Below are 576716 nucleotides of genomic sequence, written 5' to 3'. Positions count from 1 at the left end.
GTGGACTGATAATGAATATCAGAATAGGTGAGAAGGAAGCCTGTGGGAGCAAAGAGTAAGGTTAGTTTTCTTCTCTGTTCTATTCTCTTAGACCAAGTGAGTATTAAACCATTAGAGCATACTCTGAGAAGAGTTCAGATTTAAAGTAGAATTTGATTGGTGCACTGCTTATATACATATGTTAGATCATGTGACCTGCCACAGATCTGCATGGTGTCTTCAGAAGAGATTTTCTTCACTTTGGCCAAAGACTGATGCACTTCATCAGTGCAACGCTGCTATGGTTCAAGGCCATACCACTAAGAAATGTATTACTATGCCATCTGCTATTTGCAACTTACAAATGCTTGCCTATTTAACTAAGGAGGACCTACATTTTTTATTTTTCTTCTGTTGGCTTACTGGCCAAGAACTGAAACTGTGACTGAAAATAAATATTACCTGTTTCACAATAGCACATACTGTATAGTTTAAATATACCTCCTGAAGAATTAATACAATATAGTTTTTATCACTAAAGAAGATTTATGATGGAATGATCTCACGGTGGAATTGGACTGTGTATGGACATTTTTGTTAGATTGGATATTTATATTAAGATATTTTTTTACACATATTCATATATTTTTTCCTTGCATCTACAAAAAGGTTGCGGTATGGGGCTTTATTATGTTTTTATCTAATATATATGTAATTTGTACATGATTTGATTATTTATATGAAGATTGAGGTATATATATTTTTTATTACACTTTGACCGTTTATAGTTGTTTTTGCACTTTTGTCATAATTTTCACATAATTTGATTATGTATGTGTATTTTGAGCTACTTTGTAATTTTACACATATTGGAGCTGTAGCGCCATCCCTGAAGGGGCCGCTTGGTAATTTTGGGTTCCCTGTTCTGTACCTTGATTCCAACCTCAGCCAATTTGACATGCCTGGTTGAATAAAAACACTGCTAGCACAAGTAACAACACAAGTGTAAAACACCTTTTGCCTGGCTGTGGGTTATTGACAATAAATAAACGCACACCCATTAAGCACTACTTATGTTCTACTCGAAGTCCATCATTAATTAACATATATGGCAGCTTAAACAGAATTGAACACTAGAGATGAGCGAATTGAACATGGCGAAGTGGAATTCGTTTCGAAGATTAGGAAAAATTTGATTCGCGCCGAATCCGAAAATTAGCAAACTTCGGATGCACAAATCGAATTTTCCCAAAAATGGCGGCGACATGTGTGGCGACGGAGCGGGGATCTCTGGGAAGGCGCGCAGACAAGGCGCGCTGACCCATAATGCATTCATTCATGACATGTGATCGCATTAGCCAATCAGCAGCCAGCCAGCCAGCACTGTGTAATTGTGGAGCTATAAATCGCGGCCATCTTAGAATTCTCCATTAGCCTCCGGTCATTCAAGAGAGACAGACCTGTCTGTATTAGGGACAGAGTTAGGGCCACAGAGACTTTAGGGCCACAGAATCGTTACTCAGGGACACAGAATCGTTACTCAGGGACACAGAATCGTTACTCAGGGACACAGAATTGTTACTCAGGGACACAGAATCGTTACTCAGGGACACAGAATCGTTACTCAGGGACAGACACAGAATTGTTACTCAGGGACACAGAATCGTTACTCAGGGACACAGAATCGTTACTCAGGGACACAGAATTGTTACTCAGGGACACAGAATCATTAATCAGGGACACAGAATCGTTACTCAGGGACACAGAATTGTTACTCAGGGACACAGAATTGTTACTGAGGGACACAGAATCGTTACTCAGGGACACAGAATCGTTACTCAGGGACACAGAATTGTTACTCAGGGACACAGAATCGTTACTGAGGGACACAGAATTGTTACTCAGGGACACAGAATTGTTACTCAGGGACACAGAATTGTTACTCAGGGACACAGAATTGTTACTGAGGGACACAGAATAGTTACTGAGGGACACAGAATCGTTACTCAGGGACACAGAATCGTTACTCAGGGACACAGAATTGTTACTCAGGGACACAGAATCGTTACTCAGGGACACAGAATCGTTACTCAGGGACAGACACAGAATTGTTACTCAGGGACACAGAATCGTTACTCAGGGACACAGAATCGTTACTCAGGGACACAGAATCGTTACTCAGGGAAACAGAATTGTTACTCAGGGACACAGAATTGTTACTCAGGGACAGAATTGTTACTGAGGGACACAGAATCGTTACTGAGGGACACAGAATCGTTACTCAGGGACACAGAATCGTTACTCAGGGACACAGAATTGTTACTCAGGGACACAGAATCGTTACTCAGGGACACAGAATTGTTACTCAGGGACACAGAATCGTTACTCAGGGACAGACACAGAATCGTTACTCAGGGACACAGAATTGTTACTCAGGGACACAGAATCGTTACTCAGGGACAGACACAGAATTGTTACTCAGGGACACAGAATTGTTACTCAGGGACACAGAATCGTTACTCAGGGACACAGAATTGTTACTCAGGGACACAGAATCGTTACTCAGGGACACAGAATCGTTACTCAGGGACAGACACAGAATTGTTACTCAGGGACACAGAATCGTTACTCAGGGACACAGAATTGTTACTCAGGGACACAGAATCGTTACTCAGGGACACAGAATTGTTACTCAGGGACACAGAATTGTTACTCAGGGACACAGAATCGTTACTCAGGGACACAGAATTGTTACTCAGGGACACAGAATCGTTACTCAGGGACAGACAGAGAATTGTTACTCAGGGACACAGAATCGTTACTCAGGGACACAGAATTGTTACTCAGGGACACAGAATCGTTACTCAGGGACACAGAATCGTTACTCAGGGACAGACACAGAATTGTTACTCAGGGACACAGAATCGTTACTCAGGGACACAGAATCGTTACTCAGGGACACAGAATTGTTACTCAGGGACACAGAATCATTAATCAGGGACACAGAATTGTTACTCAGGGACACAGAATTGTTACTGAGGGACACAGAATCGTTACTCAGGGACACAGAATCGTTACTCAGGGACACAGAATTGTTACTCAGGGACACAGAATCGTTACTGAGGGACACAGAATTGTTACTCAGGGACACAGAATTGTTACTCAGGGACACAGAATTGTTACTCAGGGAAACAGAATTGTTACTGAGGGACACAGAATCGTTACTGAGGGACACAGAATCGTTACTCAGGGACACAGAATCGTTACTCAGGGACACAGAATTGTTACTCAGGGACACAGAATCATTACTCAGGGACACAGAATCGTTACTCAGGGACACAGAATCGTTACTCAGGGACAGACACAGAATTGTTACTCAGGGACACAGAATCGTTACTCAGGGACACAGAACTGTTACTCAGGGACACAGAATCGTTACTCAGGGACACAGAATCGTTACTCAGGGAAACAGAATTGTTACTCAGGGACACAGAATTGTTACTGAGGGACACAGAATCGTTACTGAGGGACACAGAATCGTTACTCAGGGACACAGAATCGTTACTCAGGGACACAGAATCGTTACTCAGGGACACAGAATTGTTACTCAGGGACACAGAATTGTTACTCAGGGACACAGAATCGTTACTCAGGGACATAGAATTGTTACTCAGGGACACAGAATCGTTACTCAGGGACAGACACAGAATTGTTACTCAGGGACACAGAATCGTTACTCAGGGACACAGAATTGTTACTCAGGGACACAGAATCGTTACTCAGGGACAGACACAGAATTGTTACTCAGGGACACAGAATTGTTACTCAGGGACACAGAATCGTTACTCAGGGACACAGAATTGTTACTCAGGGACACAGAATCGTTACTCAGGGACACAGAATCGTTACTCAGGGACAGACACAGAATTGTTACTCAGGGACACAGAATCGTTACTCAGGGACACAGAATTGTTACTCAGGGACATATAATTGTTACTCAGGGACACAGAATCGTTACTCAGGGACACAGAATCGTTACTCAGGGACACAGAATTGTTACTCAGGGACACAGAATCGTTACTCAGGGACACAGAATTGTTACTCAGGGACACAGAATCGTTACTCAGGGACAGACACAGAATTGTTACTCAGGGACACAGAATCGTTACTCAGGGACACAGAATTGTTACTCAGGGACACAGAATCGTTACTCAGGGACACAGAATCGTTACTCAGGGACAGACACAGAATTGTTACTCAGGGACACAGAATCGTTACTCAGGGACACAGAATTGTTACTCAGGAACACAGAATTGTTACTCAGGGACACAGAATCGTTACTCAGGGACACAGAATTGTTACTCAGGGACACAGAATTGTTACTCAGGGACACAGAATCGTTACTCAGGGACAGACACAGAATTGTTACTCAGGGACACAGAATTGTTACTCAGGGACACAGAATCTTTACTCAGGGACACAGAATTGTTACTCAAGGACACAGAATTGTTACTCAGGGACACAGAATCGTTACTGAGGGACACAGAATCGTTACTCAGACACAGAATTGTTACTCAGGGACACAGAATCGTTACTTTCTGCTTCACAACCACAATTGTACGTTCAAAGAGTTAAATCCTGTTTTATGTTTGGGGTGCTTATTGAATTAAAGAGTATGTCAGACAACACGCAGAGGAGTGGCAGAGGAGGCAATGTTTCAGGAGCGAGCAGACGTGGCAGCAGAGGAAGGGGTCGAGGCAGCACTAGTCGCAGCCAGAGGCCAGTGCTCCCGGTGTCATCCAGCGGTCGTGTCTCCACCGACAACCCTCCCGTCATCGATTGGTTGACTCGGTCGTCTTCCTCTTCCCAGGTCACCTCTGACACCTACAGCCAACGGTCGGTGGGTACGTCAGACACAACCGTTAGTTGGCATGGCCCGGGAGCAAGCCCACTGAAATCACGTGTCCTCTACCTGCCCCTGTCCTTTGGTGTTCCCTCACCAAGCGAAGTATCGCATGCTGTGGGCTCAGCCCCACTGTACAGTGAGGAAGAGCTAACAGAGGGCGGTCAGGAACGGGGGGAGACATCTGCCTCTTCAGCAGCCAGGCGAAGAAGTACTGGCGAGGAGAGTGGCTTGGTAGCCGGTCTAGAGACAGGTCTGTCTCCTGACCCACATGCAGCCGAGGGGGCTAGTAGTGACGCGGAGACCCTAATTGATGATGATGAGGCTGATCGCACTTGGCAGCCTCGTCGTCATCAGGCTATTGCTTCCGCATCATCAGGAGAAGAGGGTGGCAGCTTGGCAGCGAGCAAAACAGTCGGTGGGTTGCCCAGGAGGCAGCAGGGTCGCAGCAGTGTCAGTGGAGGCAAACGGCCATGGAGTAGAGCACCAGCTCCACTGCAGCCTACCACCACGGCCAGTAGTGGTGCCGGTGTGCACGGAGGAAGTAGCAGTCAGCCAGTGAGGAGTAGCAGGGGCAAATTTTCCTACTCGGCGGTGTGGCAATTTTTCGTCAAGCCGCCCGAGGAAGTAAACGTAGCCGTATGTCGACTATGTGGCCAGAAAGTCAAGCGTGGCCAGGGGGCCCATTTTGGGACTACAGCGTTGCGTCAGCATATGCAGCGTCGCCATTCAGTGGCCTGGGAAAACCGTGATAAAGATACGGCGGTTCTGCCTGCCCCAGCCCCCGCTCCATCACCCGCTCCGTTACTTGCTCCGTCACCCGACGTCAATCGCCCTCTATCAGCCAGTCAAGGCTCCAACACCTCTGCTGAGGGGAGTTGTCGCTCGTTGGCATCTTCCGCTCGTTCAGATGCTCCTTCTCCTGCTACTCCTCTTCACGGATTCCGTCAGCAGTCTTTCTTGGAATCCGTTTCCAAGAGACAACAGTTTGCGAGCACGCACCCGACGGTGCAGAAGCTGAACGTCCTCCTGTCCAAGTTGCTGGTGCTGCAGTCCCTCCCTTTCCAAGTGCTGGACTCAGCACCTTTCCGAGAAATGATGGCTTGTGCCGAGCCGCGGTGGAGAGTGCCAAGCCGGCATTTCTTCGCCAAAAAGGCAGTGCCAGCCCTGCATTCACATGTAGAAGAGATGGTGGGCCAGTCTTTGAGCATGTCGGTCTCTGCCAAAGTGCACGGCAGCGCCGACGTGTGGAGCTGTAACTACGGTCAGGGACAGTACATGTCATTTACGGCCCACTGGGTGAACGTGGTGCCGGCACAGCCGCACCAGCAACTTGGACAGGTCACGCCGCTTTTGCCTCCACGTTTGCACGTCCTTGGTCCAGCAAAGATGTCCGCCTCTACCACCTCTTCTTCCGCCGTGTCCTCAGCCGCCACCCCCGTGCCAAGTCCCATTACCCGACCGGCATATCACATGTGCAGGGCACAACGGTGTCACGCTGTGCTGCACCTGGTATGCCTTGGCGAACGTAGTCACACAGGGGAGGAACTTCTGAGTGTAATGAACAGAGAAATCGACAGATGGCTGTCTCCGCACAAACTGAAAATTGGAACCATGTTGACCGACAACGGAAAGAACATGGTGTCTGCTCTGCGTCAAGGAAGGTTGTGCCATGCGCCATGCATGGCTCACGTGTTCAATCTGGTTGTCAAGCGGTTCCTAAAATCCACCATCCCACTGCAAGACATCCTTAAAATGTCACGTAAACTTTGCATGCATTTCAGCCATTCCTACACCGCAAAGCACACCCTCCTTGAGCTGCAGCAGCAGAACGGAATTCCACAGCATCGCCTGATCTGCAACGTTGCAACAAGGTGGAATTCAACCCTACATATGTTAGACCGCCTTTACAAACAGCGAAAGGCCATCACCGATTTCCTGATGTTACAAGCGGATAAAGGTACTCCCCTGTGTAACTTAGATGTCAGCCATTGGCAGCTCATGCGTGACACCTGCCGCTTGCTCAGGCCCTTTGAGGAGGCCACGCTATTCGTGAGTCGGCAGGACTATGGGATGAACGACGTCATTCCTCTGTTGCACGTCCTGGAACAAATGCTGTTAACAATGGCTGGTCAGGGTGCGGTAGACGTGGCGCACAGATCTCAACGCCACATGACCCCTGTGGGGGCAGGACAGGAAGAAGAGGAGGAGGTAGAGGAGGACATTGGTGCTCAGGAATTATTGAGTGAAATGGGTGGTTTTTCCACTCAGCGGACAGGAGTGGAGGAGCAGGAACATCTGGTAGAGGAGGAGGAGGAGACAGAGGACCCAGACGCACCGTGGCAGTATGCTGTGGAGATGGAGGCAGGGAGTCCCTCGCATTCCTTGGCACAAATGGCCCATAGCATGCTTGGTTGCTTGCGTAGCGACAGCCGAATAATAACCATCAGACAGAGGGATGACTTTTGGCTGTCCACCTTGTTGGACCCTCGCTACCGTTCAAAAATCGTGGCCTTTTTCACACCTGCTGAGAGGGAGGCCAAAATAAAGTACTATAAAAACCACCTATGTAGTCAGTTGGTCTCTGCCTTTCTGCGCCAACGTCCATCCTCAGACACTGTGGGCCCTGTGCGCTCGCGTTCCGCTGCCATGGCAGCAGGGGAGGGGTGGGGTGGTAGGAGCAGTGGCAGCTCCACCAGCAGCGGCTGCCTCAGTCTGCAGTCGATGATGAGTAGCTTTCTTCACCAGCGCAGTGAGGAAACTACTAACCAGCCGCAGCAGCAGCAGCATCAGGTGGACCTGGAGCAGGACCTCAAACAACAGGCTCGGGCCTACTTGGACAGCACCCTGCCAACCGAGGTAGACAATCCCCTTGACTACTGGGCAACGAAACTTGACCTTTGGCCCCAACTAGCTGAATTTGCCCTTGAAAGGCTGTCATGCCCGGCCAGTAGCGTGGAATCGGAGCGCGTGTTTAGTGCGGCAGGAGGTATTGTAACTCCGCAGAGGACACGACTGTCCACCCAAAGTGTGGAGAGACTCACGTTTGTGAAAATGAATCAGGCGTGGATTAGTCTGAATTTCAAACCACCAGTTCCTGACACAACTGACTAAATCCGCCATGAATCATGCCCCAAACATGTTATTATTTTTAACATAGGCCTCTGTATGGCCTTCAATTTAAGCTGCTTACGCTTCGCCACTCTGCCATGGGCCCCTGTACCGCCTCCTCTTGCTGCTGCCAGGTCCAGAGTGTGTCATGGGTCCCTGTACGGCCTCCCATTGCTGCTGACTTCATCGCCAGACTCTGCCATGTGCCACTTTCAGGTCTCCTTACACTGTTGGTGGGTTCCATTTTGTGATAGGGTGCTGTATGGCCTTCCATTGCTGCTGCCTCCACCGCCACCCTGCGCCATGTGCCTCTGACGTCTGCTCATGCTGCTGACGGCTTCCGTTTTTTAACCGAGGCCTGTGTTTGGCTTCCGAATACTGCTGCATCCACCGCCACCCTGCGCCATGTGTCTCTGTCGTCTGCTCACGCTGCTGACGGCTTCCGTTTTTTAACCTAGGCCTGTGTATGGCTTCCGAATACTGCTGCCTCCACCGCCACCCTGCGCCATGTGCCTCTGTCGTCTGCTCACGCTGCTGCCAGGTCCATACTGATTCATGGCCCCCTGTACCGGCTCCTCATGAACGTGGTTCAGCGGGTTTGCATCACTTAACGGCAAATCGTTGACAAACGCTGGGACGTTCAGTGTTGTGCGCATTAAGCCAGACACCAAAGGGCAGCACAGACCTGTTATTACTCGCTCAAGCATGGCTGAACAAAACCAGTCTCTACCACAAATTGGACCCAGACCTGCCCAGGGTCTCGTAAGTAGATTGCACGGAGGAGTAGAGTTCGTTATTGGAATTAACTGTGAGGGACTTTTAAACCTAGGCCTGTGTATGGCCTTCAATTGAAGCTGCTTCTGCTCCGCCACTCTGCCATTGGACTCTTGATAGTCGTCTCCCCACGCTGCTGCTGGGGGGACTTTTTAACATAGGCCTCTGTATGGCCTTCAATTTTAGCTGCTTACGCTCCGCCACTCTGCCATGGGCCCCTGTACCGCCTCCTCATGCTGCTGCCAGGCCCGTAATCTGCCATGGGCCCCCGTACCGACTCCTCATGCTGCTGCCAGGCCCGTAATCTGTCATGGGCCCCTGTACCGCCTCCTCATGCTGCTGCCAGGTCCAGAGTGTGTCATGGGTCCCTGTATGGCCTCCCATTGCTGCTGTCTCCATCGCCACACTCTGCCATGTGCCACTTTCAGGTCTCCTCACACTGCTGGTGGGTTCCATTCTGTCATAGGGTGCTGTATGGCCTCCCATTGCTGCTGCCTCCACCGCCACCCTGCGCCATGTGCCTGTCATCTGCTCACGCTGCTGACGGCTTCCGCTTTTTAACCGAGGCCTGTGTTTGGCTTCCGAATACTGCTGCATCCACCGCCACCCTGCGCCATGTGTCTCTGTCGTCTGCTCACGCTGCTGACAGCTTCCGCTTTTTAACCTAGGCCTGTGTATGGCTTCAGAATAATGCTGCCTACACCGCCACCCTGCGCCATGTGTCTCTGTCGTCTGCTCACGCTGCTGCCAGGTCCATACTGATTCATGGCCCCCTGTACCGGCTCCTCATGAACGTGGTTCAGCGGGTTTGCATCACTTAACGGCAAATCGTTGACAAACGCTGGGACGTTCAGTGTTGTGCGCATTAAGCCAGACACCAAAGGGCAGCACAGACCTGTTATTACTCGCTCAAGCATGGCTGAACAAAACCAGTCTCTACCACAAATTGGACCCAGACCTGCCCAGGGTCTCGTAAGTAGATTGCACGGAGGAGTAGAGTTCGTTATTGGAATTAACTGTGAGGGACTTTTAAACCTAGGCCTGTGTATGGCCTTCAATTGAAGCTGCTTCTGCTCCGCCACTCTGCCATTGGACTCTTGATAGTCGTCTCCCCACGCTGCTGCTGGGGGGACTTTTTAACATAGGCCTCTGTATGGCCTTCAATTTTAGCTGCTTACGCTCCGCCACTCTGCCATGGGCCCCTGTACCGCCTCCTCATGCTGCTGCCAGGCCCGTAATCTGCCATGGTCCCCCGTACCGACTCCTCATGCTGCTTCCAGGCCCGTAATCTGTCATGGGCCCCTGTACCGCCTCCTCATGCTGCTGCCAGGTCCAGAGTGTGTCATGGGTCCCTGTACGGCCTCCCATTGCTGCTGTCCCATCGCCACACTCTGCCATGTGCCACTTTCAGGTCTCCTCACACTGCTGGTGGGTTCCATTTTGTCATAGGGTGCTGTATGGCCTCCCATTGCTGCTGCCTCCACCGCCACCCTGCGCCATGTGCCTGTCGTCTGCTCACGCTGCTGACGGCTTCCGCTTTTTAACCTAGGCCTGTATATGGCTTCCGAATACTGCTGCCTCCACCGCCACCCTGCGCCATGTGTCTCTGTCGTCTGCTCACGCTGCTGACAGCTTCCGCTTTTTAACCTAGGCCTGTGTATGGCTTCTGAATACTGCTGCCTCCACCGCCACCCTGCGCCATGTGCCACTTTCAGGTCTCCTTACACTGTTGGTGGGTTCCATTTTGTGATAGGGTGCTGTATGGCCTTCCATTGCTGCTGCCTCCACCGCCACCCTGCGCCATGTGCCTCTGTCGTCTGCTCACACTGCTGACGGCTTCCGATTTTTAACCGAGGCCTGTGTTTGGCTTCCGAATACTGCTGCCTCCACCGCCACCCTGCGCCATGTGTCTCTGTCGTCTGCTCACGCTGCTGACGGCTTCCGCTTTTTAACCTAGGCCTGTGTATGGCTTCCGAATACTGCTGCCTCCACCGCCACCCTGCGCCATGTGCCACTTTCAGGTCTCCTTACACTGTTGGTGGGTTCCATTTTGTGATAGGGTGCTGTATGGCCTTCCATTGCTGCTGCCTCCACCGCCACCCTGCGCCATGTGCCTCTGTCGTCTGCTCACGCTGCTGACGGCTTCCGCTTTTTAACCGAGGCCTGTGTTTGGCTTCCGAATACTGCTGCATCCACCGCCACCCTGCGCCATGTGTCTCTGTCGTCTGCTCACGCTGCTGACGGCTTCCGCTTTTTAACCTAGGCCTGTGTATGGCTTCCGAATACTGCTGCCTCCACCGCCACCCTGCGCCATGTGTCTCTGTCGTCTGCTCACGCTGCTGACGGCTTCCGCTTTTTAACCTAGGCCTGTGTATGGCTTCCGAATACTGCTGCCTCCACCGCCACCCTGCGCCATGTGTCTCTGTCGTCTGCTCACGCTGCTGACGGCTTCCGCTTTTTAACCTAGGCCTGTGTATGGCTTCCGAATACTGCTGCCTCCACCGCCACCCTGCGCCATGTGTCTCTGTCGTCTACTCACGCTGCTGACGGCTTCCGCTTTTTAACCTAGGCCTGTGTATGGCTTCCGAATACTGCTGCCTCCACCGCCACCCTGCGCCATGTGTCTCTGTCGTCTGCTCACGCTGCTGACGGCTTCCGCTTTTTAAACTAGTCCTGTGTATGTCTTTCGAATACTGCTGCCTCCACCGCCACCCTGCGCCATGTGCCACTTTCAGGTCTCCTTACACTGTTGGTGGGTTCCATTTTGTGATAGGGTGCTGTATGGCCTTCCATTGCTGCTGCCTCCACCGCCACCCTGCGCCATGTGCCTCTGTCGTCTGCTCACGCTGCTGATGGCTTCCGCTTTTTAACCGAGGCCTGTGTTTGGCTTCCGAATACTGCTGCATCCACCGCCACCCTGCGCCATGTGTCTCTGTCGTCTGCTCACGCTGCTGACGGCTTCCGCTTTTTAACCAATGGCCTGTGTATGGCTTCCGAATACTGCTGCCTCCACCACCACCCTGCGCCATGTGTCTCTGTCGTCTGCTCACGCTGCTGACGGCTTCCGCTTTTTAACCTAGGCCTGTGTATGGCTTCTGAATACTGCTGCCTCCACCGCCACCCTGCGCCATGTGTCTCTGTCGTCTGCTCACGCTGCTGACGGCTTCCGCTTTTTAACCTAGGCCTGTGTATGGCTTCCGAATACTGCTGCCTCCACCGCCACCCTGCGCCATGTGCCTCTGTCGTCTGCTCACGCTGCTGACGGCTTCCGCTTTTTAAACTAGTCCTGTGTATGTCTTCCGAATACTGCTGCCTCCACCGCCACCCTGCGCCATGTGCCACTTTCAGGTCTCCTTGCACTGTTGGTGGGTTCCATTTTGTGATAGGGTGCTGTATGGCCTTCCATTGCTGCTGCCTCCACCGCCACCCTGCGCCATGTGCCTCTGTCGTCTGCTCACGCTGCTGACGGCTTCCGCTTTTTAACCGAGGCCTGTGTTTGGCTTCCGAATACTGCTGCATCCACCGCCACCCTGCGCCATGTGTCTCTGTCATCTGCTCACGCTGCTGACGGCTTCCGCTTTTTAACCTAGGCCTGTGTATGGCTTCCGAATACTGCTGCCTCCACCGCCACCCTGCGCCATGTGTCTCTGTCGTCTGCTCACGCTGCTGACGGCTTCCGCTTTTTAACCTAGGCCTGTGTATGGCTTCCGAATACTGCTGCCTCCACCGCCACCCTGCGCCATGTGTCTCTGTCGTCTGCTCACGCTGCTGACGGCTTCCGCTTTTTAAACTAGTCCTGTGTATGTCTTCCGAATACTGCTGCCTCCACCGCCACCCTGCGCCATGTGCCACTTTCAGGTCTCCTTACACTGTTGGTGGGTTCCATTTTGTGATAGGGTGCTGTATGGCCTTCAATTGCTGCTGCCTCCACCGCCACCCTGCGCCATGTGCCTCTGTCGTCTGCTCACACTGCTGACGGCTTCCGCTTTTTAACCGAGGCCTGTGTTTGGCTTCCGAATACTGCTGCATCCACCGCCACCCTGCGCCATGTGTCTCTGTCGTCTGCTCACGCTGCTGACGGCTTCCGCTTTTTAACCTAGGCCTGTGTATGGCTTCCGAATACTGCTGCCTCCACCGCCACCCTGCGCCATGTGCCTCTGTCGTCTGCTCACGCTGCTGACGGCTTCCGCTTTTTAACCGAGGCCTGTGTTTGGCTTCCGAATACTGCTGCATCCACCGCCTGCCCACTGCTGCTGCCAGGCCCGTAATCTGTCATGGGCCCCTGTACCGCCTCCTCATGCTGCTGCCAGGTCCAGAGTGTGTCATGGGTCCCTGTACGGCCTCCCATTGCTGCTGTCTCCATCGCCACACTCTGCCATGTGCCACTTTCAGGTCTCCTCACACTGCTGGTGGGTTCCATTTTGTCATAGGGTGCTGTATGGCCTCCCATTGCTGCTGCCTCCACCGCCACACTGTGGCTCCACACTCTGGTTTTGGCCCCGTGACTGCCCAAATGAGTGAAGTGTGCGGTGATTCTAAGATCGACGGCACTCATCTGCATGTCATACTGACTGACAGTATTAGTTCTCTTCCCCAGCAGACTCCAAGGGCATTTAAATTAAAGGTACAGTGTTCTGCACTAATATAAAGGCTCTCTGAAGCCTAGAAACACCCTTTTTATAAGTTAAATTTGCAGCGAATATATTCGCCTCGAATCGAATTTATTCCGCGAATTCGGCGAATCAGCCGAATCGAATTTTTGAATAATTCGCTCATCTCTATTGAACACACATCAGGCAAGTTAGGACACAGGAAGCTAAACAGGGTAAAATAACTATATCCAAGTAGAAAAGAAAGAAGTATGATTCTATATAATTAGCCAGAATCAATATACTGTATCAATTAGCAAGTCAGCAATGAACAATGTTTGCAAACTCTAAATGCGTTTAGAATGATAGCAGCTCTATACTGGAGTTCAGTGCACTCAGTGAGTGGATGAGAGTATGGTATCACTTTACCTAGCAAATGTCTAGGGCCGGCTAATCGTTGGAGCTCATCGGCATGCATTGCAGTCGTGAATAAATCCTACAGGCAGTGTTCGGGCTATAGGATAGCAGGTTAGGTAGTTCCTAATGGCTCAGTCTATGGTGATAGCAAGTAATGAGGCCAATGCCCTCTTAACAGCCCCAGTGACACAGTACTAATGATCCCTCTAACTGGACTTTCACTCACTCTGGGTTGCCCTAGGTGTCTCCGGTCTGTAGTGCAGCACATCTGTACCCCAGCTGTGCTCATTCCCTCCCTCTCTGATGGTGCTGGGGCAGTGTGGTTCTCTCTCCACTTTCAGGTGCAAAGACGGGCACAGCAAAGGGCACTTCAATGGCTTGGTCTCCTCACTCTGTTCTCCTCAGCACCCTATTCTCATCAGTCTGTCCCCTGCCTTACTGAGAGATTTTCCCCAAGCTCCTTGATCTCTCCGTCTCCTTGTAACTGAGCTAACTGGGGGATGTAGTTCATGCATTATTGCCTAATTGGACTGTCCACCCTATGGGACTACATGTTCCAAGATGACCTTCTGGTCTTTCCCGATTGGTCCCCTCCACTGTTTACCAGTAAAAGGGGGCAGGGAAAAAAAGAAAGAGTTGGGTGACAAGCAGGGTTAAACAGAGCCCACCACCATACACCCCATCCCTGCAGAGCTGCCCTACTCTCCAACCAGTCCCACCACTACTGACAGAGAGAGGAAAGGGGTGAATGGACGATCACAGAGTGCTTCCCTTTTTTTTTTTAAATACTGCTTTATCCAAAAAGACTTGAAAAATGTAAGATCACTTACCGTTTTCTGTTTTAAATTTCAAATAAAAATCATGTCAGTTTTTCTTACATCAGTTTGTGAAAAAGAGAGACAATTATTTATTTGCAGATGCAGATCTGCTTACTCCCTCCCTCTGAAATTGTGATCTTAACAAAAAGATGCAATATGCACACTAATTTTTTACTTTAAGGTTATGTACTTACTCTCTCACTCAGAAATTATGGCTTATCCATTAGAGGCTTGTTGTTCAAATTAGTTCATCATTTTCTTTTCAACTGAACACAAAAAGACACTATTTTTTAACTTCCAGATTCAATATGCCACTCAATCAACCAGAAATCGCAGCCCAATCATGCAGGCCTAACAACTGTGGTGCAAATCTGTATGCTTGCTCCATTGTTGGTTTGAAAAAATAAGACATCAATTTTTTTTATTATACGTGCATTGTGCCTGTTCTCTCCCTCAGAAATTGGTACCTATCCAATTTTTTCATTTAAAGTGGTTGTAAAGGCTCAAGTTTTTTTTACCTCCATGCATTCTATGCATGAAGGTAAAAAACATCTTTGTGCAGCAGCACCCCCAGCCCCCTAATACTTACTTGAGCCCCATCGCGATCCAACGATGGTGCATGAGAACCTTGGCTGTCCTGGGTCTCTGCCTCCTCACTGGCTGAGACAGCATTGGCTCCCACTGCTTTAAATCACAGCCAGTGAGCAAATGAGGAGACAGAGGGTGCAGGGCCGAGTAGCATCTCCTTGTGTGAATGGACATATGGAGCAGTGGCACAGGAGTGTGCCTGCTTGGGTGTCCCCATAGCAAGCTGCTTGCTATGGGGCACCTGACAGGATGGGGGAGCTAGCAGCGCCAGCGGGGGACCCAAAAAGAGGAGGATCAGGGCTGTTCCATGCAAAACCATTACACAGAGAAAGCAAGTATAACATGTTTGTTATTATTTAAAAAAGCCTGAACTTTTAGTATCGCTTTAAATTTAAAACAGTTATACACTATTTGCTCTTTTTATATATACAAAATGCCTGCTGTATGGCTAAGATATTTTCACCTGTCCAAAAAGACCTAATAACTGTGTTACTAAACAGTAATTTTTTTTCCAGATGCAATAGACCTGCTCAGTCATTACAACCTGTATATATAAACTTAATATCTGTGATGCAAATCTATAACATTATACCATCTTCAGTCTACTAAAAAAAATCTTTATTTTTTTAATTCCATATGCAATGTGCTTGCACTCTCCCTCAGAAATTAAAGCGAGGCTTCAAAAGTGTGCTGCAAATCTGTGCAATTTTTCATTAAATTTTGAAGCAAATTGACAAAGTCCTGAAAGGCCAAATAGCTCTGGCGCAAAACTATAAATTTTACCCTCTTCAGTCTCTGAATCAAGATACAAATTTGTTAGATGTAAAATGCCTGTCCAACTGCTCTAACATCGAAGCATGTCTATTCAGGTCTAATATCTTTGGTGCAAATCTGTAACATTTTTACAATTTGGTCTCCTAAACAATGCATATTATTTTTATTTCCAGTTGCAATGTGCTTGCTCTCTCCTTCAGAAATTTCAGCATTTCCACAAAAAGTGGAATAGGGTGTGCTGTACAATTTTTCCATATTCAGTCCTTGGAAATAGAAAATCTTTTTTTTCTTTGAACATGAAATGTGATTGCTTTCTCCCTTTTAAATGGCACACCATAAAAAAGGCTTAAAAAATCTTCTGCAAGTACATACTATTTTTCAGATTTCAGTCTCAAAAAAAGTACACAGTTATTTGTTTATTCATTTCCCCCTGGCATGGCATTGCATCCAAAAGGAGTACATACCACGCAACATATTAGTTTTGTTGTTTTTGCCTGTGGTTCTGGAAAATGTCACTCTAACTCAAGTACACCTGCCAAGTCTCTCTATCTTCCATTGTAGCTTTGTTAAATTAATTACATGGTGTTCAGCTTGTCCATGAAATATTTATTGGCTTTGACTGTGACATCATAAATAGATTTTTTTTTATGAGTAACATAAGTCTCATCTATTCCACTAACGTAGTGGCCAAGTACAAATGCTTGCATAATGTGTAGCAAGTCTCTACTTTATATATTTATGACTGCTGTCTTAGAATAATCATACTCTGTTATTTAAAAAAAATAGATTTATCTCTCCCTCTTACATTGCTGCTCTGAGCCCCAATCAAACTGCTTACGTATTTTTCAGCTGCTGTGCCATATGTTTGGCACTGTAATTTATTTATTTTGTCTTAACAACTGACTCCTCTCTCGAATGTGGATTTATGTTTTTTGAGGTATTTTGGTGTACTTTGGGTTGATATTTTGGTAAAAATTGTACCATTTGGTACTGAAAAAAAGGTCATAAGCTATGCTATGAGACTTGTTTTGATACTGTTTGGCAATTTTGTATGAAGTTTTATTGAGGGATTCTATTCTATACTGTGAAAAAATGCATTGAATGTGCTCTTCTCATATAACTGCTTCCTAAAGTTTCTTTTTTCAGCATATTTTCTTCTCTAACCTATTGGCCATAAGCCTCAGACTATTGCGTGTCCTCAATAGTCAAGTTAATTGATGCCGCCCCAGTGGTCATAAGATACTTTAGGAAAAAAGTAAACCATGCAGATTAATTCATATTGATGTTTTTATATCTGTACTCAGATTTCTTACACTATTTTGCCTGAGCCATTACAACATTACTGTCTGCAAAAGTGAAAACAATGGACAGTGCTTCTGTGTATTACACTGATTGACAAGCTGAGTCAGCTTACCATCATTTCTAACTGTGTAGCCTTTCATCAAATTCAATCCAGGATGACAAGAGACTATTACACAGGCAGACACACTCTGCATCACTAACATGATTTCCTTATGGTATGCAGAAGTGTGCCTGCTAAAGGGTTTATTTGTATTCATTAGTGAACTTTTTATCATTTGGCTCAAAGCTGAATGATGCAAGCATCCATTAAATGCCATTAGTTCTATTTATTGTTAGGGGGTCATTACACATGAACAGCTAAGAAATGTTATAACATTAAATGAAATAGAAGCAGTAATTATAGGTATAAATCCTCAGTTCCTTTGTGCTTGAACACCCAAACGCAGGGAGAATGAGCTAGCAGTAACAAAAATACAGAGTTTTGTAATCAAAACACAAGATGGGAGTACCTTGTAAAGGATGGTATTAAGTTTTTTTTCTGCACTAAAATGAAAATATTGTAAGTACAAAAATACAAGCAACTATGACATGCAATATACAGTAATGTTCCCTTTAATAAATATGTTTCCTGTTTTAAAACCTAGCTCTAGCCAAAAACCTAATTTTGTTTTTCACTGTGTCTAAAGTTGTTGATATACAGTGCTTTTTTTATCCTTGCCACACAGCATGGATTTATGAATCTCCTACTGAGGCTATTGTATTCTAATAGCCTGCACTAAAGGTTGTCAAAATACATGAACAGTGTCTGCATCTGTTGTACATAGCCACTGTTTGGCCAAAAACTTTCCATCTGGCGCCCTCAATTTCGCAATCAAAGGATGGGAGGGTGACAGCAGGGCCATCCATGGAGAGGATTACAGCAAGTTCTTCAGGAGCTGGCTGAAAGTCATCTCATGTATGGCCAGCATGACTTGTAGAAACCAGATCAGGTGTGGTCAGTAACCAGACCTGAGTCTGCAGCTCTCCCCAACTGTATCTGTCTGTGCTATATTTGCACTATGTGCCCATAAAAGAATGTTATAAGCAGAGGAAAACAAGCAAGAAACTGTATGGTGTTCTGGACAGTAGAGTAAATCACTTTCACACAGTTGGCCAGTTTGAAAATGTTTTTTCTAATGTATGAAAACCAGGAATCCTGGTTTTTATGCAGAAACATTGATTGAAATATGTAATAGGGTATAGCAGTATGCAGAGGATAAGTTTAGAATCTTGCCTTCCAGAGGATTTACCCCCCTTCCTGACCAGGCCATTTTTTGCTATAAACAAAAAAGGATCGACAATTTTGAGAAAAAAAAACAATATTTTTGACTTTTTGCTATTAACCTTTTGCCGCCCGGCCAATGGCCGTTTGGCAGCCGGCAAAATCCCTCAGCGTTCACCTGGGCATGCGCAGTTTGTGCGCCTGGAGAGCTGCGCATCGGCGCAATCTGTCACCAGCCGTGTACCTCAGGCACGGCCGATGACAGATCTGAGTACCGGCCCTGTCGCCGGTACCATGTGACCTGCTGTGACCAATCACAGCAGGTCACAGGACAGTTGTATACAATGGATGGCTTCATTCATGCCATCCATTGTATACTAGTGTGTCTAGCTGTGATTGGTCACAGCGATCACATGCACAAGCTGGGCCAATCACAGCCCAGCTGTGTCATGTGATTAGCCATGGCCAAATCACAGCTAAGCACAAAAAAAAAAAAAAAAAAAAAAACCCTGAATGAATCGATGCCATTCAGGTAAATGCTTGCTTATAGCAAAGTAATTCTTTGCTATAAGCAAATTGTATAAAAAAATACTGATCACTTCCCCAAAGTAGTACAATGTTACTATGGTAACATTGTACTACTTTGGTCATAGTGAAATATGAAAAAAAAATCTTAAAAAAAGGAAAAAAATATGTAATAAAAAAAAAACAATTTTTTTTTTTTCATACTGTCACCAGTCAGTGTCCCTGATCACCGTCATGCCAGTTATATGATGACGCTGTACTGCACTGGTGACAGTATGTAAAAAAAAATAGTGAAAATAATTTTTTTAATTTTCCGATTATTAATTATTATTGTAATAAATTATTACAAAAAAATGCAACTTCAAAAAACTCGCCATGCCTCTTATGAAGTACGTCGGACTGTCTACTTTGCAAAAAGTGGTCATTTGGAGGATATCTGTACTGTTCTGACATTCTTGGACCTCAAGAAATTAGATTGGCCGTCAGTACTTCAGGATTGATCAATTTTCAGATATATAGCATAGTTTGAGAACTCTATAACTTTCCTACAGACTAAATCATAAATACTAATTTGGGTTATTTTCACCAAAGAGATGTAGCAGAATACATCTTAGCCTAAATTTATGAAGAACAATTATTTATTTGCAAACTTTTATAACAGAAACAAAGAAACACATGTTTTTTTTCAAAATTTTGGTCTTTTTTTGTTAATTTCATACCACCAAAAGAAATCTCCTGTTGTGTGAAGAAAATGCTAAAATTTTAGTTTGGGTACAATGTTGTATGACCGCGCAATTGTCATTCAAAGTGTGAGAGCGCTGAAACCTGAAAAATGGCCTGGGCAGGAAGGGGGTAAAAGTGCCCTGTATTGAAATGGTTAAACATGTCCAGTAAAACAATCAGCGACTTATCGCAGGACTAACTGTCACTGACTTCCCCAGTGACACTAATACAGTAATCAATGGTAATGAAAAGCACTGACACTGTACTAATGACACTGGGCAGGAAGGAGTTAACATCTGGGGCGATCAAAGGGTTAACTGTGTGCTGTTTTACTGTGGGCTGTGTGTGTGTTCACTATGTAAGCACATTGCTTTGTATTGCTCTGCTATGCAGAGCAATACAAAGCAGTGTGCAGGAGCTGACAGGGGAGAGATCTGTATTGTTTACATTCAGACCTCTGCCCCATCAGTGATACTTGACGATCGCGCAAAAGTTCATTTATTTCAGTAATGCAACTTAAAAGGTGTAATTAATATATGAGGTAGACTCATTACATGCAAAGCAAGATAGCTAAAGCCATGATTTGTCATAATTGTGATGATTATGGCTTACAGCTCATGAAAACCCCAAATCAACAATCTCAGAAAATTAGAATATTGTGAAAAGGTGCAATATTCTAGGCTCAAAGTGTCCCACTCTAATCGGCTAATTAAGCCATAACACCTGCAAAGGGTTCCTGAGCCTTTAAAGGGTCTCTCGGTCTGGTTCAGTAGAAATCACAATCATGGGAAAGACTGCTGACCTGACAGTTGTGCAGAAAACCATCATTGACACCCTCCATAAGGAGGGAAAGCCTCAAAAAGTTAATTGCAAAAGAAGTTGGATGTTCTCAAAGTGCTGTATCAAAGCACATTAATAGAAAGTTATGTGGAAGGGAAAAGTGTGGAAGAAAAAGGTGCACAAGCAGCAGGGATGACCGCAGCCTTCGAGGATTGTCAAGAAAAGGCCATTCAAAAGTGTTGGGGACTTTCATAAGGAGTGGACTGAGGCTGGAGTCAGTGCATCAAGAGCCACCACACACAGACAGATCCTGGACATGGGCTTCAAATGTCGTATTCCTCTTGTCAAGCCGCTCCTGAACAACAAACAACGTCAGAAGCGTCTTACCTGGGCTAAAGAAAAACAGACCTGGTGTGTTGCTCAGTAGTCCAAAGTCCTCTTTTCTGATGAGAGCAACTTTTGCATCTCATTTGGAAACCAAGGACCCAGAGTATGGAGGAAGAATGGAGAGGCACACACTGCAAGATGCTTGAAGTCCAGTGTGAGGTTTCCACAGTCTGTGTTGATTTGGGGAGCCATATCATCTGATGGTGTTGGTCCACTGTGCTTCATTAAGTCCAGGGTCAACGCACCCATCTACCAGGAGATTTTGGAGCACTTCATGCTTCCTTCCACAGACAAGCTTTATGGGAATGCTGACTTCATTTTCCAGCAGGACTTGGCACCTGCCCACACTGCCAAAAGCACCAAAACCTGGTTCAATGACCGTGGGATTACTGTGCTTGATCGGCCAGCAAACTCGCCTGACCTGAACCCCATAGAGAATCTATGGGGCATTGCCAAGAGAAAAATGAGAGACATGAGACCGAACAATGCAGAAGAGCTGAAGGCCGCTATTGAAGCATCCTGGTCTTCCATAACACCTCAGTAGTGCCACAGGCTGATACCTTCCATGCCACGCCACATTGAGGCAGTAATTGCTGCAAAAGGGGCTGAAACCAAGTACTAAGTACATATGCATGCTTATACTTTTCAGAGGTCTGATATTGTTCTATGTACAATCCTTGTTTTATTGATTGCATGTAATATTCTAATTTTCTGAAATTGTGGATTTGGGGTTTTCATGAGCTGTAAGCCATTTTCATCACAATTATGACAAATAACAGCTTGAACTATCTTGCTTTGCATGTAATGAGTCTATCTCATATATTAGTTTCACCTTTTAAGTTGCATTACTGAAATAAATGAACTTTTGCACGATATTCTAATTTTTCGAGTTTCACTTGTATATACGTGGTTTTGTGTAGCCCTGCCACTCTGCAGCAGTATTTCTTCTATAGGGTGGTGGGAAAGCGGTTACCATGTAGTCATGTCCTTTTAACATCTAATGTGATATGTATATGTAAGATGTTTTAATTTGAGAACTGGAATCTCTCAATTTTTATTACATTGTTCAGGTCAGTGACCAAATATGAGTAGCTTTCTCCAAATGCATCTGTCTCTCCCATATGAGCACTCTATGTCCATTAAAGTAACACAGTATGTGGATAACTCAGGATCTTTAATAGGAAAGATTTTACCTTATTTCCCACCCTGGTGACCCCTTTACATGAGGGGAATCTACGAATGAAGAATGCAGAGAGCAATAAAACCTGGCAAAGGTTCTAACCATTCCTCACACTATTAAAGGTGTTTTATTGCATCTGATTCTCTGAAGCTTCCTTTCACTATACAGTATGTCACAGTCACAAGAAATAGGATGTTAGGGGGTATTTCCCATGCTGGCACACTCAGCATTGATAAACCAACAGATATTCTAACTTTTCTCCACTTCATCATAAATAAATAACATGTTCTGGCTGGATACAATTTGGATACATTAGCCCTGGGACTTAAAATGAAGCACATAACATTCAAATAGTAAAATGATCAATACACATGATTGCAAGATTATTAATCCATATGTTTACAAATCCCACCACAGCAATGTTCAGTTAAAATGATAATGTTATTGAGCTGATTTCTAAAAAATATAATATTATTGAGCTGATTAATAATGAATAGACACATAAATAAATTACAATATAAATTAATTCATAGTTAGAAAATACATTCATATATAAAGTCCAAACATAAACTCATGATTGTTATACAAATGCATCCAAGAATTTGACACGTTTTGTGGAACTCTGTCCATTTCCTCAGGGGTAGATGCAAGGTGCGTATCTGCAGAGAATACATTGATAACAATGTATTCTGGTATTATTGCTCAAAGGAAGAGGGGGTGGGGGCTCTCCATATCAATTGGATATCTCCCCTTAATACATACAGATCAGCTCAAAGTTAACCATATTGGTACTAAGGATTGAAGGCTCCTGGGCATGTCTATCCCAGGAGCTGACAGTGTGACCTGTGGGGACCAAAGATACAAATAGAGGGCAGGAGGACTTCCAAGAGAATGCAAATCCACATACAGTATAGTAGTCCATAGTGATGCCTACAGCAAATCCAAAAAGGTTTCTGTGTATATTTAAATTTGCATAATTACATAGAATATAAATAAAATAGTATCTAGCTGATGGCTACAAATGAATCCAGAAAGCAGAAAACAGAACAAAGTGTTTAATGAAAGGTATACTAGTAACATTCACATCCCAATTAAATAAAATAAAGTAAAAATAGCACCACACTTGCAGCTATAGAATTATGAACACTCAAAAAAGGGTGGACCAATATATATATATATATATATATATATATATATATATATATATATAAAAGGTTGCCTTAGCGGATACCTCATAGTCCTGAATACTAGGGCCGTAGTCCAAAACTTAATCCACAGTAACCCAAAGGAGAAAAGAGGACTAAACCCACTACTTATGCCGAGGTCTAGCCATGTGTCCCTCCCAGCGCCATGCAAACACTGTCTATGTTCTGGCTAAACTTGAGCTTTAAAGTGATTTTCTACTTTACTGGACGCAAGCATGTTTTGGTGCAGACTTTAAGTTGCTTGAAACAGCTTTTGCCTTAAAACCCACTAAATGTAATGAGTTTATGAACACAGCAATGCCTCAAAACTGAAAAAAATACACATTAAAACGCCTTCTGGAGTCTCTGGGCTACTTCAATCACCTATCTCACTCCCCACCAAATACCTGATCTGTGTGGGTATATGACCAAGGCTATTCAGAAAGTCAAACAACATGGGGTTCCTCACCATCTTCATTAATGTAAAAACCCTATAACGTGTCAGCAAAAAAAAAAGACAAGACAAAAGGATTTGTTCTCATGCTCCACTTTAAGTTTAAATTCTAGTTAGAGCAGAGTCAACAGAATTCTGCAGGGCCTGCAAAGTGGATATCTTTAATATGCCACTGTTCAGTATGTGGTTTTTGCCATGTTCACTTACATAATAAGCAGCAACACATTTGCAGCACAATATGCAAGTTTGTGATTAGTGAAATTTTTGTAAACCTGTAGTTTAATTTAGCATTGTAAAAAAGTGAGTATTTAAAGCTCATGACAGGTTTATGCATACTGAAGTGCATTTCATGGCAAAAAAAAAAGACAAAACAAAACAAACAAATGCATGCAGTTCATCTCTGCAGTATATGTGCATTGTCCCTTGTTTATCTTTTTAACCCCTTCAGCTCCAGAAGATTTTACCTCCATTTGACCAGGGCATTTTCTGTTATTTGGCACTGCAATATTTTAACTGGCAATTGTACAGCCATGCAACACTGTACCTCCATGAAATTTATATATATGGTACTTACACTAACTGACACTGGGTGGGAACTTACTAAATGACACTGACATCTCCAGTGATGCTAATACAGTGATCAATGCTAATACTATACACTGCCACTATACTAATGACACTGGCTGGGAAGGGGTTAACATCTAGGGGAAATCAATGGGTTTACTGTGTGCCTAACAATGTGTAATGTGTGTAATATGTGCTGCTTTTACTAAACGATGTGACTGTTTTATCTCCCGCTCATCGTTTCTGTCTGTTCAGAGCTCTGTGTTGTTGGCTTTGTACGGTCATTCGCTAAGGTAATCAATAGGTCACGGTCATAAATCATTGCCCGGGACCTGCTGACCGACTTTGCTGTAGCTCATGACAGTATAGGTCAGGCGGCATGCATGCGAATGTGCCACCTACCCAGAAATGTCAAACCATATACATGTACAGTACATAATCCAGTGCAGCGGGACAGCCCTTCCACAGTAAAACTGCTGTGGGTGGTCCAAAAGGGGTTATAAGCCCTGCAAATTCAGAAAAATATCTGTTCTGCCAGAAAAGCACTCAGCTTCTACATCCTATTGTGGGCTGACAACACACAGCATTTTGTGGTTTGGTGGCATGGTGACATGAGCTGCAGAAATAAAAGGGATTTTTTTGTTATAAAGTTTGAAGCTGAATTACTCCATAGGGCTTGCAGTTACAGAGGCCAGTAAGAGCTTGTTTCAAAACTCATTTGCTCCTTGGAAACATATACAAGATATTTAATGCAGTACTCCTTCATGACTTTATATATAAGATAAGAAATTACATTATATATTCTCAATTTGTCTCTTGACAAAAGATAGGTGTTGTAGCTGGAAAGGAAGTCATAATACAGAGATGCTAAATAGTTTGCAATATCCTTAAAGTGTATGTTTAGCCAAAACTTTTTTAGTTCTGGATAGAGTGGCCATTGGTTAAACCTCTGCCAGTTTCTTTGCTGTCCATGGTACTAGTGTGGAAAATTTCCTTCATTTCCCGTTCCAGAGACAATAGAGGAAGTTAGAGTAAGTGGGGAGAATTGTCATTTTAATTGTCTCTGGGTCATTTTCCCCCATACCTTCAAATAGAATGATGTCAGTATCTTCTAAACAAATGCACCTACTTGTTTTGATTATATGTTTTAGAGTTTATCTTTCTGCTCCTGAGTTAAATTACTGTGGGTGTTACTTGTCTTGCCTAACATTTGTGTGTCTATAGACACGTTGATTCATCACATGCTGCTGTTATTTCCCCCCAAGTCACTATAACTAGACCACCAATATTGTGGCATCTGTTGATTGTTTTGTCTGTCAGGGTCATTGGAAACATCCCATTTTAAATACACATGTAAGCTATTGCTCCATTAATTTTATCTACATCAATTTTTAGTTTAAACAGAAGAACAAAAATCAATTTATTTTGCTGCAGTGTGAACATTTTTCACTAATGTTAACTGCGGATAATGAAGAACAAAAATCCTTCAAAATGTTCTTGTAATCTAACTAAAGCACCAATGAAATAATACTTTAACGAGGAATGGTAACCTGTAAAATATTTAAAATAATCCCAGCAAAATCCTAAATCTGTCTCATAATTTCTTGTCCTAGGTGAATAAATTCTTTCTGTGTATAGATTTCCTGGACAGGGAACTGTTATCTCAGTCACCCACCACAATTAGCACAGGGCCATCTTTTTCTTACACCACTTTCTGACTCCTCCATGCCTATACTAAATCTTGGGCATGCGCAGTTAAAATCTAAAGTTAGTCTCCTCTGTAATGTTGCTGACAACGTATCCTCATTACCTCTGTAATAACTTTTAAAGAGCATAGTATTCACACACAAAACCCTCTTGATAATTCACAGCCTCCACATAAATCTAGACTGATTTAATGACAATGCCAGCTTCCCCATAAATATTGTGAGAGTTCCTGTGAGCTCAGCGCAAAGGCGAACATTCCTCATTTTGGCATCTATCTCAGTTATTTCAAGAATTAAATGAATCCAAGCAGGTGCAGTAGAAAATCTGCTTTTTTATTTACTGATCTTGGCTGGTATGCTGCATTTTACCTTTTGTATAGTAGATGATTACATAGTAATGGGGTGCAGCATGCATTTAAGTTGTTATAGTTTTAAAGTTCCACTTTAAACAAAGACATCACAGAAAATTGTATTTTATTTTGTAAAGTTTATTTATAGACTAGACATGTTTTTGATGACAGGATAAGAATTCCAGTTTCAATAAGTAGTGTATTTTTAAGCTCTAACGAGCAGGGCCCTCTGATCTCACCTGTATTCATTTATATTGAAATTGTACTGTCTGCCCTTATGTTGTCAAGCGCTGCGTAAACTGTTGGTGCTATACAAACCCTATATAATAATAATAATGGTAATAAATGGTTAAAGTGGGGCGCCAGGCATTGTCGAAAATTCAAAACACACTTAAAGTGGTATTAACCTCCTTGGCGGTGTTCCCGAGTGTAGCTCGGGGTAGAATTTCTATACCAAGAACGGTAACCCCGAGCTACACTCGGGCTTACTATGCAGCGTTCTCTGGGGGTCCCTGCAGCACTTACCTTGTCCTTCGCTCCCACGATGGGTCCCCTGCAGTGTCCCCGTCCATCTCCTCCGGCGGATGCCGGCATCTGACTTCCGTGTTCCGGTCCCCGTGACGTCGGAACGTTCGGGCGGCGGAACCGGCGGGAAATTTGAAATTTTTAAAAAATGACATTTTTGCTGTCATTGCTTTTTCACTGCATTTCACATACATTTTGTCCCCACTGCTTTGTCCTGTGCCCTGCCTGCATTTTGACTGTTCTTTCTGCCTGGAAACTTAGAAAAGTCCATGGCGGCCAAAAAGCATCCCTTTACATCAAAAGCGGTTTTAGAACAGCGATAGTAAATCAAAACCACTTGCAGAATTGAGTGATAATGATTTGTGGGGAAATTCGTCATCAGACACTGAAAATGATTTTGCGACTTTGCTCAGCGATGTGCGAATTTGCCTCTGTATTTCAAATTTCAGTGTTTTTGGTTTGATTATATTATTGAATTAAATTTATTATTATTATATTATTATTTTTTATGATTATTTATTAAATTATAATTTATGATTTCGTGTTTCAAGTTTTATCATATCCGGAATGTTTAATAGACTCTTTTTCGGATAGATTTCAGTGAGTTATTCCTAAAAATTACAGCCTACAATTAAAAACTACATATTTCCATGCAAAAAAATGGTACCGCTTTCAGCACAAAATTCCTGACATGATCATACCGCCAGGGAGGTTAAACACAAAAGGAAACATTTGTTGTATTGCATCTTACTAATTCTTAGATGTGGTGGCTGCATTATTCTTCTTTTTAGGCTTTCTTTCTTTTATATTCACCTAGTTAAGAGTGTTCCGACAAACCAGTTACCACTAACAGGTGTTCTTACAATGATCAGTCTTTATTTATTTAAGTAAAACCATTATCTGAAAAGGAATAAAGCGATTGCTATAATTGCTTGTGTAACTGCAGCATGCGCTGGAGTTTGGCTTCAATTTGTTAGTGTATATAAATCTGCTAGTTCATCTAACACTCCCCTTTCCCCAGATTAACAATGCTACTGTCTGATACTGCATTACTCACTACTAGCTGTTGTCTCAAATAAAAAATTATGTTTTTCCCTGCCATCTTCTGGCACAACATGCACAATGATGCTACCTTCTAAAAAAATACTTTCATTATGGAGAAGACAAAAACTGCTGATTCCATATTATCAAAGTACATGGTAGTCTCTATATTTTCATTTTTAGCCTTTAATGGATGCACTCACAGGTGCAAAAAGGGGTGCTGAATAATTTATATGAAAGACTTTTCAACCTACTTTCCCAAAAACAAAAACAAAAAACCTGTCAAACCGTATAAGACCTGTTTTTAGTGAAATTTGCAGTTTGTTTCTGCATTTATTTGCTGTAAAACTAGATTGGACGTGACAATGTGAATTTTATAAGTTGGTCTCATCACTAGTCTTGGAATAATGTACACTTTTTGTGTTACATACATTCTCTGGAACAACCTTTTGGACATACTGTATTGTTCATATAAAAAAATAAGGAGGCTTTTAAGCTGCATGTATGTCTCTGATGAGATCAAGGAATTCACAAAAGATAAAATATTTTATCTAAAATGTATCATATTTCATTATAGACATCTTAAAATGAATTACTTAAAACTACAGTATAGATCATGTTTATTTCTTACATCCATGTAATCTTATCTGCCTATCCACCCACAAGGTATCAAAACTTTGATACAGTCCTGCAGTTATTGTTTCAATCATCATGCACTCCTGAGCCTTAACAAGCACAATCTTGAAGTCGTGTTAATACAAAAGAAGCCGTACTTAATTCTACTGCTTCCATACTTGCTAGACAGTTCCTAAACAATATGAGACTGGCTTGAGTACTGGAAGAATAAAAGGGATGTGAATGTTTCAAATGTTCTATATTGCTTTAACAATATGTGAACCAGCAAAGCTATTTTTAGGGTGGAACATGTAACATGTTCCCATAGCCGCAGCCGATCACCCCTTCCCTCTGACAGATAGTAAGGGGAATCCTCTCCCTGTACTATCTGTCACATTTGAAAACAGCATGGCTGTGCGGGGCTGTGCCAACATGGCCACATCATTCATTCATGGACTGCCATGAATGAATGAACTGCAAGTCCCAACAGCCTTAACGGCTATGGGCTTGTAGTTTTCAATGAACTACCACGGTGCTGTGCAGCACCGTGGTAGTTCATTTAAGCTTCCTGTGAGAATATCTGCTTGCTACATCCAATACGGTAAGCAGATATTCTGACAGGTCTGCAGGAGACTGATCACTGGTGCAATGCTTTCCAGGCTCCTGTAGACAAAAATAATAAATGCACATTTGTTTACCTGCACAATAATGTGCATTTATTATTTTTGTCTAAAAGGTGAACTTATCCTTTAAGCCAGTCATACATGGACTGAAATTTGGCTGGTTCAGCAGGGACCAACTGAATTCTGATCCAGGTATTGGCAGATGGGGTTTTACAGAAGTCAATCTACCAACTTACTTCTGTACATCTGACATGTTGAATTTCCACATTCAATTAGTGTTACAGATTATAGCTGGAAGCAATGAACAGTGTATTCTGATGGTGGGGAGGTCTCTCCACTGTCAGAATACAATAGCTCAATGGGGAAGGATTCCCCCTTCCACATCAAGTGTGTAGATGGGGAAATTGAGTCACTTTTTTTAGTTCAACCCACTGAAAAAAAAAACTGACTAATTTATGGCCTGCCTAAGAATCATTATAGTTTTCAAAACATACACCTTTATATTTTATATAATCAATATAGAGTACACTACAAGATGGCAGCATGAAGATTTTTTGCTTTCTAGAGCGTTTTGCTTTGAAAATTTCCTTTGACTTTTTACCCGTCCAAGGTGAATGATATCATTGCAGACTTACAGCATTTATAGGTTGTCAATACTTGACAACCTACATGGTATATAGTGCCCCAATGGCATTAAGGGACTACACATGATACTCAGTATAATATGCTACTGAAGATAGTCAGAGACTGCAGGTTTCCTAGAGGAAGCAGACAACAGACATGCTGCAAGAATGATTAGATGATGCAGGAGGCATGAGCCATGGTACATAAGACTGCTAGAGAATAGGTTATTGCTATTGCACCTCTTTTACAAAATCAACACTCCTGCTACTGACTGCTAGAGGCCACAAGTTGTGTACCAGGGGGTCTAGAGAGGCATGATATTCCTTGGTTCAATAATTCAACTCCCTCATATAACTTAATGTGTACACACTATTTGGACCATGCAACATTTTTATAAAGCTGGGTATATATTATGATATGGGGCATATTTACCTCAGTGGTAGATGCTTTTTTTTACAGAAAGTCCATAGCAGTTGGCATTTTGATTTAAGGGTGTGACAGCCCTTTTTTATTAAAAGGCAACAGAAAGAAAGTTCTTATAACAGCAGGTTTCCCATGTAGGGGTCCTTCTTCAGCACACACAACTAATGAAAAGTAAAAAGCCATCTGGCTCTTCAGTCTCTGCTACTCACTCTGGTCTCCCCGATGCTGGGATCTTCAGACTCACTCAGTCTGTGCTAGCAGTACTACTGCTCAGGCCCCACTTCTGGCCTCACTGGATAGGGTTCTCCCAGAACATCAGACTCTCCCACTTATCGGGAACATAGAACTCCCTCCAGCCCCCTCTGTGGACTCACTAGTCACCTTAGCTTTCCCAGACTCTGCAGACCCATATAGCTGTCCTGATTCCCCAGTCCTATGGGCAAGAAGCCCTCTTAACTCAGGGCCATGTCTCACAATCAGATCATTCCTCCTGGCTGAAGCACACCACTATCTTCAGACACAGCTTGTGTTCCGAATGGCAGCAACTGCCCTGAGCTATGTTCAGATCTGGCTTATAATGATCTTGGCACCTATGCACTCACACAGGCTGTAGGCAATTAGCAAAGTTCTGACACAGGACTGAAGACTCTATCTCACCCAATGGTCTTTTGGAGCCTTCAAGCTTCCAACCCTGATCTGAACTTACCAAATCCAGCTTAAGACACCATTTTCTCTGCTCACAAGCAGGGGCGGACTGACAGCTCATGGGGCCCCCGGGGAATAGTGGATCATGGGGCCCCTGTGTCCTTCCCCAAACTCAAAAAAGCCTATGAAAAAGGTACCAGGGGCATCTCATAGTGCCCCCTACTGACCCCGGGCCCTTGGGCAGTGCCCGAGTTTCCAAATGGTCAGTCCGCCCCTGCTCACAATATATCTGCTGCCACTTCTCAGACTGACTCTTTGAGAGTTCTCGGTCTATTTTAAACTCATTTGTATAATGGCAGGGACTCTCATTATCACATCATATAGTTTTTTTTACATTCAACCAGCAGGTTAAATGAAAAAAAAACAAAACAAAAACTGGCAGATCCCAACATCAACACAGTCAGTTTATGTTTTTTTATGTTTTTGCAGGGATCTCTCCCGCTGTTCTATTGTATTTTGACAGTGGAAACAACCTCCCATCAGAATACATAGATAAGTTTATGCAGCCATTGGCAGTGAGCTGGTTTTCCAGCATGACTGTTTAACAGAAGCTGGTCGTTAGGTTTGCTGAACCGAATTTTGGTACTTCTGTGCTGGGCTTTGTTTAACTTTTGTTCCCAAACTCATTATATGAGCTCAGAGTGTTATCATTGTTAAAATTTTTCCTTAATCTTTTGCTGATGAAATTGTGTGTTTCCATGTCCTTTTGTTCACCATTTGCTAACCACCTCACACTTAGGTACAGCGACACAGTAGCTCTCCTGCGCTGGTTCACGTACAGTATCTTATATGTGATACTGCTTTTCGTGCCATACCGGCCATGCCAAGCTGATCAGCGGGTCCTGGCCATCAATAATTGGTGATAACTGATCAGTAAAGAGGAAGACTGTGATTGTGAACAACACAGAGCTCTGCCCTGACAGCATGGGAGAGCTGTCTTTTGCTTCCCTTCATAAAAACTGGCACATCCTTTAGTAAAAATCGCAAACAGTGAAGACCCCAAGCACTGTTAGGCACACAGTTAACCCTTTGATTGCCCCTAGATGGTAACCCCTTCCCAGCCAGTGTCACTAGTACAGTGTCAGAGTATAATATTAACACTGATCACTATATAAGTATCATTGGTTCCCACAAAGTGTCAAAAGTGTAAGATAGTGTCAGATTGCCCTCCATGCTACCACAGTCCTGCCATTACTAGTATAAAAAATTATTTTAATTCATTTTAATTTAATAACAATTCCAGTATATGTACCAGGGGATATGATCAACATGTATAAATACATCAGTGGTTCATATAGTGAACTCGGTGTAGAGCTAAGCACCCTGAGGTCATCACAGAGGACAAGGGGGCACTCTTTACGTCTGGAGGAAAATAAATTTAAATCTCCAAACACACTCTGAAAATGTGGAATAGACTCCCTCAAGAGTTGGTTCTTGACAGCTCAGTGGATTGCTTTAAAAAAGGCCTGGATTCTTTCCTAGATACACAGAATGTAACTGGATACTAACATTTATAGGTAAAGTTGATCCAGGGAATATCCGATTGCCTCTCAGGGGATCAGGAAGGAATGTTTTTCCCTGCAGGAGCAAAATGCATCATGCTTTACTGGATTTTTTCTGCCTTCCTCTGGATCAACTGTGAGTGTAGGATTATAACTTTTTTTTTAATGGTTGAACTGGATGGACTTTTCTCTTTTTTCAGGCAGACTAACTATGTAACTGTGTAACCATAGTTTGTGGACACTTTTGCGCAAACCCATTAATATACATTTATTGGGATTTTTTTGCACCAAAAATATGTAGCAGAATACATTTTGGCCTAAATGTATGAAGAAATTGATTTTTAAAAAGTTTTTATTGGATATGTTTTATAGCAGAAAATAAAAAATATTTAGTTTTTTTTCAAAATTTTCAGTCTTTTTTCATTTATATAATAAAAAAATAAAAAACCCAGTACAAAAGAAAGCTCTATTTGTTTGAAAAAAAAATTAATTTGGGTACAGTGTTCCGTGGCCGAGCAATTGTCAATTAAAGTAGCATAGTGCCAAATAGCAAAAAATGGCCTGGTCGTAAAGGGGGTAAAATCTTCCAGATGACAAGTAATTATACTGATTTCTGCATGGGAGGGTCGTTATTACTAAAACTACCTAATACAATCTCAGTATAATGAGAAAAATGGCAATGTCTGCATTATTGTTTTTTAGAAGTGGACAAGTCTTCCACAAAAAATTGTGGAATTTTACTAATATCTCAGTGAAGAGTCTGAGAAAAACAATCAGACAGTCACATAGGTATACAGTTATATTTTGTGGTCAGAATGTTTTCAGGTTGCCATTTGCAGCAAAGTGGGCTATCGCTCGCTGTCAGCTGATGTCACAGAGCCACTCCAGGCACTGAAAGGATCCTGACCATATTGTTGGGATTCACCCAACTGCCTGATTGACAGCAGGCTCTGGCTCATAGCACGTGGTTGAGAGCTGAATCCAGCTGTGCCTGCCCTCTCTCCTGCCTGGTGCTCCAGTGAGTGCTAGTGGCAGAGCGGAGAGCAGTGACTGAGAGTCAATGCCTTCCATTCCAAGCAAACAGAGAAATGAGTGATCAGTGGTCATGTGATTGCTCAGTTTTCAGTCTAAGAGCCAACATGGGGCAGCTGCAGTATCAAACCAACGCTGCAGCATAGAGGTGAGTATGAAGGGTTTTTTTTTACTGTAACCCAAATGTCTTCTACGCCTCTTGCAAATCAGTTGTCCCGTATTCTGTCTGAAATGTACACTCCCTTGGCTCACTGGCCTTGGTTCCTCTGGCACCATGGCACCCAACTTGTCTCATCTACAGCTATTCTTACTGAGAAAACTTAAACTAGGCTTTTTCCAAGGCTTTAGTCCCCCTGCCCCAGCATATATTTATCTTTTCTTCACTCTATTCAGTTTGGGGAGCCAAAAAATATCAGGTATGAAGGAATATATGATTCGCTACATGTGACTGTTCATTTGTACATGAGGTAATAGCCCTGTGTAAGCGTTGACTCCAGCAATCTGTAACAGAACTTTCCTTCACTGCTGGCAGCTGAATTTGGTGGCACTGGAAAGGAAAGGAAGCTAATAATATGTATTCTGAGGAGCATCACTAACTGCACAGGCTTTTGGTTGAACTTATCTTTTAAATGTCAACATCAAAACTGGAGTTTTACATTTTTTTTTGTATCTTGAATAACTTACTGAAATTTTATATTTCTTGAGACTCCATTCATGACAAATCCCACTAGTTCTTAGTTTCATACAACTGTGGCAAATATTACAAAGCAAATCTTTACATTTCCTTTACAACACCTGTTACATTTTTCTTAGATACCTGTGAAGTTGTATTTTCAGACTTAATGTATCTGGTTGATTCAATAACCTTACACAACACTTTAAAGGATAGTGTAACGATTGTGAAATTTGTAGCTGTAAATTTTAACAAACTTCAAAAGAACCTCTTATCTTAATTAAAACACAGAGCTGGCCAGGCTGTAAACAGCTAATTAGTCTTGGCAGGATGTCTGTTTCCACTAACCAAGGAAAACACTTTCCTCTGCCCTATCGTTAAACAATAATAACTCAGTCAAGCCATCACACATGACCTGTTAGGCCATTAAGGCTCTAGGAATGCAGAGCATGCCATAAACCATCTATTCCACAACTTAACAATTCCACATACAATTTATAGAATTCAACAGGAACAGGACACATTATTATTAGGTAGATATTTGAATGCGGAATATCAAACCAAACTAATCAAGGTCATACATGACTATGTTAGCACATACTAAAAGGGAGAAAGCAGTGTCCTCTTTCCTGGGTGACACGGTACACTGTGTTTGGTATCCCTGGGTTTAAAACATAATTCTGAATATTAATCTGCCAGTTGCTAGAATTCCACCTGCATGTATTGGAGGCTATTAATATTAGTGTAAAACTGTATTTGGGAATTGGTCGTAAACGTAGTGGCCTCCTAGCACCCATCCCTTAAACCTGATTATTGGTCAGTTGGTCTCTGCCCACACCCCCTTGACATCATAGAAAAGGGACTGACAGGACTTGTTAAGATGGGCTCACATTTAACATCAACCAAGGAACAACTTAACGGACTTGAGAACCAAGGTTTTTTTTTTCTTGGACAATTGGACTATGCTAAAACCAAGGACTTTGCAAATATTCTGCCTTCTTAACTCCTTTCTTTTATTTCTTTGTTGCTTTATTGTTCTCTTTATTTTTTTGTAACATTCCTTTCTGTAAATATTTTAATTTCTTGCACCATTTGACCTTTTCATTAATAAACCCTTCTTTTGTAAGGCTTTTAATGCAAACTAAAGAATCCCTGTCTCTTAAAGTGTGCTACTGTACATAATAATCCTCCAAATATACTTATCAGTGGTGACAGTGTGTGTTACAGATGCTTATTGTTCACATTTGTTCTTGCTAGTATTGTGAAGGGTTTAAGTTCCAAAGCTATCTGGTGGCAGTTTGGAGTTTGAAACGTTAATTGCGTAATTAATTAACACAGTGACAATCGCTCTCAGGCTGCTGGCATATAGATTGTGGTCCCGTGAGCTGGAAAATCTTTGTGCAGGGTGCATCTGAGAGTGGCATTGTTACGCAAGTGACAGAGCAGTGCGAGATTGGCTGGTCCTTTGTCACGAGTTGGTGAGAAGGGCAGGGGTCGGTCACCGCATTCGTCACAGATGGGAGTATTTATTTTATTACAGTTTTAAATATATCACTGAGATTTTTTATTTTAGCATCAGCAGTGTCATGTATCCCCTGGACAAGACCTCATGGAGCTGTTAAAAAAGCAGCTTTTATCCAGCTCACATGACTGTTTGATACTTGTGTGGTTTCCCTTACAGCTGTTCTTTGACAAATCATCCAAATTAGATCCGGCACTCACTATGACTTTCCTAAGTGAGTTCATTTTCAATGTGTGGTATCTGAAGCAAGTAGGATGGCAGACCCTAGGGGGCTGGATAGAACCTTATCATCCTGCCTTGACTAAAGCATTGTGAAAACCGTACATGAAAATATCCTTTTTTCACTGCTTCCATGAAAAGACCTGACATAAACAAACTAAATCTCACAGCTTTTAGGAAGAGGCTCATTTGTACTGCTGCAAAGCACCTGGCAATTCTGTCCTTTTGATTTTAACAATTTTTACTCTTATGTACATAAAACAGTGGTGTATGTGTACTTAAATGGGTGGGAAGAGACCAGAATAGTTTGTATTGAAAACTATAACCTGTGTGTTGTGTACTGTATATAATTATGTGACATACTTCAAACATCTGTTAAAGCTTAACCTAATGAAAACATTGCTCTTAGCTAAAATAATTTTTTTTCCTTTGGATTTTCAGGGCTCCATCAATAACCATGCTCAGACCCATCACAATTTTTAAAGAGTTCTTCAGTGAACATTCTAATTATCATACAACTGAGGAACGTGGATTTATAGTAGAAATAAGTGAACCCATTTGCACAAGTCAGAATTCATGGCAATTCAGCTCAATTCAATCAGTAAACTGGTAATTTTGCTCAAAGGACCACTTTCCAGTTTACCCAGCCATCTGAATCTTGTATGAATGTATTGCTCTAATAAGAAAGTACTATGCTTCCTTTCTAGAATAGCAACTTATATCAATGATGTCATGGGGTTGGGAATTATTTCCCCAAAACCACTGGTAAACTTGAAACCAGAATTTGAACTCTTGACTAACTGAAAAATGGTTCTTAGGAGTGTAGAATAAAATTATTCCCTCTACCGAGAAAAGTCTACCCCCTCCCTAGTTCAGTGGATAATGAACTCCACTGAACTACTGGCAGAGCAGGTTTTCCTTATATCCAATCTGCAGTTCATGATTGATAGCTCAAATCCAAAGGAGCAGTCTTGATGCCAAAAGGGTGAGAAGCCCTTATCTCCCAACTGACTCTCAAGCACATATCAAACTCATAGCTAAAAAGGGGAAAGACCCATTGCTGCCATGATCTTACCGACTTATCTCTGTAATCAATGTCGACTCCTAAATACTATCAACAATTGTAGCGGCCAGGCTGGCCTTGCTACTCCCTACCATATTACATCAGGCCCAATCTGGTTTTGTACTGGGATGATCAGAAGTGCTTAATATCCACAAAGTACTGTTGGCCCTAGGATATGCTAAAACCCACCCAGTGCATGATCTGGCACTCATATCCTTGGATGCCAAAAAAGGCCTTTGACAACATTAGTTGTGCCTGGCTCTTCATGGTCATACAGAAGTTTGGTATTTCAAGTCCCATTTTAGACTTTTTATGACAAATGTACTCTTCGCCCACAGCTAGACTGGTCACACCTGGCTTTATGTCCACTGACATTCCCCTAACTAAGGGTACAAGGCACGGCTGCCCACTTTCCCCCCCTTCTTTTTAACATTGCTTAAGAAACTTTATCCAGACTACTTAATTCCGCAGCAGGGGTAAGTGCTGTCATGATGGGCAAACACACTTTTCGTTCAGCTCGATTTGCGGATGATATATTATTGCTTTCCTCAGATCCACCCTCAGATTTTAGATTACTCCAGAATTTAGTCGCAACCTTCCATAGCTGCTCAGGCTTACAAATCAATTTTGATAAGAGTGAACTACTCCCTCTGAACCCTACTGACTCGATTCGCTGGCTCACGTCTTCCCCTTTTTGTACAGCTAGACACTCAATTACCTATATAGGCATACACATAGGCAGAGAACCATTGTCTCTCTATTACCTTAATTACTCTCCTCTAATAAATAAGATTGTGCAGGAACTGGAAGCTTGGTTGACCCTCCCCCTCTCACTCTTTGAGAGATGCCATCTCTTCAAAATGGTCTTCTTTGTGAGATTGCTACAAACACTTCCTATTTTGCTAAAGCATTATGATGTACAGAAGATTCATACAGCCCTACAAGCTTTTCTATGGCAATGCAAAAAAACACGCACTGCATTACAGAAGCTCCCCTGGAGTGAGGGTGGTGCAGGCCTGCTGAATATTAGATTCTACAATTTGTCCTGCCTCCTTCACTAGGGTCTGGGTTGGATTACCATGAAATCATGTTACTTTAATTACTCTTTTGGAGGAAGCCCTGGTGTTCCCGCTACATCTCTCTGCCATTCTGCACTCAACCTTCAATCTTTACCTGGGTCTCTTCGATTGAATATTTTGATCAGAGACACCGTATTGGTTTGGAGGGAAATGTGGAAGCTTCTTGGTTTACAACTAAGGATATCCTGTTTCTTGCCTATACTTGGAAACCCTATGTTCCCTCCTGCTAGTGAACATGCAGCGTTTACCCATTGGCCACATAATGGACTTATTAACCACTTGCCTACTGGGCACTTATACCCCCTTCCTGCCCAGGCCAATTTTCAGCTTTCAGTACTGTCGCACTTTGAATGACAATTGCTTGGCAATGCAACACTGTACCCATATGAAATTTTATAATTTTTTTTCACACAAATAGAGCTTTATTTTGATGGTATTTAATCACCACTGTTTTATTTTTTGTGCTATAAACAAAAAAATAGCAAAAAATTATATAAAAAAGTTTTTCTTTGTTTCTATTATAAAATTTTGCAAACATGTAATTTTTCTCTTTCGCCGATGTACATTGATGAGGCTGCACTGATAGGCAGTACTGATGGGCACTGATAAGCAGCACTGATAGGCACTGATAGGCGGTACTGATGAGGTGGCATGGATAGGAAGCACTGATGGGGCACTGATAGGCAGCACTGATAGGCGGCACTGATGAGCACTGATTGATGATGCTGCACTGATATGCAGCAATGATGGGCACTGATAGGTGGCACTGATGGGCAGCACTGATGAGCACCGATGGGTGGCACTGCTGGGCAGCACTGATGGGTGGCACTGATGGGCACTGGTGGGCAGCACTGTTGGGCACAGATGGGTGGCACTGCTAGGCATTTATGGGCACAGCTTGGTGGCACTGCTTGGCACTGCTGGGCACAGGTGGGTGGCACTGCTTGGCACTTGTGGGTGGCACTGCTGGGCACAGGCGGGTGGCACTGGTGAGTGGCACTGCTGAGCACTGATCATCAGAGCACTGATCAACAGTGCCCTGATGATTGATACTGATCTGTTTTCTGACATTTGCTGGTTATCGGCAATACTTTCCTCATGTTGTGACAGCGTGAGGAAAGTGCAGATGACAACCAGCAACTGCATTTACCTGGTGATCTGCTGTGTCATTGGACACAGCTGATCATGTGGTAAAAGGCCACTGTGATTGACCTTTTAGCACAGCAAGTGATCAGCTGTGTCCATAGGTCACAGCGTTCACAGAGATTGCTGGGTGAGCCCCGCTGGGGGTGCGCGGGAGGGCATGTTCTGGGAGGACATCATATGATGCCCTCCCAGAACTGGACAACCATGCTGTAGCCATCATTCAGCTATAGCCCTGTTGTCAAGTGGTTAATGTCATAGCCATCTTTGATGATACCAAAGGATCCGTTAAACCCTTCTCAGTTTTAGCTGCTCAATACTCTCTGCCAGGAACCCATATCTTCCTCCATCATCAGCTGGGGACCTATCTCCAGTCCTGCTATTCCCCTAAACAGGATCCCTTCCAACTCTTCTTCATAGAGATATTGCTTCAACAAGACTGCTACTCCATTTCAGACATGTACCCTCATCTGATCTCTCACCAGTCTGCAAAATACCACCTTACTCCATTTAAACCTTGGACCTTCATACATTCTACAGATGATACTACAGAAAAAATAATATTGGGATACAGGAAAATTTTTTGCTTGTTCTCTGCGAAACATGGCACGAAACTCAATTAAAAATCATTCACCAGGCCTATTATCCTTTCTCCACGGACTCGGCAGTTGCTGCCCATCCAACATACCCTTGGCGTGATCACAACTGACTGACCTTGTTCCATCAATTGTGGGAATGTGCTCAAGTTTCATCTTTCTGGGACTAAATTCTTCATTACATCAATCAACTATACAACATCTCTGTCTCCAATGATCCCATGATTTGTCTCTTTAGCTATGAAGTGCCTACAACAATGGTACATGCTACCGGTTTCCCCCAGTGGATACATATTTGCCTATTAGTAGCCTGCAGAGCCCTCATGCAAGCCTGGATTCATTCAAACCCCCCACCTCTCAAAACATTGACACAGGTGCTAACTAACCTTTTCAACTTGGAAAAGCTTGATCACTCAAAACTTTAAGTCTACTCATCATTTCATCTCAAGATAGAGATGCTACATGGAGCATTCCTTCTCACCCACTGAATTAGCCACTCACATGGAACCCTTCTGCTATACAGACTGGTATCTAAAAGCTCAACTAACCAACACACTGGGTAAGCTCCAAGTGACCAACCCGCTCTCTAGCCCCACCCCCCATTTATTCTCCTCCCCAACTCTCCGTGGAGTACATACTCCACACTAAGTTATACCTAGCCTACATGGTAATTAGAGATGAGCGAATTATTCAAAAATTCGATTCGGCTGATTCGCCGAATTTGCGGGAGAAATTTGATTCGATGCAAATTTATTCGCCGCGAATTTAACTTATTAAAAGGGTTTCTAGGCTTCAGAGAGCCTTTATATTAGTGCAGAACACTGTACCTTTAATTTAAATGCCCTTGGAGTCTGCTGGGGAAGAGAAATAATACTGTCAGTCAGTATGACATGCAGATGAGTGCCGTCGATCTTAGAATCACCGCACACTTCACTCATTTGGGCAGTCACGGGGCACGACGAAGAAGAAGAAGAAGAAGAAGAATGAAAAGAAGAATGAAAAGAAGAAGAAGAAGAATGAAAAGAAGAAGAAGAAGAATGAAAAGAAGAAGAAGAAGAAGAAGAATGAAAAGAAGAATGAAAAGAAGAAGAATGAAAAGAAGAAGAAGAAAAATGAAAAGAAGAATGAGAAGAAGAATGAAAAGAAGAATGAAAAGAAGAATGAGAAGAATGAAAAGAAGAATGAAAAGAAGAAGAAGAAGAATGAAAAGAAGAATGAGAAGAAGAATGAAAAGAAGAATGAGAAGAATGAAAAGAAGAATGAAAAGAAGAAGAATGAAAAGAAGAAGAATGAAAAGAAGAAGAAGAAGAATGAAAAGAAGAATGAAAAGAAGAAGCAGAAGAATGAAAAGAAGAAGAAGAAGAATGAAAAGAAGAAGAAGAAGAATGAAAAGAAGAATGAAAAGAAGAAGAATGAAAAGAAGAAGAAGAATGAAAAGAAGAAGAAGCAGAAGAATGAAAAGAAGAATGAGAAGAAGAATGAAAAGAAGAATGAAAAGAAGAATGAAAAGAAGAAGAAGAAGAATGAAAAGAAGAAGAAGAAGAATGAAAAGAAGAATGAGAAGAAGAAGAAGAAGAAGAATGAAAAGAAGAAGAAGAAGAATGAAAAGAAGAATGAAAAGAAGAAGAAGAATGAAAAGAAGAAGAAGAAGAATGAAAAGAAGAATGAAAAGAAGAAGAAGAAGAATGAAAAGAAGAAGAAGAATGAAAAGAAGAAGAAGAAGAATGAAAAGAAGAATGAAAAGAAGAAGAATGAAAAGAAGAAGAATGAAAAGAAGAATGAAAAGAAGAAGAATGAAAAGAAGAAGAATGAAAAGAAGAATGAAAAGAAGAAGAGGAAGAAGAATGAAAAGAAGAAGAAGAAGAATGAAAAGAAGAATGAAAAGAAGAAGAAGAAGAAGAATGAAAAGAAGAAGAAGAAGAATGAAAAGAAGAATGAGAAGAAGAAGAAGAATGAAAAGAAGAAGAAGAAGAATGAAAAGAAGAAGAAGAAGAATGAAAAGAAGAAGAATGAAAAGAAGAAGAATGAAAAGAAGAATGAAAAGAAGAAGAAGAAGAATGAAAAGAAGAAGAATGAAAAGAAGAAGAAGAAGAATGAAAAGAAGAATGAAAAGAAGAAGAAGAAGAATGAAAAGAAGAAGAATGAAAAGAAGAAGAAGAAGAATGAAAAGAAGAATGAGAAGAAGAATGAAAAGAAGAATTAAAAGAAGAATGAGAAGAATGAAAAGAAGAATGAAAAGAAGAAGAAGAAGAATGAAAAGAAGAAGAAGAAGAAGAATGAAAAGAAGAATGAAAAGAAGAAGAAGAAGAATGAAAAGAAGAAGAAGAAGAATGAAAAGAAGAAGAAGAGGAATGAAAAGAAGAAGAAGAAGAATGAAAAGAAGAAGAAGAAGAAGAAGAATGAAAAGAAGAATGAAAAGAAGAAGAAGAAGAAGAAGAAGAATGAAAAGAAGAAGAAGAATGAAAAGAAGAAGAATTCCAGTACAGCAAAAAGTGTATCTGCAGAGAGCTCCGCTATTTCTGACAGTTCTCTGACAGTTCCTTCACATTTACAGCGGTTGAAACATTGTATCTATTTATTTCCGAATAAAAACATCTGTATCCTAAATGGAAACAAATAGATACAATGTTTCAACCGCTGTAAATGAACTGTCAGAACTGTCAGAAATAGCGGAGCTCTCTGCAGTGACACTTTTGCTGGCTGATCGGGGAAAATTCGATTCGTGCACCCGAAGTTTGCTAAAATTCGGATTCGATGCGAACTTCGCCAAGTTCGATTCGCTCATCTCTAATGGTAATCATTCTACAGTGTTTTATCAGATAGAGAAGTACTTCAGTTCAGGCTACTGCAACCAAGCTTCCATTCCTAGGGAACTGATTAACTTTAAGGTTCGGCTTTCTTTACTGCCATGTTATACCTTAAATACCTATTTCTAACAATGTTTCTTTTGCATTGTAGTTGTTGTACAGGCTTTTGTACTCCTTGTCTTACAAATACTTTGGGCTGATTTTTATACTGAGATTGTATTGTTGTATTTACCTTGAAAAACTTCAATAAACATTTATTTAAAAAAAAAAAGGTTGAGAATGCAGGAGTCTGCAGGATGCCATCTGTGAAAGCTAGGAATGCAGCTGAGAAGAATATCTGATAGGGGTAGGCAGTTTCAATCAAAGCATCAAGGCCACAGTTACTCCCTAAAAGACTAAAAAAATTTCACTGTTAAAATGCCAATTATGAACTTTATTCATCAGTATGCAAAACTAAACCTATTATGTGATCACTAAACTAAATTAGATCCCTAGATTGGTGTGCATGCCATCACAACAGTTTCAACTCTGAACAAAAAGATTCCATACCTATTGGAGTATCCTGATAAAACAACAACCTGGAAGACCATTATCTCCATGGTGCAGTTTTATTTACTTGCAGTAACCTATTGAAAAGGAGAACTCAAAACTATAAACACTCATGCAGAGATGCTAACTCACATTTATCATCATATTTATTCAGGAGTCTAGGTGGAAATGCACTGAAAAACCAAAATTTTTACTAAACAAGAAGATTGATATATATTGGGTCTGCACTGTAAACATACCTGTATTTGGTGCCATTATGAATTATCTCTGAATAGCATTTATATATTCCTTGAGAATAGAGAAAAAACAGACAAAAAGGATCAAAGCTGTCTGACTAGTTGCCTTTGGTATGAATTTATTAAGAGAAATTAGTGAGGGAAATTATCTGTTTAGGAAGCCAGCCATTCCTTGCAACTAATGTGCCTAATTCAATCATCTGTTATGACATTCATGCAAGGTTTCAACTGTAAAATTTCACTAGGAAGTGACAGAGTTCCATGCCTATTAAAGCAAAGCTTTAACATAAATAGATCCTTTTTTTGCCCTGCCTCCTTTCCCCTCCCTCTCACATCTGGATAATAATGGTTTTTTTTTTCAATTCACTAGATTATTTTTTTCCTGCAATACAGCTTTCTGAGTTTCTCATTTAGGTGAGAATGATGTTTATGCCCCCTCCACCTTTCCTAGATCCTGCCTATACACCAGATGGGCATACCACCTCGCTGGGCTGTTGTTACTGTTTACAAGTTCCTCAATGTTTTTTGTGCATCCTGTCCTTGGTATCATTACTGTTGCTGCACTTACCTCACACTTGGCAGCAGTCTGCAGGATATACCCCTCTTCTCAGCAGGAGTTAAAGGAGGGACAGGGACCTATATGTCACCATTAGGAACAGCTCTTGCCCTAGAGCCTAAGTTAAATGGGTTCAACATTTCCCTATCTAAATGGACTGGAGAGACTAAAGAATGCCTGCCTATACCAGGTTCCTGCCTGACTGATTGCCATCAACTTCCAGGAGGATGACACCTGTAGAGCAGTGATGGTGATGCCCAGTTTAACTTTGAAGAGAGCATGGTGCACCAGGAGGGTCTGATCGGAAAAAAACATGACAGTCCCTGAGCTAAAGTGGAAATTCTTTGTTTGCAGACAGCAAGAAGATAAAACTTTCACTTTCACTTTGCGGTGACCCTCCATAACCTGTGGAAATGCCTCATAAAGAAGGATGTGCATGGCTGTGACAACATCACTGCATAATCAGATAAGCTGCTGAGACACCAGTTTGTGGGGTGAATAAATGCTGGCCCTGTGAAGAAGACTCTGCAGGAGCGAATAAAGGAGCTACCCACTCTTTCCTACAGTGATACTGTAGTGGAAGCAGTAGTGTGGAAAAGAAGGATGCAGAGCCAACAGTGGCAATGACTAAGAAAAAAGAACCCACTCCCATGCAGGAAGAAGCCCAGGCCTCTTCTCTTTCAGTTATGCAGACCACCTTCAGGGAGCTGGCCCAGGGCTTAACCTCCATGAAGCAGATGTCCACCTTCAACAGGAACTGGCACACCTCTACAAAGGTGAGAATATGTTGAAGAGGGACCCAGATGAGAATGTGAAGTGCTGGAGATGTGGCTGCTTTGGGCACCTAGCCGCTAACTGCAGCAGGCCTCAAGCCAAAAGTAACCACATGCCACCATTAAACTTGGAGCTCCCAGGGCTGAGGAATGAACCCCAAGACCAGCAACCCAAGGTCCCTCCAGACCAGAATGCATAGTCAAACCCAGTCCCATAGTCACTGCCCTGGCCAATGATCAAAAGGTCCACTGTCTGATTGATATGAGGTGAATGTAGAGGAATACGATTTCTACGCTCAGAGATTCTGGACTAGAGAACAACTGGACCCCTCTTTGCTTACCCTTAAAGAAGCTAACAACATACCAGTCCTGGTGAATGGTGTCTCCTGGGTGAGGATTCAAATAGAGGACAAAATGATCAAAAGAGTGGGGGTGGTGGTGACTCGCTGCCCAGTGAGTCTGCTGCCTAGTACGCTCAGCCATACCCATTGTCCTGGGTATGAATGTGATAAAAGACCTTGCTGGCTTAGTCAAAATGGGAACCTGCCCGATTCCACTCCCTAATCAGGCCACCATTGCAGACCTCTACACAGTGCCCAGTCATTGCATCTCCGAAGGCCAACCCGTGGTGCAAGCCATATGCGCTTTGCTACAGGCCACCATGTTCTCCATGGATGAGGAGCAATACAGGCTGCTACTGGAGCAACTGGACATTATGTTTTGGGACTGCCCCTTGCCCCAACAATGGCTCCTCCATCAGCTGCTGGAAAAACTTCTACTAGTATTCGCCACTGGCCCCAAAGACTTTGGCTAGAGCAAGGCCATAGACCACCCAACCACACATTCCCCAGCTCTCTGCCAAAAGGTCAAGCACTTGATCCATAACATGTTACAGAATGGAGTCATCCTGGAAAGCCACAGCCCATGGTCCCCCAGTCGCACATCCTCCAAGTTTGCCGGGTGATACACATTACAAGTGGCCATTTTGGGGTCTGTGACAGGCCCAACCGTATGGCTTTTGGAGGGGACTAGGGACTAGCCTTCTACCCACTGATTATGTTCCATGGAGAGAGCAGATAATTTTTTAATGATGGACAACAACATGATGAATGCTGAGAGTGAGGCTTTGATTAATTCTCTGCATAAAGACAATAAATCTTCACTTCTTGAGTGGATGGAAAGGCATAATATTAATCCTGTACAGGTTAATGGTCAGAGGAAATATGGTGGCCCTCATGCGTACTGGGTTGGAGAAGCTCCTCTATTTGGTACAGAAATATTTATCAACAATCTTCCTCAAAGAATCTTTGAAGATAAATGAATTCCACTTTTTCAAACTGTTGGACTATTGTATGCATTTTGTCTTATGATGGACAGATTATACAAGTGAAAGCACACACTCTATACAGAGCAAGTGTAATGGACTTTGTGTATTCAGGGTTGGCCTTGTTGCCAGTCTGTCTGGGGTGGGCTCCCTAAATAATCAAAACATTTCTGGGTACCTGGCTGTTGATGAGCTTACTGTTAATTAGATTACTATAAGCTGTTGGCTGTACTGTTTACCGTTTGCATTTTTTCGAACAATGTGATCAAACTCTTACCTAATCAGTGTGGGATGTCTATCCCAATGTGTAATTTTTTTTATTGTTCATGTGGGGACTGCCTCAATTTCTGAATTATATTAAAACCTGTGTTCCTGTTCAATAAAGTAGTTCCAGTTTTTGCACCTAAGTTAGTTTTGCCTATTCTTGTGTGCAATGCCCAGCTATATTACCTTGGTCCTGTGTCCCAGTGGTGAGGAAGCAGTTCTCTGACGGAGTCACCCAATCAAGGTGACAGGCTTCTGTCAACAGGACTGAAGCACTCGGTGTAGGTACGAGTATGTTGGGACTTTCCAATAATTTCCAGCTCTCCAAAGGAGCTCCGTTATGCCCTGGTCTTTGTGGACCACTTCACCAAATATGAAAAAGTTGTACCCACCAGAGATCAAACCGCTCACACAATGGCCAAATTATTCTGCAAGCATGTAGTCCAGGTATACAGCTGCTCACACACCAAGAGCTGGACTTCTCAGATAAGACTTAACTGTGCCATGTTAGTGGTATCCAGAAATACCACACCACACCATACCACCCTCAGGGGAAAGGGGTCTGTGAGCACTTTAACTGTACCCTGTTGGGCATGCTCCTGACTCTAGAACGGAGTCACAAAGGTCGCTGGCACCAACATATAGAGGCTGTGTAGTTGGCCTACAAAAACATTGTGGACCAGGGCAGTGGATACATTTCCTTCTTCTTGATGTTTGGGTGTAATGGCCACTTACCGATGATCTCCTGTTGGGTTCCCCAGAATGGTCCCAGGATCACACCTCCAGTACATAGTTAGTCAGGCTGAAAAAAGATAAAAGTCCATCCAGTTCAACAAAAAAAAAAGTTATAATCCTATACCCACAAATGATCCAGAGGAAGGTAAAAAACCATCTGCCATCTGTGATGAACTAAGGGTGAATAACTTATATATAGAGAATATATATAGAGAAAAGGGTGCAGCGCTAATAATTGCAATAAAGCTATATCAACATGAATTGAAAAAAAGTGTGCAATTAATAATCCTATTAGATCATAATTAAGGTTCAGTTTATTGTCCCAAAACCACACAAGAAGTGTGATATACAGATTCTGTCATATCTCCTTTTCAAACCACGATGAGTGATCCACAGGTGAACAAGAAATAAGTGAAATACACACTCACCAGAAGTGCGTTTAAGGTACGCATGAAAGCAAATTCCTCTCTCATCAGGTACATCTGGGTCCTTGGATCACAGGTCAGGCTGCGCTCTCGCTAAACGTCCAACATGGCCAAATTCCCTGGTTCCTCAGACACTTATGCAGCTTTAGGGTCCCTCCTTAAGTTTGGTACTGAAAAGGTTTAAGGGTGAATAACTGTACACCGAGTTAACTATATGAACCACTGATGTATTTATACATGTTGATCATATTCTTAATCTAATCTCCTCTTCTCAAAAGAAAATAAATTCAGTTTCTCTAATCGTTCGTCATAGCTGAGCTCCTCCATGGCTCTTATCAGTTTGGTTGTCCTTCTCTGCACTTTATCCAATTCCCCAATGTTCTTTTTGCGAATTGGTGCCCAAAACTCTACTGCATATTCCAGATGAGGTATAACTAATGATTTGTACAGGGGTAAAATGATATCTCTCTCTCTGGAGTCTATACCAGAACTCCCAGATCCTTCTCCACCATTGATTCCCCCAGTTGCACTCCCCCTAGTATGTATGATACATGCATATTCTTAGCTCCCAAGTGCATAATCTTACATTTCTCAACATTAAACCTCATTTGCCACAAAGTTGCCCAATTAAACAGTGCATTGAGGACGGCTTGTAAGGACGGTATACAAAGCTTGGTGTCATCTGCAAAGTCTGAAACCGTATTTTTAATCCCAGATCCTATATCATTTATACATATATTAAAAAGTAAGGGTCCCAACACTGAACCTTGGGGTACACCACTTACAACCCTAAACCATGCAGAGTATGAATCATTAACCACTACTCTCTGAATACAATCTTTTAGCCAGTTTTCTATCCATTTATATTGGGATTTTTCCAAGCCCGTAGACCTTACATTAAACATTAGCCATGTGTGGGGAACTGTGTCAAACACTTTTGCAAAATCCAAGTATACCATGTCTACAGCCACCCCTCTGTCCAAGGTTTTTCTCACCTCCTCATAAAAAGAAATCAGATTTGTTTGACAACTTCTGTCTTTCATGAATCCATGCTGTCTGTTGCTTAAAATATATTTTTCCAGCAAGAACTCATCTATGTGGTCTTTTATTAAACTCTCCAGTATATTCACAACTATAGAAGTTTATCTAACAGGTCTATAATTACTTGGTAAAGATTTTGATCCCTTTTTAAATATTGGCACCACATTGGCTTTACACCAATCCAGTGGTACTATGGCAGTCATTAAAGAGTCCCTAAAAATTAGAAACAATGGCTTTGAAATGACAGAGCCCAATTCTTTAAGGACCCATGGGTGTATGCCATCTGGTCCAGGTGTTTTATTCACCTTTATTTTGTTTACATATTTCTGGATCATATCAGTTGTGAGCCAATGTGGATCATCTGCAGCTGTGTCAATACCATGCCCATTATGGACAAGAACCCCCCTATGTTCCTTTGTATACACAGAGCTGAAGAAGGTATTTAATAAATTTTCCTTCTCTTTTGTCCCCAGTCACCCACTCTAGATTATTTTGTAAAGGGACTACATGCTCGGACCTGACCTTTTTACTATTAATGTAGTTGAAGAATTTTTTGGGGTTGGTCCTGCTATCTTTTGCAATCTGTCATTCGTTTTCAATTTTTGAAGCCTTGATTTCCTTTTAACATATTCTGTTATATTCTTTGTAATGTTTAAATGATGATAGCGTTCCTTCATTTTTATATTTAATAAAAGCTCTTTTCTTATTATTTATAGCTTTTTTAAACTTTGGCCATAAGCCACATAGGCTTGATTTTTAGCCTTTTAAACCTGTTGTCCATGGGAATATATTTTGCAGAGTGTTCACATACAGTCTTTTTGAAGAACTCCCATTTCTGTGCTGTGTTCATCGATGCCAATATTCCCTCCCATTCTAAGTCTTGGAGAGCAGCTCTCAGCCTTGGAAAATTAGCTCTCTTAAAGTTGAGTGTTTTTATTTTTCCTGTGTGTTCTTGTTGTTTGCAGAGAACAATAAATTAAATCGCGTTATGGTCACTGCTACCCAGATGTTCTTTTATATGGAAATTAGTATGGACATTAGTAATAAGCTCTGCATTGCTTGAGGACCAGCAGAGAATCATTCCTAGTTGTGGCCTCTATAAAATTGTCCTGTAGTAGGCTTATACATTTTTGCGCTTTAACTGTTCCTGCATTGCCATTACTCTAGTCATTTTCCGGGTAGCTAAAATCCCCCATTATTATCACTGTCCCAGTCCTTGCAGCCCTTTCGATCCGTGCAAGGAATTGAGTTTCCACCTCCTCATTAACACTGGGTGACCTATAACAAACTCCAAGGATTACCTTCACAGTACGCACCCCCATGTGTCAGTTCCACCCATAATGCTTTAGTATCATCACACTATCCATCAACTAGGTCCTCTTTCACACTCTTTCTGACATCACGTCTCACTTAGAGACAGATACCACCACCTTTCTTTTTTACCCTGTCTCTCCAAAAGAGAACAGGAATATTAATGGTCCAGTCATGTGAAGAATGAAGCCAAGATTCAGCAATACCAATTAAATCATAGTTCTCTTCATGCACCAAAGCTTCCAACTCACCTATTTTGCTTGGCAGACTTTTGGCATTGGTGATCAAATACTTTAATTCATTGACACCTTTTGCAAACAGATTTTGCATATTTTTTATTTTCGTACAAATGGTACCAATTCCAATGGTTGTTTGTAGCATGAGCACATTCTTATCATCTACCATAGCCCTCCCACCATCTTTCCCCATTCCACCCACCAATAAGGACTGATACCTGTATGATCTGTCTGCCCCAATATAATCTAATTCTCCCTCTCCCCTCAATCTTAGTTTAAATACTCCTCCAGCTTTCCCATAAACCTCTCCCCCAACACAGCAGACCCCTTTCCATTTAGGTGCAAACCATCTCTAGCATATAGGTTGCACCCCAATGAAAAGTCAGCCCAGTGCTCTAGAAACCAGAATACTTCCCTTTTACATGGCTGCAGGACCACTGGGAATGGCTACAGAAGGCCAAGCAGGTGGTGGTCGAAAAACACAAAGAATTAACTGGGGACTCAGTCCTAGATGAGTTGCCCTCTACGACTAGGGGACCAGGTGTTGAAATGAATCCAAAGTATGAAAGAGGCAACTAATTGGAGAAAAGCAGCTTTTCCTTCCAAAACCAGTTTCAGAGGGCCCCACCCTCATCAAGCGTCAGCTCAACCGCAACCTACTAGGACCCTGTGTGCTAAGTGAGGATTGCTCTGACAGGAACCAAAGGAATCTAGCGACACCAATATCCCATCTGTACAAGAAGACCCTTATGAATGGTACCTGCCACCCCTCAAACTAGAGCCTCAATCTTCTATGGGTCCTGAAGATGCCAGCCCCAGCTCTGAGTCTATGGACAGTCCAGAACCCGCTGTTCTCCTGGATGCAAGTTCTGCTGATTTCATGGACTCAGCTGAAGCTGCCACTTCTAGCCCAGAGGGAAGAGATGCAGCTGGGTCAACCCTTTGAAGTTGTAGAAGACAAGGACCCTGGCTGTGACCTCACAGAGGACAGTGGGGTCTACCATCCAATTAAATCTTATTGCAGACAATTACCTGCAAATTATTCTGATTATGTGGATTAAAGTGTTATTGCATTAGTATTTACATTGCTGGTGTTTTAGATGGTTCTGTCTTTTGTTCAATGCCAAGGACAGCATCTGTCAAAGAGGGGAGGAGTGTAGGTAGGTGCAGTCTATTTCCTCCACTGTAGGTGGCACTCAACCTGAGCGGTAATGCAGCTGGAGGGGAAGTCAAGAGAAGCCTGGTTTCTCTAAAGTTCCTTTGATCCCCTGAAACAGCATTCTGGTTGGCTATGCTGCATCCAGATGACCCTTGTGGCCATCTGGAGTTTTTTTAAGTCCCTAACCCCAGGTTTTGGTGCAAATTGTGTAAGTGGCTAGTGTAGGGAAAGCTCACCCATCTGTCAGGGACAACACTAGTGGTAGGGAAAGGTTCTAGAAGATTAGGGAAGAGTAGAGCCTACACCTACAATTCCGCAAGCTCCCTCTTGGAATTGGACCAGCCACACCGCACTCCACCTCCCTTGGCAAAAACTTTCTGAAGCTCATGCCTACCACTGCTGACTCTTCACTGCACTGACTGTGAGTTCCCGGAAAGGTGTGCCAGCCTGCCAAGCTGCTGTAACCATTCACAAGTTCCTCAATACATCCAACACTTTGCATTGCACTTGGCGATGTAAGGCATGGATGCAGATGCTCAGTCATGGAAACTCATTTCATGAAGCTCTCTACACACTGTTCTTGTGCTAATCTGAAGGCCACACGAAGTTTGGAGGTCTTTAGCTATTGGCTCTGCAGACAGTTGCCGACTTCTGTGCACTGTTCACTTCAAAATGCGCTGACCCCGCTCTGTCATTTTGCTTGGCCTACCACTTCATGGCTGAGTTGCTGCTGTTCCCAGTTGCTTCCACTTTGTTATAATACCACTAACAGTTGACCGTGGAATATTTAGTAGCAAGAAAATTTCAGGGATGGACTTATTACACAGGTGGCAACCTATCATGGTACCATGCTTGAATTCACTGAGCTCCTGAGAGCGACCCATTCTTTCACAAATGTTTGTTAAGGCACTCTGCATGCCTAGGTGCTTGATTTTATACACCTGTGGCCATGGAGGTGATTGCAACACCTGAATCCAATTATTTGGATTGCTGTCCCAATACTTTTGCAATATTTTGAAATTTACTATTCTACTATATTGCATAAAACTCACACTTGTGTCTTTTTAATGAATGGACTTTGTTGATTGTATTTTATAGTAAACAAATAGGAGGATTGAAATTATGTAAATGTTGCTAAGGAAGTGTTGCAAGATTTATTTTTACTTTTAATTCCCAACAAAAAAAAAACCCAAAGAAATAAACATGTATTTAACCTCTGTCTGTCCCAAAAAAGAAATGTATGATAAGGTAGACTACAAATCTGAAAGATGCAACGTCAAAACCAAGATAAAATGGAAAAAAATTGCTGTGCCAATCAATGGGATTTAGAAATAGACATGGAAACTCAAATGGTTAACAATGCTGGAATTTAAATCTGGAAGTAAATCTTTTCTTACTTTTTTAATGGCAGACAGAGATTTCTTCACCCCAAATATGATATACAAATAATGCTTATATTACACAACACTGACAATATTTTCCAACAAGTGCAATGATTGGCTAAGGTCTTGCAATCCAGAACCCAGAGGGTTTTTTTTCAGTGAAGGGTCCCTTATGTTACAGTATCTTCCAAGGTTGATGTAGGCAGCTCCATTAATAAAATCAGAAATTGGAGTCATTAGATGACAGGCATCTGTAAAGCAGCTCTCACTACTACTTTAAACTGACAACTCAAACAAATAGAAATTCTTTTTTGCGGAAATCCAAACTTTTATAGCAAAAATCCTAGTTGCTGACAATACCAAGAATAAATGGCACATTTGCAATTGTTTTGTCTGATGCCTGACCTTTAGGTAAATATAGTCAGCATCTAAAGACATGCAAACAATTTGGCTTGCTGACAAAACCCAACAAAATGTTTATTTTTGCAAAAGGTCACTTTTCTGCCATACTCACCAATTAATTGAAAAAACACACAAGTAGATTTAGATAACTCAAGCAAACTTCATTGCATATTTATATATACTCAAGAAGACTTGAGATTTGTGACATTTCTGCTGTATATATTAATAGGCACTGGACTAGATGTATCAAATTCTGGACACTTGGATACCTTTTTGGTAATTACTGCTGCACTTTACATACTTACCAGCTTTTGATTAATTTGACACAGAAAAAATAAAGCTGCAATTGCCGAGTGGTAATTACAGTGAGCACAGAGGTCACAGCAAATGATAGCACCTGCATTTGCCGGATTATCCTTACAGGACCAGTAGTAATACTGCCATGAATATGGCCTGCTGCATCATATCCTGTTTATGATTGCCTTCTGCAGCCATTTCCCTTGAGTGCTCATTGAATAGATTGGAGTAAAGATCTAAGTGATCAGCCCTGACTGGTTGCTCAATGTTCATTTAAATATATCCCTTGACCTTCTACTCACAATTTATGAGTTTTAGCCCTGACCAGCTGTTCATTGCATATGTAAGTCTCCATCCTTTTTTGTTTGTAGCATAAAGAGAAACTATCTGCTGCTTCGACTGCAGGAGGATTCTTCAAGGATTAATGTATGTGGCAGGAGAATATATATACAACCTTTCACATTTGACCCCACTGAGAGATTTGCACAGCAGATCAGGCTAGGAGTAAAACTCATTGTTCACTCAGCATCTTTTGTACAGCAGTTTCCATTCCCTTTCTAGTAAATCTCATAAAGAATACCCACTCTATTAATTTTATAATTGGTAAGGTACAAAAACAATGTTAATAAATATAAAATAAATAAAAAATGTGATAGTGTAGGTAGCTGCTACAAGTCTCCCAATACCCTATTGGGTAACAGAGCTACCTTAAAGGATACATTCACTTTAAAATAAATAAATAAATGCACATCTTTTTACAGGTGAAAACATGTGCATGTATTATTTTTTTTTTATTGGGAGCATGTAAAGCATTGCACCCACGATCTGCTGACTGTCAGTGCAGGGCTCTTGCAGAATGTTAGCGTAAGCTGTCTGCTCATGCCTCATACCAGAAGACAGTTACACATTGCCAGGAAGCAGCAATGAACTCTCTAGTGTGCTCAAGGGCGCCTTGGTAGTTCATTGAGAACTACAAACCGACAGCTGCAAAGGCTATCGGTACTTGTAGTTCTCCCATTCACAGAACTCTGTGATAGAATAACTCAGCTGGGTGCCTTTTTTAAATTGTGACAGCAGATGTGGGGAGAAGAATCCTGGCCTGTTGTCACAGCGGGGACTCAGGGGGGTGCAGGGGCAGCTGCAGCGGTAACATGTTGCATTTTACACCCTGAATACGAGTGTAACATGTGACATGTTATAAAATGTGAACTTATCCTTTAATATCTTTTATTAAACAAATCAATTTTCTGACAATTAAAAAACCCCTCTATAATAGTCCATAAACAATGTCCATGCTTCTAGACAGTTCCAACATAAATATTTAGTGCCACACAAGGTGTTCTGACAATGTGCTTCAAGATAGTGATGTTCCAGGAGAAAACAGACCACACGGGATTTCACACTATGTTCACCAATGGTTTTGACCCCTTTTGTTAGCAAGTGAGTCAGTGTAGCAGATCATACATGGGTTCAGGCTCATGCAGCTGAAGCTTCCCAAAGGGTCTTCCTCTAGCTCCTCAGTATAGGTAAACCATTGCCTTTAATTATGTCTCAGAAAACTTGTCCTCAATGTATATGCAGAAAGATAGGGGAACCACACATTGTAAAAAGTATGTTTAATACAGTATGAAAAACTATATTGCACTCACATTGCTTAAAACCATCAGTAGCCTTTAGAAACACAGAAATCACCCTCTTCAAAGATGGCCACCACGTGCTCCAGGCTCCTGGAAATGATGTCAGCCAGAAGTACCACCATACACATTTTGTCACCACAATTTGAGGGTGTCCTCCTGGAAAATCACTATCCTGGTGCACATTTTTGGATCACCTTGTGTGGTACTAAATATTTATGCTGAAAGTGTTACGAAGCATGGACACTTATTAGTGTACTAATATAATAGCTTTTTTGAACTGTAATTCCCTTGCCAGAGCCAGCATTACTACATTCTCTCTACACCTCTGTTTTGCACCTATTTCTCATTGTCTTCATTGGCTTTCATCATGGTTCCCCTACACTAACTGTAGTAGCTTTTGTAGCAATATTTCCCACTGTCCAGAATGCTTTCTCTGACAGCTATTCTCCTACTGTGCATATTATGTTTCCTTGCAGTTTTCCTCTTACATCCACATTAGATTCTCCAGAAATTGTCCCCTCACTGTCCACAGTAACTTTACTTGCAGGTCTATCCTTACAGTTTACACTACACTGATTATATCTACACCTGTTCAAGCTTTTTCTATTGTACAGTACCTTAACTCTGATCTCTCTGACTGCCGCCTTTTTCCTGGTGTTGTGTTTCAATTTTGTGTTTCAGTCTATTTGACATCCATGTTCTTCATTTTCCACATCACTGACCTTTCTGTATTTTGTCTCCAAATTTAGTTCGTACTATTGGTTGTCAATGTGGAGGAAAATTTTGAAATGTTTCCATCTGCCTTTTCAAAAATATGAGCCCTGACTGTGCTAAGACTTTTCCTTTTGCAATAAAGCTTTATCTCCTTTCACTAACCCCTGTCCCTTTGCTGAAGGTAGGTCATGGTCTATGCAAAGAGTTGCACCATCACTTCACACTTAGGCTCCGTTTACATCAAATCCAATTTTGAAATCGTGCGACTTACAGTGAAGTTACATGATTTCAAAATCAGGTGAGATCGCAATTTCCTTGCGATTTGCAAGACATATGACACAGATGTCTATGCAAATCGCAACAAAAGTAGTACATGTACTATTTTTGAAATTGGTACGGCTCTGACCAAGTCAAAACCGCACCGATATGACCGCTCTGATAGCGGACAATAGGGTGCGACTTAACATGCAATTTGCAAGTCTCAGGGCATGCAAATCGCATGCCAAGTTGCATCCAGTGTGAACCAGCCCTTAAGGGGAAAGTATAAAACCATGTTCATACATGACCATTTAAATAATAACTAGATTCAAAAATAATTTTTCATGTTGTGTGCAAGCATACCAAGTAAAGAACGTGAACGTGAAGAACGTATAACTTTTAAAAGGAATTACAATACCCGGCCTGACAATGCCTTCATCTACCATCTTCCAAGAAAGGCTAGTGGAATATTTGTTCAGCTCTTATTCAGCATCAGCACCTGCTTCATGATCACCTTCCATTCTGTCTTCCTCCCTTATCCAGCCACTATCGTTCTGATTCTTGCTTGCCCATACAAGCTACAGTTTGGTCCTACACTGACTTCTTCTAATCAAAATCATCTTCTCCTTTTCCACTAAATGTGATAAGTTGTTGTTCTGCCTACATTCCAAAAGGTCAATAATCACCTACCTATCATCTTTTCCTGCCAGCCATGATTAGCTCCCACTTTGCCTCCTATACACTTCCCCCATTAGTACCTGCACTGCATTTTGTCCCAGTACAACACTGTTAGCTTTGCACCATCAGTTGTACTCACTCTTGTTTCCCCTCATCAACATTACATTTCTGCTTTATCTTCTCTTTTGCTTGTCCATGATCAGCTCCTCCCCTGGCAATGAATATCTTCAATTCTGCCACCCCAATCATGCTCAACTTCTTTAATCTCATAGCAGTCTATGATCAACTTAAACCTGGCAACCTATATATCCTTGTGTATGATTATTTCACAATCTGCTTCCCTTTATTCTTTGCTGTTGTGCCTCTCACTCTTCCACATCTCTTGCCCCCCCCAACCCCCTGTCTATTTGCCTTTTACAGTATATGCCCCTTGATCCACAAGTTTAAATTTATCCTCTTTTATGCCCCTCTCCTATTTCTATTCTACCTCGTCTTTCTTCCTTTAGTGTTCATGAACAGATATCACCCAGCCTTCACCAGCTCCTACGAACAGCTTATGATCTGTCTACCTCTGCGATCAGTTCAAATTAGGTTGCACACATTACCAAATATCACTTGTTTAATTAAAGTCTTCTCTTGGTAACCATTGACTAAAAATTGATATGCAATAATAAATGATAATTACAAAGTTACAGAAAGAGAATAATTTTCAGCATGGATGTTTATCATTTATTTTTAAGTGAATGTGTTAAGATTCAATTTTACACAAGAACAGGTCCATCATAGTTGAAAGGAGCTTCTGTAACACTTCTACAGAATATCGGGGTGCTGTGACGAGGCTCTGTAGCTTATGCATGTATTATATGCATGTAAATGTGTGCTAACTAAACCCCTGTTTTTAATGCATACTGTTAGACAGGTTAAAGCGGAGCTCCACCCAAAAGGGGAAGTTCTGCTTTAAGCCTTTGTCCCCCGCTCCCCATTAAGGATTGGCACCTTTGGGGAGTGGGGGGGAACGGGTACCCAAATTTGATAGGTACCCACTCCCACTTTTGCTGTGATCACCTAGGCGATAGGAAGCAGAAGTTGTTCTCCCTCCCTCCCCATAGTGTTCTGGAACACGTGGCAGAAGACTACGGGGCCATTCACAAAGTGCAGCACTACTCCCACATGCGCAGTGGGCACCTGGCTGTGAAGCCGCAAGCTGTCACAGCCGGGTGCCCACACTGAAGATGCCAGGGAGAGAAGATGGTCGGTGAAACCAGCAGTGGTGAAGACATCGCTGGACCAAGGGACAGGTAAGTGTCTGTATTTTAAAAGTCAGCAGCTACAGTTTTTGTAGCTGCTGACTTTTTTTATTTTAGGTGGAACGCCGCTTTAATTCAGTTTGTTTGCAGGCTGATTGGCAAGCCGAGCTGGGAATTTTTCTCTTTTGTTGTTTGACATGTGTTGCCCTTCCATGTGCTCCTTGCTGTGAAGGCCTGACTGGGGCAGTGGCCAGATTTTCTACTGGTGAAATGTTGGCGAGGGGGGCGCACTGGACACCTTAGCTGCCATTGTGCTACATGCTGGGTGTCCAGTGCGCTCCTGTACCTTTAAGGAGGGGTGGGCTCCCTCAGGTCCACCTGCCATTGGTCTATCCATTAAATACATGTGCCTCTACTATGGGGGTTCTCAAAATTTGTAGAGTTAGGAACTACAGAATATCGGGGTGCCGTGATGAGGCTCTGTAGTTTTCGCATGTATTTGCAAATGTGTGCTAACTAAACCCCTGTTTTTAACACATACTGGTAGACACGTTAATTTTGGTTTGTTTGCAAGCTGGTTGGCAAGCTGAGCTGGGAATTATTCTCTTTTGTTGTTTGATATGTTGCTTAAAGCTGAACTCCAGTCTGTCAGTCTTTTACAGTTGTACAGACTTCTCTTCTACACAGAAATTGCTTACTCTGATTTTAGTGCACACTGTGAGCTTCTCACATTTTACATTAGCAGCTTCAACAATTCTAACAATACCCAGTTCATTTTCTGGCTGGGGGATGTTGTGTGTATATATGACCATACAACAACTTACTGTCACTGACCTTCCCCCATCATTCATTGAATATCAGTTCTTTCAATCACAAACCTATATGTACTTTTTCTAAGACAGTCTGCATGCAAATACAGTCTACCTAGGAATGCCTACACCTTCAGACTGACATCCACCTATTAGTGCTTTTTGATGTTTGCATAACTTACCCAAGACCCAGCTCATTGCTTACATCAGGGCTGAGGACCCTTGAGGGGAGTGCTGAGACAGGTTGCTGGGAGGTTTTCAGGAAGCTATGTGCAGTGCCTTACTGGCTCCTCCCACCAGGCACGATCTACTTGGACTGCATAGAGAAGCACAGAAACTCAGGAATGATTTTACCTAGATTGTAAGCTCAAAAGAGCAGGGCCCTCGATCCCCTCATGTTTTGAATTGTATTGTTATTGTTCTGTCACATGTTCTGTCCCCCTTTGTAATGTACAGCGCTGAGCGAACTATTGGCGCTTTATAAATATTGTATAATAATAATATTATAATAATAATAATAATACTGGGTCTAAAAAAAGGTATGTCATGAAAACAGCTGTAATAAAAAAAATCACTATTGATGAGGGGAAAACAGGAACTAGCAATATGCAATCAGGTTCAATTTCAATATGTTTAACTGAAACAGATTTATGATTTTTCCTTATGTTTCCTTCCTTCTTTTTTTCAGGCATTAGCAATAATTAGCAACAGGAAAAACTCAATCAGAAAAATGAACATGTAGTGCACAGCTTGAAGGGCAGGTGTATGAATCAAACATTGTAAAAGGAGAATGTTATGCATCACAACTGTAGGAATATAGCAGACATATGAACTGTCATTCTTTTCAGCAGGAAGTAGAGTCAATGATTCCTACGCTTACACCCTATGTGAAGAATTGTGTGGCAGTGCTTTGTATGAGCTGAGTCATTGCCAATAAAAGGTTATGCTTCAGCAAAATGTGGGTTGAGCCTCACATTATTTACTAACACTTGGCATGTATATTCCAGTACAAATCTCCTTTGTGACATACAGTTGTGGAATGTGAAACACACATCTTTATATAAGAATGCAGCAAGTACATTGAAAAGCAGACACATGACAATTTCATACATCTGGTCCACTGTTTTTTTTGTTTTCTTTGTTTTTTTTTTTTTTTTTTTGGGGGGGGGGTAGTTGCCATTTGGTTGAGTCTAAATAACACTTTGGTCACATTTATCACCCAAAATGATAGTTTATATAGTTGCTTTCAAGTAAATGTTTGCATCAACTGTGTGAGCAGCTAATCTACAGCAAAACATTAATTACATTTTGCTAAATATATCCCACTTAATCAGATTTTTTTGTAGCCAAGCTAATTATCCCACTTCACTCCAACAAAATAAATTAGTAAACTTAGCAAATTACATGCTACAATCATTATTTTAAAAAAATGGAATAAAGTGAAAGTGTAATTGCATACTATAGTGGTAAGATGTTATGACATCAGGTGTGTTTACTAAGAAGAGGTCTTGGATGCCATATTAATTAGTCTTTTCAAAATAAAATCATTTACAAAGGTCACTAGTTTTGGGTTCTTTTAATCATTATTCTTTCTCCAGTGGCAAATAAATTGGGATTACCATTGCACTCCAAGCAAATTATTAATAATGCATGTCTCTGATTTTATAAACATCTGTAGATGGCAAATAGAAATGACAACTCTATTCATTATAGTATGACATGCCTACTCCACCTGTATGTAAAACAGTGATTCACTAGTGTTTTCTTCTGCATCCCCAAGTTATAAATCCAGTTTCCCTGAACCTCATCTATTACAATTACTACCCCAAAACTAAAAATAACTACAAACAAACTGAATGCCTGTGAATGTTCTAAAGACATGTACATTGTCTAATACTGATGCCAGGTTCCAGCACTTCTTGTTATGTGCTTGCGATGTCTGCTATAAACAGTACATGCTATTTGCATCACCCCCTCCCCTGAGTGTACCGTGTAGCCCCCTTCTTTGCCAGTATAACCCCTCCAAGTCATTATACACTACATTAAAGTGATATAAAGTGATGTAAATGCTTATTTTTTTTAATAACAGGAATTCCACAGAGTGGCCCCAGACCTCTTCTCCTCAGGTCCCCTGACACCTCTCCGTTTCCTTCCCTCCACCAACTACCCCCATAGAAAATCACTTTCTATGGGGGCACTCATGCTGACTCATTCCCATTTCTCGCTGTCTGCGTTCTTGACACAGACAGCAGGACTCAGCCCCGCCTCCCACTTCTTCGTCACTGACTTTGATTGACAGCAGAGGAAGTCAACTGGCTGGGCAAGACCAGAAAGTAATTGGATAGAAGAGCTACAGAAGTGCACAACACTGGAGTGAATGAGGATACAGGTAAATAAAGAGTGGTGGTGGGGGGGTTTGAGGATGGATAATGATGCCTAAACATATTTTACATTAATGCAAGGAATGCATTACGATTAAAAAAAGTTTAGGCTTTATAACCACTTTAACTTCACTGTGTAAATTCTACCACTGTCATTTTTTCTCTCTCTAGCACCATCTGCCTGGTAGCTCCAAGGTCATCCCTTCCAATCCCAACCATGACATCAATTTTTAGGTCTCAGGAAACCCCTGCTGAAACTTCTTATATCTGAAGCTTAAGGTGCAGTACTATGATCACTAAATTGCATAAAGTTAAAAAAATAAATAAATACATGGTATATGTAGAGTATTTTAAGCCTACAGTGGATAATTTTTTAACACTCTCTTATTTTACACAATACAATTATTTTCAGCAATAATCATGTTGTGAATAATAGACATACTGTAATAATGGGCAGCACAGTGGCTAAATGGTTAGCACTTCTGCCTGGCAGTACTAGGGTCGTTGTTTCGAATCCCAGCCACGGCACCTCCTGCCTGGAGTTTGCATGTTCTCCCTGTGCCTGCGTGGGTTTCCTCCCACACTCCAAAGACATGCTGGTAGGTTAATTGGATCCTGTCTAAAATTGGCCCTTGTATATGAATGTGAGTTAGGGACCTTAGATTGTACACCCCTTGAGGGTTAGGGACTGATGTGAATGTACAATATATATATAAAGCGCTGCGTAAATTGATGGCGCTATATAAGTACCTGAAATAATAAACAAATAAATAATAGTAATAAGAGACAGAAATAAACACATACAGTTAAAATTGTTTTAAGAGAAATGCTTGCTTACAGTATGTTTGTGGTCAGTGGAGAAATGCCCCCTTACACTGGTGGTCAGTGGAAAATTGTTCTCTTTCATAGATGTACACCCTCTTAATTTGGTGGTCAGTGCAGAAATTCCCTCTTACATTTGTGGTCAATGAACAAATGCCCTCTGTCATTGGTGGAAACAGGAGAAATGGCATCTTATATTGGTGCACAGGCCAGAAATTCCCTCTTACATTGGTGGTCAGTGGAGAAATTCCCTCTTACATTGGTGGGCAGTGGAGAAATCCCCTCTTACATTGGTGGGCAGTGGAGAAATTCCCTTTTACATTGGGGGTCAGTGGAGAAATTCCCTCTTACATTATGGTTGGTGGAGAAGAATCTCTTTGCATTGGTGGTCATTGTAGTACTCTCTTTCAATGTTGGACAGTGCAGGAGTGACTTACATTGGATGTTAGTGAAAAATAGCATGCATTCCTCTGCATCAGTGCTGTGGGGAATTTGAATGACCCAGAGCACAGATGTTAAAGTGTAACTGCACTCCTGTTGTGTTTTTTTTCTTTTTTTTTTATAAAGGTATTTTCCAATTCATTTTAGTTTGGGTGGATTGGCAGTGGTCATTTAGTTGGAATTTCTTTTGGAGGAGTTGAAGGTTAGTTATTGTATATTTCTGGCTTAAATTGTGATAATATTTTTTCCTTTTGTTTAGGGTGATTAGATATCAGAAGCCACCTGTTGCTGACTGTTCATGCACCAAAACACTTCAAACTTTTAAAGTACCTGTTATTCAGGTAACAGGAATGTTGAAACAAGACAGATTAAAACACCCCAGAATAGGAAAATAAGTATACATTGTGAAGGCCTATTTAAATCTCAGTTGTAGTTTCAATAAGTTTAAAAAAATAATTACAGTATATTTTGTCACAAACAATTGCATTCGAAAATAGGAAATCACTGGGCAGACTATGATACAGTAAGACAAATATAGGAAGACACAACATATGCTGCAATTGCTATAACTACATTATTTGTAGGTTCTATAGTGTCATGGATTATTTGAACTTTTTACGCTCCATTATTTTTTATTACAAATCATGATATGCTTTGGTAAAGGATACCCATTGACAAAAATAAAGCCATTTTATGATTTTCAATAAGCGTTTACCATTGCCACTTACATTTGCAGTAAGAATAGCATGTAATTGATTTGCCTGCCTTTGTTGATCCTTCTCTACTTAACAAAGCACACAGATAGTTGACTGAAATTGATATAAAAACCACTGCCATTTTCCACTTCATAAAAGAATGTATAATGGCTATGGAGATCCCATCACAATCATAAAACTTAGTTATGGGTTTGGGCACTGATGATTTGACTCTGTATATAAGCACTGTACACAGCCAAAATGTTGTTGTAAATGACACAAAACAAGCAGCACTGCATGTTACTTTGGATTTTAATATAAAAAATGAAAGCTGTTGTCAAGAACATAATGGATGTTCAGCTTTGAAAACAAAATGATCAATAGTAAAACCAAACCAAAGTATTTTTCTATTTAAAACCACTGTAGCTAGAGGTGATAGCTACCTAAACACTTTGTATGGTCATTTACTTTATTGATCATTAATATAGTTTTTGTAATATATTTAAAGTGTTACTAAACCCAGGACCATACATTAACTCTATCTGGTCTCCCACAGTACACACTACATGAAGATGCAATTATTTTTGTAACTATAAACTGCTAAATACCTTTTCTGATCAGCAGTTAGAGCAGTCTTGTGACTTCTATCAGTGTCCAACAGAGCACATGTTAAAGCTTGTAGGAGATTTCTTTCTGCTCTTTCTGGATAATGCTTATTGGCCCTGTGCTGATCACATGCACTCTCCCAAGAAAAAAAAACCTCTCTAGCAATACACACCAAACTGAGCATGTGCAGAGTGTCTCTACACGATCTGCCTTATCAGGAGATAAGAGGGGGACACTGGAAGAAGGGGAGGATCAGATAAGTCAGGACCAAGCAGAATTTTTAAACAATGCAGAGGATTAACCCCTTAGGTTCCACAGTGAGTATAACAAGCATGCTTTACTGCATATACAGACTGATTTTACTCTTGTGGGTTTAGTAACACTTTAAGAATACTAGCCGAATGTTCCATATAGTGAGGAAATTGAACATGTTTTGCTTAGTTATACACTTATCTGCTGTGTGTACTCTTAAAAGCACTTCTGGACAACAAATAAACTTGGTTTGTACTCAGAAATGCTAATGATATTCAGGAAGCAAAATCACTGTCCTGAAGTCAGTAAAATCCAAAACATTCACATTTCATGAAAGTTATATAATTCATTGCAGCCAGAGTCATCAATTTTTTTGCTTTGTTACTGATCAGAGGTACTAGAAATTGGGTTACAGGTTCTGTCCTCAGCACTCTCCCTTTGTGATTGAATAAGCACAAAGTTTTGCCAAACCTAGATTTGTCACAAAATGAGTGGTTTCACTTTTAGTGAATATTTTGGAGAATCTATTTTCTTATTTTGCCTTAAGGTATTGAAAGGTGAAATAAAAAAAAGATACACGCAATTTAAATCTTATAACAATTAGGATGAAACTTAACAAAAAAAAATTGATCTCTCTTTGCACTGGAATTATCACATAGATATGTCCAGGCACTCCCTGTGGCTTAAGGACAATGAATGTGCAATGTCTAAACACAATCCCCCCCCCCCCCATGTCTTTTAGTAAGAAGCCTTTGATATGTAAACAATACCTCCTTACTCCCTCATGTAGTAAATGAGTATTGGCTGTTTGTAAATTAATTCCCATGTACCGAATGTAAATGACAACATGGTCCTCACCATGTACTCATATCACCTTCTCAGCATTTCTATAACCACTTGAGCACCTGAGGAATTACCCCCTTAATGACCAGGCCTCCTTTTGCTACTCGGCGCTGCACTAATTCAACTGATAATTGCGCGGTCATGCAATGCTGCACCCAAACGAAATTTACGTCCTTTTTTTCACACAAATAGAGCTTTCTTTCAGTATAATTTGATCACCTGTGCGCTTTTTATTTTTCACGCTATAAACAAAAAAAGGCCAAAAATTTTGAAGAAAAACAATATTTTTTACTTTCAGCTATAAAAAATATATAGTAAACTCAAAGTTGGTTATAAATTTAGGCCAAAATGTATTCTGCTACATGTTTTTGGTAAAAAAAATCCCAATAAGTGTATATTGATTGCTTTGTGTGGAAGTTATAGCGTCTACAAACTATGGTATAAATACTGCAATTTACGCCATTTTTCTGCTATACAGCGCTGCGCTAGTTTAACGGACAATTGCGCGGTCATGCAATACTGTACATAAATGAAATTTACATCCTTTTTTTCCCCACAAATTGAGCTTTCTTTCGTTGGTATTTGATCGCCTGTGCGGTTTTTATTTTTTGCGCTATAAAAAAAAAGGCTGACAATTTTGAGGAAAAAAAAAACAATATTTTGGACTTTTTGCTATAAAACATGTCCAGTAAAAAAAAAATGCAAAACTCAAATTTAGTCATAAATTTCTGCCAAAATGCATTCTGCGACATGTCTTTGCTAAAAAAAACCCAATACGTTTAAATTAATTGGTTTACGTGAAAGTTATAGCGTTTACAAATGGCGGGAAAGATACTGGAATTTTAAATTTTTATTTATTCTAATAATGGTGCCGATCAGCGACTTTTGGCGGCAATCAGCGACACATGGCGGCGACCAGTGACTTATGACAGGACTGCGGGACAGCGGCGGACATTTTGACACTGGGGTGGGGGGACTGACTTGGGGTCACTGACATCCCCAGTGACACCAATACAGTGATCAGTGAAAAAAAAACACTGAAACTGTACTAATGTCACTGGGGAGAAGGGGTTAACATTTTTAGAATTTGCAGTGTAAGGGGAGTGTTTTACTAGGGGGCGGGGGTGTGTACTGGATGGGGGGAGGGAGAGGGGAGCTGATCGAGGGAGAGAAACTCTGCAGCTTCTCACAAGCTGTCAGAGAACTGACACAGAACAGGGCTGTGTGTAAACAATGCAGCCCTGCCCTGTGTTAGCGATCACCGGCAACCGCTGGAAAACGGCCGGTAAAAACACCCGCTGCTGACACCCGCGGGACAGGTAGGGCGGCAAGTGGTTAATAAGTTTTGTTTACTATTAACCTCCCTGGCGGTAATCCCAAGTGTGGCTCGAGGTTAATTTTCAGTACCAAAATCGGTAACCCCGAGCCATAGTCGGGATTACGCTGTAGTGTAATTTACCTTGTCCTACGATCCCCAGATGTCCTCCCGCTGTGTTCTCCGGCCGATGCCGGCATCCATCTTCCAGGTTCCCTTACCTGCGAGCATCGCGACACAGGTGGTGGAACCGGCGGGAGATTCAAAAAAGTAAAAACATAACATACACACAATACATTGTAATCTGTTCGGATTACATTACTGTATCAAACCATTTCATCTCAGTTTTGTCCCTAGTTTTGTCCCTAGTACTTTGTCCTGTGCCCTGCCTGCACTTTTACCATTCTTTCTGCCTGGAAACATGAGAACGTCCATGGCATCCAAAAAGCGTCCCTTTAGGTCAAAAGAGGTTTTAGACCAGCTAGATAATAGCGATAGTGAATTAGAATCACTTTCAGAATTGAGTGATAGTGATTTGTGAGGAATTTCGTTATCAGACACTGAAAGTGACGACAGCGACGATTCTGCGACTGAGCTCAGTGATGTGAGAACTTGGTGCTCTATTTCAAATTTCAGTGTTTTTGGTTTGATTACATTATTGAATAAAATGTATTATTATTATATTATTATTTTTTATAATTATTTATAATATTATAATTTATGATTTCGTGTTTCAAATTTTATCATACCCGTGATGTTTACTAGACTCTTGTTCGGACAGATTTAAGTGAGTTATTCCTAAGAATTACAGGCCTACAATATAAAATAACAAATTTCCATGCAAAACAATGTACCGCTTTGACATTAAAAAATACTGACATAATCAGACCGCCAGGGAGGTTAAGCTAGATAGAGAAGTAAATTCAAAAAGAGATGCTTTTCAATGGACTGTCAGAAAGTTGTTTAGTAAACACAGCTCATTGAATAGTTTCTGAGAAGGTGATATGAAGACATAGTGATTGCAATGACACTCACTCAGGATGTGATGGAGAATTTGTTTACACACAAAAAATACCAATTTATTAAGTTCAATAAAAATAAACAGAAAAAATAATTATATTGCATTTTCCTTTTGCCCTAGTCCAACTTGAAACTTAAATAGAGACTTTAACACAAGCATACCTCCAGTACAGTGCAAACACCCCTCACTTAGCCAGTCCAAAGGCTCCATTGCATTTTCTCACATTTTCTGAAACTTCATCAAAGCAAAACAGGTCAGTTTCACTTATGTCCTTTCAATATTTAACAATGTAACCCAAGATATTTAGAAAACAGGGCAGCTAGTAGAAGAAATGCCTAACTAAAAAAAAACCCTTACCAGGTACATAGTTACATAGTTACACATTTGATAAGATTTGGGAAAGACACTTGTCCATCCAGTTCAGCGTGGTTGTGTGTGTGTGTTGGTACCATTTTCAATATCTCTGTTCACTAAAAAAACAACATCTAGAAGTTTTTTGAATGTATTTACACTCTAGTCTGACACCACCAACTGTGAAAGGGAGTTCCACATCCAGGAACATAGTTAAATAATGGCCCAGTTGTTAAGGTTTGGGAAAGACACTTGTCCATCCAGTTCAGCGTGTGTGTGTGTGTGGGTGTTGCTACCATTTTCAATATCTCTGTATGTTGTGTAGGCTTAAAAAACACATCTAGAAGTTTTTTGAAAGCATTTACACGCTCCTCTGACACCACCAACTGTGGAGGGGAGTTCCACATCCTTACCATTTGAACAGTAAAGAACCCCTTAAAGGGGAACTTCACCCAAAAGCGGATTTCCTCTTGTTTGTATCCTCCCCTCCACTGCTACATTTGGCACTTTTTGGGGGTAAGCGGGTACATGGCTTTGACAGGTACCTGCTCTTACTTCCAGGTCAGATCGCCTTGGTGATCTGAGCCAGAAGTTCGGCCCCCCTTACCTTCACCATTCACAAAGCTTAGCATGCTTCGTGCATGTGCTATAGGAAATCGGCTGCTGACCCCTGCACCCAAAGCTGAAGGAGGAATCGGCTCAGATGAGGACATTTCTGAATCCCTGGACAGGTAAGTGTCCTTAAACTAAAAGTCAGCAGCTACAGGACTTTTTTTGGGGGGGGGGACTGGAGCTCTGCTTTAAGCAGTTTAGGTTGAACAACTTCTTAGAGAACTAAGAATAGTTTCCTCCCAAAGCTAGATTCACCATTTATAGATTTGTATATTGTAAGCATATCCCCTGTTAAGCTTCTCTTTTCTGGGGATAATAATGTTTGTTATTATTTTTCATAACTGAGGTCCTCCAGTCCCCTTATTAGCCCTAAGGTAGGCTCTGTCATCTAAATAAATGATAAGGCTGCATCCAGTCCACAAACAAGCTTACATGCTAACTCATCACTATAATCAAATTCTTTATCTTGATGCAGAGACTTCCAATCCCTACTATATTATTAGACAGAAAATGCAAGAGTGTTGGTTCTTACTGCACTTTGTCAATTTCAAATGCCTTCAGTTCTGATAAACGTATGTATACTGTATGTACCAATGAATGTTGTTAAAACCCTTTTACATAAGCAATTATAGAGTTATGTTTAGTTTTACTTTTATACCACACTACCATCTAGAATGGATACTCTCCTCGATGCTGTGTAACAACATAAAAAACATAAAAAAAGTCATGATTGTCCATAGCCAAGAAAAAAAGAGACAATCTGACTGGCTGGGTGCTCTGACCATCTCAGACTTTTCTACACAAAACTGTATTTCACTTTCACACGGAGTGAGCAGGACCTGAAGTATGACAAACAGTTCAACTAAATGCTATTTTCACCATAGTTATGGCTCAGTATTGCTCGCTAGCCAGCATTTTATTTATTATTTTACAGAGTCATGGACAGTAGAAAGAGCTTGACAGTATTTGCTCTTCCCAAATCTATCCAAAACTGAAAAAAAAATAACTGGAGTACAATTACACCAAATATAATCGAGATGTGAATTTATTGCTTGGAGCTTCCATGACTGAATAAAATATATAACAGTAAAAAGCTGCAGAGTTAGTGTTAACAGTCTTGCCTTTCTACCACTTTGTAAATGAGATACTGCTTCCTTAACCACTAATATCCCCATTAACAGCACCTACAGGAAATTCTTTTTGGAGCACAATATTTGGGATTAAATGTTAATTTTTAAACTTAATATTATGAAATACTGTATTTTATTTGTTTTAATATAATAATGCATTTATGTTGGATTTATACTTCAAAGCCTTGTGTTTCTCCCAATTCTATTTTGGTATGTTAACTTGCTCTGCTTTGAGGTACTATCGTTTATTATCTATGTCTTACCACAAAAGGAATGTTGTTAAACAAACTCCACATGTTGCAACTCAATGATAAATCATAATTGTTTTTGAAATGTTTGATGACAAAAACGCCATATCACTGATGCATTTGGGCTGATACATATAAAAACTGTAATAATAAAAACAGCATCAAAATAGAGCAGTTGCCATAGCAACTGATGAAGTTCAGTTCTTGAGATGAAGCAAGGAATCGGATAGGCGTCTAAATGTTCTAAGGCGTCTAAACAAAGTGTTCTTTTCATGCTTTATTTTTGAATAATATGAAAGTTCTGAAATGCAGAATTTCTGCTTGTCTTGTATTGTGCTCCTCAAACCATTATTGAACCATTTTTGCAGTGTGACAGAGTGCATTATCCTGCAAAGAAAGGCCACTGCGATCATGGAATACCAGCCATGGTTTACCAGTATAACATTGCCCAAAGCATCACACTGCCTTCAACAACCTGCCTTCATCCCAGTGCCATCTCTTCCCCAAATAAGTAATGCACTAGGCCACTTTCTTCCATTGTTCCTGGTCCAGTTCTGATGCTCACATGCCCATTTTAGGTGCTTTTGGCTGTGGACACGTGTCGGCAGGGGCACCCTGACCAGCCCCACACACAACAAACTACAATAGAGTTATGGCTGATTACTGTATATCAACATTGTCAAATTACATTAATATTCTGAATAAAATAGTATGCTTTTTACCAAGTAAAATCACCACTGCACTTCAGCTACCAAACCTAGGTTATAAATCTCATGGTATCTAGCTACAAGCATTATGGATGTTTCATGTTATTAGAGACCGCAGAGAATATATATATATATATATATATATATATATATATATATATATATATATATATATATACACTAAATTGCCAAAAGTATTAGGGCGCCTGCCTTTACACGCACATGAATTTTAATGGCATCCCATTCTTAGTCCACAGGGTTCAATATTATGTTGTACCACCTTTTGCTGCTATAACAGCTTCACCTCTTCTGGGAAGGCTGTCCACAAGGTTTAGGAGTATATGGGAATATTTGACCATTTTTCCAGAACTGCATTTGTGAGGTCAGGCACTGATATCGGACGAGAAGGCCTGGCTCGTAGTCTCCACTATAATCCATCCAAAAGGTGTTCTATTGGGTTGAGGTCAGAACTCTATGCAGGCCAGTCAAGTTCCTCCACCCCAAATTCGCTCATACATGTCTTTATGGACCTTGTTTTCTGTACTGGTGCGCAGTCATGTTTGGAACAGGAAGGGGTTGTCCCCAAACTTCACTAGAAGTAAGGGGACAAGTCCAACCCCTGAAAAACAACCCCACACCATAATCCCCCCTCCACCAAACTTTAAACTTGGCACAATGCAGTCAGGCAAGTACCGTTCTCCTGGCAACCACCAAACACAGACACATCCATCAGATTTCCAGACAGAAAAACATGATTAGTCACTCCAGAGAACATATATCCACTGCTCTAGAGTACATTGGTGACTTGCTTTACACCACAGCATCCGACGTTTTGCATTGCACTTGATGATGTAAGGCTTGGATGCAGCTGCTCGGCCATGAAAACCCATTCCATGAAACTCTCTACACACTGTTGTTGTGCTAATCTAAAGGCTACATAAAGTTTGGAGGAGCTATTGACTCTGCAGTTGGTGACTTCTGCGCACTGCGCTTCAGCATGCGTTGACCCCACGCCGTCATTTTACGTGGCCAAACACTTCGTGGCTGAGTTGCTGGTGTTCCTAGTTGCTTCCACTTTGTTATAATACCACTAACAGTTGACTGTGGAATATTTAGTAGCAAGGAAATTTCACGGATGGACTTATTGCACAGGTGGCAACCTATCACGGTACCACACTTGAATTCACTGAGCTCCTGAGAACGACCCATTCTTTCACAAATGTTTGTATAAGCAATCTATGGTGCTTGATTTTATATACCTGTAGCCATGGAGGTGATTTGAACACCTGAATCCAATGATTTGGAGGGGTGTCCCAATACTTTTGGCAATATATATATATATATATATATATATATATATTCACTGTGGCAGAAGAGAGGAGAGTGTTAGCGGCAGTAATGTTGGTGGTGATGGCAATGGTTATGGTTCATGATTTATTTATTTATTGCTAAAAGGGAAAGTTGATGAATCCGAACCCCTATTGAAGTCAATGGGATCCAAAAGTAAAAAAAAACAGTAATGACTATGTTATGAGCTGATAGGTAAGGATTTAGTGATGTGGTTCAGTGATGGGATTCAGTGGTGGGATTCAGAGATTTAGATAATGCTTAAAGGACAATATTTAAAAATGCTAAATTCCTTTAACTAATTCCAGTCCACCCACAGCTTATAAATGGCGGATGGGAAGCAGCGCTGATGCAGGTTAGCATACCTTGATGTCCACCTGCACAGCTCACAGAGAATGCACCCAGGAGCCCAGTGATCCATGTGTCCCCCGGACACAGTGGATAACATCACTAATCTGTCTTTTACCATGTGATTGCTGTGTCCATTCACAGCAATCACATGGTAAACATAGGGAAACAGAAGTAAAGATTGGTTCTCCCTGCTCTCACACAGGTCAGCTGTGACAGCAGAGAGAACTGTTCCTGCAGTCTGTGAGTGTACAGCAGCCTGGCAGACTGCATGTACACTCACAGATGCATTGCTAGCCTGCCCCAGTGTCTCTGATCACTGCCCCAGTCTAACAACAATAAAGAGTGCAGCCAGACCCTGTCACCTGTCCCTGTGTCACCAGTGCCACCAGTCACAAGTAACACCATCATACCAATGTCCTGATCACCACCATACCAGTGTCCTGATAACTGCCATATCCTGTGCCAGCACCCTGATCCCCGCCATATGCCATATCAGCGCCACGATCACCACCATTCACCATACTAGTGCCCGGATTGCTGTCATACATCATTCCAGCATCCTTATCACCACAATAAGCCATACCAGTGCCATAATCCTTAGACTGGCTTCTGTCAAAAAGACAGCTTTACACGTGTTGACCGGTTTGTACCCAGCTTTACTCTTACAGTACATTGTTTCCACAAAGCACAGGAACCTCCATTCTAATTGGTTTTTTTTCTATTTGTATTGTCAAGTGTAAACGCAAAGGCTGATTGGGCAGTAAGTAAGAAGATTAAAGCCCAACTAAAGCTTTGCCTTATAACTCTTTCTTCAGCCCTGTTTTCATGAAAGTCTCTTCTATGTTTGCAAGACTGCATTTGAATAGTACAGCCAGATCATCAAAGACAGGTATTTTGGTCCTCTGCACTACAGGAGGAATCTTCATCAAAAAGAGCACAGGGGAGGTATAGGGTGTCACTCAGAGAGAAAGGCCCCCTCATGTTCTGCTAAAAAAAAAAACACCACCCACCTCCCCCCACCATTAAGGCTATTACAATGTATCTTGGGACATGTTGTCACAGAGTTGCATTGCTGTGTGATGTACAGGAGCAGTTTCATCCCTCTCACTGGATGGTACTGTGTATATAATGCTGTTAGGACTACTGACAATAAATAGCAATATTCAAACAAATAAGCTGAAAGTTAAGCAGTGGACAGGAGGTAACGTAATTCACATCCTGCATCTTTATTCTGGAATTCTGCTTTAAAGTGTCATTAGACATAATGATTTTCGGTATCATTGTTTACTTATAAGGATGTTCTTTATCTGTGTATTTTACCTTTTACCTCCTGTATTTTTCAATTTTTTGTAAATACCTGGTTGATCTTGCTGTTTCCATAGACCTATCTGAAGTTAGTAGCAATACTATAGAAAATAGAAGCTGAAGCTCTGGCTGATGCATTGCCACTAATGGTGTGCATGCTGTGTCAGTGGTTGTTGTGAAGCCACTTACTTTCTCATTTTTGCTGTTTGAGCCAACCCAAGTGACTTTCAACTGTGTAAATTACATTAGCTCCCCCTATACTTTTATCCACACCATGCGAAAATTAGCATTCATTGTGAGTCAGGGCCAGCAAGGCATGAGTGATAGGGACTTTATTTACCTTGCTAGCCACCCCACTTGACACAATCAAGACTTGCAGGGTGCCGCAGAGATTGTGATTTGCAGTGAAGTAAGAGGTTTCCTGCTTGTTCATTCCCACTGATCTAGCAATGTGGAGTGAAACAAGTGGAATAATGTCACATGAGTGTGGTACATTCAGAATAAAATACGGTATTCAGAATATGCTCTTTAATGTGTTCCACATATAGTTGCTTATATTGCCCAACAGGGGCGGACTGACCATTCGGGCACTCGGGCACTTCCCGAGGGCCCAGAGTCAGTACGGGGCCCCATGAGATGCCCCTAGTACATTTCATAGGCTTTTTGGGGTGTGGTTTGAGTGTGGGTGAGAACACAAGGGCCCCATGATTCCCTATTGCCCGGGGGCCCCATGAGATCTCAGTCCGGGTTTAATAAAACTCTGATGAGTGGAAACGTGTAACAGACCGTAATGAGCAGGAGATCTGAGAAAAAAAACTCAAGCTTCTGTGATTCTGTAGATGTTAGGGTTCTAAGCACATGAGCACAAAAAAAGCTAAAACTGAAAAACCTCTGAGTGCATAGAACATCACCTAAAAACTTTTTTTGGAGTTAAAATTATTTAATATCTAATAATATCACAGTGCAGCGCAGTCATAAATTGTCATTTAATAATGTATACAGTACCTCAGTGTCATATACATATATTAGTGAAACTCATGCAAGCCATACATAAAATGGGATGATATCAAAATCCTCCCAACGATCAGTGGATTTGTGCAGATCTTGATAAGTGACAAGGGAACCGAATCCCTTACCGAATTGTAAGGGAAAGAAAGCCTTTTACTGTGGTGCTCCAGTTGACATTTTAATGTGAGTGCAATATATTTTTAAATAAATATTGGTGGGGTAGGTTAATATGCTATGACTCACACTGTTCAACAGGTAAAAAGTTTTGGGTATAAAATTAGCTAATCTTACATAATTTTGGGGTGCTGAAAACAAAAATGACCCTAAAAAATGTTGATTGGCTCTAGTTTCCATGATATATTCACCCATCTAATGACGTAAGCCATTCAAAATTATGATGCAACTTCAGCTGCATATTGTGCAATTGATACTGGTGACCAATAGAAAATTGCATGTATACTGAGATGATGCAATATTAGCCTTTAATTGCATCACTTCACTGCATAAAAGCTGCAGTATCTGTAGCTGATTGTAGTTCGACAGCGTCTTTACATTTCGTTTTATGCTTATATAGGCTACTCAGTAATGCCTCGAACTTGTGTGAATAAAGCAGATATTCTGATATATCTGCGGTGAAATAACTTTTATCTCACAAAAAAGGAGGATAACAGGAATGATTAAGAAAGCCTACAACTTGTATTTTGGCTGCAAGATAGGAGACCAGGACAAGAGCTGGGCACCACATATATGCTGCAATTCTTGTGGGACGGCACTGGAGCAATGGTTGAATGGAAAAAAGGCATCTATGCCTTTCGCTGTGCCAATGATTTGGAGAGAGCCAACAGATCATGTTAGTAATTGTTACTTTTGTATGGTGCCTCCAATTGTAAAAGGGCTAAATAAGAAGAAAAAGTTATTTGTGCACTATCCAAATATTCCATCGGCAATACGTCCAGTTCCTCATGGAGAGGGGCTACCAATTCCTAAAGCACCAGAATCCTTTGTGGTTGAGTCAAGTGAGGAAGAACCTGAAGCGTGTAGTCACGTGCAGTTGTAAGAGATAGCCCTTTCCTCGAATACAAGAGAAAAGCCAAGAGAAGCAAAACCGACACAAACTGAAGACAAAACTAGTGAGAATCCTAAGTATTAAAATGATTCAACTTAGCTTATGGCTATAATTTTTCTTGGTAATCCTATGCAATATATTATGCCATTTAGGCTTTGTTATGTAGTCAGTATCACTTGCTTTATATTTGTGGAAAGACATCTATCTATATAATTATTGTGCATTATGTAGTCATTACGCCTATAGTAGAAAACTTTCCGTTTACAGAAAAACTAGAGCCAATTGACAAATTTCATTGTTATATTTGAACTCAGAATGTGAAATTCATTAAGAAATGGATCCTTTTGTTTCCAAAACTGGCAAAAAATAAAAATTTGTTGAACAGTGTAATTTATGATTTATGAATTTTCATCCCATTTTATGTATGTTTTGCATGGGTTTCACTAATATATGTATATGACACTGATGTACATGTTATTAAGTAACAGTTTATAACCGTGTTACACTGTGATATTATTAGATTCTGATATGTATTTGGGAACGCATAAAGTGTCAGTGGCAGTAAATGGTAGAGAATACAATAGGTTGGCATAACTGCTCTGAAATATATTGGGTTTATAAAATTATTTATTCCTTTTTTTTTTTCATCACAAGCAAAATCATTTATAGTCTGCTGATAGCTTTATGTTACAGAGTTGTAGTGAGTGGCACTGTAAAATATTAAAGGCAAAAGGGCAAAACAACAGCAGTCTACTATATTTCTGCAATACAATCTTACAGTATTTCCCCACATTGTATTCCTTTAAATACCCTGAAAGTACAGACAAATTCCTGTTCACGTGACAAACATGTAACCATCTCTTAAAGCAAACCTTTCCACCCGAAACTTAAAATACCTTGTACATGCAGCTCTGCATGTTAAACTCATACTATCTTTAATGTTGTAAACTAAAATAGTTATTTGGAGGTGGGCATTAAATGGAGGATTCATTTTGGAATCTGGAAGCCCCCTATCTAACCAGAGCCCAGATATCTCATCTTCAAGGGAAATGAGTACAAGAGTACATTAGTACCTCTTGCCCATTCATTCACAAAAAGTAAATAAGCACACACACTGCATGAAAAGATTCCTTTAAATAAAATGAAACATAAAATGCCTTTTCAGATTTCGCTCACAATGACTCATTATTTTTTTTTCATTGGTATAGTATATATCTTCTACGCCCTAGTTCCCAGCTCTCCATATTGTTTTTCGACAACAGCTTGCCTTATAAATCTGCAGAACAAACTAACCCGATTTTACTCCAATAGACTTCAATGGGATTTGATGCCAAGTTTGAGTTTTGTGAACATTAGGCAGGACTCAATGAACCTTCCTTACCCTAGGTTCACACCAAAGCGTTTTCTGCAGTGTTTTGCATTTTGCAGAAATGCAGTACAGTTCATTTAACATGATTTCCTATGGGACAGGTTCACAACTCTACGTTTTCACCCAGTGCATTTTTGTTTCTATAGACTTCAATGGAAACGCAGAAGAAATGCATGTATTGCGTTTTTGCTGTGTTTTTGCTGCATTTTTGATGCGTTTTGCATTTTATATCTGCCTAGCAACAAAACAAATGAAAAAAAGTAAAACCAAATAAAGCAAAATGCATAAAGATTGCGGCGAAAATGCACCAAAAATGCTAAACTCAACGCAAAACGCAATGCAGAAACGAGCCTTGCTGTTGATGCCTCTTACTTTCCATTCATCATACATCAGCATCAGAGGTTGGTCATCAGCTCTGAGGAAAGGGATTCGTCCCCGAAACGCGTCAGCCATTTGACCGCACTGACAGTGAGAACACCTTGCCTGCCGTTGTGGCCATTGTCATTTTTCTATGCTTTTTAGATACATGCTTCATCTGCGAGTATGTTTTTATTATTCTTTCACTCCTACAATAAACCTTGGATAATGCACTAAGTGTGTGCGCCACCTGTTTTCTCTCTTTGAAATTGTGCTACTTCACTTGAAGTAGCACAATTTCAAAGCTACAGATCAATGCTGATTTCAGTGTGGCTTGCAACTTCATTTAACAGAAGTCAATGGAAGTCACAATGAAATCGAAAAAAAAAGTAGTGCAGGAACTATTTTTTAAATCGCACTACTTCAAATCACACTGATTAAGACAGTGCCAAAGAAATACATTAGATGCAACTTCAGGTACGATTTGTAAATCGCATGTTGCATCTGAAGTAGCACCGGTGTGACCCGGGACTTAGGATTTACATACTCTTTAACCCATTCTCACTGCTGTCTCATGGCCTTTTAACTAGATCTAAGTGGCTGGCGGCAAAGGCAGGCATGTGACAGCTGTGATTGCCTGTCACAGAGGTCACATGATCGGAAAGTTCACAATTGCAAGTGTGCATCAGGAGCTTTCCATTACATGTTAGTTGCTGTGTTGGGACTATGTAGTGAGCTCACTCTCAGCTCAATAACTTGCTTACAAATAAATGCATATCTGCTGTTCACTTGGCATTAAGGCCCACCCGCCCAGATGAGTGCTAAAACGCAACAGTGAAGGGTGAGTATGGTAGAGAGAGAAATGTATGTGTCAATGTACTGTATGTATGTTCATATACCGAGATTTAGCATGTAAGTATACAGGAAGCTTTGAAAAAATAATCAAGCCTTTAAATGTATTTTATGGAATAAAGGACATTTTACCATTTTTCATTGTATGTGCATTATATGTTTTTTTTGCACTGGTTCATTGCATTTCCATTCTTGCACTTTTCATTATTTTTGTCAATAACACATAAGACTAAAGGTCCAGGCGGTCTTCCCAATCACTTTTGCTAGAAACAGTACATTCATACTGTAATTACTATTGATTTTTGCTTAGCCAGACCCTAAGAATGCTTTTGAAAGTAAAATGTAGCACAACAGCCCAATCTGTTTAAGATAGACTAAAGCACCCTTTCTAAACAAAAATATTCACACTCAACCTCAGTAATCAAAACAGTACAACATTAAAAATCAGAAATGTGGGTGATTCAGTAATGGCATACATTATTGTTTAACACGTGGGCAGGGGCGGACTGACAACTTATGGGACCCCCGGGCAATAGGGGATCATGGGGCCCCTGTGTCCTTGCCCAAACTCAAAAAAGCCTATGAAAAAGGAACCAAGGGCATCTCACGGGGCCCCCTACTGACCTCAGGCCCTCGGGCAGTGCCTGAGTTTCCAAATAGTCAGTCCGCCCCTGCACGTGGGGCAATCAAATGGTTACCAGTGTGCTGTGTGCTGTTTTACATAGGGAGCTGTGTCTGTGTGCCATGCAAAGCAGTGTGCACGAGCCAACAGGGAGGAGAACTGTTTTGTTTAAAAACAGCTGTCCTCCCTGTCTGAGATCCTCAGCAATCACTGGGCACCTGCGAGTAATCACCTGCCGGGACCCAGTGATTGACAGACGAGGCCACGAATGGCGGCATGACACAGTATTTTTGCACATCATAACCTAGTGCGAGGAGTTTTGCAAATGCTAAGTGATTCATTGTAGTACAAAATATATATATATATATATATATATATATATATATATATATATATGTACTGTATATATATTAGGTCACCCCTCCAAATCATTGGATTCGGGTGTTCCAATCACCTCTATAGCCACAGGTATATAAACTCAAGCACCTAGGCATGTAGACTGCTTCTACAAATGTGTGTGAAAGAATGGGTCGCTCTCGGGGGCTCAGTGAATTCAAGCGTGGCACCATGATAGGTTGCCACCTGTCCATGATATTTCCTTGCTACAAACTATTCCATGGCCAACTACTAGTGGTATTATAACAAAGTGGAAGCAACTGGGAAGAACAGCAACTCAGCCATGAAGTGGTAGGCCACAAATGACAGAGCGAGGTCAGCGCATGCTGAAGCACACAGTGCGCAGAAGTCACCAGCTGTCTGCAGAGTCAATAGATAAAGACCTCCAAACTTCATGTGGCCTTCAGATTAGCACAACAACAGTGCATAGAGAGCTTCATGAAATGGATTTCCATGGCCGAGCAGCTGCATCTAAAACTTACATCACCAAGTGCAATGCAAAGCGTTGGATGCAAAATTTTGTGAAAGGCCTTCAATGAATAGTGGAAGCTGACATAACAAGAGGGATGGGGGGAAGGGTAACTCCATGTTAATGTCTATTGTTTAACTAGTTGCCGACCGCAGATAGCCGAATGACGGCTTCACTGCGGCCGGCCAGTTCTGGGTGGACGTCATATGACGTCCCCCCAGAACGCACTCTCCTACGGACACAGCTGATCACGTGATGTGGTAAAAGGCCGATCCCAGCGGCCTTTTACCACGTGATCAGCGGTGTCCAATGACACGCTGATCACAGGGAAATGCAAGTGCCGGTTCTCGGCTGCACTTTCCTCACACTGTCAGATTGTGAGGAAAGTACTGCCGAGAACCGGCAGTTGTCACAGCGGGGATCGGCACTGATCATCAGGACACCCTGATGATTGGTGCCCAGCAGTGCCACCCGCAAGTTCCGCCCACCTGTGCCCAGCAGTGCGCCCACTAGCTCCGCCCACCTGTGCCCAGCAGATCACCCACCTGTGCCCAGCAGTGCACCCACCTGTGCCCAGCAGTGCACCCACCTGTGCCACTCTGCAGTGTCACACACCTGTGCCCAGAAGTGCCACCTACCTGTGCCCAGAAGTGCCACCCACCTGTGCCCACCCACCTGTGCCCACCAGTGCCACCCACCTGTGCCCACCCACCTGTGCCCACCCACCAGTGCTGCCCACCAGTGCCACCCACCAGTGCAGCCCATCAGTGCTGCCAGTCAGTGCCACCAGTCAGTGCCCAGGGGTTGTGCCAGTCAGTGCCGCCAGTCAGTGCCCAGCAGTGATGCCAGTCAGTGCCGTCTATCAGTACCCATCATCAGTGTCACCTATCAGTGCCGCCTATCAGTGCTGCATATTAGTGCCGCCTATCCGTGACACCTCATTAGTGCTGTCTATCAGTGCCGCCTATCCGTGCCACCTCATTAGTACTGCCTATCAGTGCCCTTTAGTGCTGCCTATCAGTGCCCATCAGTGCCCATCAGTGCTGCCTCATCAACGCACATCAGTGAAGGAGAAAAAATACCTGTTTGAAAAATTTTATAATAGAAACAAAGAAAAATTTTTTCTTTTTTCAAATTTTTTGCAATTTTTTTATTTATAGCGCAAAAAGTAAAGCGCCCAGTGGCAATTAAATACCACCAAAAGAAAGCTCTATTTGTGAGAAAAAAATTATCAAAATTTCATATGGGCACAATGTTGCATGACTGCGCAATTGTCAATCAAAGTGCGGCAGCGCTGAAAGCTGAAAATTGGCCTGGTAAGGAAGGGGGTATAAGTGCCTGGTAGGCAAGTGGTTAAAATACAATGTTCAACAAGTTGAAATAGGTGTGATAGTCAGGTGTCCACAAACTTTTGCCCATATAGTGTACAACTATTCAGAAGATTTAACAAGTGCTAAATTTGCAATTTTCCTAATTCTATTACCCCTATTGACCAGACAAATCACAGGTATATACAGGCCATCTGATTTCATTTCCACAAATCAGAAATCTTCAAAGATGATAGTCCCTGAAATGTATAATAGGTACCTCTACATTCTTGCATATTTCTTAGTTTCTTTCCCGAAGCACCCCAGGATCCCAGAAAATAGGGTTCTCTATTATGCAATTTAGACCAAAGCTTGATTGATTTCATTCTGGTTCATCCCAACCTCACCCTCCCTAATAGACACAGTGATTGTCTGTCTAATTTAGTAGCCAAAAGGGAGAGATAGATGGTGTAAAGGGAAGCTCCACAGTATGACCATCGAAGATCCAATAAGAATTTGTATAATAGGGAAAAAAGAAGTCATAAGGATTCCAACCATACCTCATCCCAAATAAACATAAAACCAGAAACTATTGGCAATAAAATTGTTTTAAAAAAGCAACAAACAAAAAAGTGCTATATCTAAAAAATACTATAAGAACCCAATATAGGGTTTATAACAACATTTCCTATAGTAACAAGGACATCCCAGATGTAAATCAAATGTATCCCTCAGGATCCCACAGTGCATTTCTTGGACAATTCAACTTCTTTAGAAGGAATATCAAAGAATAGAAATTTCTACAATAAACAAAATATAATTACATCTATTTACACAATAAAATCCATCATTGAAAATATTATAATAAATATACATTTGTTATTAGATCTATATTGAGTTTTTGAAGAATGTTTCATATATTGTACTTTTTTAGAGGTTTGTCATCTTCTTTTTAAAGAAATTATTTTGTACTGAAAAATGCATATAAAAAAAGATATACCAATCCTAAAAGCTTTAGTAATTTTAGCAATATTAAAAAACTGGGCTTGTTCCATTATTTTCCATATATATAATAATAGATATATAGATACACTGTATATATTTCTGTTTCCCTTGATTCTGATAACAACTCATGTGGCTAAGCTGCTACATTATATATTTATAGAGATATGCATAAATATGTCCATAAAACACATCTGACAGGGCACGCCAAGGCATATTTCTATCCTTATTGAGAAATTATGCTACAGCGCCTAGCATGATAGAATTGTGATTTCATCACTTATGCTCTACTATGATATAAACAGTGAAATATGGTTAGGTGCCTACTGAGGGTTATTCTCTTCAGCTTTTGGAAAGCAACATTGCAAAAATCGACAAAAATCTTTGTGGTTTAACTTATAGTAACTTATTTCTTAATGTGTTGTGCTTTAATTTGTATTTCTCTATGTATATTATTAGGGGTATTCAATGTAAATTGATGGATGAAAGGAAGGAAAGTGATGGCAAATGCTATTAGACATATCAGCCAATAGCGCTTCAGTATACTGTTTAGTCTAATCATTAATCAATGTCTGGTTGCTATAGGTTACTGGTACCACACTTTAGTTTTTGCCTTATGTGTTATAAGTTCTGGCTGTTTCTAAATACTGATGAATACAACTAGGTTTAGCAGAAAGATAACTATTGTAGGCCCGATAAAACTTTGAGATGGTAAAATTCTTAAGTGCCAATACATTTTCTGTTATTGCATATTGTGTTTTATCTGGCTGCTTTCCCATTTCTTTCTTCTGCCCTGTTTTATGAAACCGTATTACAATATATTGTACTCTACTTTTGTTGAACATAACGGACAATATGCCTATAGAGCCAAAGGACCAGTGGAACAGTAAACAAAGCTCAGCACAGGAAATAAACAAATTCCGTTAACAGGAATGTTTATTCACTATGACCCTTAGGGTTTAAAGTGCATTACACATTGTTAGACACACAGTTAACCCTTTGATTTATCCTAGATGTTAACCCCTTCCCAGCCAGTGTGATTAGTACAGTGACAGCATACAGTATTAGCACTGTTCCGTGTATTAGTGTCACTATCAGGGGTGGACTGACAACTCATGGGGCCCCCGGGCAATAGGGGATCATGGGGCTCCTGTGTCCTTGCCCAAACTAAAAAAAGCCTATGAAAAAGGTACCAGGGGCATCTCATTGTGCCCGAGTTTCCAAATGGTCAGTCCGCCCCTGGTCACTATTGATATCAGTGTCAGTTAGTCAGTTAGCCAGCTTCAGCTGCTTCAGCTAGCACAAGATTTCCTGCTACACTATCACAGTCCCACTATATATAAATAAATAAATATTTATATATATATATATATTTATCTGATCACCACCATTACCAGTATAGCATCATAGCTGCGTAAATTTCAGTATATATACCATAGTTTGTAGGCGCTAAATCTTTCACACCAATCAATTAATATACACTTATTTGGATTTTTTTTAGAAGAATACATTTTGGCCTAAATTTATGAAGAAATTTGATTTTATATGTCTTTTTTCATTTATATAACAAAACATAAAAAAAAACAGTGGTGATCAAATACCACCAAATGGAAGCTCTATTTGTGTGGAAAAAATAATATAAATTTCATTTGAGTACAGTGTTGCATGACAGACAATTGCCAATTAAAATAGTGTAGTGCTGAATAGCAAAATATGCCCTGGTCATGTAGGGGGGGAAACCTTTCGGAGTGGTTAAAAAAGCCTGCCAAATGTCACCTTTTGAAGTATGTGTAAATGAGTCCTTAATGGGTGGAACTGCCTGCTGAACATGACAGGGAGTGTAATTATTGGTTTAAAATGAAGCAAAACATTTACGGTCATGGAAAGTATACAAATCCATATGGCAGCCTTTGCAACTGCCTGTTTTTAATGTCCCCCAACCACAAGTATAAACTTAGCCTTCTGAGTAATGATTTAAATCATATATAAGGCGCTAATGAGATTTTACAAACAGCAGAAAACCTTTTATTCCATGAATGATTTTAGGTAAGAAAACCATGTACCAGTCTACCGCAAGAACAAAGGGCAAGACTAAAGTCACTGAACAATACACCTAAAAACATACATGCTTAATATTGCGACCCAGGATCAATGAAAGGATCAGAATGATTGAATTAAAACATCTTAGATGTGGATGTGTTCCTTTTTGCAAGTCTCTAGAATGCTATTTAGTTTTTGAAATGTGTCCGTTGTCGATTATTGTCATATAATTACTGCAGTGAATTAAGCTTTTTCTGATAGTACACCTGTGTTCTTTCCACATGAAGCCTATTCAATGTGTATGCTATCAGCTTAATCACTAATTCCACTTTCACAGCCTACAGAGTCTATGGATTCACACTTCCCCTTCTTCTACAGAGTCTGCTGTACCTTTTGAGTCTTTTGAGTACCAAATTAGTATTGACGTTTTACATAATTCTTTTGATCATTACTATTGAAGTCTGCAGGCTTTAACTTTCTGAATAGGCTTCAAATCTGTTTTGACAAGTTTCCTTGTTTTGTTGGATTTTTTATACCATTTTGTATATGAATCTATAGATGTTAAAATGCAAAGTTCTATGGACTTAGGTGCTCATTATTATTATTATACAGTATTTATATAGAGCCAGAAGGTTTGCTCAGCGCTATACATTATAGTGGGGGACAGAACATGAGACAATACAGTAACAAAACAATACACGAGGGGTTTGAGGGCCCTGCTCTTTCAAGCTTACAATCTAGGAGATCACTGTATCATGATTGCAATATTATATCATTGATTTTTAGTGATGATCAGACTATGAATCAACCTAAGTGCAATAGCGTTAAAACACTAAGGTCACTAACTTCCTAGCTCTGACCAACGCCGGTTTCTCACACTTCCAGGTTTGTCAGATTCCTGGTCCCATACCACATGCCCCTATGTCATTAATGTGTCATGTTCTGCCATAGGAGCTGGTAGGAGAAACCACATTGTATGGAGGAGGGCCAGATTTACAACACACTTGGATGAACTGGTTAACAGCATCAGCCAAAGTTCTCAAAGAGAAAAGTTAACATACCACCTGCAGGAAAGCAAATATTCATGTTCTTATTTTTCTGCTTTTAGTTTTATTTTGCTGAGTTAGAAACAAGGTCACTTTATCTATGCTAAGGTACAGGTAGTGGATCTAACAGAAGACCAAAACTCTACAGCTGCCCTTGTGATAAAGAATTCTCCTTCCCCCAGCTAATAAAATGATCCAACTATTTTGGAGATGTCCTATTACTTTGTGGACAATCATTACCAGAGTTGTATATACAGGATGTGCATATGGGTAAGTCATCATAAAGAAGCAGAGCACATACCTGATGTATGTGATGTATGGGTTTCATTTAGTTACAACAGAAACAGAAAGCATTCCAATTAGGATTTTTCATGAATAGCCCATGTTATCTCTCATGGTGGCATCATTTCATTAAGCATGTCAACACAACACAATTAATCAATATGGTGGTTTCAATCCTATCAGTCTAAAAATTACTGTATATGAAACAGGCAAAATAAGTTTAGCTATTACAGCTTTGGCCTCAGAATTCCTTCAATGCCCAAAGCCATGTAAAGCATAAAAATGAGAAACCTTGCATGATAATACTAAATCATTATTAATGTATGCTTGTTGTCAAGTCCAGGGTAATACGTTAAGCTAGAAGGAATGTTCACATTTTGTTGGTCAGACCCCATCAATCATCCTACCCAGTATATCTAGTAATAGTTAGTCACATTCAGCTTTATTTTGTTCAGTTGTGTTGAAGATGTGTTGTAGCTTATCCAAGCCACGTCTTCAGTTCTAATGAATGTCAGAAAAATACCCCTGCATTTATATCCACAAAGGTAGCACAGAGAGCCTAACCAATCACCAACCAATTGCTTACCGGGTACTTATACCCCCTGCCTGCCCAGGCCAATTTTCAGCTTTCAATGCTGTCGCACTTTGAGTGACATGCAATATTGTACCCAGATGACATTTTTATCATTTTTTTTCACACAAATAGAGCTTTCTTTGGTGGTATTTAATCACCTCTGGGTGTTTTATTTTTTGCACTATAAACAAAAAAAGAGCAAAAAAAATTGAAAAAAAAGTTTTTCTTTGTTTCTATCATAAAATTTTATACTGATGGGATGGCACGGATAGGCGGCACTGATGGGGTGGCACGGATGAGGTGGCACTGATGATGCTGCACTGATATGCAGCAATGAGGGACACTGATATGCAGCACTTATGGGCACTGATAGGCAGCACTGATGGGTACTGATGGGCAGCACTGACTGACAGCACTGACTGGTGGCACTGCTGGGCACTGATGGGTGGCACTGATGAGCACTGATGGGTGGCACTGCTGGGTAGCACTGCTGGGTGACACTGCTGGGCACTGATGGGTGGCACTGATAGGCAGCACTGATGGGTGGCACTGATGGGGGATACTGCTGGGCTCTGGTGGGTGGCATTGATGGGCACAGGTGGGTGGCACTGCTGGGCACTGATAGGAATAGGTGGGTGGCACTGCTGGGCACTTATGGGTGGCACTGGTGGATGGCACTGCTGGGCACTGATCATCGTTGGTAAATGGTTGTGGGTTTGTGGTTCAGTAACAGGCTCAGTGTTTCTTAACAGTCTTACTTTTACAATCTCAATGTTGCAATATTGGAAAATATCTGCATTTTACAGTGACAAACTGTGTATGTTCTGTATAGATAACATATCTTTATGAATACACTTTATTAAAATTGAAATTTGATTTTTGCCTCATAGTGTGTTCATTCAGATACAAATCAAGGGATTTTATTTCTTGGAAAATTCCCTAGCAACACAACAATATTTTTTTCTTTATATCTAGACAGGCACAACATACTCAGAAGGGGTAGGTTACAGGACTGCCTGCTGTACTATGGGCTTTGCTGCCAGCACTGCAGTATATAAAATCTGCCTTGCTAGAGAATTCCCTATTGCTGGCCAAGAAGAATACATCCTAAGAATTAATACCCTCTATAAGGATTCTATATTTATTTCAACCACTAAGTTTAAATTAATATATCATACTATATATATGCTTAAAATCTCTCAATTGCTAAAATTGCCCATGGGATTTTAAAGAGACTACACTTTAAACAACAACCAATCAAAAGGCATTTTTCTCAAAAATTTTCTCGAAAAAGAAATAAATTTTTATTGTACAAAATTTGATCAATTAAACAAATAGTTCCTTCTCTTCTGATGATAAAATGGGGCCCAGGGAAATGTTATTTTTTCCTGGACATTCTTGGAACTGATCTTGCACGTTATAATGTACCAAGAAGCTGCCTGGGCCCCCTAGTTAAATTGATGGAGCCTAGGCCCCCTACAAGAGGACCAGTGGTACCCACTTATCGGCGGCCCGGCATGTGAGCATGGGGGAATGGAGGTGCTTTATTTTTTATGTAGCTTAAATTCTTTTTACACTCCATTTCATTATTTTCAGATCAACTTTATTGGTATCACAAGTGATAAACAACATTCCTTGTGACAACATGGGCAGCAACAGGTACTCTTTACTAAGACATCTTAGACCCCATTTATCTCCTCTGTCCTCCAATCCTCCTCCTCCAATGCCCTCAAAATCCTTGTTGTTTCCAATTTCTGACAGTTCTGTCAGTTCCTTTCTCCCTGTCATGGGCATCGGATGTGGCTGGTCACATCGTTATTGGACTCCCCAATGGAACAAGAGAGCCAGTTAAAAGCAGCAGCAGTGAGAAGGGGGGACCCCTTTTTATCACCTGTAAAAGTGATCCAGCGACTGTATAGCTGCTCAGATTACTTTTACTTTGTAGGAAATTGCTCGCCGTAAAAAATTATAACTCGACCATTGCTGCAGTTGCATCCTTTAGGATCCGGAGGATGTTCCTTCTACTTTTACATGCTAGGTGTAGGTTTTTTTCCTCCTTGGACATCCCTCTTGAACAGGGGTGGACTGACCATTTGGAAACTTGGGCACTGCCCGAGGGCCCGGGGTCAGTAGGGGGCCCCATGAGATGCCCCTGGTTCCTTTTTCATAGGCTTTTTTGAGTTTGGGCAAGGACACAGGGGCCCCATGATCCCCTATTGCCCAGGGGCCCCATGAGTTGTCAGTCCACCCCTGCTCCTGAACCTTCTGCATCATGGCCACGGCACCTTCCTGCGTATTTCCGGAAGTGATGTCATCACGCACTAGACATTGCATGCTCTCCGGGCATGCCATCATACTCAGTGGGGACACCACATTGTGTGAATTCTGGAGCCACAGTTCCTCTTATTATTGGCCATGTAATATCAAGTGACTCAAATCTTTTATACTATATAAATTTTGCCCTAGTCTCCTTCCTTTTGTGTTTGGGGTGTCCATTCTGACCATCCTGGGGGAGCGAGTCAGTAACTGCATGATCCAGTCTCTGGTAAGCTATGCCTTAATCAATGTATTTTAGGTAAGGGAATTGATATCCTTTTTAATGAAGTTGGACATTGAGTTTCTTTGTTTGGATTTTTTTAGGGGAATTCTATTTCTTCCCTTGGGAATGTACCATCTGGGGAACTGTGAAGCTAAAATATAAACTTTCTAAGAGATTTTTCTACCCAGGCCTGTTTTGATCTAGGTAATATAATGATAGTGTTACTATACAAATGTGTGTTGTTGTTTTTTGCATAGTTGCTGTCAGGAATGGACTGGCCAGCAATGGTGGGACTCACCTGCCTTTTGATCTGCAGTAGCAGGGCTGGCCAGCGGATGCTCCCAGCAATCAGAGACTCAACTTTGCAGCCAGCTAACACCTGGAACTGATTATGCTGGGGTATTTAAGGGATGGCCAGACCCACAGACTCTGCCTTGGTGTTGTGTTTGTCCTGGGCCCTGTATCCTGTTTCTGTCCTGCATCCTGTTTCTGAACCGCTGCTGACTTCTCCTGCTCTGATCCCGGCTCGCTCCTGACCATCCTTCTGCCTGACCCTCTGTACCACGCTGCTTGCTACCTGTTCTGATCCCTGGCTTGTGACCCTGACCATCCCTCTGCCTGACCCTCTGTACTATGCTGCTTGCTACCTGCTGAACCTGGCCTGTGACCCCGACCAATCTCCGCTTGCTCCCCCTGTACCTACCTGCCCTATTGATATTGACACGGCCTGCCTGACGATGCTTGCTTGTATGTACTGTTATCTGTGGGTGGTTGGTTTGGTTTGGTTTGGTTGCACTGTATTATGTTTTAGTATTGCACTGCGTTTATGTTTGTATTGTTAGTGTTAATAAATTATATTGTTTATAACATATCTGAGGTCTGCGTTTCCCTGCGTCAGCCACACACCTCTGGTCACACCTGGGAGCCCTGACAGTTGCTAACCTTGTTATATGTGTTGAATATACATCAGTTTAATGTACCCAACCTTTGCAGGTTTCCTTTATTCCCTTATGGCCCTGCTTTATCCCATGTGCTTATTTTGGACCTGTGGAGAGCACCCCCTTAAGTCAGCTTTGTTTATGGGTTTTGTAATGGATGCTATACACCTAATGTGAGTTAGTCTAATACTTAAATTTATGCTCCCTTGTTCTTTTTTCATTAATTCTTTTGGGTTGTATGTATATAAAAATTCATGGGTATTGTAGAAATCATCATAACGAGTAACCCCTTGAAGAAGACATATGCTATCCTCAAAATGCTAAGTCAAAACGCGTTGGAGCTTTTCTCTGGACTCTTGATGTTTTTAGACTGTGATGGTGTCTACACTTCACATTGTATCATTGCTACATTTTTATGATGTTTATTATCTGTAATAAGCCATACAGATTCATGAGCTTTTTACTATTATGTAGTTAATAAAAACTATATATCTTTAGTATTATTATTATACAGGATTTATATAGCGCCAACAGTTTGCTCAGCGCTTTACAATATAACGGGAGACAATACAGCAACAATACAGTTCAATACAAGAGGGTTAGAAGGGCCCTGCTCCTTGGAGCTTACAATCTAAGAATCTCATGTAATCTTATGTAAATCATCTCATGTATCGCTCATTTCTTGGCTTAGTAGAGGAACACACTATCGTCTTGGGATCTCCCATCCCCCGAGAGTCCCAAGTGACCAGCTGGCATGTCCACTGGCTGACCAGACAGAGGAACAAAGCTGGAATCAGCTTTGATCGGGTCTCCCTTATAGTAAACTGGAAGTGATGACCTGACATCACTTCTGGTTTACTCGGAAACTATTAGCATCATTTTATAAAATCTGAAATCATTCAAAAACACAATCTTATAGACCCCAGATCCCTCCATAAAGAGTACCAGTCACGTGCCTATTGCTGTCACAAGGGATGTCTACATTCCTTGTGACTGCAAAAAAAAGTGATTAAAAAAGCAGTTTTTATTTAAAGCATTTTGTCAATTGTTAAAAAGGCTTTTGAAAATACACAGGTTTACTATCAAGAGTACCACTAAAAGAAAAACAAGCTAAAGAAATCGACAGCAGGACTCAGCCAAACTCTTTGGTGGTGGTTGTGGATAGAGTGTATAGAGGCTTATTAGAGAGATGTGATTATGTGTATATGCCCAGAAGATCAGCTTCAGAAAATGACAGTACTCCACAATCTAGAATTGTATGTCCTGATATCCCTTCACTTTCTGTACACGACTGCTATGAAGACAGAAAACTTGGGAAATATTGCTGACACAACACAGACAGTATTTATGTACACCCTAATATACAAACACATAGAAAAGTAAGGGAAATTGCTGACTTATTCAACATTATTGAACAGGCAAACATTAGATCTTTATTTAGTAGTGCCTACAGATAAAGCTGATATAGCTAAATAAAAATACTTGAATATGCATTTTGACTCATTTATTTAGAAAATTTCAATAGATATAATAGTGCACTTTGGAAGAAGTAACTACACCCTGTAAGTGGACTTTGCATTTTCATTACACATCATTGTCCTCACAGCCAGGGAGCTAATGTGAACAGAGGGAGTGCTCAGCCATGCAGCCCCTGTGAATAAATATGTGTTTAGCTTGGGTAATTGGAAGTATCTCCTCAAAAGAAATAAACAGAACATCTCATGTGTTATATTTCTTTTGCAGAAAAGGAGTATATTTAAAAGTAATAAATCAAAATTCTAAATGGACAATCTATTTTTGGAGATGCAGGAAGCCCCTCCAAAACTTTTGGACAACAAATGGTAAACTCAGATTTCTGTTTTTAGTACTTTTTCACATTTCTTCTGCAGATTGAATCATTAGATGACTAAAACAGAGAAAGACAATTCAAGGTCACTGGAGACTCACAATATGTAAGAAAATGAAGAACACTCATACAGTACGTCACAACAAAGAAATGTTCTAAAAGTAAACCTATGCTATATGTTGACCATACACTGGTCAATATTCCTGCAACTAACCTATCCATGATTACATAGCTCATGCATTCTTTTGTGTATTCTGTATTTAAAAAAATACATGAACAGTCACTTACTTGCAGGGCTTATCTTGACACAATAGAAGGTAATGTGGAATCAAGTGAAATATTAATTTTGACTTGTCACCTGTTGTTGGTATTCCAAGGTTATACAGTATGTTGTTACCAGAATATGTGCTGTTGAAATGTCACACGACATCAAACTGTTTGAATTAGACAGCAGTGCATTGCAGCTATGGCCACCTAAAGTGAATCTTGCATCAGATATATTTTTTAAGTTAAATGAAGCATGCCAAATAATAGTGCAGGAAAAGTTTAACACATCCAGGTATTTTTTACATGTCACAGAAAACATAGTCATTTTCCTGACAATGCCTTCATCCACTTTTCTCTCCAGAAAGATCAACCCATCTTTGTTCACATATCATCCAGGGTCACCATCCTCTTCCTGGATTGAGATGCTGGCTCAGAGATGACATCATCATGTAAATCCTGGTATTTGTGCAGTTCTTAACTGTTTTTATAAATGTCTGATAAAGATCAGCAGCTGCTTCACCTTCTTACCTTCTTACCTTGTGACTTGCTCAGAAGTTACAATGTCTGATCATAGCGGGAGAGGAGACTGAGGAAATGCTACCTCCTGCCTTCAGCAGACTGATGGCATCATCTCAGCCTAAGCAAGGTCACTAAACTGGAGCTCAAGGATGACTTTTTAAAAATAAAAACATAGAGTTGAAAAATTATATTGTTTCTGTACATTGGAACATATTAAGAATGTTTTATGCAGACTTGAAAAATTACTTGAAAAAGGCCTGCTTTAAAAGCTTTGTATTGCTGGTGTAGCTGCCAGTGTTTTAGAAAGAAAAACCTGAACATATATTTCCTTGTGCAATAGTGTGTTTTGCATTCTATTTGTGTTAATCTGAATTTTCATGATATGTCACTATTGTCTTTTCCAGTTACCCTTAATATGGGTAGACCAGTAATGAAAATACAGCGGTGATGAGCACATCCCAGATTCATCACCATAACCCTAGTGGCACTGTTATTTGCATGAGTGACCAGCACATTTATGGGATAGAACTGCTTTACGTTCCAGTAAATGTACTCACTTTCTGCAGTTAAGATTAATGTTAGATCTGTGCTATAAAACGTGCCCCAGAGATTATAGGTGAAATTAATTGAGGGTCACGCAATTGTAAAGCAAAGCTTGTATATTTCAAAAGGACACAGTAAAACGTGCCTTTACTATTCCAAACAAACAGAATTTTACATTTACTAAATGGAACATGCAAACAATTATTTATTAAGGTAGTACAGATAGTAGCAGTACAACATATATCTACCTGCCAAGTGACACTTATAACAAGTAAATGGATATTATTATTGACCTGACAATGTTGTTGTGTATTTAATGCATTCTAAAGCTGGTCATACACTAGTAGAATATTGTGCAAAATGTTTGTTTTAGAAATGTTCCTTGATTTTCTAATGGTTAGTGGGTTCAAATTGACATTTGTTTTCAATCAACATAGTGGCTGATTGGTTAGCCCTTCTGCCTAGCAGCGTTAGGGTCATCATTCCAGATCCCAATCATGACACTACCTGCCTGAAATTTGCGTGTTCTCCATGTGCCTGCGTGGGTTTCCTCTGGGTATTCTGGTTTCCTCCCTCACTCCAAAGACATGCTGGTAGCTAATATGTGTAAATATGTGCATGTATGAATGTGAGTTAGTGACCTTAGATTGTGAGCTAAGGGACTGATGTGAACACATAATATATATTTATGTGTATACCTATAAAAAATCAAATAAATCATAGAGATGAAAAAAGTTGAAGGAATAAGACAATTTTTTCACGAACAAACACAATTCTGTGAATGTGGTTTACTTTTGGGAAGAATAATACAAAAATGATATATATTGTAATGAAACCTGTTTAATAAGTCTGGAATTACATTCAAATAGCAAATCTGTATAGAACATTAAGAGTGAATGATGGCAAGAGAGAATGTTCTAGGAATGTTCTGGCAAGAATTTTCATACAAACAAATTCCACAAAGTTGTAATATGTTTATGAAAAAGTGTTTAATGAAGTTGAAGAAAGTGGAGGAAACAAAAGTTTGTTACAAGTGATGACTATACGGAGTTGCCAAAATCTGAACTCAACTGCAATTTTGGCATTTTTGTGGCAGTTTTGGCATCAATTTGCAAATGTGCCAATTAATGCCAACAGATCATGTGATATTTGGCTCCACCTGTGCAGCATGTGGATGTTCTGTGGACTGAAGCTGGGTACACACTAGAAGTTTTTTTTTTGTTTAACCCAGTGGGATGAACAAAAAATCTGAGCGACCATCATACTAACACAAATGCAGTTAGTGCATCAATTTCCCCCCACTGTGCCTCCACTGGTTTCTGTAGAACAGACAGCTGTACACAAGGGCCAAAAGTCAGCTGATTCCTGCTGAATTGGCTAATTGTGGCTGATTTTCAGCCTGTGTGTACAAGGCTTTAGGGATGGGGTTCAAGTTTGCAGTGAGACAAGGTTCTAGCAAACTTTGGCTGTTTGATATTTGTGAAGCAGTCAAGCTAAGTGTCTCATTTGCCCACTGGCCAAACCAAACCTCCAGCTGCTGGGAAGCCATTAATTCTGTGATGGTAATACTACCACAGCTGAAAGTGACAGCTTGCTGCTAAAGGCTCATTGATTCATTGATCATATTTGGTCACCTACCTCAGCCAGCAATCCTACCCTTTCTCTACAGGTGAAACTCGAAAAATTAGAATATCGTGTTTTTCGTATTTCAATAATGCAACTTAAAAGGTGAAACTAATATATGAGATAGACTCATTACATGCAAAGCAAGATAGTTCAAGCCGTGATTTGTCATAATTGTGATGATTACAGCAGCCAACAGGAAATGGTTATGCCATCATAGTACATAGATGTTACAGTTTTCCTCCACTTGTAGGTCATCAGCATTTTCCGAGTATTTCATTAAAAGACAAACACCTACTTTTGCAAAGACAAGCTGTTGTCTACAGGACAACAAAGACAAGCTACGGATTACAGGAGTAGGTGACCAAAGGCAACATCTCATAATTGTGTCTATCATCCCCTCAACCTGTGAAACATTCTTTCTGAAGACTCATCTGTCCATGGATTCTTGTCTACTTGTCTAATTTATTTTTTTCAAAATCTTTATGAGGGCGTAACAGGCATGCAGAATTAGTTCTAAGAGAACTTACCTGCCAACCATGAGGTATTATTCTGAATTTTAATCATAATATTTGAACTCACTGCTTATGCTGACTATTTTATATACAGTACTTAAAAGAAAAATGTACCTGAACCTATAATGCCTTACGGTTGGGAACTGATCAATAGAAATGCACAAGAGGCTGAAAGAGGTAGGAGAGCTTTGACTCTTGCAGAAAGTGTTTGAGTTCTGCCTCTCTGAATGTCTAGGCATTCAATCAAATCTGTAAGCTTTTTTGAGGCTGCTACAGGTATGTGGAGGGACTACTAGGTGCTTTCACATTATACCTGCATAACCCATAATAGCTAATAGGAATAAACGAAACACACCTGAGTTTGGTTTGTAGAGGTTGGACCAAACATATCTAAAGTTTGAATGCCAAATCTGAACCACAGAGAAGCCAGTGGGATTCAAATCTGTTTCTTCCCCATTTTTAAGGCTAATAACCAAGGTATTGGTAAAAAAGTGCATGGGCAGCTGGGCACTGCCCCAGGGGACATGTGCCAATGCAAAAAAATAAAAGATTAAAAAGAATTATATTGGTAAAATTGCAACATAAAAATAAATTGTTCCTTTGAAAAACCTGCTTGGGGTCAACTAAACCAGTCTTTATTATGTAAACAAAGTAGTATAGGAAAAGTGAATTTTGAAAATTATAAGGGTCTGCATTTTTTGGGGTCCCTATAGCAGTGTTACAAAATAAGCTTTCAGGGAAAAGTGAATTAACAGGCCTTTTTATATGGCATTTTGTTATACATGTGGTAAAAATGGCAAAGGTAGCCCCCGAAAATCAATATCAGATCTGGTATGGATTTTAGGGGGCCCAAGCAAAGAAAACAAAAACATGGAGCCCCCTCCAAAAAAAGATCAGTTTCAGACTCATCAGATCTGGTATGGATTTTTATTGGGAATCTCATTTAAAAAAATGACATCTCCCCCAATCTAAACAAGACCCTTTCAAGAAGGAACTCCAATAAAGAAAATGGTGTGAGCCCCCCAAATACATACCAGACCCTACATCCAGACATGCAGCCATACCAGGGGTGTGGGATGGACTTATCAGAATCTGGGGGTCCCCTCATCCCTCCACATTAATAAGTAAGGGGTACATAGCACTCCTACTCAATAAGAAAAAATTGTCAGTTGTACAGGATATAAACACACACACGTTTTTACAAGTCCTTTATTATAAAACTGAAAAAAAATCCCAGCATCAGTCATAATGAATGTTGTCCACTGATCTTTGAAAGAAAGTCTGTTGATACACCGAGCCATCCACTTGCATTACAATATAACCACTAATGTCAGCTATCTAGAAGGGCAGAGGTCAGGAATGTGGTGACATCACTGACCAAATATGGACATTATCATACCATATTTGGTCAGGGATGTCACCATCACCTTGCTCCATTGCCTACAAAGCCTGGGGATATCCCTAACAACCACTGACAGATAGAAGCTGTCATGTAGTCATGCGCTGGAGCGACTATGGTGCAAAACCAAATCCCAACAAGCGTTCACCCAATATAAATCTGCCTTCCTAACATACACTTCCTCCCTTCACGCTGCCAAGCAAGCTTACTTTGTTACCTTCATTAATACCTTCTCCTCCAGTCCTCGCCGGCTTTTCTCTACTTTTAACTCTCTACTCTTTCTGCCACCACCTCCACCCAGTACCTCACTCAGCGCCCACAAGATTGCTAACCACTTCAAAAACAAGATTGACGCAATTCGTAGGGACATCGCCACTGCTCAGACTTCCACCCCACCTAGCATTCCTCACACTAAAACCCCCTCAACACTCCACTCCTTTGACCTCACTACTACTGAAGAGGTCACTAAGGTCTTCTTCCATCCTCCACTCCCTCACTCACATCTTTAATCTTTCCCTCTCTACTGGCACCTTCCCCTCCCCTCTATAGCACGCGCACATCACTCCCATACTTAAAAAACCCTCCCTGGATCCCACCGATTTGAATAACCTAAGACCCATCTCCCTGCTGCCATTTACATCCAAACTCCTAGAGCACTTAGTTCATAATCGCCTGAGTTCCCACCTCACCGACAACAACCTCCTCGATCCACTACAGTCTGGCTTCCGCCACCTACACTCCACCAAAACTGCCCTACTCAAACTCACCGACCTTCTAACCGCCAAAACTAATGGCCACTATTCAGAACTCCTACTCCTCTCTGCAGCTTTTGACACGGTTGACCACCCCCTCCTCCTCAAAAAACTATATTCTTTTGGCCTCAGAGGCTCCACTCTCTCCTGGCTCTCCTCCTATCTATCACAGCGCTCCTTCAGTGTTACCTATAACGCTGCCACCTCCTCCTCACTCCCCCTCTCTGTGGGGGTCCCTCAAGGTTCTGTCCTCGGGCCCCTTCTCTTCTCCATCTACACCTCCTCCCTTGGCCAATTAATACATTCCCATGGCTTCAATTACCATCTCTATGCCGACGACACGCAAATCTATCTCTCTACCCCTTACCTCACCCCTTCAGCCTCCGCCCGTATCACAAGCCTACTAAGCGACATATCGGATTGAATGTCACTCCACTTCCTCAAACTAATTCTTTCCAAAACCAAGCTCCTAGTTCTCCCCTCAGCCCGCCCCCCCCCGACTTTTCCATCAAGACCAACAACACTATCATCAGTCCCACCCCTCAAGCCACAGTACTAGGTGTCATCCTGGACTTCAATCCCTCCACTGGCTTCCAATTGCCCAACGATTTAAAATTCAAAACGCTAACACTGACGTATAAAGCCGTTCATAACACTGCCCTAAACTTCATCACCGATCTTGTCTCCAAATATCACCCAAACCGTACTCTCCGCTCCTCACAAGACCTCCTACTCTCTAGCTCCCTTGTCTCCTCCTCCCATGCTTGTCTCCAGGACTTCTCCAGGGCTTCCCCCATCCTCTGGAACTCCCTACCCCAGTCCATCAGACTATCACCTACTCTGCTCACCTTTAGGCGCACTCTGAAAACCTATCTCTTCAGGGAAGCCTACCCGCCCTCAGGTAATACTGAACTCCTCTACTCTTCCAACCACTCTATCCCCCACAGCTATTTCCTCCTGTACCACTATCCCCTCCCTTCTAGATTGTAAACTCCAAGGAGCAGGGCCCTCGAACCCCTCTTGTATTGAATAGTATTGTTACTGTACTGTCTCATGTACTGTCTCCTACCATAATGTAAAGCACTGAGCAAACTGTCGGCACTATATAAATCCTGTATTATAATAATAATGTATATCAGCAGTAGTAATACTGCTATTATATATGACATTCAACTCTAGCCAAGCGGATAAATGTTCAGGCACTAATCTGAATGCCCAAACAACCAAGATTCATTCTGAACTTGTTTTTGGACCAAGCTTTAAGCTCATCCCTAACAGCTAATCACCAATCACCTTTCATGGACTAAATAATACTGGATACAAGTGAACCTTGGATGTTTTGGGCCTACTTTACTTTGAAAATTACCACATTCTGAAACTGGCTACAGGTCAAAATATTAATAGAAAATAATTTCCTAGTTAGTTTCCTAATGTAATCAACTACAACGAGATACAAGTAAATAATTTTGATTTTACATACGTATATATGATTTGCCTGCACTTAAAGAGTAACTCCACTTTTGCTGAGAAAAATCAATCCCCTCTGGGTGATCAATGTACATTGCAATGATTTGTAAAAATTTTGTTGTAGATTTTTACCTACTTATACCCAGAAGTAATAGCTCTTTAATGATCATGCCCTTTGCAGCATTATTCAAAATGGGAGGGACTGGTTCATTTTAAACAGTTGATGTACATTCTGTGTTCTAATAAGGAAAGTTGCAGTGCCTGCCTTCCTTTAGAAGTGCTTAACCCTCAGGGAGTATCTCACCAAATTTACACTTTTGTTGCGGAGCATGCCAAAAACCAGACTTGTATCTCAGTAGGGAGGTCTTCACACAACATTGAATTTTACAGAAAATGACAGAGGTGCAATTTGAAAAGGAAAGATAATTTCAATATGGCTTGTGTAGCCATTATATAAAATTATAATTTTTTTCTTGATTTGCTATATTTTTTTCCTTGAAAGTGGAGTTACCCTTTAATAATTGCTATGGCTAACCTACTTTTGAAAATACTAATTGCCTGGCTGTGTCTGACTTTCATACTTTCTGAATCACTAATAGAAATAGGAGAAATTACCTGTACCAGCATCTATGTTTCTTTCTGTACAGGTTACTTCTAATTGTACTATAAACTGCTGTAGAGGGTGGAAAATAATCCCCTGTTCCAGACTTTGAAAAGTGTTTTCATTTTTGCTTGACTAACTTCCTAACAATTCTCTGACTGCAGCAAAGTCTCATATACATCTGTGATCACTCTAATGAGCTGAACATGTTCATGCTGATAAAAGCAACATATTTTATTGACATTAAAAAGACACACATGATCTCAGTTATTCAACCTACCCACACTGGCATGATCTTTTTCATGCTGTCTGCATAGCGATAAGCACAACATCCCACCAGAAACATTCTGTCAGGGGTATTTTAGAAGTGTTTGAGCTATTTTTCAAGCTTGACACACAAGTCAAATTAGTAATCAAGGTCTGCTTGCAGAAAAAATGTATCTATTGATTTTAACCCTGAGTATCCAGCTTTGTGTTTTAATAATTTGATCACAGAGAGGTAAGGTGATATAGAACCCAAAACCATTACAAATATGTATAAAAGAAGTTGGTATGGTCAGTGGTGAATAATTTTAAATCATAATGGTAGTTTTCTTTCACCGGAAGCCCAGTGCAATATACACTGCTCAAAAAATTAAAGGAACACTTTGAAAACACATCAGATCTCAATGGGGGAAAATATTGTGCTGGATATCTATACTGATATGGACTGGATAATGTGTTAGGAACATAAGGATGCCCCATCATTTGATGGAAATAAAAAGTATCAACCTACAGAGGACTGAATTCAAAACACCCCTAAAATCAAAGTGAAAAAAATGATGCAGCAGGCTAGTCCATATTGCTGAAAATCATTGCAGCAACTCAGAATGATGCTCGGTAGTTTGTATGGCCCCCACATGCTTGTATGCATGCCTGACAACGTCAGGGCATGCTCCTCATGAGACAACGAATGTGTCCTGGGGTATTTACTCCCAGATCTGGACCAGGGCATCACTGAGCTCCTGGACAGTCTGAGGTGCAACCTGGCAACGTCAGACGGACCAAAACATGATATCCCAGAGGTGTTCTATTGGATTTAAGTCAGGCAAGCATGGGGGCCATTCAATGGTATCAATTCCTTCAATTTCTAGGAACTGCCTGCATAGGTAGGGTCTGACAATGGTTCCAAGGAACAGCACAGTGGCTAAATGGTTAGCACTTCCACTTGGCAGTACTAGGGTCGTTGGTTTGAATCCCAACCATGTTGCCACTTGCCTGGAGTTTGCAAGTTCTTCCTGTGCCTGCATGTGTTTCCTCTGGGTACTCTGGTTTCCTCCCACACTCCAAAGGCATGTTGGTAGGTTAATTGCTTCCTGTATAAATTGGCTCTTGTATGTATGAATATGAGTTAGGAAGCTTATATTGTACACTCCTTGAGGGTTAAGGACTGATGTGAATGTACAAAATAAATATATACATGTAAAGTACTGGTAAATTGATGGTGCTATATAAGTACCTGTAATAAATAAATAAGGATTTCATCCCAATACATAATGGCAGTCAGGGTGCCATTGTCTAGCCTGTAGAGGTCTGTGCATCCCTCCATGGATATGCCTCCCCAGACCATCACTGACCCACCACCAAAAGAGTCATGCTGAATAATGTTCTCCATGGCTTCTCCAGACTGTTTCACGTCTGTCACATGTGCTCAGGGTGAACCTGCTTTTATCTGTGAAAAGCACAGGGCACCAATGGCGGACCTGCCAATTATGGTGCTCAATGGTAAATGCCAATCGAGCTCTATGGTGCTGGGCAGTGAGCACAGGGCCCACTAGAAGACGTCGGGCCCTCAGACCACCCTCATGAAGTCTGCTTCTGATTGTTTGATCAGAGACATTCACACCAGTAGCCTGCTGGATGTAATTTTGTAGGGCTCTGGCAGTGCTCATCCTGTTCCTCCTTGCACAAAGGAGCAGATACTAGTCCTGCTTATGGGTTAAGGACCTTCTACGGCCCCGTCCAGCTCTCCTGGAGTAACTGCCTGTCTCCTGGAATCTCCTCCATGCGCTTGAGACTGTGCTGGGAGACACAGCAAACCTTCTGGCAATGGTGCGTATTGATGTGCAATCCTGGAGGAGTTGGACTGCCTGTGCAAACTCTGTAGGGTCCAGGTATTGCCTCATGCTACCAGTAGTGACACTGACCCTAGCCAAATGCAAACCTAGGCAAAAACTGTCAGAAAAGATGAGTGGGGAAAACATGTCATTGGCCTCCACCTGTTAAACCATTCCTGTTTTGGGAGTCATCTCATTGTTGCCCATCTAGTGCACCTGTTGTTAATTTCATTAACAACATAGCAGCTGAAACTGATTAACAACCCCCTCTGTTACTTAACTGACCAGATCGATATCCCAGGTGTTTAATTGACTTAATGCCATACTCTAATTAAAAAGTGTTCCTTTAATTTTTTTGAGCAGTGTATTTCTGTGTGGGGGTTTCAGGCCAAAAACATTAAATATAAATGAGTATCTCTGCAAGTCTCTAACCCTATACTATCCCTAACCACAAAGCCCTAACACTTAATCCTTCCCTGTCTTGGCACCTAACCTAATAACTAACACAAACCTCTAGCTCTTACCCTCCTACAACACTAAATATTTAACCCCCTAAACTGAACACTAACACTTACCCTTACTCTAATACTTAACCATAGACCTAACACTTAACCTTGCTCCAGTATGCAAACTTAACATACTCTTCAACATAACTTTTTTTGGTTATACCCCCCACCCAATAGAAAATGTATCACTTAACATTAGAAAGATGATCTCCAACTTTAACTCTAAGTTTATTCACACTGTGTGTGGTATCTGCCATTTTTCCGCACTGGATAAATGGCAGTCACCGCAAGGTCACATAGAATACAATTGTTTTTTATGTCTCCTGTTCATTACTCAGTGCTGGTGTGATATGTGGTACAGAAAATTAAAAACATACTGGATGGCACCGCATATCACTGCACTGCAGCACAATGCACCCTTTGGCAGGTGCAGTTATCTTACCTGCCACTAGATAGCTCTGTTCATATTATAAAATGGTAATGGGAAAGCTGTCATTAAGTGTTAGCCCACTTTGAGAGAATTCCCTCTTCTAGTACCTGTACAATGCCATTGTAGAAAGGATCCAGTGTATGCAGGGGAGCCAAGCACCCCAAAGCTATCAAGATGTAGTCTCCTGCAGTACTAATCTAAAGGGCCCTTTGCAGGGATGAAGTCTCAGGTGAGATGGTACAGAACACAGTAGGAAGAGCTGTTGGCACCTTGTCTCCCCTGACCTTCTCCTGCAGGTCCTGCAGCAGGGACACTGAGAGGAGTCTGGTATAATAATAACCCTGATCCTTTTTGGTAATGGAAGCTATGTTTTGGGAAGTTAGTATACATAGGAAAGTGAACCCAACTCCGTGGGGCTACCAAGGGGAATAGAGGTATAGAGGGAAGATGGCTTTAAAGATATGTGCTTGTGTTCTTCACAGAAGTTACAGCTACAAAATGTCTATCCCTGAGTGGCATTCTGTGCTGAAGAATTTTGATAGTGTGTTAAATGTGATGTCAGATGTCACAGACATCTTTGTGAAGTTACAGTAAAGTGTGGAAAGTGCATATTATGTGTAGACATTCCTTTATCCTCAAATATTAAGGCCTCAGACTGGGGAAGTCATCAGCGGGCCTATGACCCAATAGTATGACACAATATGGAAGAAGATTACTCATCAACAGGTGGGTAGCTGTCCTGTCCAAGAAGAAGCGGGGAGGGGACTTGTACAGTTTGGCACCAATGCGTAGCCAATCGCAGATCCCTCTACACACTGAGCTGTTGTGTGGAATCATGAATGAAGTGTCACTTTGTGCACTTCAAATAAAGTTTAAAAATTAAACAATGTGATTCCCCTTAATTCTAACCACCACAAAATGGCATGGGATCCCCACCCCCCAAAACCAATACCAGACCCTTAAGATCTGATATGGATTTTTGGGGATCCCACACAAAAAAGACTGGTCCGCTCAAAATCAAAACCAGATTTTTTGGAACTGGTATAGATTTTTTTTTTGGAGGGAACTCCATTCAAAAAACGAAATGTTTGACCTTGTATAGAATTTAAGAGAGAATCCTGCACACACAAATGTTGTGGAGGTTCCCACTCAAATATATACCAGACCCTTAATCTGAGCATGCAAGAGAAGGAGGGGGGCAACCAAGCTGCCACTCTCCTGAATCATACCAGGCCACATGCCCTCAACATGAAGGGGGGGTAAAGGTTGATGAAGACAAGGACCTGTTCCCCGCATCCCTTGTCCAGTGGGAACACAGAATCTGTAAACCCTCTTTAAGATAAGGGGACCACCAGATATTCACCCCCTATGTGAATGTGTAAGGGGTTAATAGCGTCCATACTTATTCAGAAAAAAAAGACAATTGTGAATAAACATACACAAGTTTTTGACAAGATCTTTCTTTTAAATAAATCGTGGTGAACATTGCCTTCTGATTGCCAATAGAAATATCTCATCAATATGCCAATCTGTTAATGCTTAACCCTCACAATACGCAATATATCACTTAACATTATAAATAATATTTGTCATCTTATCTCTAAGGGCTGTTCACATTATGTGTGGTGACTTTCATTTTTGGACAAATGCCAGTCACTACAAGACAGCCGAGAAAAACATTTGATTTCTATGTGCCCCATTCATGCCACAATGCTGATGTGATGTGCAGGTGCAGAAAACTTCAGACATGCTGCATGTTTTTGCAATGCACTGGATGGCACTGCATGTCACCACACTGCAATGCAACGCACCATGCTACTGCACAGAGACATGAATGGAGTGTCACTTTGTGCATCCCAAATAAAGTTTAAAGAAAAAGTAAACAATGCAATTCCCCTTAATGTGCATCAAATCACTTCCTCACTGCAAGGCAACACTGAGAACTGCCTGCACACTAAAATAGAACATTTAGAGTACAAACAATGTGAACGAGCACTAATACTTTATCTTAGTACCATGACTCTGACAGTAACCGAACCTCCAACCTATTACATTACACCAGCCTTTTTTAACCAAGGTTCCCAGACACCATGTGGTGCCTTGAAGTTTCTTCAGGATGGCCTTGGCTAAATGTCTAAAAATTGCCCAATATTTGTATATAAGCCAGCGGGTGAAAAAAGCCTGCCTTTTAGTTACACAAAGCCAGAGGTTTTCATTGTGCACCATTAACATCCAATGACATTGTCAGTTGATAAGAAGGATGTCGGTTGCCTTCACAGCATCCTTGTTTGACCCTCCCCTGCCCCCCTCTGTCAGTGCTGGGGTCGCATTAGCTGAGTGATGGAGAAACACTGTTCGAGAAGAGAAACATTGCAATACTAGTCAGTACCAGTGTGAAAAAGTATATTTGCTTTGGAAGAATAAATCACCTCTAACGTTGGGTGTCCTTCATGTGTGGATGTTGCTGCTTTATATAAAACTATTAGAATAGTTTTTTACAATTTAAAATGGGGTGTCTTGAGACTGTCCAAAATTTTAAAGGGTATCTCGAGACTGTCTGTAATTTTAGAGGGTGCCTTAACATTGCCCGAAATTTTAAGGGGTGCCTTGACTGAAAAAAAGTTGAGAAACACTTCATTATACTATCGTAAAACTTTCTAGAACATGCTATACATAACCTAACTTGCGCTTTAGCTTTAACAACTAAAAGATAACAGTTCCATGAGAAAAGTTACAGTGGTCATATCAGGACTACTCATCTAAACATATTTTGTTTAAACTATATCTAAAGTCAAAACTTTTTTTTTCCATTATGGACAGAGCAAGGCATGGTTAAAACTGCCATCAGTTTTTTTTTAACATTAAGGAGATTTTCCTTCACTTCCTGTCCCTTGGACTCAACAGTATGTGGGAGTATATCTGTCCAATGTGAGGGATTTCACCTCTTAGACAGTTGTCAAAGGAGTAGGTGTCCACGGTGTTAGATTTCCTCTCTATACCTGTTGTGGTGGCAGCTAAAATTTTTGATTTACCTTCACCTTTATTCTAGTTGACACTGGTGTCATGGCAGAAAGATTAAATCTCTTTAACAGGAATGCAGATGGCAAATAAAAACAAATTGCCACTTTAATTGTGAAGCTACAGTCCAGATATTATCCAGAGTGGTATTATGCAGATTCCCAATTAAACATGCAAAGGGAGTGGGAATAGGATTTGCAAAAAATATAAGGTTTAAGTTGGAGGAGAAATTGGTAGATCCAGAAGAAAGATTCCTGTTCTTGAAAGGAAAACTACAGGAAATAGAATGTACATTAGCAAACATTTATTGCCTGAATAAGAACCCTGAGGTATTCTTAAAAAATATTCTGAGGAAATTAATAGATTTCAAAAAAGGGGGTTTGATTGTGGCTGGAGATTTTAATTTTTGTATGGATCCACAAATGGATGTGGCCGCTCCTGTGCTGAGAGATAGTACTAGATCTCTGAAAACTTGAAAAAAATGATATTTCAATGTCAACTTGTAGATATTTGGAATATTAAACATATGAAGGAAAGAGACTACACTTTTTACTCTCATGCACATGAGATGTATTCAAAATTGGATTACATACTGTTGGACCATAGGCTTATTGAGTCTCTGGTCAAAGTAAATATAGAAGTTATGGAAATTTCTGACCATGCTCCTGTTACAATGCAATTGCTATGGGGTAATGAACAGAGGGGAGGAAAATTCTGTAGGTTGAATGAGTCACTTCTCCAGGAGCAAGAGACAGAGTGGAAAGTTAAGAAGGAAATAGAGCAATTCTTTGAAGAAAATGACTCTGAGGCAGGGGCGGACTGTAGGGGCAATAGGGGATTATGGGGGCCCTGTGTCCTTGCCCAAACTCAAAAAAGCCTATGAAAAAGGTACCAGGGGCATCCCATGGGGCCCCCTACTGACCCCGGGCCTAAAAGAAAAGAATTAAATAACATCCTGGAAGAAGAGAAGAGGAGAGTGTTCAATAAAATAAGTGAGAGGTATAGATGGGGGGATAGACCAGGAAAGTATTTAATGAGGGCTCAGAGGAAAAAAAATCTAGGAATTATATTGAGAAAATAAGATATAATAAAGGAGAATTGGTTCATTCAACCAAAGATATAGTAAAGGTGTTTAAAGAATATTACAATAAGTATTTTAATATTAAGCCTCATGGTACCATAGGAGAAAATGAAGTAAGAGAGAAAGAGAGAAGACAGGCATATTTAAAAAAGGCAGGATTACCGAAGTTAAGCGAAGAACAATTAGAATCCCTTGAAACTGCAATAACGCAGGAAGAAATACACCTTGCATTAAAAAGTACAGTAGTTGGGAAAAGTCCAGGACCCGATGGGTATACAGTGAGATATTATAAAAAATATGAAGAAATTCTATTACCTAAATTGAGAATATATATGAATGCTTTGGGAGGAGAGATGGAAATGAGGAGGGAATCCCTGCAAGGTCATGTGGTTCTCTTACAAAAGGAAGGTAAACATAATACTCACTGCTCAAGCTATAGACCAATTTCCTTATTAAATATAGATACTAAATTATATTCAAAAGTTCTGGCAAGTAGATTGAAAGATTTAATGCTGAGTTGGATACATATAGATCAAGTGGGGTTTGTCCCAGGGAGAGAGGGTAGAGACAACGGTTTAAGATCTTTGTTCCTTATACAAAAAAGTAGGAAAGAAAGAATTCCGGCGTTGGCACTTTCGATTGACGCTGAAAAAGCATTTGATAGAGTAAATTGGGGATATATGTTAGATACCTTAGAAGTAATAGGCATGGGACCTAGAATGAGAGAATGGATTAGGAAATGATATAGCCAACCCTTGGCAGCAATAATGGTAAATGGGGAATTATCTGAGCATATTGGGATGCAGAATGGAACAAGACAGGGATGCCCTTTGTCCCCATTGTTATATGTACTGTCTTTGGAATCTCTTTTGGCTACCATCAGGAATAATATAGATATAAAAGGAATCTGGGTAGGAGAAATCGAGCATAAGGTGGCAGTTTATGCAGATGACATGTTGTTCTATGTAGGAAATCCAAGGATAACATTACCAAACTTAATGAAATCTTTAAAAGAATATGGAGAGATGTCAAACTTAAAAATGAATCCAACTAAAACAGAGATCTTAAATATAAACCTTACAAATAGAGAGAAAAAATGTTACAGGAGGAATTCCCTTTTATTTGGAGGGAAAGAGATCTAAAATATTTGAGTATAAAACTGACTGTATCTTTAAAGAATCTATATAGATTAAATTATATCCCACTATTAAACGAGATTAAGGACGAAATAAATAAATTAGGAAGAGGATTTCAGTCATGGATTGGTCGGATAAACTTGATAAAAATGGTAATCATTCCTAAAATTCTATATAAATTTCAAATGATACCAATTAAGCTCGCAGAGGCATATTTCAGAATAATTAAAAACATTTTAACATCATATATATCTGGAGAAATAAGAAGCCTAGAATAAGTTATGAAATCTTAAGTAGAGATAAAGGAAAAGGCGGACTGGGGGTACCGGATCTAAAGAGATATTATAACTCAGTAATATTGGCAAGAATTTTTGATTGGACACATAATGCACAGGGGAAAAGTTGGGTAATAATAGAAAACACATTAAGTTACACGAATTTAAGTAGAGTCCATCTGGTTACCTCCTCAATTTCGAGGATTAAAAGATAGCACAAGTTTGTTTACATGCAATGCTTTGAGAGTTTGGGATACGTTACACAAACAAAAGGAGTGGGAATTTAATTAATTGTTAATGCCCCTAGGATCCACAGAGTTTTTTCCTCCAGGTAAAGAGAGTATTACAGGGAAGTGGATAAAGAAGAAAGATGTTCAATTAAGAGATATAATGGCGGGAGAAGAAATGTGTTCACTTAGCAAACTGGAAAGTAAGAGAGATATATTTACGAGAATGGATGAATGGCATTATGGTCAGCTAAAACATTTTGTAGGTAGTCTCCCAATGCCATTAAGAAAAAAAGAAGATTGGAACCCCTTTGAGTACTTATTAGATACAAGAGGAGATGGGAAGCACGGCATCACTAAAATATATAAAATTCTCACAGGATTACCCACGGCTATAAGGCCATTGTTTATAGAGAAATGGGAAAGGGATTTAGAAGTAATAATTGATGAGGGAAAACAAAAGAAAATATATAGTTTAATTCATGGGAATGTAAATATGAAGGAAGTGGAAATGAATTACAAGTGTTTAGTAAGATGGTATATTACACCGACTGTAGCACACATAATAAGTGGAGACAACTCCCCTTTATGTTGGCGGGGATGTGGAGAGAGTGGTACAATGTTACACTTATGGTGGGAGTGTCACAAAATTAAAAAATACTGAGAAGGTATAGTGAGCATAATTCAGGAAATAACAGAGGTAAATATTCCTAAGGACCCGAGACTTGCCTTCTTTTTGGTACCGAGCTCTCGGTTAATAAATATAAAAAAACTGAATTATTGTATTCTCTAAATGCAGCGAAGGGACTGATACCCACGTTTTGGAGAAAACAACAGGCACCGAAAATAAAGGATTGTGTAGAAAGCTTGGAGAAGATATATAGAGTGGAGGAACTTTGCCATATGGAGGAAGATAAAATGGAGGTCTTCCGTACAAGATGGGAAAAATGGGTACAATTTAAAATGTCAGAGGTATACTGTACCTAGAATATGTGAAATAAGGAAAAGAAGTAAAAGGGGATAAATATAGTACAGTATAATATCAGTATTATTCAAGGAACAGGATTTTTAGAACGAAGTTAAAAGTGCATAATCAAAGGGTGGTTGGGGGTAATTAGGAGAGGGGAGGTGTAAAAGGTCACCAAGATTAAAGTTATTTATGGGGAATGTTATGACAGATATGTGTAATGTATTCTGTCTGTTTTATTAGCTTTTGTATATTTAATATGGTGATTTGAAAATCAATAATAAAATATTTAAATTAAAAAAAGAAAGAGGCAAGAGAAGATCACACTTTTTCTTGGGGGTTAAAGAGTGGAATAAAAGGGTACAACTGGAGCAGCAGTCTCTGCAGCGCTGAGTTTCCAGTGTGACTGTCAATATAAATTAATTTAGAATTTAAAGTGTATTTACACGTATGCAGTCAAATTGGAATAACAGCTACCTTATATTTGTTCTCATTCACGTAGGATACCCTAAAATTAAAAATTGCTGTTTACATTTTACTTGCTCTTTTCTGAAAACTCCAAAACTGAAGTTTTCCTCTGCTATGCATAGTGGCCTGGGGAGTAAATGTTCACCATAAATAACCCTGTCTGTACTGTGCTGGTAGATCCCATTATCACTTGTAATCTAGATTTAAACACTGTTCTAAAAATGGGTTAAAGATCTAGAAGCTGGCCTTCTGCATTATATGTTAATGGATGGAAAACTCATTGTGCCCTTCTTTATCACTTAGGATAGACTGAGTTTCCTCTTATTTCAAATTGTTTAGAGTGGTCTTGCAGTCTGCACATAGCCTGCTCCAAACAAATACCTAGAAAGCTAAGATTTGTTTTCATTATTTGTAGGTATGCTGTGTGAATAGGAATGCATAACAAATATATTGTGGGGGTTTATTTCGACTTGAAAGTGTAAATACACTTTAAAACTCTCCACATAACATTAATGTATTCATGAATGAAGGCTAAGTCAGTGGTCCTAAACTACTTTAAGTTCCCATATGGAAGAACCAATTTTGTGTTAGATAATGATAATTAAATAATGCTTTCCCATACACATAGTGACTAAATCACACCAGATTAACTACATAATAACACACCCCTTTATGCCATCCAGTTGTCCTTGGACCAAAAGATGGTAACCCTAGGATTGGTGGACAATGGCTGTCATTTCTGCATCCTACACCAGCCCAGCCACTATACATGTGGCTATGCAAGCTCAATAAATCAACGCTTTTTCACAGCTACAGGTGTTTTTTGTTCTTGCAAAGACAGCCTTGGTTTCATTGGATGACTAATAGGCAGGCCTGTGGGTTGAGAAGGAAAGCCTTGACACTGGAGGTCATATTGTGATTACATTCTTCAATATATTTGATAACAGTTCTATTCATTTTCATAGCATTATTTTTAGTCATGCTGACTATAAACGCTAAAATGTTACTGTCATTCTGTTGTGTATGGCAAGCAGATTGCATGGTGGGAAATTGAGCTGCTTAAAGGGCCCTCAGTTGTGTGCATTCTATATTAGTAAACAGATTTGTAAAATAATCGTTTTTTAAAATGGATTTCACAAAAAATATTTGTATTATAAAGGATAGTGTGCAGAAGGCAGTCAATATTATCAAGCAATCATCAAGCACCCAATGGAGTATTTCTGAATTGCAAAATGTTTCTATATACCTATATTTGTAATATTTATCATAACTATAGTCATATCTCTTCTGATAATACTTATTATTATTATATAAGTATTAGGTAATAATCAGCAACATTTTCTATGTTGTGCATTAAAGTGGCATATCCCTCATTTAACTAGCAACAGTTTAAAAAAATAAAGACTTAGATATCAAATTCTTTTTTTTATGATCTTAAAAAAAATCTTCAATATTTCCACCTCTGCTCTCAAAGGTATTATTCTATTAACCTTTGTCAAAAACACAACAATGATGTAGCCATAATAAGATTTACTAGTCGTGCAGAAAGGTGGGATATATTAGGTCATAGTGCAGATTGTTGGTAAAATTTCTGGCCTCAAAGAAGTTCAGTGTAGTCTCACACTATAAAAATAATGACATGCTGCAGATATGCTGGGAAACTACACTTAGAGCTATGTCCCAATCATCCTGTTTCATTGACTGTTCTACAACTGGCTGTAGTTCAAGCCAAACTCCCAGTTTATCTCCAGGCTATGTATAGTAGGGCCTTTCATTAGTCTGGGTCAGACATAAACAACCTTTGACTGCTATTCCAGATCGGTGGATTTGACCATTTAATGCAATATGACAACTCTAAGAAGATTAGTGGCAACATTTCGTCTTGTGTAGCTGTACAATCAGATGCAGAATATTAAATGTACCAACATCAACTCTAAAGAAATGCTAATGCATCTCTAAAACAAAGGCTGGCTGCCATTTATGTCTAAAGAAAATATATTATTCAGAGTCAGACAGAACTTTTAGTTGGTTGGTAATGAAAGACACACTTGCAACATTGTTGTTAAAGATGATAAAAAAGGAGATTAAGTTTGAAATTCCATTCACATAAATGTAACTATTCTCATGCTTTATTATACTTCCAGCAAAAAACAAAATCAGCTCATGTAACATAAATAATATAACCATTTCAAATCTGGATAGATTAGAAAGTTTATTTAAAAAAAAAAAAAACACTATCTCTTTAAATAAATTATATTTTACTATAAAAATAATCATCAGGTACCTGCACATACCATCAGATGTCTCATTAAAGGCTAATGCCACCTTTTGCACCATGTTACATGTTACATTCATATTTAGGGTCTAACATGTAACATTGGGGATATGGGACCCTCACACCCAAACCAACATCCATCCCTCTTTCATTTACAGATATCAGTGAATGATTTAACCACAAATCCTGGGTGCCCCAAGGCAGATACACTTGTGGTTCTCAACACACGAGTGTGGTAGCCATCGCATTAGAAGTCCTTTGACACTTGCTCCAGCTCTCTAATTGAAAGCCCCTGCATCTGTATGGACATACAGCTGGATGTCTGTATGACCCTAGCATTGCACCTGTGGTCTACTGCAGATGCAATGCTTTGCACGTTCCTCACAGGGGGACCTAGTGAATGACCTGCAGAGAGCTGGGACCAACGTAACAAAGGCTACCATCAGTAACACACTATGCCGCCAGGGGCTCAGATCCTGCAGTGCCAGACGTGTCCCCCTGCTTAAGCCAGTATATGTCTGGGACCATCTGAAGTTTGCTAGAGAGCATTTGGATGATCCAGAAGAGGATTGGGAGAATGTCATATGGTCAGATGAAACCAAAATAGAACTGTTTGGTAGAAACACAACTCGTCGTGTTTGGAGGAGAGAGAATGCTGAGTTGCATCCAAAGAACACCATACCTACTGTGAAGCATGGGGGTGGCAACATCATGCTTTGGGGCTGTTTCTCTGCAAAGAGACCAGGACGACTGATCCATGTACAGGACAGAATGAATGGGGCCATGTATCGTGAGATTTTGAGTGCAAACCTCCTTCCTTCAGCAAGGGCATTGAAGATGAAACGTGGCTGGGTCTTCCAACATGACAATGATCCCAAACATACCGCCCGGGCAACAAAGGAGTGGCTTCATAAGAAGCATTTCAAGATCCTGGAGTGGCCTAGCCAGTCTCCAGATCTCAACCCCATAGAAAACCTTTGGAGAGAGTTGAAATTCCGTGTTGCCCAGCAACAACCCCAAAACATCACTGCTCTAGAGGAGATCTGCATGGAGGAATGAGTCAACATACCAGCAACAGTGTGTGCCAACCTTGTGAAGACTTACAGGAAACGTTTGACCTCTGTCATTGCCAACAAAGGATATATAACAAAGCATTGAGATGAACTTTTGATATTAACCAAATACTTATATTCCACCATAATTTGCAAATAAATTCTTTCCAAATCAGCCAATGTGATTGTCTGGATTTTTTTTCTCATTTTGTCTCTCATAGTTGAGGTCTACCTATGATGCCAATTACAGGCCTCTCTCATCTTTTTAAGTGGGAGAACTTGCACAATTGGTGGCTGACTAAATACTTTTTTGCCCCACTGTAAACCTATGCTTTTATTCTCATAGCCAGCTGTACATATTTTTTCTATTATGGGTACATGTTTTACATATTGTGTAGTTATAGGCTCACAGAGGTTGACTTGTGATGTACTGAGAATGGAAGAAGAGGACACAATACAACTGAAAAGTGAGCTATGGCTCCACCATATGTTTAGCCTTAAGGAAACTGTATGTGTGTTAGCAGATGCCATACAGAGCTATGTTGGATTTCTGAAATATGCTTTAAATTCATTGAATTCATTGAATGAAGCATGGGATAATCTGTGTCCACCACAGATTAAAGCAGAACTATACAGTGTTAAAAAAAAGCATCCCCTGTAATTAGAATAGCATTGTTGCCACTTCATAACCTTTACACAGATTCATTTAGTTTCTACTGTACATTATTCTAAATTTCTATACCTGCCATCTGCTATCTTGCCTAAACATTTTAGTCTACTATTGGAAGGAAATTAAAGCAAAGGGAAGTGACATCACATAGGGAAACTGCAGGCTGGCATATTGGGGAGCAAGATTGATCTATGCAGCACCATGCATTGAAGAGGGTTGAGTAAGCTAATGTACATGGATGGAGACAAATGAAAGCCAATGACCTCTGTCCTAGGCAGCCAGTACAGATCATGGAAACCATTGCCTAATTGTATAAATATACTGTACTGTATCTATTAGGAGGCTACAGTTCTGTTTCACAAACTGTAGGCCATTATGTTCTCCTTTGCAATATATTGTGTGAATATTCACTTCAATAATCCAATCATGTGAAAAGCAAATTTCTGTCCAGTTTGAATACCTAATTATGTGAAGATGAAATAAGTAAACAGGCATTGCTTTGCACATGATTGGATAATTACACATTTACACAATTTATAGTGTGAAGATTGCCATATCCTTTAGCAAATCAGCCTTATTGTACAGGGCTTCAAAGAGTGAATCATTCACTAGTTCATTCCACTGAAATGTCCCTACCACAGTCATACATATACATACTAATAAACCCAAGCCAATTTTTGGCAAACCCACTGCACTTTCTAATGTGATTCTGGACATTGAAAGGTAATTATATCTTGGGGACACTGACATACACATGGAGAAAAAAAAACACTTCTTGCAAATAGTAGGAAGTGGACCTACGCTGATTAAATTATAAGGCCTTTGTGCCTCATCATCCCTACAACTGCCCCATTGATCTTCAGTCTGGGACAACTCCACCTCAGGGTTGAGTCTACCCTCTCCACCCTGATGGCCCCAATTATTTCTTTGACCCGGAAGGGTGCTGATGCCAAAACCTGGCCTCCTGAGGCAGTCAAGGCACTCCACAAACTCAAACCAGCCTTTCTCTCTGCATCTATTCTTGTATGTCCAGACATTCTCCAGTCCTTCTTTTAAGAGGTAGATGCATCAGCCTTGGGTGCAGGGACTGTTCTTCTCCAAATGTGCCTTGTGCCTTCTTCTCTATGAAGTTTTTGGATGCCAAAAGAAAATTACTTCATGCCCCGGTGATATAAGGGCTCACTACCACAGACACCTGGCAACCATATAGTCAGAGCTGTTATATTTTTATCTTCACCATTTTTCTTTTGCAAATTCAAATAACTTTCTTGGAGGTACTATAGGAAAACTATCTTCTACTGATGCCTGGTTCACTTAGTGGAGAGGATGTGTTGAAGACCTGTACTATAAAAGATTGGTCACCAAAAATCTAAGAAAAAGGCAAAAGACTTTTGTGTGTTTATTTAAATGGCCTGGAGAAGACAATGCAGATATCAGCACAGAGCTGGGGGTCTGCAGGACCTGCAGCGCTTACATTACATTTAAGCGGGCTGGAACTACAGCAAAAGAGGCACGTCTCCAGGCATAAAAGAGCAGATTTACGTAATGTGCATTAAAGCCTTCATGCTGTGGTGGGTGTTCTTTTAGGGAAAGTGAAAGCATAACTTCTTAAGGCCCAGTAAGTTTTTTGTACACAGAGTGGGGCTTTAATTTGACTTCCTTTGTATCAACCGTGGGTATAGGGTTCTGTAAAGGAGGTTTTTTGTTTATTTATTCTTTTTTTCCTTTGGTTGAACAAGATGGGTCTTTTTTCAACCTAACTATGTACCTTAAGATGCCTATGTGTCAGTGACACAGTGGACACATTCATCAGGCTGTTTACCAGTAAAGTATGCCTAATGAATCAAGTTCTGCTGCCAGTATCTTAGTTTTCTGAAGTACTTAAGAGGGCAGAGTCCTGCTTACTTTGTGTATAGCAATTGTCCAGAGAGGCAATATTCTGGTGAAGTGCATTATTTTCCGCTAATGTTTACATTATATTCTTTGAGTTTGAGTTGCTGCTACTTTGTTATGATACCACTAACAGTTGACCGTGGAATATTTAGTAGCAAGGACATTTCACGGATGGACTTATTGCACAGGTGGCAGCCTATCACAGTACACACTTGAATTCACAGAGCTCCTGAAAGCAACTGTTTTGTTACTGTTTTGGGGCTGTATTTGATATGTGCAAAGAGATCTCACAAATACTTATAAATATAACATTTATTACAAGTAATGCCAGATATAGATAAAGAAAATATAACAAGAATACTTAACTAAAGATGCTGTTTTTGCCATGGGTCCCTCCAGTTATATGCCATGGCACACAGGTGACCACAGATGCTTGCTTAATGCAGCTCTGAGATGAGATAAATATTTCCATCCTGTGTGTTATGCATTGGACTTGTGTGTAGGGAATGTTGCCCACTGCAAGCAATATGACCTTTAAGGACTTGGTGCTTGATTTTATACAACTGTGGCCATGGAGGTGATTGGAACACCTGAATCCAATGATTTGGAGGGGTGTCCTAATACATTTGGCAATATAGTGTGTGTGTATATATATATATAGTGTATATACATACACTATATTCCCAAAAGTATTGGGACATCTGGACAAAGTATAAAGATATGTTAAATTAAAAAAAGTAAATTACTTGTTTCACATATATCAAAATACTATTTTTTTACTATAGCAGTCATTAAAGCAGAGACTAGGGAAGGGGTACAGAAGTGGATAAAGCGGTACTTACAAGCAAGCATAAGAGTACAGATAAGACTTTACAACAAAAAAAAAAAAATTCTGTAAATCAATATGCCCAAGTGAATTGCAATTCAAAATGTACAGTATGCTTACAAAAGCCTGGCATGCAAATGGGAGAGCTTGCGTAAAATTATGATTTCATTGGTATTACAAAAATCTAACTCGGTTCTTTACATGATTAGGATGTTAATATTCATAGCTATACCTCCCTTTCAGAAGGACAGGGTTAATAGAAAGGGTAGTGGATGTTGTCTCTATATTAAAAGTGATCTGAAAGTGAGTGAGCTCCATGATATTGTTGATTGACTTTACGGTGGTGCAGAGTAATTATGGAATGAATTACATACAGAAGCACAGATTCATAAATTGATAATTAGTAGCCTTTTAATAATAATGACGAGGTAGAGATATCTTTCCCTACACAAACAGAAAATGCTTCACAAGCTATTTACACTGTCTGCTGTGTTTTCACTATCCTGGAATTGGCATGACCAATATTGCAAAATGCTGAAAATGAATTATCTTGCAGGACTATTGGGCAGTTTATAGAAGCTGAAATAATGCTCTTATGGATCATTAATCTCCTACAATCCCAAGCCTATTGGAAATGTTCATATTAAGCCACTAAAACCTATTTTCATTTACATAATCTAAGGTATAAGAAAACAAATATGTGCTGGAAAGATAAAACATAAATTAAAAAAAAAATTTGGAAATGATGTCTCGAATATTCCTCTTACTTTGTCTAATATGTGTAATTCCTATGCTCATTAGCTCCATCTAGTGGCCATAATGTAGTATTTTCCTGACTGCACTATTTCAGGAAAATTACTGTAAATGAACTAAAAACTGCTATGTTGTAAGAGACAGTTGCCACAAAAGACTGCTTGTCAAGTTCTAAGGATTGTTGCCATATAACTACCATGTGATCAAATATCAAAGAACGGCTTCACCTACTCCTGAGACCACACCCCCTGACACATTTCACTTCACCCCATGGGCCTATTCCATAATGTCTAAGCCCCGGGAATGGGGTGAAACATGTCAGAGGGTGTGGTCTAAAGAGGAGCTAAGGCAGCTCTTCCCTATTTGCTATACATTAAGCAGTCAGAGTGTGGATCCTCCACTTAGGATATTTCACTAAGCTTTTGGGATGAGCATTTAGTCCACCGTTGGATCGTCTGAGCAACTCTTCTCAGAAGTGTCCCATAAAGGTATCTATGGGTTGCAGTAAGTACCACATTATCAGATGTTTATGTTATTACAACTACAATTTTATTGAGGATTAATGCCACAAGAGACAGTTATACAAGCTCTTGAGGCTTGAAGTTTGAGTCACAAGAGACTGCCAGATTACCAGACAGAAAGGCATTGAAAGGTATTATAAGGCAGTGGCTTTTTTTGGCTTCAGACTCTATATTCAATGCCATGTGCCTCTCTTTGGCTGTCAAGTAATGTTTAGTATCACATTTAGGATTAAAGGGAAGGAGGCCATAGGAAGGAGCCATTGCAAAAAACAGAGTACAAAGGAACCACTTTAGAAGTCACATGACCTGGTCTTCTGTACTGTAGTACTGTTCTGTACTGGTGCTATAATACTATGAGTAGGCACAGGCAGGGCCGGGACAAGGGGCGGGCAGTTGCGCTGGGCGCAGAGAAGCAAGGGTGCAAATAATAAATGCAAGGTGGTACACTCATTCTACGGCATACATTAACCGTGGGGGGAGTGACCCTTTGACAACATGACATTGCACGAAACGCGTGGCCATCTTGGATTATCGATTCACATGCATGAGATTTACCTGGAATATCCTATTTACTGGCTGTAGCCTGCTATTACCAGCCACTACTTGCTACTACCTGCTAACTGGACTCACATACTGTAGCTGTTGCCACCTGCTGATTGATGTTTAATAACATACCTGTTGCCTTGATATGTGATTATCATTACTGGGCTGAATAAAACTGCTACACTATATCAGCTTTTTGTCCTGGTGGCTTATTTTGAGCTACTTAAGGTGGATTTTCCATTTCTGCTGAACTCACCTGTTGCCGTGTGTAAGTAAAACCTGTGAGCAGTTCCTACCATCAAAGAGCGTCTACTGAGAGGTCTGGTGTACTTCCCCTGGGTATACCAAGTGCCATCGGAGTGCCACATCCATACCAGGTTCCAGGTGACCACTAGTGTCCCTTATACTACATGCGTAAAATAATTTTACGTCTGGTGAGTGCAAGCACACCCCCTTTTTTCTCATCATGGAAGTCACGTGCACCTTATGCAATGGAGGTTTAAAGCGAATGTTTGATATCTTCCTCATTTGGGAAACTTGACGCACCTTTGAATAATTTATGGACTTATATTTTATTATAAATCATGTCATACGATAAAATATGTTGATATGATGCTGTTGTCACTTTATGAATATATATTGTCTTCATCAAGACGTCACTATTATACCACTTACTAGCTCATATCTTTGCTTGTCTATCACCATTATTTCACTTGAATATTTAATATTTTAGCGCTACATTTGTGATTATAATTTATGTTGGAGGATTTTAGAGGTTTTTCCTTTATGCTAGCGGCTTTGCATTATATATATTTTAGAAAGCGCTCGCTTTACTAATTTTTTATGTGAGAGTGCTGGTGAAGAGGACAAAAATGACTAATGTGCTGGACCTTCAGCAATATTGATGGTTGTTTTGATCATTTGAGTGCCAGGGTAAACGTTTGGGGAATGTTTACCAACGAGGAGCAGAAATTAGAACATTGTTTAGTGTGGCATAAAAAAAACAAAAAACATTGTGCCAGGATTTACAAACTATTGTTGGTTGTTATTTCATTTATATGACTGCAGCTCTATGTTAAGCAGTGTACTTTTCTTGCATATGTTTACAACTGACTGATTGTAGAGCAGAAATTAGAATGATGTTTAGTGAGGCAACACATTGACCATTGTGCTGGAAATGGAACTTGATTTTTGATTGTTATATTATTTATATTACTGCGGAGGGCTGTGTTATGCAGTGTAGATTTGTGGAAACACTTTGTAAGCCTAGTGTGCAATGTAAGAGCCTGCAGGATTATTCTCAGTATATTCATTCGTAGTATCTAGAACTACAGCTTACCACTGCATTGGAAAAAATATCTTAGAGGGTTAGATCATCTTTTCAGAAACAAATGAAAAGGTGGGCTAACACTGAACACCCTCTCTACCCCACCTCTGGTCCATGTTGTACTTACCTCCATGTATGATGAGCTGTCACTGCCCATGCAGTCTGTGCAGCTGTTCTGGGATTTGAAATCCCTGCTCTTCTCCTTCTTCTTTCTGCAGGTGTTCCAGGATGGATCAGAGCAATTTTCTGTGCCAGTGCTGTGCAATCTGAACCTCTCTGAATCTTCCCAGAAGCCCTGCATGAAGAATTCCCACTCCACTGCATCAGCAGGCACTGACAGCTCATCACCCATGGAGGTAAGTACACTAGGGATTGGGGGAGTGGGGTGGGAAGGGTATACGGTGTTAGTTCACCTTTTCGTTTTTTCTGAAAAGGTGAACTAATGCTTTACAGTGTATGTAAATTTAAGCAATACATTTCTCTCATGTGCTCCTTTTGCTTAGTTAGCTATGTAATCTATTGAAAGAGTTTTATTATCTCTGTTTAACTGGTGGAAGAAAATTGCTGTTCATCCTGCCAGGAATGGGCATGCTGGAAAACGTTTCTCAGTCAGTCCCACTGTCAGAATACAATGTCCCACTAAGAGGAGGATTCCTCCACCCACTTTCTTTGTGTGGACGGACCCATCTATGGTCAGTTTTAGGACTACAATACACCTCCCCTTTCTTAATAACAGGGGAGGTGTTTTGTAGTCCAGAGTGATAGCAGGGGACAATTCTAATTGACAGTCCACAGGCAGAAAACACAGGATGTTATCAGCTCACCGGATTCCTGGCAGGATGAACAGTTTTTTATCACTTGTTGAACACATATAATAAAACGCTTTCAATGGTATATTTAATCAACCAATTTTCATCGATCTATGACCAGCTTAAAAAAGAAGTATGGCCAAAGGTTTTTCGTCATAGTTCTTTTCTGGATCACAGGAGTGGGTTTACTTTAATTCTCCTGTGATCCAGAATTAGGACAGCAGGCCAAAGTCTGCCGTTGGTTGATGTCACAAAGACACTCCAGACTCTGGAAGGATTCTGACCATTTTGTAGGGATCCACCCAACTGCCTGATCTACAGCTGGTTCTGGCTCTCGGATAACAGCTGAGAGATGATATCAGCAGTGCCCGCCTCCTCTCTAGCCCAATACTCCAATGAGTGTTGGAGGGGCAGAGTGCAGAGCGGTGACTGACAGTCACTGCTCTCTGCGTAGGAGCTGACCAAGAACTGAGTGATCAGCAGTCATGTGATTGATTGCTTGCTTCTTGGGCTTAGAGCCAGTGGAGGACAACTGCAGCATCACACTGCTTCTGCAGCATAGAGGTAGGTGTGTTAATTTTTTTAGTCACCCCAGTCTTGTCCTGAAACATGCTAAGGTGATAATGCTGCTCAGTACGGTTGTCACCTTAGGGCTGGCCATAGATGAGTCTTTTATTTTTTTCATCTAACCAGTGGCTTGAATGAAAGGAAAATGACTTTATTCTCCCATCCACATCTAGTGAATACCTGCTACCCGCTGAGTTTCTGTATTCTGATGGCGGGGAGACTCCCCCACTGTCCGAATACACTGATCAGCGCTGCTGGCTATAGTTGGTGGTATTGGTCAAATGACAAAAATCCAACAGGGAGTTTGTAGATTAGAGCAACTTCTGTACAACCTTCCTGCATACATGGATCAAAATGTGGCTTTTCCCTGCTGAACCAGTCACATTTTGATCCTTTTATGGCCATCTTAAAGTGTTACTAAACCCAGGACCCTGCATTCACTATATCTGGTCTCCCACAGTACACAGAACATGGAAATGCAACTATTTTAGTAAATATAAACTGCTAAATACTGTTTCTCATCAGCAGTTAGAGCAGTCTTCTGACTTCAGCAGAGCACTGGTTAAAGCTTGTAGGAGGAGTTTTTTTCTGCTCTAGGAGGATGCAAAACCCCTGAGCCCGTCTGGACAATGCTGATTGGCCCTGTACTGATCACATGCACTCTCACAAAAAAAAAAACTCTGTACCAATACACACTAAACTGAGCATGTGCATGTGGCTACGGGTTCAGTCTGTCTTATCAGGTGGACAAAAGAAGGGGCAGAGAAAACAGGATCAATTGGCCTTTTTATGCAATGTAGAGGATTAACCCCTTAGGTTCCACAGTGAGTACAACAAGCATGCTTTGCTGCATATACAGACTGATTTTACTGTTGTGGGTTTAGTGACACTTTAAAGATCAAGTGACACTTTAAAGACCAAGACCTTACCACACAAGGCAGGAGAGCACTGCATGGTCAGTTTTCTAGTTGTGCTGAGAGCTCAGCCTGCCCTCCCCCAAAGGTCAGACTTCTGCTCACACACACCCTCTGCACAGCCATTCCCTGGGAAGACGAGTTGTTTCCACTTATGCAGCTGAGAACAGTGATCACTTATATAAAAGGGGGGAAACAATGTTTAGAATGTTTTTATATGTATACACAAATGTTTTGCCTTTTTCAACTGAATGGGTTGAACTGAAAGGTGAGAGCTCACATATACGTTAAGACAAGAAATGTGTTACTCTGAGCATTCAGCAGGTGCAGGCACGATAAAGTACCTATACGTTGGTCCTTTTTTCCAGGTTAGCTGGTGCGCATGCGCACGCTCCATGCTGACCTATGCTGTGATTGGACATACCACGAGTATGGCAGCTGATTTCAGCCAATGATTTTGGCTGAAGTCAGCTGATCTGCTGTGCCTAATCACACATAGAGTTCTGTGTTTAAAAACACACATAACTCTTTGTACAGGAAACAGCAATCTGGCAGCCAGATAATAAAGTAAAAGCAGCACACATTACACATGGTTAGTTACACAGCTAACCCTTTGCTCCTAACCCCTTAACCCCTTCCCAGCCAGTGTCATTAGTGGCAGTGTACAATATTAGCACTGATCACAGTATTAATGTCACTAGCGATGTCAGTGTCAGTTAGTGACCCTCCCAGATAGTGTCTGTTAGTACTAGATTGGCTGCCACTCTATCAGTCACACTATAAGTCACTGATCACCACCATTACACTTTAGCATCTATAGCTGTGGAGATTCCAGTATCTGTACCATAGTTTGTAGACGCTATAACTTTCACACAAACCAATTAATATTCACTTACTGAGGTTTTTTTTTATCAAAGACATACAGCAGAATACATTTTGGCCTCAATTTATGAATACATTTGCATGCTTGCCACTATTCGTGGCTTTGGCTATTCGCACCTGGTGATCGCCGAGTATTACCAATGGAGGGTGAGAACAGTATGTAAACAATACAGTTCTCTCCCCTGTCGACTCCAGCACACTGCTTTGTATGGCTTTGCATAGCAGAGCTATACAAAACAGTGTGCTCACAATGTAAAGCACTAGTACAGCACACAGTAAAACAGCACACAGTTAACCGTTTGATCACCCCACATGTTAAACCCTTCCTGCCCAGTGCCATTAGTACGGTGTCAGTGCTTTTATTAGCATTGATCACTTTATTGGTGTCACTGGGGATGTCATAGGCAGTTAGTCAGTTCCCACCCAGTGTCAGAATGTCCGCCACAGTCCCTCTATAAGTCACTGATTGCTGCCATTACTAATAAAAAGTAAGAAAAAACAGTATATATACCACCATTTGTAGACGCTATAACTTTCACGTAAACTAATAAATTTACACGTATTGGGATTTTGTTTTAGCAAAGACGTAGTAGAATAGATTTTGGCCTAAATTTATGATGAAATTTGATTTTTTTAATTTTTTTACTGGACATGTTTAATAGAAAAAATTAAAATAAAAACACATATGCAATCAAATACCACCAGAAGAAAGCTCAATTCGTGGGGAAAAAAAGGACGTACATGTCATTTGTTTGCAGCGTTGTGTGACCGCGCAATCCTCAAAGTAACGCAGCACAATAAAGCAAAAAAATGGCCTGGTCAGGAACGGGGGGAAATTCTCTGGAGGGCAAGTTGCTAAAAGTCAGCAGCTACAGTTTTTGTTTTGCGCGTGTCTAGCGTGTGTTTATTAAGAGTCAGTAGCTAGTCTTTGTTTTGTGGTTGTCTAGCGTGTGTTTATTAAAAGTCAGCAGCTACAGTTTTTATTTTGCGCATGTCTAGCGTGTTTATTAAAAGTCAGCAGCTACATTTTTAAATGCGCATGTCTAGCGTGTGTTTATTAAGTACAGTTTTTGTTTTGTGCATGTCTAGCGTGTGTTTATTAAGTACAGTTTTTGTTTTGTGCATGTCTAGCGTGTGTTTATTAAGTACAGGTTTTGTTTTGTGCATGTCTAGCGTGTGTTTATTAAGTACAGGTTTTTTTTGCGCATGTCCAGCGTGTGTTTATTAAGTACAGTTTTTGTCTTGCGCATGTCTAGCGTGTGTTTATTAAGTACAGTTTTTGTTTTGCGCATGTCTAGCGTGTGTTTATTAAGTACAGTTTTTGTCTTGCGCATGTCTAGCGTGTGTTTATTAAGTACAGTTTTTGTTTTGCACACGTCTAGCGTGTGTTTATTGAGTACAGTTTTTGTCTTGCATACGTCTAGCGTGTTTATTAAGTACAGTTTTTGTCTTGCACACGTCTAGCGTGTGTTTATTAAGTACAGTTTTTGTTTTGCACACGTCTAGCGTGTGTTTATTAAGTACAGTTTTTGTTTTGCACATGACTAGCCTGTGTTTATTAAGTACAGTTTTTGTTTTGCACACGTCTAGCGTGTGTTTATTAAGTACAGTTTTTGTTTTGCAAACGTCTAGCGTGTGTTTATTATGTACAGTTTTTGTTTTGCACACGTCTAGCGTGTGTTTATTAAGTACAGTTTTTGTTTTGCACATGTTTAGCGTGTGTTTATTAACCTCCCTGGCGGTATGATTATTTCAGATTTTTGGTGCTGAAAGCGGTACCATTAGTTTGAATGGAAATGGGCGTTTTATATTGTAGGCCTGTAATTCTTAGGAATAACTCACTGAAATCTGTCCGAACAAGAGTCTAGTAAACATTCCGGATATGATAAAACTTGACACACAAAATCATAAATTATAATTTAATAAATAATCATAAAAAATTATAATATAATAATAATAAATTTAATTCAATAATATAATCAAACCAAAAACACTGAAATTTGAAATGTAGCGCCAAGTTCGCACATCACTGAGCAAAGTCGCAAAATCCTTTTCAGTGTCTGATGACGAATTTCCCCACGAATCATTATCACTCAATTCTGCAAGTAGTTCTAATTTACTATCGCTGTTCTCTAGCTGGTCTAACACTACTTTTGACCTAAAGGGACGCTTTTTGGACGCCATGGACGTATCTCAGTTTCCAGGCAGAAAGAACAGTACAAATGCAGGCAGGGCACAGGACAAAGCACTCGGAACAAAATGTATGTGAAATGGTTTGGTACAGTAATGTTTTACTATGTGATTTTAGTAATTTTAGTGATTTTTGTGAATGCCACTTTTTGTCATTTTCAAACTTCCCGCCGTTCTGTCCCCCATACGTCCCGACGCTCACAGAGGACGGAACCCAGATGACAGATGCCGGCATCCGCCGGATTACATTGCCAGGGACATTGCAGGAGGGACATTGCGGGAGCGCAGGACAAGGTAAGTGACCAAGGGATCGTTGAGCAGCGCTGCATGGTAAGCCCGAGTGTAGCTCGGGGTTACCGCTTGCGGTACTGAAACTTTACCCCGAGCTACACACGAGAATACCACCAGGGAGGTTAAGTACAGTTTTTGTTTTGCACACGTCTAGTGTGTGTTTATTAAGTACAGTTTTTGTGTTGCACATCTCTAGCGCATGTTTATTAAGTACAGTTTTTGTTTTGCACACGTCTAGCACGTGTTTATTAAGTACAGTTTTTGTTTTGCACATGTCTAGCGCATGTTTATTAAGTACAGTTTTTGTTTTGCACATGTCTAGCGCGTGTTTATTAAGTACAGTTTTTGTCTTGCGCATGTCTAGCGTGTGTTTAAGTACAGTTTTTGTCTTGCGCATGTCTAGCGTGTGTTTATTAAGTACAGTTTTTGTTTTGCACACGTCTAGCGCATGTTTATTAAGTACAGTTTTTGTCGTGCACATGTCTAGCGTGTGTTTATTAAGTACAGTTTTTGTCTTGCGCATGTCTAGCGTGTTTATTGAGTACAGTTTTTGTTTTGCACATGTCTAGCGTGTTTATTAAGTACAGTTTTTGTTTTGCGCATGTCTAGCGTGTGTTTATTAAGTACAGTTTTTGTTTTGCACATGTCTAGCGTGTGTTTATTAAGTACAGTTTTTGTTTTGCACATGTCTAGCGCGTGTTTATTAAATACAGTTTTTGTTTTGCACATGTCTAGCGCGTGTTTGTTAAGTACAGTTTTTGTTTTGCACATGTCTAGCATGTTTATTAAGTACAGTTTTTGTTTTGCACATGTCTAGCGTGTTTATTAAGTACAGTTTTTGTTTTGCGCACGTCTAGCGTGTTTATTAAGTACAGTTTTTGTTTTGCGCACGTCTAGCGTGTTTATTAAGTACAGTTTTTGTTTTGCGCACGTCTAGCGTGTTTATTAAGTACAGTTTTTGTTTTGCGCACGTCTAGCGTGTTTATTAAGTACAGTTTTTGTTTTGCGCACGTCTAGCGTGTTTATTAAGTACAGTTTTTATTTTGCGCACGTCTAGCGTGTTTATTAAGTACAGTTTTTGTTTTGCGCACGTCTAGTGAGTTTATTAAGTACAGTTTTTGTCTTGCACATGTCTAGCGTGTGTTTATTAAGTACAGTTTTTGTCTTGCACATGTCTAGCGTGTTTATTGAGTACAGTTTCTGTAGCTGCTGACTTTTAATAAACACAAAAACGTCTGGAACTCCGCTTTCCAGTAGCGCAATGCTGAACAGCAAACAATGCCCTGGTCACAAAGGGGGTAAAATCTGGAGGTCAAGTGGTTAATGACCAGGTTAAAATAAAGGGGGAGAAGTATGGGGGGTGAAGAAAAGAAATGCAGCATCCACTAGCACCAGTAAGCTGTCCTGGCGTTGCTGGGTGTATGATTTGTGATGCAGAGACGAGTACAGAGCAGGATGTGAGGTGCAGCAGTGTCATCCATGACTCCCAGGCTGGGACATCGCAGGGCTGTGATTTGGGGCTGTGCTGTGTCCAGCCATGAAGGGGTTAGCCCGGCATCCACGTGAGCCTGGTGTGCTCCTATTGATCGGATGTGGGCAGACGAATGCAGAGCTCGTGCTTTGCAGTGCTGTCGGGGCTGCAGTGAGGCTGAGCGGAGCGATGCTGCTTTAACTCCACGTCAGATCAAGTTTGATCAATAGCCCCCCTGCTGGTCCAATTGGAAGAGCCTTATTCATCTCTTCTCTCGCTCCTTTCTCTCTCCACTACCTCCATCTTTGGGAAAAGTCCTCTGCTTCTCTGATTTGTAGACCGCAGCCAATGGAACTGTCCAGGGTGCTGTAATCAGCCGAGGCGAGGGCACCGCTGCTCCATCCCAGCCCGGGCTCTCTGGCTCAGTTTCGTTTTAGAAATTGAATTTTTTTTTTGGAAGGCTGAGAAAATGGGGCAATGCTTGATCCGGACTGTCTGCCTTCTGCTGCTGAGCCTGGCAGGGGAGAGCTTCGGAGGATTCCCTAACACCATCAATATAGGTAAGTCCCTGGTGCTGATGCTGCAGAAACAATGCATTGTCTATTAGGATGATTGCAGGGGGGGGGGGGGTCATTGACATTTAATGTCACCAGCATCACAGCTGAGCCATCTAAGTTCTCTACACTCAAGGGAACCCTGCCTGCAATGTGGACATCACCCTAAAAGCCACAATGCACCCTCCATGTCTGCCTGTTCCAGGATGCACTATGTGAAAGCATTGCATGCATAATGCAGATACAGCCTAGATTAAGATATGTTATGTCAGTACAATGGACTGAGTCAATGCAGCTTTGTATTGAAGTAGGGAAGGGTTTGCAGTGGTCTCTGCTGCCTGTGGGATGCACAGAGCTTTCATTTTGATTCAGCACACTGCAGAAAAGTTAGGCTAGACTTGTGTGAAGCAATGCTAACCCCAATCATGGGCACTATTCTTTTCCAGCTTTCACTGGCAGGGGCACTGCACACTCTTTGTAGTCCGAATGTGGGGATAAAGGGCAGTATGGAAAGAAACAGTCTCCCATTCACATATGTCTTGCTCCTTGCTGAATAGATCTTGTTCTTGATGGAAGCTGTGGAAGAACTAGAGTCAGCAAATTGTATTAAAAGAAAGACAGAAACACTACAGCAGAATTAAACGCTGCTGGGGCTTCCAGCTAATTTACGTCTTAAAGGGCCAGGGCATGGAAGGTAACCAAGGGGTTCAAAATACACACACCACCACACACAATTCTATATAGATTTACTGTGTTTCATGTAACCAGAGTACAATGTGTGGTGTTACAGCTATTATTATTGTTATTGTGATCTGCTCCCTGCCTTCTATATCAGTCTCTTCTTTTGTGTTTTGATAGGTGGGCTTTTCATGAAAAATACAATTCAGGAACACAGTGCATTTTTATTTGCTGTGCAGCTGCACAACACCAACCAAAATAACACAGAGAGGCCCTTCCAGCTGTTCCACCATGTAGATCACTTAGACTCATCCAACAGTTTCTCAGTAACAAATGCATGTGAGTACCTTGTCCTCTCTGACATCCAGTCACTAATGCAATTGTATGTATGATAAGTTTGTACTGATGGAATGTAGGACATGCTTTTTCCATGCTGAAAATGCTTTTTTTATGATAATGTGTGAACACTGTTTTCTCAATCATATAAAAATAGCAAATATTCTTTATATAATGTAGCATATCAAATATACTATTGGCGAAATTAAGAAAAGCTTATGTGAACTGATAGTTAAAATGTGATGTCAGTGTAAAGAAATGTACTTGTGTATATCCTGGAGACTTGTTGAAGAAGAGACTACTTAGATCTTTGCTGTGTTACATATCCAAGTTTTTCTTGTGTAATGAGGGCCATTCAAACCATACACTGCAGAGAAGAAGAAGCCAATCTCTCTCTCTCTCTCTCTCTCTGTCTCTCATCTCTCTCTAATCCCCCCCCCCTCTTTCTCTCTCCCTCTCTTATATCGCTCTCTCATATCTCTCTCTCTCATATTGCTCTCTCATACCTCTCTCTCTCTCTGTCTCTCATCTCTCTCTAACCCCCCCTCTCTCTCTCCCTCTCTTATATCACTCTCTCATATCGCTCTCTCATATCTCTCTCTCATATTGCTCTCTCATATCTCTCTCTCTCATCTCTCTCTCTCTCTCTCTCTCTCTCTCTCTCATTAACCCCCACACACACACACACACACACACACACACACACACACATGTACACACTCCTTCCCCTTCTCTCTTGCTCTCTTTTTCTCTAATTGCCCCTTACACTTCTCTCTCTCTTCTTCTCTCTCATTACCCCCCCCCCCCCTCAGACCCCTCTTCTCTCTCTTTCCCCTGAACCTCACTCCTCTCCCTCTTTCTTCTCTCTTTCTCTTTCCCTTTCCCTCTCTCATGCCTCCTTTTTCTATTACTACATTGTTCTTTCCTGCTATGCCTCACCCTTATTCTTACACTATCTCTCACTCTATTTTATTTATTTCACCTTTTTACTGTGTTTTAAGGTCTCCCTCTATGTATACCTCTTTGTATCCATCTCTCTTTTATTCTGTCTTCTAAATCTTTCTCAGTCTCCGCTTCTCTCTTACTGCTGTCTTCCTTGCTTCTTTCTTTTACTCCCCCCCCCCCCCCCCCCCCAGACACACACAGTTTTTTTTCTATCTCCCACTTGTCTTTCATCCCTTCTGTGTAGTATATTATAAGCATGACTTGTGATGTGAACGCATCAAATGCAGCATTTACAAAATCTGAATTTGCAGCATCGTACACTGGGGAACTGGGCATTCTGTTATAGCCTGCAACAATTTTAGTGTATAAGGGCATGGTTCTAAAGACCATACTAATGAAGGATCTGAATGTAAAGAAAAGCAGGACCTCATGGTTTATAGCATAGCATTTAATGAGCTCTTCTTTGCAGTTCTTGATTTGCTTCTGTGGGCCACATGAAATAATAAGTATGCTGGGAAAAAATATGTGTGAAGTGTTGCTGAATACAGTCTCTTAGGAGCAAATTTATATCATGGTTTATATTATGAAAAAAAAATCTGTATGTTTATAGACAAAGTTAACCAGTCCAAAGCTGAAGCCAGCAATATGCGCAATTACAACACTCAGATTTTTGCACCCTATGATTCTCTTTTTAGTAGACCAGAGGGACTGTTTTTATTAGAGGATTCATTAATTACACATTTACCTACTCTGATTTTAAAATTAAAACTGAACCAGGCACATAAATCAGTGTAATAAGTCATCAGATCTATTTAATATGGTAGAGCTGATTGACTGCTGTAATTTATTACTCTTTGTTCATTGACTTGTATACCTTTAAATCATTATGACCAACTTTTCTAACTAAATCAGCTATGCCAACTTCTCTATTGCTTCCTTTTTAAAGTGTCTTATTTCACATTTTTGAGACTTTCTTACATAATATTGAAAGTGTGTGCATTTATGTTTTTGAAATTCCTAAAATACTAACATCTTACAGCTCTAAGCAATAGCAAAAATATTTCAGTGTCTTAATAGCTAAATGAACCCCTTAAAATGTCCAGGGCTTCCCGGTAGATAAAACACGAGTATTTAACTAATACATTTTAAAAAAAGTTCTTTAAAAGTTCAAACATGTACAGAACGCCTACACAATTTGCAGTCTATTGCTCTTTTTCCTCAATGAATGTCATTTCAATCAAACACTTACATTCCTTAATCCTTAATCAAAGTAATCCCTTCAAGAGGTTGGCTTTCTAACACCATTTCGTAAATATCAATGAATGGATTAAATTTAAATGCACAAAGCCTTTACACTTAGTTGTCAGTAATTGATTTCAATCAACAATATTTCGCTATGGAAATGAAGGAAATTACACAAGGCAATTCCACACTAGTTTGCAAGTGTAAGTGATGAAAAGATATTTAAGTGCAGCTTTAGCAAAAGCAGAAACCAGCAGGATAACAATGATTAATAAATTATTAACAGTGGCATATTAAACATTAACTCGGGATACTGTAAATTTTATGGGATAAATTTGGTTAGGCTTGAAAAAGATAACTGTGTTTATTAATTTTGTAGCACAAAACAGGCCAAGGCATGCTACCGCTAAGGGTTACAGTCATATACAGCTTTCATGGTGTCAAAATGTGTGCTTTGAAGAATGAAAAGCATTAATTTTCAAATGTCAGAAAGCTTTTACTTTTTAAAAAGCAGAAAGTAAAAGGACAACCCAGCATGCCGTCTCCTAGTACGGCAAAGTGTATTTATTTAGAAAAAGTAGAGTTTCAAGATATCACACTTAATTTTACACTGTGAATTTCAAACACATAAAATCATTTGTCCTACTTGATGCAATTTCTTAATAGGGAAATAGAGATGTGTTTTGCCTTTACTGGTGGAAGGTCACTTACCAGTGATTGACAGGGCTCCCAAAATGATGTAGTTTGTTCGATTTAAGCCTGCTAGCGAAAATGCTGCTCTCAAGATTTAGAGGGCTCCTGTGTCCAAAGTAATGTGATGAAAGCCAAGAAAGTCCTGCAGCTGTCCCAGAGTAAGCAGTTCTGATTCCATTTTAGTGCTGGATGCATTCTTAGTTCTTCCTAAAGAGATAAAGCATTGTATTTTATAAGCTTGTCCTTAAAGGCCATAGTGACTTCTGGATCATGATAGTATATTAGAATGAACAAATCTGCAAAAGCCTAAAAGATATTTATTTTCCCCAAAAAATACTTCACCTAAAAAGGCACTGTAGAAAACAGGGGTTTAGGGGGTTTATACTCAATTATATAGATATATTTTTTCCAGCAAATTGCAAAGAAAATAGAATCTTTGACATCAATCCTTGCCTCCAAATGAGCAAACAGCCTAACTTTTTACTGTCACAAGTCATTCACCAGGAAAGTCAATGCAGGGGCAGCCTATTTAACCAGATAGTATGTTATGTTTTTAGATTGAAAGAAAGTCAGAAGGTCCCTAAATAAGCAATTGGTACTCCAGATAAACACAATGCATATAAGCATTACCTGCATGGAACACAATGGGGATCAAACCCAGGTCCCAGATGTGAAAAAGGGAGTACAATCTACTTTATCATACTGATTTAAGGCTGCCAAACAAGTCTAAAACAAAATAGGACTCATTTATTGAAGACAGAGCAGTGATGTGTGTTAATGAGCTGCAGCCAAACAAAAATTAGCTTTAACTAGTCTACCTGCTTTATTCTACTTAACATAAGTTGTTGTTGGTTTCACATGCCATTGCTTATGCACTGTTATGAAATAAAAGTATTTTTAAATGTATCCATCTATATTTCTATAATTGATCTATTGATCTTTCTACTTAAATATGCAGATATGCATAAATACAAATATACACACACTCTGACATGTACATACCAAAACCCACATTCATGCTCTCCATAATGCTGACAACCTATTCTCATATCTGCTGTACTGTTTGTTTGTGAAGACGCATTATTTTGCCAATATTGTACATTGATGTCATTTACTGACAATCAAGATGCAGTAGATGCATGAGACAAATATAGACTGGCCTAAGTGAATAATTGCAGTGCAATAGATAAGGCGTTTCACTGCAGCTAACAACTTGGTGACAGTGCCAGAATTAATGTGGATTGTGTTAAGGTTGCTTAGATCAAATTTTATTGAAAGAGCCCGCTTGTGTTTTTATGCTGTGCTGTTGTAGTGCATTCCACTACATCTCCTCAGCCTCTGCAGTGTCAGCTCATTAGCACACAGATCTCATATCCCCTCTCTGCACTGTCATTGCAAAAATTGCTGTTGTACACCTTTACAGTCAGCTATGCTCTTGAATTACGCTCTGTTTGCAAGACACATTAAGGGGAAAGAGCTAAAGAAAAACAAATGTAACCTTAGAGTTATTTGCCATTGAATATTGCTAACAAAGCAGTACCAAAAAGCCTATTTTATTCATTATTACTGAGGATATGGGCAGATTAGCATGGAACTGTATGTGCAAGAATGGTTTCATTCATCCAAAAAAGAGTTGGCAACTTGGTCTTAGTCTGCAGGCAGGTCATAACAGCTTTGTCTTGTGTATCTGTACCGTTGCCGAAGTATGCATACACATACGAAGTATGCATAATGTGACCATTATTACATTGAAGGAAATAATTTCCATGAAACTTATACATGAGTTCACAGATAAAAGTATATAGCAATGGCAGTTGCACAGGGCAAGTTGAAGAGGATATATAGTGCTGCTCTTCCAAAAATATATAAATTTAAAATACCTCAGAGACTGATATCTATAGTCTGAGATGTGCTAGCAATACTAATGCTAATACTAATGATTTTCTAATTGCTTATATCCTTTAGATTGTATTGGGTTTTACTTGAGCAATGATATGCACTTGTGACCCATTGATGTGCTGGTTATCATACAGATCTCTGTGATAATTAAATATGATTCAAATCAAGTCAGGGGAGATCTGGCCTTGCAATCAGGGGGCATATGTCCACTGTCAGTGACAATTACTAGGCAAAAAAGTTCCCCATTCAGACCTGTGATCACAGCATGTAGAAGAATGAAGATTCCCAGCACCACCTTCTTTTGTCATGTGACTGAATGTTGAGAGACACAAAGGAAGACAATGCTGAAAGGTGTGAAAAGATGTTACAAATAAACCATTACATTTATGAACATCCACCTTTTACCATGTCAAACTGATCTCCGCAACACAATGGCACACTTTACATGGTACACTTTGTTTAGCTCACATAAATCTATCCCTACTATGAAAGGGATATTTAGTTGTTTTTAGCCCCTTATGCTAAAGGTTTCCAGTCCCCTGTTCCAGGTCTAAGTGGTGCCACTGTCTAAGGTAGCCCATAGATTATTCCATTTTCTTTCCTTACACCACAGGTGGAAGGAAAGAAAATCGCTTGATTCCCTGAACAGTCAGTGTTGATGGGAGACCATCTCCCATAGCACTATTGTGTTCTGACCAGGGGCGGACTGACCATTTGGAAACTCGGGCATTGCCTGAGGGCCCGGGGTCAGTAGGGGGCCCTATGATGAGATGCCCCTGGTACCTTTTTCATAAGCTTTTTTGAGTTTGGGCAAGGACACAGGGCCACATGATCCCCTATTGCCCGGGTGCCCCGTGAGTTGTCAGTCCACCCCTGGTTCTGACTCTGAAGGGGGCACAGGTAGCCCTCCCAGCTGGCAGCCAGCTGGCTGTACCCACGTTGATTGATGGATTGATTTGAATAAAATCAGCCTGCCCATACATGGACCAAAATTCAGCCTGTCCCTGATGAACCAGTCCAATTTTGATCCATGTATGGGGACAAGACAAACAGATTTAGGGAAGGAAGGAGAGATAGAAAATGAAAGAGAGAGGGCGTGAGATGTGGAAGTCAAAGGAGGTACAGAAAAGAGAGATAGAGAAAGAGAATGAAAATGGAAGGAAGGTAGTGTCGGAGAGAGAGAGAAGAACTGAATAATTACAACTGGCTTTAAGAATATGAGAACAGGGATAGTTGCCATGGGCCAATTAAGTCTTAACTTTCATTTTATGGAACTCTGAAAGAGTAAGTTCACTCATGAGGTCATAATGTTTGCAGTTTTGAAGGCGAGTTGTAGACTAACAGCTAAATACCCAGCTGAAATACATATAAGAGCTCTGTAAAGAGGAAAGGATTGCTGCCACTCCCAACCAGTCCAGATGAAGGAACGATAAGGAGCACACTCAACTTACATGTCTCTGTCAAACCACACACCCCAGCGGCAATCCTTTCCTCTTTACATTTACTAGCCCTCTGGATTGGTATCAAGACAAGAGTTCACCCCATGCTCTGGGACACGGGGATATGCTTTCATCTCTACTTTTAGTGACACTAAAAGCAATATAACATATAAGGGAGCTATTTATCGTGCCAAAGAATTTGTATTTCTGTCCATAGAGTTCTAAGATTTACACAGCTGTGCCACACAGCATGGCCCTTTCTGGCAGGGCAAGAGACCCAGCTGCAGTTAAGTTGCATTTACAGGCCTTGTCCCTCCCTCAGCTTATGATTGGACAGTAAAGGATGTGCAGCATACTAATTTGCTTATCCTTCTGTCACTCTGCTATCCCCTCCTTTCAGGTTTTTTTTGCCAGCACATGAAATAACTTGATTTCTTGTACTGCTCCTCCCTTTTGCCACTGCTGTACAGTGTCTGCAAGAGGCTGCTACCAGTCAAAAAATGTGTACTTCCACTGCCAATACATTATATTAATGGATATAGAGCTGCATTCACTTGTGTTGTTTTTATCTGCCTAGGATTCAACTTTAGGTAAATGTTAGTGTTTTAAACAACATAACATTGTCTTATACTGTATGTGTCTAAGACTTGATGAGTTGATGAGACCTCTGTGTTTGAGTTATGAGGTCTGCACTCCAGAGTAGAATGGTGGAAAGGGAGCAATTAAGAGAAATTGCAAAAACTAGGGAAAGAAAATGAAGGCAGAAAAGGTGAAGATGGAGGAGGAGATAACAAGTAAAAAAAAAAAAGTAGATGAAACAAGGACAAAAATATAATCCTTTGCTCATTAAGCATTTATTACAGAACCAAATAACTGAAGTTATTTTTATACTAGCCATTGCTAAGCAAGTCTGCTAATAATTACAGTGATTTTTATTTATGTCATTATCCAGATCACATAGAGATGTACAGTATATACACATCATAGATGTATATATTCACAAGCATACAATATACATATTGCCTTAAAGTGCCAATAGATATCAGAGGGTGGTAGGACGTGCAGTAAAAATATAACTGCCATATTAAATTCCAGTCTGTCATTAATGCTTAGCCAAATGTTGGTGTTTAAAGAAAGGGGACAAGATGAATAGCACAGGCAGATGTTATTAGCACTGCTTATATCAGGTAAAAATAGACTGGATAACTGGAATAGAAAACGTTTAAAGTGTGACCAGGCCTCTGCGGAAAGGTTTCTATGCCACTTTTACTGCTCTACCCTAAACTTGCCAAAAGGCACAGATAAAGTAAGATCAGAGATGCTTCCCCATCCCCTGGGGAAAATAATAGAAGTCAGGACAGGTTTCCTGACTTGCCCATTTGATGAGTATTCATTCCAAAAGTAGTCTACAGGTGGTTGTGCATAGAACTAATGGACATAAAATCATTGTTCTGCTGTCATAGCTGTGGGAAGCTTTACATTATTATTATTATTATTATACAGGACTTATATAGCGCCGACAGTTTTCTCAGTGCTTTACATTATGGAGGGAGACAGTACAGTAAAAATACAGTTCAATACAAGAAGGATTAGAGGGCCCTGCTCCTTGGAGCTTACAATCTAAGAGGGAGGGGATAGTGGTACAGGAGGTAATTAGCTGTGGGGGATGGATTGGTAAGAAGAGTAGAGGATTCCAGTATTAGCTGGGGTCGGGGTAGGCTTCCCTGAAGAGATAGGTTTTCAGAGTGCGCCTAAAAGTGAACAGAGTAGGCGATAGCCTGATAGATTGGGGTAGGGAGTTCCAGAGGATGGGTGAAGCCCTTGAGAAATCCTGGAGATGGGCATGGGAGGAGGAGACAAGGGAGCTAGAGAGTAGGAGGTCTTGCGAGGAGCGGGCAGTACGGCTTGGGTGGTATTTAGAGACTAGGTCGGTGATGTAATTAGGGGCAGTGTTATGAACAGCTTTATACGTCAGTGTTAGTGTTTTGAATTTTATCCGTTGGGCAATTGGGAGCCAGTGGAGGGATTGGCAGAGAGGGGTGGCAGATGCAGAGCGGTTAGTAAGGTGAATGAGTCTGGCAGCAGCATTCATGATGGACTGGAGTGGGGATAGCCTGCGGTGAGGTAGGCCAGTGAGGAGGGAGTTACAGTAGTCAAGGCGTGATATAACAAGGGAGTGAATGAGTTGCTTAGTGGTTTCCAAGGTTAGGAATGGTCGTATCTTGGAGATGTTGCGAAGGTGAAGTCTACATGAGTTTGTCAGCGATTGGACAGATTGGAGTCTAGGATTACACCTAGTACATTCTGATACCTTGACTGTAGTCTGATACCTTGACTGTAGTCTATTTTGTAAAACTGGACAGATCCACATACTCAGAGAGCTTGACATTTTTTTTGGTGGCTATGCTCTACATACACTAGTTGGTGAGGACACCATAAAACTGACTCTTTCAGTCTCAGTTGTTTGACAGTTAAGTGGATTTCAAGTAAAAAGGATAGAGGGATGGATGAGTCCTTTTGGTGAATTATGTGAAATGGTTATATACAGACAAGCTCTGATAAATCACAAACAAAGAGGGCGCAATTTCCTATCCTAGTTCATTATCATTAGCACTTTATTAAAGGTTATAAGAAACTAAGAGCCATAGCTCTGACGAAGGGGGTCATTCCCCCGAAACACGTCAGCTGATCAAACCATCTTGTCTCCTGTCGGAGGTGGAGAGCAGATTTTTGGATTGTTTGCTTCATACGTTTCTATGCCTTTTGCTTACTTGGCTTGTGAGTACATTTAGTTTTCTTATACCCTTTAATAAATTGTTAATGATAATGCACTAGGCGTTTGTCCCCTCTTTGTGTTTTGTGCAGTGTTAGATTTCCCCGATCTGAGGAGGGCTACACCGCCATCTCTTTCCAGTTGAGGTTGCTGAGGGTTATTAAAATCTGTTGTTATATGCAATGGGTGCCTCTATTGTTTCTGACCACTGAAGCTTCAAGTGCTCATTATCTCTATTCAAGCTCTAACAAATAACTAACTGGTTTTACTCCCTCTCACACACTGATGCACTTTATAATCTATGCAAATATATATATTTTATAAAATAGGGAAGATTGGTTGAGGATTTACCTGGTGGCTATTGCCAATGGGACAGAAGATGAGGAGAAATTCAAGGATTTTGAGCGGTCATCTGAGCAAGATGTGTGGGAAAATCCTGACATGGGGACATCTGTGCCTGTAACAATTATCTGAGATGGGAATTATGTTTATTTTGAAGAGATTGTAGCTCATTTCCTATTGCCTCTTTAGGACAGGAAATAAAGGGCAACCACATTGGCAGAATACAGGCAAAAACATAGACAGACAGAGGTTTTGACCCTTCCCTAATACTTTAAGGCCCTATTTACACTTCAGTGGTCTTTTGCTTTAACGTGTGTGTAAATGCACATTATGTTGTGTCAATGTGCATTGTGTTGAGGAAGCACGTTCATTATAAATAAGCTGCCAACACATGCAACAGATGCAGCTCAAAACAAACCAACCTATGTACATTGTGGTGCACTACTGTGAATTGTCCTCTGCTGTACTGTGCCATGGGGTGCTGTTTACAATGAATTGCACTGCAATGCACCACACACAGTGCAGGTACATTTCCAGGCATTGTGGCAATGTGCTCTCTTTTCTGAATGTTACCACAATTCACAAGTATAAATAGGGCATAAGAACATTTCAGTAAAATGCTACTTTATCCAATTTGCTTACTACATATTGTGTCCTCTGTTCTAGTTTTTTTATTTGGTCAGACACCTTTTTCTTATAAATGCTGTTGCTAACAGTCTAATAATACAAACAGCTAAAGCCTGACTATTGCTGAAAATGTATAGGAATAGTTATTATGGCCACATACGTAAAATTATTGCACTTAACCTGCAAAATCTACATTCCATCTTTTTCTTTGTAAAGTATTTGCTTGGGTCTGTTAATAACATCCAGGGAACGGAAAAAGGAAGGGAAATCTCTCAATGAGGACACAGACAGTAATAAAATGTGACAGAGGTTCTGACTCTTACCCACTGTATAAAAAAAATGCCTAGAGTTGGGCTTAAATCTGTCTGATCTATTGCTGATTCAACGCAAGATACACAAATGTGCTGATGGTTTCAATCCTAAAAGAATGAGAAATCTGTTTTGGATCTGCTTCAAGTGTGCAATCATATACATACATTTTATTTTAGTGTGTATACAATTTTACGGTTTGAGTTTGTGTTTTAACATTAAAGCAAGTTTGAGTTTGTGTTTTAGCATTAACAAGAGTTTGAGTTTGTTTTTTAACATTAAAGGAAATATAGAGTCTGCTATTGTTTACTTTTACTTCAAAATGCAAATTCCCCGGCAGTAATGTTGACCCTTTTGCTTCAATATTTTTATTCTGTGACTGAGAACAAGTATGCAAATAAGGGCGTCTGACATTTCTCAGGTGTTCCTGATTGGCATACTAACTTAATGTCAGTGACTGAAAGTATAGAATTTGGTGGGTCAGCTTAATATCCAAGCATCCAGAATTTTAGGAAGGAGATCAACAACAGTCCTTATTTGTTACAGGTTTTTATTTTTGTATGCCAAAGCAAGTTGTGTAAACTTCAAAAAATAGTGCCTACTGATAATATTGATGATGCAATAGACTTTCACATCTTAAACAGTAAACCTTTACAATAATTGTGTCACCTAATGTTACCTCATTTTGGTAGAAAGATTGAATCTGGAAGCATATGCATAGTCACCAAGTGTCCCAGATTTTGGACACTTTTGCATAGTGTCCCCATACTGCAGCCTGCCCACATAATCTAATACAGCCTTTCTCAACCAGGGTGCCCAGGCACCCTGGGGTGCCTTGAGGTTTCTTCAGGGGTGCCTTGGCAAAATGTCCAAAAATATACAAGCCAGCGGGTGGAACAAGTCTGCCTTTTAGTTACACAAAGCCACAGGTTTTCATTGTGCACCATTGTGAACTTCTAGCTGCCGGCATCCTGACAGCCAATAACATCATCAGTTGGTAAGGAGGTTTTCAGCCGACTGCACAGCGTCCTAGTTTGATCATTTCCTGCCTCTCTCTGTCAGTGCTGGGGTCACATTAGCTCAGTGATGGAGGGAGAAGAGAAACATTGGAAAACTAATCAGTACCAGTGTGCGGAAGTGTATTTGCTTTGAAAGAATAAATCACCTCTAATGTTGGGTGTCCTACATGTGTTGTTGTTGCATTATATAACACTATTAGAATAGTTTTTCACATTTTAGAATGGGGTGCCTCAAGACTGTCCATCATTTTAAAGGGTACCTTGGGACTGTCCATAATTTTAAAGGGTGCCTCAAGACTGTCCATAAATTTAAAGGGTGCCTTAACTGAAAAAAAGTTGAGAAACACTGATCTAATACACTGTGCAAAGTGGCAGCTGGTGTTAAGTGCTAGAAAGCTCCCCACTACTGATAGAGTGAGCTCCTACCCACAGTGACAGCATAGTTCATGTCTAATGGGACAAGGCAGAGCAGCAATGCAGGAATTGAATATTTGATCAGCTATGTAACCACTGAACACTAGTGCACGTTTGGGGTTTACTATTGCTCTCATTGACACCAATGATAAAGTTCATATTACTCCCATCGATTCCAAGTTGAGGTTAATTTTGCTCCCACTGACACCAACAATGGGGCTCTTTTTGTATTAGCATTAACACAAACAAAGAAGTGTTTTATTTTTTCTTCACTGTTCCACCTGGTCCTGTTTTGTCTGAGACATGGAAAGCAAAGGGAGAAAGGTGCAACACTACAAACAACAACCCATAAAGCAAAATCAACTTTATTGGCCACACCCAGTTTTTTGTTACATCCCAATGTGTGTAGTGTTTTCTTCTGAAATACATCAAGGTGTCCTTCCTATTTTGAAATGTTGTCAACTGTATATGATTTTCACAAGATTTGCTTAGCAACATCAAAATGTTCTTTTTTAGGTACACTGTCAAAATCCTTGTTTACTTTTTTAAATGGAAGATTTGAAAAGAAAAGCTGATTGTTGTTTGGTTGCTTTAGAAAAAGTCAAATTTCTTTACTTGAGTCATAAAATTGCTGTAAAAAGACATGCCTAGGCTATTGTCCCATAGACTACTCATTGCTAGATGAATAAGCACTCTATTAACAATGTGATAAGGCATCGTTCATGCTGAACATACCATCATGACTACCTAGTTGAATATTATAATTGTATGTCCCTGGTGCATACAGTATATGCTATATGTATTGTATATACAGTTAGATTTCTCAGGACAGTAATAACATTAAGTGTCTTTCAAGAGCATAGATCTGCAACCAATTCCTGGTGTCACACAGACCCACCGCATTTCCCAACGCCAGGTGCTGGATTGTTTGCACTAGTACCCAATGCTCATATCCAGCCAGCACGTGTACAGGTGAATAGGGAAATTGTCTCCTGTTTCTGATCATGTGACATGGCATCACATGACATGAAATCACAAGGGAAGACTAGGATAGCTTTCCTCAGTGCACTCTGAGATGTCCTGCTGGTCTGAAGAGGTTGTGGATGGTGGTGGTGGGGATGAGTGATCTGAAGTCTTATTAGGAGGTTAAAGATGGCTGATATGAGGTCTGAAGAGGAGTTTAAAGGGAAGTGATGTGAAGGGTGCTGATTTAAGGTGTGAATGTTAAGGGGAGCTGATCTAAGGTGTGAAGGTAAAACAAACTTTAACAACATGATAAAAATGAATGTTCTAGATTAATAATTATGCCAGCAAAATTAGGTTGTGCTGTAAATTGCCCCAGCATTGCTCCTGCTTCTTCTGTTTCTTCTTGCGGAGGCCACCATTTTGCTGGAGACCAGAGCAGTCACTTTCTTATTAAGAACTCTCCCCTCTCCTTAGTCTCAAAAACTATGTGCTGCTTTCTGCAATTTTGTGTACAGTCAATAATGAGTTTAGTTCTAGCCTGCCTATCTTGGTTCAGCAAGAGATGAAGGTGCAGTAAGTGTAGGAGAGTGCTAGGATTCACAGTGCTGCTGAGGAAGAATGAAATTCAGGAAGATGAGTTTAAAGCCTAGTGCAAAAATGAATAGGTTACTAAAGTTACAAAAGACAGAATACAACTTCCGAAGTGATGTAATGTGTTATATTGTAATGTATTCTTTCATTTCTGAGCATGCACAGTCTTGGCCTTAGTCAGTCTTTTTTTCATACAATTACTATACTAATTACACGAAAATCTTTCATTCTGTTATCTTACGAGAAACATTTGTATAATTTTGCATGAACTGCCTTGATCAGCTCTCAAAAGCTGTATACTTACAATTACATTATCAGACAATCACTGCATTTTTTTTTTTCATCCGATTCTCTCATCATGTGTACTAGGCAAAACTCTGCTTTTGTGTCTCTCCAACAGCATAGTTTGTCTGGTCAACTCACCTGCTTTCCTTGTTCTCTCTCCCTAATCAGTCCTTCCTCGGCACAGGCTGTCTTATTCCCATGGTTTCCTCCCTCCCTCGTGCTGTCAGCAGATCGTCCTCTAGTGACTGCCTCACTGCTACGGTTTTTGGCAAAGTGCCGAGAATAGAAGCAACTGAGGCTGCTCAGAAAAGCATGAGAGAGTGAACTACTGGATTTCAAATAACATAGGTACTTATTTCAAATGTTTGACATAGCCATACATATAAAAGGGGCCAACAGGAAGCAATTTGTCAATACTTACATTTAATTAAAGAAAGTTCCACTATATGGAGGGATAATCTGGGGTCTCAATGTTCCAGGGGGAGGCTGATCCGAGGTATCAAGAGGAGTTTAAAGAGGGCTGATTTGAGGCCTGAATGTGCATCCTACATTATTCCTCCCAGTTGGCCCCTCTATATGAATGTCTAAAGTTCAGCGGTATATAGAATCCTATCACATGTATTTAAAGCCTAACCCCAGCCGATTTCTTTTTGTATTTAGATAGAGTGAAGATGGGCTAAAGTTTTGTCAGTTTTTTTCTGTCTTTGACCCCATTGTGGTGATTTTCCCTTACTTCCTGCCTTATCTCACTTGGACCAAAAAGTAGAGATATGGTTGATACTAGGACCAGAAGGACAAGGTATATCAATCCCCAAGATACTAAAAATGTGCTTTTGTTTTTTTGGGTTTTTTTGTCCCTGTTGTAGTGATTTCCCATCACTTCTTGTGATGACAGGAAGAGAAGTAAGACAAGGACAAGGAAGCAACGAGGACAAAAGAAAGAAAGCAACTATTTTTATGATAAAATACTATGGTGCAAGAGACAATAGCAGCTGTGTGAGTCACACATACTGAACTTATTCACTAAATATAGAGGCCTTTAATCCTTTCACTGCCTCCAGTGTAAGAATTGTATCAGTACAGATATGTAACCACTCTCCTAGCTGCTATAGTTCGTTTACCTTTTAACAATGGCTTAGTGGTAATTTCATGGGCTGTAAAGCCACCCTATCACTTCTACATGTTGTGGAAAGTGATGGAGAGTAGTGGGAGATTAGCGAATGAACCTGAAAGTGAATGGGTCTGATCACTTCCAGGTTCAGCACTGTCAATATCTAGCTTTCTTGGACAAAGAAGAAGCTGATTGAGCTCAATCTGTACTTTGTTGGCTTTAAAACAGTGCATAGGTGACATTAAGGGGTTGATCTACTAAAGGCAACAAAAGAGATTTTATTTGCAGGCTACTTTAATTATGAAAACACACTGTCCACACTGTCATGATTTTGCTGACTCACATATCCACCCAGGTCAAATCTTCCCCATATCCCCCTCCCTCATTTTCACTCCTTTTACTCTTCTCAACTCTCTAACAGCTTTTCCCTCTTTCATCTTCTCCTCCATGCTACAACCACTGTATATGCTGTATATAAGATGTTTTTAACTAAAGCACACTGCTCCATTATTAGCCTTTGTGGCCATACCAGAGAATTTTCTATTACCTGATGCCATACCATCCTCTGTTGTGTTCCATCTCAGAATCATTGCATGTCCAGGTTTCATTTTACTTAACTTTATGTAAGCGGTCTTCACATCTTATGGTACATTTCAGTGTGTACCACTTTCTGCTGTTAGTTTTGTATACATTGTGAAAACGCAATAAAAACTATTGAACAAGATCTACTAAGGGAAAACAGACTGTTTACTTTGCACGTGAATTGACCCCAGAGCTTAGTGAGGGAGGTAAAGCTCTCTTGACTTCCATCATCCAATCATGTGCAAGCAAACATTTTTTTTTTTTCCTTGCACATAGTTGGTGCAAAGTAAAACTTCACTAGAATCACTGTGGTCTGAGGAATACTACTGTACAAAGTTCACAGCCTATTTGCTTTTAATACATCAATCTCTAGGGGTCTAAATGACATGTGCATTACAGTAACTAACATTCCAAATGGGGAAAAGGAGAGGTTTGGAAGCCCGTGGAGGACACTATAAGGAGGCAGAAGAACTCAGTAAAAAAGCATGAAACATAAATTACAGGACCATGAAGTAGTGGACGTGTATGGATTATTTTTGGAAAATAAGGATATCATTAAGTGTCACTTTAAAATGAGGTGATTCAAAATTTGGTTTCACAATCAAAATGATTACAAATACTATTAGATTCTGTTGAAAGTCTTATTTTTTTTGGCTGCAGAATACTGGCAAAGTTACATGTGGAATTCTAAACTGAAGTTAGTTAAGCTCTTTTTATACAGCCCTATGATACCTTAAGCTGGGTACACATGAGCTGAAAAATAGGCAAAAATTTCAAGGACGGCAGGAGCCGGCCAACTTTTGGCCTATGTGTACAGCTCCCTGTCCGAAAGAAGCTGGTCTCATGGCCGGCTTCTGTCAAATGAGCATGCTGGAAAACCAGCATCTGTGTATTCTGGTGGGAGGGCCCCTTTCAGAGCAAAATAGCTCAGCTGGAGAGATCACTACATTAGCATTGCATTGTTAGTTACAGCAACCTCCTAGTTTTTGTTGTTCAGACAATTGGGTTGAATGAAAAAAAATCTATGTGTTTACACAGCATTATCCTTAGCAGTTTTCTTAGCACCTCTGTCTTTTAGAAAATAATTTTGATTTATAACCCAAGAATTTTATCTCATGGATGCAGATAAGTAACACTCATTAACTGGTTTATCATTAGTTCTGTAATCTGATCATGGTTTAAAAGCATATTCAGTTTTATTTATTTGGTAAAAAACTAATAAAATTTTTTTTTATTTAAACCCCCCCCCCAACACTTAGCATACTGTGTATTCAGTAATTGCATAGAGCAACAAGTTAATAATATACACCAAATATAAATTGCAACCCATCGCTGTGTTAAATTATAAATATATGAGATAGATATCTTGGATGGAGTGTATCTGATTTATACAATTCTGTAATACTCACTCTATTTAAAGATATGCTTGACAATTTCTGTCATACTATAGATGAGTGGTAAGGTTCGTTGTATGTAAAAATGCAAATCTCCTCAACCTGGAAATATTTAATAATTCACATGCTGCAAGGTCATCATGAAGCATACTTGACACACAATTTCCCCCTAACATTTACTAGTTCACCTTGGCTGAAGTAGACATATATATTTGATGTAATCACTTTAGCACCAGGGCTGTAAAACTCCAATCTCAATCCCACGGACAAGTCATTTTAAGTATATACTATACTCTAGCTCTGGAAAGCTGATTTTCTCTTTAAGTAAACTTTTTTTCCCTGTTTGCATTTACTTTTCTACCATAAAGAAGCAGCGCCAAAGGCTACAATAAGATTTAATGCAGAGCAAGGAAATTGTATTTGCAGCATTGGTTTCATGCGTCTAGAAAGACATTGCTTTGCTCTGCTGATAACATTAAATATAAAAGAAAATACATTATGGATTGCTGCTCATTTGTTTAGCTTCTCTTTAGATGTTGTTAATTGGAAACAGAAATTTAAGGCTTTTGTAATTAATAGATTAAACCACAGTGCTGTTTATTTAACTGCGGCAAGCATGTTGGCTCGCTCTTAGCTTGCTTACCTTCTGCAGTGTTTATCATCTTGGCGCAAGGGAACAAAATGAACACAGCTGCCACTGGGCAGAGAGAATGAAACAGGGTGTTTGGACTATTATGCTGGACATGAAATATTTCTATAACCCTACAACTGTACCCTGTTCATGAATTATTTACTTCTTCTAAGAAATCCATAACATAAAAAAAATCCTAATAGTTCACATATGGCTTTCCTCGAGGAACATATCCAATTTCATCTTCAATTTCATTACTAAATTTACAGAAGTGAATAACAACTCCCACTGGAGGCATGTTCTCTAGTCTGATCAGTCTTTAGGTAAGACAGCATTTTTCATTTAGCCATTTTCATGCATTGGCTTTAAAATGTTGGCTTTATAAGCCATCAACCAATTTCTTTTAATATGATTTGCTGTTTTACATTGCAATTATTGGAAGTTTACATTAAACTGTACATGTTTCTTTACAGAGAAAAAAATCTAATTTTATTAAAGCATACCAAACCATTAGTTTACTCTACCCAGCCTGATTGCATTGTACCTTTTGGAATGGCATTACAGTGGTTCATATTGTTGAAGCTGCAACCCATGCATTGTGTTGCGTTTTTATCTGGCACAAGAGCTCTTGTAGATGAAGTAATGTCAGTGGTTCTAATGAACTCCTAATGATTAAAAATACCTGCAACCTTACTGTCATGCAACATGACCACTTTTCAGTGGTATATAAGGCTAAATATGCTAATTTGGTGTCTAAAATAGAGGGCGAAATTATAGATGAGTGGATAATCAGTTCATAATACAAAAAAAAAATAGGCATATAATATTAACAAGCAACTTCAAGTTCTCTTCACAATGTTAGGACTTGAAGTAATAAATGGGTAATGGGACAGAAATGTTTAAAAGAAAATAACAGTTCTGCTAATAAGAGATTGTGGCTTCCACAGGTTAATGTTGCATTGTGCTGAAAAGGTTGAAAGCAGCGTTATTTCCCTACTACACTTCTTTACCTATTTCTACTTCACACTTAATGCTTTAGTATAAAAAATCCTACTACTGCCGTATCAGCTTTCAGAGCCCCCTCTCTATGTATCCACACATATCCCTTCAGAGTATACTCCACATAGGCCAGTTTGGCTGCTTGATGCTATTATCTACACTTTTGCTATTACCATGTTTCACTGTAATTTGTGTTAAGTTCATCCCACCTCTGTGTGGAAATACCAGTATATGCTGTATTCCTTAAACTGCAGATTTAAAAAAAAAATAATAAAACATGGATAAAACATGGGGAAGCATGCATGTATTGCTTTTATTTTGACTTGATATACACTTTTAGTTCTGTTATAGAGAGCACAAAGCATTTTTGTGGACTGAGCAGTGCAGTGTCAGCCCTGTCCAGTTGTAAACTACACAGATCTACCCTTTAGCCTTATATACACAACCAATGTTCCTATTGAAGTCAAGCCTTAATTGTGGGTATGGGCTCTCTTCATTTTCTGTGGGGGCGGCTGGTTGGTCTGGTCATCTAGTCTATATGGAGACTCATGACTTTTTAGAGTTACTCCATTTGGATTTCTATTGAAGCCCCCTCTTTCTACTATGTGAATGCTCAGGGTTGTTTGGTTTGACGTAGAACTATGGGCAAAACTTTTTCTTGTTTTGGAAGGAGGGTTATGGTCCCTGTCATTTTCTTTTTATCCCATTGGGAATAGTTGCCTTTATTTCCTCCCCTGTAAGTTAAGGGGATCCTGTAGGGTCCCCCAGGTCACCAGGTCTGGTTTCCCATTGGATAATTTCTCCTCTAATGCTGTTATGGGGACATCCCAGGATTTCCTTTTACTTTCACTTTTGGTGATGATGGTAGATGGGACAGATGCAGAATGTGGAGGCTTGGACAGTAGTGGAGGTCTGGTGTGGGCACTCTATCCTATCCAGGATCAAGGAGGGAGTTTTGCCTTTAGTTATACTTTAAGATAAGGCATGTTATTTATTTTAATACTTACCACCTTTATTCTCCTGAAAAAGTTGACAGCTGTCTCAATAAAATATGTAGAGCTGCAGACCATCAAGTTTTTGCCATTGTTGTTTTGTTATGGCTTGGATATCATGCCATTGTATTACTGTATTTTCATTTATTAACAGTGGATTTATAAAGTACTGTTACTTATAACAAGGTCATGTATGAGGAGGTATTTTAATGTGTGTATGTGTTTTGACATTTTCAACTCTATATGATCTGTATTCTCTCTTTCAATATGTATGTGGTACAATAAAAATATTTAATCTTATTGTTAAAAGAGGAAAAAGAAACCGAGTTAGAGTGGGTTCATAAAAGTGTGCATAGAGTGTGCCAACCAAAGTTAAATGTAAAAAAAAAACTCTTTTATTTGTTGCTTTCTAAAATGGCCTTAGACAGGCTGTAATATGGGGCACAAAACTGTAAGTTCTATCATCTTAAAATGAGTTACTAATATTGTGTATTTTTTTATAGTTGCAAAAAGTTCTCAAACTATTTGACTTGTTTAACTCTGAGTTCATACAGTAAAGCTATTCTGTTATTGTCAAAGATGTCTTTAGAACATTTCTTACTATCACACCACCTACATCTTTTCTGTGATGATTCATGTGCTGTATTTCTGATATAATTAAAAGATAACAGCAGAAGCAGTGATATAGTTCATTTATATAACTGTGTAGGACTGTAATTAATTGACAGGAATAAAGTGGAATCATGGCATGATGTCACTTCCTGTTCCATGGAGCACAGAACCACATTTTTTAAACAAAAGTGGAATGGAGTTAGGAAGAATGAAGCCATAATATTTATAGAACCAAAGAACAGTCTCCTGATCTTCTGTTATAGCTTAAGTCTTCTAGTTTATACATGAAAATAGATTTAGCATCTTACAGAGCATATTTTAGAAGATGCTGTGATTTGTACAAGTCTACTGTATATCATAGCAGTACTTTTCAAATTGTCCCTACTACAGACACACTTGAAGTGTTACTAAACCCAGGACCCTGCATCCACTATATCTGGTCTCTCACAGTACACAGAACATGGAAGTGCAACTATTTTAGTAAATATAAAATGCTAAATACCTTTTCTCATCAGCAGTTAGAGCAGTCTTGTGACCTCTAACAGTGTCCAGCCGAGCACATGTTAAAGCTTGTTGGAGTTTTCATTCTGCTGTAGGAGGATGCAGGACCCCTGACCTCTGTCTGGACAGTATTGATTTGCCCTGTGCTGATCACATGCACTCATCCAAGGAAAAAAAAACCTCTAGCAATACACACCACACCAAGCATGTGCAGAGTGACTCCACATGCTGTGTCTTATCAGGATAAAATATAGGGACACTGGAAGAAGGGGAGGATCAGAGAAGTCAGGATCAAACAGTGTTTTTACACAATGCGGAGGATTAACCCCTTTGGTTCCACAGTGAGTATAACAAGCATGCTTTACTGCATTTACAGACTGAATTTGCTGTTGTGGGTTTAGTAACACTTTAAGTCAATTTATTTTGCTAATATGTCGATATGTTGGTATGTTTTGTTTTTTTTTCTTTCCAAAAAAAAGACAACATTAAAAAAAGACATATCAGAGAATTTAAAGTATTTATCAGTTTAGATTTACTAAAATAATTGCACTTCCATGTTCTGTGTACTGTGGGAGACCAGAGATAGTGAATGCAGGGTCCTGGGTTTAGTAACACTTTAATCTTCATGCACATATACTTTTAGTAAGAAACAAACCCATTTCCCAGTACTGCAAGAAAGCAAGTAGAAGCAGCTATTGGTTTATCATAGTCACCGTCAGCCCTCACTAACTTCTCTGCATTAGCCAGTTTTGTAATTTTTAGTAGAACTCAACCCAAAAACAAATGTGTTAAATTTTAGCTCGCTAGTTCTTTGATGTGTTCTGCATTACACCTTTGTTCTGCATTAGTTTTATTTATTTATTTTACCTTTATTTTGACCTGGTGATCCAGCCAGTAGGTGTCCTATTTTTTATTTTACTGGACCAATCTGTCCAGACTAAGTAGCAGTTGTAGGGTATAGACAAACCATTTAACACTGACCGGGGAGCTTATAATGGTCAGCTTTTATTTATCTTTGTAAAACCTTTATCCAAAAAGGAAAATACTGTTTGCTGTAACTGCTTGTAAAGTATTAGCTGAAGTTCAGCTTCAGTCTGTTAGTCAAATCCACCTAAATTTGTTAGTCCAACACTACCCCAGACTGGCAATGTTGCTGTTCAGAGGTGTCTGGAAAGAGAAGAGAGGAGCATCCTGGGACCCCTACAGGATGACGTCCAGGGTGACATGCCTAATCCAGTTTCACTTCTAGTGAGTTGCCATTACCTTGCAATAAAATTTACCCTTTGAAGCTGCACTTAGTCTGGCGCCCCTCTCTTCTCTTTCCTTGCCTACAGAGTCCAGCTTTACTCTGAGGGTGCTGCCACTGATGTTGCTGTCCATTGTCCTTTATCTATTGGAACTCTTTACTGCCCATTCCCCACCCCTTCCCTTCCACACAGTTGGACATTTATAAAGCATCTGGACTTTAAAAAATCCTTTTACCTATCCAGCGCCAAGTGTATCTATTGTTACAAACTGTTCAAAGGTGTCTGCCTTACTATTTCATCCAGAATGCCAGCACCCCAAGAAAGGACAGAAGTGTACTACTGGCAGGATCACCAGGTGAAACAAAGAAAAAGAGTGCAGCCACCAATTTAAATATTGATAAGTTGCAATATATTACATTTTTGTTTTTAGATTGGACTGGATTTAAAGATTCATAACATTGTAGTTCCATCATGAACATATTTTAAAGCCAAGGCAGGCAGGCAGGCAGGCAGGTTTAAAAGACACAACTTAATTCAGCTTGGTATTCAATAACACATCATGAAATATATTTTTATATGCAACCAATGTGATTATCTGATTTTGATGTGGTATTAGTACCTGTACAGGGACTTAGAGAGAATCCAATGCAGCATGCAGGTTGACAGACACATGAACTCATCAGTCTGCTGCTTCTTTTTCAACCATCCCATCCCAAGACCTGTAAAGGTAATTGCAGAAGAATAAAACAGCTGGCAGCTGACCTGCCAGACAAGGCTTTGCTGTGTGGTATAGCTGTGTAAAGCTTAGGGCTGGAAAGAGAAATACATATACATTGGCAGGTAAAACAAAACTTAAATGTTTTTCATCTTGGCGTTTACTTGTTTGCCTGGCGTTTATCTTTAAAGCAGTTTTTTTAAAACGAGAGGAAAGAAAATAACACAAGCGTGAAGTTGTTGCTAAAACCAGCCAATAAGGACTCACCCTTGTTTTATGGAAAAAGCTGGAGCAAGAACTGTTTGCTATAGGCAATAACCCTGCTTTTATTTTTACTTTCCTTTTTACGGTTTTAATGAATCCCACTCTTTGTTCTCTGTAGATTATGACAACTGTACCCTAATTATGCTCAATCTGGTGCACATAACAGGATTATCTCTCAATTTTCATTAATACACGAATCATACCTTTTAAAAAAGGCGTGAAAACTACTTGTCACTGCAGTAAATTTCCAATTATAAATAGCTAATGCTTTTCATTTTTATGGGAAATACAATTTTCAGTTGCAGATAAAAATTAATAGAAAATTGAATTATCAACTCTGAAGTCAGCTTTTTTTCTGTCTGCCAGGCATTAAGGAATAATGATAGCAAATCGATAGCCACATGTATGCTGCTGCAGCCTATCATTTGTCTCCCCAGAAAAGAAAAGGGTTAATTAGTTGCTGTAGTGAAAAGTCTTGAATACACTCAAAACCAACCGTGGAAACGTTATTTTCTTCTTGAAAGGAACTCATTACCTGACTGCAGTCTAGAGATGTTCAAGCCATTTAACGTGTCCACCATTTTACTGCATTGCCATTGAAACAACATAATGGCACAATAAGAAGCAACACATACACACAATGGCAGTAGCTACGAATGAGAATCTTTTCTCAAATCCTGCTTATTGATTTTCACTAAAACAATGTGGCTGCTGACCTAGATTAGTCAATAGGGTCAAAGTATTTCAAGCACCAGCTCAGCCTCTGAAGGTGAAAGTTTATATATTATTAAATGCTTGTTATGGAAAATATTGTTGCTCTCACTTTTCAGGCTAATACATCTTTCATAGACAACATGAACTCATTTTGAGTAATATTTGTAGAATTTATAAGGTAAACCTTTTAATAAAGTTATTTTCAATTTGCTTAATGATTCGTGTTCATCTAGAATAAAAAGGTAAGGGCATCAATGAAAAGCAATATTTTATCCATTCACTTATGTGAATGTACAATATATATGTAAAGTGCTGCGTAAATTGATGGCGCTATATAAGTACCTGAAATGAATAAAAATAAATAAATAAATTTCCCTGAATGTCAAATGCTTCCACAAATTTTGCTACAGGTTTTTCTACTGTTCAATGTATTGTTACAAAATGCTCACTCCCAGTAAAGATGTATATGCATATATTTCAATCACCAACCGCGTGGGATGGAAATTCACGGTTTTCTTTAAATTTCCCTGCACATGATTGGGCATTTGGAGTGAATACACTATAAGTCGCTCTTCTACTCCTTTCTTTATCTTCAGTAAAAACGCTCCATTAACTAGTTCCCAACCGCACTATAGCCAAAAGACGGCTACAGCACGGTTGTCTAGTTCTGGGACGACGTCCATGGGCATCATTCCAGAACACGCCCCATGCGCACCCCCAGCGGCGCTTACCTGGCACCACCAGTGATCACTGTATCCTACGGACATAGCTGATCACGTGATACGGTAAATGTCCAATCACAGCGGCCTTTTACCAAGTGATCAGCCGTGTCAAATGACACAGCAAATCACTGGTAAATACAGTTCCCAGTTATTGGCGGCACTTTCCTCACGCGGTCGCAGCGTGAGGAAAGTACTGCCGAGAACCGGCAATTGTCAGCTAAGGGATCCGTACTGATGATCAGGGCACTATTGATCAGTGCCCTGATGATCAGTGCCCAGCAGTGCCGCCTACCTGTGCCCATCAGTGATGCCCACCTGTGCCCTGCACTGCCACCTACCTGTGTCCAGCAGTTCCCCCATCAGTGCCACCCACCTGTGCCCTGCAGTGCGACCCACCTGTGCCTAGCAGTGCCACCCATCAATGCCACCCACCTGTACCCAGCAGTGCCACCCATAGTGCTGCCCATCAGTGCCCATCAGTGCCACCTATCAGTGCAGCATCATCAGTGCCACCTATCAGTGCCCCCTATCAGTGCCCATCAGTGCTGCTTATTCATTCCACCTCATCAGTACCCATCAGTGCTGCCTATCAGTGCAGCCTCATCAACGCACATCAGTGAAAGACAAAAATTACCTGTTTGCTAAATTTTATAATAGAAACAAAGAAAAAAATATTTTTTGCTAATTTTTTGCTCTTTTTTTGTTTATAGTACAAAAAAATAAAACACCCAGTGGCGTGTAAATACCACCAAAAGAAAGATCTATTTGTGTTAAAACAAATTACACAAATTTCATATGGGTACAGTGTTGCATGACTGTGCAATTGTCATTCAAAGTTCAATAGTACTGAAAGCTGAAAATTGTCCTGGGCAGGAAGGGGGTAGAAGTGCCCAGTAGGCAAGTGGTTAATTAAATGGGAACAAGAACTCAAAACAGCCTTTACTGATGCTCAGTGGTTACAGGACTTAGAACATAATTATACCTTCTCCAAGTGTGTTATTTATTGGGAATTTTTCCAGAAAATACACCTTCAATGGTTTTGGACCCCTTCTAAGGTTGCAAAATTCTGCATCAAGTGACAGCTTTTGATGGCATGACTGCTCTCAAGTAGGGACATTACTTCATGTATTATGTAGCAGTAAAATATTATGGAGCCCATATAAGAAGTTACTGTAATATGTTATTTCATTTAAGCACTGACTACACAGGCTATATCACTAGCCCTAACCCAGCCTTAGTAATCCATAGTATAGACATGAATAGAATCCCCCGTTATCCAGACTCGTGACTATGCATGTGCTCTACAGCTAGATTACTGCTGATTAGGAAATGAAGGTGCAACCCAATTCCCAGTATTTCTGAGTTTAAACAGCACATAGACCAAACACTGATATATGAGAAACACATAGCATACCAGGGAAGATGTGCATAATTTTATAAAACATGGGACATATGGATGGCATTTTGAGACAATAACTTATGAGGATGACAACCTTTACTTACCTCTGATAAACCTAAATGTCTTTTGCTGGATGTATTTTTGACAAGTTTAGTTCCACAAACGTTTGACTTTCTTTGTCTTGTTTCTCATATATATACAGTATATATATATATATATATATATATATATATATATATATATACAGTTGTGTTCAAAATAATAGCAGTCAGACATCACTAACCTGATCAATCAATGTTTTTGGTAGAAATGATATTTCTACATGGCAAATAATTTACTAGCAGGTGTAGTAGAGTAATAGAAATCCAACAGACCCAACAGTCATGACATGCATGCTGCTGATTCTGTGTAATTGAATACTAATTGAAAGGGGCATGTTCAAAATAATAGCAGTGTGGAGTTCTATTAGTGAGGTCATTCATTCTTTGAAAAACAGGTGCCAATTATTGCCCTTATTTAAGGAAGGAAGGCAGCAAATGTTGTACATGCTGTTTACAGTGCATTTCTCTCTGAAATTCTGAGGAAAATGGGTCGTTCTAGACATAGTTCAGAAGAACAGCGTACCTTGATTAAAAAGTTGATTGGAGAGGGGAAAACATATAAAGACGTGTAGAAAATGATAGGCTGCTCAGCTAAAATGATCGCAAATGCTTTAAAATGGCAACCAAAACCTGAAAGACGTGGAAGAAAGTGAAAAACTACCATTCGAATGGATAGAAGAATAGCCAAAATGGCAAGGACTCAGCCAACAATCAGCTCCAGGAAGATCAAAGAAGGCCTAAAGTTACCTGTGAGTACTGTTACAATTAGAAGACGCCTATGTGAAGCCAAGCTATCTGAAAGAAGCCCCCGCAAAGTCCCACTGTTGAAAAAAAGACGTGCTGAAGAGGTTACAATTTGCCAAAGAGCACATTGACTGGCCTAAAGAGAAATGGCGCAACATTTTGTGGGCTGATGAAAGATTATTCTTTTTGGGTCTAGTGGCCGGAGACAGTTTGTCAGATGACCCCCAAACACTGAATTCAAAGCCACAGTACACTGTGAAGACAGTGAAGCATGGTTGCGCAAGCATCATGATATGGGGATGTTTCTCATACTACGGTGTTGGGCCTATTTATCGCATACCAGGGATCATGGATCAGTTTGAATACATCAGAATACTTGAAGAGGTCATGCTGCCTTATGCTGAAGAGGAAATGCCCTTGAAATGGCTATTCCAACAAGACAACGACCCCAAACACACCAGTAAACGTGCAACATCTTGGTTCCAGACCAACAAGATTGACGTTATGGAGTGGCCAGCCCAATCCCCGGATCTTAATCCAATAGAAAACGTGTGGGGTGACATCAAAAATGCAGTTTCTGAGGCAAAACCAAGAAATAGAGAAGAACTGTGGAATGTAGTCCAATCATCCTGGGCTGGAATACCTGTTCACAGGTGCCAGAAGTTGGTTGACTCCATGCAACACAGATGTACAGCAGTTCTCAGAAACAGTGCTTATACAACTAAATATTAATTAAGTGATTCAAAGGAAAGCAAAATCTTCAAACATTTTTCAGTTTATATAGTGAATGTTTGAGTTTGTGAAGAAGAATACAAACACTGCTATTTTTTTGAACAGTCTAATATTCACTTCTCTTAAATATTTTTAGAGGAGCAACACAAATTTGATATATTTTTCTTCATGTTTTGATTTGGAATAGAATGTGTAGTGTTCCCAATGCATTTGTGTGTATGGAAATAAAAGCTATTAGAAGGATTTTGAGCTTTATTCACTTTTTTCAACACACTGCTATTGTTTTGAACACAACTGTGTATATATATATATATATATATGTATATATATATATATATATATATATATATATATACTGTATATATACATATAACAAACCAAAATATGATATTGACTAATACAGTATCAATGCATAGAGATGTACAAACTATACTATTCATGTTGAAATATTGTTTCTGCATACGAGTAATAACATTCTTGCCCATTTTACAAGAATCAGTAAGCTACTATGTTCTTATTCCTTTGTATGTTTTTTGTTGTAGGGAAGTACAACTTCTGTTACTTCATAATATTATTTGCAACTCTGCAGTGCATCTCTGTACCAGCATTCATTTATGATATAATCAATAAAAATGTTTTGCCAGGTTACGGTTGTAATTTATATCACAGCTGCCTGTCATTTCTAGGATGTCAGCCATCCACCAGTTAATAAAGTGAACCTCTGCTTACTTTCATCATCCAATCATTTGAAATAAAAAATACTGGGTTTTTTATTTTGTTGTTCTTTACATGTGATTGGCTATGCTTTGCAAAGTAAATTTTCACCACATACCCTTTCATTTCTAGAAACTGTTTGACATTGGGAATTTTAGCTTTGACTTCAACATGGTTTATTCAGATCTCCATTAATACATATTGCAAGATATTGGAAATTGGTTTCTTTCTGTTTTCTTTCATTTTCAAGCATTAGTGTTACATCCTTGTATTTGTTTTGTTGGTTCCAACCATGCTTTTTGTGATTTAAGTGTTTATTAGATGCCCTTTCTGCTATTTCATTAGTGATGGTTGAGGTCTCTCTCAGATTCCACAAGCAAAACCGTATCATGTACATAGCTTATTTTCTGTATGGTATTGGATTCATACGCTGTAATCCCAACATCTTTACAAACACCTTTATGTGTTTATTGTGTTTACAAAAGTGCTTTATGTGCATAGTGTTTGAACAGGAGTGGAGAAAAGCACATCCTTGGCGCACAACTTTTTCTAATGTTATCGCATGTTAGGGGTTGGTTTCCAATTCCATCAACCCTTGCTGTTTGCTCTAATTATAAGACTGACATCTTTTTTACACACATCACTCTTTAACAGTGTTTCTTTGAGTATATCATGGTCAGCTAGTTCAAATGCCTTGACAAAGCCAATGTGGCTGGTTTACTAAAGAAGTAGTGCATGTTCACTTTGAAAGTGAATTGATACGTTTTATTCACTTTAGTAAATATAGTGAACATTTACTTTACAAAAAAAACCCCAAGAAAAATGAACAAAAACATGATTTTTGTTAGCAAATGATTGGATAATAGAAGGTAGCATAGATTCACCCTACTCACAAAGCCAAGTGAAACTTTTATTGCAAGTGAGCATTCTTAGCACCTTTAGTAATTCAACTACAATGAAACATAAGTATGTTTCTTCTTGCTTGTTGGTCTGATTTGCTAACAAGATTTTACAGTGTGGTGATTCATTTGATGACACTGATTTTTCGCTGGAAGCTGTATTGCAGTAGGTCGATTTTGTCTTTTTAAATGTATGCGGTTGTAGATTACTTTTGACAAAACCTCTATTCTGTGTGGTATTGGGGCTATTATTGTATGCTCTTCACTTTTAGTGGTTTTATTTTTTTTAGGATTGCAGTGAAAATAGACTGTAACAATTCTTCACCTTTGTAAATGTCTCTTATGATTTAAGCAAACTCTTTTTTTACCCTATTTCCAGTTTCTCATATTAATTTGGTACTACATTAATACCTTTGGTCTTGCTGCTACCCAGGTTTTGTATTGCTTTCATTATCCCATAATTTATTATCGCTACAATTTCATGTTTTGGAACATCCTTCCTGGGCTGTCCACTTCCTTGTGTTTTTTTAATGTATTCTTTCCATCTGCTGTGTACCGTACTCTCTTTGGTTAATACGTCTGTTTTTTTATTTTAAATTCTGTTTCCACTGTAAAATTTTGGTTTTGGTGCTAGTTTCTTACTTCCATGTTCATTTTTGTTTTTTCATCTCCCTCTTCTAATGTGTATTACATCTATCTATCATCTATCAATTATTTGTATCTGTTTTGCTTGTTGGCACGTCCTTTTGATTGTTCTGTTTAGGACTTATTCCTTTTTATTCTAATTGTACTTTGATCTGTTTCTCTTTTCTTTTCATTGATCAGTGCAAGAATTTCCTTAGTGATCCAGTTGTTTATTTTCTTTTCTTTTTATTGGACTTTGGAATGATAGTATCTGCTGTGTACAAGAGCTGCCCAGCAATTTCTTGCCATGTTTTGCACTCAGTCATTTATTGTTGATTCACTGGTTATGCAAACTGTTTTCTATTCTTGTAATTTTTTAGTCACTTCCTGTTGTCCCTCTAATTCCTTGGGTTTCTCTTTGTTCTGTTCATTGTTAGTCCTGCCGATTACTGGCATGTAATCTATCAATGTATCGACTCTGTCTATCATTTTCTATTTGTACAGTGCTGCTGTACTTTTTCTTGATGGCAATGTTGTCTTTCCCGTTTCCATGACCACCATTGCCAGCTGTAGTTCATTTTTCCGTGAATGCTTTTGTGTGTTTTTTAAGACAAACTTTTTTCTTTAGCAAAATCAATATTCTTCCATTCCTATTCATTTTGTTGCTTCCATAGAGTCCATATATGCAACCATATTAGTAGTGCAAATTGGAGCATCCACGGAAATTGTCCCTTTACAATTACCTGCCTATCCTTATCAGCAGTAAACTCTTTACAGGTTTCTCATATAAGATCATATGTCACTAGAACCTTTTCTTTTTCTGATGATACATTGGGGTTGATTTACTAAAACTGGAGAGTGCAAAATCTGGTGCAGCTGTTCATGGTATCCAATGAGCTTCTAACTTCAGCTTGTTCAATTAAGCTTTGACAAAAATACCTGGACGCTGATTGATTTCTATGCACAGCTGCACCAGATTTTGCACTCTCAAGTGTTAGTAAAACATCCCCAATAAATATTTACACATCCATCATGACTTATGTGTGCTTCTTAAGTTGTATAATCATTACAATTACAGATTGACGTTTATATTACAAGTTTTTGAAAATGTGGTTCTGGCTTCACATCTATCAGGAAGACCACACCTTTTCTTTCTTTTCCAGTCTGCTTTTGATGTTATCATTTTTTAAGTTCTTCCATTACTCTTAGTTGGGTGTAGAATTTGTTTTCTTCTTAAGCATGTTTCTGACAGGCCCATTGTGTCAATGTTCTGACTGCATCTCTTCATATATCATCTGTTTCTGTAATTCCTCTAATATTCCATGTTTCTATTTTTTAGTCCTCTTTTTTTCTTCCTGGAAGATTTCTCTTGATGGTGACCTGGGGAGCCTCAATATTGTTTTTATCACAGCTCCTTCCAGATGAGTCACTACCTCCAAACTGGATTTTCATTTCCTTGATGTCATTTGTTTTGGTTCTTGCTTTTTGTGGTTTCATGTTTGTGAATACCAGAGCTGCATGAGACATATATTACTTAGGGTGTGCCATTAGGAGACTGCAGTTGGGATTTTGGACCTCTATTTAAGTAGTTTATAACTTTATTAAAAGCATAAACATGTACAATGATTTTCAAATGGCATTTGAATATCTATTATATAACTGTTGTCTGATCTCACAATGGGGTTTATCCACCAAAAGAGTACCTTTTTTACAAAGCGGAGTAAAGCTCTATTGACTTCAATTATCCAGTCAGTTATCAGGGACATTCCTATTTTTAAAAATGTTCTGAAAATAATGCACATGGTAAGTGTACCAGGTTAAGTGAAAATGGGGTCTTTTAGAAAGTCATCTCCAATGCACCTACCAAACAGGTGCTAAAAGGGGGTTTTCTCAATGCTGTACTCAATATAGCAATATATTACAATTTTAAAGTCTACAGCATGTCCATCAAAAAAAAAAACAAAACAAGTACAATCAAGTATGTGATACATGCACATTTTCCCATATTGTATCCCTTTAATAATGTTATTATTATTTGGAAAAACATTCACTTTAAATAACGATGTTGTTCAAAGCACAGTAACCTAATTTAGCAAGATAGATACAATCTCTTAATTGTTCAAATCCTGGTGGGGTTGTTTAGAATTTTCTTACATGTGGTTGTATGTGGAAAGTAGGGATGAAGTTACAGTTTGGTCTGAGCACCACAACCCCCTAAACATCTACCCGCTTTGGGAATAAACCATGTAAACTGATTGGTTTCCAAGCAAAGTTGCACCAAATTTTTGCACTCTCCAGTTTTGGTAAATAACTGGCAGTATGTTATTAGAATTTGAAGCCCCATCAAGATCTCTGAGTGCTCTGCTCCAACCACCTGGTGGCTGAAATCTGGGCATTGTACTTGTTGTGAGCCTCATATCATCCTTTGTAAGTTTTGGCTTACAGTAAGCTATCTATTCTATTTCGGTGACTATTATTGTTATTAAATGGTATTATTGATGTCACATTTCCACCTTTCATCTGTGACTCTTGAAATAAGCTAAGGTTGTAACTGATATAACTAAGGGCAAAGATATATGATAGGTTGCAGGTGCACTCTTATGAATGGGTTTATGTAAGCTAGTACTTGGTTTTAGCAAATGTATCAAAGGTCAACTTCCGTATGGTTATCAGTCCTGCTTTAGCCATGCGCTTATGTGAAACATGTAACTACACCTCAAGGAAACTGTTGACTTTTTCAATGTATTTGAACAGACACACATTTAATCTTGATTCAAATATTACCTTCAGACAAATGGAATATACTTTAACAAATGAAAAATATATTGACATGGTATAATAACTTGCATTATCTAAATTAACAAAATTGCAGATTTTACAGTGAATCATCCTCACTTTAAATCTATGGAAATAGAAACTGTTCCAGATTAGGTATCAATAACTAGGGAGTATGCAGGTAGGACCTGTCTTATTTACACCTCATCAAGGGCCTGGTGTCTCTTTGCTTTTGACATGTGAGATGTCATTATGCCAAGAAAATTAGTAGAGCTCTCTAAGTCCTTCAGAAAAAAAATATTGATGAGTCTGGTAAGAGTTAAAAAGATTGCCAAATGATTTGAAATCAGTCATTCCACTGTAGAGAAAAATAATCTACAAGTGGCATACAGTAGATTTTAAGCAACTGTTAATGTGTCCAGGACTGGTTGGTCAACCAAATGCAATTTTAGAGCTGACTGACTGTTGATAAAGAAGTCTCCAAGAACTCCAAATTATCATCGAAAGGTGTTCAGGTAACTCTTGAAGCAGTTAAAATCAAGGTGTATATATCTAACATTAGAAAAATATTGCACCAATTCAACCTGCATGAGAGGTGTGTTAAAGCGTGCGTTTAGTCAAAATAAAAATAGCAAAATCAGTTAAGGGGACATTACTTACTATTAATAAAATCAAACAATTGGATGTTCATAGTAACCATAGACATGTTTACCAAAAAGACAGTGTTTCAGGTCAAGAACTACATGACAGCTGTGCAGCATTTTGATGAAAATGTTATGGTTTAGGATTGCTTTGTTGCATTTGAATCTGGGTAGCTCACAGTCATTGAGTCAGCTATACATTCTGAATCATATAATTATTATACAGGATTTATATAGCGCCAACAGTTTGCTCAACGCTTTACAATATAACAGGAGATAATACAGCAACAAAACAGTTCAATACAAGAGGGATAGGAGCAGGGGCGGACTGACAACTCATGGGGCCCCCGGGCAATAGGGGATCATGGGGCCCCTGTGTCCTTGCCCAAACTCAAAAAAGCCTATGAAAATGGTACCAGGGGCATCTCATGGGGCCCCCTACTGACCCCGGGCTCTCGGGCAGTGCCCAAGTTTCCAAATGGTCAGTCCGCCCCTGGATAGGAGGGCCCTGTTCCTTGGAACTTACAATCTAGGAACAAAGTATAGTTGACAAGAATAGGAGGCCAACCATCCAAAGCTGAAGCTGATCCAGAAACAAGGTGTGATAATGATCCACTGCACACTAGCAAATCCACCAAGGAACTGTTTTAAAAAAAAAAATAGATGGTTAAGTCAAAAATCTGATGTGATTAACATTGTTGTTTGTGTGTGTGGGGGGGGGGTGGATGAAACGGGGGATTCATGCAAGGAATCCCACAAACATCTTGTAACTAAAGGGTTTTTGTATGGAGAAGTGGTTAAACATTTCACTGAGTCTATGTCAGAGTGGTGGCAGTTATACAAAATTCCTCCAAGGAGTAATTTCTGCTATTGGAGGCAATCCAGCTTTTGATACCAAAGGCTTACTTATTTTTTTCTACAGTACACCATTACATTTATTGTTATTTTTGTTGAATAAATGATTGAAAAAGTAATTTTTCCCGTGTTATTATTCAAATATATTGCCTATATCTGTAGGCACTGTTTTAATAAAGATCTGATGTTTGCCTGTTATAGCCCTTGGAAAAAAGTCAACAATTTCCAAGTGCTATAATTAATATTTGATATGACTATAGTATAAAATAGTATAAATAACTATAACTATAAACTATTTACTGTTCTTTAAATGCACCTACTTTTCTTGGTGTAACCCCAATTAATATATTAATATATGCTATTCCTGCTGATAACCAATTGTTTAGTCTCAGTATGCAATCAGTACATTTTTATGGGGTTATTTGAAAATCCCATGCAGCCTCTTATATGGCAATTGGAAAAACATTAATCATTGACTCTTATAATTAACAACCTCATATGTATTTGCTATGTTCAAGCAGTTTGATCATTTTGATGCCTGGTTTACAGTTATAAAATAATTCTCCATATATCCTATTTTTTAGTATTTCCTTTTTTTGTTTAAAGTGATATTAAAGCAATGTTTTTTTTAAAATAACAAACATGTTATACTGACCTACTCTGTGCAGTGGTTTTGCACAGAGCAGCCCCGATCCTCCTCTTTGATAGTCCCCCGTCAACACTCTTGGCCCCTCCCTCCTGCCAGTGCCTCCATAGCAAGCATCTTGCTATGGGGCACCCAAACAGGCGCGCTCCTGAGCCTTTGCTCTGTGTGTCCATTCACACACAGAGCCGTGGCTCAACCCCGTCCCCTTTCTTTCCACATTGGCTCACTGGCTTTTATTGACAGCAGCGGGTGTCAATGGGAGCCAATGAGGAGGAAGAGTCCCCAGCGAGCCGAGGTTCTCTTGCACATCACTGGTTCAGGTAAGTATTGGGGGGAGGTCTACGTGATGGCTACACATAGAAGGTTTTTTCACCTTCATTGAGCCTTTGCAACCACTTTAATCTATTAACCAATGTTTTGTCTTATATTTAATGACAGTATGAAAGATATACAGATAGGTCAGCCTTGTATTGGATAAATACAGATAAGAGGAGGTCAAAAGACAAAGACATTTTTATGCAACATCTGTGGGGCTGATGTAAAAATGAAGGAGAGAATTAAAATGGGATTAGTGCTGAGAGGAGTAGTTTCAGGAGGCGGAATCATTAAAGGAATCACTGCTTGCAGGTGGTAAGGTACCATGGGATATATAGTCCTTAGAAACGAAAACCATGAAAATCATGCAGAGAATCCAGAAAGTCAATGAAAGAGATGGCCAGCAGACAGGTAAAACTCACAACATGAAAGGAGATTTTTCAAGTAAGCTTATATTGGATTTCCAAAAATAACTATTGCATTGCTATTAAATCATATAAATATCCTCCTGCGCTCTTATGGTGAATAGTAAATAAAGCTAGGAAGCAGCCAGCATCTGTCCCACACCAAACAAAGGCAATATGAATAAAATGTAAAATTGATGCAGCGCTAAAAGAACAAAACACTAAAACCTAAATAACCAAATGGTAAATACAGGTATTAGTATAGATATTAACATGACCCAAATCCACCTAGGGATGAGCAGAAGACAGTGGCCCTTAATAGGCTAATAGTAGTGGTTAAGTGCAGGATAAAGTGTCCATAGTTCATATATCTACAGGGGTGCAGGTGAATCACAGCACACTTCAAAAACGTGATCCCGGGCAGTCTTGCTGCAATGGCCTCTCACCTCCACTCTATGACCCTACAGGGCCATAAAGCATAATGTAGATCACCACGGAATCCTCCAATTCAGGGACTCTTTTGGTAGATTCGCATCACATGAACAGGGATAGAATTCCTCCAGGCCAGTAGGTAAACAGAAAGCACTCTCCTCCGATGTCACAACCGCTCATATGCTCATAAATGAGGGGATAAACACAATCCTCATAGTGTATTACCGCTTTATTTGTAAAAAGTCAGCAGATAACCAAACAAACAAAGAAGGTAATCCACTTACATGACAAGACGGCTTGTATGGAGATAGCAATACAATGCTGGGTGTACAGCAGGATCAAAAAGGTGCACCAAGATGGCGTCACGCCGGAAGTGCGTCACCACGCTATTGCTGTCGACGCGTTGCGTCACGTACCTCGTGACTTCATCAGGACAGCGTGATTGGCCGGCAGCACTTCCTTATAAAGGCCAGGGACCGCACCCATCAAAACCACAGTGGGCGGTGCGATCGCGGCCATATTCTAATGGTCCTGCATGCAGAGAACCTATGCAGCCATATTGATGTAGTCCAATAAGGACAGACCTTCTCACATTAGGTCTAGCAATCCCAGTGAGGAAATACACTAAAGTAAAAAAGCACCACAAATCAATAACTCTCCATAATGAACGCATTAATCATAGAGAGACCAATGTATAAAAAATATATTTATAGATGTGGAGAACCACATACTTTAATGGTAAATAAAAAATAAAAAAGATAAAACGAGCATATCCATATAATTATACATGGCTTGCCCTATAAAAAATCATACAAAAATGTATGGACTAAAATATGTGAATAATAAAATATATAAAAATATATTTAATTAATAAATTAATTAAACAAAAAACGCTCCTTTGTAATCCTGCATGAACTCTTTGCATCAAGTACTATAGCACACATTAAATCACCATAGAACATATATTATCGGTCACTGATAAAACAGTTCAAGTCGAACTCAATATTGAGTTACATCGGGGCAAATGTATCCATAAGAAAAATATATTTCGATTCTATCTGACTTAAAGATCTTATTTTGTGGGACCCTCTCCAATGTTTCTTGTATTTCTCAACTCCCCAGAATTTAAGACCAGAAGGGTCTTGATTATGGTATAGCCGAAAATGATTGGATAAACAATGTTTCGGGAAACCCTTTTTTATATTCTGGACATGTTCTCTCAACCGGACCCATAAAGGTCTTTTTGTCCTTCCCACATATTGCAAACCACATCCGCATTGGAGAACATACACGACCCCCTCCGTTCTACACGATATAAAGTCCTTAACTTGAAAAGACCTACCATTACTAGTAGCTGAAAAGGAACTCAATCTAGTATTCGAGCCCCTAGTAGCTCTACAAGCATAGCAGATCTTACACGGGAAAAACCCTTTTTGATCTAGAAACGTAGCCTTCGAACTTTTAGTAGGGGGGTCCAATACACTACGAACCAATTTGGACCTAAGGGAAGGCGCCTTCCTATATATGAATTTGGGTGTAACCGGTAACAATTTTGAGAAAAAGGGGTCAGTTGTTAGAATGGGCCAGTAACGTCTAAATACACTTTCTATCTGTTTGTAATTGCTGGTGAAGTCCAGAATAATTGCCGTATGGTCCCTCACATCTTCTGTCTTGGGTTTATCAACAAGAAAGTTACTCCTCATCATTGTTCCCACTTCTGCGATCTTATTTTTAATCATTTCTCTGGAATAACCTTTGCTGCAGAATCTCTCTTCCATAATGTTAGCTTGCTCATAATATTCCTTGATATCTGTGCAATTCCTTCTAAGCCTGACCAGCTGTCCTTTTGGGATATTCATCAGCCAAGGAGGAAAATGGCAACTATCTAGTGGAATGTATCCATTCCGATCTACTTTTTTGAAAAAAGTTTTAGTATGAAGATTATTATCCCTCACCGAAATGCACAAATCCAGATAATTAATGGAAGTGCCACTTATTTCCCACGAGAGCTTGATGCATTTATCATTACTATTTAGCTGATTTAGAAAGGACAATAAATCAGATTCCAGTCCATCCCAAATGATAATAACATCGTCAATAAACCTTTTGTAAAGGAGTAATTGTTTAGGGGGATTCTGATACACTGCCTCTTCCTCCCAGTGGGCCATAAACAAGTTGGCCACACTGGGAGCAAACCTGGCTCCCATAGCTACTCCCTTCATTTGGTTATAAAACTGTTTTTTGTACCAGAAGTAGTTGTGGGAGAGACAGTACTCCAGACTTTCCAGAATAAATTTCCTCTGTGGCCATTGAAGGTCACTAAATAATCTGATACCCCAGCCCACCGAGTCCACAGCATCCTTATGATCAATGATGGTATATAAAGCAGACACATCTGCACTCGCAAGCAAGATACCATCCTTAATATGGATACCATCTAACAGTTGTATAAGGTGTTTAGTGTCTCTCAGGTAGGCCTTAGTTTTGATAACCAAGGGTTGGAGGAAAATATCAATATATTGACCCATCCTAGACATAACCGATTGTATCCCATTGACTATGGGTCGCCCTGGTGGATTCAAGGGATCTTTATGCATCTTCGGTAGGGTATAGATAACTGGTAATCTACATACATCTGGAACCAGATATAACGCTTCTTTTTTATTAAGTACCTTCTTATCCTTTCCTTTCTTGACTAATGCAACAAGATCCTTTTTAAATTGACTGGTCGGATCTTTTGATAAGGGGAGATATGTATTGGTGTCACCTAATTGTGACTCCAATTCTTTCTCGTAATACTCCTTTGAAAGTATCACTATACTCCCCCCTTTATCAGCAGGTCTGATAACTATATTATCCCTTTTGGACAGTCTCTTCTGTCCAATATACAATGCTTTGTTTTGCCTCATTTTCCCAGGGTTAAGTTTCTTTATGTTGCCAATGACCATTTTCTTGAAAACCTCTAACTGATTGTTGTTAGTTACTTGAGGGTTGAATAAAGATTTATTCCTTAATCCCGTATGGGCAAAGACATCACTACTCCCATTAGATAGCACATTCTTGGCTCCTGGCAGGCTATGGAAGTATTTCTTAATATTAAGTTTTCTCACATATTTAAGAGTATCTATATACATATTAAATCCATTTGCAACTATGGGGGGGGGCATATTTAAGGCCTTTGTCTAACACCAACAGTTCTTCAGTGGTAAGTGTGACTGGGCTGAGATTGAACACTCCTTCCCCTACAACTCTCTTTTTCTTTTTGGCCTTCCAACCCCCTCTGCATCCCCTCCTCTGTCGAAACTTCTCCGGACTGGGCTGAGAATGGTTCTGCCCCTCTCTAAAAAACCTTCATTCTGTTGAAACTCAGTATGTTGTGTTCTCAAGGGTTCATATCTATTATGGGTGGATACAGGGCTGCTAGTATAAGGATGGTGATAATCCCTCTGACCATAGTATGGACCAGGGCTTCTGCCATGTAAAGGTCCAGGGCTTCTACCTTGTGAAGGACCATAATATGGTCGAGGTGGAGCTTCGTATGGATATTGATTGTATCTCTGGGATATATTATCACGTCTAGCATAATCCTGATAGGGTTGCTGATAATTGTTTCCCTGTGTGTAATTAGTATTTTTCCATTGTTTCCCCCTTTTATAAGGCTTTTTTTTAGGCTGTCCCCCACTACGTGGTTGCCAACCTTTTTTGGGGGAATGATTCATAGGGCGATGATTATAAGGAGGTTTCGGACCATTAACTGGAGATTTAAACGGTCCAGGATTAGTAGTAAATCTGATTTCCTTCACTGGTGTAGTCCTGATAGATGCTGCTTCAGTCTCAGCTAAAGTACTTTGCCACTTAAAGACCTGATCAATATGGAAGTCATTAAGATCTCTATGATACTTCTTGATTTTCCTACATTTTACCTCCTGATCCACTTTTTCCAAGTCTTTATATAATCTATTAGTAAGATTGATAACTTCTGGGTTATCTTTGAGGGGGTCTAGTTTACACTTAATATCAGAAATCAAGGTTTCCAGGTGTTTCATTTTCTTTTGTTTCCTCTTGAGGAGGAATTTAACCAGTTCCAACCCTCTTTCTTGGAAAAAATTGAACCACTCATCTTTGTCTTCTGTCTCTAGTAACCCATCACTGATGGGAACATCCCATCTAAGACGCCTAGGGACTAACTTGTCCTTGAGATATCTCTCATGCGTAATCATATCCCACCAAGTGGTAACTTTTTTCTCCATAAGGTGACCCAGCCTCCTGAACTGAGTATCTAGGTCACTATTAGGATCAATAGGAGGTTTGGAAAAGACCTCATCAATATTGATGGGTCTACTATCAATGAAACCGAACACATCCATAATCTGCAGCAGGAAGTGAACTGGTACGAATAATAGACTAAATCATATAAATATCCTCCTGCGCTCTTATGGTGAATAGTAAATAAAGCTAGGAAGCAGCCAGCATCTGTCCCACACCAAACAAAGGCAATATGAATAAAATGTAAAATTGATGCAGCGCTAAAAGAACAAAACACTAAAACCTAAATAACCAAATGGTAAATACAGGTAGCCTTATAAAAGGGGGAAACAATGGAAAAATACTAATTACACACAGGGAAACAATTATCAGCAACCCTATCAGGATTATGCTAGACGTGATAATATATCCCAGAGATACAATCAATATCCATACGAAGCTCCACCTCGACCATATTATGGTCCTTCACAAGGTAGAAGCCCTGGACCTTTACATGGCAGAAGCCCTGGTCCATACTATGGTCAGAGGGATTATCACCATCCTTATACTAGCAGCCCTGTATCCACCCATAATAGATATGAACCCTTGAGAACACAACATACTGAGTTTCAACAGAATGAAGGTTTTTTAGAGAGGGGCAGAACCATTCTCAGCCCAGTCCGGAGAAGTTTCGACAGAGGAGGGGATGCAGAGGGGGTTGGAAGGCCAAAAAGAAAAAGAGAGTTGTAGGGGAAGGAGTGTTCAATCTCAGCCCGGTCACACTTACCACTGAAGAACTGTTGGTGTTAGACAAAGGCCTTAAATATGCCCCCCCCATAGTTGCAAATGGATTTAATATGTATATAGATACTCTTAAATATGTGAGAAAACTTAATATTAAGAAATACTTCCATAGCCTGCCAGGAGCCAAGAATGTGCTATCTAATGGGAGTAGTGATGTCTTTGCCCATACGGGATTAAGGAATAAATCTTTATTCAACCCTCAAGTAACTAACAACAATCAGTTAGAGGTTTTCAAGAAAATGGTCATTGGCGACATAAAGAAACTTAACCCTGGGAAAATGAGGCAAAACAAAGCATTGTATATTGGACAGAAGAGACTGTCCAAAAGGGATAATATAGTTATCAGACCTGCTGATAAAGGGGGGAGTATAGTGATACTTTCAAAGGAGTATTACGAGAAAGAATTGGAGTCACAATTAGGTGACACCAATACATATCTCCCCTTATCAAAAGATCCGACCAGTCAATTTAAAAAGGATCTTGTTGCATTAGTCAAGAAAGGAAAGGATAAGAAGGTACTTAATAAAAAAGAAGCGTTATATCTGGTTCCAGATGTATGTAGATTACCAGTTATCTATACCCTACCGAAGATGCATAAAGATCCCTTGAATCCACCAGGGCGACCCATAGTCAATGGGATACAATCGGTTATGTCTAGGATGGGTCAATATATTGATATTTTCCTCCAACCCTTGGTTATCAAAACTAAGGCCTACCTGAGAGACACTAAACACCTTATACAACTGTTAGATGGTATCCATATTAAGGATGGTATCTTGCTTGCGAGTGCAGATGTGTCTGCTTTATATACCATCATTGATCATAAGGATGCTGTGGACTCGGTGGGCTGGGGTATCAGATTATTTAGTGACCTTCAATGGCCACAGAGGAAATTTATTCTGGAAAGTCTGGAGTACTGTCTCTCCCACAACTACTTCTGGTACAAAAAACAGTTTTATAACCAAATGAAGGGAGTAGCTATGGGAGCCAGGTTTGCTCCCAGTGTGGCCAACTTGTTTATGGCCCACTGGGAGGAAGAGGCAGTGTATCAGAATCCCCCAAAACAATTACTCCTTTACAAAAGGTTTATTGACGATGTTATTATCATTTGGGATGGACTGGAATCTGATTTATTGTCCTTTCTAAATCAGCTAAATAGTAATGATAAATGCATCAAGCTCTCGTGGGAAATAAGTGGCACTTCCATTAATTATCTGGATTTGTGCATTTCGGTGAGGGATAATAATCTTCATACTAAAACTTTTTTCAAAAAAAGTAGATCGGAATGGATACATTCCACTAGATAGTTGCCATTTTCCTCCTTGGCTGATGAATATCCCAAAAGGACAGCTGGTCAGGCTTAGAAGGAATTGCACAGATATCAAGGAATATTATGAGCAAGCTAACATTATGGAAGAGAGATTCTGCAGCAAAGGTTATTCCAGAGAAATGATTAAAAATAAGATCGCAGAAGTGGGAACAATGATGAGGAGTAACTTTCTTGTTGATAAACCCAAGACAGAAGATGTGAGGGACCATACGGCAATTATTCTGGACTTCACCAGCAATTACAAACAGATAGAAAGTGTATTTAGACGTTACTGGCCCATTCTAACAACTGACCCCTTTTTCTCAAAATTGTTACCGGTTACACCCAAATTCATATATAGGAAGGCGCCTTCCCTTAGGTCCAAATTGGTTCGTAGTGTATTGGACCCCCCTACTAAAAGTTCGAAGGCTACGTTTCTAGATCAAAAAGGGTTTTTCCCGTGTAAGATCTGCTATGCTTGTAGAGCTACTAGGGGCTCGAATACTAGATTGAGTTCCTTTTCAGCTACTAGTAATGGTAGGTCTTTTCAAGTTAAGGACTTTATATCGTGTAGAACGGAGGGGGTCGTGTATGTTCTCCAATGCGGATGTGGTTTGCAATATGTGGGAAGGACAAAAAGACCTTTATGGGTCCGGTTGAGAGAACATGTCCAGAATATAAAAAAGGGTTTCCCGAAACATTGTTTATCCAATCATTTTCGGCTATACCATAATCAAGACCCTTCTGGTCTTAAATTCTGGGGAGTTGAGAAATACAAGAAACATTGGAGAGGGTCCCACAAAATAAGATCTTTAAGTCAGATAGAATCGAAATATATTTTTCTTATGGATACATTTGCCCCGATGGGACTCAATATTGAGTTCGACTTGAACTGTTTTATCAGTGACCGATAATATATGTTCTATGGTGATTTAATGTGTGCTATAGTACTTGATGCAAAGAGTTCATGCAGGATTACAAAGGAGCGTTTTTTGTTTAATTAATTTATTAATTAAATATATTTTTATATATTTTATTATTCACATATTTTAGTCCATACATTTTTGTATGATTTTTTATAGGGCAAGCCATGTATAATTATATGGATATGCTCGTTTTATCTTTTTTATTTTTTATTTACCATTAAAGTATGTGGTTCTCCACATCTATAAATATATTTTTTATACATTGGTCTCTCTATGATTAATGCGTTCATTATGGAGAGTTATTGATTTGTGGTGCTTTTTTACTTTAGTGTATTTCCTCACTGGGATTGCTAGACCTAATGTGAGAAGGTCTGTCCTTATTGGACTACATCAATATGGCTGCATAGGTTCTCTGCATGCAGGACCATTAGAATATGGCCGCGATCGCACCGCCCACTGTGGTTTTGATGGGTGCGGTCCCTGGCCTTTATAAGGAAGTGCTGCCGGCCAATCACGCTGTCCTGATGAAGTCACGAGGTACGTGACGCAACGCGTCGACAGCAATAGCGTGGTGACGCACTTCCGGCGTGACGCCATCTTGGTGCACCTTTTTGATCCTGCTGTACACCCAGCATTGTATTGCTATCTCCATACAAGCCGTCTTGTCATGTAAGTGGATTACCTTCTTTGTTTGTTTGGTTATCTGCTGACTTTTTACAAATAAAGCGGTAATACACTATGAGGATTGTGTTTATCCCCTCATTTATGAGCATATGAGCGGTTGTGACATCGGAGGAGAGTGCTTTCTGTTTACCTACTGGCCTGGAGGAATTCTATCCCTGTTCATGTGATGCGAATCTACCAAAAGAGTCCCTGAATTGGAGGATTCCGTGGTGATCTACATTATGCTTTATGGCCCTGTAGGGTCATAGAGTGGAGGTGAGAGGCCATTGCAGCAAGACTGCCCGGGATCACGTTTTTGAAGTGTGCTGTGATTCACCTGCACCCCTGTAGATATATGAACTATGGACACTTTATCCTGCACTTAACCACTACTATTAGCCTATTAAGGGCCACTGTCTTCTGCTCATCCCTAGGTGGATTTGGGTCATGTTAATATCTATACTAATACCTGTATTTACCATTTGGTTATTTAGGTTTTAGTGTTTTGTTCTTTTAGCGCTGCATCAATTTTACATTTTATTGCATTGCTATTACAATGCTGATGTTATCAAATGAAGGGATAGGCTGTGACTACAGATTTCCTTTAATATCACATTTCACAGTAACTCCAATGCACTTTGTATAAATGGTGACATTTTGAAAAAAAATCAGTTTTTTCCAAAATTTTTGGGAAATAAAAACTCAGTTTCCCTCATTGCTAGTTATTAAACCACATCCAAACTCCTTTGGTTGGGTTTGTACACCATTGGCTTATTTATACATCCCATACTAAACTTTATTAAAATTGTTTTTAAATTTTATTGGGGCCTTGGTTACTTACTTAAGATAAGTATATCTACATGCCAACAGCACCGCTATATAAATATGCACACATGATAAGGTGATATCTGGTTTAAAGGGGAAATTCTGTTTTAGGTCCTCCTCTCCCCCTTCTCTCCCATATTTGGTAAGTAATTCTTGAGGGGGGGCGGCGGAGAGGGTACCTGTCAAAACTAGATTGCCTATCCGAGAGGAAGTTCTCCTCCCCCCTGCAGTCTTCTGGGACACATCACAGGTGGGACCACAGGTGGGACCATTCACAAAGCACAGCACAGCTCCTGCATGCACAGTGGGCAGCTTGCTGTGAAGCCAAACGCAGCATAGCCAGCTGCTCAAAGTTAGGATGCCGGCACTGGGAACCCAAAGGCTAGTGAAAAACTAGCCCAGGTGAGGACAATGCTGGACCCCTGAATATGTAAGTGTCCTTTTATTAAAAGTCAGCAGCTACAGTATTTATAGCTGCTGACTTTTATTTTTTTTTCCCTGACTGAACAACCACTTTAATATGTGTCCCTTAAAGATATCTCCACCAAACCTTTAATATATAAAATTTCATCAGATGTGATAGCAAGTAAGCTTATACATTGCTTTAAGGAAAGCTATGTTTACTACTGCTATATTAGTTTTATTATTACTATATTGCTTTACAATATTTTTAGCCTTGTCAGTTTATAAATGTCTTTTTATTATCAAGAATGACCAGTTGCCATTGATGCCTATATGTCCAAACCAAATTTAGCAGCTTCAGCGTGCATCGTTTAATGACATGACAATAATTCTATGACTAATTTGCGTACCTAAATATTTTATACAGTATATGTTTAGGGTCATATAGGGTTTTATTCAGCATACTGTTTTAATTTAAACCCTGGTCTGTTTTATTCATTGTATGCTGACAAATGCAGAAAAAGTGTTTTTGACCTACTTTGAACAAAGCAGGCAGGGAAAAAGATAAGCATTTGCACCCTGCGCCAATACAAATAATATATATTGGGCTGGTGGTCCTGAGTGGAGATATTCCCTCATTCACACCATAATCAGGGCACGAGTCTGTGGCAGCTATCTACTCTCTGTTCTGACCTGTAAGAACATCCCTGGACATAAGGAAGCCTTCCACTGACTTCCTTTGCAACTTTCAGACTTTATGGAACCGAATGCAAAAAACTGCAAAGGAAGTCAAAAGTGGTAAAATGACTAATTGTAAAATGTGTTGTACTGATTTATTAAACTGTATGTAACCCCAAAATCTGTTTTTTTTTTGTTTATATTACATCATGACTGTACTGATTTTGTAAGCAAAAATTGTATTGTAACTTTGTTGTAAGGTTTCTTACTTAGAGATCCTGCCAGTAAAATCACTTTCTGTTGCAGACTGAGAATGCTAAATTGCTGCCCCAATGAGAGCAACAATGCAGCCTGCTGTTTGTGTCCCTTTAATAGACCATTGGGTTGTCTGTCAGGCCTATCAGAATCTGCTTGTGTTTTTTATTTTTTAGCTAAGCAGTTAAGATTAGTATAGTAAATATGAAACTTTAAAATAACTTTCTGTACCTGGAACATATATGCAGACCAGGAAAGTCTGAGAAAGCTCAAAACTTCTGATCTGTCATTATTAACAGCCAGGCAACTAGCATTTTCAAAAAGATAGTTCAGCGCTGGTAATGGTAAGCCAAAGGGCTTTGTCCTTTACTATCACAGTGGGAGACTCATACACTCGCAGCCCTATTGCAATGGGGTTTATGGGGGGGGGGGGTTATGCCATTTTTTTTTGAGGATCAGATAACTCATGTTTAAAGCAGAACTAAACTCTCTCAATCAACATTAACTATTTGTAATCCTTATGCTAGATATAAAATATAAATATTGATGCAGCTCTTTAATCATTACTACATAATTGAGTGTTTTTTGTTTGTTTTTTTTACTTCACGCAGTGGATTGCTTTAAAAAAGGCCTGGATTGTTTCCTAGATACACAGAATATAACTGGATACTAACATTTATAGGTAACGTTGATCCAGGGAATATCCGATTGCCTTTCGGGGGATCAGGAAGGATTTTTTTCCCCTGCAGGAGCAAATTTGATCATGTTTTGCTGGGGGTTTTTTGCCTTCCTCTGGATCAACAGTGGGAATAGGATTTTAAATTTTTTGGTTGAACTGGATGGACGTTTGTCTTTTTTCAGCCAGACTAACTATGTAACTATGTAACTTGAATCTGATCAGGTACTTATACCACTCTGTACAGAAGAGGCAGCACATGGAGACAATCAGTTGATGTGCTATCAAGATGCATGCTGATAGGAAGAAGAAAAAGCAGAGTGACAAACAGATTAGCTCAAAACAATGAAAATAGTACCTTTATCGGTTGGATCAGCATGTGGAAAGACTGGTGCAAGACAGACAGAAGTGGTTTCTCAGGCACCAATAGGCTTCAACAAAATGGCAGCTCTCACAGACACCAACATCCTGTTGCATGAGTGTGAATGGAATAGCTAAAGGGTTGCTTCAGCTCCTGTTCTCCACCTATATAGAACTCTTATTGGTAGCATTCTCTACAAGTGGAGAACAAGAGCTGAAGCTATCCTTTACCCATTCCATTCACACTCATACAACAGGGAGTTGATGTCTGTGTGCAGAAAGCTACCATTTTGTTGAAGACAGGTGAGCTCATCATTCTGCTGTCTCTCCTTTCAATGTCCAGTCCCAGGATGGGGCAGATACAGGATAGACTGAATGATGTTGGCAATTAGACTGATGATCTTTAGCAGTAGAAAAAAGCGCCATGGGGGAAATCCCTGTATTGAAAATCTAATATTGGTACATAGATTCCTGCATCCGGGTTTCAGGCACTCGCACACATGCCAAATCGTGTGCTCCTGCTGTGATTGTACACAGCAGGACTCTATTAGCAGGTCCCAGCCAATACAGGGCTCTGTACAGGGGGGAAAGATCTTTGTTTCTCATCCCTGCAAAGCAGAGATGTCTTAGTAACAGCAGTATATAATACACACATTACACATTGTTAGGCTTATGTTTAGCCTTTTAATTGCTCTAGATGTTAACCCCTTCACAGCCAGTGGCATTCGTACAGTGACATTGTATGGTATTATCACTGATCTCTGTATTAGTGTTACTGGAGATGTCAGTAGCAGTTAGTCAGTTCCCCTCAGCGTCAGTTAGTCTCAGATAGCCTGCCGCACTATCCCAGTCCCATTATAAGTCACTGAGCCACCATTAGTAGTATAAAAAAATAAATAAAAATTCTAATAGATATCCCATAGTTTGCAGACGCTATAACGTTCATGAAAACCAATCAATATATACTTATTGGGATTTTTCTTACCAAAGACATGTAGCAGAATACATTTTGGACAATTTATGAAGAAATTTTATTTATTTTTTATTTTTTCATTGGATATATTTTAGAGCAGAAAGTGAAAAATATTTTTTTTCAAAGTTTTCGGTCTTTTTTCATTTATATTGCAAACAAAATAAAAGAAAAAACCCAGTGGTGCTCAAATACCACCAAAAAACTGTGAGAAAAGAATGATATCAATTTCATTTTGGGTACAACGTTGCATAACTGCACAATTACCAGTTAAAGTAGCGCAGTGCTAAATAGGAAAAAATGGCCTGGTCTTGAAGGTGGTAAAACCTTCCAGAGCTCAAGTGGTTAACAATTACCCTTAGAAAACGTTTAGACTGTCTAATTTCCTCCAGAAATAAAGGCATAAAGTGTACTCACACCTAACTATTTATTTAGGTTTCTTTACAAAAAAAAAGTACCGTATTTATAATTAATTTTCAAGAACTGGAAATGCTAGGCTGACAGCATGCTGTATTTTGGAAACAAAGCTCTTAATTGTTCTCACATGCACATTTATGAATGGTAGTAATACTGTAAGTGCCTTCTCAGTATGACCATGATTATGCAAAATCTATTCATCCATCAATTTGTGATGTACTGTATAATCACATAAAAAGTGCTGCTTTGCTGCCATTTTCTATTGGACAGCTGTTCATCCTGACTTTTAGTTTAGGTCTAGGTTTTGTGAAAGGGGATTACATATTTGATATTTAGAACTGATATTTCTAATTTCCAGTTATTTGTAAAGACTATGGGTATAAGTGTTTTGTAGTTCTTTTTACAGAATTCTCTTAGGAATGAAATTGGGGAAAATGATTGTCCTAAAGATGATATTCCACTGATGGTCTAAGCCAGCATTTCTAGATCTGTGTACTAGGATGGGCTAAAAGAGACCTTTGAGCAAAAATATCACATTCGGCAAGTTCTAAAAAAATTGCAGCTTACCTGCTTCTGCACTTTGTGGTTTAGTAGAAAAGCTAGCAAACAATATCATATTTTTTCCTGTTATGACCCAAAGTCCTGATTAGAACATAAAGGATTCAGAACATTTCTTAGCCAGTTCACACTAGTACCTTTACATAATCATGCATCTTTCAGTACATTTTTGTAGGGCATTTATGTACTTTTTTGGCATGTTTTTCATGAGTTTTCATGCTTCATGCGTTTTTGTTTTCGAACAACAACTAGTGAAATCTACTGCAACATCATTTTTGATAGGAGGAAGAAACTGGATTTTAAGCAAAAAATGCAGGTACATGAGTTTTGCATGAGCTCCCATTGAAGTCTATGAGGCCAAAAGTGTAGCACCAAAAGAAGCATATACACTTTTTTAAAAATTGCGCTGAAGTATGTTACATTAATCTGAATGGGCACCACAGAGAATAGTGTGATTTTAATTTTCATACACTGTAGCACAATGACAGAAAAAAAAAAATCATGCTAATACGGTGGGCTAAGGCAGTGCTGAGTTGCTGTTAGTATGGTCAAAAAGCCGAATTAAACGTTCTATATTTATTACTGTAATACAGTCAGCCAGAATATAAATATGAGTATATAAGTATAGGTATGCTGTGTTTTTCATTTTATACTATTATTATCAGACCTCCCATGATAAAATAGAGCAGTATATATATTTTATGTTATTACATGTAATAAACGCATAAATATATACATAAAAAAAATCCGGATTTCTATTAAACCTCAGGGTGTTTGTTTTACACAACTCCACAGAGGCACAAATGTATCGTTAATACATTTTATAAGAACCTAAGCTAATATTGTTACCAGTGATTTGATAACAAGAACTGGAAAGCATGTATAATTTGTGGTCCTTAACCACTGAAACTAAGAAACCATCCAGAAAAAATGTTATGGCTGTTTGTTTGTGCAAGCATGCAAGGTTAGATTTACACACAATTACTATGTTTATATTGTGACAAATGCTGGTCAGACCACTGCCCTTTTCACCAACTTGTGAAAATGACTGGTCAATCTCACAACACCACACTGTCTCTGATTCACAACAATGACACTCTCCATCTTACCCTGCACAAAGATTTTCCAGTTTGTGGGACCACAGTCTAGGTGCTAACATACTGAGAGTAAATAATCTCTTGGTTTAATTAACTAAGCAAATAACCTTTTAAACTACCACCACCTACTTTTTGATGAGAAGTAGGAAACATTCCCAATGTCAGCAAAAGCAACTATATTTTTTGGATAAATGTCTGTAACACACACTGTCACCACAGACAGGTATATTCAGAGATTTACACTACAGTAGCACTCTTTGTGAGACAGGGATTCTTTGAGTTTGCGTTAGCCATTAGAAACAGTTTTAATACTTTTCAAAATACGGTTTAATAATGAAAAGGTCAAAATAGTGTAAATAAAATATTTACAAAAAAATAGTTATTACAAAATAACAAAGACAACAATGCAACAGAGAAATAATGAGTTGAGAGTGAAAATACTGTACCATTGAATCGCATACGAATTGACAGGTGTTCCTTGGTTTGATGCTACACGAGAGCTGACCACTGCAAGGATAGCCTCCTTTTCTTGTTTGTAAGGAGAGTGTCGACAGAAATGACTTGACCCATCATATTGTCTAAGGTGTGGCTGCTGGGATGTCACTATGTTTATGACTGTATCCCAGATACAGTTTTCTATAAGTATTAATATCTTTGAATACCTACAGGCTACATTGCTAATTAGCATATTATGGTCCAGCATTGAATTACCTTCAGAATGAAAATAAATATGACAGGTTTTGGATGCCCCATTCACCTAGGAGAGGAATTGGGCTGGTTATTCTCCTGGTACATCTAGGGTAGCAGTGTTTAGGCTCAAAATATTACAAAATAACTGAGGAAGGTAAATATGTCCTTATTCTCGCTGTACTGTTAAAATTTCATGAGTTGAGAAAGACACTGGGATTATGAATTCTACCCAGAGGAAGAGATATAAATGCAGATTGCTAGAGACTTCAGCTAATAAATGTATGATAGGCAGGTATCTGTTTGTTTTCCAGATTGCTCATGCTTGCAAATGTGATAATTTTATTAGGGTTTCTAGACTGAAGTGTGAATTTGGCTAATAGGCTTGGTAGGGTCTGCATCTGTCCTCTCAAAGACATGCTAAGGAGGTTCTGGCATCAGGTAACAGTTTGTGTATTGTATGGACTGAAGGAGGAGGAAGGGGGAAGGTCTCTGCAGCTCTGTCTCTTATGACAGAATGGAAAGGGTGATTGAGACCCAAACCAAATGGCTGCCACGCACACAGCTTTTCGTGTGCCCAGTGTGCACGACCAATACATATATATTTTTATTATGTCAGCTACTTTGGGTTGGGTTTCCCCAATGGTTACCTTGAGTGCTGCGCAGTACATTCATACCACATTACCTGTTTCCCATAAACATGTGGAAACAATCTCTTACATAAAGTGGATTCAATTGAGCTGCACTGAAACATATTGTGGAATTAAACAAAAATGGAACTAGTTTAAGTATATGTGAGCCCTTACCTTGTAAAACAACCCATTCAGGTTAAATTATGAATGAAAAGGAAACCATTTGTGTATAGATATTTAAAAAAAAGATAAATACTGTTTTTTCTTGTTTCTTTTGACAGTTTTCATGACCTCTATTCTCAACTGCATAATGGGCTTAGAGAGCTGGGGGCTAGAGACTGCAAGGGGCATGTCAGCAAGAGGCAGAGAAAGTTCAGTACACTGATCTTCCCAGTGAATGGCTGTGTAAAGGGACAGCACAAGTCTGCCCATTGGAGAACAGGCAAGCTGTGCTCACAGCACAGCTAAAAAACTGACCATGTTGGGTTGGGTGAGCTTTCATGCCTAGTGTGGTCAATTTGAAATAGGAAAGCAGGGTGACTGGAAGGATCACTGGGAATTTCACACAAAGAAAGCAACGCAAAGAGAACAGGATACTTTTTAACATATGTATATGGTACAACAGACACATATCAGGAATATGAATTGTAATAACAAACGCTTTAAAACAAAGTCACAACTGTAATTAGAGAATTAGACACATGTCTGCAGAGACACAAACAGTACCATACTAACATTGGCTCCTGTGGTATACAAAAACTGGTCATGCATAGGTGATCAGCACTGCTTGTTGTATTGCCTGTGACCCTGATCAAGCACCTAAAATAAGATAGGGTGGTTGAACAGAATTTGATCGGTAGATCGACTACTGTTGAAATGCAGTGGCCACACTTAGATCAAAATTTGGTTTGTTAACAATTTCAGTCCATACTAGGCCAGCCAAAGTATGCACATTAATGAACAACGTAAATGTGTTGAATTGGCTATACCCTTATTTTATTTTATTGTTTTGTCATTCAGCCAGAGGTGGATGTAGGAATCCAATAGCCCCTCCCCCCCATCTGGGACATTGTATTTTGACAGGGGAATCTGCTACTGTCAGAATACACTGATCAGTGGCTGCAGCCTATTGGAAATGTTATCCCTCTCTGATTGAAATAGTAAGGTGGTGCTCCATTGTTGGTGAGCTATATTCTGCAGTTTAGACTAGCCAGGAAGCAATGTCTTAGAAGCCGGTGAGTAGTCTCTTTAGCACTCCTGTTGCTGGAGAGTAGCCACTAGGATAGACAATGTGACATGACCCTTAGTTGAAGAGAAGAAATTGCATCCATAGGCACCCAAGCTTACACAATAAGCTTCCAGTCCTTCAGTCCTCCAGTTCTCTTTACTTTTCTATAACAGCAGAGCTTCGCATTGCACCCAAGTAGCTTACTGATCAGGCAGGCATGTAGACAGTGCATCAGCAACAACAAGCTTCTTGCTTTAGTAACACTGTCAAAGAGTAGTACTGGGGTCTCCAGCCCTCAATGGAAAAAAAAAGAGGAAAAGTCGCCCCTCCTGCCACTTTCTATTTCTGGATCTGGGAAGAGCACTACTGTCAGAACCACAACCAGGGGCGTATTTACCACAAGGCAATCAAGGCATTTGCCTAGGGTGGGATTTTTCAGGGAGCAGCTGCATTTTTCAGGGGGGAAGTGCTGCCCCCCAAAAGAAGAAATGGAAGAACGGACACATGCAACATGGGGACAGGTGGGATCTGATAGAGGCCGTGGGCTGTTTGATGGTGTGTGCAGAGCCTGACTCTTGCTCCCGGGGATGTCCGGAGTTGTGAGGGTGAGTGCCTTTTCTCTCGCAGGTTCGGGCGGGTAGCCAGTGTATGGGGGGCAGTGGTAGTGGAAGGCTGTCCCGGGTGAGGGTGGAGGGGTGTTGTTGGTCAATGTCAGCTTCCCTTTGTGGAGGAGGGGGGTGCTGGTCGGTATCAGGGTCTCTCTATGGGGGGAGCCAATTTTTGTGTTGCCTAGGGCAGCACGAAACTTAAATACATCATTGGCCACAACAGTGGGATATGTGCCAAGGGCTGCTGTCCCTGACCTGATTCTGAACCACTGCAGGTACTTCCAACCCTCAGCCCTTGCTGTGCAGATAAAGTAAGGCACCAAAAATCATTATATGAGCACTGCAAAATGTGAGGCATATTATTATTGTTTTATTCCTTCAATACACTTTGTAAATTTCGTTAGCATAGGTTTCACAATCTTGATATAACAGCATTACCAATATCTGCAATGGCCGGTATGTTTAGATTTGACACTGCTCTATGCATACGGCATACATGTTGAGAAACTATCTTCTGCTACTGTAATTTACACCTACACATGCCTTGGAGTGTGTGGGAGAGCACAAGCATGCACACAAATCTGTGCATCTTTTCTTTCTTAGCAATTGTTATAGGGTGTTTTGCTTGAGACGTCTTAGTAAATTAATTAAATGTCTGCTTATGAAATGCCTCTTTTGGCACATCTTATTTAATTTTCAGGATTGTTGCTTTACTCTTATTTTATTGGGTCTGTAACGTTACTGCCAGATGTCTAGCTTGCGCTAGAATTTTATTCTTGTGATTATATCTATAGTACCAATGGCATAAAAGATTAAGCATTAACGTATCAATTGTTCTACAGAACCTATAAAGCTGTTAGATTTTCTTAATCTACATTGTATCATTATCTTGTTTTTCCATTTTCTAAACCCAATCCTTCCATCAATCTCTTTGACTTCTTTATGAACAGAAAAAATAAATCTATATCCTTGGATTTCCGGCTAGAGAAAGTCCTTTTAATAGGACTACACATAAAGCTGATTAAGCTTTTTGGAGTTCATCAGTTAGCTTAGTCTGTGGTTGTTTGATGTAAACACTGACAGCTCAATTCTTTTAAATGCATTTATGGCAGAGATATGAATGGAATTAACTAATAGGCTATTGACCTCAATTCTCCAATACTTTTAGGAGCCTACAGATGCTGAATTCCTTAAGGAAAGAATTTCCGTACTCCTTGAATGCTTTCATTAAAAAATTTTGATAGATAAAATGGCCTAAATCTCAAAAGTTAAAGCAACAACCACTGACATTTCATGCTTCTGTAAAACAGGTATATTAAAGTGGTTCTAACAGCTGAAGTTTTTTTACCCTAATGCATTAAGGTAAAAAACCTTCTGAGTGCATCCCCCACCCCCAGTACCCAATATATAGCAGCAGTCCTCTAAGCGCTCTCCCTTCTCATTGGCTCAGAGACAGCAGGAGGTGCCATTGGTTCCCGCTGCTGTCAATCACAGCCAGTAAGGAGGCGGCGGCTTGGGGGCAAGCCCACACAAGTGCCCCCATAGCATGTGGCTTGCTATGGTGGGCAGTCGGCAGGGGGCAGGAGCCAGGTGCACCTGCGGGAAACCTGAGAAAAGGAGGATCAGGGCTGCTCTCTGCAAAACCATTGCACAGAGCAGGTAAGTATGACATGTTTATTATTTTAAAAAATATGGGATTACAATCGCTTAAAGTTATAGATGGTCATAATGAAAAATATATAATACATATCTGGACAAGTGAGGATGGCCATATGTAATATAGTTCCAGTTATATTGGTGCATTTGGTAATATTGGATCATTTTTATATGGTATAATTAAAACAGAACAATCCATCAGGCTAGCTTAGTAATAAAAAAAATGGCTTTTTGATGCTTAACATATTTAGGATGAAGCACTGATAAAAGGGAAAATGTTTTTCCTGCACACAGCTGATATCTTAGTGATATGTTTTCCTCATCTACAATACATTAGAAATTGCTAATGAAATTACAATATCTTTTGTTCTTTCAGTAATCTTATTAATTCATTCATAGCTCATATTATCATTCTTAACTTACTGAGTTGTTGAATTTCAGTTGTCAGTCTTTAAAAATTCTATTTTTTTTTTACTCCTAAAAAGGGAATATAATCTTGTTAAGTAGTGGGGTAGGTTGGGGCAGGATGGGCATACTGCTGTACCCCTGTTCCTTATCCCTGTGCCCTTGCTGCTAATGGTTGGCATGAAATGTGCACTACACATGCATAGCCACTAATTTTCTTCCTAATAGCTGGTAGGTGGTTGCTGACGTGCAGTGTGCTTTTTGTGTCAGTTATGACAGAGTGGGCATGTAGGAACATAAACATAGTGTGACAGCAGTAGCTGGCAGGTCAGACATGGATCCAGAGCTTGCTGGTTGCCAGGCTCTGGTGTGGTACATATGGGTAGTGACGGGAGCATGAGTTTCTGCAGGGACATCTTTAATATTGATTGGACCCTGGGCAAACATTTTCTTGCCACCCCCCCCCATGTAATTTTGATCTTCACCTGTTCAGAGACAAACTAGCTAGACTCAAAATCAGTTTACTGCAGCAGAACAGGCAGTGATTGTGACTGAGTGTCAGACGTTACAGCATATCTTTACTGCTCACTGACTGGTTGCTAAAGGTTACAGCACAGGCTATGGCTCACTGATTAGTTGCTAGAGGTTATTGCACATCATTACCACTCACTGATTGGTTGCTAGAGATTACTGCACATCCTTACCACTCACTGATTGGCTGCTATAGGCTACTGTGCATTATTACCACCTACTTATTGGTTGCTAAAGGCTTTAGCACATCATTACGACTCACTTATTGATAACCTCTGCACCCCAAACCTCCCCCAACCTCTCCATTCCAACCCCCCCCCACCTTAACTCTACATGCCTGCTCTGCTCATCTATGCAACTACCTTCCTTACCTCTGTACATCCCCTCTGTTCTCACCTGTGTAATTCCTTATCTGCCTACCTTTGCACACCCCACCCGCACCACTTTACTTACCTTTGTAGAACATGCTGATGGTAGGCTCAGTGACCACAGTTGCAGGCAAGACTTTCAATCATGTCCCTGTTTACCTCCCCAGTGGGCAGCATTCAGCAGAGGTGATGGTAGATGGAACCTCAGGGGGGCAAAATATACATATGAATAATATAAACCTTTCCTTCACCTATCTCTCCAAATCCAAATGGACAATACAAGTACTCACAAACTCCCTAAATAAATATTCTAAATATCCCAAATCAATATTCAAAAATTAAATAGATGAATAATAATAAATGAATAAATCAATAATAAATAAAACATAAATAATAAATATCCGAATATCATTCATTAATTTATTATTTTTAACTTATTATTTATTTATTATTGATTTATGTATTTATTATTATTCATCTATTAAATTTTTGAATATTGATTTGGGATATTTAGAATATTTATTTAGGGGCTTTGTAAATACTTGTATTGTCCATTTGGATTTAGAGAGATAGGTGAAGGAAAGGCTTATATTATTCTATTTACTTTTAAGGGTGAAAGTGTCACTTTCTTTTATGGGGTGATTATGGGGGTTTTTTTCCACATATTTAGGGTTATTGAGGTACATTTACTCATGATATACATATGAATGCTGTCACTAATCACATATGAATGTCACTGCTTTTTACATGTAAATTATGCCGCTATTTACAAATCAATGCAGGTTATTTTCACATGAATGCTGATGTGCTCTGGTCATCTGTGCACTGCACTAGAGCAATAGGGCAGTATAAGTGACAATACTTCACACTGAGATACTGGGACAAGACTTAAAGGGACAAAGTATGGCAATTATGGGGCAGCTGCTTTGGGCCCCACAAAAATGACTGGGCCCAGGGCAGCTGCCCCTTTTGCCCTGCCTTAAAGACAGCCCTGAGTTTCTGTGTGGTGCTTCCCTCCCACATAACAGTGCCTTGCACAGGGCAGCTACTGTACTTCTGATGCCCCTCACCCCTTACCTTGCCCCAGCCCTGATCCAGCCTATAAAATCAATTATATATAAACATTATGAGATTTATGCCATTTTAATAGCTTTAAAGGAAAACGCGAAATCCAGCCACATACACAGTGAGTAGCTGTTTCCCTTTATCCATATATATTCCTCATCACCTGAAAAAAATAACTAATTGAACCTTTTAGCCTGTAAGAGAAATCGATGCATGGTTTAACTGGTTCCCATCTGACCTATTTTACAATGATGGGCAGGCAGGACTGCTTTTGTTCTGGGAGGACATCATATGATGTCCTCTCATTCTTGCTATGCATGTGTACCCCCAGGTGCACGCAGCGCAGCGATCGGTGGTGAGCTGTGTCCCTCGGCACAGAGCATCACTGATAAGGGTAAAGAGCCACTGATGTTGGCTCTTTACCATGTGACCAGCTCTGTCCAATCACAGCTGATCACATATAAACAAATGCCAGCATTTCCTTTACTCACCGCTGTCACTGTCTGAGGAAAGGAAAGCTGTTAACCGGCTTTCTGTGACAAGGGACATTTACACTGATAATCAGGACAATGATCATCAGTGCCCCAATTATCAGTGCCCCATCAGTGCTAATCAGTGCTCATCAGTGTCACCCTTATCAGTACAGCCTCATAAGTGCCTCTTCATCAGTGCCCTTCAGTGCAGCTTATCAGTGTCCATCAGTGTCACCTTATCAGTGTCCATCGGTACCACCTTTTCAGTGGCCAACAATGCTCATTAGTGCAGCCTCATCAGTGCCCGTCAGTGCAGTGTCATCAGTGCCCATCAGTGCAGCCTCATCAGCACCCAGCAGTGAAGACGAAATATTACTTATTTGCAAAATTTTATAACAGAAACAAAATAAAAGGGTTTTTTTCAAAATGTATGGCCTTTTTTGTTTGTTTAACAAAAATAAAAAAAACCCACTGGAGATTAAATACCACCAAAATAAAGCTCTATCTGTCTTAAAAAAATGTGTTGCATGAGAAAGTGCAACAGTGCTGAAAGCTGAAAATTGGCCTGGGCAGAAAGGGGGTGAACGTGCCCAGTAGACAGCTGGTTAAAGTATAACTAGAGGCATTTTTGGGTTTTTTTTAGATTTGGATAAAGTGGTGAGAGGTTTACAACCATTGTTGCGTTATTATTGCTGTCTGTGTCCCTGTTAGGGATGTTCACTCTCTAATTGTCATAGATCACCGATGTCAGCAGGAATGAAAGTGAGGGTAAATCCAAAACTTTGAGCTGCTACCCGAACTGGAATAGAATGGAAATATTTCAATAGGCCACCTGTTCACATGACAACTGTTTACTTCATTTCCCTCATATTAGATTTATCATCTCACTTCCTGTTGTATATATATATTATATTGATACTAGGTAACTACAGTTGCAAATATATTAGTTGCAAATACATTTGTAAATCTATATTTATATATTTATTATGTGCAATTGTTAGGCTGTTAAATCCTTTGTATGGCCCAGTGCCCATGTCAGCCTTTGGAGGTTTCTGCTGAAGCAAATCAGTGATGCAGGAGTAATATCCAAAAATTAGTAGAACACAGATATGTTTTAGTGAAAGAGAAAATTATATTAAAATGCTTATTGTTAATTCAGTTTTATAGATTACTGAAATAAACCTATAAAACATAAAATGCATAAAATGTATACAGCTACAGGATCAAGCACACGCCAAGCACATGCAAATACATAACATTAATAATTGATCTGATTGATCTGCATCTGCTGGATATTTATCAATTATGCATACATTTATCTATCTATATGTAATTATAGCTTCCTGTCATTTGGCTTACATATTTTTCCAATTTATGTGCATCTTAACCACCAAATAAATCACATAATGTAAAAGGAACACGCCGTTTTGAAAAGCTAGCTTGAGTTGTAGCACAAATTATTTAAATATGTAGCTTTTTTTTGTATTAGCTGAGCCTTCTGATAAAAAAAAACACAATACCTTAATAGTTCCTTGAGATACTTTGAAGTATATGATTGCTTACATAGATATCTTTTTCTTTGAAATTAAAGATCTTGTGGGACAGGGGTTTATTGTCACTAGGCATAAAAGCTATGTAATAGTGATTTAGTTCCTCCTGGTTCATATGCATCAGTCTATTGACTTGTAAAGCCGTTCACATATTGCTTCTGCTGCCGCCAGTTGGAAGATTTAAATGTACTTGAATGTTGGACAAACTATAGATGACAGTTGTCAGGAAAAATAAAACCATTTAAGTCAACAAGTACATGTTTGGCTTCATCTTAAAGGAAAAATAGACCCTATTCATTTCTTAAATAATAAACATATTTGCAGAAAATAAACATCAAGGTTTACTCATACAGAGCTACATAAGTAAAACATATGTGGACTTTTAAAAAATAGAACAACATTGTTGCTTTCTTGAATACAAACATCATCATTCACTTTGCAAAGGAGCGTTAAGAATGAGTCACCAAAACATTTGTTACACTATGGAAAAACAACATAAATGTCCACTTCATACATACAGAGTAAGTTTCGGTCTTAGATATATGGCACTAAGCAATCTTATAAAGGTAAGAAAATATTACTATTAAAATATTAAAATTTTATCACTATTTAAGAGTTCTGCCAGCACTACAAAGTTATCTATGGCCATTTCACTCAGTTCATATCATTTTTTCCAGACCTAACTAAGTATAATAGTCCTATGATGTACTCTGTCAAGTTCTCTAACACGTTTCTGTTCAGTTAAAGATTGCTGCTTTGATTGTCCTCCATCCTCTGCAGCTAAAACAAACAGCAAGCACAAATATTGACATCCCCTAGTATTGTAGAACACTGCCTTCAATATAACACTTGAAAAGTCTCTTCAGTCTTGCTTTCCATATCTTTTTTGGCAGCCAAGAGCACTGTAGCACGAGCATGAAAAACTCCTATGATCAAACTTGCGCTTGTCAGACAAAACATTTCCTGGATTATGATTAATGAGAAACTGGCTAGTATCCTCCAGGACAAACAGCCTCAATTTGAAAAAATATGGAACCCCCCCCCGGATTAGATACCTCCAATCTCTCTAGTGTGTGTGGAAGCCTGGGGCAGGAGAACAGGAACGCAGAGATTGGTCTCATTCTTCATTTTCTTCCCCTCTCTTCCTCTCTACCCTACTCTACTCTATTCCTCTCTTAGCTCTGTCACTTGATTTTCATACTAACCTCTTCTTGATGTATTGGTACAATCTTGAAGGGTTCCCTAGCCTAACACAGGTGTTGTCGGGTACTGGGAAACTTATGCGGTTCTATGTTCATATTGTTCTAAAGCTTTTTAGCGGTAATGTATACATTATAGAACTGTTAAATGATCTGTGGTATTGGGACCCTCATATCACCTACACATGCACAGATGGGACTTTTCTGCACTATGAGTGAGAAATATCCCACTCCATAAGAAGCAGGTGACTATGGCCTACCATCTCCATGGTGCCTGGCTGCAGCACGATATGACACTGATATGATGCTGCTATTTGACAATTATTTTGCTTATACCTGGACCATACTGTCTCTTGAAAATTATTCAGTACAAATTATTTGAAATGAAAAGTCTCAGTAAGAGAATGAACCATACAGAAAACATGTTCAATAACCTAACCCAAGTATATCATACCATTATGGATGGCAAAATTGTGGAAACATCTCACTTATCTTTCTCTGGCTCTACCCCCTGCCACCATTCTGGCCTCAGCCAGAATGATATGTACTTGGTCCTGAAGCCTCTTATGATACATAAATATCTGGAACACGTATATCACATCTACCTGGAGATTGCATGATCAGGCACACAGTGCTGGAGGGTGGGCCCAGTACCAGGTGCACCCAGTAACTGCCCAAGTGTACCTGGGAGAGGCCACCAGCTGAAGGGAACCAAGATGGTGACATTGGACCTGGTGTATATCACTGAGGTCACAGCAGGACAGTGCTGGATTTGCTGTTCTGGTAAGTTTGTGTTCTGGGGAGAATGTAGCATTTTGGGTAAGAGGAAAAAAAAACACAGAGGGAGTTGATTCCTGCTTTAAGTAATTTTACAATATTAATCTGATTCCAGCTATCATAAATAGGTGTCATCATTTTTAGATTTCAGACTTACTATAATGTATCCTATATTTTGCTTATGCTATATAGATAGAAAAAATGTAATGAAAAATGCTGAATTCTCTGTCTGGTTCATGTTTGTTCTTTTCTGATTTAAACAATGTGGTGGAATGGTATGAAAAAATAACACTAATGGTTAAATTCCCTTCCCTGGAAATAAATTAGATGCTGTTAAAAATGGCTTCCCTGCAGCAAACCCTTTCCAGGTGACAGATACATGAAACAATCCTAGGGAACATTTTGTTAATCTTCAGAAGTTCATCACCATAACAGAACTGTAAAACTTTAAAATCCAATTTAAAGAACAGTACATCATCAAATAAGTGAGACGGTAACATATGTCACTGTTTATGGAGCGCTATAAAATGTATTATATCCGCACAGAACAATGCCATTTCAGAACAGCTTAAAATTAAGCTGATGATATATAAGTGTAGGCAAATACAGATTTGACCTAACATTTACTCTTTAGGTAGAATTATCTTGGATAGGCAGAAGTAAAAATGAACAACAAAAATAAATATGATTGTCTCACCAGTTTCTCGGAGACTTGGTGCTTTATTCATATAGAACAACACACTTCTGATATTGATAGTAAAATAAAACTTGGGTAAAAATCCAGCTGTGAAGCATTTTCTCAAGTTGTGTAGAAATGCTCAATTGCAAATGCACAAACAAAATTCTTATTTGATATATGGCTCATTTAGATTTGATATTTGAATTTTGATGTTCTCTAATTCTAAATGCGTATTAGTAACAGGAAAGATTCTGTATAGAGTGTCTGTATAGTTAGTTATAGCAATTAGAACCACTGCTCTGAGTTTTAGTATTATATAAGGCAAATATACATAAACAATAAATAGAGGGACTTGTCTCATGTTTTCAACTCTTAGCCTGGGTTCACACTGATGCGGTGTGGCATATCGCATAACTGCACTGCATTCCTGTATAAATCACATGTGAACTCTGCGTTGAGATTTGAGCCATATATTTTGTATGGCTCAAATCGCACCGCAACTGCACCAAAAAGGACCCTTATTTTGGTCTGCACAAGAATCCCCATGCGATCCAATTCTGCACATCCCACCACGTTTTGTAAACTGATTTCGGTGTGTTGTTAACATACACACCCATAGCAGTTTGCATGAACGTGGTGCGTTTGTGATGTGGTGCGGAATTCACACAGAAACCGATGCGAATTCCGCTCCGCATCAGTGTGAACACAGGCTCAGAGTTGATTGGTAAAGGGCTAGAACCCTTGTCCAGTTTTATTGCTGTCTGTGTCTGTTTTAGGGAGATTTATTCTCTCTACTGACCACTGTTTTTGAGAATGAACGGAGAAGAAATCCTACATTTTGAGTTATCAGAACAGGAATAGAGGTTAAATCTTCCACTGAGGACATTTGTCATAGTGACAGTAGCCTAAGAGGGAATGTCCCTCACTTTAGAGAGATATCCCCTCATATCATGTTTCTAAAGGATAGGACATGAAGAAAAATCTCCCCAGGGAATGCAATTAGCAAAGAAAAAAAACTGTCAGGAGTTTTACCATGCCTCACTCTATCCAAAATGATAAAATAAATTAGTTTTAGATAAAAAAAATTGTTTTCTCCCCATATTAAGAATTCCAGGAGTCACTGGATTCTCTTCTGCATCTGTGTCAATAAACACTCAGACTAAGACTTGGTCCACATCTGTGCAGCCGCACCACCCACACAGAGGAATGCAGGACACACAGGCAGGTGCAATTAATTCTAATGGCAGGCCACCCGCACTGGAAATCACAACTGCACTGGGAACCGAGGTTCCCGTGCGGGCTGCAATTTCCTAAGTAGTGCAGGGACTTCTCCCCTGCATGTCCCGGGGCACGGGAGTCCATTAAAATGAATGGGCTCTCGTGCCCGTACAAATCACGGCCCGCATGGCTGCACATATGTGAACCAGGGGTAAGGCTTTCTGCACATGACTACCATCAATTAATGACTACAACACATTTTTAACACAAGGACTGCATTGAGCTGAATGTTTCAATACTAATAAATACTAAACATCTAGATGTTTTTTGGCATTTCTATAATATTTAAGATGAACATACACTGGGGCATCTGGCTTTAAAAGACATAGCACACCCATTTACAGGACCTGTTATCTTACCAAGGAGGGTTTTGGAGCAGTCACAGCAACAGCATTGCCAATGGATATGCATCTACTTCCAGTATCCATGTCCGCTTAGCCTAAAATGATGTATGAAGCGTCCATTAAATGCTAAGGGGACATAAAAAGTTATTGTGTAAGTTTACAAAATTAGATTGTAATATATGGATACATTCAAAGGAGCAACCAAGATAAAGCTGACATTTTTATTTTGGGCAGATACAGGAGACCTGAACCCACCATTTACAATGTCTCTCAGATACTCTGTCCTTAATGAGCTGGTCACATTTTTTCTGTCAGATTATTTGTCTATTTAATATGTTGAGATTGCAGCAGGAGGTGCTTGGACACTGAAAGTGGTTGGGTACATTCAAAGTTCCAAGATGGATGAGTATAGAAGGAGTTTTGGCACTGGGATCTTGCTGTTGGATTATCCAAGACATTGAAAGTAAATCGTCTCTAGCTCACCCTAACATCTGAAATTGTTGGTCCTGCTGTATTTTTAAGCACACCAAAGTGGAAGTGGGAGTGAAATAAGAAATAAGTTCCATTGTTAGAGTCAGTAATAGTAACTCCCAGCATTGGTGTCAATTGCCAAATTATTAACCCCAGTATTGGTGTCAGTGAAGACAGTAATAACCTCTTGCATTAGTGTCAACGAATGCAAAAAAAAAAAAACATAAAATATATTGGTATCAGTGGCTGCAATAATAACCCCAAGCATTGATGTCAGTGACTGCAATAATATCCCAAAGCATTGATGTCAGTGGCTGCAATAATAACCCCAAGCATTGATGTCAGTGGCTGCAATAATAACCCCAAGCATTGATGTCAGTGGCTGCAATAATAACCCCAAGCATTGATGTCAGTGACTGCAATAATATCCCAAAGCATTGATGTCAGTGGCTGCAATAATAACCCCAAGCATTGATGTCAGTGGCTGCAATAATAACCCCAAGCATTGATGTCAGTGACTGCAATAATAACCCCAAACATTGATGTCAGTGACTGCAATAATAACCCCAAACATTGATGTCAGTGGCTGCAATAATAACCCCAAGCATTGATGTCAGTGGCTGCAATATTAACTCCAAACATTGATGTCAGTAGCTGCAATAATAACTCTCAGCATTGATGTCAGTGGCTGCAATAATAACTCTAAGCATTGATGTCAGTGGCTGCAATAATAACCCTCAGCATTGATGTCAGTGGCTGCAATAATAACCCAAATCATTGATGTCAGTGGCTGCAATAATAACCCTCAGCATTGATGTCAGTGGCTGCAATAATAACCCAAATCATTGATGTCAGTGGCTGCAATAATAACTCTCAGCATTGATGTCAGTGACTGCAATAATAGCTCCAAGCATTGATGTCAGTGGCTGCAATAATAATCCCAAGCAGTGATGTCAGTGAAGACAGTAATAACCTCTTGCATTGGTGTCAGCGAATGCAAAAAAAAAAAACAACATTATTGGTGTCAGTGACCGCAATAATAACCCCAAGCATTGATGTCAGTGACTACAGTAATATCCCCAAGCATTGATGTCAGTGGCTGCAATAATAACCCCAATCATTGATATCAGTGACTACAATAATAACCCCAAGTATTGATGTCAGTGGCTGCAATAATAACCCTCAGCATTGATGTCAGTGGTTGAAGTAATAACTCCCAGTATTGGTGTCAGTGGACACAATAAAAATCCCCTGTATTGGTGTCAGTGACCACAATAGTAACACCCAGTATTGATGTTAAGGACTGCAATAATAACTCTCAGCATTTACATCTGTGACTGCAGCAATAACCCCCAACATTGGTGCCAGTGACAAATGGTCAGTTGAAATGCTGTTAATCCTCCTTAACCCACTCCCTTCATTGATGTTCAGTGGTGATGCTGTTACCCCTCCCTTCCCCCACATTGGTGGTTAGCAGGGGTGGACTGACCATTTGGAAACTCAGGCACTGCCCGAGGGCCCGGGGTCAGTAGGGGGCCCCATGAGATGCCCCTGGTACCTTTTTCATAGGCTTTTTTGAATTTGGGCAAGGAGACAGGGGCCCCATGATCCCCTATTGCCCGGGGGCCCCATGAGTTGTCAGTCCGCCCCTGGTGGTTAGTGACAATTCTTTTAACAACTATTAACCCCCTCCCTTCATAGATACTTGGAGCAGTGCTATTAAACCTCACCCCCTACATTGGTCAGGTACTTAACCTTATTTACCAGATCACGTGCCCCTAATAGCGCCCTCACCCTGATGATGTTGCTCTAGGACTATACTTCTACTGTCTGGTGGTGATCACTCTGCCTAAAAGTATTTGCTTAAGAAACTTTTATTGGCAGCGGCTTTATCAACAGACTTATATTTTAATTTTCCTTCTTAAATCAGCGGACGCAAATTAACTTAGAGAAGTGGTTTGAGACTAATATATACCTCCCTAGGCAGTTCAAGTGTGTAAAATGTCTGTTTGCTTTGTATCTTTCTCTGCATGTTAACAAAACAACATTAATAACTGCCTCAGGCTCGGTTTGGTCATTTTCTACATAAAAAAGACAAATCACAATGGCACTGAATTGAATATTATTACAGGAACTTATTATGCATTATTTTTAATTAAGTAAATATATGCCATTGTTAATCTGTGCCATGCATATCCCTCTTGTACATTAGTTTATCATGGCAAATGGATTTTGGTCTAGACAAACAAGTCAATGAACATCATAATGAAGTATAACTATGCACTTTATATGACACTGCTATTGTTCGGTGTGCTGTAATTGAAGACTTACTGAGCATTAGTAGACTCTATGTAGAGTAGGAATTAGTCTGTAAAACTTAAAATTTAGTTCTCACATTAACCAACACAGCTGTAGCCAGTACCTGATACAGATCCATTAAGGAAGATAAACTAGTGTGATTATAACTGAATTCAACAATGGAATTTCTACATGGAAAAGGATAGTCTTTTCAATTTTTTCAGATATGGGTGTAAAAGATATCAGCTTTATGTAAATAATCTTATCAATATGTGTTGATTTTTTCCTATCTATAATTTATTTAAAGTGGTTGTAAACCATAGACATAAATTATGAACAAAGCATATCCCTCTATGGTGTGTACTTGCCTCAATCCAGGGTACTAAATGTAATTTCTGTCTGCTGCCACATTCCTCTGCTATAAGCATGGGTCACTTCTGACATGTTTTCCTGACACCAAGAGAAAAATGGTGACAGGAGAGGGCACAGTCCCTGATTGACAACCTCATTTCTGTTCCTGTGTGCTGTGTGAAGTGGGGGTCTGTGTCCCTTCCCTCCAATCAGCTCTGAGAGCTCTCCTCACTGAGTGTAACGTCAGCTCCCCACCTCCTGCTTTTTAGAGCTGAGAGATTCTGTGTAAATTCTGCAGTTTGAATGGATGTAGGAAACAGACAGCGGTAGATAAACTGATACAAATTATGTAGGAGGATTTGTTTCATCTCTGTGTATCACCTGAGGTCAGTCACTTCACTAGTTATATGTCAGTGTTTACAACCACTTTAATGTATGTACATGGAGAAAGCAATATTTGATCTTTTTTTGTTCAGGCTATGCTTTCTGTTGTGCATTACTGTCAGTAGAGGTTGTCAGTAGACTATGAAGCCCTCAGATTAGATTTATTTTTGGTTGCAGTAGGAACTAGTTAGGAAGCAGCTTGCTGTACGAGACAAAGTGTGGCAGACCTGTCTTCTGGTTCTCTCAGGGTCTTGTGTCAGAAGGTTTGAAAGAACTGTGTGATGAATAGGAGAATGAGAGAATGAAACTACTGTAGATCAACAAATGAGTGTGCCAATCTGAAAAGTCTGGAGCAAAGAAGGAAAAAGTTTGGATTAGAAGGCAGTACTGAAAACTATCTGTGGACACTTGTTAATGAGGAAAACAATGCAATTATATTCCCACAAGAAGTGAAATTCTGCTAAAGTAGTAGCCTTTTAGAATACATGTATCTGTCTCAAGCAAAGTTGATACAAATATGGCTTTAAGCAGGGCCCAAAACTGGGATATTCACTATACAATTTAGTTTAGTTAGTTTTAGTTAGTAGACATGTTCAATTCATTTCAGTCCGAATCTAAATTCAGACAAATGTTTTTGTTATTTGGAGATTCGGATGTATCTGAATTTCTGAAACACAATAGTAACAATTTCGTTAAAATTCGATTACTTTCATTTATTTGTTTTTTAACAAATTCCAAATTTTCAGAATGATTTGAATTCAATTCAGTGAAACATGTATCAATCAATCCAAATTCTGTGTGAAGAATAGTTAGATGGTAAGGAGCGTGCCAGGGACTTAGCAACCAATGATTCATCAGCTGTCAGTAGGTTTCCACACTGACAGCTGAATGTAAACAAAAGAATACCAGCAATGAAAAGTAAAGGAAAAAAACAGCATGGATTCACTTTTTACACTTTTGTGGTGAATGTGGTACTTTGCACCCCATACTCATTCACATGAGGGGTGGGATTTGGGGGCCCCCTTGTTAAAGGGAGCTTCCAGATTTCAATAAGTCCCTACTCACAACCCCCCACAATCACAGCCCAAGGTAGTGTGGAAGAGGCCCTTGTCCCTATGAACATCAACAAGGTGATTCAGGGGGAGCCCCCTACACCAAAGCACCCCCCTGTGTTAAGGGCATGTGGCCTGGTATGGTTCAGAAGGGGGAGCACTCCTCCTTTCCTGACCTTGCGGGCTACATGCTCGGATAAGGGTCTGGTAATGATTTTGGGGGGACCCGGCTGGTCACAGATATGAACGAAGGGAAAATGGCCTCTGCTCATCTCTATGGCCTAGGAGAAACAGAGCAACGTCTGGTTCAAGCCCAATGTAAAGCAAAAGATTTTTTTAATCTATTACTTTTAAAGGTTTTTAAAGATCTTATAGACTCCAGATCTCTCTATAAAGAGGATCTGTCATGCTGTATTGTTATCGCAAGAGATACTTACAATAAAGGGATTAAAAAATTTAAAGGGACAGTGTAAAAATAAAAAAGTGATATAAATAATTTAAAAAAAAAATGTTAAGCCCCTTTTCCCCCCGTGCTCACTCACAGTGGTGAACACATACATAGGTCATGTCCACATATGTAAGCAGTATTTGCACACATGTGAGGTATCATCAGAGCCAGAGCAATAATTCTACTACTAGACCTATTCTGTAACTCTAAACTGGTAACCTGTAGACATTTTTAAAGCGTCGCCTATGCAGATTTTTAAATAGTGTTGTTTAGTGCCATTCCACAAGCATGTGCAATTTTAAAGCATGACATGTTAGGTATCTATTTTACAGCTGCACAAAAAAAGTGTGACATAAAAAGTTGCAGCTGCTGCCATTTTATTCTTTAGGACTTCTGCTAAAAATATATATAATGTTTGGGGGTAATTTTCTAGCACAAAATACTGATTTTTACTTGTAAACAAAGAGTGTCAGAAAAAAGCCTTGTCCTTAATTTCTTTAAATGATAGTTTTTGAATGAAACTGTGAAACCTTTTTATCAGTGTGGTAAGATTACTGATTGGTATCCTTTAAAGTCTTTATATGTGGTTACACAAGTTAAGTACTATAGATATAGTAATGGGATGGGGTGCTCAAAACTCATCCAACAGCCACAAATAAAAAAGCAAAAAAAACAGCGCAAATCAACACCCTGAATCAAACAATACCTTAAATACAGTGTAAAAATCAATAAAAATATGAAATATTCAAATTAATTAATTAAAGAGACCTATCACAAAAATGTTGAAATAAATATATAATTCATATTATAGTGTCCGAATTAAAATAGAAGAAAAGTCCTTTCTCACCATTAGGTTATGAAAAACAAATATCCAAACGAAATAATGCTTCCACCAATCACCAGTGAAACACCAACATCAACCGCACTCACCATATGATGGTGAGTAATGCGCCTTTTAGGATGTTATGGGCTCCTAGACCCCCTTTATAAGCTTTCAGGGCTCCTTGCCATCATATATGACATAGGGTATTTTCTTCCACTCGCTCCTGCCTTCTCCTCTCACCAAACTCCACAGCAGTGCAAGGGAAAGAAGTACATAATAGTGTAATACTGCTAATACACAGTGCAATATTTGGTACAAATTGCCAGACCACTCACATTTGTATAGATGAGTAAAAGCATCTATTGTATTGCCTCCATAGGATTAAATGAGTTCCACTGATTCCACATCTCATACACCTCACAGCCTGGTTGTAGCAAGGGATGACAGGATACAGCTCCAAAGATGGCCGCTTGGAACGCACCGCTCGGAGTGCGTTCCACTCACCGGAAGTGACACAGTACGTTAGGACAGCAGACCGGAAGTGCGTCTACGCGTTTCGCCCCACCCACAGGGCGTTCTCAAGACGCCTTGCTTTTTTTGCTTTTTATGTTTTGGTGTTAATTACCTGTGCGCAGCAGCAATCGACTTCTGGGCTGTAAATTTTTGTGGTTATTCCTGTGCGCTGGGGTTTGCTGTATATTTATTTGTATATTTATCATCAGCCACAAATGCTATTGCATAAAGTTAGAAGTCAGTAGCTACTGCAGATTACAATAGAATCGTAATTAAAAATAATATATTATTAATACTTAACTAAAAGCATTTTATTTTGTTTTGTAAAGAGCAGAGGTCATGAAGTTTTACTGCCTTATGTGTCGCTATTTGGGAGATTTGTCTTTACTTACTGTCTGGAGGAGAAGTGGTGGGAAATATTTCCAATTAAATAAAAACAAAGTTGGAAAGAGTTAGAACCTTTGACAAATTTCAGCTTCGGTCCTATGCCTTCTTACCCTGGTGACAACCAAACTCTTTATTGTACATAGGCATTACAATGACAGTGATTAAGGGAAACTCTCCTCACCTTGTCAATGGGGTCACAGAGAGAAATAAAAGCTTTACAGAGATTTGAATGCTTCCTCACACTATTCAAGACTAAAACAATGGCTGGATTTAATCTTAAATCTGTAAATGTCTTGAGTAGCAACAATATATGTTGTATAAAATGTTTGTAAAAGTGAGTTTTCCTTTTTTAATAGGGTGGATGAGTACGCTTAGACAAAAAAATAGAGAAAAGTAAATTAATAACTGTGATGGTTGAATCTGCACAGGCTGGCTGTACTAGCAATCCACTGCATCTCAGGCTGAAAATTGTTTTGCAGGGCCAAATATTTGAAGATTTGTCTGCACTTTAAATGGACTATCCTTTGAGACCCTTTTCAGTTTATGTTTGTATCCAATGCACCAGTACCCAATTATTGCATGTTCTTATAACATTTGAGGATAGAAATATGGAGCTGCCATTGCTGATTTATTTTTAAAGGCACAGACTCCAAGGCTGTCATTTTTATCCTTCATTTACTATCTTGAGAATCCTTAAGCATTCACCAAGTGAAATCTGAAAATCGTATCAAAATACATACAGTAGCTATTCTAAGTCTGTGATTCACAAGGTAGTGAGGCCTGGAAAACTATTATATCCTCAACCTTTAAAAGCAAATCCAAAATGGCAGATCCTACATGCCTTTTCTAATTCTGGTTCACTTTAAAGGGAATCCACTAGGTGTTTGAAATTGTTTTAGCTTTATGTGAGTAATCTTGTCTGTTATCCTTTTGAAAAAAACTTACTTTTTCATATCTTATGTAATGGTTTAGGTATGTTGCGTATCCATATTTGCTAATTTAAGATGCAGATTTTGTTTCCTGGTAAGAGTGCCACATAGTGGTTGTACCATACCATTTCTTCCCTTCACTTAGTATAAATCTTCCAGGCCTGACTGATTTACAACAATATCACCATGTACTTTAAACTTATTTCAGTGGTTGTTGATTTAGAAATATACAATTTTTATATGGTATAAGCACAGACTCTTTCCTTCGTGTGGTCTTTAGTCACTTGGTGAGTGGTGTGGTTAATAAGTATTACATTTTCAACCTTTCAGGGAATGCCCCCTTTCTGGCATTACTTGCTAAAAAGAACGTTCTATACTTCTTTATTAGGATAGCACCCATTAAGGAAGTATACTTTCCTTTTAGCAAATGATGTTGCAAGGTATAAAGATTTGGCTCCTATCCATGATGGGTGGTCATTAAACATGTCTTCCAGGTTTGGAAGTCAGCTGTTCACTTTGCTTTGCCAGGAGGGAATTGGTAAGTTGCCCTTTGGCTGCTCTAAAAGTTCCTTGAGCCAACCAGCACACCCACTTTTTCAGGAAATTAGCCAAGTCTGCCATGATTTCTCATGAACCTGTTCACTCTGAGCTGTTAATACTTTGAGGTACGCATTACGATATTGTGCTAACTAAAAATGCACCATAGTTTGCCTTTAAGGTGCAGCTTTTTAGCACCTTCCACAGTGTTAGCTTAAAAATAATTAAACAGAAATGAAAAATGATCAAGCAAATCAGCATTCTGCATTAAATATAGTTATGCTGCTTTCTCCAATAGTAAAAGCTAATGTACACTTGAAATGTTCTGCTGTTTGAGGATAAATCCTTTTTTTACAGTCACAGGAAATGTTGAAAACCATTTATTTAATGGTGGATAATGCGGAACAGCAGTGTATGGCAGGCAATTAGTTTGAACCATTTTCAGAATATTTCCTTTTGAATTTTCACAAAGCGGTTGCAGATTTAGCTGAAATTCTTTTTTTCCATTTTTTTCTTTAGACTATGGATGGTTTCACTTAATACAGTCACCTCCACCATGACCAAATACACTTTACAAATAGCTTATTGCATGAATTCAGAGCAAAAAATATTTATCCAGAACTTTAAAGCTAAACTGTAGATGAAATTAACAGTTTTATTGATATTTCCCTGGCAACAACAATAGGGTGAGCCATTATATATAGGATTCATAAAAAGTCTTCATTCCAGGAAATAGCATGAAAGAGAAACACATTTCACTTTAGATGAGGAAGACTTCTTTTTGAACAGAGTCTTGTAGCCAACAGATAATTAAGTAAGTCATGGTTGAAATATTTAAATGTTACATTGCCTACTGCACTTTTATTGTAAAGGGTAAATAGACCTAATTGCCAAAATAGCAAGCAAGCGTTACAGCTTTAATAGAATTTAAAATTGTAAAAAAAAGTTTATGCTAGCTTAGTAGTTTTAGGCATTTTTGCATGAATGACTATGAAAATGTGAACAAGTCTTTATCTAGGTCATAATACTGAATAAAGATTGTAAAATTAAAAACACCACAATCAACATTTTACAATATGATTCATTAGGTGTACAAATGTTTTGAACATTCAGGATCATTTATGAAAAAAGTATAGCAATCTCTAAGAAAATGGTATCTTTAACAGGGGGTATTCTAATCAGTAGGTCAGGAGTTCAAATCAATTAAAGTAAATCTAAAACAAGGGGGTCAAATCTATCAAAATAAATATAAACCCACTGTTAGCAGAAGATGGGCACCACTACAAAAGCACTGCTGCTCCTCTCTGACCAAAGGTATAACAGGTGCTGGCCCAAAGAGCCAGTCTCAGCTTTATGTACCTACCAATGTCCAACAGAAGGCCACACAACAGGGACATAACCCCACTTAAACAGCTTTATTCATCCAGAGCAGACATGCTAGACATCCCCGCTTGAGAGCTCTCTTCTGTGATGCATTTCACCCTAGTCACAGTAATTAATTTCTATACTTAAGCCCAATCTGAGTGAAATGTGTCAGAGAGGAGTGGTCTGAAGGGTGGGGGAACCAAAAGTGTCTCAGCTACAGCTGAATAAGGATTTTTAGGTGGAGTGCAGTCACTAAAATTTCATGTAATCTTTAGCATGCTAATATCATTTCAGAAGTAATTTTTAATTTTTATGAATCTACATATTTTCTTAAAATAATCAGGTTTTGGCACTTTTTTTTGAATAGTGACAATGTTCTGTCCTTATCACCCAATTAGCCTGCATTGTGACCCAATCAATGTGCCTCCAGTAAAGATTATATGCAGTTTTGGCTGATGGTTATTGCACAGGCATGTTCTACAGTTGTCACTAGAGATGAGCGAATTATTCAAAAATTCGATTCGGCTGATTTGCCGAATTTGCGGGAGAATTTCGATTTGATGCGAATTTATTCGCCGCAAATTTAACTTATTTAAAGGGTTTCTAGGCTTCAGAGAGCCTTTATATTAGTGCAGAACACTGTACCTTTAATTTAAATGCCCTTGGAGTCTGCTGGGGAAGAGAAATAATACTGTCAGTCAGTATGACATGCAGATGAGTGCCGTCGATCTTAGAATCACCGCACACTTCACTCATTTGGGCAGTCACGGGGCACGACGAAGAAGAAGAAGAAGAAGAATGAAAAGAAGAATGAAAAGAAGAAGAAGAAGAATGAAAAGAAGAATGAAAAGAAGAAGAAGAAGAATGAAAAGAAGAAGAAGAAGAGGAATGAAAAGAAGAAGAAGAATGAAAGAAGAATGAAAAGAAGAAGAAGAATGAAAAGAAGAAGAGGAAGAATGAAAAGAAGAATGAAAAGAAGAAGAAGAAGAAGAATGAAAAGAAGAAGAAGAATGAAAAGAAGAATGAAAAGAAGAAGAATGAAAAGAAGAAGAAGAATGAAAAGAAGAATGAGAAGAAGAATGAAAAGAAGAATGAAAAGAAGAATGAGAAGAATGAAAAGAAGAATGAAAAGAAGAATGAGAAGAATGAAAAGAAGAAGAAGGAGAATGAAAAGAAGAAGAAGAAGAATGAAAAGAAGAATGAAAAGAAGAAGAAGAGGAATGAAAAGAAGAAGAAGAAGAATGAAAAGAAGAAAGAAAAGAAGAAGAATGAAAAGAAGAAGAAGAATGAAAAGAAGAATGAAAAGAAGAAGAATAAAAAGAAGAAGAAAAAGAATGAAAAGAAGAATGAAAAGAAGAAGAAGAAGAATGAAAAGAAGAAGAAGAAGAATGAAAAGAAGAATGAAAAGAAGAAGAAGAAGAATGAAAAGAAGAAGAAGAAGAATGACAAGAAGAATGAAAAGAAGAAGAGGAAAAATGAAAAGAAGAAGAAGAATGAAAAGAAGAAGAAGAAGAATGAAAAGAAGAATGAGAAGAAGAATGAAAAGAAGAATGAAAAGAAGAATGAGAAGAATGAAAAGAAGAATGAAAAGAAGAAGAAGAAGAATGAAAAGAAGAATGAGAAGAAGAATGAAAAGAAGAATGAAAAGAAGAATGAGAAGAATGAAAAGAAGAATGAAAAGAAGAAGAAGAAGAAGAAGAATGAAAAGAAGAATGAAAAGAAGAAGAAGAAGAATGAAAAGAAGAAGAAGAAGAATGAAAAGAAGAATGAAAAGAAGAAGAATGAAAAGAAGAATGAAAAGAAGAAGAAGAAGAATGAAAAGAAGAAGAAGAAGAATGAAAAGAAGAAGTAGAAGAATGAAAAGAAGAAGAATGAAAAGAAGAATGAAAAGAAGAAGAAGAAGAATGAAAAGAAGAAGAAGAAGAAGAATGAAAAGAAGAAGAAGAAGAAGAAGAAGAAGAATGAAAAGAAGAAGTAGAAGAATGAAAAGAAGAAGAATGAAAAGAAGAATGAAAAGAAGAAGAAGAAGAATGAAAAGAAGAAGAAGAAGAATGAAAAGAAGAATGAAAAGAAGAAGAAGAAGAAGAAGAATGAAAAGAAGAAGAAGAAGAAGAATGAAAAGAAGAATGAGAAGAAGAATGAAAAGAAGAATTAAAAGAAGAATGAGAAGAATGAAAAGAAGAAGAAGAAGAATGAAAAGAAGAAGAAGAAGGAAAAGAAGAATGAAAAGAAGAAGAAGAAGAATGAAAAGAAGAAGAAGAAGAATGAAAAGAAGAAGAAGAGGAAAGAAAAGAAGAAGAAGAAGAATGAAAAGAAGAATGAAAAGAAGAAGAAGAAGAATGAAAAGAAGAAGAAGAAGAATGAAAAGAAGAAGAAGAAGAATGAAAAGAAGAATGAAAAGAAGAAGAAGAAGAAGAATGAAAGAAGAAGAAGAAGAATGAAAAGAAGAATGAAAAGAAGAAGAATGAAAAGAAGAAGAAGCAGAATGAAAAGAAGAAGAAGCAGAATGAAAAGAAGAAGAAGAAGAATGAAAAGAAGAAGAAGCAGAATGAAAAGAAGAATGAAAAGAAGAAGAAGAAGAATGAAAAGAAGAAGAAGCAGAATGAAAAGAAGAATGAAAAGAAGAAGAAGAAGAATGAAAAGAAGAAGAAGAAGAATGAAAAGAAGAATGAAAAGAAGAAGAAGAAGAATGAAAAGAAGAAGAAGAAGAATGAAAAGAAGAATGAAAAGAAGAAGAAGAAGAAGAAGAATGAAAAGAAGAAGAATAATGAAAAGAAGAAGAAGAATGAAAAGAAGAAGAATTAAAGTACAGCAAAAAGTGTATCTGCAGAGAGCTCCGCTATTTCTGACAGTTCTCTGACAGTTCCTTCACATTTACAGCGGTTGAAACATTGTATCTATTTATTTCCGAATAAAAACATCTGTATCCTAAATGGAAACAAATAGATACAATGTTTCAACCGCTGTAAATGAACTGTCAGAACTGTCAGAAATAGCGGAGCTCTCTGCAGTGACACTTTTGCCGGCTGATCGGGAAAAATTCGATTCGTGCACCTGAAGTTTGCTAAAATTCAGATTCGATGCAAATCGAATTTTTCCTGATATTCGAAACGAATTCCACTTCGCCAGGTTCGATTCGCTCATCTCTAGTTGTCACCATTAAGTTGCTATTCCTGAACAATAACGTGCACTAAAACAATGAAGTTTACTAAAACTAGAGAGTGCAGCTCTGCATAGAAACTAATTAGCTTCCAGGTTTTTTTTTTGTCAAAGCTTAATTGAAGAAGCTGATTGGCTACCATGCACAACTGCACCAGATTTTACACTTTCCAGTTTTAGTAAATTAACCCCTAATGCATACATGGGACAAATTGCAAATTAATTTTCTTTAGAAAATCTGAAATTTTGTGTGTTTTGTAATCTGATGGTGCCACCATTGGGTTTTGAAATTCAGCCAACCAAGCCTTTACATTCACCTCATGTTGCTAAAGAAAATATTTTTTTTTCTTTCCAGGTCACAGCTTAAGTGTCTACAAAGAGGATGGAGGAAATTTTAGTGTTGAGATTCCAAAAGAGTGCAGAAAATGTGAAAACAGTATATTTTCTAAAAGAAAAAACCTAGCAATTGTTTGATACCCAGTGCTTTATCAAACTACATATAAACTAGTTAGAGTTTAGATCTACTTTAAGTTATGTATTTGATATATCCAGCTGAATAAAAAAATGCATAGTTTTAGTTACATACTTTTCTAAATATGATTTTTTGAAGTACTGTATGGTCCAATCAGACTAGTCGTTCAGTGGTTCTCATGAGAAGATATTTTAAAGCTTGGAAGGCTTATAAAATAATTAGTAATAGCGTAAGGCTGATCTCCAGCTTTTAGTGAAGTTTATATAGTTTGTTTGAACTAAGCTACTAGATATGCTCACTGTGTGTGCTGTATAATTCATTCATTGAATACAAAGCTCCCTGTGAATGGCTGAGCAGTGCTCAACCCACTCAATTTTCTTCCAAGAGTGGAAAGGGAAGTTTCCATCTCACTGCTGGAACACAGAGCTTTATACTGTACAGTGTGTAGCTGAGTCTACATGCAGATTATACAACATACACAGCAGGCATATCTAGTAGTGAAGGTAATGGTTTGTTTGGACCAGCTTGGTCCAAACAAACTATTTAAGCTTCATTTAAAGCTGGGGATCTGATTTAACCTTTGTCTGCAGTAAGGCAATACATTTAAAAATAAAGGTTTAGAATCATATAAAACCATTCTTACTTTATCTTCAGGCTAATTCCAGTGTTACTGCAATAATGATATCACTGTCTTTTCTGGCAAACTTATACAAGATGCAACAATTCTTTCATATGCATTGAATTCCTCTTCCTAGATAGTTTGGAGAGGCATACTAGAAAAAGCAGCCAGAGTTTGCCTACCAGGGTACCATCAAATGACTTGTACATACTTTTTAAGGCTTAGCTCACACCTATGCAGTTTGCATTTGACACGTTTCTGCAGTTTTGCACCTGCGTTTTTGCTGCGATTTTGATGTGTTTTCCATTTGTTTTCCTTGTTGCTAGGCAGATTTAAAAAATACAAAATACATAAAAAATGTGGCAAAAACACACTACATGCTTTTCTACAGCATTTCAATTGAAGTCCATGGAACCAAAAACGCAACTTTTTGCATTCAAAAAAGTCCCTGACCCTTTCCAAAAAATGCACCGGGTGAAACCGTGCACCATAGGAAATCATGTTAAATGGACTGTAGTGCGTTTCTGCAAAATGCTGCGGAAAATGCTTAGGTGTGAACCTAGGGTAAAGAAAGCTTGTCCAGCAGTCAACATTTCTGATCATTGCTGATTCTGACCTTTTCATGCACAGGATAGACAATAGACACAGGACAGACAGACAGACAGACAGACAGACAGACAGACAGACAGACAGATAGACAGACAGACAGACAGACAGATAGATAGATAGATAGATAGATAGATAGATAGATAGATAGATAGATAGATAGATAGATAAATAGATATCGATTTACTAGGGCAAATACATTGTACACTTTCCAAGGGAATTTTCTCAAGAGTTTATTGAATGAGGTAAAGCTGTTCTCTCTTACATCATCCAATAATGTGTAGGCAAATAAGTTTTTTTTCTTTTTTATCATTTTCCTTGCACGTGATTGGGTATTCTTTGAAAAGTGGAATTTCAGAACATTCACTAAATTCTGGGGAAAATTCCTTTGCAAAGTGAACAGCCTATTTGCCTTTAGTAAATCAACCCAACAGATACATACTGTAGATACATTGATTAGTGAGCTATTTATTTTATTACATAACATTTCTTTTTTCTGTAACATCTTGACTAACTTCACAAATTGCAGTTATGTTTTCAAGGCATCATTTTGCAGCTCCCTGGGAGGCAACAGTGGAACAGTCTCAGAAGGTGGTATTGTAAATGAATTTGACACATGGTGCTTTTAAACCATCATCCAATTGCTGTGTACATAGCAGCAGGCAGGAAATACTGATTATAAAAGGAATTGATGCATGATACTATGAGATAATTATTTACAATTTAGATAGCCTTTTAAAAAAATTGGCATGATTTTTCTTATATTCAGGTGTTTTATAATATATAAATTATATGAATTTAAGGCATTCAATATATTTCATTCCTCCCTCAATCTGCTAATTGGCTAAACGCATCTTTCAACTTAAGTGATATCCTGGTGTGCTGCTTCCTGGGTTACCAAATTTGCTGTAGTATACTGTGCTAATTAACTTATTAGGTTTAATTGTTGCGTAATTGTGATACTCCATTCCAGGTTTAAGGTGATGAACTATTAAATATATTTCAGTTTTTCCAATTGCCAATTTGCTTTTTCCCATATCCCAATGGCTTATATCCAAATGACAAATAAAAATGAGATTTGTGTTTTGCACTGTTGATCATTTTGCATAAATATGAGGATTTCTGACTGCTTACCAAGACAGTACAATAATTGGTTCAGAAACAAAATTACATATTAATATGCACAATTATGATATACTGTGCTTTTGCTTCAGGATAACTATAAAAACACAGAGAAAATAAATATTTGCTTCTAAAAATGAAATAAATTAAAATAAAGGATAAGCTGATGTGTAGACATTTGGAAAACAGAGGTGGACTACAGAATTCTGAGCTGATTCTTTTTTTTTTGTGCTTGGTTTTAGGCCTTGCTCATATGGGCTACTACAGTGTACACTAGTGCAAGGATTATGTTTTTCAGGCAGTCCCAGTAATTTTAATTGGGACACCGCAACTGCACAGACAGAGCCACTGCTGCCAATTTGACAGCCATCTGGGTGCATGGCCCTGAATGCACACGATCTGCTCTTAGGGTAGCACACCCGCTCTTGCAGCTGTGTCCTAATTGAAATGAAAGGGACTGCCTGCATGGGGATGTAGATAACATTTGTGCATCCCCAAGCAGGCAAACACAGTCCTCTCTCGGGCATACACTATAGTACGTCCATGTGAGTGAGGTCTTGCTTTTACATTATTCAGCTGGATTTGTGTGAAGATTCACAAATGAATGAAGTATTAGAATAAGGGATGGGTGACCTGAACAATACTAACATATACACATCTCACCCACTTCCACGAGCACTTTGGCACATATCACTGCCATTAAGCAGACCTAACCAAAACTTGACCAGACCTGAAAAAGCATATCAAAGGAGTCATAAAACAACATCAAAAGGTTTTCATGTTGTTTTCATGCACCTTTTTAAAATTTTGGCCAATAAATGCTTGATTTAGTGTAGGTGGAAAAATCAATCAACACAAGAATTATTGGCATCTTGTTTTAACTAAACAACAGTAAGTTCAAATGAAGGGCAAATGAATTTCAGTACAGCTCAGCTGGAGGGTGATTGACACTCACATATGTTCTTTTATGCAGTAGCGCCAGAGAGAATAGTAAATAAAAATAGTAACTGAGAAGGTAAAAAAAAAAACAGTAACATAAGTCTCAGCCTGGGTTCACACTTGTGCTGTGAGGCATATTGCATGTGATTCGCACAGGAACCTCACCACCTTCCTATACAAATCACATGCAAATTCTGTGCCGAGAGATTTGAGCCATCAAATCAAATCACACCGCATCCACACCAAAAAGGTGCAGGACCCTTTTTTTGGTCCACACTAGAATCGGATCGCATGGGTACTCACACCCATGCGATCCAATTTTGCATATTGCACTGCATTTTGAAGACTGATTTCGGGGTGTTGTTAACTTAACATGGAACGGGTGAGATTGTGATGCCATGCAAAATTTGCATAGAAACCACTGTGACTTCCATACCACATCAGTGTGATCCCAGGCTCAAACTTAGAACAATACATTGTTTTTTTTTCTAATGTCAAATAATCAAAGCTTGTTCTAATGTTAATACTAACAGATTATAAACCAGATGCACTTGTACTTTCTTAAAGTGAGACAATGTCTTTAAAAAAGACCTGGATTCTTTCCTAGATACACAGAATAGAACCGGTTTCTAACATTTGTAGGTAAGGTTGATCCAGGGAATATCTGATTGCCTCTCGTTGGATCAGGAAGGAATTTTTTTCCCTGCAGAAGCAAATTGGGTCATGCTTTGCTGGGTATTTTTGCCTTCCTCTGGATCAACTGTGGGTATAGGATTATAACTTTTTTTTTTTAATGGTTGAACTGGATGGGTGTTTGTCTTTTTTCAGCCAGACTAACTATGTAACTATATATACATTTAGACCAAAATGTATTCTGCTATATTTTTGGGTAAAAATAACCGAAAAGCAGTGGATATTACTTAGCCTGTGTGAAAGTTATAGCATCTATATACTATGGTATATGTATCTGAATATTGAGACTCTAAAATGCTGTACACTGATATGACATATGGCAGTGATCAGGATGTTGATATGAGAAGATCAGGACGCTGGTATGGGGTATGGTGGTGATCAGGATGTTAGCATGGTGTATGGCGGTAATCAGGATGTTGATATGACATATGGAGTGATCAGAATGCTGGTATGGGATATGGTGGTGATCAGGACACTTCTATTGAGTATGGCAGTGATCAGGACACGAGTATGGGATATGGGGTGATCAGAACGCTGGTATGGGCTATGGTGGTGATCGGGATACTGGAACGGCATATGGGGTGATCAGAACACTGTATGGTGTATGGCGGTGATTAGGGCACTGTTATGGCATACTGTATGGCAGTAATCAGGGCGCTGGTATGCCATATGGCAGTGATCACGGTGCTGGTATGAGGTATGGCTGTGACATTAGTATGGTGTATGGATTCTGTTTTTGTGAGCACTGGGACAGGCGACAGGTGCTGGCTGCATTGTTTATTAGGAATTCCCTAGGGCAATGATCATGGACACTAGGGTGGCTGGCACTGCAGTATGTGAGTGCACAAGCAGCCTGACAGGCTGCTGTACACTCGCAGGCTGCAGCATCGCTTCTCTCTCACAATGAGAGCAGAGAGAACCGTTGCTTGCTTTCAGTCTCTATTGTTTATTATGTGATTGGACACAGCAATCACATGGTAAAACACCATGATTACCCAGACACAGTGGTAATGTGATCCGCTGTGTCCAGGTGACACTCGGATCTCTAGGCTCCTGGGAGTGCGCTCTGTGAGCCACGCAGGAGCAGCCGATGCGGGCCGACATACGGTTACGTTAGCCTGCATCGCCACTGCTTCCAGTTTGCTGTATATAGGAAATGGGCAGACGGGAAGTGGTTAAATGGTAAAAGGTACAGCTTGTAATATTTATATATTTCACCAAATCGTGTAAAAAAAATGGTACTGTTCTATGAAATTAGAAACAAATTAGTTTTTTTTTTTAAATTATGCATTTCTCCACCATGCCTACAGTTACAGAGGTTATAGAGGATACAGCTCTTTTGCTGCTTATCTAAAACACCCTAACACTTTAGTGAGCATAGCATAGACACAGGTCTATTTTAAAGTATAAGTTCACCTTTTGCACAAAAATAATAAATGCACATTTTTTTTGCAGGTAAAAAAATGTGCATTTATTATTTTTGGCTGCAGGAGCCTGTAAAGCGGGTGATCGCTGGTACCATGCAGGTCTCCTGCAGACCAGTAAGTATATCTGCTTGCAGTACGGGATGTACGGCAGTGCCGTGGTAGTTCATGGAGTACTACAAGCTGACAGCCGCAAAGGCTGTTGGGACTTGCAGTTCATTCATTCACAGAACACTGTAAATGAATAATGCGGAGCCCCGCACGGCCACACTGTTTTTAAATACTGACAGCTAGTACGGGGAACTTCTCCCTGTTCTTCTGTCACAGGGAGGGGGGTCGGAGCAGGTGGCAGCTGCAGCTTTGGGAACATGTTACATGTTCCACCCTAAAATGGGTAGAACATGTAACTTGTTCCCAAAACTGACCTTATCCTTTAAAGAGGTATTTAGAGAGATAGTAATCCAAATAAAAATTTAGATATGGACCCCATCATTTGTAGTTTTGTCCTTGGTATTAGCTTTTTTCTGTGCAGGATATGAGGCTATAAATAATAAGGGGAAACAATGTGAAATATGTTGTAAAAAGAAATCAGTTAAACTTTTATGAAATTATAAGTTGATGTTTTCCATGAAATTAGAAACAAACGTAATAAAGTAATACACATATGCATATACTTGCTGTTTTAATTTTTTTTCACCTCTGTTGAAGGCTATATTTTAAAAAGCAATACGTACAACTTGGGATTTCATTTTAGGAATTATGTCTGGTTTGTTTTTTTACAGAAAATGATGAGACTGCTTTTAAATAGGAGCTGTTTCCATGAAACATTACCCTGTATTCAGTGCTTCTCATTTATTCCTTAAAATGATGCAGCTGATGCTTCTTTGGTATATTAGTACCCACCCACAGATGTTCCTAGATTGATCTGCAGAGAAGACACACAATACTACAAATGTATTAAAAGCACTGTTTCATTTCAATGTATCTACTATTGACATCTAGCAAAAAAAGGAACAGTGCCAGTTAATTTGGATACATTTCCACTGTATTGATTTAGACACAAACAGTACAATAGACCCCTAAAATATTTGTACAATGAATAAAAGAAATACATCATACTTTATCATATAATTCTCTTAAAAGTATCTTGGAGATGAGATAGCTCTTCTGAGATTTTACTCTCAATTCACAAAGCTGTTTTTCACTGCAGCATTCATTTTACTGAGACCTCAATTTATACTCCTGTCATTAAAGCCTCAATTCACAAATATGTATAACATGCTTTATTTATCCTTCTTTATACCTATTGTTGTTTTACCTCTACCAGTGGTAATATAATATCATTAGAATTATATAACTAGCTGCTATAATAGAAATCAATACAGTGGCTCAGTAATTAGCACATCTGCCTTACAACACTGGGGAACCTTGCTTGAATCCTGACTAGGACACTATCTACCTGGAGTTTACATGTTCTTCCTGTGCATGTTTGGCTTTCTTCTGGATACTTACACACTTTTTGTCATGTGTCTAAAGCCGGCCATACATGAGTCGAATTCTGAAATAAATTTCTTTCAAAAATCTTTGCGCTCGAATTTCTCACCATTAGTGGGCCACAGAAACGGGCGATTTTCGTGTGACCATTGAATTTGAGTGATCAGGCGTGTTGGAAATTTTTTGAAAAATGAACGAAATACTCCTTGATGGGAGAATCGTGCAAGAATTGTAATCTAAAAAGAAATGAGCATGAGATGTGACCTGGAAAGAGAAGAAAATTATTGGCCATGAAAATTCTTTTCTGTAGCAACAAGAGGTGAAATTGAAGGCTTGGTTGGTTGAATTTCAAAATCAGTGGTGGCACCATCAGGTTACAAAATGCACAAAATTTCTGATTTTGTAAAGAAAATTTGTTCAGAATTCAACCATGTATGGCCTGCATAAGGCATCTGCTTATGAAAGAGAGAAAAGCCGAGATCCTAATAATCACAGCTGATCTTGCAGGTGTGCCAGTTTATAAAGCTGAGGTGAGGAGCATTTTCTTCACTTCACATCACAGGACATACCCTTCTGTCAATCACTTTTACAGAGATGGCCAGTTTATGAAGGTGAGGTGTCCTTCTCTTTAAAATATCTCCGTCCCAGATTCTCCAGCGCAGAGCTGGAGAATCTTGGTGAGAAGCTGCTGTGAGGAAGAAGGCTTCTTTCTTCTTAATATCAGCACCAGCGGCGTTAAACATTGATATAAATTACAAATATTAGGTTTATGTATGTATACAGTATATGTATATTTGTATATTATACTATATTTGTATAAAATATGTATATTAGAATATTATTTATATATATATATATATATATATATATACACACACACATCTACAGTATAGTTATAGTGTATTGTTGTTTAGAACACATTCATAACTGAGCAATGCAGAACTGTTGGCAGAATTGCACAATTTTTGCCACAATTCCAAATTGTGCTAAAATTGTGTTAAAAACTCAGTTTGCTTTTGGGGTGCCATTCATCGTTAATGACACCCCAAATGCTCTTAGTTTTGCCGCACATTTTGTCATTTGACAAATACTATATCAATGCACCAAAATGCGCATTGAAAAAACATACAACGCTCCATGCCCAGAAAAGGTTCAGTTGGCTTTTTGGGGCCTTTTTAATGCACATTTTGGTGCAGGTTTTAACAAACATTTTATTTTTTAAAATGTGAGTTGAAATTTTTTTGAGCATTTTCTTGCTTTTTAACATGTATTTTGGCTCAATTTTGTACCTGCGTTTTTGGGTGTGTTCTGGAAACGCATTCAAAATGCATGTCATGTTTGTGGTGCCAATAATTGTTAATGATACCCAAAAGTGAATAGCGGATGTGCAGTTTGCCAAAATATGCATAAAAACCAAATAAAAATGCACTTTAAAAATGTGCCAAAATACGTGGCAAAAAGTGCCAGTGGTAAGTGCTTATTATTTTCATGTAATGGTCTTTTTAACTTGGGTTTCACTGTTTAAATCTCAGAAGATCACATGCAGCCCTCCCCCTTCTACACAGAGTTCCACTGTTCTCAGAGGAAAAACTTCTCTCTTAGAACAAATGATCTCCGCTTCATAAACAGGAAGACAGAGGAGAAGATTTTTCCCTGAGAACTGCAAAGAAATGGAATTTGCTTAATAAACGTACACCTAAATTGGCCCCAGTATGTGTATGCATGTGAGATAAGGATCTTAGACTGTAAGCTCCGTGAGGGCATGGACTGATTGCGATGAATAGTATGTAAAGCACCGTGTAAATTGTTGGTGCTGTATAAATACCTCTAAATAATAATAATTCAATGTAAAAGTTGTTTTACAAAGATGACTTCATGGTTATCACTCTATAAAATAACATTGGCCACGGACTACAGGATAAAGTAAATTGTGATTTTTTTTTTTTCTTCAAGAAATGGTAAATTGTGGTAACGTCAATTTCATGCAGAAAAACGAGGATTACTTAACTAGGAGATAATAATGTTTGGGAAGCAAAAATGTTATTGGTAAAATGATCATTAGGTAAAATAAGGTGTGCAGTTAACTCATACATCTTAGGCCACATCTTAGGCCCCATTCACACTATGGAGTTTTGAATTGTGGACAAAATCGCAGTGATTCTTCCCACGATTTCGACAACGCTTTGCTAAAATAATACTGTGCTCAACAGTGTGTTCAGATGCCATTCATTTTCATGGCACCTAAAAATGCATTGTAGTTCTGCCATGATTGTCGTGTGATAAATTGGGCTGCAATTGCAGCAAACCGCATTGCGTGAAGCGTGTCACCCAAAAGAAGCTCCTGAACTTCATTTGGGCGACATGCTTCACACGATGCAGTCTGCTACAATTGTAGCATGATTTATCATTCCACAGTCATGGCAGAACCGCAGTCCATTTTTAGTGTGAAATACCATTGTGTGAATGGGGCCTAAGTGAATGGACTTCTGTAACCCATCAACAACATAAGAATTATGGAACATACATTAAAGACTTCCTCAGTGCAGGCACACTTGCATGTCTGGATTTTATCTACTGTACATATGCTATTCTATTTGCAAGGATTATGTGACTTTCTGGCAACAGCTGCAGGGGACACGTGCATATTATTCTAGTCTAGTCTTCTGTTCTAGTAGAATCTTGTATTGCATCAACTGATTAGTGAATGTGGCGCAGATGTTAACTTTATGTATAGTAAGTCAGTCGCAGCCACATATGGAAAATCACTGGTAAAATTAATGATTTGCTTGTTTAACATTTGAAATTTATATTTCATATTTACATTTCCAGAAAGAAGGAGATTTATCACAATTTACCATCTTTAATGGGGCCTTTTTTTAGCTTTCATCAGTAGATTCTTAATAAAATGTAAAATTTACTTCATCCTGTAGAGCTCCAGGCTGCTTTTCACATGGTTTAAAGGCTTTCTGAACTATTTGACTTCCAGAAGGATGTACCCCCTTCCTGACTAGGCCATGTTTTCCTATTCAGCATTGGGCTACTTTAACTGGAAGCTGCGCAGTCATGCAACACTGTACCCAAGCGAAATGTATATCTTTTTTTTCACACAAATAGAGCTTTCATTTGGTGGTATTTGATCACCGCTGGGTTTTTTTATTTTTTGTGATATAAATGAAAAAAGACCAGAAGTAACTTTCTGTTATAAAAAATATCCAATAAACTCAAATGTATTCATGAACTTAGGTCAAAATGTATTCTGCTACATGTCTTTGGTAAACAATAATTGAAATAAGTGTATGTTGATTGGTTTGTGTGAAAGTTAGAGCATCTACAAACTATGGTATAGATACTGGAGTTTACACATCTTTTAATTTCTGACTGCCTATCACATTTCTTGAGGTGCTAAAATGCCAGAGCAATACAAAAAATCCCAAATTAACTCTTTTCAGAAAGTAGACACCCTAAGCTATTTGCTGAGAGGCATGTTGACTCCATGGAATATTGAATTTTTTTCCATACGTTTTGAAAATGACAAAAAAAGTTGTTGTTTTTTTTACACAAAGTTTTCACTTAAATTATATATTGCTCACACATGTCATGGGTATATGTAAAATTACAGCCCAAAATACATTATGCTATTTCTCTGGAGTATGGAGATACCACATATGTGAGACTTTTTGGGAGCCTAGCCAAATACAGGGGCCCAAAATCCAATGACCCCTTTGAATGCCTGAAGGTGTGTAATTTCCTTATTTCACTTTCTCACTATCTATAGTAGTAGTTTTGGAGGTCCTGAACTGCCAGGATAGCACAACCCTCCCAAAAGACCCCGTTTCATAAAGTAGACACCCTAAGCTATTTGCAGAGAGGCATGCTGAGTCCATGGAAGATTTCATTTTTTTCCACAAGTTTTTGGAAAATGACAAAAACAAATTGTGTTTTTTACACAAAATTGTCACTTAAATTATATATTGCTCACACATGCCATGGGTATATGGGGAATTACACCCCAAACCACATTCTGCTACTTCTCCCAAGTATGGGGATAACACATGCATGAGACATTTTGGGAGCCTAAATGCATACAGGAGCCTGAAATCCAATGCCCCCTTTGAAAGCCTGAAGGTGCATAATTTCATCATTTCACTTCCTCACTACCTATAACAGTTTCAGACCCCCCCCAAATTACCCCATTTTTGGAAAGTAGACACCCCAAGGAATTTAATAAGAGGCATGGTGAGTATTTTGCAGATCTCATTTTTATCACATGGTTTTAAAAAAGAAAAAAAATACATTTTCTTTTTTTTCCTTTATTTTCCAAAACTCTCTGGAAGTAAACGAGATCTGCAAAATATTCACAAATATTTAGCAAATACCTAGGAATGTTTGCTTTCCAAAAAGGGTCATTTGGGGATGTTTTGTACTATTGTTCAATTTCAGGGCCTCCAAAACTGTGATAAGTAGTCAGTAAGTGTAATGAGGAAATAACAGCCTTTAAAAGCCTGAAGGTGCTTACTGGATTTTGGGATCCTATACGTGGCTAGCTTGCCAAAACGTCTCTCACATATGGTATCCCGATACTCAGGAGAACTAGTAGAATGTATTTTGGGGTATAATTCCACACATACATTTTTTTAAAAAACTTTTTTCATTTTCCAACAACTTGTGGTAAAAATTAAAATCTTCCCTGGACTCAACATGCCTCTCAGCAAATAGTTTGGTTTTTCTACGTTTTGAAAAGGGGTCATTTGGGGGCTTTGTGCTATCCTGGCATTTTATGCCCAACATTAGAAGCTTATGCCACACATCACCCCCTCTTCTAACCACTGTTCTTTATACACAAGCACAGGATGATCTGTGATTTGGTAGAACCTATCAGCAGGTCTAGCCCAAAAATCGCTGGCCTGGATCCAATGACCGATCGGTGCTGTACCGAATCACAGCCCAGGAATACGGCAGGAGCGCGGATCACATATATATACAGTATATATGCATGATTTTGCTCAGGATGGCTGCCCTGTAGCAGTAAAGCAACAGGAGGTGGTTGCCAACTGGTTAAAAATAAATATAAGTCTGTTGGTTACAAAATTCAATGACGTTACAATCCTGCATATAGGCCCAATTGCTGCTGTGCCTGTTCATTCTATGTGCCTCTGGTCATGTAACTTCCTCATGGTAGCTTGATTCTAACAGCAATGATGCCATTATGTATGCCACTCACTGTAGTGGAAGGACCCAGGACCCCTGTCCCTCCCACCATTAGATCATAGCTTGACTTAAAGGTCGGGAGTTACCTTATCTGTCTTGCCCACGTACATTCACATTGAATATTACAATTCCACTTTCATGATGACAAGCATTAATAGAAAGGGACCCTGGCATAGCTATTTATTTTAATACACAGCAATGGCATTACTAACGTTTAAAAAGTGACTATAGCAAAAGTTATTCAAGTGTGGAAAAATAGCATGCTCATTTTTACTCTGGCAAAGGACAAGTGTTGTTGACATTTTTAAACTATCCTGGCGTTAAGCTTAACAAAAAGCTAATGCGTTCATAACACTTGCTTTTTTGTATAAGTGCACTCACTGCAATATTGTGTAGAATTAAAAGTCTTTTTTTAACGTATCATTAATACATGTGAAATGCCATCAAGAGTTGTTCAAAACTCAATCTATTAAAAATAAAAAATACATTTTTGGGGGATGTATAATAGCTATACCTAGATGGTTTAATAGGTTGCCATCAGTAAATCTAGAAACAGAAGTAGCTGAAGTTATATGCAAAATTTTTTTTTTTTTCAGTAAAATCTGAGATTAACCTTAGCTGGTCCTACTTCCCAAGCTTTCCTGTTGATCCTTTAATTCAAAGAGCAGTGTCACTGACCATTAGGTAGGTTGGAGGGAAGGGGTAAACCTAAATTTTACAGAATAAAAATATATTTTCATTTAATTCCATCTACCTACAGTAAATGCTTGAAATGACTGTTTATTTTAGTATGCATTTTTAACTGAAGGTAACCTCTTCTTTTCCATTTGCTTGTTTAGATTTGTAATTGTTTTTTTTAGCAGCTTTCTTACAGAAAAATGTATTATAGATTTAATAGCCTTTAAATAGCTTTCTGATAAGCTCTAAACAATGTATACCAGGTACTCAAAGAAAGTATGCATTTTATGTTCTTTAAGGCTTTGCATCAGTATTGCACATGGATTATTGGGAGAGGGTAAGTAATTTTTTCAAGTGGAACTCCTGCCAAACATTGTCGACATTGTTAACATTGTTGACATAGTATGATCTGTTTTCTCTTCCAAAAGATTTTTGCTTCTGCTTAGCTATTCTTATGTTTCATGCGAATACACCACTATTTCCTTTTCAGTTCTGTATTTGCATCAATTTGATAATGCTGGTTCTGTTAACCTGGCATATTACTCTAAATGTGATTATTACTTTAAAATATGTAAGTATCGAGAAATGCATAGAAGTATTTCTTTATTGGCCTCTAAAAAAAGACAAATATTTATATTATTATGGAATAGCCATCATGAGCAAATACAACAAATCTTAAAACAGAAGTTCAGGGGCGGACTGACAACTCATGGGGCCCCCGGGCAATAGGGAATCATGGGGCCCCTGTGTCCTTGCCCAAACTCAAAAAAGCCTATGAAAAAGGTACCAGGGGCATCTACTGACCCCGGGCCCTCGGGCAGTGCCCGAGTTTCCAGATGGTCAGTCCGCCCCTGCAGAAGTTATAACTTTTAATGTTGAGTGCCACAGATTTAAAGTTCATGACAGTTTAAAATCCCTACTACAGAAACTGTCAATTTTCAAATGTGAAATTTGAAGTCAGTAATTGACAAACAATCCTCCTTTTTAAATAGATTATTGACACATTTACCTTTAATTGTGGAACTATAAAAAAGTACAAAATTACATTTAAAGAACCATTCCACCCAATATTGATTTTTGGTCATAGACAGCTGCTGATTACCACTTGCCTATAGCAGATATACTGTAACAGGGCTGCCGCTCTGTGCAAAATCATGTATATATACGTGATTTTGCAGTTCAGGGTAGGGGGCGCCCTACACACGTTGCCATTGGTTGCAGCGGATGTCAATCACCAGGTCCCGGACAGCGATTCCCAGCCAGCACTCAGTGATCGCCGCTAAAGCTGAGAGGGGAGAGATCTGTGTGTAAACAACACAGACCTCTTGCCTGTCATCATGGACATGTTGCTTTCTCTCTCTCTCTCTGCACAGTAGATAGAGAGAAAGCAGCATGTCTCCCTAGTAAAACAGCACACAGTGTAAGCACAACACAACACACAGGTCTTAATGTTGATATTGATATCAACTTTCATAGACAATAGTTGACATATCCTCTAGTGTCCATACATTTTTGCCCTCTAAATACCTTTTGGGGTTTTTCTTTTTTTGCATTTTCTCTTGCCTGTCTAGATTAGATTTTCGTATTATATATTTTTTAGTGCATTTTAGATTTACTATGTTTATATACTGTAAGCACTTTTTGGACATTTGGGATCAGGAGGTCCAGAATTTTGCATTATATTTATTGTATACTATTTTACATCTTATTCAGATCATTGGTTTCATAATATGAATATTAATCGTATATTTTATACATTTACACATTTTTCCAGTGCATTTTATAATGAGTATGTTCATATGCTGTTTTGGACGTTTTAGAGTTATGAGGTCTAGACAAGTTTAATATTTTTATTATTTTTTATATTTATTGTATACAATTTTACAGCACATTCAGATTATTATTATTATTTTTACAGTATGTAATAATAACTTATAGTATGAATTAACTGTATTTCTTATCTCTGTTAACACCTTATGGCCGTTCTGATGTATGCGGTCTCAAGTGGCAGTGAGCATTTTTAATAATATTTCATTTTTTATACACACACTGTTATTATTACTATACACAGTGTGTATACTATGGTCATCACCTATTTTATACCTCTATAGTAATTTTATATTTTTGATTATTCCATATTAACATTTGTTGTTGAGTCTGTAATTACAAACCCATATATACTTACCTATACCTATTGGATATCCATCTTGGATTACTACCAAGTTTTACCTGTACAACTTCCTTGAACCAGCTATATCCTTAATATATACAATCCCATTTAATAATCACCACTTGTTTGTATATTTTATTCTTGTATTTATTTTATGTATTGCTCCCTCTACTCCTTGTGTCCGCATTAGGATATACAATAATATGGTGATCATGATATTCGCGCATCTGCATTACCAGCCAAGATAAGATCCACACGAATATGGCGCTCGCGGTAATCGCATTCGTGTGGATCTCTGGCAAGATGGCACCCGTTAATTTGCGCACGCATCTTGCGGCTATAAATAGGATTGCATTGACATCCGGCTACCATGGCAACACCCCTACTGAAGACATATGTGGCTACGAAACGCATCTAGGAGGAGCCTTTGTACGCCGTGACATCGCGCCGCCGGATCACGGAGGTCCTGTGGCCATTTTGCCAAACCAGCTGGTCAGTGCACACAGCAGCCTGTATGCTGCTATCATTCAAATTTACTCTATGTAGGTTTTTTATGCTCTCATGCTCACATTTTAATGCTTACTAAATAAATACCATTGAATACTACACTATGGGCATCCGTGTTTTTTGCTCTGTATCGAGCAATTAAACCCCATCCCAGGACCCCAGGTGATCTATCCGGACCAAAGGAGGGAAGCCAATGACCAGACCCTATCGCAGACAAACCGTTAAAGGGGCCCTCTGACTGACATCTTTAACACCCAGACCTACAGAGGAGGGGATCTTGTACCAGGCTGAATCCTAAAGGAGACCTCCGGTTGATTTATTTGATCAATGCGCATTAAGATTGCACTTCCGCTGAGTTCGCATTCTTACCACTTGTCGCTTATCACCGGATTACTTATAGCTCACACTGGGATATAGAAGTTGTCACATCTGATATTGTCCATTTGGGACTAGTACTGTCACCTGGCATATTATTTTAATCACCTTGTCACCTTATTATATATATATCTGTATTTCTATTGGATGATTATTTGATTTACTTCAGAGCAATTTTTACGCGTATCAACTTTCATCAAGTTGTTTTGGGACTTTTAAGGTTTTATAGAGGTACTCCAAAATATGATGTTTTAATATTTCATCAGTATATTCAATGTTTCTAGCGTGGCACTGTTTTTATTCCCACAACACACAGTTAACCCTTTGATCACCCCAGATGTTAACCCCTTCCAGCTCAGTGTCATTAGTACAGTGTCAGTGCTTTTTATTAGCCCTGATCACTGTATTAGTGTCACTGGAGATGTCAGTGGACATTAGTCAGTTCCCCCCAGTGTCAGAATGTCCGTTGCAGTCCCGCTATAAGTCGCCGATCACCGCCATTACTAGTATAAAAAATAAATAACTAAACATTCCAGTATATATACCGCCATTTGTAGACACTGTAACTTTCACATAAACCAATTTATTTACATGTACTGGGATTTTTCTTAGCAAAGACATGTAGCAGAATACATTTTGGCCTAAATTTATGGAGAAATTTAATTTTTTTATTGGATATGTTTTGTTGCAAAAAAAGTAAAAAATATTGGGTTTCTTTTTTGTTTATAGCGCAAAAAATAAAAAATGCAGAGATGATCAAATACCACTGTAAGAAAGCTCTATTTGTGGGGAAACAATTGTATAAATTTAATTTATGTACAGCGTTGCATAACCTCTCAGTTGTCAGTTAAAATATCACAGCGCTGTATCACAAAAAATGGCCTGGTCAGGAAGGGTGGTAAATCCTCTGGAGGGTAAGTGGTTAGGCTCATGGTGCACTGTAATGTATAACTTTATGTATATTAACCTCCCTGGCGGTATGATTCTTTCCGATTTTTGGTGCTGAAAGCGGTACCATTTTTTTGCATGGAAATATGTAGTTTTTTTATTGTAGGCTGTAATTTTTAGGAATAACTCACTGAAATCTGTCCGAACAAAAGTCTAGTAAACATCCCGGGTAGGATAAAATTTGAAACACGAAATCATAAATTATAATTTAATAAATAATCACAAAAAATAATAATATAATAATAATACATTTAATTCAATAATATAATCAAACCAAAAACACTGAAATTTGAAATATAGCGCCACAATAAGTTCGCACATTGCTGAGCAAAGTCGCAAAATCGTTTTCAGTGTCTGATGATGAATTTCCCCACAAATCATTATCACTCAATTCTGCAAGTGGTTCTGATTTACTATCGCTGTTCTCAAGCTGATCTAAACCGCTTTTGACCTAAAGGGACACTTTTTGGACGCCATGGACGTTTCTCAGTTTCCAGGCAGAAAGAACAGACAAAATGCAGGCAGGGCGCAGAACACAGCACTAGGGACAAAATGTATGTGAAATTGGTTGAGACAGCAATGTTTTACTATGTAAAATGTAAAAAAAAAAAAATTACATTTTTAAAAATTTTTAAATTTCCCGCCGCCGGCGGCGCCCGTACGTCCCGACGTCACAGGGACAGGACACAGAAGCCGGATGCCGGCATCGGCCGGAGGAGATGGCCGGGGACGCTGCAGGGGACACATCGTGGGAGCGCAGGGTAAGGTAAGTGAAGAACAAATGCCGGAGCAGTGCCCCATGGTAAGCCCGAGTGTAGCTCGGGGTTACCGCTCTTGGTACTGAAATGTTACCCCGAGCTACACTCGGGAATACCGCCAAGGAGGTTAAGGTATGTTGTAGCTACGCTGTGTGTTGTGGTGCATTGCATGGCAGCCGTGCGAGGGTGAGCTGAGTGCCATGCAAAATAAATGGCACTAAAACTCCACAATGCATGTAATGTGTTACTGTGTGTGGAAGTAATAGGCAGATTACTACATTGTTTGAATGGGACCTTACAAATCAGCAAGTAAAATACACAACTTAAATCAAATCACTTGATATCCTTTTTTATGGTTGCCTTTGCCTGATTCAAATTCTTTAATCTGTAAATAACTCCCCTATTTAGTAATCTAAATTCTAAGGGTCTTCTATCTATACTTTCTTAGTCTTTGTCTTCTGACTGAAAACCTAGGTTCACTCTTAGCGTTTTCTGCAGAGTTTTGCAGAAATGCAGTGCAGTCCATTTAACATGATTTCACCCGGTGTGTTTTTTGGAAAGGGTCAGGGACTTCTTTGAACTCAAAAAGTTGCATTTTTGCTTCTATAGACTTCAATGGAAATGCTGCAGAAAAGCATGTATTTCGGTTTTGCTGCATTTTTTATGCGTTTTTGCTGCTTTTTTTATGTGTTTTGCGTTATAAATCTGCCTAGCAGAAGAGAAGTTTTAACAAATGAAAAAAATTGCAAAACGCATCAAAAACATTGCAAAAACGCAAGTGCAAAAAACTCAATGTGGAAACTGCTCAAACTCAGCCTTCATAGGTGTAAATCTAGCCTAAGGTTGGATTTAGAGGTCCTACACTCCAGTTCGTATGCTGTTATTTTGATTACTACATCATTCAAAAGAAAATGTGTCTCAATTATTAATTTCACCACCTCCCCAACTTTTTACTTTTTTATCACTTACCTGTTCAGAATTTAAACCACTTATAAAAGAATGTATAGATGTGCATGCTTATAGGCAACTAACATACACGCTTGAATGTACACTTGTGAAAAGAAATACTGTTTGGAGATCCGACTATTATTAAATACCCAACTGTCATCATAGTTCTATGGTCAGATTAAGTGACTGAAGCCAAATGCTTATCTGCCCTGTTGAAACATTTGCCTTCAATTCTTTAAATGCTTCACTGCAGAGCACAGCAATCCTGAGATCAAACTTGTACAAGATAGAAACACTTTAAGAGCTTAAAAGAGCTTTAAGAGCATTGCTTTAAGTGCTTTTTTTTTCTGCAATTTCCTTGAGGCACCGTCTGGCGCAGACATAAACATAAACAGTAAATAGCTATAATATGCATTCACTATCTTTGATATACACTTATATCATCTTGCCAGAAAAAAATAATTCAGGAACAATCATGGAAATAGAAGAATAATATTAGAGCTTTCACAGCAGCAAGCCACAACGACTGCGGGAAAAAGCAATTGAGAATATGTGGCAAAAACAGGGGGAATTGAAGAGATAAGTGAATCAATAGATTAATGGGGGATGCCCCACTGAGACTTAGAGCATCAATTTTCCTTGCTTAGTATACCCATAACCACTTATCAACAACTGCTCTAAAGCTAATGCTGATTTAAAATTACAATGGCTTTATTTGTGGCTACTGATCTTAACAATGAGAATTATTAATTATATTTCAATCATTTACTCATTCCTTGACAATTGTCTAATTTACTAGAAGACACACAAATAAGAAAATTATACTTTTTTTCTACTTATGTAATTTATTTTAGGAAAATGTACTCTGCAAAACAAGCAAACTCACACAATATTGCAAATTTTACAATATGTGAAAGCGACCGTTACGATTTAGTTATCTAAAGCTGGCCATACATGTCACAATCTGTTTGTACAGTATCTGTACAATTTCTGTTAGTTTTAATAAGACTGTGGAATGTGAGAGCCTACCTAAACAAATTATTCAATTTGTATTCAATCAGGCAGGCCCATGTTCTGTATAGACGTTAGGAAATTGAACAGATTGTAACGATTATGGTTAATGTTAGATATACCATGCATACTGTCATAAACATTTTACTGGGTTATCTAAAATATGTTAAGATTGAAAGTCTGAATTTTGCTGAGCCCTGAAGTTGGTGACTACAAAATAGAAGGTTCAGTTCATCTAAATTGATAGAGACATCAATAACAAGATATCTGATTTTGAGTGACTAGATCCAATACTCATGTTTTCTGCTAGATTTTTTCACAGCTATAGCAGAAGCATTGAGACTCCTATTTCTGAGGAAGATGAATAAGACTCAGTGGGGGAGATTTACTAAAATGTATGCAGAATCTGGAGCAGCTGTGCATAGTAACCAATCAACTTCTAACTTCAACTTGTTCAGTTAAAGTGTTACTAAACCCAGGACCCTGCATTCACTATATCTGGTCTAAACCCAGGACCCTGCATTCACTATATCTGGTCTAAACCCAGGACCCTGCATTCACTATATCTGGTCTAAAGCCGGGACCCTGCATTCACTATATCTGGTCTAAACCCAGGACCCTGCATTCACTATATCTGGTCTAAACCCAGGACCCTACATTCACTATATCTGGTCTAAACCCAGGACCCTGCATTCACTATATCTGGTCTAAACCCAGGACCCTGCATTCACTATATCTGGTCTAAACCCAGGACCCTGCATTCACTATATCTGGTCTAAAGCCGGGACCCTGCATTCACTATATCTGGTCTAAACCCGGGACCCTGCATTCACTATATCTGGTCTAAAGCCGGGACCCGGCATTCACTATATCTGGTCTAAAGCCGGGACCCTGCATTCACTATATCTGGTCTAAACCCAGGACCCTGCATTTACTATATCTGGTCTAAACCCAGGACCCTGCATTCACTATATCTGGTCTAAACCCAGGACCCTGCATTCACTATATCTGGTCTAAAGCCGGGACCCTGCATTCACTATATCTGGTCTAAACCCAAGACCCTGCATTCACTATATCTGGTCTAAACCCAGGACCCTGCATTCACTATATCTGGTCTAAACCCAGGACCCTGCATTCACTATATCTGGTCTCCCACAGTACACAGAACATAGAAGTGAAATTATTTTAGTAAATATAAACTGCTAAATACTTTTTCTCATCAGCAGTTAGAGCAGTCTTGTGACTTCTATCTGCTTCCAGCCCTGCACTAGCTAAAGCTTGTAGGAGGAGTTTTCTTTCTGCTCTAGGAGGATGGAAATCCCCTGACCTCTGTCTGGACTGTGCTGATTGGCCCTGTGTTGATGACATGCATTCTCCAAAGAAAAAAAAAACCTCTCTAGCAATATACACAAAACTGAGCATGTGCACGCCTATGGTTCAGTCTGGAGATAAGTGGAGGTCGCTTGAAACGGGAGGAACAGAGAAAAAAGGATCAAAGAGCCTTTTTACACATGCAGAGCATTAGCTCCTTAGGTTCCACAGTGAGTATAACAAGCATGCTTTATGCATATACAGACTGATTTTACTGTTGTGGGTTTAGTAACACTTTAAGCTTCGACAATAAAAGCTGATTGGTTACTGTACATAGCTGCACCAAATTCTTTGTGCACCCATTTTAGTAAATATCCCCCAGAAGGGTTGATTTACCTATAAAAGGGTATTTTAGTTGCTGGTATATGATGGTAAACTGAATCACTCACTGACTCCTTATATCTGTAGAAAACTCCAGTGGTGAGACCTCCTCAGCCCACTGGGGTTGATTTACAAAAGACAAATAGGCTGTTAGCCTTGCAAGACAAGTTGCACTTTTCAAGGGAATTAGCCACATAGCTTATTGAATAAAGTGCACTGCTGACTTTCATCATCCAATCACATGCAAGCAAAATGCTATTTTTTTTCCTTGTACATGATTAGATATTCTTTTCAAAGTGAAACTTCACCTAATTCAATAAGCTCTAGGGCAAAATGCTTTTCAAAGTGCAACTTCCCTTGAAAAATGAACAAGCTACACTATATTGCCAAAGGTATTGGGATGCCTGCCTTTACACACACATAAACTTTAATGACATCTCAGTCTTAGTCCTTAGGGTTCAATATTGAGTTGGCCCACCCTTTGCAGCTATAACAGCTTCAACTCTTCTGGGAAGGCTGTCTACAAGGTTTAGGAGTGTGTCTATGGGAATGTTTGACCATTCTTCCAGAAGCGCATTTGTGAGGTCAGGCACTGATGTCGGATGAGAAGGCCTGGCTCCCAATCTACACTCTAATTTATCCCAAAGGGGTTCTATCTGTTTGAGGTCAGGACTCTGTGCAGGCCAGTCAAGTTCCTCCACCCCAAACTCGCTTATCCATGTGTTTATGGACCTTGCTTTGTGCACTGGCACGCAGTCATGTTGGAACAGGAAGGGGCCATCCCCTCCCATTTTTTTTTAGCATAGTATACAGTATAGCTATCATTTCTGGTAGATAATTGGTTTTATGTCGCTCGCTATATAGTGAATTAATAAAGCATCCCATATTTATTTAGGGCAGAGGGTGCAAGAACCTTGCTCACTTGTGATATAATATCTGCTTCCTATTGGAAGCAGCCGGGCGGTTGCAGGAAGGGGTATCATCCTATCATCCCACACAGCGATACTGGAAGTGGTAAATACAGAAGATGGCGATGAGAGAGCTACCTCAGTGTAAAATCTTTAAAACCTTTTACTTTTCAGAAAATACTTCCACAATGCCCACTCACATTGTTAGGTACATACCCTTGTACCAGGATAAAAACTCAGGTTATATCATAAGCATAGGGATAACATGGATCTGGCTCTAGGCTCTCTCACCGCCATCTTCTCCTGTATTTACCACTTCCAGTATCACTGTGTGGGATCATACACCTTCCTGCAACCACCCGACTGCTTCCACCTGAAAGGCGGGAGTCTGCCTGACAGTATTATACACAATCCCAATGGCTGCAGCTACAGGATTGTGTATAAGACTCCCCACTGTTAGGTCTGTATGGTGTATGTAAACAAAAGGGTGTGGAAACAATATAATAGTGAAAAGGGGTGCATGTAGTTCACCTGCAGAAAAACCTCATGAGAATATGTCTGCCTCAGATACTAGAGTGGTTTTCTAAACCAGTCATTTACAACCAGGGTGCCTTTTGGGTTCATCAGGGGTGCCTTGGTAAAATGCAAAAAATTGCCCCAAATTACCTAAAAATTTTCCAGCAAGTGGATCAAGCCTGCCTTTTTGTTACACATAGCTACACATTTTAATTGTGCAGCATTACAATCAGCCACCAGTGTCCTAAGAACTGATGACATCATCAGTTGACAAGGAGCACATTTATTAGTTGAGTGAGGAAGAGAAACTGAGTTAGAAGAGAAACCCTGGAATACTAGACAGTACCAGTGTGCAAAGGTGTATTTTCTTTGTAAGAATAAATTATCTCTAATGTCGGGTGTGCTACATGTGTGGAAGTTGCTGTGTTATGAAAACTATTAGTTTGGCTTTTTTTACATTTTAGAATAGGGTGCCTCGAGATTGTGTAGAATTTTAAAGGTGCCACAACTAAAAAAAGGTAGAGAAATACTGCTCTAAACTAATAAAATATTGAATCAGTGTATGATTAAAAAACAACTAGTGTCGTCAAAACAATAAACCTAATTATTCAATTACAGTTTCAAATACATTCACTGTCATTGAATTAGGGCATTTATAAAAACAGAATCATGATGAGTTAAGTTTATAAAGCAAACATACTATTGCGAGCAATTAAAGTTATTAATGTTACTTTAGACTTTTGGCATGCACTCTAAAATAGCTAGATCATTTGTTATTACTTACTGCCATCTTTAATTTATCAGATGTTAAACTTTACAAAGCTTGGGAAGTCAGAGTTATTTATTTACACGACTGACATTTTTACTGGACCTTGCAGAACGAAAGCTGTAGAATATTAATAGAGCTGCAGGTTTGAAAAGTAAATGAGGAAATTGAAGCTAAGATAATTAGTTCTTTTATCTCCCCTTTTAAAAAAAATCAAACGTTTATTTGCCCTTTAAATGGGACAATAAAATCAAATTGGCATCCTGCAGTGTGCTTAGAGTAGATAATAAGTCATTCTGAAGTATTAAAGGAAATTGCTTAAATAGTGTTTGTTTGTATCCTACTCTCTTTAATGATACTGGAAGCTGCTGTGATGCCACAAATTCACTAAATGTATGGCTTCCAATATGAGTAATTACATAAAGAAAAGACTAATAGTTTTACAGCTCAGTGTGATTGCTGTTAATCATCATATAAGTTTTGGTACATATACTGACAAAGACTGACGTAAAATCAACCAAGTGAAAGGGAATCTGATATGAGAGAAATGCATATTCTACCAACTTGATCCACTTCTGATAATGTTTCTATGTCATAGACATGGTCTGCAAGCCTTTTCAGGAGTACAATGTAGCCAGAGAGCCAGAATGGCAGAAATGCAACTTGAATTTTTTTGTGAATTTTTTTGTGAAAGAATACTGTATCTTTTCAAGGAAATTGGTTATTTTTGAATAGTATTTGCTCTATTATTGGTTGTCTAGCTTTTTTGTTACCTTGAGTTAAAAACATGCAATAACCTTAACTTTATAATAACTGCAATAGACTAGCTTAAAACACACTTAAAGGGACACTGTCAAGTGTTGATAGATAAAATTGGCTAAAGTGGTCTCTCAACTAATAATATTGTGTGTCATCATAGCATCCCTTAAGTGCTATTTAGCACAACTTAAATGACATTGTAGCCAAGTTAAAAGGCCAGAAGTAACAATTTACAGTTAGTTTTCAAGAACTTTAAATTATTACATATACAGGGGTTAGACAAAAAAATGAAACACTACTTGATTTGAAGGTGTGAAAGTGACAACAGAGTTCACATTGAAAGCAGAAGCAATGTAACATTTTTTTTGCTTCTGCTGTGTGATGAGACACCTAGCTAACAGGTGGGAAGCCTCACTTTCATCATTCACTGCATACGCTGCTAGTAACACATGTTAGAGCTTACTGAGCTTCAAAGAGGGCAAATTGGTTCTGGGAGACAGGGGGTGGAGCCTAAACATGGCGTCGTCGGAGAGCACAATGTGAGTGCTCTCCGATAATCTCATACCCGACCACCCCGAGACCCTCATGGAGTGAAGCCCTACCTGATTGTGGAGGGCCCTGAGGAGAGAGAGGCAGACGCGGAGAGGGGAGAGCGGAGCTTGCACGGACCTCCGGGAGGTGAACTTGCTGGGGAGATCCCAGCGCAGCTGCCGGGTTGCCGGGGAAACGAAGCTGGGCGGCGTGAGCCGCAAAGGACGACTGGGAAGTAGAGACGCCGGCCGGTTCCCTCGTAGAGAGGTAGTGACAGGTCGGCTCCCCTGGCACCACATGAATGAAAACCTGCGCGGCTAGAGGAGGAGAAATGCTGCAGGAGTAAGGGGCCAGCTACGGAGGACCCCTGGAGGGAAAGTGGATGCTGGCTGGCGCCCTGATGTGACAGGGTGTTGCCGGCGTATAGCTGCCTGTACCCCCTGGACGGCTGTTTGATCCTGGGTCAGGGAGACCCATAAATATCAGATGAACCACCCTCCTTCCCTGAGTCGACTTCTAAGGACCGAGAAAGGAGGAGGAAAGAAAGAAAAACAGTATCGGAAACCCTGAGGAATCCCCCCCCCAGGACTGAGCAGCAGTGAAGACCCCCCACACAAGTATGGAGTCACCGTCCTGAGAAGGGAAGGGTGAGTGAAAAATGCTGGGAGCTTATTGTGTGGTGAACCCCTGAGTGATATAGGCTACTAAGGGGTGAAGGAGGGGGAGGATTCCCAGGGGTTAGAAGATAAGAAGAGAGGAGGCCCAGGCGTCCTAGGAGAGTAAAGGATATAGGAAAAACTGCAAGTCTACCAAGTTATTTAGAGGACATGAAGAATAAAGGTCCCAAGGGAGCAGGGCCCAAAGGGTCCCAAACAGGAACAATAAAGAAATATACATCATATGGAAATACTACGCCAGAAAGGACCCAAGGTGCAAAGGGGGAATTGGACACTAGTTCAGGAAGTAGTCCTAGATTATCATTGGGCTTGAATAGCAGCAGTAGCCAACAAATAGTGGATGGCCTGGGAAGGAAAGGATCTGAAGGTGAACTACAGGTACCAATTAAGAAAGAGATGACTGAAATGTTCCAAAATTTGGGAAAAACGATAAAACATGAAATGACAATTATTCGAAACGATTTAGGACATCTGCTATCAAGAATGGAAGAAACGGAGGAGAAAGTTAAAACCCAGGCCCAGAACATAGATAATCTAAGGAAAAAAATAAGCCAATTAGAAAATAACCAGAAAAAAATGATCTATAGGATGGAAGTTCAAGAAAATAAAGAAAGAAGGTGTAATCTTAGAATACGAGGAATCCCAGAGACTGCTAAAGGGGAAATATTATATCAACTAGTTAAAAAAATCCTAAACTCCATAAGAGATAGACCTGAAATAGACGGGATCAAGTTAGACGGAGTGTTTAGAATAGGAAAGTTCAATCAGGCTACTGAGAAGGAAAGACAGAGGGACATAATTGTCCAGTTCCAAAACTTTGGGGTCAAAGATGAGATTTGGAAGAAGACCAAGGGAAGATCATTAATTAAGTTTGGAGACTTGACTATCCAAATCTATGCGGACTTAACAGTAGAGACCCTAAGGAGAAGGAGATCCCTGAAACCCCTGTTGGAGCAAATGAGAAAACAGAATGTGCAGTATAGATGGGGTACCTCAGTATTTCTAATTGGCTGGAAAAACGGGGTCACAGCGTGTTTGCGATTTCCGGAGGATTTAAGAGATTTTTGTGATAGACTGGACTTGCTTAGAATGGAGATAGCTGGGTGGGAAGAAGAAAAAGAAGACAAAGGAAATATAACTAATGCAAGAAAAGAGGACTGGCAGCACGTCGGGGGGAGGGGAGAGGGAGGTCCGGGGGTTGGGGAGGGAAGAGAGGGAGAATTAAGTAGAGAATGAGTTTTTTGTTTTTTATTTTCTCTCTCTCTTACTTCACTCTCTCGCCACCGGTCTTCCTCCTCCGGAGGTTGAGACCCGCTTGGAGGTTACGGTTAAGGGTGGGAGGTAAAGAGTAAGACTCTCGTTGAGTCTAGACTATAGAGAGGGAATCGGTGGGGTCGGAGAAGAGGTGAGCCGTACATAGGTGGAGCTTACGCCCTAAATTTTAATCAATGGTGGAAATGGATCCACAAATGATTTGTAGGCAGTTTATACGCCTAAAAATGGGTAGGGGAAAAAAAAGAGAGGGTGTGAGGGGTGGTAGGTGGGGGGAAGGGGGGGGAGGGGGAGGGGCTAATATTCTGCAAGATATCCGGGCTTAATAGGTGGAGACGAAATAGAAGAGAGATAGACAGAATTTATGATGGACAACTTGGAAGTGTTGGGGATTGGAGAGAGAATGCGTGAATGGATAGGTAAACTATATAAGGAACCCACCGCAATCATCAGGGTAAATGGGGAGAGGTCGGAATCCATTGGGATGTCCAATGGAACAAGGCAAGGATGCCCATTGTCCCCCTTGCTGTATGTATTGACATTTGAACCCCTGCTATCAATAATAAGGAATAGTGGAGCGGTAAAGGGAATCCAGATAGAAAATATAGAACATAAAGTAGCGGCCTTTGCGGACGACCTACTGTTTTATGTAGGCAACCCCCGAATAACATTACCAAATATAATGAAGATCCTGAAGGAATATGGTGAACTATCTAATCTAAAAATTAACCCAACAAAAACTGAGATTTTGAACATTAATATACCAAAGAGCGAAAAAGAAAGGCTACAAAAAGAATTCCCCTTTATTTGGAGAGAAAAAGATATAAAATACCTAGGAATAAAACTCGCTATCTCATATAAACAACTGTATAGATTAAACTATATCTCTCTGATAAATGAGATTAAGGAAGAACTAAAAAGATTAGAAGGAGGAAACCCATCATGGTTAGGACGTATGAACCTAATTAAAATGGTAATTATACCTAAAATACTCTATAGATTTCAAATGATCCCGATCAAACTCCCAGAGGTGTTTTTTAAGATAATGAGAAAAATGCTAACAAGATATATATGGGTAAAAATAGAGAATGATCTGAGTGGAATCAATTTGAGTAAGATGATATGGGTTCCAGAACATTATAGAAGAATTAAAGAGAGCACAAGCACTTACACTTTAATTGTCTTAAGGATATGGGATAATTTACACAAACACATGAAATGGGAATTCAACTCTATATTAATGCCACTTGCAAACACGGAATTTTTCCCTCCAGGAAAAGATGAGATATCAGGGAGATGGTTTAAAAAGGAAGATATCCAATTGAGAGACGTATTGGTAGAGGGGGAATTGAGAACATTTAAAGAATTAAAAGAGATGGGAGGAGATATGTTTACTAAAATAGACGAGTGGAAATATCATCAATTAAAATGTTTTATAGGAGCTCTCCCAAAACCCTTGAGATTAAAAAAGGAGTGGAATATGTTTGAAAGGCTATTAGAAACACGTAGAGATGGGAAACATGGAGTTACAAAAATGTATAGAATACTCACAGAATTAGACACAGACACAAAGTTAATTTTTGTAACAAATTGGGAAAGAGATATGGGGGTGGGGATAGATGAAGATCAACAGAAGATATTTAGACTAGTTCACGAGAGTGTTAGTATGAGAGACGTTGAGATTAACTATAAATGTTTGACACGATGGCATATTACACCGAGCACTGAGCACAGGATGAGGGGGGAGAATTCAAAAATGTGTTGGAGAGGATGTGGGGAAGAGGGCACGGTGTTTCACATATGGTGGCAATGTCCAAAAATTCAGGTTTACTGGAAGACAATAGTCAAATTAATAGAAATAATAACTGGAAATGATATAGGATTAGACCCAACCATGTGTCTCTTACATAGTGTTGAGACAACAGTAAATAAATATAAAGAATCAGGTGTATGGTACTACTTAAGTGCTGCAAAAGGGTTGATCCCCAAGTATTGGCGGAAGACAGAGGTACCAACGGAGGAGGATTGGATCAATAGGGTAAACCAAATTAGCAGAATGGAAAAATCTTATCATATTCAGGAAGACAGGATGAAAATATACTATTCACGATGGGAAAAATGGGAAAAATCGGGATTGAAAGAGAAATATAGAAAACTCTAAACTAGGAAGTTATTCGAAGTTACTGGGCCTAGAGAGATTGGACATCTTGCAGAGGGGAGGGAGGGGGGGAAGGGGGGAAATGGTGGGTTGGGAGGGAAGGGAAAGAAAAGAGGTAAATAGAAGGGACAGAGTAGAAATGTATTGATATTTATATGTATTGTGTCTCTTATAATGGAATTTTTGTAATAATGTGAAAAATTAATAAATATTTAAATTAAAAAAAAAAAAAAACAAAGAGGGCAAATTGTTGGTGCTCGCTTAGCTGGTGCCTCTGTGACTGAAGTTGACAATTTATTTGCTGTGTCATGAGGTACAGTATCAAAGGTTATGATGGCATATACAGTTTTTGGGAAAACATAAGCGTAGTTCACATGGTCAACTGACCAAAAGAGACAAATGGACATTGCACAGGATTGTGACCCCAAATAAAAAAACAACTGCTGCAGAAGTGACTGCAGAGCTCAATCTCAGTCTTCGCAGAACTGTTCCATTGTCATTATCTCCTTATGTCCTGTTCCAAAAAAATCATAAGGAAATTTCTCTCTCTCCGGATATGGTACAGCAGTGTGAGTTCACTTCTCATCTACTTCCTCCTTTTTTCCTTTAAGCAATTGGATTCTGTCTTCTTCATTTCTGAAGGTTCCCACAGGGGTCTCCCTGTCTCTTGCTCCACCATTGCTAGGTCGATCAGACAAGTTATCATTAGAGTTTATAGTTTGAAGGATGTATGTTCATGCCTTTGCTGATTCCACATGCCTAAGGTACTACAAGCTGCTCTAAGTTTCTCCTCGCCTCAATGGAACTGCTTTTGGATGTTCCACTCATGATGAGCCTTTGTCCTGTACTGAAAAACTAGGAAAATATGATTTTTGACTTACTAGTAAATTCCATTTCCTGGAGTACAGTAGAGGTCATAGGTTCCCCGCACCCTCATCCTCATTCTTATGATCTCATTATTGCTTGCTACAAAACTGAGGATATAATATAATAAATAATCATATGTGTATTTGTTCACCAGTGTTCTACTTTATCTGTCCTTACCCTTCATATACTTGGTGTATTTCCAATCAATTATTCTCAGATTTACTTCAGTTCTGTGTCTCCTTGTGCCCGTTACTTCAGTGGTTCTCTCACATCAAGATCCACACGATTTCACACAAAATACAAAATACCAATATAGTGCAATACTGTTTTCTAAAAATCTCTCCCAGATAGAAAGCCACTCACATTATAATATATTAACTGTGCATTCCCATTAATACCCATAGAAGGATCCAACAAGTGTATCACCTCGCCAAAGACACTCCAAGCTCCTTACCAAACTTCCAATAAACTGTGCTTATAATAAACCATTGCACCTTCTTCCTGCTCTTTACCAACATGACTTGTGTGAATGGTCTCCAAAAAAACAAAGAATAATATAGTATGATATTGCTTATAAACAACGAATGCAAATAAAACTTAAAACCACTCACATTTCCATACCACCAAAATAGTGCATATACCTTTAAATGATACATATCCACTGCATGCACGTGTTTAATAGTGACACTCCATGCACCTTACCAGATTGGTGCCTTTCAAATCACTTTCCACCAAACTCCTCCTCTTTTAACAATCCCCTTCTTAACTCCAGCTTCTTTCCAGGGTTCCCATGCAAGAGATATCATACAGAGTTGATAGTGCAGTAAATCCTTATAAAACCATATATTTATTAAAATCTATGCACTTACAAACATTCAGTGTAAAAAAGCCTGTAACCACTTCCAAAATGGCTGCTGTGGCACTTCCAGATGACCGGTTTCATCATCAAGACTTCTTCTAAGGATGTACATGTCAGACTTCAGTCCTTCTATTTATACCTCACTTCCGCCAATACTTTCCCTGCATATCTCTATTTTATTTAAGGAAAGGTGTCCATTTTCTCTATTCAGCTTAGACTGTGATGGTAAATAGGACTGAACATTTGTGTTAATCAGCCTATGGTCAGGGTCATTCAAAATATTGCACAAGGGCCATCCCCCTATGCTAATTGCCATACAGACAGGAGAAGGAATGCAATGCTTCCATCATTAAACATACATTATGTTTAAGAATGGAAGCATTGTTCCTTCTCCTGAAGTTTATAGGGGCCAAAACATGTGACCGCCCCAAAGAAGCTCACATACCTTTTCAAAATTTGAATGCCAAGCTTTAAGCAACAAAATGTTCAGATGTGAACAATCTCTTTTGAATAAAATGGGATTCTTGATGTCAAGTTTTGAATCACTTCAGGAAATGCACTTCAAATGCCTCAAGTGTGCATGGGATCTTAACCGCTTTCCTGCAGATATACTGCTACAGGGCGACAGGGGTACACAAAATCACGTGTGTACATACGTGATTTTGCATTTCCAGACCCGGGCTGCTATTTGCGACATCGGCTGTCAATCACCAGGTCCCAGCCAGTGATTAATCGCCGACACCTGGTGATTGCCAAGCATTACCAATGGGGAGAGAGAACGGTATGTAAACAATAAACAGCTCCTGCACACTGCTTTGTATTGCTTCTGCATAGTAAAGCCATACAAAGCAGTGTGCTTACAGTTGAAAAAAAAAAACAGCACACAGTAAAACAGCACACAGTTAACCCTTTGATCGCCCCAGATGTTAACCCCTTCCTGTCTAATGCCATTAGTTTTTTTATTAGCACTGATCACTATATTGGTGTCACTGGGGATGTCAGTGACACCAAGTCAGCTCCCCCCAGTGTCAGAATGCCCGCTGCAGTCCCACAGTCCTAATAAAATGCTATAACTTTCATGTAAACAAAGCAATTTACATGTATTGGGATTTTTTTTTAGCAAAGACATGTAGCAGAATACATTTTAGCCTAAATTTATGATGAAATTTGATTTTTTTTTAATTTTTTTTAATGGACATGTTTAATAGCAAAAAATCCAAAATATTGTTTTTTTTCTGAAAATTTTCAGACTTTTTTATAGCGCAAAAAATAAAAAATGCACAGGCAATCAAATACCACTGAAAGAAAGCTCTATTCATGGGGGAAAAAGTATGTAAATTTCATTTGGGTGCAGCGTTGCATGTCTGCGCAATTATCAGTTAAAGTAACACAGCGCAGTAACGCAACAAATGGCCTGGTCAGGAAGGGGGGTAAATCCTCTGGAGCAGGGGCAGACTGACCATTTGGAAACTCGGGCACTGCCCGAGGGCCTGGGGTCAGTAGGGGGCCCCATGAGATGCCCCTGGTACCTTTTTCATAGGCTTTTTTGAGTTTGGGCAAGGACACAGGGGCCCCAAGATCCCCTATAGCCCGGGGGCCCCATGAGTTGTCAGTCTGCCCCTGCTCTGGAGGGCAAGTGGTTAAACTCTATACTTTCTGCATTAACCAAAGATTAATATTGTACAATAGTCTATTATTGTTATAAACTATCTTAAAAATAAACATTTACAACAGGGTAAATCTATGACAGGTATTAAAAATATTTTTTGAAAAACATTTTTTCCTAGTCATGATAATGAAAGGACGTACTGTATATATATAAAACAGCATACATTCCTTTTAAGGCTCCATGCACACTGGGCGTTTTAATAATGCTGGTAACATTAGCGGTGTAAAGTCTCATTAAAAACGCAAGTTTTTCAGCGTTTTTAGCATTTTTGTATTAGTGTTTAGTGACTTTTTTCGCATTTTTCATTTTTTAGAGGTTTTTTTTACCAAAAAAATAAAAAAAATTTAGCAAAAAAAGTCTACAAATGCTGGTTTGCCGCAAGTTACCGCATTTTGCCAAGTTTTTCAGCGTTACAGTGTTTTTACAGCTAAAAAACTCCTCTAGAAACCCACTAGTTCTGGAGTTTTTTTCCAGCAAAAAAATGCCCCTGCCAAAAAAGGTTGATTACAGTCTATGTGTGAATGGGCACATAGGATAACATGCTGGGGAGTTTACTGGCTGTAAAAAAAAACATCAAAAGACAAAAACAGCAGCTGTAAAAATGTTCCGTGTGCATTAGGACTTACAGTGTACACCCATATTCTGTACTTCATTTTAGGCCGTGTGCAACAAGCCTAATAGTTAAAGTACTGCTTCTGCTTGTAGTTCACTGATTTTATTTTTGTTGTAATAATTATGTGGTAGATGGAAACAAACAGGGTATATTCAATAATTTTGTGCTAACATTTATAACTCAAAGGGCAGGTTAAACCTTAAATGGGAACTCCATATCTGACAAAATTACATAACATACATTTCTAAATAATTTTATATACTTCTAATTTTCTACTTTCAAACTGCCCCCAGCCTGCAGTGGTAGTACAGTTGGCTGTGACTCAGTACTTTCAGCAAAGAGCATTTTTCCCCTTTTCTGTTTTCACTTCATCACCTTTCTCAAGGTTTGTTGAGGTGTTAAAAAGATTAAGGGAAAATGAGAAAGGAGTTTCTTTCTATATTTTTGTATGAAAATAAATAATCCTTAAAAAAGCTTTTAGTGTGGAAATCATTGATCCATGGATTATTTGTACACTGTAAGGCTCCATGCACACTAGCGTTTGTTTAAGCTCCTAGAAGCTGTTATTAGCATTTTTTCTGCTCTTAAAAGCTAAATAGTGTTATCCTATGTGTTCATGCACACTACTTTAGGCTGTTAGCATTTTTTGATTTTCAGAGTCTATGAGCAGAAAACAAAATAGTTTTTTTTCATGCAGAAAAAGACACTAAATGCTCCTAAACGTTGCTAAACGCCTCTAAAACATTTCTAACAACCCTTTTCTAGCTTTTTTCTACATGTACTGTAAAAACACTAATTAAATGCTAATAAAATGCTAATGCTGCTAAATGCTCCTAAACACTACTAAACGCTACTAAAAATGCTATTACCAGCATTTTTTAACCAGTGTTTTTTCCAGCTTTTTTAGCTTAAATAAAACACTAGTGTGCATTGAGCCTAAAGATGATTACATGAGCTGATTGGGCAAATTGCATGAAATGTGGAACTGAAGAAAGTGTTCTAATTTTTAGTCATTAGGATAAAGTCATTAGGATAAAGCAAGTAATGAGGATATGTAAGGTAAAGTAACAATTTGAAGCCATGAGGGATTTTGTTTACTGTTACATAAGAGGAAGGTACACATTGTAAGTGACCCCTGGGATGTACTACGCATTGCACATTTGATTTGTGCACAGAATTTGGTCTGATGCCACAATGCATAAATGTTAGGTAGGTTGCTAAAAATCCATTCACTTATTGTACATACATTAAAGACAGTTGAGGTAAGTCAGAACAGTGACAGTGAATTCCTGTTTTCTGATCCCACATAACCTGTGTTTTATATAGCCAAAGTTGATATTGCAGCAGACTTATTGAATTTCCCTCAAATTATCCAAATGTTAACCCAAACACTAACTGGAGCCCTTTGTCCTCCAACAAAGCCCTGTGATAACCAGTATTTACATGCCCAAATTATGATTGTTGATGTTTTGGAATATTATAAATGTTGAATAATTAGTAATACAACTTTATGATAACCAAGAATTAGACTAGTATATAGAAGTGGAATGCAATAGTTTTGCTTCCACTGATATGCTGGACTGATTAGCCATGAATGATCACCATAGGAGAAATCCTCAGGCACACTTTGCAAAGCATTGTAAGAGAAATTACTCAATTTTGAATGTGTATACATGTAGCTGCAGTCTCTGTCAATTCAAAAAGCCTTCAGGGGATATTCTGGAGTATGTGCCCCGCAAGCCTACTTGATAGCCATCATTTATTTTCAAGAGCCACCAAAGTACATGCCTCAAGCTTGAAACTATTGTTCCATATTCCTGCTCTGTATTCCATCACTGCTGCCTTTATAACATCAGCAATGACAAATGATCAAAGCAGAGAAACCTCATTTATTATAAAAACTTTATTTAATGTATTTACAATGCAAAAAATATGGAGTTTTCTGTTAAATGAAACAGACATGTAATGACAGAGTTGTTATATGATAAGTAATCAATTCAAAAGGTAGCATTGACAGTATTTTCACTTTAAAATGAGTAATTGGGCTGAATTTATTGTTCAGTCTATGGCTTGTATACAATGATTATCATGAAGCGTAAACAAAGTTTCTGTACACATTACATAGCTGATGTTTTGAAAAACTTTGTTTTAGCTGAATGTATGGCATACCTGCTGAAAATTAGCAGTATTGGCAATCCATTTATTGGTTTAGAGCAGCCTTTCTCAACCAGGGTGCCTTGAGGTTTCTTAAGGGGTGCCTTAGCAAAATGTCTAAAAATTGCCCAAAACGTACCTACAAGCCAGCAGGTGGAATAAGCCTGCCTTTTATTTATACAAAGCCACAGGTTTTCATTGTGCACCATTATGATCTTCTAGCCACTAGTGTCCTGACAACCAATGACATCAGTTGATAAGGAGGATGTCAGTTGTCTGCACAGCATCCTAGTTTGGTCTTCCCCTTCCCCTCTCCATCAGTGCTGGGGTCACATTAGCTCAGTGATGGAGAAAAACTGAGGGAGAAGAGAAACATCAGAATACTAGTCAGTACCAGTGTGCAAACGTGTATTTGCTTTGGAAGAATAAATCACCTCTAATGTTGGGTGTCCTACAAAATGTGGAGGTTGTTGCGTTATATAAAACTATTAGAATAGTTTTTCGCATTTTAGAATGTGGTGCCCTTTTAAAAGTATGGACAGTCTTGAGGTACCCCATTTTAGAATGGGGTGCCTCAAGACTGTCCATAATTTTAAAGGGTGCCTCGGGACTGTCCATAATTTTAAAGGGTGTCTTGACTGAATAAAGGTTGAGAAACACTGGTTTAGAGTAGCTAGACAAACCTGCAACTTAAAACCTTTCGGAGTGAGCAATCTTCAATCATATTGCATACCAATAAAATGTACCACAATCTTTATCCCAGAAGTATGTACACATGTAACAGAAATTGCATTTCTTTTATTAGAGAAGAGGGAAAGATCAATGATCATTTGCACAAAATCTCCATGTTTAAAAAGCACATACAAAGTTTAGAAGTGTTTATGTTAGATCAGCTGTTCCCTTCTACATCATCAATTTATTATGGGCAATGCTTGAATCTGTTCTATCACTTTCAATTGTAAGGCTGTGCATAGTCACATATACAGTACTGTAGCTTAAAAACCGATACATCAGCATGCATACCTGTATCATCTAATCATACATGTTAAAGCATTGTGTGGACACTCCATCACCACAAATGGGGATCAACTGAGAAATTCTGTATCCCCAAAATCCAGCACACATTTATTTTTGAATGATAATGACAAAGACTCCAGAGATTAATAAATGCAGAAATTTTACATAGAAACTGAAAGTAATGTTAAAGCACAGTTTGATTCAAATATACAAAAAAAAACTGTGCTCCCTGCATATTATTCATGTTGTCTGTTTAAAATAATATTTTATATTGTAGAATTTACCTTCACTAATGATTCTTTCACGGACAACTTATTAGTTTAATAAATTAAAATATCTATCTTCAATTTAATCATCACCTTCTTGTTCCCAAACAATTTTTATTGCATGATTGTACAGTTCTATGGTCCATATCATTACTCTGTGTTAATAGAATTTCATTTTTGTCATTTATTCTCTTAATCACAGGAGCAAAATGTTTAACATTTATTGCTTTTGGAACAAAGCAAGATGGAATTTATCAGATAAGTCAGACAGTGTTTGCTTCAAATTGCCTAGGTAACCTTGAGGCCAAACACAGAGACCTGTTTTGGTCATTCAATTACATTTCAAGACTAAACCAGTCAGTATATGTATTTGTATGATGCTTATGTACAATTTGTCCTTATGTTTGTAAGAAAGATGTCAAGAACTCTTCTTAATCCTCTTTAATCTTTAAAGAGGATATCTGCAGGGGAGAAAAAAAAATTAAACTTTCACTAGGTCAGACGTGATTTTTTGTTTCTTATTGACTACAAGTATTCATTCAATAAATATAACTAAATAATGATATCTCTGTGGGTATAAAATATATCTTCAGGCAAGACCCAAATTTTCCCCAAATCTCCCACAAATTTTCCCCCAAATTATGTCCATGCAGTATATACATATTTTCATTTCACCTTTTTAAGCAGCTTTTATTATTCCTTGTGTTGTCACTGCCATGTTTGTACATTTCTTGTAGGGAAAGCTCCTGTGTGGAGGAATCAGCAGAGTGTCTTATATCAGTTCCTATTGGTATAGACATGGCTCCCAAAACTACACCTTCCAAAGTCCTTTCTCTGCACACATCATCCAATCACATGATTGGGTTTTCTTTGCAAAGTGAAACCTCAAAACATTCTCTAAGCCCTGGGTCAAATTCACTTGCAAAGTGAGCAGCTGATTTGCCTTTGGTACATTAATGTGTGGGCAGTCTCTCGGGAGTCAAGGTAGCGGCATTGTTTTGGTTGGAAAGATATACGTGTATGCGTGCATACACTGTGGCAACACATGCATTACTGGTTGTTAAACATACAGCAGAAGAAATAGCAAGCAGTGTGTGTGGGAGGGTAAAATTAATAATAATTCTAACATAAATGGGTTAGAGGAATTTTGTAGTCCAGCAGGAAGGGCTAACAACACTGTTTGGAATTTCAGAACAGCAAAAGCAGCCTCTTTATTCTCCTAACAGAAAATTAGGAACTTATTGGATTTCTGACAAAATTAGTAGGCGTTCTGCATGTGCACCACATTTAAAGGGATACAAAAGTGATAAAACTGTAGATGTTTTCTTTGTGCCCACACACATTGGCATCCTCTGTCCTTCCTGGAAAGGGAATGAGCAGCACCAGACTGATAAAGGTGCGCCACTGCTTATGATGCTCTCTCCTCCTATCAGCATGTTCTTTTTCAGCACAATTGCATACAACACATCTGACTTGCTGCCAATCCTGTCGCTCCCTCTTCCAGTTTGAGTACTGCTGCACAAATGATTGCAAGAGGCTGATAACAAGTTAAATTCAGGCACTTACATGAGCTACATTAAAAAATACATTTAATAATTTATTCATCAATACATGTTTTTATTGAGGCTTCAAGGCAAGGTCAAAACAGTACACTTTACAATGATACAAGTACACTTGGCATAGTCGCTGTTACAATATGCGTCCAGTTGTACACCATATTCAACAATCCGAAGCAACATAGACAAGTGTTCACAGCTTATCTGGTATACCTTTTTTCAATATGTGCAATAATCTTGTTAAACTGATATATAGTTTCAGGCAGAACCAACAATTAGCAAAAACATCATTAGAACTTGAAACATATATATGTTTTATTTGTAGCATAAAGGCCAAATCCTTGGCCCGCTTAAGAGAGCTCATAGTACAATCTATGATTCTAGTAGCATATGATCAGCCATTCTATAGAATAGCTGCTATAGATTCACAATGAATTACTGGGAATGTGATAATTTATTAACGGATACATAGCTACATTAAATAGTGTTTTATGCTGTATATCTGCTATTGACAGGCTAACCAAATGTTGTATCAGAAAAACGTTGCCCTACAGTTCACACACTGCAACCCATTACCTTAAGAAACACTGTAACTTATAACACAGGTGACTATAGGTTTCACTTAAATGCGATTTTACACTACAATTTCAACCAATACATGAATGTTTACATATATAGGTATTAAATGGTTCACCATGCATGAATTTACAGAAATACCAAGTAGACAAAGGCTTAGAGCTGGCAGAAGTTTGTCCTTGTTTCATTATCCAATCATATATCTTTAGAATGTAAGATTCCACCAATGAAACTGTAAGGAACTATTAATTTACTGAGTGATGACCATACCATTTTCATACAATATATGTGGAAAGGGGAAGCCACAAATATGTTTTCATAGTGAAGGCAAAGAAAAATTACCTGAAGAGCATATATTTGAAATTTGGCTCTATGGTCGTCAACTGAAATCATCACTATTAGGTAGCTATATTGAGACGCTGTCAATGTCACACCTCTGTAGATGTTCTCATTTAGCATAAAATTGGGAAATATCTTCTGGTTGGATCTTTTGGTAAATAGAGTTTTGTGTCCCTGAAATAACAGACTTTTTGAGTTTTTAAACTGGATATGCATAAGCTTGGAAATAACTACAAAGGATTCAGAAAGGACAGCTGGTTCTGTATCCATGAGATCAAAACTAATGGTTTCCTCAATTAGTAACTGTAAATTCACATTTCTTTCTCTACAGGAAATAAAGTATTGACCCTGACTTACTAAATAAATTGAGTATGTTCATATTGAAAGGGTAATTTTCACTTAGCTTAGTGAATGTGGGAATGCTTTGCTAATTTCAGTCATCTAGTCATCTAGTCAAGTGCAAGCAAAAATCCATTTTTTTCTCTGCAAGTGATTGGACATTCTTTCCAAAGGGGATTCTCACAACATTTAGTAAGCTAAGTGAAAATTCCCCCTGCACAGTGAAAATTAACTTTGCAAAATGGAGATGCTCTTTTCCTCTAGTATGTCAGGGTCATTGTGTAGTATTTCCTTTCCATTTAAATGTGTTTTTTTATTTCTATTATTTAGTACTTGAGGCCCTAGTAAACCTATAGGCATTGAAAAAGATAGAACCTTTGACACTGCAGGGTCCTCTATGGCATTATCCCACAATGATTAGTCTGACTTCATATTTTGTAAGCTACGTAATTTGAATCTGAAATACCAATATGTTGAATTTTACCTGTGAAGATTAGATCTACATAATGTGCTCTTGGTGTATTACATTACATTGAGTTTATATAGCACCAAAGGGTTTGCTCAGCGCTGTACAATAGAGGGGGGGACAATATGATTCCCTTTGTTGAACTATGTTATTATATTTCAATGACCATGCTTGTTGTTCTGTATGATCTTGCTATCTAGGAGCCAAATAGTTAAATAATTTCAAAGTGAACTATTAGACTGCATTATTGCTTTAGTTTTATACTTTTAACCTACTTACTTACATTTTGCCATTTTTCCTCCAGTTTGCTCTCAGTTTTCCCGTGGTGTGTACGCCATCTTTGGGTTCTATGATCAAATGTCCATGAACACCTTGACGTCTTTTTGCGGAGCCCTCCACACTTCATTCATCACTCCCAGCTTCCCAACAGATGCAGATGTACAGTTCGTCATTCAGATGAGACCAGCACTTAAGGGAGCTATCCTAACCCTTCTTAATGATTACGACTGGCAAAGATTTGTTTATCTGTATGATACTGAAAGAGGTAATGGAGCTATTTTGACAGTTATGATTTCGATGTATATGTTATTGCAATGCAAAGGGCATGAAATTGCTATAAAGATATTTGTAGAGAAAACTTTGTATAACCATATATACACTTCTCATAAGCGATAAGATGATTTTCATCAAGTTATGTCAACATTTTCACTATTGGGTGATAATAGTGATGTTTGTGGCCCCCAGATTCCTTTGCAGTGCTGTGCATTGGTGATCTTGAGGGCTGGCAACTCTGCTTTTTTTTTCTTTTGGACAACAGCCTGTTTTTCCCTAGAAATAAGAGTGGCACCTAGGCTGTCTTCTGTGAACATGGCTTAGCAGACAAATTCTTTAAAAATATTTCACTTCCACTTTCTGCCATAACTCAGTAGAACTGTTTAATTCCAAGGCTTTTGTTGCTTTATCATTTTACTAAAAATGTATTATCAATTTTCCCAAAAGTTTATTCTGTGGTGCAGATTAGAAGTGATCAATTTTAATCTACAGAATGAACCATAGTAAAGCAATAGTTAATGTTGTCATATCAGGTTTATAGCACATTGCAGCTCAGGTAAAAAAAAAGGAGCTTTAATGGTCCGTCAGTTATTACAAATCACTATGTGCTGCTTTAATTTATGATTCAGCAAAGGCTAGCACAGTTATTACAAAATTTTAATATTTACAAACACAAATCCTCCTAGTCAGATTTGTAAACTTGAATTAAATCACATTGAATGTGTTAACAAATGTAAACAGAGCATACATTGTCCTTTTTTCTCTCTGAGCAGAGTGAGTCATAAAGCCAAAAACTGTTGGTTGTTTCCAACTCATGAGTCACGTGCAATTGCCCTTAAAAAAAGTCTTCTTTCATTTGTGTCCTGAAATTTCATGCACCTCATATCATTCCTGTTAGTCCCTTGAATATGTCTAAATGAAGGTCCTTTTTGAATATATCCCTGCAATGCAGTATAGTGATCTGAACAACCCATATACACATGACTCTATTTGATTGCATCTACCATTCAATAAAAATGAGAACTATACCATAAATAAATGCACAGATGTGAACAGGTCTTAAAAGTAGTCATAGCCACTGTATTCTGTTGGCTACCTGGAAGTACTTGCTCTGTGGACCAATGGCCACCTTAAAAGGTTAGCTTGAGACAAACTCAAAAGTTTACATTGATTAAACATTTTGACCACAAAATTAGGAAAGCTGCTATTGCTAATTTGTTTTTATGGTGCAAGCTCTAGTGTTGTCTTCTTCATTTTGGTTTCTAATTTTTGATAAGTATAATCTTCTACCTTGCATACTTGCTCCAGGTGCAGGAATTTCACCACTGGTGTCTCTAACAGACATACAAAATTTTAGCTTGATTTATTACTTCTGTATCTGCCAAAGGACTGAATCCACATAAGACCATAGTTATGACACAAACCATAAGTCTATGGCCACAACATGTGATCTGTGCCATCATTACTAGCGATGGGGCTTAGTATGGTGTTTTCAACACATTTGCAAGTGGATGAGCAGATTGCCCACCTACTCTGCAGTTTGTGAATATCCATGTTTATTTATATTGTGCTCTCAAATAAACATGCTATATGGGTATATAGATTTCCCTTTATATGTATTTCTTCAGATTTACAGATCTGAAAAATACATACAACAAGTAAGTGGTCTATTTTATGTTAATAACCCTATTTATTTAAAAGGTGCAGTCTGCTACAAAAACTCCCTGTTCCATTTACTGTATTGCTGTTTGCTCATTCATACTCCTAGCTCCATCACGCTTGCTGCTTTGTAAGATATAATTTGCATAAACAACTTGCTGCAATCAAACTTGTGACACAAAATGTTTGTTTTCTTAGAAAAAGAATGGGTCTATAATGAATGCAGTCATATTAAGTGTTTCTCACTGAATCAACAGCAATTTTCTTGACTTGGTTTCATTGCATTTTCTCTGCCATGTGTAAAACATTGAATGCACCTTGATAGATTCAGCTGAGATGATCTATGTGTACAAGTGGTGGGAGAGAGTCCATCAATTGTAATTAGCCTTTGTTTGTGTTGGATGGAACATCAACGTATTTAGAATGTATAATCGGCTATTCAGTGGAAAAGAAATATTTTGTGTAATCTCTGATAAGGCTGGAGGGCAAAAGATGTTGCATCTCAACATTTCAGTATTTCCATGAAATATATTGAAGTATTTCTATTAAAAAGTAAATACGCTAATCATTTATGTCAATGTATAATTTTATGAGATATAGAATTTTTGTCTTTTCATTTATTTATTCACATTCACAGCCATTTTTCCAGTTGCATTGTTTAAGCTTTAGAGGAGGATTGGGTGCCAGGGAGCAATTAAATTGCCAGGAATTTCATTGTAAAACTAAAGTGTAGTAGGTTTAATTCAGCAACAAGGTAATTAAATGTGGGTGCGTCAGAATAAGACAAAAACTAGTTCAAATGCTAGGTACTATCTTTTCGTGAGGAGTAGATTAAAAAGTTAATTCATAAGGCTCTCTCTGGCCTTCCTTAAGAGGACCTGTATAGACAGACCACCTCTTGGTGTCTAGTTGGTGTATGTCTTTGTGTACAGCGTCTCGAGTCATACTACATGATTTTTCAGACTGAGTTGCATGCTGAGCTCTAAGGATGAGCTGCCAGTTTGGTTTAAACCCAAGTTTCAACTATTTGTTTCATGTTTGGAGGTTTGGTGACTTTCTCAATTTAATGGGTGCAGCAAGACATGAAACATTTAACATGGGTACTATCACTGATAAATGTGACAGCTCTCTGCTCTGCTATCATAGTTGTAGAGGCAAGTGCCTGCTGGCCACTCTGATCCAGTGGTTGTGAGTGTGTCTTTGGGTGGATGCCTATCAAAATATGGATTTCCAAATACTGCCCCCAAAATGTAAAAAGTAAATACACACTTTTTCATAAGTCTTTTAGTTAAAACATTGGGGTGTTCCCTGTGATGTCATTGACCACAAATTGTCATGTCCATATTTGGTTAATTACATCCACCCAGGAGATCCCCACCCCTTTGTTTACATTTGTCTTTAACAATGAATTTGAATTTGACAAGGATCTGCATCACTGGACAATGTGATTGATGATAAAACATCATGAGATGTTTCCCTTTTATATTTTTATTAAGGGACTTGTCAAAAAGTGTGCATCTTTATTTACTATTTACATATTTTTTGAATGAGTAGGGGTACTCATTAACTTAGGAGGGGACCAGTGTTTGGGGCCCCACTTATTTTAATAGGTGCTTCCAGATTCTGATGGATCCCCACTGACAGACCCCCACAAACACTGGGCCAGAAGAGCACCACCTGGTAACAAGGTACTTTACCAGGGTACTTTAAATGCCCTGTAAAAAAATTATCCTCTAAATGTAGAAAGTACGTGGACTGGTATGATTCAGGAGAGAAAGAATGAGCATATACCCCCCTCTTTTCTTGGCCTGCAAAGCTGCATGTTTGGACAAGGATCTAGTATGAATTTTTGGGGGGACCCTACACTTTTTTCTTGCTTTTTTGCATGGGGTTCCCCCTAACCTCTATGCCAGACCTGAAGGGTCTGGTATGAGTTTGGGGGGACCCCACCCTTTCTTTGCATCTGATCCCCTTTAATATCCATAACAGACCCTCAGTAAGGATAAGGTATGTATTTGTGTGGATAAACCCACACTCTTTTTGCTTGTGTGTGTGGCTCCCTCATTTACCTTTACAGAAGAAGCTGGGAGCTGTCATTTACTGGCAATTTAAAGAACATTTGGGAGGGGGGGGTCAAGTAAGTTTTACTGATTAATGTATAGGTTTCCTAAGAAGGTAAGGTTGGCGCACCTTGTAGAGTTAGGCTGTCCATAGATGGATTGCAATTCAGCCTGTTTAGCAGGGAATTTCTATCCATGTATGGGTACTGTGGTTGTACAGAAATCAGTCTACTGATATTTGGAAATATATATACACATCCACTTTTTGTCCAAGTACTAATTAATTTTGGAGGGTCACAATTCTTCTACATGCACCTGCAATTTGTCTAAAAAATACAGCTTGTCAATAAGAAAAAAATATTATACTTACAAAAGTCACAGTCTAGAAGAAATGGACTTGAAGTTTTAAAGGAATGCTCTTAGTATTTGGAAGGCTGTTTAGAGCCTCCTCTTATGTTCCTAACCCATCCTGCAGGGTCATCAAGTCCCTCACCAGCACCCTTTCCAGGCGTGTAAACTGCTAATCTGTTGCAGATGGATCTTCTTTTCTTACTGCAAGAAATAGGTTGGGAGGGGGGGTGGGAAGTTGGATAGTTTTATCTTGGAGATGGGCTTTAAAACAGGTAGTGTTCCTATTAATTGTCTCTTCAGAAAGCTGCATGTTTTAACCCTATGTTTTTATCCATTAGTCCTAATACTACATAGCTTTTCGCTAATTAGTATAGGCAGGTTCAGTAACCTTTTCACTTTCATACTAATTGAAGACAGAGCAATTTATATAAAACACCTCATACATACATTCATATTAACATTGTATAGCAGGAACTGATTTGTAATGTAAATGTATATTCATGAAAGTAACAGCAGATCCAGGGTTCACTAAGACCATTAAGGCTAACTGAAGACAATGGCATCTAAATCGGGTTAAGCTGTAATACAGTTAACTAAGGCTTTTTGAATTCTGGTCTCAATTTAACAAGTCCTTGTGGAATGTATTTCTGGCTTGAGCAAGAATAACATTGCATAGATATGTTATAATCCATAACAGATTGAGATAGATCAGAATAAGCAATAGTTGAGACGAATCATTAGCACAATCAGCATTCTCTGTGCAAGTAAAAGTGTTGTCTGGACAATGGAAATTAAATATGCCTATATAACTGCAAATCATGCACATAATCCAGACATGTTACAAAGAAATATTGAAGGAATTTTACAGGTGTGCACCTGAATTATAAAGGGTTCAAGGGTCAGCTACCTATACATGAAAGTGTAGATATAAAACTTATATTCATTGCACTTTAGCTAAGACAAATTAGGCAAGTCATTCTGGTGTTTTTTGTGGCATGCAGCCCTCTCGTTTCTTCTTTGCAACCCTCAAGTGGTTTCGGATTTAAACTGAATGAGACTCCAGCTGTCCTCTAGTTGATAAAGGCTACATTTGCTTGATAAAGGCATTTCGCAGCTGAATACTTCAGGAAATGTTTTATGGACCCTTTTTCTGGAATAAACTGCTGGAAGGTACAATTAATTTGATGATGTTAATTACCAAAGTGCTACAATATTTTTTTCTTTAACTGTATATGGCCCTTAAAAGACATACAGTAACATGGCCCGTGGAAGATAAATTTCACTCAGTTTGGCCCAATGTTTCATTGAAATTTGACATGCCTGCATTAAGCACGTATTGATGGAGGGAGGTCAAAATGGTAAAATTAACCAAATATATGAGCTAATTTAAACCCAGTATGCAACTTCAAGCAGCACTGAAACTGCAACCTGGTTTGGCCTAATGCCTCCCCAAAACAAATTCCCCTGATCAGATTAGAAAAGAAGCCCAAGTTGATGAAAAATATGTGGTATTAAAGAGCATTAGGTAATATTATGTACCCCCTTAGCATCCCCTTGACCATGCAACAAATCTTAAAGATGCTCCTTTTTTTTTTTTCCTTAATGGCTTTATTTACTAAAGTGAAGTGAACATAAAAGCAAATCAGTTGTAGGGGAATTTTAAGAAACAGAGGTTCTACAACCCATGATTGGTTGTTTGAAGTCTACACAGGTACTTAACGAACACTTCACCTTACTCCACACCGTACCAATTGTGCTTAATCTAATTAAAACATTTTATTGTAACTCTAATACAAAATAGCTTCCTTGTTTCATTCAGAAAGAGTTACATTGAAAAAATAGGGCTGCTATTTCTGACCTCTTTCTGAAAATGCTTATTCTCTATCTTTGGTGCTTTCTGAGTCACTGGGCCAGAACAAGCATGCAGCAAGCAAAGTAGGAATACAGTAAGAACTCATATCTATATGCAGATTTCTGGTCATTTGTATAGTATTTAAGCCATTAGATCAGCATTACAGCCATACAGCTAAACTAGAGGCCAGTGGTAATTCTTAAAACCTAGCTCCAGGCTAAACTTATTTTTATAAGTATCCCTTAGTCACTGTTAGAAAAAAAAATCTTTGGCTGCAATGCTCACTTTTATACCAGAGCTTTCCCCTGCAGTACTTATAGGTCCCATTGCCACTAAACCCCAAAGACTAAAGACTCTAAGGTAAAATTGACAGATTTTCAAAATAAAATTTATGGATGCCTTACCAACCACTCCCACTTTAAACCATACCCACAAACCATACCTCCATTTGCAGCCACATTAAAATCATGCCCCCATTTGTAACATGCCTTCAAACATTTGGTCGCAGTGATTTGGAAGAAGCAGATACTCACAGTAGAAATACAAAATAAACATTTCAAATAAGAGGTGCAAAGATATGCATTCATAATTAGGAGGGATACCATGTCAAAAAGAAAACACCTGGAGGCATGGTCAAAAGCTGTCACTTCACGGTGTATGGTTTGTAGTGCAGGGGTAAAATGAGCCCCAGCATTAAGGTTGATGTCACTGTACAAATATACATTTGTCCTACCTTTTTAGTTTTAGTTATGCCTAAGGTAACTGAAACCATGCTAGTGCTCTTGCAACAACACAGTTGAGTACTATCCGTAACACTTTTTGATTTGCAATAACAGTTGCATTTTCAAGTCAAGCTTTCAGGATGTTCCTTTCTTCCCAGTTCACGTACTGTTAATGGAAATAAAAAAATATCAAGAACAGTACTCAGCTTTGTTATAGCTTCAGTGAGAATCTTGGAATTCACTTTCATTCAAAGTGCAGGGGTCATTAGTACGTAAGACAGAGTTCAGGAGTCCATAGAAACTAACAGGAGTTCAAAAGACAGTAGTGAGTAATGCCTAGTTTGGGGGTCAGAAGTAAATTTCAGAGTTAAGTGGTCAGTAGTAAGTAACACAGAGTTCAGAGATCAATAGAAAGGCAGAGAGCAAGGGTCCGAAGTAAAAAAGGCAGAGTGCAGAGGACAGTAATGAGGCAGAGAGCAAGGGTCCGAAGTAAAAAAGGCAGAGTGCAGAGGACAGTAATGAGGCAGAGAGCAAGGGTCAGTTGTAAATAGGCCACTCATATTTTACCTTGTCAGTCTCTTCTAGACCCTGTGGGGTTTATTTACTAAAGCTGGAGAGAGCAAAATTAGATGCACTTCTGCATAGACACCAATCAACCTCCAGGTTTTATTGCCAAAATTTAACTGAGCAAGCTGAGGTTAGAAGCTGATTAGCTATCAAGCACAGGTGCACCAGATTCTGAGTGAACCAGTTTTAGAAAATCTACCCCTCTGTGTCATAAACTCCTGTTCATGAAGCCAAGCAGGGTATACCTCCAGACTGGTCAATCATGTAAACACCTCTTTCAAGTGTCAATCAAGTTTTTTGTGGAGCTGAACAAAAAAAACATAACAGTGATGCAGCTTCTTTTGATTGATGGCTCTGCATTCACAGCAGCTGAGGATATTTTCTGGGAACAGACCTTCAGACTAAGTGTAAATAGCAACCATACTCTAAGGATGTTTTTTTTCTCTGTATCAGTAAGGATCTCCTGGCCCAGGAAAGAGAAGAAAAATTAAGTCTAAAAACAAAAAAAAAAATACAGGCAGTGGGGGCAACAAGAAAAGGGGAGGAGCATGGAGCCCTGATTGGGCATTACCAATGAAAATGTATTTTACTAAAGTTAAATTAGCACAGGTTTAATTCAATTTGACTGCTATGGGTACTGTCATTAAGAATTACTACTTTTTACTGAATTAGTCCAATGGAGTCAGCCTGACACCCATCTAAATCTTTGACAACCTAAGCTTGTGCCTAGGTGGTCATTTCCTAAATTTATTTTATATAGTGTGTGCTGTCATAGGTTTAATATCCTCTTTTTATAATGATATGATGTTTTTTAATGTAATCTCTTTTTTTTAACATAACCCAAATAATATTTTATACACTTGTAATATAATGAGTTCACGAAAATGAAATATCATGTTTTATATACTGACATTTTTGTTTTCTTGTCCAAAAATTTAAAGGTGAAAACAATTTAAACCACTTTTTTGAAAGCAGACAATAAATGATTCAAATTACTGATCTTATATAATTAGTAATCACACGACCTACTTTCATCAAGCTGCATATTAATTCTCTAGTGAATGTCACAAAGAACATTTCTCCACCTAATAAATAGGCTCCATAAAACAGGATTTGGAATGGGAGTTTCCAAGTCCCTTGATAAATACTGACCTGTGAGTGTCTAGAACACAGACTGAAGATTGAGGCCCATTAATTTAGTAAGACTAACATCAGTAGTGGAGTGCTGACACCATTTCTCAGGATACAGCTATTCCGAATAAAGGAGATTTTTTTCTATGCTGAATTTTTCACAACCTAAATGTGTTAGTAAATATTTTGATAATGTAAAATAAAAGGATTATTATTTTAAAGAATGTGCCAGGCACAGCACCTCTGCTGCTGTGCGTGAGTGTATAAAATAATTACTACAAATTGCAAGTATATGCCAATTTTTGTTATATATTCCTATGCAAATAATTTTAAGCACTTAATGTTTTTGTTTAGTTTTTAACTATTGCAGTATAGTATGCCTACATTGTATTAGGGTATTTGAAGTTAATTCCTATCCAAAGCAGAACTTGCAGTTTAGTGTAGATACGAAGGATTGGAATTATCAATCAAATTCCTATAGATTTCATTTCAGAGATTTTTGTGTGTAACCCCTCCTACACACTCACACACACACCAGCACCATCATCCCCAACACCATCACATGGCAGCAATGATGTTGTTACTTTATCATAGCTGGATTCATCAGTTGTGTAGTGTAAACTGTCTTGAAGTATGACACCATCATATGAGGTTGCAATAGTTGGTAAGTGGCCAGAAATGTGCTTTATTCAATGCAGGACAAAGCAACAGGTTCACTTTTTTATGGGCCCGCACAATTGCACGTGACACAGTCCTCTTTCTAACACATGACTGGTGCTTGGCATTTGGCATACAACAGTGTTAAATGAGTAGAGAGAAAGAGAAATTTCTGAGCCTTGTGTAAGCTCCAATGTCTTCCTCTCTTCTTTTGAATAAAATGATGGGAGCCAAGGAAGAATAAATATAAGCAGCTGTGGGGGCTAGCATTTGAATAAACCTGTTGCTTTTCATGTTTGGACAAGGCATGGGTTTACTTTATGTCCTGCTATCTAGACTACACAATTCCAGAAAATCAACTGCAAAAGAAGAAAAATGCTCATCTAGAAGGATTGGTATCTTCATTTTCCTTAGCCCTCATCAGGGGATATTTACTTTCCATGCTTTTGACTTATACAAGGCAACCTGCATCCAGTAGTTTCTAATATTCACTGATTTCATTAGCACACTGCAACAAAGAAATCAAAGTTAACTCCTGTCAGGGAAGATGTTGAATTAATTTGTTTTTAATTAGTTTGTAATTAATCAATTAGTTTGTGGAGCTGATGCCCTTCTGGTACCCACTCCTGGCATGAAGTTACATACAGAGCACTATTTACACTAGCCTGGGTCTAACATGACATAATCCAAAAGTTAATTTAATTTAACCTTACATACAATATATTAAATGTTTATGTATTTGAAAAGTACAGTAAGACTTTAATCAGTATTTTCCTTTTTTCAAAATTACTATTCTAAAAGATTCTGTTTATTTCAAACATAGTCTTACCCTTATGCATATGAACACAGAATGCGCTACTTTACAGTAACAATCACATACAATTGAGTGTTTCTGCCAATTCTTGAAATGCTGGCCACTATACCATATTACAAATAGCATATTGTGATCCTGATGTTTTACATATCAACTGTGAATACATAACACATGGCTTCTCTGTACACTTCTCTTTAGCCATTACCAGCCAAAACATTGAAACCATCTGCGGAAGGTCTGATGTCCAAAATCTACCAATATTAATGTTGGAAAGAAAACTGATTTTTATTACTTTGAGCCATATTCATTACGACTTGTGTACACCTCATATTTGTTCATATTTGGTCAGAACCTTTCTCTCCATACTAATAGAAAGGTAAAAACAGCTTACAAGGAGATCAGACGCATGCCATAGGAAGGTTAATAGTACCTTTGACCAAACTTAAAAGAATCATAAACTAATCTTAAATGCAATATATTAAAATACAAAAACTGGGGAATCAATTGTGTATCTTCAATGCAAAGTGGATGCACCTTAAAGCATCCTGAATTTAACCTTTCAAACAAGTCCTTAAAGTCTAAATCCCCCATGCTCTTTAGCATCAGATCAGATTTTCCCAGTACAATAGGATGGTAGAAGGAAAAGCAATATGCTTCCAAATGTTTTCACTTTAAAACATTCATTTTGCAAAACTAACTTCAGTGCAGATGAATTAATTTAGATTTGTTCTAGGGATCAAGAGTCTGGTGCTGGTAATTTTTGCTGTGGGGAATATCTGTATCAGCCACAGGACCATGAATATTATTCAAAACTGCAATTCAAGAAGTAGGAGTTTTTAAATTTGATTGGTTGCAATGGGGCAACACGATTAGTTTTTATCTGGGATGCAATGATAAATAAAGCCCGACTGGAGCTCAGAAAAGTGATTGACTTTCTCTGTATCATAGTAAGCAAGAACAATTGATAATTTTCTTTCACACATAATTGAAACACATAATTGCAATTTAGTAAGCAATATAAACCTGCCACATAGAACCACATAATTGAGTATGCTTTGGGTAGAAACTAACCATAAACTGGTATTAATTTAAATTTTCATAGTAATATTTATATGATAGAAGAATTAATATCAGTGTAGGAGAAATGCAACTTTCTTGGGTCATTATGTCATCCTCAATATTAAGGGCTTATGGCCAAAATAGAAGCATACCCAAAGCTGTAAAGAATCAAAATAATCAAAAGGTCTAAACCCTGGATACTGTGTTGCCTTTGCAGTACACTGTAACACAATTTTCTTTTCAATTATTTTATGGAGGGATGGTAAATTTTTACACATTACCATTTGCGAGAAGGCAGGAGAAATTGCAAATGGTTTTAATTATTTTCAATGGACCTAAAATTATGTTTCAGATATGGGTAGAATAAATGTTACTATTGTATTATCACCCAGTTCTTGTCTTTCTGTATAGACCACACGTGGAGGGTTATAAAGTCTCTGGTGGATGTGGATTCTGATTAAACAAAAGCTAGTGTTGACAATGGAACTGTAATTAAAGAGTTCTAGTTCTTAGTCTACTTTTTCTAATGCAACTGCTTAACATTTGTGTTTCTTCAGTTATAAATTTTAACAGTTCAGAATGTGTTTGTGTGCTGTAGACAAATTTGTGTTCTGTAGACAAGATAATGATAAAAAAAGTTTCTCTTTTGTATTACATATGTTTGTGTTTACTCTTTGAACTCTAAGTACTCTAAGGATATAATAGATAGTCCAAAGCACACGATTTTCTTCCAAGAACAGATGTTGCACATAAATATATAGTATATAATATATGTACTATATATTTATGATTTAACTAAATGTAGAAGGTATCAATTTTGAGCAACTTAATTGGTATTTCATACAAATTAGCAAATTGCAAGTGCTCTGAATATATGTACATAGATTTGTCCACTGTGCAATGATCATACAGTCATTAAATTATGATTGCCTGGACTCCTGAATTGGTTGATTTTGTCTTTCAGATCAGAAAGATATATATGCAAACATTCAGACTTAAAATAAACATTTTCAGTTTGTTTAGTCTCCTGATTTAACCATTGCAGTTATTGGCTGCACATTTTACAGTGATACTGATTCTAACAGTGTGTAAATGCTATCTCTATGTAGTGAGTCAACAGTCAGAGAATTCCATTTCTTTTTACTTCTGTTAATTTTAGTTTTCATACTGTAACCTGGTCCTGAAATATTTTATAGGGTCATGTTATACACTTTTGATGTGTTGGTCAATAACCTGATCATCTTTGGTTTTTGCATATTGTTTGCACTTATTGGACTTGCTTATTGCTAATTTCAACCTACTCTCAAAACCTATAGCTCTATGGCTTTTTGGTCACCTCCTTTTCTATACCTTAGTCACTAGATAATGACCCTATTACCCCCTTCCTGTAAACTTCCTAATAATACAGCCCTCACTCTATGAAACATATTCATATCCCAGCTGTGCATCTCACAGTTCTGTCACATTCATTCCAAGATTGCTTTCTGCTACACAAGGGAGCATGGAAATGTAAAAAGAGATGCATTTCAGGTAACTAAAATATTAATAATAAATACACAATAGATGTATTTTGAATGAATAAATAACTCGTTTTTATTTGATAACTTATAGGAATTGGGTTCTGGGTTGACCTTTTATGATGTTTAGATGAACATACCTATTCAATGATAGGCAGGGTACAGGTGTATTGTATTTATGAATTCTTAAAATCTGCAGTAGAATTCCATCAGTAGAGTTAGGGTTTATCACTGGTGCCATGACCCTATTAGTATGAATTGAATACCTTTGTAATATGACACAAATAAATCAGCTGAAGCTCCTGGTATTACAAATTAATTAATCAGTAGAGTAATTAACCAGTTAATTAATCACAATGGTGAGTATTCATACAGTTTATTATTTATTTGTTTATTTATTTATTACAGGTACTTATTACAGTTCTGGAATTATGCTCCTAATCCACAAAGAGAATACTTTAAAATTATATATGTTCCCTTCTACACCTCTGTACTCTATATGTGTAGCTGACTTCTCCTTTTGCCATATCTTCTAGATCTTCTGATCCATATGAGCTTGTTACCAGGCAACCATGTGTAGTCTACTGCCAGAGCTGTTTGCAGGGCTGACAGACCATGCCCCTAAAGTGATGCTGGGTCACTGGGACATGCTTAATTATTTCTCTTTTGGGGGTTCATTATGATACAAATATACTATTCTGTGCCATTATATGAAGGCATCTCTACTTTTGTTGTGTCGGGACTTGACATAAAATGTAATTTCTTTATGCAAAGTTTAAAAGAGCCAGTCATCCATTCAGCGTTGTCAGACTTATACAAATGACAAGCAGAACAACACATCTCAGTAAAAAAAAAATCTTACAGGAGACATATTTGCCTCCAGAGACAACAGTCTGCAAACCTGCTGGAGAACGCGCTCTAATATTAGCACACATGAATCTGTAAAAAGACTGAACCACTGATTGATCTATGCATATTAAGGTCACCAAACACTGTGTAATTAGCTCCACCAAAATGGTTCCTCTAATGAGGACAGGCACGTAACTCTTTCTAATGTTTAGAATTTGTATAGCCTGCTAGCAATTTGCCTTTCATTTCCAGTTTCATTGTTGCAGAATACATATAAAATTCTGTTGTAAGAACATAGAACATGCAAATTATATTGTACATTCCATAGATTACAATATCAAGTTCAGGAGGTTGAACAGGGTTACAGACAGTAGGTGCACATTAATTTAAACAAAGGGTGTTAGGTAATATTAGTTATCAATTACCATGTAATGGCCCTCCATATAACCAAATATATTAGGATATGTAGATGTTTAACCCCCTCATGATGGATTGTAATACAAATGTTAGCCCCTATTCACACCAATGTGATTTTTCATGCGAATTGACAGTTCAAAATTGCATTGAGTCACACACTATTTGTGTCTATGGAACCATTCAAATGCAACTTCGATTTTTAAAAAGGTTCCTGCACTATTTTTGGCGATTTAATATGTGACTTGCATTGACATCTGTGCATGAAGTCACACAGATGTTGGCAAGCTGCACATGAAATTGCACTGATTAGTGGCTTTGAAATTTGCACTACTTCAGCTGAAGTAGCACAGTTTCAAAGCCGCACTCAGTGTGAACCAAGGCTGAATGCCTGAACACAGTTTTGAAACTGTGTAATTACAGCTGTACTACTACTTAGTGTATACAGATGAATTATATCTTGCTTTTCATGACAAACTGGGCTTACTTTTGGTAATAAATGTTAATGGATAGCTCCGTTTTTATCATTGTATAACAGGAGTGCAGCGCTGCACTCCTGTTTTACATCTGTTTGAGGTTTTTTCTTGGTTACCTTAGTGTAATAGCTGCTTTATCAGGAGCACTCACTGTGTTGTTTACCCGTTTTTATCATTATCAAAGGCAAACTAGCACAAAATATTTAAAAGTTTAAATTTTTTATAATGTAGCTGTATATTTATTTTTGCTATTACCATAACCTACCACCATACAACAACAATACATTTTCCTGCTTTTGACAATTGCAGCAATACCACATATGTGTATGTTATTTGTTGTTTGTATCCGTAGTAGGACCCAGAAATCATAGTGTGCCTTTTGTTATTTTTAGCCTACCTAAAACATACTGATACTAACTGATACTAAATTTAAAAATATTCTTTTTCATCATACCTAAAATACACTGACCTTTGACTCTGACCATGACTTTTGACTGTAATGTGACCCTGACACTGACCTAGATCAAACCTTGATATAGGATTTTTTTGCAGTTTTTATTATTAGCATTATTTTTACACACACTTTCTTTGTTTACATTATTCTCCACTAGCAAGGGGAAAATGATAGAATGTATCTTTTTCTCCATTCAAGAGGAGAAAACAACACAGGGGCTGTACGGTGATGGATCCAGTTAGTACGATACCTGGCACTCTTGTTGAGAGCTTGGTCTCTGTGCTTGGAGTGTGCTGTGCTGGTGCTCAGTATGCAGCCTCATGGACAAAGACCTACTTCTGTGAGGCCGCATATATACCCATGCTCATTGAAAATAGGTTAAAACATGAATACACAATAATTCCATTGTTAACACAACTGTTTATGTACCATAGTAATTTCATATGTGAATTTGATTAGCTAAGACACATGGACTACGTAACACTGCTCAACACTGTTCACTTGAATGAAACCAATGTGGTTTATACTACATTTTATTTTGACACTGACAATTTGGATATTGTTCTTATTAAAGCAAAGTACAACTCTAATGAACCCATTCTAGATAGGCTGACTTGCTCTGGTGCCCATCTTTCTATTCAAAGTCACCTTTACTGAAATGAGTTCTGTAGCACACGTAAAGGGTGATTAAGAGTGGTGTAGGATGTGACCAGCGTACTATAACTTTGGAAATAAGAATGACAGGATATACTAATTTATTTTGTCATATTAAGAAAAGAAAGAACAGAGGTCCTCTCTGTTACAAGTGTTGGCTCTTCACTAGCTTGGGCTAGTGAAGTAGCAGCTGTATAATGAAGAATATGTGCACACAGCAGGTCCCTCAAACACACAATAAATCTTACAAATGGCAGCCAGCTACACTTCAGCATCGAAAGAAAGCTTGGTCATTGTTTGGTTTTTGACTGCTGTATAAAATGAGAGGTTTTATGTTTGATTTTCATACTGAAAAAAGGAAGACCTTTAATTTTTTCTATAACTAATAAGGGAGAGTAGAAAAAGGAGGAGTAATCGCTGTGAGATTACAAAACTGACAGATTTCCTAGGACTCAGTCCTGCTAGCCAGCGGAGTTAATCTATCTAAAATACACTTCACACCTTTTTATTAGAAAAGAGGTCCTAAATCCATATATGTGCAAATATTTGTGGAAATGGTATGTGACTTTTACATATATTCAAAAATATATGCAAAAAGGACCTCTGTTTGATGGTGGAAGGAGCGAGTGCTGTGGATTCTGATAAAGCTTTAGCATATTGTTAAACCAATGTGTTCTTTCCCAGAGCCCTCAAAGTGTATCTATAGTTAAAACCTTTTTTATATTTTGGTATATAGTGGGGGAGGGTTGGACGCCATTGCATATTTTATTGCTGTCTGTGTCCCTTCTGGGGAGATTCACCCTCCATATTTTCTCTAGTTCTCCTGGTGACCATTGCCATTGAGACAGAAGGTGACAAGAACATCCAAAACGTAACAGTTCTCATTGCAACAGGAGTGGAAATCTTCCAATGGGGACACTTGTTTCAGTTCCAGGACAAAAACAGAACAAAGCAATGACAATAGTACAATAGTTTTAACTATTCTCTACATTATGCAAAATGAAATCAAATGTTTTGGTTATAGATACACTTGAAGATGAAAGTATTGGTTTTGAACATGTTACTTTCGTATTTAGGGTGTAACATGTTCAAGCAGACCCCTCTCCCCCTTACACTCCCTTCCCTGTGACAGCAGGCAGGGTTTCCTCTCCCCCTCAGCTGTTGTCTCATTCGAAAACAGAGGAGCCCTGCACAGCCGCGTCATTCATTTACTGGAATCTGTGAATAAATAAACAAGTCCCATCTTCCACCACAGCAGACTGACTTGTAGTTTCAGTGGACTGCAAGCATGCGGATCAGCATGTTTGTAATCCATCCACACTTCCTACAGCTTTGAAACAGAGACAGTACAGAGGTACAGGCACAGAGATGTAGGAAGAGTATGCAGGAGCCTGACATTGCACTTGCAATCCACTGATGGTGAGCGCAATACTCTGCAGGTTCCTGTGAATAAAAAATATTAAATACACATTTTTGTTCCTGCAAAAATATGTGCATTTATTATTTTTTTCATAAAGGTGAACTTATCCTTGAATGTTCAACTCATAATAAGAACTAACATAGTAGCTAGAGATGAGCGAATCGAACATGGCGAAGTGGAATTCGTTTAGAAGATTAGGAAAAATTCGATTCGCGCCGAATCCGAGAATTAGCAAACTTCGGATGCACGAATCGAATTTTCCCAAAAATGGCAGCGACATGTGTGGCGACGGAGCGGGGATCTATGTGATCGCATTAGCCAATCAGCAGCCAGCCAGCACTGTGTAATGGTGGAGCTATAAATCGCGGCCATCTTAGAATTCTCCATTAGCCTCCGGTCATTCAAGAGAGACAGACCTGTCTGTATTAGGGACAGAGTTAGGGCCACAGAGACTTTAGGGCCACAGAATCGTTACTCAGGGACACAGAATCGTTACGCAGGGACACAGAATCGTTACTCAGGGACACAGAATTGTTACTCAGGGACACAGAATCGTTACTCAGGGACAGACACAGAATTGTTACTCAGGGACACAGAATAGTTACTCAGGAACACAGAATCGTTACTCAGGGACACAGAATCGTTACTCAGGGACACAGAATTGTTACTGAGGGACACAGAATCGTTACTCAGGGACACAGAATTGTTACTCAGGGACACAGAATCGTTACTCAGGGACACAGAATCGTTACTCAGGGACAGACACAGAATTGTTACTCAGGGACACAGAATTGTTACTCAGGGACACAGAATCGTTACTCAGGGACACAGAATCGTTACTCATGGACACAGAATCGTTACTGAGGGACAGACACAGAATCGTTACTGAGGGACACAGAATCGTTACTCAGGGACACAGAATCGTTACTCAGGGACACAGAATCGTTACTCAGGGACACAGAATCGTTACTGAGGGACACAGAATCGTTACTCAGGGACACAGAATCGTTACTCAGGGACACAGAATCGTTACTGAGGGACACAGAATCGTTACTGAGGGACACAGAATCGTTACTCAGGGACACAGAATCGTTACTCAGGGACACAGAATTGTTACTCAGGGACAGACACAGAATTGTTACTGAGGGACACAGAATCGTTACTGAGGGACACAGAATCGTTACTCAGGGACACAGAATCGTTACTCAGGGACACAGAATTGTTACTCAGGGACACAGAATCGTTACTGAGGGACACAGAATTGTTACTCAGGGACACAGAATTGTTACTCAGGGACACAGAATTGTTACTCAGGGACACAGAATCGTTACTCAGGGACACAGATTTGTTACTGAGGGACACAGAATCGTTACTGAGGGACACAGAATCGTTACTCAGGGACACAGAATCGTTACTCAGGGACACAGAATTGTTACTCAGGGACACAGAATTGTTACTCAGGGACAGACACAGAATCGTTACTGAGGGACACAGAATCGTTACTGAGGGACACAGAATCGTTACTGAGGGACACAGAATCGTTACTCAGGGACATAGAATCGTTACTCAGGGACACAGAATCGTTACTCAGGGACACAGAATCGTTACTCAGGGACACAGAATCGTTACTGAGGGACACAGAATCGTTACTCAGGGACACAGAATTGTTACTCAGAGACACAGAATTGTTACTCAGGGACACAGAATTGTTACTGAGGGACACAGAATCGTTATTCAGGGACACAGAATTGTTACTCAGGGACACAGAATTGTTACTGAGGGACACAGAATTGTTACTCAGGGACACAGAATTGTTACTCAGGGACACAGAATTGTTACTGAGGGACACAGAATCGTTACTCGGGGACACAGAATCGTTACTCGGGGACACAGAATTGTTACTCGGGGACACAGAATTGTTACTCAGGGACACAGAATCGTTACTCAGGGACACAGAATCGTTACTCGGGGACACAGAATTGTTACTCAGGGACACAGAATCGTTACTCAGGGACACAGAATCGTTACTCGGGGACACAGAATTGTTACTCAGGGACACAGAATCGTTACTCGGGGACACAGAATTGTTACTCAGGGACACAGAATCGTTACTTTCTGCTTCACAACCACTATTGAATTAAAGAGTATGTCAGACAACACGCAGAGGAGTGGCAGAGGAGGCAATGTTTCAGGAGCGAGCAGACGTGGCAGCAGAGGAAGGGGTCGAGGCAGCACTAGTCGCAGCCAGAGGCCAGTGCTCCCGGTGTCATCCAGCGGTCGTGTCTCCACCGACAACCCTGCCGTCATCGATTGGTTGACTCGGTCATCTTCCTCTTCCCAGGTCACCTCTGACACCTACAGCCAACGGTCGGTGGGTACGTCAGACACAACCGTTAGTTGGCATGGCCCGGGAGCAAGCCCACTGAAATCACGTGTCCTCTACCTGCCCCTGTCCTTTGGTGTTCCCTCACCAAGCGAAGTATCGAATGCTGCGGGCTCAGCCCCACTGTACAGTGAGGAAGAGCTAACAGAGTGCGGTCAGGAACGGGGGGAGACATCCGCCTCTTCAGCAGCCAGGCGAAGAAGTACTGGCGAGGAGAGTGGCTCGGTAGCCGTTCTAGAGACAGGTCTGTCTCCTGACCCACACGCAGCCGAGGGGGCTAGTAGTGACGCGGAGACCCTAATTGATGATGATGAGGCTGATCGCACTTGGCAGCCTCGTCGTCATCAGGCTATTGCTTCCGCATCATCAGGAGAAGAGGGTGCCAGCTTGCCAGCGAGCAAAACAGTCGGTGGGTTGCCCAGGAGGCAGCAGGGTCGCAGCAGTGTCAGTGGAGGCAAACGGCCACGGAGTAGAGCACCAGCTCCACTGCAGCCTACCACCACGGCCAGTAGTGGTGCCGGTGTGCACGCAGGAAGTAGCAGTCAGCCAGTGAGGAGTAGCGGGGGCAAAGTTTCCTACTCGGCGGTGTGGCAATTTTTCGTCAAGCCGCCCGAGGAAGTAAACGTAGCCGTATGTCGACAATGTGGCCAGAAAGTCAAGCGTGGCCAGGGGGCCCATGTTGGGACTACAGCGTTGTGTCAGCATATGCAGCGTCGCCATTCGGTGGCCTGGGAAAACCGTGATAAAGATACGGCGGTTCTGCCTGCCCCAGCCCCCGCTCCATCACCCGCTCCGTTACTTGCTCCGTCACCCGACGTCAATCGCCCTCTATCAGCCAGTCAAGGCTCCAACACCTCTGCTGAGGGGAGTTGTCGCTCGTTGGCATCTTCCGCTCGTTCAGATGCTCCTTCTCCTGCTACTCCTCTTCACGGATTCCGTCAGCAGTCTTTCTTGGAATCCGTTTCCAAGAGACAACAGTTTGCGAGCACGCATCCGACGGTGCAGAAGCTGAACGTCCTCCTGTCCAAGTTGCTGGTGCTGCAGTCCCTCCCTTTCCAAGTGGTGGACTCAGCACCTTTCCGAGAAATGATGGCTTGTGTCGAGCCGCGGTGGAGAGTGCCAAGCCGGCATTTCTTCGCCAAAAAGGCAGTGCCAGCCCTGCATTCACATGTAGAAGAGATGGTGGGCCAGTCTTTGAGCATGTCGGTCTCTGCCAAAGTGCACGGCAGCGCTGACGTGTGGAGCTGTAACTACGGTCAGGGACAGTACATGTCATTTACGGCCCACTGGGTGAACGTGGTGCCGGCACAGCCGCACCAGCAACTTGGACAGGTCACGCCGCTTTTGCCTCCACGTTTGCACGTCCTTGGTCCAGCAAAGATGTCCGCCTCTACCACCTCTTCTTCCGCCGTGTCCTCAGCCGCCACCCCCGTGCCAAGTCCCATTACCCGACCGGCATATCACATGTGCAGGGCGCAACGTTGTCACGCTGTGCTGCGCCTGGTATGCCTTGGCGAACGTAGTCACACAGGGGAGGAACTTCTGAGTGTAATGAACAGAGAAATCGACAGATGGCTGTCTCCGCGCAAACTGAAAATCGGAACCATGTTGACCGACAACGGAAAGAACATGGTGTCTGCTCTGCGTCAAGGAAGGTTGTGCCATGCGCCATGCATGGCTCACGTGTTCAATCTGGTTGTCAAGCGGTTCCTAAAATCCACCATCCCACTGCAAGACATCCTTAAAATGTCACGTAAACTTTGCATGCATTTCAGCCATTCCTACACCGCAAAGCACACCCTCCTTGAGCTGCAGCGGCAGAACGGAATTCCACAGCATCGCCTGATCTGCGACGTTGCAACAAGGTGGAATTCAATCCTACATATGTTAGACCGCCTTTACGAACAGCGAAAGGCCATCACCGATTTCCTGATGTTACAAGCGGATAAAGGTACTCCCCTGTGTAACTTAGATGTCAGCCATTGGCAGCTCATGCGTGACACCTGCCGCTTGCTCAGGCCCTTTGAGGAGGCCACGCTATTCGTGAGTCGGCAGGACTATGGGATGAACGACGTCATTCCTCTGTTGCACGTCCTTGAACAAATGCTGTTAACAATGGCTGGTCAGGGAATTATTGAGTGAAATGGGTGGTTTTTCCACTCAGCGGACAGGAGTGGAGGAGCAGGAGCATCTGGTAGAGGAGGAGGAGGAGGAGACAGAGGACCCAGACGCACCGTGGAAGTATGCTGTGGAGATGGAGGCAGGGAGTCCCTCACATTCCTTGGCACAAATGGCCCATAGCATGCTCGGTTGCTTGCGTAGCGACAGCCGAATAATAACCATCAGACAGAGGGATGACTTTTGGCTGTCCACCTTGTTGGACCCTCGGTACCGTTCAAAAATGGTGGCCTTTTTCACACCTGCTGAGAGGGAGGCCAAAATAAAGTACTATAAAAACCACCTATGTAGTCAGTTGGTCTCTGCCTTTCTGCACCAACGTCCATCCTCAGACACTGTGGGCCCTGTGCGCTCCCGTTCCGCTTCCATGGCAGCAGGGGAGGGGTGGGGTGGTAGGAGCAGTGGCAGCTCCACCAGCAGCGGCTGCCTCAGTCTGCAGTCGATGATGAGTAGCTTTCTTCACCAGCGCAGTGAGGAAACTACTAACCAGCCGCAGCAGCAGCAGCATCAGGTGGACCTGGAGCAGGACCTCAAACAACAGGCTCGGGCCTACTTGGACAGCACCCTGCCCACCGAGGTAGACAATCCCCTTGACTACTGGGCAACGAAATTTGACCTTTGGCCCCAACTAGCTGAATTTGCCCTTGAAAGGCTGTCATGCCCGGCCAGTAGCGTGGCATCGGAGCGCGTGTTTAGTGCGGCAGGAGGTATTGTAACTCCGCGGAGGACACGACTGTCCACCCAAAGTGTGGAGAGACTCACGTTTGTGAAAATGAATCAGGCGTGGATTAGTCTGGATTTCAAACCACCAGTTCCTGACACAACTGACTAAATCCGCCATGAATCATGCCCCAAACATGTTATTATTTTTAACATAGGCCTCTGTATGGCCTTCAATTTAAGCTGCTTACGCTTCGCCACTCTGCCATGGGCCCCTGTACCGCCTCCTCTTGCTGCTGCCAGGTCCAGAGTGTGTCATGGGTCCCTGTACGGCCTCCCATTGCTGCTGACTTCATCGCCAGACTCTGCCATGTGCCACTTTCAGGTCTCCTTACACTGTTGGTGGGTTCCATTTTGTGATAGGGTGCTGTATGGCCTTCCATTGCTGCTGCCTCCACCGCCACCCTGCGCCATGTGCCTCTGTCATCTGCTCACGCTGCTGACGGCTTCCACTTTTTAACCGAGGCCTGTGTTTGGCTTCCGAATACTGCTGCATCCACCGCCACCCTGCACCATGTGTCTCTGTCGTCTGCTCACGCTGCTGACGGCTTCCGCTTTTTAACCTAGGCCTGTGTATGGCTTCCGAATACTGCTGCCTCCACCGCCACCCTTCGCCATGTGCCACTTTCAGGTCTCCTTACACTGTTGGTGGGTTCCATTTTGTGATAGGGTGCTGTATGGCCTTCCATTGCTGCTGCCTCCACCGCCACCCTGCGCCATGTGTCTCTGTCGTCTGCTCACGCTGCTGACGGCTTCCGCTTTTTAACCGAGGCCTGTGTTTGGCTTCCGAATACTGCTGCATCCACCGCCACCCTGCGCCATGTGTCTCTGTCGTCTGCTCACGCTGCTGACGGCTTCCGCTTTTTAACCTAGGCCTGTGTATGGCTTCCGAATACTGCTGCCTCCACCGCCACCCTGCGCCATGTGTCTCTGTCGTCTGCTCACGCTGCTGACGGCTTCCGCTTTTTAACCTAGGCCTGTGTATGGCTTCCGAATACTGCTGCCTCCACCGCCACCCTGCGCCATGTGTCTCTGTCGTCTGCTCACGCTGCGGACGGCTTCCACTTTTTAACCTAGGCCTGTGTATGGCTTCCGAATACTGCTGCCTCCACCGCCACCCTGCGCCATGTGTCTCTGTCGTCTGCTCACGCTGCTGACGGCTTCCGCTTTTTAACCTAGGCCTGTGTATGGCTTCCGAATACTGCTGCCTCCACCGCCACCCTGCGCCATGTGCCACTTTCAGGTCTCCTTACACTGTTGGTGGGTTCCATTTTGTGATAGGGTGCTGTATGGCCTTCCAATACTGCTGCCTCCACCGCCACCCTGCGCCATGTGTCTCTGTCGTCTGCTCACGCTGCTGACGGCTTCCGCTTTTTAACCGAGGCCTGTGTTTGGCTTCCGAATACTGCTGCATCCACCGCCACCCTGCGCCATGTGTCTCTGTCGTCTGCTCACGCTGCTGACGGCTTCCGCTTTTTAACCTAGGCCTGTGTATGGCTTCCGAATACTGCTGCCTCCACCGCCACCCTGCACCATGTGTCTCTGTCGTCTGCTCACGCTGCTGACGGCTTCCGCTTTTTAAACTAGTCCTGTGTATGGCTTCCGAATACTGCTGCCTCCACCGCCACCCTGCGCCATGTGTCTCTGTCGTCTGCTCACGCTGCTGACGGCTTCCGCTTTTTAACCTAGGCCTGTGTATGGCTTCCGAATACTGCTGCCTCCACCGCCACCCTGCGCCATGTGCCTCTGTCGTCTGCTCACGCTGCTGACGGCTTCCGCTTTTTAACCGAGGCCTGTGTTTGGCTTCCGAATACTGCTGCATCCACCGCCACCCTGCGCCATGTGTCTCTGTCGTCTGCTCACGCTGCTGACGGCTTCCGCTTTTTAACCGAGGCCTGTGTTTGGCTTCCGAATACTGCTGCATCCACCGCCACCCTGCGCCATGTGTCTCTGTCGTCTGCTCACGCTGCTGACGGCTTCCGCTTTTTAACCTAGGCCTGTGTATGGCTTCCGAATACTGCTGCCTCCACCGCCACCCTGCGCCATGTGTCTCTGTCGTCTGCTCACGCTGCTGACGGCTTCCGCTTTTTAACCTAGGCCTGTGTATGGCTTCCGAATACTGCTGCCTCCACCGCCACCCTGCGCCATGTGTCTCTGTCGTCTGCTCACGCTGCGGACGGCTTCCGCTTTTTAACCTAGGCCTGTGTATGGCTTCCGAATACTGCTGCCTCCACCGCCACCCTGCGCCATGTGTCTCTGTCGTCTGCTCACGCTGCTGACGGCTTCCGCTTTTTAACCTAGGCCTGTGTATGGCTTCCGAATACTGCTGCCTCCACCGCCACCCTGCGCCATGTGCCACTTTCAGGTCTCCTTACACTGTTGGTGGGTTCCATTTTGTGATAGGGTGCTGTATGGCCTTCCAATACTGCTGCCTCCACCGCCACCCTGCGCCATGTGTCTCTGTCGTCTGCTCACGCTGCTGACGGCTTCCGCTTTTTAACCGAGGCCTGTGTTTGGCTTCCGAATACTGCTGCCTCCACCGCCACCCTGCGCCATGTGTCTCTGTCGTCTGCTCACGCTGCTGACGGCTTCCGCTTTTTAACCTAGGCCTTTGTATGGCTTCCGAATACTGCTGCCTCCACCGCCACCCTGCGCCATGTGCCTCTGTCGTCTGCTCACGCTGCTGACGGCTTCCGCTTTTTAAACTAGTCCTGTGTATGGCTTCCGAATACTGCTGCCTCCACCGCCACCCTGCGCCATGTGTCTCTGTCGTCTGCTCACGCTGCTGACGGCTTCCGCTTTTTAACCTAGGCCTGTGTATGGCTTCCGAATACTGCTGCCTCCACTGCCACCCTGCGCCATGTGCCTCTGTCGTCTGCTCACGCTGCTGACGGCTTCCGCTTTTTAACCTAGGCCTTTGTATGGCTTCCGAATACTGCTGCCTCCACCGCCACCCTGCGCCATGTGCCTCTGTCGTCTGCTCACGCTGCTGACGGCTTCCGCTTTTTAACCGAGGCCTGTGTTTGGCTTCCGAATACTGCTGCATCCACCGCCACCCTGCGCCATGTGTCTCTGTCGTCTGCTCACGCTGCTGACGGCTTCCGCTTTATAACCTAGGCCTGTGTATGGCTTCCGAATACTGCTGCCTCCACCGCCACCCTGCGCCATGTGTCTCTGTCGTCTGCTCACGCTGCTGACGGCTTCCGCTTTATAACCTAGGCCTGTGTATGGCTTCCGAATACTGCTGCCTCCACCGCCACCCTGCGCCATGTGTCTCTGTCGTCTGCTCACGCTGCTGACGGCTTCTGCTTTTTAACCTAGGCCTGTGTATGGCTTCCGAATACTGCTGCCTCCACCGCCACCCTGCGCCATGTGTCTCTGTCGTCTGCTCACGCTGCTGACGGCTTCCGCTTTTTAACCTAGGCCTGTGTATGGCTTCCGAATACTGCTGCCTCCACCGCCACCCTGCGCCATGTGCCTCTGTCGTCTGCTCACGCTGCTGACGGCTTCCGCTTTTTAAACTAGTCCTGTGTATGGCTTCCGAATACTGCTGCCTCCACCGCCACCCTGCGCCATGTGTCTCTGTCGTCTGCTCACGCTGCTGATGGCTTCCGCTTTTTAACCTAGGCCTGTGTATGGCTTCCGAATACTGCTGCCTCCACCGCCACCCTGCGCCATGTGCCTCTGTCGTCTGCTCACGCTGCTGACGGCTTCCGCTTTTTAACCTAGGCCTGTGTATGGCTTCCGAATACTGCTGCCTCCACCGCCACCCTGCGCCATGTGCCTCTGTCGTCTGCTCACGCTGCTGACGGCTTCCGCTTTTTAACCGAGGCCTGTGTTTGGCTTCCTAATACTGCTGCATCCACCGCCACCCTGCGCCATGTGTCTCTGTCGTCTGCTCACGCTGCTGACGGCTTCCGCTTTATAACCTAGGCCTGTGTATGGCTTCCGAATACTGCTGCCTCCACCGCCACCCTGCGCCATGTGTCTCTGTCGTCTGCTCACGCTGCTGACGGCTTCCGCTTTTTAACCTAGGCCTGTGTATGGCTTCCGAATACTGCTGCCTCCACCGCCACCCTGCGCCATGTGTCTCTGTCGTCTGCTCACGCTGCTGATGGCTTCCGCTTTTTAACCTAGGCCTGTGTATGGCTTCCGAATACTGCTGCCTCCACCGCCACCCTGCGCCATGTGCCTCTGTCGTCTGCTCACGCTGCTGACGGCTTCCGCTTTTTAAACTAGTCCTGTGTATGTCTTCCGAATACTGCTGCCTCCACCGCCACCCTGCGCCATGTGCCACTTTCAGGTCTCCTTACACTGTTGGTGGGTTCCATTTTGTGATAGGGTGCTGTATGGCCTTCCATTGCTGCTGCCTCCACCGCCACCCTGCGCCATGTGCCTCTGTCGTCTGCTCACGCTGCTGACGGCTTCCGCTTTTTAACCGAGGCCTGTGTTTGGCTTCCGAATACTGCTGCATCCACCGCCACCCTGCGCCATGTGTCTCTGTCGTCTGCTCACGCTGCTGACGGCTTCCGCCTTTTAACCTAGGCCTGTGTATGGCTTCCGAATACTGCTGCCTCCACCGCCACCCTGCGCCATGTGCCTCTGTCGTCTGCTCACGCTGCTGACGGCTTCCGCTTTTTAACCGAGGCCTGTGTTTGGCTTCCGAATACTGCTGCATCCACCGCCCGCCCACTGCTGCTGCCAGGCCCGTAATCTGTCATGGGCCCCTATACCGCCTCCTCATGCTGCTGCCAGGTCCAGAGTGTGTCATGGGTCCCTGTACGGCCTCCCATTGCTGCTGTCTCCATCGCCACACTCTGCCATGTGCCACTTTCAGGTCTCCTCACACTGCTGGTGGGTTCCATTTTGTCATAGGGTGCTGTATGGCCTCCCATTGCTGCTGCCTCCACCGCCACACTGTGGCTCTACACTCTGGTTTTGGCCCCGTGACTGCCCAAATGAGTGAAGTGTGCGGTGATTCTATGATCGACGGCACTCATCTGCATGTCATACTGACTGACAGTATTAGTTCTCTTCCCCAGCAGACTCCAAGGGCATTTAAATTAAAGGTACAGTGTTCTGCACTAATATAAAGGCTCTCTGAAGCCTAGAAACACCCTTTTTATAAGTTAAATTCGCAGCGAATATATTCGCCTCGAATCAAATTTATTCCGCGAATTCGGCGAATCAGCCGAATCGAATTTTTTAATAATTCGCTCATCTCTAATAGTAGCAAACCAATAAATCTGGCATTCCAGAAGATTGGCTATTTTATCATAGTTATCCAGTCTTCAGACTTACCTTAGCACAAAAAATACCTTTTATCTTCAGGATACAATTTTTCCTTTCATTTTACTAAAATTCTGAAAGCTAAGTAAATGTTATCTCTTTTTTAAAATCACATGTCAAAAAAGCATTTGATTATGAGCTGAAATTTTACATTCATGAAAATCTTTAACTGGATGGTCATGCTTCAATAACAAACTCATCTTTTCATCTTTGATTTGTTGACTGGCAGGTTAATTTGCAGGAGAAAGCTGCAGTCCATTTCAGTTTAACCAGCTGAAGCTCATCACATGGAAATGATTTCCCCAAATCTGTAGCTGTGCATTAATAAATTTGAGACGGGAGAATACTGATAGATCTATTTGAGTTGCAGGGTGCACATCACTGCGCATAATATTACTGGGATGCGGTCTAACATCTGCCTGCTCTGTTCTTTTTTCATCCTAATGCTAGCTGCACATATTGCAACAGAATGATTTTGTCATGTTATTTTTTATTTATCCTCTTAAATGCCAAGTCTGGGAAACTTGAAACTTCAGTGTTGGGTAGATGTTGGTATGTTACATAACATAAACTGCTTTCAGTTCCTTCGAATGGTAAAATCTTTATATTGGTGTTTCTGGATTGTTCATGCAATACAACCATTATATGATAAAGTAGTTAGACAATGCTCCTCGCTGAATTGTACCTGAGAGTAAATGAATCATTTATTTATTCAACCTAAAGTTAAACCACGCAGTTATAGGTACCATGGCTGAAGAAAGAGGATTTCCAATCAAGGCATTTTGCTTTTTGACATGCTGTTTCCACTGAAAATAACCTCTTCATATGCATTTTCACAATAATATGAATAGTCTACATTGCACAGGTGTGTGATAGTTTTAAGGCAATATTGTGCCAGTACAAAAAATTGTGGGATTTTCTAGATGTCTGATGGTCATGGCCATTAATAGCTCCACAGAAGCCCTTAAACATGGGATGCATCTATTATGAAAATAGTATTCAAGCTACGATAGTGGTCTCTGGTCTGCACCCTCCCACTTCGCCTTCTTCACTATTGGTCTATCACTGTCTTGGAGATCTATAGTTAAATACAGGAGGTGATATGAGTATGGTAACGGCTTAGAACTACAGTAGATTGGTTGATATTTGCATAGCCAAGTACTCTCTCTAGTATACTTTGTTATTGGTGTGTTTCCGGCATCTGTTGGTCAAAGTTAGTGCCATCTTATTAAATAATTTGTGACCATAGGTGCACTCTTAAGAATCTCTCTTTGTATGGGTTATTAATCAATTTAGTACAATCAAATCCTGATTACCAAATTAAGTTGAATGCAATAATAACTTGGTATGATGTAACTTTCTATCTAAAAAATTATCGAGGTTTATTGTACCTATGCAGCTACAAAAATAACACTAATTAAAAAAATAAAACTGATATTTTGGGGAATTTAAATCATCCTGTGTGCTGCTCCAATTAACCTGAATCTCAATAACTATATAATATCTTGCAAACTAGTGTGACTCTGTCAAGCACTTTATCTTTATCTTAATCTACAATTATAATTTCTTTTGCTTAGGACCATGCTCTTGCTTCCTGTTATTTAACCTTGGAAAAACTTAGTAAAACTGTTTTAAAATATATAAAAGCAATCATTTTTTGACAAGTGCTTTAGATGTTCAGCTTTTTCAGAAATAAATTAAGTCATGTCCTTATTGGCTAACTTATGTTATTAAAGACACAAGCTTTCAGAACACATTAGGCTCCTTCCTAAGGCGTTTTACAATTTTTGTGTGCTGGAAAAGAACCTAACATGTTCCAACAGTTTTATCTTTATTAACGTAATTGAATCTACTATAAAAGCTTCACTGTGACCACCTAAACAGGTCTAAAATTTCAGTTGATGTGATGCAAAAGCCCTTATAAAGTAAAAAAAAATCAGTTACTCCCACAGATTAAGCAAATTCCTCCATCATGTGTACCTCATGCGCTCCCTCAAAAAGCACTGGGCAGGGCTGTGTGGCTGATGGGGATGAGGTGCAAGTTCACGTCTATGTAGGATAGCGAACATTACCTCTTCATTGTTTGCTGAACAGGCGTGACAAATAGTCAGAAATGACCTGTACACCCATGCAAATCTCTATCAGCTGCTGCAGCAGGATGTCATGAGCTGTGATTTGTAGGCAGAATATAATGGGAAAGAATTGTTGTGCATGGGACATTGTGTTTATGCCGGAAGATCATCGTTCATCATGTTTGAGGCAGGATCTACATTGCAGGAGTAGTCAAGGGTCATTCACATGTTAAAAAACATATCTGAGTGATTGTGTGCATTTTGGGGGTAACCTTACATCTTTTTTTTTTTTTTACCATCTATGGTCAATGATGTTACTCGGGGTGCCCTGACAGCTTTGTTCCAAACCAAAGCAAGCTAGCAATTCGAAATGTCATTTAGGGGATTTTTTTTCTATTGAAATGTCACTCTTGTTATAGCACATTCTACAGGTGCACCACTTCATAGGAAGGTATTAAAGCATTACCCAAGCATGCTATGTAAAGGAATTTTGCATTTTTAATGTTTCTCTTTAAGCTATAATAAAAGACCCACTCCCTGCCGAACTGTATTTTTCAATTTTTTTTCTCTTTGTTACATATCCCCCATGTGCCCAATTACCAGATTGTATATTGAGTTTGATGAACATTCTGTGAATTCAACCTAATCAAAAAATTCCAATATGACACTAACGATACACAGATTATTTTGCTAGTTGTTCCAGGCCACCACTAGAGGGTGCTGTCTGTCGACTGGAGATTTGTTCTGCATTGAGCTAAATGAGCTACCCATCTCTTAGGAGCCAATTGTATTAGAGCTGCACCGGCAGGGCTCAGAGCCAGTACACTGCAAACAATATTGCTGCAACAATAGTGTCTTTATCTTTGCCACTTTTTGCCACTTTTTCAGGAGTTTATGGGATAAGTGAAAAGTCCAATAATGAAAGTCATGACTTAGTTTTAGGTAGAATTCTAGTCAAAACCTTTTAAAATTTTGGAGAGAGGGAAGGATTAGATCTGTAGGATTTGTGTTGCTTTCTTTTACTGCCTATCCCCTGCCAACATGGTTTAGAGCAAGGTCCTCCAATGTTTTCAACACTAGGGCCACATTATATAGTTTACAATTTTAATGGGCCAACAAAAAAAATCAGTAGAATACATACATTTTACTTTTGTTTTCTTTTTAAATCAGTATGCTATGATTTAGAACAACAGAAAAAAAAATTAGTAAAACAAAATAATGAAATGACACATAAAAGTGAGCCCATCATAGTCCCCATCAAAGTTCCTATTAGATCAGAGCCCCCTTACATCAAAGTACCTCCTTATATCAGAGTTCCCATCTGAGCTCCCCTTACAGTAGGTTCCCTATCAGAGCCCCTTCTTACATCAATGGGCTGGATAAAATTTTACGAAGGTCCAGATTTAGCCCATAGTTTGGAGACCGCAGGATTACAGGACTCTTTGTCTATCTGTACAAGCAGTCAACTTGCTCTGACTTCCCCCCACTGATATAAAACCAGATCTGTCAAATCAGCAGTGAGCATGAATTTTGCTGATTGATGAGCTAAAGGCCTGACTCAAAAAACACCATGTTGGAGCTTTGCAGTGAAACCACTGCTTACGTACAGAGGACAGGCTTTTCTACAGGCTGTGGCTACTTTCAAAAGAAACCAAACTGTATGACATTGAAATCCTTTTTGTTCTGTTACACACAAAATGTATTTAGCTGATTTAAACTAAAAGTTAAGTTGGGCCTTAAAATTCTCTCAGGTTGGTGGAATGCTTACTGGTACATGGGCAAATAGGAAATCTTTGGACATATTTTCTATTATGTGGGTATTTCTTAGCAATACTGTATTCTATTGATTTTGGATTTAGTCCATGCATAGTAAATAACTCAGGTGGTCCTACCACAGGTTCCAGTGTAATGCATTTCACTTGTATTGATATATAATCAATATTATTGTGATTTGAAAAAAAGGTATTGCTATGCATTAAAACAATTTACAATAGTTATTAACATGTACAGGCAGTCATTGCTCAGCATACATTGTTTTAGTGAATATATTGGAAGATTTAGTACAAGGTTTATAAAGGTCTGGGTCCCTGAATCATTTAGTTATTTTATAAAATAGCTAGTTTAAAAAATCCATTCACGCAAGCTTATTTATGTGGAAATTATATTGCCAGTTATTTTTTTTAAATAAATAAATAAACTAAATAAATTGATATGGTGGAGATGCCAAGTGTCTGGATTGATCAGGGCTGGACATCACCATGGTTGTTCACATTTATGAGTAATCTAAATTGAATGAGTTAACTCAAATCAAGTATTAGTTGGTGAACTATTTAGGCAATAAAACTGTTAAAATGGAACTGCAGACAGAATTTTTACTAGTTTTAGAGCAAAGAAGAGTTAGAAACTTTGTCATGTTTTATTGCTTTCAGTGTTCCTGTTGATGGAATTTGCATTTATTTCCTGTCCTTAAAGTGTCACTGGGGCAGAAATCTAATCCAGTTTTCTATTAAATTCAAGCATAAACAATGCCAATATTTCACTGGACTTCCAACAAAAACAATTGAGTACTGTCCATGATACTTTTTATGTGCACTAGCCTCCCATTTTGCAGGAAAAGCTTTCCGATATGCTTCCTTCTTCAAGATCCAAGCAGTACTAATGTTCTTTAGCAGAGTGATAATGATGTGCACTGTGATGTCTAGGAAATTGACGTGTGTGTTTTAATAGTTCATTTTTAGTTTAATTGATGGGCGAAATGGGTTCATCGATGAATCATTTTTTTTTTAAGATTTTTTCACCTTCTGTCCATGTGATGAAAATATCATCAATATAATGATAGTATCTGTATGACTTTTGTTGTATGCTGTTAAGAAATCTGTCCTCAGGATCAGCCATAAATAAATTCACATACTGAGGTGGCATTTTACTTCCCATAGCAATGCACATATATTGAACACAGCTGCCATTATTAAAAGTCAAGTAGTTGTGTGTGAAGCAAGCTATGCATGGGTCAAATTCCGAACGATTTTTCGACTGAAAATCTAAAACTTCATTAGTTTTGTAATCTGACGGTGCCACCAATGATTTCGAAAATTTCGAAAAATTGGCCAATTTTCACGAATTTTCCAGCATACTGATGAACAAAATGGGGAGGAACCACGAAAATCGGCCAGTACCATTGCCCCACTAACAGAGCGAAAATCAACCGATTATTCTTAGGTCCGATTTTCAAACGCAAAATCATTTGAAAATCGAGCCATGTATGGCCAGCCTTAGAATTAATTCAATGAGCTGTGTAACATCCTCAGAGCTGTATTTGTGGTTTGGTGAGGATGCTAAAAATCTGTAGCATGCAGCAATCCCAACCTTGTGAGGGATGATACTGTACAGAGATCCTACATCTATAGTGACTAGAAGTGTGTTTGCTGGTAATTACTGTACATTGTTGATCTTGTTCAGAAAATCAACTTTATCTTGCGGGAAAATAGCAGTATGTATGACTAATGGTTTTATCACTTTTTCTACAAAGTCTGAGATTTGTTCAGGAGGTGTCAGTAACGTTTTAATGGGTCTGCTTAGATTTCCTGGCTTTTTAGATCTTAGGTAGCATGTAGAAGTCCCCAATTTCTGGATTATCTGGAATTACACTGATAAATTCTGAACGTAGTTGGGCTGATAGAATTTTAATGATACATTTTAATTGTTAAGTAAAATAGTGTACCAGATCATAATCCAGTTGTTTAATAGTAAGTAGCATTTGCGATTTGTCTCTGGTCCTCTTGTATGTATTTTTTCTGTATCCATCACTACCTCCGCAACCCCTTTATCTGCTGGTTTCAAGGCGTTGGCTTGATTAAGTACACTGCATATAGCCTTTTGCTCAAGTGGTGAAAGATTGTATAAAATTGTCTTTTGCTCAGTGGATATCAGGGATGTAACTCGCAATCTGAAGCTGTTAATATAGGTGTCCAGTTTGGGGTTATGTCCCTGTGGAGGTGTGAAGTTGCTGCTCTTTTCTCTTTTTTCACATTCTATTGTCATAGCATTGCCTTCGTTTCAGTGAAAGTATTCATTGAGCCTTATTCTCCTTAAGAATTCTTCCATATCTGAGAATAACTGTAAAATATCCAGTTTGGTGGTTGGGCAGAATGTAAGGCCTTTGAAGAGTACTGTTATTTCTGGTTCTGAAAGTTTATGATCTGACAGATTGATGATCCCAAGTTCCTCTGTTATATCCTCATTTTCAGTAATATCAGCATGTTCACATCCTAAGCTTCTGGATTGGATTATAATCAATCACCTCAAACTGGCTGTCCATAATTTTCACTGGAATAAGAGGAAAGGAGAAGGGCTTTGCTCGACTTTCTGAAGACTTCCTCTCACTGTCTAATAGTTCACAAAGAAAGAAATTGAGGGTGTTTCCTCTCTTCAATGGGGCATGGGCAACAATAAAACTTGACAGAGGTTCTAATCCTTCCTCACTCTAAAAAAAAACAAAAATATATTTTGACTAGGGTGTGACTTTAGTCAGTTTGCCTTTTCAAAGTATGTTTTTAAAAAAAACAAAAAAAAACTTGCAAATAAACCACTTTGGTAATTAAAATGTAACATTTTAATAATTTATGCATCGTTAAAACAGAAACACGTTTGTTGTATTTATTAAATGCATTTTCATTGCATTAAATTTACATTTTTGTATGCTCTGAAATGTTCTGGTAATGTGAATGACTTTCCGAATGTGCATAGCATTACAAAACAAAGTGTAGTATGATAGTATTAAACGCATATCTAACAATGCTTTGTTCTTTTAAGATTACAGCATGTTTATGTTGGCCTGGACAATTTAGGCTTACAAAAACAGATATTGCCTTCAGTGAAAATGACATGCCAAAAATTGTTTTCTTCCCTTTTTTTTGGTTGAACTAGATGGACTTGTATCTTTTTTTCAACCAGACTAACTATGTAACTATGATAAAAATGATATTTAGAAAAATACAGAACTCTGACGTTACATGCAAATCTTGACTTTTCGGGGAAATAGTTTTGCAGGAAAATGTTTACATTTGAATATAACTTTAGCTGCCTTTATCTCTGTATCTGCTGAACACTTTGATATGCATCTTTGACTGAAGGTAACATTTGCTGTTCAGTTTTTCACCAAGTGCTCTGTTTGAATTGGACAGATTTGTGAAAAGTTTGCATTAATAATTAACCACTTTTCTACTTATACTATCCTTATATACTTGCAATTCCATAAACCCACATTGTCTACTTGTTACTGAATAGATCGAAAATGTGTCATTAGAGAATGTGTACAATTTTAATATTACTAATATTTCAGCGCAGAAGGAATGTAATCATATATTGAAAAGAATAAAATCAATATCATGATTTTTACTTTGTAGACCTATCATAACAGATGATCCCAGTGCTAAAGCTGGCATTCTTTTCTTCATGGGAAGAATTGATTCCATGTCATGCTTCCAGCTTCTAATGTAAAGATGTCTATTGCATACCAATGCATCAAGTGTCTTATTGAGATTAAGCAGGGAAGAAGTGTACAAGGCAACCTGAATTTTCTCTGTATTTTTCATGGAGAGGTAGATTCTATTTTTGTGCTGTTTCAAGTTTGGAGAGGAAAACGAACAGTGAAAAACCCAAGAGGGAGTTTTGTATAACACCTAACACTCCTGCTAAAAATAAGGCAGATCACCACATCTTGGTATATTTTTGTTCAGAATTGGCTCTGCTAAGTGGTTATTGACTAAATGAAAAAAAGTAAATTGTTGTTGCACTGACATGTCTCTAGCAAATATTGGATTTTATTGGCCAGTTGATTATTATAAGAGGTTTTCAGAGTATATCATGTTGTCTTTAAGCCATAGAATGTTGTTACGTAATCATAGTTTAGGCTGAACTCCAGCCAGATATAAAATATACAATTGAATAAAGTTCTGTATTCTTTATTGCATCCTTCAATATTTTGTTTCTTTTTTTTACTGCAAGCGGTGTAAGTACCTGCACCCCCTGTTAGCAGAGCTTAGACTGGGGGAAGGAAAAACAGCACAAGGAGTTAATCAATTGTGTTGCAGTGCAAATAGTACACAAATAAAAGGAGAGTGACAGAGAGATGAGCTCATCAGTGCTCTGCTTCTCCTATCACTGCCTCTTCAGAGTAGGAATATGAGATGTTTAAAGTTGTTTTTTTCAGCCTTGCTTGTATTATTTTCTAAAGTAGTTTCTGTTGGTTACAGTAGAGCTATAGTGTGTGTGGATGTGTATATATATATATATATTTGTTTGTTTTTTGTTTTTTATTCAGCATAATAGTATCAGTACCATAGTGAGAACTGGGGTACATTAGAAATACATGTGATATTTGTGCTCTAAAACAACCATTACTATACCTAAATCCTGATACATAGAAGAAACAAAGAAGAGGAACAGCAGGAAAACACGACTTTACTAAAACTGGAGATTGCAAAATCTGGTGCAACTCTGATTAGAAACTAATTAGCTTTCAGTTTTGTTTTGTTTTTTAAGCTTAAATGAACAAGCTGAAGTTAGAAGCTGATAGGCTGCCATGCACAGCTGCCCCAGATTTTGCACTTTCCAGTTTTAGTAAATCAACCCCTAAGTGGTGCACCGAGTGTGCCTTTATTTTTTAACTTTTGTCTGAGCATAGATCTATGTTTGTCCTATGCATGTGCATATCACTTACTGACTGACTCAGTACTTCTGCTTGATGTCTGTTCCAAGCATCAAGGTACTCTTTTGGTAAAATAATGCTTTTTACGGTTAATTTTGAACTTTTCTTCTACTAGTTTTAAGTTATGTCCCTATGCTCTTGATCTTATATTCATATTGAAAATAGTTCCCTCCTCAACCTTATTCACAGGCTTGATGTATTTAAATATTTCATTCATGTCCCACCTTTTCCTTCTTTCATAAAGACTGTACATATTGAGTTCCTGCAGTCTCATCTGATATGTTTTATCCCTTAGACACTTTTCTCTGGACTTGTGCTATCTTATCAATAACTTTTTTTTTGCAAATGATGTCTCCAGAAATATACACAGTATTCTAAAGTAGATCTAAATAAAGATGCATACAGTGGATTCATGGCCAGCTTCTTCCTTTTGGGGATCCGTTTAGTGATCCACCCCAGAATTATTTTTGCTTTCTCTTCTGCCTGTCCACACTCTTTGCTTATTTTGAAATCATCTGAAATAAGTACCGCCAAATTATTTTCTTCTGTACTCCCAATTTGGTACTCTGACAGAGGACTCTTTTTTTCCCTAAGTGTCTTATTTATTCATTTAGAAATGTTAAAATGGAGGTTTCCACTGCATTGACCAAACGTCCAGCAATGCCAAATCATATTCCATGTTTCTATCAACACATTCATGCCCTTTTCTAAAGAAATACCTCTTACAGTTAAATCGCCAACTAAAAAAGATTACTTCCATTAAATACCTCATCCAGGACACCTGCATGGCCAAAATGGTCGCTACTGCCACAAAGAACTATGTTTGTGACCACTGTATCACTATCTAGTTCAGAAAGAACACTATATGGATTATACAGTGACACACCAAAAGCAATATGTTTATGAACCCCCAGACCTCACTCTTTCAGACCCAACAGATGTATACACTATTCTTCTCCCACACAATCTTTGATGAAGTGGTGGCTATTTGCAGATATTAATTTATAATCGCAATAGCATATAAAGCTAAATAAAGTATTTTATAGACTAATTAATTGTTAAAGTAAAACACTAGAGTACTCACTGTTCTGTTATTTTTTTTTTTTTATTCACGGTCTGTTTCTTAACAGGAGTAAGCTGTATTTACATATGGTGAGCCCATATTGCTAAGTAACTCAATAAGTCGGTGGTGTGCCTAATGGCAACTTTAAATTAATTGCAATCTTAAAATCAAATCATTTGTTTTGTTTCCATTGAATTTTGTATACACATTTTTTCATCTTTTTGTTAACACAATTCAATGCTTGCACTTGTGGACTGTTTCAAATTTAAGCAAAATCATTTAGACCATTATTACTCAATTTGTACCAAAGGTTTATTATATGATAAAAATGAAATAAATTCCAGGATGTCTATTGATTTGATTCATCTGCCAAAGCACATACTCTGGAATATGAAAATATAATTCACTTTAACCAGTTCAGCTCCAGAACATTTTTTTTAAATTTTTCGCATACATGTAAAAATCTCACTTTTTGGCAATAAAATTACTTAAACCCCCAGTACATTATATATTTTCTGAAAGCAAAGGCTCTTGTAGAATAAAAAGATGCTAGTTACCAATTTTTATATCACATTATATTTGCGCAACTGTTTAATAAACGCAAATTATTAGGAAAAAATATCATGAAATTAATTTTAGTGCAAAAACACACAATAGAATAACCATTTTTGGTTAAAATATAAAGTATGAGATTGTATTGAGTACATAGATACCAAACATTCCATGTCTTAAAATTGCATGCGCCCACGATATCACCAAAAAACGACGGTGCCCAAAAATCACCCTAGGTGACGGTTTAAAAACATTTACAGCTCATCAATTTAAAATTAAATAGGAGCTCTTGTGCTAGAATTATTGTTCCCACCTTGGCATTCACAGTATGTTACACATGTTTACATACGCGTGCACACTCTGGGTTTGCGTTCGTGCAGGTGTGCAAGGGCAACAGGGGGTTATGGCAATTAAAATATATATATATATATATTATTATAACTTTAATTTTATTTAACCTTTTTCTTTTCTTTTTTTTTTTATTTACTTTTGCTTGATTGCTATCACAAGGGGTTAATAAATTATGTGATAGCACTGGGCAGATGACAGGTACTCTTTATGGACACATTAGGGATCTAGTAGACCACAATGTCTCCCCTGTCTTTTACACCATCCAACCAAGCACACATTGGTTTGGTTAGATGTGTCCTCTGGCTGTACTGGCCAAGAATGGGTGCATCTGAAACTGGAAGTGAAATCACTAGTATGTCAAAAGAGCTGAACTGGTTAAGAAGGGTATGGCATGTAACTGATTTTTTCATAGCAGTCATTCGGCAAGAAAATTGGATGCATGCTCTCACATGTAGACAGCAGTGTCTACTAATTGCTAAACAATAAACAATGAATGTAATTTAAAGCAGTAGGCATTTCAAACTCAAAGACTATCCAAGGACCTGAGTAGCAATAGTGCCAACTATGCCCATCCTTTCCCTCTCCCTCCTCTTTCATAAACATTCAGTAGCTTCCATTAATAAAAACACTCTATGAATGGAGGAGGCAGAATGCCTATCCTCCATTCATAGAATGATGTTTATAGATTGACTATTTCTAAGTTTAAAAAATCCTGGTTATTTGATTTTGTTTGAAGCGAAGATCCATATATAAGAAGTTGAAAAGATCAAAGGGAAAAACATGTTCTATATACCATACACATTGATTTCAATACTTAGCTCCCACTACATATTTTTACTTGTAAAATGTATTATATGTATGCATGTTTTGTTTTTTGTTATGTACAGTATATGCTATCCATGTGTATGGTATACATCTGCATTTTTTATTTCTTGCGCTATAAACAAAAAAAGACTGACAATTTTGAAAAAAAAAAACAATATTTTTGACTTTTTGCTATAAAACACATTTTAAAAATCACATTTATTCATAAATTTAGGCCATAATGTATTTTTCTACATCTTTGCTAAAAAACACAAATCCCAATACATGTAAATTAATTGGTTTAAGTGAAAGTTATAACATCTACAAATGGCGGTATATATACTGGAATTTCTTTTTTTTTTTATACTAGTAATGACACTATCAGCGTCAGCAGCAGGCATTCTGACACTGGGTGGGAACTGACTAACTGCTACTGACATCTCCAGTGACACTAATACAGTGATCAGTGCTAATAAAAAGCACTGAAACTGTACTAATGGCACTGGGCAGGAAGGGGTTAAAATCTGGGGTAATCAAAGGGTTAACTGTGCTATGGGTGTTTTACTGTGTGCTGTGCTTTACTAGGGAGGCATGCTGTTTTGTATCTCTCTGCTGTGCAGAGAGATACAAAACAGCATGTCCATGCTGACAGGAGAGAGACCTGTGTTGCTTACACACAGGTCTCTCCCCTGTCAACTTTCACTGATGATCACAGATTGCCAGTGGGGAATCGCCTGCCGGGACCCGGTGATTGACATCTCTAGCCGCCAATAGCAGTGTGGGCCCCCTACCCAGAAATGCAAATCACGTGTATATATATACATGACTTTACACAACCCTGCCGCCCCATAGCAGTACTTCTGCTATAGGACGGAGGGCAAGCAGTTAATGACCAGCTTAAGAACTGAGTTCATTTTTCTGGCATATCAACATATACATTTCTGTACTTGCAGGTTTTTTAAAGAAGTAAAAAAAAGGGAAATGTGTATGTATTACAGGGTTGTACTGCATTTTTATGACATATGCTTTGATTCAATTAATCATATTTAATGTAATATTTGCCATATTAATCATCCATTTCAGCCATTTGATTTATACTTTTAGCTTTCATTGGCTTCCTCTGCTGAAAATAACAGCAATAATTGCCAATAATATTGATTATGTTATATCTCAGTGAGCTAAACCTATTATGAACTGGTTTGTAACAAAATTGCATCTCAGTTCATATTAAAGTAATAGGTTCCACATTGACTTTTAATTAAAATTAACACCTATCAGATATTGTGTGTCAGTGAAACAACAAAACACATTACTGAGAGTTCATAATGTGGATGTAAAATATAAGTTGCAGGCAGGTGAACATTGCTATGTTAAAGTATTTAGTGTCTGCTAGGAGGTAGTTGCCATAGGTCAGAGATTGATATACACAATTATAAGTAGATGGCTCTATACAAATGGAGGTTATAACTTTGTTTTCATGTAATTCATGTCACTTGGATGTATATACATTAACTTTACATTATTCCAGCTGTGAAACAAAAAACTCAGTATATTTTAGGATTATATATATATATATATTTCAAGACGTTTTTAAATGTGAGGGAAACTATAGCTGCTATCAATAATGACCTGTGATCATGTAATTCACTGTCAGTGTTAGACATTTGCTGTAATGCAACATTCAGTCTTATCAGCAGTCGATGGTGATACAGGCATTAAATGGCTCTAAACATGTGAAACAAAACAGATTCCCTTCATAAGGGGTGTGAGAGCCAACCTCTGTCAGTAATCATGCCCCCAACAGATTTTCAATTAGTGTTTTTTTTTTCTTCAGATTTTTCATGTTATCAGCATTTCCTCTCAAAACTCATTTAAGACAGAGCTTACTCTTTTTACTATTAGCCTCTCCATCTTCTTGTCATCTACCCATCATCACTGTATATTCATCACTACTATTCACATATACCTATGCTACAAAGCTGGACCCTTTTTACACATCATACAATGTAACAAGTTGTGTTTACAAATTACACTTCATGAACTGTGGGACTGTGACTGTGGTGGATTCAATCATTTCAGTAGTCATTTTTACAGCTGTAGCAGTAGTTCCATCAGTGCAAGGCCTGGCAGGAGGGAGGCTGTAAACCAACCGTGTGCCATGGTCCTGTGGTTGAGAGCCACTGGCCTAGGAAGCCAGATAACAAACATTTTTGCCACAGATTTTCTGAATGCCGTGGTCAGAAGCAATATGTTTGTTCAGATATGCTTCCTTTTAAAAAAAAGGTCTGTGTCCTCTTTTAAGGAGCAGTCGAGGAATGCCCGTCTCTGTACCAGAAATAAACATTGATTATAAATTTTGTTACTGTTTGAACATCAGTGTCTATGAAAAGTATATCATCAAACCTCAGGATGTAAATGTGTTTTTGACTATATAGATAAGGTATAGCAGTTCCAAAGCACATAGTTACAGGTTAGTACAGAGCCAGGGGCACTGCCCAAGGGCACAGGGTCAGTAGGGGCCCCCATGAGATGCCCCTAGTACCTTTCATAGGTTGGAGTGTGGGTGAGGACACGGGCCCCGTGATCCCCTATTGCCCGGGGGCCCCATGAGTTGTCAGTCCGACCCTGTACAGAGCTCTTCAGATCTGAGCTGTTCTATGACATGTACATTGGCTGTACAACAGTGAGCCACTGACCTGTTCTCCAATGAAATACTGTAAATCTAACATCAACTAACTAACTAAAAACAAAGATTATGACACAGGTTCAGGTTCAGGTTATTACAAGATACAGTATCTAAGATGAAGTTGTTAAGATGAGGGGTGATAGCTATACCGCAGATGTACCGTTGGTAGTTCCTGTCAGGTCCCATTAGTCATCCTCTCCTTATAGTAGGTGTAGACACTGGGATTAATTTATAAAACCTGAACAACAGAAAAACAATATCCATAGCAAATGCAGATATTACCTAGAAACAAAAATCTGATTGTTTGCTATATGTGATATTCCTACTTTTCTTTTTAAAACTATATCTGTTATTGGCTTGAAATGGGCAAACTAATTTGGAAATATCCATATTCATATTATACATTGCTCAAAAATATTAAGGGAACACTTTGAAAACACATCAGATCTCAATAGGGAAAAATATTGTGATGGATATCTATACTGGTATGGAGTGGGAGATATGATAGGAATGCAAGGATGCCCCATCGTTTGATGGAAATTAAAATGATCAACCTACAGAGGACTGAATTAAAAGACACCCTGAAAATCAAAGTGAAAAAATTATGCAGCAGGCTAGTCCATTTTGCTGAAATTTCATTGCAGCAACTCAAAATGGTACTCAGTAGTTTTTATGGCCCCCACTTGCTTGTATGCATGCCTGACAATGTTGGGGTATGCTCTTAATGAGATGGTGGATGGTGCCCTGTAGAATTTTCTTCCAGATCTGGACCAGGGCATCACTGAGCTCCTGGACTGTCTGAGGTGCAACCTGGCAGTGTCAAATGGACCAAAACATTATATCCCAGAGGCGTTCTATTGGATTCAGGTCAGGAGAGCATGGGAGCCATTCAATGGTATCAATTCCTTCATCCTCCAGGAACTGTCTGCATACTCTTGCCACATGAGGCCGGGCATTGTCTTGCACCAGGAGGAAGCCAGGACCCACTGCACCAGTGTAGAGTCTGACAATGGGTCCAAGGATTTCATCCTGATATCTAATAAAAGTCAGAGTGCCATTGTCTAGCCTGTAGAGGTCTGTGTGTCCTTCCATGAATATGTCTCCACAGACCGTCACTGACTCACCACCAAAATGGTCATTCTGAACGATGTTACAGGAAGCATAACATTCTCCACAGCTTCCCCAGAACCTTTCACATCTGTCACATGTGCTCAGGGTGAAACTGCTCTCATCTGTGAAAAGCACTGGGTGTCAGAGGCAAACCTGCCAATTCTGGTGTTCAATGGCAAATGCCAATCAAGCTCTATGGTGCTGGGCAGTAAGCAGAGGGCCCACTATAGGATGTCAGGCGCTCAGGCCACCCTCATGAAGTCTGTTTCTGATTGTTTGGTCAGAGACACATTCACACCAGTGGTCTGCTGAAGGTTATTTTGTAGTGCTCATCCTGTTCCTCCATGCACAAAGGAGCGATACCAGTCCTGTTGATGGGTTAAGGACCTTCTACAGCCCTGTCCAGCTTTCCTAGAGTAACTGCCTGTCTCCTGGAATCTCCTCTATGCTCTTGAGACTGTGCTGGGAGACACAGCAAACCTTCTGGAAATGGTACGTATTGATGTGCCATCCTGGAGGAGTTGGACTGCTTGTGCAACCTCTGTATGGTCCAGGTATCGTCTCATGCTACCAGTAGTGACACTGACCCTAGCCAAATGCAAAACTAGTGAAAAACTGTCAGAAAAGATGAGTAGGGAAAAAAATGTCATTGGCCTCCACCTATAAAACCATTCCTGTTTTGGGGAGTCGTCTCATCGTTGCCCAACAAGTGCACCTGTTGTTAATTTCATTAACACCAAAGCAGCTGAAAATGATTAACAACTCCCTCTGCCATTTAACTGACCAGATCAATATCCCAGGAGTTTATTTGACTTGATGCTATACTATGATCAAAAAGTATTTCTTTAATTATTTTAAACAGTGGCTGTGTGTGTGTGTATTATATAAAATCACCCTCTCATGCGTGGTGTAGGTAAATTTATTGTGTATGACTCATGATAACTGTACAAGTCTGTGATTAAGATCATGTTACTGCAGGTCAAGCTGGATGGTTTAACAGGTTGGGACTCTTATCACCTTCACCTGGCTTTGGAGGACCATAGAACATTCCAGAAGCCAGTGGGCGGAAGAGGTGGAGACCTAATCTGCAGGGTTATGGTATGGAGGCCCTGGTAGAGTGGTGAGACCAACCCATAAATATAGGATAGTCAGGCCAGCGAGAGGAATCAGGTGGAAAATGGAATGCTGAAGAGATTGTCATTGGCCTGGGAGGGGTCCCCTGGGTCTGGGGGGGCTGGCCTCCAGACTGGGCTTGGGCTGGCTCAGAAGGGTCCATTCAGCAGTATGACATGAACAGGATCAAGGCCTGGGAGCAAGGAGGACAGAGTATTTCAGCACACCCAGGGATTCACAAGGGGAGAGACTGCCACATGTAGGCAGCTTTCAAAGAACAATGCAGTGCTTAATCCTTTATCCTTGTCCTGGGAGATCTTCAGAGCAGTCAGGAAGGCTGGTAGTGTCTCATTGTTGCCCATCTAGTGCACAATTTTAATTTCTTTAATATCTACTATGGACTGAATTATTTAAAATCTAAAATTAAAGATTCACTCATCTTTACTTAATAGACAGACTTTCTACACATAAACTGAGGGATCAAAGATGAACAATATCACTCATTCCTGCAATGAGCATTTATATGTAATGATTTGGCTTTTAGGAAAAAAGATTACTCTTGAGGCACTACTTCCTCTTTTGTTTTCTCCATTTTTTTTGTTTAAATAATTAAACCCGTATTACATAATTATTTTCCATTTGCCTAGTTCAACTCTTGGTAATTTGTTTGAAATGTCACTAAGAAAATAGGGAAAATAAAGCTTTAAAGTGAAACTAAACCCTAAAAAATAAATCGCTGGACAGTAAAACTTTTTTGCTTAAATTGACTTTACTTATTTGCAAAAAAACTTTCCTTTTCTAGCATTAGTCACTTCTTTTTTTTGGGGGGGGGGGGTCACTGCCTACAACTCACGTGCAGTGCAAGGTACACTGTGCAATGGATACTGTTAGATGCTGAAAATTAAGTTGAATGAAATATGGATACATTAAGCAAAATAGTATGTATATCAAACTCAGTTCTGTTGGAGCAAATAAAGCCTCTAATGCACAGGTATTTATCACTGTTTTTCGGTGTATGAAATTGTGTGTGTGTATATTGGTTGTAGCCACAGCGGACATATATACACGTGCAATTTAATACCCTCATCAAACACTTTGGCTTTTTTTTTTACATTAAATTGTAATGATACTAATATGAGATGCAAAATTAAAATTGCTTAGTCATTTTCTGTTCAGATGCTGGAGCACACACTTTGTAGCAAACAATACTTCACATCACCAGCAGGATAGGCCAGCCAGTAAAGTCTGAAAGGTTGAAATTCTTTCCTGCACGCTTCTTTCAGGTTAGGAATAAGATGACAGGATTAGGATAGTAGCAACTTATATTTGTCTCCCTCACAGGTTCCCTTTAGTGTTTGCTGTACCAAACCAGCCTGTATCATGTTGTAAGGAATGTAGTATTCCTGAAAAATGAAAAACAGTTTTGTCCGTGGGAGACTAGATGAAATGTTGAGATGGATGATTCACTTAGGACTACCACAGTGTCCATCATTCCTTGTCACTATGAGTGCTAACACTGAAACCACAACTGTGTTAAGGAATTCATGTCCGTTCCAATGGCTTACAGATAATAATGATAAATCCCTTATATCCTTTACAGCAGGCATAGGCACACTCAGCCATTTATGTATTAATTTTTATTTCGAAAGGTATTTTATTCTTATACTCTCCATCCAGTGGATCTTTTTTGACATAAACGCCTGGCTTAGCTGGCAGTTTTTTTTATCAGATTTAAGACAAAGATCAGAGTATTCTGTATACATTTCCACTATAATCATACCTACCTCTAGCACTTCCAAGTTTGAGGACCTAACTGGAAATCGTGCAATTTTCCATTCAGTGGATAGTCACTGCCATAAGTAATCTTTGCTAGTTGTACACAAAAAAGTAAATATCACCTACAATTTGCAGGTCTGATATTTACATGAGCAGCATGTTTTAAGTCTGATTTACAAGAATCAGCAATGAAGCAAATTTTGATTGGTTCGTTCATCTCTACCCTCGATGGAATGGGAGCTGCCTTCTAATCTTTAAATTACTCCAGCTATCAAAGACTATCTATATTGTGAGTGTATTTTACAGTGTGCACTGTCCAAGCCTTTTTTTTCTTCCCCGCAGGCATGGGTAGAACGCTGTCACCCAGCCATTAGTGTAAAAATATAATGTAGGTCTCAATATATATTTGACCCTCACAAAGTAAAAAAAGATAATTAATATTCAATATTCCAAGTGTAAAACATCAAACAGACTTAAATTATTGGCTAGAAAGAAAGTCTTTTTCCCCTAATAGTATGATAGATTTAATTAAGCCCCCATTTATTTCCCTTCTAAAGAAAGCATCATCTCTCATAGCGAAATTGATTTGTTAATCATTGAAAAGGGAAGCAAAAATAATTTCTGTAAGGATTTCTGAGCCATCCATGCTAGATTCCCTTTTTTTCAGCTGGCGTATTAATTGCTGAAATGTTGATTTTTAATCAGTTGTGCAAAGGGAAAATCAACACAATTAAACTGAAAAAACATTAGACTTGGAACTTGGTCAACAGCAAATTAAAGCTTATTTTCTTTTTTAATTTTTAATTTAATGCATGCTTCAAACATTGCTTTTAAAGTTCATTTAATATATATGAATGAATGCTTGTGTTCTGTAAGCATGAACACAGTTACTTTAACAATACAAATAAGTAAAATCACTACTCGTTTATCTTTATAGCTGTGGTAGAGATTAAGGACAATAGATTGTAAGCTCCACTGTCAGCAAATACCGGTGTTAATGGTTTAGTGGTGTAATTAGGGAATTTTCTAATAAAAAAGTTTACTTCCATGAAACTATTTTTCCTGTGTATACCTAATTAGCTTAATGGAAATTTAAAAGTTCTCCTAACTTAGCTGGATGTTTGGTGCAAGCACACATTTTACCAAGTAAAAAATGTTTCTTTAGCAAATAAAAGCCCTAAGATTTAAAGTTCAAACATGGCTAATTATTTATTTGCTCTTCAAAGAGCAAGAAAGCACTGGAACATCTGCAAATTTGTATTGCTTTATTACAGTCAGCTGTCAGTCAAAAGGAGAGGGGGACCTGATAGCTAACTAGTCCCCCAGCTTTCCCATCAGGCTCCACCTACTGTCAGCATTGCTGCATGCTAGGAGCCTGTTGGCTCTGAAGCTGAAGCATCCTTGACAGCCAGTAACAGAAAGGGAGGGAAGGGGTAGCTGTTCTGCTACACAACAGCATACGGAAACAGGCACTATGCCTGTATTCGTACGCCAGCTTAGAGTTGGCCTTAATTGCCTTGTTTCATTATCTACACTGATGTGGCAGGTAGGAAATTCTAAAGCTTTCGATATCACAAATTACTCTTGGGGCACTAGTTTATCTTTTGTTTTCTCCGTTTTCTTCGTTTAAATAGTGGAACCCATATTAAATAGTTAATTTTCCATTTGCCTAGTTCAACTCTTGGTAATGACTTCTTGTCCAGCTTCACCTTGTGGCCACTTGTCTTCTTCAGAGTCAATAGATTAAACTGTTTATTCCCAATACTGCAGTCACCATTGATAAATTTGCATGATACTATCATATCCCCTCTTAAGTGCCCCTTTTCAGATAGAATGAAATTAATTTCTGTTATTTGTTTTCATAACTTAGATCCACCATCCCTCTTACTAATTTTGCTACCCTTCTCTGAGTTGTGAGAGATTTTCAAATTGAAGCAATTTTACTAAAGTTTAGATTGTAGAGTAATGATTTCCCCCTTAATCCCCCACATTGTTTTTTCTAGGATTTTGTAGGACTACAATCTCCTTTTTTTGAACAGAATCTATGGAAATGCTTGATTTGAAAAAGTTTGCATTTGTCTGCAAGTGAAAGGGGATCAGTTATAGCGTGTGTTGCGTTACCATTTATGGTGAATGGCATCTCAAAGCATTAAAGCAACACACAAACATTGCAGAACTCCACAGCAAAAGACAATGAACCATGGTGTGATGTGGAATGTGGAGTATTGCATTATATATTTTCAGACACATCCAATTTTCAGATGGTGCATTGGACTTTTTTAGGGCATTGACAGACCATTATTTTAAGTAAACTGCTTGAATACAACGTACATTTACATGTGACATAAAGCAATACAAAAACATAAGTAGGACCATAAGGTTGTTGCTAATAATAGAGTTTCTGCCAATTGAAATTGGTAAGTTCATGGACCGTCTCTTTATTTTTTCACCATCATTGCAGTGGGATCTGTGGATGCCAATGGTGATGCTAAGCAGTATTGGACATTTCTCTTTGTGTTGCTGCTATGTTGCTGCTAGAGGAGCTTATCTAAATTGCACCCATCTATCAGATCTCTAGAGCTGATTTTTTTTTTCTCAACATTTGATCTGTGAGGGTTCTGAAAGTGAAAACCTCAGCTGGTGTGCAATTGTTAGGATCCGCCAGGCGGAGCCCTCCGTCTGCCAGCTGGTAGACCTACCCAGAGCGTGGGGTCTAAGCCCGGGCTGTGCTTTCACCAGGGCCCCTGATGGTGGGGATGGACTTGAAACAGTCCCGGGCCAGGTCACGACCTCTGAGCGGGCCACCAGCGGCCGAGGAGGCCTCCGGGGATGTATGTAGGTACCAGGAGAGCCAGCTGTGAAGAGGATGGCGGCCCCAGCAGGGTGGTACGGATAGTGGCCCCGTGGGGTAAGCGGGGTACCGAATCGGCGGGCTAGGAGTAGTCGGGTCACACGCAGGGTCAGCCAGGTAAATCAATCCGTAGGAACAGTCGGGATAAGCCGAGTCAAAACGCAGGAGCAGGCAGAATAGTCAGAACAAAGCCGGGTCAATCACAGGAGCGGGTAGAATAGTCAGAACAAGCCGGGTCAATCTCAGGGGCAGGCAGCGTAGTCAGGGTCAAAAAACAGGGTCACAGCAGGAGCAGGTATTCAGGATCACATATAGGCCTTGCGGCAATTTGTGACAGTGCAGGGCATCTTTAAATAGTGCGCCCTGCACTGTCATTGGCTGGCTAGGACGCGCCCCCGGCTGTCATTGGACGCCTGAGGCGCGCCCGCGGTTTCTACTGCGCATGCGCGGCGTCCTGTCAGCCGCGGCTCGCCGGGACCTAGTTCCTGTGTCCCGGCGTGATCTGCCGCCAATGCGCATGCGCGGGGGACAGAGCCGCGATTGCGGCAGACGGAGCCGGGATCCCTGACATTGCCCCCCCCCAACGGGCACCCTCCGGGAGCCCCACTGATCTCTCCACCACGGGTGAGCACGACAAAACTCCCGGATGAGCCTGGGCGCGTGAACGTCCTGGGCGGGTTCCCAGGAGTTCTCCTCAGGACCATAAATCTTCCATTTTATCAGGAACTGAGTCTGGCCCCCCCTCCTTTGGCAACTGAGGATAGTCTCCACCTCAAATTCCTCCTGGTCACCTATGGCGATTGCCTCGGGAGGTCTGGATTCTCGGTCTGGGAAGGGATCCGGTCTGGACGGCTTCAGGAGAGATACATGAAACACAGGATGTATTTTGAAAGTCTGCGGAAGCTCGAGTTCGTAGGCCACCTCGTTGACCATTCGTTTAACAGGAAATGGGCCAATGTACTTGGGTCCCAGCTTCTTTGAGGGGCACAGCATCTTCAAGTTGGCTGTTGCCAGCCAAACCAGATCTCCTGGTTGAAGCAGTAAATCTCCTCTTCTCTTTCTGTCGAAAGCCTTCTTACTGTCCTCCTGGGCCTTAGCGATGGCTTCCTGAATAGTCTTGTTGTTGACGGAAAAGAAGTTCAAGATGTCTTGCGACGCCGGTACCAGATTTTCAGGCATTAGATCAGGGAGGAATGTGGGGTGATACCCGTAATTAGAAAAGAATGGCGATTGACCCGTAGCTGAGTGACTTGAGTTGTTGTATGAGAACTCCGCAGAAGGCAACAACGTCAGCCAGTCATCCTGGAGATAGGAGGTGTAGCATCGTAAATACTGTTCCAGCGTTTGGTTGGTCCTCTCGGTTTGACCGTTGGTCTGTGGGTGGTAGGCGGATGAGAGCGACAGCTTGATTCCCAGCGCTTTACATAGGGCGTTCCAGAACCTGGAGGTGAATTGCACCCCCCGATCCGACACAATGTCTTCGGGGACTTCATGAAGCCTTACCACTTCCCGAATGAAGATCCGTGCCATTTCCGGTGCCGATGGGGTCTTCTCCAGGGGCACGAAATGCGCCATCTTCGAGAAGCGGTCGACGATCACCATTATCGCTGTGTGGCCTTGGGATGGTGGGAGTTCGACCACAAAATCCATGGCTATCATTTGCCAGGCCCGCTTGGGTATAGGTAATGGACGTAACAATCCCCATGCCCTACTCCTGGAGGGTTTGTTCCTTTGACAGGTGGGACACGTCCGGACGTAACGCTCACAATCCTTGATCATGTCCGGCCACCAGAACGAGCGCCGTAGCAGTTCTAGAGTCTTCGTCACCCCGAAGTGACCTGCCATTGGATGGTCGTGGCAATGCCCTAGGACCAAGGTTCGCACCTCTTCTGGGACCATGATTCGGTCTTCCTTCCAAAACAGGCCACCGTGGCTCTGGAGGGGTGACCCAGACGGAACGGGTAGTCTTACCGAAGCATCAAGAAGCCGGGAGCGCAGTTCCGTTTGTAGCGCGAGGAAGCTTCCAGAAGGCAGGATGGTGTCTGGTACCGCAGCGTCGTCGGGGTCCTCAAACATGCGGGACAGGGCGTCTGGTTTGGTATTCTTAGTACCGGGTCGGTACGTTATATGGAATGAGAATCGAGAAAAGAAAAGAGCCCATCTCGCTTGGCGTGGTCTCAGTCGTTTTGCCGTCCTTAAATATTCAAGGTTTTTGTGATCTGTAAATATTAGGATTGGGTGAGTGGCCCCTTCCAGTAAATACCTCCATTCTTCCAGAGCGGTTTTAATGGCCAGGAGCTCCCGATCTCCAATGTCATAGTTGCGCTCCGCTGGTGTCAGCTTCCTGGAGAAGAACGCCACAGGGTGCAGTAGTTCCTTGGTACCATTCCTTTGGGACAGAACCGCTCCTACCGCGTTTTCGGAGGCGTCTACTTCCAACACATATGGGAGCGAAGAATCCGGATGGCAGAGAATGGGAGCAGAGGTGAACAGTCTCTTGAGCTTATCGAAGGCCGACTGAGCTTCGGAGGTCCACTTAAAGCGGACCCCTTGTTTCGTCAGTTGCGTGATCGGGGAGACCAGGCCGGAGAAGTTCCTAACAAATTTTCTGTAAAAGTTAGCAAAGCCGATGAAGCGCTGTACCCCCTTTTTGTCGGCGGGTATTGGCCAATCTAAGATCGCCGTGACCTTCTGGGGATCCATCGCGACCCCCGCGGAAGAGAGAACCAGTCCCAGGAATGTGATCTCATGCTGTTCAAAACAGCACTTTTCAGCCTTAGCGTATAGCCCGTGTTGGCGCAACCGTTCTAAGACCCGTGACACGTGACCCCGATGAACCTCCAGTGAGGGGGAAAAAATTAGGATGTCATCCAAGTAAACTACCACGAAAATATCAAGAAAATCGCGAAAAACATCATTGATAAAATGCTGAAAAGTCGCCGGGGCATTACAGAGCCCGAACGGCATCACCAAATATTCGTAGTGACCGAATCTTGTACGGAACGCCGTTTTCCACTCATCCCCCTCCCTGATACGAACAAGGTTATAGGCCCCCCGCAGGTCTAATTTAGTGAATATCGTTGCTGATCTCAGTCTCTGGAGGAGCTCGGGGACTAGGGGTAAGGGATAACGATTCTTTACCGTAATTTTATTTAGGTCACGATAGTCTATGCAGGGCCGTAACGATTTGTCCTTCTTCTCTACAAAGAACAACCCGGCCCCGGCTGGGGATGTGGAAGGACGAATAAAGCCCTTCCGAAGGTTTTCGTCGATATATTCCCTCAGCACCCCCGATTCCATTTCGGACAAGGGGAAGATACGGCCGAAAGAGATTTCCGACCCGGATAGGAGGTCAATGGGGCAGTCGTAGGGACGGTGTGGAGGTAGAACGTCAGCTCCCCGCTTACTAAAGACGTCCAAGAAGTCATGATAGGCCGGAGGAATTACCTGGGATAGATTGGTGTCTCCGTCCAAGCACAGGAGGAACCGGGGAACCATGGGTCCTGTGACGTGGCAGTGACTCAAACAATAGGGTGACCGAAAATGAATCGTTCCCTTTTCCCAGTCAATCTGGGGGTTATGGGCCCTCAGCCAAGGGAGCCCCAGAATGACTGGAAAAAGGGGGGAGGCGATGGCGTCCAAACGGAGGAACTCCTGGTGATGGTCTGCCATAGTGGTGAAAATGGGTGGTGTCTCCTGGTCCACCACCCCAGATTTTATACTGGACCCATCTGCCAAGAAAATGTTGAACCCCCTTTCTTTGGTCTGGAGAGGGATTTTTTGCCGGTGGGCAAAAGTCAGATCAATAAAACAGCTACAGGCTCCTGAGTCAACGATCGCGGTCACCGACAATATTCCTCCGGGGAGCTGTAAAGACACAGGAATGGCCAGGTAACTAGACTGATCATCCCTGCCTGCAGGTAAGGAACAAGAAACGGGCGTGGACTTACTCGTTTTTGCAGGACAGGAGCGCACCTGGTGACCAGCTTCCCCGCAGTACAGACACAGGTTCAGTGAGCGCCTCCTCTGGCGTTCCTCGACCGATAAGTGGGAACGGGCCAGTCCCAGTTGCATGGGTTCCGAGTTATCTCCCATCTCCGTGTTTCGCGGATGGTTCCCTGGGGCTGGAGTTGTATCTCTTGATGGAATCCATGCCACCCTTTGACCCTGGCCGCTCCTTTCCTGTCGACGTTCCCTTAGTCTACGGTCAATTTGAATGGCCAATTCAATCAATCTTTCCAGGGAGTCAGGTAGGCCTACTCGTGCGAGTTCGTCCTTGAGAGGCTCAGACAGTCCAATGCGGAACTGGTGACATAAGGCCGCATCGTTCCATCTGGTGTCTCCCATGCTACGCCTAAAATCGGACGCGTATTCTTCCGCTGCCCGGCGGCCCTGTCGCAGAGAGTATAGGGTAGCCTCTGCGGAAGCAGCCCGCTGAGGGTCGTCATACAAAACGGCCATGGCCTGAAAGAACTCGGTCACGGAGTCAAGATGGGGGTCGCGCCTCTCCATCAGACGGTGGGCCCAATCCTGGGGCTCATCCTGAAGGAGAGAGACTAGAAACCCCACCTTGACGGTCTCGGAGGAGAATGTGCGAGGCTGCAAGTCAAAATATAGTGTGCAAGCGTTCCGAAAGGCTCGGAAGCGGCTCCGGTCCCCACGGAACCGCTCCGGCAGGGGAACGCGGGGCTCAGGAGCTAAGGGTGTGGCAACCGCTCCGGATACCGGGGTAGCGGGAGGTTCCACAGACGGGGAACTCTGAGCAGGGGGAGTCTGGGGGGCTAATGTCTCCATGCGGTCTTCCAGTCGGGCGCAGCGACTGTGGAAGTTCTGGAAAGCCTGGGTCAAAGTTGCCAGGTGCTGGCAAATATCCTCTAGGGACGCCGGTCCACTTCCTGGCTCTGTCATGGCCGCAAGGTACTGTTAGGATCCGCCAGGCGGAGCCCTCCGTCTGCCAGCTGGTAGACCTACCCAGAGCGTGGGGTCTAAGCCCGGGCTGTGCTTTCACCAGGGCCCCTGATGGTGGGGATGGACTTGAAACAGTCCCGGGCCAGGTCACGACCTCTGAGCGGGCCACCAGCGGCCGAGGAGGCCTCCGGGGATGTATGTAGGTACCAGGAGAGCCAGCTGTGAAGAGGATGGCGGCCCCAGCAGGGTGGTACGGATAGTGGCCCCGTGGGGTAAGCGGGGTACCGAATCGGCGGGCTAGGAGTAGTCGGGTCACACGCAGGGTCAGCCAGGTAAATCAATCCGTAGGAACAGTCGGGATAAGCCGAGTCAAAACGCAGGAGCAGGCAGAATAGTCAGAACAAAGCCGGGTCAATCACAGGAGCGGGTAGAATAGTCAGAACAAGCCGGGTCAATCTCAGGGGCAGGCAGCGTAGTCAGGGTCAAAAAACAGGGTCACAGCAGGAGCAGGTATTCAGGATCACATATAGGCCTTGCGGCAATTTGTGACAGTGCAGGGCATCTTTAAATAGTGCGCCCTGCACTGTCATTGGCTGGCTAGGACGCGCCCCCGGCTGTCATTGGACGCCTGAGGCGCGCCCGCGGTTTCTACTGCGCATGCGCGGCGTCCTGTCAGCCGCGGCTCGCCGGGACCTAGTTCCTGTGTCCCGGCGTGATCTGCCGCCAATGCGCATGCGCGGGGGACAGAGCCGCGATTGCGGCAGACGGAGCCGGGATCCCTGACAGCAATGAAGAGGGCCGAGGGATTTTCCCATTGTAGCTCTGAATATGAACTAATCAGCTATCGATATCTAATATTAACATGATCTCTTGTTAAGTCTGGTTTGGGCACATTATTGTTTTTCTATCATACAACAGGCTTAATTTTTCTGAAGTATTATAATTTTTTTAACAATACACTGGCATTTTTAAAAAAATGACCTTTTTGCACCTCTCAACATATTGAGAACTAAATCAGACATATGATAAATCTTTGAAATTATAGATTTACTGGAAACAGAAGAAACAAACAGTAAAAATCTCAATGCAAATGGAAGACATTGGTCACATCAGTTTGAAGGTCATGCTTTCTTTGCACAGATGTCAGCCATTAAGAACTGTTTTCATGTCCAAAGGATGAGTGAGGGATTATAGATTACGAGTTCTGCCTTCAGCATTCTTGATATATGTGTCAATAACAATGATTTTTATGTTTGCTGATTTGTGTCCTTAAAGCCAGACATCAGCAATGTATTTTGTACATTATTTTTACTTTTTTTGGGTGCATTGTAATATAGGTTTGAAACTGCAGCACAAATATTGTGTGACATAAAAAATTGCAACTACCACCATTTTGTCCTAAAACTTCTCCACTTTCAGAAAATATCCACCACTTTGGGGATTTTACGTAATCTTAAGTAATATGTGTGCAAAAAAAATGAAAAAAAAGTCTCTAGCAGTGAACAGGTTAAAGGCTGGCTGTATCACTGCCAAGGAAATCGCCCCTTGCTTTCTGTTAGCTCATCACCCATTAGGGGGACAATAGGTGAGGGTACATCTTCCTAATAAAGGCATACTGCAATAAAATTATGTCAAACTTCCTAAACCTTTCTTATACTACTAGAAATTTTGTTTTTCTTTCTGTCTATATCCTTGAATTTGTCCTCAGTTCCTTTTCTGCTTCAAATGTGTAATGTAGACAGGAAGTAGGTAGGTGTTGGCTGGAGTTAAAGTGTATCTAAACCTAATAACAAAAATTTAATATATTGAAAAAATCAAGTACATTTGTAACTTCATATGGACTTAACTAAAATCTCAAACAATGCTATTAGCTTCCCAGCTAACCTTTATAAATTACAAAGCAATTCTGCTCTCTGTAAAGGATTTTAAAAGAGTGGAAGTTGCCAAGGTGGCTGGCATGGGTCTTTTATCTACACTGTAAGGGATACCCCTGAAAGAAATAGTAGGCTTACTCAAGAAGCATTAGTAAAGCAGAGCACCACAGGGCAGATAATCCCAGGTGAGAGCAGGTAATGCAGCATACCTCATGGTGAGGAGTCTAAGGGTCAGCTGGTAGTCACCAGAGCTTCTGTTGTTGGAGGTGGAGTTCAGTGCATGCTGACCTCAATTTGTGACTCCCAGGTGCACCCTACTGAAGACCAGGGACTTAAAGACACAAGGTACCAGGAAATATGTTTGGAGCAGGAAGGTACACTGTGGAGTCAGTCCAGAGGATGGGGCTGGTTTTAGACACAGAAGCGACAGTACAGGTCAGAGGTCAGGACCAAAAGTTGACTTAAATAATCAAGAATGAAGCCAAGGGTCAGGGCTGGTAGCAAACTCAGATAGGAATGAAGTCAAGGTTCAAGGCAGGTAGTAGACATGGATAGCCAGGAACATAAGCCAAGGATCAAGGCAGGTGGGAGACTTAAATAACCTGGAAACAAAGCCACAGGTCAGTATATGGGAATTAACAGAGAAAAGCAGGCTGGATAGCAGGCAGGTACAGGGTTCATCAGCTAGTTTGCAAAAGCATTGCTCGGGTAGCAAACTGCATTGGTTTTAGTCAAGACAAGAGGAGGAAGCCTTATTTTTTGGCTGCAGCCTATCAGGAGAGAAAGGTTGTGCTCTGATTGCCTACAGTATGACTAAAAGACAGATAGTCTGACAAGGGACTAGGCATGTTGCTGATGATATTAATTAGCAAGTGTGACCAGTTGATGCCTAGAAAACCTAGTCCTTTGCAAGAACAATGTAAGAAGAGAGCTTGTGTTTCTGGAACTACAAGAACCAGAACAGTTTTGTATGTTTGGGCTGTGGATTTACAAGTAAAATATTGGCTTGCCTGCAGGTCTGTAGGACTACAACTTGCCTGCTCATCTATGGAACCTATAACCAATACAAGATCAACAGCAACCTTTCCTGCCAATCTGGGACTATTGTTCTGCTACATTTATAGTTCTCAGAGCTCCACAAAAAAATCCTGGTGACTGAACAACCTATACCCATTCCAATATTACCTTAAAGAAATGATTTGCATAAGAGGATGTTCTGAGGACACTACATGTAAACACACTGTAAAGGCAGTAAATCACAACTTTTGTACTTGCTACAAAACAGGAAAAATAATTTACCTTATATTACCAAAGCACAAGTTTAATTTAACATAGTGTTCAAAATAAGTAGATTTAAAATAACTCCTAGAAATATGAATTTATTATTTGAGTATATACAGTATTATAGAACTGAAAGCAGCCTCTGAACATATTGTTGCTTTCTTGGGATTGAGTTGTAATCTGAAGTCACATGATCATCTCGCTACTTACAATAAAGCGGCATTTGTGAGGGAATAAAAATTACCTTTGTGTGGCTCTTGAAAGGCATTCTGTACATTATTACAGCCTGAGGCTGTCAGTATTTCTTGAAGTGACAATTTATATTTCAAGTCTGAGCTTTACACTGCAGTGCTATAAAACACTTAATGGCTTTTGTGTACATGACTGCACCAGACTCTCTCCATCTATTCCTTATTTTGAGACTGTTTTTTCTTTTCTTAAAACAGATGAATTTATTTTTACCTAATTTGCTGCTTTACTAGATGTTGGGTCCTTTGTTAAACAATACAGTATGTTAATGCTTAGGGCTTTGATAGATAGCTTCAAGCAAGATGTCTGGCCAGGGGATGTATGTAGCACTTAATGTATTGCATGAAACGTACTAGGTCACATTCTACACATTTGCCTTAAAAAGGGGGTTTGAGGTTTTTTTATCTACTCCTTTATGACTACTTGTATTTGACAGGGTTGAATAAAATGAAAACTAAAATGCATGCACTCACCATTCCCAGTGCATGTATCTTTATACATACTTAAGGATCACATACTGCATATTAGAATACAATGAGTGGAAGTGAGTTAATGCAATATTAAACCCAAATGAAAACATTTATTATTGTGCAGCTTAACAATTCTGTGATGGGATGGCTGCATTAGTTTCTCTTTTTTAAGCTATCTTTGTTCTATTTTTATCTGGTGAACCAGCAAGAACATTTGTTGGGTTTCAAAAGCACAGCTCTTCAGTAGAATGTATCAGTTTTCATGAATGAGGCAAACCACTTAAATTGGAATTTTAGTCAGAAAATGATGTCCTGCCCCCTTTTGTGGGTATAGTTGTGCCAAACATTAAAAATAAGTGCCTATACAGTTTAAAATTCAGAAATGCATTGTCTTACCCTGCTCTGCACATACTCAGTTGCTCTCAATTTTTAGACACTGTGTTTAATTTGTAGGGGCTGATCTGTACAAGCCTAAATATTTAGCGCCGCTCTGGGCTTCAGCAAAATGGCAGCCTCCAGCAAGAAGAAACAGGAGAAATTCTGGAGGCAATTTACAACACACACTCATTATGGTAGCATGCGTAATGTAGGATGTATGTTCCTTGCTAAATAACGTTTTTTTATCAAGTTATTATGAGTAAAGTTACACTTTAACACTGGCTGTGGTGATAAAGGGGTAATATGATCAGATTTTATTTATTTGTGCAAAACTTTTGTCCCACAAGGAATAAAAACTGTTTGCTGTAACTGATTATAAAGTATAATCTAGAGTTTGGCTTCCAGTTGTTAGTGAATCTAAATTTGGTAATACACTGAACACTATCCTCTCCCCAGTTGTTAGTGAATCTACATTTGGTAGTGTAGTCTCCCCAAGCTGACAGTGGTGCTGTTTGTTGTGCCTGCTATCTCATTCCTTCAGTGTTGTGTCTCAGTAAAACAGGAGGAGATGTGTTACTGGTCACACCACCAGGTGAAAACATAGAGGAAAAAGCCAAAAAAAGAAAAGCAGTGCAGCCACCACATCTAATGATTGGTAACGTGAAATATATAACATTTTTGGTTTTAGGTTTAATAGAGCCTTAAGACTTAGAGCTGAAATTTCTACTGGCAAACAGTCTGTATCTAGGTGCTGGAAATACTATGTTGAGAAAATGTTCACAGGCTGATTATACAGTATATATGGGCACCTCATAGTTACATCAGTAGATGGTATGGAAACCTTGGTGCTGGTATCTTTTAACACAGGAAGATTAGTCTTTGGCACAAAGGATCATGGCACAGGAGAGGTGAGTAACAAGTTGTTTCATTGACATGCTGCTGGGTTGATCTAACAAATAGGGTTATACAGGGGCAGCTAGTGTGAGTGTTATTTTACAGGGAGGTGTGGCAGGGTGAGGCCATGCTACTGTGTAAAATGGCAGTCTGGTCCAGGATTTGTAGACAACAGGCACACTGATGGTACAGGCGTGTGTTGGCTTTTTAGGAGAGAGATGATTAGAATTCAGGGCTCCACCCTCCTGGGAGTCAGTGCATGTACCCACAAGGGAGCAGAGAGAGCTGCATGTCTGCACTAGGACAGAGACTGGCCGGAGCCTGAAGGACATAGTAGCAGGGATCTGCAGGAAAAGAGACAGGCTGACAGTGAGGTACAATGTTGGTACACAAGTAACGGGCATTGTGTTAGACTGTCAGGAGGACCAAGGTACTAAGCTTGAGTGGCAGGATTGCCAAAGAGAGCAAGGAGGCTAAATACTATTTTGTTCGTGTTGATGTTGGAAACCCCTGTGTGGGCAACTGATGTCTTTTGTTGAACTTTTCTTTGCCATTTTAAATATAAGTGAGCAGAAAAAAACCCTGAGGGTAATTGTTAGGTTTGGGGTTACAGAGAGGTTTAATTTGAGGGTTATAACACATGGAGGGTTTGTGTTTGCCTAAAATTTGTTCAGTGTTTTGTTTACCTAACATTTGTTCAGTGCTCTAATGGTTATTGATGCAAAATTGATATCTGTTTTCGAGAACAGTGACGATAAAATTCGAAGGAACAGGATGGAAATTTATTTTCAACCAAACTAAATTCTAATTGTGTATGTGTTTTTTTGTTGGGACAAATCATATCTATTGTAATGCAGTATTTTTAGTGATCTGGAATTCTATTCAAATAGCAGGTCTGGGCAAAATTGTAAGAGCTTTCAAATCAGATTAGTTGACTCAATGATGACAAGAAAGTCTGTATTTAACAAATTATTTTTCTACAAATGTTTGCACGAAAATGTATTCATGTATAACTAGCTTTAGTGTGAAAGTGGACTTTTGGTATAGTATTGTCCTCAGTTATTGGTAGTCTGGGCTGAAAGCTTCTAGCACCAAGCTCTGGGTGCTTAACCTCCCTAGCGGTATGATTATGTCAGTATTTCTGTGCTCAAAGCTGTACATTTTTTTGCATGGAAATATGTAGTTTTTTTTATTGTAGGCCTGTAATTTTTAGGAATAACTCACTGAAATCTGTCCGAACAAGATTCTAGTAAACATCCCAGGTATGATAAAATTTGAAACACGAAATCATGAATTATAATATAATAAATAATCATAAAAAATAATAATATAATAATAAATTTAATTCAAAAGTATAATCAAATCAAAAACATTGAAATTTGAATTATAGCACCAAGTTCGCACATCACTGAGCTTAGTCGCAAAATCGTTTTCAGTGTCTGATGACAAATTTCCCCGCGAATCATTATCACTCAATTCTGCAAGTGGTTCTAATTTACTATCGTTGTATTCTAGTTGGTCTAAAAATTGCTTTTGAAATAAAGGGACGCTTTTTGGACGCCATGGACTTTTCTCAGCTTCAAGGCAGAAAGAACAGTAAAAATGCAGGCAGGGCACAGGACAAAGCAGTAGGGACAAAATGTATGTGAAATGCTTTTGTGTGATTTTAGAGTATTTAGAGAATGTCACTTTTTAAAATTTTTTAATTTCCCGCCGCTCCGAACCCCCGTACGTCCCATACGTCTCGACGCTCACAGGGACTGGAACCCGGAAGACAGAATCTGGCATCGGCCGGAGGAGATGGCCGGGGACGCTGCAGGGGGGACATTGCGGGAGCGAAGGACAAGGTAAGTGCTGGAGGAAATCCCAGAGCAACGCTGCAGGGTAATCCTGAGTGTAGCTCGGGGTTACCGCTTTTGGCACTGATAATTAACCCCGAGCTACACTCGGGAATACCGCCAGGGGGTTTCATGACTTAGTAGTGCATGTTGTTGTTGAAGTATGCTAGTTTGATTTTCACTAGTAAGCTAATGTTACATTTTATGCAATATAAGAAAAAACATACATTAAAATATAAGGTTGGTGTTGGAAATGTGGAGTGCATGAATTCTAAATGCAAAAGTTTTGTGATTATTGCTCATATTTGTGCATAAGCTCATTTTATTAAGAATGTGCTAAATTTACTAAGACTAAATTTGCATATATTTAATTACTTGAAAATTCTTTATATACTCTTTTATATGTTATATGGAGGGGAGAAATTTCGCTCCTTTAGACATGCTGCTCCCTGTGATGCTTGGTAAGCATTGTTTCAATCAAGAAAAGAGGTTGTGTGAGCTGGAGAATCAATAGTTGGTAGTGGACAGTTAGAGCCATCGGGGCTGCATAGAGGCTGAGAGAGGAGCCTCAGGAAAAGACCAATAAACGTCTACTTAATTGTCGAATGGCATCCCCCCATCTTAGGGAATCATCATATAATTTATCTTTTTCTAACATGGAGTGAATGTATTACTCCTATAAGGAGAGATGTAGAAAGGGTTCCCCAGAGTGTAGCAAAAATATTAGGCCTCAAAGAGGTAGTGAAGTGCATGAAAAAAATTTGAAAATTGCTGTATTGCAGAAGTTGACATTCATTCATACTGTTAAATGGATATTTCTATGCTCCAGTAAAGAAGTTTAACATTTTCTTACAATTAACAATGTGATTATTAATTACTACTGAGGCCCCATAAATAGAATGTTTGTTGAGATAACACAGGTACCAATTAGAGAAGAATTGATGAATGCTATAGTGTAACGTAACGTGAAGTGATTGTAGATGACAGTGTAGACAGGGGAAATTGTAGCAAGAAATACTGAGAAAGAAAAGAAATTTACTATGTTATCCTGTAATGGGCAACAGTTGTACTATAGGTACTCAGCTTAAACCAGGGTGCTTCTTGTTTTACAGATAAGACTTCGTTAGATGTCTGATTTATCACTTCTTTTTAGTGCTTCTCCAGTCTGTATTCAATATTTGCCAGGACCTACCACTGATCTAAATCAGCATTGATCACACTAGTCAGGTTATCACTGCTCCAATCTGCTTACATGCAGGAAATAACTTTCCAATACTCTGAGAGGGTCTCCTGAGGGCAAACTGTTATGACACTAAGAACATTATTCTATGTGAAATCATTCCCTGTTACAAACTGATGCAGCAGCCTAGTTAGTTTTCCACCCATATTACTTTTTATACTCACGCAGTATGAGAGAACATTTATAGTTAAGTAAGCTTACCTTATTGGTGGTTTGAGTCCGAGTAAAGGAGGGCTTCTGAGGTTGTTCAAGGGAGGATAGCAGCAGTATCAAAGACCTAAATTGCATTGGGTGAAGATCCCACCTGTCCTCCATACATCATGTAGGGTTTACATATTTGTTGAGCTTCTAGAGGATGTTTTGTAATGGTTTTTAAAAGTGGATATTTTGGCATGAGAAAAGATCAATAGGGACCCATTCTAGGTATGGGTCTCTTCTTAAGCGTGGGCAAGTTTTATTGACCTGGTATTTGTGCTAAATAGCATTTATCTGCATTTCATGAAGTTGTCCCCCAGGTGGCAAGGACCTATTATACAAAGTTTTTCTGCGGATACAGAAATTGTTCTGGTATCAAGTGCTCTAATTAACATTGTTGAATTATTTAGGATATGTTTTTCCCTTGAGTTTCTAATAAAAAAAAACCTACATTTCAATACAAATGTAGTCTGTGTACTTGGGTAAGGGAAACTTTGGGGTAAATGTTTGTCATCTTAGCCAAGTAGTTTGAGAGATAAGTAAACTGAGCTAGTCATGTGTCTTGTGTTGAATTCTCTGCTACCAAGACCAGTTTCCTGCACACTGGAGGTGATGATGCCAATTTAATGAGGAGGCTGGATGCAAAGCGATGCCATTGAATTTCTTCAGCGGAATGATGAAGATTGATCGGTTAATAGGAAAATCACAAGATTGGCTGTACAGAATTATAAATCTTTTGACTGTTCATATGTACAGTGTTTATCTGATCTCTGATTGCCATGAACCTCATTTTTAATAAATAGGCTGAAATCCTTCCCAGTGCTCCAAGTGTCTCTTTAATAAGACATTCCTTGTTGGCACTGTTTGACCAGGATTCCCCTGGCAATATCTTGCAGCAGTTTGGGTTACAGCCTAGGCTTCCTAGGGAATTCTATCTTTGTTTTCCACAATAATTTAACTACAAATAAAGCATGACATGCAGGGATTTAGTGCACCGAGATGATGCAGTTTTTAAAACAGTTTCTGCCATTATAGTGCGTTAGTGTTTTTCTCCAAAATTGTATCATTGTAAGGTGAGAACAGAGTATATTTTTTCATACAAGTCAAAGTAGTGATAAACTAGAAAAATGATTCTCATGGTACATTTTCATGGCATCAAGCTAAATAGTACTGTTTAAATTAAACATAGTATACTTACATGACTCCTATGCAGTGTCATTTAACCTTACTACATCTCACTATTTCTACATCAGTAGATGTAGACCCCTTTTAACTGTCAGAGAATACATTGAATAAAGTCTCTAGAAATGTAGAATTGGTGGTATTACTGCTCAATATAATGTGCAAGTAGTATAGGAACATCGGGGAAGCTAGCTTCTTTGACCAAAATCTTTAGTTATAACCAGGGGCGGACTGACCATTTGGAAACTAGTGCACTGCCCGAGGGCCCGGGGTCATTAAGGGGCCCCATGAGATGCCCCTGGTACCTTTTTCATAGGCTTTTTTGAGTTTGGGCAAGGACACAGGGGCCCCAAGATCCCCTATTGCCCGGGGGCCCCATGAGTTGTCAGTCCGCCCCTGGTTATAACTAGGATCTAGGAAACTTGCTACCAAAGGAAAGATTTGTAAAAAGGGCTTTTGCTTTCAGAGCTAAAATATTTCACTGGGAAATTAGAAACATGATCTCTGTCTAGGATCTTGTCCCAGGCAAAATATTGCTTACCTGTGCGTGCAACCACAGACATAAATATTGAATGCACATTATAAAGGGTATACAATGTCTTTTTCAGGTGTCAGTTTTTGGAATGTTACTTGTTGTGCTGGTCAGTTAACAATAAAGTGGTTTTAAAGGCTCAAAGTTTTTACCGTCATGAATTCTATGAATGAAGATAAAAATCCTTCTGTGTGCAGCAGACTCCCCCCAACCCCCTTAAAATGGTAGTAAACCGCTGCCTTTTTTTTTTTCAAAATCTGCAAGGCAATGGCATAATGTGCTAGTATGCATCGCATACTAGCACATTATGAAGTACTTACCTTAGAACTAAGCCCTCCAGTGGCACACTGTCACCACTGACAGGGCTTCCATCTTCACCTGGTCTTACTTCTGGGTTTGCGTGCACTGGCCTACTGACTGGCCGAGCCACCATTGGCTCCCACTGCTGTCTATCACAGTCAGTGAGCCAATCAGGAGAGACAGAGGGCAGGTCTGAGCCACGGCTCTGTGTGAATGGACTTGGGTGTCTAATGTGTGTCAGGACGTTATAAAGACGTCGTCTGAAATATGAAGCCTTCCTGACACCAAGAATGAGAATATGTAACTAGAACAGAGTGATGACCCAAGCTAAATTGATAGGTGCTGCTCGAGGTTCGACAAGGATGAGTTTTGTTCTAGCTCTAGATATTTAATAGAAAAGGGAAAAGTCCTAGAATTCGCACATCTCTGTAAAACCCCGTAAGAAGGTGTATGACAGCCTCAACCTAAGCTCCAACCAGGCCATGCCCCCATTGAATTTCTCTCCACCCACAGAGCTTAGTCCTGGGGATCCATGGGTGGAGTGAAATGTGTTAGGGGCGTGGACTGGTTGAAGCCTGGTCTGAGGTTGTCATACACCTTCTTCATTTGGCAGAGATGTACAACTTCCAGGACTTTTCCCTTTTCTATTAAATGTCTAGAGCTAGAACAAAACTCATCCTTGTCGAACCTTGAGCAGCACCTATCAATTTAGCTTAGGTCACCACTCTGTTCTAGTTACATATTCTCATTCTTGGTGTCAGGAAGGCTTCATATTTCAGATGACCTCTTTATAACTTCCTGACACACATTAGAACTGAAGAATTGAATTGGATAAGCTATGAATCATCTTCAACAATACAGAGCAAGTCCAGTAATGTCCAGTAATGTGACTAACTGCTACTAAATGTGCCCTCACTTTTAGTGATATGTTCAGGCCATTTGTATGCCTGAAGTGCAAATGAATAACAAGGGTAAAGAAAAAAAAATTAAATCAGATGTATAGTGATTAAGGAGACTTAGTATTTTAAATCTGTGATAGTGTTTTGTACTTGGTGAGTCCCTTGCTCATGTTAGCATGTAGCTTTGTCTGAATTGGATATCAGGCACTTGCTGATTGCAACGTTAAACTCATTTAATTTCAGGCAATAGAATATATCACTTTTGACTGAAGAAGCTAGACCAAAGGGTATATTTAGCGTATTTGAAAATTGGTGTTATCTAAAGGATCTAACAAAATACAGATGGATATAAGAAACAAATGGTCCAATTACTGCCATGAGCTACTCAACTGGGATTTAAAGTCCATGCAGTTACGCCTTGTATCTGTGCTGTAGTTTAAATGAGAGTCACAACCATCAATAATAAAACATTGCCTTTGATATTGCAACCTAAGATGTGTTTGTTATGTACCTACTCAGTCCTTAATTATATTTTTAGCAATTGTTAATTCATTTATTGGATATTTTAAAATCTTTTGCAAATCATTTTTAAAGAAAAAGTACACTCAACCTATACTTACACAAAACAATAAAACTACATAGTATTAGCATATTAGTTCTTATTCTAAAATGCAGTAACCCTTATTGACCAGTCAGAAACCATTTTGTACTGCTCTAATTTCAGCAGAGTAATATCTGGTTGCTATAAGATGCTAAATGTATGAGTTAACACATAAATAAAAACCTAAACTCAGCTTTCCCCTATTCTGTTATATAGCAATGTTGGTTAATATACATGTCTTAGTTACTGTAATAGGCCTGGCAGTTTGGTCAGTATATACACTGCTGCATGTGCAGCACTTTGCAAGGAAAACTGCATAAGTGCATCTTGTCTTTCCAGTTGACTTGATCTGTCCATTAGCTAGATCTCTTTGCTGCTGTGCAAGATGTAAACACTGCTGCATCAGCAGAAAGGGGAATGGCTACAGTAAGGGTGACTAGGCTTAACTCTTAAGTGACTCCTAAATCAAGAAATTCACAAAACTTTTATGGGATTTTATATGGTGCAGCTAAATTGTAATTTAAAGTAAAAGAACATCAATGGTATACTTTCATAATATGTTAAAAGGTTATATGACTCATTTGCATGGTTTACATTAGGCACAGATACATATTAACAATAAGCCTTTTTATTGGAACTTTGTGTATTTAGCAGAACCCACACTGAGAACTGCAAATCAGTTTTATGCAGTTGGGAGTAAGTCTAAAATTGTTGGAGATGTTAAGTATAAATGGGATTGAATTGTTTAAACTGTCTAGTTGGTATCTCGAAACACAAAAAGAGGGATAGGCTTCATTTCATTAACAAACAAAAGCATTTATAAAACATTTTTTTTCTTTCAAGTAGCAGACTTCAGTCTTTACCTATAGAAGTGCACTTCTGAATTACGTGCTTCTCCTATACTTCTTAAATTGTCTAATCATATTCCCTTTACACCTTACTTATTTTGCCAAACAAAACTATCCAGAACCTTTTTGACATTAGGGAGGACTGGTAAGCCTAACAACTTTGGCAAATTAAAATCAACTGGACCTTATTTGACTCCCACTTATTGACTGTTTTGCATCACTACTACAGTGACTTTTGCTGAGTTTTACAGAGAGCTGCCCTTACTACATGTCTGAAAATGATCCTTTACACTAGATTCCACTGCGTCACCAACTTTTCAATTCCTGGAACTCTCTAAGATGGGAATTTGTTGGAATTTCCTCCTTTTTCCTCTTTAGCACAGGAAGTGAACAACGAGACAATGTAAAACGAGACACAGATAGCAAAAATACCTGATAGAGGATGAATCCCCTACCAACTCTGTCAAAAAACAGACAAAAAAAAGTTTTGGTTATACACACATTTTAGTTTTTGGCTCTCTAGTAAAACTTATACAGTATATGTTTTGTCTAGAAAAAAAACTCTATTTAGTCTATTAACAAGTAAAATCTAAAAATGTAGGCCATGGTGCAGAATTAAAGATGCCCCCTCCCCAATAGTCATAGGTAGGAGGTATCAAGGAATACAGCTTATGTAAGGATTACAAGCAGATGTAAATTCTACCATAATAACAGATTTTACACCCATAAAAAATGCTTTTCTTTTTTCCTTTACTGTTAATATTCTGCTTTCTCTAGCAAAGAAAAGAGTTAGTTTATGCAGACGCATTGTCATATAAAATATTGTGATATTGATTCACGATTAAAACGACACAACAGAATGTCTTAAATAGAAAATTTGGTTTAGTCTCATACTTTTGCTATTACTGCTACATATTTCTTTCAAATATAACTTCAAAAGTTATTATTCTCAATGGTGTTTCAGTACATCAAAGACTTGTTGGTTGAGAAAAAAAAGTAAGAAACCTTAGTGGTTTTTTTACTTAGTGTGAATAACCTTCTCCATATCTTTAATCATTAACTGAACACACTTTTTGTACAGAAATGCTAATTATCAAACAAATTAGGCCATATTATACCTAACCTGCTAATACAAATGGACCATGTATGGGAATGCCTTTATTGTTCATTCAAAGACTCAGCACAGGTGCAAAATGTAATCATCTGTGAGATTTGACTATTCTTATGTATCATAGTCTATCTTTTAGCAGGACTCCAGACTTATTATTTTCTGTTCCATGTTCTTCTGCACTGGTGCTTGGTGGAAAATGGTGTTGTTTCTAATTTTTCTTCCCTTGCCTTTCCAATGTGCGCTTCTGATTTTTTATCGAAGGTCATTGCATTAGGCACACAATCTGTCCACAGATGCCTAGTCTGCTACCAGACCCACTGACTATCTTTAGCATACCCCTTGGGTTACAAGGGGTTTTAACCACAGCTACTGTGCCCTACACAGTGAATGCAAATACCAGAGAGCCAATTTAATCTGAAATAGAAATTGTTAGTCACATCGCTTGCCCCTCCCTGTGCACATTGAATCACAGTACTCAGGAATTCCTCTACAACACTTGATATGTTGATCAAACTAATGTATGGCAGTGAATACCAGACTGCAAACACATTGGAATAGCCCTTAATTTATTTTGGATGAGAAATAATAATCTGCAAAGATTACCCTATTCCCTGTGCATAGTGAACTGTGAGACTCTGGAGCTCCCTGCAGCTTATAGTTTTGTTTGTTGTGTTGCTCCCTATGTATAAATGGAGTGTAGTTTCTCAGTGCATACAAATGACTCTCTGTGTCCCCTGTTGTATCAGGTAATAATGTTGTATTGTCCACTTACTGGATATAAGTAAGGTAAGGAGCAGTAGGAAGTATGGGAGGGGACCTTGAAATAGTGTCTTCTGCTGTACATCATGATCTGGACTACAAAACATGTAATATTCAGCATCTGTTAATGGTGTTCTATTTGTAAAGGCAAATAGGCTTTATGTTCAAGGAAATTTAATTATGTTTAAGGAAATTAAAAAACAGCATTCCTGTTTGAACAAATTTGGATGATGAAAATCAGCAGAGCTTCACATCATTCACTAAGCTCTGAGTCAAAATCCTTTGTAAAGTGGAACTAACCATGCAAATTGAACAGCCTTTTTGCCTTAGCAAACAATCTCCACTGTCTTCTTCTGGTCACATTTAGACAAAGCTGTGTGTATTTGCCTAGATAGGCATTATTACAAAGAACAAAAAAATTCCCATCACAAAAAAAAAATTAACCCTGTCTAACAGTTTGTCATTTGCAAAAATATGTAAAAGCCACAGTGCCTCGTCAAGGCTCCTCTGTATACTGTGGTCCTAATTCTATGGTTTTGAGAGTCTCAAAGTTTGATCATATATAGCAATGTATGAATTAAGGGCAGGTTTGCCTAAATGGGGCCCATTCCTCCTTAAGATGCAGGGACACATTGGACGCTTAGCAGAAGCACAATGACAACTCAAAGCATTCAATGTATCCCAGATATGCAAATACACTATATTGCCAAAAGTATTGGGGCACCCCTGCAAATCACTGGATTGGTTCCAATCACCTCCATGGCCACAGGTGTATAAAATCAAGCACCTAGGCATGCAGACTGCTTCTACAAACATTTGTGCAAGAATTGGTCACTCTCAGGATTTCAGTGAATTCAAGTATGGTACCGTGATAGGTTGCCACCTGTGCAATAAGTCCATCCGTGAAATTTTCTTTCTACTAAATTTTCCACGGTCAACTATTAGTGGTATTATAATAAAGTGGAAGCAACTGGGAACAGCACCAACTCAGCCACAAAGTGGTAAGCCATGTAAAACGACAGAGCAGAGTTAGCGCATTCTGAAGCGCACAGTGCTCAGAAGTCGGCAACTGTCTATCAATAGTGAAAGACCTCCAAACTTTCTGTGGCCTTCAGATTAGCACACCAGTGTTTAGAGAACTTCGTGGAATTGGTTTCCATGGCCGTGCAACTGCATCCAAGCCTTACATCACCAAGTGCAATGCAAAATGTCAGATGCAGTGATGTAAAGCATGCTGCCACTGGACTCTAGAGTGGAGATGTGTTGTCTGAAATGATGAATCATTCTTCTCTGTCTGGAAATATGATGGACATGTCTGGGTTTGGCGGTTGCCAGCACTTGCTTGACTACATTGTGCCAAGTTTAAAGTTTGGTGGAGGGGCATTATGGTGTGGGGTTGTTTTTCAGGGATTGGGTTTGGCCCCTTAGTCCCAGTGAAGGCAACTCTTAGGGTGTCAGCATACCAAGACATTTTGGACAATTTCATTAACCCAACTTTGTGGGAACAGTTTGGGGATGGCCCCTTCCTGTTCCAACATGACTGCGCACCAGTGCACAAAGCAAGGTCCAAGGATGAATGAGTTTGGGGTGGAGGAAGTTGACTGACCTGTTGGAAGGAGCTGGAGGAAGTTGACTGTGAGCCAGGCCTTCTTGTCCAATATCAGTGCTTGATCTCAAAAATGTGCTTCTGGAAGAATGGTCAAACAATCCCAAAGACACACTTGTAAACCATGTGGACAGCGTTCCCACAAGAGTTGAAGCTGTTGTAGCTGCAAAGGGTGGGCCAACTCAATATTGAACCCTACAGACTAAGACTGGGATGTCATTTAAGTTCATATGTAAAGGCAGACGTCCCAGTATGTACATATTGGTTACACACTTGTGTGCCTTGATGAATTCAATTAAAAGGATTAACAGTGAGTAAAAAAATCCTGTTTTCTTAATCAATAAGGGAAACAAGATCAGTATATTCAGGAACACTGAGATGTCAAAATGAAGTCCAACTGGGAGGGCAACATAGGACCACTGTGCTAACACGGTAACAGTTTAGAAACAAAATTACAGTAAAAAACACTGGGGGTTGCCTGTAGCTTAAAAGCTCTTGCAGGGCCCTATGTCTATAGTTTGCATCTGGAAGAAGGGTCAGTAGTACACCAGAGGATAGATAAATATAGTGTGTATTTATTGATCCATAGGACACACAAAACACCAGGACATGAATACAGAACTTGTTAACGCGTTTCACACGATCACGTGCTTAATCGTTTACGATTCAGGATTCAGGAGTCTAGATAGTTTAACTGACATTGTCTGACAAGGTCTGTGCTGACTGTTCTCTCAGTAGGAGATTGTCCAGCTTTATGGGAATATGTCTATGGTATTGCCTTGTGAGCATAACAAGGCTAGCACTAGAGCTGCCTTGGTGAACATGAAGAATGCAGAAGGAGGACAACAAACTGGTAGCGTTGTGTACCCACAGCAAAATACAGAAGTGTTGATGTACTGGAAATATGGGAACATGCAAGTACACATCTTTGATGTCCAGAGAGGCAAGATGGTCTCCTAAATGAAGGTAGACAATGACCAACCTATTGGATTCCATCTGAAAGTTGTGTTCTTGAATGGAGATATTTGGCCAGCTAAAAATTCTTTGTACTTGTACCAAATAATAGTTTATTTGAAAGGTTTAATGTAGTAATATTAAAGAAATCTTAAATGGGACTTTTTATTCAAAACGTTTATCATTATTGGCACAAGAGGTGTGCAATAGTGTACCAAGAGAAAGACACAAGACAGTTACACATTCTACTATGCAGAAAATATACAATATAGTTTACTGACATAAGGTGTGCCAAAATAAGTTACATGTGCCAATTCACATTCCTCAACAACTGTTGATCTTAGTTATCTGGCATATTGAGTTCCTTGAGATCCAGTATGGAGCAGATGCTCCCATGTGCTTTGAAAACAGTGAAGAGGTTTTAAATAAAACCCTAAAAACATTCCACTTCAGGAACAGTGACAATGGCTCTCTGGCCCAAGTTTGCCAAGGCAGCATGGGAGTCTGTGTCTTTCTGGAGAGGTTAGAAGATTTAACAACATGAAGTGGGACAGAGGCAGACTGTTTGCAGATTGTCTGGCTTGCAACTTATGCACGCTACAGTTCTTACCAAGGCATCAGAGATGTTGATGGTCCAAGTATCTGCAAATATAATAGTAGGGGGTTCAGTGAGCGCTAACTAATACAGCAGCTGATACACTAAAAAGGAAAAACCATAAAACCTTAAAACTGACAACATAACATAGATAGTGCAGTGCTAAAATATATGACTGCACCAGTGTTTGTGAGGTGGTGTAAAGTTCCTTAGATCTTATCAAATAGTATAGGCCACATGCAATGTGTATGACCTTCCCAACAAAGATGAAGTAATGGCGTATACCCCACACGCCTTCACTTCACCATATAAATGCACAATATAAATGCACAATAAAAAGATAGTCCAATGAAAGGGCTCTTATCCCTTCTGATGATGTACGTGTGATACAAAACGCGCGTCAAGGAGGAGCCCCTGCTAGCCGTGATGTCAAGCCGCTGGATCAAGGAGGTCCGGCGGCCACTCACCTATACCAGCTGGTCAGTGTGTATTTCATTACATCCTTTGTGCAAAAGGATTGATTTTACCACGATACTCATGTTAAGTGTTTTCTGTTCTAATCTTCAATAAACTCATTTATTATTTGACCTAAATACTACACTATGGGTATTCCTTTCTGCTCTACATCGACCACTTAATTCCTCAGGACCACAATGTGACTATCCCAGGGCCCAGAGTAACATTCAGCTGATCCTGTTTGGAGCCAGGTCTACTATAAGGGACCCCCAGATGTGGCACCCCCCATCACGGAGTCACCTGTTCCGAGCTTCTTTCCATCCACAGCTGGAGTGACCTTTGGTGTATGAGACACAAATGCGCAATTAAATTGTGCTTCCGGTGAGTGCGCTATTTGCTCATTTTTCTGCATAACGCCGGACTATATTTGTCACAGGGATCTTATCAAACCTTTCTCAACCCATCTGTGGCTTTTTGATCACCAAACTTTCATTGGACTATCTTTTTATTGTGCATTTATATTGTGCGTTTATATGGTGAAGTGAAGGCGTGTGGGGTATACGCCATTACTTCATCTTTGTTGGGAAGGTCATACACATCACATGTGGCCTATACTATTTGATAAGATCTAAGGAACTTTGCACCACCTTACAAACACTGGTGCAGTCATATTTTTTAGCCCTGCACTATCTATGTTATGTTGCAAGTATCTGCAAAGCCTAATAGATTCCCCCCACTTTGGATTGCGAAGACATGTCCACATGCTTGGAGCCTAGGATTTACAAATTAACCAGATCCAAGATTTTGGCCTGGATTTAGAGGTTTGGAAAAAACAAAACTGAACTATATTTGCCTTCAGTGGTATAAGTAGTTTTTCCGATCTTAGGTTTCGATTGATGTAGTAAAAAAGTACATTTACTGCCAATCACCTCTTTAATAAAGTTGAGAAAAGCCCCAAAGAGGTGTCCTCGGTCAAAAAGCAAGCAGAGCAATTGCTTTTTGCATTGTGGTACCACTTACCAGTATTTTTGAAAACTAGTCCTCCACATAGTATTATCAGACAGGAGACTCATTCTGGAATCGAGATGGGCAATGTCCACTAACCCATCAACAGAGGAGTGCAATGCCAGAGGCATTTGATGACAATGTTCCATAACTGAATAATCAGTAAGAATCGTATTGGAATTGTATTTTGCCAGGGTCTGGCAAATAGTCATGACAGCAATAGCAGGTTGCAGGGTTAGGCCTGCTAGGAAACTGAATAGGAAATGGTATCCATTCCCTTGTTAACTTTGTCTTTACATACGGCAATACAATAACAGGAACAGTCAGATTTTGTTTTGGCAAAAAAATGTCTGGGTCTACAATAGGATCAGTTTACTTATTAACTCCTACTCCATGGAATATTGCTCAGCAAATTGTTTCAGAGGAACAAATACAAACAAATACATTTTCAGGAGTAATTTAATCTCTGTACAAAAAAGGTTTATTAACGAATGCGCTGGAAAAGTTTTTGTCAGTCTTGGGACCTTTAAGAGTGCACAGACTGGTAACAGGGGTGGTTAAAGACTAAGGCTGCTCTAGCAGTATACGAAGTGTATGCACTACATCAGTAAGAACTGAATTGGTATCTTCAATCTCAGGAATTATATCAGCAGACTAAGGTTCTTGAGGCACAAATTCACCTGAAAAATAATTGTGAACTTCCCATCGTCTATAGCTGACTGCACTGCATCTGCAAGAATTTCAGAGAATCTGGAGGAGAGGCCATAGAAATACACTTATGGCGCCTGTGTTCTAGGATGTTAACATAGCAGAGATTTTGGTCAGGAAAACCTGCAAAGCTGAATTAAGTTCCTTCCTGGACAGAGTAGAGGAGGGAGATAGGTAAGACTGTGAGAAGTGTGTGGACTCAAGCAGGCAACGACAATCCAAGCATCAGCATCAGGTCCTCTAAGAGGAATGCTGTAAGCTTCCCTGGAGCTACTGAGTATAGTGAGCTGGAAAGGCTTGCAGAATGGTGTCCTTTACATTTGGGATTAAAAAATTATTTGGAACAACCAAGGCAAAGCAATACACACCAGGAGCACCTGAAGTCCTCACAGCCATGGCAGCAAAGACACAGAGGTAAATCTGTGATCTTTGCAGGAGAGCAGTGGTGGGAAACTACCTCACTCTGAAATGTATTGCAAGTGTGGACTTGGCTGTGAATGATGCAGGGCTTAATTTTCCAGTGGGATAATACTTTGAGAAAAGAATGAGAGAAAACAGTGATGATATGCCATGCTCATCACAGCTGCTGGCCTGAAATGTGTTCTGTGACTAGCAAGCCCAACAACTAAATACTGGAGAGTTTCAAATACAGAAACATATCACATTCCACAATCTTCAACCCTATCACAGCCATACTCCCTAGGAAGTCATCAGGGTCACATCAAAGACTGTATCAAGGCCCAAAACCTGTAAAGTGTTGTTTGGTTAACAAACTAGTACACTAGGTTTTTGGGAAGTGCCCCGAATCCTCAATTTGGAGTCCGGATAGGACCTAAAAGATAGCAACAATAACCAGCAGATCTGGATAGCTACATAACAAATCCCAGCAAATGTAAAAAGTGTGGTGCTAATAAACAAATTGTCAATATACAACAAAGTCTCTTATGTTTTCTTCAATACCTTTAATTGTGCATTACCGTTCTCGTTCACTTCTAACCACCTGTGAACCACCACCAAATATGCTCCCTTCTATTTATGACCCACAATTGTAATCTGAGGTCATAAAAAGCATGTGTCCCCTTTAAATAGGATCCTCTGGACTCCAGCTCCTAATTCTCTCTTCTACTATAAGAGGCATCAGGTCTGCCTTAAATGCACTCTTTCTGTCCAGCCAGCTTTATATATCCTCCACTCCACCAGAATTATAGCATTAGGTCAAAGACAAAAGCTACGTAGTGCTTAAACCTTTTAAACTCACATTTAAAAGTGCTTATGCACACCACAATATGATAGCATTCAAACAATAATGCCAGTATTATGGCCAGCTCCTACAGATACCGGACTTCCAGGTTTCATACACATGTGTGTATGTACTTTGTGTGCTGACGTCATCAAAGCTCTGACTTGGAAAACATAGTCTGGACAGAATCTGGGCTGAGGGTACTCTCATTATCCACACAGGGTCTTGCGAGATGTGTGGCACTAGGGATCACTTTCTTTTCTTCGCTAAAGTCCAGAGGATCCCATCTCAAAGGGAACACTTGCTTTGTATGACCTTAAATTAAAAATGTGGGTTATAAATATAAGGTGAGAGCACAACTGGTGGTGGTTCACAGGGTGTGAGAAGTGGTGTGGATGAGAGTGGTGATGCACAATTAAAGAAATTGATCTGTAGTACAAGCAGCACACAGTAAACACATTAACACTTGCTAGACACACAATTAACCCCTTGATTGCCCCAGATGTTAATCCCTTTCCAGCTAGTGTTATTAGTACAGTAACAGTGTATATTTTTAGCGCTGACCACTGTATTAGTGTCACTGGTGTTGTCAGTAGCAGTTGGAGAGGTGCCCACAAAGTGTCAGTTAGTGTCAGATTGCCCTTCGTACTATCACAGTCCCGCTATAAGTTTCTGATCACAGCCATTACTAGTATATAAAAAAATAAAAATTCCAGTATATATCCCATAGTTTGTAGTCACTATATTACCAAAAATACATAGCAGAATAAATTTTGGCCTAAATTTATGAAGAAATTAGATTTTTTTTTTAATTCAATATGTTATATTGCAGAAAGTAATTTTTTTTTTTCAAAATTCAGTCTTTTTTCGTTTATATAATAAAAAACTCAGTACCACAAAAAGAAAGCTCTATTTATGGGGGGGAAATTATATAATGTAATGTGGGTACAGCGTTGCATGACCATGCAGTTGTCAGTTAAAGTAGCACAGGGCTGTATAGCAAAAAATGGCCTGATCAGGAAGTAGGCAAAATCTTCCAGAGCTTAAATGGTTAAAAAATATAAATTCATGCATACTTGAGTTCCTCTTTGAAGCAATCTGCTCTCTGAGCAATGTAAGTCCATCTAACAACTACACTCTTTATTGTATGTAACACATTACCCCTCACTATAAGCACAATTCTTGCATTCAGTTCACATTAATAGGTTTCAAGTTACAGTCTTTTACACTGTGATCTCCAAATATACTTTATAGAACCCACAGGGGATTTATGTAAAAAAATGAGCGGCAGCTGGCCACCGACGCATGTACTCTGAAGGAACGGCATACTCCTGCCGTTCCTTCTGAGCTCTGCACTATGACTCCTACGCACATGCTTGACCATTCAAGCTGCTGGAGCCCGTGAACTCGAAAAGAAGACCAAGTGAAGATGGTAGCCCTGTCAGCGGGCACAGCGTGTTGCTGGAGGGCTTCGTATCATGGTAAGTTTTCATAATGTGCTAGTATGTGATGCATACTAGCACATTATGCTCATAACTTGCAGGTGGAATTTTTTTGCCACTTAAGTTTACTGCCGCTTTAGCATACCTTTGTGGGCATCTTGGGGCCTTTTTGATAGTTATGACTCAAATACAGAAGCGAGGCTGGAGAGGCTCCAGTAGGTGATGCAGCTGAAAATAATTTTTAATGAAATAAGCATGCATGGCATTTATTTGGTGCAATGCTAAGCTCATGTAACGAAAGGTACTTTGCAATTGCAATTGATCTCAGTTATTTTTTTCCAAGGGGTGTGCTACCAAATATTAAATTAAGGGTGCCAATAATTGTGTCCAGTCCATCTTTTGGGTTTTGCATGGAATGTGTCAGATTTGGTTTTTTGTTTCTCCACTTCTTTGTGTCATACCAATACAAGCAAAATAAATAAACATGAGAATGCCTAAACATTTGTAATTGCAACAGTTTTCTGGGTGAAGTGGTGCATTATCTGACAGGAATGCAGGGGTACCAATATTTTTGGCCATGACTGTATTTGAGACCTGTGTTTGTGCTCCAAACACAGAGACTGGGCTTTCACTGAGAGCTCTGGGTCCCGTACTAATGGTCAGGATCCAGGAGGTTTGGTTCCTGATCACTTTATCACTATGAAAGCCTCTGATTGGCTATCACAGTGCTCAGTCACTGTTTAGCCCATCCCTGTGTTTTTTACTCTTTTTGAATATAGAGAAAGATACATTGTGTCTTTTCTCCTTGCTAGAGAAGAAAAGTGTAAACAAAGAAGTGTGTATAAAAAATAAATTAATAAAAGAAAAAATGGTTAGATCAGGTTTGATCCAGGTCAGAGTTAGTATTAGGGTTAGGTCAAAACTCATGGTCAGAGTCAAAGGCCAAGGGTCAGTGTGTTTTAGATTATTAAAAAAAAAAATCTTTAAAATTAGTATCATTTTCAGCATCATTGTCAGTGGGGTTTTTTTTGGGCAGGAGTAAAAAGCAAAATTCAGATTCAGAATACTTGGGAATTAATCCCAAAAGGGAAATTAAGATACAGTTACATTCAACAAAAACAACACAAAATCACATAAACAAATGAAATACAAGACAATAACAATAAAATTACCATTAATAGCAAGTAATATTAAATAATCTTACAACAAATTAAAAGTAAATTAATACTATACTGTAATAAACCATACCATCCTATTACATCCTAATTACACCACTTTCTCTAAACATTACCTTAAAAATTATTACACATCATTAAACAGATACTAACATAATAGAAAAACATACATAAATATCTGGATTATAAACCAGATATAAATCCTCACATCCAGCACTCACAGAGAAAAATTATATATTTTGATGGTCACTGGCAAAAAATGATTTCCTGTTTCTCTGTGGTGCATCACAGTTGTAAAAATCTATCACTGAAAGTACTCCTCAGACTGGCCAGCTTATTCTGGAGTAGGTGGGAGGATTTGTCCAAGAAAGCACACACCTTGGACAACATCCTACTCTCTGGCAATGTTGTTAAGGCTCCAATCCAACAACATCAATGGCCATGAAAGTCAGTTTATTGATTCTGTTGTTATCAGCCACCCAGCATATCACCACATACAGAAGAGCACTGGCCATCACAAACTCATAAAACATCTTCAGCATTGTCTGGCAGATGTTGAAAGATCTCAGTATCCTAAAAAAAAAATTGAGGCAACTCTGGCCCTTATAGAGCCCTTCAGTGTTCTTACTCCAGTCCAGTTTAATATCTATGTACACCCCTAGATACTTGTAATTCTCTACTAATACAATAAAAACCAACTCCTGGGATGGAAATAGGTCATTGGTGTCTTCCGCCTTCTCAAATCCACAACCAGCTCTTTTAGATACAGATGGTTATCTTCACACCATGTGACAAGGTTCTCCACCACAGCCCTATACTGAGTCTTTTCCCCGTCCCTGGTATATCCTACTACTGCAGAATCATCAGAAATTTACTGAAGATGGCAATACTACATCTGGTAGTTTAAATCAGTGGTTGGGTGGTATTAACCACCAAATGAAAACCAAATTTGTCCTGGAATAAGACAAGGTATAAACTCACCTGTATACATTAAGTAATTGTAATTATATGTAGAGTTTTACTAACACATGTCAAAGTTGCAAAATAGTGTTCAGGCATTAGGATTTGTTTTACTCTCCATCATGAAGGGGTTAAGCTGTGACAATCAGAGACAAAAGAAGTATATTGTGATTTGCTACTGCATACAGAGACCCACTAACCCTAACAGATATACACTATATTGCCCAAAGTATTGGGACGCCTGCCTTTACACGCACATGAACTTTAATGGCTTCCCAGTCCATAAGGCTCAATATTGAGTTGGCCGACCCTTTGCAGCTATAGTAGCTTTAACTCTTCTGGGAAGGCTGTCCACAAGGTTTAGGAGTGTGTCTATGGGAATGTTTGACCATTCTTCCAGAAGCACATTTCTGAGGTCAGGCACTGATGTCAGACAAGAAGGCCTGGCTTGCAGTCTCCGCACTAATTCATCCCAAAGGTGTTCTATTAGGTTGAGGTCAGAACTCTGTCCAGGCCAGTCAAGTTCCTCAATCCTAAAATCACTCACCCGTGGTATTATGGACTTTGCCTTGTGCACTGGTGCGCAGTCATGTTGGAACAGGAGAGGTCCATCTCCAAACTGTTCCCAAAAAGTTGGGAGCATGAAATAGTCCAAAATGTCTTGGAAAGCTGACACCTTAAGAGTTCATTTCACTGGAACTAGGAGGCCAAGCTCAACCCCATACCATAATCCCCCCTCCACCAAACTTTACACTTGGCACAATGCAGTCTGGCAAGTTACGTTCTCTTGGCAATTGCCAAACCCAGACACTCTAGAAAACACATCTCCATTCTTTACACCACTGCATCTGATGCTTTGCATTGCACTTGGTGATGTAAGGCTTGGATGCAGCTGCTCGGCCATGGAAACCCATTCCATGAAGCTCTCTACACACTGTTGTTGTGCTAATCTGAAGGCCACTTGAAGTTTGGAGGTCTTTCGCTATTGACTCTGCAGACAGTTGTCGACTTCTGCACACTGTGCACTTCGGCATATGCTGACTCCACACTGTCACTTTGCATGGCCTACCACTTTGGCTGGGTTGCTGTTGTTCCCAGTTGCTTCCACTTTGTCATATTACCACTGACAGTTAACTGTGGAATATTTAGTAGCAAGGAATTTTCACAGATGGACTTATTGCACAGGTGACAACCTATCACGGTACCACGCTTGAATTCACTGAGCTCCTGAGAGCAACCTATTCTTTCACAAATGTTTGTAGATCAGTCTGCATGTCTAGGTGCTTGATATTATACACCTGTGGCCATGGAGGTGATTGGAATACCTGAATCCAATGATTTGGAGGGGTGTCCCAATACGTTTGACAATATAGTGTATATCACTGCTATGTTTCAACATTTTAGAGGCCTGTTACATTACAACTTAAGCAAACAATCCATATCAATCCTTTGCATACTGCTATACTCCCTTAAACTTTTCTAGCAAACTATATAAAAACAGGAATTTTTGTTACACATACATTGCAGCATTTTTAAGCTAGCCAACTGCATCAAAGTAATCCTTCTCTGGCCAGAAAGGGATTACTTTGACCACAAAATACATATTTCTTAGATCCTTTTGTATCAGCAACATTATTTTTAAAGAATAAAGAAACTGGTATAATTTTCATCCATAACCCAAAACACATCATTTTCTCCCTGACATATAGAAAAAGTGATTTAAATTGTGATGATATTTCAGCATTGATTGACTCTAGATGGCCATGCTTCATACAGTACATTAATGTGTATTTGTAAAATGTCTTTTGTCAAGGTCACATTTATCAGGTTGTTAAGAACATGCAAAAAATGAATGATTTAATTCATTTCAAAGCCAGATGCTGACAGCTAAATTAAATCCACAATTCATCTAGTACACCTGTATGCGTGTTAAAAATGGTGGCCATCACTTCAGTAATTTTCAGATATTGGGCTCACAAAAGACCATAAAATATAAGAGATGTATTCTATTTTATTCACATCTCACAGTTATATTGTTATATGGCGTACATATTTTCGGTGAGCTTTTTTATGTAGATAGATATAAACATTGTGCTTGTTTAAAGCTTTACTGGCAAAACACATCACAAAACATTACAGCAAAAAAGCAGATAGAAAGATGAACAGACAGACAGCAGCTTTAAGGCAAACTGACAGCTTCTTTAAGAAGGCTATCCCTTGACCTACAAATACTCACCTCTCCCGCACTCCTTAGCAAACACAAAATACCCTGTAATTTTGAGTATGGGGGGTAACATGTGACCACCTCCCATTTGACAGGGCTCCAATCTAACAGTAAGGCTTCAGGTTCAGGCTAAACATGAGTTCGACCCAAGCCCAATCTTTTTGCAGTTTGATCTGTTTGCCCTTCTGCCTGAACATCTGGCTAATGTAATCAGAAGTCTGACATTTAGCGGCATTACTACTACCAGCTCTAAATTACAGATCTCCACTGTGAACAGAACGTTGCTTGGTGCACTCATTTCTATCTGGCAGAAAATAGTTAGACTTGAGCACTGTCACATGGTGAAGGAGTAATGTCAATCCTCCTCTAAGCTCCAACACCAACCAACACAGTGTTTTTGTGTGGACTGTGACAAAGGAAGGAGCTGGAGAAGTGGGTATCAGTGAGGGCAGAGGCACCCAATTCTGATATAACTTCCTTTTTGTACAGTGCAACATCATCCTCCTCATCATCTGTCTTACACCTAAAGCATTCTCATCCTTTATGAATCAAAGCTTCATTATGGGGTTTATTTACTAAAGACCAAAGGACTATTAATTTTTTTAAGGGAAGTTTCATTTTGCAAGGGAATTTCCCCAAAATTAGGTTCTGCTGACTTCCATCACCTAAACATGTAAGCAAAAATGCTGTTTTTTCCATGCATATTTTTGGTATTCTACTCTGGGGCAAATTACCTCACAAAATTCAACTGAGCTGAGCTATTGTATTCTGACAGTGGGGAGACTTCCCCGCTGCCAGAATATACTGATCAGCACTGGTGGCTATAGCCAGCAGCGCTAATCGAGAGACATTTTCCCAACAGGCTGGTTGTACACAAGTCAATCGATACCTTGTATACAATCGGCATGGACTGAAATTCAGCCAGTACCAGCTGAACTGGCCGAAGTTTGATCCATGTATGGCTGGCATTCGTTTCTTCCCATAATGCACAAACATATAGAAAGGTTATTTGATTTACACCTAAAATTAGTCTATTAGAAAGATTAATGTGGACCTTGCATTAATATGTGAAGTCCACTTATCTTGTAGTCCTCTGCATGCAAAAATGAACAGCTAAATTAAAGAAACAATAAAATTATAGAAATAAAAAAAGCTTATCTTAGACCCATGCTTCCTGCAACTGTTACTTTTTTAAGATCCTTGGAAGATGGGATTTCCAAAGTTCAAAAGAAGATACTCCAGCACCTTCCAACAAGATTTTGAACCTATAAAGTTCAAACACCTGTGAGGTTTTATCACTTTATTCACCAGAAGTGAAAGAAAATTCCAAAATTTTGGGTTGTCCCCAGAACAATAATAGAGGGGGAAATCTTCCAATGGGAACACTTAGTTCTGATGACCCTGGTGACTAGCAGGAGTTCTCTCATTTTGAAGAGATTTCCTCTCACTTCCTGTTTTGGCTATGAAACTGGAAGTGAAGGGAAAACTCCCCAGTGAGACCAATATAAAAAAATACTGTTAGGGGATAAAACCCTCCCTTGCCCTATCCAAAATGTAAAAAAAAAATGCCTTTAGTTCTACTTCCATTTTCCCAGGACTCTGGGAGAAGGTAGTTATGTCACCAGCACATTCAGGAAGCACCCAGAACAAGGGGTGAAAGGTGAGTAACTTTTACTTTCTTATTCTAATGGGGCTGTTTTTATTAATGTACTTGTGCTTTTTATATAGTGGATGGAGGTCTACAAAATAAGCAGACCTTATAAAGGCCCTCTTTATGTGATAAACTAACTAGCAGACACAAAGAGATATAATGGTATTTTGCAGCTTATGCTGGGTTATATGCTAATTTATACAATCAAATGTAACAAATTAACATGTTAAAATGATGACAACAGTCCCCTTCCCAAGTATGACAAATAAACAAAATAAAATCAATTACTTAGGTAAAGGTCCCAGTGAAGGTCTACTTTGAAGAAGCTGGTGACTGGTACTGAATTGGCATATTCTGATTTCAAGAACATATTGCAGAGATTTCAAAACCCCTCAGGTGTTTCATTCAAGTGCATTGCTATGAGGTTGTTTACTAGCAGTTAGAGCTTTGAGAATACTTGTGCAATATTGCCTGGCAATTCATTTGACTGTACCTTTTGAATCCTAATTATTGTAAAGTGTGCAGCATATAATCTGCTTTACAGAGCAGAAATGAACCTCAGCAAGTAATAAGAGGACTAACTTAATAATGCAAGCCTTCGGGACATACAAATACTTTTCCTCATGTCATCTGTCAACCAGAAATAATAGAGTACCGTGGAAGAATACATTGGCAAAAGTAATACCTCAGAATCTATTATCAGCAAAATTATTCAGAAAAGGTAAAGTCAATGGTCATTTTTGCAACAGTTATCGGCGTTTGTTTAAAGCTATCTATTATACAGTTCTCTTCCACTAGAACTAATTGTAGCAAGACTTCCAGTCTTTAAATATAAAAAACTAATAATAATAAACTTTAGTCCAATATGTGAGTTTTTAAAATTTAAAGTTATAAGGCATATGCTAGAAATACATATGTACATTTGAAACCTACAGGTACTGAATATACAGATTTTTGGGCTAATTTATATACTGCAATTTTTAAATACTGAAAGATTTCATGTTAAAAAATACTTTATATAATTTGGTTGAAAACAATGCTTGTTTATTGTGATATTTGTAAGTAATCTATTGATTTTGATAATTGCCTATGAAATTGATTAATGTTTACAACACAGTAAAATCAATTCAGAGTGCAGGATTGGTTAAAAAGACTGTGAAACCAGCATCCAGGGCCACCGATAAGGGGGTAGCGCTGGTCCTCCTGTAGGGGGCCCGATCCCTTCTCTTTGACGGGGGTGGTCAGCCTGCAGTTTAAATGCATTAGTAATAGGGCTTTTTTTCAACTGGAACCTTCTGCTCTGGCCCTTTGCATTGTCACTCACTGCAGTCACTTATAAACACAGAAGTGCTGCTTCGGTTTTTTATAAGTGACAGTGAAGTGGTGGAACGAGGAGAGGGCAGGATGGGACTGGACTGACTAGGGCACTCAGCTCTAGACTCGCACCCGCAGCATCATTAGAGGCCTGCACCGGCAGCATGACCTCCTCCTGTAAGTGACAGTACACTGTCTACTGTGAAGGAGAGGAATGCTGTGTACTGACAAGGAGAAGAGGAAAGGTCTGCAAGAGGAGGAGAGGGTCTGTACATAGCGCAATCCTCATCCCTGCATTCTGTACAGATAACAGTCCTCAACCCTGCACTCTAAATGTAACGCACTTCTTAACCCTGCACTCTGTGCACAGCGCAGTCCTCAACCCTGCACTCTGAATGTAACACACAGCTTAACCCTGCACTCTGTACCTAGCATACTCCTGAACCGTGCACTCTGAATGTAATGCACTCCTGAACCATGCACTCTGTATGTAGCGCACTTTTAAACCCTGCACTCTGAATGTAACCCACCCCTAAACTCTGTATACTGTACATAGTGCACTCCTGAATCCTGCACTCTGTAAGTAGCTCACTCCTAAACTCTGCACTCTGAATGTAACACACTCCTGATCCTTGAACCCTGTATGTAGCACAATCCTGAACCCTGCACTGTGTATGCAGCACACTCACGAACTCTGTACACTGCCCACTCTGTACATAGTGCACTCCTGGACCCTGGCCACTGAATACTGCACACTTTGTACATAGCACAATCCTGAGCCTTGCACTGTGTATGCAGCACACTCCTGAACCCTGCACTCTGTACACAGCGCATCCCTGAACCCTTAACTCTGTACACTGTGCACTCCTCAATCCTGCAATCTGTATGTAGCTCACCACTGAATTCTGCACTTTGTATGTAGCACACTCCTCAACTCTGTACTCTGTTCTCAGTGCACTGCTAAAACCCTGCACTTCAACTGTAAAACACTTCTCAACTCTGCAATCTGTACCTAGGGCACTGCTGAATTCTGCACTTTTTTGGGTAACACTGCTGAATCCTGCACTCTGTATGTTGCGCAATCCTGAACTCTGCATTCTGTATAGCACACTGGAGGGTGTTATTGATGGTATTGATGGCAAATGGTGCAATGGGGGTATGATAGCGTTTCTGCACCTATTTTCTGAGAAAAAAGCCCTGTAGCCTAATTTACACTTGTATTTGTAACTGTATTTGTAACTGCTCCCCCTTCTACTGGATGCACTTGAAGACTAAGCTGCAATTTGTTTTAAGATAGGGAAGGGGCCAGAGGTGTGGCCAAGGGCGGGGCCAGGAGGTCAAAGGGGGCCCTGTCAGGTAGGCTGTATTCCCACCCATGATTTCTAACAGTGGCACTGTCAGCATCCAATCCCTAATAATCACTTGCCCTCCTGAGGATTTACCCCCCTTAATGACCAGGCCTCTTTTTGCTACTCGGCGCTGCACTAATTCAACTGATAATTGCGAGGTCATGCAATGCTGCATCCAAACGAAATATATGTCCTTTTTTTCACACAAATAGAGCTTTCTTTTGGTGGTATTTGATCACCTGTGCGCTTTTTATTTTTCATGCTATAAACAAAAAAAGACCAAAAATTTTGAAGATAAACAATATTTTTTACTTTCAGCTATAAAAAATATATAGTAAACTCAAAGTTAGTTATAAATTTAGGCCAAAATGTATTCTGCTACATGTTTTTGGTAAAAAAAATCCCAATAAGTGTATATTGATTGCTTTGTGTGAAAGTTATAGCGTCTACAAACTATGGTATAGATACTGCAATTTACGCCATTTTTTTGCTATACAGCGCTGCGCTAGTTTACGGACAATTGCCCGGTCATGCAGTACAGTACATAAATGAAATTTATGTCCTTTTTTTCACACAAATAGAGCTTTCTTTCGGTGGTATTTGATCACCTGTGAGTTTTTTATTTTTTGCTATATAAAAAAAAACTAACAATTTTGAAAAAAAAAACAATATTTTGGACTTTTTGCTATAAAACATGTCCAGTAAAAAAAATTTAAAAGTCAAATTTCGTCATAAATTTTGACCAAAATGCATTCTGCGACATGTCTTTGCTAAAAATAACCCCAATACGTGTAAATTAATTGGTTTACGTGAAAGTTGTAGTGTTTACAAATGGCGGTAAAGATACTGGGATTTTTAATTTTTTTTTATACTAATAATGGCAGCGATCAGCAACTTATGGCGGGGACTGCGGCGGACATTCTGACACTGGGGGGAACTGACTTGGGGTCACTGACATCCACAGTGACACCAATACAGTGATCAGTGCAAAAAAAAAAACACTGACACTGTACTAATGGCACTGGGGAGGAAGGGGTTAACTTTTTTATTTACTGAAAGGGTTAACTGTGTGAGGGGAGTGTTTTACTAGGGGGCGGGGGTGTGTACTGCACAGGGGGGGGCACGCTGATCAGGAGAGATAAACTCTTCTCTTGGCTCAGCATGTCAGGAGCTGACAGGGGACAGACAGAAAGCAGAGCTACTGCAGCCCTGCTCTCTGTCAGTGATTGCCGCTAATCACCGGGACACAGCCGGTAACGACCGGCTGTAACCTGGCGACTGACATCCGCGGCCGTGATGGGCGGGACAGGTAGGGCGGAGGCGCGCCTTGCGCTCACCCCCTACCCGTTTTGCAAACACGCGTTTTTAAACGTGGTTTTGCCCAGCTGTGCCGCCCTGCCAGCGTATTTCTATAGTGGCTGGGCGGCATGTGGTTAAACAATGTTTGAGGAGAGAATGATCAGCCCACTATATACAGACAATTTATAAAGCAGCAGTATCTACGGCCATATGTGAAAAGAGAAATCCTGCGCTACACCCAACAGATAATGAAAGTGACAAAATATGATATAAATTGCAATGAATAAATAAATAAATGAAGTGAACTGCAGCTACTCTCTTCCTGAATACCAGAAAAATGAAAAAACAAAAAATAAATGAGTGCGCTGTACACTAAACCTGAAACTCATTGCAATTGATCCCCAAACCCAGAGGATGCCAGTTTGGAGACCACGTCGGGCGTAGTCTTCTGTGACGTCACCATGTTCTGGCTGCTGGTATGACAATGCGGGCATTTTGAATTTGTACACTGCCTTTATTGCACCGTAAGTGCAATATATTACTGAATACATTTTTCAGTTTTATTGGATTGCACTATTAAGTCTCTTCTGTTTTAATCCTTCCCTACATTGTATGGAGAGTGGTTCGATGTGAGGAATTAGTTTGTGTGAGCCCGCAGCCGTGCATCCATCTCCCTTGATATTGCTAGCACAGGTGTCAGTGTGGAATCTGGACACCATCTGCTTGTATGATCTCTTGATTGGAGATCAATGTGTCTGGTAAGAGGCTGGTCTGTTTGTTGTGGCAAGCACTTGTGGACACCATAGCACTCTGTTGGAGGATTTTTTCAGCACGCAGCACTTTCACATTGGATTTGGAACTTTTTGATAATTTATAACATGCACATGGACTTTTAGCACTTTAGATGTATTTTTTGCACATTTTGTATATGCACATATTTATTTATGGTCCAAGTGTACAGCGTACTTATTTATTTTTCATTAGTATCTACAACCATACTTTAAAAATGAAAAAGGAAAGAAAAAAACAGCACAAGGTTGTGCTTTATACTGTAAATGTGATTTCTGCTTTGCAAGTGAAGCCACATTCTTTTTAATGAATGGGAAGAAGTGACTTCAGCAGTCTTGTCTTCTTATTACAGTGTTTCATGTAGCATTATACAGCCCAAAGAACACTGTAGGCTCCACACTATACACTCTGCATTTTATGAATGAAATGTAAATTCCAGTCATAAAGGCTAATTTACTAAAGGGTTTGAGAATGTTCACACAATAAATTGTGAATTATCATTTCAATTTTGTATTGTGTGAACATTTTGAAATCCTTTAGTAGATCAGCCTCAGTGTGGGGAATAACTGATAAAAACATGTGGAGAGTGGTATCTGCTCTTTGTTTTAACCATTTCAATACCGTGCAATTTTACACCTTCCTGCCCAGGCCATTTTTCAGGTTTCAGCGCTCTCACAATTGAATGACAATTGCGCGGTCATACAACACTGTACCCAAACTAAAATTTTATCATTTTCTTCACACAACTAGAGCTTTCTTTTGGTGGTATTTAATCACCGCTGGGGTTTTTACTTTTTGCTAAATTAACAAAAAAAGACCAAAAATTTTGAAAAAAAGCCACATTTTTCTTTGTTTCTGTTATAAAAGTTTACAAATAAATAATTATTCTTCATAAATTTAGGCCGAGATGTATTCTGCTACATGTCTTTGGTGAAAATAACCCAAATTAGGATGTATTTTTTAGTTTGTAGGAAAGTTATAGAGTTCACAAACTATGGTATAGATCTGAATATTGATCAATCCTGAAGTACTGACGGCCAATCTAATTTCTTGAGGTCCAAGAATGTCAGAACAGTACAGATATCCCCAAATGACCCCTTTTTGCAGAGTAGACAGTCCGACGTACTTCATAAGAGGCATGGCGAGTTTTTTGAAGTTGTATTTTTATGTCATAATTTTTCGGAAAATGAAAAAATAAAAAAAATTATTTTCACTATTTTTTTTTTTACATACTGTCACCAGTGCAGTACAGCGTCATCATATAACTGGCATGGCGGTTAACAGGGACACTGACTGGTGACAGTATGAAAAAAAATATATGTTTTTTTTTTAATTTTTTTAAATTTTTTTATTATATTTAATTTTTTATTAAATTTTTTTTATTTTTTTTAAGATTTTTTTTTCATATTTTACTATGACCAAAGTAGTACAATGTTACCATAGTAACACTGTACTACTTTGGGGAAGTGATCAGTATTTTTTTTTTTTTTTTACACAATTTGCTTATAGCAAAGAATTACTTTGCTATAAGCAAGCATTTACCTGAATGAAATCGATTCATTCAGCTTTTTTTTTTTTTTTTTTTTGTGCTTAGCTGTGATTTGGTCACAGCTAATCACATGACATGTGCATGTGATTAGCTGTGACCATTCACAGCTAGGCACTAGTATACAATGGATGGCATCATGAATGAAGCCATCCATTGTATACAACTGTCATGTGACCTGCTGTGATTGGTCACAGCAGGTCACATGGTACCAGCAACGGGAGCCGGTACTCGGATCTGTCATCGGCCGTGTCCGAGGTGCACGGCCCGTGACAGATCCCGCTGCTGCGCTGCTCTGCATTACCGCAAACGGCGCATGTGCGGGAGCACGCCAAATGGCGTGCACCCGGAATGAAGAGGCACATCTGAAGCCGCCAAACGGCCATTGGCCGGGCGGCTAATGGTTAAAGAACAACTCCATTAAAATTTACTGTGGGCCAGCTTGGAAAAAATGGATTCTGCATATCCGTTACCAGTATGGCGGCAGGTGATGCCACAATACACTGTTGTAGCATTTGATACTTACAGTAAGCTGTGTGCTCTTTCAGGGTGCTAGGGCCAACTCCCCATCTGTCCCTGGAAACATGAGAGTCACTAGTATGCCATATGTCATAAAAAAAGTCCAGAGGGCTGCATTCATCATATGCTTTATTAAGAAGTACTCAAGATGGACATCACAAAACAGTAGGGGATAGAGGATGGACAGTGCATTTCACGCCATCCATGCGCTTAATCATAACAGGTTAGTGCCTGGTTGGGGCGAAACACATTTTCCAACCTTTGTCACCCACTGCTTTGCGATGCCCGACTTGTGTATTTCTTAATAAAGCATATGAAGAGTGCAGCATGCTATAGCAGTGGCTGACAGGCCGGGCATGCACCTTCTGGAGAAGTGTTTTTAAGTGAATTAAGGAGCATGAGAGCAGCATCCTAGAATGGTGTGCCTTTACTTGGATCAAGTCACTTGCATGGCAACTCAGCCATATAAGAAGTGCCTTGTATTTTTATGCTAGATTCATGCAAGTGCAGCTGCAACTTGGTTTGATTTTCTGTGCAATTTTTAAGTTTGACCATTTTGATGCATTTTTTATGTGTTTTGATATGTTTTTCATGTTGCTGCATTTTTTTGTAGGGGAAGTAGAATGCTTAATTCACAGATGTTAATTATTAAGCAACTGGCACCTGCCGGCATCCTAACAACTAGTGACGCATTCCCGCTTTCAGCCGATGATTCCCGGCTGACAGCAGATAGTAAACAATAAAGCCATCATTAAAATTTTTTGTAATAATAGTGTGGAGGTTCTCCTACAATTCATACCTACCGCTCCAGTTCTGGTATGCTTTTTAAGGAGGATCCCATGCCAAAAAAAAAAATGGTTTAGCAGCAGGCACACCTTTACTAAAGGATGTAGTTTGTTTGGGCCTCCTTACTGACCAGGCCATTTTTTGCGATAAGGCGCTGTGTTACTTTAACTGACAATTGTGCAGTCATGCAATGCTGCACTCTAACAAAACTTACTTCCTTTTTTTCTCACAAATAGAGCTTTCTTTTGGTGGTATTTGATTGCCTCTTTTTTTTTATTTGCACTATAAACAAAAAAGACTGAAAATTTAAAAAAAAAACTATATTTTTGACTTGTTACTATTAAACATGTCCAGAAAAAAAAATTTAAAAATCACATTTCGGCATAAATTTAGGCCAAAATGAATTCTGCTACATGTCTTTGCTAAAAAAAAAATCCCAATACGTGTTAATTAACTGGTTTCCGCAAACGTTATAACGTTTACAAATGGTGGTATATATACTGGAATTTTTTTTCACTAGTATTGGCAGCGATCAGCGACTTAAAGAGGGACTGCGGTGGGCATTCTGACACTGGGGGGGAACTGAATTGGTGTCACTGACATCCCCAGTGACACCAGTGCAGTGATCAGTGCTAATAAAAATCACTGACACTGTACTAATGGTACTGGGCAGGAAGGGGTTAACACGTGGAGCGATCAAAAGGTTAACTGTGTGCTGTGTGTGTGCTTTACACTATAAGCATACTGCTTTGTGTGCCTCTGCTATCAGAGCCATACAAAGCAGAGTGCAGGAGCTGACAGGGGAGAGATCTGTGTTTACATACAGGTTTCTCCCCCATCCGTGATTGCCGGGTGCAGGTGGGGAATCACCATCCAGGACCCTGTGATTGACATCCAAGACTGCCAATGGCGGCACATGTAGGGTGTAAGTACCCCCTATCCGGAACTGCAAAATCATGTATATACATGATTTTGCGCACCCATGCCGCCCTGTAGTATTTCTGCTATGGGGCGGCGCAGAAGCGGTTTTTTAAAGTGAAAGTATTAAGGCATTAAGTATAACATGAATATCTGTGATTTCCGTGATTGCATATGCATCTACAATGTTTTTTTCTGTAATTCTACTGTGAAGGAGAACAGAATTTTCCTTACACTTCAATGTGTGACCTTTTGTTCCAGTGCCGATTAAACAAATAAACTTTGTTCTCTTATGTACCTAACTGTGTCCTGCTGTGATTGAGTGAACATTAGAGTTCTAACGTGGTATATATTAGTATTCCTAATACCAAACCTTAAAGTGCTTGGAGGATGACTTTACTCTTAAATACAGACAGTTATTTCACAAGATAATATTGGCAAAAGATCTATGTAAGCTAGTTCATGTAATTTCATGGCTATAAGCAGGTTGCATTAAGAAAAAGTAAAAAAAGATGTAAGCAACATGAGATTGCCTTTATTGGTAAACATGCAATTTCTATGAATTGTGCAGTAAGAGCAAAGTGCGTGTACATTTATTTGCAGCTCTATTATTTAGTATTATTGTTTAAGTATTCTTTATTTTCTACTGTGCAGCTAAGTGTTCCAGGTCTTTAGAAGATGAACATTAAAGGGAATCTGTCTCCAAACAAAACACCTGTGTAATTAGGCTTTAATGGAAGCCGTCATTCCTTGACTTATTTGCCACATACTAGTCCTAGAGCAGTGAAGCTAAACCAACTCATTGAATCTCTACTTCAAAACTAACATGGGGCTCTTGAGTCAGGAAATTATTGCGTATATGAAATCCTAATTATGCAGGTGTTTTTGTTTTGTGACAGAATAGCTTAAAATAGCAAGCAATTTAAATCGGCATCTGTGAAAAATGATTTATTTCTGCACTTTTGAGACAAAAGAGAATATTATTTAAAGTCAATTTTGTTTCATTGAACACTAAATGTTCCAGTTATACAGCAGTAGAGTAGTGTAGAGTAGTGGGCATGGCAAAGATGCATGCAGTTTCAATCTGCTGTGTGCACATTTCCCCAGCCTGCATCCCTTTGAGCGGCAATGTCTCATTAATGCAGTGTGTGTTCTCTTGCCAGACTCCCGGGAGCAGAACTTGCTTCAAGTAGTGTGATTACTATTCTTGAAGGCTAAAAGAAATGAATTGCATTTACCTATGCATGGGAAATAGACTAATGCTCCCAAGCCTCTAAGTGTCACATACCATGTGTTCACCCTGTAAAACAGAGTTCTGGAAAGTTGAGTTATCAGAATGTCTTTACTCCATTTCTCTGGACTATTATCAGATTCGGTGTTTGATTCAAAAGAATTCTTCCTATGCAAAACATGCAGGACATTTTTACGAACTTGATATTCTGTGAAGGCTAATTTCCTGATCACCAGCCTGTCCTCTTGCTTAAATATCTTGAGTCACTGACTCAAAACAATTGGACAGAATAAAACTTAATCTGACTTTTCTGACATACACGTTGCAGGCCTGTGACTCAAAATATTTTAAACAGTGGGTTCACATTTAGCCAATCAGCTAGCACTCTCACAACTAAGCCCTCAAGCACACCGGGCGTTTTGATAACGCTAGTAACGTTAGCTGTGTAATGTCACGTTAAAAACGTGAGCTTTTCAGCTTTTTTTAGCGTTTTTGCATTAGTGTTTAGCGGCATTATTCTGCCTCTGCATTTTCCTCTAGAAACCCACTAGTCCAGGGTTTTTTTTCCAGCCAAAAAACATTAATTACAGTCTATGTGTGCATGGACACATAGGATAACATGCTGTATCTACTAGACAAAAATGTCAAAAGCCAAAAACAGCAGCTGTAAAAACGTCATGTGTGCATGAGGACTAAAGTCAGTTAAAGTATACGTAAACCCTCACCTTGTAAAACAACCCATTCAGTTTAAAATAAAAATGAAAGGCAAAACATATATATATATATATATTTATATATAAGTACTTTTCTAGTACCTTGTTATAAATGATTACATACCCTCTGTTCTCAGGTAAGGAGCAGGGGGGTGAGAAACTGCAGCAAATTGAACTTTCTTGTGAATGGCTGTGTGTGTGTGTGTCATTCTTAGTGTGGTCAGTTATCAATAGGAAAGCAGAGGGATTGGCAGGATCCCTAAGCATTTCACTCAAAAGAAGCAATACAAAGAGAACAGGATACTTTTTTTCATACAAGTACATGGCACAACAGGCACATATCAGGAATATTGAGCATTGGGTTTACATTCTATTTAAGGCAGCACCCATATTTTTCGGGGAAAAAAAAAGAAGGTTTTTTTAACCCTTTTCATAACCAGAGATCATTGACATCTAAATGTCCGGGTCAAAATTTGTAGTGTTAGCATCTTTATATGACTAATTTACATATCTAAATAATTTAATATATGGTTAAAGGACATATAAGGCTTTAATCTAATACACTGATGTAAATAAAATTAGGTTTTATTATATTCTAACAAATGTAAAAAAAAAAAGTCTTGATTGTCTACATTTTTTCTTTTTTTTATACAAATGTATTATTTAATTGTGCATTTTCTATTTTTAATTAATTTATTGAGTACTGTCCGTGATACTTTTTTTATTTGCACTAACATACAATTTTGAGGACAAGCTTTCGGGGAATGTCCCCTTCTTCAGGTCTAAGCAGTATTGAACTCAGATTTAGCAGAATATTGGAAGAGATGTAGGGGATGGGAAGGAAAAAAAAAGAGAGATAAGACACAGCAAAAGAAAGGTCTGGGGTTGGGGGTTGTTGTGTGCCTTATTCAGTGCAGAAAATGTAGGAAAGGATCTTATAATGGTGAAACAGGACAGAAGTTGCAAACAAGGATGAATTTGCACAGACATACCATCAAGGAACATAAAGAAGATGACTTCTGCACACCTGTGGGACACCATTTTGCACAACCAGACCACACTTTGGGAGACCTCAACATTTTAGTTCTTAAAGGAAATTTCAAATCCATTCAGGAAAGAAAAACTTTTGAACTAAGAATGATAATTCTATTTGACACAAGAGATAATGGCCTGAATTTGGATATGGGATTCCTCAATCATTATCCAACAGTTTTATCACCTCAAGCATGACTGCTTCTGTGAGTGTTCTCTTCCACCCCCCCCCAACCAGACTTTTCTTTTGCTGTGTCTTATCTCTCTCTTTTTTTTTTTTTCCTCTCCATCCCCTACATCTCTTCCAACATTCTGCTAAATCTGTGTTCAGTACTGCTTAGACCTGAAGAAGGGGACATTCCCTCTTCTCCTCAAAATTGTATGTTAGCGCAAATAATAAAAGTATCACGGACAGTACTCAATTGTTTCTGTCGCAAATGCACTAATACGGCTACAATCACCTCACTTTAATTTATTAAAATCAATATATTATTTTTCGTAAATTATTAATATTAATTAGTATTAATAATAACTGACATTGAAATCTCATGAATGGGAACCAAAGTGATTTATGGGGACCAAAGCTGTTAGTGACAGCTGGGATTGAGAGTCAGCAGTTGTGAAAAGTATTGGTTGATGGTGCTCAGAGGAGGGGGGAGTGTTTAAGTACAACTTAAGGCTTCTATGTAACAGCCTTAAAAAGTTCCAGTTACTATGTAATGTACCCAAAGCAAAAATGTATTATGCTGCAGCTTACCAATCCTTTAATGTGGCAGCATGTTTTTTTATGATTTGTTTCCTTTATTTTCACCTGGTGATCCAGACAGTAACACATTTTATGTCCTAGGATGGCAACACACTGTAGAGGAGCAGTGTAGCCACTCTAGGAGAGCAGCATTTTAAAACTGTTTAAAGGGTAGTGTTAGATGCACTAGCAAATTTAGATTGCCTTAACTAAAAAATAAAGCTGAACTCAAGCTAACACTTTTTCAGTGATTATGGCAAGAAGTTTTACTCATTTTGGAATAAAGGTCATACATAAATTAATAAAAGCTAACCATTGTGTTTAATGGTTTGTCTCAACCTTCTAATCTGTTGGACAGCACGGTCTGTTAAAAGAAATTTAAAAAGCTTTCATTTCTTCATTTGTGTCTCACATGCTTTCCCCTCCAGACACTGCAGCTCCCACTGGGAGTTGTTTCAGAAAGTGCTATTAATCCAGAAAGCTGTGAGTAAGACTGTATATGGTCAGGTGCTGACAAGTTTCAGGCTTGTGAATTATCAGTGACAATGCTAATAGCCATGTCCTCTGGAACATTTTTACATTTCATTGATAGATATAAAAACACAAGGCCCACACATTCATTGCTACCTAAAAAACACCTTTTTTTCTCTTACCACTTTGTACATGGACAGGTAGGCCATACATAACACATGCTCACTAATATTTTCAGATTGCCAGTCAGTTTGTATAGGATCATTTAAAGTAACCAAACTAATGTACTATAGTTCCTGTTACAGTTTGGGAATTGTTATACTTTAAAATAACTTTTAGGCCAAACTAAATCATGAATAATGAATTCATCTTTGATGATACAGTCAAGACGTGGAAACAACAGAAAAAAAGGTCTGAAGTCATGTAGTCATGTATAATTCTAAAGCTGAGGCAAAACACTATGTCCTCCCTTTGCATACACATTCAGCAGCTTGCAGTAAACACACTGTCTTTAGAGGGTTTGTTTTGCAATAATAGATATATCTTGAAAATCTGTTGGCTTTTTTACCTTGTGTTTTCTATTGTTGTCATAGAAATCATCATGCATAAATAGTTAAAGTTGAAAAAAACATTGATCTGTGATGGTGTCTGACAGTATTCTCTAGAGAGGGCTCCTCTGCAGCAGTTTCCTCTCTGTAGAAGATGCACTTTGATGCTGTTCTTGCCATATCGTTCCCCTGGAGGATGGCAGTTTGTAGAAGCAAACCTGAAAAATGCATTGTATTTGTGAGACCTATCAGAAATCCTTTAGTATTGCAAATAAATTAAGAGAAATAAAAAAAAATGATTTGTAATTAGGAAAGATTTTAAATGAGACCTCTATTTTATGACATGGATGTAGAAGAGGAGTGAAATATAAACATACTTTTTTTTAATATTTTAAAAAGAAATGTTCTTTTAAACATAATTGCTCTTTTCAGGTGGGTAAAGAGATAAGATTGTTGATTGATACTGATGAACTTCTATGACTCTTGGCAGACATGTGAACACCATCCCCCCTTCCTTTAGACAAACCCCTGAAAGAAAACTCTATCGATATAGCTGGATATTCCTTGGCATTATCCCTATGCTAAACCAAAAAAGTGCATTGCTGATACAAAAAAAACATTTGCAATGTAAAATGCCGTATGAGCAAAACTTCATACAAAAACAAATATGTTAAAACAATATGTGCAAAAACAGTATGTAAAAAAGTGTCAATCCAATAACCAACAATCAAATAGTGAGCGTGGTTAAGCCACGCACACAACTATTTGTGAACAATCACTATGAGGCTGATTTACTAATACAGGAGAGTGCAAAATCTGGTGAAGTTGTGCTTAGTAGCTAATCCGCTTCTAACTTCAGTTTGCTCAATTAAGCTTTGACAAAAAATAAATAAACTGGAAGCCAATTTTGCTCTCTAGAGTTTTAGTAAATCAACCCCAACGTATTCAGGAAAAAGTTCAATATGAACCTCGTGTATACTTCGAAGTTGAAAGACAATCACCTCAATTCTCCAACGCACAAATCACAGTCCTCAGATTGATGACACATCTAGCAGGGACAAAACAGGAAACATGTACTCCTTACCAAATCAATATGACCGTCAAATAATGAGTGGTCCAGTGCTTTTGTGGGATCAATCCCAAGAAACCAAGGCAAACCTTACTCCTAGTATAGAAGCCAGACTCACAATCAATGAAGATGTAGAAGGAAACAAGACCTCGTGGTGTAGTAGGATCAAACTAGGAAAGCTACAATTTCTGGGGAAATTGTGTGAAGTGTTCTTTCCTCCACCAGTAGTCTACAACTGGAGTGGGCGGAGTATCTGGGTGGAGTGGCTTGTCACTCTGCTACCTGCTCACACACCTGGGTTCCTATGGCAACTCACTCTACAGCAAGGGCATAGAAGAGCGGTTAAAAACAAACTGCTCCAACTTGCTCACTTCACTGGTGGTTGCCATCTTCAAACGGTTGTAGTTTAAAAATTTAAAATCCTACACCGAAGAGCTTTGTATTGTGAGAATCACAAGACCCAGACCTACATTTTGATGCATAGTATGTCTCTGAAATATTAAAAATGAAGGCACAGTCGCAGTTTACAAATTGCCCTTCAAATTTGAGGTGGCTAGAGTGGAGTTTCAATGAATGTCAATGGGCAGCGTGACTTGCAAACAAATGGTCATATTGTGAAAACTATCAGGACTATGGCTTAGCCGTGGACATTTTTAGTGCCAGCAGGGATAACTGAACATTTGATATAAAATTTGTGTAGGTGGGCTTGAAAATGAGGGAGTGATGGCTGTTTAGAAATCATGTGCTGATTTTTCAGCTCACACTCTAGCTTTTGTCAGCTCACACTCTAGTTTTGAACATTTCTCCATTCATTCCTATGGGACCAATTTCACCACAAAAACGCTGATATTTTGTGAACCATTCGGCAAAACGTTCCACAAAGTAGTAGCACACCAATCGGGAACAATCCACACGTTTCAGTATATTACTGTCTATGTAGTGTAAAAATTGTGGGAGGAGTTAGGGTGGTATATTTGGCTATAATAAGAATATATATGTGAGATAACAGTATGTGGTCTTGCCATGCAAGAACACTTAATTACCTCTTTTATCAAAATATAAAAAATGTGCACTCACATAATAAACATTGGTACCACCATACATATAGGTAAAAGAAAATTCCAATCTGTGTATGATCAGACACTTTCTTACGCGTTTCCTCACACAATAAAGTGTCCACACCCCTGATGACATCATTGTGTGATGAAACATGCAGGGTGGAGTCTACTGTGAAGTGTGACATCATTATGCACATCGGCCTCAACTGAACGATTAGAATTTGCTTTCACTTTTATGTATGATGGTACCAATGTTTATTATGTGAGTGCTTACTATTTTTTTTAAATGTTCATAAAAGAGATAATTTGATCTAACTACACCATGAGGTCTTGCTTCGATCTCTGTGAGTCTGGCTTCTATACTGGGAGGAGTGAGGTTTTTCCTTGGATGCTTGGGATTGATCCCACAAGCACCTTGGACCACTCATTATTTGTGTGTCCTATTGATATAAGCAGTAAATGTTTACTGTAATGTCCCTTCTGGATGTGCCATCAGTCTGAGCTGGAGATTTGGGGTGATTGTCACTCCCTTTTGAAGTCTACACAAGTTTCACACTGGACTTTTTCCTGAGCACATTGTGATTGTTCACAATTTGGTCTGTGCGTGGTTTATTTCACACTCACTCTTTGATTGTTGGTTCTTCACAGACACATTTTTTACACTTTTTTTTGCACATATTGTTTTAACATATTTGTTTTTGCATGAAGTTTTGTTCACACAGCATTTTATATTGCAAGTTTATTTTATGTAGAAATGTTGCACTTTTTGGTTTGATTTGGTTTATGGCCAACTTTGATATCAACCAAGGTATGTGCTGGCTGGCATCTCTTGATGTGTCAGATAATAACCAGAATTTCATGGTTTAAAATATCCCTATGCGGATGTTATAGAAATGTAGATTTGTTCCTGTTAAGGAACAAAAGGAAGAGGGTATTTTGGTGATAAACTTGGAGTGATATACAGTACATGCTTGTTCTATGTTGGTTAGGATTGCAAGGTGTGAATTTTCACAGCATCTCAAATATGTACTGATTTGTTGCAGGTCTGAAATAGAAAAGCACAACATGTTTACCTGTTACATTGTAATTGAAGTGCAGTGTGTCAACAGTAATTTGTCATTAGCCTTAAAATGTAGTTCGAGGTTATGTGTTTGTTTTCTGTTACTATTCACAAAGCATAGCTAAAAATAATTAAACATAAATTCTAATCCTTTTTGTTTCTTTGGAGCTGGTTTATACTTTGGGCTGCAAGCTATTCTGAATGTCAATGTAAAATTTGGGAGACGAACTAAGGGCAGGTGCATGAACATACAATGTATCCCCCAAGCCTTGTGACCCTTTGTTAGGTAAGACAATGATCAAATCTAGTGTACAACTGATAATGCGATCTGCCAGCACAGTACTGACAGCCCCCTACCTTGACATTACATAGAGAAGGAAAGCTAGGTAGGATTTTTAAGTAAGTAAAAAGCAAGCTACATTATGTGAATGGGAACATGTAACATATATGGCCTCATTCACACAGGACATTTTAAAAACGCTCCTTCTCTTGGGAGCAGTGTTTTACCAGAAAAAACTCTTGAAGCTTGTCAAAGCATCAAAGTGTTTAGGTACATTTACAAGGGTCAAGCACTTGAGCGTTAATTCATTTAATTGACCAGAATAATAATTATGGCCATTAATATGAATTAACGCTAAAACATTAAACGTGCCTAGCGTTAACACGCGTTTAGGTGCATTTAGATGCGTTTACAAGCATCAAGCATTTTTTCTGCCAAAACGCTGCTGCTCCTGGATGCACTGTCCCTGAGTTTTTTTTCCTGCTGGTAAACACTACTGCTACTAAAAGCTTCTAACTGTCTGTGTGCGTGGACACATTGATAACATGGAGGGCCATATGGAAGCAGTAAAAAAAATGCCTGACAGCCCTAAAAGTGGCTGCAAAAATGCCCTGTCTGCATGAGGCCTTTAAAGTAGGTCTTGTCCGAAATTGGCTATAAAAAGTGGAAATATACTTTAAGCTGTTATTAATTACCAAGTTGCAATTTCAAGAAAATCAGTGTTTCTCAGCACAAGTAGACTTCAATGCCGTAAAGTGTTCTTTTGCCATAGATAGATTTGGCTGCAGATAGGAGACATGCAGGATCTCAGTGGTTAATAAAGCATTACGGGTTAAGGTTGAGGTTTATGGGGTTGAGTGATAGGTTTGATTTTAGGGTTAAGATAAAATGTATCAGGTTTATTTTCTAGGTGTTAGTTTAAAGCAGAATGAAAACCTTTTTGTGAGACATTGCTCCCAGGTAGGCTTTTATTGCAGGAGATACTCTGTATGTCTTCTTCAATAAAAGCTCCTCTTCTGCCTGCCAGTAATGTGTTTATAAATGTACAGCTCAGTGTACATTCTCAGCACACTTTGCTTCTAAAATGGATTTATTCCATGCACATGGGTGGGAGTTAAATAATCCTGGGCTGGTCAATCAAGATAGCCAAAGATGCAAAACCCAGAACACTGCATGAACAGATCAATGTTGGTGGCAGAGCAACATAGGAGATCACAGCCATTGCAGTACTGGAGAGGAATAAAGTCTGCCATAATGTGATGTGAGTGAAGATCACCCACTGTTGCAAATTTAGCTCAATTAAAGGGTTAATCCCAGGATGAGGGTAAAGGTTAGGACTCATGTTAAATATTAAGGGCCAATTTGCTAGGATTAGGATATAAAGATCATGTACCCTACCCCCTAACATGCAACTGCGCACATATTGGTCGAGCATTTAGGTGGTTCAAAACAGACAGTAAGGAGGCAATACAATATATCCCATCAACTATCAAATGCTCTGGAATGGGGATGGCTTTTTAGAGAGCAAAGCAAATGTAAATGAGGCCTATCTATATAGTTTAAATGAAACTAGTGTCAGTAGTTTGAGCTAATAAGAGCTAATCAGATTTACTGTCTGCAAATATACACTATATTTTCAAAACTATTGGAACGCCTGCCTTTAAACCTGCACCTTTACGCCTGTACACGCACATGAACTTTAATGGCATCTCAGGCTTAGTCCACAGGGTTCAATATTGAGTTGGCCCACCCTTTGCAGCTACAACAGCTTCAACTCTTCTGGGAAAGCTGCCCACAAGGTTTAGGAGTGTGTCTATGGGAATGTTTGACCATTCTTCCAGAAGTGCATTTGTGAGGTCAGGCACTACTATCGGACGAGAAGGCCTGGCTCACAGTCTCTAAGCTAATTCATCCCAAAGGTGTTCTATTGGGTTGAGGTCAGAATTCTGTGCAGGCCAGTCAAGTTCCTCCACCCCAAAAATCGCTCATCCATGTCTTTGTGCAATGGTGTGCAGTCATGTTGGAAGAGGAAGGGGCCATCCCTAAACTGTTCCCACAAAGTTGGGAGCATGAAATTGTCCAAAATGTCTTGGTATGCTGATGCCTGAAGAGTTCCCTTCACTGGAACTAAGGGGTCAAGCCGAACCCCTAAAAAACTACCCCACAACATAATCAACCCTCCACCAAACTTTACACTTGGCACAATGCAGTCAGGCAAGTATCGTTCTTCTGGCAACCGCCAAACTCAGACATGTCCATCGGACTGCCAGACAGAGAGGCGTGTTTCATCACTCCAGAAAACATGTCTCCACTGCTCTAGAGTCCAATGGTAGCGTGGTTTACACCACGGCATCTGACGCTTTGCATTGCGCTTGATGATGTAAGGCTTGGATGCAGCTGCTCGACCATGAAAACCCATCCCATCAAGCTCTCTATGCACTGTTGTGCTAATCTGAAGGCCACATGAAGTTTGGAGGTCTTTAGCTATTGACTGCAGACAGTTGGCAAGTTCTGCGCACTGTGCACTTCAGCATGCACTGACTTTACTCTGTCATTTTACGTGGCCTAACACTTTGTGGCTGAGTAGCTGTTGCTCTTGGTTGCTTCCATTTTGTTATAATACCACTAACAGTTGACCGTGGAATATTTAGTAGGTGGCAACAGGTGGCAACCTATCACAGTACCACGCTTGAATTCACTGAGCTCCTGAAAGCGTCCCATTCTTTCACAAATGTTAGTAGAAGCAGTCTGCATGCCTGGGTGCTTGATTTTATACACTTGTGGCCATGGAGGTGATTGAAACACCTGAATCAAATGATTTGGAGGGGTGTCCCAATGCTTTTGGCAATATAGTGTACTTACAACAGTCATCTACTGCTCCTTCACTGTCTAGTCTAGCTGTGTTGCTTGACTGCATTAGAGAAAATTCAGGTCTCATCAGTCAGTGCTGTTTGGCAAAGCTGTGTAAATCTCAGGACAGGATTGTCATAATTACATATCTTATGGTAAGGAATACAGATCGATCTCTCTCTCATATATATATATATATATATATATATATATATATATATATATATATACATCAACTGTGGATTTAACAAATCTTTGAGTAGACTTACTCTTTAAAACTGACTCAACGCCATACATACACCATATTTATTTGTTTTCCTTCTGCTGAAAACTGCTAATACCAGGCTCAGGAACTGGAAGTGGGGAAAACATGCTATAGGCTGATGCCAAGGACTGAAGTTGAGAATTACTTGTCTGGGAATGTCACGTTATATGTGATTGAGGAATGGCATTTTTAAAACTCCTTCAGAGTGAAAGATAGTTTCTGCATGAGTATTGCTCATTATATGCAAAAATAGTAAGCAGCATGTAGATAAATACAGCAGAAAGGGCATACACTGTGCCAAAAAAAAAGGATTTTCTCCATATATGTAATTTTTTTTTGTTTGTTTATTTTTTACGTTGTAGGATTCTGTATTCTAATATGTTAATTATTATTATACAGTATTTTTAAAGCACCAATAGTTCACTCAGCGCTGTACATTACAAAGGGGGACAGAACATGTGACAGAACAATACCAATACAATGCAAAACATGAGGGGATCGAGGGCCCTGCTCTTTCGAGCTTACAATCTAGGAGGGAGGGGAGGGTGGCACAGGAGGAGATAGCTGTGGGGGATGGAGTCAACTATAACCTTATCATACAAAGACATCAAAATAATTTATGACTGCCACTTATACTTCAAACATGTATTCCATTCTTTAAAGAAAACTACAATAAGGAAAGTAAAACAACTAAACCCTTAAATATAATAAAGGGAATTTGCTGCTTCTGACTTAATATCTATTTAATTAATTGTCAGCACAATTCACACAGAGAGGCATCACATCAAACAATACTAGAAAATCAATTTAAATGCAGATAAAAATTAGAAAATGCCTAAGTCATCATTAGTCTTGATGTCAAATTATGGCAATTAGAAATGTTTGGGTAGTCTTATGATTAATACATTGAGGAAATTTTAACTTACTGAATAAATTAAGTATTCTTTCATCCTACTACTGTAGGTGTATCATTGACAACAAATTGACCGTATTTTATTCATATACGCTGTAGTGTTGCCAACATATAGGTAACTTGAGCTGCTTAAACTACACATACAAAATATTTACAAATAAATTTATATATTATCTGTTTGTTTCACCCAAACAATTTTCATTTACAAATGATTAATTTAAAAGGAGGCAGTGGGGTTGATTTCCTAAAACTGAAGAATGCTAAATCAGGTGCAGCTCTGCATAGTAACCAGTCTGCTCTGCATAGAAACCAATCAGCCAGCTGACTGGCTATCATGCACAGCTGCACCCCATTTTACACTCTCCAGTTTTAGTAAATCAACCCCATTGCCTTAATCATTTTTCCTTTGTGCAGATACCTAGTAGAATGAAAGAGGTAGTCCACATTTGTGCCCAATATGAATAATTTAAAACAGCTTTAAACAGACACTGGGGTTGGTTTACTAATGAGGCATAGGCTGTTTACTTTGCAAGAGGATTTCCTCTTTGCAAGGGAATTTTCCCTCAGGTTTATGAATGTGGTGAACATTCAGTTTGCAAAGAATACCCAATCGTGAAAAATAAGAACAATATTTTGCTTGTAGATGATTGGACAATAGAAGTCAGCAGAGCTTGGCCATTTACTGAGCTAAGGGAAAATTCCCCATATAAATATATAAAATGATTACATACTATTAAACACACATGTATATTAATACCACATATCTTTTAGAGTTTGAACTCTACACATTTTTGTATAGCCATCTACAGATAGGCAACTATTTTGAACATTTCTTGCTATAAATAATTACCCAATCATGTGCAAGAAAAATAAGAACAATATTTTGCTTGTAGATGATTGGACAATAGAAGTCAGCAGAGCTTGGCCATTTACTGAGCTAAGGGAAAATTCCTCATATACATATATAAAATGATTACATACTATTAAAACACACATATATATTAATACCATATATTTTTTAGAGTTTGAAGTCTAAACATTTTTGTATAGCCATCTACAGATAGGCAACTATTTTGAACATTTCGTGCTATAAATAGTTACATCTCAGACTGTGTATGTAATAGAGGGTGACAACAGATGACTCCGAGCATCAGAAGAGATCAGTATCACATATTGTACATTGATTTAATGTGTGCAATATTTTTTTGTGAAAAACCTTTTCCCAATTGCACGTCACAACTACTTGTCAACCAAGCCAGAGAGAATCCCTATTTCTGCAAGTATGGAAAACCTAAGGCAGATGTTTTACCACCCATCACTCTTGTTTAGATATCTTTGTCTGTGGATAAATCATACACAGGTTTGTTTTATTAAGAACCCAATTGCTTGCTATGGGCAAAAGCTGCATTTTTTATACACCCACATTCCCAAAAAGTTGGGAACCTGTGCAAATTCTACAAAAAATTAGCAAATCTCATGAACCCATATTTTATTTACAATAGAAAGTGGAAAGCATATCAAATATTTAAACTGAGAAAATGTCTCATTTTAAGAAAAAAAATAATAGTCATAGTTGTCAAGGACACGCCAGCGGTCCGGACGCCCGCTCATTAACAACCAGCTATTAATAAATCAATCATTTGTTATTTTGGGCACTTTAAACATCCAAATTAAGTAATACATTTTGTTGTTTCTTTACAATTTACTTCGGAATTGTTGAAATTTGTTACTGTTGTTATTCGGAGATTCGGCCCTTGAGAACGGCCTATTGGTTGAAATGCATTGGGGACAAAGCTTATGCTGATGACATTACACCAGCTGGAGCTACAGTAGCAGTGGTGGTGGGTATGCTTACATGCGATTTATAATTGTACCTATGTAAGTAATTGCACAAATACAATAAATCTGCAGGTTGCACTATGGAATGCTTGCTTATTTCTTACATGGCGGAGCAGAGCTGCAAACGGTGAATAACTGCTGATGTACACTAGAGTTCCTTGGTGCCATTGAACAACCTGTTGCTGTGAGATCCAATATTTTTCTAAGGCTGTGGATGTATGATTACTGACAACATGCTGTTATAAGACCACCTATCATTTGGGGTCTTATTGCTTGGTAAGAGACTTCAATTGGTGGTGATGTTGAATTCACAAGGCTGCTTATTGTCACTCACAAGTGGAAACAAATGGAAAGATTTGCAATGGTGGCAAAAACCCAGCTACACATAACTACTTATTTAATTTAGACATTTGCATACAGGCAGTGGACTTCCATCAGCATCTATGTTTATTGATTTATTAATTGGTATTTTTTATGTCACTTTGGTATAGTGATGTCACCCTCTGAATTTTCATTTTTTTTCTTTTGTATTTGGATTTATGGTGTTAATACACATATCACATTTATTTTTGATAACATTATGATCCTTTGTATTGGGATACATTTAACTAAATCACATTTAGTTTAATAACACAACGCAACATTTGTATTCTTTTAATTTCGGTTCAGCACTGGTATTATGTGTTGTTTGTAAGTGCAGCTGTGGGTGTTTTTTTGTTTTGATTTTTGTTTGATGCTGAGCACCAAGCACAGTTTTTCTAACAGTTAAATACATACTTGAATATAATTCTTTTGAAATCTGAGTTTAGTGTTACTTTATAGAAGGATGTCAGATCTACTTGCATGGGTCTTGTGTACCAATCTGTTTTGTCTCTGGAACTTTGCATTGGCAATTCAAATCCAGCTCTAAATTGGTATTGAATTTATAATTTATTTAACTGTGATCCAGTATCCATTCTGCGCCCCAGCAAATTATTTTTGACCACTGTAGTAGATTCTGAAACTGCCTTGTAGCACCTTTCTGAACCAGCTGTGTCACCTAAATAGCCAACTGCAATGATAGAATACACTAACTGTAGAAGAGCAGTCTTAACATAAAAGTACGTATTAATACTTGACGATGGAGAAAATATTGAAATGTACACTATATACACAAATTTAATTGGTGACAAAGCCCAGCAAATTAACTACAAATTACTTACCAGATGGTACAGGTGCTAAGTGCCACTGAAACAGATGTCTCCGTCAAACTCACATGTACACTGGCAGTGTTTTCAAAATACGATAAATATATCACATATCTGGTGGTACTGACCCAAACATAACCTTTCATTGTGAGAGTGCTACAAATCAGCAAGAAGGTACTTAGCAATGAGTGACATTCTTTGACCCATATCTTTAATTAATCCATACTTCTGCCTATGAAATATACCTCCCCAGCAGCACATTTAGCAAATTTACTGCCACATTTAGAATAAGAGGTTAATGGATATGCTGCAATGGAGATGATTCGTTCACTGCTGGTGAGGAGTGGTATAATCACCGCTCAGTATTACCGAAGTCTGGGCAAGCTCACAAGACTACAGGTGCATGCAATGCACAGCCATTAGAGAAAAATTGGTTAATCAAGCATCTGTCACTTGGTGCATTGAATGTGCCATTGTCCTCTAATAGTAGTTTATTGACTTCAGAACACGTTGGAGCCTGCAGGATGTTAGGGTGTGCGCAAAGACATCTTTTATCAAAATTGATTTAGATTGTTCTAATTTTATACAGTTTTGTGCAAACATTTTTTTTCATTAGTCCATACAGCTAAATCATTGTTTAGCAATACTTAGTTTATATCATTTGAATAGTCTCATCAGTTGCCCCCACCTCCACACACAGAGGCAGCAAGGTTCATATCCTGCCAATCGATGGCTGCTTTTGCTGGGACTCTGCAATGCTGGGAGATAAATCTTCAGTTTCTGTTCCTCAGTCTGTGAAAATGGATTCCCTGCACAGTATAACCCCAGAAGCGGTTTGTACGCCAACATAGCATTGGTCTTAATTACCTCCACTTTGCTCATCTCTAAACTGGCAGTGTTTCCTACCCTAGGTTCACACCCTAGTGTTTTCTGCAGCGTTTTCAGGAAATGCAGTACATGATTTCCTATGGGACATTTTTACACCTGTTCGTTTTCACCTGGTGCATTTTTTGGAAAGGGTCAGGGACTTTTCTGAACGCAAAAAGTTGTTTCTGTTTCTATAGAATTTAATGGAAACACTGCAGAAAAGCATGTATTGCATTTTTGCTGTTTTCTTGCCACATTCTTGATGTATTTTGCATTTTAAATCTTCTTAGTAACAAGAAAAAATAATGCAGCAAAAATGCGATGCAAGTGCAAAAACGCAACACGAAAAGCAATGTAGAAACGGTTCAAACACAACCTGCATAGGCCTTAATCAATTTGTTGCAGCCATAGTGACACATTTTTAGTGGTGCAAAAAGAAATTACCTGAATTTGATGCACGAGTCAGAAGTCTCATCCTCCCACTATCCACATAATGAAGCGGCAGAGTGTGCTCTGATGCCAACATTTGCCACATATGCACATATGGAATGTTGAGGTTACTGTGCTGAGATTATGCTCATTCTTTCAACACAGTGACCAAGCTGTCATAGATGGTGTCTAGACATAATCTAAGCTGGTGGGATGGGCTCCCAATCACGTGACCCCTGTAACAGCCAATCACAGTGATCTTGTGATCTGGAAGTTTGTTCCACCCCTCCCCTGGGAATCAAGACAGATTTAAAGAGATTCCTAGGCTGGGTGGAAAAGGGTTAAGAAACCTCTTGTAATGAGTTTCTGAATTAGGTGCAACACATTTAAAGGGTCCATGCTCCAGAAAAGTGTTGCAAATGCTTCTGCATCATAAACAATTGCCATGTTTTTAAAGGATACAGTAAGTTCACCTTTAGTAACATGTACATGCTACACCTGTATTTAGGGTATAATATGTAACATGTTACTATACAGCATCCACTCCAACACCCCCCCTCCTTCCCCCATGACAGCGAGTAGTGGGTTCTTTTCCCTCGTAGCCACTGTCACATTTTAAAATTGACATGACTGTGTGGGGCTCCATCCACACAGTCATGTCATTCATTCACAGAGTTCTGTGAATGAATAAACTACAAGTCCCATCTTCCCCCACAACAGACAGACTCTGTCATGGTTGTAATGCTCTGCATGCTCCTGAAAAAAAAAAATAAATTCACATTTTTTACCTCCAAAATCATGTGCATCTAATCCTGTAAAGGAAATAATTGTTTTCACCTTTTTCATTCTTTTTTGCATATCAGTGCTGATCTACTGAAACCTTCTTGCACAGGATTCCTATTTACATGCATGCATCTTGCAATGTCTGCATCTTGTTCTTAGGGTGGGTTTCCTGTTGTTGTCAACAATGGACCATGTCTATGTAATGTGTATTGAAGTCACCACTTGTAGGCTCCAGAAAGGTGACAACACAGGAGAAAAGTTGGGATACAAGGACAGAACGATGTAATGTTTGAATAAGGACCTTCGTAGCAAAATCACTGGGTGTTATTTTATTAAAAGCTGCAGATTTAAAAAAAAATTTAATTATTGTGTATATATATATATATATATATATATATATATATATATATATATATATATAATAGTTATGTGTATAGGTCGAAACTAAAATAACAATATTGAGCTTTCAAAATCTTATTCTAGGAGCCTATTTGGGTTTCCAACCATCAAGTTAGGCATCTTTCGTGTAAATCAGGGTTTATTAAATCTGTATTCTGAAAGAACACAAGCAAATAAAGAGGTGTACTTATAAAGCTCAGTAGCGATTTGCCCAGTAAAACATTTGCATCTACATAGCAATTTTTTTTTTTTCCAAAAAAAGGCGTTTATTGGTAAAGCATAAAATGGTACAAGAGAAATGCAAATGACATATCAAGAAAACTTTCGGCAATGCATACAGCAGAACAATGAGAGGGTGATGCTTGTAGTAAACAAACAGGCGTAAACTTAATGCGATCTGGGATGTTGCTGCGTTAAACCTTCTAGGAGTGTGTTTTGCAGTGCAAGGCTGTAGAGGGATGAAGGACAGACGCGTCATCTGCGCACGAGGTGAGGCCTTAAGCTTATAACAATAGAGTTGACTACAAGCCGGCTGAAATTGACGTAAGGGCCACTGAAGAAAGAGGGAAGAGTAATATATCAGCATGTCTAGTGATCCAGTGTGTAGGACCAACACTATCAGAGCATATGAGAAGAGGGAGAGCGAGGAGAGAGAGAAAAAAGAAAAAGGGAAGAAGAGGAAAAGAAGAAAAGAAAATCTACATAGCAATTTACCTACATAACATTTGTTTTTTCCCAATGCACACAGAGGGAATGTACATACACTTTTACTGGGAAAGTTGGTATACAAAAATTATAAAATGTTATGAAGCCAAATAGAGATGAGCGAAGTATTCAAAAATTCGATATGACTGATTCGGCGAATTCGTGGAAAATATTCGATTCGAGTTGAATATATTCGCTGTGAATTTAACTTAAAAAAGGGTGTTTCTAGGCTTCAGAGAGACTTAATATTAGTGCAGAACACTGTACCTTTAATTTAAATGCCCTTGGAGTCTGCTGGGGAAGAGAAATAATACTGTCAGTCAGTATGACATGCAGATGAGTGTCGTCGATCTTAGAATCACCGCACACTTCACTCATTTGGCCAGTCACGGGGCCAAAACCAGTGTTTGGAGCCACAGTGTGGCGGTGGAGGCAGCAGCAATGGGAGGCCATACAGCAACCTATGACAAAATGGAAACCAGCAGGAGTGTGAGGAGACCTCAAAGTGGCACATGGCAGAGTGGGAGCAATGGGAGGCGGTACAGGGACCCATATCACACTGTGGACCCAGCAGCAGCGTGACCAGGCGGTACGGGGGCCCATGGCAGATTTGGGGCCTGGCAGCACCTATGGGAGGCCTGTAATCTGCCAGCAACCTATGACAAAATGGAAAACAGCAGGAGTGTGAGGAGACCTCAAAGTGGCACATGGCAGAGTGGGAGCAATGGGAGGCGGTACAGGGACCCATGTCACACTATGGACCCAGCAGCAGCGTGACCAGGCGGTACGGGGGCCCATGGCAGATTACAGGCCTGGCAGCAGCAATGGGAGGCCCGTAATCTGTCAGCACCCTATGACAAAAAATGGAACACACCAGCAGTGTGTGAGGAGACCTGAAAGTGGCACATGGCAGAGTGTGGCGATGGAGACAGCAGCAATGGGAGGCCGTACAGGGACCCATGAGAGACTTTGGACCCAGCAGCAGCATGAGGAGGCGGTACAGGGGCCCATGGCAGATTAGGGGCCTGGCAGCAGCAATGGGAGGCCCGTAATCTGCCAGCACCCTATGACAAAAAATGGAACACACCAGCAGTGTGTGAGGAGACCTGAAAGTGGCACATGGCAGAGTGTGGCGATGGAGACAGCAGCAATGGGAGGCCGTACAGGGACCCATGACAGACTCTGGACCTGGCAGCAGCATGAGGAGGCGGTACAGGGGCCCATGGCAGATTAGGGGCCTGGCAGCAGCAATGGGAGGCCCGTAATCTGCCAGCACCCTATGACAAAAAATGGAACACACCAGCAGTGTGTGAGGAGACCTGAAAGTGGCACATGGCAGAGTGTGGCGATGGAGACAGCAGCAATGGGAGGCCGTACAGGGACCCATGACAGACTCTGGACCTGGCAGCAGCATGAGGAGGCGGTATATAGGGGCCCATGGCAGATTAGGGGCCTGGCAGCAGCTATGGGAGGCCCGTAATCTGCCAGCACCCTATGTCAAAAAATTGAACACACCAGCAGTGTGAGGAGACCTGAAAGTGGCACATGGCAGAGTGTGGCGATGGAGACAGCAGCAATGGGAGGCCGTACAGGGGCCCATGACAGACTCTGGACTTGGCAGCAGCATGAGGAGGCGGTATAGGGGCCCATGGCAGATTAGGGGCCTGGCAGCAGCTATAGGAGGCCCGTAATCTGCCAGCACCCTATGTCAAAAAATTCAACACACCAGCAGTGTGAGGAGACCTGAAAGTGGCACATGTTTGGGGCATGATTCATGGTGGATTTAGTCAGTTGTGTCAGGAACTGGTGGTTTGAAATCCAGACTAATCCACGCCTGATTCATTTTCACAAACGTGAGTCTCTCCACACTTTGGGTGGACAGTCGTGTCCTCCGCGGAGTTGCAATACCTCCTGCCGCACTAAACACGCGCTCCGATGCCACGCTACTGGCCGGGCATGACAGCCTTTCAAGGGCAAATTCAGCTAGTTGGGGCCAAAGGTCAAGTTTCGTTGCCCAGTAGTCAAGGGGATTGTCTACCTCGGTTGGCAGGGTGCTGTCCAAGTAGGCCTAAGCCTGTTGTTTGAGGTCCTGCTCCAGGTCCACCTGATGCTGCTGCTGCTGCTGCTGCGGCTGGTTATTAGTTTCCTCACTGCGCTGGTGAAGAAAGCTACTCATCATCGACTGCAGACTGAGGCAGCTGCTGCTGGTGGAGCTGCCACTGCTCCTACCACCCCACCCCTCCCCTGCTGCCATGGCAGCGTAACGCGAGCGCACAGGGCCCACAGTGTCTGAGGATGGACGTTGGCGCAGACAGGCAGAGACCAGCTGACTACATAGGTGGTTTTTATAGTACGTTATTTTGGCCTCCCTCTCAGCAGGTGTGAAAAAGGCCACCATTTTGGAACGGTAGCGAGGGTCCAACAAGGTGGACAGCCAAAAGTCATCCCTCTGTCTGATGGTTATTATTCGGCTGTCGGTACGCAAGCAAGCGAGCATGCTATGGGCCATTTGTGCCAAGGAATGCGAGGGACTCCCTGCCTCCATCTCCACAGCATACTGCCACGGTGCGTCTGGGTCCTCTGTCTCCTCTTCCTCCTCCTCTACCAGATGCTCCTGCTCCTCCACTCCTGTCCGCTGAGTGGAAAAACCACCCATTTCACTCAATAATTCCTGAGCACCAATGTCCTCCTCTACCTCCTCCTCTTCTTCCTGTCTTGCCCCCACAGGGGTCATGTGGCGTTGAGATCTGTGCGCCACGTCTACCGCACCTTGACCAGCCATTATTAACAGCATTTGTTCCAGGACGTGCAACAGAGGAATGACGTCGTTCATCCCATAGTCCTGCCGACTCACGAATAGCGTGGCCTCCTCAAAGGGCCTGAGCAAGCGCAGGTGTCACGCATGAGCTGCCAATGGCTGACATCTAAGTTACACAGGGAGTACCTTTATCCGCTTTTAACATCAGGAAATCTGTGATGGCCTTTTGCTGTTCGTAAAGGCGGTCTAACATATGTAGGGTTGAATTCCACCTTGTTGCAACGTCACAGCATGAGGAGTCGGTACGGGGGCCCATGGCAGATTACGGGCCTGGCAGCAGCAATGGGAGGCCCGTAATCTGCCAGCACCCTATGTCAAAAAATTCAACACACCAGCAGTGTGTGAGGAGACCTGAAAGTGGCACAAGGCAGAGTGTGGCGATGGAGACAGCAGCAATGGGAGGCCGTACAGGAACCCATGAGAGACTCTGGACCTGGCAGCAGCATGAGGAGGCAGTATATAGGGGCCCATGGCAGATTAGGGGCCTGGCAGCAGCTATGGGAGGCCCGTAATCTGCCAGCACCCTATGTCAAAAAATTCAACACACCAGCAGTGTGAGGAGACCTGAAAGTGGCACATGGCAGAGTGTGGCGATGGAGACAGCAGCAATGGGAGGCCGTACAGGGACCCATGAGAGACTCTGGACCTGGCAGCAGCATGAGGAGGCGGTATATAGGGGCCCATGGCAGATTAGGGGCCTGGCAGCAGCTATGGGAGGCCCGTAATCTGCCAGCACCCTATGTCAAAAAATTCAACACACCAGCAGTGTGAGGAGACCTGAAAGTGGCACATGGCAGAGTGTGGCGATGGAGACAGCAGCAATGGGAGGCTGTACAGGGACCCATGAGAGACTCTGGACCTGGCAGCAGCATGAGGAGGCGATATATAGGGGCCCATGGCAGATTAGGGGCCTGGCAGCAGCTATGGGAGGCCCGTAATCTGCCAGCACCCTATGTCAAAAAATTCAACACACCAGCAGTGTGAGGAGACCTGAAAGTGGCACATGGCAGAGTGTGGCGATGGAGACAGCAGCAATGGGAGGCCGTACAGGGACCCATGAGAGACTCTGGACCTGGCAGCAGCATGAGGAGGCGGTATATAGGGGCCTATGGCAGATTAGGGGCCTGGCAGCAGCTATGGGAGGCCCGTAATCTGCCAGCACCCTATGTCAAAAAATTCAACACACCAGCAGTGTGAGGAGACCTGAAAGTGGCACATGGCAGAGTGTGGCGATGGAGACAGCAGCAATGGGAGGCCGTACAGGGACCCATGAGAGACTCTGGACCTGGCAGCAGCATGAGGAGGCGGTATATAGGGGCCCATGGCAGATTAGGGGCCTGGCAGCAGCTATAGGAGGCCCGTAATCTGCCAGCACCCTATGTCAAAAAATTCAACACACCAGCAGTGTGAAGAGACCTGAAAGTGGCACATGGCAGAGTGTGGCGATGGAGACAGCAGCAATGGGAGGCCGTACAGGGACCCATGAGAGACTCTGGACCTGGCAGCAGCATGAGGAGGCGGTATATAGGGGCCCATGGCAGATTAGGGGCCTGGCAGCAGCTATGGGAGGCCCGTAATCTGCCAGCACCCTATGTCAAAAAATTCAACACACCAGCAGTGTGAAGAGACCTGAATGTGGCACATGGCAGAGTGTGGCGATGGAGACAGCAGCAATGGGAGGCCGTACAGGGACCCATGAGAGACTCTGGACCTGGCAGCAGCATGAGGAGGCGGTATATAGGGGCCTATGGCAGATTAGGGGCCTGGCAGCAGCTATAGGAGGCCCGTAATCTGCCAGCACCCTATGTCAAAAAATTCAACACACCAGCAGTGTGAAGAGACCTGAATGTGGCACATGGCAGAGTGTGGCGATGGAGACAGCAGCAATGGGAGGCCGTACAGGGACCCATGAGAGACTCTGGACCTGGCAGCAGCATGAGGAGGCGGTATATAGGGGCCCATGGCAGATTAGGGGCCTGGCAGCAGCTATGGGAGGCCCGTAATCTGCCAGCACCCTATGTCAAAAAATTCAACACACCAGCAGTGTGAGGAGACCTGAAAGTGGCACATGGCAGAGTGTGGCGATGGAGACAGCAGCAATGGGAGGCCGTACAGGGACCCATGAGAGACTCTGGACCTGGCAGCAGCATGAGGAGGCGGTATATAGGGGCCTATGGCAGATTAGGGGCCTGGCAGCAGCTATAGGAGGCCCGTAATCTGCCAGCACCCTATGTCAAAAAATTCAACACACCAGCAGTGTGAAGAGACCTGAATGTGGCACATGGCAGAGTGTGGCGATGGAGACAGCAGCAATGGGAGGCCGTACAGGGACCCATGAGAGACTCTGGACCTGGCAGCAGCATGAGGAGGCGGTATATAGGGGCCTATGGCAGATTAGGGGCCTGGCAGCAGCTATAGGAGGCCCGTAATCTGCCAGCACCCTATGTCAAAAAATTCAACACACCAGCAGTGTGAGGAGACCTGAAAGTGGCACATGGCAGAGTGTGGCGATGGAGACAGCAGCAATGGGAGGCCGTACAGGGACCCATGAGAGACTCTGGACCTGGCAGCAGCATGAGGAGGCGGTATATAGGGGCCCATGGCAGATTAGGGGCCTGGCAGCAGCTATGGGAGGCCCGTAATCTGCCAGCACCCTATGTCAAAAAATTCAACACACCAGCAGTGTGAGGAAACCTGAAAGTGGCACATGGCAGAGTGTGGCGATGGAGACAGCAGCAATGGGAGGCCGTACAGGGACCCATGAGAGACTCTGGACCTGGCAGCAGCATGAGGAGGCGGTATATAGGGGCCCATGGCAGATTAGGGGCCTGGCAGCAGCTATGGGAGGCCCGTAATCTGCCAGCACCCTATGTCAAAAAATTCAACACACCAGCAGTGTGAGGAGACCTGAAAGTGGCACATGGCAGAGTGTGGCGATGGAGACAGCAGCAATGGGAGGCCGTACAGGGACCCATGAGAGACTCTGGACCTGGCAGCAGCATGAGGAGGCGGTATATAGGGGCCTATGGCAGATTAGGGGCCTGGCAGCAGTTATAGGAGGCCCGTAATCTGCCAGCACCCTATGTCAAAAAATTCAACACACCAGCAGTGTGAAGAGACCTGAATGTGGCACATGGCAGAGTGTGGCGATGGAGACAGCAGCAATGGGAGGCCGTACAGGGACCCATGAGAGACTCTGGACCTGGCAGAAGCATGAGGAGGCGGTATATAGGGGCCTATGGCAGATTAGGGGCCTGGCAGCAGCTATGGGAGGCCCGTAATCTGCCAGCACCCTATGTCAAAAAATTCAACACACCAGCAGTGTGAGGAGACCTGAAAGTGGCACATGGCAGAGTGTGGCGATGGAGACAGCAGCAATGGGAGGCCGTACAGGGACCCATGAGAGACTCTGGACCTGGCAGCAGCATGAGGAGGCGGTATCTAGCGGCCTATGGCAGATTAGGGGCCTGGCAGCAGCTATAGGAGGCCCGTAATCTGCCAGCACCCTATGTCAAAAAATTCAACACACCAGCAGTGTGAAGAGACCTGAATGTGGCACATGGCAGAGTGTGGCGATGGAGACAGCAGCAATGGGAGGCCGTACAGGGACCCATGAGAGACTCTGGACCTGGCAGCAGCATGAGGAGGCGGTATATAGGGGCCCATGGCAGATTAGGGGCCTGGCAGCAGCTATGGGAGGCCCGTAATCTGCCAGCACCCTATGACAAAAAATTCAACACACCAGCAGTGTGAGGAGACCTGAAAGTGGCACATGGCAGGGGCATGATTCATGGCGGATTTAGTCAGTTGTGTCAGGAACTGGTGGTTTGAAATCCAGACTAATCCACGCCTGATTCATTTTCACAAACTTGAGTCTCTCCACACTTTGGGTGCACAGTCGTGTCCTCCGCGGAGTTACAATACCTCCTGCCGCACTAAACACGCGCTCCGATGCCACGCTACTGGCCGGGCATGACAGCCTTTCAAGGGCAAATTCAGCTAGTTGGGGCCAAAGGTCAAGTTTCGTTGCCCAGTAGTCAAGGGGATTGTCTACCTCGGTTGGCAGGGTGCTGTCCAAGTAGGCCCAAGACTGTTGTTTGAGGTCCTGCTCCAGGTCCACCTGATGCTGCTGCTGCTGCTGCTGCGGCTGGTTAGTAGTTTCCTCACTGCGCTGGTGAAGAAAGCTACTCATCATCGACTGCAGACTGAGGCAGCCGCTGCTGGTGGAGCTGCCACTGCTCCTACCACCCCACCCCTCCCCTGCTGCCATGGCAGCGGAACGCGAGCGCACAGGGCCCACAGTGTCTGAGGATGGACGTTGGCGCACAAAGGCAGAGACCAACTGACTACATAGGTGGTTTTTATAGTACGTTATTTTGGCCTCCCTCTCAGCAGGTGTGAAAAAGGCCACCATTTTTGAACGGTAGCGAGGGTCCAACAAGGTGGACAGCCAAAAGTCATCCCTCTGTCTGATGGTTATTATTCGGCTGTCGCTACGCAAGCAACCGAGCATGCTATGGGCCATTTGTGCCAAGGAATGCGAGGGACTCCCTGCCTCCATCTCCACAGCATACTGCCACGGTGCGTCTGGGTCCTCTGTCTCCTCCTCCTCCTCCTCTACCAGATGCTCCTGCTCCTCCACTCCTGTCCGCTGAGTGGAAAAACCACCCATTTCACTCAATAATTCCTGAGCACAAATGTCCTCCTCTACCTCCTCCTCTTCTTCCTGTCCTGCCCCCACAGGGGTCATGTGGCGTTGAGATCTGTGCGCCACGTCTACCGCACCCTGACCAGCCATTGTTAACAGCATTTGTTCAAGGACGTGCAACAGAGGAATGACGTCGTTCATCCCATAGTCCTGCCGACTCACGAATAGCGTGGCCTCCTCAAAGGGCCTGAGCAAGCGGCAGGTGTCACGCATGAGCTGCCAATGGCTGACATCGAAGTTACACAGGGGAGTACCTTTATCCGCTTGTAACATCAGGAAATCGGTGATGGCCTTTCGCTGCTCGTAAAGGCGGTCTAACATGTGTAGGGTTGAATTCCACCTTGTTGCAACGTCGCAGATCAGGCGATGATGTGGAATTCCGTTCTGCCGCTGCAGCTCAATGAGGGTGTGCTTTGCGGTGTAGGAATGGCTGAAATGCATGCAAAGTTTACGTGACATTTTAAGGATGTCTTGCAGTGGGATGGTGGATTTTAGGAACCGCTTGACAACCAGATTGAACACGTGAGCCATGCATGGCGCATGGCACAACCTTCCTTGACGCAGAGCAGACACCATGTTCTTTCCGTTGTCGGTCAACATGGTTCCGATTTTCAGTTTGCGCGGAGACAGCCATCTGTCGATTTCTCTGTTCATTACACTCAGAAGTTCCTCCCCTGTGTGACTACGTTCGCCAAGGCATACCAGGTGCAGAACAGCGTGACACCGTTGCGCCCTGCACATGTGATATGCCGGTCGGGTAATGGGACTTGGTACGGGGGTGGCGGCTGAGGACACGGCGGAAGAAGAGGTGGTAGAGGCGGACATCTTTTGTGGACCAAGGACGTGCAAACGTGGAGGCAAAAGCGGCGTGACCTGTCCAAGTTGCTGGTGCGGCTGTGACGGCACCACGTTCACGCAGTGGGCCGTAAATGACATGTACTGTCCCTGACCGTAGTTACAGCTCCACACGTCGGCGCTGCCGTGCACTTTGGCAGAGACCGACATGCTCAAAGACTGGCCCACCATCTCTTCTACATGTGAATGCAGGGCTGGCACTGCCTTTTTGGCGAAGAAATGACGGCTTGGCACTCTCCACCGCGGCGCGGCACAAGCCATCATTTCTCGGAAAGGTGCTGAGTCCACCACTTGGAAAGGGAGGGACTGCAGCACCAGCAACTTGGACAGGAGGACGTTCAGCTTTTGCACCGTCGGGTGCGTGCCTGCAAACTGTTGTCTCTTGGAAACGGATTCCAAGAAAGACTGCTGACGGAATCCGTGAAGAGGAGTAGCAGGAGAAGGAGCATCTGAACGAGCGGAAGATGCCAACGAGCGACAACTCCCCTCAGCAGAGGTGTTGGAGCCTTGACTGGCTGATGGAGGGCAATTGACGTCGGGTGACGGAGCAAGTAACGGAGCGGGTGATGGAGCGGGGGCTGGGGCGGGCAGAACCGCCGTATCTTTATCACGGTTTTCCCAGGCCACCAAATGGCGACGCTGCATATGCTGCCGCAACGCTGTAGTCCCAACATGGGCCCCCTGGCCACGCTTGACTTTCTGGCCACATAGTCGACATACGGCTACGTTTACTTCCTCGGGCGGCTTGACGAAAAATTGCCACACCGCCGAGTAGGAAACTTTGCCCCCGATACTCCTCACTGGCTGACTGCTGCTTCCTCCGTGCACACCGGCACCACTACTGGCCGTGGTGGTAGGCTGCAGTGGAGCTGGTGCTCTACTCCGTGGCCGTTTGGCTCCACTGACACTGCTGCGACCCTGCTGCCTCCTGGGCAACCCACCGACTGTTTTGCTCGCTGCCAAGCTGCCACCCTCTTCTCCTGATGATGCGGAAGAAATTGCCTGATGACGACGAGGCTGCCAAGTGCGATCAACCTCCTCATCATCAAGTAGGGTCTCCGCCTCACTACTAGCCCCCTCGGCTGCGTCTGGGTCAGGAGACAGACCTGTCTCTAGAATGGCTACCGAGCCACTCTCCTCGCCACTACTTCTTCGCCTGGCTGCTGAAAAGGCGGATGTCTCCCCCCATTCCTGACCGCCCTCTGTTAGCTCTTCCTCACTGTACAGTGGGGCTGAGCCCACAGCATGCGATACTTCGCTTGGTGAGGGAACACCAAAGGACAGGGGCAGGTAGAGGACACGTGATTTCAGTGGGCTTGGTCCCGGGCCATGCCAACTAACGGTTGTGTCTGACGTACCCACCGACCGTTGGCTGTAGGTGTCAGAGGTGACCTGGGAAGAGGAAGACGACCGAGCCAACCAATCGATGACGGCAGGGTTGTCGGTGGAGACACGACCGCTGGATGACACCGGGAGCACTGGCCTCTGGCTGCGAATAGTGCTGCCTCGACCCCTTCCTCTGCTGCCACGTCTGCTCGCTCCTAAAACATTGCCTCCTCTGCCACTCCTCTGCATGTTGTCTGACATACTCTTTAATTCAACGATTCTGTGTCCCTGAGTAACAATTCTGTGTCCCTGAGTAACAATTCTGTGTCTGTCCCTGAGTAACAATTCTGTGGCCCTAAGTAACGGTTCTGTGGCCCTCAGTAACAATTCTGTGTCCCTCAGTAACAATTCTGTGTCTGTCCCTGAGTAACAATTATGTGGCCCTAAGTAACGGTTCTGTGGCCCTCAGTAACAATTCTGTGTCCCTGAGTAACAATTCTGTGTCTGTCCGAGTAACAATTCTGTGGCCCTAAGTAACAGTTCTGTGGCCCTCAGTAACAATTCTGTGTCCCTGAGTAACGTTTCTGTGGCCCTAAGTAACGGTTCTGTGGCCCTCAGTAACAATTCTGTGTCCCTCAGTAACAATTCTGTGTCTGTCCCTGAGTAACAATTCTGTGGCCCTAAGTAACGGTTCTGTGGCCCTCAGTAACAATTCTGTGTCCCTGAGTAACAATTCTGTGTCTGTCCGAGTAACAATTCTGTGGCCCTAAGTAACAGTTCTGTGGCCCTCAGTAACAATTCTGTGTCCCTGAGTAACAATTCTGTGGCCCTAAGTAACGGTTCTGTGGCCCTCAGTAACAATTCTGTGTCCGTCCGAGTAACAATTCTGTGTCTGTCCGAGTAACAATTCTGTGGCCCTAAGTAACAGTTCTGTGGCCCTCAGTAACAATTCTGTGTCCCTGAGTAACGTTTCTGTGGCCCTAAGTAACGGTTCTGTGGCCCTCAGTAACAATTCTGTGTCCCTCAGTAACAATTCTGTGTCTTTCCCTGAGTAACAATTCTGTGGCCCTAAGTAACGGTTCTGTGGCCCTCAGTAACAATTCTGTGTCCCTCAGTAACAATTCTGTGTCCCTCAGTAACAATTCTGTGTCTGTCCCTGATTAACGTTTACGTGGCCCTAAGTAACGGTTCTGTGGCCCTCAGTAACAATTCTGTGTCCCTGATTAACGTTTCTGTGGCCCTAAGTAACGGTTCTGTGGCCCTCAGTAACAATTCTGTGTCCCTCAGTAACAATTCTGTGTCTGTCCCTGAGTAACAATTCTGTGGCCCTAAGTAACGGTTCTGTGGCCCTCAGTAACAATTCTGTGTCCCTGATTAACGTTTATGTGGCCCTAAGTAATGGTTCTGTGGCCCTCAGTAACAATTCTGTGTCCCTCAGTAACAATTCTGTGTCTGTCCCTGAGTAACAATTCTGTGGCCCTAAGTAACGGTTCTGTGGCCCTCAGTAACAATTCTGTGTCCCTGATTAACGTTTATGTGGCCCTAAGTAACGGTTCTGTGGCCCTCAGTAACAATTCTGTGTCCCTCAGTAACAATTCTGTGTCTGTCCGAGTAACAATTCTGTGGCCCTAAGTAACAGTTCTGTGGCCCTCAGTAACAATTCTGTGTCCCTGAGTAACAATTCTGTGGCCCTAAGTATCGGTTCTGTGGCCCTCAGTAACAATTCTGTGTCCCTGAGTAACAATTCTGTGGCCCTAAGTAACGGTTCTGTGGCCCTCAGTAACAATTCTGTGTCCCTGATTAACGTTTATGTGGCCCTAAGTAACGGTTCTGTGGCCCTCAGTAACAATTCTGTGTCCCTGAGTAACAATTCTGTGTCTGTCCGAGTAACATTTCTGTGGCCCTAAGTAACAGTTCTGTGGCCCTCAGTAACAATTCTGTGTCCCTGAGTAACAATTCTGTGGCCCTAAGTAACGGTTCTGTGGCCCTCAGTAACAATTCTGTGTCCCTCAGTAACAATTCTGTGTCTGTCCCTGATTAACGTTTACGTGGCCCTAAGTAACGGTTCTGTGACCCTCAGTAACAATTCTGTGTCCCTGATTAACGTTTCTGTGGCCCTAAGTAACGGTTCTGTGGCCCTCAGTAACAATTCTGTGTCCCTCAAGAAACAATTCTGTGTCTGTCCCTGAGTAACAATTCTGTGGCCCTAAGTAACGGTTCTGTGGCCCTCAGTAACAATTCTGTGTCCCTGATTAACTTTTATGTGGCCCTAAGTAACGGTTCTGTGTCCCTCAGTAACAATTCTGTGTCCCTGATTAACGTTTCTGTGGCCCTCAGTAACAATTCTGTGTCCCTCAGTAACAATTCTGTGTCTGTCCCTGAGTAACAATTCTGTGGCCCTAAGTAACGGTTCTGTGGCCCTCAGTAACAATTCTGTGTCCCTGAGTAACAATTCTGTGGCCCTCAGTAACAATTCTGTGTCCCTGAGTAACAATTCTGTGTCTGTCCGAGTAACAATTCTGTGGCCCTAAGTAACAGTTCTGTGGCCCTCAGTAACAATTCTGTGTCCCTGAGTAACAATTCTGTGGCCCTAAGTAACGGTTCTGTGGCCCTCAGTAACAATTCTGTGTCCCTCAGTAACAATTCTGTGTCTGTCCCTGATTAACGTTTACGTGGCCCTAAGTACCGGTTCTGTGGCCCTCAGTAACAATTCTGTGTCCCTGATTAACGTTTCTGTGGCCCTAAGTAACGGTTCTGTGGCCCTCAGTAACAATTCTGTGTCCCTCAAGAAACAATTCTGTGTCTGTCCCTGAGTAACAATTCTGTGGCCCTAAGTAACGGTTCTGTGGCCCTCAGTAACAATTCTGTGTCCCTGATTAACTTTTATGTGGCCCTAAGTAACGGTTCTGTGGCCCTCAGTAACAATTCTGTGTCCCTGATTAACGTTTCTGTGGCCCTCAGTAACAATTCTGTGTCCCTCAGTAACAATTCTGTGTCTGTCCCTGAGTAACAATTCTGTGGCCCTAAGTAACGGTTCTGTGGCCCTCAGTAACAATTCTGTGTCCCTGAGTAACAATTCTGTGGCCCTAAGTAACGGTTCTGTGGCCCTCAGTAACAATTCTGTGTCCCTGAGTAACAATTCTGTGTCCGTCCGAGTAACAATTCTGTGGCCCTAAGTAACAGTTCTGTGGCCCTCAGTAACAATTCTGTGTCCCTGAGTAACGTTTCTGTGGCCCTAAGTAACAATTCTGTGGCCCTCAGTAACAATTCTGTGTCTGTCCCTGAGTAACAATTCTGTGGCCCTAACTAACGTTTCTGTGGCCCTAGGTAACAGTTCTGTGGCCCTCAGTAACAATTCTGTGTCTGTCCCTGAGTAACAATTCTGTGGCCCTAACTAACGTTTCTGTGGCCCTAAGTAACAGTTCTGTGGCCCTCAGTAACAATTCTGTGTCCCTGAGTAACGTTTCTGTGGCCCTAAGTAACAATTCTGTGGCCCTCAGTAACAATTCTGTGTCTGTCCCTGAGTAACAATTCTGTGGCCCTAACTAACGTTTCTGTGGCCCTAAGTAACAGTTCTGTGGCCCTCAGTAACAATTCTGTGTCTGTCCCTGAGTAACAATTCTGTGGCCCTAATAACGTTTCTGTGGCCCTAAGTAACAGTTCTGTGGCCCTCAGTAACAATTCTGTGTCTGTCCCTGAGTAACAATTCTGTGGCCCTAACTAACGTTTCTGTGGCCCTAAGTAACAATTCTCTGGCACTCAGTAACAATTCTGTGTCTGTCCCTGAGTAACAATTCTGTGGCCCTAACTAGCGTTTCTTTGGCCCTAAGTAACGATTCTGTGGCCCTCATTAACAATTCTGTGTCCCTGAGTAATGCTTCTCTGTCCCTAAGTAACGTTTCTCTGTCCCCAAGTAACGTTTCTGTGGCCCTAACTCTGTCCCTAATACAGAGCGGTCTGCCTCTCTTGAATGACTGGAGGCAAATGAAGAATTCTAAAATGGCCGCTATTTATATCTCGACCATTACACAGTGCTGGCTGGCTGGCTGCTGATTGGCTAATGCGATCACATGTCATTAAGGAATGCATTATGGGTCAGCGCGCCTTGTCTGCGCGCCTTCCCAGACATCCCCGCTCCGTCGCCGCACATGTCTGCCACCATTTTAGGAAAGTAGTCCGAAGTAGGCTATTTTTCGGATTCGGCGCGAATCGAAAATTTTCCAATATTCGACTCGAATTCCACTTCGCCTACTTCGATTCGCTCATCTCTAAAGCCAAAGATTTTTAATTTGTTTTTGATAGAGTGAGAAAGAGTTAGAAGTTTAGACAGTGGAGCATATTTATGAAGCAGTGAGTGTGACATTTAGAACAGGTGGTTAATCATTCCCTGGAATTTAAAACATACACCCGCAGTTGATATTTTGTGAATATCACAGTTGTTGTTTTATAAATATGAATTTGTTGTGTTGCTGTCTGTGCGTTTTGGTGGTAACTGCCTTCCCCAATTCTTTTATGGATATCACAGTATCTCTTTAAGGGGTTACAGACAGAAATAATACCTAACATTGAAGTGTATGTATAGAAAAACCTTTACTACCCCTGTCACGTTTATATTGCTGACTGTGTCCCTATCAGCTGAATTCACCCTTTCTATTTGTCCTGGTGACCATTGCCATTGAGACAGAAAATTATAAGAAATCCAAAGTCTTGCAGTTGTCACCAAAATGGGAATAAAGAGAAAATGTTCCTACAAAGCTATCTGTTCTGATGACAAATTTCTAAGAGGGGAATGACCCTCTCTTTGCAGAGATATCATGTTTCTTGCTGTTTTGTCTCTGGAATAAAAGGAAAAGAAAAATCTCCTCAACAGGAAGAAGAGAGCAAAACATACAATTGCAGATTGCATTTTCATTTATATATGCTTTTTTTTTTTTTTACTTTTTTGGTTTGAGTACAGTTTTATGTTTGTTCCATACTTTTTGTATCCACTTACTGTTTACTGACTTAATATCTCTGCTGGAAGTCTATTCCAAGCATCAACTACTATTTGGGTAAAATAATACTAAGATTTGTTTTGAACTTTCCCCTGCCTGTTTGAAGTCATGTCCCAATGTTCTTGATCTTGGCTTCATGTTGAAAATACTGCCCTCCTGAACCTTATTCAGCCCCTTGATGTACAGACCCTTGAACTTTATACATAAACATTCATTTAAACTTCCTGATTTTCTATCCAAAACTAAAACTTTGGCTGGAGTTAGGCTTTAGGCTGTGATTAATTAATACAGCTGCATTCACACCTGAGTGTTTTGCAAACACAAACAACATCACACAAAAACGCAAACGCATGCAACATCACACAAGAAATACGTATCAAGCTTGCATCGCCATTCTTTTTTATGGGATCCTAAACGCACCAAGCAGACACACATTTTTCTGCATAGAAAAATGCGTGACAAATGTGTCAAACTACATAATTGGAAAACGTGCAAAGCTCAATGTTGAAAAAGCTGCATGAGCAACTTCAAAGTGTTTGAAATGTGTAGGTAAGCCTATTGAAAGTAATGGGCTGCACTATACGTGTAGAGCAAAAATGTGCACAAAACGAGCATAAACGTGCAAATGCATGATGCCTGTTGTTGAGCTGTATAGTGTAAATGGGACATTAATGATATTTTAGGAGGTTCAAAAAACACCAAATCTGGACATATACACTGCTCAAAAAAATTAAAGAAACACTTATTAATCAGAGTATAGCATCAAATCAATTAAATTCCTGGGATACTGATCTGGTCAGTTAAGTAGCAGAGGGCGTTGTTAGTTTCAGCTGCTTTGGTGTTAATGAAATTAACAGGTGCACTAGAAGGGCAACAATGAGACAACCCCCAAAACAGGAATGGATTTACAGCTGGAGACCACTGACATTTTTTTTCCCTACTCATCTTTTCTGACTGTTTTTCATTAGTTTTGCATAGTAGGGTCAGTGTCACTATTAGTAACATTAGGCGATACCTGGACCCTACAGAGGTTGCACAAGCAGTCCAACTCCTCCAGGATGGCACATCAATATGTGCCATTGCCAGAAGGTTTGCTGTGTCTCCCAGCACAGTCTCAAGAGCATGGAGGAGATACCAGGAGACAGCCAGTTACTCTAGGATAGCTGGATAGGGCAATCAGCAGGACCGGTATTTGCTCCTTTATGCAAGGAGGAACAGGATGAGCCCTGCCAGAGCCCTACAAAATGAACTCCAGCAGGCCACTGGTGTGAATGTCTCTGACCAAACAATCAGAAACAGACTTCATGAGTGCCCGACAAGTTCTAGTGAGCCCTGTGCTCAGTGCCCAGCACCATCAAGCTCAATTGGCATTTGCCATTGAACACCAGAATTAGCAGGTCCGCCACTATTGCCATGTAACATCATTCACCATGACTGTTTTGGTGGTGGGTCAGTGATGGTCTGGGGAGGCATATCCATGGAGGGACACACAGACCACTACAGGCTAGACAGTGACACCCTGACTGTAATAGGTATCGGGAGGAAATCCTTGGACCCATTGTCAGACCCTACGCTGGTGCAGTGGTCCTGGGTTCCTCCTGGTGCATGACAATGTCCAGCCTCATCTGGAGAGAGTGTGCAGGCAGTTCCTGGAGGATGAAGGAATTGATACTATTGAATGGACCCCATGCTCGCTTGACCTAAATCCAATAGAACACCTCTGGGATATCATGTTTCCGTCCATCCACCACCGCCAGGTTGCACCTCAGACAGTCCAGGAGCTCAGTGATGCCCTGGTCCAGATCTGGGAGGAAATACCCCAGGACACCATCAGTCATCTCATTAGGAGCATGCCCTGATGTTGTTAGGCATGCATACAAGCACGTGGGGGCCATACAGAACTACTAAGTACTGTTCTGAGTTGTTGCAATAACATTTTTAGCAAAATGGACTAGCCTGCTGCATCATTTTTTCACTTTGATTTTTGGGGTGTCTTTGAATTCAGTCCTTTGTAGGTTGATCATTTTAATTTCCATCAAACGATGGGCATCCTTACGTTCCTAACACATTACCCAGTCCATATTAGTATAGATATGGATAGTGTGATATTTTTCCCCATTGAGATCTGATTTTTGTGTTTTCAAAGTGTTCCTTTAATTTTTTTGAGCAGTGTACAACTGGGCCATTGACCATGTTTTACTGAATATAAGTTACTTTTCTTTTGGGAGAAATTGTTCTTTTATACCGTTCAGTATTCATGACAGCAAAACCTTTTCAAACCATATACAAAAAAATATTGTTTATTGTGAAAATACATGATATTTCATCTGTCTTTCTTGTCACTCATATTCTCATTAAAATGATTTCATAAACCTCATTTAGAAACAGTCTCTTCAGATGCCAAAGCGCTCAGTTTTAAAATACACCATTAAAAAAGCATTATAAAACAATGACTTGGAGCTGCAATGCTACTATATTACTGATAATAACATGTTTAGTGTAAGAAGTTGTTCTGCACGTAACAATTTGATTGACAGACAACTTTAAAAAGCAACATGACCTGCTTCTGAAATCAGCTTCAGGAATGGTAGAAAATGATGAGAAGAGTTCTTGTTTTCCCAAATAAAATTCCAATACTGTCATATAAAAATACATTTGCAATAGTAGTTCTAGTAAACATGGTTCTTTTAAGACTGTACCTGGTGATTTTATATGCCTTAGTTGGGCTGCTTATTCTACAAAATTGGTCAATATTATATCAAATGTTTGTTGTCCAACTTTCTGTCCATTGATTTACACTTTACAGCATTAGGAAGGTTGTCCCCTCCATAGTTAATCAAACCCAACTGTTTTATCTGTGAACTATACTTTTTGTACCTTGACCACTGGTTTAGTTTTGCAGTGAATATGCCCATGCAAGAGCTTATTATCAACTGGAAAAGCTCTTTGTAGACTTAAAGTGGTTGTAAAGGCTCAAGGTTTTTTACCTTCATGCATTCTATACATGAAGGTAAAAAACCTTCTATGTGCAGCAGCCCTCCCTAATACTCATTTAAGCCCGCTCTCGATCCAGTGATGTGCACTGGAGTCTACGCTATTCCGGGACTCCCTCTCCTCATGGCAGAGACAACAGTGGAAGCCACTGGCTCTTGCTGCTGTCAGTCGCAGCCAGTGAGCCAATGAGAAGAGAGAGGGGGCAGGGCCAAACCATGGCTCTGTGTGGAAATAGACACACAGAGCAGCGCATGCCCCGATAGCAAGCTGCTTGCTCTGGGGGCATCCGACAGAAGGGAAGGGCTAGGAGAGCATGTGGGGGACCCAAAAAGAGGAGGATCCGGGCTGCTTTGTGCAAAACCACTTCACACAGCAGGTAAGTATAGACATGTTTGTTTTTGGAAAAAAAAAAAGTCTTTAGTATCGTTTTAGTCTGATCATAACAGCAACCTTTATGTTAAGAGCCCAACATTGCCACTGAGGTAAAATCTAGGCCATAAGGTCATTACATGTTTGGCTTTCTTTTCTCATCCCCACAAGTGTACACAATGATTATATTTTTCAGTGTTTGCCAAACATAATAATCTGCCTGACTTCAAGCCCAAGTCAGAACATGCAGTTCAACCTTTGTGCATCTGTCTATTTTGCTAACGGTGCTTTCTCTTATTCATCTACCATATGATCCTATGATCAAGCCCTAAAGGGATATAACATCTAACCATATTATATTCTTTTCACAGAATTGAATCAACTATATTCTATTTTTTTATCTGTATTTAACACAAGTTTTTATATATAGATTGGAAAGGGACAGCTCCATGCGTAATGTGGAAATGAGAAAGCATTTAGAGATATTATCCAAGCACGGTTCTTTCATACATATTGTAACATTCCTGTGCATGCTCATTATTGCAAGGTCGTTGATATTACATTAATCCTTGAGCTTGTACTATCTTGGGTTGATTGTGTTTACTTTTGATTATGTTGTAGCAAGTAATATTATCACCAATTACACAGCAATACACATGAGAGCTCTGCTATCTTGCTTTTTGTATTTGTATTTGTGTGACCCCATAAATACACATACAGTATCTAACAAAGCTAAGTGTGCTTAAAGTGACCATGTACTCCATATTAAATGTTTACAAATGCTTTCTGCCTAAAAGAAAACACCACAAGATGGTCCCTACTGACATTATTCATACTTGTTATTATGCCATTCATTAAGTTTAACTTTAATACTGGGGCCTGACGTTTCTTTGAATCCCTGGCCAAAGCCAAATATAATTTGTGTTCCCCCTAGGCCAACTGGACATAAATCCCCTGCACCTCCTTCCTGCCTGCAAAGCTGAGCTAATATTCTTTTCAAAAATAGGCAAAAATAAACCTTATAAATATAATGATCTAATTCAGAGGTCTCCAAACTCCCTAGGTCCAAATGTATCTCTGTATTTGCCTTTATCTGGCCCTTGGGGCACTATTTCTTCCACTGATATGAGCTACTATTACTTCCACTGACACCATTGGTGGGGCACTAATCCTTCCACAGAGTGCAACAATGGGGTACTATTCCTCCCACTGATACCAGATGTGGAACCAGGTCTCCCGCTGACACCAATGATGGGGCACTATTCCTCCCACTGACACCAATTATGTAATTTTTTTATACTCCCACTGATCACCAAGCCTATGGCATGGTTTATTCCCACCAATGCCAGGTCACTTTTCTACTTCTGCTGGCTCCCCCTAAAGTTTGAAGGGCAGTAAACTGGCCCTTTGTTTAGAATGTTTGAAGAATCTCTGATCTAATGAATTGGCAGAAATGCACATACCTACTCTGAAAAAATTCAGCTGTTAAATGACCTACTCACCATTGGGAGATATTTTTGACCTTCAAACAAGACTACATTACCTGTCATAATCACCTTTCCTTCTTAATACATTGGTCCTGTATAAGCAGACAGGCAGAGTGAAAATTGTTCTCAAGTAAGTGTAAGGAGATGGTACTAGTCATATATTTTGTCCACACATTTACCAGCTCACTGAATTTGAGTCCAGTCAGTTGGGTTACTGATATAAACAAGTTGCCATCTTTCTTCATGTGTCCTGCTCTCAATCTAGGGTTGTTCATGGCTATGCCTACATTGTGCCAACTTGTTTCAGTAACCAGTCAAAGCATTCTCATTGGACAGGGAGATTGTAGCTGGAGGAACTTAGCCTTCTGGAGAAATTTCTAAAAAAGTATCTGTACCTGTGAATAACCCATGAATAAGGAGAAATCTCTCAGTGGGGTCATAGACAAGCAAACTTGACAGAACTTCTAAACCATCCCATTCGATATAGGGCTTAAACAGTGTTGGCTAGAGTTGGCTTTAAAGCAGAACCACAGGCAAATTGGCAACTGTGCATACTTTTCCTTTCTTGCCAGCAGTAAGGGTGTTGTGTCAGTTGTCATTTTGTCCAGTCAGTCACTGTGCTCATTTACAGCTCCATGAATAAGCAATGAACTCAGGAAGTGTTGCTTTTTTCAATGTTTCAATATCAGGCAAGTTTTTTCATGCTTAGGACAGAATAGATAGAGTAACCAAAGGGTTAAAAAAAATTTATTGTTAGCTGAATTTTGAAAAGCCTCAAAAAAATAAAATAATGTGCATAAAAAAGTCTATTTCTTGAACAATGCCTGACGTGCTTGGGTCACATTAGGATAACCCTATTAAGGCTTGAAGGCCAATTAAGTAAATGCCAATGGGCCATGTAGGATTAATAAGCCAAGAACTTTCAAAGTCAAGATTTACTGGCATCTACATATGTTTTAGCAGAATCATTAACAAATACATGTCTAATGTTCAGCTGGCTTTGACTATAGCCAAAATCATTAGCTACATTTTTAAGCAATTAAAATATATTTGACAACTGTATGTTTGAGAGTTTTTAACGCAGTATTAACACAGTAACTTAGGAGGATGCTTGACAGGTTCAGGAGTACTGCTGTTTGGTAAACCAAAGGAAAATCTCCCCAATAAGGACTAAGACTGCAGTACAACCTGATAGAGACTTTAACCTTATCCCACCACCGTACATCTAAATGAAATACAAAGATTTATCTGGAGCTGGAAATTAAAGGTTAATGATCTCATGAAGGGTAATGACCAAATGAAGCAGCATGGAAATACATCTTAATAGTACAAGTATTGTACTGACTTTTTGCGGTTGGTAAACTGTCAATTCATAAAAGGTGCTTTGATTTTTTTTAAAAGGGCATTAAGTAAAAAAAATGCTCTAAATGATAGCTGAACTATATGGCCTTAAGCTTGTGGACATCTGGCCATTATACCGATACTAGGTTGTTGAACATCCTTTTCCAAAATCATAAGTATTAAAGTGGTTGTAAACCCTTACATATATACAGTGAAGTGACTGGCCTTAGGTGATAAACAGAGATTAAATGAATTCTTCTACATACGTTGTACCAGTATATCTACAGCCGTCTGTCCCCTACATCCATTCAAAGTGCAAAATTTACACAGGATCTCTGAAAAGCAGGGGGTAGAAAACTGAAGTTACATCAGTGAGGAGAGCTCTGAGAGCTAAATAGAGGGAAGTGACCCCCCCCCCGCCATAACACAGAACATATGAACAGAGCTGAGGCTGTCAATCTGCCGGAGCTCCCTTCCCTGTCACCCTTTTTCTCTTGGTGTCAGGAAAACTTGTCAGAAATGACTCATGCTTATAAAAGAGGAACAAGGCACCAGACAGAAATTACACTTAGTACTCTGGGTTCAGACAAGTACACACTATAGAGGCATATACTTTGTTCATATTTCATGTCTGAGGTTTACAACCACTGTAATATGCAGTTGTGCCCCCATCTTGCAGTCAACGTAGCCTCCACTTTGTTGGGAAGGCTTTCCACGAGATGTTGGAGTAAGTCCTTGAGTATTTGTGCACCTCCAGCTAAAAGAACATTTGTGAGGTCCAATACTGATATTGACCTGTTTCTTAACTAGTGTTCAATAGGGCTGTGGTCAGGGCTCTGTGCCTGATATGCAATTTCCTCCACACCACACAGATCAAACCATGGTGTCCGTTTATGAACCAGCAGTAATAGATCGCTGCTCAGTTCTCCGGCATTCTCGGAGAACACAGTTCTCCTGTGAATGCCATTTATGAAGCATATGTAGATCAGTTCTCCAAACGAAGGGAGAACGGTCTACAAACACTGGAAAATGGCTGATTTTACTATAATCTCGCGAGATTACAGTAAAAGATCAGTTTACTAAGCAGAGGTAAATTATCTCTGCTTAGTTTGCGGTCCCTCCTATTCTCCAGCTCTGGGCTGGAGAATCTGGAGGGAGAACACAGATCTCCAGAGAAGGGCTGAACATATTCTCCTGGGTGTCATAAACTGTGAATGACCAGAGAATAGCTGCGATCCTCTGAATCTCAGCTATTCTGTGTGTCATAAATGGACACCCATGTCTTTATGGACCTGTCGTTTGCACAAACACAATGTCATGCAGAAACAGAAAAGAACCTTTCCAAAACTGTTGCCCCATGGTTGGAAACATACAGTTCTTTTAAATGTCGTCATATGATGCAGCATTAATGGTACTGAAAATACCTGAACTCAACCTTTGGAGGAGTATCCACATACTCTTGGCAATATCAGAAGGTGTGGTGGTCAGGTGTCCATAAACCTTTAGCCATATAATGTAAAGGCGAATTCACCCCTGTTAGATTGCAGAGCACCTGGAGCCATCCACCTCTCTGGCCGCTCAGTGCATCACACTGCTCCTTTATTTTTCATTTTGTTTTGTACTAGCTTTATTTGGAAAGTACAAAATGTACACTTCATTCACTACAATCTCAGGCAGCACGATCTGTGAGCTGACCAACATTGCAATGTGATTAAGGATAGTGCGTTGCAATAGAATGCAACATGTCTGCATTTTATCACAGCACACACTGCAGTACATCACTAGGCTGCGTTGAAGTGTGAATGGGACTCATTCGAAAAAATTGTTTCCTATGTGTCCCTTCGATGACAGGCATTTACAGTGCGGTAAAATGCCTGCTGTTGCATATTGTGTGAATTGGATTTTTGTTTGTTTTTTTTTTTTATTCCAGAATAACATACATTTTCCATTCTATAACCATTTGTATGCAGCTGTAGGTATTTGTACTCAAGCTGATAGATCTATCAACTTGGGCACATTCAGCCTGCCCTTAGGCTGGCCATACATTATACAATTTTCTTGAGATTTTTGGTTTAGATTTACCAAAAACCATATAATAGGAGGCCATACCTAACAACTCTTTCAATTGTATCCAATCAGGCAGGCTCTTGCACTACGTAGATGATGGTAAATCTAATGGAAATTGGGCAGAAATTGGACGGAAAATTGTATAGTGTATGGCCAGCCTTAGTCTAGGTTCACACCTATGCGTTTTCTATTTTGCAGAAATGCACAGTAGTCCATTTAACATAATTTCCTATGGGAAAGGTTCACATCTCTGAGCTTTCACCCGTGCGGTTTTTGAAAAGGTCGGGGACTTTTTTTTAAAGCAAAATGTATTTTTGGTTCTATAGACTTTAATGGAGATGCTGCAGAAAAGCATGTAGTGTGTTTTTAATGCGTTTTTGACATGTTTTGATGCATTTTGTGTTTTAATCTGCCCAGCAACAAGCTGGAATACAAAAATGCATCAAAAACGCATGTGCAAAAAATGCAAAATGGACCACAAAAAGCACTGCAGAAACGGATCAAATGCAAACTGTATAGTGTGAACCTAGCCTTACATGGTTTTGAAGCTGATGAACCAGCTGAGATTCAAACAATCTATGGCCGACTTTAATTTTGCATTTATTTGTACAGCCTATACTACATATCATTCAGAACAAACCTCCCTCTCATATAGAGTAAAGTCTACAGGGTAAATGGAGTAAGTCCACATAAGCCATACTTAACACAGCACAATATGAGTGTCAATGCTCCCAGGTGCTCTATAAACTATTTTCTGTTCTCACTGTGGATGCTTATAAAATCTTACTCCAGTGCTGGAGCTGGAATTGTGATTAAAGGGAATAAATACAAGGAGGCATTAGGAGAGATTTACTAAGGACTCTATCACACAGGCGTATGTCCATTTTTCCTCAGTCCATTTACCGATGAAAAACGGACCCCCATGTATTTCTATGGACTTTCGGACAAAAACCGATGAACAGCTTTTTACATCCACTAATGTCCACATCCATTAACATCCATTTTTTTGAACAAAAGAAAACCCTATTTTTCTTCCGCAAAAGAAAACGGAATGGATGAAAAACGGATGTCAATGGATGTAAACAGACCAAAAATGGATGTAAACTGATGAAAACGGACAAACAGATGTAAACGAATGAAAAACTGATGTAAACCAATGTAAATGGATGAGAAACGGATGTAAACGGATGAAAAACGGATGAAAAAATGGATGTAAACTCATCTGTTTTTTATTTGAAAAACCGTGACTGAACTGAAGAAAAAAAAGGAATCCCATGTGAAAGGACCCTAAAGCTGGTTCACTCGGAATCTGGTGCAGCTGTGCATGGGAGCCAATCAGCTTTTAACCTCAGCTTGTTCAGTTAAGAGTTGGCAATAAAACCTGGAAGCTGATTGGTTTCTATACAGAAGCTCACCTGATTTCGCACTCTCCAGCTTTAGTAAATAAACCTCAGTGTGTAGCTCTATCCTTTATGTGTAATACTCTGCAAAGTGCTTGGCAGTGCTCTGAGTCTACAGAGATAAGCACCCCAGATGTAGCTGATAAATTGTAGTCATATATATGGCTTGGCACAGGGTACATACATTACAGCAGAGTATCCTGATGTCATTAGGTTAAAACACCTTCAGAGAACTGCAAAGAGCAGAGACACACAACCTGAATCATGTCTGCAGACTAGATCTGTATTATAATCTTCTGTTTTAGAAGATGAAAAGGGTTGGGTGTTGCCTTCATTTGAATGTACACATATCCTTTAGTCCTCATGTACATGGGACATTTTGATAACGCTGGTAACGTTAGCTGTGTAAAGTCACGTTAAAAATGTGTGGTTTACAGCTTTTTTTTTTGCATTAGCGTTTAGCGCCATTATGCCATGTTTTTCAGTGTTTGCTTTGTATAATGTTTTGTAGCATTTTTTTTTTTTTAAAAAAATGATCATTTTTTTGTCACAAAAAGTCAATAAATGCCGGTTTTGTGGTGGTTTTTCTAGCGTTAGAGCGTTTTTACAGCTAAAAAAGTCTTCTAGAAACCCACTAGTTCTGGGTTTTTTTTCGAGCCAAAAAAACGTTGATTACAGTTTATGTGTGCATGGACACATAGGATAACATGCTGGGGAGTTTTCTAGCTGTAGAAAAAAATGTCAAAAGCCAAAAATAGCAGCTGTAAAAATATCAAGTGTGCATGAGGACTAAGGTGTCTGTTTATGACACAGAGAATAGCTGCGATGCAGAGGATTCACAGTTTATGCCACTCAGGAGATCAGCGGAGAACATGTTCAGCCCTTCACTGGAGATCTGTGTTCTCTCTTCAGATTCTCCAGCCCAGAGCTGGAGAATCGGAGGAATCGGAGGAACCGAAAACTAAGCAGTGATAATTTACCTCTGTTTAGTAAACTGATCTTTTACTGTAATCTCATGAGATTATAGTAAAAAAAATCAGCCGTTTTCCAGCTTTTGTAGAACGTTTTCCGGCGTTTGTAGACCATTCTCCCTTCGTTCAGAGAGCTGCTTCATAAAAGGCATTCACAGGAGAACTGTGTTCTCCGAGAATGCCGGAGAACTGAGCAGCGATCATTTACCGCTGGTTCATAAATGGACACCATAATGTGGAATGAAAGCATATTGGATGGTTTTCCCACTAGCTTCTTAGGTGTTATAGGACTCCAGGCACCATCTTTATACAAGACAGTACCCCACTTCGACAAGAAGTTTCACTCTTTCTATTGCACCATTAGTGGTCTTGTTTACCCTTCATTCTCCGTAATTTAAAACAAATGTAAGCAAAGCTGACAGCAGGTGAGTAGAGCTAGACATTCAGGTGCATGAAAACCTTTGCTAAAGTCCCTCTAAATATAAAAAGCCACTGGACTGACTGTTTAGCAATTATGAAAAATGCAAAATAATAGGTAATTCATGCGATTGACTGCTGTGACTTTTTGAAATGTCTTCAATAAACAGAGCCATGAACAACAATTGGATGGCTACTGTTTACTTCTTAATTTTAGGTTCTTTGCATATTTCCATATATACACTGATTATTGTTATCCCTATTACTCAAAGAGACTATATGGATATATGTGCTGCCAGAAGTATTTTTATGGCATAATATAGGGAAAGCAGGCCATGAAGTGATGGGGAGGAACTAACGTGCCTGCGTGATACATGCTTCCAGAAAATCATTTGCAGTAATGTTTTTTTTTTATCTGAAAGTGTTCTTTTCATATTCTTAACAATAAAGAGTCTGATTATGTCATTTCTCTTCTTCAGGATTTTCCATTCTCCAAGCCATTATGGAGGCAGCCGTACAGAACAACTGGCAAGTGACAGCCCGATCAGTGGGGAATATAAAAGATGTTCAGGAATATAAACGCATCATAGAGGAAATGGACAGACGTCAGGAGAAAAGATTTGTAATAGACTGTGAAGTTGAAAGAATAAATACAATTTTGGAGCAGGTACACCTTTTTTTAAATTTCATTTTTTTATTTTGATCATTCTGAACTATGAGCAGTATAAGAGATACCATTTTTTACTTTTCCTATACACCTTAGATCTTGTTTGCATACAGAGGTTCTTATTCTTTCTACAAAAAAAGGAGAAAAAATATGGAAGAAGACTTAAAATAGCTTTTTAGCCATTTTGACCTGTTTTTAATCCACATTTCTGTAGGATTCTTGGATTGTCATTTGTTTTGTTTCTTTAATAGGAATAAGTACATTATATGCATTCTCAGAATGTAAAAGCAATACAAAATATTAAACTCTAACACTAGGCCTACTTCAATTATTCACAAGGGCATTTGAAAATGAAGGCAGTTACAGTAACAGGTGCAAAAGATATGTATCTATTTCAAAAACAAAGTCAGAGTGTTGGGCTGGTCATATGGTATAGAGTCAAATGTGAAGGATAATTTTATGACACAGAGATGCTGTATTCACTTGACCTCTGGTCACATATAATGGCCTCTGGTCATATAACCAAGGACTGAATGGCTGTGAAACCTACTCTTTACACCTTTCCCTCACTAATACCTGCTGGTTAGCAGAGAAAAACTAACTTTACAATTACAGTACTCACCCACAGACATTTACTTGCAATTTTTGAATTCCAGCTGGTATTTTAAAAAGTATTAGTATGAGCACTGTACAACATTTGTAGGCTGCATTTAAATCCATAAATAAAATTCACTGCAGTCTATAGAGATTTTGTAACCAGCAAAAAGCCAAAACGCTATTGGTTTTTCATCATTAGCAAAATATGTTTATGTTTTCCATTGTCAGCTAAAGTGTTTTTATATGGCAAGAGTTCTTTGTAAAGGTGGGAGTCTAGTACTACCCTGTGCACTCACCTACCCTTTTTTTATTCAAATACAGGTAAAAATGGAAGCCTATTTTAAAGATTTTAATTTTAACTTTAACAAAAACTAAAATGACTGGTCCTATATAATCCAAATCAAAAATTGCTTTACAGAAATATGTTTCTTCTGAAAGAGATAATTTTCTACAATTTTTAGTAAATTGCAAAATATTACCTCTAATCTTAACACAAATTTAAAAATTTTCAAGAAACGCTTAAAAAAACTGCATGCATTCTATGTGTACCTTTTGCTATTTCATTTTTCATGCTGTTACTGTAATGGGGATTGCGTTATCTTGATGATGATAACTCACAATTCTAGCAGCACATCACCTGAGAATGTTAAATTAGGTCATGTCAAGGCACCACCTCCACCACCATTGATAAATGCCTGAATGGATTTTGTTAGCAAAATCAAAGACCATGAACAGCTAGGCATTGGTTGTAATTTTTCATGGTAATTTATAAAATGTCCAAAGTGTCTATAAAACAGAATACCAACTGCTGCAGTCCCACATGGAAAGGAACAGTGGTCATGGTGCAAGTCCATAAATCCAACACGTAAAATCGGTATATAGCTAGACTAGTTTCTCTCATGGTACTTTTAGGGAGTTCTGAATAATATGAAAATGTGCAACCTTTACAAGTGCAAAATAAGTCAACACCTTTCTTTTTATGATTTTTCCCACTCTCAGCTCAGGCCCAGTGTGCTACTACACATAGCCCTCGCTGTCCAAAGTAGACCACATTAATAATTATGCCAAGCAGGTACCACTGTTCTCATCAAACCTTTATGAACACTCACTAACTTTGTCCCTCCTTTACACCACTAAACTCAGAAACCAGTCCAAAGGACCTAACCACAAGGTACAGAGGAAGTTCACTTTGACACAGCATATCTAAACTCAAAAATAAGAAAGATACATATTGCACTTTCCAGTCCAAGGTTGTGGTGGCTGTGTTTGTTTTGTCAGGGAAGAACATTTTCAACAAGTACAGAAAATACCTGTTTATCGTGGCAGAAATGCAGTGTTTCTGTCACTTTTTGGGACTGCAAAGACAGCAAAAACAATGTTGGTGTTTTGTAAACTACTAATCTCATCATCTTCCATGTAATGGAGGCGATAAAGGGTAGGCATATTTCAAGTGCCATCTGTATGACAACCATACCTCCCTCCATAGACAGAATAGAAAAATGTGTGTAGCCACAAAGAGAGAGAAAGTGTGTTAATAACAGGATTACCAAGGAAAATAACAGTAAAAATGCATTTAAAAAGAAAACAAATGCAGCTATTGTATATAAGGACTGGCAAGTGACAATATATAATATTTTTGCCTTTGGGATTAGAGAGAAATTCCCTCATTTGTGCAATGAATGTAAGCATAGTTGCAAGCATAATTACTGCTGTTGTGAAGCCTAATTACTTTATTGACACAGAAAACTTAAATTAAAGCAACTAAGTGAGCAAAAAAATGAAAAATATTCCCAGCGTTAGAGTGAAAACCAATATTTGGTGCCAGCCTAATTTTATTTTTAGAAACATAATGGTAAGGTTTCACTCACTTTTCCCAAAAAGGGCTTGTGCATCTTTGTTATGTGCTTTAACCTTTGTTTCCAAACTCTAAATCTTTTTCACAAGAGCAATTCATTCTTGATTTCAATTGATTTTGACCTCCAGGCTTTACAGCCAAGTACATGTCTCATGTAGGGTGTCAGGGCTCATCTATATTGATAAAGAACGTGGTTTGAAGGAAAGCTTAATTATTGAATATTGTTTAGCTGGAAGAGTAAACAACTCTGATTGCTTCTGTCATTACAAAGGTTTGTATATCTATGTACCTTTGAGCTTGGAGATTCATTTATCAGGATGATCTAAGCAATGGAAAAGGAAGTATGTTTAGCTTCAAAACAGAAACAATTTTTGAAAAAGCAATATTCATAATAATGTTTACTGTAGAAACTACACATGTGCATTGGCTTCAACCTGTTAGCAATTATGAAACAGTTTTTAAAGGACAACTGGCACAATTGTATAATAATTACTTGCCCCCTGCAACACCTTCCCCCTCCCCTTGAGTGCTTCTCACCTACATAATACCTTCAAACCTAATCCAGCATTTTTTACCATTCATCTGTGGTTTGCATTTAAATTGGTAGGGTGCACTCAGTTGGTGGCAGGTGAGTAACTATAGGGCAATAGAACCTAAGTTGACCTGAACTCAAAAAGTAAACATCTGCTATCCTACAAGGAACATCTAGCAATGATAGCTGTGCCTAAGCAGTGCCCTGAAATTGTAACTATTGAATTGAATACCTATGGAAAATATCAATCCACGTCTGTGCCTCATAGCTATCTGCAGTGTAAGGTCATCAGAGCTACCATTGTCTCTAACTGCTCCTTTCTGACAAAAAACCTCTTACAATTATGTTCTTGTTCTGAGTCAGTTACCCAGTAGTAGTAAGTAGCGAAGCAAAGAGATGGATGAGAGCCTTGAAACACAAATCTTCAAAATCAATTCAGCAAAGACATCTCCAAAATTTCTATCCTGGCAGTTTACTCTAACAAGAATAGGAACAACATGTCGGCGAAGGACAGGCTACACCTCTAAAATGTAGTGTATTATAATTCTCAAATTTAGAGTATCTCTCTCTCTCTCTATATATATATATATATATATATATATATTTTATATATATATATATATATATATATATATATATATATATACAGTTGTGTTCAAAATAATAGCAGTCAGAAATCTCTAACCTGATCAATCACAGTTTTTGGTAGAAATGATATTTCTACATGGCAAATAATTTACTAGCAGGTGTAGTAGAGTAACAGAAATCCAACAGACCCAACAGTCATGCTGCTGATTCTGTGTAATTGAATGACTAATTGAAAGGGGCATGTTCAAAATAATAGCAGTGTGGAGTTCTATTAGAACCGACAGTTGTCAGAGCGGGGATCGGCACCGATCATCAGGGCACTGATGATCAGTGCCCTGATGATCGGTGCCCAGCAGTGCCACCCGCAAGTTCCGCCCACCTGTGCCCAGCAGTGCGCCCACTAGCTCTGCCCACCTGTGCCCAGCAGATCACCCACCTGTGCCCAGCAGTGCACCCACCTGTGCCACTCTGCAATGTCACACACCTGTGCCCAGAAGTGCCACCTACCTGTGCCCAGCAGTGCCACCCACCTGTGCCCACCAGTGCCACCCACCTGTGCCCACCAGTGCCACCCACCTGTGCCCACCCACCAGTGCTGCCCACCAGTGCCACCCACCAGTGCAGCGCAGCAGTGCTGCCAGTCAGTGCCACCAGTCAGTGCCCAGCGGTTGTGCCAGTCAGTGCCGCCAGTCAGTGCCCAACAGTGATGCCAGTCAGTGCCGTCTATCAGTACCCATAATCAGTGTCACCTATCAGTGCTGCCTATCAGTGCTGCATATTAGTGCCGCCTATCCGTGACACCTCATTAGTGCTGTCTATCAGTGCCACCTATCCGTGCCACCTCATTAGTGCTGTCTATCAGTGCCACCTATCCGTGCCACCTCATTAGTACTGCCTATCAGTGCCCTTTAGTGCTGCCTATCAGTGCCCATCAGTGCCACCTATCAGTGCCCATCAGTGCTGCCTCATCAACGCACATCAGTGAAGGAGAAAAATTACCTGTTTGAAAAATTTTATAATAGAAACAAAGAAAGAAAACTTTTTTTTTTTCAAATTTTTGGCAATTTTTTATTTATAGCGCAAAAAGTAAAGCGCCCAGTGGCAATTAAATACCACCAAAAGAAAGCTCTATTTGTGAGAAAAAAATGATCAAAATTTCATATGGGTACAATGTTGCATGATCGCGCAATTGTCAATCAAAGTGCGGCAGCGCTGAAAGCTGAAAATTGGCCTGGTAAATAAGGGGGTATAAGTGCCTGGTAGGCAAGTGGTTAAATGAAATTACTATTTTGGGCCAGTTTTCCATTTGAAAATAGAAAACAAAAATCAGGAGATATGTTACCATTTCCACCAAAAGAAAGCCAAATTTGTTCTGAAAAAAAACAAGGTATAATCCACCAAGATGCACAAAGTAGTTGCGATGATATTTACGATTTTACTAACATGTCAAAGTTGCAAAATTGTGTTCAGGCATTAAGATTTGTTTTTTTCCTTAGTCAGTAAAGGGTTAACTAAGCTGTTCTATTTACCTGCAGTAAAGAAAAGGCAGGTCAGGATTATAGGTATGTTGTCAAGCAATAGAGTTTTGATCTAGAGACTTTTTTAGAAAAATTGCAGGTATTTGGAAGATAAATTAGTTAAATAAAAAAGTGCAAGACAATGGTATAATATGCTAGTATGCATCACATACTAGCACATTATGAAGTACTTACCTTAGAACTAAGCCCTCCAGTGGTGTGCTGTTCACGCTGACAGGGCTTCTATCTTCACCCGGTATTCCTTCTGAGTTCGCATGCTCTAGCTGTCTGACTGCCCGAGCTGCAATGACATCACTCCTGCACATGCGCACAGGAGTTTTGGCCATGGCATGGGTCTCTAAAGGGACGGCATACCTGTTGCCATCACTGGCTGCATGCATTGTGAATATCTCCTAAACCGTGCACGTTTATGAGAGATTCACTGTACCTACAGGTACCGGTAAGTCTTATTATAGGCTTACCTGTAGGTAAAAGTTAAAAAACAGGCTTTACTTCAGCTTTAAAATATCTGTATTTCAACTGAGTGTCTAGTTGCTTGGCTGAAGATCAGCATCATTCCTGGTCTATTCTACAGCCTTTATCTAAAATGATCATTAAGTGAACTATTACTGTTTCTGCAATATGCATTTTCTGAGTAAATGCTAGTTTATTATTACTTCCTTGCAGACCTAGATATGCCACATTAAGTCATAGGCTATTTCTTCAGTTCAGTTATGCAGCAATTCCAAATAAAATAAAATTATTTACTTGACCTTGCATCCCATATTCTGGAAAGTGTTTCTTGTGCCTATTATGCTTGAAGTGAAATACATTTGTATATTATGTTTGTGCTCATCGCCTATTACTTATAGTACCAATTTGGCTGTGCCGGTGCTTGTAGAGTATCTACATTTTTAGTGATACTGGAGCTGAACATGACGCTTAATGTAAAAGAACTGCTCTGAACCTACCATAGTATAATTATGTACAATAATTCACAGCAATCCATCAAAGTTGTGCTTTCAGCTGTGAAGCCTTGCCATATTAAACAAACAACTGATCCACAGATGTGGGTTACTCTATATCCAGAACTAGATTCCTGAAAAAGCCTTGGCATTGTGCTATTTTAATAAAAATATGCAGTCAAAAAGATATGTGACCAATGTGACATATGACTGCAGTTTAGCCCAGTCTGTATCATTGTTCTTTGTAGTATGTTATTAGAGGAACAGTTCGGTTAAATATTCTTTTTATTCATTTATTGACTGCTAACATATTTTGAAGCATTTTACAAAGAAAGCAGAACCATTCACAGCAGTATCTGACTTTCAGAGTTTTTACAGGTATACTGAATATACTCAATGGGCTCATCTTTGGGTAGGAGCCACTTAACCTACTGTGTTTTTGGGAGTTGGGAGGAAACCAACATAAACATCAAGACAGTAAATAAATCCATATGTTGATGTCCCTGTTTGGGATCTTTCATTCAGATACACTCAGGAGATGCAGTATACTTGCCCTATATTTTGTGTTGACATTCATCTGTTCTTCTCTGGCCTGTTCATATAGATATATATATATATATATATATATATATATATATATATATATATATATACAGTATATAAGCAAATAAGGAAATAATGAAAAGTTTGCTCCACAAGCAATTTTCCCAAGTCTAACACTGGAAATAATTAAAAATTTGTTCCACAAGCAATTTTCCCAAGGATAACACTGGAAATAATGAAAAATTTGTTCCACAAGCAATTTTCCCAAAGATAACATTGGAACTAATGTTACTAATTCTTCCAAGGATTACTTTGGAACTAAACCATCAGTATCTTTCAGTATCATGTATGCCAGTTACCACAACATTGATTTTCTTCTGAAATTGTTCAAGAGTAAGAATCTCTGCTGTAAAGATTTTTGTTTCCAAAGTTAATCCTAGGGGCTTTAGTTTTTCTTGCATGATTTGCAAAAATATGTTGCATTAGTTGAGATAAAAATGTCTGTCATTTGTGTGCCTAAAGGTCCTAAGTTTATTTGCAGAATGAGCAATCAAATATATATGCAATCTTTTTGCCACAAAACCTAAGGCCCTGCACACACAATGGGAATATAGGACGAATGAATGCCCATTATTTTTGCAAGCTAGTCTCATATCAAAATGGAAGAGGTTACTAAAGTTAATAAAATTATTGTATGACAGAATAAAAATTCGGAAGTGATGTAGTGTATTTGTATTGTATTTTCGAGTGAAAACTGTACTGATAAATTTAAAATCGTACAATCTGGTATCGTACAAGAAAACTTTTCGTGCTTGTCCCTTCTAATAATTTTGGACGAAAGCTGCGTACTAATGATCAGATTATCGTACAATCGCTTTCAAAGTGGTATTTTTCTAACAATTTTCTGATCATGTGTACTAGGCTTAAGGGGGAAGGAACAGATTAGTTCATGGTGCAAACGCACACTTTAACCTGAAGATGTTTGTTCAATTCATCCGAGAAACAGAAATAATTTGTCATGGATGATCTTAACCTCCCTAGCAGTCTGATTATGTCCATATTTCTGTGCTCAAAGCGGTACATTTTTTTGCATGGAAATATGTTTTTTTTTATTGTAGGCCTGTAATTTTTAGGAATAACTCACTGAAATCTGTCCGAACAAGAGTCTAGTAAACATCCCGGGTAGGATAAAACCTGAAACACGAAATCATAAATTATAATTTAATAAATAATCATAAAAAATAATAATATAATAATAATAAATTTAATTCAATAATATAATCAAACCAAAAACACTGAAATTTGAAATATAAGTTCGCACATCACTGAACAAAGTCGCAAAATCATTTTCAGTGTCTGATGACGAATTTCCCCACTAATCATTATCACTCAATTCTGCAAGTAGTTCTGATTTACTATTGCCGTTCTCTAGCTGGTCTAAAACTGATTTTAACCTAAAGGGACACTTCTTGGACATCATGGACATTTCTCAGTTTCCAGGCAGAAAGAACAGTAAAAATGCAGGCAGGGCACAGGACAAAGCACTAGGGACAAAATGTATGTGAAATGGTTTGATACAGTAATGTTTTACTATGTGATTTTAGTGATTTTAGTGAATGGCACTTTTTGTCATTTTCAAATTTCCCGCTGTTCCGTCTCCCGTACGTCCCGACGCTCGCAGGGGACGGAACCCAGATGACAGATGCCGGCATCCGCTGGATTACATTGCCGGGGACACTGCAGGAGGGAGATCGCGGGAGCGCAGAACAAGATAAGTGATAGAGGGATCGCGGAGCAGCGCCGCATGGTAAGCCCGAGTGTAGCTCGGGGTTACCGCTTGTGATACTGAAACTTTACCCCGAGCTACACTCGGGAATACCACCAGGGAGGTTAAGCATGTACCTTTACTTGAGAAATCAGGACCCAGAAAACCTGTGATAATTTAGCGTGTGGCCAGTTCTATGACATTACATACAGTTGTGACCAAAATTATTCAACCCCCACTGAAATTGAGTGTTTTGGCCAGTTTGACATTGCTTTTGATCATTCAGTCATCTTGCTTACATTTACATTAAAGAGGCACTTGTAGGTCAGACAAATATAACATAACAGTTATAATGAAATAACCACAAATGTCTTTTCTGTGCTCACAGCATTATCAGTTTTATTCAACCCCCAAGTGACATTCAATCTTAGTACTTAGTACAGCATCCTTTTACAGTTATAACAGCTTTTAAACGTGAAGCATAGCTTGACACAAGTGTCTTGCAGCGATCTACGGGTATCTTCGCCCATTCTTCATGGGCAAAGGCCTCCAGTTCAGTCACATTCTTAGGCTTGCGCACTGCAACTGCTTTCTTTAAGTCCCACCAGAGGTTCTCAATCGGATTTAAGTCTGGTGACTGCGATGGCCACTCCAAAATGTTCCAGCCTTTCCTCTGCAACCATGCTCTAGTGGACTTGGAGGTATGCTTGGGATCATTGTCCTGTTGAAAGGTCCAACGTCTCCCAAGCCTCAGGTGTGTGACGGACTGCATCACGTTTCCATCCAATATCTCCTGGTACTGAAGAGAATTCATGGTACCTTGCACACGCTGAAGCTTCCCTGTACCTGCAGAAGCAAAACAGCCCCAAAGCATGATTGACCCTCCACCATGCTTCACAGTAGGCAAGGTGTTCTTTTCATCATAGGCCTTGTTCTTCCTCCTCCAAACATAGCGTTGATCCATGGGCCCAAACAGTTCTAATTTTGTTTCATCAGTCCACAGAACACTATCCCACAACTTTTGTGGTTTGTCCACATGGCTTTTGGCATACTGCAGTCGACTCTTCTTATTCTTTGGAGACAGCAAGGGGGTACGCCTGGGAGTTCTGGCACGGAGGCCTTCATTACGCAGTGTGCGTCTTATTGTCTGGGCTGAAACTTCTGTACCCACATCTGACAAATCTTTTCTCAGTTCCTCAGCAGTCACACGGGGACTTCTCTCCACTCTACGCTTCAGGTAGCGCACAGCAGTCGAAGTCAGCATCTTCTTTCTGCCACGACCAGGTAGCGTTTCAACAGTGCCCTTTGCCTTGAATTTGCGAATGATGCTTCCTAAGGTGTCTCTTGGTATGTTTAACATCTTTGCAATCTTCTTATAGCCATTGCCCTTCCTGTGAAGAGAAATCACCTCTTCTCTTGTCTTCCTGGACCATTCTCTTGCCTTCACCATGTTTGTAACCACACCAGTAAATGTCTAGAAGGAGCTGAGTATCACAGTCATTTTAAAGCTGCCTAATTGGTGCTTATTATGCTTGATTGCTGCTCGGTGACATCCACAGGTGTTTTCAATACCTGATGGAAAGCACCTGTATGAACCTCTGTTCTTCAGAGTGGTAGTCTTTAAGGGGTTGAATAATTGTGGCAATGAAGAAACCACATAAGAACCATTTACTACTGTATTACATAAACAATTGATGTCATTTTAGTTGCATTTGGGTAGTTACAACGTCCTTGTAGGATTTGATTCTGAATACAATTCCAAATGTACACTATAGTCCCTAAACCCCTTTACAGCATTGGGGGTTGAATAATTTTGGTCACAACTGTAGTTAGTTTGGCTGGAAAAAGACAAGTCCATCCAATTCAACCCACATAGAAAAAAACACACATGGACACACAAAAATAGAAAACCTCCATATACATAATCCTATACCCACAGTTGATACAGAGCAAGGTAAAAAAAAAAACTATAAAGCATGATCCAATTTGCTTCAGCGAGGGAAAAAATACTTCCTGATCCACCAAGAGGCAATTGGAATTAATCACAAGGTCTCTGCTAAAGTAGCAGGGATTGAAATTTCTACAGTAGATGACCTTTAAGGCTTACACTAACATGGACAGGTGACGTTCACACACATTTAGAATTACCTGCATTCTCCTCATCAAAGCACCACCCACCAGAGTTCTATCTACAAGCTGCTACCTCGATGCCCATTATGCCAATTAGGGCCATAAGTGAATTACCATGCAGAATAGATCACACCCCTCTGAGCTGGTTGATCTGTACACAGGAGGACTGTAATCCAGTATTCTATATCTACAATGGGTGCTCACTGCATGTTCAGATCATTTTTTGCAACTATAAAAAATGTGGCTGGCGAGTGGGCCCTAAGAGCACAATAAAGCCAATAAATCGTGGAACTAGGAAAGAAAGGTTTTGAAGCATTACTGAGAAAGCAAAAAAATTTACATCAATAGTTTTGGGTAGCAAATGCTAGAAATGTGAGCATGTCATCTTACCTTTTTCTATATCTGATGTATGATTAGGTAATTTTTTTTGTCTTCAGTATATCTATTCACTTTGGTTGTAAAGCTGTTCTTCCATTTTAAGCACAGGAAAATGATCTTCCTGTGAAGATACATTGAACTGAATTTCAACTAAATCTTGCTCATGTAATCCCTCTGTGCAATTCAGTGTCACTACTCAATCTCTTACCTCCTCTATAAGCTGCCAGTGTGTGAGTATTTGATAGATTTACTTGCTTTACTCATCCTGCCTTTCCTCAAGCAAAGCCAAACCACTTTTCATCTTCCTCAGATGAACATTCATGTGGGTGATTGGTTCTATTGTACTTAGCTAGTAGCTCCAGTCATATATTCAAACAGGCTTAGATGTGCATACAAGCCCTATATCCAAATTTGCCCCCCAAAATAGTGGTTATTATTACTTCCTTCTAGATACTTAATGTATCCTACAACTGCATTATCAAAAGCAAAGGCAAAATTTGCCTGCATACCTCTTTGCCCAATAAGATCTTTTAAATATGTTTGTAAGGGAAAAACTAATTAAAATAGATTTGGTAAGCTCCTCATTTTATCTATTTTATCTATGCTCTGTTAACACAGAGGCTGCAGGCTAATCAGAAAAAAACAGTCATAGAAATGCAATTACCTGTGTCTGCTTCTTTGAATACGCTGTTTGCCATGAAAAAATATGTTTGAAATGTTGGGCCTTGAAAGGAAATAAAACCGCACAAAATCTTAAACAGTGTTTTGCTTTTCTTGGTTTCAAATAAATAATTTGTCATTACATACAATGTAGTTATATCCAGTCCTTCCTAGCTTTCACTCATTGGTGGAGGATGAATTTGTAAAGAGTAACCTGTCAAGAGTTAATTTGTAAACTGTACCTTTTGGTGTTCAGTATTGGACACTTTAAAGGCTAAATTCATTTTTTTTCTAAATTCTAGTTTCATATGTACCAATATACTATTCATGTACTTATTTTGCAGAAAAGAGAAAGCTTTCTATTTCTCTTAGACTAGGCAATACCTCAGCCTCAGTGTCCTGTTGAAAACTCCTCTATTAGCCATCCTGAATTTGATATTCAGAACAGTGTAGCACTACCCCCTAAGGAACCTCTGGATTTTGGGTCCCCCTTTGTCTGCACAGCCAGGCAACATGCATTTTCAGCTGGTATTAGCAGTCAATAACCTGTCCTTGGGCTTTTTTTTATATTTTATTGGGGGAATATAATGTGTCATTTAGGAATTTGACACTTGTTTAGTGTATGTTTGCATATAGCACTTTGGCTTTGCACGCTAACACTTTTTGTTTTTTACTTGTATACCTATAGGGGTTTGCACACATTCGGGAGAGTATATGTAAGGGGGTCAGGGAGCTTTGTTTAATTCCTTGTATCTAATTATATTGCTTTGGGATTTCCAGAGATAAATAGCTGCTTCCTCTTTTCTTGGATAGCACTCTTATATTGTATTCAGGTCAAGTGGCACCATCTATAGTAGGCATTTTTGATTGAGGGAATATACACTTGGATTGGAATAAGGGATTATAAGATGACCAAATTCAGTCAATATAGAACTTGGAGGTCAACTTTTCTATGTACAACTTGCACCCAAAATGGATCCTAGACTGTACTCCCTCTGGAATGATGTCAGTCCTTAATGGATCAGTAGTGAATATCCCATCAGCTTTTAGGAGCTCTATGTCTTCTTTGTAGAAATAACAAAGTCCCATCTGTATGCAGGAGCTCTACTGTATGTCCCTTTAGTGAGAAATACTAGTACACCTGTCTTTATCTGAGAATTCCCAAAGCAAGGATGAAGGATAACCATATGTTGTGCCTCTGAAAGCTAGCTGAATATTGCACAGTCCTGCAATATCCCCTGTAGGCTTTGGAGGGTGAAAAGTGTAGAAAACACTTTGAGGACCTCTGTGGCTACACTGTCTTCTTAGAACAAACTCCAACAGGGGAGGGGCCTAAGCATGGCGCCATGAGCAGCTTAAGCTCTGAGATCTGGTTGTAGCAGGAGATCTTAATCTGTGCTTGAACCCGTATTTGGATGTGTCATCCAGTACGACAAGAGAGGGTGGTAGGAAATCAAAATTACTGAAGAAGCTATAACAGCAAGGCCAATTGACCGATACTTGGAGAGTAAATCATCCAAGAGAAAGAGATTACACCTTCTTCTCTTCAGTACATGGAACATATTCATGATTGGACTATATATTGATCTAGCACAGTTGGAGCTGCTGGTTAGTTCCAATATAGAGGTTACGTCTCTCTCAGATCATGCTTCTGTCACAGCGAGACTCCGGGTTGATGAGGAGCAGGGAAAGACAAATATTTGGAGATTAAATGAGATGCTCATACAAGGCCCTGAAAGAGTAGAAAAGATAAAGCAGGAAATTGAACATTTTTTTTAGTGTAATGAGACCAAGGAGGTGACAGTAGCGATGATAGTATAGGGAGGTGATAGCAGTGTTGGAGACTCATGAGGCATATATAAGGGGAATTCTGATAGCAATAGGGGCAAAAAAAAAGAGAGAATGGGGGAAAACATGGAGGTGATGGAGGAGTTATATAAGTTAGAACAGTTACAGAAAAAGATCAAAGGCATGGATATATACCAGAAGATAATCCTTAAAAGAGAAGAATTAAAAGATCTTATGGAACAGGAGGTGAGGAGGATATTTAATAGGGTACCTAAAGAAAGATATCAGTGGGGAAATAGACTGGGGAATTATCTAATGAGGATGGTAAAAGAAAAGAAATCTAAAAAATGTATCGATAAAATCGAAACTGATAAAGGATAAAGGAGAAACTGATATTTGCAATAGTTTCCAAGAATACTATAGCAGGCTTTTTAATGTGAGTTCTAGAAATCAAAAAGAAAGGGAGGATGATAAGAAAAGGAAGAGGCAGAAATACTTAAAAGAGTTGAAAATGAAAAGATAAATGAGTGGCCCTAGAAAGAACTATAACCCCAGAGGAAATCAGCATGGCCCTGAAGAACACAGCCTCAGGAAAGAGCCCTGGTCTGGATGGATTAACTGTAGGTTATTTTAAAAAATGTAGAGAACTGTTGGTCCCTAAAATGTGCGATCTATGATCATTGCACCTATTACAAAAAGTAAAGAGAGAGAAGCAGCTGACAATATTCTTGTCCATAGATGCCCAGAAGGCCTTTGAAAGGGTGGATTGGGTATTTATGTTCGATACGTTAGAATTTTTGGGGCTAGAGCCCAAAATGTTGAATTGGATAAAAGGGCTTTATAATGGTCCCACGGCAGCGGTTAAGGTCAACGGATCCCTCTCCCAGTCGTTTAAAATGTACAATGGTACGAGACAGGGATGTCCACCATCTCCATTGCTGTTTGTGTTATCACTAGAACCTATCTTAGCAAGGGTGAGATGGAGTATAGATATAGTAGGAATAAAGATTGGGGATGGGGCGCACAAGGTGGCAGCTTATGCAGATGATATGTTATTTTATATAGTAAATCCTAGAATAACATTACCTAATCTAATGAGACTTTTAAAATAATATGGCGAGCTGACAATAAACCCTGCAAAGTCAGAGATCCTAAATATTAACGTTCCAAAGCAAGAAAAGTTGAGTCTTCAAAAAGAGTTTTCATTCACTTGGAAGGAAAAGGAAATAGGCTACTTGCGAATAAAACTAATGCCCTCAATAAAAAGTTTATACCAGGCAAACTATATCCCTTTAATAAATGAAATAAAGGATGAGCTGAGGAGACTCTGAAAGGGTGGAGCTTCTTGGATAGGTCGCATAAATCTGGTTAAAGTGGTGATAGTTCCAAAGATTCTTTATAAGTTCCACATGCTCCCAATAAGCCTACCAGTTTTTTTTTTCGGGGTAAAAAAGAAGTTGATACTCAGGTTTATATGACCAAATAAGAAACCGAGAATTAGATATGAGGTATTGTGTAGGGTAAAAAAGAATTGAGGAATGGGGTTGCCTACTTTTAGAAAATATTATTTATCGGTATTATTATCATGAATAGTAGAATGGACATTTAATTCACAAGGGAAAGGATGGGTAAATATGGAAGGAACACTAAGTAAGGTACAGTTAGGGAAGATTGTATGGATACTACATAAATGCCATGCACTAGATGAGAATATTAGTCCTTTAACAAAAAAAGTGTTAAGTGTTTGGGACAGAATTCATAAGCAGAAAGGATGGAAATATAATTCTGTACTGATTCCTTTGGTGGGGAATATTTCCCTCCAGGGAAGGATATACTTTTTGGTAAATGGATTAAAGATAAGAATGCACGTTTGAAGGATATTTTGACTAAGGGGAAGTTACACACGTATCAAGAGTTAAGGGAAAAAAGTGATTTATTTTTCATATTAGATGAGTGGCGTATGGGCAATTAGGACATTTTGTTTCATTGCTCCCTCATCCACTGAGGACTGAGGAGGATAAGTACCCATTTGAAAAATTGTTGAATATGAATACCGCTCCTAAAGTTACCTCTAGGATATAAAAGATCCCCATAGATATGTAAGGAGCTGATCCTCCCGGGTTCTTGGAAAAATGGGAAAGGGAGTTAGGAACAAAATTGAAGGAATAAAATATTTAAATTAACACATGAGGTGACAAATATGAGCACAGAAGAAATTAACTATAAATGACTGTCAAGATGGTATATTACACCGAGTGTGGCACATAAGCAGCAAGCTGCTGTTTCACTTTTATGTTGGAGAGGCTGTGGGAAAAGGATACAATAGCACACATTTGGTGGGATTGCCTGAAAATACAAGAGTTTTGGAAGGAAATAATTATGGTATTCAGGAAATGAGTGAGATTATTATACAAACAGACCCATGGATGTGTTTATTTCATTTTGAGCATGTAGGCAAACAGTATAAAAACAGGATTCTATACCATCTAATCAGTGTGACCAAAGGCCTGATCCCCAAGTTTTGGCAAGCTCAGAAGCCACCAAGAATAAATGATTGGTTCAATAGAGTGGAAAATATCTTTAGGATGGAGGAGCTGTGTCATGTTGAAGAACTTTGGAAAATGTGGGGTTGTTGGTCAGAATTTAAAACATACTTTGAATAGAGATACTTTGAATATGTCAGGAGTCAGGGGGAAGAAAGCTCAGAGAGAGTATGATGGAGAATTTGAAAGTGAAAGTGGGCAAGAGAGGGAAAAGAGTACAGATAATTACAGATAAATAGAAGAGGAGTAAGAAGTGAGTCAATCAGATCTGGACAGGGGTAATGCGGGAGGGGGGTTAGTGGGAGGGAGGGTGGGTGATAAGAAGTTTTTAAAGAGATTCATGTATTAGTGAATGTGAAGTATGTTGGGTTGTTTTATTTTTTGTATTGAAAATTTAATAAAAGATAATTTAAAAAAAAAGAATAAACTCCAACAGACTAGCAAAGCACTTCCAATACTGATCCCAGCACTGGCACATTAGAACAAAATTAGGATGGCAGAAGCTGTCCCTCCTGGGTGGCTAGCTGGGCATTGCACCTAGCTGCCTCTCCCCTGTAGGCCTTGGGTGGTGAAAGTAGAGGTACTCACACTGTCCCTTGAAATCCTGCTCCCTGGTGAAGACTGCTGTTCAGTCCTCCTGCTGTACAAGTCCTTCCTTGCAATACAGGCTGTCTCCTGGATGAGACTGAAGGGTGGTGAAGATCCCTCTGATCAAACTGCTGCTTTATTTCCTTCCTCGGCTCCTGCCTGGAAGCAGAGCTCCCAGTCCCATGGTCCCCTCTAGGCCTTACAAACCTCGACTCAGTACTTCATTCTCCAACCAGCAATGAACCCCCTGCTAGCCAGGCTCTTCAGTATTTATGAGCACATCCTGCCCACCATGTCAGGCCACGTGCCTGGGAATTGGTCAAACACCTATAAATATTCACATCCCTGCCCCTGTACCCCCACCCGTTAGCTTCTAGAGGTTTCTGTAAACTTTCAGAAATGGGGAGATGACAGAGGCCTGACCTGCAGAGCCCTCCAACTTGACCTGAGATTGAACCCCACAGAAATGCTCACTTTAGCTACTTGTAAGACAAAATTTACCTATGCCCACTAGAGGGTGCTACATAGGGAGAACCTGTAACTGCCCTCCTCCTCCTCCAGGAGATGGCTCCCACCCACCTCTGCAGGTGCAATCACAATTCTCATTAAATATATAGCCATCAATTTTTTTCTTTCCATAGATTGCATAGATCACTCATTTGGCAGAGTGCGCAGTAGCTGAGCAATCAGACTATGTAGAGAAGAGCTGTGGCATTGAAAACAGTGTGTCCTGGAAGTCAGGTAAGCTCACCATGCAATTTACAATCTGATTGTACAATCTCCTTCAATCTACCATCAACTATGTAGTGCAATGGCTTGCCTGATTGGATGCAGAGTGATTGGATAGATAGATGTGTCCTCCTATTATAGTTTTGGTAAATCTAAAGGAGACCATACAGAGATTGTACAATCAGATTGTATAGTGTATGGCTACCTTTATACACCTAAAATGAACTAGTAGAGCTTTCAGTGGCATTAATTGGTAACAGCACCCCAAAAGCAAACTCACATTTTGTCACGTGAAGAAACAAGCGACAAACTCGGGATAAGAACAGTAAAAAAAATTGCAAAACGCAATATGTCAAAATGTCCCATGAGCTACTTTGCCTTGTGTAGGGCAGCCCATTGAAATCAATTGGCTGTTCTATGTGTGTTGTTGGAAAAACGTGCCACAAATGTGTGCTCCCACTATGCTAGGTGTGAATGGGGCCTGAAAGTGAAACTGGTTTGTGTACACAAAGAACAATGAGACTCCATTCATATCTGCGCATTTCCGAACACGTGGCAAACCTAACAAAAAATGCATGCTTTTCAGAAATGTGCTGCAAATTCACATCATGCTTTTGTTTTCATTGAATGTTAAAGGCACCCCAAGTGCAGATAGCAGGCATATATTTGCCCTGCGACAAATGCTTTGCAAACACACTAAAAGAACAAGGTAAAAACGCACCACGCTCCGCTCCCAAGCTGTGGAGCTTCTTTGGGATGTTTGTCATGCTTAGGGTTGCCCATTCAAGTGAATGGGTTTCCCTATGTGTGATGAGTGGAAACATTCCAAAATGCCCCAAAAAATGCATGCAGAAAAGTGAGTCCCTTGCTACGTGAAGATGTGATTGGGGCCGAGTGTCTCCATCCACTCCCTCCTATGTACTTGTATAAAGATGGCCATACATTATGCAATCTGATTGTACAATCTCAGTGCAAATTTAACAGAACAATGGAATAGGAAGATTCACTTGAACAATCCATTCAATTTGTATCAAATTAGACAGGCTCTTGCACTACATAGCTGATGGTAAGTCTAAAGGAGATCCAACAACCAGATTGTACAGAAGGTGGGTAGAAATAACACAAGAGGTGGTATAGTAATGAGGAAGGCGTAGTCCAGAGAGGTGGAGACGACCTATCACACCCTGCAGCAAGGAAGTGCATGCTGGGATGCGATCTACAGGAAGCAATGGCATCTAAAAACATTTTTAAAAATCCAAATAGACATATGAAAATGTACAGCTTCTATGGACAAGGTAAGTGAAAGATGAGCACCCTGGGATGGCTGGGCCACAAATAAAATTAGTTCACCTTTACAAAAACTGAAGGCAAGGAGCGCCTGTAAATAAAAACTGTGCAACGCTGACTAAGTTTGAATAGTGCCCTTATTATAGGTGTGGGACATTTACATACCTGCCGAAGCCTGGCTGAAAAACTCCCAGAGATGGCATAATCCCATCTTGCCTTGTTGCTAGGATGTTGTTCATATCTACAGGCACCTGTTACCCACATAGGCAGTTTTTTGGCAATGGTGAACTAACCCTTTAAGTGGACCTTCAGGAATATACTGTATGTTTGTGTGTTTTTAAACAATAGTTACCTCTTCTGAGGTATATGGTGAGATTGACACTCTGTCTTTTGATATCTTTTTTTTTTGTACACTAAATAGTGCAACTGTACTCCCAGCCATTGGGTACTGTACATGAGAGCTGCTGCTCATATACACAAGAAGAATTGTGTTGTTTGTATGCTGTTCTCCCCCCTTCTTCTTCTCCATTCACAGAGCAGCATGTAATACACAGCCGGGAGTCAAAGGCCAAGTGGAGGGGGAAATAAAAACAACACTATCCATTCTGTATACTGTATGAGAGCTGCTCGGTGTTCTGTGAATGGCCAAGGGGAGAGGGGAGCATACAAATTATCTTCTGTGCGTTAGCGCCGCAGCTCTCATGCATGCAGTCACAAGTACAGCGAGAGTTGTACTGTCTGGTGTAAAAAAAAAGACAATGGGGTTTATTTATATTGTGCTCTGCAAGTGCAGTCACTGTATATCCAAGGGGATGCTCTGCAATGAGGTGAAGCTCTGCTGATTTCTTTCATCCAATGATATGCAAGCAAAAATGCAGTTTTTTTTATTTTTTTTACATGTTCCCCTCACAACTGCATTTGGAGTGCATAGCCTATTTGCCTTTAGTACATCAACCCCAATGCGGCGATTGGGCTATAGAATATACCCTAGAAGAGGTAACTGTTCTTTAAAATCACAAGATTTAGAAAAAACAAATATGCCTAGAGTTCTCTTTGTCCTGTTTACCGTTATCTTTGAAAGTGAAAGAAAATCTTACATTTTGGGTTGACCTCAGAATAGGAATAGTAGGAAAATCTTCCAGTGGGGACACTAGTTCTGGTGACCCTGGTGAAACCCAGGGATTCCCTCACTTTAGATGGTTTCTTCTTCTTCCCTTCCTCTTTTAGCTATGGGACAGAAAGCGAAGAGAAATATCCTCAACTGGACATAGATGAAAAAAAAGGGGTTATAACGCTCCCTTACTTTATCCAAAATGGAAAGAAATTGCCTTTAGTAACACTTTAATAGAGTGGCATATACAGTATACAGTATCTGTAAACATGCAGACAAATAAACACAGTTATTCAGAAATGTGTTGATGCAAAAATGCAAATTCTCAAAAACTAGGCACATTAGGGTAAAAAAGCCAGGCCACCTTGGCTTCAAAGGACATCTGTATGAAAAGAGTTGCAAAGTAACTAAGTGATATAACTAAGTGATGAACATGGTAAAAATATTTATGGTAATGATCATGTGTAGAGATGAGCGAATTTCTCAAAAATTCGATTCGGCTGATTCGGCGAATTCCAGTATGAAATTCGATTCGATGCGAATTAATTCGCTACGAATTTAACTTATTAAAAGGGTTTCTAGGCTTCAGAGAGCCTTTAAATTAGTGCAGAACACTGTACCTTTAATTTAAATGCCCTTGGAGATGAAAACAAATGGAAACAAATAGATACAATGTTTCAACCGCTGTATGGAGTGAGTGTCCCAGAACTGTCAGAAATAGTCTATTTCTGACAGTTCTATGACATTCCCTCCATACAGCGGTTTCAACCGCTGTATGGAGTGAATGTCCCAGAACTGTCATAAATAGTCTATTTCTGACAGTTATGGAACATTCACTCCATACAGCGGTTGAAACATTGTATCTATTTTTTTCCATAAATGACATTCTGCAGATACACTTAGAGGAGCGCTGCAGATACACTTTTTGCCGGCTTGGAATTATTCTTATTTTCATCCTACTTCTTCTTCTTCTTCTTCTTCTTCATCCTCATCCTCTTCTTCTTCTTATGAGGATGAGGATGAAGAAGAAGAAGATGAAGAAGGAGTAGGATGAAAATAAGATTAATTCCAAGCTGGCAAAAAGTGTATCTGCAGCGCTCCTCTAAGTGTATTTGCAGAATGTCATTTATGGAAAAAAATAGATACAATGTTTCAACCGCTGTATGGAGTGAATGTCCCAGAACTGTCAGAAATAGTCTATTTCTGACAGTTATGGGACATTCACTCCATACAGCGGTTTCAACCGCTGTATGGAGGGAATGTCATAGAACTGTCAGAAATAGACTATTTATGACAGTTCTGGGACATTCCTTCCATACAGCGGTTGAAACATTGTATCTATTTGTTTCCATAAATGGATCCATTTATGGAAACAAATAGATACAATGTTTCAACCGCTGTATGGAGTGACTGTCCCAGAACTGTCATAAATAGTCTATTTCTGACAGTTCTATGACATTCCCTCCATACAGCGGTTTCAACCGCTGTATGGAGTGAATGTCCCAGAACTGTCATAAATAGTCTATTTCTGACAGTTATGGGACATTCACTCCATACAGCGGTTGAAACATTGTATCTATTTTTTTCCATAAATGACATTCTGCAGATACACTTAGAGGAGCGCTGCAGATACACTTTTTGCCGGCTTGGAATTATTCTTATTTTCATCCTACTTCTTCTTCTTCTTCTTCTTCATCTTCATCCTCGTCTTCTTCTTATGAGGATGAGGATGAAGAAGAAGAAGAAGAAGTAGGATGAAAATAAGATTAATTCCAAGCTGGCAAAAAGTGTATCTGCAGCGCTCCTCTAAGTGTATTTGCAGAATGTCATTTATGGAAACAAATAGATACAATGTTTCAACCGCTGTATGGAAGGAATGTCCCAGAACTGTCAGAAATAGTCTATTTCTGACAGTTCTGGGACATTCCCTCCATACAGCGGTTTCCAGCAAAAAGTGTATGTGCAGAGTTCCTCTATTCTGCAGATACACTTAGAGGAGCTCTGCAGATACACTTAGAGGAGCTCTGCACATACACTTTTTGCCGGCTTGGAATTATTCTTATTTTCATCCTACTTCTTCTTCTTCTTCTTCATCCTCATCCTCATCCTCTTCTTCTTCTTCTGAGGATGAGGATGAGGATGAAGAAGAAGAAGAAGAAGAAGTAGGATGAAAATAAGATTAATTCCAAGCCGGCAAAAAGTGTATGTGCAGAGCTCCTCTAAGTGTATGTGCAGAGCTCCTCTAAGTGTATCTGCAGAATAGAGGAACTCTGCACATACACTTTTTGCCGGCTTGGAATTATTCTTATTTTCATCCTACTTTTTCTTCTTCATCCTCATCCTCTTCTTCTTCTTCTGAGGATGAGGATGAAGAAGAAGAAGAAGAAGTAGGATGAAAATAAGATTAATTCCAAGCCGGCAAAAAGTGTATGTGCAGAGCTCCTCTAAGTGTATCTGCAGAGCTCCTCTAGGTGTATCTGCAGAATAGAGGAACTCTGCACATACACTTTTTGCCGGCTTGGAATTATTCTTATTTTCATCCTACTTCTTCTTCTTCTTCTTCTTCTTCTTCATCCTCATCCTCAGAAGAAGAGGATGAGGATGAAGAAGAAGAAGTAGGATGAAAATAAGAATAATTCCAAGCCGTCAAAAAGTGTATGTGCAGAGTTCCTCTATTTCTGACAGTTCTCTGACAGCTTCTTCACATGTACAGCGGTTGAAACATCTGTATCCTAAATGGAAACTAATAGATACAAATTGTATCTATTAGTTTCCATTTAGGATACAGATGTTTCAACCGCTGTACATGTGAAGAAGCTGTCAGAGAACTGTCAGAAATAGAGGAACTCTGCACATACACTTTTTGCCGGCTTGGAATTATTCTTATTTTCATCCTACTTCTTCTTCTTCTTCTTCTTCTTCATCCTCATCCTCTTCTTCTGAGGATGAGGATGAAGAAGAAGTAGGATGAAAATAAGAATAATTCCAAGCCGGCAAAAAGTGTATGTGCAGAGTTCCTCTATTTCTGACAGTTCTCTGACAGCTTCTTCACATGTACAGCGGTTGAAACATCTGTATCCTAAATGGAAACTAATAGATACAATGTTTCAACCGCTAAACATGTGTTCCTTCTGTCAGAGAACTGTCAGAAATAGCGGAGCTCACTGCAGGGACACTTTTGCCGGCTGATCGGGAAATATTCGATACGCGCACCCGAAGTAGGCAAAATTTCGGATTCGACGCGAATCGAATATTTCCTGAAATTCGACTCGAATTCTGGTTCGCCTGGTTCGATTCGCTCATCTCTAATCATGTGCACTGAATTGTAACTTGCAGAAACTCAATAAGGATTTTTTTTTTTAACTCCAAATAAAGGGAATAAAGGGAATATAATAATATTTCAATTATAACACAATTTTCAGGCACACCTGACATTTATCAAATGCAGTTATTTTCATTATGCTTTGTCATTATTGCGTATATATATTTCACATTAAATAGGGGCAAATGTAGTAATACGGTCATGAAAAGGATGAGATTCAGCTACTAGTCAGCTAAACTGGGTTTAGGGTCATTAGTTTCCTATTTGATTTTGCACTCCCTAGGAAGCTGTCCCTGTTATCCTCCCCTAGTTATACCCCTGATTGTCCAATTTGATCATGGTGGGTTTGTCAAAAGAAAACGTACTTTAGAACATTTAATTGGCAATCATTATGGGATCCCCATGTGCTGAGAAACTATCCAAGCTATTAGTAAAAGATAAAAAGAGGATTTTTTCTCTCCTCCTTACACCTACTTATGGCACCTTTACAAATGTTATCATCTTTGACTTAACAAGACTCGTTAAAACAGAATATTATTAATTTCATTTTTATCATGCACTGCTTTACAGTATATATGAGATAGTATGATTCTATGTTGTGCTTTAAATAGAAAAACAAAAACTGTGTACATAGGTTTTTCCAAGGGTCCTCTGGCTAGTCAGATGACATCGCAGGTCCTTATGCAGGCCATACATGGGTCGAATTCCAAATTAATTTTCTTTAGAAAGTTCCAGATTTAAGGTTATAGCAGCAATAGCTTTTTTTATTTTCACTATTACTGGGCTATTCATTTTTTTAATTGGTAGGTATTATTTAAGTTGAACATACCTTATAAATGCCTAAATTCCCATATGACTAATGCAAGCCTATAATGTTAAATCTTATTGATCAAATCATCAGATCCTGTTCTATTAAGCTATGGCAAGGTTTAGTGGGTCTTTCTTTCTTTCTTTCTTTCTTTCTCTTTCTTTCCATTCCCAGCCCTCTACATACTTACCTGAGCCTGATTTCAACCCAGCGATGTGCACAAGAGCAGAAGCTCTCTCAGCTCACACACAGCAGTGGAAGCCATTAGCAGCTCCTGCTGCTGTCAATCACAGCCAGTGCAGAAGGGAGCAGGGGAAAAGGCTGAGCCATGCTCTGTGTGTCTTTGGACACAGTACTGGCTCAGGAGTGAGCACACATGAGTGCCCCCATAGCAAGTGGCTTGCTTTCGGCTCACTCGGGGGGGGGGGTGAGCCAGGAGTGCAGGCAGGGGACCCAAGAAGAGGAGGATTGAAATTGCTCTGTACAAAACCGTTACACAGAACAGGTAAGTATACCATGGTTGTTATTTAAAAAATGCCTTTACAATCACTTTAAGACAGTTTAAAGTATATGTAAACTTCCCATATTGGATCTCTTTTGGTCTGTTAAATATACCATTGAAGGCTCATTGTTATATGTGTTAAAAAAGTGCAAAAAAAACTCTTGATACTGAGAGAAATTCATTGTGCTTGTAACTTGCCATGGCAAGCTGACAACAGTCACATTCTGCTTTGCTGAAATCCCAAAAATTTTTATCAGCCCAGCTTAGGTTTCCTCTGTAAACTACAGAACACCTTCTGTGTGCCCTGTATGTTATGGAGATGAGAACAGTGTTCTGTCATCCAAATAAAGAGTGAGTCTCCCTAAGGCAGGAAGTATGTTACTTGATCGATTGCCACAGGAAAATGGAAAAAAAACCTGAAAATTTAAAACTAGTTCAGTCATCACATCTAGGGACTGGAAAGCTGCAAAATATAAAATTTGTACTCTTAAATTTGGATACACATTAAGATATAAGACCAGTGCGTTTATCCGGCAATCCTGAAAGTCTTCATCTGGCATGATTTAAAACACGGCATCGATGCTGTTACTTTTCAGTACTATAAAGTATATGTTAGAGTGGTGATCTTTTTAACTCCCTTCCTTAGCTCTGTGCACAAAAATAAGTGAGTTGCTATTGAGCTGACTAACCGTATATATATGAGATTTGCAGGTGGTAAACAAATAAATTGAAAACAACAACATAAACCACTAATGTCATTCTGGCTACTTTATGAGTATTACCACTTTCATGTGTCATACTATAACTTTGCACTGTCTTGCAACTCAGCAGGAGGGATACAATTTCATTTTTCTGCAAGACATCTAACCAGCTCCTGCTGATCTTGTAGAAATGGAACAACCTCTCTTAGACCCTGTTCCCAAATGTGTTTGATATGATAGGGTTTAAATCTGCGAACTATGTAAGCCATGCTGGGTTAAAACTGCTCAGTTTCACGTTCTAATCATTAAACAGTAGGTGACTATACATGTGTTTTCTGGATTGGATTCTGAAAGCCATCTCTCTTCATGAGAGATTCATATTGAGGATCTATTTTTTTCTGAAAGCCAAATGACAGGTTTTTCATTTTGGACTGTCTAAACAGCCACTGTGCTCCTGTTTTTTTCATAATATGCAAACTCTCAACCTTCTGATTCTTCAGCATATTTTTGCACCCACTTTTGCGTTTTGTAAATAATGTGTTTACCATCCAAACATGGCCATAGATGCACAAGCATTAATGAGTTCAGCTGTCTTTTTGCCTACAGCTCCTTTCAAACATACCAACAATCACTTGTTGAACCAACAATACTTTTCTTTGCATGATAGTATATATAATATTTCTAGTATATACTTTATCCCTTTTCCATTGTCATCAGTTTGCTACATATTGTTATTGTTAGAATGAAGCAGGAACAGGTACCCTGCTATAATCATATATCGGTTGTCGAATCACTTGAACTGTTTTAAACGGGACAGTATCATGTATTTTCCAGATCTTTTATATACTGTACATATTTTGTCTAAACATAAAGTAAATTAACATTTAAAGTTCAAATTCTACTATTCCTAACTTTATCGAAGGATATTGATTTCTGGTACATAATTGCTGTAGAAGGGAGAGCTTGGGGATCGTCTCTGAATGTAGAGTATTTAATTTTTCTTTTAATGTCTTCAAATTTAAATATCCCTATATCATTTACTTCTAAGCATGAAATCCCATACCTGTATAAGCCTGTGCTGTCACTGTCAGACAACCTTTTTCTCACTACATATAACTGCAATGCATTTAAATAATCCAACACTTTGATATCAAACGTTAAAGGTCAGTAATTATTTTTACAGTCATTTGATAATCAAATAAGCATTAATAACCTTGAGTCATCTTAAACATGTCACCGATATGTGCTGTGCTATGACCTCTTGTTGGGCAAGCATGCTTTGGAATACAAAGAAAACGATCATATTCACATGTACATTATTAATATTTATGAACTGGGAGCCTGTGATGTGAAGGAAGAAAATTATCATGTAATTACAAACCATTAAAGGCACCAAGGGTCATTTAAAGATCATAGTCTATGTGTAATGAGAGGATAAAAACAATAGTGATCGAATGTTAAAATAAGGCTTGGAGAAATCTTGTATTCATTTTGCTTAACTGCTTACCCACCACTGTATAGCAGATACACTGCTACACGGCGGCATAGGTGCGCAAAATCACGTATATATATACGTGATTTTGCTTTTCAGGGTAGGGGGCACGCGCATGCCCTACCCACGCCACCATTCGCGGCCACGGATGTCAATCACCGGATCTAGGCCGGTGATTACCCGCCGGCGCTGGGTGATTACCGTCAATCACCGACGGGGAGGAAGACTGTTTGTTTACAAACAGTCTTCCTCCTGTCAGCTCAGGCACACTGCTCAGGATGGCTGTGCTGTGCACAGAATGTCTGTCATATCAATAGATAAAGAAATGAGAGAACTATAGGGGGAGGCTGTGGAGAAGACATTAAGAGCAGTTACAAAGCTCACATAGTTCAAGAAATATTAAAACACAACACAAAGGCTCATGTATGACTGACAGTCTAAACATGTACCGAATCTAGTTACTATGCGATGCACAAGCCTCATAAAGGGAAATAAAAAAAATCCTTAACCCTACTTGACTGAACCAAGATCTCCTTCATTTGTGGCTCACATGCTTTCCTTCTAGACACTGACAGTTGGAGTGTGTCAACAAGAGAGACAGTGCTGTCAATCCAGGAAGCATTGGGCGAGACTAAGTGTTGCCAAGTGCTGAATGACAATCTACAGGTTTGTGGATCAGCAGTGACAATACTGATAGCCACATTCCCTGCAACATTTTTTTTAATCTCGATGTAGTGCAAGCAGGCAAAGCATAGATAACAATGGGTACTCTGTTATCTATGCTGAATTAGGTTGACTTCACTGGCAAGATTAACAGGTATTTGTATGACTTTGCAGGGGGACTAAAAGAAATTGTAAGTGCAAATGCATCAGTGCATGCTAGAGGTAGTTTTTACTAACATATATACTTGACACAACTTATAAAAAAGAGAATAATCATTCAAGTGTGCCTAGAGTAGAAGTCTATGGCCCTCTGTAGCAGGGGTGGACTGACCATTTGGAAACTCGGGCATTGCCTGAGGGCCCAGGGTCAGTAGGGGGCCCCATGAGATGCCCCTGGTACCTTTTTCATAGGCTTTTTTGAGTTTGGGCAAGGACACAGGGGCCCCATGATTCCCTATTGCCCGGGGGCCCCATGAGTTGTCAGTCCACCCCTGCTCTGTAGAAGCTCTGTCAGGCATTTATTTCTTTGGAAATATGGGTAGTGAGCATGGTGGAGATTCATCACAGATTTCTAGTGGCAGATCTCTTTTGCACAGTGGAGCCCCAATGAGGTCCCTGGGAAAATCAGCTGGTATGAAAAGAAAGGATGCAAGCATCATGCCATAGGGACTAGGGATGAGCCTCAGGTCCAGTCAAACTAAGCCTGTTTACAGTTTGATGAATAACCAAACAAACTGGCAAGATATGGCCAGTTCACAGTCTCAGGGATCCTGGATGACATGATTTAAAAAATATATTTATGACTATATTTGGTATATTTGGTCAATTACATCACAAAGCCATACAGGCTAGATTGTTTACAGAAACCAGGGATCTGTCATTTTGTAGCAGTAGTGCAGCAGGACAACATAGCTGGACAGTAAGTCATAGTGATGACAGGGAAACGTGGTGATGGGTCATTGTGAGAGGAAGTCATTGTAATTGACCCTAGTCCCCTTAACATGGCTTTGCAACCTTCCCCCCTTGCAGGGTATCCATCTAATGTTAAAAAACATGTGACCTGGTATGCTTCAAGAAGCCATACATGCAGACACCTGCACTTTGAAAAAGTCATTTAATGAAAATTCTATTTAAAAAAGTAAATAGTGTCACCCAATGTAACTGCATCTTCAATCATGTGGCCAGCACAGTGTTTCCCAACTGAGGTACTGCGGTACTCTGGAGTGCCATTTGGGTTCTCCCAGGGTACCACAAGCACAGGACTCAATTCACTCCGGGATCATTTGCCATTTTGTGGGTGGACCACCCACCAGCACCATAAAAAACAATGATGTTCTAGGGCAGGACACACAGCCTCATTCCTTGCTACGGTGTTAGCAGTTGACCAACCCCTAGCATGGCAACATGCTGATCTCGGGCAGATAATTTGAAGGGCCACCTCCAGAATTTAGGCAGTGACAAAAGTCCGCCTCTCCCAGACCTGCTCCACCTTCCATCCTATGCCTTGCTGCTGGAGCTAAAAGGTAGGGTTCTGATGTGAAAAGGGTACTGTGTTAGTGGGGGCTATGTAATGGGTGACTCTATGATTGGGGGATTTTAATGGACTTTAATGTGATGAGAGGACTCTGATGGGGGGACTCTAGGGTGATGGAGAGACTCTGATGTCATGGAGTACTCTGATGTGATGGGGTAATCTGATGTGTTGTGAGGCTCCAATGTATGAGGGGGGGGGTGATGTATTGGGAGGGCTTTGATATGATGGGGGTTTCTCATGTGAAGGGGGTCTCTGACATGATAAAGGAGCCTCTGACATGATAGGGACCTCTAGCATGAAGGGGGAGCCTTCTTGCTTTACTTGATGTCACTCAACTTCCCAGTTGATTTATTTACAAACAGAAGACAGCCAGGGATCTGACATTTTGTGAAAGTCAATAGAAGGTTAACTCATACTGTTTGGTACAGCTTTAAAGAATTTCCCAAGCATGTTGTTTAAAGCATTTGTCTATTTTCAATATCGCCTTTTTAACAGCATAAAAATAACCCTTTGCCACTGAACAGTATTTTTTTTCTTTCTTACACTGGTAAATGTCCCTAAGGACAATGTCCAAATACTTGTAGCATTTTTTATAAAAAATCTGCAAATCATCCTGAAAAAGACCTGGAAAAGAAATTAACAAAAAGATTCAGCTTCCATAGACTTCAGTAGTTTCAGCACTTTATTCAAGGTTTTTGGACTTTGCGCAAGGTTTGACAAACCTCCTCCAAACCAGACTTTGCCCAGGTCACTCATACTTATTAGGAATACAGTAGGTCCAGATTAATATTTATTTGTTAAAATAAAAGGATCTATCAAAAGTTGTCAACTGTTACTTTTCAGGGGTTATAAATAGAATAACAAAATATATCTAGACTGACTCCTATGGCTTGATGCTCTCATCATTTTACTGTATAGTTCTGTACAGGAAGTTGGGGTATATTTGCCCAATGGGGAGACAGCAATAAAACTTGGTCAGAGGTTCTAATCCTTCCTCACACTACTGCTATCATCAAGAAGCTGAGAAAATGTCTACAACAAAGACCCAGATGGCACCAAAAAGACTGACAGAGACTCTAATCCTTTCTCACACCACCCAACATGAAATAAATGTCTGGAGTCACATTTTAAAAAAGTATTTAGCCTCAAAATGCCATGAGGATTTTTTTTTTATTCCTTTCCCACCCTTTCCTCCCACCCCTCTCTAATTAGATGCTGGTATGAAAGAAAAACGGTCCAAATACCCATTTTACATAAAGTGTTACTAAATCCAGGACCATGCATTCACCCTATCTGGTCTCCCACAGTACACAGAATACGGAAATGCAATTATTTTAGTAAATATAAACTGCTACCTTTTCTCATCAGCAGTTAGAGCAGTCTTGTGACTTCTATCAGTGTTCAGCAGAGCACTGTGCCAATTGAGGCTCTTGCATAAATATCAAAGCCATTCAACAAAGAAGACTTGTACCTGGCCTTTCCCTTTCTTTGGGCTATCAGAACGCTGGCTCTCCTATTTTGCCTGTCCTTTCCACTTTATTTAAAGTAATGGTGCTGGTGACCTTACTGAAACAAAAGAAAAGTCTTTATGGAGCATTTTGCTAACACTATTATTTATTTTGTTAATATAACACATTGTAATTGAATGACTGAATAATTCTGCTAGTGAAAATAATTATTTTTCTTTTCAGGTTCTGCTTAAAATACAATAAACATACAGTATATGCAGTATTTGCACTAAGTATAAAACAGTATTACATAAATAGAATCATTTCAGTACTATAAGGAGGATATCCAGCCTAATCCTTGATCTGTTTTTCTTTTCTTGTAGGTTGTAATCCTTGGTAAACACACACGGGGCTACCATTATATGCTGGCTAACCTGGTAAGAACACATACTCTAAAAACCAATGCTGTTTGCTTTTGTATTGATGGAGACTGAGTTAATCACAAACAGATAGGTAGCAATGAAAATCTCTTTCCCAGGATTCCTGAGAATAATTTGGCAAATATAAAAATATGACATATTACTCTTCACTTCCTTCTTTCAGTATTACATTATTGAAATGAGCTGTCTGCCTTCTGCTGCATGCTATCTGCAAAATCTTTTGAACAACAATAAAACAGAGAATGGGCCAATTTGTCCTCTATTTACTGACGTGATTTGGACAAATGGAACACTTTCTCCATTCTTTTGTGTAAAAAATACTTTTAGGTTTCAGACAAATTAGGGGCTGTTTTCTTGGCAGATCTGTAGCTTTACAATGCCTTACCTGTAGTCTGCTGAAACTGATCTTCCTCTCTTATGAACTGTCACAGCCTGTCACCAATTTAGTGTTGTGACAGATGCTCATCAGAATGTTCTCTATAGAACTGTCTGGAATTGTGTCAAAACAACTGCATTGTAGGCACTGTGCAAGAGTATGATGAACCTGTACAGCACAGATCTTTATTGTTTTGTGGTAACCTATGTGCCTGGATTGTCAGAATAAATTTGTCTAGGAGATAATAAGCGGCCCATAATAAGGAACATATAATGTCATACTATGTAAACTGACTCTGCATAGATCCATCTACTTCATATACAAATGTTAACAAATATATTAGTTCAAACAATGTATTTGAAACAAAACAGCATATTATGTGAGCATGCAGTATATATTATAGATGATTACATATCCTAATATTATTTAGACAGGTTGAAAAAGCTAAGAATTTTTTTTTTTTGTAAAAGAGATACCTTGCTAATGGTTATGTCTGAATATATATGTAGCTAAAAATGTATGCATGATATATATATATATATATATATATATATATACTGTGTATATGTGACTTATAAGGCAGGAAGCAATGTGCCAGATACACTAGCTCATACTAGCAACTAAAGAGCAAAATGCATTGGGGTGTGGCTTGGTTGGAGCCTAGGCTGCCACATGATGTGCAGGACTGGGATTTGGCTTTTAGCTCATACTAGTAACTAAATTATTCTCTTATTTTTCTCACTTCAGTAAATTGGGAGGAGGGGGGCTTTGGGGGTAGAGATCATGTGCAGTTGAAGTAGGGGGCAAATAAGGGGCCATATTTGCCTTGGTTAACTGCCAAAGAGTTCTTTAGATCCCTTAACTGTTCACCCGATGTTAAGAAGATTTCATTTAGCCTCACTTTTGAGGACACCACAAGTGCAGAAGAATACAAAGATTTTTTTAAACAGGGGCTCTTATTTAATAGGCATGACAAGTGTATGTGTATATATTTTCTACAATATATATTTATTTATTAAGACTACAAGATACAGTTGTCAATACAGTTAAAAAATATGTTTTTTTCTAAAGGTAAATAGGAATTTATTGTATTCTCATTTCAATTTGGCAGCTGATTCTTTAGGCATTTTTTTTTTATTTTTCCAAGCTATCTTTAGTAGCTCATGCTGAAATTTACACAGACAATAGGATGAGTCTGACCTTTTTTTAATCCAAAGTCCCAAATCATTGTCGTTGCCCTTTGTCAAATGTATTCTAATTAATAGATTAGTTCATTTACCTCATATATTAAAAACAATGTTAATTTATCAAAATCGCACTGTCAAGTTAATATAGTGAACCTCTGTGATATATATTCACACTGGGGCTGTGATCCCTAGAGTAAAGACATGTTATATGATGATACAATGCAATCTATTTATATACAGTATGTTTTTATCCAGGTTTCACACAACTTTCAACCAAAATTCACAGATTTTGTAACAGAAATCCAGAAATGAACACCAACCTACCTGCCATTGTTTTCCTTATGGAGGTAGTAAGGTTGTTAAAATGCTGGTGTTGTTCATGTTTTCTGGGATGGTTGATTAGTTTGTTCTCTATAGCCATAGACTTAGTGAGAGCTCATGACAGTGGGTGATGTCTCTTAATCTGACGTTTTGGAAAACTGGATAAAATTGGTGATTTAATTTTTGTGTCATAGTGTGTGCAATGTATTGGTGCTATTTCTTTTTCAATAAAGATGAATTAAAAGAAAATGCTAGTGCTGATATTAACAGAGAGCACTTTTTCCAACAAAAGCTAATTTAAAAAAAAGACCTTCCAAGCATAGGTAAACCAAATCTGGGTTTGAGAGGTTTCATCATTTTTGTTTCAGTTCTGCAAGGGTAATTTTTTTAGCACCGTCACAGTCCTATCTTCTGCAGCTTTATAACAATTATTTCTTGACTCCCTAGGACCTATGAAACTTTAAAATTAAGATGAGTCTATAAACCACTGTCCAGAGTTGTATATTTAGTGATCTGTCTGTAATAAGTATTTGTATCTAAGTAAGCTTACACAAAAAAAAAAACATCAGGAAAAATATGGAATCTATAGATCAATTTACATACATTCAGTTCTTCATCAACTGTTTTGGTGGTACAGCTGTTGCTCTATGGAAATGGTTCTAACTTTTTTAAGTGTTTGATATACCATGATGAAACACCAGTGTTAGCCACTCTTATAGTCAACAAAATGGATGGCTTGAAATCCAAGGGCAAAATATGTTTTTTTGTTTTTTTTATTATAGGGAGGGGGCTATCCGCAACATCAACTAACCTGACCCAGGCAGTATTTTCTTTTTAAGTTCAGGAGGGACCTGAAACTTACACTTTGCTTGATTTGATCTTCCAATGTCCCTGTAGTTGTTGGAGTATTTATTAGCAGCATGGACTAGTGTACCCTTAGTTATCCTAATGTGTGGAATGCACAATGTCAGCAGGTCCTTTCCATCTTCTACAAAACTAAGGGGCCATTTACATTATTGCAGTGCATTAACTTTAGTGTGTTTCCACACTGTGCTGCAACACACGTCCTTTGGCAAAGTGCAATCAGGTGCCACAACATGATAGTGTAAGTGGACCCTAAGTGAATAACTTTGCTTTCTAGAAACTCTAGTGAGAGTGCCGTGCTTGTTGTCATTTGCCCTCTAACTACTGCATAAAAGTGAAGAACCCTGAGTCTTTTCCAAAGACTCCAGTGAGACTACTGCTTCCAATTAGGAAGCCAAGTCTCACAACATAACTGCAACCTGCTGACATTTGTCTAAACATAGTAATTATGTATGTGTACAAAAAATGAGCACAAATGCAGATTCAGCTGCCATTTTGAAAGAGGCTGTGTCCCAATAGAATGCAGTATTTTCACTGAGAAATGCAAGCAGTGATCAAGCAATATTCAATCTGTGACATATAAATGTGTTGGGGTGCACAGGTTGGTAATCACTGCTTTATGTCAAAGTGGGCAAAATTAATAAAAACATCCCTCAAACATAAAACCTTTTTACATTTAACATGTATATAATAGGGAAGCAGAAATGACAATGATGTGTAAATGATGTTAATCAAATCATCTTAGAGTAATGAATTTCACCTTTTAACAACTTACATATGTCAGAGCAATGGGAAACAATTTGTGGTTACCTACTAGGGATATTGCATGTTACGTTGTTGTGTCCTTTAATAAGCTTGAATATGAAAAGTGATGGTTAATTAGTTGCTATGTCTTAATGAACATTCACAAGAATTTTTAGTAGACAGTTCCCAGTTTTATTATATTATAATTATTATTATGTTAAACAAGTTGATAATAGGCATTATTTATGAGTGTCTAAGGAAGAATTGTCTTGAATCATGTGTGCTGCTTTATACCAGGTAAACATATTCTCTATTCATAGTATGGAAGAATGAATGGGGAAATATGAATGGTTGCTAAGGGGTAGCATAGGCTGATATCATTTTTTTCCTCAGCAATTTTTTTAAAAGACAACCAAGCCATGATGTCTTATACAGTAACAGTAAATAACATGAATGCTATTTTTTTTTTTAAATATTGGCAAACATCCTCACAAATATTTCATTGTCACCAAATATATTTGTAGATGTGGGTATCTGCAAAATATTTTAATATTCAGAATATATCATAATCATCACTACAATAAAAAGGAAACAATACTGGCTTTGAGACAGTTTATTATTATTATTTTTAGTTTTTAGACTTCCATATTACAGCTTTAAGCAACAGACCTGTTAAGCTTTAACATATTCATTTATTTTGATAATCATCTTCATTATTTATAAATCAGCAGTTTTTATTGAAATAATAATGCCTGGTGATCATGGTATGCAGAGTTCATTTAAAAAGATCTATTATTCATATGCAATATTTAATATTTAATCAAACAAAAAATTAAGAAACGATTGATTGATTGATCTAGTCATTTTAGTCCTGACCATAAAAAAGAAACATGCTAATAATCTTTGTTCATTCCCTTTTTTAGAGCTTTAAATACATTACTGGCTGCATTTTCACCTTGGAAAAATAGATTTAAAGTGTTAGTTCACCTTTACGAAAAAAAAAAAATGCCTATGCAGATAAAGGGCATCTGGGCATCATGAAGCCTGACTGGGAAAACTTCCAGGATGATGCTAAGGACCTTGCTAAGAGATGCCTAGCTGTTAGGAACATCCTGAGAGTCTGTCAGTGAGGCTGGGTTCACATTGATGTGGTGTGGAATTTGCAGCGTTTTCTGTGCAAATTCTGCACCGCATCAAAATCGCACCCTGTTCAAACTGATGCGGGTGTGTATGTTAGGTTAACAACACCGCGAAATCGGTTCGCAAAACGCAGTGCGATGTGCAGAATCGGATCGCATACATATGAATACCCATGTGATCCGATTATAGTGTGGACCCAAAAAAGGGTCCTGCACCTTTTTGGTGTGGGTGCGGTGCGATTTGAGCCACACCGCACGCAAATCGCATGTGATTTGCACAGGAATACCGCACCGCATTAGTGTGAACCCAGCCTCAGGGTTCATGAAGTAAATAAATGGCCTACACCTATACCAAGGGCATTATTCAATTGTGGTCAAAGCTGCACAGCTTACTTTTATCTACAGACATCCCTTATCTGCATGGCAGTTATCTGGTAAATATGCCGTTAATACCTTTTATTTTTAACATGGGCAGTGTCCATTTGCTGATTACAGAAGATACTCTATTCCATATGGATTTTACCAAACTGAAAAGTTAGCAGGTTAGGTTACATCTTTTTGACTGATCCTTTTAAATGGTTTTCCCTAGTTAACTGTCACTGCCAGAACACGTACACTCAAGCAATACAAATGTGTGTGTTTAAAGTTGAACTCCAGCTTTATTTTCTTACACTTTTGTACTGTCTCCTGTCATGTGCTGAAACTGCTTACTCTGATTTTACTGCACACTAATAGATTCTCACAGTATGAATTAGAGACCAAAACAAAGGATGTCCAGAGCTACCTGAACCATTCCTCCCCAGCCTTACTGCCCCTGGGCCCACCCTTTTCATTCATTGAATTTAAATGCCCAAGTCCAGACTACCACCCACCCATAAAGGTACTGTGATCTTTGCACAGCGCCACTCAACAATCCACCCTCCCCCATTGCTTACTTACATCAGAGCTAAGGACTCTTGAGAGAAATATTAATGCAGGATGTTATCATATTTTCCGGAGGTTATGAAGAAGACAGTGAAGACTTCTCTGGGTCAAAAATAAGGAGTGGAGTAAAAAAATGTCAATAGCATGTTGTTGTAACTATAAGCAGATTTTACAACTGGTGGTTAAAGCTGAAGTTTAAAGGAAAAGAAGAATTGTTAATGTTTTGTAATGTTTATGGTCAGCTTTAATATGTAAACTTCTGTCATTTCCAGCTATAGTGTATAGTTTATATAATCAAGTTATTTTGTCCCTTTCTATCTTTGCTTAAGGTGACACTAATAGTAATTTTTAAAATTAAAATAATAAACATGTTATACTCACCTGCTCTGTACAATGGGTTTGCACAAAGTGGCCCCAAACCTCTTCTTTTAGAGTCCCCTGCCGGTGATCTTGGCTCCTTCTCTTCTTCGTGTGCCTCCAAAGCAAGCCACTTGCTATAGGGGCACATAGTGCCTGCTCGCACCCAACATGTGTGTGTCTTTGATGCTGTGCTTAGTCCCGCCCCCAGTTCCTCCTCACTGCATTTGTTTGACAGCAGCAGGAGCCAATGGTTCCTGCTGCTGCTGAATCCCCGTATGAAGATGAAAAGGAAAGAAGAAATATAGCTTCTCCCCTCTCTTCCCCCTCAAACAGGGAAGAGGGAGAACATAAAGCCATAAATGTTTTTTATGTCTAAATGAATAATGTGCAGCACATGTCCTTAATAAACTAAATGTAATTCACCCGGCTATACTGTATAACCAACTTTTCATGTCAGTTGACATCTCTTATACCAAGGCTCCAAATGTGTGGAACTTACACACTGTTACTGAGGCTAAGCCCAGATATTTGGGTCATATTATATGTGTTTTTATGCTTAGAATGCCTAGAAAGCCTAGTATTGTTCTCTTTGACTATGATGTTTGGTTATACTGTATTTTTGCTTTATACCTAATTACTGCTCTGTATTATATTTCTAAGTTGTTTTTTTTTTCTAGCTAATATAGTAAATGCTCCATCATAGTTTCTTTTTTTAGTATATCAGACCACTTTTGCTGGTTATACTTGGTTTCCTTGCTTTTTCAGTCATCATCAGAAACTTTAGTTATGTACATTGGGTAAGCTTTTGCTTTGTGACTGAGAAGGATACCCAACCCTTTCATTTTATGTGTAATTTTATTTTGTAACATCTGCCAGTAAGAATGGTTTAATAATAGTTACAAACTTATATTATAAAATGAGCATTACAGAATGAAAATGCTGTGTCGCGGCACAACTTAGGTACCTCTTATTGTGTTGTCTTATTGTGGATAACCATGAATTAGTCAGGTATTTAGTGTTTAGCTGTACACCTGATGATACTGAGTATATCAACAAGATTATTTTGATATTTAGTAGTGATTTTGTGTAACCAAGTCTTTCACTTGTTGCACTTCTTCATCCATTCCATGCCTGTATATAACCTTAGTAAGAATTCTTCTATATTAAAGCTGTAGTCTTACATTTTTACTAAAGTAAGCAGCAACACATAATATGTAACACCATGACTATTGAGAAATAAGATGCCAAAGATTGCAATAGTATATTGTACTAGACAAACAGAATAACAGTGTAAGTATATGGACAGTTGACCTGTAGTTTGTAGTTGTTTGATGAAGTTATATATATGTGGACCCAAGATATTGACATTTTACAGCACTCCAAGGCTGGGTTGTTCAAAAGTAGTCACTTTTTTGATAGTGAAGTTTAAAAAATAAAGCTTTGTAGTCAAGGTTTCTTTTATAAGGGCTCACTTGCACCATCCACATTTCTGTGTACTTTGTAAAATGTAATCAAACACCTGGATGGAAGAAAATATATTTTTTTAAACAGGACTAATACCCGCTACCACCCTATTCATTTAGAAAAAATTCTATAGAGCTGCATCCTCCAGCAACACAGCAGAACACACATGAAAAAGCACAGCAGCATGCATGACTGCATTGCCTGCTGCAGTGCATTTTACACAGTGAATGGGCCTTTAGGCTGTACAGAAAAGTGGCTGCAGGGTTTGTGCTTTGGCAGTTTTGAGGCTCAAATCAAACGTATAGGATTTGTAAGTCCTCTCCATGTTTTTTGTGAGTTATCTCCCAAAACATATTGGTAAATTACTTCTTTGGGGTCATGGGTTGATGTGAATGGAGTGAATACTTTGTAACAATTTTGATGCAATTGTGTAACAATCTCCCTGTAGTTCACTAAATGATCGTATCTTCTTGGTGTATCAGATCATGTAGGGAGATTACACAACACACACTGGGGAAGATTTACTAAAACTGGTGCACTGGGAATCTGGTGCAGCTGTGCGTGGTAGCCAATCAGCTTACTAATTCAGCTTGTTCAATTAGGCTTTGGCAATGAGACCTGGAAGCTGATTGGTTTCCATGCAGAGGTGCACCAGATTTTGCAATTTCCAGTTGTTGTAAATAATCCCCTCTGTGCATTAGATGTCCACATTATGTGTAAAAGGAACCTTTCAAGTGGCTGACCTTCTAAACAGAACATTTAGAAACCCTTTTGCTTAGACCTCTTGGCAATGGTATATAGTGTAGATCCAGCAATAACAGTATGTACAGATCCCACTATTTCTTTCCCTTTAGGAAAAATAAAAGTCTGTTATGCACATCTTGTAATGTAGTTTAAAATTGTTTTATTATATCACCATTGTATAGTGGTAAAAAGTGAGACGCTTTTTAAAATATGGCTTCTAATTAGTTAAAAAAAAAAATACATATATATATATATATATATATATATATATATATTTGTGTATTCTTATATTAAAGTCTTCCTAAACCAATTATGGTAAACTAAAAACATGGGTTCTACCATCACTGATTTGTTTTAAGGTTCAAATTCCAAGATTACAGACTTTGAACTTGCTTCATTAAAGGATAAATTCACCTTTTTTACAAAAAAATAATATTGCAGGTAAAAAAAAAATGTGCATTTATTATTTTTTGTTTCTGGAGCCTTTAAAGCATTGCACCAGGGATCAGCAGATCGCTGGTGCCATGCAGTTCTCCTGCAGACCTGTTAGTGTATCTCCTTGCCCATACGGGATGTGGCCACAGGAGTGGGAAAGATCCCTAGTATGTAAACCTGGATCTTTAGTTCATCCAGAGAAAGATAAAAAAAATGGAAAAGGCATTGCTTAAATTGCTCTAAAGGGGATGTGTTCATTTCTGAATCCCATATGTAATCACATAACTTCCTAGATACACTTCTGCTTTTGTATTTCTTATTAATACTAGTTGCCATTTATATTATCACACAAATAATTGTCTTGTCCTGGCACAATGATACTCAGGGAATATGCACATGATAAACTTTGTCGTTAGCTCAGACCTTTGGTTGGTAGGTGGTAGATATCGATGTTTCTGTCCTAATGCTGCTGTACACCAAGAACTGCAACTGAAACTGTCAGTAGTCCCCTTGGAGTGGTGGACATGGAACATCGGCCCCATTTGCCGTATGATGGTTGTCCTGAGTACATCATAAATGTTAATGAGTACACCATACAAACTCCTGGAAAATTAGCCTGACATGTTAGGATAAATCATTACTATATTTAGTGTTGTGAAATTGTAATATAATTGTATTCATTTATTTCACAGGAATATAAAAATGTTTTCAAATTTTGGCAAGTTTCTCATCATTTCAGAGAAACTAGACTTTAGTGTAATACAACACAATGGGCTGTTAGATGTTTTATTATAAAATACATGTCAAGACAGGCTGGCCACTGTCCTTATTGCAACATTATATGGTTCTATGCTTGGCAGACCATGGTTAGCAGATTTTCTATGTGTGGACAAGAAGATGGCTTTTGACCTCTCTTATCTGGTAGTAATGTCCCTAAGAAACAAAGCAACCTGGTTTATTGGTTAAACACCCATCTGGCCTACCTCATAAAAGCCATGTTAAAATTTCCTAAATATCAAGGCTTCATTACTAAAATGTATCCAGTCAGAAAATGATCTTTTTATCATTTTATTTTTTACAAACACAGGGGTTCACAGGCATTTCACTGGAGAGAGTCATGCATGGTGGAGCGAATGTCACTGGATTTCAGATTGTGAATAATGAGAATCCACTTGTCCAGCAGTTTTTACAGCGATGGGTACGTCTGGATGAACGAGAGTTCCCTGAAGCAAGGAATTCACCATTAAAGGTAAAGTATGCCTCAAACAAAACATGCATATAAACAATTTCCCAGTCCACTAACTAGTCTCGTAATTGCACTTTTTCTTAATTGTATTGTTTGTGAATGAGCAGTAAAAACTTTTAGTGCCAGTTCACATATGAACCGCATCCAATCTGCATGACATGTAAAATAACATTGCTTCCTGGGGGGGGGGGGGCTGTTCTATATATGTCCAGTGCACTGGTGGTGCGGATTCAGTGTGGTTTGAAAAAGTCATGTACGATTTCTGAGCAGTGTCATCCGGTTCAGGTGCGGATTACAGGCTATTGACTTCTATGGGAACCATTTCTAAACTGCACATGTGTGAATAGGATGAAATCCTGAGCTAATCCGCACTTGAACCTGATGTAAAACTGACATGAACCGCTGAACAACTACTGTGTTAATTAGTTGTCAAACCCGAGCTTTAATCCACACTGCACATGTGTGAATCAGCTCTTACCCTAGGTTCACATGTAAGCGTTTTCCGCAGCGTTTTGCAGAAACTCACTACACTCTATTTAACATGATTTTTTATGGGGCACGTTCACATCTCCGCATTTTCACCCGGTGCATTTTTCAGAAAGGGTCAAGGATTTTTCTTAATGCAAAAAGTTGCGTTTTTGGTTCTATAGACTTCAATGAAAATGCTGCAGAAAAGCATGTAGTGCGTTTTTGATGCATTTTTGATGTGTTTTGCATTTTAAATCTGCCTAGCAACAAGAAAAAAATAGTAAATACATTTTAAAAATGCGGTAAAAATGCCAGGACAAAAACACAAAATGCACCGCAAAGAGAGAGAATATTTATATATTATAGAATATTTATACAGGGAAAGCCTATATGTAGCATTAACATACTGGAAGGGGGAGATTGCATGCAGATTAAAACGTTTACAAAAGCCTGGCACACTACTCCATCATTGTAGGTACTGACTTTGTTGTGTAACTGAATATATTTTAAGGTGAAAACTTTGAAAACACTTCTTTGGGCATGGGTTATGACAAATAGGTAAAAATCTTACTTACAGTATATACCCATAGGTAGCCAATAAACATATCACCTACATTTTTACTTTCGTAAAAAAATTTTTGCATCAAATACATGACTCTCTTTCTCCTCGCTCTCACCACCATACTCTCATTCACCTATTCTCTTGATGCATTGGGAAGACAGTAAAACCACAATATATACTGTGTATAAAAAAAGATTAGCTTTTACTTAAACAAATCCTATCACTAATCAGTTGTAAATTGACTCATACATTAAGGTTCACAGGTGCAATAGGGAGGAAGGTACACAGTACAGACTCCAGGAAATACACTGCCATTAACATGCAAAAGGTACTCAGTGTATTCTGGCTGTTGTGGATTATAGAGAGCCTAGATTGGGGTAAACAACTAATCCTTAAAAGAATGCCCATGATAAATGCTTTTGAATTCAATTCAGAGTTTACAGCCCTACCAGTTTTTTTAACTTTTGGAGCCTTACATTTAGGTTTACATACATTTCTATATCATAGAATTTAACCTCATTAAATAAAACCTGCACTGATATATATAAGCTTCCATCTTCATGCCTACATATTTCCCCCAGCAAGGGTTTCCTTTAAAGTGTATATCAAGTCACAACTTATTTTTTAGTTTTGGATAGAGTGGGGAAGAGTTAAAACACCTTTCCGTTTATTTTGTGCTGCCCTGCATGGGGGATTTCCTAAAGAGCTATGCAAGAGTTGGTGTCTCCATTGAAGGATTTTTCTGGTGACAACTCAACAATTTTTTTTTTCATTTGTTCTCCCTTATGTAATGTCTTGATGACAATATTTACCAGGACAAATAGAGGGGCAAATCTTTCAAGGGCAGACATAGACAGCAATAAAAAGTTATCAGAAGGTCTAAGCCTTCCTTACTCTTTCCAAAACTAAAAAATAAATCTGTTTTTGTATTCACTTTAAGATGTCAAAATAGTGGATGGTTCATGCATAGATATGTCTGTTCTTCAATGATAGTTGAAGAACCTCATTTGCATCCCTAAAACATTTACTTATTTATTTATGGATGGTTCTTAAAAAATATTTTATGTTAATGAAACTAAGTAATGTTTTTGTTAATATTAACTGTCCATTTAAGATAATCTTAGCTCATTAGCATACAAGAGATATCACTGCTTATACCTTTGCAATGACTCACAAAAACTATACACCACATCTCTCAAAGTTTTCATATTATAACAAGGGGACACATTAAACCTTGCCTTATTTTATCGAGGCACTTTGAGATCTGTGTATAAAAAATTGCCATGCAGATGTCTTTAGCATTCACACTAGAACAAATGATCACTGCATTGTTTGTAATATGATTATCTGCTATGATTGGCAGCTCCATCCAGTGGTCATAATGTGGTATTTTAAAATAAAAAAATATATATACTGCATTATGGCCCCTAGATGGAGCTAAGGATAATAGGAGATAATCATAGCATAACCAACATGTCAATCATTTGTTGTGACCCTTTGTATACCTTGTTGGCTTTTAGGCAGCTAATTTTAAATAAGATCACCGCTTTCAAGACCTGAAAATCAGATGAATCCTAATTAAACTAAACTCTATACATGTTATTTTATTCATATACCCTGCCAAAAGCTAATGCTGGAAATGGTACACTAATTATGCACCAAGCGGTACTGAGCCCTCTTTGGTGCAAGGGCCTATAGCAACTGCAAGGTCTGCAATACACCCTTATATAGATTACTATTATATACCGTTATCATCTCCCGACTTGACTACAGTAACTCCCTCCTTGACGGCCTACCCCAACACAGGCTATCCCCGCTTCAGTCTATACTGAATTATGCAGCCAGACTCATCCACCTTACCAACCACTCCGTATCCGCCACCCCCCTTTGCCAATCCCTCCACTGGCTTCCGAATGCCCAACGTATAAAATTCAAAATATTAACATTGACATACAAAGATGTTCATAACACTGCCCCAAACTATATCACCGACCTGATATCCATCTACCACCCAAAACGCACTCTCCACTCCTCACAAGACCTCCTACTCTCCAGTTCCCTGGTCTCCTCCTCCCACGCCCGTCTCCAGGACTTCTCCATGACTTCCCCCATCCTCTGAAACTCAATACCCCAATCCATCAGACTGTCACCTTCCCTCCTCACCTTTAGGCGCACCCTGAAAACCCATCTCTTCAGAGAAGCCTACCCCGCCCTCACCTAACTGCTGATCTCCTCCGCTCTTCCCACCACTCCATCCCCCACAGCTATTTCCTCCTGTACCACTCTCCCCTCCCTCCTAGATTGTAAGCTCCAAGGAGCAGGGCCCTCGAACCCCTTGTGTATTGTATTGTATTGTTACTGTACTATCTCGTGTACTGTCTCCCATTATAATGTACAGCGCTGAGCAAATCGTTGGCGCTATATAAATACTGTATAATAATAATAATAATATACACTATATTGCCAAAGGTATTAAAACGCCTGCCTTTACACGCACATGAACTTTAATGGCATCCCAGTCTTAGTCCGTAGGGTTCAATATTGAGTTGGCCCACCCTTTGCAGCTATAACAGCTTTAACTCTTCTGGGAAGGCTGTCCACAAGGTTTAGAAGTGTGTCTATGGGAATGTTTGACCATTCTTCCAGAAGGGCATTAGTGAGGTCAGACACTGATGTTGGAAGAGAAGGCCTGGCTCACAGTGTTTACTCTAATTCATCCCAAAGGGGTTCTATTGGGTTGAGGTCAGGACTCTGCGGAAGCTAGCCAAGTTCCTCCAACCTAAACTCGCTCATCCATGTCTTTATGGACCTTGCTTAATGCTCAGTCATATTGGAACAGGAAGGGGCCATATCCAAACTGTTTCCACAAAGTTGGTTGAAATTGTCCAAAATGTCTAGGTATGCTGACACCTTAAGAGTTCCCTTCACTGGAACTAAGGGGCCAAGCCCAACCCCTGAAAAACAACCCCACACCATAATTCCCCCTCCACCAAACTTTACACTTGGCACAATGCAGTCAGGCATGTACCATTCTCCTGGCAACCACCAAACCCAGACACGTCCTTCAGATTGCAAGACATTGTCACTCCAGAGGACACATCTCCAATGCTCTAGAGTCCAGTGGTGGCGTGCTTTACACCACTGCATCTGATGCTTTGCATTACACTTGGTGGTGTAAGGCTTGGATGCAGCTGTTCGGCCATGGAAACCATTCCATGAAGCTAAAAAACTATAAAATGGTGCAGCGCTATTAATAAATAACATATGGAGCAAATAACCACAGGTGAATGAACCCCCTTAAGTGACAGCATAAATCAATCACTGGTGTCAAGATGCAATTGACACGCACTTAACAAGTGACTACGGGGTGATAAAGTCCAATATGAGCACACAGGTGAGGAACTCTTCACACGTGGATGTGTCATACGTGCCACAGGAATCCCAAAACAATCTGAGTGCCCCCTCACCTCCTTGAAATGACCTCAAGGGCCAACCAGCTTTCCAATGATAGTCAGGCAATCTCCTGTTGATCCCTTCAGTCTGACTGGAATAATGGTAACTTTCACCAGACCTCTTCCACCGCTCTACCGACACCACTATCTTCCACTCAGAGACATAACCAAAACAGGCTCCATAGTGCAATATGTCCAATTTATTAAGATAAAAACATAAATACCCACTTACATGTAGGCAAACGATCATGCACAGTACTCGGCAGTCCTCCTGACATGCGGCTTCATGGAGTCCCAATATGGCGCGGACGCCGGAAGTGACGTCACCGCGTCCCGGAATAAACAATGAACGTACCAACGCGTTACGTCACGAATAACACGTGACTTCATCAGGGTGAACGCCCATAGTCCCACATACCGCTTATATTGGCTGCCTTGGTGTCAATTAACTTAAAAGACAACCCCCGGCGGCCATTTTCTTGAAGTCTCGTCCCATGCAGACCTTCCCATTCAGTTACACTGGGACTGATCACAACCATTACTATATTATATGGGAAGATAAATAACGGTGGTTCTATTAGCAATTAAAACCCACCCAACTTTCACACCCCTACATGAAATAAATCAGGGCATAATAGACCATTATATATATATGATTAAAATATATGATTAAATAAATTACAATATGTGTGAATAAAAATGAATTAAAATGCATTAAAATACATATATCCATATATACATAAATATATATATACAATATATGTATACACCTATATTCAACTCCATGTAGACACTCCATGTCTTGAGTGTACATTCAAAAAAGCTACCAAAAAATACATATACCATAATAGCCAGATAGATCAAATTCAATAAAATACAATAAAATATAAAATGTAAAACCTATTCAAAAATCACTTATAAAACAATTCAGGTCGAATTCAATATTCAGACCTTTGGGAGCTTGGGTATGCATTGTGTATATCCACCGCGACTCGGCCTTGCTAAGAGACCGCACCTTGTGACTCCCCCTCCAATGGCTCTTGTATTTTTCAATGCCCCAAAAAATTAAAGACGAGGGGTCTTTATTGTGACACAAGGAAAAATGCTTTGAAACGCTATGTTTTGGATAGCCCTTTATTATATTCTGAATATGCTCTCCAATTCTCTTCCACATGGGTCTTTTAGTTCTGCCTATGTATTGCAACCCACACTGGCATTGCAACCCATAAACCACCCCTTCTGTCCTGCATGTTATAAAATCACGAATTTCATATCTTGTACCATCCACCTTGGACTCAAAAAATTTTCTTTTTTTATTTTGCCCTTTTGTTTCCTTACACGCACGACATGATCTACAGGGAAAAAAACCCTTTTGGTCCAAAAAGGTGACCCGTTTACCTTTAATTGGGGGATCTACAACGTTTTTTACTAACCTGGTCCTTAAGGTCGGTGCCTTTCTATAAATAAAGCGCGGTTTCTCACAAATAATATTACTCAAACTAGGGTCTACCCTTAGGATAGGCCAATGTTTTCTAAAAATCTTTTCAATCATTTTATAATGTGTATTAAAATCCATAATGATTGGGACCTGATCCACACTGTCCCCACTATTGGCCATCTCAATTTTCTTGTCTTTTAATAACATTTCTCTCTCCATATTTTCAACTACATTCATTTTGTTAGTAATATGCTCTCTTGTATAACCTTTTGAGATAAATCTTTCCCCTATCATCCCCACTTGTTCTTTATAGTCCTCTATTTTGGTGCAATTTCTCCTGAGCCGAATGAACTGGCCCTTCGGAATATTAAATAGCCAGGAAGGATAATGACAACTGTCACTTGGAATGTATCCATTCCTATCTACATTTTTGAAAAAAGTTTTAGTGACCACAGCACCTTGTTGTATCCCTATATTCAGATCTAAAAAATTAATATTGGAGTTACTGTATTCCCATGTCAACTTGATGTTTTTGTCGTTATTATTAAGATTATTACAAAAAACCAGCAGGGAATTGACATCCCCTTTCCATATTATAAACACGTCATCAATATATCGTTTGAATACCAGGAGCTCTTTGGGGGTTTGTTGGTAAATAACCTCTTCCTCCCAGAGGGCCATAAACAAATTGGCCACACTGGGGGCAAACCTAGCTCCCATAGCAACCCCTTTTACCTGTTTATAAAACTTATGTTCGTACCAAAAATAATTGTGCGATAAGCAGAAATCTAAACATTCTATCAAAAATTTCCTTTGCTTCCACTTAATGTCACTAAATTCTCGTAGGGCCCATTCTACTGACTTGATAGCTTCTTCATGCCCAATAATCGTGTACAAAGAAGCAACATCTGCACTCGCAAGATATATATCATCATGATCATTAACCTTAATTTCATGGAGGACCTGAATAAGGTGCTTTGTGTCTCGTAAATACGACCTTGATTTTTTTACAAGGGGTTGAAGAAAGATATCAATGTACTGGCCCAACCTGGCCAAAATTGATTGAATCCCATTCACAATTGGTCTTCCCGGCGGACAGACCGGATCCTTGTGTAGTTTCGGAATGGTATAAATTATCGGAATCCTACATGATTCGGGGATTAAAAACTTGGACTCCTTTTTGTCAAGTATTTTTTTATCGGTCCCTTTCTTAATCAATTTACCCAGCTCTTTCTTATAAATCAAAGTAGGATCTTTAGAGAGCACTTGGTACGTGGTGGAATCTTTAAGCTGCCCTTCTAACTCTGTACGATAGTACTCCTTAGTCATCACCACTATACCTCCTCCCTTGTCCGCCGGTCTAATGACTAAATTATCCCTTTTAGTCATTAGACCGGCGGACAAGGGAGGAGGTATAGTGGTGATGATTAAGGAGTACTATCGTACAGAGTTAGAAGGGCAGCTTAAAGATTCCACCACGTACCAAGTGCTCTCTAAAGATCCTACTTTGATTTATAAGAAAGAGCTGGGTAAATTGATTAAGAAAGGGACCGATAAAAAAATACTTGACAAAAAGGAGTCCAAGTTTTTAATCCCCGAATCATGTAGGATTCCGATAATTTATACCATTCCGAAACTACACAAGGATCCGGTCTGTCCGCCGGGAAGACCAATTGTGAATGGGATTCAATCAATTTTGGCCAGGTTGGGCCAGTACATTGATATCTTTCTTCAACCCCTTGTAAAAAAATCAAGGTCGTATTTACGAGACACAAAGCACCTTATTCAGGTCCTCCATGAAATTAAGGTTAATGATCATGATGATATATATCTTGCGAGTGCAGATGTTGCTTCTTTGTACACGATTATTGGGCATGAAGAAGCTATCAAGTCAGTAGAATGGGCCCTACGAGAATTTAGTGACATTAAGTGGAAGCAAAGGAAATTTTTGATAGAATGTTTAGATTTCTGCTTATCGCACAATTATTTTTGGTACGAACATAAGTTTTATAAACAGGTAAAAGGGGTTGCTATGGGAGCTAGGTTTGCCCCCAGTGTGGCCAATTTGTTTATGGCCCTCTGGGAGGAAGAGGTTATTTACCAACAAACCCCCAAAGAGCTCCTGGTATTCAAACGATATATTGATGACGTGTTTATAATATGGAAAGGGGATGTCAATTCCCTGCTGGTTTTTTGTAATAATCTTAATAATAACGACAAAAACATCAAGTTGACATGGGAATACAGTAACTCCAATATTAATTTTTTAGATCTGAATATAGGGATACAACAAGGTGCTGTGGTCACTAAAACTTTTTTCAAAAATGTAGATAGGAATGGATACATTCCAAGTGACAGTTGTCATTATCCTTCCTGGCTATTTAATATTCCGAAGGGCCAGTTCATTCGGCTCAGGAGAAATTGCACCAAAATAGAGGACTATAAAGAACAAGTGGGGATGATAGGGGAAAGATTTATCTCAAAAGGTTATACAAGAGAGCATATTACTAACAAAATGAATGTAGTTGAAAATATGGAGAGAGAAATGTTATTAAAAGACAAGAAAATTGAGATGGCCAATAGTGGGGACAGTGTGGATCAGGTCCCAATCATTATGGATTTTAATACACATTATAAAATGATTGAAAAGATTTTTAGAAAACATTGGCCTATCCTAAGGGTAGACCCTAGTTTGAGTAATATTATTTGTGAGAAACCGCGCTTTATTTATAGAAAGGCACCGACCTTAAGGACCAGGTTAGTAAAAAACGTTGTAGATCCCCCAATTAAAGGTAAACGGGTCACCTTTTTGGACCAAAAGGGTTTTTTTCCCTGTAGATCATGTCGTGCGTGTAAGGAAACAAAAGGGCAAAATAAAAAAAGAAAATTTTTTGAGTCCAAGGTGGATGGTACAAGATATGAAATTCGTGATTTTATAACATGCAGGACAGAAGGGGTGGTTTATGGGTTGCAATGCCAGTGTGGGTTGCAATACATAGGCAGAACTAAAAGACCCATGTGGAAGAGAATTGGAGAGCATATTCAGAATATAATAAAGGGCTATCCAAAACATAGCGTTTCAAAGCATTTTTCCTTGTGTCACAATAAAGACCCCTCGTCTTTAATTTTTTGGGGCATTGAAAAATACAAGAGCCATTGGAGGGGGAGTCACAAGGTGCGGTCTCTTAGCAAGGCCGAGTCGCGGTGGATATACACAATGCATACCCAAGCTCCCAAAGGTCTGAATATTGAATTCGACCTGAATTGTTTTATAAGTGATTTTTGAATAGGTTTTACATTTTATATTTTATTGTATTTTATTGAATTTGATCTATCTGGCTATTATGGTATATGTATTTTTTGGTAGCTTTTTTGAATGTACACTCAAGACATGGAGTGTCTACATGGAGTTGAATATAGGTGTATACATATATTGTATATATATATTTATGTATATATGGATATATGTATTTTAATGCATTTTAATTCATTTTTATTCACACATATTGTAATTTATTTAATCATATATTTTAATCATATATATATAATGGTCTATTATGCCCTGATTTATTTCATGTAGGGGTGTGAAAGTTGGGTGGGTTTTAATTGCTAATAGAACCACCGTTATTTATCTTCCCATATAATATAGTAATGGTTGTGATCAGTCCCAGTGTAACTGAATGGGAAGGTCTGCATGGGACGAGACTTCAAGAAAATGGCCGCCGGGGGTTGTCTTTTAAGTTAATTGACACCAAGGCAGCCAATATAAGCGGTATGTGGGACTATGGGCGTTCACCCTGATGAAGTCACGTGTTATTCGTGACGTAACGCGTTGGTACGTTCATTGTTTATTCCGGGACGCGGTGACGTCACTTCCGGCGTCCGCGCCATATTGGGACTCCATGAAGCCGCATGTCAGGAGGACTGCCGAGTACTGTGCATGATCGTTTGCCTACATGTAAGTGGGTATTTATGTTTTTATCTTAATAAATTGGACATATTGCACTATGGAGCCTGTTTTGGTTATGTCTCTGAGTGGAAGATAGTGGTGTCGGTAGAGCGGTGGAAGAGGTCTGGTGAAAGTTACCATTATTCCAGTCAGACTGAAGGGATCAACAGGAGATTGCCTGACTATCATTGGAAAGCTGGTTGGCCCTTGAGGTCATTTCAAGGAGGTGAGGGGGCACTCAGATTGTTTTGGGATTCCTGTGGCACGTATGACACATCCACGTGTGAAGAGTTCCTCACCTGTGTGCTCATATTGGACTTTATCACCCCGTAGTCACTTGTTAAGTGCGTGTCAATTGCATCTTGACACCAGTGATTGATTTATGCTGTCACTTAAGGGGGTTCATTCATCTGTGGTTATTTGCTCCATATGTTATTTATTAATAGCGCTGCACCATTTTATAGTTTTTTAATTTATGTGACACTGGTACATAGTAGGTGCTAGCAGCTTATTATTAGGGTCATCTAAGCGCAGGGGCTCTTTTATTCATTCCATGAAGCTCTCTATGCACTGAAGGCCACATGAAGTTTGGAGGTCTTTAGCTATTGACTCTGCAGACAGTTGGTGATTTCTGCGTACTGTGCACTTCAGCATGCACTGACCTTGCTCTGTCATTTTATGTGGCCTACCACTTCGTGGCTGAGTTGCTGTTGTTTCCAGTTGCTTCCACTTTGTTATAATACCACTAACAGTTGAATATTTAGTAGCAAGGAAATTTCACAGGTGGACTTATTGCACAGGTGACAACCTATCACGGTACCACGCTTGAATTAACTGAGCTCCTGAGAGCGACCTATTCTTTCAAAAATGTATGTAGAAGCAGTCTGCATGCCTAGGTGCTTGATTTTATACACCTGTGGCCATGGAGGTGATTGGAAAACCTGAATTCAATGACTTGGAGAGGTGTCCAAAATACATTTGGCTATTTAGTCTATATTTTAACATCTTGGTTCTTTCCTAACAAATGACCATGTATACCAGTGTTTCTCAACCTGCTTCTATTTTTTTTTCATTCAAGGCTCCCTTTGAAAGCATATTCAGTCTCAGGGCACCCCAGTCTAAGGCTAGGTTCATACTAATGAAAGTGGTTACAGGTGTGGGAATCTCAGCTGTTCCCACAACCACAACTAAAATGCACTGCTCTTTACAGATGCATGGGGCTGCCATTCATTCTTAATGGCACCCCAAGCATCTAAAAATGCAGCCGTGGGAACTGCTGGGAAATTGCATGGTGCACAGTTTAAAAATGGTGCAGGAACAGTTTTCGTGCATGAAATGCAGGCACGGCAGCCCATTAAAATGAATGAGCTGTCGTGCCTGAGAAAACACAGTTCGCAGAGCCGCATTAGTGTGAATCTAGCCTAAGAGCTCATTCACACATGAGGTTGGAGGATGGCAAAACAATGAGGTTGAGCAACATACCCCCCAAATTCACTCCTTTTATCTGCAGAGGCAGCAAAAAGGGTTGTACAAATGTTGTAGACATGATGCTTTGTGGCTATGGCAGGAATTATACTCCCTGTTGCATTTGGCGGGCATTACTAATAGATGGGGCCTCTCTGCAACCACCCTGCAACCACGTGCACTGCGTGCGGCTGCAGCACAGTGGTGAAGCATTTAGGGAGTTAAAGCAGGCAGTAAGGAGACCTCTGAAAAGCAATTCAAGCATGAGTTGCTTTTCAAAGGAGCGCCATTTTTTACTAGTGTAAAGGGGCCCTGAAAAAGCAGCCCTGCTAGCATAGAAAACCAGTTCTGACCGTACAGAGTGTAGTGGTCAGGATCAAAAGTAACATACAGATGTACATACACATGAACACATATATGAACTGTATTGCTACTGTACTATCTCCCTCCATAATGTAAAGTGCTGAGCAAACTGTCGGCGCTATATAAGTCCTGTATAACAATATAAACATTTATACACACTGAAAATGCATACATACATCCACATATACAGTACATACATACATACACAAACATATATACAGTATATACATAGCCTTTTTTAAAATAGCAGATCTACTGACCTGCCTGATCCACTTTCATGCTTGCTTCAGCACCCCCACTGCCTGGAGAAATATTTATTTACAAAATCCAGCACTGTAGGAGGATGCCGAGCAGGTCAGCAGTCTGGAACAAGCAAAACCCCCCATCCCTTCCCCAGGGATCTGCAAACTGTTGATTCTACTTATTACTGTCAACTCTCACTTTACCGACAGTTCGGAGCTCTCCCAGTCTCATCCTTGCATATTATACAGGACTGGAACCTGCAGAGCTGCCAACTGTCGGCAGAGGGAGGGCACATAGGATTGCAGCATCCCGATGGAGAAAGGCTGACATACAGTATATACTGTATATATATTTATATATTGTACCTTCCAGCCTCCTCACCATGTCTTTTTTCTTCACTCCTTTCACACAGCTGCCCATGTCTCCCCAGCTACAACTACAGAAGAGTGGAATGCATCCCATCCCACAAACCACTAGAGCACATCCCAGGAAACTGCGCAGGCATCCAACCAGCCCTTAACAACCAATGATGGTGTCATCAGTTGGAAGGACGCTGGTGGCCTGTACAGCTTTCTAAATGCCCGTGGCAGCTGCATGCATGTTTGAGACAGCTGACTGGTACCACTGTAATCACAAAAAGGCCTAATTGGTGGCAAGAAGAATCTTTGACTAGATTCCTGCTTAGTTGGGGAGCCATGGCACCCCTGGGGACTCTTTGTGGCACCCCAGTAGCGCTGGTGTTTACAATGCAATGTCTATCCCTACCGTTGTAACTAGTATAAAGAGTGTCATTTGTAAATTAAGAATTTTATTTGCAAAGTTCATCTTTAGAAAGGTAACATAATAAATTACTTCTAACTCTAATTTTTTTACTTATATAATAATGTCTAATATCAGTTGAGTAATTTCAGTAATACTGTTTGAATAAATATACTGTATTAACTGTAAGTATATTTAAATCTTTCAATTACATTTTATTGAGTCTTGATTGTTTAATTAAAGAAAAAATGTGTAACCTTGCGCTAATCAAAGTATAGTAAAAAAAGCAATAAAAAAATAAGCTATCCTCTATTCTTCATATCCATCTGGCTTAATATTATTCTTGAAATTACAAGTTTAAAATATAGTTCATCTGTGATGGCCACCAATTCCAATTTTTTGGTAAATGCAACCTCTTTCAATCAGTTTTATATCATAAAAACAGCCCAATAGATCAAAACAAAAACAGCCCAATAGATCAAAGCAAGATACCATTGACAGTTTCTATCAAAACCATGAAAAAAAACAAACTGTTGAAAGGAAAGCTTTCTGAGCTGATCAGTTCAGTTGCTTTTGCCTGGGCAGTTAGTAAAATGTTGTAAAAAAATTACCTGAAAATCGATGTATGTAAGGGCAGCATAAGTTTGGATGCTGGTAAATAATGACATTTTAAAATGTAATTACCCTTATTACTTATACTCGCTTGTAGCAAGAATATCACAAATATTATGTCATATAAATGAAGTGTTTGGTGCTGGCATAAGCAGTAAAGAGATGCCATGAAAAAATATTGCAATAAAAAACAAAAAAAACTTAAATAAAATTGCAAGAAGATAGAGGGTTTTTTTCGAAGAAACTTTGCAGGTGTGTTCAGCACAAAAAAACCTTTACCTGTTTGCTAGCATTTCTGTTAAATGTACACTATCTACAGTGCATGCATGCAGTGTATATTCTCATAAGATGCTGAAGAGGTGGGACAAGTGCCATGAATTTGCAACTCCTTCACATTATCAATAGCCTAAACAGCCGAAAAGGAAGATGCCAGATGCAGAAGAAGAATCAGAGATGGTGACAGCAACAGAGAGTGCAGAGATGTCGTTACTGGAGGAGGGCAATCTGAATGATAGATTTTCCATCATTTGCACATATTCTGTGCATACTTGCATATTATGGAAAGTGCTTCCCCAACTCCCATCTCTCCCTCTTCACAACTTGATTCCACTTGAAATTCTTCAGTATTAGAACTTTGTCAGAGGCATGTTTTAAACAGCTGCACTCTCTAACCACAGAAATTTTATGCAAATGATAAAAACATCTAAATAGTTGGGACAGAAATGCACAATGCCTTTCCATTGTTATTGTATCCTCCCATAACACAGTAGTTTATTGAAGTATACATACATACAAACTGTAATCTCTTTTATCAAAAAACAATATTAATCTTCATGCATCTTCTCACATTGTCTGAAATTGTGTATCATGTTTGCTTTTTGTTTTGTTTAGTATACATCTGCACTGACCCATGATGCAGTCCTGGTAATTGCAGAAGCATTTCGATACTTAAGAAGGCAACGAGTGGATGTCTCAAGAAGAGGAAGTGCTGGTGACTGCCTGGCAAATCCTGCTGTGCCATGGAGCCAAGGGATAGATATTGAACGGGCTCTGAAAATGGTAACTATGAGCCATCTTCTTGCAGAATAAAATGTCTATCTATAGTATTGCATAATATAGTAAATGTTTGTTTAGAAGACCAATGGTACATTTTTGTTGCATGTTTTTGTAAGACCTTGCTGTGAAGATGTTTTAATTCATTTTTTTCAGAGCTTGAAAAAACAATCAACATCTTTTGCCCTGTGTTCTATCATGTCTTTTATACTTCCCAGATGTATTTTAGTTAAAGATTCTAGTTGTTTCCATAGAGTATCTTACTTTTTCTTGTGGAGACTGTCTGAAATCTCTTTCCTGGAGAAAACGATGTTTGAGCTCCCTTCTTTGCTAATCATGTGTCCAGAAGCCCAGATGACAGCTTGTGTAATCTCTGCTAGCGAGAGATATTAAAGTCTAGACTGGCTTATGCCTAGGCTTTTGGATATATGATGAGTACCAGAAGGAGCCTAGAGCAGTATTATCTAAAGGAAAAGTAAGTATCTCCGCTATTTTATTAGTATCTATTTACCACTTTATGAAGACTGTTAACATAGCTTTAGCCACTTCAAACCAAGTCAATTCTGACATTTCTCGCATGCATGTAGAATTCAGCATTTTCTTGCTAGAAAATTACTTATAACCCTAAAACATTATATTTTTTTAGGCAGAGGCCCAGGAAATTAAAATGTTTTTGTTGACATTTTTTAACACGATATTTGCACAGCTATAGTGGGAATCGAAAGTTTGGGCATCCCAGCTAAAAATTTGTATTATTGTGCATAAAGAAGCCAAGGAAAGATGGAAAAATCTCCAAAAGCCATCAAATTACAGATTAGACATTCTTATAATATGTCAACAAAAGTTAGATTTTATTTCTATCATTTACACTTTCAAAATAACAGAAAACAAAAAAATGGCGTCTGCAAAAGTTTGGGCACCCTGCAGAGTTAATATCTTGTACTGCCCCCTTTGGCAAGTATCACAGCTTGTAAAAGCTTTTTGTAGCCAGCCAAGAGTCTTTCAATTCTTGTTTGAGGTATCTTTGCCCATTCTTCCTTACAAAAGTCTTCCAGTTCTTTGAGATTTCTGGGCTGTCTGTCACGCACTGCTCTTTTAAGGTCTATCCATAGATTTTCAATTATGTTGAGGTCAGGAGATTGTGAAGGCCATGGCAAAACCTTCAGTTTATGCCTCTTGATGTAATCCCCCGTGGATTTCGAGGTGTGTTTAGGATCATTATCCATTTGTAGAAGCCATCCTCTCTTTAACTTCAGCTTTTTCACAGATGGCATCAAGTTACCATTCAAAATTTGCTGAAATTTTATTGAATCCATTTTTCCTTCTACTCGTGAGATGTTCCCTGTGCCACTGGCTGCAACACAACCCCAAAGCATGATTGATCCAACCCCATGCTTAACAGTTGGACAGAGGTTCTTTTCATTAAATTCTGTGCCCCTTCTTCTCCAAACGTACCTTTGCTCATTCCAGCCAAAAAGTTCAATTTTAACCTCATCGGTCCACAGAACTTGTTTCCAAAATGCATCAGGCTTGTCTATATGTTAATTTGCAAAGTTTAAACGATGATTTTTGTGGTGAGGACGTAGAAGAGGTTTTCTTCTGATGACTCTTCCATGAAGACCATATTTGTACAAGTATCTCTTTATAGTGGAATAGTGTACCACAACTCCAGTGTCTGCCAGATCTTTCTGCAGTCAAACGTGGGTTTTGAATAGTTTTTCTCACAATCCTGCGAGCTGTTCTGTCTGATATTTTTCTTGGTCTTCCAGATCTTGCTTTAACTTCCACTGTTCCTGATGAGTGCCATTTCTTAATTACATTCCGAACAGAGGATATTGACATCTGAAAACGCTTTGCTATCTTCTTATAGCCTTCTCCAGCTTTGTGAGCATCAACTATTTTCAGTTTCAGTTTTCTAGACAACTGCTTAGAAGAACCCATGGTGCTGATTGTTGGGGCACGGTCAGATGAGTCTGGGCATTTAAAACCTTTGAGATTGACATCACCTGGTCTTCCCAGACGATGACTGAGAACAATCCATGACACTGGCAGGTCTCAGCTTTGCAAAGGGGGCAGTGCATGCTATAAATTCTGCAGGGTGCCCAAACTTTTGCAGACGCCATTTTTTTGTTTTCGGTTATTTTGAAAGTGTAAATGATGGAAATAAAATCTAACTTTTGTTGACATATTACAAGAATGTCTAATCTGTAATTTGATGCCTTTTGGAGATTTTCCATCTTTCCTTGGCTTCTTTATGCACATTAATACAAATATTTAGCTGGGGTGCCCGAACTTTTTCGATCCTCACTGTATTTTTAAAATGCAAATACGAAAAAATACACTTTAATGAATTTTAGTGCACACAAACACAAAATAATACCTATTTTATTTGTAAAAGATTATTACCAAGTAAATAGATGCCAAACATGTCACTCTTTAACATTGTGCATGCCCGTGGAATGGGGGGCAAACTAAACCTAAAAATTTCCATACACATCATTTCAAAAGCCTTTACAGGTTACTAGTTTAGAGTTACACAGGAGATACTAGGAGGTCACTAGAATTAGTGCTCTCACTCTGACATTCATAGTGATACCTCACATGTGTGTTGCCATCATTGTTTACATGTGTAAGTGTATGAAGTGCCGAAATCCTCATCACTTCTGGTTTCTGGTGTCACAAAGGAAAAAGGTAAGTTCCTTTAACGCCGTTTAGCACATCCAATACAAACAATCGCGCCAGTAGTGGGCTCCCCAGTGGGATGTTAGAGCCTGTAAAAGGCAGCTAGTGGTGGTGGGAGGGGGGGACCCCCCTTTCCACCGCCTGTAAAAGTGAATTGGTGGCTATATAGCTGCTTGGATCACTTTAGATCACAGAATTGCCAGCTGAAGAGAATGATACCTGCAGCCATGACCCAACTGTCAGCACCACTTCCAGAGGATGTAAATATATGTACATTGCTTGGCAAGTGGTTAAGTTAATGTTTGAGCATAGGCCCATATTAAGCATTATAAAACAGTGCCTTAGAGCTGATTTAAACACCAGATTTTGGGTTGAAAACAAAGGTTTTATAGTCATACAGTACAGGACACTGGATTTTAGTCTTTACCATGCATTATACGCAGCTACCTTTAGGTAATTGGACACTGATACAAAAGAGAAAGAAGCAGGGACATCCATTTATTTCTATATGACCCCTCCAACTCCCAGCAAGCCTCAATGTTTTGCTAGTGCTCTTAGGTGATGAACCTCTTGTGTCTACTGAGAGAAAGTTTCCTCCTTTCTATGGAGGTTTGTTCCTCTCTGGGGATTCTTCTTCCAAGTCCTCTGAATGCATCATAGCCACTGTGACTTCTTCTGAAGCTCCTGGATTGGTTGTATTTTCAGCTGTGCCTTAGGGGACTGCGCCAGACTGAAGAAGTGAGGCCAGGATGTAATGTCACTGGAATGCACTGCACCCTGCTCTAGGCAATCCCCATGGTACGGGGATGGCTGCCTCCTTAGAGGCTGTACCATTGCAACTCAAAATTCTGCCAGCATGGAAAAAGACTCAGTCCTTGGACTGCCCCAGGTGTCCGACTCCTAGAGCCGGACTTTCCCTAACATGATGGAATCCCAACCCAGCAGTGGAGTCAGGGAAGCCTTTTAGACTGTTTGCACCCTTATATTCAGTAATATAGTTTCTTATATCACCTGTCTGCATCTGCCCTACTCATTGGACAATTAATTTGTGTAATAAACTCTTACCAGTTACCAGTTTGCAGAAAAGATGAACCAGGAAATAATATAGTTTTCCCAATGGCTGTACATTGTGATATAGGCATGTGATGTAAAATACAAATCTATGTAAATCTATGTATTTCAACTGTGTATTTAACTGTTTGCTCCACTTAAACATAGCATTAGGTTAACAAACAAAAACAAAAAACTGCTGCAGGCATTAACCACTTTCCCTCCAGAGGATTTACCCCCCCCCCCCCCCCCCCCCTCCTGACCAGGCCATTTTTTGTGATACAGTGCTGTGTCACTTTAACTGACAATTGTTCGGTCATGCAACGCTGCACCAAAGTGAAATTTATGTCCTTTTTTCCCACAAATAGAGCTGTCTTTTGGTGGTATTTGATTGCCTGTGCGGTTTTATTTTTTATAAACAAAAAAAGACTGACAATTAAAAAAAAAAACAATATTTTTGACTTTTTGCTATAAAACATATCCAGTAAAAAAATTTGAAAAATTACATTTCGTCATGAATTTAGGCTAAAATGTATTCTGCTACATGACTTTGCTAAAAAAAAAATATCAATACATGTAAATTAATTGGTTTACATGAAAGTTATAGCATCTACAAATGGTGGTATATATACTGTAATTTTTCATTTAATTTTTTTTTATACCAGTAACAGCGGTGATCAGTGACTTATAGTTGGACTGAGGCGGGCATTCTGACACTGGGGGGGAATTGACTAACTGTCACTGACATCCTCAATCACACTAATACAGTGATCAGTGCTAATAAAAATCACTGATACAGTACTAATGACACTGGGCAGGAAGGAGTTAACATCTGGGGCGATCAAAGGGTTAACTGTGTGATGTGTGTGTTTTACTGTGTTATGTGTTTTACTAGGGAGGCACGCTGTTTTGTATTGCTCTGCTATTCTATGAGTTTTTGATATACTTTAATATCCATTGTAAAAACAGTCTAATGGTAAGGCTTAAAAAATCTATAGCTCTATATACCTATGGAAAAACAAATCACTATAAATGTGTTTGTGTGTATTGTGTACATTTGTTTTCTAAATCAGTACTGGAGGAAACATTTTGATAAAAGCTAGACAACCGCCTCTAGTTGAACAATTTATACAAAATTGATTTCTCAAATTTTTTCAATTAATTGCAAAATGAACATAAAAATCTTATTAGTATATTCCTATCAGGAATGGGATGTTATGGTATTCAGATAATGTGAATCATGGGAAATGTAGTTCTGCAACATCTGGTGTGGCAAAGGTTTCTACACATGCTGTAATGATTTCTTGGTTAATTAGAAATCATTATTCTGATGCATTTATATTCACATAAAACAAAGCATGGTTAGAAAATGAGAACAGACTAGCGTGATATTCAGCTTGTGTTTGTATGCAAGTTTTATTTGGCTTTGTTTTCGGAAAAGGAAAGTAAATAAGAAGATAACAGATTGTAAAAAGATTTGTGAAGCGTGAAAATCTCAGCTCTGCAAGGCTCATGTTTTTAGTATCACGACACAATGTGATTCTTATAGAAAGAGACATGTTTTTAGAATTGGGTGGCAGAAAATAAACCTGAGCTTCCTGAGAAAATACGATACTTTGCACTGCTTCACCTAGGGCTTCTAGGCGATGATCAAACAGTACATTATTTGTGTCATCATCAGATTATGTTACTAGTCAGATCTATATCTATGCTTTCTTGGCATCTCCCTACTCATTTTTAAGACTATAGGATGCCGATATTTGTTTTTTTTCCAGGTTTTTTTTTTGTTTTTTTTGTGGTCTGATAAGCACAATAAGCAGCACAAGTATGACAGTATATTACTGTATTGTCTCCAAAAACTGTTGCCACTTTGAAGTAGGCTGAAAACTGTTGTAACTCAGTATATTTATCAGCAAACAGGATAGCCAGAAACAAAATATAGACACAACTATACCACATTTAACCTGATGAAGTGGCCTGGGTTGATACAAGACTGTTGAAAATGTTTCAATTATTCTATTAAATTTTCTACTAAATAAACATTTAGAATCCATTTTTGGATTTTCATCTTCCTCATCCTGTACTATTAAAAGAACCTGATAGTTGGCATCCCTGCCTATCATTTTTTTAGGTGATCTGCCCTTTTCTCTAAAACAATGCCATGGTGCATCAAATAAGGAAAGACCTAAAATTAGGACTATCTTTTTTTTTTCTTTTTTGTATGGGTCCACAGAAATAGGGTGCTTTCGGTTTTGGCTAAAATTTGGAGGGATGAATTGCCTAATTACTTTTTATAGTTTTTGAAGACAGTGTCGCCAAATTGTCATAAGAAAGGATCCAGTTCTTTGTTCTCTTAAACATATGCAATATAGAAATAAATTATAGAATGCAGCAACAACACAAGTATATGACTATAATGAGCTCTGTGTTGGGCGGGTGCAGGAAACTATCAAGGGAAATAGCTCACTAATCAAAAATTTGGCATTTTATTCAACCTTGTGGTTTTTAATAAAAATGCATAGTTCTCAATCACAATTACCTGCCTTAAAGTGGAAACTTTACCTGTAACAACTTGATAAAAAATAATGTTCTTCAGCAAGGAAGTGAATAATTATGCTACAAAAATAAGTGTGCGCTGTAAATTGCCTCCAACATTGCTACTGTTTCTTCTTGCTGGAGTCTGTCATTTTGCTGAAGGTCTGAACCCCTGCGCAGCAGTAAATCTTTAGACTGCCAGTAGATCGGCCTCTACATTTTTGTGCCAAAAAATAGGGAGCAAGTGGTCATGCATAGAGCAGGGTGAGACAGTGTATTTCTGAATTTTAAACAGTATAGGCACTCATTTTTAATGTTTTACATAGCTATACCTGCAAAAGGGACCAGTCTGAAGTGATCTAGCAGGATTTAATTTTCTGACTAAAGTTCCACTTTAGGAAAGCCATAATTTAATAAACATAGCAGTGAATTATTTATATTTCATAATAGAACTAGGGGTAATACTAAATTAACTGGGTTAATTTACTAAATAAGTATAGCAAATCAATTTTGCTGGGATGGTGGAAGATATTCCCTAATCAGATGGAAAGCTTCTACATATCGATCCTGCTTTATAACAGTAAACCATGCTCACTTTCAAAGTGGAATTTCACTTTTCAAAGTAAATTGTTAGTTATCTTAGTGAATAAGGTAATACAAAGTGAAAGTCAGCTTTACAAAGAATTCCCAAACATGTACAAGAATAATTTTTCAAAAAAGTTTTTTTGTTTGCAAATGATTGAATGATTTAAGTCAACACAATACCTCATTCGCTAACTCAAGTATTTTTTTTCTTTCCAAAGTGAAATTCCCCTTTACAAAGAGAATTTTTATTTAGCTTAAGATCGAGGTGAAGCTGTGCTGACTTTAATCAGCTGCTCATGTGCAAACAAAACACCACACCACACCACTGCTAGGAGGCCCAGGTACAAGTTTATGTCAATAAAAGTCAAGGGGAACAACCCAAATATTAGCCAATGCATTTGGGGGGTTCACAATGAATGCCTTATTCATCAGGGCTTAATTGATGAAAATGAGAATGGACTAGAAATTAACTGGATTTCTGAAATTAAATGAATTTATTGTTATTTCTTCTAGTGTGATTACAAGCACATGCTTTGTCAGCAGCTGCTTTGGCAAATAATGAAGGTGACATTTTTAGACCACTGAAACGTGTTGGATACCCTTTGGATTGTCCCCCTGACTTTTATGGAATAAAGTTGTATCTGGACCTTTTAGCAGTGGTGTAGCAATTCAATTCCCATTTTAGTTACATGTAAGTGTAGTAAATGAGGGTCAATATGTACAAGCCATGCAAACAATTTGAACTTCTCTGTACTGGGTAATAATAACCACTCCAAATCCTTGTAACTATTCATCTTGACACAGAGATTCTCCAATATATTGGGAAATGTAAGTGATTATTTTTTATTTGACCATTGCCTTTTTTTTCCAAAAAATTATACTTTCAAAGTCCATATATAACAAGGCATCATTTGTCATTCGAAGGAAATCATAGTAGGTTTCAGCAGTATTAACTAATTAGCAAACTCCAGGTGCTTAACCACATTTTTGGGGATTTATTTATTATTATTATTTTTTTATACTACAGTATACCAACACAACTATTGCTAACTGCTGCCTTGATCAAGTACAAGAATGGGCAGATTTACTACCACCCATCAGTCTTGGTGAGAAGACTGTTCATGTATGACCACCATCCTGTGATACAGGAGAAAAAGGAAAAAGGAACCACAGCAAATTGTATATACCAGCTAAAATGGATGTGGCCTTACGTACTGTATGTACTTCAAAATCTGAACAAACTGTCTATGAGCAATCCTCAGATGGGTCACATGTCCTATCTTTTACATGCATGGCTTGCCTGTTTAATCTAAAACACTGAGATCCTTTAACAAACAAACACTCCTCCATCGTCACTAAAACTAGATATTAATATGTCATTTTTTTTAAGCGATGAAAGTTTGAATGTTTGGCAAATCATCACAATAATCAGAACCTTATAAATGGTACCTAATCTCTCTGTTACAAATGTTTAAAAAAAAGTATATTGTTTATATTGCTTACTGTTATATGGCCAAGTATATAAAAGATTGCTTCAGTAGCTTAGCTAATTACTTTTACATGGATGATTTCAATTGCTTCAGGCTTTTTTTTCTCATTTTATTTTTTTATAATTTGTTCTTTATACCTGCAATGAATGCTCAAAGAAACTCCACAATACAGAGTTAAGTTGTCTTTGTGAGGCAGGTATTTTTGTGAGCCAGAGATTTCAAAATGAGAGATTTCACTGCAATTACCCATTTTTTTAATAACAATGTTCAAGAGGTAGACTAATCCTATTGCTCATTACACATGGAGGAAATAGCCAGATATACTCTATACTGAGCAAGACATGTACATTCCAGCTCTAAAAATTAACTTTCATTAGTATGATTCCATCCCAAAGAATGATCTGAAAGCTTTGCCTTTTGATAATTTAGTTTGTATTGGTAGAAAACTTGTCCCATCTACTGAAAACTACAAACTAAAAACAAGCAAACCAGCCCACAAGTGTGTAAATAAGTAGCTTCTGCTAAGCTAAATAAAGAAGTAAGATATAGGTCTTCAGTGTTTTATTATATCAGGACCAAATTAGGATGGGAAAATTAAATGAGCTCACTAGTTACAGACAAAATGGACTTTTTGCAAATACCAGAACTGCCAGCCTTCCAATCCGTCAGACAATTACTGCCAATAAAATGTTAACAAAACATTGTAGAAATTATTGAACAAAAGATAAACAGAAACAGAAAAAAATGCCATTTCCCTTATGAATTGTCCCAGAAATATCAACTAGAATATACTACAGAAAAATATATTTGTAAATCTTTTAGAAAATGTAATACCCATTCTTCATGCAAATGTGATTTTTCATCAGTCAGGTATTTTGAGCTATGTTATACAGTAGTCATGTATTTTTTCAGATACGTTGACAGGATTCTGTATTAAATGTTTACCATGTTGTGACATTTTGAGCAGTACAGTATTACAGAACAGTCAAAAGGGGTCGGTGAGATGATCTGCATCCTGGTCTACAAAAACATGAAGAGCGGGGAGTCACTTTAATTTCATGCAAGAATGATTATCTGTGTCTCACTATGTACTATATAATAACGTAAACAATTAACTGTATCATGACACAACTACATAATTTTATTATGAAGCAAATCATGCCTAATAGACCTTGAAAAAAAGAATGCAAGAGTCATCACGAACGAAGAAGACATGACTTAGTCAATTAACCAATTTAAAACCATTACCATTTAATGTTTGTGTTCACATTAAAGTATATACAGATGTGAGTGTTGAAAACATATGTAGACCCAATGAAACCAAGTCTGCAGCTTTAATGGAAATAAAATCTGATGACCCTGCTATGAAGGTCACTGTTCAGACACTTTGGGCTTGATTTACTAAACCTGGAGATTGCAAAATCTGGTGTAGCTGTGCATGGTAGCCAATCAGCTTTTAACTGCAGCCTGTTCAATTAGGCTATGACAATAAAAAAATGGAAGCTAATTGATTTCTATGCAGAACTGCACCATAGTTTGCACTCTCCAGTTTTAGTAAATCAACCCTTTCTGTTTTAGGATGACAATTCTATTACCCTGTCTCCAAATTGTGCTCCTGCATTGTCACTCTAACTAATATGTTTCCTCTGAGGACCACAAGTAGCCATTTGAGCACCCACTACATAGGCATGTTCCACTGTTGTCATCTTCAGGCATCTCTCCCTATAAAATGCCATGCAGACATTGCTAGAGTGCATGCATTTAGACAGGAAGTGCACTGATCTGCAACAAAGGATAAAAAAGGTGAAAGCAAATTTTGACAAACTATATTACGACAAATTAGGGTTTATATGTACTTTCAAAATGGTAATATTGTTATTATTCATTGGGCTAGTAAAAATAAATATCAAGTTGGTTTACAGTAAATTTGCCACAATTCTCAACAACTTAAATGTGATGTGGAATAATGTATACATAGACATTACATTCTGATGCAAAATGTGTCTAAATAAATTCAGCAATAATAGTAACTAAACTTTTAGGAAAAAACCTCTAACAATCAAAGAGAGAATTGGAATTCACCTGTTACAAATATTTTAGTTCCCCCAGATATGTAACATACAATGTAGAAAAAAGTACTTCCAAGTTATATTAACAAACTATAGAACAAAATTTGGAAATTATTTAAATGAGAATATGTGTCTTTTTCAGTGCTATATAAAGTCCCCTCTCTCTATGGTGTCCGTTTATGAACCAGCGGTAATAGATCGCTGCTCAGTTCTCCGGCATTCTCGGAGAACACAGTTCTCCTGTGAATGCAGTTTATGAAGCAGTTCTCCGAACGAAGGGAGAACGGTCTCCAAACGCTGGAGAACGGTCTACAAACTCTGGAAAACGGCTGATTTTACTATAATCTCGCAAGATTACAGTAAAAGATCAGTTTACTAAGCAGAGGTAAATTATCTCTGCTTAGTTTGCGGTCCCTCTGATTCTCCAGCTCTGGGCTGGAGAATCTGGAGGGAGAACACAGATCTCCAGCGAAGGGCAGACATGATCTCCTGAGTGTCATAAACTGTGAATGACCAGAGAATAGCTGAGATCCGTTGAATCGCAGCTATTCTCTGTGTCATAAACAGACACCTAAATCATATAAAAAAAAACTCATATTTTTCTCCTAAATTCAAACGTTAGCTCCATCTCTTTCCATTTGGTCTATATTGGTCAGAAAGACCACACCTTATATTATTTATTAGGAAAATGCAGGTGGTAGGAAAGGGCTGGCCAATAGACATTTTCTGGAAAGACTGGGACTTGTATAGTGCTTAAAAAGGACAGTATTCCTGGGCAAACCTAAATAAAAAAGATTCAGCATATCACTGCAATACATGCACACCACCCCATGATTTGGCCCTTTAAAGTGCTAGAATCACTGAAAAATACCAGTTGATCTAACAACACTGATTCTTCTGCACTGAAGTCCCAAGCAATGATGTCAGATCTACCAAGCTCATTATTACTGGACTACAAAACACATCCACCTCTCCTCATCCTTTTACCATAAGGGTGAGCTACAGTATTTTGTAAACCAGCAGGGAAGAATTGTGTTTTTAGCGCAGCAGAGGCAGATTGTCTGCCAATTTCAGCAAGTTATGAGCTTACCGGATTTCTGTCAGGATCATCAGGTATTTTACTGTACTTGCAGCATTTTTTAAAGAAACAAATCCTGGGGAAATTTACATGTATTGCTGAGATGTACTGGATGTGTTTATTTTTCCTAAGCATAAACTTTAAGCTGCAATTATCACTAGATCTCTGAAATATTTTTACATGATTTCCATAAAAGTAACTTCCACTTACTAATAGTGATTTGCAGATAAATATGGAAAAGAAAAGTGAGCTTTAGGCCATATACACATGTGCATCAACATAAATTGTCCGTCGAGTTGCACTATAATGAACTGGGGCTATAACATTTGTCAGCATTGGCAGTGCAGTCTTAGCATTCCCTGAGGACTGTCCTGCTGCTGAGATAAAGCCTGGAGCTTTAGAAGTCAATTACAATTCTTCCAGAACCTTGACCCTCTTCTCTAGTATAAACTAGTACACTGGTTAAATAATATCAACTACCTCCTATACAAGCACTGTAGTTTTACATGTACAGTACCCATGTTAGTAGACCTTTTTAAAGACGGTAAATTGTATTTTTTCATGGTCTTTTTATCAACCTCTATAATTATTTCTAGTATCTCTTAAATATAGAATTGTTCATTTTCTAGGTTCAAGTTCAAGGAATGACTGGGAATATCCAATTTGATACATATGGAAGAAGAACCAACTACACAATTGATGTATATGAGATGACCGCTACTAAACCTCGCAAAGTATGTTTTACAGATTTTTAAAAACAAGTAGTGATGTGTTTTTCTGTGCTTAGTAACACATGAATTATTCAATTTTAAAAGGAGCAGTATACAGCTTGATCTCCCTATAGTTCTGTCTGTGACACAAACAGGGAGACTTCCTTCCAAGTCAGCGCATGAACGCTTCTACTAGGCATGTGCACTTTTGTGTTTATGTGCTTAGTGAATGAAGTGAAGCCATGCTCACCTCAGTTTTCTAAGGCAGAATTATTTTTTAAATCCTATTGCATATGGCTGGGCATTCAGCTTCACTATATTCTATATTCACTATATTCTCTAAGCAAGCCAACATTAACTTTGTAAGTGAGTATTTTCCACTCCTTCAGTTCAATCTCAATGAATTTTAAGGTTTAAGGGAAATAGTGGGAGAATATTGGGGCTACCATAGTTGTCCTCCTCATAAGAGCTGCTTGTCTGTGACTGATCTCAATACTTTAAGTCACTGACCTACTGTAGGACAAGAATGCAGTAAGGAAAATATTGCTTACAGGTCATTGGCTCAGAAAGAACCAAATCTACTGAATCAGTAGGACAGGTAGGTTGCATTTTCAAAATGAAAAGTTAGTATTGGCAATCTACAAATTTTCTTCATAAATGTCTATTTTACAAAATACATCTTTTGTGAAGAGTTCATTATCTTTATAGTTCAGAGTCCATCATTATAGCTATAGGGATAAGTGAATTTCAGATGCGGTCATTTAAAAATGGACTGATTTAAATGAACTTGTCTTCTTAGGTTATTAGCATTTTTTAATCTAAGGAAATATGAAATATTTATTTATTTAGGGCTGCAAATACATGTTGTAGTTATGAAATTACAAAAAAGACTTTACAGTTCTGCACTGTTTTGTTGTGTCAGCATACAAAGGGTACAGTGCACTACATGAAAAAAATGTATATGCAAATATAATTGCACTAGGCGCAGTCCACGCAAAACTGATCTGTCTGATTATTAAAAAATTGCCTTCCCCATCCGGGAATGAGATTCTGCCACTTTAACTCCCAGATAGCCCTAAAAGGTCCTACCGACCATATGGTACACTCCCATTTAAGCTATATTCACACTGATATGCTGCAAAAATGCCTCAAAAACTCATAGGTGTTTTTACTGCATTTTGCCACGTTTTGTTGCGGTTTTTAAAGGACACGTGACTTAAAACTGTACCAAAAACGCTTCTCAGAGGTGTTTTTCAGGCGTTTTCCATTGATTTCAATGGGAAGAGGTGTTTTTGGGGTCTTTTTTTAAACTCCCCAAAGATGCTGCAAGCAGGAGTTTTTACACCGCACAGCAACTGTAATGCCTCAATGTGAAAACATACATAGATATACATTCACATACACAGGGAAGCAGTTTTATTAAGCTTTTCAGGTGCTTTTTTAATGCAAACATGCTTGAAAAACTCCTCAGTGTGAAAACAGCCTTACTCTTAACTGAATATTAGATTGTCTGATTACCAATCAGTTATCAGGCTAGATACAAAAACTTTGTACTGACCAACTAGATGTTTTTGATAAATATTTATTATTAACATGATCTTGTAGTCACTTGGAGCATTCCACATGGAACCCCTCACGGGTCTCTACCTGTATGTTACTTTATTGTATTGTACACTAAATGGATCTTTAGTAAAGATTGTTTGGGGAAAAAAACTGCAAAAAAATTACCATCTCTGAAAAATGTGAACCTATAACTGCCAATGTGTCATTTAAAATGAAATCTCAGTTACGCTGAGAAATAAAAAACCCTACCAGGTCAATCATATATAATTACAGGATTTTAGCATCGTTAAAGAAAGCTGCACACTTTTTGTACACTCAGCATAAACTCTGTAGTGTAGGGGTTCCACCTGTACTAATAAAAATTATTACACCTGTTACCTTACTTGTCTTCTCTTCTCCAGCATTTCCACCAGAACACAAGCATGCCCATACAACTTGTTTACTGTTCTCGTAGTATCTGGCAGGGATAGTTGACCCTAGAATAAGTATTTGTCTATAATGTATTCTAACTGTATTGTCCCCCTTTAGATTGTAAAGCACTGAGCAAACTGTTAGCTATATATAAATCCTGTATAATAATAGTAATAATAACAATAAGGCAATGTTGCACAAAATCCCTAAGCCCTGTATTGCCATACCTATAATAACCATGAGTACAACCAGTCAAAACTGTTTCATATATTAGGAAACACTGCAGTAGCTAACTATATTTTGAACCTCTAATTTTCCTTTTTAACTCTGCTGTCTGCTGCTCTTCCCCTCTCCCTGCAACTAAGTCACTAGACTGTGTGAGCAACTCCCTGGAAAGTGGGATAAATCACAGCATAGAGTTAATATGTTGTACCCTACCATAAAGCTAGATATCTTGTATCAAAGTGATTTTTTTTCTAATTGTTTTTTTTCCTTTAAAATATACAAATAGAAAATTCCTAGAAGGCAGTACCAAAGAAAAGCCTTCCTCGCACCCTGCCAAATGAATAATTATATAAGTATAGCATTGATATTAAATGTAAGGACAGTTATTGCCTAATAAATAGCCCCATATGTTTTATTTCTTCTAAATCTACAATAATGTGCTGTTCTGAAACTCAGGATGGCTGAAGTAAGCTTTCTATAAAAGAAATGGGTTTTCTATGTCACTGTCACCTAAATCAATGGATAAATTCACCTTTTGATAAAAATAATAAATGCACATTTTTTTTGCAGGTAAAAAAAAATGTGCATTTATTATTTTTTTGCTGCAGGAGCCTGTAAAGCATTGCACCAGTGATCAGCAGATTGCTGGTGCCATGCAGGTCTCCTGAAGATCTATCAGTATATCTGCTACGGGATGTATGGGCAAGCAGATATACTGACAAGAAGATTCTATTAACTACCACGGTGCTCCACAGTGCTGTGGTTGTTCATTGAGAACTACAAACTAACAGCTGCTAGGGCTAGCTGTCAAAGCAAGGGATCAGTGAGGAGCGGGAGACAGTGCTTTCATAACATGTTACATGTACACCCTGAATATGGGTGTAACATGTAACATGTTATGAAAGGAGAGCTTCAATTCCTTGGAAGCAGTAATGACTCTCATTACTGAATCTCAAGCTCAGTATGGGCTTAGAAGTATGGGCTTATTTAAACAAAAAACAAATACTTTATCTTCATCTAGGTGGATTCAGCATCAATCCTATTCTGCATCTGTCCCCTGCCAGCTCTGCACTGAGAACTGAGTGATTAAACACCACTGATCGCTCAGTTCTCCCCCTCCACTCTGAGCACAGTGCCATGACTGTCAGTCACCAGCTCTCTGCTCTGCCCTTCCAGTGCTCACTGGAGTGCTGGGCTTTGGAGGGGGTTGGGGTGGCTTGCTCAAACTCCTAGTGGCTTGCTGAGAGGCTGAGCCAGATACCAGTCCAGGCTTCTGGGTGGATCCCGACCATATGGTTGGAATCTTTTCAGAGCCTGGACCGGCTGAAAAAGATTTTCTTTTGGTCACTATTTTAAACTGTTCTTCTTTGTTCTTTTTAATGGTTTTAAATGCAGAAAATATGTTTAGGGTAACTATACCCTAAAGACTATATAAAAATAATCTGACATGGGTTTTAAACATTCCCTACTCCCTAAAAAACGTTTTGGCTAGAGATACATCTTAACTAATGTTTTTAGTGTGAAGTTAGAAGCTGATTGGTTACTATGCAGAGCTGCACCAGATTCTGTGTGCTCTAGTTTTAGTAAATCCTCCCAGTAATCATGCTTCTATAATAATATTAGAATGACGATGTATTGAACTTTTTATTTACAGAGCATTTATTTTATGTTTATTTACACTTGGTCAATATATCCCAGAATGCTAACATATCACATTCAGATTATGTTAATGACATTTTTTGCAGGTTGGACATTGGAATGAATATGAACGTTTTGTTCCTGCTCCTGACCAGCAGCCCACAAATGACTCTTCTTCTGTGGAAAACAAGACTATTGTAGTTACAACAATTTTGGTAAGTTACATTTGCTTAAGTTCATATAGAAATTTAAAGATACATTGTCACCTTCCTACCCCTGAAGAAGTTATACTCACCCACACAAGCTTCCTGGCTGCCTCACCACTGCAGGAATCCAACCTAAGTAAGCACCAATTTTGGATGACGTCATTGCAGGTGGATGATGTCACTCCTCCCCCTCATGTGACATGCAGGGCTGGGACTAGGCAAAAGAGGCACCCACCTTGAAAGGGGCACAACTGGGACAGTATAAATTATAAAATATTTAAGAATGAAAAAAAGAAAAATGGAGTCCCTCTTTAAATGTTGTTGAATTGATTTATGAAAACTACAGCAAGAGAGAAAGAGCACATTGCATTACATAGCAAGAAACAACTTACTTTTGCTTTGGCTCAGGTGTGCATTAATCACTTGAGTCCCAAGCACAGTTCTAAATAAGCACAGGAATAGTAGCTATTTGTTTTAAAACAGCATTGGTTCTGTTGGGTCTCGGCAAGCATATAGGTTGGGACTGCCAGCTCTCAGTGACAGGCATCATTAAACCAGTGAGCTAAAAAGATCAGCTCCTTAGCTTCTGCTCTTGCTACACAGTGCCTAATATAAGCTCTTTTAGAAGGTCACTATAAACACTATGCTTCCGCAATACTACAAAAAGTTACTGTTGTGCTCATTTTTGTCCTCTCACCAACCAACTTTATCTTAAGTGAATGTTATACTAAAAAATTTTTTCTTGCATGCATTACAATGTAGCATCGAAAGGAGAATAAAGTCCTCCTAAAGTAAAACACAAACCCTCACTTTAGGTTTTACCATTTTATTAGGTTATAAAAAAAATCACACATGATATTTTTTTCATTAGCAGACCCTGAAAGCTTTTCCAGTATTTTGGGGTACATATCTGGGGCTGCATTAATTACATAAAAGCTATGCTGGGAAGAATTACAGAAACATTTTTTTAAGTTTTCACAATTTCCTCCTAATTAAAACTTAGACATAAACTAATAAATAAAACTAATTAAATTAAATAAATTACTGTATATCTTATATGTTAGGGAAGACTACAAAGAAAGGTGCAGAACAAAACAAAATCAATACACAGCAAAAACACTCTAGGACTTGAAGTAGTTGTAAACCTCTGACATTAAATATGAATAAAGCTTATGCCTCTATATTGTGTGCTTGTCTATATCAAGAGCATTACATGTAATTTCTCTCTGCTGCCTTGTTCTTCTGCTATCTGCATGAGTCGCTTCTGACAGGTTTTCTTGATACCAAGAGATAAAAAGGTGACAGGAGAGGGAGCTCCAGCACACAGCTTGTGATTGATAGTCTCCACTCTGTTCCTTTGTGCTGTGTGATGGGGGGTGTATCTTCCCTCTAGTCAGCACTCAGAGCTCTCCTCACTAAGATTTGCAGAGTGTAATTTCAGCTCCCCTCCCTCTGCTTTCTGAAAGCTCAGACAAGCTGTATAAATTCTGCACTTTGAGTGATTGTAGAGAAGAGAGGGTTGCAGATAAACAGGTACAGATTATGTAGAAAGATTTGCTTCATCTCTGTGTATCATCTGACACTAGTATTTCACTGGTTATATGTAAGGGTTTACAATCAATTTAAGGGTGTTATAGAGAACTAAGGCTTAAGGGATAAGTGGTTAGACAGCCATGGTATGTGTTTCATGGTAGGACAATAAAAGCAATGTGATTAGAAAAATGGAACATAAACGAAAAGTGAAAAGGATGCCTATGTGATTTGCTGTTGTAAGTCATATAAATGATTATAAAGCTGACAGGGGAGAAAGAGCAGGAACTATCAAGTGAGGCAAATATAGAAGCAAAGTTCAACAGAGTGTCAGGAAATGTATGGAAAGATCACTTAGAGATTAGAGAATCAAGTGTTTTATGTTGATAAATGACATGAATTATCTAAAATGCCCCCAAATGATCACTGCAATTTACAACTAAACAGCATTAAGAAATTTTATTTCCCATATTTCTTCTTAAAGGATAAGTTCACCTTTTTATTAAATGTCATAAATGCACTAAAAATATAAAAAAAAAATATGCACTGATTTAAAAAAAATCATTTAAGCCTGGAAAGCACTGCAATCGGGGTTAGTGCACCCTGGGTGCAATGCTGAAGCTTCTGCAGACTTTACTTTTAAGCTGAGGTCCTTATCTGAAGTATGGACTTTCAGTTATAATAGTTCAGGAAGGACAGCTGGACTACAAATGAGATGACGTCAGCATGTTACTACCTTCAGCCCTCCTTCTGAAACCTGACACAGGTGGCTGAAAGTGTTCCACAAGAACGCGCTCAGGTACATCCTCTCACTGGCTGCCCACAGCACGCAAGAGCAGGCAGGCTGACACAGCCACCTGCTCCACACACGTAGCAGCCAGCAGAATTCCTTTCCGCAGTCACTGCCTTTTCAAGTAACTTTTTAACAAGTCTCCTCACCCCCCCTTCCCCGGTTGTGGTGGGGGGGGGTGGATGGTTGGGGGAGGCGAGGAGATTTGTTTTTAAGGTTTGTTAATGTGGCATGTTCTTCAAAGAAACAGAAGGTACAGGAATGTCATTGAATGGTAACTTGAATCTAAACAAATCATAGAAAGTTTTTACATTGTAACAAATGAGTGCCTACGATCTGCTCACACAGAGCTGGAGAACACAGCGCTCAATGTACTACAGTGTGTTCTGCTTGTTTTGTACATTTAGCACTTTAACTACTTTAATTAATCCCATTTTTACTATTTTATTAGTTTGGATAGAGAGGGGAAAGTTTTGCTGCTATCCAGGACTCCATTAAAGAAAACAGGAAAGACAGGGTCACCCTGTATCTATGCCTTAATTACCGAGCACTCCTTATGGACATGCTTACCCAATACTTTGCACCCTATTCTGTGAGTACCCCACTGAGGAATAACCTGACTTGTAGCTATAACAGAGGCCAGATTAAAGGGAATGAATGCAAAATCACAGGCAAACTTTCGCTCTGCTGAAGACCTGCACAATACTCAACGTTAGAGTGATGATGCATCCTTTCCACTGAAGTAATAGCTGAATCTAACATTGGCATACAATTCTAGCTCTATTCTAGGCACATAACAAGTGGCCTATTTGCCATAGAATTCTCCTAATCTATGTAACATTTTCTCAGACAGAATATTGCCTTCATACAGCCATATGATTATATGAAATATCCTCCTGTGTTAAAATACCAAAATATATGAACCCAATAGGTGTGAGCTATGCCAGCACTTTATGTGCTACTCTAATACAAATAAATCAACAAAACAAACAAAAATTATGAGCAGCACTCAACAGTGTTGAAAATGTAATATATACTTAATAAACCACTAAACAAATAATCACTTTAGCGAAAAACATACATCACTGTCATCACACCACAATAATAAATGAAAATCACAAAAGTCCTACTCTTTAGAGTTATATGATACTGTCCCTTTTTAAAAGTTGACCCAAAAGTATGCACCACTCTGTCTTCTCCACTCTGCAGATGGGCACACATACAGTTGTGGCCAAAATTATTCAACCCCCACTGAAATTGAGTGTTTTGGCCAGTTTGACATTGCTTTTGATCATTCAGTCATCTTGCTTACATTTACATTAAAGAGGCACTTGTAGGTCAGACAAATATAACATAACAGTTATAATGAAATAACCACAAATGTCTTTTCTGTGCTCACAGCATTATCAGTTTTATTCAACCCCCAAGTGACATTCAATCTTAGTACTTAGTACAGCATCCTTTTACAGTTATAACAGCTTTTAAACGTGAAGCATAGCTTGACACAAGTGTCTTGCAGCGATCTACGGGTATCTTCGCCCATTCTTCATGGGCAAAGGCCTCCAGTTCAGTCACATTCTTAGGCTTGCGCACTGCAACTGCTTTCTTTAAGTCCCACCAGAGGTTCTCAATCGGATTTAAGTCTGGTGACTGCGATGGCCACTCCAAAATGTTCCAGCCTTTCCTCTGCAACCATGCTCTAGTGGACTTGGAGGTATGCTTGGGATCATTGTCCTGTTGAAAGGTCCAACGTCTCCCAAGCCTCAGGTGTGTGACGGACTGCATCACGTTTCCATCCAATATCTCCTGGTACTGAAGAGAATTCATGGTACCTTGCACACGCTGAAGCTTCCCTGTACCTGCAGAAGCAAAACAGCCCCAAAGCATGATTGACCCTCCACCATGCTTCACAGTAGGCAAGGTGTTCTTTTCATCATAGGCCTTGTTCTTCCTCCTCCAAACATAGCGTTGATCCATGGGCCCAAACAGTTCTAATTTTGTTTCATCAGTCCACAGAACACTATCCCACAACTTTTGTGGTTTGTCCACATGGCTTTTGGCATACTGCAGTCGACTCTTCTTATTCTTTGGAGACAGCAAGGGGGTACGCCTGGGAGTTCTGGCACGGAGGCCTTCATTACGCAGTGTGCGTCTTATTGTCTGGGCTGAAACTTCTGTACCCACATCTGACAAATCTTTTCTCAGTTCCTCAGCAGTCACACGGGGACTTCTCTCCACTCTACGCTTCAGGTAGCGCACAGCAGTCGAAGTCAGCATCTTCTTTCTGCCACGACCAGGTAGCGTTTCAACAGTGCCCTTTGCCTTGAATTTGCGAATGATGCTTCCTAAGGTGTCTCTTGGTATGTTTAACATCTTTGCAATCTTCTTATAGCCATTGCCCTTCCTGTGAAGAGAAATCACCTCTTCTCTTGTCTTCCTGGACCATTCTCTTGCCTTCACCATGTTTGTAACCACACCAGTAAATGTCTAGAAGGAGCTGAGTATCACAGTCATTTTAAAGCTGCCTAATTGGTGCTTATTATGCTTGATTGCTGCTCGGTGACATCCACAGGTGTTTTCAATACCTGATGGAAAGCACCTGTATGAACCTCTGTTCTTCAGAGTGGTAGTCTTTAAGGGGTTGAATAATTGTGGCAATGAAGAAACCACATAAGAACCATTTACTACTGTATTACATAAACAATTGATGTCATTTTAGTTGCATTTGGGTAGTTACAACGTCCTTGTAGGATTTGATTCTGAATACAATTCCAAATGTACACTATAGTCCCTAAACCCCTTTACAGCATTGGGGGTTGAATAATTTTGGACACAACTGTATATTCTTCAAAGATAAAATGAAAACTAATAGTGCTCTCTATTTAGAATGTTTATTTAAGATAAAAATATAAAATTGTACCTTTATTCTAATCTCTGGTCTTATAGCTAAATGTTTGAACATTTGAAGCTGCCTGCCTCATGCATATGCATTTTCAGGGAAGAGCCCTGTATGGTGTGGCACTTGACCAATTCATCAGAGAGGTCAGAGGTGGGAAGGTTTCCCTTTTACAGCAGAAAATCCCAACCTGCCCAAGAAGGTCACCAAGCCTTCCCCAAAACCCTCTTCAGAATAAAGGGGCACCCTCACTCCTAAGAGTTGGGAGGGGGGGAATCTGTTACAGTTTCCCCCTAAAAAAGGAAAGGCCCAGCATTGGATGGCAAATTCCAATAGTCAAGACTCAGCAGTTTTCCTACTCCTTAGGAACAAGGAACATTCCGTGGTGGACAGTGAGACAACTGTTTTGCAAGAAGTATGAGACGCCATCTACATTAAACTGGAACAACCATCCCTGAACAGGGGTGAGGACCTTCGATGATCTGTCTTCCATCTCTAATTCCATTTTTACATCTCTACCCTTGAGATTTGACAACAATTCACACCTTTAGCCATGTCAATTGAAGTATTAACATATATGCAGACCTCACAACACCAAGGATGGGATTAATTAAGTAGAACAGGATGGTTCCACAACTTTCCCATGTCCCATGCTGTTCATGAACAATTAACATCTACCTTGACACATTCCATGTTAATAAGGTGTTTGTGCTATCTGTGTGGGTTTAAATGCTGGGGTATGTTCCTGCCACTCAGAACTAAAGGCGTGGCTTGGATAAGCTACAAAATGTCTTTAACATTATAGTACATGTCCAGTTGAATGTAGCTAACTACTACTTGCTATACTGTATGGGTGTTACCATGGCCTCACCAGTAAGTTATTTTGTCAGAGGCATTGGAATCAATTTGCACAGCTACCATATTGGCAAGATAGATACTGCTGAAGAGGTAAAGCTGTAAGGAAACTGAAAATCCTATTTTTCAGTCAGATTTCTTTCTTTCAGATTTCTTTAAATTTTGCTTTAAATTACATTTACTTTCTTACAGCATAACTTATTAGCCAAGTACAAAAGTTGTGCATTATTTATATTAGTACATGGGTGTTGACACCTTCCAAAATATACCAGTGCTTCATCGTTTTACTAAAACTTACTCTTTAAGAAGCTTTTCCTTTGCAGTATATCATATGCTACAAAACTACCGTGCACATCTTTAAAATTAAAGCTAATGTCTAACTTTTTGAGCCATTCATATTAATGTTACTAGAGTTGTGTTCCCACATTATATAATTTTTCTGTTTTTCTGTTTCCTTCCCAATGTCTGTGTTTTTAATTGTGCCTTTGATATCATAAAAATGAAGCTAGTTATAAAAGTCTGTATTTATTTTCTGTGGTTTGCATCTGCAAAATTACAGCATTCATTCCATCCACTTAGACATAGATTTATCTGATGGTGCCTAGTACTGAGCCCAGTCCTTTCATCTACTGAGCATTAACAAGGGTGTAATAGAGCTTCTTTTAGTAATGTGCTTTTTAATATGTTTGATCTGTTTTTTTTTTGTTTAAATATAGGAAAATCCATATGTAATGAAAAAGAAAAACTATGAGCAGCTGGATGGCAATGACAAGTATGAAGGGTACTGTGTGGACTTAGCTAGTGAAATTGCAAAGCATGTTGGGATAAAATACAAACTATCCATTGTTGAGGATGGCAAGTATGGTGCCCGTGACCCTGAAACTAAAATTTGGAATGGAATGGTGGGTGAACTTGTGTATGGGGTAAGTGATTCTCTATTTTCTAAATACTTTCTCAGCATCAGTAACATAATATTTAAAATACCCAAGGTTTGCTATAAAAAGGGTATAAAAGGTTTGCTGAACTCAAAGTTTACAACAATTATAATAATGACAATGTAAGATGAACATTTACAAGAATGAAATTGAGACGTGTTCTTCTCTAAGTAATTAATACCATGACACTTTAAAGGTAATATAACCCAACAGACGTGATGTTCCCACAATATTTATTATTAATACTATTAAGGTGTTGAATATTGTAATCTTTTCGGCCTTTGCCTAGTGTCTGTTAGTGTATGTATGTTTTTTTTTTTGGAGTGAATTGGATCCTTTCTTTCTGTTCCTGTTTGTGTCCCCACTGGTGAGATTCATCCCTTTATTTATCCTGGTAGCCATTGTCATTTAGAGAGCAAATAAAGGGAAATACAAAACTACAGTTAGGTCCATATATATATTTGGACACAGGCACAATTTTATTTTTTTTTCAGGTATTTACCAAAACATATTCAAGCTATAGTTATATAATGGATATGAGCTGCAATGCACACTTTCAGGTTTCATTTGAGGATATGTACATCCAAATTGGAGGAAGGGTTTAGGAAATACAGCTCTTAAGAGTAGCCATCCCCCCTTTTTCAAAGGACCAAAAGTAATTGGACAGTTGAATCAAAAGCTGTTTCATGGCCAGGTGTGGGCTATTCCTTCATTATTTCTTCATCAATTAAGCAGATAAAAATGTCTGGATTTGATTCTAAGTGTGGTATTTGCATTTGGAATCTATTCCTGGGAACCTATTATTAGTATTATTATTATTATACAGGATTTATATAGCGCCGACAGTTTGCTTTACATTATGGAGGGAGACAGTACAGTAACAATACAGTTCAATACACGAGGGATTAGAGGGCCCTGCTCCTTGGAGCTTACAATCTAGGAGGTAAGGGATAGTGGTACAAAAGGTAATTAGCTGTGGAGGATGGAGTGGTAGGAAGAGTAGAGGATTCCAGTATTAGCTGGGGTCGGGGTAGGCTTCCCTGAAGAGATGGGTTTTCAGAGTGCGCCTAAAAGTGAGCAGAGTAGGCGATAGCCTGATAGATTGGGGTGGGGAGTTCCAGAGGATGGGTTAAGCCCTTGAGAAATCCTGGAGACGAGCATGGGAGGAGGAGACAAGTTAGCTAGAGAGTAGGATGTCTTGCGAGGAGTGGAGAGTACGGTTTGGGTGGTATTTAGAGACAAGATCGGTGATGTAATTAGAAGCAGTGTTATGAACGGCTTTATACGTCAGTGTTAGTGTTTTGAATTTTATCCGTTGGGCAATTGGAAGCCAGTGGAGGGATTGGCAGAGAGGGGTGGCAGATACAGAGCGGTTAGTGAGGTGGATGAGTCTGGCAGCAGCGTTCATGATAGACTGAAGTTGGGATAGCCTGTGGTGAGGTAGGCCAGTGAGGAGGGAGTTACAGTAGTCGAGGTGAGATATAATAAGGGAGTGAATGAGTTGCTTAGTGGTTTCCGAGGTTAGGAACGGTCGTAACTTGGAGATGTTGCGGAGGTGAAGTCTACATGAGTTTGTCATGCGTCATGACAACCTACATCATGCGTTCAAAGGAGCTGTCCATGCAAGTGAAACAGGCCATTGTAAGGCTTCAAAAACAAAACAAATCCATCAGAGAGATAGCAGTAACATTAGGAGTGGCCAAACCAACAGTTTGAATGCACTGGTGAGCTCAGTAACATAAAAAGGCATGGACATCCACGGAAGACAACAGTGGTGGATGAACGCAGGATCCTCTCTATGGTAAAGAAATACCCATTCACAACATCAAGACAAGTGAAGGACACTCTCCAGAAGGTGGGTGTATCATTGTCAAAGAGTACAATCAAGAGAAGACTTCACAAGAGCAAATACAGAGGGTTCACCACAAGGTGCAAACCATTCATCAACCTGAAGAATAGAAAAGCCAGATTAGACTTTGCCAAAAAACATCTTAAAAAGTCAGACCAGTTCTGAAAAGCATTCTTTGGATGGATGAAACTAAGATTTATCTGTACCAGAATGATGGTAAGAAAAAAGTGTAGAGAAGGCTTGGAACAGCTCATGATCCAAAGCACACAACATTATCTGTAAAACATGGTGGAGGCAGTGTGATGGCATAGGCATGCATGGCTTCTAGTGGCACAGGGTCATTGGTGTTTATTGATGATGTGACAGAAGTCATAAGCAGCTGGATGAATTCTGCAGTGTTTAGAGATATACCGTCAGCCCAGATTCAGCCAAATGCAGCAAAGTTGATTGGACGGCGCTTCACAGTACAGATGGTCAATGATCCAAAACACACTTCAAAAGCAACCCAGGAGCTTTGGGAGGAAGAAGTGGAATATTCTGCAATGGCTGAGTTAATCACCTGATCTCAACTCACTTAAGCATGCATTTCACTTGCTGAAGGCAAAACTAAAGGCAGAAAGACCCACAAACAAAGAACAACTGAAGATAGCTGCAGTTAGAGCCTGGCAAAGCATCAGAGGAGGAAATCCAGTCTTTGGTAATGTCCATGGGTTCCAGACTTCAGGCAGTCTTTTGCCAGTAAAGGATTCTCAACAGAATATTAAAAATGAATATTTTATGTATGATTATATTAATTTGTGATGTGAATGTATAATATATATGTAAAGCTCTGCGTAAATTGATAGAGCTATATACCGTATTTTTCGCTCCATAAGACGCACCTGACCATAAGACGCACCTAGGTTTTAGAGGCAGAAAAGGAGATGACCAGAGACTGCGGACATAGTACAGGAGATGACCAGAGACTGCGGACATAGTACAGGAGATGACCAGAGACTGCGGACATAGTACAGGAGATGACCAGAGACTGCGGACATAGTACAGGAGATGACCAGAGACTGTGGACAGTACAGGGGATGACCAGAGACTGCGGACATAGTACAGGAGATGACCAGAGACTGCGGACAGCACAGGGATGACCAGAGACTGCGGACAGTACAGGAGATGACTGCTGACGTTTGGGGAGGGGGGGGAGCGGGTACCTGAATTTGACAGGTACCCGCTCCCACTTCCGCGGAGTTGTTCTTTCATCTTACCTGTTCCTCTATCCAGCCGCGCGCTGTCTTCCCGGCTTCTGTAATGGCGCTCGGCATGACAGCCGGGTGCCCAGTGCGCATGAGCGAGAAGCACTTGCGCTTTGTGATTGGTCCGGCGGCTTCTGGGATCTGTCATGTGTCCCAGGTGCCGCCTTACCATTCACAAAAAGCACCGCTTCTTGCGCATGCGCACTTGGCACCCGGCTGTCATGCCCACACTACAGAAGCCGGGAAGAAAGCGCGCCGCTGGATAGAGGAACAGGTAAGATGAAAGAACAACTCCACGGAAGTGGGAGCGGGTACCTGTCAAATTCAGGCACCCGCTCCCCCTCCCTCCCCAAAGGTCAGCAGTCATCTCTATAAGGTCCCGCTGCAGAGCTGAGCGGCCGGCCCGGTATTTTGACACGGCGGCGGTGGAAATACCGGACTGGCCGCTCCATATTCGCTCCATAAGACGCACTGACATTTTCCCCCCTTTTTTGGGGGGAAAAAAGTGCGTCTTATGGAGCGAAAAATACGGTAAGTATCTGTAATAAATAAGTAATAATTTGTCCAATTACATTTCAGTCCCTGAAAATGGAGGGACTGTGTATAAAAATGGTTGCAGTTCCTAAAATATGTATTTGATATTTATGTTGAACCCCTTGAATTAAAGCTGAAAGCCTGCACTTCAAATCCATTTGGATTGTTTCATTTTAATTTATTCTGGAGGCATACAGAGCCAAAAGTATGAAAATTGTGCCTGTGTCCAAATATATATGGACCTAACTGTATAGATTTGTTAGGCGAGCAAGAAGTTTGTAGAGATTTCCTCTCACTTCCTGCTGTTTCTGTAGGACAGGAAGTGACGGGAATCACCTCCTATCCAAGACTGAAAAAATTGGCTACACATACACTTTAATTTCTTAATGAGTTTAATTTTGTAGTCGATGATTTTTCATAGTTGCTCAATTGGTCTTATATCCAGAATCCCTTTATGTGTAGCTGGTTTCCAGAGGAAATGATCTTCTTGTGAGGATCTTCTTGGTGCATTACCTTGAAGCATACCTTATTTGTAGAGTATGATTGCAACTCTATCGAGGCATAGCAATATTCTGTGCAAAGCCTGAAGGAGAGTGGAGGGAGAGAAGGCTGTCACAAACCCAATTTTCAAGTGTCTCTCCTATTTAAAGTGAAACTCATGAGTATTTTCAATAGGTAAACACGACTTAATAGAGTACTAGCTTGGCAGCAAGTCATTTGCTTGTCTTCTTTCTTACGGTTTCATTTTTTTATTATTAATTTCCATATCCAGATTTGATAATGCTCCGTCTTTTAGTCACCTATGTATCCAGAATAGTTAAAGCATAGCAGCTTTATGGAAACTGAAATAAAGTCAGCATGAAGTATGCCATAGACAGGCTATAACAGTGCTACCGATTCAAACATTGCTTTTGATGGTCATACTTATTTAACCTCCCTTAGTGGTGATAATAAGGAGCTGCCAGTGATGTAAATCAACTGCTTTCAGTTTCTCAGACCTTACCCACAGGCTAGCACTGAGAGAAAGGAGAACAGTAAAGCACAGCTACTGGGCAGCACTACAAAGCAAAGTCTGCTTATGTAATGAGGAAATACGGTTGCTGTCACACACATACAGTATATATGTAGAAACAATGCAATTTATTTTGTTTGCACCCATTGATAAAATTATGTACATACAAGCATTTCTAGGAACAAAAATGTAAAATATTTCAGATCGCTGTTCCCTAGATGTGGTGCGTTTGTTTTCATCTTCTGCCCTTTTTCCCCTACATTTTCATGATCCTGACATTAAGAGGCTTTCTGCCCTTGGGTAACATCACTCATTATACAGTATCTATGGAGCAATTTTGTAGCCTTAGGACAGAAAGTAGTTCAGGACTACATAACACCTCCCCTTTCATAATCTCCATGTTCTCTCCACTGTATAGTTCTCTCTGTGAGAGAACTGGAATTAATGCTAACTGATAGCAGTGCAGGAAAGGCAGGGGCCACAGGAAATTATTAGTTCACTAAAATTCAGGCAGGATTAACGCGTATTTTTTGCACTTATAACAGTATGTCTTCAATGGTATAATTAAATATTAATTTATAGATTTTTTTTGTGAAGTGGTTCATTTAAGTAAATTTTTAAGCTCCAGACACATGAGGTGACAATTACCCAAAGAGGCCATCTTTGTCTACTTGGGAAGATAGGGGCCCTCTGGCCAGCCACTGTCAGGGTAGGTAGCGAATGTACATATTTTGAATATATGTACCAATGTCCTATTGTCTCCCCATTCCCAAGATAAGCAACACCAGCACCATTTGCTTATAGCACTGTACCTCCATCTGCATCTCCACTGATATAGAAAGGACCATTTCAAATGTTTCGGTTTAGGGGGTGTTCAATTGCACAGGTGCTAAATGATGGCCAACTGGTGCAAACACCATTTTAATTTGTGGCTACAAATGTAAACTGTATTCAGAAGCAGTCAGAAAAGAACTTGAAAACGTAAAGCATTTTATCACTAAAGAATAACTTTTTCCTCATAACATGGGACTATCCATGTATATTTTATGCAAGAAATATGTAATCTTATCACAAGCAATTTGATTCTTATTACATAATATTCAAATTCATATTGAAAAATCAGCTTTCCAATTCAAAAAAGGTATTTGATTTTTTTAGAGATCAGAATGTAATTTGCGCTCATCACACCAACTCACTTAAATGCAGACCATTGTTAAAAGCTGTACAATTTTACTCATTTTTTCATTTGCTTTCTTCCCTTAAATTGCATGATCTGTAGTATTATCACAGCTTGACCTAAAATTGACTCTCAGAGAATACAACCTTTTAGTTAAACAGTAAATTAATTTTTGCTCGAAATTACTTTTCAGTCCTTCAGAGGTCATGTATTATCATGGGACTTGATTGATCTATTCTAAAGTCAATAAATATTGACTGTGCTTGCGTGTTTAAAGAGCTGGCATCATATTCAGTGTTATCAAAAGAAAAGCATTGATTTATTTTTCTCAAGTAAAATCTGCTTCCTAATGTGGATGAGTGTAGTGCTACCTCATTTCTTATTTTTCTTTTTTTTATTTATTTGAATGGTCCTGCTGTCCTATTATTCCCCAAAGGACTCATTTAAAAAAAAGTAGTTCCCCATTCTCAATCATTTTACATAACCTAGAAGAGGAAAGGCCAATATTAAAGACAAATTACAATGACTTGAGCTCTATGCTTTAACAGCCTTCAAGCTGTATTTGCATTTATTTGGCTTGCCCATGCATTGTCAGCTGTGAGTATGCAGACCATTTCACTGCTAAACAGATTGCTTGTTTAATGTAGATATAAAAACATAATTGTAAATTCTAACAAGCCTGACAAAGTGGCCCCAGTCCCACAAAATGTGCACTGTTATCAGGCCTGATCAATCTTTATCCCTATGACATTGGTGTTTTTATATGATATCAAAGAAACTATTAACATTCAAATCCATACAGTATCTTTGGACATATCTTTGGACATGTTGTGATCACTGCAGATTCCATCTGGCCAACCAATCTCAAGTGGAAAATGAATTAATTGGATGTTCACAGGAGTTCGCCATTGTTAGCCCAAGAAAAGGCTTGAAGTCAGAGGACTTGTGTATTTTTTCAACCTAATTATAAGGCTGACACTGGAGTGCCTGCGTGGTGAATAACCACTAGAGATGAGCGAAGAAATGAAAAATTCGATTCGGCTGATTCGGCGAATTCCAGTGTGAAATTCGATTCGATGCGAATTTCTCCGCTACGAAGATGACTTATTTAAAGGGTTTCTAGGCTTCAGAGAGCCTTTAAATTAGTGCAGAACACTGTACCTTTAATTTAAATGCCCTTGGAGATGAGGAAGGAGAAGGAGAAGGAGAAGGATGAGAAGAAGGAGAAGGAGAAGGATGAGAAGAAGGAGAAGGAGAAGGATGAGAAGAAGGAGAAGGATGAGAAGAAGGAGAAGGATGAGAAGAAGGAGAAGGAGAAGGATGAGAAGAAGGAGAAGGAGAAGGATGAGAAGAAGGAGAAGGAGAAGGATGAGAAGAAGGAGAAGGATGAGAAGAAGGAGAAGGATGAGAAGGAGAAGGATGAGAAGGAGAAGGATGAGAAGAAGAAGGCTGAGAATAAGGAGAAGGATGAGAAGAAGGAGAAGGAGAAGGATGAGAAGAAGGAGAAGGATGAGAAGAAGGAGAAGGAGAAGGATGAGAAGAAAGAGAAGGATGAGAAGGAGAAGGATGAGAAGAAGAAGGATGAGAAGAAGAAGGATGAGAAGAAGGAAAAGGATGAGAAGAAGAAGGATGAGAAGAAGGAGAAGGATGAGAAGAAGGAGAATGATGAGAAGAAGGAGAAGGATGATAAGAAGGAGAAGGAAGAGAAGAAGGAGAAGGAGAAGGATGAGAAGAAGGAGAAGGATGAGAAGAAGGAGAAGGATGAGAAGAAGGAGAAGGATGAGAAGAAGGAGAAGGATGAGAAGAAGGAGAAGGATGAGAAGAAGGAGAAGGAGAAGGATGAGAAGAAGGAGAAGGATGAGAAGAAGAAGGATGAGAAGAAGGATGAGAAGAAGGAGGAGAAGGATGAGAAGAAGAAGGATGAGAAGAAGGAGAAGGATGAGAAGAAGGAGAAGGAAGAGAAGAAGGAGAAGGAGAAGGATGAGAAGGAGAAGGATGAGAAGAAGGAGAAGGATGAGAAGAAGGAGAAGGATGAGAAGAAGGAGAAGGAGAAGGATGAGAAGAAGGAGAAGGATGAGAAGAAGAAGGATGAGAAGAAGGATGAGAAGGATGAGAAGAAGGAGAAGGATGAGAAGAAGGAGAATGATGAGAAGAAGGAGAAGAAGGAGAAGGATGAGAAGAAGGAGAATGATGAGAAGAAGGAGAAGGATGAGAAGAAGGAGAAGGATGAGAAGAAGGAGAAGGAGAAGGATGAGAAGAAAAAGGATGAGGAGAAGGAGAAGGATGAGAAGAAGGAGAAGGATGAGAAGGAGAAGGAGAAGGATGAGAAGAAGGAGAAGGAGAAGGATGAGAAGAAGGAGAAGGATGAGAAGAAGGAGAAGGATGAGAAGGAGAAGGAGAAGGATGAGAAGGAGAAGGATGAGAAGAAGGAGAAGGAGAAGGATGAGAAGAAGGAGAAGGAGAAGGATGAGAAGAAGGAGAAGGATGAGAAGAAGGATGAGCAGAAGGAGAAGGATGAGAAGAAGGAGAAGGATGAGAAGAAGGAGAAGGATGAGAAGAAGGATGAGAAGAAGGATGAGAAGAAGGAGAAGGATGAGAAGAAGGACAGTTCTGTGACAGTTTCTGTCTATTTCTGACAGTTCTGGGACATTCACTCCATACAGCGGTTTCAACCGCTGTATGGAGGGAATGTCATGGAACTGTCAGAAATAGACTATTAATGACAGTTCTGGGACTGTCCTTCCATGCAGCGGTTGAAACATTGTATGTATTTGTTTCCATAAATGGATCCATTTATGGAAACAAATACATACAATGTTTCAACCGCTGCATTGAAGGACAGTCCCAGAACTGTCATTAATAGTCTATTTCTGACAGTTCCATGACATTCCCTCCATACAGCGGTTAAAACAGCTGTATGCAGTGAATGTCCCAGAACTGTCATAAATAGTCTATTTCTGATAGATCTGGGACATTCACTCCATACAGCTGTTTTAACTGCTGTATGGAGGGAATGTCATGGAACTGTCAGAAATAGACTATTAATGACAGTTGTGGGACTGTCCTTCCATACAGCGGTTGAAACATTGTATGTATTTGTTTCCATAAATGGATCCATTTATGGAAACAAATACATACAATGTTTCAACCGCTGCATGGAAGGACAGTCCCAGAACTGTCATTAATAGTCTATTTCTGACAGTTCCATGACATTCCCTCCATACAGCGGTTAAAACAGCTGTATGCAGTGAATGTCCCAGAACTGTCATAAATAGTCTATTTCTGATAGATCTGGGACATTCACTCCATACAGCTGTTTTAACCGCTGTATGGAGGGAATGTCATGGAACTGTCAGAAATAGACTATTAATGACAGTTCTGGGACTGTCCTTCCATGCAGCGGTTGAAACATTGTATGTATTTGTTTCCATAAATGGATCCATTTATGGAAACAAATACATACAATGTTTCAACCGCTGCATGGAAGGACAGTCCCAGAACTGTCATTAATAGTCTATTTCTGACAGTTCCATGACATTCCCTCCATACAGCGGTTAAAACAGCTGTATGCAGTGAATGTCCCAGAACTGTCATAAATAGTCTATTTCTGATAGATCTGGGACATTCACTCCATACAGCTGTTTTAACCGCTGTATGGAGGGAATGTCATGGAACTGTCAGAAATAGACTATTAATGACAGTTGTGGGACTGTCCTTCCATACAGCGGTTGAAACATTGTATGTATTTGTTTCCATAAATGGATCCATTTATGGAAACAAATACATACAATGTTTCAACCGCTGTATGGAAGGACAGTCCCACAACTGTCATTAATAGTCTATTTCTGACAGTTCCATGACATTCCCTCCATACAACGGTTAAAACAGCTGTATGGAGTGAATGTCCCAGAACTGTCATAAATAGTCTATTTCTGATAGATCTGGGACATTCACGTCATACAGCTGTTTTAACCGCTGTATGGAGGGAATGTCATGGAACTGTCAGAAATAGACTATTAATGACAGTTCTGGGACTGTCCTTCCATGCAGCGGTTGAAACATTGTATGTATTTGTTTCCATAAAATGGATCCATTTATGGAAACAAATACATACAATGTTTCAACCGCTGCATTGAAGGACAGTCCCACAACTGTCATTAATAGTCTATTTCTGACAGTTCCATGACATTCCCTCCATACAGCGGTTAAAACAGCTGTATGCAGTGAATGTCCCAGAACTGTCATAAATAGTCTATTTCTGATAGATCTGGGACATTCACTCCATACAGCTGTTTTAACCGCTGTATGGAGGGAATGTCATGGAACTGTCAGAAATAGACTATTAATGACAGTTGTGGGACTGTCCTTCCATACAGCGGTTGAAACATTGTATGTATTTGTTTCCATAAATGGATCCATTTATGGAAACAAATACATACAATGTTTCAACCGCTGCATGGAAGGACAGTCCCAGAACTGTCATTAATAGTCTATTTCTGACAGTTCCATGACATTCCCTCCATACAGCGGTTAAAACAGCTGTATGCAGTGAATGTCCCAGAACTGTCATAAATAGTCTATTTCTGACAGTTCTGGGACATTCACTCCATACAGCGGTTTCCGGCAAAAAGTGTATGTGCAGAGTTCCTCTATTCTGCAGATACACTTAGAGGAGCTCTGCAGATACACTTAGAGGAGCTCTGCACATACACTTTTTTCCGGTTTGGAATTATTCTTATTTTCATCCTACTTCTTCTTCTTCTTCTTCATCCTCATCCTCATCCTCTTCTTCTTCTGAGGATGAGGATGAAGAAGAAGAAGAAGAAGAAGTAGGATGAAAATAAGATTAATTCCAAGCCGGCAAAAAGTGTATGTGCAGAGCTCCTCTAAGTGTATCTGCAGAGCTCCTCTAAGTGTATCTGCAGAATAGAGGAACTCTGCACATACACTTTTTGCCGGCTTGGAATTATTCTTCTTTTCATCCTACTTCTTCTTCATCCTCATCCTCAGAAGAAGAGGATGAGGATGAGGATGAGGATGAGGAAGAAGAAGAAGAATGAAAAGAAGAATAATTCCAAGCCGGCAAAAAGTGTATGTGCAGAGTTCCTCTATTTCTGACAGTTCTCTCACAGCTTCTTCACATGTACAGCGGTTGAAATATCTGTATCCTAAATGGAAACTAATAGATACAAATTGTATCTATTAGTTTCCATTTAGGATACAGATGTTTCAACCGCTGTACATGTGAAGAAGCTGTGAGAGAACTGTCAGAAATAGAGGAACTCTGCACATACACTTTTTGCCGGCTTGGAATTATTCTTCTTTTCATCCTACTTCTTCTTCTTCTTCTTCTTCTTCTTCTTCTTCTTCTTCTTCTTCTTCATCCTCATCCTCATCCTCTTCTTCTGAGGATGAAGAAGAAGAAGAAGTAGGATGAAAAGAAGAATAATTCCAAGCCGGCAAAAAGTGTATGTGCAGAGTTCCTCTATTTCTGACAGTTCTCTCACAACTTCTTCACATGTACAGTGGTTGAAACATCTGTATCCTAAATGTAAACTAATAGATACAATGTTTCAACCGCTAAACATGTGTTCCTTCTGTCAGAGAACTGTCAGAAATAGCGGAGCTCACTGCAGGGACACTTTTGCCGGCTGATCGGGAAATGTTCGATTCGCGCACCCGAAGTAGGCAAAATTTCGGTTTCGACACGAATCGAATATTTCCTGAAATTCGACTCGAATTCCGGTTCGCCTAGTTCGATTCGCTCATCTCTAATAACCACGCATGTTTGGTAGAAGCAATTATGTATTTTAATAGAAATAGTCTTGCAAGAAAGAATATTTGCAGCTTATATTTTTGACTGCCTTCTGCTGTTTATGGCAGGCCTCAGGGAAGGCTGTATTTTACACACAGGTTAATATTAAGAATCAGTGGCGTAAGAGAAGTGGCTGCAAAGTGATTATATTTTTACCTTTTTTTTTTTATAAAGGTATGTCCTTTAGTTGGCCATAGGGTTTTGTTTTACATAAATGCACAGTCTGACTTTTTTCATAACAGTACTGTGCACCAGTACTTATAGCAGCAGTCACTTACTCCCACTGTTGCATTGTCTGAACTATACACTGTGAACAGATGAACATATTTATATCTGGAAATTATTAGAAGGAAAGAAGGGTCACATCACATGTTACACCTGGGACACTTGTCACTGGCAAGGCATCACTTGCTTTTATCAAGGGTAAAATTGGACCAAACTTTGGCCAAGTCAATTTTAAGATCCCAACCAGTCTGCCTGAAATCTAATTTAGAGCAATCTGTCATTTTCTAAAATACCCTAAAGTGTATAGCTGATTTTGTCCCAGCACTAGCCTCAGCAAGAAACATTTTAAAAATAATGACCCTGAGTCTTGTTTAAGAATTGCTTACATTCTTTTTTTTTAACATCGTACATCATCCAAACCGATTTACCTTAAAAGCTTAATGCTTGATGTTTCCTGAGTTATGGATTGTTAGCTGGTGTGAACGTCATGAAATAATAATGAATTCTGCACTTTAAAGAAACAAAACCGGTGCTTTTCTGAAAACACTTGCTACATGTGCAATTTTAAATGGCTTCATTCTTGATTTATGATCTTAATACAAAAGACAAGCAGATCCACCCAGTGCAGAGAACCTTTTACTATTACATCAGATACGCAAGCAAATACTAAATGCATCTATGGTTTGATAAATGATTTGCATTTATCATATTTTTTACAGCAATGGTTTGTGCTTTTAAAAGTAATCTGTGTGTATACAAAGAGGAAAAGAAATGCATTATGACCAAGAATATAACTTTTGTTAGAAAATATAAGGGTGGGAATAAAAATTGGCTTTACAAATTTTCTTTTAAATGTTGTATTTGTGATGCATTTGCTGTTGTACAACTACATTGAAAACAATCTTAACCATAATTTGATAACATCTGATGCAAACGCAGTATTAGGCTGCCTTTGCTGACCTACCTTCTTAAAATGCTACTTCCCTGGCTCTTATGTTTATCTAGTAGATTCAGAACTATTTAAGTCACTTTCCTGAAACATTTATTTAGACAAGGAGCCTTGACCATACTATGACTTATTACTTATTACCACACTTTTTTTTACTGTAAAATTCTTCCTTTCAGGGATGTCCGATCCCCTTGCAGCTGTGAACTCCTGGTGCTCCATGGATTAAGTGCAGTGGTGTGACTGTAAAGGGCATCCAACACTTGCCCTCCTCTTCTGTCCTCCTGCATTAACAAAACCCCCTTTATTGCTTTCACAGAATGCAACACTGTCTGTTAATGGTAGAAGGAATTTTGTTTTCTATCCACCTCTCCTCTATTCACAGAATGTGTTGCATTCTGTGAAAAAAGTTTTGGTAATGAAGGAGGAGGAGGAAAGAAAGGGGAGGGCAATTGTTGGAAGTTCATCATTGCTCTTACCCCATGCAGAACTAGAAATTTATAGCTGTGAGGGGGACCTGGCATGACTGCAAGGAGGGTTTTTACAGTAAGTGGTAGCTAGCAGGATGTAGGACACAGTATATTAGAGGCAAATTACTGTATGTGACTGAAGCTGTATACCAAAAAACAAACAAAGATGAAACTCGTATCATGCAGTCATGTGCTAGGAAAAAAAAATATTTAATAAAGGTTTGTTCACTTTTTCACAAAACATGAAGAGGTGAACTAACTGCTAACACCCTCCCCATACCCCTGGTCTCTGCTGAACTTCTCTCTTTGTATGATTATCTTTCACTGCCCATGCTAGCTAATTTAGCTTTTGGGCTTTTGACAGTCATGCTCTTCTGCACCCTTCTTTCTCAGATTGATTCTCATTAGTCAGTGCAGTCATGTGCTGGCACTGACCAATCCAAGCTCACCACCATGATGCTGCACAATCTTCAGGCTGTGTACTGCATTTTTTAGATTCCTAGACTACTATACCGGCTACATGGGAAGCAGAAGATAATCAAGTAAGGAGATAAGTACAGTGGGGACCAGGGGTGTGGTGAGGGTGCAGTGACTTAGTTCACCTTTCCTCTGCTCCTTTGTTAAATAAACATTGGTTTCTCTCCTCTCTGTACTGTTTAGGGAATGGCTGTCTTATTTGACAGGTAACAGAAAAATAAACAGGCACATCAGATCACTACTAAAAAAAAGATAGGAAGGCCAAATTACAATTTATATTATGATAACGAAAGTTTTTAAAGATATTTAAAATTCTTTTAATAATTATTCATAGCAAATCTATCCATTATATTACATTAGGTAAGCACTAATTTAGGGGAATATTTTATTCATCCTCTCTACACTTTTATTTCCTTTCCTCCTGCTCTCTCTTCTACCCCTCTGCTTATAGAAGTATTGTACAGGCTAGTCAGTAGGATTTTCTCTGTAATAATTTCATACCATTTTTGCCTAATACATGCCATAACAAAACTATCTCCTGCATTCAATACACCAGTAAAACAAGTCCTGAACTGTTAGGGAGCTCTGGAGACAGTGTTTGAAACTGCTGCTTCATTTTACAAAACAAAGGTGCACTTATTAAACTATTTTCTTTGTTTTCAGAGAGCAGACATAGCTGTTGCCCCTCTCACCATTACTCTGGTACGGGAAGAAGTGATTGATTTTTCAAAACCATTTATGAGCCTTGGCATCTCCATCATGATTAAGAAGCCTCAAAAATCAAAACCAGGAGTGTTTTCCTTCCTGGACCCCTTGGCCTATGAAATATGGATGTGTATAGTTTTTGCATATATTGGAGTCAGTGTAGTTCTTTTCCTTGTGAGCAGATTCAGCCCTTATGAATGGCACTTGGAGGACACCGATGAAGCTCGTGACCCTCAGAATCCTCCTGACCCACCAAATGAATTTGGGATATTTAACAGCCTTTGGTTTTCCCTGGGTGCCTTTATGCAGCAAGGATGCGATATTTCTCCAAGGTTTGTTCCATATCACTCCATCACCTTCTTGCATTTTATGGTCATACACTGACGCCATGGTGTATATATGTTAATTTTATCAGCCATTTTTAATTCAGTTGTTCTTGCTTCACAATCCACTCAGTGCTAAGCGTCATCATTAAATCATATTGCTTGCCACCATCACTCATGTATAATTGGTATTAGACCAAAACCCCTTATACATGCTAATTCAAACTTATATTCACCATGTTGAGACTGTAAAATGCATAGGGTCTTTTTGTTTCAGCAATGCTTGGAGGTCTACCGTGTTTTTGCTGCATATCTCATTTTACGGTCATCTGCTTGGTGCATATAACATATGTTGCTATGCAAAAGTAAAAACTTCTTGCTCTGAAGACACATGCAGCAGCAGTTTATTACCTTTGTCTTCACGCTTTTCATCTCATGCATTTGTCTCTTCATTTATGTCATTGCATAACTGGCTTGCACTCTATTTCTGTTGTGTTTTCTAATCCTTTGTTAATTTTCTGTCTCTTTCACTTGTATATTGCTAATGGCTGTTAAATCTTCTTTTTTTATGCACTACAACCTTTCTTTTTTATTGTCATTTACAAGCTACAGTCAAATTGCTTAAAACTGCACTGCAACAATAATAAATACAATGTTTATTTTAAGTGTAGCTTCAAATTTAGATTTTTTTTTAAATAACATTTTCAGATTGGTTTATAAGGGCTTCCTTCATCTGTCAGAAATAATTTTTCCTGGTAGCAAATGCTGGCTCTTCATACTTATATGTGACATCAGCACTGTGATCTCCCTGCCATTGCCCCTGCCTTTTTTCTTGGCAACATCCAATTAATGAACACTTAGCTCAATGGAGCATTTGTCTTACTGCCACTGTAAAGGGGAAGAGGGGAGGGATGGTGCAGAGAGGTGCAGGTGAACACTGCAGTTGATGGAACAAAAGGGGCAGTTGTTATTGGAATAGATGTCCTAACCTTTTCGGTCAATTATTCCCAGTTGACAGTTGTATGCCTGACCTGCAGACATGAAATTGTCACCTGATCTGGGTGAAAAGTGCAGTATTGGATGTTGTTTCGTGTCTCTCGAAACCTTTGTTCCTCCCACACAAAACTGTGTGTTCTCACTCCTTCTATTGGATTTTCCATTATACATTGTAAATAAATAAATATATATCTCTTTGTAAACAGGAAGTTTGCAATTTCATAGATAATTACAACAAAAGATGTATGCATATAATTCAATTTTAAGTAGGTTTGTGTAAACATGTGAATTTGCAGTGCACACAAACAGTATAGGCCTTTTTTTTGTCAGAAATGCGTTATTTTACAAGATCTATTTATGCATTAGAGTGGGTTTCTAAAAACTGTTTTAATTTTATTTTGGGTAGAGTGGAGAGTGATTTATTCTGTATTATTATTATTATATAGAATTTATATAGCGCCAACAGTTTGTGCATCGCTTTACAAAATTAAGGTAGACATTACAGTTACAATACAATTTGGTACAAGAGGAAACAGAGGGCCCTGCTTATTAGAGCTTATAATCTAGGAAGAAGGATTGAGTGATACAAAAGATAATAGCTGTGGGGGATGAGCTTATCGAGGAAATAAAAGGCAGTTTATTAGTTAGAAGCAGGACAGGCTTCCTTAAAGGGTTTTCAGGGATCATCTAAAGGTGGATAGATTAGGAGATAGCTGGAAAGATTGGGGTAGGGAGTTCCATAGGATGGGAGAAGCTCAGGAGAAGTCCTGGAGACAAGCATGGAAGGAGGTGACATGGGAACTAGAGAGCAGAAGGTCTTGGGAGGATCAAAGAGAGCTGTTTGGTTAATATTTTGAGACCAGGTTGCTGATATAGCTGGGGGGCAGAGTTGTGGATGGCTTTGTAAGTTGTTGTTAATATTTTGAATTTTATTTGTTCGGTGAGTGGAAGCCAGGGTAGGGAATGGCAGAGAGGGGCAGCAGACACTAAACGGTTGGTAAGGTGGATGAGCCTGGCAGCAGTATTCATGATGGAATGGAGGGGAGATAGCCTATATAAAGTTAAGCCAATGAGGAGGGAGTTGCAGTAGCCGAGGGGAAAGATAACCAGGGAGTAAATTAGGAGCTTTGTGGTATCATTGGTTAAAAAGGGGCGTATTCTGGAGATGTTGCGGAGGTTGAGGGGGTATGATTTGGAAAGGGATTGGATGTGGGCCTTAAAGGATAGTTCAGAATCCAGGATTACCGCTAGCACTCTGGGATGCAGGGATGGGTTGATAGTGGTGCTATTGATCCTGACCAAGAAATCAGGGGAAGAGGCACATGGGGGAGGAAATATTATGAGCTCAGTTTTGGATAGATTGAGTTTTAGGAAGTGGTGTAACATCCAGTCTGATATAAAAAAACAAACAAGAGATACCTGTGCTCAAATCCCAACAGCTAGTGCATGCATTTATCCATCAGGTGCTAAAGCGGTGTAACCACATATTAATACTGAAGGACCCTCTGTACACTGGTATATACCTTTTCAAGCAGACTATGCAATAAATAGGGATATTTAGTTCACACATATTGCAATACATGCTTAAGCTGGCCAACTGCATCAAAGTAATCCCTCTATGGCCATCAGTGATACGTGAAGAAACTGATAGGGTGAGCTGAGGGTGAGCTGAGGAGTAGAGAGATAGATTTGTGTGTCATCAGCACAGAAATGGTATTGGAAACCATGGGAAGTTATCAGCTGACTCAAGGAAGAAGTGTAGATCGAGAATAGGAGAGGTCCAACAGAAACTTGGGGAACCACGAGCGTAAGAGGAGTTGGATAGGAGGAAGTAGAGTTGTGACACTGAAGGTGAGATAGGTAAGATTTGAACTAACGGAGAGTACAGTCATGGAGACCAAGTAAATATAGTTTTTTGAGGAGGAGGGGATGGTCAACTGTGTCAAAGGCAGCAGAGAGGTTCAAGAGTAAGAATACAGAATAGTGACCATTAGTTTTAGTGGTTAGTAAGTCGTTTGTGAGTTTTAGGAGAGCAGTTTCTGTGGAGTGTTGTGGGCGAAATCCAGACTGAAGGGGATCAAGAAGGTTATTCTCAATAAGGTGACAGCTCAGCCAGTTGTAGACTAGATGTTGAAGGAGTTTGGAGGCAAAAAGGGAGTAAGGAGATGGGTCTTAGGTTGCTAAGCTTGGTGGGGTCAAGTGAGGCATTTTCAAGTATGGGGGTGACTAGCGCATGTTTTAGAGAGTTGGGGAAGATGCCAGTAGTGTGTTCTGTTAGGGTGATTCCTCCAATCTGTAGGGTTTATTTACTAAAGCTGGTTTACTCAGAATCCCGTGCATGGAAGCCAATCAGCTTCCAGGTTTTATTGCTAAAGCTTAATTGAACAAGCTGAGGTTAGAAGCAGATTGGCTACCATGCACAGCTGCACAAGATTCTGAGTGAACCAGCTTTAGTAAATAAACCCTGTATGCTCTGGCAATGTAAAAATCTCTCAGTTTAACTGCTTGTCCGCTGCCCTACAGTAGAAGTACTGCTACAGGGCAGCAGGGCTGCGTGAAATCACATATATATACTTGATTTGCATTTCCAAGTAGGGGGCGTGCATGGGCCGCCCTACACATGCCGCTATTGGTGGCTAGGGATGTCAGTCATCAGGTCCCGGACAGTGATTCCCGGCCAGCACTCAGCGATCACCGTGTAAAGCTGACAGGGGAGAGACCTGTGTGTAAACAACACAGTTTTCTCCCCTGTCAGCATGGACATGCTGTTTTGTATCTCTCTGCACAGCAGAGAGATACAAAACATCATGTCTCCCTAGTAAAACACACACAGCATACAGTTAACCCTTTGATCGCCCAAAAGTTAACCCCTTCCTGCCCAGTGTCATTAGCACAGTGTCAGTGCTTTTTATTAGCATTGATCATTGTATTAGTGTCTCTGGGGACGTCAATTACAGTTAGTCAGTTCCTACCCAGTGTCAGAATGCCCGCTGAAGTTGCTTATCGCTGACATTACTAGTATAAAAGAATGTAAATAAAAATTCCAGTATATATACACTGCCAATTGTAGAAGCTATACCTTTCACGCAAACCAATTAATTTACACGTAATGGGATTGTTTTAGCAAAGACATGTAGTAGAATACATTTTGGCCTAAATTTATGACAAAATTAGATTTTTGTTTATTTTTTTTAGTGGATATGTTTTATAGCAAAAAGTCAAAAATATTGTTTTTTATTCAAAACTGTCTGCATTTTTTGTTTATAGAGCTAAAAATAAAAACTGCAGAGGTGATCAACTACTACTGAAAGAAAGCTCTATTTGTGCGGAAAAAAGGACACAAATGTAATTAATGTACAGCGTTGCACGACCGCGCAATTATCAGTTATTTAACGTAGCCCTGTATCACAAAAAATGGCCTGGTTGGGAAGGGATGTAAATCCTCTGGAGGGCAGGTGGATAAAAAGATGTCCCGTTAATTCCTACTGTCTCTCTGGAATAGGAAACAAAGTGAAAAAGGTAAAACTCAATTGTGACAGTCTAAACAAGTCACTAATCCAGCTGCTATGGAAAGTCTCAAAAAGTAAACAATAAACATTCTTTACTTATTCATAGTGAGCCAAACCCTCCTTCACATGTATCCCACAAGCTCCCCCTCCCAGATACTGCTACTCACATTAAGCAACAGAGCTAGTGATGTCTTTCCAGACAGCAGTGGACAGGACTAAGTGTGGTTAGGTTCTTACTGACAATCTACAGGCTTGTAAATTAGCAATGTAAATGCTGATGACCATGCCCCCATCCAGTGTAGGACAGGGCCTATATGAGGGGCAACTCTGCTTTAACTGCCTCCAGCCTGCCATATCAGGTAATGACGGGCACAAGGCGGTTCTCTCATTCTGGGAGGACGTCATATGATGTCCTCCCACTCTAACCGCGCATACGCGGCTCCAGGAGCGCGCAGTGCGGTGATCGGTGGTGCACTGTGTCCCTCGGACACAGCGGATCACCGATCAACGGAAAGAGCCGAAGATGTCGGCTCGGTTGTGTGATCAGCTGTGTCTAATCACAGCTGATCACATGTAAATAGGGAAATGCCGGTTATCAGCATTTCTCTCTTCATGAGCTGTCATGCTGACAGCTTGAGAGGAGAGGAGAGACAGTAATCCGCATTCCTCGGAGGGGACATGTACACTGATCATCAGGGTACTGATGATCAGTGTGCCCTGATGATCAGTGTAGCCCCAGCAGTGCCACCTGTCAGTGCCCCTCAATGCCACCTGCCAGTGCCCATCAGTGCCACCTGCCAGTGCCCATCAGTGCCACATCAATGCCACATATCAGTGCCTACCAGTGCACATCAATGCCACATATCAGTGCCCATCTGATCTGCCTTTCAGTGTCACCTATCAGTGCCAGTCAGTGCCACCTATCAATGCCAGTCAGTGCCACCTATCAGTGCTGCCAATCTGCCACCTATCACTGTCAGTCAGTGCCGTCTATCAGTGCCAATCAGTGCCACATATCAGTGCACATCAGTGCAACCTATCAATGCCCAGTGCCGCCTAACAGTGCCATTCAGTGCCACCTAACATTGCCAGTCAGTGCCGCCTATCAGTGTCAGTCAGTGCCGTCTATTAGTACCACCTATCAGTGCTGCCTATCTGTGCCATATATGAGTGCTGCCTTTCTGTGCCCATCAGTGATGCCTGTCAATGCCCATCAGTGACACCTACTAGTGCCTCCTCATCAGTGCCCATCAGTACAGCCTATCAGTGCCCATCACTGCAGCCTCATTAGCGCACATCAGTGAAGGAGAAAAATCACTTATTAAAAAAATTTTATAACAAAAACTAAGAAAAACCTTTTTTTTTCAAAATTTTAAGTTGTTTTTGGTTTGTTTAGCAAAAAATAAAAAACCCAGAGGTGATTAAATACCACCAAAAAAAAACTCTGTCTCAAAAAAAATTATAAAAATTTCATATGGGTACAGTGTTGCATTACCGCACAATTGTCATTCAAAATGTGACAGCACTGAAAGCTGAAAACTGGCCTGGGCAGGAAGGGGGTATAAGTGTCCAGTAGGCTAGTGGTTAAATTCAGGGATGGTACAGCATCATTTTTCCACCATCAAAGGAAGCTGCTTTAGGTGAATTTCACTGGCAAGATCAACATATATTTGTGGAATTTTGCAGGGGGACTAAAAGAAAACTGGAAGTGCAAATTAAGTGCTGCAGCACATATTTTTTTCCAGTGGTTAGCAGAGAACTCAGGTATGTTTTTTAGTTAGTTAGTCAGTTAGTTATCATGGAAACGTTGACAGTGACAGATAAATGTAGTAACTTGTGAATTTAAATTCCCTGTAGAGAGCTGAAGCCATCTAAACGATTTGAAGGTTTGGCTTGTTGCATTTGGTGTCTTTGTTGTTTTCTTCCCTCTATGTAATTGTTTAACATGAAGCTGAGGTGTTAATCTGCTGTTGATGCTGTGTTTGCCCAGTTGGAGAGACCGGCAAATAAGTTTTATGACATCACAAGGGAAGCTTTTTATCTTATATCTGCCAAATCTGTGTTTTGGTTGATATTGTTACTACACTAGACATATTTATTTGCACCTTATTGGATCACATGTCCCAAAAATAGATACTGAGTCAATCTGATTAAAATACCATTGCTGTAAATAGGTCTAAGGGTCACCATACACGCTACAATCTGAACATACAGTTTTTGTGCAATCATCTTTAGAGTTACCAAAATTATGAGGACCTACCTAGTATGTGCAATCAGTTGGTATCCAGTCAGGCAGACCCTTGCACTACATGGTCAATGGTAGATCTATAGGAGAATGTACAATCAGATTGTATAAAATATGGCCAACGTTAGGAAGGGCATATTGCACCACAATTACTGCCTAACTACATTTAGCAATATATCATTTTCAGAACTAAATGTTATAATAGACTAGAATGTTTAAACCTCCACAACGGTAACTTCCAAATTTTAAGGTGTGACCCCTGCAATGTTATTACATTGCTTGTCCTTTCAAGTTGCTTTAATGATTGGTACCTCTTGAATCTGTTAGAATCTATCAGAAGTACATCAAGGGGTACATATCACTAGTTCAGAAACCCAGTGCAGAGTGAGTAGAGGTCTTTACACCCTACAGAAAGCTTTGAAAATTGGACAAAAAAATGTTTGAGACACTGTTTTACAGAGACCTTTCTATAGCTAATTTTAAAAGATTTCTGTACATTGAATTTATTTTATTTTTTAGTCTCTCAAGTTAGTAGCAAAGACGTTTCTAACCATTTGAAAAGGTTTCAAATGTCACCTGTAGTTTATATGCAGTGAAAGTGACATTGACTTTTCAGGGGCTGCCATTGACTTTCAGGACCAACAGATACATGCTTGAATTCTAAATGATTGACATGGAGGATAAAGTTGTTCAAAGGCTGCAGTGGTGTGTGCATGTGCCTCTTGCAAGTAATAACAAATATTTCTATTGTGCCATGAAGATATGGCCATTGCCATGGATGGTAAACACTCTTACAGACTAGGCACATCAGCAACGCACCTGGAATAGCATTGGTCAGGTTACACTCTGCATATTTGACAAGCTTATTCTATTAATGCATCTATAACAGAAGTCAGAGGGGGTTATAACACCTGAGATGATGAGCTGATATATATTCACCTGCATGGACTAAGATGGCATATAATCATACAGATGAAAATACTGCATGTCTATAGGTACACAATGAACAAGGAATAGTCACACAACTATATCAAACTAAGAATTCTCTTTGAAAGTATATTATTTTATACTTTTGTTATCAACCATAACTAAAATGTATTTATAAGGAAATTAGTTACATAATAATATGTGCTATACCTGTATAAAAAAAAATCACAATTTTATGACATTTATATGTCAATTCAATTAATGTTTTATGCAGAACTGAGTGCTGATTCACACATGTGCGGTGCAGATTGAAGCTCAGGTTTCACAGCTAATTGACACAGTAGTTTTTCAGCGGTTCAAGTCAGGTTTACATCAGGTTCAGGACAGATTAGCTCCGGATCTTATCCTGTTCACACATATGCGGTTTAGAAACGGTTCCCATAGAAGTCAATAGCCTGTAATCCGCACCTGATCCGGACCGTACTGCTCAGAAATTGGACATGACTCTTTTTCAGTCCGGGCTGCATCTGCACTGCCAGTGCACCAGACATATGTGAACAGGCACCATAGGAAGCCATGTTATTTCACATCTCATGTGGATTGGATGCGGTTCAAACCGGCACTCTGCATCTGACATTTCAAGAACTAAGTAATTGATTTTTTTATCCTAAATTATTTTTGATCTAGATACGCATACAAACTTTTCATTTAGCATAACTTATTTTGTATCTCTTAGTGCTGCTTTACAGCAGTTTATTTATAGTTTTATTATCATTGCCTCACAATTTAAATATAGTAAACAAAAAAAGTGATTATTATTATTTATTTTTTATCATCATCTGTGTTTATTTTCAGTTGTGTGACTTCTGGGAGATATTGGTGCCTCTTTTGTAGAGAAGGATTTTCTAGATTACGTGGATAAATATCTAATCTCCTTTATCTTGCAGATCCCTCTCTGGGCGAATAGTTGGAGGAGTGTGGTGGTTCTTCACTTTAATCATAATCTCCTCCTATACTGCCAATTTAGCTGCTTTCCTTACAGTGGAAAGAATGGTGTCTCCTATAGAGAGTGCAGAGGATTTGGCTAAACAAACAGAAATAGCTTATGGCACATTGGATTCAGGCTCTACCAAAGAATTTTTCAGGGTATGTTAATTTTACTTTTCTGGTTCATATTAATATTGCAATCAAAGTTCCTGTATCAGTGCTTCAGAAAAACTAATATTAATACTATCATCAGACATGCTGACACATTTTATTGATGGCTGAGGCACTTTACCTAATAGCAAATGTACTGTATGAATTGTAGGAGTTAAATGGAGTAGTTATAAAACAAAAAAACAACACAAACAAACTATATAAAAAATAACCTGCACTGGATTTAAAAGTAGGACCTCAGACTGTGCTTTTTTGTCAGCCACTCTCAAAGGATGGAATTGCTGGTTAGAAAAATGAGCATGATTATGTTAATTCCTCAATTAAAACAAGACAAATTAAAGGAAAAGTGTATATTACAATGGAAAGGAGAGTGGGCAATACAACAATGTGCTTGGATCATGTTACAAGTAGCTCAGGGTCAAGCCCGACTTTGTAAGTTCAAGGCTAAGTAGCCAAGCAGAGGTTGGACAAGTTTTGTATGAAACTCAAATGATCTATGTGAGATCAGGGTAAGCAGCATAAATTCTAGACTGGGACATATGGAAAAATTAAGGAAGCTCCTGGTAGCAGGTAGACGGTGGCAGACAACAAACAGAAGTATGAGCAGAGGAGAAACACCGCACACCACTAGCTGAACAGGTGAAGAGAAATGTAAATGGCTTCAGCCATGAGCTCCTCCTGAGCTCTGTCCATGAGGCATTTTGCCATACCCATCGGGGCTTAAAGCAGAATTTAACCCAAAAGGTGAAGTTCTGCGCGTATGCATCCACCCCCCCCCACTGCCAAATTTGGCAATTTATAGGGGGAGATGGTACCTGTTTTTGACAGGTACATGCTCCCAGCCCCAGACAGATACCCCACAGAAATCTGAGCCAGAAGTTTACCTCCCTTCCAACACAGCCTTCTGGGACACTTCACAGGTCCCAAAAGACAGCAACCAGTGCTAAAATAGCTTGGCACAATTTTGCTATTTATTTTCTATTTGGGTTGTTCCACTCCCTCCTCTATATGATTAAACCCCAGTGGGTGGGGTAAAATGCATCAGAGGCGGGGCTCAGAAGGAGCTCATGGCTGAGGCCATTCACATTTCTCTTCACCGGTTGAGCTAATGGTGTATGGCATCTCTCAACTCCTCCTACTTTACTTCTTTCTGGATTAAGCATCAGACAGCATGTACCTTTATAGTGCTTTGAGACAACAGATTTATGAGCGCACCTTGAGTGGTGTTATAATGGTATAGGGCAGGGGTGTCAAACTGGCCGCCTTCCAACTGTTGCAAAACTACAAGTCCCATCATGCCTCTGCCTTTGGGAGTCATGCTTGTAACTATCAATCTTGCAATGCCTCATGGGACTTGTAGTTTGGCAACAGCTGGAGGGCTGCCAGTTTGACACTTGTGGTATAAGCTTTGCAAGGCAACAGAGATCAGGGGTTCACAGCCCAATTACAAGAACATTGATTTCCCAGGAGAAATTTGTATAGGTTGAAAACCAAATCAATGTCAACCTAAAATTACTGTATGTTGTATTCTGAAGAGAAAATAGGCTCAACAAGACTGAGTCTAATGGCATCAGGTAATATTGTGGCTTACTGCATAAGTCCACTGCAGAAGTTCAGAAGCCCATATTCATAACCCATAAGGTTGATTGGAAGTCATGGAACCATGAGCAAGAGTGGACAGGTACTATATACTCTAAAGTCTAGGTGAGGTAATGTTACCAGTAGTTCTTAAAGATCATAAAAGACTACATAGATCATAAAGCCTTGTAATACTATTGAGATCTGATAGCCATTAACAAGCTAATCCCTTGCTATGGGAGAACCAGCTTGCCTGTCTGCTGTCCTCGCATAGTTTGTTCTGGCAAGGGGGCTATGCTGGGGTTTTTTTCACATTATTTAATAAGATTTACCAAAACATAATAGAGTGAATGCAGGTAGAAACTAGGTGAATCCTGTCGAATCTTGAAACAAATTAATGGGACTAATATTCACTGAACACCTAACCAAGTGAATCTATGATAATTATACCCCAATGGATAAATAGTATTCTGAAAAGATCCAGTCAAGGATAGCTGATCCTACTCATAGACATGGCAAGGCAATGACTGTGGATACTTGAAATGGTGGTCTAACTTCAGTAGACTGTATAACAGAGACCTGAGTGAGACACTGCTATTTAAAGGTGGCTATATAGCAAAGCTGAACTCTGGCCAAAAGCAATACATGTTCACTGTAATAATAAATTAGCACTAATGGACTGTGTGTCATGTACAGATATGTAGGATGCAGCACTTTGTAAAACTCTTACTTTCCTTCACCCCGTACAGAAGAGTAAGAGCTGAACATCTGATGCAGGGACTTACACTTCAGGCTGCGGTACACAGATCATAGCAGGTCGCTTACTTGGCACCTGATCTTTTTAGTAAATATCTTGCATTATATTCATGGAATGAAAGGAGTTCTGTGATTGGGGGAATCACTGTAAAAGGAATCTTTTTTGCATTTAGAATAGTCTTTGCCTTAGAAACAAGCACTAGTTCTGCAGCCACTTTCCAAAAGGACTGGAATGGTGCACCGTCCACAGGAGAATACTGCTCTTCTGAAGCCCTGTACTACTCTGAGCTGTTAATATGCCATTGAACACCACCACAATCCCAATAGCAGCTTGTCACACTGGGCTCAGCATTCCTTCTTCTAATCAGCTTTTAATACAGCCTACATTGCAGACACAGGTTCTCCGCTGGCACAGAGAGAGTTGTTGGTTTCCTTCTGTGGGCTTACAAAAAAAAATGTTTGCTTTAATATATTCTGTAAGTTCAATTGTGTGTGTAATAAAGTTTCTTGTGTTATTAGTGCACTGTGCACCCTGCCTATTGTTTTGTTGTTGTTTTACTGTTTATTTTTTCATAGAATGCAAAACATTCTGTGAATGGAGAAGGTGACAATGTATGTCCCAATTTCCCCTCCCCCAATCAGAGAACATTTTGCATTCAGTGAAAACATGCAAGACAATTGCTGAATGTGAGAAGTGTGGAGTGAGGGATCCACTTTGATCTGTATATTGCAGCCTACACACTTTGTGTAAGTCTCTACTATACTGTACAGGGTGAATGAAAGTAAGAGTTTAACAGAACACTGCATTCTACACACATGGCATACACTTAATTCCTGCTCATTTATTTTACACAGTGCATATATGGTATTATTCCAAATAGTGCTTTTGGACAGAATTCAGCTTTGATTGAAAATGTAGTATATATTAGTTACAGTTGCAAGAAAAAGTATGTGAACCCCTTGGGATTACGTGGAGTTTTGCATGAATTGGGCATAAAATGTGCTCTGAAAGTCATCTAAGTCACAACAATAGAAGAACACAGTCTGCTGAACATAATACTACACAAACATTAGATGTTGCCATGGTTTAATTGCACATAACATGTAAACATTCACAGTGCAGGGAGGAAAAAGTATGTGAACCTTTGGACTTAATAACTGGTTGACCCTCCTTTGGCAGCAATAACCTCAAACCAAACGTTCCCTGTAGTTGCAGATCAGACCTGCACAACGATCTGGAGTAATTTTGGACCACTCCTCTTCACAAAACTGTTTCAGTGTAGCAATATTCTTGGGATGTCTGGTGTGAATCGCTCTCTTAAGGTCATGCCACAGCATTTCAATCGGGTTGAGGTCAGGACTCTGACTGGGCCACTCCAGAAGGCGTATTCTGTGCTGTTGCAGCCATTGTTTTGTTGAATTACTTGTATGCTTTGGGTCATTGTCCTGTTGCATCACCCATCCTCTGCGGAGCTTCAGTTGGCGGACAGATGGTCGCACGTTTTCCTGCAAAATGTCTTGATAAACTCTGGAATTCATTTTCCCATCAATGACAACAATCCGTCCAGGCCTTGAGGCAGCAAAGCAGTCCCAAACCATGATGGTGGGGATGAAGTTTTGATGTTGGTGTGCTGTGCCTTTTTTTCTCCACACATAGTGTTGTGTGTTCTTCCCAAACAACTCAATCTTGGTTTCATCTGTCCACAGTATATTTTGCCAGTAGTGCTGTGGAACATCCAGGTGCTCTTTTGCAAACTTCAAACGTGCTGCAATATTCTTTTTGGACAGCAATGGCTTCCTCTGTGGTATCCTCCCATGTACTCCATTCTTGTTTAATGTTTTCCTTATTGTAGATGTGTCAACAAAAATGTTAGCATGTGCCAGAGATTTCTGTAGGTCTTTAGCTGACACTCTGGGATTCTTCTTTACCTCATGCAACATTCTGCGCTGTGCTCTTGCAGTCATTTTTACAGGACGACCACGCCTAGGGAGAGTAGCAACAGTGCTAAACATTCTCCATTTGTAGACAGTCTGTCTTACCGTGGACACATGAACATCAAGGCTTTTGGAGATACTTTTGTAACCCTTTCCAGCTTCATGCAAGTCAACAATTCTTGATCGTAGGTCTTCTGAGAGCTCTTTTCTGTGAGGCATGGTTCACATCAGACAGTGCTTCTTGAAACCAGCAAACCCAAAACAGGGCAGGACAGCTGTCAGCAACACATCCAATATCATCACACTGATTGGAGTCAAGGTTGGCTCACTCCTGGCTCCAATTAGCTCTGGGAGAAGTCATTAAGCTAGGGCCTCACATACTTTTTCCTCCCTGCACTGTGAATATTTACATGTTATGTGCAATTAAACCATGGCAACATCTAATGTTTGTATAGTATTATGTTCAGCAGACTGTGTTCTTCTATTGTTGTGACTTAGATGACGTTCAGAGCACATTTTATGCCCAATTCATGCAAAACTCCACGTAATCCCAAGGGGTTCACATACTTTTTCTTGCAACTGTATGTGTTTTATGATGATTTTAGACATAAAAGACAGCTGAGTTTTGATATGATGATGCTTATGTTGTAATACTTTATATTGCAATATATAATTATTAACCCGCGGCTAGGACAACGAAATCATTAGCCTACACCCAATAATGAATGCAATCAAGCAATAAACCTGTTAATGTGCTGCTGCTTCTATTCAGGTGAAAAAATGCTACATACAGACAACACACATAAAGCGCTGCCTAGAAGTATAGAAGCATAGTGCAACTCAGCAAAAATACAACTCAATGACACAAAAAAAATATAAATCACCAAGAAATGCAACTCAAAAAATGCTAAACTAAGTGCTGATGTAAAGAGTAGATACTAGTGTCCACAATCTACACCCAGTGATGCAAAAAATGAATAAACCTATTATTAGGCTGCTGCTTCCATGCAGGCAAGATCTGCTACACAGAAACCAAATACAATAAGAATGTTGCTTAATTATGATACATATACTAAAATGCAACTCAGCAAAAAAATTATTCCATTAATAATTTTTTTGCTGAGCATTTAAGTATATGTATCATATTTAGGCAGTGCTCTTATTGTATGTGAATACTTTATATTGGCAGTGAAAGTATCCAACATAATAGTTTGATCAGATATTTATTACAAGATACTTGCACATTTTCATTTTTTAAATCTTTGCTCGTTTGAGAACATTATTGAGATGAAAAACAATATAAATGTAATTTGACTAATAAACCTTGTTGTTCCTTTTTTACCACCAGCGTTCTAAAATAGCAGTCTATGAGAAAATGTGGTCTTATATGAAGTCTGCAGAACCATCTGTGTTTACTAAAACCACAGACGATGGTGTGGCTCGTGTTCGGAAGTCTAAAGGAAAGTTTGCCTTCTTGCTGGAATCCACGATGAATGAATACATTGAGCAAAGAAAGCCATGTGACACCATGAAAGTTGGAGGAAACCTCGACTCCAAAGGCTACGGAGTGGCAACACCAAAAGGCTCAGCATTAAGGTGGGTGGAATAATATAACAATATCTGTGTTGTTATAGTATTCCACCTTCCCTGATGTGTTGTGGTTTTTTTTACTTTTTTTATGGATATTTGAGGTAACATGGTTAACACGTTTATCCTGGCAAGATGGTAATTGGTACAGTTTTATTCACATTTTGCCTTCTGTTTGCCTTCTGCGTTTTATTTCTACAATTTCATGGCTTTTTAATTTACATGTTAAAGCCATATTCAATTGATGTATGTGATGAATGGTAATTGCATGACGTGGATTTTGTGTTTAATAGTCTGAACAGTGGTCCCTTATCCCCTCCATCCTGCATATTTTAGTTAAATGGATAACACTCCCATCCCAAAGCACAAACCACCTTATTATACGTGAACTAGTCTTTGCTATTGTTAATTTTATAGCCTTATTTAAATCTCTTAGACAATTTGTCCTTTGTGCTCCTAAATATTACAATTTCCTTGGTAGAGATGTGCGATTTTTTTTAAATTTTTTTTGCTGAATTCAGATAAAATTTATTTTAAAAAGACAAAGAAAAATATTCAAAACAGCTAATTGCTGATACATCAAAAATGATTTATGATCTATTAAATAAAATCGATATTTGAAGTTATACTGTCCACTAAAAATTTTTGCAAATTATTTTTCTTTAAAGCAAAAATACATTGCAAAAACGTTTGCAAAGGACATCTAAAGATATTCGCACAACTCTATTCCTAAAAGCCTCTTGTACATTTTCTTACAAGTTATGTTTTATCGTTTCAAGAAATGCTGTTAACCTGGCAGTATTAAAACTGAATGAGCAAGGACTCTTGGACAAATTGAAAAACAAATGGTGGTACGACAAAGGAGAATGCGGCAGCGGGGGAGGTGACTCCAAGGTCAGCCTCAATGTCACCACAATCGGGTACCTTAGTCAAGAGTAATCGGCAAGACTGTTATTTCAGTAGCCATGAAAAAGACCAAAAGTTAACTAAATAACTAATGAAAAAAGTCTATTATTTTCACAGTAGCTTTAAAATGTATGCCATATGTTTGGTATATACCTCTGGATGCCTTTTCCACTTAGAAATCAACATACTATAGTTTATCAAAAGGTTAATGAGAAATAGGGTTTTTTTTAAAATTTACATGAGGGCTACATTTTATACTAAGGAAACATCTTACAAGCGCAAAATATTAGGTTGTGACATCTGGGCAAAATGGTATTGTAGCAGAGTTTTGTGCATTACTTAAAAATTCCTAACTTAGTGAAATAGGTGAAATTGGTTTCTTTGGTAGTGAGTAATATATATGGTGGGGATTTTTATAAAGTAGAAATTTATCACAAGGTGGCATTTGTGAAATGTAATTAATATAATATTCAGGGCTGTTATTAAAAGTATATTTGTAAGGTGAGAGGAATAGAAGAATATACAGCTATACGTCTATGCTTTTTGCACACTATAGTCATTTTCTGTCTGATCCTTTGCAAGGTAAAGAATCAGACTTGTAATACTAGCTGTAGTGGGCTCATATAGACAGATGTCTGGAATAACAGTTTATGGGTTGTCTAAACTGATGCTGCAGTAAGGTTAACAAATGCAATTGTTTGGCTTTTTAATTAAACCTTGAGCAACTATCTGTCAGTGTCCCATTTTTTAGTTTCCCTTATGTCCATTCAGAGTAAAGCAACATGTTCTGTTTAATGCCAGCCACAGGAGCAGCACATAGAATAAAGCAGCAGGGGAGCAAAGGAAAGGTGAGTACGTGCTTCTGAAAAGTATGACAATTATGTTCAATTTTTGAACACATCCATGAACACTAGAATCCAGGGCAAACTGTCTGTTATATAGGTATATGCAAAACATGAATAAGTAGACTGAACTTTTAGGTGTAATTGGGACCATATCAAGAGGAAGTATAGGGTCCTGGATGCCACCTATGGAAAGTCTTTTATCCCCTCTGGTATGCAGGACACCATTGTTCTCTTGATACTCGTGATATGAAGATCCAGAAATTCTATGGATCCATAAAGGAAGGATGTTTTTTTTTTCTTGGAGGCTACAGCATGATTTCTTTTGAATATCTTGTCTATTACTTGTTATATATTTTCCTTGAAGAAGCATATTTGTGTGAAACACGTTAAAGTAGTGTTCCTCTTGCCAGTGTATAATATGGCTAATGAATGGAACATGTCTTCACTATAACTTTACAATATTCTTTTTCAAAGTATAATTTTGTGTACATTAGAAGTTCCATCTACATTATTCATGTTTTGGATATTTTAAAAAATGTGATGTGGTGAATTTAGGCTAAGTGCTAGTCCCTTATGCCTTTTTTTAATCTGTACTGTTACATGGAAAGTCAAAGTTAGTGGGACTCCTGGACTTTTCCTAGTGTAGACATATAACATTTAAATGCTACACTATCTAAAAATTGTATGCTGCATTTTTAGTGTCAGTTCAATTCAGTGAAAGGCCTCTTGCAGGAAAATGAACTAAAATGCTAGTTTTATAGAACGTAGAACTTTTTATAGAAAGTAAAACAACTTTAATCTTCATCAAAAGCAAATTTCTATCTGTCATTGCCAGGTCACAGAACAACTACACATAACCGGAAACCTGTCTGATATTAGCTTTATTTCCTCACAATGCTCACTATATCTCAGTGGAAAAGGTATCACAAAGAACCCTTCTTTATTCATAAAGGTTACTGTTGAATTCAAATCAGTATAGGAGTATGAAATCTAAAACCTGGTGCCAGTTAAATTTTGTCATTGTTATCCGTTTAACAGTGTGTGCCGATTACTCAAAGCGATATAGGCAGGACCTGGTAATTTAGTGTCACTTGTAGTGTTAAAACTAAGGTGATATTCAGGTTGCCTGCAGTTCAAGATCTTTGTGTCCAGGGTCCCTGCTTTATCGCTTTGTATAGTATGAAAATAGTGTTAAGCTTGAATAACATAAAATAACATAATATAATGTTATTTATGTTATTTCCCACGTGAAGAACTCCCGTAAACCTTGCAGTATTGAAACTCAGTGAACAAGGCATCTTAGACAAGCTGAAAAACAAATGGTGGTACGATAAGGGTGAATGTGGAGCCAAGGACTCCGGAAGTAAGGTCAGTCGCAGAAGGTCTTTTGCATTGAATAGAAGTCCCATTTTGACTCACCGTTCATGCACACAAACTTTTATTTATTTTTTTAAACACAGTATATCAAAAACATAGGGATCAGCAAGGCTTATATCATGGCAGACTGAATAAGCAGGATTTACTAATGGCTGATAGTAGCACATCCCAGCATAAGTTATGCATCAGTCATCACACTGGATGATGTCAAACTTAGTATATATTTCCCATTTTTATATTTTGTTTTCAGACATTTTCTATGGTAATTTTACACATAGGGATAGTGTGCTATATAAAGTTATTTATTTAAAGGGAAATAAAGAACGCTTAGAATGCAAAAATACAATGTTGTACTTTTGAAAACCTGTCAAACCTCTCTCACTTCATGCATTTGTTTAACTCTGACATTTAGTAGTTCTTCATGGAGTACATATAACCAAGGACATTAAAAAGAGCTCACAATCTAATACTTCTACTGCAGTCATTCTTCAGGTTCACCTAACCAGTATGTGTTTTGATTTCTAAAAAACTGAAAAATCAACACAACCTTGAGATAAAAAAAATCGATCTCATGACTGTGGTGATTGGCTACTGTGGGTAAATTGTATTAAAGCATAAAGTGGACTTTGTTAATACATTGGTGCAAGTACATAAACTATACAAAGTGCAAAATCACATAGCAACTAGTCAGTCACATGACTAAGAGGTGATTTCTGATTGGTTGCTATGGGTTACTGTACTTTGTATATAACGTATTTATACCCCAAATTAAGTCTATATAGCATTTATGTGATAGTGCCCAGCTCCTAGTAATATATTGTATAAAAATAAGTGCTACTGGTAATTGAAGCTGTTGTTTTTTTTGAAGCAGGCCTTTACTGAGAAATTAACCTGAAGTAATGTTGACAGTCTGGCAAGAAAGTAAGAATAGTGAAAGTTTACCTTTTCTTCAGAAAATGCTGCTGTAGGATTCCTATAGTGCTGGTCACATAGCTAAAAGCCAATGCATTTGGTTATGTGATTTCTGCGGAAAGAGAGGATAAGTGATTTGCATGGTTTATTCCCCATTCAGCATAGATCATGTAATCAAAATAACCTACCTGGAACCAAGGCAAAACAGCATAGTTATTTCTTATGCTCTTGGTGGCTAAATTATAAGTTTTCTGTTATACATGAATGGGTAAAAGATTGTAATAACTCCAATTAACTCCAATTATTCATAGATTGAAAGGTATCATTAATTATGGTCCTTCTCAGGCATGTATCTTGGGTGGCTAGGAAAGCAAGGAGAAAAAAAGCAAAAGCCATATTGGACCCTTATCTAGGCCTGCAGTCTGGCTGGCTAAGAAATAAAAAAGCAACAAACACGTGTGTCTCCCTCTGGAATCATACCAGGCCACATGCCCCTAACATTGGGAGAGTACCCTGCTAGACACCATGTTTCCATGTTGGCATGGACAATTCCTCAATTCCATATCCTTGACCAGTGGTGATCATCATCAGTCACGATGTACAGCAACATCGATAGATCCATCATCAATTGTGATGAATGATGCAGTGATGACCTGCCAACAGGAACATTATCTGCATGTGGCGATCCTTTCCAACTAGACTTCTGTCGCAAATGACAGCCTTTTGGTGCTGCTGGAATGCAAACAGCAGTGCTGGAAACGTAACTAAATATTAAATAAATATAGTCATAACCATATTTGGCCAATGATGTCACTTGGAATACCCGCTGGCTTGTTTATCATGGGAAAATACCAGCAGGTGGGCCAGGAAGCTTTTTTTTTGTGAAAATAGCAATACCAACATTTACTGAATCATTCTCAACTGCTATAGCAGCTGAAGGCTTTGGGTGGACAAACTGACCAAATCAGACCATTTAGCTTGCCCATTAGGCAAACCTCAAACCTTGAACAACTAGAGTTCAGGGTGAGCTTACCACTGGCTTGAACCTCAATCTCATCCCTACTTTCAGATGGGGTCTGCAATCTTGGCTACGTATACAGTTATAAATTCCAGTTTAATCTTGATTATACAATAATTGGCACACCAAGGTAAGGGAATATTTTCTAACAAAAGGAAAGTTCCCTTGAAAGTGAACAACCTATTTGCCTAAATCAACCCAAAGTGCACATAAGTGGGAAATTCACTATGAGTATGTGAAACTGACAAGAGTTCTGCCCAGGTTCTGAAGTAGAAATAGGCATTTTCTAATTACATTATTTCAGGAAAATACTGCACTATGGCCATTTGATGGAGCTAATGGTCATAGGAAATACACATATTAGATGCATATTCTCACTTTGTCCAGTGATTTTCTTTTTTATGAATAGACCCCTATATCTATTTTAGCAATCATTTACCCTACACCTTAATCTAACCCACTAACACCTACCCTAAAATGTAAACTGAACCCTTAACAGTAAAGCTATTGTTAAAACTAAACCATACCTTTCAAAAACCGTACCTTAACAATTATTTTACCCTAAACTTAAGCCTTTAACCCCTGATCTGCAGCTTAACTGTAAATTAAAGATGGACTTTAGGAAACCATAAATGAACACTAATTAATTCAGCTATGGCTTAATTTGTTTGTTTTTTTCATCTTTAACTGTATTTTTGCATAAAACTAGCACAATACATAATTCTGCCCTATCAAAAGTAGCATGTTTACAGTGAAAGAAACCAGATTGGAGATCATATCGGTTTACTACTATTTCTTATTTGCAGATCATACGTGTATGATAGGGAACGGCAGGGCCACAGTTAAAAATCATTGAACCCCATGCAGCCTACCTGGCAGGGCCCCCTTCCTCCCCCTTAGTCACCCAAAGGAGAAAAATGAGGTGTCATGCATGGCGTGCCACTGCAAATTGTGAATGTGGCAACAGTATGTAATGCAGATTTCAGGGATCAAGACTATGTAAAGCAGAGATCAATAGTATGTAAAACAGAATTTAAGGTCAATAGTATGTAACACAGAGATCAAGAATACATAACAGAACGCAAAGTTCACGAGTATGGAACAGAGTTCAGGAGTCAGGAGTATGGAATGATAAGCTCAGGGGTAAGGAGTACAAAAAGCAGAGTTTAGGGGTCAGGGTGTATAGAGTGCAGAGTTCAGGGATAAGTAGTACAGAATGCAGAGTTCAGGGGCCAGGTAGTATGGAATTCAAAGTGCAGGGGTCAGGAGTATAGAACACAAAGTTGAGGAGTCAGGAGTATGGAACACAGTTCAGGGATCATGAGTACAGAATCCAGAGTTCAGGATTCAGGAGTATGGAAAGTGGAGTTCAGGGTTCAAGAATATGGAATACAGAGGTCAGGGGCCAGGAGTATAGAACACAGAGTAAAGAAGTCAAGAGTATGGAACACAGGCTTCAGGGGCCAGAAGTATAGAATGCATAATTTAAGGGGTTAGGAGTACAGAAAGTAGAGTCAAGGGTCATGAGTAGGAAACATAGTGTCCAGGGGTCAGTAGTATGGAACATATATATATACATATATAGCTATCAGAAAAATGTTGCTTCTTCCATAACAGTTCTAGCTCAGCACTGAAGATCTATCATTAGAACCAGCACCCTTGTACAGCATGCTTCTCCCCTGGCACTGCCCCCTAACTGCCCTTTCACCCACATCCAGTTTGTAGAGACTTCTTCTGCAGCAAGTTTTGCCCCAGGCATACCGAACCCTCAATTCACCACTTCAGCACACATGCATCCACTGGTATGACAGTGCTGGCTTGTGGATCCTTGTTCATGCATCTTGATAGTTGGTGTGGCTCTTTTGTTCTTTGGATCTAGTCACATACTTATTTCTGCGCTGATCTCCGAGACAGTGGGAAGGATAGTGCTGCTGGCTGAGAGAGTGGAACTGTTTTTCCGAGCACAGCTGAGCTGCGAGACACAATTCATAGAGCGGTTTCTGGTCGGGTGGAAGCTGTGTGGGCCAACCACAGACAGCTCCTGTTGGTCCAATGTGGTCAGAAAGGCTGGCTGTACCCACCTATTGGTTTCCCTAGAGACAGGTGATGACCTAGTTGCATTTCCTAAAGGAGAACTCTGATATTTATAAAACTTGATAATTAGCTGCTTGTCAGTAGTTAACCCTTAACCTCCCTGGCGGTATTCCCGAGTGTAGCTCGGGGTAACATTTCAGTACCAAAAGCGGTAACCCCGAGCTACACTCGGGAATACCATGCGGCGCTGCTCCGGCATGTGTTCTTCACTTACCTTACCCTGCGCTCCCACGATGTGTCCCCTGCAGCGTCCCCGGCCATCTCCTCCGGCCGATGCCGGCATCCGGCTTCTGTGTCCTGTCCCTGTGACGTCGGGACGTACGGGCGCCGCCGCCACCGCCGGCGGCGGGAAATTTTAAAATTTTAAAAAATGTCATTTTTTTTATTTTTACATTTTACATAGTAAAACATTGCTGTCTCAACCAATTTCACATACATATTGTCCCTAGTGCTTTGTCCTGCGCCCTGCCTGCATTTTGTCTGTTCTTTCTGCCTGGAAACTGAGAAATGTCCATGGCATCCAAAAAGTGTCCCTTTAGGTCAAAAGCGGTTTAGATCAGCTAGAGAACAGCGATAGTAAATTAGAACCACTTGCAGAATTGAGTGATAATGATTCGTGGGGGAAATTCGTCATCAGACACTGAAAACGATTTTGCGACTGAGCTCAGCAATGTGCGAACTTGGCGCTATATTTCACATTTCAGTGTTTTTGGTTTGATTATATTATTGAATTAAATTTTTTATTATTTTTATATTATTTTATGATTATTTATTAAATTATAATTTATGATTTTGTGTTTCAAATTTTATCATACCCGGGATGTTTACTAGACTCTTGTTCGGACAGATTTCAGTGAGTTTTTCCTAAAAATTACAGCCTACAATAAAAAAAATACATATTTCCATGCAAAAAAATGGTACCGCTTTCAGCACCAAAAATCTGAAATAATCATACCGCCAGGGAGGTTAAGATATCATTTTCACTCAAAGCTTTCAAAACAACATAACCCAAGTTGTTTAATTGATTATTAACTATCACCTATCAACTATAGGGCCAGTACTCATTTTAATGTGTGCCAGTACATAATTTCTTCACCAAGTCATGTCGGTGATTAAATTTCAGCACCAAAAATGTATGCCCCTCACAGATATCCAATAAGAGGTTTGAAACCCTTGTATTACTATAAGTAAGGCGCAGTCACATGTTGCTTTATCTTTCGATACAGTGCAAGATCATAGCAGATGTACCTAGATGGGGTGAGGTAATGAAAACATATATCAACAGTACCTAGAGACTTCTGAACCAAGCTATAGTATTTTACCGATAACACAACCAAACAGAAATAGTTACAGTTAAACACTGTAATAGAATGGAGAGAAAGTTTCCTGATAATAAAACAGTTCCCTGCAATACTCATTTTGACTTTACCAAACCAATAGCCTATCTTGGTCATTTAATTGTTTTATTCATTTATAATTTAATTTCCGTAATATTTGCTAAATTGGTTATTTCCCTTTAAATAAACCAATTTTTACAATAACACTTAGATGATACTATTATATTTTAATCAACTTTTTAATGTAAATTAGATCCACAAGTATCATGAGATATGACATGTGTATTATTTCCATGTAGTCTTATCATTTAAATTACCATTATTAATAGACAGTGTCAGTAGATCACTCCATTCAACTTTCATACTTTATGTACATTCACTCATTTATGCTGCTGTTTAGGTAGTCTGTAACGTTGCTTAGAAACGTTTCAGCGAAAGCACTTCAATCCTATTTTTGTGACTTATTTATTAAAGCACTCATTGAATGACCACTAAAATTTCAATGTCGGTCACTCCCTAAGTGATTTAATAAATGCATTCTAATATGTTTTGGCAAAAATAAATCACTGTTTCCTTTTTTTTGGACATGTTACTGTTTTGAGTAATAGATTCTCAGGCACAAAATGAATACATTTCAGAAGAATTAAGATGTATTAAAGACTTAGCATTTCTAGGGTACATCCGGATTAACACCAGCTATCTTTTTTAAAGTTTTCAATCTGCGTGAAAAAGATTATGGTATAATGCAAAGAACTGTATTATGGTAGCTTATCAGTAATATGGCTGAAATTAATGCTAAATACTCTGAAAGATTAACATCCAATAATCTCGATCAAGTGACACAGAATTTTATACACAGCAATATACATGTAAAAGTTCTCCAAAAGATTGACAGGGTTTTGCTGAATTAGACAACCTTGAGCTATTTAGTTTTTTTTGGTAATATGTTGTAGCACAAAAGAGTTATAGCTCAGAAACAAGTTTATATAGTCTCAGATTTACCAAGGCTCGACCAGCAAAGGAAACGTTAAAATGGTGATATATGTAAATTAGTAATACATATACAAGTGAGTTACCATGCTAGGTATAGCTATGTATTTCAGATTTATACTTATAATACTTCAGCAAAAGTATAATGCCTTTTGAGTTATAGTGTTGCAACTTGATTATTATGTTACATTATCAGAAATTATGTTACAGGATATTGTAGTGGAAAGCTTCAAAGAGTATATATATGCATGAACAATATCCCAGGTGTACTTAGTAAAAGTAAAAGCAATATAAAAAGTTAACATTTGCATGTAAGGTACTGCTTTCTTGCATACTGTGATGTCAGATTTAGAAGAGGAAAATGATGGTCTTAAACACTGGGTTGTGAGGTTAGGGATGCCTTAAAAAGAAACGTTTCAATCATTGGCCAAGTATCCTATGAAACTAACAAAGTTGTCTATTTCTCTTAGGACAAGACAAGTGCCCTGAGCCTCAGTAATGTTGCGGGGGTATTCTATATTCTTGTTGGAGGTCTTGGACTTGCCATGATGGTGGCTTTGATAGAATTCTGCTACAAATCACGAGCAGAATCAAAAAGAATGAAATTGACAAAGAACGCACAAAACTTTAAACCTCCTCCTGCAACCAGCACCCAGAATTACGCTACTTACAGAGAAGGTTACAATGTCTATGGAACGGAAAGTGTTAAAATTTAAGGGTATGGCTTAGACACATGAAGTGATTTACTATGCAATTTCTTGGGTTTTGGTTGTTTTAATGGTTTGTTAATTTATCTGTGTATTTATTCTGGTTATACATTAATATGCTATTTCTTTTTTTAGAATATTGATTGAAGCACAATAGAATAGGGCTACAAAACAACATATGGGTCAGAGCACAGCAATTGTGATTGTTTCTCACCCTATGTTTCCTCCTTTCCCTTCAAGTAGAGGAAAGTGGAAAATTAGAGCTGGCTTATAGCATTATCTCACTGTTATAGCTATCTGTTATGGCAGTTATTGCTATTTTAAAGTATTTATGTTGATGTAAATTATCTGGTACTGGGGTAAGCAAAGAATCTCTGAGATGACCTTCACAGTCTCCTTGGATTGCAGTGTAATGTAACAAAAACTAAAATTGAAGTGCCACACCACTGTAAGAGGTCCAGATACAACTTTATTCCAATAAAAGTCAGGGAACAATTCAAAAAGTATCCAACACATTGTAGGGGTCCAAGAGCAGTCAAACCAGCTGCTGACAAGGTTTAGGCTTGCAATCACACTGGAAAAAATAACATTAAATGTCCAGTTCCCTTCTAGTCTATTCATATTGTTGTCAGTTAAGCTGTGATGAAGGTTGGTGCTCATGGAGCACTGAAACGTATTAACTACTTATTCAAAGGTGGTACCCTCCTGCGCTTAAATGGAGACAATAAAATAAAATAAAATACAACAACAATGAATAGCTGCTATCGCCTAACCTGATTCCAATAGGTGCAATATAACAGTAAAAGATGGTGAAGCGCTAACAGTAGGTACAAATCACAGCAGATATAAAATGAGCATACACATAACAAAATAAATAGAATCAATAAAGTGACAATACAAAGTGTTGATCCAATCGGATCAAATAAAGTGCTGCTGATGGTGAACAGGTGAGACCTGTACTCAAACAGGTGAATCCTTTCCCAAATTGGGAAAAAACAGCAACCAGCCACCCCTAGTCCACTAAGGGACTGATGCTATAAATCATGTGACCCCTCTGGGGGTGAAAACACGGCAAAAGTGACCAGTAAATAAATGAAATTAATCACTCCTATTAATATGCACATGTAACCATGAACGAAAGTCCAGAGAAAACTGTATATTAATCACACGAGTGCTGGAAATCAGTGTGAGTATACAACATGCAGAGTAGCTGCGGATCAACAGCTGTGTGCTCGTGGTATGTGATCTTCAAACAAGGTGAAAAAATCCTAAATGGCAGAAATGGCCCCTCACCTCAAAGCGGTGACCACAAAGGCCAACTCGCCTTATGGATATCAACACGAAGCAACGTTCAGACCAGGAAGTTGCATGGAATCCACTGCCACTAGCAATCTCAGGTCACACTCCCCACATAGCATCAAAAAATATAAAAACAGAACATCCTCCATAGTGTAAAACCTTTTATTAACATCAATAAGTGAATAAAAAAAGCCCACTCACATGTAGGAAATGGTAAAATCGCATTGCCACCACTTGTTATGGGTGTACTGCATGGATCAGATCATACAGGCGTCCAGCCGGAAGTGGGTCTCCGGAAATGACGTACCGACGCATTGTGTCACGACCACGTGACTTCCTCAGGGTATACCCTGAGGAAGTCACGTGGGTATACCCTGAGGAAGTCACGTGGTCATGACGCAACGCATCAGTACGTCATTTCCAGTGACCCACTTCCGGTTGGACACCTGTATGATCTGATCCATGCAGTACACCCATAACAAGTGGTGGCAATGCGATTTTACCATTTCCTACATGTGAGTGGGCATTTTTTATTCACTTATTGATGTTAATAAAAGGTTTTACACTATGGAGGATGTTCTGTTTTTATATTTTTGACGCTATATGGGGAGTGTGACCTGAGATTGCTAGTGGCAGTGGATTCCATGCAACTTCCTGGTCTGGACGTGGCTTCGTGTTGATATCGATAAGGCGAGTTGGCCTTTGTGGTCACCGCTTTGAGGTGAGGGGCCATTTCTGCCATTTAGGATTTTTTCACCTTGTTTGAAGATCACATACCACGAGCACACAGCTGTTGATCCGCAGCTACTCTGCATGTTGTATACTCACACTGATTTCCAGCACTCGTGTGATTAATATACAGTTTGCTCTGGACTTTCGTTCATGGTTACATGTGCATATTAATAGGGGTGATTAATTTTTTATTTATTTACTGGTCACTTTTGCCATGTTTTTACCCCTAGAGGGGGTCACATGATTTATAGTATCAGTCCCTTAGTGGACTAGGGGTGGCTGGTTGCTGTTTTTTCCCAATTTGGGAAAGGATTCACCTGTTTGAGTACATGTCTCACCTGTTCACCATCAGCAGCACTTTATTTGATCCGATTGGATCAATACTTTGTATTGTCACTTTATTGATTCTATTTATTTTGTTATGTGTATGCTCATTTTATATCTGCTGTGATTTGTACCTACTGTTAGCACTTCACCATTTTTTACTATTAACTACTTATTGACTTATCCCTCTGACGTTAATTGGAATAGAGTTGTATTTGGACCTCTTAGCAGTGGTTTGATGCTTCAGTTTCAGATTTTATTCTTTTCAAATCAGTGTCAAAATAAAGAAAAAGAATCTGAGAAAATCTCCTGTAGATACAAATGATTTTTATGAATTCACCAAAACCAGTAGACATGAACATTAGTGAAATATGAGGTGTGCCAAGACAGTAATGAGAACTATATTTGAAAACATTATTTTTTTGAACAATTTTACAATCAAACATTGTCTCTTTCAAAGTATGTACCTTGTGAGTGTATACAACTCCCCTGGCAATTTTTCCATTTTTCATAGCATCCCTGGAAGTGTTCAAGTGGGATGATGTTCTGAGCCTGTAAAGTGGCTCTTTGGACGTTATCCACACTACCAAAATGGTGTCCTTTCAAACCCTTCTTCATCTTTGGGAATATGAAAAAGTCGCAGGGAGCCTAGTCTGGGCTGTAGGGTGGAAGGGGAAACACCGCAATGTGTTTTTTAGCCAAAAACTCTGACAGCCAAAGCACTGTGACTCGGTGTGTTGTCATGATGAAGGATCTAAGTTGAGGTGTTTGCCATTCTGAACACTGTTTCTTCATCTTGGGTTCGTACTCATACACCCAAGATTTATCTCCTGTGATCACTCTCTTTCTAAAGGAGCCAACAGGTCTTGGTAAATAAGTTGACGGTGTTCCTTCTGATCAGGTGAGAAGTTCTTTGGATCACGTTTTCTCATGTTCAAATCCTGAGTTACGATTTCATGAACAGTTGACTTGGTAATTCCCGTTTCCTCTGCAATCATTCTGATAGTGAGTTGTTGGTCACGGTTGAGAACAAACCTCACTGAATTCACATTCTGTTCCATTTTTGACAAAGAGGGGTGTCCTGATCGTTGCTCATCTTCAACACCTTCTCATCCTTTCTTGAAGGCCTAGTGTCATTGGTACACTTATATGGATGATAGCACAGCTTCTCCATAAGCTTTCCTCACCATTTCCAAAGTTTCTGATGCACTTGCCCAATTTCACACAAAATTTTATTGAGTACAGCTGTTCCACACTTGCTTGCATTTTTCTTAATACGAGGCGCTTGAACAGGGAGTGACAAAAAAAGAATTTCTTGACTCAGACAGGGCTGTAATGCAAATGATCAGTCTTCTAACGTATACCTGGCACCCTACTTCAAGTGACCTTGGCCAGCTTCTCCCTTCACAGAGCCCTTCTCAAGCATAGGAACTTCATTCTCATTATATTCTGGACACACTTCGTATTGATATCCCTAAAATAAAGGAAAGCAGATATGCTCCACCTTTGTAAGGCCCGAATCTTTTGCTAGCAGTTTTGAGTCATTGGGGTTACTTGCTAAAGGCAAATGGGCTGTTCCTCTTGCAGGGGCATTTTCCTATAGCTTAGTGAATTTGGTGAAAATTCACTTTGCAAAGAACATGCCATTAAAATAAATAAACCGTATGTTTGCTAACACATGATTGAATTCTGAAAGTCAGCAGAGCTTCACACATTCACTTTGCTCCAACATTAAGCTAAGCGAAAATTCTCTCCAAAAGTGAACATTCACTTGCAAAGTAAACAGTCTATTTGGCTTTAGTAAATCAACCCCACAATGCAAACTTCAGGTATTCCATGTAACCCTCTAATGCTTGTTTGAAAAAAGAAGAAATGTCTTTAGATATGAAGGAAAATGTTTATATTTAAATTGTTTTTCTCTAGGTTAACATTCAATCATTCCTATGCCAATGATGTTAAAGCAGTGCCTGCAAAGTCTTATTTCAGGTCTAGCCCTCTATAGTTGGAATTCATGATGCATTTATTTCATGCGAAGTAAATATAACAATATTTTTTGCAGATATCCAGAAGAACCAAGTGATTGGGTTAAAATTTGAGAATGAGGCTTCCTCCTACATCCTGACCACCTGAGCCAGTTACACTCTTTCCTTGGTGTCGGGAATGACACAAATTGCTGATGGTGCAAAGAACTTTTACTAGAAAGAACTGATTTTTTTTTCCTTCAGTGCCTTATGGAACATTCTGAGTCTCACAACAATGCAAAACTGAAATGCTAATGCTTTGCTTGAAAAAAAAATCTTAAACTGGCCACAAGACAAGATTATCTCATGTAAGAAAATGTACTCTTGTAAAGAACACGTTCTATAAAAGCCATTGATTATAAGCACTCTACAGGGCCTCAGTTGCTCTATATGCATTTTTAAAGGTGCGTTCACTCTTGTGAGTAACACTTTCCCACTGTCTCGTCTTCGTTGTAGCTACTTGCTATATTTGTCTCACTAAAATCACTCAAGTTGTCAGGGGTAATTTTTTAAACACAAAATATAAATGAATGCCTCAGTTCAATTTGATTTTAAGACTGAAATCCTGGAGATCAAGAAAATATAAAAACTGTCTTACTATCATGTAAAGGAGATCACTGTGTGTCTACATTTAATTTATTGTGCGTGTAGAGTGAATGCACTTTTAAATTACTGAGTGTTACTTTAATATGTTTATGCTGTTATTGTTAGTAATGCTGTTATATGTTATTACAGACAGCCTAATAACTAACAATGTCTTTTGGGTTCTTCCTAATAATGGTAAAGCCTATACCTGAAGTGTAACCTCTGTCTTTCCTTTGAGATAAACACAATGAATGCAACATTTAGGCATGGAAGAAAAGAAAAAAACCATAATTATTTCAGGTTTTATATATATATATATATATATATATATATACATATACAATTTATTTTTTTTTTACCTAAAGATTTGAGACACTGCTTAAGAAATTAGGCAGTGACTCGTTTAGTGCTTTAATAGGCTTAATGTGACATATAAAAATGTACACTTCCTGGAACTTATGTATCAACTGCAACCATTGGCAATATTTTATTTAGGCAATTTTCCTGCATCTTAGCCTAGTGTTTTATAAATCAAGCTAATGCTTTTCAAACTACAAGCATTCACAAACATGGCACATTTGTTAAAAGGTTATGATAGTTAATACCAAGATATAGCATTAAATGTGTTTTTAAGATCACAATAATGTACGCAAATGATGTCTATATTGAAGAAGGGGAGTGTAATGTTAAGTGTATAAGATTATGATGAGAATATCAATATGGACTGTGGAGTGTATTATTATACTTGATGTTTATTAACATATTGAGATTCCAATACGATGTCACATAAAAAAATAAGCTTAGTGGTCACTTCTCAAATTGATGATCCCAAGTTTGACTTACCTTTCAAAATTTTAAATGCGGAAATGGCTTAGTTAAAGATATGGTAAAGGTTAGAACATTTTGAATCCTACCCCTAGCTGTTATGCACAGTAAATTGGGCAGAGACAGGTTAGAACAGGCAGGTGGCATTACTGGAAAGTACATAGCTAGTAATAGTTACACAAACAATCAACTGAACTTATTCTGTAACAGTGAAGATGTTTTGTAGCTTATCCAAACCAATTCTGCACTTTGAATGTGAACTATATTCCTGATATTCATTGGAGCTAAAGAAGTGGCTTGGATCAGCCTAAAACATCTTTAACATAACAGAACAAATTCAGTTAAATGTGATTAATTATTAACTATTACCAATATCATAAACTGGATAAATAAGAACTTTCACAGACATATTGCAAGTAAATTACAGAAACTCACTACACATTGTAGACATATGTATGTACACATGCAACACATGTGTAGATTTTCCTACTCAGTTTACAAACTTTTATTCATTGGGACTGATTCATTAAACCATTCCATTAGCCCAGGGATGTTGTGCCCTCTTGAAATATCCAATCCTGTTCAGGCGAATTAAAAAAACAATTCCCCTTGCGCATGATTGGATGAATGAAGTGAACACAACTTTACATGGATAAGTGAACATTCTACTCCTTAACAAAGTTAACCCAAAAATTGTATGGCAATTTCCTACACAGTTTAGTGAATCGTTAGATAAAAAAGCTTGAAAAATCTCTTAATAAAATGGCTCCTCTGCATTTTTTATTGATTTATTTTAATATATTGTAATTGCTTTCAGATAAATAAAAGTATTGTATTCCTTATAGTATGATCTCATTAAATACACTTAAAAAAATACACAATATAATGATGCTTACTGTATATTCAAATACATAAAAAAAATAATTATATTCCTTATGGTACAGCCTCATTAGAAATATTTAAAAAGATACAGAGTGGCCAAAGGAAAGATACTAAAATATTTCCCAGTACTAGATATAGAACTAAATGTTTAAAAACATCTTTTGATACATAAGTTACAGCTTCCGGTTTTACATATTGAAGTGATCTGGCCATCAATTCAAACAAATCTTCAAGCTAAAACAAAAAAATACACAATATATTGATACTTACTGTATATTCAAATACATAAAAAAAATAATTATATTCCTTATGGTACAACCACATTAAAAATATTTAAAAAGATACAGAGTGGCCAAAGGAAAGATACTAAAATATTTCCCAGTACTAGATATAGAACTAAATGTTTAAAAACATTTTTTGATACATAAGTTCCAGCTTCCGGTTTTACATATTGAAGTGATCTGGCCATCAATTCAAACAAATCTTCAAGCTAAAACAAAAAAAATACACAATATAATGATGCTTACTGTATATTCAAATACATAAAAAAAATTATATTCCTTATGGTACAACCACATTAGAAATATTTAAAAAGATACAGAGTGGCCAAAGGAAAGATACTAAAATATTTCCCAGTACTAGATATAGAACTAAATGTTTAAAAACATCTTTTGATACATAAGTTCCAGCTTCCGGTTTTACATATTGAAGTGATCTGGCCATCAATTCAAACAAATCTTCAAGCTAAAACAAAGAAGTTAAAAGAAAATATGAAACCGAGCAGCAGGATTAGAGAATCCCAAGAGTTAAGGCACTAAATCCTGATATGCTGACACGCAATGAAAATGTGTCAGTCATGATCTCAGATTGCTTTGACCCTTGTGTGTTCTGTAAAATGTGCAATTCACTATAATATAACTTTAAGCTCTAGGTAAAAATCTCTTTCAAAGACTTGTATACAGTTTAATAGCACAGAGGAATGGTTGCTTTGATATATACTGCACTATATTTTACTCTCAGTTGCATCGACTTTAAAGAAAAGTTTCCATAGTAAGACTTGTCAGGTAGATGTGTAATACCTCAGCATTGTACAGAGGATCTCCATCATAAAACAAAACAATGATTTGTAATAGATTCTGCCGGGTAACTTTTCTCTACTTTCTTAACCAGTCACAAAAATCAACAATATAACTGAGAGGCAGTCATCTTTCCTTATCCAACTTTATTGATTAAAATGTTAATTACATTGGATAAAATTTTTTAATTTATATGTTCTCTCCACAATAATTGAATACACGAGTAGCAATTATGTTGAGGAACACATTTGCACTCACTAGTATACCTTCATTTCTATTGGCTAGATATCATCTTTTTCAAATACTGTACTATACTCATAAATATTACTGTGTAATTATGGTGCCTGAGACATGTTAATACCAAGCTCATCAGAGGTTGCAGAGAGTCGGATGTGACTCTTGTGTTGTATATCTTTTATAGTAAGTGCTCAGGGCAACTGAGCCATCATTTGCTAGAATGTAAGAACCAATGATATATCAATATCTAAACATGCATTTATGTTATTCGGTGTGGTATAAATAACAGAATGTACATACATGAATGTTGTCAAACTGCATTCCGTTGACATCAGTGTGTACTTTTCTTATCGACTGTCAATCTTTAGCAGTTGATAGAGACAGAGAAACAAGGAATAGATGGATCATGTGATTTATCATCCATTTCCACTCACAATGGGTCGTGTGATCTCTGATCATTTATTCCTAACAAATGTGACACATCTCTAATTGAAGCAAGGTTCTTTTATCTAACTTGTTATAGTGTAAATTTGTCTTGTGTGAATTCTCCATTGCCTCACTTTTACTACCAGCCATATTTTACTATAATAAAAGCTGTATTCTTACTAGGCTAAAGATTTTTAAAATATATATTCAGTAGTATATTTTTACATTAGTACATTTTAAGTTTAGAATTTAGCTCTTCCGTTCACTGATGGTTTCAGTGTCAACTTCTGCCGTCAGAAAATGTGATAGTCCCATCTTAAAGGGGTTGTGATAGGCTGAATACGCAGTATTAACCTGTAATTTTATCTGACAGTGATTGTCAGTGTAATATATATGATACATATGAAATCTCTGCCAAAAGCAGAAGATTGCTTTATAACTAGCCTTACATCATATACTGTATTCTGTTTAGGGTGGACCTATCTGCGATTGTTCAAGCTTGCATTTATACATTTTTGACATGTCACACTTTATGGCAACAGCAAAATAAAAAAAACTACTGTACACCATAAAAAGCTGCCAATAAAGTGTATGTAAACCCAAAATCTATTTTTCATTATGTTGGTGTCATGTCTCATTATATAAACTTTTCTTAAGCAAACCATTTTTGTTGAATCTGTTACAAAGATTTTTACATGGAGATCCTGCCACTAAAAGCACTTCCTGTTGCAGCCTGACTACACTAAGCTATTGCATTCAGCCTGCTGTACATGCACCTTCATTTGGTTGTTGGTCTGCACTTCAGATCTCTGCATGCCTCTGTAGATCTGAAAGGCAGCCCAGTGTCTAAAGATGGCCACAGATGGTTAAAATATCGGCTGGTTCAGCAGGTATCAGCTGATATTCTGTCCATGTTTGGGCAGGCTGATTGTACCAAAGTTGATCCATCAATTGACTTGGGTACAACCAGCATGCCAGATTTCAAGCATGCAATTGTTGCCAGCGGTTATAGCTGCTAGCAATAATCACTGTGTTGCCCTGGCAGGGACAGCTCCCCGCACCAACCCCCACACTGAGAGGACACAATAGTACCGTGGGGGAAATTGCATTAAACAAAATCGCATCATCTATGGCCTGCCTAACTGAATCAGTGTGCATGGTAGGCTGACAATACTGCTGCTAATTGCAAGGTATCTTAGTGACATTAGCCTGCAACAAGAAGTGACGTTAGTGGAAGTATCTCAAGAAACATTGCAACAGGTATAAAAAAAAAAAGCTTAAGACAACTGTATACAGTGAGGCATCATGCCAAACAAAGTGAAACATACAGTAGATTCAGAGTTTACATATATTTTAAATGTCAGTAAAAGTAATTGTACCTTGACACATTCTCTCAAGGTAAGCCTGAGAAGAACATTGGAGAATGACTTATGACTTCATCAGGCTGCTGCAGACAAGAGAGTTTTTTTTTTTAAAGCAGCTTGCAGGGTTAGAAGCAGCAAAAAGGGGAACATAATAGTACATAACATGTATATGTGCACACAGAAAATAAAGGAATGTGCAGGCTCCAGGATTTACATGATTGTGTCATCTAGAAGAAGACTTAAAAAGTAAATGATGACCTTCTTTGATGCTGGAAAAAAGATGGTCCTGGTGGTCTGGATTGAAAGGTGATAAAGACATTGTCAAGGGGAGCACTATGATTTCCTTGAGAGGTAATAAGTACCCGTAACAATTATATAATATTTAGTGTACATACACTTCGGGTAAAATCATTTCTGAAAGTTTAGGTTCACTTTAGGTGATCTGAATGAAACAGGAAAAATCTGTATACAATCAGAACTAAGAGCATCACATTGCTGTCTTTTTAATGACACATTTATTTCCTTAAACTGTTTGGTCTTATTCAGCCTTCTCATGATTATTTTACAAAATATCATTAAATTAAGCAATGATATCCAATGTCAGCCAAGTGACTGACAGGTTTGAAGAGCTTCTGTAAACAACGATAAGTCGAGAAATTATTAATAAAACCCACATCTCAGTTCACAAGGTTAGTTCTGAAAGTATTTTTATATTTTGCTGACACAACCCCTTTTTACATCTGATGTTATATCTTAGACAGTAGTTTATATTTATTAGTAATATCATTCTTAAGACTGACACTTTCCAGACCATCTACATCCTGGTAAAAATAATATGCTTTGTCTTATGACATTAAATCACCATTCCTTTTACATTCAAAATATAAAATTTAAGCATTTTGACTTGAATAACAAAACAAAGGGTGTTGTACAAAACTTGAGAGACAAAATGTTATTAAAAATAGAAACTTATTTTTTCATGTAGAGAATTTATCCAAACTAGTTATGTCTTCCATTTAAAAGCACCATGCAGTAAACAGAATTCTGTAACCAATGCTTGTATGTACGGTAACTTTGGAAACCAGAACAGCTCCCAGATGGTAACACCATTTTTCCTTCAGGTCATGCTACTAAATTATAAAAAAAACACCTGCTTTTAGAAAGGTGTTCTTTTTTATTTGTTTGGAGGAACCTTAAAATGTATATTTCATAAATAAATTCTTAAGTCCCAGGAAGCAGTCCAATATTTTAAAACAGTACTGAATTTTATTGGCAGAGAGTCTGTAAAAAGTAAATACTTTAAATACTGTAAATTTAAAGGGAATGAAGTTTAAACTTTAGGTTTGTTACTTCTTAAAAAATAAAAACAAATAATCTAAAACCCTCACTTAAAAGCAGTTCATTTTATATTGTCAGAGAATAATATTTAATTTATTTACACTGATTTGTGTCTGTAGTTTATGTACATTTTTCAGATTGTTCCCTATTAGGAGAAATTTCCTAATCTAAAATTCTCGGCCTTCTCAATAAGGTAGTAGAAAACAAAGTGACTAATTACAGAGTGTGGATACCAACAGCGTCATAAGCCTTTCTCATTTTCAAAAAGTGAAATAAAATTGACTGCAATTGGTGACTACATTTTGAACATTTGTTGCGCTTTGTGCTGCGTTATTAACTGAGGCTGTTAGTGTGTACCTCAAGGGTATTATGCACCATTTTAAACCTATAATACTATTAAAACTTATATGGAGAGCAGGAAAATTCAGCAACCAACGAGGAGAGATCTTTGTGATTAAATAGGGGGAAACTCAAATTGATTCTCACCCATAAACATCGTAAAATATCTCATTCAATGCCGTTGTAATTGTCTTGTTATAAAAACACAGATATGTAATGTACTTTTTTCCAAAACTATATATAAAGACTGGCCTTTTCATACCTTCTCAGCTGAAGCTATGTGTGAAAGAACAGTGTTTTTGTGAGTAAAGAAACATGAGCACCAGCTGAGAAGTAGAACTTCTAGTTGAACTGTGATTTTTCTTCAAGGTCTTAATGCTATTAATATCCCATTTTGGGAAAACGAAACGCTGTGCAGAAAATGCTAGAATCATGTATTCCTAGTTACGTAAACCTTTCCTATGATAGAGAAACCAATTTTTTTTAATGGCGGTCTCTATCAAGGGGAGTGTTAAACCTTAAGTTTGTTTATGAATGAAACCATTTTTAAGAGTGTGAGCTTCATACCGAAGCAAGGATGTTGGGAATTTTTTAATAAAAAAAAAATGCATGTAAAAATTACTGATTGCTTACATTTTCCTGCTATAACTGAGAAAAGTCAGCAGTAGAACCGTTTGGGATATATATTTTTTTTGTATCTCAGCATTTATTTTGTTTTGTTTGAATTTCAGTTTTTTTAACTGCAAATTGGTGAGCAGTAAAATTGCCAAGCAAACTTATGGCTGTAAAGAAAAATAACTGCATGTGTGGACAGATTATTTACCCTCATTTAAATGAGGTGTGTACAGAGTTTTAATACATTTTGTAAATAAAATGAAAAGAAAATTAATTTTTACGTTGATATCGCTTGTCATTTTATTCAATACAACATTTGTTTCTAGGTGTTTCTCATGTATTTTTTCTTTAGTACTGCATTTGTTTTGCAGTCTGAGCTGAAAACACTATCAGAAAAATAAGCATGTGACTATCGAAATAAGTTATTTTCAAGCTACATGGTTACATTCTTATGCATTTGTGAATATTTACTTTTTAACAATGAACTGCAGTTGTACTTCATTCTATGAAGGTTTTAAGCCATTTGCAGAAGTTGGTTTCCTGCAAATATAACATGTATACTGGGAATTCTAGATGTATAAACTATACTAGATGTTCTCAGTCTCCCGGGTTGAATGATGCCCAGCATAGTATACAACATGCCTTAGCACAGGTAATGCTTTTGCCACAAAAAGAATATTGCAGAAAAATGAGAGGCCTTTTACTTAGTGAGCAACATTGGGATTATTGTACAATTGTATTTTTCTTGTTTTAACTTAACTTGCGTGCTTTTTTTTCCTGTAAAACCAATGTATACACAACTTTTAGGCACTATAAACAGTGGACATTAAGGCCTCATGGACATGGAGCTTAAAACATTTCCGCTTTTACAGGTGTCCAGTATTTATTTTTATGCCTGTAAAAGCACCTCTATGTTATCCTAAGTGGCCTGCATACATAGGCATTTGCTGAGTGCAATAATATCCACAGGAGTGAATCTACAATATGTGTATCAAGTGGCAGTACGGATGAAAAGTGGTCAATTAGTGAATACAAAAAACCATCAAGTGTTCAGTGGATAAATAGCATAAAGATAACATATAGGAAAATCAAAATCGCTGTCAAAGGTGATAAAAAAGTGGCATAAGAAAATGGCAACAAGGATGAAATGTGGCCAAATAGTGAATGTAAAAAACATCAAGTGTTCTGTTCTCTGCATTCACTATTTGACCACTTTCCATCCGTACTGCCACTTGATACACATATTGTGCATTCACTCCTGTGGATATTACGTTGCACATTAGTTATATGGTTCTATGTGGATTGTTCACTCATGTTTGGGTTTATGTGATTGTTCACTCATTTATTTATTAGTAGTGCCGATTTTTATTCACATATTGTTTTTATTTATGTATTGTTTATTCAGTTTTATTCATTTTTAGGATAATAGTGCAGCACCATTTTTCTTCACACATTGATTTCACTATTTGATTGTAGTTAGGTGCTAGCAACCACTTCATTTTGGGTTAGTACATTCGGCAGCGCAGGAGGCTTTTTTCTTTTTTTCCTTTCTTAGAGAAAAAGCATGGTCTCCCCAGGCGAGTAAATGAGTTTAAACTATAGAGCACCTCCCTCCCCTCTCCATATCCATAATAAAATGGGGAGGTGTTCTTCAATTCACATAAGTGAGTTTAGCAGAGATGATAATGTTATTTGAAATAAAGCTGTAGAGTGCATAGGTCAGCACTGGATTTTTGACAGTATTGATTGTTTTTTTTTTGTTTAGTTATAAATATATGTTGTTTACTGCTTTGTTTTAAGTTTGTTGTTAGGGTTTACATACACTTTAGCCACTTGTTGACCAGCAGTAGTACATTTACTGCTGCCTGGCAGCATGAGCATGCACAGAAAGTACCTGTACGATGCCCTGCTCATGCGCACCCCCTGGAGCACACAATGGCATGATCCTGTTATCACAGTGCTGAGTACCTGGCTGCTGTGAGCTGCTGGGGCATCATGTGATTGCTATTATTAATCATAACGATCACACGATAGCATGTAAACTAAACTGTCATTATTGGCAGCCATTCATGACAGCTTACTTACTATTGTGATCTATCACGTGTCCCCTATGTGATGAAAAAAAAAGTGTTTCATTGTAAAAATTAAAGCTACATCCAAGTATATAAAATCCTTAAAAAAACTTTTGAGGCCCACCACCCCCACATATACACGCGTGCGGACATAAACGCATGTGTCAGGGTGCCTACACATGAAAATGTTGATTGCAATACACGTCACCATGCTCGTTGGAGTGAGAGCAATTTTGCTAGCACCAGACCTCATCTGTAACACTAAACTGATGGCCTATAGGGGGCTTTTGAAATGTCACCTATAGAAAATATGGTCGAACTGAAGTTTGATGCAAAATTTAAGGTTTGATATGTTGGATATCTATTTACCAATTTACTTTTTGCTACCTCAGCTTTTATATTTTATAAAAGAATTGGGTAATTTATTGCATTTGTGTTCCTTAAAATTAAATTTATAGTATGTTTTACTGAACTTTCACATTTCCTAGACCTTTGCGATAATATCGTGTGACTTAAACAATTGGAACTACTACTATTTTACTCTGCTGTCTGCTAAGTGTCTGCTTTCAGAAAATATATAAAGTTTTAGGTGTTTACGAAATCTTCAGCCTGAAAATATTTAAACGTGTGCAAAAAACACAAACACGGTTCTGGCAGTGAAGGGTTAAGTGTAGACGTTTATACAATATGATATATACAGTATTTGTCAGCCAAAGGCACCCAGATACATTTCAAATATGTAAATTGTTATTGGCTTGGGTGCTACCACAGTGAACAGTGTGTGTGGCCTCACTTTGCTGACAGGCAAAAGGGTATTGTTAAATAGAACCTGAGCTTACCCGCTGTATGCACGACACACACATGCCACAATCTCTAAATCCCCAAATACTAATCAGCTTCTATCTTTCATTTTCAAATCTTATCTGAACAAACTAAAGAAAGAAACTGATTGGTTATTATGCACAGCTACTCCAGATTCTGTCTGCTCCAGTTTTGATAAATTCCCCCCATCAGGGGTGGACTGACCATTCTAGCACTCGGGCACTGCCCAAGGGCCCGGGGCCAGTAGGGGACCCCATGAAATTCCCCTGTTACCTTTTATAGGCTTTTTTGGGTGTGCTATGAGTGTGGGCAAGGACACAGGGGCACCATGATCCCCTATTGCCCGGGGACCCCATGAGTTGTCAGTCCGCCCCTGCCCCCCATTAAATACTTTTGACTGCTGACCTCTGTATTCTGTGGTGTACTTTGTACATTCCTGACTGAGCGTACAGAGTGGTCAAGATTATGTAATATATAGCTCGATGTGCAGAGTGCACTTATAAAGCAGTCCATCATACAGAGTGCATGACTTAGAAAAATGTAGTGTACAACTCAGCGTACAGAGTGCAGGATTCAGGAGTACAGTCCAGCAGCTACTGATATGTAATATATGATAGTAAGAGATGTGTAACATATCCACTGACTCTCTATACTGGCAGATCTTCGGGCATGGTCATGTACTTGATCTTCTTGACAGACAGCAGTGAAGACCCAGTGGAGAATCGATTCTGCCCACATATTACCCAAAATGTAGAAAATGTTGCATTGGTGGAGTTAATCAGCAACTGACAATAAGACTATTGTTTATTAACCATTGTATGTAGGTAGCATCTGTAATGAGAGTGTTTGGACATTTCTTTTTATTTCCCATGTCATTCTTCATTTATATTGTTCCCTACATTTCTATGCAGACCGAGCAGTGTAGTACAGGTCACACCTCTGGGTGTGCTTGTAGAGTTCAGTGCTTGATTAAATCTCTTTTTAATCAGAACTGCAATTGCTCAGACACCTCTTGTAATGTTATGGTTAGTTCCAACCCCCCAAACTCTTAATAACCAGCTTGGTTTGCCCATAAACTTGAAGAAAAATAAAATATAATTATAAATGCTTGGCAGTTTGATTGCATGTATTACAGGAACTATATGTATTCGTCAGAATAAAACGTTGTTGAGATACAGTACTTGACCTTCATAAATAGACCTAAAAACTGGATGAGCCTTATGAGACAGAATGAGTATGAGAAAGAAGCTCTTTAAACATCCCTGCCTAGGCTGCCAAGAACATAATTAGTCTCTTGGGGTTTACGCTTGTGGCAACCACCTCTCCAGGTTTTAAGTTAAATCTGGTGGCATAGTACTACCCTAGGGTGCACTTGTTTGGCACTACTGCACCTGAAAATAGCAACTGTGATGATGTAATGCATCTGAGCAGTCCTGACATGCACTGCACCTGTGACACCACATTCTTATGGGGGTTACCTAGTCTACATGGCTCCTCTTTCTGCACACATCTTCAGACGAGCAACAGTTCCTAGCCCTCCATTTGCACATTGGTACAGCAAAGAGGTATCTCATGATAACTGGGCTTACAGTAGTCTACAATGCTTGGCACCAAGGCCTTCACCGCTGTGCACACCACCATATAAAATAAGACCGCTTATCAGACCAGATTTTACATGGTGGTGTGCATATTGATGAAGACGTTAAATAGCACAGGATCACTTTGGCTGCCTTCTGTTTATATCAATGCACTTTTTTCACATAGAGACTTCTGTAGCACTTTATTTGAACATATATGAAATCTGGACTTTTTATTTATTTAGTATTTGACACTTTTTTGGTTAGACTATTTTATGATTTTGGGACTTTAACACTTTATGTATTGGGGATATTTTTATTTATATGTATGCACTTTTTATGAATTTATTGTATCTTGTGATTAATATGCACTATATGAATTGTTTTGTTGAAGTGGCAGCACAACACAATTGTCCATTTAGAATTTTTATATCAGGTTTGTAGATATAGTGAGTACTGCTGTCAACAATCTTTATTGTTCTGATAAGCAATTTTTTAAATTAGTATTTGCACTATTAGTTTGATTGTATAAATGTGTACTCTTTTTGTGCAAGAAGTTTATTTTAGGAATAGTACTCTTTTCCTACTACTGAGTTTAGGAAAGATTCATTTTACCCCAGTATTCTACTTCTAAATCTAACGCAGGAACATACTTTAATTAGGTGACATGGCCCATCAAACCAGCCAAAGATGGTTCCAAAGTTTCTTCCCATTGATGGGGCTCCCCCACTTCTCAGAGTCTGGTGGCTTTCTTTGCCTTCTAGTCCTAGAAAATCCCACACACATAGGTCCAGTGTATCATTTACAGGGATTACAAACAGTAGTTTTGCACTCTGCCTCCCTACTTTATGATTTTCAAATTTGCCTCTTTTCCTGTTACGGCAGGCAGGCAGGCATGGACTACATCAGCTATCATGGATCCTCTCTTGGGTATAACTGCACATTCTTGAGCTGTCCATTGTCCACATCCAGGTATAGAGAAATGGCAGTTGGACTTTGTCACTCATCAGTGTCTGAACCTTAGAGAATGGGTTCTTCATCTGGAGGTGTTTCAAGCTCTTTGCCAACAGTAATGGACAAAGGATGTTGATTTTCCAGCATCCAGATACAACAAGAAGAAACCTCAGGCAATCGATATTTAAACAATATGTAAACATTAACAATACTCGTAACAAATAATCTGCCAGGCCTTACAATGAAAAAGTCAGCATGACCAAAATGCCAGCATGACTAAGAATATGAAAGGCCTGGGAAAATTCTGGATGGGGAAGAAAAATACAAGCTGCAGGGCTTGTAGAATGAATGCCAAAAAATGCAGCACACAAAGGCGTATAGATAACTGGATGTACCATTGGTGAGCAGTCTATAATAAAATGATGTAATGTTCACTTTAATACCAGAATATGAACAAGAGCCATGATGTCAAAAAACATGCTCCCACAACACAGATCCACAGCTCTTCATATAATGGTAAGCTTTTAGGGCTCTACATTAACTTTTAGTGGCCACAAGGTTGGGTAATGTAGAGCCCTACAAGCTTACCTCTACACCAAGTGTTGTGGATCTCTGTTGTGGGAGCATGTTTTTGGACATTATGGCTTTTGTTCATATTCTCTCTTTTAGTCCTCAAACACCTACCCCTCCAAATGTCAAACTATCACAAGCCGAAACCTCCGCAACCTGAACCCTGCCCCCTTCCACTCTGCAGCTGATCAACTTTACGACAGTATCCTTCCCCTGTCCTGCCCTGACCTGGCCACTACTGCTTATAACAACTCGTTGTCAACTGCTCTAGACTCGCTAGCGCCTCTAACCACATGAAGCACTAGACCCCGACCGCTTCAGCCCTGGCAGGCTGATCACACCAAAACTCTCAAACCAGCCGTGCACTGGAGCGACTATGGCGCAAAACCAGATCCCAACTAGCGTTCACCCAATATAAATCTGCCTTTCACACCTACACTTCCTCCCTCCATGCTGCCAAGCAAGCCTACTTTCTGACCCTCATCAATACCCTCTCCTCCAGTCCTCGCCGGCTCTTCTCTACTTTCAACTCTCTACTCTCTCCGCCCCCACCTCCACCCAGTACCTCACTCACCGCCACGAGATTGCCAATCACTTCAAAAACAAGATCGGCGCAATTCGTAGGGACACCACGCTGCCCAGACTTCCACCCCACCTAGTACCCCTCACACGGAACCCCCCTCCACACCTCTCTCCCTCGACCTCACCACTGTACAGACCTCCACCCCACTTAACATCCCGCACACTGACGCCCCCTTAACACTCCACTCCTTCGACCTTGCTACCACTGAGGAGGTCACTAAGGTCTTCTCTGAAGCCCGCCTCACCACCTGCCCCCTCGATCCTGTCCCCTCACAACTCCTACGATCTCCCTCCTCCTCCATCCTATGCTCCCTCACCCACATCTTTAATCTCTCCCTCTCTACTGGCACATTCCCCTCCCCTCCGAAGCACGCGCACATCACTCCCATACCTAAAAAGCCCTCCCTAGACCCCACCAACCTGAACAACCTTAGACCCATCTCCCTGCTGCCATTTACATCCAAACTCCTTGAACGCTTAGTCTATCATTGCCTAAGCTCCCACCTCAACGACAACAACCTCCTGGATCCCCTACAGTCTGGCTTCCGTTCCCTACACTCCACCAAAACTGCCTTACTTAAACTCACCAAAGCTAATGGCCACTATTCAGTGCTCCTACTCCTCGACCTTTTCGCGGCTTTTGACACAGTTGACCACCCCCTCCTCAAAAAAAAACTACACTCTCTTGGCCTCAGAGACTCCGCTCTCTCCTGGCTCTCTTCCTATCTATCACAACGCTCCTTCAGTGTTACCTACAACACTACCACCTCCCCCTCACTCCCCCTCTGTTGGGGTCCCTCAAGGCTCTGTCCTCGGGCCCCTTCTCTTCTCCATCTACACCTCCTCCCTTGGCCAACTGATACACTCTCACAGCTTCAACTACTATCTCTATACCGACGCCACGCAAATCTATCTCTCTACCCCTCGCCTCACCCCTTCAGTCTCCGCCCGAATCACTAGCGTACTGAATGACATATCGGATTGGATGTCACTACATTCCTCAAACTGAACCTTTCCAAAACCGAGCTCCTTGTTTTCCCCCCAGCCTGCGCCCCCCCGACTTCTCCATCACGACCAACAATGCCACCATCAGTCCCACCCTGCAAGCCAGAGTACTTGGTGTCATCCTAGACTCCAATCTGTCCTTCCAGCCCCAGGTCCAATCGCTGACAAACTCATGTAGACTCCACCTTTGCAACATCTCCAAAATACGTCCGTTCCTAATCCCAGAAACTACTAAGCAACTCATTCACTCCCTTATCATATCACGACTTGACTACTGAAACTCCCTCCTTACTGGCCTACCTCACCACAGGCTATCCTCGCTTCAGTCGATCCTGAATACTGCTGCCAGACTCATCCACCTTACCAACCGCTCCATTTCCACCACCCCCCTCTGCCAATCCCTCCACTGGCTTCCGATTGCCCAACGGATCAAATTCAAAATGCTAACATTGATGTACAAAGCTGTCCATAACACTGCCCCAAAGTACATCACCGACCTGATTTCCAAATACCACCCAAAACGTACTCTCCGCTCCTCACAAGATCTCCTTCTCTCTAGTTCCCTGGTCACCTCCTCCCATGCCTGCCTCCAGGTCTTCTCCAGGGCTTCACCCATCCTCTGGAACTCCCTACCCCAATCCATCAGACTATCACTTACTCTCCTCTCCTTTAGGTGCACCCTGAAAACCCACCTCTTCAGGGAAGCCTACCCCGCCCCCTGCTAATCGCCAATCTCCTCCACTCTTCCTACCACTCCATCCCCCACAGCTATTCCTCCCATACCACTATCCCCTCCCTCCTAGATTGTAAGCTCCAAGGAGCAGGGCCCTCGAACCCCTCGTGTATCGCACTGTATTGTTATTGTACTGTCTCATGTATAATCTCCCATTGTAATGTACAGCGCTGAGTGAATTGTTGGCGTTATATTAATACTGTATAATAATAATAGTGGACTCATCTTCCTTTTTTGTACAGTGTGTATTGTTTCTGCATGGACGTTACATAGATTGCTCACTAATGGCATATCCAGTTTATCCACCTATACACCTTTGTGCACTGCATTTTTAGGTATTCCTGTTTCCACCAATAAGACTCTATTTGTACTGTTAGCTGCACAGGGTTTGGATTACCATTGCAAACAGTCGCAGTGGCCCATAGACTGCTGGTCGCGCATAGCATGCTGCAACAAATAGCTCTTATGGTCAGAGCTTGAGCTTAGTCACTGTATACACTACATGGCTATGCAAAAGTAATTTTACCAACAAAATATTCCTAATTACTGCGCCACAACTGACAATCTCACACACACACACACACACACAGAAACCTGACAACAAGGGATTATTACAAAAAATTCAATTATACTTGCTTTTTGCACACAGAATTATATCACTTTGTCTGTCTGAGCCTATCTTATAGAACTTCATTAAGCCCCAATTCACACTATGAACTACATGTGCATTTCACAGGAACCATATCACATTCCAGTGCAAGTCATATGCGATGAGGCGTTGAGACAATTAACACCTTGCCAAGACTATAACATGTTTCAGTGCAGGAGTCAGGAGTAAATCATTTACAACATGGTGTATTGAGTGAAAAGATAGAATGAGAGTTGGGGGGGGGGGGGGAGGATGAGAGAAAAAGAGGAGAAAAGATAGCAGGGAGAAAGAGAGGGGGAGAAAGATAGGAGAGTGAGAGAGAGAAGGTGGGGAGAGAAAGGAGTGGAGGGAGAGAGTGGGGGGGAGGGGGGGAGGGGTAGATGAGAGAGGGGGAGGATGAGAGAGGGGAGAGAAGATGGCATAGGAGGGGGACTGGGAGGGGGTGGGGAGAAAGACAGAGGGGGAAGAGAGAGTGGGGGAGGAATGGGTATGAGAGAGAGGAAGGGGACGAACCGGGGAAGATAGAGGGAAGAGAGAGGTAGGGGAAAGAAAGGGGGGAGGGGAATTGAGAGGGAATAGAAGAAAGAGGCAGAAAAATAAGAGAGGGGGAGAGAGAAGGGGGAAAGAGGAGAGAGGGGGAGGAGGGAGAGAGAAGAGAAATAGGGGTAGAGGGGGGATGAGGAGAGAGAGGCAGGAGAAAGGGGGAGAGAGAGGGGGAAGAGGAGAAATAGAGGGACAAAGAGGGGAGGGAGAAGAGAAGGGGGGCTGTCAAGGCTCCCAGGTATGACCAGAGGTGTGTGACTGATGCAGGGAAACGCAGACTTCAGATATGTGATAAACAATACAATTTATTAACACTAACCATACAAACATAAACGCAGTGCAATACTAAACATAATACAGTGCAAACAAACCAAACCAAACCACCCACAGATAACAGTACATACAAGCAAGCGTCGTCAGGCAGGCCGGGTCAATATCAATTGGGCAGGTAGGTACAGGGGGAGCAAGCAGAGAATGGTCAGGGTCACAGGCCAGGTTCAGCAGGTAGCAAGCAGCGTAGTACAGAGGGTCAGGCAGAGGGATGGTCAGGGTCACAAGCCAGAGATCAAAACAGGTAACAAGCAGCGTAGTACAGAGGGTCAGGCAGAGGGACAGAAACAGGATGCAGGACAGATACAGGGCCCAGGACAAACACAACACCAAGGCAGAGTCTGTGGGTCTGGCCATCCCTTAAATACCCCAGCATCATCAGTTCCAGGTGTTAGCTGGCTGAAAGGTTGAGTCTCTGATTGCTGGGAGCACCCGCTGGCCAGCCCTGGTACTGCAGATCAAAAGGCAGGTGAGTCCCACCATTGCTGGCCAGTCCATTCCTAACAGTACCCCCCCCCCAAGGAGCGGCCTCAGGACGCTCCAAACAGTCCTAGCTGGGCAAAATGTTCCACCGCCCGGGTCTGGTAACTGGCGGGATATCAAAGACTGGCACACCGGGCAGGACTCCGGGCAGCGGCACACCGGGCTGGACTCCGGGCAGAGGCACACCGGGCTGGACTCCGGGCAGAGGCACACCGGGCTGGACTCCGGGCAGAGGCACACCGGGCAGAGGCACACCGGGCAGAGGCACATCGGGCAGAGGCACATCGGGCAGAGGCACATCGGGCAGGACTCCGGGCAGAGGCACATCGGGCAGAGGCACATCGGGCAGGACTCCGGGCAGAGGCACATCGAGCAGAGGCACACCGGGCAGAGGCACACCAGGCAGGACTCCGGGCAGAGGCACATCGGGCAGGACTCCGGGCCCCCGGGCGGAGCAGCAGGCACCGGGCCCCCGGGCGGAGCAGCAGGCACCGGGCCCCCGGGCGGAGCAGCGGGCACCGGGCCCCCGGGCGGGGCAGCGGGCGCCGGGCCCCCGGGCCCTCAGGAGGGGCAGCGGGCGCCGGGCCCCCAGGAGGGGCGACAGGCATCGGGCCCCCAGGCGGGGCGACAGGCATCGTGCCCCCAGGCAGGGCGACAGGCATCGTGCCCCCAGGCGGGGCGACAGGCATCGTGCCCCCAGGCGGGGCAGCAGGCATCGTGCCCCCAGGCGGGGCGACAGGCATCGTGCCCCCAGGTGGGGCGACAGGCATCGTGCCCCCAGGCGGAGCGGCGGGCGCCGGACCCCCAGGCGGAGCGACAGGTCTCGGGCCCTCAGGCGGAGCGGCGGGCGCCGGACCCCCAGATGGAGCGACAGGTCTCGGGCCCTCAGGCGGAGCGGCGGGCGCCGGGCCCCCAGGCGGAGCGACAGGTCTCGGGCCCTCAGGCGGAGCGGCGGGCGCCGGACCCTAAGGAGGAGCAACAGGTCTCGGGCCCTCAGGCGGAGCGGCGGGCGCCGGACCCCCAGGTGGAGCGACAGGCATCGTGCCCCCAGGCGGGGCAGCAGGCATCGTGCCCCCAGGCGGGGCGACAGGCATCGTGCCCCCAGGCGGGGCGACAGGCATCGTGCCCCCAGGCGGAGCGGCGGGCGCCGGACCCCCAGGCGGAGCGACAGGTCTCGGGCCCTCAGGCGGAGCGGCGGGCGCCGGACCCCCAGATGGAGCGACAGGTCTCGGGCCCTCAGGCGGAGCGGCGGGCGCCGGACCCCCAGGCGGAGCGACAGGTCTCGGGCCCTCAGGCGGAGCGGCGGGCGCCGGACCCCCAGGAGGAGCGACAGGTCTTGGGCCCTCAGGCGGAGCGGCGGGCGCCGGACCCCCAGGTGGAGCGACAGGTCTCGGGCCCTCAGGCGGAGCGGCGGGCGCCGGACCCCCAGGTGGAGCGACAGGTCTCGGGCCCTCAGGCGGAGTGGCGGGCGCCGGACCCCCAGGCGGAGCGACAGGTCTCGGGCCCTCAGGCGGAGCGGCGGGCGCCGGACCCCCAGGCGGAGCGACAGGTCTCGGGCCCTCAGGCGGAGCGGCGGGCGCCGGACCCCCATGAGGAGCGACAGGTCTCGGGCCCTCAAGCGGAGCGGCGGGCGCCGGACCCCCAGGCGGAGCGACAGGTCTCGGACCCTCAGGCGGAGTGGCGGGCGCCGGACCCCCAGGCGGAACGACAGGTCTCAGGCCCCCAGGCGGGGCGGCGGGCACCGAGTCACCAGGCACAACCGTGGGCTCCGAGTCAACTGGGATGACCGCTGGCACTGGGTCAGACATTGGATCGTCTGGCTGGACAGCGGGCATCGGGTCACCAGGCATCAGGTCATTTGGCTCGACAGCGGGCACCGCGTCATCTGGCAAGGCAGTGGGCTCCGAGTCAACTGGTATGACCGCGGGCACTGGGTCAGACATTGGATCGTCTGGCTGGACAGCGGGCACTGGGTCACCAGGCATCAGGTCATTTGGCTCGACAGCGGGCACCGCGTCATCTGGCAAGGCAGTGGGCTCCGAGTCAACAGGCACGACAGTGAGCACCGGGTCATCAGGTACCGGATTCTCTGGCTCGACAGCGGGCATCGGGTCACCAGGTATGACAGCGGGCACTGGGTCACCAGGCATCAGGTCATTTGGCTCGACAGCGGGCACCGGATCAGGTACCGGATCATCTGGATCAACAGCGGGCATCGAGTCAACTGGCCTAATAGGATCGTCAGGCTGGATCAGTTCATCATGCTGGGTAGAGGCATCAGGCTGAATGCCGGCGTCCGGCTGAGTAGAGGCTTCAGGCCGAGTAGAGGCTTCAGGCCGAGTAGAGGCTTCAGGCCGCGTAGAGGCTTCAGGCCGAGTAGAGGCATCAGGCCGAGTAGAGGCTTCAGGCCGAGTAGAGGCTTCAGGCCGAGTAGAGGCTTCAGGCCGAGTAGAGGCTTCAGGCCGAGTAGAGGCATCAGGCTGAAGAGAGGCATCAGGCTGCATACAGGCATCAGGCTGAAGAGAGGCATCAGGCTGCGCACCGGCATCAGGCTGAAGAGAGGCATCAGGCTGAGTAGAGGCATCAGGCTGAGTAGAGGCTTCAGGCTGAGTAGAGGCATCAGGCTGAGTAGAGGCATCAGGCTGAGTAGAGGCTTCAGGCTGAGTAGAGGCTTCAGGCTGAGTAGAGGCTTCAGGCTGAGTAGAGGCTTCAGGCTGAACCACGGAAGGCAGGCTCACCGGTTTGGATACTGGCAGGATGGTATTGGTTGGAAAGAATTTTCGCTTTTTTCTGGTTTTAACTACTGGAGCACTGCAAGTAAACGCAGGTCTGAAAACGAATGGAGCAGCTGGAGACAGAGAAGAACTGGAGGATGGAACAGAGGAGGGAGCAGTTGCTACAGAGGGCTCTTTTACAGGGTTAAAGGCAGGATAGGTGCAGCGAGTGGGAACAGGGTACTGACATGCGGTAGATAGCAGGGCAGGAGGAGCTGTTGGGAATGCAGGAATAGAGTTTTGAGGAAATAGATTAGAAGCAGGACGGGGTCTTTGTAAGCTGACTGAGGCTGGGTGCAACAAATCTGTCCATGTCTGCAGTATGGGTTGAACAAAGCTGAGCTTACACAAAGCCTGTCTGGTCAATGACTGCACTGCGTTTATACAATCTCTTAGTGTCTGTGGTGAACATGTGGAATAACGCTCCAGAAAGTAACCCACATCATCCTCTAATAACCACACCAGGGACTCTACCTGGTCTGCACTAAATGGTGGCAAAAATTCATCCCTGCATTCGGGGGAACCAGATGAAACCAACTCAGCACAAACCTCAATCAAAGGCTGCACCTCAGAGAACTCTGTGCCCTGATCTACTAGAACATGAGCGAGCCGTATACATTCTAGCAGTTCATCCCGGGGATACTCCTTCAGAGTTTGATAAGCATACTCCCTGTCATCAAACACTAGCAGATATAAATATTCAACCTCATCAAGATCCATCCTTCCCATCAACAAGCCAAGATGGCTTCCCTGTGCAGCCACTTCTGGTCAGGATTGGCCTTGGTGTAATGTCAGGGCTCCCAGATATGACCAGAGGTGTGTGACTGATGCAGGGAAACGCAGACTTCAGATATGTGATAAACAATACAATTTATTAACACTAACCATACAAACATAAACGCAGTGCAATACTAAACATAATACAGTGCAAACAAACCAAACCAAACCACCCACAGATAACAGTACATACAAGCAAGCGTCGTCAGGCAGGCCGGGTCAATATCAATTGGGCAGGTAGGTACAGGGGGAGCAAGCAGAGAATGGTCGGGGTCACAGGCCAGGTTCAGCAGGTAGCAAGCAGCGTAGTACAGAGGGTCAGGCAGAGGGATGGTCAGGGTCACAAGCCAGAGATCAAAACAGGTAACAAGTAGCGTAGTACAGAGGGTCAGGCAGAGGGACAGAAACAGGATGCAGGACAGATACAGGGCCCAGGACAAACACAACACCAAGGCAGAGTCTGTGGGTCTGGCCATCCCTTAAATACCCCAGCATCATCAGTTCCAGGTGTTAGCTGGCTGAAAGGTTGAGTCTCTGATTGCTGGGAGCACCCGCTGGCCAGCCCTGGTACTGCAGATCAAAAGGCAGGTGAGTCCCACCATTGCTGGCCAGTCCATTCCTAACAGGGGCAGAGAAGAGGAGGGAGAAAAGAAGGGAGGAGAGGGAGAAGAGAAGGGGGGAGAGAGTAGGGAGAAGAGAAGGAGGGAAAAGAGGAGAGAAAAGGGGGGAAGGAGAGAAGGGGCAGTGAAAAGGGGGTGGAGGGGGAGGAGGGAGAGAGAAGAGAAATAGGGGTAGAGGGGGGATGAGGAGAGAGAGGCAGGAGAAAGGGGGAGAGAGAGGGGGAAGAGGAGAAATAGAGGGACAAAGAGGGGAGGGAGAAGAGAAGGGGGGCAGAGAAGAGGAGGGAGAAAAGAACGGAGGAGAGGGAGAAGAGAAGGGGGGAGAGAGTAGGGAGAAGAGAAGGAGGGAAAAGAGGAGAGAAAAGGGGGGAAGGAGAGAAGGGGCAGTGAAAAGGGGGTAGAGGGGAAAAGGGAGGGATTGTTCTGGATACAGAACGCTCACTCACCAATTATGCCTCCCCGCTGGTCTCCCCCAGTGCCGGTCAGACTGTGACAATTGCAGACATTGTTTCAAATCTGCCACTTAGCTTGCCCACAGAATCTCTTTTACAGCATGTGCATTGCATGTAGGCGTGCAAGTGGTTAGAGCGTGGGCAGGGTTGGACAGACACAAATAGGAGTCAGCGTGTCCGATTGGACAGGCAGTGGAGTGAGGGAAGGGCTGGTACAACAATTTTGACAGGACAAGAGTCGGAACAGATACAGCCAACTCTTGGCCAAGCTGGCTCCCAACTGTCAGACAGAACCCCTCCCTCTGCCCTCAAGGATTACTGAAGGATCCCAATTTAGTGAGGCAGCTTTTTCATTGTATTCTGCAGTGAATACAGTGAATAGGGAAATAGCCCCATGACTGCTACTTTCTCTTGGGCCCTTCTAAATAAATTATGGGGCACAGTGACATATTACCGACTTACTTTAATTTACTTCATGTGTGCAGTGGATGTCAGGGCACAGGGAGGCCCTTTCCCTTGGGACCCATGTGTCTTGCACCACACATAGATGATACATCACTGGAGAGGATTCCTCCACCCACCTTCAATGTATGGATGAGGGAATCCGGTCAGTTTTCTTTCGCACAATGGGCTGCTTTAGAGACCAGGAGGTCTTGGGAGGAGTGAAATGAAGGGTTTAGATGACATTTTGAGACTAGTTTGGTAATGTAGTTCAGGGCAAAATTGTGATTTTTTTGTTGTTGTTAGGAATTTAAATGTTATTCCTTGGCATACATTAGATGTTGACTACCTATCTGTCTTCATTGTCAGCTTAGGAAGTCATCTTCAGGTTAGCATGATTTCATTAAAAAAAAAAAAGTTAAGTTTTGCTAAAAGTACCCATTTCATCCAACCTTTAGCATTCTGGATTAATTTAGTGCTCACAGTTCTACTTTAGTTTCCATTTTATATACAAGCTAACATAATATGAAATGTCTTTCCAGCCTTTACTTTTGAATAATTAAAAAAACTAAAAAAAACTAAAAAGCCTTATTAAACAGAAAAAAAATATTTTAACATCAGCCGATCCCCAAAATGTTTGTGACAGACATGTAATTTCTTAAGCCTGACATGTAATGAGCAGTATGCGGCAGTGGTTAAGCTGTATTGTACAGGAAAATAATACAAAGCTCAGGAATGTTAAGTTGGATTTTTTTCAAATGGAGCTTGCCAAGAGCACGTTGACATATAAAATCTATTTTCTTCCGTTAGTTAATTGACTTGCACCTAGGAAAAGCATTAGTTTGTGGCTGCTGATGGAACATTTAGAAGAAGTACAATAATAAATCTGGAAATAAAAAGGTATGCATTTTGTTAAGGTTATTTTGTTCATATTTAGCACCACAAAAACAGAAAACATATCTGTAAAGAAAAGTAATTTAGTTTTACTTCAGGATACCTTCCACACTAATAGTATGCTGATGTTTTAATGGGTTTGGAATACATGAATACTTGATAGGTACTGCTAGGACATTCTAAACACGCTTTCTAGAAAACAGTGACAGACAACAAATCAGGATGCTCAGATTGTTGCATTTCCACTGCCCCTAGCTTGATAGAAGGACAATTAACTTTTGTGGGTGCCTGCTTATTAGTGATAAAAGAAAGGAGACAATATAGCATCCATAACCCCTAGGGACAGCTTATAGTGATAAAGTGAACTGGGTAGAGCTGACATCACGTACGCCAACAACAGTGTAGGTAGAGTTCATTCAAAGTAAGGAAGTGAAGTTACTGCTTTTTGGAAATATTTTAAATAAACCAACGTTGGACAATCTGAACTCAGACCCATTCTTAATCCTGTATAGGGATTGCACCATAGCTAGGTGAATATTGACCTCTAGGCTTGGAGGCCCACCCTTTAGGTTATTATTCGCTTTAAATTCATAGTAGTGTCTCACTTCTGAAGTCGGATTTCACAGCAAGATAATTGGTGTAATTTATACACATTGGTCGTTGTATTTTATTTATAACACAGTGGTGAAAAAGTTACTAATATAATGTATATTGGTTTTCCATCCTGTTCTGTAGCCTCATATGTGTATATCTGCAGCACAAGATCAACTAAGGCATTGTGGCTCTCAGGAGGTTCCTAATGAGATTTGGTCATTTCACTATGGGTGCACTTCCTGCTGAAAAGAAAGCGGTTTCTGAGGACCTGTATTGAAAGGATATCTGATCTGCTCTGCCCATTTGTTGCCTTGTACTTCTTATACTTCTGCTGCTGTTTATTTAATCCTCCTTCATCAGATTAGATCACCAGCCATCAGGAGTGGTTGCTCTGACAAGATGGGGAAAAATGGGGGAAAATGGGGAAATGATCGGCTGTAAGCAGCCTGCAGGCAATACTTGTACTCTGCTTGCCATTTTGGGCACAGCTTTCACAGTGCTTTCTTAATTGACATTGCAGGTGGGCAGATCTGGGAAGTCCAGCACAGAAATCAATAGAGAAAAGCTGTGAGACAATAGAGTTCACCAAGACTACTAAAAACTAAAATATATATTAAGAGCAAAGATTCTTTAATGTACCTTACAAATTTCAGTATATACAAGTATGTTTTATAGGTCAGTGGACCTTATTTAACATGGTAGTGCAGCATAACCGCTCTGTTTAAAAATAATCTGGCACTTGAAACCACAGGCATGAACAACCGCTAATGGTGAGGCACAATCTATTCATAAGCGTGGAAGCCTATATATTTTCATCTGTGCAGCTATAGTACACATCAAATATTTGTAAATGTTGTACAGTGGAGATGAAGTGTGTGAAATATCTTTGATTGCTCTAAAATGACACTTAGAATGTTTGTAAAAGCTTAGAAGTCAAAAGTAGAGATCTAACTGGCAAACACCTTTTTGTGGATTTTTTGTTCAAAGGCACGGTTTTGGACATATGCTCATTCCACAACTTCTATCTCATTGGCAGAATATGGCACAGTGCATGACTAGAGGACACATGGCTGGGACACATGGCATGGTTTTCTTTTAACTAGGGATAAGCATCCATTTGCCCTGCACTTTTTTTACATTCCTGCAGCACTGAGGATCTGTCATTTAGTAGCAGGAGAGCAGAACATAAAGATCATCAGGCTGGAGGTCTTTGTGCTTGATGTGGATTACATCTCTAGTTGATGTGATTGCCAGTTTGTTAGAATGTACATTAATAAATGTTTTTGGTGTTTGCGTTTTCTTTCAATGAAGGTGTTAATGTGTTTATTTGCACTTAACTTTTTGGGACAGTTTACCAAGGGATACTAATTAATCACAAATCCGCACTCCTTTTTGGATATAGGAAAAAGGCCCTTGTTCCTCAACAATGGTGCCTTGAAGGGGGCAGGAAGGCTTAGCTAAAGGTTTAGAAAGAATAGAGGAATCTCCTTTATAAAAAAAAAAACAAAATTATAAAAATCAGAAATGTCATATTAAAAGAAATACACACAAGCACAATATAAGCATTTAACAATATAAAAAAGAGCCCACAACACTAGAAAACACTAGTAATGTCTCAAAGAGATTCCTAGAAAATTGTCGGCAGCAGGAATTCATATTTAGTTTTCACAGTTTTTGAAGCCCAAAACTCCCTTGAGCAACTGCCTGACTTTGCAGAAAGTGTGACAATTTTTTGGGGCAACATTAACATACTGCAGCGCCCTCCTCTAGATAGGTAGCAAGGCTAAATTTTTTTGCTTTACTGCAGTCAGTGGAGCAGTGATCAACTTTTTTGTCTGTTCAGGGTTTTTTAGCTGATTGTTTGATTTCACTCACCTGCTTCTGGAACAAGCTTCCAGAATTTACGGTAAGGAGAGTCAAATTACCAGTATATATATCTATCATGTCCTAGCGAATCGCTGCAAGGAGGCATCCAGACGTTGACTGGGGTGGTTATAAATGTTTGGGAGGCTTTTACAGAGTGTTCTTTCCTCTCCGAGAAAGGTTCCAGTTATCCTGGAGATTCTGCCCCAGGAGATAGCTAGCAAGATGAGAAATTGCAGTCTAGGCCTCAGCAGGTGATGGGCTGAAGGACTGGAGAACACTGCTAAAGGATTTATTACTGGAGGGCATCATCCTGGAGTCCTGGTCTGGAAAAGGATATTTTGGCTGTGGATGCTGGGTGGCAGACAGCTCCTGGGCAGGGGCGGACTGACCATTTGGAAACTTTGGCACTACCCGAGGGCCCTGGGTCAGTAGGGGGCCCCATGAGATGCCCCTGGTAACTTTTTCATAGGCTTTTTTTAGTTTGGGCAAGGACACAGGGGCCCCATGATCCCCTATTGCCCGGGGGCCCCATGAGTTGTCAGTCCGCCCCTGCTCCTGGGACATAGTAAAGTTCTTGCTGTGGATTCTTGGGTGTGCAAGTGCTATAAAGGAACTAAGTGCAAGAGGATGCTATATGGACTGGGATTGCTCCTTTAGAATCTTAGATATACTGGCCATCCCCTGTTACCTCCAGGAAAGGCTGCTTAGAAAAGCTTAACGAGAAGCTGTCCTTCTGTTATTTCTGCTGTCGTTTGGAGTGTCTTGATCTCTGAACCCCTCTGAACCCCTTCAATAATAAAATTCTAAAAATACATCCCCCAGACTAAGCCTGTATTGTTGTTGTGTATTGCATTGTGTCTGTGGCAGGCAGCCTCTGTACTAGCAAGGGAGACTTGGGTATCTTCTCAGAGGCCCCTCCAGGGGGGAGCACTACAGCAGCATTCAACCCCCTTATAGATGTTTCCAGAGGGGCCTTCTATCTCACACTAAAATGTCTCACACATATTCTGCACACTTGCCATCTGATAGATGTCTGGTGGTTCCATCATCCATCCATCTTGCAAAAGGATCTGGATCTCCCCATCTCTTCCTATATTGGTCAAACTACTATTTCTGACCATGCGCACACTAAGATTTCTGTGAAACTTACCAGCTCCTGCAAAAAGTCAAAGCACCGGTGACCCAACAAACAACAGCAACATTCTCCAAACGTTGTGGAAGACTTGACCAAAGTACTTACAGACTTCGGATAGTGCGAGTAAGTGTTTCACTACAGGCCTGCTTATCAAACATGGCTTGTGACTCAAACAGGAGAGGTAAAATTAAATTGACTCCCTTTTTCAACATAATGTATCTCCAAGCTTGAAGCCACACATATCCTGTCCCTAACCAAAAGTCAGGAGTCTGAACTTATGTACTTAAGAATCTTACCTATCCAAATGTAAATGCACATTTTTGAATATGGTGATAAGCCAAGCAAATTATTAGATTATTAGAGCAATCAAAAGGCAATAGGCCCAGTCCAATATCCCCACCATCACCTTCCATGAAGAAAAATCTCTTCATACCCAGCATAACATAGCAGAAGACTTTAAATATTATTATTCCCACCTATATAATCTGAATTTAGAAAATAAATCCCAGTCACCCTATATCCAGACATCTAGTCAAATAAAAAAAATAGAAAAAAAAACTGATAGAGACAGGCCTTTCCTCCATCCCATCTAACATTTTCAAAGCCATGGAATCCCCCTTAATGCTAAAGGAATTGTCCACAGCCTAAATATAGCTTACTACAAAATATTCTTCCCTCTTTTTTTCTACTCACTGCATAACACCATTTATTTCCCTTACTTCAGATTATACCCTTCCAAGAGATGCCCTTCATGCACACATTGAGGTCATTCCTAAAGAAAATAAAGACTCCAACTATCGACCAACCTTCTCAGTTGCAATCCTAAATTATATGCTAAGATACTGGCTAATTCACTCCTCCCACATCTACATCAAATTATCCACCTAGATCAAGCAGGCTTTATGCCCCTACATGAAAGTTAACACAATCAGTGCCATCAATCTCATTCATGCAGCACAATTGAGAGCCATCCCAGCTCTTCTTCTGTCCACAGAGACCAAGAAGGCCTTTAATTGGGTCAGTTAGGACTTTATTTACATGTTAAATTGGATAGGTGTCCTGTATTTACACCCTCTGGCGTCTGTTAAGGCCAATGGTGTCCTCTCCATAACTTTTAAAAAAGCAAATGGCAAAAGGCAGGGTTGTCCCCTGTCAGTTCTATTCTTTATCCTGACTTCAGAACCCATCCTTGGGAGAGTCCAAAAAAACCCTAACATTCCCAGCATCCTTGTTTCCCCTTTGATGGCCTACATTTCTTCCTCAACCCTTCATCTTCCAACCCAATCTCATATCTGAACTCCAAACATATGGCACCCTCTCCAAATACAAAGTATATTTCATGAAATCTGAAGCCCTTAATTTGTCCCTTTCATCATCCCAGATTATACCTCTTTAACATCTTTCCCCTTCCGTAGGGCCACAGACATGATAAAATATCTGGACATTCTACTGAAAGTGTTAAAAGTATTTAAACCCTAAGTAGATGACATTTAGTTTGCTAAAGCAGGGTTCGAAAAAGCTGCTCGCCCGCTCGCCAAATGCGAGGAGAAATTCCTCTGTGGCGAGCGGCAAGCAGCAAGCACAGATGAAGCATGGAGCGACTGCACCTACGCTCCAAGCCTCATTGTGAAGCCGAGTACCTGTTTACACCTTCCGGTATCTGGCTTCTGCGGCACCGCCACTGAGGGGACAGGTGCAGGAGAGGTCCGCTCTCCTCCGCTGAAAGGAGACTCCCTCTCCACCGCCGCGGGGGGACTCGAAGTCCTGTATACAACATGTCATATCACTATAATGGAGTGCAGGGGAGCTGGGATATACATACTGTATACATGTCATATCACTATAATGGAGTACAGGGGAGCTGGGATATACATTACTGTGTACAGTTTTATATTTTGGACTCTTTATTCTGAAGAAAAATGTAATTACATAAGCTTTAAGGGAGCGTGGTTGGGGGCGGGCTGGGGGTGGGGTTGGGGGCGGACCTGGGCAAGGTTGGGTGGGGCAACTGGTAGAGAGTAAGTTTTGTGACCTGCTAGTAGGTCTGGACTCGAAATTTTAAACCCTGTGCTAAAGCACTATGCATCATAAACAATTTACATTTTTTTCCAAAAAACTATGGTTAATACAAGTTGCACTCCAAAAGGAGAAAAGCAACCAGTCAACATGCTGTACAAATACAGTTTCAAAAAGTAGACCACCACTACCTAGCTGGCAGGTTTTCAGAAGCCACAGGTCCAATCTAGACCGTTTTGAATCTGGCTTTCCTACACTGAGCTGATATGCCTTATTTGTGACAGCTATCTATAGCTTCATATATGTGGCTGCACATCCATTCAGGTGTCCACCAGGTAGCTCTAGCCTGGCAGATTCACAGCAGCAATAGTAAATCTGTGCATTTGTTTGAACACAATTGATTTTGTGTCCATTTTCCCCACCTTCCGGACAAAAAGATTTGCTGCATTAAATCAGACGTGCTCTATCCTTTTGCTCAGTAAATTGCAATCAATGGTGATTTGTTTCTTGATTTTCACCAGCTGTAGTAGAAAAAACTCCTAGGTATTATTTGCATGCAAGAGCATGACGTGATATGCAAACACTATAATGCGTCCTGACAAAGAACAGCAGGTGCATTTTCTAGCAGAAATCAGAAGGGATTAGCAGGATAAGAATGTTCCTAGAACTCTGACAAATCAATAGACAATGGTTGAATGTTTTATCTTCCCTGCACCACTGGCATAGATCCAATGATGAGAACAAACATCCATTTTGTTTGCCAAGATCTAAATTGTTCTCAGGTGATTGTTCCTTGCTTTTTGAGGCTTTTCTTTTTCTAAGTTGACAAAAAAGTCAAGTACTAAAAGGATATACTTGTTCTTGACAGCCCTGAAGAAGTGGTTGATTACTGACCAAACTAAACCCTTTTCTTCAGATGTTAATATTTATTGATGTACAGATTTTTTTGCAATTATAAATATGCTGTGTAGATAGTGAAACAAACTACTACATCATTTGCAGATTGCAGTGGAAATAAGTATTTTCAGAACTGGCACAATATACCAGTACATTATTTGCCTAATCATATACTATCTTGAATACAAGTAAAATGCAACTGAAGAAACTGTCTTATGTAATCAAATGAACTGAAAAATAATAATTGCCCCTGTATAGTTATTCACTGTAAAATTTGTCAGATTCTGGAATTGTCCGTTGGGAATTAGAATGTTGACCCTAGTGCCTTTTATACAGGAAAGAGTATTGCAACATGCATGAGTTAGTATTTATTATGAAGCAACAATGGTTGGTACAGTACTACAAGATTTGAACATAACTTTTATTTTCCTGCTTGTTTGGTAACTGTTGGATATGTGTGAGTAGGCCCAACAAGAGAACTGAAGCTGCAGGGGTGCATGGGGGCAGAGATAATAATAAGGTTCTCCACAACTCATAATGATTTTATTCGTTTTCTGCAGACTTCAAAATTTGCCAATGTTATTGTAATAACGGAACAACATAAAGATAGCTGATTCAGAACATTTCTTGTTGCATGGCCAATTCTATTATCCAAAGTTCCACAAATGCATTGATGCTTACAGGAAGCTTTATTTGGTTGCTTCCTACTTAAGTATCTCCAGTGTGGACTAGTTACTCCTAAATGTACTCTAGCCAAAGAAGTCCAGACAGACTGAAGTTAGTAGCTGAGAATTTGAAGAGGACCAAAAGGTCAGAAAAACAATAGTCTAAGTGAGGCACAGGGTCAAGGCAGCTGGCCGGATTCAATAGCAGAGGTTAACCACTTCCTGTCCTGCCCATGTACATAAACGGCCAGACGGAAGCAGTGCAGGAGCAGGTTGCCGTTCATAAACGGCGCCCACTTTTTCTGGCTGTGCACGCTCCCTGGGAGTGTGCGGCACTGTGATCCGGTGCCCGCTGTGTTCACCGATCGCTGCAGTGGACCTCTGTGCAAGGTCCCGATCACATGAATAGTAGTAAGCAAGGTGTCACTTCTGACATAATTTCTTACTACGTGTGAAATCTGTGAATGATCACAGAGGTCACATGGTACAAGGCTATTCACCACAGCCTTGTACCATGTGACAAGCTGTGAGCAATCACAGCTCTCACAGTATTTCTCAGTGGCTGCAAGAAAGCAGCCAGAGAGAAGGAAAAATGATTGCTTTTACAGACTTTATGGGTGTAAAAGCAATCAGTGTAAAAAAAAAAAAATCTTCATCACCCCCCACAAGTAGTACAGTGTCACTATGGTGACACTTTACTGCTAGGGAGAGAGTATGTTTAAAAAAAAACATAAATAATAATATAAAAAAATTAAATAACAATTTTAAAACATTTTTTTTTAAATTATAATTTTTGGTTATAAACTAATTTGGGTTATTTTTTTTTACTAAAAAGATAACCAAATAAATTGTGGCCAAGATTTATGAAGAAATATTTATTTGCAAAATTTTATAAGAAAAACTATTTTTTTCAAACTTTTTTCATTTATATAGCAAAAAAAATAAAAATCCCAGCGGTGAATAAATACCACCAAAATAAAGTTTTATCTGTCTCTAAAAAATTAATATGGGTACAGTGTTGCATGACCGCGTAATTGTCTTTCAAAGTGTGATAGCACTGAAAGCTGAAAATCGGCCTGGACAGGACTGGGGTAAAATTGTCCAGACTTGAAGTGGTTAAGAAATAATATAGTTGAGATAAAGAAAGATGTCCATACCAGAACATTCACAAGCCAAGCATAAGAGCATGATTTGGAGTCAAAGGTCATAGAAATAGGATGAGATAAGTCAAAGATACTCAGAATTAGGCACGTTAAGAAAAGAAAATGGAAACCACGCTACACTCCAGGCAACTTGCAGTAAACATGCTTTCCAAAGAATGGCCAACCAATCATAGGGTAGGCTTAACACATTCCAAGTGCTACACACAGCACCTAAGCATAGAAAGAGCACATGCATGCGTGATAAGAGGAAACCAAGCTAGCCAAGTATATTATGTTAGTGTTTTTTGTATTTCTAGCTAAGATATTGTTCCTTTTAAAATATGTCTAAGTTTGCATGAACTTTAAATATTTGCCGACTGCAGATAGCCGAATGACAGCTACACTGCAGCCGGCCAGTTCTGGGAGGGCGTCATAGGACATCCTCCCAGAACGTGCTCTCCTACGGACACAGCTGATCACGTGATGTGGTAAAAGGCCAATCACAGCGGCCTTTTACCACGTGATCAGCCGTGTTCAATGACACGCTGATCACCGGGAAATGCAATTGTTGGTTCTCGGCTGCACTTTCCTCATGCCTTCAGATCATGAGGAAAGTACTGCCGAGAAGCGGCAGTTGTTAGAGCAGGGATCGGCACCGATCATCAGGGCACCAGCAGTGCTACCCACAAGTTCCACCCACCTGTGCCCAGCAGTGTGCCCACTAACTCCTCACACCTGTGCCCAGCACTGCGCCCACCTGTGCCCAGCAGTGCGCCCACTAGCTCCGCCCACCTGTGCCCAGCAGTGCACCCACCTGTGCCACCCAGCAGTGTCACACAAGTGTGCCCAGAAGTGCCACCTACCTGTGCCCAGCAGTGCCACCCACCTGTGCCCACCCACCTGTGCCCACCAGTGCCGCCCACCTGTGCCCACCAGTGCCCATCAGTGCAGCCCAGCAGTGCTGCCAGTCAGTGGCACCAGTCAGTGCCCAGCGGTTGTGCCAGTCAGTGCCCAGCAGTGCCACCAGTCAGTGCCCAGCAGTGATGCCAGTCTATCAGTACCCATCATCAGTGTCGCCTATCAGTGCCGCCTATCTGTGACACCTCATTAGTGCTGCCTATCAGTGCCGCCTATCCGTGCCACCTCATTAGTGCTGCCTATTAGTGCTGCCTATCAGTGTCCTTCAGTGCTGCCTATCAGTGCCCATCAGTGCTGCTTCATCAACGCACATCAGTGAAGGAGAAAAATTACCTGTTTGAAAAATGTTAAAATAGATACAAAGAAACTTTTTTTTTCAAATTTTTTGCAATTTTTTTGTTTATAGCGCAAAAAGTAAAGCGCCCAGCGGCGATTAAATACCATCAAAAGAAAGCTCTATTTGTGAGAAAAAAATGATAAAAATTTCATATGGGTACAATCTTGCATGACTGCGCAATTGTCAATCAAAGTGCGACAGCGCTGAAAGCTGAAAATTGGCCTGGTAATGAAGAGGGTATAAGTGCCCGGTAGGCAAGTGGTTAAATACAAGTCTAGATGTTTCAGAAAGCTAAGCAATAAGACTCATTTTTCAGTGGATTTGTATTAAGACTAATTTTTATATAGTTTTGTAATAGTTCAAGAGTTGTTCAGCCACTCCATTCTCAGCTCTGTGCACATTATTTATGAGTGTTCACAGGTATTGATCAATGTTGTTATAACAGTATCAGGTAAAACTAGTGGGAATGGCTCTTGCATTGTTGTTGCTGTTGTGAGCTTATTTCTCAAAACTTTATTTTGCTTGGTTTGTAGTTTCATTCCATTATATTTTCTGACAGTATGCCCTAATGTACAAAATCAGCTTATTTTAACATATATATATGCAAAGCAATGTTTAAAGCCTAACACCAGCCATTGTATCAGCTACTGAGATGGGAAGTTAACATTTCAATAAAGGTTTTAATTCTGTCTGTCTGTCTGTAAAGATTTTCTCATGTCCCCACTCGGACTCCCTTACAAAACAAAAATGGCCATCACTGGGACAGAAAGGAATGGAAAGAAATAAAAACTTTTTTTTTAGAAGTTCTAGCCTTTACATTTTTCTTTTAATATGTTTTTGTGTTTTCCCCGGTTTGGAAGATTTCCCATCACTTCTTATCCTGACAGGAATCAAGGGAAATAAGTAGGATGCGATCCTCAACTGATCTCATATCGGTTACTCTGTGTATTTGTCAGTAAATCCAAGAAATAAATAATGAACCTATAAAGAAAACATGGTCTGGGCATGTAATTGGAAGAATATCAAAATAAAATCCAACTAGCTAAAAAATAGTTAAATAGTATAAAAGACACAGATTTATGCATATCTATAGTCAGCAATACATCCCTAAATATATTCTTATTTCAAATACAAGCAGTGTAAGTACCTGAATTATTATTATTATACAGGATTTATATAGCGCCAACAGTTTGCGCAGTGCTTTACAATATAAGGGAGACAGTACAATTACAATACATTTCAGTACAGAAGGAATATGAGGGCCCTGCTTGTGGAGCTTACAATCTAAAGGACGGGGGAGGTGATACAAAAGGTGATAGCTGCGGGGATGATCTGGTGGAGGTGATTCAAGTGCAGTTCTTAGGTGGAAGTGGGGTAGGCTTCCCTGAATAAGTGAGTTTTCAAAGATCACCTAAAGGCAGACAGGGTGGGGGCTGACCGGACATACTGTGGTAGGGAGTTCTAGAGGATGAGAGATGCTCTGGAGAAGTCCTTTGTCATGGTATTATCCTCTTGCAGACTGTTCAGAGAGGGGGACAAGCAGAAGCAGCCAATCAAGTGTGTTTCAGTGTAAGGTGTAGGAGAGCAGAGTGACATAGAGATGAGCTCCTCAATCTGCTGCTCCCCCTTTCCCTCTCCAGTCACAGAATGGAGGTGAGGCAGAAACCTGTAAGTGAAAGTAAAATTGCAACAAAGAAAGATAAGGTTCCCTTCCCTGCCATGCAAGACTGTGTTAGGTGGCAGAGCTATGCAAATATTATAACTGGATAGAAAGAAGTACAAATCCTTATGGTAGGTAAAAGATTATAAATGTATTTCATTTGTGTATTTAGCTGTTTGCCTGGAGTGCTGCATTAAGGACAGGATTTATTAAATGCATTGTTTCATGGAGACATAATTAGGGCCTGCAGACTCTCCACCACAGCTGAAAGTTCCAGTGTACAGCTGACCAAAGCATTCAAGTCAACACGTGTACTGTATGTTAAGCTTCTGTTACATTCTTCTGCTACTGTCACCTTTCCTATTTGAAAATGCAGATAACTAGAAAGGCAGTAGTGTACACATTAATATTCAATGCGAGGCAGAATGACAACTCAATTCCACTAATTCCCTGCAGCATTCATTCACATGTATGGCAATAGAAGACTAGACAGTATAAAGCTGAACAGCCAGCCAAATAATCATAGCGAGACAAAATAGCAAATACGACTCAAACCTTTGTACTGTGTTAAAATCTCTAAATATATTTGATCCTCATTAATACCAGTGCAGGAACATGGAAGCAAGCATTTTTTGTAAAAACATTTTGAATAATGGTTTTTACTGAAGTTGTTTCTTTCACCACATTAATTTACTAATCTTAATGAGTACCTGAAAAATGGGGATTAGGCTAAATGGGTTTCACACATCTCCCTTTCTCTTCCTATCATCCAGTGGGCACTTTCACAATTGGTTCATTTGAGAGGTATTTCTCCCTACTAGACCTGGTCCCAAAATAAATGAAATTTTTGGTCTCCTACCCTACTTTGTCCCCCCAAATCTGATTGTTCTATCAGTCTATCTGCCTCCACTTCCTAAACCTGAAATCTTTTAGTATATCCATGATGGCAGCTACAACATCGCCAGTTTCCCAACACTGCAATTATTCTATGGATTTTGTTATGAAGCAATTTGTTTGATGAAAATACATTTCTAAAATTTGAAAATGCCATAAGGTGAATGGGCACATTTTTCTAGGTATATTCTAAAATTTAATGGAGGTTTTAGGATGAAAACATTACTGTAATATAGCGTTGGAGTCGATGTTCAAGTCTAATGTAAGTATGACTCGAACATCGGCCATTCATGTGTTCGCCAAACACGCTAATGGTAAGGGCATTCGGCAAGCTATTCGCCCACTGAGCGCCCCACAATATACTGCACTCACAGAGCATTGTGACAGCCATGATTGGCCAAAGCAATGCAGGTTTTAGGATGAAAACATTACTGTACTATAGCTTTGGAGTCGATGTTCAAGGCTAAATTAAGCTTGACTCGAACATCGACCATTCATGTGTTCGCCAAACATGGGAATGGTAAGGGCATTCGGCAAGCTATTCGCCCACCGAGCACCCCACAATATACTGCGCTAACAGAGCACTGTGTCAGCCATGATTGGCCAAAGCAATGCAGGTTTTAGAATGAAAACATTACTGTACTATAGCTTTGGACTCGATGTTCAAGTCTAATGTAAGTTCAACTCGAACATCGGCCATTCTTGTGTTCGCCAAACACAGGAATGGTAAGGGCATTCAGCGGACTATTCACCTGCGAAGCATCCCACAATGCACTGACCTCTCACAGTGCATTGTGAGAGACATGATTGGCCAAAGCAATGCACCGGACCGCAGATCAGGTGCAATGCTTTGGTCAATGACAGCACAATGCACTGGGAGAGCCATGATTGGCCAAAGTCACAGTGACTTTGGCCAATCATGGCTCACGGTCCATGCCCAACACTATATAAGGCTGCTTATACAGTAGCCTTGTGTAGTGTGCTGCTGGAGTTTAGTGAAGTTAGTGGTGTGTTAGGAGTGTAATGTGTTCCCAGTTTTTCCTTTGCTAATTTTTTTTTTTTTTTTTTGCAGCATCAGGTTCTGTTCTGTCATTAGTGGTTACCCTTCTGTGTTGCAGGTGTTCCTTCTGCATCAGCAGTGGTTTCCTTTTTTTTTTCCTCTTCTCTTTTTGCTGCAGCAGTAAAAATGATTACGGCAGAATTGCTGTTCCTCCTTCTGCGTCACAGGTGTTCTGTCCCAGTTGTTCCGTCGCAGGTGTTCCTCCTTCTGCGTCAGCAGTAGTTCCTTTTTTTTTGCTTTGCTATTTTTTTTTTTTTTTTGTTGCAGCAGCATCAAAAATATTTAGGGCATAATTGCTGGTCCCCCTTCTGCATCACAGTTGTTCCTCCTTCTGCGCTAGCAATAGTCCCCCTTTTTTTTCTTTGGCTTTTTTAATTTTTTTAATTATAAAATTCTCCATAATTGCTATACCTCTTATTTTTTTTATTTTAAAAAAAACCATTAAAATAGTTTATTATGCACCAAGCACAAAAGTATTGCACCAAAACAACAAATTCCCATCCCACACTCTCAAATAAAAAGTTAAAAAGTCCCTGAAAAAAATTCCCATCATGTCTGAAAGGCCAAAAAGGAGAGGCCGATGCTCACAGGCAGTTAGAAGAGGGCAAGCAGCATCTGTGTCCACAGTGAAAAGTGGTGGTCGTGGACATGGTGCATCCTCTGCAGCTAGGGCACTCTTGTCTTTTTTTCCCTGTGCTGGCCATGTTAATGAGCCACAAAAAGCAGGCTTACTAAACCACACTCATCCTCCTCATAATCTGTCACCCAGGCTTATACTAGTTCACCTTCCATCGCAGCTGTCAAAGCAGACATCGCTGTTAGCCACACCTATTTGTTTACATCTGACCAGCAAATGTCAGACCTGTCATACTGCGGGGAGTGCCCGGCAGGTGCGGAAGAGTCGGCAGGCGTTGGGGTTTTTTTATTTCAGCGAGTCAGCATTATCTTGGCAATGCTGGATGCTGTCATTGATGATAGATGACAACGATGGAACCATTTTTTTGGCTTTTTTTTTTATTAACCACTTCAAGTCCGGACTCTTTCACCCCCTTCCTGTCCAGGCCATTTTTCAGCTTTCAACACTATCACACTTTGAATAACAATTGCGTGGTCATGCAACATTGTACCCATATGAATTTTTAAGCATTTTTTTGAGACAGATAAATCTTTATTTTGGTGGCTTTTATTCATCACTGGGATTTTTATTTTTTTTGCTATGTAAATAAAAATGTCCAAAAATGTTGAAAAAAAGTGTTTTGCTTATAAAATTTTGCAAATAAATAGCATTTCATCATAAATCTTGGCCAAAATTTAGTTTAGTTTATAACCAAAAATAATCATTTTTAAACTTTTTTTATTTTTTTTTATATTATTATTTATTTTTATTTTTTTTAAATACTGTCACCCTAGCAGTTTTTTTTTTTTACACTGATTGCTTTTACACCCATAAAGGCTGTAAAAGCAATCATTTATCCTTCTCTCTAGCTGCATTCTTGCAGCCATTGAGAACTACTGTGTGAGCTGTGATTGGTCACAGTTTGTCACATGGTACAAGGCAGTTGTGAATAGCCTTATACCATGTGACCTCTGTGATCATTCACAGATTTCACACGTAGCAGGCAATGATGTCACATGTGACATCTTGCCGACTAGTCTGCATGTGATCACTGATTGGCCGACGAGTGATCACATGATCGGAACCTCGCACAGAGGTCCCGTCCGACAATTGGTGTTTCACTGCATCCGGAGGACACAGTGGGAACCGGATTGCGGTGCTGCGTGCTCCTAGGGAGCGCGCACAGCTATAAAATGAATGGCAACCCGCCCCTGGAGTGCCGCCGTCTTGCCGTTTATAAACAGCAGGCAGGAGGCAAGTGGTTAAAGGACTTGTCAAAAACGGTTGTTTTGTTTCTTGTTCAAGTAAAGAAATTTTTCAAAAGACTGGTTTCTTTATTTTTTACTGAATGTGACTGAGCTTTAGTGAATGAGTAAGGGGGGGGGGAGCATCAGGGTGCCCCCTTACTCATTCACAAGGGGGGGGAAGCATCAGGGTCCACCCATTTTTAAAGGGGTATGCTGATGCTAATAACCCCCCCTGCTCTGATATGGTTTTTAGGGGGAACCCCACACACTTTTTTTTTTTCACTTTTATGGCCCGGTATCTGCACGGCGGTTTTCCAGACACAATTTTTTGGGAATAAAATGTATTTTTATGTATAAAAGCACAATGTACTTAATTTTTTGGTAAAATATAAAAGATGTTACACCGAGTAAATAGATACATAACATGTCCCGCTTTAAAATTTTACATGTTCATGAAATGGTGACAAACTACGGGACCTTAAAATCTCCATAGGGGACACTTTTAAAGCCTTTACAGGGTACCAGTTTAGAGTTACACAGGAGATCTGTGCTAGCATTTTTGCTCTCACTATAACATTCAAGGCAATATCTTACATGTGAGGTGCGAACGAAGTTTACATATGCGTGCATGACCTACGTATGATTTCACCTTTGCTCATGAGCACGGGGGGGGGCAGGGACACCATAATTATTTTCATTTTATTATTTATTTTATTTAAATTTTTATTTTTACATTGTTTTTAATTTTTTTTGTATCACTTTTATGGAACAATTTATGAACAACATCCCTTGTGATAGCTGGAGCAGTGACAGGTCCTCTTTAGGAGAGATCATGGGTTAATATGACACCAGATCTTTCCACTGCCCTTAAAATCATCTGATCAAACCAAGATTGGAAGAATTGAAGATTATGGCTTGGAGGTGTCACTGTTCGAGAATCCAAGATGTGGAAGATGCCAGGGGATGAATGATCCCAGCAAAATGTATTTAAAACTAAAGCATCCCTTTTGCATAGAAGGGCTTTAAAATGAATAACTATAAAAAAAACTGTTTTTTTGTTTGTTTTTTTAAGAACAGTGCTAAAAGCTTTGCAGAGAACTCTAACAGAAGTTATTGAGTGTGTGCGTGTGTGCGCGTGTGTGTTTATTTTCACTATTAGATGATAAATCAAGCAGTGAACATCTGACTTGTCATTTGTGGTTGCTGAGATTTGCTTAATAAGGAGGCAAACATCACAAAAGCACTTGCTGTTGGCAATTGATCCTGCACAGTGGCAGCAGCATTAGGCATAGATATTCATTTGCTGAATGGAGTCTTCATGTGGATGGAGAATATTTCATATTTTATTAGTGTAATGCATTTAGTTTTGAAAGCTTCCTCTGAAGCTATTGTCAGAAATAAAACACAGTTTGTGAACTTCTCAGTAAGTTATTGGCAATTTCAGCAACCAGGGAGGATGTTATAAGGTTCCATTTGCCAGACCAAAGACAAATCTGATGGATTTAAATAGAAATCTATTATATCAAAAGAGAAAGACTTGTACATTAAATTTATTCTGTAGTTTCCCAATACTGGCTATTTATTCAAAGCAAACTGAGATAATCTATCCCTTATTTATCTTTTATTCTGTTATTATGTAATATTTTCATAAGCTAGAACTGGTAGGCATAGGTTAATGTCTAACCTCCCCACCCAGGCGCAGTGGGTGCACACTCAGGATTTCAGATATGCAAAGTGCATAAAAGAATGGGTGCAATACTGGTGTTTAAGTGATATTTTATATATTGTTTATACATAAGTACAGTATACATTGATGTATTGTACAATAGGGACAAGTGAGTCTATCCAGGTTTGGTTCATGAGGAGTTGGGAAGCTGGACACATTCACTGGGAATATGCATCAATGGCAAAATTAAAATCACAGTATAGCACAGTATCCCCCAATTAAGAATTTTTAATTCTCCTAACAACACGCACTGACAATACGGCTGCTGTGAGCTCATTCTTTTATAGCACAAGGGCTGGGTCACCCATGCCTTCAGATTACTGGCTTTTGTGACTCAGCTGTACAGGGCTCTGCACTACTGTATAGGCTGTTCCTTATTTCTAGGAGAAAATTTGCAAAGTATTGGGCCAAATGTTTGCAATTCACTAGGATATTGTTTGTCCAACAGCACCCTTTAGCCATGGCTTTGAAACCTTATGTGGAATACATTAGATAAGATACCTTATTAAGTGAAGTAGTGAATTGTACATGTCATGGCACAATTGTGAACAAAAGTGTACCTTTTGGGTTCTCAAATGAAACTTCCAAAACATGATTCCTAAATCATTAAGCCATGGCACACAGCCATGCACAGATTTAGATCAGACATGAATAAGTTTTTATCACATGTGGATCATTTTTTTTCCTTTCTGTGGATGCAGGAAATTGGGTAGGGGTCTTTAATGTGTTTAACATTTCTCCAAAGTGGAATAGATTATGATAATGAGTTCCTGGGGCTATAAAAGGCAGATTGATAGAGGTGATCTCTGATTTCCAGAGAGGAAAATGGCAAATGACCTTGTACATAGGGCCTGTAGTAATTCAGCTTATCAAAGGACAACAGGAATGCATGAGATTCCTACATTAACAGCCAAGTAAAGCAATTAACAGGCAGAGCTAAAGACACTGAAAATAGGCTCCACAGGAACAGCTTACTCATCCTAGTTCTCAATGTGGTATCAGAAGGCAAATCAACCGATATATTTTGCCAAATACCTAACCAGAAATCTGTTACTCATATTATTTTTTAAAATAACACATTGCCTGGGCATGACTAAAACTGCTTACCCTGAGGCTTGTAAACTACAGGGATCGAGATCTCATCTTGGCAGAAGAAAACAGGATAGTTGACAATGATTAATTCAAGCCAGAGATAAAAAGAATAAATGCATTTGAGGATACTCACTTGCACTGATTAGTTATGAACCAGCCATCAAGACTGCTTGTATTTCTACATTTCCCTGGACCTTTTTTATTATTGACAAGGTGCTCTCAGTACGTTGAAAGAGCAAAGAAAAAAATCAGCTCCCAAGATTCAGTGAGAGCTTTTCCCTTGACGTCTACATAAGCTGTGCTTTCAGATAGCATGGGTAAAAAAAACTGTGATAGTAACCCATAGCAACTAAAATAATTTCAGTCAATATGGCCATATCAGATAATATATGATGATTTTTTGAACTGTACAGGACCGACAATACATTTTGAAAGCAATTTAGGCTCCTGTCATCAGGCTTTGACCTGCTTAGACTCTTAGTCCTTTCTTATAGCCTTCCAGAGTTAACCCGTTATCAATGCTATGCCTCTTGATACATTGTGTATTCAGTAGCAAAAACCTGTACTTTGCATACAGATTGTTTGTACAACAACATAAAAACACATGCAGTACTTTAAAGTATAACTAAAGGCAACACTTGTTTTTAATTTTGAATAGAGTAGAGAGGGATCAGAATACCTGTCAGTTTTTATTGCTGTCTCTGTTCCCATTAAGTAGATCCACTCCCTCTAGTTGTCCTGTGTACCATTATCATTGAAAGTTTAAGTAAAGAAAATCCCAAATTTTGGGTTGTCCCCAGAAAAGTAATAGAGGGGGAATCTTCCAAAGGGGACAATACTGTAGTTCTGAAGACCTGGTGGGGCCCAAAGGATTCCCTTAATTTGCAGGGATTTCCTCTCACTTCCTGTTTGACCATAGGACAGGAAGTTAAGGGAAATCTCTGAAATGGGACGCAGATGGCAGAAAAAAATCTGACAGGTGTTATAACCCTCTCTTGCTCTATACAAAATGAAATAAAAAGATTTCCCTGTAGTTCTACTTTAATATTTATGCTGTAAAAATAATTAAGTAAAAATACAAAAACTATAACAAATAGTGAACTAGTAAGTGTATTAGATAATACTGGATAATATCATTAATAAAAGTAAATGTATTAATTGTACTGCATCAGGTGGTGTTTTTTTAGGAATGTTCAGAAAATGTTCAAAACTGTTTTTAACCACTTCCCCTCTGGCCCATGTACATAAACGGCCAGATGGGAGCAGTGCAGGAGCGGGTTGCCGTTTATAAACGTCCTTCCTGCTTTCCTGCTTGTGTGCGCTCTCTGGGAGCACATGGCACTACGATCCGGTGCCCGCTGGAATACTGATCGTTGTACAGGGCCTCTGTGTGAGGTCCCGATTCATGTGATCCCTGATTGGCCAATCAGAGATTACATGAATAGTAGTAAGCAACATGTCACTTCCTGATCATTGCTTACTACTTGTGAAATCTGTGAATGATCACAGAAATCACATAGTACAGGGCCATTCACAACAGCCTTGTACCATGTGACAAGCAGTGACCAATACCAGCTCTCACAGTATTTCTCAATGTCTTGAAGAATGCAGCCAGAGAGAAGGAGAAATGATTGCTTTTACAGCCTTTATGTAAAATCAATCAGTATAAAAAAAAAATCTTCATCACCCCCCACAAGTATTTTTAAATGGTACATTTTTAAAAAATTATAATTTTTGGTTATGAATTAATTTGGGTTATTTTTTTTACTAAAAAGATAACTGTATAAATTTTGGCCAAGATTTATGAAGAAAGATTATTTATTTGAAAAATTTTATAAGATAAACACTTTTATTCAAAATTTGTGGACGTTTTCATTTATATAGCAAAAAAAATAAAAATCCCAGTGGTGAATAAATACCACCAAAATAAAATTTTATCTGTCTCAAAAAAATGCTAAAAAATTCATATGGGTACAGTGTTGCATGACCGCTTAATTGTCATTCAAAGTGTGACAGCGCTGAAAGCTGAAAATTGGCCTGGACAGGAAGGGGGTGACAGTGCCTGGACTTGAAGTGGTAAAAAAGAATGTCTACAGACAACTTTTTTCCAAAAAAATATGCAAAGAAAAGCCTGGCAATGTTCCAGGAGTTTGAAAATTGAGACTAAAGCAGCGTATACACAAATCAGAATTTTCATGACTGTATCCCTCTCTGTTCAAGAGAAGACAGTTGTTAAAGTGGCTTCTAATGAAAAGCCCTCCAGGAAACCAGCTACACCAATGGTCACAGCACTGATTTGTGTATTCTGACTGGGGGGCTGTCAAAATGCATTAGCATGGCAGGGGATATTACAGCCATCCACATTGCTTGTATGTCTATTATTTACTCCAGACCCCCGCACTCTGCACTACTTACACCTGACATCTACACGTTACACCTACGCTCTCTATTATTTACTCCTGACCCCTGTGATCTCTATTATTTACCCCTGAACTCCCCATTACTTTTTCCTGATCCCTACCATCTGCATTTTACTCCCACTGATGCCTGAGCCAATTTCTATTCCCTTAACACCAGGGCATTTCTTTCCTCCCTGTGATCAATACCACCAGGTATTTCCTCACACTGACCACCAATAGTGGGTCACTTTGTTTTTCCTATATTGACCAGCGATGCTTGCCATTTTTTCCCCCTTTTCCCACTGACACCATTGGGGCATTTTTTATTTCTTCCAATGACCATCCACACTAGGACATTTCCTTCCCTGCCATGGACCAGCAATGTAATGGACACTGTTACATACACTTTTTACCAGTTATGCTGTTGTTTCTTACAAAATATTCAAATAGTATAGAAGGACTGCAGTAAATGTTTTTATTGTATACTGTGCATAGACTCAGACTCTATTTACCACACTCTTCTAAACCACATTCAATATTGAGCCCTATGTAGCTACACCCACCTTTGACTGTGGCATGCAGCATTTTCCCTTATCCAGGGAAAATCTCTTTATGAATGTCTAAAGCTAGGAGGTACAGTATGTTATTGCAGTGACTAACACCAGTGATGGGGGTTATTAGTGCAGTCACTGACCCCACTGGGTATTAGTTGTAGAAACTAATTTATAGCACCACAATTTTCTTAATATATATATATATATATATATATATATAACCCCTTCTCAGCGCTTCAGATAGTGAAAACAATTCAATATAAAATAAAATGTGGAAAAATCTTCCAAAAAAAAAAATCACTGCTGCTACTTTAACCCCTCTTTAAATAAATACCATAAAGTAATCGAACAATACAGTGCTCAAATCACTAGCAGCTCTGTGAAAAACATATAAACAAATAAACGAAGCAAGAGTATAAAGTATAGTATGTATACTAATAAGTACTATATGTAGCGCCCTCTTAGATAGGTGCTAGGTTTAGACAGATATATTTTTTGTTGTATTTTGATAGGCAAATTTAAGTGTATACAATGTGGTTGTAATTTTTGTTAGGTAAAAGCATAACTTGCACACTGTAATCAGTGTTACTGTGTTCTGCTAGTTAGGTCTGCTCAGTATGTTCAGCTTCTGCCAGCCTGATAGTTCCCTCTGCATCCAGAAAGCTTGAGAAGCTTCTGGATAATAGGTGTGGAGCTATGCAGATGGCGGCATGAAAATTGATGCAGCCCTGGCCTATCCCAGACAGAGAGCCTCTGATGGCATTCTGGGTAACTGTGTATATTCAGTGAGCTCACTGAGTTCTGGATCTTTTTGTATATGATTGGTCCAGCCTGGAGAAGGCATGCTGCCCTCCCAGACAATGCTGCTGGATCTTCTGCCATAGGCCTCAGGTGGGCGACTTGAGGGTCTGAATACTGAAACCCAGCTTCTGATAAAGCTGACTGAGAAGCTGTCTACTGAAGATCTGGTCTTGGATCATGGAGGAAGGCAACCAGCTGTTCTTGGGCCTTGTGAGAACAGACAGCTCTAAAGGATCTTAGAGACTGTGCGCTACTTAAAGACCTCTGATGCTAGGGAGTCAGCTGCGAGTCTAGCTAAAGTGGATACTGGCTGATGTTATGAAGATCTTTGTCCATTTAGTCTTCTACCTAAAAGGACTCTGCTCTAGTTTGCTACTACTACTACTGCTGCCGCCTTAAAGCTGAAGTCTATTATTTGTTTCAAACACGGACTTTGTCATAGCTTATCTGAAAGAATACCTAAAAAGTTCTCAGTTGTACATAGTTCTTGCTTTTGGAATATCCCCCCAAATTCCCTCAACCCCATCCAAGTTCTCCAAAAATAAACAAAAACAACACCCCTCAACTGTCTGTCTGTGAGGCAAAATTTTGGGGGGAAACCTGAACAGTATTCCTGCGACTCCTACGGGAGTAGCGCTACATATAAAAAATAAAGTCCATTGTGAAAGTGAAAAAAAATTTTTTCTAAACAAAGCATAAGGGTCCGCTCCTGTGTCTTCTTTCCAGTTTAAAGTGATTGTAAACCTCAGGCATGAAATCTGAACAGAGCACAGCTATCTGTAGTGTTTGTCTTTCTCCAAAGCTCTAATGCAGGCTATAGACGGGTCGTTTATCGGCCAAATTTTCGTCCGAACGAAAAATTTGGCGATATTCACACCATTAGTGGGGCAATGCCGTCGGCCGTTTTTCGCGGATCTTCTCATTTCTTTTTATCGGTCATGCTGTAAAATCCACAAAAAATGGCCGTTTTTCGTAAGCATTGGTGGAAGCATCCATGGCAGCAACGACCGATTTTTCGTTTATTGGCTGACAGTTCGGCTGATAAACGGCCTGAATAAGTGTCATTTCTCTCTGGTGCTTCGTTCCTCTGTTATCAGAGAAGTTATTCTGAGAAGTTTTCTTAACAAGTGAGATAAATTTGAGCTGGGGGGGGGGAGAGCTCAGCAGACAGCTTGCCTACTGATAACATAGCTCCTGTGTGCCATGTGGAGGGGTGCATGCCCCTTTCCACAGGTCAGCTCTAACTGCAGCTCCCTACCCTTCTCTGTGGTACTGAGAAATGCAGAGGGATTTTACCTAAAATCAGTACTTTTAAAGTGATGCACAAAAAAGAAGACTGCAAATAAACAAGTAAAAGGTAGGAAGATTTGTTTCATCTCTATGTATCGCCTGGGGCCATTTACTTTACTGGGTATATGAGAGGGTTTACAACCACTTTAAACATATATCACCAATGGTGCCTTCAGTGACTACCAACAATCATCCAAATCACTTTTTCACTTTGAGCACAGGGACCTTTCATATATATGTTTTTCATAGCCCTAGTAGTAAATATGCATTTGATTGAGATTATAAATTAGACATTTTGTTTTATATATTTGGTGCTCTCATTTGCTAATAAATATTTTTGGCACACTACAACCCAATGGCTGCTAATCCCAACTGATTACTCATTTGATTTGAAAACATTGCTACATACTTGGGATATCTTGTTACAAATGTACTAAGGAGAGTGCAGAGTTGTCATTCATATTATCTTAATACTAATGACTCATATTCTGCAAGTGGACACCCCATTACTATTATACTAAGACAAATGCAGAGTTCTTATTTATACAATTGCTATCCCTGCCATCAAATTCTGTTTTTAGTTTTCTGAGCTCCTTACTTTGGCTCTGGTAATGTTTCTTCTGTTATGTATTAATACAGGAAGAAAAGCACTTGCAGATAGCATTTGTATCACAGACAAAGCCCTATTGATCTCTTCTGTTATAACTACTTCTCTGTTAATGTACACTGAGCAATGCATGCCCAGCACAGTGTACATTTATGGCACCTCTCTATGCCTTGCTGACGTGACTCCCGTGCGTGGGAGTGACATCATCACAGCCCAGTCAATCAAGCAACTGAAGAATTGAAACTGAGAAGGAAGACCAGTTGAAGATGGAAGCGCCTATGAGTTCCCAAAGAGCTGACAGTCCTGGAGGGGATCACTTGGCAAGTAAGTCTGCCATATTGTGCTAATATGCTGTACATGCCAGTACATTATGGCATAAAGCTACCAGGGGCCATTTTTTTCCAGGTTTAATTCCGATTTACTATAGACACTATTACCTGCATTCTTTAAAGTATTACAAGCCCCAGTGGTGGATTTTCTAACCAGTGGTGTTACATAATGGTGTTAAGAGAATTGTTACTGGATTACATGCTTAAGAGTGATTGGAATTCGTAAAAAGGGTTTTTCCGATTACACAGCTGGTAAAGTCAGATCGATGAACCTTGTGTTCCTAGAGAACAGCTTTTTACAGGAACAATTGCAGAGGAACTCCAGAGTACGACGTTATCTCACATCAGTATGGCGTTTAAATCCAGCAGCTCTAGCTTCTTTGAGGAATTGAACCAGAGAGATTTGAAAGGTTCAGATAGGTCGGGTCTCTCCTCTGTGAAATTCATTATCAGACTGACTTTTCATACTGTGTGTTCTTTATGTTAAACATATTCATTATAGGCTTTTACTGCAGATAATGCATGTAAAGTCATTAGCTGAATACATATACTGTATGTAAATATCATTTCAGGATTTATGCAAAGTTCATAAAGCTTGCATTATAATTCAGCAATTGAAATCCAATTAAATGAAGAGAGTGCTCCTATATTACAGTATATAGATAAAATGTATTACAGTTCAATAGAACAGACATGTTTATGATAAAGATTGGCCCTATGCCGCATGGCAGTCTGAACACATTTTAGGTAGGCAACTATCTCAACCATACTCTAGGTATGCAATTTTGGTTACACTGTATTTTCTAATAAACAGAAAACACAATTATAGGCATGTAAAATACATATGTGATGCTGTTTTGAACGTTTAAAACACTTTCTATCATTTGAGCTAATTCTGTAAGGAGTCCTGGGATTGTTTACATTCTGTAAGACAACCCTGCCCTCCACTTGAGGAAACATTGACAATATTGATCACACCTTGATGTAGCTCAGTGTGAGCGATGGAGTTTTGGAAACACCTTGGTAAGGGATGAGCTGAGTATTCAGTCCAAACATAAGTTTGACCGAACATTCCCTTATTGGAAGTTCAGTCGAATTCTCAACTTTTGAGATGTTCAGCAAGATTTGCTCTGCCGAATATTCCATAATGCACTACCAAAGCCATAATTGACCAATGTCTTGCACCACTTTGGCCATTGATGGTTTGGACTGAAGTTGCATCCCATACAATATAAAAAAACGGAGCTGCTTTCCCAGCAGCCCTTTCTCAGTGTGTTGGAAATTTAGTGAGGAACAACTGACAGTAATGTAGGGAGAGGGAGTTCATTTAGTGTGCTACTACTCCTTTGTGCTTTATACAGTACTCAATTCTATATGCAGTACTGTTTTTAGAGCTGTATATTTGATACTGATACTTTACAATTAATTGCACTTTGTAAGGCTAGGGAGAATGCAGTGTAAGCCCACCCACATTTATTATGCTTTCCTAAGATCCAACAGTCCTTTAAGGTGTGTGTGTGTGTGTGTGTGTGTGCGTGCGTGCGTGCGTGCGTGCGTGTCAGCAGCAGTTCCTGCTTCTGTGTTTTTTGCTTGTAGTTTCTTTGGGTGTTACTTTATTATTATTTCAGGTACTTATATAAAGCCATCAATTTACGCAGCGCTTTACATATAAATTGTACATTCACATCAGTCGCTAACCCTCAAGGGGCGTACAATCTAAGGTCCCTAACTCACATTCATACATACACATACTTGGGCCAATTTAGACAGGAGCCATTTAACCTACCATTATAAGTTCTTTTAGCTTTATTTTATGTGGGTTTTATTTTGTTAAGATCTTTTTTTTGGGGGGGGGGGAGCAGTGAAGGCACCAGCAGAATGAATCCCTTGGTGTCACCAAAACAACTTCCTTTTGTTTACAGTATAGCATTATAACTTATTGAAGTGCACTTTAGTCCTCCAAAGCACCACAGTTTACAGTCCATCCCAACACCACAGTTTACAGCGCACCCAAGTACCACAGTTTACAGTGTAACCAAGAATCACAATGTACAGTGCACCCAAGCACCACTACCCCCACTACACAGCTCTTAAAACAACTGCAAATAAAATTAGGGAATAGGCTGCACATTATCAGCATCATGTCTGGCAGTCCTACAAAGGGAGGCAGAAGTTCCAGTTCAGCCACGAGGGGATGAGCAGTCTCTGTGCCCTCAGTCCAAAGTGGTGGCCATGGGCATGATACATCAGCTGCAGGCAATACACATTTGCCGTATTTGGGGGGTGATCGCTGTGCTATAAAGCCAGAGCATGCGTGCAAGGTGGTAGAGTAGCTAACCAAGTCTTTAGTGTCCTCCTCCTCTGTCACCCAAGAGCAGATTAGCTTGCAGTCCATCACAGCTGCCAAAGCATCCTATTTTGCCTTCTCATTTACAGCTATTTGCTGTTGTCCCACCAACTGTAAATGAGGAGTCTGCTGCATTATTTGAGCACAGTGTGAGATACTTCTTGCAAGAGGATGTGCAGCAATGGATGGGCTTCAAGGCTGGGGATGAGAGTAATGGTAGCCTAAAGGGAGGGCACAACAGGCAGTGTGAACTGATTGCCAATGATGTTCCCGCAGCTGCAGCATAGTGCCAATCTGTCTTTAGTGATGGAGTGAGGAGGGAGGGGATGATGATGAGGTCTCTGAACATACCATACCTGGGTGCCTGTTAGAGCTTCATGGGTACAGGGCACTGTTGTCCCCCCATCCACTCCCCAGAGATAACCCATGTGGTCATTTTTTAGCACATGTGCAACAGATTGCACTAATGTTATTTGTAGTCTCTGCCTCCAATTTAGCAAGCATGACAATACCACCAGCCATTTGAGTGCCCCATAGCTGATAACAAGTGATAAAGAAAAGGCAAAGGTGAATGCCTTTTGTCCACACGTGTTTCTGAACAGAAATGCTAACAACCATGTACCAAATGTACCTCTGTGGCTGATAGAAATTTAGTGTCAAAAGAATGCAGATGTTATTTAAATCACCAGAACCAGATAGCTTGCACCCATGAATCCTAAGGAAGCTTATCTCTGTTACAGACAGACCACTGTGTCAAATAGTACAGTTAGTGGTAGGAAGTAGGGGATTGGCCAGGATCATGCTGTGGCATTGCCTCCTTTATTTCATGGGAGGATGTACAGTCAGGTCCATATATATTGGGTCATCGACACAATTCTAACATTTTTGGCTCTATACACCATCACAATGGATTTGAAATGAAAAGAACAAGATGTGCTTTAACTGCAGACTGTCAGATTTAATTTGAGGGTATTTACATCCAAATCAGGTGAACGGTGTAGGAATTACAACAGTTTGCATATGTGCCCCCCACTTGTTAAGGGACCAAAAGTAATGGGACAATTGGCTTCTCAGCTGTTCCATGGCCAGGTGTGTGTTATTCTCTCATTATCCCAATTACAATGAGCAGATAAAAGGTCCAGAGTTCATTTCAAGTGTGCTATTTGCATTTGGAATCTGTTGCTGTCAACTCTCAAGATGAGATCCAAAGAGCTGTCACTATCAGTGAAGCAAGCCATCATTAGGCTGAAAAAATAAAACAAACCCATCAGAGAGATAGCAAAAACATTAGGCGTGGCCAAAACAACTGTTTGGAACATTCTTAAAAAGAAGGAACGCACCGGTGAGCTCAGCAACACCAAAAGACTCGGAAGACCACGGAAAGCAACTGTGGTGGATGACCGAAGAATTCTTTCCCTTCACACCCTTCACAACAGTTGGCCAGATCAAGAACACTCTCCAGGAGGTAGGTGTATGTGTGTCAAAGTCAACAATCAAGAGAAGACTTCACTAGAGTGAATACAGAGGGTTCACCACAAGATGTAAACCATTGGGGAGCCTCAAAAACAGGAAGGCCAGATTAGAGTTTGCCAAACGACATGTAAAAAAGCCTTCACAGTTCTGGAACAACATCCTATGGACAGATGAGACCGAGATCAACTTGTACCAGAGTGATGGGAAGAGAAGAGTATGGAGAAGGAAAGGAACTGCTCGTGATCCTAAGCATACCACCTCAACAGTGATAACCTTCCTCTTGGGTAGATGACAGATGAGCAGGATGGATCCCAACTCAGATCCCAATAGGATAAAAGAAGAAGACATCCTCCATAGTGTAAAACCGCTTTAATATTGCTTAAAACACGATAACCACTTTATCACGCCAGGCGCCCCCAATCAGATAGATGGACCAGGTGCCCTCACACTCCCGAAACACAAGGTGTTGGGATCCATCCTGCTCATCCGACCATTAAGGATACTATAGGAGAGGTGGAATCAGTGTACTGGGGACATATCTTCAAGTCATCTACCCAAGAGGAAGGTTATCTTGATCCAGTGGTGATATTATATGCTCTGTGGCCCTGCAGAGTCGCAGATAGGAGGTGAGAGGCCATTTCAGCCGGTTTTGGATTGCACTTTGGGGTGTGTGGGATCATACACAGTCCATTGATTTTGCATGAGCGGAAGGAATGTGATACGGATCACTGGACTTTTTTATATGTGCACTGTGTGCAGGGGTTTCACATGTGTTTAAGATCTCACTTATCTTATTCCATTACGCACTAATTTTTCCTTTCACATGTTAAGGCGTGTGTTGCTTTGTTATACTGACCATGTGCTTAGTATGATTTATTTATTTTAATAGATCATTTATTTATTCTTTGTTCAGCGCTACATCAATTTTGTTTCATGTTTTCTCTGTTGGATTTATTCATTTAAAACAGCACAGATCTTATTACTGATGTGCAGGTTAGAGACAACTTGGGTAATAGTGAGCATGGTGTAATTATATTTGCCATACAGGAAAGGGAAGCATGTTTTATCACAAGAACTCTAAAATTCAAAAAATAACTTCAATAAGCTGAGATTCTCAACTATAGCAACCCCCTTTCCCATAAGGCATGCAAGCCTACTGGTACTCGACTGCCCCCAGGACTTATACACAATACTATGATGCCTGGCCACCATTCCGAGGTATGTGCAAACTGAGCAAGGAAAACAGGTACTTGCGGTTGGAAGACAGGCAGAGTAGTTCAATGACAATCCAGATGCAAGGCAGGCAAGGTTCAGGATAGTCCACAGATCCATAGTCAAAAGGTAGGCAGAGTTCAGAGAGTAGTCAATATCCTATCCAAGGTCGTCAACGAGGGAATCAAATCTAGCAGAGCAGGGCAAACAAACAGGGAGCTTGCAGCACATGTAACCAGTGCTATCACTGCAGGCTTGGCTGGCTTAAATCAGGTTTGGTCTCCACTCAAAGACTGCCCACATCAATCACCTTGTAGCTGGACAGACAGACAGGGAGGCATCATAGCTAAAACCAGGGTGCTGGAATAAGGCCAGCTGCTGTCAAAAAACAGGAATGTTTACACGCTTTTGACAGTGAGAATTAGATGGTGGAGGTCAAGTGGATTTAGATTATCTAGATTTTGCTAAGGCATTTGCTACTGTACCTCATAAACATTTAATCTATAAAATAAGGTCTGTTGAAGTTGATGAATTTGTATGTTCATGGACAAGAAACTGGTTAGATGAACGGGTCAAGAGAGTAATGATAAATAACTCATTCTATGAATGGTCTAAAGTTGTGAGTGGTGTGGCCTAGGGTTCTATCTTTGGGCCAATGCTTTTCCATGTGTTTATTAACAACATTGAGGCTTGAATCAATTTCAATGTTTGCTAATAATATCAAATTATGCAATGAAATTACTTCATAATAAGGTGTAGCATAATTGCAGGAAGACCTTGACAAAAAGGGTTTGGAGAGCTATATGACAGATGAAATGTAAGGTAATAAACTTGGGTGTCAAATATGCATGCGAAGTACATATTAGGAGGGTTTACCCTGGGAAAATCAGTGATGGAAAAGAATATGGAGGTGCTTGTAGTTTGCAGACTTAGAGCATGCAATGTCACTCTGTAGATAACAAAGCTAGAAAAATACTATAGTGCGTTAAAAAGAGCATGTATTCAAGCGATAAATCAATAGTTAGTTTTGGTTACCAATCCTCAGGAAAGATGTTGTTGACTTAGAAAGAGTTCAGTGAAGGGCAACAAAATTAATAAGGGAGGGAGGAGGACCTCAGCTTTGAGGATCAATTACATAAATTAAAGCTTTTCACTGTGGAGATGAGGCACTTAAAGGGGGGATATGATTACAACATACAAATATATCAAATGTGACTCAAAGAACTGTGATAACCTGTTTACTCTAAGATCCCTAAAGAGGACAAGCGACCATGATTTGAGGTTACAAGAAAGGAGGCTTAGCCTTAGATTGAGGAAAGGGCTCATTATTTTTAAATTAAAAAAAAAAACTGTAAAACTATGGAAGTCCCTCAACCAAGAAGTGGTACTAGTTGAGAGTTGAGAGCATCAACAAATGTAAAAACTTTTGATTTCTTCCTCAGAAAGCAGAATATACAGGGCTTTTGGAATTGTTAGAAAATAAAAATGACACATGCATATACACTCACTGGCCACTTTATTAAGTACACCTTGCTAGTACTGGGTTGAACCCCCTTTTGCCTTCAGAACTGCCTTAATTCTTCACGGCATAGATTCAACAAGGTGTTGGAAACAGTCCTGAGATTTTGTCCATATTGACTTGATAGCATCACGCAGTTTCTGTAGTTTTGTTGGCTGCACATCCACGATGCAAATCTTCCGTTCCACCACATCCCAAAGGTGCTCTATTGGATTAAGATCTGGTGACTGTGGAGGCCATTGGAGTACAGGGAACTCATTGTCATGCTCAAGAATCCAGTTTAAGGTGATTTGAGCTTTGTGACATGGTACATTATCTTGCGGGAAGCAGTCGTGAGAAGATGGGTACACTGAAGTCATAAAGGGATAGACATGGTCAGCAATAATACTCAGGTAGGTCATGGCATTTAAATGATGCTCAATTGGTACTAAGGGACCCTAAGTGTGCCAAGAAAATATCCTCCACACCATTACACCACCACCACCAGCCTGAACCATTGATATAAGGAAGGATGGATCCATGCTTTCATTTTGTTTACGCCAAATTCTGACCTCACCATCTGAATGTCACAGTTGAAATCTGTCGCAGACTCATCAGACCAAGCAATGTTTTTCCAACTTCTTTTGTCCAATTTTGGTAAGTCTGTGTGATTTGTAGCCTCCATTTCCTGTTCTTAGCTGACAGGAGTGGCACCCGGTGTGGTCTTCTGCTGCTGTAGCCCATCTGCTTCAAGGTTCAATGTGTTCTGCATTCAGAGATGGTATTCTGCATACCTTATTTGTAACGAGTGGCTATTTGAGTTACTGCTGCCTTTCTATTATCTCGAACCAGTCTGCCATCCTCACTGACCTCTGACATCAATAAGGCATTTTCATCCACACAGCTACAGCTTACTAGATATTTTCTGTTTTTCATACCATTCTCTGTAAATCATAGAGATGGTTGTGCTTGAAAATCCCTGTAGATTAAAAAGTTTTGAAAGCTCGTTTGACACCAAGAACCATGCCACATTCAAAGCCACTTAAATCCTCACTTAAATCCTCTTTCTTCCCCATTCTGATGCTCGGTTTGAACTTCAGCAAGTCATCTTCACTACGTCTAGATGCCTAAATGCATTGAGTAGCAGCCATGTGATTGGCTGAGTAGCAATTTGTGTTACCAAGCAATTGAACAGGTGTACCTAATAAAGAGGCTGGTGAGTGTACATACCTAGGTTCAACTGGATGAGCCTGTGTCTTTTTTTCAACCTTTCAAACTATGAAATTGCACAATTGTGAATTTTTGTTTGTGTGACTTTTGTTCAGAGGATCACTTCATTAATTAATATAATAATAACATTGCTTATAGCTCCACAACTAACTCTCAGCAAAACTTAGCACAGCTCTCCACAGGTCTAAGCAGCTTGGAAAAATTGAAATCTTTTGTAATGCTGGCTTCCAAATAGCTCGCATATATGCAAATTTGCTATTATAAACAATATTTTTAGCCAGGTTTGCTTAATTAAAAAAAACAATTCAGTGAGTAATGCAGTGGTGTCAGTAGGAGGAACAGTACCCCATCGCTGGTGTCAGTGGTTGAAACAGTGCCCCGTTGCTGGTGTCAGTGGGAGGTACAGTGCGCCGTTGTTTGGATCAGTGAGAGGAACAGTGCCCCATCATTGGGGTCAGTGGGAGGAACAGTGCCTGGTCAGTGGGAGGAACAGTGCCCCATCATTGGGATCAGTGGGAGGAACAGTGCTCCATCATTGGGATCAGTGGGAGGAACAGTACTCCATCATTTGGGTCAGTGGGAGGAGCAGTGCCCATGTCAGTGGGAGGAACAGTACCCCATCAGTGGTGTCAGTGGGAGGAATAGTGCCCCATCATTGTGGTCAGTGGGAGGAATAGTGCCCCATTGTTAGTGTCAGTGGGAAGAATAGTGCCCCATCATTGGTGTCAGTAAAACCTGCAACACAGCTCCAAAAAAATGCTGATGTACTTTTTCAAGCTTTAGGTGATTGAGCATAGAGATGTGAAGAGCCATAGCAGAAAAAAATTAGATTTTGAGCATTGTCATGTGTAAAATGCATGAACATGTGCAACAATGTGCAGACATTTTCATATACCATTCAACATGTTTGTCCTTCCATAAAAATATAGTAATAAACTATTGCCATTTTAAAATCAAATATACCTACTTTTTATAATAAAACTGTGTCTGCATTTACTGCATTTACAAATCTTTTTTAAAAACTTCTAAAGGATAAAACAGCTTAAAGATTCATATTATATGTTCATCTTCTGCATCCCACACACCTGTTCTTTTATCAAGATTCCACTCTTTAAATAACATCCTTGCTGACTGTGCCCACACATAGATTAATAGGGGAGTGGGATGGCTCTTTATATCCAGCTTTTTCATTCTATCTTAACACTAGTGCTGCCAGTACAAGAATTGTAGATTATCGTTACATTTACCACTTTCAGGGATCATCTAGGATTTGATCACATCATAATCTCCACAAATAATAACACATTTAAGTTTCTGTGTTTCATGGCCAGTCACTACTATGCAAGCTCAATCTCAGGTAAAAACAGCTAGCCTTTTCTAGTGCTATTCATATAGTTTCACAGGAAAGGCTTGTGAGGGCCAACAATCTGTTTTTACATTTCAAATATCAAAGATGAGGAGGAATGCACCAACATCCCAAAGATCATAACAAACAAAATGGACCTATTTGTGGAAGTTTTTTTTAATTTCTTATGCACAAATTAATATCTATAACACAAAGTTCAAACATACAAAATCATCAAAATGTTATTGTACAAAAATTCATAAAACACATTAAAAAAACATTAAATGCTGGCAAAGGGTTCTTAATCCCCATACAAGGTGGATGCATTTCTCAACACTATGTTCCACAAAGCATCATGAATGCCAACAGATCTTGTAAAGTATATGATGTAATCTTATGGATAACCCAACACATTTCAATAAACTCTTCCTCAGGGTAATAGTGAATATCTGAAATATATAGAATTGGAAGTCATATCAAGTTTCTTCTACAACTATCACATAATTACATATATATTTAATGTCACTTACATGAGGAATACATCTTGCAGACTCAGTCAGCCATGTACAGTATATGAGCTGCTGTCTACAGTTACTTTGCTGATAACTCAGATGTGTGCTTTTCCCATTACTTAACATTGAAAGTGTTTTCTCCTACACACTAGCCTAGTGGTTTGGATGGGTGCTTTATTTTTTATCTTTTTTTTCTGAAACTCTTCTAGCTGATGTAATTACTGTTAAAAAGAACTCTATCAAACTGAGAGACCAGATGAAACATAAGGCCACATCAAAACTTTTAGGACTAAGGATAAATCCCAAGATGTGAATAATGGTGCCATTAGAAGTTGCACCTTGAAAGGTGTCTTCATAACCCATTTTACCCAGTACTCTTCTTCCCACCTCCTTATGGTGGGACATGACAGGACTGAACCATGCATCTTCAGTGGATGTCCCCAATCCTCTTTATAATGGCTCTAGAGGCCCTAGCAGTTCACATTTGCCTCCATCCCAGCATAAAAGGCCTAGAATTTGTGGGTGTACATCACAAAGCCATGCTTTTTGCAGATGACATCCTCCTATATTTAATGACAAATACTAAATCAATTCCTAACATTAAAACTCTTCTCACGTGGTTTGCAGGACTCTCTGGCCTGCATGTTAACTCAAACAAATGTATTGCCATGAATGTTTCTCTGCCCCAAAAGGTGCAAGATCTTCATTTCCAATTTCCATATCAATGGACAACTACCCTCCCCTACTTGGGGATTGTTTTTACTCCCTCTTACGACTCCCTCCATAAGGCCCTCCATAAAGCTAATATTCAACCATTACACTGGCTGAGGAAACTACTTTCCTCTTCGGAGCTAAGCCATCAAAATGTAATTTCTTCCAAAATTGCCATACCCCTTTAGGTTTCTCCTCATTCAGATACCTTCTCATATACTTCGCATTTTGCAATGTCACATCCTCCACTTTTTTGGGGTCTCAGGTCACTTGTGCTTGTCGCGTTAAATACGCTATCACCCTAGGATAGGCGTAGGGCTTGGGATTCCAAACATTCAGCATTACTACATGGAAGCCCAAGTTACATCTTTCTCCAAAGCTATCTACCAATTTGGGCTATGGTGAATATCCTGGATGTCCATCCACTCCCCTTCGCCTCACTTCCTTGACTTCCCCCATCAGAAAATCAATCCAATCCGCACACATTGTAGGTTTGGGATTCCTGCAAATATTCTGTGGGTTTAATGTCTCCTCATTTGCCTCTTCTCCGGCTATTTGATTGTCCCTTGTTCTTACCTGGGATCACCGACAAAACCTCTTTTGCTTGGTGGATATCTCAAGACTTCATCACAATTCATTCAATTTTGATGGTGAAAGGCTTGAGAATGTTTGCTCAGTTAAGCGATAATTACCTCTACTGAAACCTTTCGATATATTCAGCTACGTCATTTTATCGTACCTTTGGTGAGAAACACTGATGCTCCAAAAACTCTTACTGGATCTGAATCAACATGTAACACACACGCAACTACTAAGGGTACTTTACCCCTAATTTATAGGTTCATTCGTGACCATCTAGCGGAGCCACTGCCCCTGTACTGTGCCCCTTAGGCTCCAGAGTTGAAGACACCCTTATCTCAGGATGACTGGACACATATTTGGCAGGCCACCTCAAAGTGCTCCAGGAACATACAGGCATTAGAAAATTCATACAAAGTTCTCACTCACTGGTACTCTTCCCCTTTGCGCATAGCTAAGTACAGTATGTTCCGGGATATGATCTGCTCTGTTTTCGAGGGTGCAAAGATATGGGAACAATGTTACACATTTATAAAATATGTGCAGAGCTAGTCAGTAAATTAAAATAAATATATAATAAATGTCCCCAATGATAAGAACATCAATTAATGACAGTCTCTAGATGAATATATTGTGATCTACAGCTTTCAATCCAGTGGGGGTGCTCCCAATGGTAAAGTAAAAACTGCGCACTCACCAGAAGCGTAATTTAATTACACAGTATGTAAATCAACACAGATCCACTTCACCGATAAAGGTCTGGACTGATCCGGCTGTGTCCTTGGACACAGCTCAGCACCAATCTGGACACCACACAGGCGGGAGATCATTGTACCCGAAAGCATAAAGGGACCTCTGGCCAGCTGGATCTACCTACATCCATTGAGGGCTCATACCCATATCACTTTGAAGGAGAACCTACCCTGAGTTCCAGTCCGGACTTTTATTGGTGAAGTGGATCTGTGTTGATTTACATACTGCTTTATTAAATTACGCTTCTAGTGAGTGCGCAATTTTTACTTTACCATTGGGAGCACCACCACTGGATTGAAAGCTGTAGATCGCGATATATTCATCTAGAGACTGTCATTAATTGATGTTCTTATCATTGGGGACATTTGTTATATATTTATTTTAATTTACTGACTAGCACTGCACATATTTTTTTACGTTTATCACAAAGCTTTGTTTGGTTTCCTTGAGTGTTCAGCTGCTTACCTACAAGAGCGCTCACTTTTATTGCTATTCTATTCAATGTTCCATATTTGGTGGTCCTGTCAGGTGGCCCATCACCTTTGGACCAGGGTATACAATATGATTTGTTAAGTTATGCACATCAACCTGAGGAAGAATCTGAGTGATGCCCTTCCTTATAGGCCTTTACAAGATATCCCTCGCAGATCTCAGACACTAATTGAGTTCTTTTTTATGGAAACAAGGTAAAACATAGCATGTGCCTTGAAGATGTGTGTATTAGAGGAGTGCTAGTAGGTTGGGGGAAATCTGTATATTGGGTGATGCTATGGGGTGGGAAGCTCTGTCCTGGGGAGGAAGGGGGACCTCCGTTCTTGGGGGGGGTTGGGCAGGGGAGTTCTGTACCGGGGGTGGGAGAAGGGCTGAGCTTTGGTACTGGGGCTGGGGTGGGGGTTGCCCAGTTTCCCATGTTCACTCTGGACACCAATTGACCTTGTCCTAGCACTGCCTATGCTACCCTGTTACTCTTGGCACAAACTCAGAACGCTGGACCATAAAGACAGGATTCAGCACAGCAGCGGCTAGAAATGTGACATAGTTACAGTTGGTGGTGATTAGATCTTTTGTTCAGCAAAAAAAAAAAGAACCTCCCTAGAGAATTCCAGAAACATTCATATACGGCCATTGATTAGTGGATATCTCAAGGGGGAAGATTTCTTCCTGCAACAGAATTCTCCTGGTCAATTAGGAGTCTGGAGATGAGCAGAAATTATAAAAGGAATTGCTCACAGATGCCAAATCATTCAGTGTAAGAGGAATCATGATCAGTTATCCTGTTGTCTTGGAACAAGAACTATTTCCAGAAGAAAATAACCCCCTTTCTAGCAATAGGCATTCCCATCCTTGGGAGGGCTGGATTTTCCATTCAAGAGCTGGATTACTCTAGGGTTTTTTTTAGGATCCAGCACTACCTGAAAAGCAAATATAACTGCATGCAACAACTTAAAGCAATAACAGTTAACATTTCATATAAATTACTTCTGCTATTATTAAAAGGTCACCAAAAAGCAATAAAGAAATATGACATACTTCAGCTTAAAATATATGTGATCCATGTATTTATTGTGACACAATAACACTGGCCACACAATAGGATTCCTTTTACGGGGGTGGGGTGTACTAGAAAAATCTGTAATTTTCCCCATCCATTCTAAATAGCATGGATGGACACATTTCTCCTACTGGCTATAGTATACTGACAACCAGCTGTCAGAATACCTGAACAATAGTTGCAACTGGTCAGCGGGAGCCAGTGTTGCCAATAGTCAGTAAATTTATGATTGGGTTGTAAAAACAGGCCAACTACCCTGATCCAAGCCAAAACCCACAATGGTGTCAAGCATATTTTCTACTCTTAGCTTGCTCTTACCATTCATCCCAGTCCATTACAAACACAGAATGCCCAGTTGGGTTTGGATTGCATTTTAACAGCTTTATTTTAACATATTTTGTTACTCAAAAATCTCTTCTGCACAAAGAGGCATTTCCAACATGGTGGCTTGAGGCAAGTTACAATAGAACATACATCTCCCAGAATTGCTAGTACTCAGGTTCTTACAGGGTCACAGTTGCTCAGTTAGTCTCTTAAAGTGGAAAATTTGTCCTGTCAGTCCCCAGAAGGCTCCAAAAAAAGGACATAATCCTTAGCAGCATGGGTACATATAGCACTTGCAAAGTGCATGTCCACTTCTGTAGCCAAACTGGGAAAACACATACTTTATATTTGTTACATGCCCCCACTCACACAGCATAATTAAAAAAAATATATTTAAAAATTGCAGCTTACCATTTTTGTTTGGTCTTTTCTAAAATTCCAGCAATGTAACATTCTACTTAGTTTTCTTTGTTTATGAGGGTGCTGGCAGCTGGATTTGCCATAATTAAATCTGTTTGTACTGTGCAGGAAAATCTTAATTATCAGTTCCAAACTAGATTTGTACACTGTCTGTCCAAACAAAGGATTAAAGGTTTAAGCTAGCCATAGATGGATAAAAATTTGGTCAGTTCCACAGGGACCGACAAAATTTCAATCCATTTATGGCGGTTCTATGAATTGTTGGAAAACTTTCACTTAAGCTGCAGCACTGATCAGTGTATTATGACAGCGGAGGGGTCCTGCTGTCAGAATACAATAACACATTCCTCCATCTACCCAACTTGTGTGGATGGGGAAATCCATTTGTTAAAAAAAATCATTCTGGCCAGCCTTAGAAGCTTAGCTTCTTGCATTGAATGTTAATGTGAGGAAACTCAGTCTGTCCTTTTACACAGACTTACTCTGACAATATTCAGAAATCCTTGTGATCAGCAATGAGAACTTCTCCTGAGAAACATCTAAAGGTAAGACATATATTTTTATTGTCCCCCCTAAAGAGGTAGTCTTTGTGTACGATACACCTGCACCTAACATTATGGTCCCTGGTCCTACTCTCTTCCACTTAAAAAGACTTTACTTTGTTGGGAACCAGACTCCCTCCATGGAAGAGGCAGCCATGTGGGCCAGACTCCCAGCTAAATGATGGTGGCTGTTCCCTGTGATTTCCCATCCAGGACTATCATCCTGTAACATGGTATTTAAATACCAACTATGCACCAAAATGACTGCCAAAATCTTTTAAGATCTCGGTGTCCAATTCTGCCAAAGACCTCTTGTTATGATCCGCCAGGCGGAGCCTTCCGGCTGCCAACTGATAGACCAACCCAGAGCGTGGGGTCTAAGCCCGGGCTGTGCCTTCACCAGGGCCCCTGATGGTGGGGATGGACTTGAAACAGTCCCGGGCCAGGTCACGACCTCTGGGCGGGCCCACCAGCGGCTGGGAAGGCCTCCGGGGATGCGTGTAGGTACCGGGAGAGCCAGATATGAGGCGGATGACGGCCCCAGCAGGGTGGCACGGATAGTGGTTCCGTGGGGGGTAAGCGGGGTACCAAATCAGCGGGCAAGGAGTAGTCAGGTCACATGCAGGGTCAGCCAGGTAAATCAGTCCGTAGAATAGTCAGGATATCCGAGTCAAAATGCAGGAGCAGGCAGAGTAGTCAGGACAAGCCGGGTCAAACACAGGGGCAGGCAGCGGAGTCAGGGTCGAAAACAGGGTCACAGAACAGGAGCAGGTATCCAGGATCACATAAGACCTTGCGGCAATGGGTGACAGTGCAGGGCATCTTTAAATAGTGCGCCCTGCACTGTCATTGGCTGGCTGGGACGCGCCCCCGGCTGTCATTGGACGCCTGAGGCGCGCCCTTGACTCTCTACTGCGCATGCGCGGCGTCCTGTCAGCCGCGGCTCGCCGCCAGTGCGCATGCGCGGGGGGACAGCGCCGTGATGCAGGATTCCGGCGCCGTGATCCCTGACACTGCCCCCCCCCAATGGGCACCCTCCGGGAGCCCCACTGATCTCTCCACCGCGGGTGTCCACGAAAAAATTCCCGGATGAGCCGGGGAGCGTGAATGTTCTGGGCGGGTTCCCATGAGTTCTCCTCAGGGCCATAACCCTTCCATTTTATCAGGAACTGGGTCTGGTTCCCCCTCCGTCGGCAACTGAGGATAGTCTCCACTTCGTATTCCTCCTGGTCATCTACGGAGATTGCCTCGGGAGGTCTGGACTCACGGTCCGGGAAAGGATCCGGTCTGGATGGCTTCAGGAGAGACACATGGAACACAGGATGTACCCTGAAGGTCTGCGGAAGCTCAAGCTCGTAGGCCACCTTGTTGACTACACGCTTTACCGGAAATGGGCCAATGTACTTGGGTCCCAGCTTCCTCGAAGGATGCAGCATCTTCAAGTTGGTCGTTGACAGCCATACCCGATCCCCTGGTTGAAGCAGTAATTCTCCTCTTCTTTTCCTGTCGAACGCCCTCTTACTGTCCCCTTGGGCTTTGGCGATGGCTTCCTGAATTGTCTTGTTATTGACAGAGAAGAAGTTTAAGACGTCCTGAGATGCCGGTACCGGGTTTTCAGGCATCAGGTCAGGGAGAAATGTGGGATGATACCCGTAATTGGCGAAGAACGGGGATTGCCCCGTTGCAGAGTGACTCGAGTTGTTGTACGCGAATTCTGCGGACGGCAACAACGTCAACCAGTCATCCTGAAGGTAGGACGTGTAACATCGCAGGTATTGTTCCAGCGTTTGGTTGGTCCTCTCGGTTTGGCCGTTGGTCTGTGGGTGGTAGGCGGATGAAAGCGACAGCTTGATTCCTAGTGCTTTACACAAGGAGTTCCAGAACCTGGAGGTGAATTGGACTCCCCGATCTGACACTATATCTTCGGGGACTCCATGAAGCCTGACTACTTCCTTAATGAAGATCCGTGCCGTTTCAGGTGCCGATGGGGTTTTCTCCAGGGGTATAAAATGTGCCATCTTTGAGAAGCGGTCCACGACCACCATTATTGCTGTGTAGCCTTGGGATGGTGGGAGTTCGACCACAAAGTCCATGGCAATCATTTGCCAGGCCCGCTTGGGTATTGGTAATGGACGTAACAATCCCCATGCCCGGCTCCTGGAGGGCTTGTTCCTTTGACAGGTGGAGCAGGTCTGGACGTAACGCTCGCAGTCCTTATTCATGTTCGGCCACCAGAACGAGCGCCGTAGTAGTTCCAGAGTTTTCGCAACCCCGAAGTGACCTGCCATTCGATGGTCGTGGCAGTGCCCTAGGACCAGGGTTCGCACCTCTTCTGGGACCATGATCCGGTCTTCCTTCCAAAACAGCCCGCCGTGGTTCAGGAGGGGTGACCCCGACGGAACTGGTAGTCCTGTAGAAGCATCGAGGAGTCTGGAACGAAGTTCTGTTTGTAGAGCAAGGAAACTTCCGGAAGGTAAGATGGTGTCAGGTGCCACTGTGTCATCGGGGTCCTCAAACATGCGGGACAGAGCGTCTGGTTTTGTGTTCTTAGTACCGGGTCGGTACGTAATATGGAGAGTGAATCGCGAGAAGAAAAGAGCCCATCTTGCCTGGCGAGGTCTCAGTCGTTTCGCTGTTCTTAAATATTCCAGGTTCTTGTGATCTGTGAAGACTAGGATTGGGTGTGTGGCTCCTTCCAGTAAGTACCTCCATTCTTCTAGAGCGGATTTGATGGCCAGGAGCTCCCGATCTCCAATGTCATAGTTACGTTCAGCCGGCGTCAACTTCCTGGAGAAGAACGCCACGGGGTGCAGTAGTTCCTTGGTTCCATTTCTTTGGGACAGAACCGCTCCTACCGCATTCTCAGAGGCATCCACTTCCAAGACATATGGGAGGGAAGTATCCGGATGGCAGAGGATGGGCGCAGACGTGAATAATTTTTTGAGCTTCTCGAATGCCGTCTGGGCTTCGGAAGTCCACTTAAAACGGACCCCTTGTTTCGTCAGTTGCGTGATCGAGGAGACCAGACCGGAGAAGTTCCTAACAAACTTTCTATAAAAATTGGAAAAGCCGATGAAACGCTGTACCCCCTTTTTGTCGGCGGGTATTGGCCAATCTAAGATCGCCGTGACTTTCTGGGGATCCATCGCGACCCCCGCGGAAGAGAGAACCAGTCCCAAGAACGTGATTTCGCACTGTTCGAAACAGCACTTTTCTGCCTTGGCGTATAGCCCGTGTTGACGCAACCGTTCTAATACCCGTACTACGTGACCTCGATGAACCTCCAGTGAAGGGGAGAAAATTAGGATGTCATCCAAATAAACTACTACAAAGACATCGAGGAAATCACGAAAAACATCGTTGATGAAATGCTGGAAGGTTGCCGGTGCATTACAGAGCCCGAATGGCATCACTAGATATTCGTAGTGACCGAATCTCGTACGGAAGGCCGTCTTCCACTCATCCCCCTCCCTGATACGGACAAGGTTATAGGCCCCCCGCAGGTCTAGTTTAGTGAATATCATTGCCGATTTTAATCTCTGGAGGAGCTCGGGGACTAACGGTAAGGGATAACGGTTCTTTACCGTTATCTTGTTTAGATCACGGTAGTCTATGCAGGGCCGTAACGATTTGTCCTTCTTCTCTACGAAGAACAGCCCGGCCCCGGCTGGGGATGTGGAAGGACGAATAAACCCCTTCCGCAGGTTCTCGTCAATATATTCCCTCAGTACACCCGATTCCGTTTCTGACAAGGGAAAGATCCGGCCGAACGAGATCTCAGATCCGGGTAGGAGGTCTATAGGACAATCGTAAGAACGGTGTGGGGGAAGAACGTCAGCCCCTCGCTTACTGAAAACGTCCAAGAAGTCATGGTAGGCCGGGGGAATAGTCTGGGACAGATTGGCATCACCGTCCAAGCACAGGAGGAACCGGGGACCCACGGATCCCGTGACCTGGCAGTGATTCAAACAGTAGGGTGACCTAAATTGAATCGTCCCCCTTTCCCAGTCAACCTGGGGGTTATGGGCCCGCAGCCAAGGGAGCCCCAGAATGACTGGAAATAGGGGTGATGCGATGGCATCCAAACGGAGGAACTCCTGGTGATGGTCTGCTATTGTGGTAAAAATGGGTGGTGTCTCCTGGTCCACCACCCCTGATTTTATACTGGAGCCGTCTGCCAAGAAGATGTTGAACCCCCTTTCTTTGGTCTGCAGTGGTATTTTTTGCCGGTGGGCAAAAGTCAGGTCGACAAAGCAACTACAAGCTCCAGAGTCAACGATTGCGGTCACCGATAGTGTTCTTCCCGGGAGCTGCAAAGACACAGGTATGGCCAGGTAATTGGACTGATCATCCCTTCCTGCGGGTAAGGTAAAAGAAAAGGAAGCGGACTTACTCATCTTTGCAGGACAGGAGCGCACCTGGTGACCAGCTTCCCCGCAGTACAGGCATAGGTTCAGCGATCGTCTCCTTTGACGTTCCTCGACCGACAAGTGGGAACGGGCCAGTCCCAGCTGCATGGGTTCCGGGTTGTCCCCCGATTCCGTGCCTCGGGGATGGTTCCCTGGGGTTGGAGCTGTGTCTCTCGGTGGGATCCATGCCACCCTTTGACCCTGGCTGCTCCTTTCCAGCCGACGTTCCCTTAACCTACGGTCAATCTGGATGGCCAACTCAATCAGTCTTTCCAGGGAGTCTGGTAGGCCTACTCGTGCTAGTTCGTCCTTGAGAGACTCAGACAGCCCGATGCGGAACTGGTGACATAAGGCCGCATCGTTCCATCTGGTGTCTCCCATGCATCGCCTAAAGTCGGACGCGTATTCTTCGGCTGCCCGGCGGCCTTGCCGCAGAGCGTATAGGGTAGCCTCTGCGGAGGCAGCCCGCTGAGGGTCGTCATACAATACTGCCATGGCCTGAAAGAACTTGGTCACGGAGTCAAGCTGGGGGTCACGCCTCTCCATCAGACGGTGAGCCCAATCCTGGGGCTCATCCTGAAGGAGAGAGACTATAAACCCCACCCTGACGGTCTCGGAGGAGAATGTGCGGGGCTGCAAGTCAAAATATAGTGTGCAAGCATTCCGGAAGGCTCGGAAGCGGCTCCGGTCACCACGGAACCGTTCCGGCAGGGGAACGCGGGGCTCAGGAGCTAAGGGTGTGGCAACCGCTCCGGATGTCGGGGTAGCGGGAGGTTCCACAGACGGGGGACTCTGAGCAGGGGGAGTCTGGGGGGCTAATGTCTCCATGCGGTCTTCCAGTCGGGCGCAGCGACTGTGGAAGTTCTGGAAGGCCTGGGTCAAAGTTGCCAGGTGCTGGCAAATATCCTCTAGGGACGCCGGTCCACCTCCTGGCTCTGTCATGGCCGCAAGGTACTGTTATGATCCGCCAGGCGGAGCCTTCCGGCTGCCAACTGATAGACCAACCCAGAGCGTGGGGTCTAAGCCCGGGCTGTGCCTTCACCAGGGCCCCTGATGGTGGGGATGGACTTGAAACAGTCCCGGGCCAGGTCACGACCTCTGGGCGGGCCCACCAGCGGCTGGGAAGGCCTCCGGGGATGCGTGTAGGTACCGGGAGAGCCAGATATGAGGCGGATGACGGCCCCAGCAGGGTGGCACGGATAGTGGTTCCGTGGGGGGTAAGCGGGGTACCAAATCAGCGGGCAAGGAGTAGTCAGGTCACATGCAGGGTCAGCCAGGTAAATCAGTCCGTAGAATAGTCAGGATATCCGAGTCAAAACGCAGGAGCAGGCAGAGTAGTCAGGACAAGCCGGGTCAAACACAGGGGCAGGCAGCGTAGTCAGGGTCGAAAACAGGGTCACAGAACAGGAGCAGGTATCCAGGATCACATAAGACCTTGCGGCAATGGGTGACAGTGCAGGGCATCTTTAAATAGTGCGCCCTGCACTGTCATTGGCTGGCTGGGACGCGCCCCCGGCTGTCATTGGACGCCTGAGGCGCGCCCTCGACTCTCTACTGCGCATGCGCGGCGTCCTGTCAGCCGCGGCTCGCCGCCAGTGCGCATGCGCGGGGGGACGGCGCCGTGATGCAGGATTCCGGCGCCGTGATCCCTGACACCTCTCAAAGATGGTGCCTGGAGCCCACAGCAGAGGACACATTCTATGCTTGGTTCCCTTTGGAAAAGTTCCTACACAGATACATTGTGGACATGTGGATATATCCAATGGTAGACATGAGAACTACACAAAAATCTAAAGATTTCCCCTTCCCCTACTCTCCCTTGCGTGTCTTTGTCCTTTGAATAAAGCTTTGGGCCTATGAACTCTGTTTCCCCTCCCTCAGCCCTCTCTCCTACCCCCCTTGACATCCGCTGCTTATTGAATTGTTATTTGTTCATTTGGGAATGTTTTTGCATGCTACGGTTTATGTTGTGGTGCCATGTAGGACGTGCGGGACAGGGGTCTAACTCAGACACTGCACATCAGACATCGCTCCACTAGGTACTCCTCTGGAACCTTAGGGGGCAACAAACAGTCTTGGAGTAAGTAGTATCATGTATGACGTGATGCTTTGGGGAACTTTTTGCTCCGTACATCACATTAGGTATCATACCACTGAGTGAAAGTATTTATTGTATGATTGAAACTGTATTGTTATATGGTGTATTTATGCACTGCGTCGCAGTACAGGGTGGAATGTACCCCGATTAAGTATCTTGTTTTTTTATACTTATATAAAAAATAAAGTGTATTTTTCAACAAAAAAACTGTTAATTGTGTTGCTATGGTGGGTAGATTCCTTTCTCCTGCAATGGCCTAAAAGAGGACTACAGGAATATAGTTTGGTACCGTTTTGGCAGAATTACTATGAGATGCACATATTTAGGAATATTATCTTATTATTATATACATGTAGGCTATCAGTCTTCATTGAGCACTGTGGGTGGTCTCTAATGATAGTGCTGTAATATTGGTCTTGAGGTACAAAAAATTGCTGAAAACAACAAAAGGGTTAAAAGTATTGCTATGACAGAGGATTCATGCAACCACAAGAACCTTTTTTGCATTTTATAGAACGTCTAATTATTAACTTATAAATGTGCTATATTCAAAATATGTGATTTTAGATGACATTGCAGCTACACTGTGTTTCATATAAGAAACTGGAATGGAAATTAGACTTTTCCTAGAATTACTTCAATTGTACTTTAAGCACATTTACAGCAAGACTCCTACTAGAATAAATACCCTAACAGAAGCCTAATTCTAGAGTTTATCTACCACTGTGAGCTATAGATATTTAGTGCTGATAGCATCATACGTAGTGACACATTTTAAACAATAGCCTGTTTCTTTATCCTGAAGTACAATTCTAATTACATTAGCACCAGTACAAGCACAGTTATTACTGATATATTTAAAAATTCATAATTAAGACACATGTAATATGAAATAGAGTTCAAGATTGTATCCCCTACATTTCAACAGTTCATTTTTTCTAGTTCTGGTCATTTAATATGACATTTTAATAATCAGTTTCTATATATCTGTTGAACGAAAGACAATACACTCTGGGGTGTATAAAAAATGTTCAGAGCTATTCATGCTGAAAACTGTATGTACATTAGTTCTGTGTGAATACCTGCACAATCAATTGTTACTAGGCTATTTTCTCTTTAGGTTGGATGTTCTTCATTCATAAAGAATAGCGTAAAGCAGGAAAATACTGCATTATGGAAAATAGATGGAAAGTAGATGTAGCTCAGGATCATCAGAAAAAAATGTATTTACTATGATCCTCAACTCTATCTAGTGACCATACTGCAGTGTTTTCCTGATTCACACTATTCTTATAACTGAAAATCATCCAACCTGGGGAGAAAATAAACTAATTACTTTTAATTGTGCACGCAGTTTTGCAGGACAAATAGCTCTGTATTTTTTTTTTAAATACACCTCTATGTATTTTGAAACCTTATAGTCTACAACCTAAAAAAAAATAACATTTGTTTGCAAATATAAAACTATTCATATATGCACACACAAGCACAATTTGGGAAAAATCATAGCCTCAGAATTGCCAAAAAGGAGACTTTATCTGCACTGACAGGAGAAGAGGGGTGATTAGGCTAAGGCGCCTATATACCCGTTTGGTCTGGTGTGGGGTGTTAACACAAGTAAATTTATGCACATTATGTCCTGCATTGATGTTCACTGTGTTAAAGCAGACCTTGCACTACAAGCCAGGTCCACATATTTATTTAGGGACCCCTCCTTCCTGGGGGTAAAAAAGTAAGTTAGCATGCTTATCTTACTCCCAGCTGCCACCAGGCAAATACAAAAGAGGTACCCACATTGAGTCCCATTGGGGAGGAGGGGGGCCATGCAGCTAAGATTGTTTATTTATTTATTCCAGGTACTTATATAGCACCGTCAATTTACACAGCGCTTTACATATATATTATACATTCACATCACTCCCTAACCCTCAAGGGGCGTACAATCTAAGGTCCCTAACTCACATTCATACATATACTAGGGCCAATTTAGACAGGATCCAATTATCCTACCAGCATGTCTTTGGAGTGTGAGAGGAAACCAGAGTACCCGGAGGAAACCCACGCAGGCACAGGGAGAACATGCAAACTCCAGGCAGGAGGTGCTGTAGCTGGGATACGAACCAATGACCTTAGTACTTCCAGGCGGAAATGCTAACTATTTAGCCACTGTGCTGCCAAAGATAGAAATGAAGAGCTAAAGCTGGTTTACACTAGCAGAGTTTCATTTGACATTTTTTGTTGTAAGAACGTTTGTTTTTCATTAGTGGGGTTGAACCTATGTTTTCGTCCTCAGTGATTAGAAAATTCAGTGAAGCATGATGGAAAATGTTTCTCCTGCAGCACTGATCAGTGTATTCTGACAGAGGAGTCCCCACTGTCAGAATACAACAGTACAGTGGGGAGGACGCCTCCATCCACCTTGCTTGTGTGGGTGGGGGAATCCATTAATTTTTTTTTCTTTTGATCAATGTATGGCCATGTTTTGATCCATGTATGGCCAGTTTAACAGTGAATGTGGTTTTTGTTCAATAAAGCTCATCCATTCCAAAATTGTAAAGGAAATGAAATCTTGAGAGTGGAATGTTCTGAGAATTTCATACTAATTTTCATTTGAAATAATGTGTGTATACCCAGCTTCAGTCCTGCAGATTACTCAGGAACATGAATGAGCTGAACACACCTGGGTTCGGTGCGAGTATCGAACTGCACCCCATTAAAGTCAAAGGGCACTGAATGTTATAAATCAGTACTGCTAATTTTCTAGGTTATTAGGCAAGGGGTAATCAAACAAATAACAGGGGGCTGGGCACTGCTGCCCTGGGAAACATGTAACAAAGCAAAAAATTTATAATTTTCAAATTTTGTTTGGTTTAGAGCAGCAAAAGTTAGTAATGCTTAAAGTAAAACATTAAAAATGCAAAACAAATTTTAAATGATATGCGTAGGGGTTGCACTTACCCATCAAGGTGGAACATCTGCACAATGTATAAAACCTACAACAGAAAAACTGACATTTACAAAGAAAGGAGCATGTTTAAATTTCCAGCACAATGACAGTTCCCAGCTGCTTTGTTCTGTCTGTAAACGGTGTGGCTTGGAATTCCATTACACTATATTAAGCCCTTATCCTAGACAAGGGTCTGCTATACATAAGGGACATCCGCACAAAAAAAAACACAGTGTGGGGTTCCTCCATTATTCATACCAAGATCTTAAAAAAAGTGAAAAAAAATGGTTTGTGTCCCCAAATTCCACACCAGACTACTGGAGGTGGTAGTCAGTTTTGGCAATTTTTACAGGTGTCTTGGTGCATTTTTCTAGTTTTTCTACTGCTTCCTTGGTTCTCACCACATATTTGGGCCTAAGTTGCTTTGTGAATAAGTTGCTTCAGCCAGAATTCTTCTTTTCCCTTGCAGGTCATGTTGGTTCTGGAGCACTGGATCACTGTTATAAAGGTAGCACGGTTGAAAAGGATGGTGAAAATTTCCAAAGGGAATGGTTACTGTAATATACCTCATTGAAACTCTGTGAGCCTCCAATACTCACATGCCCAGTTTGGCATCATGCCCTGTGATCACGGAGGGGGAATTCATCACTAGGAAGAAGGGGCAACAACATTAGGCAATTCATAGTTTATTCCGGGTTGGTGCTTATTGTATCATTTATACCTAGGTGTACCCTTGCTTACTGTATGTCTTTACATATTTACTGTATACATATACATTTTATATCCATTTTGACTTATAGTTACTTTTGTTGCTACATGCTTTTATATTTTGGGTAATTAATTTTAAATGTTTACATTTTGGAGTTTTGTTCTATTATAAAGGTTGGTGCAAGAATTTTTTCGTTTTCTGTTTAGATGTGGGCTATAGGAACAATGTTCCACTTACTCTCCCTAACTGAGTAATATATTGCACCTCTTATATATTGCACCTCTACTTTTTTAGAGGAATTATCTTGTCATATTCTCCAAGTCTTACTCCAAAGAAGTCATGGCTTACATACCCTTAGCAGATGACAGCCTGAAAGAGATGTATGCATGTCAAAATCAAGCTGTATCTGTACAATATAACAATGGATCTAAATGGACAATTGGTCCCAAGCTTATGTCCACTATTTTGTACCCAATGTAGGAAAGAAAATGCTTAATGTAGTATATGGCAGTAAAAAACATCCTCAGTGCTAAACTGCATTCAAGTAACATAAATATCTCTGCCTGTGTCTTGATCTTGCAGCAAACATTTTACAAGACTCATTTTATATTTACGGAGTTCCTATATTACAGTTTAGTTTGTATACAGTAATCACCTCACTAACCATCCTCATTAGGACGGTGTAGTAAACATTTCATTTTAGATTTACAGAGAGAATTACCCTTGTGTTATTTCATGCTGTGATCTTTTTCGATGCACAAATAAAAGGATTACTTACAAAAAAAGGTGCACAAGGTTGGCAATGCAAGTTGGTTTTTATGGGAAAACAGCAATTAATACTTTATGTGCGGAGGGTGAAAATGTCAATAATGAATTATTCAGTTGAAGTGATCCTTCAAGAGCAAGATCCGAGCACTAGCAAACACTTGTTAATACTTTTTATTAACCTTTTAGTGCCATAATCATTAAATAAAATGTAAATCTGATAAGTTTATATTAACCAAACTAGAGTGATAGGAAAAAGAGTAAAATAGTATATGATAACTTGCTTACCAGACAAATTCATGAATAGCTGAACTCTTTAAGAAAAAACAAAAATTGAGCACAATGCAGGTCAAGCCTTTCATGCCCCATTCTGGGCAGCAGAAAAAAAAGCACCTTTGTAAATCTGAACTCACAGAGCTCCCCTTACATCTGAACTTGCAAAGTTCCCCTTTAAATCTGAATCTGCAGAGTTCTCCTTTACAGCTGAACTCACAGAGTTCCCCTTTAAATCTGAATCTGCAGAGTTCTCCTTTACAGCTGAACTCACAGAGTCCTATTACACTATAAGGGGGAACTCTGATTTAGGGAAGAACACTGAAACTTCTGATGTTAGGGGGGACACTGCAGACTCTAATATAAGAATTCTCTGGTAACTAGAGCCCCTGCTTACATCATACATCCCACCATTCTCCTTTAATCAGGGTAATCAGAGCCCTGTTACATCAGAGCCTGCAGAATTTCCGTTTGCACTGTAAAAGGGAGCTCTGTGAACTGTAATGTAAAGGAGAGCTCTGATGTAAGGGGTGCTCTATGAACCTGGATTTTGGGGGCTCTGATGTCAGGGGGAATGCTGTGGACTCTGCTGTAAAGGGAAACTCTGATGTAAGGGGGGTCTCTGTTCAACAAAGCCATCAGAGTCTACAGAGCACCTCTTACATCTGAGTCCCCTTTTACATTACAGTCCACAGAGGTCTTCCTTACATTAGTGTACTCAGAGGCCGGCGAGAGAAGGGAGGGGGAACATATCAAACACCATGGATGGTGAGCTCACTCACCCCAGGAAAGACTCTCAGGCAGTCTGAACATTTCCACCACAACCTAGTTTCCAGCTGCTGGGCTTTCCTACCCACTCCTGATCAGCCCATTTGTGAGAAACAGTGTGAACTTTGTGACCCTGGTGGTTCCGCCACTGGGTTCTGTGTTGCTTTTGGCTTAAGAAAAATGCAGCAGTTAGAATAATTGGTACGAATTGCACTAACAACATCAGGTCTTCCACCACAAACAAATATAGAAATAATTTATAAACACCGAGGACCCATCAGATTGGCTAATATAAGGATGATGGCTATGCTACAGTGTTCTACCATATATTAATTCCAGTTAGAGAACATTTAATTTGCAAATACGTTCTTGATGCAATGTAAAGAGACCTGATTGCCTTTTTAGGTTTATTAACAAATAATTCAAGGTATGAATACTTTTACATAGATACATTGGTCCAACTTAGACCAATGTACCATAACTATGCATACTCCATACCAAACCAGTCTTAAACTCTAACCAAAATACACAGGCATTAGGTAGCTCTGCATAACCCCATACCTGTAGTGATTCAGATTAGATTAATATGTAACAAATTCTAAATAACTTCAATTAACAACAATGACACAAAAAAAATATATACAGAATGAAATGAAAAGTAGTCCCAAAGAAAGTCCTCTATATCAGTGTATGTTATAGATCACCAATAGTGTCCATATACATCATAATATCCCTCTTCATGCAGTACTTGTGACCACCACTCTCACTGTGTAGATTCAATGATTCACCAGAGATCAATGCCTCACATTCAAGATGATCGGTATGCAAAGCTCAAAGGGCTAATAATGACTCCAAATGTATCCTATGGTACTCTTGCTCCACAAATTGGTATCTTCTAAGACACTCTCCTTCCAACAGTCACCCATAAAAAAGAAGGTGTAGAGATACTGCACTAATGTGAGCCTCTCTTTTTTATGGTTGACTGTTGGAAGGATAGTACGGGGATGTGCAGCGCTTCCTAATGTCTGCGTATTTTTACAGTTTAAGATGCTGGTTTGGTATGGTAATTCTTAAAGGGGCAGCAGCACTATCTTTGTCATACTCATGTTTCCAATTCCATTTTTTTCGTCACAAATTATTTTTGTATATTTGTAAACAGAGGTATATACTTTTTGGCGTGGTGCAAGTGTGGTTTACACTGATAAGAACAGTTGCAATATGCATACACCATACCTATGGGATCCCTCTAGAAGTAGAATATCTCTGTTACAGCAAAGAAGTAGCTTACATTATGCCCTCTGTCCTTTTCCTTTGGTACTAGTGGACATGCAACACATTTCAAATAACAAACAAAATGAGGAAAAAAACACCTCTAAGTGCAGTAGTATCAGACATTTTATTAACATACGGGTAAAAAGCCACTCACATGGTGAACATGATAAAGCAGCTCATTGGGTAAGCAAAGTATAAGGAATGATGTCCGTGTCCCCGCTGAGAAGGCCGTGCCGGGCACTGAGGGAGGCTGGAGATGGTGGAGCCGGCCAGCATGTGTGTCTCCATGGGAGAAATGGTGGAGCGCACCGTGGAGTGCAATGACAGCGTGATGCCGTAGAAGGGACCAGCATGCAGTGCAATGCATTTTGGAGCATGAACAAGGCCACTTTTTTCATGCTCAGCTCAGCTGGCTCAGCTGAAGTCACAAGAGTGCTCTAACTGCTGATGAGAAAAGTGGCCTCGTGCACACACCAAAATGCGTTGCACTGCATGCTGGTCCCTTCTATGTCATCACACCAACGTTGTGCTCCATGGTGCACTCCACCATTCCTTCCATGGAGACATACATGCTGGCCA

The 576716-nt window shown here is 40.1% G+C and overlaps 1 protein-coding gene across 3 annotated transcripts; it reads left to right on the top strand.

Moving 5' to 3' along the window:
* Positions 1-125618: 125618 nt before the first annotated feature.
* On the top strand, positions 125619-508555 carry GRIA3 (glutamate ionotropic receptor AMPA type subunit 3). 3 transcript variants are annotated; one of them, XR_016312691.1, is made up of 16 exons: positions 125619-126168; positions 127021-127179; positions 243144-243383; positions 378470-378657; positions 409087-409140; positions 418789-418950; positions 433149-433316; positions 445429-445533; positions 449454-449561; positions 456340-456546; positions 470971-471344; positions 479960-480158; positions 485788-486035; positions 486806-486920; positions 489031-489145; positions 495976-496114. XR_016312691.1 is itself a non-coding variant. In XM_089677207.1 (16 exons), exons 1-15 carry the CDS (start codon positions 126078-126080, stop codon positions 496219-496221), a joined length of 2664 nt encoding a protein of 887 aa, XP_089533333.1. In that variant the 5' UTR covers positions 125622-126077; the 3' UTR covers positions 496222-496223; positions 500627-508555. The 3 variants fall into 3 exon arrangements, 2 of the variants coding, with proteins under 2 accessions (XP_089533333.1, XP_089533334.1); XM_089677207.1 differs by lacking the exon at positions 486806-486920 and adding an exon at positions 500627-508555 and having other exon boundaries at positions 125622-126168; positions 495976-496223; XM_089677208.1 differs by lacking the exon at positions 489031-489145 and adding an exon at positions 500627-508555 and having other exon boundaries at positions 125622-126168; positions 495976-496223.
* Positions 508556-576716: the final 68161 nt, after the last annotated feature.

Source organism: Staurois parvus, unplaced genomic scaffold, assembly GCF_062004578.1.
Source record: "Staurois parvus isolate SC_StPar_1 unplaced genomic scaffold, SC_StPar_1.0 ptg000181l, whole genome shotgun sequence".
NCBI classification, from domain to species: Eukaryota; Metazoa; Chordata; class Amphibia; order Anura; family Ranidae; genus Staurois; species Staurois parvus.
The sequence above is the reverse complement of the archived record's forward strand: the minus strand, read 5'-3'. Positions and strand labels throughout refer to the sequence as shown.

Coding starts and splice junctions, on each gene's coding strand:
- GRIA3 (XM_089677207.1), top strand. CDS start 126,078: ATGGGGCAATGCTTGATCCGGACTGTCTGCCTTCTGCTGCTGAGCCTG. Junction 243,384..378,469: donor TCTGTATGATACTGAAAGAG/GTAATGGAGCTA, acceptor TCTCTTCTTCAG/GATTTTCCATTCTCCAAGCC. Junction 471,345..479,959: donor GGATGCGATATTTCTCCAAG/GTTTGTTCCATA, acceptor TTTATCTTGCAG/ATCCCTCTCTGGGCGAATAG.